The sequence below is a fragment of the Xiphias gladius genome, chromosome 2, assembly GCF_016859285.1.
Source record: "Xiphias gladius isolate SHS-SW01 ecotype Sanya breed wild chromosome 2, ASM1685928v1, whole genome shotgun sequence".
NCBI classification, from domain to species: Eukaryota; Metazoa; Chordata; class Actinopteri; order Istiophoriformes; family Xiphiidae; genus Xiphias; species Xiphias gladius.
In genome coordinates this window covers 7,024,617-7,580,458 of record NC_053401.1, presented here as the reverse complement: position 1 = coordinate 7,580,458, position 555,842 = coordinate 7,024,617, and the positions used below count along the sequence as shown (strand labels likewise).

Here is a 555,842-nt window from a genome sequence, read left to right as displayed (position 1 = left end):
AACACAAAAAATATGCAGTACTTTGTATGCAACACATTTCTGAAAAGATATTTCCCAAACCCCTGAAAAAAGCCCCCTTATTTGGCAGTGAACTGTATCTTTAGGGGACAAATGCAAATATAATCCATACAGCACTGTGTAGCAAAGAAAAACACAACACACCCGATCATAGACAATACTCTTGACTGACACATTGTACTCCTAGGATCACATTTTCATCGCTTTCATAACCAAAGACGTTAAGCCATGAAGTGTTCTGTATTCTAATATATGTAAAGCCATTCAGGTTCTTACAGAGAGCGTCCTTGTAGCAAGGTGAAGATGTGTAAATTGTGTGACAGTTTGTCTGTATGAAATCAGGTTCTTATTGAGATCGGAGGGGGTTTCAATCATAGAGCTGATTGCCGAGTGCAAGTGAAGAGGAGTGGAGACTGATCACAAATGTAATTTTGGACATATGTGGCACAGGCAGAGAGAGCTGATCTGAATATCTCAAATCAGGTTACGTTGACCCGCTGGCTTTCATTTCTCAATTTGCATGTGAGATTTTAGTATGCGTCCATGGGCATATGGGCTTTGTGTGTCTTTTGCTGTTATTTCTGGGTGCCGCAGCTCAATTTCCCGTTTCAACATTGCGTTATTATGGCATGGAAGAAAGTGTTACAAAGCTTGAGTGCTCTCACTGTTTCCTCATCTCGCGCAAACTCATCCCATACAGTCAGAAGATATGACACAAGTATCATCACCAAGGCAATCAGCAACAAAATAAAACAAAAAACAAAAACTAGAATGGCACTCAGTCGGGTGCATACCTCCACCAAGGCCAAATATTGACGAGAATGTCGAAAAACAGTGATTAAAAAAATTCCTGGATCTGCCCCTGTAACTGGGTCCACACCAAAATTGAATGGGTTGTTCCCTGGCCCATGCCCCGTCCCTCCATCAGGTTTGGTGCAAATCGGTTCAGTACTTTTTTGCATAATCCTGCTGACAAATAAACAGACAAAACAGCCAACAGACATGGGTAAGAACCAAACCAAACCCAACCCAACCCAACCAAACCAAACCAAACCAACCCAACCAAACCAAACCAAACCAAAACAAAACAAAACAAAACAAAACAAAACAAAACAAAACAAAACAAAACAAAGACCTAAGACTGTTGATATGTATGAGGAAGTAGAGGCTTTTCTCTCCAGATGACTCCATAATGTTGTTATCAAAAAGTCTTGCACAATAACTTCCTTATCTTGGATTAAAAGTTACAATGAGACAAGAAAAAAAACCCCATTTAATTCTGTCTTTTCTGATTTATATGCATTCTACATCGTCATATCAATGCTGTGTCCTTCCCTGGGTATTATTATTATTAGAAGCTTAGAAATTTGCAATTCAAGTTTTTTACTGGCTTTTCCAGCACTTAAAGTACATCTTACAGTAAATCGCTGAACAACGGGGAAGGGAACATAACAAGTAATACAAAAAAACAACATTAAAATACAACACATGGGTTGCTCATTTTCACATTAAAAATAATAGGTATATTGACTTCCTATTGTGTTTCTTTCGTTAAATAAATTTTAAAGATGAGACCAAACTTCATAGAACTTTCCCGGATAATAAGCGCTTCTTGCAATCAAAGATTCAAAAGAGGCAATGTCTGCCATTAAATTCAGCCATTCACTGGGTGTTGTTTTTGAACCCCCCTTTCCAAAATTACCAGAAGAGCTCTAGGGGGAGTGATTCCTAATCTGGGTAGCAAGTTACAAAAGAGGAAAGATCCTGCACCCCCTTTTGTTCTCCTGTCAGGATGGATCGTAACTAGATGTTTCTTCATTTTAAAGATCGTAAGGCAAAAAGGATGGGGGCCACTGCTTAAAGGTTCCCTTAAGACACACTAATTATATTGTTTTTGAAAGTCTTTCCTCTTCTCTGCCTGCAGTATAACCCTCTTTTTTTTTTGTCCTGCTGACTCTAACTTGCCATATAGATTACCCAGCCTCTCCCAGGCTAATTAGCGGTCAGATTGATAGTGCGCGTAACGTGATGTAGCAAGGGACCTATTTGCCACACAGCTGTGTGAATGTGGCTGGGAGGCTAATGCCGAGAACCTCCGTGTTGCCGTTTCTCACTCGAAGAGGCCGCTTGTAGAGCCATTTGCAGAGCCTGAGTTATGAGAGGGTGGTTGCATATTTATCAAAGTGTGCACTTTTTCCCTTTTGTACGCATAAAAAAAAACGACTTGGCGTTGTTGTTTTCATCTCCAAGGCAAAAGCAGTTTTCTCTTTCTGGTGGCAGTGAGGCAGTGGTAACAGGTAGTTTCCTCTTTCAGGGAAGCCTGGGGATTTTTATGTCAGTGTTTCAGCTACGGGTTGTGGTGTAAAAACATTTAGGGAGAGAAGAGAGGACTTTGAGAAACTACATGTGACAGAAAAAAATTTCACAAATCCACATTATTGCCTTCTACTCTGATTTTTCTCTCAGGCTGTGCACCCGCGTAATGGGAAAAAGGGTTTCGGCAGCCAAACAGTAACCAACAGCATTCTGCAGATCTCTCTTTGCAGTGCAAAGGTCACCCAGTCTGCGACAGATGTTAAAAGGCCAAATCACAAGCCACTGCGAGCGTTGTGGTGCTGAATGAGCTCTTGTGTTCCTGCTCCATGTCTGTCGTCTGTCTCCGTAATCAGCTGAGTTTGGATCGGCTCACATGTGGACCCACACTGACAGAAAAGACAGATGAAGCAGCGACCTTTTTCCATAGCGAAGCCTCAGACAAACATACATATTTACAAATATCTTTTTACACTGGTTTCGTTGCCGTACCCTGCGTGGTAAGACAGTAAATGAAGTGCATTTTAGAATCTGCCCAACTGTGTGGAAGGTGAATGGAAAGACGTGATTAGACGTGAATTTAGCGCAAACGAAAACAAAAACCCGTCTAAGAGCGTTACACATGTTTTTAACCTGAGAAAAATAATTGCACTTCCTGGGGCTTTGTGAATCTGCTTCATAAACATGATGATGACTTGAGACACGAGGAAAAAGCAGAGATAATGGAAGGACATGACAGAAAGAACTTTTACGGTAATTTTGTCCCTTTCTAGCTAGCTTACAGCTAACGTCTGTACAGCTGGTGCGTCCGCTGTTTGGGGCAAATAAACGGTTGCGTGTTCAAATTCCCCAGAACGATGCTCTGCTTTCTGTCAGAAAAAACTTAAACTCTGCGTCTGCTTTTTCTCCTCCGGCAGCTGAAGACGATCACCTGCAGTAAAGCGTGGCCTTGGTTCCGTCTGTGCTCGAGTAGAGGTCGAAGACACCACCGGAGCAAGATAACAGGTTCGGGAAAACACAGACACACGGGCTGCATGCTGCAGTTTTGTGTGATTTGTGAAGACTCGAGTGGCTGAAACTCGTGTGTTTATTTGCCGGTGACTTGTTTATGGCTCAAGGGGCCTAAAGGTCAGGTAGCCACAGTCGTAGGTGTAAAGGGAGAACCAGTTTTGGACGATATGGCTTTGAGGCTAACAGCTGCTCATCGCCAGACGCTTGGCTGCTACAAGACACTTAGTCACTCACAGTTTATGCGTCACAAAACAATGATTTCATGGCATGGGAGAAAATAGTAAGCAGCTATGTTTGGCATGCTCTGAATGAAATCTGGCAGAGTCAGAGCTTCTCCCTCTGTAGAGCAAGTTCCACAGAACAAGATCATTCTAAACTTGGAGTACTTTATTTGTTCTTGAACGGCATGCAACAGCTACTGTTTCACTGAAACTCATCCAGCGACGCAGTGAGGTAGCCAACATCACATTTGTTTTTAGGACTGAAGCCATTCCTTAAGGAGAAGGTTAAGCACTAATCAGGGTCAGTCTTAGTTAACCAAAGAGCTGTTCCCTCTCATCTCGCGGTTGCGTTGACAAATCGCTTACACTTTTTTTTACAGAAAAACAATAGCCCTGCAGGCTCCCGGGTGTTTTCCGTGCAGCTTTGCCATGTCGAAAACCAGCACACGCAAACCTACATCTGACTGATCCAACTCAAAAAAATGATCTTTACGTCTGTGAGACAGTTGGAGACTGCGAACAGACTTGATAACACTCAAACTAGCACTCCCACAAGTATCTCTCCTCATTTCTAACAAATCTTCACACACACATATACTAAATAACTAGCCACAGGAGGCTTTTAGCCTCTAGCCCTCCAGTCAGAGGACCTACCAGGCTACACGGCTCATTACAGCTCCTTAGCCCTCCTCCACAGCCCTGTAATTATAAATCCCCTGACAACTCATCCACATAAAGCCTTTCATTAGCATACAGGAGCACGGGAAAGTATGAGTTCATCATTGTCCGAGATTTCCATCTAGCTACCTCTGGGGTTTTCAAAATTTGCATGCGCTTTGCAACGGCCTATTTGTTGACAGAATAGCCAAAAGGGGAAGTTTTGAGAGGTTCAGATCTGCTGTGTTTGAAGTGTTTACATATCACATGCCTGTGCAGCAGCTGCTTGAATGTTTCATCTGTGTGTTTATGCGTGTGTGTGTGTGTGTGTGTGTGTGTGTGTGTGTGTGTGTGTTACACCAAGAAGGGGCAAGACTGATTTGGTTGGCGAAGGCAAAGGAGATGTAATCAGCGTAGGCAAATGCTACAGTCTGAGAGGACGTTTTACGCTTATCAGCCACACACACAAGTACACAATCCATTACGTACACACCCATTCAGGCCTTCTTATCCTCATACACACACTCAAAAACACATTTGGTCGTCTGTAGTGCAGGGATTATCAGACCAACTTGTTATGGTACACAGAGAGCAGTTTGACTGATAAGGAACTGAAAGTTTTGCCATCATATCCACACATCATCTGCTGTCATTGTCTGCCTTTGTTAATTCAGGGACAAGACTTCGGTGTCGCAGTCACCTGTGTGTTTTTCCAACAGGCTGGCTGTCCCTGGGCTGTTTTGTTCCACAGCATGCCCTTCAGGACAAGCACACACAGCAGATACTATCTCCCACTCACGGCATCTCTGTGGATCCTCATGAGACTCGGTGATTTGCATCCCAAACAGTCAGCCATTTTGTGCCGCCGGTGCTGATTACAGCCTTAAACAAGCTGTTCTGTTCTTTTCACATGTAACATTCAGTGACCTATCTAAAATGTTTTAAAAGAAGGAGGTGTTTTGTTTTTTTCAGGAACTGAGAACACCAAGTTTTGGAGTCTATTTTTTGAGAACACCTGTGATTCAACTGCCTGAGTGACCTTTTAGCTATGCTGGCAGTGTAGCTCTAAGGATGGCAGTTTCAGTTGGTGGTCCTGTCGGTCCAACACTTTGGTTCAAACGGAAATTTCCGGACAACTGCCCGATGAATTGCCATGAAATTTGATAGAGATATCCATGATCCTTTGAAGATGAATCCATGTGACTTTGGTGATCGCTTGTTTGTATATTGTACCACCAGCAGGTCAAAGATTCCAGTTGTCAAACACACAGCCTGTGACAAAATACTAAAGTGTCTCACAGAAGTAATGAAACCACAACGAAGGAGAGAAGTTCAAATCATGGATCTCCTGAAGACAGATGAATTGCTATGTACTTTAAAGCTCTTTTGTCTGTCCTTATAGCACATATTTTGTCCCACCGCTTCCTGCACTTTGTCACCTCTTCACACCGGGGAAAGTTGTAGCGTGAAGTGGGCATCCTAGAAACGAAGGACGCAGCAAACGGCAGGTTGTCTTTTCGTTTTTCATCCAACCAACCATTTTGTTCTCCGGTGTGAAATGAGCATCATGTCACAAGGGACCATACCTGTGGCCATAGGCTTTCAGTCTTGCTCATCTATCATCTATCTATTTTGTTTTCTGTTTACCAGCTTCCCCATTTCAATTTTTATTGTGTTGGATCACGGGACGAGCCATGGATCGCCCATGCCTTTTCCCACGTGCCCACACTGTTCCCTCTCTGTGCCAGTCTTGTTTGGCACTGTCTGTTTCTCTTTGCAAATAAAAGAGGCCCATTGAAGCGGCGAAGCCTCGGCAGACAGTTCTGCAGGGGTTGGGAGCGCTTACTAATAACAAGCTGCCCATTATAACTCTGAGACAGATGCAGGCTGTGGTGTAGTATGTTTGCTGGAAAATGATAGTAGGCCTGTGTGAGCATGTGCGAGAGTTGTTGTGAAGACTTATCAAATGACCATTGTTGATTATGTCTGTGTTGTAGGTCAATGGAGTTTTCCACCCGCCCCTACTCATTGGACTTTTTGACCAAGTGCTTTGTGAGAGGCTTCTTTTAGAGCAACTGGCCCCGTGGAGAGGGCAGCCCAGGAGGGGTTTGTGTGTGTGTGTGTGTGTGTGTGTGTGTGTGTGTGTGTGTGTGTGTGTGTGAGTGTTTGTGTGCATGTTTTGCCCTGCTGAGAGAATGAATGATGTCACCGGTCCCTGTAGTACAATCGGCCTCGTTGATGTCTCCGGGCAGACTGAAAAGAAAGGCAGTGTTTATTGTCCCGCCCTGTGGCTACACTACACTGTTACTGACCACTCCGGTCAGCGACCAGGATTAAAATACACTATAAACTGTACTTATCTCTTTTTAGCAACAGACAATGGTGAATTAACCTTAAAGGAATATCATCACTTAAACCATAAGGGGATGGTAGAGCAAGGCATAAAGTGACTCCTCTAAATAAATTAGCTGCTGGGACGCAGAAGTGGAAAATATCTAGTTTATCCAGCCCGCTCCAAACACAGTGCATTAGAAGATGTCCAAAATAACAATATCTGAATGCTCAAAACTTATGCCGGTGCAACACCGCTTACCTCACCTGTGCGTGACAGTCGTGGTCAGTATGCGAAATACCCGGTGGCAATCAGAGGGGTACCCCCCTACCTGGTGCTCCAGTGTTAATGCTCAAGTCTTACACCGACTCAATTCGCGATCTACAAGACTTCATGGATGCAAGGCAAGCAACTAGGCTATACATGCTTTGCACACACAACACCAAGGCTAATATCATAAACGATGAGGCCTCACGCACAGCTACACAGCCACGCAACCACTATGCCCTGCAACAGGATCCCCACAGCACACTCGCCTCTCTCTCTCTCTCTCCAGCCCGACATACACACACAGTTGTGTGTCGCTGTGCAGATGTCACCTTATGCAAAGGCAGGTCTGTCACAGTTCAGTCACAGCGAGCATGTGGTGAAAAAGAAGATAAGATAAGAGAGGACCACAGAAGCAGAGAAAAAAATCCACCGCTTTTCAAGTTGTACGGTGGGTGAGTTTGTATTCAACGGTTATATAAGAGGAAACGTTACAACAGTATTTTTCCATATTCACATTTGTGAATAAATGTTTTGCAATTTGAATAAAGAATACTGGACATATCAAGCTTTTAAAAGACATTTTTTGTGAACGACAGGGACAGATAATTTTGAAAAGATTTTTCCAGAGACCCCCCAAAATGTTGCTGTTGAGGCTTTCAGGGGGGGGGGGGCCCAAAGTGTCAATCAAGAGTGCAGAGTACAGAGGGCCTCACGGGGGCCAAGACCCCGTGTATTCCACACCCAGGTGTCAATGTCTAGGCTATATCTAAATATGTCACAGCCATGAAAAAAATTTGCAAATTGAAGGATTTCTAGGCCTGGAGAAGTGAGAGTAGACAGTATTTCACAAGAAATAAGCAAAAATGAGAAAAAAACCCCCAAATAAATATAATTTGGTGTAACACACTTTTCTTTTTTTTCCTGTCCCTTAAATCTCATTCTGATCCCTCAGATCTTCCCCAGGGTTGGACCGGCTGATTTATCATATCAATGACACTTTATTTTAATCCCTATTCATTATCTACAAGATGTATATAAACACTTAATAAATGGTTATACTAACACACCATATTGTTGTAACCAAATAATAGACTCAATAATAGACTCAGCTGTAATTAGAATATTATGACAACATGCAAACTTTACCATAAAAAACAAGCTAAATGTTACATGCTAACATTTGACGTGTTAGCAAACTACCTGTTACCCGTTACTAATGTTTGCATGCTAACTTTATTCTATAACGTCATTATAAGCAAATGTAAGGACTCAGGGGTAGCCGGATTTGAAATGATGCTAACATGGAGATGTTAGCAGTGTGAGATGTCAATTTTTAAACCATGTTACACAGCCTTCTACCTCTAGTCATGTCACTAAGCACGTCTGCTAATTCTATTGTACGATGTCGTCAGGAAATAAGGATTCTGAAAAGATCTGATCATTTTGTTACATTCTTTTTTCAGTGTTCATTAACATGTGTTTTTCAACAACTGTAGCTCCTCGTTCGAAGCATCTATACCCGGTGTAGGCCTATAAAACACTTAATAAAAGCTCAATAAATAGTATAACGTAGCTGTATGTTTACACACATTAAAAAAAACCCTACAGTTTGTTTTGAATCGCGAACGGGTTCATAAATATGAACTTATTTATACACAGACACACACACACACACATAATTACAACCATGTTATCATTTTATCAAGCATTTATGTTTTATAGATTTATGCTTCATGAGATTTATAGCTGTTGACAAATACATTTATAAATACATAAAATGTCCTTATATCTTCTTACAACTACAGTATATGTTTGTTGTTTGTTATGAACCATGTACTATTATATACTGCTTATAGATGCTAAACCTACATTATATCTTCATGAAACAGAGTTGCTGTAAAATTTGCGCTAAAAATTCAATCTTAATAAGAGGCAAGTGAAAAGGGTTATTCAGCTCTTTTTGCAGGGAAAAAAGCAAGCAAACTGATTTGACATCATTCTGCACGGCCACTGGCTACTAGCATCTCCGTCATGTGACACCTGAAGCACACAGCCCAGAGAAAGGCTCAGGGTATGTTAGTCCACAAGTGCCCTGTTTATCCCCCGAAATCTCACATCTTACCATCAAGATATTCTGCGTAACACCAAAGCGATTCGTTGGCTGTAGCATAGTGGTCGCTTGTGTGCACACAACAGCGCGCGTAAATCAGGTATGTGTGTGTATCGACGTGATTCCATGCACATATGCACGTGTTTGTAGTCAAGGGCACTTGCCACGGAGGTCGTTTTTGCCTCTAAACTGCTTTCCCACATGTAATTAGGCTCGATCAAGTGCGACACATTCGACATGATGCTGTGAAGGGTCATCTGTACCAAGGTAAGGCAACCCCTGCACATGGGGAATAACTACACACATAGGGGATACACTTGCACTTACGTTAAGTCCTCAGCCGGTCTTTCGCGGCAGGTCATGGCCACCTCCTCTCTGCTCTATCGGTGTAAATCCCCTATTCCCTGAACCAGACCCCAGTTATCCCTGTAGCTAAGAGACACTGGGTGACATTGGGACGCGGTCAGCGCCTGGATCCCAAGCAATCTCTGGGCATTTTTACGTCCCTGCTGGCCTCCAATCTAGGCTCCACTGTCAAAATACCTCATTGATCCCCTCCCACGTAGTTACATAAGTACATAGATCATGAGCAAATGTTTCTACACACACCGACGCACATTTAAAATACACATAGCACGTGGTGTACACGCACGCTTCTGTGAAATAGAAGTACAATAGTAGTTTGTGCACATGCTGAAACCTCCACACACACTTAATGGTTACTTTTCCTTCCAACTTTGGCTGGGCAATGTCATTTACGAGGCAATATAATCATCATGACATTCCTCTTTCTCACTCTCCTACCCCCACCTTTCTCTTTTCTTTTGTTATTTCCTTCAGCGTTTCAGACCAGCCAATGAAATATTCGACAAATAATGGCCATCTGTACACTTTTCTCTGTTTATGTGTTTTTTGTTTTTTTTTAATGTAATGTTTTTGTGAATGAGCACATCTTTAAGACGGATTTATGACTCCAAGTATACGATTGTCTGTGAAGGTGAAAAAAACAAAACAAAGACAAGGATGTGATTTGTGACGTGTCACACTGTAGATTGGATTCTGTGAAAACGGGGAAAGGAAGCTGATTGGCTGTTTTAACAAAATCTCAATGTTAACACTCAAAATGCATTTCATACTTCTGTTTCATTCACACACGCACACCGCTTCAATTTTGGTTACATGTGTAAAAATAAATAAATAAAAAAGGAAGACACAGACAAACAATGAGCTCACATGGATTCTATCCTCCCACTGGTCCCAGGCTGTTGATCGCTTCCCCACCTCCCGCCTGCTCTGAAGTGTCTGATGAGTTTATATCTTATTCATAAGGCTTTAAAGTCAGTAACAGTGAGACACAAAGACCCTTAACCCTTAAGTGCCCATGAGAAAGGAGGTGTGATTGACTAAAAGGAGTTTTTCCTTTACCTCTCTGTATTTTACAGTTCATTTTGAAGACCTTTCGGTCTTACGGTAAGTGATCGGCTTATGTCGATTTCTCAGTATGGCCACATAACAACAGCACGAGACCATCCATCAGTATATTGACAGTTGGCTGACGTAACGTGTCAGGCAGATGTGTGTGGGGAGGGGCCCCGGTCATGTTATCTCCCCCGCTGCCACTCCGTTTCACCCCCAGGGGCTCCTGTGGCGTATGATACTCATAAATTTAGCAGAAATCACATCAAGTAGACTCACGGCTCCATCGATTGTAAGAATGACATCATCCCCCGTCTCCTTCCAGCGCTTTATATCCCTGCCCGGAGGAAGGAAAGCAGGGGAGAGAAATCTTTAACCCTGAGAGATCGTCTTTCAGGAGGAGGGAGTGTTGCTGATGTTCATTTTGACCTGTTTTGCGTTTTTCTCCCTCACACCACATATACTTGCACGCTCACGGGCATCTTGTGATCCCACTATAGGGGATTTTGCTCTGGTATAGAAATTTCCACGTCTGCGAGAGACAATCTATGGGACAATTACATTAGGGCGGCAAACGCGTGTGGAAAAGCTTCTCACACACTTAGGCCGAGAGCTAATGAATATGAGCTCGTGGTTGTGTGTTGGAAAGAGGCTGGTTGGTGGCAACATAAAGGCTGAATCAGCGTGCAAGCTGTACTTATTTTCAGCCTCATAAATGTTTTTGTTCCATACAAAGCTCTGCAATATATGGACATTTAGAGCCAATTGGTTTTGAGTGCCAATGAAAAAAAGGTGTTTTAAAAGGCTGCGGGGCTTTCTCGCTGCTTGGAGAATTTTAATATTTTTCTTGCATTTAAAGCTTGGGCTGATTTATTTTCATCATTTTCACTTTAGCAGAACCAAATTTTGTCGTTTTAAATGAAAGAAACATACACTTAACGAAGAACATTCAAAAATAGCCAAAAAATGATAAATCACCAATGAACCTAGTCTTGGAAAATAGACACACACCTGTGGTAAAAAAAAACGCAAGCTAATTGGAACGTGTGCCTGCAAGTGAGAATGTACTGTCGTTGATTTTTCAGTAGATCGTATAACCATTGAATTCTTTCTAACCCTCTGCATGTGGTTGCATTTGGGTCTTGTGTGTGTTTTCTGTACAGTTGCATGTTCGCCCTCCTGTGTCTGTGTGTGTGTGTGTGTGTGTGCGTGCGTGCGTGCGTGCGTTCAAAGCACTGGGTGACTCATCCAGGGTGAGCACGCCCTGTTCTGTTCCCATCAATCCCCGGCTCATCCTCTCTCCGTGCCCCCGGGGAGCTGATGAGATTTTCTGCCAAAATGGGCATGACCACCTGCACTCCGCAGATACTCATCAAAGGTCTCACACGCAAAATACTCAAACATTGCCTCAGGTTACTGTTTAAGGTGTCGTAAACGCCATCCCAAAGCAACTTGTTAGACATCAGATCATCAGTCTTATTAAATGTGTGGATGTTTTTATTTTTTATTTTTGTGAGAAAAATCAGATCAGTGAAATTTGAAAATTTTTGAATGCATTATTTAAAAAAAAACAAACAAAACCCTTTGGCTTTCCAGAAATGTTGAGTAAACAATCTTACCAGCAATTCCCTGCTTAAAATTAATGCGGTTCAACACAATAACATCTGGCAGTTGACTAAGTACCACGGTACTCCACTGTTGGCCACGGAGAAACTCCATAATTGACAGTTCAGTTCTTTGCTTAAGGGCATCTCGGCTTGTTAATAAAAAAAACAATCTGAGAGTGGCACTCATTCACGTTCCTTTTCTACGTTTTCTATCAGTTTTTTACATAAAAAAGATCTTTGCCGCCGGCTTCAGCTCCGTTGCTGGGCTGCAGCTAACCTCTGACCTCTCTGTGGAAACCTCCAAGTGGGGAATGGGAAAGTTGTGGATTAGTCAAACTGGTCCTCCTTGATTGTACTTAAAGGGGTGCGTTAAGTGTGCAACTGCAGAGCCAGGGCACAGATAGTGTAGCTTAGCGTAAAAGCTGAAAACAAGCCTGGCTCTCTCTGAAGGTGAAAAAAAAAAAAAAAATCCACCCACAGGCACCTCTAAGGCTCAGTAATTAACACATTATATCTGGTTTGTTTAATCTATGCAAAATCCAAGTGTAAATACATGATTTCACAATTTCATTGCTAGACACAGTGACTTCTTGTAGACTCCACTGGTTGCCTGGCAACCTCACGGCGATGATAAGATTCCCGCATTAGCATTAGTTGTCCTTGTAGCCAGAGTTTCTCGCCTTTGGGCAGAGGCAGGCTCGCTTTCACCCCGGCTTGCAGCCATAATGTTAAGCTAAGCTAATCTGCTGCTAGCCGTAGCCTCGTACTTAGCAGCCAGGCTTATGAGTGGTATTGATCTTCTCATCTTTTTGGCAAGACTGGGAGTAAGCTTATTTCCCAAAATGCCAGACCATTCCTTCAATCTTCATTTGAATGTGTGTCTCAGTATTTTTTATTTTTTTGTGTGTTTTTTTTTTTGTGTTACACGTTTGCACCGCTCTGTATTCCCAGCTGTGATTCCTTTGTGATTTTCATCTGTTTGCACTCAGGAAAATTGTGTGTGTAGCTGGGTATTTGAAGTGGAAATCCCTTTTATAAGAGCCATATACCTTTAGGACAGTACGAGTCTGTGTGTGGGTTTACTCATACTCAACCCTAAGATTAAAATGCTCTGACCATTCATCTCTCTGTCATATCTATCAAATATAACAAAGACACACAATCCCTCCTCTCAGTCCCTGCAGCTTTCCCATATGTCGCTTTACGTTCCCATGGTCAATATTTGTTTCTCTGCCCAACATTTCTCACCTTCCTGTTTATTAATCTCCTGTCCTTTAAAATATATGACATTTAATTACAAATGGATTAAGAATTCAGGTTCTGACTCTGGGGTATAGGGGAGGAATCAAAATAAATTGAGGGAAATGCACACACCGTGACACAAGACAAATGGGCTTTGTATATAAGTTGTTTCCATTACAGCCTAATGCAGACAAATTATGAAGAAAGATTGATTAGTGCTGGTCTGAACCGCAGTCTCTGGAAAATCTATGTCAGATGATTTCTTCAAAGAGCCATTGTGAGACAAAGGCCTGTGTAGGAGAGCAGAGTCTTCTGCGGTAGAATTACTGCCTGGTGTAAATTTGTTGGAGGAGCCTCTGATAGCAAGAAGCCTCTATCGTCTTGTTCTTCTTTTCATTTCCTCTTTTTTCTCCCCTTCGCTGATTCAGATGCCGAATTAGAATTCCCATTCAAAGTAGGTCAGCACCCCCTCTCTCTTATTCTGTTACCCCATTCTCCTTCTGTGTCTCTCTACCTCTCGCTGTCTCCCTGGCACTGTTCCCTATTTAATCCCTATCCAAAGCGCTTCACTATGACAAAAAAAAAAAAAAAAATAGCCAGAAATGAGACTCGGGTGCTTTGAGTCTACTTATTCTGTTTCAAGCTAATTTCTTATTTCCCTTTGTGGCCTTCTTCTCAGTCCTCCACTTGATGTCTGCTTTGCTCTTCATATGAAACTGTTCTTTTCCTTCCCTCTCGCTGTCTATTCAACCGTCTTTCTCCTCTTAACCATCTCCTTGGGTTATCCATCACTGTCACTGTACTCTTTTGCAGAGCTACTGAAATTTTACATCGAGGTTGACCCCAGCCTACATCTCTCTGAAAGCTCCTATACAGCATTTCAGGCAGTTTAGCTAAGGCTCTTATTAATGGGGCTCCGTGTAATGCTGAAGGAGACTTTGACAGGACAGATGGCTGTTGCAGGGATTGAAAGTTAGATAATTCAGTAATGGGACAATGTTTCTAACCACTGGGCCATCTTGTCATCTAAGCAAAAAACTATAGTATGCATAATTAGATGGAGTCTTTCAGCTTTGAGAGGGACCAGGACCACCCCAAGGCCAGTGTTTGGCATTAACACTACAGGAAAGCATTAAGCTTTTTGACAAGTATTGTAAGGAATTACAAGCAAAAATGCACATTATATTTACCAATCCCTTTAATGCTCCATTACTTAGCAAAATTTTGGTCGAAGTAATGGAGTAATGGTCTCCTTGTTTACTTTCTCACCCAGAGTTCGATGCAGGATTTGCAAGGGCTGGAGACGTGAGGAGACAGCGAGTCGCCACCAAAATGAGAAACGTGCCTCCGTGTGGGACCAGAATTGTCTAACTTACATGTGCATTGTTAGCTGGGTTGCCAATGGTTTTGTAAAGTCGGAGTGTGTGTGAACTCTGCGGTTTCACTGAGGACGGGACTTGTGAATGCTACGTGGTGCTAAGCTATTTGTTGATGGTCAAAAATATATTTCCAAACCGTAGGCCGGCTGCTTGTTAAGCCACGTGTGTTTAATACAGAAAAGGTGAATGCTTTGGAGTTGTGAAAAAATTTTAATTTTGGGAAAATATCCTTATTTGTTTCCTTGCCCAAAAGTTAAATGGGAGGATTGACACTACTGACACGTTCGTACCAGAAGCTAGAGCTAGGAGACTGTTAGCTTATCTTAGAACAAATGCTGGAAACTGAAAGCCTGGCTCTGTCCAAAGGTAACAATATCTGCCTACCAACACCACTAAAACTCACCAATTAACACGTTCGTTGTGGTTTTTCGGGCGGGGTTATATGTCAGACTGTTTTCTTCGCCGTTGCAGTGATTTTGTGGAGTTAAAGACAGTCGGGCTAGCTGTTTTCCCCATTTATAATACTAAGGTAAGATAAGTGCTTAATAGTATGTAGTAACACAAGTTACGACATATTCGTTGTATTGATCATAGCACAGTGCTCTGTATCTTTTAACTATCCATCCTGCTTGTGTTTAAAGGTTTAGGGGACGTCACGGATTATGACTCTCGCCTTTGATAATCAGTCATTCGTTTTTTCCGTCTTTCTCTCTCTCTTTGACTCTAATTGTTCCGATCAAAGCCGTAAACACTGGAGGAGGAAAGCGTATGTGTAAAAGCTTTGCAGAGGGGAAAAAAAAAAAAAACCCTGATAATCCATTTTAATTACCAAGAACAAAAGCAAAATGCAGTCGCTTCAAGGTGACGTGGGGACAGTCTTCAAAGGGGCCTGTCACCATGGCAATAGATGTGAGCAGGACAGACCCCTGTGGCACACACCAGCCTGTGCATGGCGAGCCTCTGTCTTGGACTGGGGAGTTCCTTACAGCCTCATAGATGCCATCAAAATTCTATGGTTAATAAAATAATTAGCCTGAGGCCAGTAAGTGACACAGTATACACCTGAAACCTACTGTAATGTTTGATTAAGACTCCTCAGTCACGGTTAAAAAGCTTTCAAATATCCATAAAGAAATAAAAATGCATTTGTTCCATTGTTAAGGTGACACTTTTCATGACGGCCCTCTATTTGGTGGTGTGCGCAAATTGCGGCGTTCTCTGAAGGCAGCAGCACTACAAAGCTGAGCTTTATCTTTTACAAACACATGCTGTTGTTTCTCTCGCCTACCGCCCCATATGGTTGGATTTCCTTGGCTAGCCAGACTGCTGAATAGGCTGCTACTAATGAAGGGTTAGGTGCCTGTGTGTGTGGTTACGTGTGTACGGGTGATATCATGCCTCTTTTATTTCATGTTCCATAAAAGAGCAGGTATCTTTCCTAGACACTTCTATCCATATAATTTCATACTGGAATTTTGTCCGTCCTACGGTAACTGATATATACTAGATTTGATCTTGGCATAAAAATATCTTGAATATGTGTTTGTGAATGAACAGAAAATTCCAAGAAAGATCCTTTCAAGCAACCATTAAGTTGGATTGTATAATTTTCTTAAAGCTTAATTATTTTGAATTGCTGGACTGTTGACCCTGTTTGGGTCTGTTCCATGCTCAGTAAAACATTCATTGCAACCAGATGACAGGTTAACGGTTGTTTTTCCAACGTACAGTATCTCCGCAGATAAACTTTGTCCACATAATCACTGCAATAATGTTTTAACATATTATTTTATAGTAAATTATAAATCCACAGGGGTCAGGAGTACACACGATAAAGCTTTGATGCGTTTCTCTTCTTAGGAATGCCAAAAGAGCTAGTTAGATACTAGAATTCCTGTCATGATACCAACATGAAGAGGTAAAGTTAGCTCTCATTTCATGACGGTACGGAGAATTTGAAGAAATATTTATTTAATGGAGATTTTTAATTATGAGTTTGCATCATTATGTAATATACAGCATAGACATTAGCTTGGATGCCTTAAAAAGCACAGATTCTTTGTTTGCGTTCTTGTTTCCTTTTTCTTAGCATTAGAAAATATGTCAAGTGTGGGCAGTGGGCATTTATGTTCTTGGTTAATAAGCTTTTTTTTATACCTATTATATAACGAACTTACAAATAATATTCAAGACATTCCTTTTATAGTCTGAGAGGATTATTTTTGCAGCTTACAGTCTAACATTGCCTGGTGGGAAAATAAAGTCATATTGGAAATTATCTTTCCAGCGAGAGGGTTAGTCTGTGCCTGAGTGAAAAAATTTGAACACACTTAATTTCACACAATCAAAGAACTTCTTGAGTCAAGGCACTGGAATTCCACTGCCTTAGCCAATTAAAATCAGCTGTCTCTTCTTTTTTTAATCAACCACTTTCTGACATATGCTAAACCATACACACATGCACAGACATGTGCAACTTCACACTGACACAAGGAACCACTCCCATTAGGGACAGCATGAACTTTTGGCTGCAAAATGTGCAATTTAGATCATTTCAGTAGTATTTGCTGATAGCAAATCCAAGCCAAGCAGCAAACAGTACGCTAATCTTCAAAGAACAGCTTTGTTATACATTGAGGGGGCATTTTACGCTCCACTAACCTGTTCCTGCTTTTACTTAATACCACGGGGTAGGGAACATCCTCATAAATTCAGAGGGCCCAGCTCTGGCTGGAAGCAGAAACAAGGAACCCTGTTCTTGTGGGGCGATGACAGATTTAGTCTAGACTAAGGTTGTGTCTGGCTGCTGTGGCAGGTGTGCTCACACTGTATATGTTGTGAATGTAAATGTGCTTGTGTGCAAGGAAGATTTTGCACGCGTGCACACACACGCACACACACACACACACACACACACACACACACGCACACACACACACACACGCACACGCACACACACACACACACAAACATATTTACTTACTTGTACAAGCTTACAAATTAAGTTGTTGGAGGTTCTATTTATTATTAACCAGTCCTCCCTTTTCACCAGCAATTTTGTACAACGAAACCCACTTGATAAGCCACTAAACTCAGGCTAGACACCCACAGGCTCGTGTATTACAGTGCTTAGACACATGCACACAGTAACTGTGTGGTTAGTGAGAGAATCTTGCACTCAGATCATTGTTTTCCAGAAGAGAAATGGTCATTGAAAGGAGTATTTGATGTACCACCTTCCATGCAAAGTACACTTGCGGTGTGCGTCACATTGTGGAGGGTGTTAAAAGGATGCAGAACGCGTAGGAAGGGATCATTTTAAGATTTGAATCAAATAGGATCTAAATGTTAAGAGTGTTATGTGTGTGTGTGTGTGTGAGTGAGTTTTTGGCCCTGATCAAAGCTGCCCTCAACTTTATCCCAGCCCCACTAGGTAATTAACCCTGAGAGAGTCTCACACACTCACACAGATCAAATAAACCTCTAACCCCTATTCTGTCGACTCTACGGACAGACAAACATAGAAACAGTAGATAGATACACACATGCACAAACATAAAGCGTGTATACATACTGTCCGTAGGCAAATACATATACTGCACATGCACATAATCACATATCAATGTACAGTAAACTACAGGCATAAACACACACACGTACATTTATTCATGTTTGAATACTCTCAAACAGGCTGGAATACATGCACACACATATACATGCACAGACAGAATCCACACATAAAAACATCCAATCAAATATTCATGCACACATGCAAAACATGCAAAACAGCCATACACATGCCCACACTCTCCCAGCGCCAGGCCACTGCTGGAAACGTTTCCCCTACAAGGTCAGAGATTATCAGTTGATGCAAGTGACGCGTGTCGACAGGCGCTGGACAGAAATATAAACAAGTGCAGGTCAGACAGATGCTGTGGCAAGAGCAGAGTGGCCAAGTCTGGCTGCCAGACCCTGACCTGTACACGACACTCTGCGCCAACCTGCCCCGCGTACACTTTCAGTTGTAACGGCGCTGTCACACGTATGTAGTGTATGTGTTATCTGCTGCCCATCAGGCACTCTCACCAATTATCCCTTGTTGGCTCTTTTTTCTTTATAATGTCCTCAATGTGCTCAGGTAGTCTGCCTTGAGCGCTTGGCCACTCTCAGCCTTTTTTCACCCTTTGACTTCACCTTTTTCCTATACTGTTCCTCTCTGCAAAAACTTGTTGAACATGCCATTTACATCGTTGAACTTGTTTTCCCTGGCACTGCTGTGCATATCACCTTTCACATCTCATGGCCTGTTCATCTTGTCACAGCTCATTTGCTATTTAGAGTTTGTAGTCTGGAAGCAACCTTGACATTTAATTGTTCCTTTTGTCCACTTACTGATTTGACCACCAAACTCTTTTCAAATGTGTCCTATTAAAAAGGAATTACAACTCCGCTTTATCTTGTGTGTTGTGTATCTTATCTGATGATTGGCCACAAATAACAATAGCAGAGGGTGGCCTGTTCAGATACCATCAGCAAATCTTCACAAAGTGCAAATATGTCTTGCCTTCCAGGGTGTGCAGCATGCCAACGCTTGATTAACAGCCTTGCCGTTGCAAGTAAAGAAGCCAATTAACTTCCTCTGTCACCTTCCAGCTAAGTGGAACCATTGCTGAAGGGTGTACAAATTGCAGCCAGGAATCTAATTCCAGATCAACGCATACCTCAGGCCCTGTAGAACAGCAAAAAATTCAATCTGAAGAAATTTGATGCCTTGCGCTTGCTGCGCAGTATTGGGTTTGGCCCCTCAAAGTCGCTCTCTTAGTTGAGCTGCAGGCTGGGCAGCAGATCCAGGGGAAGGTGGAGCGTGTCAACCCAAAGCAGGAGCAGTAGTTTTAAGGGAACGGTTCGACATTTTCGGAGACATTCTTGTCAGACAGATGATGTAATCGATATCACATTCATTTCTGTGCGTCCAGTACGGATGTAGGTCCATGAAATGTTTAGCCTAGCGTAGCATAAAACGTCAATTTGCCAGACTAGCTCCGGCAAAACCAAAAAAAAACTACACCTTCCCACAACTCAAAACCTTTTTTATTTGTTACCTTGCAAGCCAGTCACTTCAAAGAAAGAAGCCTAATTATCGTTTGGTTTTTGTTTGCACGTCATGGTAGAGAGACCACAAACCTGTCAAAAATGACAGGACTTTTGCGATCCTGATGCAGTCACCACACATAGATAACAACTACTAAAATTACAATGTCCTGTTCTTAAGTTTCTGTTTTTTGGAACTATGCTTTTTTGCTGTGATGTGGTTGAGAAGATTGATACCAACCTCATGTCTATGCATTGAGCTAGAGCCAGGAAGTGATTAGTTTAGCATAAAGATTGAAAGCAGGGCACAACAGCTAGCCTGGCTATCTCCAAAGTTCAAAATCATGCCAAAAGTTCAAGCTCATGCCTACCACTTATAAAGCTCACTAAATAGCACGTTTTATCTTGTTTGTTTATTTCATAATCAAAAAGAAATGTAACAAGAGCTTTCAGCCATGCTACTGGCTCTGTTAGGCTGTACTTAGGCGCAGTGGTACTTTGAGCTAAATGCTAACTTCAAGATAATAACATGCTCCCAGTGACATTGCTGACATGCTGAACCTTTAGTGTTTAGTGTTTACCATATTCACAATCTTAGTTTTGTCATGTTAGAAAATTACAGCGTCAGCAACTTTTCTAATTAAGCGCAAAGTACAGCTGAGGCTGATGGGAACATCATTAGTTTTTCAACCAAATTAAAATTTGACTTGATGGTGCAAGATGAAAACCACTCCGCTGGGGTCGCTGACACTAGGCTAACAATTTTAAGTAGCGTTTGATCGGGGGTTGCATACTATTTCAACAAATGCTGGGCAAATGAAATATACTGTTGTTTATCAAGAAATAGTTAAAGCATGCAACTCACTCTGCGATATGTGATTCAATAAGTAAGATAGTTGTGGAACTGCTGGAAGGGGTATTTTTTCATGTTGGATACCTATATACATCCTACTATGGGCGAGACAGAAAACAAACGCAGTTCCCAAAATGTTGGACTGTTCCTTTAAGGATGTCTTTGTACATCCTCACAGATGTACTAACTCCCATGTTTTAACACCGGGGGAGTTATGAGGTGATCGGTCGGCAGTATAATAGCAGTGTGCAATGGTTATGGCATTTATTTTCCCGCATGTTTTTACAACAGGTTTTACCACATTAAGATAATAGCTCCGACCCTTTGAGCCACACTAGCTGTTTATCACCCAGACACGGTATCACTTTCCCTTCTGCAGTCGTCTCACTAATTCTGCAATGACACCGGCACCTTCTCGCCATTACACAATCTTCACCTCACCCTTGTCCTCATAGAACAAACTCAAAGGAGCCCCCCCCCACCCCCGTCTGTGAACGTTACAGATGCTGTGACATTCACAGTTCCTCCACAGGCCATTCATTTCCTCTCTAATCTTGACGGACATTTCAGTCCAGTTCTTTCTCCCTCAATCTAGATTGTCTCTTGATTTGTCACTTGCTCCCACCTCACCTTGTTTTCATTCCCTTTTTCTCTCAGTGCCCACTCTTCCTCTTATTTACTCTATTTTCCACCTCACAACCGCCGCCGTCCCCTCTGCTTCCACCATCTGTAGCCGCCTCCTGAAAACACTGACAGCGGAGAGAGAAGCTGCACGGGGCCAATTTCCTGAGTGCTGCTCACCACTGTCACCACCACTCATTTAATTACTGCAAGGACAGAGGTGGGAGGTAGGGCCTGTCAGAGCTTTAGCCTGGATCAGTTTGGTCCCTCACAACTCCTGCTGCCCCCAGGGGATGGTGGTGGTGTTGATGGTGGTGGTGGGGGTCCATTCTGTCATATTCTATGGCTTCTATATGTACCTGTGCTGACAGCTACAGATTAGTTGTCTTTGTTGCAGTCCTAAGAGGCTTGGTAGCCATATGGCCAGAATACTGGATGAATGCCTTTGATTTTGTCTTCTTTCTTTCAGCACACTCTCACACACATGCGTATACACACACACACACACACACACACAAACACATCTGAACCCATTTTGTGGGCGTCTATTGGGATTAAAAATGGTGTCAAAGAGGAGGTGGAATGTGTCTCGGTGGGCGCAGTGGCATCATATGCAAGCCTTCAGCATCAAAATGTGCAGGTAATTCATTCCCCATAGACGCCGAATTCAGGTGTCTCTCTAAACACAAATTAAAGCCAGTTTAATAAGGGTAAATTATCCATGTATCCTTTATACCTTCACAAAACAGCCTGTAACCTACATAAGGTTCTGCAGTATGTTTACGACCTACACTCAAGCGTTAAGCAAAATTGGAGCCTGAAATTTGCTCTGCTTATAAAGAACCATTACAGACCTTCAGTTTAAGTTATCAAAATCTAAAGGAAAAGGATGGTGATGTTTTATATTTCTTATAGACACTAATCCCATGAAAAGACCCAAGCCAACAATGATCCTACTAACAAGTATTGTCTGTTTCCAAAGCCTGATACATATTATTCCTCTGTGCCATAGAGCTCCATTCTTGCCCACAAGCTATTAAAAAGACATCAGTGAGCCATGTTCCTTCATTACAATGAACATGGGCACTGAATTTTCTTTTTTTTTTTGAGTAGACTCCCCATTCACCGTTCTGCTGCTGTAATTACTCACAAGAGCATCAAATATATGTTAATGTGCGACTGAAAATAGTCCCAAACAAATACACTACCTGAGTAGCATTGCTAAAAAATACAGTGCCCAGCTGTTTTTTTGGGGGGGGTTTTTTCAAAAATGAATGATTATATTCCTAATATGTTTTCAAGGATTTATGTATTCCAGGTAGAGAAGTCAGAAAGTATTGAAATAAGCTATCGCTCATTTTTGGTTTTGTTTGTTTCATGGAATCCGGTGATAGTGAGAATAATCTGAAATCTTGCCAGCCTTATATTCTAAGATTTGTTGCCAAAGGAACAATATGTCTGCCAAACTGCAAAGTAAGGAGACAGACGCCAAACCATTTAAGCAGCTGATACATGTCGCGCCAAGAAAATAAGGCTCCCATTCTGAACAATCCGCGAGACAACTCTGTTATCAGTAGCAAAGAATGAATGAAATTATTTAATAACATGTGCGTGCTTTATTTTGTACAGTCTACACAATATTTTAATATTATTATGATGTGATACAGATCCCTACCTCGAGCCTGCCACTCCACAGTGGGGTCAGGCGGCAGAAGAGTTTCTTTGAAGCCATGTTGGTATCTTCAGTAGGACAGGTATTTGCCACCGCAGGCACTTGACTGTCTCTTTACTCACAATGCCACCATGTCGCCAGGTTTTATTATCATTTTCACATTTTTTTGGATTTTAGCAGCAAACTACCTGAAGCTACCTTTCAAATCTGTGTTTTCCCTAAATTTTTCCCCTTCGGATCTACACTGATCTCATACATGGCCTATCTGGATTCCAATCGACGGAAATGCATAGTAGCAACGGGGAACTTTAATCCCTGAAATAGACGCATGATCAACGATTATAATATCGCAAAAAAAAACAAACAAAAAAAAACATTTCAAGCTCTCTTGTGGGACATTTCAAGCACTCATTGAGGCCCTCTGGTGGCCACAGCGGCCCTTAACCAGGCGCTTAGTTCGCTAATGGGTCGAGCAGGCTCTGATATCAGGGGCCGCTTGGCATCCATTTGAACCACGCTGCATCCCTTTGCTGTGTCTGTATGTGATCGCATTCATTCCCCCTGCGTGGTTTAATCTGTCCTGCCGCAGGAATGTTCTCTGCGACTGTCCCTGCGCGCTGCAGCCAGGGCTCGTCAGTCTTCTCTGATGTTTGGAATTGAAACCGACTCTGAGGGCTGGGAGCAGGATCTGTGGACAGCACCGTGACAACCGCGAACACACGTTCTCTCTTTGAAAACATTAAAAACACAGTTTATTTCCTCTTACAAAACACTATAAATACAACATCCCATAATTTTCCAGCTCGCTGATGTTGAGCTGCGGTTTGACAGACAAAACGTAGCCCCTGCTGTTTCTCTTTTTAGTGAACTCTTTAACCTGATATCAGAGTGGCTTGTTTCCCTTAAACGTGTCAGGATTGGATCCAGTCTTTCAGGTCATCATAGTATTGCCTGTGATGTTTTAGGCTTGTTGCTATACAAGCACTGAGAAATTAGACGGGTTGAAGGAATTTAAAGACTCATTAATGCCTCCTCGGCAGACAAACACTCCCGTCCGCCCACTCACGAACACACACACACACACACACACACACACACCTCCCGATGGGCCAAGTCCCAGATTTACTTCAACATGTCCTGACACAACTCACCAACGTTGCATTCTGTAAACTAGCAGTGACACAGCTTGAACTCAGAAATAGGGCAATATAACTAGACATAGATTACATCGATTTCTGTATCTCGTAGAATCTACTAATCTCGGCTATTAGACTGTGTGACCACAGACGATGCAAGTGAAATTTGAGCAGATTGGCTTTATTCTCGTTCACCACCCAACCGCAGCCGTCACGCAGACTCACCAGCAGTCTGGCAGTTCTTGAACATGTCCTGGCATGTCTCCTGACACTGAGTCAACCAGAAATAGCCTTAACTTTCATATGGTAGCAGGATTTGAAGTGTTTGTCACCAAAATAAGGCACTAGTGTATATTTTCACCTCATAGAGAACCCCCATGTGCAGGATTAGTAAAGCTCAGCCAGCTTGTTCAGCTGTTGTTTTCTATGTTTGTAGTTAAGGATAAAGCTTACAATGTTCTGTTATCCTTTATTTAAAAAAAAAAAAAAAAAAAAATCCCATGATAACACCAAAACCCACAATGTCTTAGTCCATCTCTCAGTACTTTCTGACTTCCCCATCTGGAACTTCCATTTCTGAAGAGGTAAATCTTTAAAAAATGAAGTAAGTAATTTCTTAAATCAGATGGGCACTGTATTTTTTTACCAAATGCTTCTCAAGCATGAGTAAACAGTGTATTTGTTGAGGACTATTTTCAGTGGCAGTTTAATACACATTTAAGGCTCTGGTGAGCATTTAAAGCAGCACCCTGTATGTGGGAATTGACTCACAATTAGTTCAAGTGGTCATGCTCATTGTAGTCAAGTGACATGTTAGCCGGTGCAACTGGTCATTGATGCGTTTTAATCATATTTGGACAACAAAGGTCGCTCTACATGGACTAGTATGAATACCGTACCCTCCCCACCACAACATGTCATTAGCTTACCATGCTTACGTTGCAAGAGAAGCAGTACCTCAAGAATATCTGTTAAATCTCAATAGCAAATCAGGTATATCTCCCTCTTATCATGCCTCTGTGCTGACGTCTGCGTTTTCACTTCCTTGTTTCAAGTTAATGTCTGCCTGTCTCAGCTAACTGGAAAAGCCATGGGGGTAATATCGCAATCAATAACTGGTATTTTTTTTTTTTTTTTTTTTTTTTTCCACACGTCATTATTTAAAGTGCTCTCTGACATGCCGTAACGAGCAGCCACTGGCTTATCAGCCCAGAAAAGGTCCAGGGTGACATCTAAGTCAAAGTTATGCAGGTCTGATTATGTGCTGTCCCTAATTGTAGGTGAGGATAGCTGGAGTACTCGCTGTCAAGGGTGCTGAGGTACATGATGTGACTCTTTAGCATGTTACTGGGGAGAGAGGTAGCATTAGAACGGTAACAGTCCATGAGCAGCATTCAGTGCACTTTTCTTACTCTTCACCTGACCCAGTTGGTCCATAATTTAGTAAATAAATGAATTATTTTTATTCTTGTTATCTGATGGCCCTTCCCTCATAGGTTATCAAGACACCCTTACAAAGCATCATTGTTTTCAGTAGAACAACTTCCAGCTGTGCTGTTAAAAATCAGTCCAGGTGATCACACTGAAATGAATATATATAATAATGAATCAAAGTAATAATCACCCATTTCTTTTCTTGATGAACTCGCATGTATTTACTGAATAACTTCCCAATTTAAAGGTCTCTATTTCAAACAACTGTTTCAAACATTGTGAGTCATTCATTCACCTTTGTGACACAAAAGATCACCAAATATCAAAAAAAGGGAAGTTCAGATGGAACATGACACTCACTTTTGTTTCTATCTTTCGATTTCCGCCAGATTACACTGAACAAATCTGAGCAAAGCAGCGCACTGAAATGTTTTGATATGAAGTGGCGGTATTTCAGCTCTTATTTGAGAACAAATTGACCATTTGTTTTGATAAATTAAAAAATTTTTTTTAACCTAGTGACCTTTCTCCCTTAGAGATACAATATCAGTATTCTCCAACTGAAAAGAACTGATCTTCAAACTTAAATTTACGACACATATCACACATTTATCCCATTTAGATAATTGTTCGGCTTATCTATTTTCACCCATATCAACTAAATATCTTGCTATTGACCGTGTTGTTTCTTTATTAGCTCAGTGGTACATAACTGAAAAGGTGACATAACTACAACAGGCAGGACAACAGAATATATCAACAACATTTATTTTAAAAAATGTTATTTCTAGCAGCAGAAAAAACATTTAGAAAAATAAAAAAGGGGATCTCCAATGTCAACCAAAAAATATTCTTTTCAGTATTTTCATCGGAAACAATCAAACAAGTTTCCAGGGAGCTTGACTACGATGCAGCCTACAAGTGTATACATGCCTCTGTCGTATGGTCAAAATTGAGCTGCATGATGGTAGCAGCGCAGATACCTCATGGAAAAACCCAACAAAGCTGTGAGTCACAATGAGGTATCTTACCTTCTGGTTATGACAGCCCCAATTGCATTTTTGGAGTCTCTGCTGTGCTTAGATCGCTGCATATCTGAAGGAGAGAGCCCTGCACTTTGGGTTTAGCTTGACGGTCTCTACTTTTTCGCCGTATCCTGTGAAACTATAGCTTGTGTCATGAATAGCAGCTCACTGTGAAATGACAGCTTGCGTGGGCCCAGACTGGATTTGATCCCCAGCTGTTTGAGGCTGTTTAAAGCGTGAGTCATGTTGAGGGGATTTAAGTAGCACAGTCACTGACTCTCGCTCACACATGCACACTCTTGCCTGTCTCGCTCTCTTTTACTCTCTGTCTCTCTCTCCCCGAGAGAGGGTGGATCCCCAGGGTGGCAATATTTCCTTCAAGTTGAGGCGCAGTACACTGACAGGAGCCAATGATAAAAACCTGTGTGCACATCTCCGTTTGTACCTTCCTATCTACCTGAATGATAACATTATCATACACTTTCTGATGGTCTTTGAAGTTATACTGTGAGTAAGGCTGTTACATGGAAGACAGATAGACTTCCTGAGTACACAAGGCAGTGAAAAATTACCATGGAAAATCTGAATTACGTTGAATGTGTTTTTCTACACTCTCCAAAGATGTTATGATTATGGGATTATTCTGGAAAAATAAGTAAGAATCTAGGGGAAAAGCTTCATGCATTTTAAAGGAATAGTTCAACATTTTGGGCGCTATGCCTTTTTGCTCCCCTGCCAAGAGTTAAATGAGAGGACTAATGACTCAGCCGTAAGTCTTGAAAATTGGCCATTCCTCAGGGGAAAGTCAGTAAGTCACTGCACGAGACCAGCAACGTGCCACATGCACTATGCCACATACACACTAACCTAAGTTGGCATGTGGACTTCCTCTGCACTGATCCACACAGAACATACAACATTTACAGAAATGATACAACCTTTAAATGGGGTTACATCTGTTTAACGGCTCATATCAGTAGAAGTCACAGACTATGGTGCAAACAAACACCGCCATATCCTGGCAGAAAAAACTGAGACGTTCAATCAGTCTTAAAAGGAATACTTCACCAAAAATCTGTCTTTACGCATCAACAACATTAAGAATCTGCTGCCATGCTAGCTGCTCTTTTAAGCTGTATTTGAGCTAAATGCTAATGTCAGAATGCTAACATGCTTCTAATGGCAAAGCTAAAATGTTGATACTTAGCCGGTATAAAGCTGACCACTCTCTCCAACTTAGTTTAGCATGTTAGCATGCTTACATTTGCTGATTAGCACTAAAAAACGAAGCGCAGCTGTGGCTGATGCTATCATTGGTTTTGTAGGTGTTTAGTCCGTCAGTAGTTGTAACATTTCGCTTAAAACTACAAATGTCACCCTCATGGTGGCGCTAGATGAAAAGTCAGGGTATCACCCAAATGATTAGGATTCATTCTGTGGGTACCTTGGATGTTTCCACCAAATTTCTTTGCAATTCCATTAAATAGTTGCTGAGACTTTTCAGTATAAACCAACATAGGCTTTTACCATTACGCAACGGCTTAAGATGGACATCCTTAAAAGGTGGAGGAGGTCATGAGCAAATAAGTTATATGCAGCGAAGCAGCTGTATCTTACATCATAGTGTCGCTGTTTGGAGCTCAGATAGCTTAAACACGGCAAGGTCTGGATGTACAGTACTGCTGGTAGGATACTTATTACAGCATTCGTGAAAACCCTGACACCGTGAGACTCATATACTTTGTGTCTTATATTTCAAGGTTTAAGATTAGGTTGGAGGTTGAGAAAACGCAAATATATCACTTAAACTCTTCAGTATCAGGCACTTATTACCTGTGATTTACAAACACATGAGGGACCTGAAGGGAACATTCAGGAATCACTTTTCAAAACCGGACTTGACTGGTCTTGGCAGGCCCCTCAAGATCTCGAATGTCACTGCCATAAATACACACACAGAGGCATACACACAGAGACACATACACAGCTATATGAAGTTTATATTGTTCAACTGAAACATATATCAACAAGAAATGTTTGAGTCCTGCCTTCTTTTATGTAGTTTGATAGTACTGAGGAACTCAGTCACTTGGCATGGAGAGCTTCATGTACGAGTGGAAAGAGGAACTGAATAACTTGTACCTCAACATGCACAGCCAGGGACAAGTTTAATCCTTCCAGCCCAAAGATGGTTTATGCTGTGCATTTTGTCTTGTCAAGCACAGAACATGAATAGCTCAAGATGTTCTGGAGAGCTATGAGAGTGGATAAAAATAATGGAATACCTACGTAACAAAGCTTTTATAGTGCTTAGAACCAGAGGATCCATGTGGTCTTAAACCTCAAAATGAATTAAGTAAATAAAGAGAGTGAAGCCAAATGAGAAGCAGGAAAACATATATTAGAGGAAAGCAGTTGTAGAGATATAAAAAAAAAAAAGGTTCCTGAGGCATACAGTGTGCACGTCGCTCCATTTTTGTGAGCGAGTCAAGGCCAAGCCACAGCACACAAAGCAACAGTCCAGGGGTGAGGGAGGCTGGGACAGTTTCCTGCTTAAATTAACATCAGCAGAGAGAGGGAGAGAGAGAGAGAGAGAGAGAGAGAGAGAGAGACAGAGAGAGAGCGAGCACATCATGGAAAGTTTGTGGTTTTTTCAGATGAGTCTCTTCCTGGTGACCAAGGATCACAGTGGGAAGGGCGTAGAGAGTTTCTGTAAGTTGTTTTTCTGAAAGGTGATTACTCCGTCTGAGCCACAACCACACACTCCTAGCACAGTGACGTCACTCATGTTTCTGACTTACATTTGCCTTTAGTATGCCATTTTACATTCTTGGAGTGACAATCCACGGGTTGCTATGTGTGAGAGTGGTTTTCTTTTTTTTATGTTTACTTTGGTGACATATTTGGTGATAAGGCACATCACAAGACAGCTCTCCCAAATACACAAGAATACTCTGTTCCAATGAGGACATAATAATGTTGAATTGCACAATAATATTTTTTTATTTCTTTGAGGGTGTGTTATGCATCAGATTTTATATGCAATGTCATAACCTGCTTAGTAACTATCGTTTCAAATAAATGCTGTGAAATGAAAACATAATGGGGCACAAGCACTATGTAGAACAGCATAATAAAAAAAAGTAACGTAAAGTACAAGCACCTCAGAACTGTACTTAGGTACTTGAGTAAATGCAGTTTTAACCCCTGGCACTATGTTTCCGTACAGTGAACCCAAACATGTCAAGTGGGTCAGGTAGAGAAAATTCCCAGTTATTTTACTGTGCAGAGAGACATTTCACTTATGCTGAATCTGCACTCAAATGATAAGCCGGATCCTGCCCAAAGAGACAGATAATTATCTGTGAACGTTGAGAGAATGTTATTCAGATCTACGTGAGTGTGTTTGTGTGTCTGTGTGTGTATGTTTGTGTGTGCTGGGAATGTCAGTGGCGTTGTTTTGTCTCGTGTCTGGATGAATACAGCCTATGTTGGTTTAGCTTTTGTGTGACCCGCAGATGTTGGTTTCTCCGCCGGTGTGTGTATCTCTCTGTACCCTCAGCATGTACATACTGACCATGTGTGTTCGCCGCCACGAAAAAAAGAACGTGTTTGGAAAACCCACAAGCAGCCAAGGTTTCTCTCTTCATTCCCGACCTGACATTCTTTCCTCCACTGTAGTTCACGTGCGGTTTCAAGATAAAAGCCTCCATTCATTAGTCTAACTCAGGGCCCAACATAACGACAGGATACCCCACCCTTGTCTGGCAACAAGCAGGGCCATATTTTAGTCAGTGCTGGTGGCCCTCAAATTAAAAACAACCAGTAGAACAGGATACTTTCTGCAGTCTGTGAGTGTTTCAGGTGCACTATGTCCACAATATTTTTGTACTTTCAATATATCAAAGAAAGGAGGAAGGTTAGGGGTTTTCCAGGTTTACTCACCCCTCACTAGCCCACTCTGTTGTCGCTTGTTCCTTCTCTCTCTTTCTCTTTTCTCCTATTTGACTTTTATCTCCCCTGCAGAGCTGCCAAAACTGTCAGTGATGAGCCATTTGCCTGCCCACAGTTGTGCGTGAGGTACAGTTGTGTGCTAGCGTGCTCGCTCGCAAATATCGAGCTTGCGCCACTGCTGCTGCACACCTGGGAGGAAAATCTTGCAGGACTAATGGGCGCAGAAGATGACTTCCCACAGCGGCTGCTACTGCATGGGGGTTTCCAAATCACCTCCACACACCGGTGTCGGCTGGTGTCAGCAGTTAAAGTCTTTTGAGTCTGAAATGCGTCAACACACGTTGACTTGAAGGGCAGCTCCATTGTCCATCTGTATGCGCGGCATGCTCAGAAACTGCTTATTACTTAATTTGGCTACATACGCTGCTTCACTCACAATCTTCATGTAAAACCTGGACATACGCATGAGCGCGCCAGCCTTGTGCTCTTCCATTGGCCAGAACCATTCTTTCCTAGCTCACTCAGTGGCTGGCCTGATTAACCAACAACTGGCTCATTTGTTTGTCTTAATTGCTTTTTTAGGGCCCAACTGGCTCCTGGGTACCTCACTAGAACTATAAACAATACAAGCCACTAATGAGCATGAAGGAGCCATGCATGAGGATGATTATAAAAATTGTGCCATTACTGTGGCCATATATTGGCAAACATATCAATGTTTGGAGCATGTGGAATATATGGATGGAGAGCAGAGATGTGTATTACGCTGTAGGAGGGATTGAGAAATTTGTATGGATGTTTTGATACTTTTTTTCCACTTTGAAACCTTATACATCTTCACATAAAACAACAACAGATCATAATGAAAACACTGCATCTTAAAGATAACCCCTCTACTACATTAATGTCCAACTCTTTTTGCAGACTCGTACACCGATGCCCAACTTAGCGGCTTTGTGGCTAAACCTAGCAGACCTTTGGATGACTGTATTTCTTAAACATGACGTCCGAAAATCCGGCAACTTAACCGAGCACTGGGAAGAAAGCTGGCGAGTTAACCCCTGAAGTCTCATCCCGTAAAATTGTGGTGACAAAACATCAAAGGAAGTAAAGAATACATTTCTGATGTTAACGCATGTCGACCCAAAACGTTTCGAACACGACCTGCGTCCTTACAAACCCAATCCACCCAGCTCTCCCAACAGACACATACCGTACAGTCCCGTACAAACTTGAATGTTACACTGCACTGGGTCAGTAATGCTTAGGACAGAAGAAATTTCATTCCACGGCTATGTGACTGCTAGGACAGGAATGTGCGGGTAGTGTGAACAGTCACAGCTTAGATCTCTGGATAACGTTAAGCAGATATAATTTGTGGAAAATGAAATTCTCAGCTGTATTAAACCACAGCTTGTGCAGCTGTGTGTTAGTTTACATCTGTAAAAAAACAAAAAAACAAAACAAAACAAAAAAAACAGAAATGCCCTGGCCTTCTGTGACACACCGAAACTCTCCACTGTTTCATAAAATAGCGAGGTGGTGTGTAATTGTGGTTGAAATTGTAACTGCGAATGTGTGTGTGTGCGTGTGTGCGTGTGGCGAAGAGGTGGGGGTTTTCACACATGTATGAACTTGTGTGTTGGGTGAGTGTTTCTTTGCCCATGTGGGAAGACCTTTACTGAACTTGACCAGGAAATGAGTCACGGCTTTTGTGGCAAAACGGTTAAACAAAAACTGAACCTTAACAATTAAATAAACTTCTGACTTCTACTATTCTCTCCCTAAATGAAATAACTGTGAAACCGTATATCATTGTATATCACGTGGCTTCACTCAACCTGCAAATTACCGGATATGAACACGTAGTTTGGGATAAAAAAAATCACAATCCCATCGTCGTCTGATGATAATTGAGAAAAAAAAAAAAAAGTTCAACCTCGCAATAACATTGCAGTAACATGATAGATACATATGCTGAACCCCATAGTTTTACATGGTGCATGTTAGATTAGAGGACACAAATAAACACATAACATATAGTGTCAAAACTCACACTACACAGCGTCGTGTCAGTTTAATGAGGAGCCAGACTCATGGACACGCGTCTGGATTCTGTGTGCATTTTTGTGCACCTTTAGGTCAGGGGTCGGACCCGTCAGTGGGGTGCGGGCCTCTTGGACTGCACCGTGACTGGAGCACTCGGCGGGGCACCGTGACTGTGCCTGCCGCAAACAAAGCACAGCCGCCTGTACTTTTCCACCGGTCTTAACGGCCACGCAAGGAGCTGGCCTCCGAGAAGAAACCCGGCACAGTGTTGACTCCTCGGATACCCACCGGAGGGGGGGGGGGTCACGCGAGATGGGCTCTTCCTGTCGACTGAGACTCTTCCCGTTTCAATCCGTGTGTGAGTAAACAGCCGCAGACGTGCTCGCTCGCGCACGCAGACACACACACACACACACACCGAAAAGGGCAGAGCAAGAAGAAAAGAGGCAGAAATACTGAAGTACGGTAAGACGCCTCCCCCTGTTTTCCTGTCTGTTTCACACACACACACACACACACACACACACACCTGTTCTCTAACCTGCCTACCGTGGCCTGACCTGAAAATAAGCAGCAATAAAATCATGACCTTGAACATACGGTACCATAAAAGTCTTACAACCCAAACAGTAGTTTTAGTCCCAAATAGAGATCTTGCAGTTTAAAAGTTGACCAAAAAAAAAGTTAAATATGGCCTGAAATTTTAATGCGAACTGGATTTTTCTAAATCCAGCTTGTCATTTTTATCTGTACCAGTATCGCAAGGAAAGGTAAGTTTATCTGTACAACACATTTCGTGCACACAACGCCATTCAAAGAGCTTCACGAAACGAATTAGAAACAAACCACAGAAAAACGTTAAGATACGAATGAATAGTATGGAAGCCAATATTTAAAATTTAGTAAAGAGAGAAAAGTAAAGTCGTAAGGTCGGAGTGATTAACGACCAGTGCTCCAGGTTCGGTCGGAGTGCGGCGGAGAACATATTTTAAAGAGGTTTGAAAGGTAGGCAAGTCCTCCTTTGTCTGCCGAGGGTTTCTTCCAGCTCGGAGGTGTGCAGTTACCAAATCCTGCTTCTGCGTGCTTAGTGCGGACTCCGGTAATAGTTACCAGACCGCTACCTGATGATCCAATCGGCTGAGAAGATAATCAGAGAAATGTGTTGCTCCTAAACCATCGAGAGATTGGAGTTTTAGATTTGGGCAAACTAGACTGTGTGGGCCTACAGCACACTGCATTTTTTTTTGGGTCACCCCTTGGATGTGTTATGGAGTAGAATTTTCACAGTGCACATAGCGTCCTTTTGTTGTGTCGCTTTCCTTTTGTCCCCCTCTCTCCCCCTTTTTATTTCTGCTCGGCGTATTTCCGACGGCCCGCGAACGCGGCGCGGCTTCATGCTGGGTGCCTCTGTTTATTTTCAGGGGCCGTGACGTGAACGCCGCACTCCGCCCATACGTCGCTCCTCGGGGCCGGAGGGGGGGCGGGCCCGCTGATTGGTGCGCCGTCGTTGCTGTAGCAGCCTGTGGTCCGCGGCGAGGGAGGAGGGAGAGAGGAGGGGGGGGGGCGCTATAAAGCCCCGCTCCCGGAGCCCGAGCGCTTCACTCTGGAGGTGGAAAGCGAGCAGGGCGGGTTGGCCACCGTGGCGACAAGGGACATCAACCCCCCCTCCCAACCCCATGTATTTACCAACAGCGGGCGTCTATTTCCTAACACTGTACCGTCCTAGCGCGCGGACTCTCTCTGAAAGCAAAACCCCCCTCTACCTCGACCAATAAATGCCAAGAGAAACAACACAAGCGCCAACAGACACGGATCGCTGCTCAGAAGCGGAGAGGAAGGCGAACAGCCGGACAAACACGTAGAGAAAACAACAACAACAACAGCAACAGCAGCAGCAAACGCGCACGGATCGTCGCCGTTGCCTTTCTCAATGCATACCCTTTGTGCCCGGGGAACGATGAAACCAGAGATCAACGCCGCCGTCGGATTTCTGTCGAGATTCCTGCGGGTAAAAGGACACGTAAACGATCGGCAGGTCCAAACATTCAGCCAAAGCTTACAGGACATTTTGGCAGGTAAGGGATCCAGAAAACAAAATAGCCACTTCCGCTCGCCAAAGGCCGCTCAAAAAAAAAAAAAAAACATTAAACGCTGCAGTTTCAAACGTTAGGCCTGGGGGGGGGGGTTTGTGTTTTTTTTACGTTTGAGTCGTAACTGCGTAAATTCGGCTCGTAATCTGTTTGAGAAGGATTCAGAAAGAAGCCTTTCTTTGTTCTCCTAAGTATCGCTATCAGCGCTACCAGCGCGCACCACTGTTTGCGCACGTCGGAGAGGAGGAGAAGGAAGGAAAAAAAAAAAAAAAACCCCGAGTGTAAACACACCGGATGATCTAAAACGATCGGTCGACGATTAAACCGTCGGATATCGGACAAAGAAAACCCGTTTGGTCAAAGATTAGTTTGTTACTTTGTTTTGGGAGAAGGAAAAGACCGAGGGGGGGGGGTTGGCCTCAACAAGGAAGTGCGCCTCGAAGAATGGAGCAAAACAGCCACTCGGTGAGTGGGTAGAGGCTGTTCAATTACGTAATGTATTGAACGGTATGGATTAATAATGAAAACACGTCCGATGTCAGGCCGCACTTTGATCTCAGCACCGAAAACATAACATTTTCAAACGTTTATTCAACAATAAAGTCATCTGAAGACGTCTTATTTTGCGGGTTTCAATGACGAGTTTATAATCTTGCTACACACAACTTGGTTTTTATTTTTTTTTTTATTTTTTTTTTAGGCTTTCTGTTTTGACCACGTTGTTAAAAACGTGATTCACTTGTTGTACCACATCACCCCCTTCGCTCTAATAACCTCTGACAATGGACGGAAATCTAAAGAAGAAGAGAAAAAAAAATTTCCCAGCAAACCGAGATGTCGTTTTATCAACAGGTTTGATGCGAATATCACCGAGTGTAACGGGGTTTTTTTTTTTTTACAGATTAGTGCGGTTGGGGAGGAGGGGGGGTGGCGTCTCATTTCCTGCTGTAAACACATTCCAGTCCCAGGGCTCTAAAGCTGCCATACATCTGCCTCGCTCCGTTTACAACAGCAGATGACCTACATTTCCCACATAAGGGCCTCAGTTATTCAAAGACGCATCTTAGTTCGCAGGAATTTGGTTTTCAGTCGAATATATCTATATAAGCCACCCGTGAATTAAATAAACAAGATACGTGGCAAAAGCAAAAGGGCTGCAGAATTATTGAAATAAGTTCTTTTTTGAAGCACAATAAAAGCATTTTCTAGACAGATTCTATAAGAATATGACTGGTTTTCTTTAAAAGAGGTCAAAAGAACAATGGGGTGTTGCAAGGAGCCTCTAACTCACGGTTTGGTACCACAGACAAACTGCAGTTAATAGTTGGATCCTCACTATTTGCTGTGTTAGATGATTTAGGGTTGTGTATTTTGTTTTTTGTGTTTTTATTTTGAGAAACTAGTGTTTTAAGTGAAGCACATCATGGCATTTAGCAAAGGAAACAAAATGCGTGAGAGCTCAATTCGACGGCGGTGTTTGTAAACAGACAAAAAAAGTTGGGAGTCGGATGGAGTCCGCCGGGAGGCCCCTTCGTGTGGGGGGAGGGGATGTTTTGGTGGGCGCCTATAGGGGGACATTAAAGACACGGAGGCAGGGCAGCATAATGGAGGGGGAATCCGCTGGAACAGAGTTAACCCACCCTATATTTAGCGGACGTAAACGTGAATTATGTCAATGTGCTATAAGTTACAAGGATTAGTCTGTCGTCTTTCAGACGTCACATACATTTAAGACAGCTTCTGAAACTGCTGCTCTTTAAAAATAAAATATAAAAACCTTCTAGCCGATTTATAATCTAATTAAATGAAAAGATAAGTGTGTTTGACAAAGTCCATTTTGATCGGGGGGCAAATGTATGAAAACAAAAGTGAGTATGTGGTAGTGCCCTGTGGGACTCGCTGCTACTAAACTAGGCCAGCCAGAGTGCTTTTGTTCTTGGAAACATCAGTCACCCACTATTGTGTCTGCGGGTTGAAAAGCTGGGTGCCTAACTCCCCTTGTTTGTGCTGAGCCAAGGGAAGTGGGGAAATCATTCCCAGCGACCAGATTGAAAACACGATAGTTGCGTAATTGTGGCAGGGTTTCACTTCTTCCCATGATTTGCAGCGTGATTTGACGCTCCTCCAGCAAAAGGTTTGAAATGTGAAATATCCACCGGCCCGGCAGCTAGGCCAGGACCAGCTCACTTAATGTATTTTTGGTTTTCGGGGCCAGCCCCAGTGAATAAACAACCCTCTTTTGCTAAACTCTTTAGGTTAAGCGCACACTTGGCTGCTAACTTTTCCGTTTCCCGTATCATCCTCCTCCTCCTCCTCCCCTGTGCCCTCGTTTTTAAGAATAGCCCCTGCTGAGCTGATCCTTTCCCAGCTGCTCCAGGGTTTGTAGGTAGCTGCCTTTGTGGCTCGGCCCGAGGCCGGAAAATCATCCAGCCCCTTGTGCTTTTTTTCACGAGAGCCAACCCCTCCATTAGCTCGGCAGTACACAGCCTTCTGTGATAAGACACGCGGGGGGAGGGGGCTGGGGTTATAATCCTGTAGATGCATACAGGTGGCCTGCGGGCCCCAGCTTGAATCCGGGCCTACTTCGCTTAGCCCTGTTTTTTTCTTTGGTCACAATGCAGTTGCCAGCATTTGGAATTCAATATGGATGAGCCTTGTCAGGGTAAATGGGGGGGGGTAGGTGTGCTCCTTAAGATGGGGAGATCAATAAATGAAAAGGTCAGGACAAAAGATTTAAAGCTATCCAGCTACAAGAAGATGGGAAAGGGTTTTTTTTTTTTTTTTAACATGCCAAAAGTGAACTTATAAGGAAGGAATGAGCCATGCTTTACTTGATCATATTGCCCAAACAGACAAAAGTTTTATTTTCCTCATCAGCTTAACCACTAAATGCCTGACGCGCACTGTGACTGCCGTCACTGTGAGTCACTAGTTTCACTGCGCCTCTAAGACTTCCTCAAAGACAAGGAAAAAAACAAACATCTTCTCCCTCAGAGAGAGCCTGTCTCAGATGGCTGGCCGGGACACTTGTGGTGTTTTTGGTCAGCCAGTCATAGGAGACTTTTTTTTTTTTTTTTTTTTTGAAAGTGACCACGGCCAAGGGAGGGATTGTGCAACTCTTGTGGCTCCCTTTTTGTCACGTAGGCCCACGGTGTGCCACTGGCCGGCTGTTTGTGGCCTCTTATCAGGTCTGTAACAGGTGGTGACGGTATTCTTTCCTTTCTTTTTCAAGCGCCCACAACTACGCCCTGTACTTTAGCGTAAATAAGTACGCTTTGATTAATTCTGATAAGCTAAAGGCCAAATCTTCCTTTTGTAAAACATCTACAGGAACAGTCGGTTATTACTCATGAAACATAAGGGGGAAATTTACACAGTAACTAAAGTTAATGGATCATAAAGATTTTGCTTATTAGACAAAAAAGATTCCTCAACATCTGTAAATCGTTACACTTAATGTATTCGATGATTTTATTTTGAAAAGTCAGAGCCCATCTAGTTTTATGACCACTGAAATTACCTCCTGGCACAAGCACATAACATGAAATTGAGATCTACTTCTCCTAAACATTAAGCTTTTACTCTTGTTTAATATAGGAAACACCCCGTAAGTACACACAGTCAAACATCAGGCAGCAGTGTTTTGCTTGAGATTAAATTGATCTAAACCTTTAGATAAATGCAAAATTATTTCAAAATATAGTAGGTTAGGATTTGTCACACAGTTTGCTTTCAAATAAGTTGGGTTTTTAATTTATTTAATAATGTTCCCATTTTTCTCAAACTTTTTTTTACAATCTTAATGTTTATTAAATCATGTGCACTTATCTACCCCAAAGTACAGTCTGTCTTGGTGTTTTGACATTTGTTCAACTCCAGCTCACCACAGATCTCTCCTACAGTCGCCGCTGACGTCTGCAGTCACATACTGATTCTACTTGACGCTTTTTCTCTTGGCCTCTGTCGCCGATCGTGACGTGGTCTTGCCCATACTGGGTGTTAGTGCAAGCAGTCTGATGGTTATCACTCCAAAGCTAAACTTTCTCTCCATGCTCTCTCTCTTTTCTGTATTCCCACAGAGCAATATAAGCACCACTGGTTCCCAGACCGGCCCTGCAAGGGTTCAGGTTACCGCTGCATCCGCATCAACCACAAGATGGACCCACTGGTGTGGCAGGCAGGCCAGCGCATCGGCCTGACCATCCAGCAACTCTATCTGCTGCTGCCCAGTGAGCTCACACTCTGGGTGGACCCCTTCGAGGTGTCGTACCGCATCGGCGAGGACGGCTCCATCTGCGTCCTGTACGAGTCGCAGCCCGGCCCCGTAGGATTGCCAGCAACCGCCACCGCCAGCTCCCCCTCAGGAAACAGCGGGGCGGTGAGCCCCATGGTGGACAGTCACATCAGCTGCAAGGAGGAACTGATGGTGCTGGGCAGAACCAGTCCCTCCAAAGCCTACAATATGATGACTGTGTCCAGTTAAAGAGGCACACCGTCACCACGGCCTACTTTTGTTCAGGGTCACGCCATGCCTGGTCAGATCATTTGACCAGATCAGGGTGAGCCTTTTTAAAGCTAAGAATATGAAATGAAATAGTGAAAGAAGAAAAAAGAAAAAGAAAAAAAAAACAGAGGATGTGGCCTATCGTCCAGGTGATGGAAACCTTGTAGGTTTGATATTTTTTACCCTCTCTTCCCATTGTCATCTGTTCTGTTTTGTCATTGGATCAGCTGGGCACTCCGTTTTTTTAGGAGAGGCTTTGTGGAAATGGAACTGTTGGGGCAGCTAAACCAACCATCCAAACAGGAACCCGATGGAGACCGGGTCCTCCCCCCTCAACTGTAAACAACATGGTGATCAGCTCCATCTCTGAAGGGGCTATCCTTGACTTTGCACTTTTCTTACTTGTGGTAACTATGGGTACATGTTCAACACACCACCGCAAAACACCAAAACCTAAATTGTATGGAACTTTTACCAGGAACTATCCATTGAATTTCAAAATCCAGAGGTTTTTACAATTTACTGTTCATTTGTTTTTGTTTCCTGGGTGGGGAGGAAGTTGAGGTTGAGACTGTGCCTTTCACAATCCAAGCTCAAGGTAAAGAAACACCCATTAAGAGCATCTCTATTTTCTATAATAAAAACACCCTTTTGGACCACAGGGAATTAGTTTTCTTTATCTTGTAGCTGGAAAAAGGCTTTTCAGTTTCGACCGCACCTCCTCCCCCTTTCGACCATCCACACGCTTCAGAAAACCCTCATCTCAACCTTCTCTCGGCCTGTATGTAAGTGCAAGTGGAATGTGTTGTGACACCTGTTACCTATGGATACCAGCGTGTCCCGTTGCACTGTCGCCCTCCCATCACCCATGTATGTGTAGCTTTCTGGGGGAGCGCAGGGGACCCATCTCCTCCCCCCTCCCCCTCGTTGATGAATGTTGTTGAAATTCACAATCAAGTTCCTGTGTTGTTAATTTTTGCCCCCTTTTCCCCAACCACTTTGTCATCTCCTGCATCACCAAAATTCAAAGTGTAGCAAAGGGGGGGCCTATTTTACCCAAATTTTGGTCATGTGGCCCTGTTAGAATTGACATTGAATGCACTTTGACGTGAGATTGTGTGGGATGTGTACTTTTTTTAGAGAAAATCGCCTGCATTCCATCCATTCGAATGTCATGTTTTCACACCGCTTTTATTACCCTCCCCGTTTTTAGCCGTTTGTTCATACTGTAGCTCCCACGTTGGGGTAGACTTCATGTCTATTAAATCGGGAGTGTGCAACTCTGGATTTCAAAACCTTTTTTACACTGTATTTGTGAACATTTCAGAGCTGTTGATTTTTAGGTGGAGAGTATTTTTGGTGGTATGTTAGAAACATTCTGTCATCCGTTCATATGGCACTGTTCGCTCTGGCGGGATGCAGAGCTAAGCTGTTTCCCCCCAGACACACACACAGATGGTGATTTGTGTTGCTGATAGAAAAAAGAAAAAAACGTTAGTCTGAAAGGTCTGGACTAAGTGATGACTGTGTGAGTCTTTGGCCAAAGGGAGGTCTGTAGCACAGACTGTTCAGAGATTAATTTTAACTTGAATTAAAAACAACACCAGGCCTTGTCAGCCTTCTATTTTCATTTGCATTAGCTATTTCCAAGGTCTTGTAAAAGGGAGACACTTATCCTTTTGTGTGCATTGGAGGTGCACTGCCTTATGGAGACCTCATTGTCATGAATTATGAGCCATTAGTGATTATAAACTAATATCAGGCTTATGCGAGCGAGCCTGGTGCATTGAGCTGCCTGGACACCTCACTGGAGGTGTCCTCTTTCCAGCCTGGCAGCTTCAAACCCCTCCCCTTGCTGGTGTGGGGGGTTAGAGTGCCTCAAGTGCCACATATCACCCCTCAGCTCAGACCTCCTGTTCAGCCAAAAGCTAGCCAGCATGCTGCTAGGTGACCCCCTGTGGATGCAGGTAGACTTAATGTGACACATATCATCATCCATTACTGCAGGGAGTTGGGTAAGGAAGGCGGGGACGGGGAGCTGGTGTGAGAGAGGGGGAGCCAGGGCCGGACTCTTTTTTTTGTCCAGGGCAGCTAAAATCCCTCCAGCCCCCCCTCTGGACTCATTCAACATCCCCCCACCCTGACCAGAAGCCCTCAACCCTCCCTCAGCAGTGATGGATAAAAACCAGCACACGCGCTCGGCGTGCTCAAGCTGCACTAGGGGGGGCTAGTGAGAGACGAGGAAACATGGATCAAAGATGAAGAATTGAGGGTACTAGGCCATTGTTTTCTGTTTTCATCTCACTGGATTGCGCCGCACTTGATTTCTGAGTTTGAGTAGCAACTGTTTACATGCATATGAAAGGATGTGATGGCTGTCTGACGTACCCCCACTTCACTCCTGGTTCTGGGGTTGAGTGATTACCAGCAAGCTGGAACAGATGCTGGCACGGCTACTGGTGTTGCTCGGGCCTTAGCCGCTGGCCAAATCTGTCACGGCAGGCTGGTTCACCACTCATCACCAGACCTATGGGTGTTTAAGCTCCCCTAAGCCTGAGAGGATCATGGGTAATAGAGCTATAGCCTTTGACGCACTGCAACCCCCCCCCCCCCCCGCCGCCGCCGCTCTCTGCTGATACTCCCTTCAGCGATCTGTGAAAAGCAGTGGTTCCATGTTGGCCAGATGGTGAGGAGCTGGCTGGGAAGGGAGCCCAGAGCTTTGGTTTCCGTGATGGACACCAGTTTTAAAATCCCACTGCTCCATTATAGCTTTTTTTTTTAATGTCATATGACAAGATGTTTTGAGATTGGTCTATATTTCGGACGCGGGATGATCATCTCGTCTCACTTTTCTCTAGATGTATTTTATGGTCACACTGGTAGATTTTCTCATCTTTCCACTTTGCCACCCCCATTTTCTCCTTTTTATCCTTTTTTTTTTTTCTTTTTTTTTTTTTTCTTCTTTTTTAAGGAGGATTTTTAGTCTGGTGATCTAACCCACTTCTAACAGACTTTGTTTTTAGAGCTACAAAACTTCAAAAAATTAAACCCAAATCCCCTACGACACCTTCTCAACTGTACTACCACCATCCGAAATGGTTTAAGTCCTCAGTAATATTGATTATTTAAACGGCATCCATTCAGTTTGTGCGCACATAGGTTACAGAATTGTCGTGAGAGTGCTTTGAGTAGTCAGAGGTAAAATAGCACATAAAATGCACTAAATATGTCAAGTTGAAGTTGTGTGACATTTTTTTGAGACGCGAGGAGTCTCTCCTGGAATGTATTGCCAAACTCAGGCCTCGGACATTCAATAAATACCCTTATGGAAAAGTTGTGCATGTTAAGACATGAAACAGGAAGGGAAGAACAGTTTTGTTGTCGTCGTCGTCAATATTGTCATCAATTAGTTGAATTATTGCCACTTTCACATATAAGGTGTTTTTACATATTGTAGAATGTATTGTAACTGTACAACAAATGGTAGAGTACATAACATTACACATGGGAAGTGCCAATAATTGCTATCCTGAGGTGTTTTTAGATGTATTCCTTTTTGTATTTCATCTTTTAACATGGATAACGCTTTTCGTAAGTGAAGCCATTTGTGATGGGAGTGTTGGCAAGGACCAAAGTTGTTTTGGTAAAAAATATTAGTTTCCATGATCTGTAAGTGTAGACGTATCCTTTGTTTTTGTTTTTTGTTTTTTTTTCTTTGCTTTTCAGTTTTTTTTTTTCCTTTTTTTTTCTTTTTTCTATTTACGTACAAAACCAGAAAATAGACAAAAAAATCTGAGCTTACCCAAGAAGAAAAGCTGTCTATCTTGTGATCTCATGTCAGTACATCTTTATCGTGTTCAGTTTCTTTTCCTTGGGTATGTTGTGATGAACTGCTGTAAATTTGTACAGTTCATGTAAATTGATTGTGCGGAAGTTGTACAGATTTCTATATTTTGGAAGAAAAGTTTTTTTTTTTTTTTTTTTTTTCTCTGTAATAAAAGATTTCCTATCTTGGCATCATATTCCCTATGAGCTGTGTCATTATTTATTTACTACCAGCATTGGTAAATTACAGCTTAGCAGTTCCACATTAAAGAACACTGGAAACATAAGAATTCTCTAACTTTAAAAATTTGTTGCATTTCATTGTTTACCCGAAGGAGGATCTTAGACTATATCTTGTACATTAGGAGCTACACAGACATAAACGCTGATGCTATGGCCCCACCGTGGCCCAGATTGGGATTTGACCTCTCAGTCTTCGAGGACTTAATGGGCCATCTGTGCCAAGAGGACTGGAGAGGAGATCAAGTCAGCGATTCTCCTACTTCATTAACATTTGTCCCTCTTTGGACAGTAAAACTGCACTTTGTGTATAAAGAGGTTTTAGGTCACACTTGTGGAATATAAGCACATTATCTCACTCCACTGCTGACACTAGCTTGCTGCTAAAATTGATTAAAAAAAACGAATAGTGCTCAAATGGTGCCATAATTTCTATTTAAGCTGTTGTGGAACACGCAAACTGAGAAAATCTGCTTCACTGAAGGACTGGATAACTGTCAGTAATGTTGTTGTAGCCTCATATTTTGGGGAAAAACTGGAGTATTTCATAAGCTCTAGCTACTTTCCATCAAAAGGTCTGTTGCCTGCCCCTGCTCACCAAATCCAATCACTTCCCATCCAAATACTCATGCACATGTTGTTTTCGGACACTTGGAATAAAACTAAGTGTACCATTTTGCCATCCACATGGAACCGTCAGTGCTTCCACCTATTAAACGATAGGATGTGACAGACGGTACTGTTAGCAAGGATTCTATCAAAAACTCGGGGGGAAAAAAGTGCTAACTCGGCCAGGGCACTGAAATGGACAATACCACTGCACCCGAACCAGCTGACTCTGCAAAACCCAGGGCTTGGATTAAGACTGAAATCCTTTGCAGCATTCTGAATCCCCCAGGTTGCTTAGCAGCAGGAGGAAAAAGAAAAACATTTGGTTCATTTTGACACATAGACAAAGGAGGGAGCAAGAGGAGCTGGTTTAGCAGGAGCCGAGGGCGTGGGGGGCAGAGGGCACCGAGAGGGAAGGTGACTGGGCTTGTGTTTAAGTCAGGCTTTACCTCTCCAAACACTGGCTAACACGAGGCCTCAACAGCTGGGGGTGTTTGGGTATTGTAGATCTACATTACTGGAGGCTGCAATCATGGCACAATGTGCCATTTCAATCATATTGAGGCCTGTCTTCTTAAATGCCAGGGGTGTTTCTTATTTTGGTACTATTTCTCTGTGCTGCATACTGCTAAATTCCCCTGTTTGATCTCCGTGGAAGCAGGACGCACATTCCCAGGGCGTGTCTGACTAAATAGTGCAGTGCGGTTTGTTTTGTATTAAAAGATCATCTTGGAGTGAAGTGAATAAAGAACCATCCAACAGGGACACACAAAGTACAAGTGATCCAGATTTTACAAGATTTTGCAATCCTCCTCGGACAGGGTTTTGCAATGAGTCATTTGAGCAAAATGTTTTGACACGTTTTTCACTTCATAAAATTAAGAAGTGGATTGCAGAAGCTGTAGCTGTGTTAAAACTTCTCCCTTTGATATTTGACAACTGTAGGAACTTGAATTTATGGAATTTATATATCAGTTCCTTTTAAAATTTTCCTTGAGGCAGGCCAAATTACGGAAGTGAACATTACAATTTCATGTAAATCAAGAGATGTAAGATATCATAAATATTTTCTTACTATACTAAATCAGTCACTATTCGGTCTTTTCAAATTATATCGCAACATGTGTCAGAATATCATCACATTGTCATCTCAGAATTGCACTGGAGTTTCAGCGAGGCACTGATGAAACAGCAGTGTAATAAATTCTGCTCTCCGCTCCCTCCCACATAGCAACAGAGGTCAGCCTGTAGAGATGGTTTGATTAAGTAGAACGTTTCAGAAGGTGCGGCTGATCACCGTGATAGGACAAGGAGAGTACTCTAGTCTCATGCTATGATACAGTCCTGGCATGGACGTATAGACAAAATCAGGTCGGGTCAGTTTATATAAAGTTATTGACTAAAGTTATTTCTAAGGAAATGACTTGAGCATAATTCAGTCTTTTGTGTTTTTATTTTGACAAAACTTTAATATGTCAGCGTACTCCGGCCTGCACCAACGTTCTGTCCTTACATGTATGTACGCTGAGTCTGAGCGTTGTGTACAAACAATATGTTGCTGTCTGAGAACAAAGGCATGGTGAGTGACAGCATGAGCTTGTGGGTCTGCGAGCAGGGGGAGGCAGACATCTGGGACCCGCTTTATCGCCAGTGAGATGACAGGGTAGACCTCCTGCAGAGTGTGTGTGTGTGTGTGTGTGCGTGTGTGTGCGTGTGTGTGTTTATGCTCTTCCGCTTAAAGGACAAAAGCTATGCTGCAGCTGCATAAGTCACGCAGCCTTTTGCAAATGCGCCTCATACTGTGAGCTTTGTGTCTATTTAGGGTACTTCACTACTTCTCAAAGTCAGGTGCTGGGGTGAAAAGTGTTGCCAGGCATCCCCAGCAGAGAGCAAAGTAGTCTTAGTTTGCTATTTTGTCATAAGCTATCACCATTTGTGAATACCAAAAAAAAACAAACAAAAAACAAACCAAAAAACAAAAACAAAACAATGATAGAATTTTAAAACTGTAAGTATCTGGTACAAACTCTTATCAAATGTGTCCATGGCCAAATATTTAAAGATCTGTGAAAACCAAAGCTGTGCAGTACTCTGGCGTGTCTTCTGTTGGGTTTCCACTCTAAGGCTTCCTCTTGAGTGTGTACGTCTTTCAAAAAGCCAAGGCAAGCTGATTCCTCTTTGAAACAGATCCCTGCCTTGCCCATGTGGGTCTCCAGGGACTATGGAGACTATAGAGGCTATACCATAGCACGGACTATACCAGCTATCTCTCCTTCCCCTCAGGGCACTATTCATCCTCAGCTCTGACATCTGCTTGGCCTCCACTGCACACACCCTTCCCACCAGCGTCCAAACAGGGACAATGAATGAAAGAGAAGACTGTGGGGACAAAGACATCCAGTTTGGCCCGGCCACGTCTCTAACACTGGGTGGATTGACTGAGGGAGGGGTATCTAGGGAAGAGGTTACTATAGTGTGAGTTAACCAGTGGAAAACCTTGTCCTAAAGCAAACAAGGAGGTGTGAATACGTTTCTTTTGTGCTAATGTCAAATAGCGAGTTTACTTTCTTCCTAGACAAGTGTGTTTGTGTGTGTGTGTGTGTGTGTGTGTGTGTATACTGTTTTTGTATGTGTATTGACACATATGACTATTTAGGCATGTGCCAATGTACATATGTGTCTCTTTTCATATCCTGCAACTGAGAAAGACTACGCTCCAGAGGTCATGTAAACAAGAGCTCAAAATTAAACAGACTGGTGACAAGTACAGTGTGCAGGTGACAAAGAGAACAAATTACAGTATATGGAATGGGTCGTCCAATTCGATCCCGTCTTAGCTGTCAAACATTAGTCTTACAAAGTAGGTTCATAGACATTTTATCTCACTCTTGGACACCCACGATGATCTATATGAAACTCTATATGAAACATATAGTTGTTAAATGTAAAATGTATGCACTCTGTATATGAATATACTGTCATTCTTCATTATGGACAGTTTTATGCCAGTTACTTAGAATTCTTGGGGAAAATCCAGAGCATTTAAAATCGAGAAGTTTCAATGTGACACCCAATCATTTCAACAGATGCAGTTTTTTTGCGTTGTGTTTAAACTTTTGGTAAACACACAGATTTGCAAACCATCTTAAGGACGCTGATGTTTGAGGGAATGGAGATCTGAAGAGTCCAAAATGGAAGAAGCTTTCATAGCTTATTAGCTGTGTTGCACCATCCACTTTATTTAACCTTACTGTGCTGCTGGAGTATAAACTGCTCCACAAATGAGGCATTGCTGGCAAACACTTTTGAGACAGGAGTCAATGGTACAAATGCAATATGTCTTTGGAATAAACTGTGCAAACTTCATGTCCTGCTAGACCAGTTGCTAACAAGCTTGATAACCGACCAACAGCAAAGTTTGAGAGCTTTCACCCCTGTCATTAAATCTTTAATTAAATGATGTAGAATCATAAGAAGTAAGTGAAAGATAGGAAGCTCAGAGATCAATTGTGACTGGCATGTTTGCTGCTTGCTAGCATGTTAACTTGCCAGTAGGTCACCAACTAGTCTCTGCGAGTAGTCCCTACATCACCAAGCCTTTACTCACGAAGGGATATGATTTCCATTTTTGGTTTGAGAGAAGAACTGGGTAGACTAAAGACTAAAAAGACTAAAAACTTAGCCCCGCTGGCAGAAACAAACACTATAAATAGAAAACTGAAGTTTAAAGATGTTGAGCACCTGGTGTGTTTGATTGTCAGGTGATCTCTGGAATGAAAGACACTGCTTTAATCAGAAATGCAAGAGTGTTGCAAATTCCCTCTTTGAATTGTCAGTTTATACATCATGCATGCAAATATTCAAAGTTGTTGTCTCACAGCAGCGGCAGCCCCTGGTTGATGAGACATTTGTCACTCTGTCCTGTCTACCGGCTAACCACTGTGGAGTAAAGATGTCTTTTTACGGCAGATGAGAGAAAGAGATTATGTAAGAGCGTGTGATTTGATCTGTATGTCCTAATGGGCTATCTTCAGCAACACTCAACTTCCTCATGCCTTCTTTCCTTTCTTTAAGCAAAAATAGCTAATCGCATGACTGACCCTCTTTATCTCCCTCTGAGGTTATGTCCCCTCTTCTTCCTCCAGATTCTTCTTCACCTCTTCACCCCTTTCTCCCCTTCTTCATACCCTCTCCACCAACTCACCCTCTGTCTATCTTTATCCCTTCTTCTTCAGGCTGTCGGTGTCACCACTCAGCTCGCGCTCACATAGCAGAGGAATTCACTCCAGAGTCTGGCATCAGGCCTTATTGGGGTAAGTAAGGGGTCTCAGCAGGAAACATGTGATAGAGTGTGTCTCTGACTGCACACCACTCTTATGTTTTCTGGGCTTATCTGTCTCTGATTTATAAAGAAACAAAACCTAAATGAGAAAACAAGAGGAATAGAGTTGCGGAGTGAAAGGCCTAAATACGAATGGAACTAACACTGTCTATTTGGACATACAAATGTTACGTAACTGATTGTTGGAGAACTTCCAAGGCTTTAATGGGCTCTTGGTTTTATCATCAGTACAAAAGATGAGCAACGTTTAGAATTGTTTTTATGTTTGATATAGAAACTGAAAAGGTACAAGTTTGGGTGCATTGAAACTCACAAATAGAAGTCATTAGAGCTCCCAATGAACATTTCAGCATGAAACACCCAATCGTCGAGTGTAATATTCTGTTGTGTATATCTCTACTCATTCAGCAGTTTTAATCAGTTTACTTTCTGGATTATGGGTCAATTTTGGATGAATTCAGCAGCTATAGTCGGCTGTTTTAATCCCACTTAAACAACAAACCCTTTTGAACTTGCTACAGATTGGCGATTATGGCTGGCTGTCTCTTCATAGCAACAGCAGCGGAGGTTAATGGGAATCATAGTCTTTAAAACTATCAGCCAAAATAATGAAAAACTACTGAAATTATGCACAAAAAACCCTCCCCAAAAAACATAATTTCTCAGGAGCCAGAGCCGAAATAATGAAAAATAATGCTGATAAAACTTTAGTATTTTTAAAGCAGTAATTTATTTATTTTTGGTTGTTTATGGGCCTCAGAACAAACTGTAAATGCAAACCCGACACATTATCACCTTATAAAGCCAATATGGCAACCACGTTAGCAAACAGTTGCCTTTTTACACATCCAGGAGACACGTAGTAACACAGGTAAGCATTTGGATTCATGTTTCTGGTCTTCTGACAAATGTAAATCCAATGTTCAGTCGCACCCTTTAATGGTTTCCACCAACTCCAGAGAAACACGTCTGGCTCTTTTGCTGTGAAATGGTCCACTGTGTTTACCAGCTTGTTGCTGACTTTGGCTGACTGCTATTTGGTGCTGGGCAGGTAGTCTACAGTGAGTTTATCAAAGCCTTTGTGCTGAAAACAGCTGCATGCTGTGGATGGAAACAAAGTGGATGAGAGTGAGCCAAAACATTAATTTTGCAGGCTGTAAAACCAAAACAATGAACTCAAAGACAAGATGCTGAAATGTACAGTTGAACTCAGGGGACCTGTAGAGTTGGGTTATAATTCTCTGTGGGTTCATCAGTACAAGAGACCCCTTTCACATTCTCAAAGTCATTTAAACCATTGTTAATATATACATATTTATTGGTGCAGCTTTAACTTATGCAGTAAACTCACATGTATCTATGTTGCGGAATGTTGAGGATGCCATTAAAAAAAACTTTCAAAGGGTAATTTGGAAGAAGTACATCTGGAACCAGCAGCTCCCACCTCTTTGCAACTCTTGTAGTGAATCAAATGAAACTGTGTTTACGTTTTTAGAGTCTTTCCGGCATTATGTGTCTGCCCAGCAGCAGTGATACCAACAAGCTCTGCATCCTAATGATAACCCAACAGGCTAACCACCGCTGATGTCTTCATCCGTTTGTATTCTCCCACATATGGTTATCTGAGAGTCAGTGGTGAGACATGGAGGCAACATATTCCTGTGGTTGGCCTCTCCCAATCAGTAGGCAACGCTCTCAACCACTCAGAGAGAGGGAAAAAGAGAGAAACCAAACACCTAAATATAGCCTGGCCTTGGGGCTCACCGAGAGGCCCTCTGCAAGAGGTCTGGCCACACACACTGAGGTGCAAATATGTATACATGCATGCTCACAAATTTATGCACAACACACATGCAAATTCAGATTTATTTAGTCTGAACCCTCCATTTAAGAAGGACAGGGGCACTCGCAATCAATCACATGCTCTTTATAGTGTGTACACAGTCAATTCACATAGACAAACACAGTGGGTAGGCAGTGCTTACTGTGCGTGTGTTACCGCACAAAAATACACACGGTCTTAGATTGAAGGTCACTTGCATCAGTGGCCGTCATCTTTCTGCTGACTGGAGAAGAAAATCCCCCACTGAGAGGCATTATGACAGCAGCCATTTCACAAACACCAGAACACAAGGTTCACATCCTCAAATTCTGGCCCTTCACCTAAACTCTTTTTGACTTAAAGCTGCTCTTGCATCACATACCGTGGATCCATTTTTGAAGACTGTAAATTTGATGTTGATCATTGGGGTCTCAGTTTAATTTACTGAAAATGACTTCTCAGCTCAGAAGCAAAAGAGAACCCAAAAAGCCGTTTACATCTTTTGCCCTAAATGACATGTTCATTTAAAGCCCCTGCTGCTTATAAACACGATGCTGCTCGCTAACCTTGAACCACATGATCATCCTGCTGTGCCTGACTTGTATCACTCGACGGTTGTTGGAGATATTGGCTTTGTTTCTGGTGGCATGGTTTTATGTTCTGAGAAACTGACAGGAAAAAGACAAGGGGACCGCACCTCAGCTGTTTCCTGTTTATGTTGATGAGAAGATGTAATTTGCTAGCAAGAGTCAACAATGAGAGATGGGGAGATACAACCGGAAGATAAACGAGGTGATTTAGTGAAGGGAATCGGGAAGGACGAGATCAGGAATTAGGGAGAATTAGATATTATACACAGAGATAAAGTGAGAGGTTGCAAAACCCGGGGGCAATCTGGAGCACAAGAAGGTTAAAAATATAAAGTGAATGAGAGAAGTCGGTGAAAGAAAGAAAAATTATTTCGAAGAAAGAGAAGGAGGTTGACTGAGAACTGGGTAAATATATTGAGAGAGCAAGAAAGAAAACAGCTGACAGGAAGTTCTGCACCCCTCCTTCACCACTATGAGCACAGCTGTGTGAGAACAAACTCGCGCACTTTGACAAATGGCTTCAAAACACCCACATTTAAGACGTAACAGTCAGCAGCATCCATGTGCTAGTGAAAACACACAGGTGTCAAATGTACAGGACACACTGCACTCAAGCGAAAAAGGGGAGCACAGCTTAAACACACACAAATCTACAAAAGCGCGCACATAGACGCGTACCGACACGCATTCGGGTAACCACACACACACTTGCCCTTGCAGCTATTCCACAACAACTAGATTGTCAAAACCCAGCTTTTTAGACAATAAAGCATAACTTGAAGAGACTTGCAGTCAAAATACCCTTGGTTGTTAGTGTAAATGCACATACATCAGTGTGTTAATTTACACACTGAAAAGACATTCTCAATAATTCAAGTTTAATTTTACTGAATAATCATGAGCTTCCCAGTGCTCACTTCTTTACCTGCATGGGACTTAAAATAGAAACCTTTCCCGGAAATGAACATCAAGAACTAATTGGTTTATTCCGAACATTACTGAGCTTAACTGGTCCACACTAAGTTTGTGTCTCTGTGTGATAGTCTGGCTCCTGTGGCAGTGCGATATGGATGATAAAGCAGCAGCAAAACATTTAACGTGCAAAAACAGCCGTGACCTACATTAGGCCGGCAGCTTAATGAGTAACCGTAACAGACTAATTTCCCTATGGGACTAATATGTTACTCATTACCGACATACCACTTCAATATGAAAGATACGCAAACCAGAATTGGATAAATAATTAAGGTTATGCATTGTAACCCTAATTCTATGAGCACAGGTAATACTCTCTAAAGAGCTCTATAGACTTTATCACTTTTTCCAGGTTGGAGCGGAGTTTTTAAGTCAAGTGCAACAGTTTTTTTTTTTGGTTTTTTTTTTTGCCAATCTGGATGTTTCCTTTTTGCCTAGGTCGATTTTGGTATGATCTTGTTTCCACTGTTAGATATTGATGCTGCGGCTTGTGGCCAAGGCCTACAAATGTTCATCACTTTTTCCCCATACAGGGTCTCCTTCCGGTGCCCTCAGCCCGAAAACAGCCCCGCGTTAAAACTACCCCGCGCTGGTCTGGGTGTGTTGCGTCAGGCACTGGTGAGACAATTGAATAAGATCATCTAGGTGATCCAGTTTGAGTAAGAGATCCATGAATTTGAAGGCTTATCAGATGCCAAAACGCCCCACTAAACAATTTTACATATCTGGAATCGTGGCGGCATCTACTTCATCAATTGTTATCTATATCTATAATTATTATCTGTAAGATTATTTTAAGCTGTAGAAATACGGTCTGAATGCAGCTCAAATATTACTAGCTAATAGAAGATACCCATGCATCTTAGAATATGGATGGATGATACTCTAATGTTGCATTTCAGCTTTTCAGGGAGAATGATGAAAGAAGTCATATATGGGAAATTACTTATGATAGCCAGTGGAACAGAAGTTAACCCAGAAGTGTTGTGGGACTCAGGAGCAGCCGATCCCCACACACCCTGCGTATTTGAACTTGCCTTTGTGGAGAATATAACTCTGGGTTATCTTAGTTATATACAGGGCCGACAGTGTAGGGTACAGAGGGTGAGTCAATAGTTTTATGTGTGTCATGGGATGTCGATAGATGGAGGTGTATTTCATTTTGCTGTACACAGTCTATTATCGTATCTCCTGCCATTTGCTACCTTCAGCAGTGATAATAAACCGGTTGAGGTTTTGCCATAGAGCTTACTAGAGGTACCTGGAGACAGTCAGAGAAGTCGGAGGACACTGGCTCCAATTTAGAGAAAGAAAAAAAAGCTAGACAGCGTGGGAAGACCGGATGATAAAGGGAGACAGCAGAGAGTCTTTTTATTCATTTTAACAGTGCAAAAGATTGGAGACACCCACTCTTTTTACAGATGTGCACTGATGAGGTGAATCCATTTCCCGTTATTGGTTTCACCTATTAAAATTATATCACAGAGGGGGAGATGCAGACAAAGACAAGCAGAAATAGAAAAGGACTCTTAAGATTAGAAATGATTGACATATGGAGTTGCACCTCATTATTAGGAGATTTCTATAATATTTTCTACATACAGAGTCAATTTCCCTTCCTTTTCACTTCAAGTTTCTGACAACTTTCAACACAACCCAAAGAGAGAGAATGATAACAGACGCACGCAGAAGTTAGAAAAGAGTGGTTGATAGATAACCAACACAAAGATATGGACACCACATCAGTCACTGGAGAGCTATGGATGATACACACACATATTCTCCACCGCCCCCATCGCAGCTGTTGGGGTGTGGTGGGGGGAGATATGTGCTACAACCCTCCGGTCTGCATTTGGACAAGTTCTAGTAGGATTTAGTGCAGGCTTGGCTGGAATGGTTGGACCCATGCCACGCATTCCAGTGCCGCCGTGTGCTCTGTTGGCCTACTTGTGTCAGGGGGAAAATTGCACGTACGCTACACGCACACACACACACACACACACACACACACACACACACACACACACAGTCACACACAAGTGCACGGCGGAGGAGGAAGGCGTCATACCGTTCCTTGCTGAGACTGTAAATAAAGACTTGAGAAGAGCACATGGTGAAGATGCAAAAAAAAAAGGATAACGCATATGCATGCAGGCGTAGGCATGCCCACATCACATGCACTCAAATGCTGCTTCACTCTGAAAACAGGCTGATACAGCTTTGTTGTGCAAACACATTGTACGTGCACATATGGATGGAGCACACACAGACGTGAAAGTACAGTGTCTGAACTTTTATATGCCAAATTTCAAACATAGATACTTTGCAACCGCCCATAATGTAAGCAAACACAGTTCACAGTATGCTCCGCTGGCCTATATCACAGTGAAAATGAAAGCACGTAATTGAGAGTGTGTGGGTAGAAGGATTCAACTCTTAATACCTCTCATAAGGGAAACATCTGCTACCCTGCATATCCGAGTCCTCTCTTTCCTCTTTTTTAATCTCCCTCCATGTCTCTCCTGCGCTCTCCTCCTCATTCTCTCTCTGTGAAGTCGTTTCTCTCCTGCTTTTCTCTCATCTCTGTTTCTCTTCTCCGTCCTCTTCCTCAGTGTGACCCCAGCTTTTGGCTCTTCGATGACTCTCCACCGAAGCTGGGGTTGTTTTCGAGTTGTCGAGTGCATCGGCGGCCCAAAACAAGTGGGCTGCGTTTCTGTGAAAAGCCACTCCACCGCCTGTACAGAATTGCTAGACTCTCCAAAAGGCATAAGTAGCCTTTTCTGTCTGTCTTCTTGTCTTTGTCTGTGCTTCCTTGCATATTTCTATTTTTTCATGACTAGGCACAGTAGGCTAAAACAGCTGTGGTTCACATCCTACATCCTGCCATAGTTCACTTTGCCAAAACACAGAATTCCATGGTGCACCAAATGACCTGGAAAAAGGACGCAACACATTTTGGTTTTCTTGGAAATGTCAAGTACGGGCCACTGTGTCCGTCTGAGAGGGCTGACATGGCAACAAGCTGCTAGACAAATTACAAAATGAAGTTATAATTACAGTTGAATCGGATCTAAAGGAGTTAATTGGGTAACTTTGACTCTGTTTCTTTTCCATCTGCTCCCTATTTCTACCAAGAAATACACTACAGTTATTAAATTATCCCATAAAAATAACTGTGCGCCTTGGCCAAGTCTGCAGTTTGAGGTAGAATATAAAAGCCCCTCTTACAGTTGGGACTTTATTCCTGTTTTTCTCCATTCCCTTCTCTTCCTCCTTCCTCTATAAAGGATAAAAATGGAAATGTTACACTGTATATCCACCATGTAAACTGCAGTGGTATGCTAGAACATGAAAGCAGTCTTTGACTGTGGCTGCATACACTTGGCCTACTTTTTGATTCCATTAAATTATTGGGTGGGTTGGGAGGAAAGGCTGCGCTGTCTTTAAAGTATTAGCAAACTGGATGTCAGATGGTGTATAGGCTATAAGTGTGTATGCATGTGTGTGTGCTGTCCACTTGTGTCTTAGTCAGTGCAAATGGGGGCAGGGATCTGTTGTTTATTTGTGCTTGATTACAGGGACTGTGTGTGTGTGCGCAAAAGCATAATATGTATTTATTGTGGATATAACATATATTAACTTACTCATTATTTCCAATATCCACGTGTATCACTTTGTTAAAATACACATTTACATATAACCTTTAAACTATGTTGACATAATTATGTTTGTCCTCAAGATTACTACTTTTGTGTTTTTCCATGACCATCAAAACTGAACTTGCATCCGATTCTTGCGGCGTGTCAGTCAATACCCCACAGTAGTAACTGATATCTATAGGTTCCACTACCGAATATTAATAGCTATTGGCGAAAGGCTGGAGACTAAATGAATAAATGATAGGACCCATGATAGTCACTATACTGTGCTGCTTCAATTCGATCAGATATGAGGACAAAGCCTCAGACAAAACAAGAACCTTGACTCATCGTGTGATTTGAAAGTTATTTTGAAGCTGTGAAACCTGGAGCAACTTGTCAGACAACGAGTGACAGTACCAGTGAACTCTGCAGCTCTGTTGTTTGATTTTGCCCGTTGTAACAATAGCCATTCAGTTTATTGGTATTCTGTGAGTAGTCCTTTATTTGCATGTTTCCCCTGGTGCTGCCAACGCTCTTAGCAATTATGCAAATTTATTGCATACACTGGATATGAAGCATGTCTAAATCAGAGGAGGTGGTTTGCTGGCCACTGGCTAATGGCTAACGGATGGTTATTCTTTAAAAACCACTGAAAAGTGCTCTTGGTTTAAACATGCTGGCTCAATTCCTGTTCTTTAACTGTTATAACAGAAGACTCAAAACTGCAAGGTGTATCTCTGCCTTTCACACTCAACACCGAACATTTTCATTTTGGATTTAAAGGGGCTCTATTTAATTTTTGTAAAATAACATTATGTTAACATTCAGTTTTTCTTACCAAAATGCACTGTGTGTATCCCTGAGCTCTATGAATTGTCAGATTAATTCCCTTTCTCATTGATGATTTTCTGAATATTTAAGTCCTGCATTGTTTATATTCATGTTTACTTGCTTGCAGTCTTCTAAGCTGCCTTTGTTCATCACTACACGTCTTTCCATGTTACTGACACCAGCTGTCAATCGGTAGCATAGCATGGTGTAAACAAAAGGTGGACCCACCCGTAAAAAAACATTGCTCTGTAGTGTTACTAGTGGCCCAAAACTCCACAGGATACCTTTAATTCAGTGACATAAGGCAACTACGTATTATTAACGCACTCTTGGTTGTGACACTACAAATCAGCCAAAACAAATGAAACTTAAATATCATAATTCTTGTCGTTAAGCATTTTATTAGGTATAGTATCATCATTTGGGGGATATTTTGGAAGACTACAGTTTGGAAATTGTAATAATTTGTCAGTTTTGTGAAAAAATAAAGAGAAAAATGAGTAACAGTAAAATGAAGGAGCATGAGCGGCAGTTTATTTGGTTTGATAGGTCAAGATTTTTACACTTCTTTATGATGACTATGACTAACTGGCTTACGTGAAGGAAGCTTGTTGTGCTTGGATCAGATACAGTTGCCGGTGCCAGCATTTGTGCCTGTCTGTCGGGAGAGAGACACAACGTGACTGAGAGCATGATTGTCTGCAAACGTTTAATGCCTTGCGTATTTCACAATGGGCTTGTTTGAGTGAGAGAGAGTCTGTGTGCACGTGGTAAGTATCACATTTGATGCGTTTGTGTGTGTGTGCGCTTCATTTACTCCCTGGGAACTAGAGTCTGCAGCTATCCAAGCTTCTTTAATTTGAAAAACACACCTGTTCAACTAATTTCAACCAAGGTATCCACGCTGAGGGTGTTTCTTCTTCTTTTTTTTTCCCCCACAGAATTCAATATGGGGGCCAAACAAAGGAGGGTCCACGTAGTTCCTGCCAATAACAAAACCTTTTCAAAGAGAAATACTAAACCTCTCTCTCCCGCAACCCTGCCTCCAACCGAGGACATGTTTGATGTCCCCCAAAACAATGTTTATCCTCCCTCTGTGTACTCCAGCTTTGTTTATGGGTTATCCCTATATGCTGCAATGATAGGTGTGTATCAAGGCTGGGGTGTGTGCCACAGGGAAGGAAGGAAACAGCGGCCAAGAGTAAATAATACTGCATACGTTGGCGTTTTATTGACAGGAGCGAAGACAGGGAAATTGTGGCTGGTTCACATTCAGAAATTGTGTTATGGAAAAGAAATGTTTTAATAGTTTGGCATTTTGGGGAATATAATGAATCTATGTCTTACTGAGAGTTATATGAGAAGATCAATACCACCATCATGTACGTGTGATAAGTATGCCGCTTGAGGCTTGAGGTGAGTAGCTTAGCTTAGCTAGCATAATGAGTATAATCAGAGGAAAACAGCTAACGTGGCTAGTGTTGGCAAATAAAAACTTACAGCACACAAGTCTCTGTAAAACCACAATTGGCTGTTTGTACCTTTTTCATCATGTACTGATTAATACGTCGCATCTTGTTTTTTTAATTTGTTAGCTTTAAAGGTGCTGGTAGTTGAACCGAGAGATCCAGGCCAATGGTGTCCCCGTGCTTCCAGTCTTTATGCAAGGCTAAGCTAACTGCCTAGCTAAGTTTCATACTCGATAGCCAGACATCAGAGTGATATGGATCTTCTTATCTAACTCTCAGCAGGAAAGCGAATAAATATACTTTTCGAAAATGTCAAACTATTCCTTTGAACTTATTTATGGGCTGTCTGGAGTGCAGATCTTTAAGAATGGCCTTATTTCTTCATTTAATTTTTTATTTGTTATCACTTTACTTATTTTATCTTTGTTGTAGTCTATTGCTGCAGCTAATGGTTATTTTCTTTTTTACACAAAATGATTTAATATGTAGAAATTACCATCACATGAACCCTAAAGCCCAATGAAACATCTTCAAATTGATTCCCCATCTATTTCTGTTAAACTGATTGCAGCTTCTTATATTTCGTTTTTTATCCATCAACTAAGCAGTTATTCAACTATATATTTTTTCCAGCAAAGATTAAGGTCACATTAAGCCCCAAACAGCATTTCTGCCTTCTGATGTGTATCATTGTGTTTCTGGTTTATGCCCCCAGTGCCAGCAGATGCTCACATTCTGTGAGCGGATACATTGCAGACAAGCAGGCATCTGTGCACACATGTGTGCCGTGCATGTGAACAATGCCACCAGTTGCCGCGAGTGGAAGCTCCCTGGTCGTCTGCCAGCATGCAGGGAGGGACTGACCGCGGCACAATGGAGGGTGTGCGCTGACTCCGGGGGAGGGAGGCTCAGGGGGAGGAAGTGTAGGTGGGGGAGGAGGTGGCGGTGGAGAAGGTGGCTGGGCCAGGGGGTTGGTAAGTAGAGATAAAGCCAGACAGATGGGGAAGACAATGAGGCATAGACACCCACCCTGCATGTCAACACCACCCCCAGCCTCCTCCAAACTTTAGCTATTCCTTTATCTCTCCCCATGTGCCAAAGTTTCTCTACATTCTCACGTTTTTTGCCAAGTTTTTGTTTGTTTTAATTCTTTTCCCAACCTTAGGTCTATTGAAAAAACATAATAGTTTGCAATTAATTCTATTCACAAACTTTTTGTTCACATTCTCCAGACAAATTAAACTTTCTAGATAGATAGTATGAACAGGCATAACTGTCACCTGTTGTATTGAAACCCATTTGTTTAGAAAGCTGATACCATCTCCCATTTCTCAGGTTTCCACAAACAACCTCAGCTGTTAGAGAGTTACGGAGCTCTCAGTCTCCTTCCATCCATCTCTCATCTGTCTCTCACGGCTCCCGATCACAAAGAAAGGCCAATTTTCATCAGTTTGCTCTCCGGTTAGGCCTCAGAGGCTTTGGTGACCTCCTTGGAGAATGTTTTAGTTTAGACATCTGCGCGATTATGGAAAGAAGTTGCCAAAAAACTGGTTACATAAAATCTCACACCCATTTCTTTGTAAAATCCAAGATAATTTTATTAATGTTTTTTGTTCTCACATAAATTCAAAACTCTCCAGTAAAATACCGTATCAAAAGAAAAACATTGCCTGCAGATAAGCAGAAAATACAGAGTACTGATTAAAACAATTAAAAATACAATAATGAACATACTGTAATAATCACTGTAGATGTGATTCCACATGACAGTGGTGAGGAATAATTACCCAAAGCTTGCCCTCACACACACACACCATTATTTAGAGAAGCTCAGAAATGTGCAATTATCTCTGTGAATGTTTTGTGTCACATGCAAGCATGAATGCTACGTCCACAATCATGTGAGAATGCCAAGGCAGCTTTTTTGCATATATGTATACTGAACCATGTGTGACTAGGTCACGGTCAGTGTGATTCTTTGAAGAGGGGATGGAGAGGGGACAGGAAGCCCATGGTGGTGTTCACACTCTCATTCCACATGATTGACCACTGATCCCGGGGCAGGGAAAGGATGAGGCCTTTTCTCTATAATTGCGACATCTGAGCTGCCAGTTGAACCAGTGGGTTATGCCGCTGTATCAGTGTGTCATCAAAAAAAAAAAAGACAGAAGAAGTTACAGGAAGTGAAAGAAAGAGTAATCAGAGAAAAGAGACATTTTGTCTACAGAGGAAGATATCTCATACGTATCTTTTGATTCATTTAAATTGACTGTTTGTTCCTTCTATTTATTGTCATGACAACTGATTTCACACCCCATGCCCTATTACGGTGTAACTTCTCTGCGTTAGATGTGACTCATGTCCAGTCATATCCTGCTGAGACCTATGGACAGGCCTGGGCCTTCCACACAATGCAGTGTATTAAACGGTACATTACAAGGTATTGTGCTGTAGTTGTTGAAGATGTTGAATAAATTCTATTTTTATTTTGATTCTCAGATATGAAGCAGAATTCCACTTTAGAGGGTTTTTTTAATCTGTTTTTATTGTGGGAAATGTGTGTATGAAAATGTATTTGTACAAATGCAGATGACTAAACTAATGTGACACCTGTTCACCTACTATGACCTAACCATATGCTATGCGTGTGTGCCCTGGGTTTTTTTTTTTGGGGTGTGTAGCTGGCAGGGTGCGTTTGCTGCAACATCTGTATCCTGTACCATGTTATGTAATGACAACGTTTCTGATGATAGTGAGGTTTCCCAGCATACCGTGAACTGGCCTCCGCAAAGCGACAGGTGTTAGTGTGCGTGCGTGCGTGTGTGTGTGTGATTGTGTGTGTGTGTGTGTGTGTCTGTGGGTATGCAAAAGTGCGACTGTAGAACTCTCTATCTATTTTCGTGATTTGCTACTACAGAAATACTCACAAGCATCTGACCAATGGTGAAACAAGGTTGACCATATATGTTAATAGGGCAGGATGTGGCATTTAATTACTGAATGTCTCTACAGATCTCTCTCTAGATCTATATTTGTGGAATTATATTTAATTTAATTTAATTAATTTAATTTTGAGTGCTTGCACATGCTATGAACCAAATCAATTCAATTTAGTTTATAATTGTGTATATATATATATATATATATATATATATATATATAGTATAGTATATAGTATAGTATATATGTATATAATATAATACAAATAGTTTTTTACTCAACCAACTTGTGGGCGGTATAGTGACAAAGCATTGGTGTCATGGGTGTTAATCGGCTCACTGGCGATGACTACAAATAGTTTGTGTCATTTTAACAAAGTAATAACAGTTCTTCTCTGAACATGTCTGTGTTATTATTACACCCCCACAAATGATGACCGCATGGCTCTTACATCTAGAACTAAACCCGGAGACGTCGGTCTTCCTGTGAATGATCAGAAATGACAAACTGTCGATGTCCATCCTTGTTGAGGGAAATTAACTTTCCTGCCATTTTTGAAGAACACAGTGAGATATAGTTTTACAGTGTCTCTTAATCCACCTGCCTGGTGAGAGAAGAGTTATAGCAAATACAGTTAATACCTGACCCACTAGTTTCTTTGTCCACTCCACTTGTCATTTGTTTCAGATCTTTTTTGGCTTTAGGAAATTGAGAACAACATTGAAAAACTTGATTGCGGTTTTGCACAGAAAAATGTCATCTTTCTGTAATAAAGTTCAACGTTATTTCAGTACTTAGGTCAATATTTTGAAACCGTGCGAGATGAGACTTGAGCTGAGACTCACCGCGAAGTTGTGGAACTGGTTTGAAGCGTTTATGGAGAAGTGGTTTTGTTTTTTCTTTCTTTTTTTTTTTTTTTTTTTTACAGCTAGTAGCACAGTAGGAACGCTGCAAATCAATTCTTACAGCGAAGCAGGGCACTCCCTGGAATGAAAAAGGCAAATAAACAGAGGGGAGGAGAGACAAGAGTGCATATGTGCGTAGGTGAGCAAGAGAAAGAGAGACTTCCTGGAAGTACGGGAAGCTAAAGTGGCCTGACCCGGTGGAAACTATAGATTGGATCTGCCATGGGACACATACAAATTCCTCCTCATTCTATCTCAGTAATCAACACTCTTCCCACTCGATAATCAAAAGCTAATGATCACTTTAAAGTGATGTGTGTTTTTGTTCGACATTAATCGTGCGGCTGATCCAATATTTCAGCAGCTTCTACATTCTCTCCCTGCTATCTGTGTGTATTTATGAAGCCATTACTTGTAATCACAGATCACCTATAATCACTGGCTATTCGGTTTACATCGCAGTAGTTTCTTCCACCATGGCATTTTTCTTCTCTCCGCCAAATCCCAGGGTGATTATCTGTCATTACAGCTTGATTTCAGAGAAGAAGAAAACATGCATCAGCATAGATACATCAGGAAAGGGGGATGATGGAGAAGCAAAGGGCCCAATCAGTCACTGAGATCATGGAAATGTACTTTTTTGTTGTTTATTGAGCAAAAAGGAGGAGGAGGAGGAGGGTAAACCGCTGTATCTCGTTGTCATGCTTTCCAAGAAAAGTCTGCCAGGTAACGCCAGTGCTGCGGGCCAATCAGACGGCTGGGCTTTAGTTGAAAGGTCCGGAAGTCAGGAGATCAGTGAGTAGGTAGGCACGTCAAACCACACAAGGGCACGTCTACATACTGTAACTAGAGTGTCTGCTGTCTAAACGTGTACAGTCAGAACATCCCGGCAGATGCATCATTGACTCATTAAATGGTGTCAGTGCAGATGTGACTGAACAGGTGGGCCTCGCCTGCTAAAAGAGGATTAAGAAGCGAGATCTGTGTGTGTGTGTGTGTGTGTGTGTGTCCAGGTTTGTGTGTGTCTCTCAGTGGTAATGCAACCATGTCCTGAGCTCAAGCCATGGCAGGAAAACAGATTCGCTGAAAAGAATTGGAGGAAGTACACAATACACTCCCCACAGACACACACGTACACAATGATATGGTGTGAGGGGATTATACATACACACAGTACATCTCCCTACATATACACAGGCTGAACACAAGCCGCTCACAATGCTCTGTATGCCTGTGACAACTTGAATCATCTCGCTTGTCAGTCGAAAACCAAACATACACACACAAGCAAACACACACACACACACACACACACACAATTAATGTGAAAACTGCAGCTCTAGTCGTCCAAAGTAGGGCACCGCAGTGCCCATCACTCACGGGCGTCACACAGCAGGAGAGCTTTCACCGAAAAGTGCGGCGCAATTACCGGCAAAGAAATAGCCTCCATTGCCGTCCACCTCTGTCTTCCTGTGAGGGACCAGCTCCCCAGATACACTGAAGGGTCATTATCGTTGCATGGATGGAGATGACGCCACCTGCAGCCACTGCAGGCTGAAATACCCTGCCAGTCCCCTCTGCGAGAGACGGTTGCATTGCCCCGGTGAACGGGAACATTACAGGATATATTTACCGTCACTAATGGATGAGACATTAGATGTTCTGTTCTGTGGAAAACTGGCCAATTTGCGATGGGTTTTTCGCGTTCAGAGATGAACATTTGAACTCTAATGGTTATTTCCATACAGGAGGCAGGTAGCCATCTTTATAATACTGCATGTGCCTGTGAGTTTAATTATCTCCGCCAAGGAGGGTATGTTTTCACCCTTGTCTGTTTGTTTATTTGTCAGCGGGATTAAGCAAAAAGTACTGAATTGATTTGCACCAAACTTGGTGGGGGGGTGGGGCATTGGACAGGGAAGAACCCATTACATTTTGGGGCAGATCCGGGTCATTTACTAGGAATTTAATTTTTTTTTTCTTCGAAGTCTGGTGTAGGTTGTTTCACATTGGCCCTGGCGGAGTAATGAGCTCTACTAAGTGCCATTGTTCATGTTTTTGGCCATACTAGCGGCACGGTTCTTTAGGTCCTACACTTCTGTGATTCCCTGACTTTTCCTCTCGCACCAGCAGCAGGTCAAAATGTTCACTTATCCAATGAACATCTACCAAACATGAAGACTGAGAGGGAAATAAAGAGAAGCAGATGTAATTTTGTACTCCATAACCTTCCCCACATCTATATAAGTCTAACTCAGCTAGCTATTTTAACTGTGGGCGACTCCGCAGACCTGAAATTTGTTGATGGGCTCCACGTGAGCACATTAATGCAAGCGGTGTTTTTTCTAGTCTGGCTTCAGACATGAGCTTTTCAGGCTTCCAAAGACTAAAGTTAACAAAAGCAAGAAAACAATAAAAACAAAAGAGAAAGAAAAGAAATAGTGTGAGGGAGGATACCAGCACCTGCGTTTCTGTGCCTTTGGAAAGTACCCCCCTCCTACACACACACACACACACACACACACACACACACACACACATGCATGAACACTCATGTGTAGAAAAGTGTTATGTTCTTTCACTCTCATCACCATAGATACCCAGTAGAAGTTCTCCAAAGGGCCCTCGCAACCCACCAAGTAGCCAAAGCCTTGCCATTCTGCGTAACCGCCGGCAACAATACATACACTTGTTTGGCCGATTCGTTTTGTAGGTCTCCTTTGTGTATTAGGATGAAGAGAGCAAGGAGGGGCGAGGCGGGCCGGTGGGGGGGGGGGTCGGTCTGGAGTGTTTTCTGTGCTGGTTTTAGACACTTTCTCGGGGCAGCGTGGGCAAAGATGGAGGGGCACATCTGAAGCTGAGCCAGAAAAAGGCCTAAAGCAACAGCCAGTGTGTTTGTGTGTGTCTCAACACATCTCTCTGGTGTCTGTGCCTGTCTTATGTTTGTTTGGGTTGATAATCAGAGCCTCCCTGCCCTGTTCTTTATTTTTACCCCTTTTTTTCCCTATAACTCCAACCCCATGTCTTTCTCTCTTTGGTCTGAACTATAATCCCCCTATCCTTCAATACCCCACTGGCCCATTGTCCCAAACGCCACACACTGAATAAAACACACACATGCACACACATACATGCACACACACACACACACACACACACACACACACACACACACACACACAGCCTTGCAGCCTGCTTCCATTGTCCAGCCACTGCTGGCCTCAGTCCTAATGCTGCATTGGACTCATGCCCATGTAAACAAGCTCCCTGTCTGTCCCTCTGCCTTTCTGTCTGTCTCTCTGCTCCTCTTTTGCCTCCATTCATGTCAATGTGATCACTCTTTTCACGTTATTATGCTGCTCTCCATCTCTCCTCGTCCTCTGTCTTTATGTGCGATTCCTCTCCGCACTCCTCTCTCTCTCTCCCTCTCTCTGTTCATGCTGTTGTGCTCTCTAAGCTGGGCTGAGCAATTAGTTAATGTACCCTCCACCCCAGAGGTGATTCTGGCACAGCCGACCAGCCGAGTGCTTGTCTGTGTCTGCAAGTGTGTGTGTGGCTTTGGCACTGCCACTGAGTGGGGTTTCTGGGCTAACGGCAGCCCATCCATGTTTTTGGCACTGGCAGCCTTTTGGACAGTCCTCACCTCTTCTCTCTGCATGTCCACTCAACCATAGTAGCTAGCCGTCTGTCCAAAAATCTAGTAAACAGCCTTTTAATTATCATGGGGAAAGACCCAAATGTCTAAGAGGTAATTTCATTCCAGTTATACAGAATTTTTGGCCCATATTGATTGATTGTACTGGTGTTTGGCCTGTTATAAACCATCATTGCCCAGTGTAAATGACCATTCATTTATTTGGCCTGCAATGGTTGTTTATTTGTGTGAGGAAATATTTAAAATCACAGTATTAGTAGTAATTAGCTGTAAACAGATTCATGTTGAATCTTCAACTATCAAAACCACAGTGTTGTGTACACAGTTGAAGATTCTCTTTAATTCAGGGATTAAAAATCGGCTTTGGGGCCATTTCAAAGGGAATAACGTGCAGTGACAGGATGTAGATTCGTTGAACTACGTATAACACTACAAATATATAATTCAAATGTAGTCTGAAGACATAAGAGTACATGTCTTTTACTCTATATGTCAGTGCCACATGAGCACAAGCGTTGTTTAGGTGGTGTACAACAATTAATTCAGTGTTTCGTTTGCAATATGTCTTATGTTTCCCTCATTTACCTCACGCCATCAATATTCACACGATTATGTATGCGTTTCATGCATTCAGTAGGCTAGACCGTGTGCTTGGTTGCTTATACTTTCTTTTATAAAAGGGACTAGTATGCAGCACATCAGGAGACAGAAAAGCAACAGATCTGTTCACAAATTCCAATCGAGTTGACTCTCCATGCCACAGTTTAATCTCAGCCCCGATTTTGGTTCCTTTCAAGCCCCGTTTGGCCCAGTGTGGGTGTTTAAGGGCAGGCAGGTGCCACGCTGGCCACCTCTGTACTTCTCTAAAGGCTTGAAGGAGGCTCAGCATGCATATCCACTCTGTACGAACAACAAAGGCAAAGAGTGTGTCACAAAGGGACACCAGCATGGACAGTTGGAGCTCTGCGTAGCGCAGGGGGACAAGTGGAAATGCATGCAAGCGTTGTTTTTTGTGTCTGCACATGGTTCACATGATTGTCAGCTGAATCCAATTAACAGGAAGGGACCAGGAGAAGCATCTTATAGTAATTAGATGGAAGCGATTCAGTATATCTCCAGCTTAGTCTAATAACTGCACAGACAGGCTTGTGACGCAAAGTTCTGCCCTTGGCCTTCCTGCTTTCTATGTGGGTGCTGGCTTTAACCTCGTTTTTTTTTTTTTGCATTGGCAGCATTAGGTCATGGCTGTACACAATACATGTAGACAGCTAATGGCCAATGGCTAGGTCAAGTTGGGGGATGTAGCCCTTGTGTGTGCACACAACGATTAGCGTGTGCACATTTGTCTGAAATGTAATGCAACTGGGCATAGCCAGAAGGACAAAAGAGGAGACAGAAGCTCGACCTTTCACCTCCCCATCCTCACACACACACACACACACACACACACACACACACACACACACAGACACAGACTGCAAAATGTTTACTTGCCAATGCTTTTCTAATTCCTCCATTTCATAAAAAAAAAAAAAAGAGCAATCTGGATGTTCATATCCTGAAAACAGTGATGTGTATTCCAGCCTCTCACTGTGTAATTACATTTGTGCAGACAGACAGTAGGATGGATTCTGATAGGACGGAGTTATATTTATATATTTCTGTTGTTATTCTCCTGCCCCATAGAGATATGACCCACTTCCACTGCTCAGTCTGTACGTCTGTCTAAACACACTTGGACTGTTGTGGTAGTGTGTGCTCAACATTGATATTTCACAGTGTGTTTGTATTTGTGTGTCCTTCTGAAGGCAAAGGCCTAGCCTGGAGAGAAAGCAGAACCACAAAAACAGACGCTGCCTGTCTCCTCCTGACTAGTGGGATTCTTTTCTCACATTTCCTAACCATTCTGCACTTTTTTTTTTAAAGCTTTTCTGCACATGTACACTTGTGCGGGGGTGAGTGGATGATTCACTGTAAATTTTGAATTTTGCAAAAAGCACATATCAATTAACCTCAGAATCCATCAATATCAAAAAATAAGAGCTCAAAATCAAGTTATCACGATCTTCATCATGTTAAACTTGCTGTATTATCCTCGGTATGCTTCATTTTTTGATATGAAAAGTAACAGTTAAACCACAAACGCTTGAGGCAGTAACACACACACACACACACACACACTATATCAACTATTATGTCCAGCTGCTGACACTAGCTCAAAAAAATCTGTACAACAATCACAATAGAAATATCATGCAAGCAGATGTGGTCGCTAACTTTAAATATAGTAGCCATTTGGACATTTCAAGTTCATAATCCCTAATTAAATATATTGTTGTCTTGTTCTGTTGCGGCTGCAATTACCCATTTTTTCCAGAGAGCTTGTTACATTTTCATCTCATCTTACATTGATTCATCGGATCTCACTCTATCATGGTTGGGAGGGTTATTACACTCATCTGCAACAAAAAGCATTATTCATTAGCTCATCATGTGTCTGCCATTGCGTTTGTGTGAGTCAGCATGTGTGCACGGTTATGACCGTAAACGGGACTGCCAGCTTGTGTGGCAGCACAGTTAGTCTGTCCTTAGCATTATGAATGAATATAGGCTACAACCCAGTGCACAACCGAGGGGAACACATGTTCCCCGCCAAGGAGTTTCACCTTGTTTCTAAAAACAATAAAATCATAACCGCCGCAAAAAATCTGCCAGCACATAAGTCTCTTGACGAAAGTTGTTTTGATATATAACACTGAGATCATTTAGTTTTTGTTCCTGGTGCTACTGCTTTGCAAAAATGTCTCTCTGTGCATTTTTCCGTCCTTTTTTTCCTGTGGTATGGAATTATCTATCAAGATCTACCCACGCTAGGCCACTGCTTTATTTTTTCAGCATTACTTAGACTACATCGAGCAGTTGAAAGAGAATTCAAACCAGTTGCTTAACTAAAAGTAGCTATTCCATAATGTATACACTTTTACAGTTTTTACAAATATAAAAGTGTTTTACCAATAAGAATTAACAGTAAAATGTGTATAATTTGCAAAGGTAAAAGTACTCTGAATCCCAGTCTCCTGAAGATTGAAATGAGTATGTCAAGTTGCTGAAGCATTAATTGGTTAATGTGTTTTAATATGAAGGTTTTCAAGGTGGTGTTACTTTTAGAAACCGCAAATAACTACTAACTACAGCTATCAGATAAATATAGTGGGGTAAAAAGTATAGTTGACTCTCTACTATAGTGGAGAAAAAGTCTCACAAAAGTAAAAATAGAAGCATTGTGTTTCTTTTCATATGTGAGTGCGTTTACCTCGGTGCAGAAAAAATAACTGTCTAGTGCACCATGCATACATGCCAGTCTTTGTGTGTGTTTTTGTGTGCGTTATCTTCTCCGCGGTCCGTGCCGATGTGGCATCTGCTGTGGTCCAGGAGGTGACAGAGAGGTAGCAGCAACCTGAGCCAGACTGGCTTATGGCCGTCCCCGTGCCCATATGCCCACCCCGAGGACACACACTCTCTTGGCAGGACACACTCCCACACACTGGATGCTTCGTTACCTTGCACTCACACTAACACACGCGAACACTCATAAACAAACGATCAAGCTACACCTCGTGTGCAGTGCCACATCATCCGTGCAGGAGCGTGAGGGGAACGAAAGGGTAGCGGAGGTAACGGTGTGTGCTCTGCCAAATCACCAAATAATGGACTGTTCCTGGACCATCCAACCTGTCGACCATATGGGCTCAACACATCAGTGGAGTAATTGACCCAACACACACATACAAGAATATATAAGCTCCTACGAACACAAAGATAAAAAGATAATAGCATATTATAGTATATTAGCATATTAAGTACACACTCATGTAACACCTTGGACCCCTATACCCCATGCTGTATGCGCATATGGAGTTAAGCTTAAAATTGTAATGGATTTTGTAATTGTAATGACATTACCTTAGTTTTCATTACAGTTTTACAGGATAATGCCGGTGATATTCTATTTAACTTATTGTCAACAAACCCTATGGAAAGACCAAAACCAACAATGAATTGATCCTAACAAATATTGTCTGTGTAAAGCTTGACAGACCTCCATTATTGTCCAAAAATGATTTAAAACAAACAAAAACACACTCTTGCATCGGGTGACATGGTCCTCCATTACCATGAAGATGGTCACTGTAGTTTATTTTGAGTCACTCGCACGTACACATTCCCGCTGCTGTAAATACTCAGTAGAGGACCAAATGTCTAAAAATAGTCCCCAAGAAATACACTATTTACTGCTGTTTGAGTAATGTTTGTTCAAATCTACAATTCCCAGCTGTTTTAGGAAATTATTTTGCCCTTTTTGAAAAATTCAGGTATATAATCGTGAAATATTATACACTTAAGCATACAGAATATTGTGAGCCATAACTATTTATGTATTGACAATAGCTTCAGTTTTCAAGCTCTACAACTATTTGGTTTAAAAAGATAAACATGAATGAAAAAAACTGTTCAGGTATAAGATGAATCACAAGACTGAATACCCAGCAGATCAATTTACCGCAGGGTGGTAGTAGCAGGTTTTTATTTATATCCAAGTGCTACTAAGGATCAAGAACATGGTTTAGGATTGGTTTTTTCTATTTAATAACATTTTACAACTTAGTTTCCTGAACTTTGCTAAATGATTTGGAATTACAATACATATTCTGGTGTTGCAGTTCCTTAAGAAGAGCTGAACAATTTCTTCCTGATCGTTGTTTTTTAGATGCACATTGCAGTGGAAACAGGTGTTCCTACTATGGCCCTTTCATCACTGACAGCCTTTGTTCTGTCGGTGGTATCATCTGTGGAGGGAGAGTTGCATCTCCTGGTAATGTATTTCATCAGCTACAGCTGTATCGGACACTCTCCATTGGTGTGGAAATGAGGGTCGTCAAGTCGCCAAGTAGCTCCCTCATCCATATTAGAGAGACAGAGAGGAGGGGGGCTCCTCATTTATTCTGCCTCAGGTTTGAGAGTGAGTGTGTGAGCGTGTGTTTGTTTGTTTGTGTGTGTGTGTGTGTGTGTGTGTGTGTGTGTGTGTGTGTGTGTGTGTGTGTGTGTGTGTGTGTGTGTGTGTGTGTGTGTTTGTGTGAGACAGAGAGCGCAGAGCATGAAGTTTTTCCACCTAAGTCCCACTATGAGGATGGATGGCCCCATTATGGAAGGTTTTAACCCCAGACCGAGAGACTGAACCATCACACAGCAAAATTGCCATAGAGATATAAGAAAATACGTTTCACTGGTGCAGACATTGCGTGGTGGTGGGATGGGATAGTATCTTTAACCAAAGCTTCCACTATAATACCAAAACAAACAAGGAAAATTCCAAAGTGACAACCAAAATATTTTTAGCCATACTAGCTTTGGTCAGTCAGTCCACCACTTTGGTCCAGACTGAAATGTCTCGACAATTATTGGATGGATTGCTGTGACATTTAGGACAGACATCCACCATCAGGATGAACTGTAATAACTTTGCTGATCCTCTGACTTTTCATCCATCGCCATCATTAGGTCAAAATTTTAATCTGTGCAAGACTTTTGGCTCACAGCCCAATTTAGCCCCCCCACAGAGCCGCTAGCATGGCTGCAGACTTTTAGTCTTGTCTTACTAAGAGAGGCAAAAATATGTCGTCCTCAATTCTCAAAGCCTTTAATTGTATAAATATTATGTCATTTTGTCCACTGCGGATGCTCAAGAGCTGCTTTTACACCCTTTAAAAAAAAAAAAAAAAGGCTATGTTTCATGGCTTTTGTTTAAAACGAGTAAGTTAAAAATGGACAAAAACAATATGTAAATAAATTGTTAGTTGGGCCAAACTTTGCAATTTTCCATTAGTTTAGCTCTTGATAGAGGTTGCACAAATATTATTTACAACAGTTGTACTCCCCTGTCGTGTATTCCGGCAAAAATAGCAGTCATGCAGAGATACAGTAAAATTTCCTTTTGCAACCATTGCCTTCATTTGAGATCTGTCAAGTTGCTGCAATCGCAAATATTCAATCCGAATTTTTCAGCTGCTTTCAGAAAATCTCCGAGCTTTTAAAACTGAAAGCGAGATTAAATGATTGGGAGTTCTGAATTTTTGGGAGGATATTCTCCTAATCCTTAAACCTGATTGGTTTCACATAAGAGGTACTGGAATGGATGATGTTAGCAGCAGCTGGTTCCTTCTTTGCCTTCGAAATCCCTCATCTTGTAGACAAACCGGCCCAAACGGCTCAGTGATTTTGTTTGAGGAACACGAGCATTTTTTCAGCACTTCTGAACTTGTGTCTTTCAGCACAAACACAATTCTGCAAGACTGGAAGCCTCTGACAGAGAGTTGTTTAGCGGTAATGTTTGCGCATGCCAAATGTGATACACTGCTTGTGCACTATTTGTATGCTGATGTCTTTGACATTCAACCTATTTTCAGCCCGTTTTCATAATGCTTGAATTCCTCTGACTGTTGGAAAGTGCTGAGGTTCACAAATAGATCTAGAGATAAAATTTAAATATCTTCTCTACATAATCATAAAGCACATTTAAGTGAGCATACTCCTCACTGGTTTGTTCTTTTCACATACTGACAAAGCCCCGGCAAGTAAGCAAAACAAAAAATCCTTCCAGCGAAGCAAAATAGAAATTCTGTGGAAGCTAGCAGAAAGGCAGATAATGGAATATCATAAATACAGAGTGATTCTGTGTTTCCTTTCAATGGTGGCAGCTGCTGAGGGAGGCGACTTTGATTTTGGGCTTTCCTGTTGATACATGTAGGAACAGGTTCTGTATATTCATATGTTTTGGGGGATGGGGCAATTTTTTGTGCCCATGTGTTCACGAGCAGCCGTACACACTTGTGACTTTGTCTATCTGCTGGCATGTCTGTACCCACACCATATAGCCCAAACCACCCATAGAGATATAAATCTTTCCAAAAGCACCCCCCCACCACACATACAGCAAATCCCACCACAAGCCGGACACATGAACCGTAACATTTTATCTTAATGGTACATATGATTAATGATGAGTGTATCCATTAATTATTCTGTCCTCCTATAATTACTCGATGCCAGAGGTTACATTTATCTCTCTCATAAATCTCAAAAGCATTTTGCCCCTAATGCAAGAAGTCAGGGGAATACAGGGAATACACTCTAGTTGGCACGAGATTGAAAAAGGGAGAACAAGCTTTAGTATCATGTACTAATTTACTGGAACTGCAGCCAAACGTATCCTGGGGAGTTTAAACTGTAGGTATTAAATCCAAAGCCGATGTACAGTGAAAAAAAAAAAAAAAAAAAAAATCCCCTATAACAAACAAGCACAAATATTGAATATTCCTGCCTCAACTCTGAAGTCAACAGGGATCAGAAGCCTTAAAGGTGCTCAGAATAATATAAAGTTTAAACATCTACACTACCACAACATGTGAGCGGATCCCATCTGCCGGTGAAGACCATGTGATACAGAAAAAGCGAGTATGTGAACCTTGAGCTGAGATTATTTGGTCAAAGCACAATACTGTGTAATGTAGAGAAATATCAAATAAAACAATATGCTTGTACTCTAAAAAAGGCTTATCTTTCAGTGGATTCAAACCATATAACCGGCCACTGCCCATTGTTAGAAGCAATGGCGTCCCTCGGTGTCACATGTTTTTCAGCCATGCATATATCTGATACCCGAATCACCTCGGGAGGCCTTAATCCAGCAAAGTTAGCACATGAAACACCCCACTTGAGAGGGTGTGTCTCCCGTCTTTTTTGTTCCAGTGGGCCACTACACCTTGAAAAGAAGCTTTCAGCCCGAGGCGCTCATCCTTGTGTGTTAAAGTGAGCCACAAGGCCCTCCACCCACCATACAACTCCTTTTAGTAGTTACATCTCCTCATACATGAGAACACGGTCATCTCAGCATGAGGACCGAGTTACACAAGCGCAGGCTGAAGGACAAAGACAAAGAGAGAGGGGTGGGGACAAAGGGGTGAAGGATGTGGAGAAAAATACAGAAACGTGTTCTTTTAAAAGTGTTTGTCGTTTGCTGTGGGAGGATGAGATCTTTTCCTGAAAAACCAATTACGAAAGACGCCAAAGTACAACGGTGTTCGCCTTTGTGTGCCTGTGTATGTTCGTCAAGTTACGGTTACATGGGTGCAGTGATTGTAAGTTTGCATGAGCGTCGTCTAAGGTCGTCGGTGCAATCATGACATAAGAACACGCTAAGTAACACACAGCCACCCACAAAGCGCAGATTTGAGCAGGAATGAGTCACCAAAAGAACGGCAGGAGAGCTGTTTACATAATGGTAGCCCCCGCGGGAGTCGGCCATTACATAATGCTGAACACAAGAGCCCTTGCTTCAAACTGTAAATAACAGCTGAGCATCGCGCAGTGAGTCAATAGGAGACGCTCACAATAAAAAAAAATGAACAGGTTTTACAGCCGCTCATGAAGCTTCTCCTTGTCCAGTTTAAAGCCTATTGTAACACAGATACATAAAGAAAACTTAGAGCTGCTTTAATCAGCAGATAACTTCTGTTATTTTTTGGCATCATATGAATAAAATTGGCTTGACTTCCGTATTTTATATCAACAAAGAATGAAAAGACTGTGTAATGTGTCATCACCAAACGCTGCGGTTTTCCTCGCGGAGTGTTTTATTGTATATTCAGCTCATTGTTTTGGCTTTACAACCTGCAGCACTATACTGCTCTGGTTCACTCTCGTCGCTCTCATCACCTGCATTTCCAGATGCGACAGGCGGTAACTATAGCTGGTAGACAAAGTGGCGCATCTAGCAGCCGAAGCTAGAGACCATCTATGAGGTCATAATATGTCAATATTGTGTTCAGAGCTAGTTCAGCTTCTCCCAACTGCGCCAAAACACATTTTATATCACCTACGGTTTTTCTATAAGTTGAGATATACTTTCTATTCCTCTTGAATTGTAACGGCTACTTTTTATGACAATGTTTTTAGTGACAATATGACAATTGTCATATTATTTAGCCCAGCAGCTACGGTGAAACTTTATTTCAACTGAGATCCTATTTTTGCAGGTTTGAAGATCAGACAGGTTGTAAATCCGTTTAGCCAGATTAGCTAAACCACTCTAAAGGCAAAAGAAAGAAAATGCTATTATAAGACCCAAGCTGTATGAAGGCAGAATTACCCTATAAGTTTTGTTTAATAAACTGACAGCATTTTTGGCTTAATTCCAAAAAACACATTCGGCATTTGAGAGAAAAAAACACTTTTATTAAAAGTTTTACATTTACGGCATTTAAATGCAACAGCATCCATCTTATGGCCTGATTTTTCCATTATGTCAGCAGCCATTTTGTGGATTCTTCTGCTGTTTGTATGGCCAGACAAGCCACAGATGTCACTGTGGTGCAATTGTGTTAATTGCTTTAATTACCGCCTGCTACACAAGTGCACACATTCGTGTACTGTAAACACACTGCCTCTGATTAGTTTTGGTTCATCCATATTACTGAGCCCTAATGGATTTTCTCGCCATCTTTAATCTCTCTCTTTCTGCATGAACACACACACACACACACACACACACACACACACACACACACACATACACACACACACAATCACCTAAAGTGTGTATCTGACAGCCCTGTGATTACAGCACATTGCATCAGGCTTGCTGTTTATGCCGGACAATACAATTCATAGACATCCCCGCTCTCTCTGCCACCCTGTTACTGAATCGCGCCGCATATTCACAAAACACTCACAGCCTGTCAGAGGACATCAGCAGCTAAGAGGCCGCTTTTTCCCCTTCAGACTCAACGAAGAATAACGTACACGTTTTGTGGGGAGGCACCCTGGGGGGTAAATGCAGGCCGGGGAATCAAACACATGCCATCTTTACTAGACAGTTTATGCATTGCTTACTGAAACAGAGAGATTCATTATTTGGATGAAAACGAAGAATAGCACCAAGTCTGATAGAATGACTGACACTACCCACTGTATATTTTTGGACAAGTAAGTAATGTTAGATTGCCAAAATAACCATATTGTACCACAGTAGACTGTCATAATTTTACAATGAATAAGGCTGGTATTAGAGTAGTCCTAATTTTTTAATAGCTTGGTTAAAGGAATAGTTCAACATTATGGAAAATACACATTCACTTTCTTGCGAAAAGTTAGATAAAAAGATCAATACCACTCTCATATCTGTACACTAAATTACAGGCCACACCCAGCAGCCAGTTATCATAGCTTACCATAGCATAAAAACAGGAATCAGGGGGAAACAGTTAAAAAAAAAAAAAAAACAACCCTGCCTACCAGCACTTCTAAAGCTCACCAATTAACATCTCATACTTAATTTTTTGTACGAATTAAACAAATTATATTAAGTGTAAAAAGGACAAGTTACAGTTTTATGGCCAGGTTATGTGCTGGACTATTTCGACTATTTCTTGGCGATATATTCCAGCAAGACCTAGCTATCAGCATGAAAGCGAATAAGCATATTTTCTTAATTTCTCATGGATACCTTGTCTTCGCGTGCTCTTCAAAGTTAGTGTATACTGAATGGAGCTTAGTCTAACATAGTTCAATTACTGAATGTCTGTGGAGTCTGTCCTGTCCGAAATAGGGAAATACATTTTTACACTTCTTCAAAGACTGATGATTAGTCACCAGTTGCATTAGTAGCAATGGGCCAACACAGTCACAGAGGCTGAAACATTTCTAAAAGATAATATCATTGGAAGGAGTATTTCCTAGTTAAAAAACAGAAATTTCCCTTTAAGCAGGGGTGAGTTTTGTATTGTCTGCGCCTACGTTTTGTCCCCTACCCTGAAGTGGTGAGCAGACAAACAGACGGAGAAAACAGAGTGGTAGTGGCTGATCATTGCATTATTCATGCTCATGCAATGGCCTTGAGCTCAGTCCGTATGGTAAACTAGGCAATGCAGCACTGTAATGGGCAGAAATGACAGAAATGGTAGCCATAACCAAGACGCAAACAACAAGCACTCATCTCAAATGGCAGTCGGAGAAAGCATCTTTACCTGTCTGCTCTGCTCTCTCTGCTTTATATTGCATAGGCTACCAAAAATGCCATTTCCCTGCACATAAACAAGCCCCTTCCCAGACGGAAAATGATATGCACACTCAACTTTCACTGTCAGCCACAATTCAGCAACCCTTGCCTTCTTACATCACCCCCCCCACCACCAGCACCACTCCACTGAGCTTTTGAAGCACTCTCGCTTTTCATCCTCCATTCCTCTTCCAGCTCTGAAAGGTTGATCTGTGACTGAGCTTGTTGCGTCTTTTTATCGGCGTCTCGCAGCGGCCCGGGGACAAAGGGCAGCTGAAATGCCACAATGTCTCTATATTCTTCCTGTCCGCAGATGCAAACGCATGAAAAGACACTGACATTCAATCATCCGCACTCAAAAGCCGAGATACAGTAGGGGATGGATGGAGGCCGAGGAGAGGAGGAGGAGGATGAAGGAGAGGAGGAGGAGAATGGGGGGGCTCATTTTGTAATTGATTATACTAAATCCCAACCCAGGAGCTAAACAAGAGGCTAGACAGCGGATAACCAGGGGAGAGACCAAAGCCTCTGTGGAGTGTTTTACTGAGTCTTTATTTGTTCTGGATTTGTTTTTTCTTCACTGTCTTTATCTTTTTTTTACCCCACACACAGAAAAAAAAATAAGCCCCTTTAAAATGTTAAGCATCTTTCAGTACGTAACTTTATTCTTTTCTTTGTGTGCTCTAGACGCAATCCTGTCTCAGCTTAAAGGGCAAAGGTCAGTTAGCCGCCACCTCTTAAATCCACTGTATGTGTGTGTTTGAGTTGGTGTGTGTGTGTGTGTGTGTGTGACAGTGTGTGTTAATCCTGTATCCATATCTACTTATCTGTCTCTGCTGTCTGTCTGATCCCTGACTCCCCACACATCTAATCTCCCCACCCTTCTGCCCACCGCTCTGTAGGTCTGTGTTGTGTGTTTATGGATTAAAATCTCAAAAATATTGTTCAGAGCAATCACTTCCCTGTACTTTATGAGTGTATTCCAGCCAGTCACAATGAATTTTGGTCAACCCACCTCACCGATCACTGCTGTCCCCTTTAAAGGAGTTAAACTAGGATCCTTTTAAAACACAAATCAATGCACCAATGAGCCTCTGAGGACACTTCTCCATTAATGTACCTAACAATCACCACCTCTAGCTCTATGGGGGAAGGATCTTCTATACTATGTGATGTGCCATGATAAAGGACACTTTAAAAAAAAAAAAAAATCAATGAACTCATGCTCTTGGGTAAAGGAAATCCGGACTTTGCTACATTTTTAAACGATACTTATATCAGCATGCTAACATGCTCACAATGGCAATGCTAACATGCAGATGATAGCAGGCGTAACCTTCACCATCTTAGTTGAGTGTGCTAGCTTTCTAGCATTTGCTAATTAGCACTAAACAAAGCACAGCTTAAGCTAATGGGAATGTGATTAGCTTTGCAGGTATTTAGTCATAAATCAATTATCGGGCATTAAAATCTTAACCTGATGATGCACTAGAGGAAAAGACCTTACAAAAAGACTCTGGTCTTTTACCACCCTACAATCTTTTATCTTCCATCTGTTTCTCAACTTTACACCTAAATTCATTTACAAGTCCCATTTCAGTTATAAAGAAATATACCCCCCCTGCTTCTTTCTAATTAGAAGAAGGGGGGCATTTGGAATAAATGTTGGACACAAAATCAATGGAGCTTTGATCAGGCCGTTGCTCTAGCTTGGCGAATGTTAATGTTACATGACTCGGCCGCTCGCTGCTATGGAAACTGAAGGGCGTCTGAAGGTCACCTCACTTCAAGAAAGCACTAATACATGCATGCAGCGGGCTGTAGTAGGCCCACCTGGAGATGAAAGGCGGCGAACAGGGGAGAAGATAGAGATGGGGGAAAGGAATGATGGGGCAGATGGATGCAGTACGCTCACTCGCACAATATCCCAAGAGGCTCACAGCCTCCCAGACTATGTTTTTGTGGATTCAGTGAGCGTGTCCTAAAAGACAATCCCATCTTTAGCCCTGACTGCACCCACACCTCTGCTCATCCTCTGTCTGGAGGAAAAGAAGATTTGAATATTCTCAACTCAGCATGCAGGGATTTTGTTTCTTAATCCCGCTACCCATGGCGGAGAAGCCAGAGACCCTGGATCAGCCCATGGAGCACAATAAAATGCTCCAAGAGGGGGATCGTAGGTGCAGTCGCAGAAAACTATTATACAAGTCCCTCTACAAATCTTGGAGTTTCATCACCCAAAAAAAAAAAAAAAAAGTGAGATATCACCAGTCTGGTGGAGAAAAAAAACAAAAAACTTTTCATCAAAAAAATGAAAAAAAAAAACCTGAAAAAAAAAAAATCACATACAGGTATGGCAGTATTGAAGGATACGTTTCAGTTGGAAATTTGAGTTGAGAAGTAACGTGTTGCCTCTAACATACTTAATATAGTGTGTGTGAGTGTGTGTGTTGTTTAACTGAGGCCCTTTTGCCCCTTTCTATCTCCATCACCATGAATATTGAAGAGGGAGAGGAGCACTCTGCCCATTCAATACATTCCGGAAATTTACAATGGCATGTACAGATTATGAAGATGCTTGCATGCTTGCGTGTGTGTGTATGACTGTGTGTGTGTGTGTGTGTGTGTGTGCTGTTATGAGGCTCATAGGGTCTGTACCCCTGCTGTTGTTTATGCATGTATCAGAGCACTGAATCAATCTATCTGCATTTTGTCGTGTATAAATGTGATGTAAAATGAAAATGGATCTGACCCTGAGGTCTATCGTCCCAGCGCTGCCTTTACACGCCCTTGACTAAAATGGTTCACTAAATCACAAGCACAGACATGGTTATGCACCCAGAAAGAAAGAAAGAGAGAGAGAGTGAGAGAGAGAGAGAGAGAGAGGGAGGAAAAGAGGGAAACGTTAACCTTGTTTGCAGGTGTGAACTTTTCAAATTTTTAATGTTTCCATCAGATGGGCAGGCTTCCTGAATATCTGAAAAAATGCAGAAATTTCACGGTATTGTTGGATGATTGGTATTAGGAAAGTCATATTTCATGTTAGCATGCCACACAATCACAACGGAGCCTTCTTAATTGGAATAAACAGTTTAACTGTGTCCAAAATTGCACTCTCATTTGTTCATTTACTATCGCCTACATAATAAACACTCAACATTTTACTCTATATTGAGTGGTAAAATCACTTTTTGGATACTTAAGACTCACTGTCATCATTTTGGGCTATTACTAACAGGTGTAGAGTCAAATTTATCAAAAGGTGAAGCATTTCACTTATTTTTTAGCAAAAAGTAGTGTAAAGGAGGTTCTAACAAATTCTAACTAACATGTAATTTATCGTAATTAACTTGAAGCCAAACCACGTAGCCTAATTCTCCGTGCCTCCGCCGTTTCACTTGATAAACTAACATTATTGAAAGGCAGTGCCATTTTACAAAGTCATCAAATCGCCTTACAATGAAAATGCATCTAAATGTTTCCTCACATTACTTCTAGATGGTTTAATACCCTGATCATTGGTTCAGCAAGGCTTGCTAATCTTCTCCCTTCTGCGTTGGCAGAAAGAACAACGTTGGCCTAAATTTACTGAGGTCAACAGGTCATGCAAATGGGTCAAACTGACACTGCATTTTAGAGAGACAACCTGCTGAAGTGCAAGGCACAAAAAACTTTTTAATTTGATCCATTACATTAAATATTACATCTTTTTTTACCCCAAGGTCAAATGATTATTCAAATTTTGGCAAAAAAAAAAGTGACAGGACTAATGTCACTTTTTATTTTCAAAAAGCACTTCCATTGCTTCTTATCTCATGTGGCCTCTAGTTTCAAGGTGGTGAACTGGCATTGGCTGACAACACTGCAGAGGTGTGAGTGCTGGCCGTAACCCCTCTTGAAAATAGAGGCTTGATGTATTTATCATAAACAATGTCTCAAGCATGTGTAAAATACCGTATTTTATTTTGATAGAAACTGGCTAATTGCCTTCTTTCTTTGCAGATTTTTTATTTTTGTTTGCCTCGATCACAAAGATTCTCAAGTGGAAACCTACATAATGACAAAGAGACAGAGAGCACTTTGAAAAAGACAGGTCGTCCTCTTGTCCCCTTGTCTGCTCACTCTCTCACAACACCCATAAGAGACATACATTTCTGTCACTCTCTTTATTTACTTATTAATTGGTCTTTCTGTCCGTCTGTCTCGGGACTCGTCTCCTCATTCTCCCCATGACTCTGCTCCACCAGACAAGGACAGGCGAGGACAATGGGATTTCCTGATGGCTTTCTTCCAGAGGAATGGAAACACTAGCAAACACGGACTTAGACAAGGACAAAACATCATAACGGCCTGTGCTGGAGTTTTTCACGCTGTATTTCCTGGAGGTGACAATATCACACATGCTGCTGTACCTGGGTCGAGGTGGTTAGTGTGTACGGTGAAATGCCTTTCAGAGTACAATGTGTGTGGCCGTTATGGTGTGGTGGTCGTGTGGGACCCCGTATCCAGCTCCATCACTAATGTATGTCTGTCTGTCTGCAGCCTCCCCCACCTCAGACACAAACACTTACACACACTGAAATGAGGTCAGATAGTCCATGAACATCTCTGTTGCGTGTCCTCTAGCGGTATGTGCTGTGTGCGTGTGTGGGTATGTGTGTACATGTACGGTCATGTGAAAAAGTAAGCACATTCCGTGGAAATTGGTGACTTTTTCAACATATTTGAACAAGCAAACATTTGATCCTTTGATACAGTGCCTACAAATAAAGGTGATATAATAAAACCACAGTGAAAAATAGCCTTTTCAATAATTTATTAAACGAAAAATATCAACAGATATAATAATCTTCTCTGGAAAAAGTAAGTACAGCCTTGGCCTCAGAGTCTAGTATTTCTCCCTTTAGCAGATATAAATTATTGTAGGCATTTTGAATAATTGTCCACCAGTCTCTGACATCAGCTTGCTGAAATTTTTGACCACTCTTCCAGGCAAAATTCCCTCAGTTGCAAGTTGTTTGAGGGTTTTCTTGCATGTCCTGCCCGTTTCAAATCCCCCAACAGCGTTTCAGTGGGATTCAAATCTGGGCTTTGACTAGGCCGTTCCATAACCCTCCATTTCTTCTTTCTGAGTCATTCCTTGGATTTGCTGGTGTGCTTAGGATCGTTAGTCTGTTAAAAGGTCCACTTCCAGTTCAACTTCAACTTCAACCTTCAGACAGATGGCCTCACATTATCTTCAAGCATTCTTTGATATGAATCAAAGAGTGCAGAATTCATGGTTAAAATCAGTGACTGCAAGCTGCCCAGTCCCTGAGGCCGCGAGGCAACCCCAAACCATAACATTTCCATCACCATGCTTCACAGATGGTATGAGGTTCTTCTCCTGAAGAGGTGTCTTTGTCTGTGCAAAACATGTCTACTGTTACTGTGGCCAAGCAACTCGACTTTTGATTTGTCTTTCCAGACAATTCCAGCACATTAAACTATAGCCGTACTCTGATGTTCTTTTTGGACAGCAAAGGCTTTTTCCTGGAGAGCCTCCCATGCAGGTCAAATTTGTGCAATCTCTCGCCGATCGTAGAGGCATGCACTTTGACCTCAACAGCTGCAAGAGTTACCTGCAGATCCTGTGATTTGGGGATCTTGGAGGCCTCTGTTTGCATCAAACGGTCTGCTCTTGGGCTGAATTTGCACTCGTTTAAAATCTGCGCCACATGTATCTGATTTTCTTTACAGTGAAAAGATATGTTTCAAATAATTTTGGCAATCATTTTTAAATCCCCTGCCAGAGACTCGCAGACATCCACAGCCATTTTTCCGAAGGCCTTTGAGAGCTCTTTCTATCTTTGCATGATGACACCAAACACTTCAATAGCAAAGAGAACACCAGACCCTAGATGTCAGATTTTTAAATAAGACAGGTTCCACCTACACTCCCTAGACAGTTTCTAATCATTGGCACCTAATCTGGAACACCTGATTCTAATTTTATGGATCTGAAGATGTGATAGATGCAGGTGTGTACTTCTTTTTTCCATGTGATTCACCTGTTTTTTTTTTTTAGGTTTGGTTGTTTATTTAAATTATGAAAATGACAAAATGTCACTTTTACACGTCATTTGTTCAAGTATGTCAGCCTTATTCATTGGCACTGTTTCAAAGAGGATCAAATGTTTGCTTGTTCAAATATGCTGCAAAAGTCAACCATTTCCATGAGATTTACTTAATTTACATGACTGTCTGTGCGTCTTACATCCATTCTGACTGAGTTTGGTCATGGGCATCAGTGTGTGCGTTTGCTGGTAAGGTTACTGTCAGGGCATGGATGGTCACCCTAGCGTGTTGTCTGATTGGCTGACTGGGGGAGTTGTTTACATTGTATCTGGGTGCTCAGTGAAGAGGAACAGACCCCCTGCAGACTGCGGCCACTGCACCAGCCAGTCATCTCACACACACACACACACACACACACACACGGACGCACGCACCATTATTCCCCATGCTTCGGAAGGCCTTGGCATTAAGCAGACACACTCCCTCTATCCGACTTTGGCAGGCTCACTTCCTGGACAGATGCAAGGTGTTCTTAAAAAGTTGACAGATGTAGGGCATAACAGGGGCAACTGACTAAACAGGCAGGAATTTTATTCTAATATTTTTACATTGGTTTTGCATCATGCTCATAAATAAGAAAACATTTTTTTTTAAATCCCCAGTGACCTGTATTTTTTCGACTGATTATCTTTCATTTAAGCTTTCAGGTTTTCAAAGCTACTTTTTGTTTCTATGCTAATTCAGATCCACAAATAACATGTTTTGATATTACATTATTCATATGTAGACATTGTTTGCACTGGCAAGAAATATCCAGGAAAACCTTGACAAAATGTGAATCTGATAGCAGGCAAACATGAGCACAAAGGGCCGACAAAAACACTCTTTAGCCATATAGGGAAACACAGAAAGACAGCGAACGATGCGTGCATGAAAGAGTGGCGTGAAATAATCTTGTTTGGGGACCAAAGTAGCATCAACATTATTCACCAGTGTGTGTGATCTTCTGAACAATAGGGCATATTTAAGCACGCATGTAAATAAGAGTCAGAGTGCCCTTGTGCATACAAGAGGAGGCTGCTGCATGTGTATAAGTACCAGACTATGATGCTAATTGTATAATCACGCACACATAAGGTATATATATCTCTCCTATTCATCACGGGACGAGTTCAAAAGTCTTGGTGAAGAATGAGCATTGCCTCATGTTCTCAGTATATGGTAATGACGTGGAGTGAACTCGCGGGAAGTGCAAGTCTGGGGGTGAGAATTGCCCTCCCTCTGTGGCCACGACGATGTGATGATTACTGCTTTGTGTTTATGATGCGTACAGGCGTGAAAGTCTAAAGAAAAACGCCTCTAATGTGTTCAAAGGCACGCAAGGGAACATGTTACCGGGTGTGTTCCCTGGCTACACAGTGATTGCCACTTCACCTCATTTCCCCAGCATGCACAACAGATTGAACAAAGGAATGGCCTCTGTGTTAAGTTTGTGCTACTTTTATCTGGAGGGTTAATAGAAGGTTTTAGATCTGGACGACTAGAGAAAGTTAAGTTTGATTTCAATCAATTTAAATATGACATGAAAATGAATCAGGCTTTACTTTTTGCTAAATCAAACATTACCTAATTTCTGTCCAAATTTATAAATTCACTGTACATACTAGCATACACAAGGTCAAGGTCTGTTTTGAGTTATTAAAAGCTGCTTCGATTGCTGGCTGGTAATTGTTCAATAAAGCTCCACTTTCACCTTAGCTTCATGCAAGCTGCTCCTGGCCATACATGGAAACCATTCTCTACCCATGAATACATGGAAAACTGAGATTCCATCTTCATCCAGTTCAAAACTGCAAATCACTACTGCTCTACTTCTTCTTCCTGGAAAGACAGAGACAATAAATACTGAGTAGTACTCATACTGAGTAGGTATAAAAAAAAAAATAGTTGGAATGAAAGATGAGCTGGAAGATAAATTAATAATATTGAAGACATTCCACAAATGTTGGCCAGGTCAGCCACTCATGCTTCCTGTTTCCTCTCGCCTCCATATCTACCTTTCAGCTTTGACAGCGGCACTATCAGCATGAGCGCAATGAATCTTCCATTTTCATCTCTGGAGACTTGAAGAGTGGTCTCCGTGGTAACGCCACTTTAAGTCTGCTGTTGCTACCTGGATTCGGCCCACTGACGCAGGAGTCACAGTCCAATTGTCTGCCCCGTCATATGACAGACTGAAAGAAACTTAGCAAAGTGACTGAGAGAAGGTTAAAGGAATGAGAGGGAGCGCAACCAGGGATTTGTATCGTCTCAAAGATAGAGACAAGTTTGGGTTTATGGAAACAAAAGCTGTTGTTTTTGCACTTTTATTCAGTCCAAGTTTGAACGCTAGGTTACCTTGAATTATATCTGCCAATGTGGCCAGCTAAGTACCATGTTAAGCACAAATTTTCCAACTAATTTGGGAATGGCACAAATTCCGAAATTAGATGGGAAATGGCAGAAAAGTTTATTCACGCTGTTTAAATATCGTAAGTTCTTTGAACACCTTGAATGATCAAATAAATTGTCATCAGCATTTTTTGTTATTTGAGTTCTACCATTTTTTGAAGGCAAAATAGTATTATAATAGTAATGTATAACCAATTTGGGAAACTTTTTTCAAAGGTATAACGTCTTTTAACAGGATCACCAGGAAATCACCAGGCAACACATGAAACATCAGCATTGAGTCAGTATTTTGAGTTATATCTCCTACCCTTGACTTACTGGTACTGTTTCTTACTCTTTCTGCCAGTCACTCACTTGCAAAAACTTGCACACATGGGAGCATAAACATACACACACTGAGGAGTTACAACAATTACGCTCTGAGGTCTTTTGAGAAAAACATTGTTTTCCAGTTCAAACAGGATATCCTTATTTGATCTCACTGAGGCATGCATTGACGCAAGAGACCATCCAGCCCAGATATTTTGTTGTTTCTGTAATGACTCTCACCTTGGGGCAATTTTCCATAATTTCAAATGTGATATAACAGCCTCAATCGTCCAGTTTCTTCACCTTGTTGATCCGGCTTGCAATTTGGAAGTTGTTCAGTGGCCCATTAATTAAGCTTCTTTCCTGGAACTGCAGGCAAAGGGCCATAAGTTTTACTGACCACAGGTCGGAGTTTTCTCAGATGTACAGCTTTTCTATAGAAAAACAGAACCCCAACAAGTGTTTCCCCACTAGTCAAGAGCTACATATCCATAAAATCCATTAATCTTTTTTACCTACTTCCTATTCCAACATGCAATAAGCGGTGATTACACATTTACCTTCCAATGCTTTGGAAGGTAAATATTAATGAACAAATTACTTTTTCATTCATTTTTCTTGGCATTTTGCGAGCAGGCTAACTAGCCTCTTGAGCCTGGCTGGAGCAACTAAGGAGAGAACAAATAACAAGGCTAGACAGTAATCAGTCATTGCAGGATGCCTTCAAGCCATTATCTTGCTTGACTCCTTTGCTTTTATTATTTCTGCTGCACTTCTCTCCACTGTTGCAAATTGACTTTGTTACTAGATTTATTAACTTTTCTCACCTGCCTAAAAAATTAATTTCTCAACAAGACTTAGCATCTACAGCCATGCTAATAGTGCTACGAGGTTGTCCTTGGGAACAGCAGTACCTTGAGGGCAATGCTAACATCAGTATGCTAATATGCTAGCTGTGACAATGCTTAACATGTAGATGTTTCTCAGGTATAATGTTTATCATGTTCATCGTCTTAATTTAGCATGCTATCATTTGCTGAGTAGCACCAAACACAGCTGAAGCTTATGGAAATATCGTTAGTGTTGCAGGTATTTGGTCATAAACCAAAATACTGGACAAATCAAAACTCTGCTGACAGCAATAGAAAAAATGTTAAGGATCAGGATCATCAGTTAAGGATTACAAAGGGACATGAATGTCTGCAACAAATTCAGTTGGTGAGAAGTTTCACATAAAACGTCTTTGTGGCGCTAGATGGAAAGTCAGAGGATCATCAGCGTCAGTAGGGTTCGTTCTCTGGGTACAATGGATGTCTGTACCCAATGTCTGTTGAGATATTTCAGTCTGGATCAAAGTGGTGGACCAGCCAACTGACTCTATGGATATTTTGCTGTCCATAGAGTCATACTTAAAAAATTATTAGGGAAAAATGTAATTATGACTGATCTATTGGGGAAAAATAGGAAAAATTAAACATTTCATAACAAACATTAAGCCAGCCTGAGGTCTTGGGTGGTCCTGCAGAAGAATGCATGTGACCTAAAAATACCCTAGCCCCACACCACCACCACATTCCCACCACTGCTAAAAATGATTTCATTCCATGGGCCATAACCATTATGGTTCACTTTTGCTGATGGTGCTGTACAAGCATTTGTGCCAACATAGTGACCACATAATGTGGTATAAAATCTCTTACCATTTTTTCTTCTCTAACAGCCTTGTCTCTGCCAGTGGACTAAGGTGAAGGTGGTAACTCAACATGGCTCTTACACTGTCGCCATAGTAGCGCTGTTCTCCCAAGGTCAAAGCTGTGACCCACGAAATGGTTCAGTGGAGTCTGCTGCAAAGGTGCAAATGAACTTTAGGACCCTGCCAGTGTGAGCGTGTCCACAGTACCATTGGAGAGAGGACGAGGGAAGAAAAAGAGGAGGGTGAGAAGCAGAACAGTAAAGGGGAAATGGAGCAGGGACTGAAGTCACCACAGGGAGGGATAGAGGGATGGAGGAAGGAGATAATGACTGAGGAGGCAGGGGAAAAAGTGGGAGGCAGCGAGTGACAAGCAAAATGAAGACAAGAAGGGGGAAGCATTCTAATTGTTGGAAATATAAGCCGATGGGAAATTGGTAGAAGTGATCAGGATCCACTGAACAGATTAATGGAAGGAAGGTCATGGGAGGCAACTGTGCACATACATGAAAATCAAATGTAAAGAAAAAAATTTCAGGACAGACGAAAAATTGGTGCAGCACAACAGACAAGGGAGATGGGGAAAGGCGTTTAAAGCAGTGGGAAGGTGACGGGAGAAAGCATACCAAATCCTGAGGATTAGTTCCACACATTCTTGGCATCCATAGTCACGGCGGCACCTCAGGCTGGTGCGGGGATGACATTTGCATTCACTGATTAGGTCTGACTCCTCCTGTCGTGTTTCAGAACTTCTTGGGTCTGCTTTGCTTCTTGCATGCTCTCCTCTCGTCTCATTCCCAAAAGTAAAAGGGGATTAGCCTACAAAGGCCTGCGAGAAAGTACGTTCATGACAGAATGAGTTTCACAAGTCAAACGTCTGATGAAAGTACGTTACTTGAGAAATCTACCCTTTCTGTTGGTGCATACAGATACTTACAGATCAGTGCCAATAGGCATTTTAATATCTACAAGGGGAACTTGTAGATAGCTTGTAGGAGCTCAGGAAATAAAAGAGACTTCTGCATTGAAGAAAAATTATTTAAAGTTTTCCTTTCATTGTTGTTTTAGAGATCATGATCTCAGCAAGGAGGCTGTAATTCTTTAAGAGGCCTTTAGAAATGATGGGCTCACATTTTTGCATTTAATTTAAAAATGTGCGTGTATTTAAGTTTCTGATGCGAATGCGATATTTCATAGGGGTGTGTCTAACCTGAAAGAGGAGAACTCTGCCTCCCAGTACCTACAACTCCACTGTGAGGATGGGACTTAGTAGTAGTGCTCGGTGCAGTCACCTGGGCTAATGTTAAGCTAGCTCTTCATAGCAAATAAATGCCCCTAAACTGTAGGCTGGCCACTTGTTAACTCACAAGGAAATGTTTCTACTTCTTCATGTTTTAAATACAGAAGATGTGACATGTGGGTGTTGTGGCTTTAATGAAAGTAATTACTTTTGGAGGTTGAGTAAATTGAGTTACCTTTTTAATGAGTGATGGGTAATGAGTAGAATTGCAGTTTTTTAAGTAACTTGCCAAGCAGTCAAAGTCAGCAAGATGAAAATTGGGCTTTGAAACAGTGCGACTTCCAGGAAAGTTTCAATGCCTTTACATTGGTCCAGGGAACTGTGCCTTGCTAATAAATTCAATTAAACTGAGGGAACATGGACATAAAAGGGAAAAAAGAAAAATGCCTAAGCACTCCCGTCAGTTTTTGAATATGTTTTGCTCTGCTATTTCTGATATATAGTTACAGGAAAAATTGTGCTAAATCCATCTTAAATTCAAAGACATGGAAAAATGGGGGGAAAAAATTGCACCACACTGGTGTCTTGGAAAAAACGGATAATCACTGATTCGAAACCACCTGAGACCTTCATCAGCATGCTGTAAGATTAATCATCAGCTCTGTGCTGGATTTTTAAAATCTAATCCAAGGTTTCACATGCTTCACATAATAAATTTGGTGACTTGGCACCTACCTGGCTTAATTTGTTTTAAGGTTTTACCAATAATACCCCAAGCTAAATCTTCCTGGTACAAAAAACTCAATGCATCAGCAGCGTGCCAAGTTCGAGGGCCGGTTGAGCAAGACAGCAGCTGATTACAGGAGCAGATTGTTGGTTAGTTGAACAATAGGCCAGTACCACACAGGCAAACTATTTTATTCTCATTGGAACTTCAAGACACAATATTTGCTTTGTGGGGAGTTGAAAAATGGCTGACACTTATTATTGGGAGAGTTTCATGTGAAACCACCTAAACAGTCATTGTTACCCCAGGAATGCCTCACAAAAACACCTTGTTAAAATAAACATGGCACTGCTTTGTTTTGAAAGGGCAGAACAAAATTCAAAGAAATCAAGATACTGGGGAAAACAGGGAGGTGCTTGGGTCAGTCAGTGATCGCAGTCCCGGAACACGCATGAAGCGTGTTCCGGGACTGCGATCACTGACTACATGCTCACCCTGAACATGCTGCTCACATGCTCACCCTGAATGACAGGCACACAGAGAGGTCCGGTAAAGAGATGGACACAGTGACGAATGGTTTTTTGACGGCCCACCGATGCGGCAGCCCACTAATGCGGCGGCTCACCGGGGTTTGTCCCGGGATGCCTGATGGCCAGTACACTGCTGCCAGTTAGCCTATGGGCCTGCAGAGCAGCGTCATGTGGTTTCAGCCTGGGGCGGGTCAGTGCCTCTCAAAAGGTGGTGGTCCAGCAAAGATTACCGTGGCAACTTGACAATGGTTACATAATAGCCAATCAAACCCATTCTATCCCATTGAGGGCTCCAAACAATGTTGTCAAAAGAGGGTTACATACTGTTTTTACTGTGGGATTGTTCACAGGATTTGGGCTGCGTTTAACTTTGTTTTCCTGCTTTACCTCCTTTACTGACATATTTTTAATCCAAATGCTGCTTTTTCCTTTGTTCCCAGCTCTGTAAAAAAACAAAACTTCATAACATTCTGATTTCTCAAAATTAGAGTATTTTATATAGATGGAACCTGTTCTTATTGTTGACTCTATAAAGCTCCAGTGGGACAGTATGAGTGTTTAAATATCCATGAAGTGGTGTGGTCTCCATTCATTACACACCCTGTACCATGAGATGTCTGCATGCCTGGCTGCCAGATTAATAAAATATAGAACACATACATAGATAGTCCATTAGTTTGGATGTATGGAAACATGTGTGTCCACCCATGTGACTGAAATGTATTTGCACACGTGAAGTATGTGAAGTGTGCATATTTACTCTTATGTTTCTCACATTTGCATTTTTTTAAATTTTACATGTAATATTACATCAGTCTTTTTCCTTGTGTGAATCCACTCAATCTTCCTCCCTTTCTTTCTTCCCTAAGGGACCTTTAAACTATAGCTCAGATCCTCAGTTTTATATTCTGTTTTAGGGCATTGAAGCATGTTTACGCAACACTTTTTAACCAACAGATTATTGAACTGGGTTGGTATCCCTGGGACTGCACTCAAATGGTTTTCCTCATACTTGTCTGACAGGTCCTTCAATGTTCATATTAACAATTATGTGTCTTCCTTCGCTCCTCTTTTATGTAGCGTCCCTCAAGCGTCGATTCTTGGACCTATTCTGTTTTCTTAATATAAATGCCAACTCTGGGCCATCTGCAGAACATCTCCAGTGGTATTTTTTGTCATTGCTATGCTGATGACACGGAAACTTACTTCTCGGTTAAACCTAACAACAATAACCTTACCAACCTTACCATCCTTCAAGACTCGTTAGCTTCTGTTACCAGTTGGATGTCTCGAAATTTCCCCTATCTCAATTCTGATAACACTGATGTCCTTGTGATTGGCCCTGTTTTATTAAGGTTTACAGTCTCTATTTTGGCCCCCTTGCCAGAAACATCAAGACCACCTCTAAGAATCTTGGTGTTCTTTTTGACCAGCAATTGAACTTTGAACCTCATGTTACCAAGCTCATTCGGTCTTCTTTCTTTCAGTTGAGATATCTTGCTAAAATCAAACATATACTATCAGCCAAAAATTTGGAATTTCTAGTACATACCTTAATCTTTTCTCATTTAGATTACTTGCATTACTCAGTCCATCTTCATTTGGTCCAGCATGCTGCAGCTAGCCTATTAACAAAAACTAGTCGTCAGTGCCACATCATCCCAATTCTTGCCTCCCTTCATTGCCTTCCAGGAAAATACAGAATTGAGTTAAAAATTTGATTAATTACACACAAGACCCTGCATGGCCTGGCCCCTGCTTAAATAGCAGAGATGTTGAGGCCTTACTTTAGCGGTTGGCCTCTCCAATTATCTGATCAAGGCCTTTTATCTGTTCCCCATTCCAATTTTAAATCCAGAGTTTACTGTGATTTTGAGGTACTAGTTCCTAAATTGGAACAGCCTTCCTCTTTCCATCAGATCTGCTGAATTTGTGGTTTGTTTTAAAGAGTGCTAAAAACAAATTTCTATAGGTTAGCCTTTTTATAAATACTTTAGGTTTGCCTTTAGTTTTGTTTATTCCAGTCGTGTGGTTTAATTAGTGTGTATGTACATATGTATGTACTTAGGTATGTATGTATATTTCTATTTGGAATGTGTATATTTTATCCTATGTGAGGTGCTTTGTAACTGTATTCATATAGCACTTTGGAATAAATTATTATTATTATTACTATTATTACTTTCCTCATCACAAAATTGCCATACCCACACCCAGTATGAAATATTTACTGATGGAATCGGTGAAAGAGATCTGAAAACTCCTACAATGACAGACCGGGAATGTGTTTTGACACAAAGTTGGACTGAAAGCTACGCAATCTGTCATTAGCTGCTGTAGGGATGTAATCAGATTGGCTACCTGAGAGCACGCTGTGTTGTAATGGCCCCTATCACTCAGTATGTTTTCATGAAAGCAGTCACTGGGATTATTACCCCCCCATTTGTTTAAGTAGATAAAATGCGTGCGCGTGTCTATGGGTGTCTTTCTTACTCTGCGTCTTTGCGTCTTCTATGCGTGGGGCTTGTGTATGTGTGTTTCTGTCAACAGGCCCCCCACCTTTGCACCAAACACACTAGCATCTTTTTTGTGGATTCCAGATGTCATGGCAACAGCATGACAGGAGCTTCAAGCCTACGCAGTAATCGTCACAGATGAGGTAAATAAACTATACTGCGCTGAGAGATGACAACACACATTATGGTGTCTTTTAAAACTACGAAACAATGTAATTCTCCGGGTGGTGTGGTGGTAATGAAAATTTGACATGCAGTTGCTTTCAGAAAGGATGCACTGTCTGATTTGGTCTCAAGTTGAGAAACAGTGGTGACAGGAAATGGAGCCAAAGCTGCACTCTGTCTTTTTGGTGTAGCATAAACCTGTGCAGAGGCAGGATAGGCAGGTGGCAGACTGAAATAGAAAGGGGGAGACATAAAGACTCAGATTCATCCATGCATTATTTAAAGTGTTAAAACCTCCCACTTGTGAAACAACAAGAATCTGCTTGCAAAGTTGCTCAGTTCATCACCTGAAGTCCTCGCTTTCCTGCAAGCGCAACCACCTCCTGACAGTTTTTCAGAGAACTGGAATGAAATGCAGTATGTGAATACTTATTTGAAAAAAATATTAGGCAGTGTGTAACAAACAGTTAATGTTGAAGCCTCAGGCTCAGACAGACAGACAAGATAGACAGCTGGTGAGATTTTTGAGGTGTCCTCATGCGTAGCTCTCTGCCTAGGAGGCCGTGTCTCTGGATAAATTCACAGAAAAACAGCTGGGTCCCTGTAGACAGTCACTTCCACGTTCACATATTTGATGAACCCACAGTTGCAAAAGGTCAAAAATTTGAAAATCAAATGTCACTTGTTAGCATGCAAAAAACTTTGCCTGGATGCAATCCAGTTTTAAAGCGGTTTGGATTGGCATGCGCGCACACGCACACGCACACACACACACACACACACACACACACACACACACACACACACACACACACACACACATACACACAGATGCATACACTCTGAGACACAGACAGCTGGTGATAAACTGTGCCTGTGGAACACGGTAACCTACTGCAGGGCTGGTTGTATAATCTGTGATTCTGGCACAGACCCAGGAGGGTGGAGAGGCTGTTTTTGCCTGTGGGTGTATGCATATGTATTTCAGATAAGTTCATTAGGTCACTTGTTAAGTTTAATTTTTCTAAATATTTATGAATCACCAAAGACATTTGGCTTTAATGAATTTTATTGTAAAAATATGTTTTTTTTTTATAAAAAAAGGGACCAGATTTGTTTAAACTGATTTTAGCCTGGTTTTCATGTTCCCAACAACCCAAAGCACACCTAAAAATTTGTTGTGTGCGGCAAAAAAAAACAACAACACACTGACCACAGGAATTTAAGGTTAAAAATGTCCTCTCAGGATGAAGACAGCTCAGAAAATATATTCTAATCCAGTTATAAAAAGTGAATGTGAAAAGAAATACGGCGCTATGCAATTTCCCAAATGAAGTCCTGATTGTGGACCAGTCCCTCTAAGTACATTTAAAAACAGTACTTGCTTTGCAAATAGGTTTTACAAATCAGATTTTTACTCACTTTCAGTATTAAAAATAAACCAACCAATAAGTTCCTGGATTTTTTAATATGAAAATCAAAATACTAATATCCAAAGCTTTAAATTTCGTTTTAGGCTTTAATCTACATATGGAAAGTTTTGCCACATTAATAATTTTATATAAAACACCAATCAAATATGACCCTGATGAAATAAGTATATTAGAAGGTATCAACTAAATATAATTTATTTTGCAACTGCAGTCACGGTTGACAAAAGGATTGACTAAAACCAAAGTGATCCTACAACTTGCATATTTCTCATTCTGAAGCAAATTCTCAGCAATGTTTTTTTTTCTTGAGGTCATTTGAAGTTTTTCAGTTATTCTACCCCACTCAATACACTCTAGGAATACATTTAATGCTTTTAAGGAAGCATCAAAGAGAAGAAATGTAATTCAGGCCTGTAGCTCCGTCAACATTCAGCTGTGTGGGAAGCAGGCAGCGATGTCCGAGATGAATGCGGTTATGAAATCTTGGCTGAGTGGGTTATGCAAACATGAACGCAGACACACACACACACACGAATGGGACAGGGAGTGTCGAGGGCTTGATGAGGAGAACTGACGCATGTCTGTCCCCGCAGTGATCGCACCGACAGGCTCATTGAGTCTGAACAAAACTGGAACAACGATAAGCTTTCCATTATGTTAGTGTTTCTCTCTATCATCCATTGTGGTTATTCATGTGTCTGCTTTCCTTGCTCTGCCCCTCTCTCTCTCTCTCTCTCTCTCTCACACACACACACAGGGTCATTGCTTCTCACTTGGAATACAACTAATCACATGTTGTTTTGCAGGTGAACTCTGATGAGAGAAGAACCCGGCTGCACAGACTCTGTACATACATAAAACAGCCCTGGAACTTTGGCCAAACACTAAGTGACAGGTAATATCCTACATCTACGCTTGCTCCAGTGTTAATACTGGCATTTCTAGCAGTCACCTGAACGCAGCATAATTCACTCAGGTTAGTACAATATCACGCGGTCATCGTCAACTCAGAAAATTAAAGACAGTGAAATATAAAAAGAAAGCAGGGAAGAAAGATGGACTCATGAACTGTGGTAAATTCGTAACATCAACACGCGCAGACACACACACTTGTGAAGCTGTCCCGTCTTTTTGTGTGTCAGTGTAGTTGGACTCACTGCTGACCTTCATGTGGAGTAGCGGGAGTTTTCACACCATGCAGAGAAATTCTCTAGATGGCCCATCAATCCCTCTAACTTACTGTATTTAACGCTGAGGAAGTGGCCACCTGTGTGTAGACCACTCTGTGCAAGTTTCAAACCATTTGGTAAATCATTCTTTGCATACAAGGGCTGCTCTTCCTGCTAAAAAAAAAAAAAAATGTTGTCTCTTCTGGAGCTGGTTGAACAAACAGCGCTACAAGTGATTAAAGAGACCCTTTAAAAATGGAAGCCACAGCTTCATGCAATATTATCTATTATCCAGAGTGCAGTTACATTTGCTGTTTATACAGCAGGCAAACGCTAATGTTCCAGCATTTAGTCGTTGAAGCCTGCCAGTGTTCATCTATCACTTCAGCCCTTTGTTTTCTGTTCATCACAAGTTACGTGATTGCACTGACACGAGCACACACACACACACATATGCATGCAAACTGCTTGCACATCCTATTCTCCATTCGGCTCTGTTTTTTTTTTGTTTCACTCCATTTGTCTCTCTTGTTGAGACACACACACACACACACACACACACACACACACACACACACACACACACACAGGTTCCAGTTATGAGGACAGGATGTTCTGGCTCTGCCTGTATTTAATACATGTCATAATGAAGTGCCTCTGAGGCTGTGCACACTGTGAAAGCCACAATCAGAGAGAATAATCTTTTTTTTCTTTTTTTAACTTCCATTTTTAAAGGTAGTGCAGCTGTGCACCTGTTGCAGCCAGTAGTATACTTCGTTTAAATCAATCATAAGAGCAACAACAAATCCAAAGGTTTAACAGTAACAAAGTTCACAGCAGGTGGGTAAAGTATAAGATAATAAAAGGGCTTGTCCTTTGTGTGGTTGACATACATGTAAATCAGGAGTTAATACAGGACTTTGCAAAAGTTAAGTTTAAGGTAAACAGCTGTCAAATTTTTTGGATAGACATCCGTTTTGTTTTTTTAACACAGTTTTTTTAACAGAGTTCTTTTTCCATGATATCAAACCCATACATACTATTTATGATGGTAATTTTATTTAACAGCAATAGCCATTGCTAATGTTACATACTGTAATCATTTCTCGATATAGTAGTTTTTATTGTTCATGGCAGAGTCCGCCATTCCTGCACTGGGCTAAAATTGTCTTCGCATGTGTGATGGATTGACGAAGTCCTGCATTACCATTTGTAATTTTCTCTCGTTTTTTTATATCGGCTTCACTGTTTGCAGATCGTTCTCCCACAGCCGTCTCAAAAGGGATGTCAAGTTGTATCTTATGCAAACACATTTCCTGCTGCTTCGCAAGTGTTCAAGGGGCAAACGAGTGGTGGTTTTCATTATGAAGCAGTCACAACCAAGAATGCAAGACAGCTTTGCTGTCGTGTAGAAAACCCCTCACGCCACATGCAGCACAAAATCAGATCACGGTCTCAATTATCTCTGACTGACTTCTCTACTCAGACAAAGTGAGTTTGTCAGTTGCTCTTTTGTTGTATTAGTGACAAAGGAGCTGATGAAGGGGTGTTTCTGATAGTACTAAACCACATTTGCTCTTACGACCAGTAGTCAAAAGTTTTGAAAAATCAGACGGTACGGAAATCTTAAGGATTCTAACATTAAATGATAACTATTCTAAGTCTATTGTTTTTCTTTTAATAACATTCTCTTTCAGAAGATTAAATTAAGATGACTTCGTATAAACTTTCCTCTTATTTACTCTTCAAACAAGACCATGTTTAATTAAAAAGTAATTTCAGTTCCACCAAGATTTGTGCGCTTTACACACAAACACACACGGGAGTGATTCACTGAGAAACGTCATGCAGATGGAAGTTGTTGGAGCACACACACACACACACACACACACACACACACACACACACACACACACACACACACACACACACACAGACATGATATCTCCCCACACACAGCAGTTAGTTGAGTATGGCAGGAGGCCCTGCTGATGCACTCTGCTCCTCTGTATTCTGTAATCCATGTCAGTCCTGTTCACACAACCACACACACTGCACACACCTCTCCAAATACCCAGAGATTGTTTATTCCCCTATCTCTGTACTTTGCATATGCAAATAGCCCCTAAAGGAGTTTTTCGCTTGGTGAATTAGTCACTAAGCAACCAGAGATAACAGCTAAATTTCCACAATTTAAAAATCTCTCCACTTAAATGTTCAGATAATTCCCTTTTAAGAGGATTCTTACAATTTGTCAACATATTTCTTCCATTTACATGTTTGTATCACATTTCCACATGGCGTGCTACTGCATCAAATAATCCTTTGTTGAGAACGAATCCTTACTAAAGATTATTCTGTTGCATTTCTAGTGGCATTACATGACTGATGAGAAACATAGCTCCATAAATGTAACAGGGTATCGTTTATTCCCCGAAGTTATTTTATACGTTGTATTTCATCTGATTCTTGGAACGGCACTGCAAGGAGGCTTTGGAAGAAAGGGAAGACTGCACAGATGTTCTGCTGACTTGCAGGGGCTCTGGTTTCCATTTTACATATGCGTTTTGTGGGGTGTTTATGTGCGTTCTGTGAGATCCATGATTGAAAAGGTGACAAGATAAACTCCTTTATAAAATGATGTTTGAGAGTGTGCGAGGCCACTGGGGAAACACATGTAGTGACACAGACATAGTGACATACACAAGCAAACACATAAAAATAGACAGAATATTTCACCTGCAAGTCAGTAACAATACCATGCTTTGTAGTCAGTTTCTCCATCACCCTCGCACTCAAGCTTTGAACACTTAGCCTACTTAATCTCACATTTGTTCAGCTGCCTGTTAAAGTTTGGAAGCTAAATGTTTTATCCCACAGTGTCTTTAACCACTTTCTGCAGTTTTACAAAGAAGCAAAGAGCAAAGCGGACTTGGATGAATAATTGTGAAAAGTGTAAATCTATAACAATCATAACATGTAAAATGCAGCTTATAGGTGGCGACAGAGTTGCAAAATCTGAATTAGTGAAGATTGAAAGACAACGCCCTCTGAGAGCTGACTGAGTTGGAAGAGGGAATGGGGAAATCTAAATAGAATGAGGATAGTCTCCCTGAACTTTCCCCAGTCATCTTTTTGGTATTTTGCATTAATGATTATGTCCACTTTCATACAGAACACACAAAACAGTTATTGTCGAGCATGTGGAAGTAACAGGCATATGACACAGTATGTGTGTGTGTCACAAATACAGTAGAACTGAAAATTGTCATAATCATGTGAGACAAAAAGGAACAAGCATTACGCAAATATTATAAAAAGGTCATATAAGGTCTGTCACACTACTGACTTTCCTCGCACTGTGACGGATTGTACACAGACAGGTTGTTGCTTCATAATTCCGGGAAGCGGAGGAGTAACCTGCTAGTGAGTGAGCCTCTAAAGACAATGTGTCAAGAAAAAATAGTAATAAATTGACATGTGTTACAACTACTAAATAATCTGTCAAATGATCGTGACTATGACGCATGAGACAATAAGCACAACTTGGTCATTCAAAAAAAAACATTTACGGCGTGAGTGAATTTACTTACCCTGAATCGAAAACAGCTTTTCTGCTAAAACTCTGAGAGAAGGACGTATCCGCACAATTTTTCATGTTTCTGGTCGGTGTTCTTTGCAGTATGTGCTGACACAGTTGGGCAGATCCTACTTGTATGCGCTCACTGCCGCTTTTGACCTGGTTCTCCCCTACTGTACGGGGCTCATAGCTCGATGGGTCGAAAACAAAAAGTATATTTTCGTCACATGATGGTGAATTGTGTCCCAAACAAATATTGGTACTAAACTAAAGTGAAAACCGTACTAGATCTTCAATCGGAGGGCATAATTTATATTCCGTAGGCAACCGCAGAGGCAAATGTCTGCCTACAAACTTCCACCTTAATAGCAAATTTTTTAATGCAAGGAATAACTTTGAGTGTATACATGAGTTGAGGCAAATGACTCAGGGTAATGAACATGTTCCCAACAGTGTTTGCTAACTCTGCATCAAAAGTCCAATACAACACTTGAAATCTCTGGCCTCTTTGAAGAATCCTTTGAGTATGAGCCTGCTCACAGCCAATTTCACAAAAAGAAAAAAAAAAATCACATCAATTTTTCGCTCACCAGACTTTTAACTCCGACAGCAATTGGCTGAGATTTTCTCTGAAAATATTTGGTTAACAAGGCTGCGAAGAGTTTGGCATTCATCGCCTAAACATTGAAAACTGTACAAGCACACAGATAAATATACAGAAGAAAGAAAAGTTGAATTGTAGATTTTCGTTAGGATCAGCATTAGCTCCCTTCAAAGTGACCACTCATCCTACCGAAGCTCAAATGTACAAGAGGATGTGGTTTCACTTGCATAAAACTCTTAATTTATATACATCCTCATTTCAACACACACTCCTTATTTTCAATGTGCCATTTTGCTGTCTAATTATAGAAAACTACACTGCACTTTCATGTCGATTGCCTGCAGAGGTTTGCAGAACAGCCTGCAAAACAGAAGGGGAAAATACAGCTTCTGAGCAACCTGAGAATGTGTCTGGCCCACTGAGTCTTTCACCAGGGATGTAAATCACCATTTAAGTCAGGATCATTTATTCTAAGCCGCTCATCATCCACTTCTACAGAGGGCTGTGCTTAAACATAATGCCAAGATAGAATACAACCAGCTGGAAAATGCGAGTAGGGAGAAACACCATTAAGAGCGCTGAAAAAAGAAAGGATGGTTTTATGGTTTGGAATGCTGGGCGCACTTGTGTGGTTGCATGAGTGCACAATTTTATACTCATATACTGGAGCCTGTCTGTCGGTCTTATTGAATCCTGTGAGGACGGGCCGGGGGTCGCTGCTTCGGGCTGGGGTTAAGAGCTAGCCTGCGGCGCACTCTTCTCAATTTTTTATACACCCATCCATAACTGAAAGCCAGTTATCAAAACATTTTGCTGGTCAGGTACCTTCCACACCCACAGGCAAATCAGACATGTATATTCTCCCCCCTGCCTCGATTTTCGAGGTTGTCAGTGGTCAAAAAGGTTGGCAAACCCTTGAGGCAGTCCATCTTATTTGGGTTCTTTCTGTACTTTTGAGCGGTACGGTCTTAAACGGCCGCAAAAAGTACACATTATTTGCGTGAGAAAATAGCTGAAACTATCAATGCTGCAGTGCAGGGCTCAGCGGACTGCTTGCCACTTTACCATCTTCAATGTTTTGCTGCTTGGATAGAATGGAGGTCCTTTCACAGCTGCAGTTGAAGCCTCTGCCCTCAAAGCTGCTGTCTTAACCTTTGTGTGTGCTGGTGACCACATGCTTGGGCTTTTCCATGTGTGTCAGTTGGCAATATTTGAGGAGTGGCTCCATGCATTCAAGCATGCTGCACTCATCAGAGCACTTTTCCAATTAAGTGTCACGTTTTGAACAGCAGCAATTTCTCACCTGCATGTTCACTCATTTCTAAAGAAAAAAAAAAAAAAAAGGGCCACTCACTTTTTTTTTTTAATTTCAAAGTCTCTGCATGAGCTCTTCTAAGAGGTTTCCTATCAGCCGTGAAAGGGGGAATAAAGCTGGTGGAAAATGAGGGATGCATGTGAAGAGAGACCACATCGGTGGTTTAGCACGTTCTCGCTGGGCTGAGGGAAGAAAAATAAGGCCAACGGAGAGATCACATGGCTAATGAAAGTTCTGCCGGAGCCGCCAGTGCTCCGAAATCAGTCACTGAACCATCTGCTAATAATATGGCTTTCATCTACAGAGGACCGGCCCATGCAGAACCTTTAACATTAAACATTCACACACACACACACACACACACACACACACACACACACACACACACAGGGTCTTGTCGTCAGGTGTGGATGTATAATACAAATTCACAAAATCTCGCTCTCTTATCTCCCTCGTTCACTTACTTGCGCTAAACCATTCAAAAACACACACACAATCACAAGCCTGCACCACACATCCACCTAGAAAATAGGTATCACGGCAACATGTTCCCATGGACCAAACAAATCCTAATTTGATAAGCGAAAATCAGTCTAAATAGCTTTGTTTGGGTGGTGTGGAGTTGATCTTCTCAGATCTACTCCACCCCAACTAATCTGAGGAAATGACAGGTGTAGTCACTTATTTTCAGGAAAACAGAAAGATATCCAGTGAGTTTTGCACAGGCTTTATGTTGGGAGTCTGTGCCCTGTGTGTGTTTTTTAGAGTCAATATAATCCTGTCTAATTTCCATAATGCGGAGATGGTGGGTGGAGCAGACATGATAATCCAGGACTGGACTCTATGGATTAGGCTGGGATTGTCTGGGCAGCACAATGGGAGCAGATTGAAGCTGTTTTCACACACACACATGTAGTCTTGGAAAGAGCTGGGGTCAATATTGATTTGAACAGCAATTGGTCAGTTTGTGCAACACTGCACAACGGGGGCAATTTTGGGTTGATGCCCTGCGGACCCCCCCCATGGATGAAAACATTTTATATGAATGAGGAGATATAGTGTATGCTTGCCAGGTGTGAATACTGTAACAGTGGATATAGACTTTATTCAAATGCACACACACACATGTGGTTTGAAGAATATCCAACTAATGTTTCTGAAATTATGCTAACTACTCATTTATTCTGGTACAAACAAACAGTTCTCACACACCCAGCTAAGTATAGAACAATCCGTTAAGGTTTTTAGAACATTGTAAACACACAAATCAGATAGATCTGATTCTGACCTGATAAAAGCTGGCTAATTTATTTCAGTTAAACTGTGTGGGCTAGCTATCTGTCAACATTTGATTTGGAGTCTTTCAACTAACGTCCTGGTTGCTCTGAATAATCCAGCGGACCTCGTTGTGAGCATTTTTCAATTGAACTTTAGCTCGTAGGGGATCCAATTGGGATTGGTAGAGTTCGCTGCGAGCGCGCGACTTTTGCCAACACTGAGCTGACATGAGGGAGCCACAGGAAAGCCAGGGGCCACATGGTCCAGGAACATCATCGAAACACCGGGAGAAAGAGGCAAGGCAGAGCAGCGATGCCAACCATACCACAAACAAAAGTCGCTGGTGAACAAAAGCATTAGTATTTTTCCTGTGGCAGTTCACCAGCGCTTGTCTCCCTCTTCAGCAGCTGTGAGGGCGTACAGTGAGGGCCTGTTAGAGCCTCAGGCTACAGTGGCTTTCATTTCGAAGTAAGATGGCGCAGCAAGATGGATGACAACTGTTGGAGTCTGTCCCTGTGGGAGGGCAGGGCCACAAACACTTTGCTAACTTGATGCAAGACATTGCAGTTGTAGCCTCAATGCACTAGTGTAAATAACTGGATGTAAATGTCTTTTTTTTTTTAAAGAATGAAACAACAGTTGTTTCTTAAAGAGGATAAGTGTAAATTAAATTGAAATTTCCCCTGCGCTGAAAAACCAGCAGTCTACTTCATTTATTAGAAGCAGGAAAGGAAATGAAGGATTTTCAGCTGTAGCCTCCCGGGCCTGACGTTTCACTCTGCAATCACACACTGACAAGTGGGGGAAATTTTTGCTTTACTTCAATGTGAAAATGACTTGCCACAGGCAAGCTGCCTAATAAAACCACCATCCCTGTGTGCACACCGGGATGCCTTCATATGTGAATCTTGTTGCATGTCAGGGACAATAAAACAAACTGGTGACCCTCAACATGCACTCAAGTCTATACCACAATAATATCATATTTTTATATATATTGTAAAGACATGACAACATATTATTTATATATATCTTGCATATATTTCAAAAATTCAATGATAAACCCTGAAAAGGAACCAGAGGATCATACTACCATACTACCTAAATCAATTATCTAATAATTGTTGTTGCATTATTTGTTAGTGGACTAAACAATGGTTCTAAACCTAATTTTGCAACACTACTATGTAGAATGTAAAGTGCCATTATAGATATTCTGCTGGTCATTTGTGCAGCGAATTTAGGTCACTTCTAAAACCTCTACGACAGATATTGATGTAATGCGTATTCTGTGAGCTGTGAGGACCGTGCCAGCTCTATCGTCACGCCGTGGAGCTGCTGGTGGCAACCAAATCCACTGACTCAGAGTCACCCTCCTCTTTGCCATGTCAGCATATCGTACTGTTTGTACACGGTTGTGTAGTTTAATGTCGGAGCATTCTGACCCTGTTAATGTTGATTTGCATGTGCGCGATAGGTTTGCGTCTCTGCCAGTGTGTGTCTGTAAATACAGAAGTGTTTTCATGTGGGTTTTTTTAAGTCAGCACACCTTTGCAGATTATAGCTACCTTCTTTACCACATCACACAGGCCACCTCGCTCCTTCTTCGTGTCTGTGTCTCTTCACAGGTTTTGTTGTTTTCAGGAGAAAACTGCAATTGCAGTTTCGCAGAAGCGTGACCTCCGGGGGAAGAGAAGAACTGTGTGTCGTGTCAAACGTTGTCAGAAAGATCTGGCCGCTGCTTTGACTGGTAATTACAGGATTTATCACCCACTTGTCTGCAATACACACACACGCACACACACACACACACACCATAAACATTATACAGTATACTGTACACCCACTAGGATGTGTGCACACACACACACACACACACACACACACACACACACACACTCTTGTTTATCACCCACCACAGTCCCAACTACATTTTTTTCCCCTCATCTGCCGACCTCACATCTAGCAACCGCGTGCGTCACAGCTGCTGTAAAGCAAACACCTATTATCCCCAAGAGATGTGACTCAAATCCCCCCAGTAAGCCCACTCAAAGCCCTGGAAACGCAGGTTTTGCAGCGGCATGTCTCAGCCTGCCAAAGACAAAAGCCAGCAACATCGATTGACAAGTCACCACTTTCATGTTGTCACTCAAAAACGGGCTCGCCGCGAATCTATGTGGCTCGAAGAATCCCGTGAAATTTTGTACGTGTGGGTCCCCTCAACTGCTGATCCACGACCACATCCGGGGGTTATGTCTGTTTTTGTCTCAACTTTACAAGTCCTGCATCTGATTTGTCTCATTTTTTTGTATTGTTAAAATTGAGATTTTAGAGAACCCCCGTAAATGAAGCTGTAATGCTTTTGGTTGTAATATAAAAAGGGGAAAAGATGGACAAAGCTCAGAAAGTTACCGCGCAGATTTGTTCCCTTTCATGATTGTTTCATTGTCTTTTGACAAGGGGGCAGGATGCCGGAATTTACAGAACACAGGATTTCATAAACATTAAAAGCTTTCCATGCAAATCTGTCTGGAAAGAGGTTAAAGCTTTCAACAGTGTTCCCTTCTAAGTATGATTAGTCTCTATGCTCAAATTCTGCTTCCTCAATCTTTTTTTTTTTTTTCCACGGCAAACTTTCTCACAGTCCTTTCTGCTCTCTCTCTCTCTCTCTCTCTCTGTTGTGTTTTTCTCCCCCATTCACTTCCTCATCGCGTGGCCCATGCGATTGGTCGGAGGAGGTGGAAAGTTGGCCAATGGGAGGGCAGTTGCCAGGCAGCCTGTGCCTTGTTTGGAGGTGGCTGGAGACGCGCACAGCTGTTCTATTGAAAACCAGCAGGACATAATAACAAGGGCCCCTTGCCATGCACACAAGCACGCGCACACACACACAGAGTCACACAAAGAGACAATGTAGGCTAATTTGGATTTATGGTAATCAAAAAAAGTTATCTGCACTAGTTTTGTTTAATTAATGTCATGTGAGTATCACTGAGGTTTTTTCTTGACTTTTTTCTGCTTTTTCACTTCATGTTTTTTGAATGCCGAGAGGTGATAAAAGGGAAAGGCCAACAAGGCAAGTTTATAAAGTATAAAAGTCTGCCTAAATCTTGACTCGAAGCTTTAAACCTACATTAACAGATTTTTCTTTTGGCCACTTAGGAGCAGTGCAACCAAGCTATAAAAACAGCATGAACTACTTATTTCATTTAAAGTTGATAGGGTGAACTTGTTAGCAAACAGTTCCTCATTACAGAGCAACTTAAGCATTCATTTGCAGTCGTGTTCCTGGCCACCTGGTGAATGTCAATCCAGCATTCACTGTCCCTTTTAGGTCTGTTTTTGATCTCGACACCAACTGCTGAGAGGAATATTGGCTATTCAGCAGCTAAATGCCGTCTGTCTGCCATTTGTTGCAGAAAACGACACTGATGAAAGCAGTAAGGGTGAACAGAACCAGAGCGCTGGGCCATAAAACCAAAACAATGAACTAAAAAGATGCTTAAAAAGCTCCGTAAAGCTGAGGGTAACTGCAGGTAACTGTCAAAAATGAGTCACAGCTTTCACATTACACATGGGTGTTTGGTCTATTGTTAGTACAGAAATATACTGACTCTAGCAGCTTTAAGACCTTTCATGACCGTATCTGTAAAAACACTGGCTATCGTACGTTCAGAACATCAGTGCTCACCGATTGATTTGTCTTGCTAAACTGAAAGAGGATATCGTGAGTTAGGGGGAAAAAAAACAAAACATCTAACTCTGACCTTGTCTGTCAGTCCTCAGCCTTGTTTTGTACGGTGACAGATTGCTTAATAGCACTAGAGAACTGTTAACCAGACACAATGACCCACATCACCCACCAAAACATGTTTGTCCATCTGTCCCTGTGTCCTGCTAAAACAATACAACCCCTATATACAGTACATCCGGTACGTTTTTTCCACCCACACACGTCACTTGTTGCTTCTGCAGATATTGCAAATGCTGTTTAAAGTGCATCTATGCTGGTGTGGGGGGGGCAGAAGATGTAAAGTTTAACAGTGCAAAGACCAGTTGATTGACTGGAATATGTCATGTTGACACATGCATCATGTAGCATATGGTGAGCTTTTCTTGGATGATAGCATCGATAATCTGTTAAGCATACACACACTGGGCAACTATCATCGTAATGCTCTAAATGGAGATTTCAGCAATATATGAGTCACTCTGGAGGAACAATGGCATAATTTACAGGACAATAGGAGCCGCTCTGCCGCAGTGCTTCATTATTCCTGCTTCAGCGCAATGTGTGGTCGCCAAATGTCAAAGCTACCTCAAATTGTTGCTTTTACGCTTCTCTTCTCCACATAAAGGGGCAAAAAAAACCAAATGGATCGGTTGGCTTCTCCATGGGAAACATCTGTCTGGAGGGTGTTTGCAAAGGCTTGTACATTTGAGCCTGTGTGTGTGTGTGTGTGTGTGTGTGTGTGTGTGTGTGTGTGTGTGTGTGTGTGTGTGTGTGTGTGTGTGTGTGTGTGTGTGAGCGATCAGTATCCCTCCTGAGGTGTATTCTTCAAAGAGTGGAGATGAGTCTTCTTGGACAAACAGACAGGAAGATTAAACAACTAAAAATAACAACTAAAAATATATATATATATTTTCTCATAGTTGAATTAGGTTTCTAATAAAAAACATAATATCTCCCTTTATTTTCTGGCCTGTTTCCATGATTTTCTGACTCAGTCAATGCTGCAAACCCTGTTGATAACGCTGTACTTTTTCTTAGAGCATGCAGTGTCGCTATCAGGTCAGCCTTTCCTGACATGACCTTGTTTTGATAAGCCTGTCCTGACCGTGGACATGATGTTTATGAGGAGCTGACTGACCCGCAGGTTAGATAACCTTCATTAACGCCAGAAAAATAAGTCCTATCCCGGTTTGTTTCTTCGATTCCAGGGCACAGCACACTCAGCGCTTTCAAAGCTGAGTGTAAAAAGAGCCTGAATGCTGGTTTTAAACTATGTTTTCCTACTTGAAATTCCCATTTCTCTTCCTTTTCCAAATCTCCTCCCTTCCTCATCCCTCTTTTTGCATAAGCTTCTTGCCATGTTGTACTTACTGACACAAGATCCCCATTCTTAAACAAAAACACAAGTTTAATTTGGTGGAGCTATTCTAGGCAGGGTTAAGACAACAGTGGTAGAGACTGTTGTGGAGCCCTCGCTTATGATGACTCCTACCCTCTCTGGGAAAAAAAGAAGAAGAAAAAAAAAAAAAGCAGGAAAAATATTTGGATGTTCTTAGAAAGAAAAGTATGAAAAAGGAAGAATAACACAGTATAGCACAGCCTGGCACTTTCTACAGTACACTTTGGATGTTCATTAACCTACAAAAATTCAACCGCCCAAATATATTAACCATCCTTGACAGTACCAGGTCTCCATTCTGCTGCCAAAAGCATTTTGAACTGGAAGGGTCCATGTTTCTTAATGTTTACTTTATCCTCACATGCCTGATACCAGGATTATTTATGTATTAAGTGAAAACTATGAATGAAACAGAAAATGTGTAACAAGGAGTACTATCGGGCACTGTTCTTCAAAAACACTGCAAAAAGCGGCACTAACAAACATCATATTATATTTACACGTCGGCCTCTCAGTAAAATCTGATTGGTCGGATTCTTACTGTATCAGACTGTACATTAGAAGACGATGCAGCAAAGCATTTATTCATGGCTTGACCCAGTTTTTCCACGTATATACACCAGCACTGGTTTTGTTTACAGTGTAAGCACATATTGTACAGTGCTGAAGGTTTGGCCGGTATATTCAGTTCATACGCCGCGAAGCACATTTGAACGTGAGGCATATGCTCTAAAAAAAAAGGGTAACAGAAGGATGAAAGTCCATTTTTCATTGTGTGCTGTAAGGCCAGTAAGCCACGCACACCACACGAATGTGGGTGTGAAGCTCTCAGCCAACAAATTGATCACAGTCTGTGACCTTTGCCCTTTGCCCTTGTTAACCCCCCCCCCCCACCGCCGCTGCTACTGCCAGCAGACAGGCTCCGAGCAGATGGGATCGTTCGGGGGAGGGTTAATATCTTACGCAGCCGTGTTGTCACTCAAGCTTTGTTCCCCTCTACTTCCTGCATCTCCAGCGACTTAATTTACTCCATTCTTCTCTCTCTCTCTCTCTCTCTCTCCCTCATGGATTTCTGCCCTTTGGTTTCACAATACTGATATTTGGTCTGTTTACTGAAAATTAGATTGTGTGTTCCTCCAAAAAAAAAAAAACCTTAGGGCAAGCGGAGTTAATGTTGTCATCAATTATCCGTCCAATTACCATAAGCTACATCGATAAACACCGGAAGCTCTACAGTGCCCCTGCACGCACACATAACTAAAAATCACACACCTTTATTCACATTTACTTATTTGTATTTACCAGTACACACACACGCACGTATAACCCAGTCAGAGCAAAAAACCCATGCAAATTCCACACTACACTGTGAGGCCACTTGCCCGCCCTGACCTCGTCACATGACACATACCTGTTTTTAAGTTTCGTCTCCACAACTGAGGTCATAGCTTGTGCGGCCGCGAGGCCGGGGGGGACACCTGCAAATGGGTTTTGTCTTCTTCTGGCCAAGAAGAAAAACAGAAATTCATTTTCGGGGCAAAAAAAACCGACCAGAGTTCCCAGCAAAAACCTCGCTTTTAACCACATCTGTCGATGCCTGAGAGACACGTGACGTGGAATGAAAAGGTGTTGATTTTGAGTGGACGGGGGGGCAATGCTCTCTCTCTCTCTCAATTTCTCTCTGGGGCAGGGGGATGTGTGTCACTATTTGTGAAAATGTCCACTTTAAAACCCCTTAAAAATGAAAAGGACACCCGGCCCGGCCAACATATGCTGAAAGAAGCTGTGGTATTTTCAACCCTAAAAAAACAGGTGCAGGTCTAATAAGAACCCCCCCCCCCCACCACCACCTCTCTGCCTCTTCCATTATCGCTGCCTTTCACACCTCCTCTCCTATACATTACGTCACCCTCGACGGGAAATGAGATGCCACGGCTCAGAGTCGTTCGAGAGACGCCTCCGGTTTCTTCTCGTGGGCTTTTCATTTCCAAAAAAATCAGCCTCATTTTCCCGTCTTTTTCTGTATTCATGCGGGGATTTTTTTCTCTCTCTCTCTCTCTCTCTCTCCAGAAGCACAGAATCAATTTGGGCACAGACACTGATAAAACATTGAAGCCCATCTGCTGCGTTTTCCCATGCAACGTTATGCAATGCGAGGCGCTCTCGGGGCAACTCGCGCAATTATGTGTGGGTGTATGCTGCCTCCCTGTGGCTAACAACAGGTACTACACCCCGGTTTCTGTCTGATCGCTAACATCTTCACAGTTCATCTTTTGTACACTAGATATCAGCATTTAGGGGACGCATGGCTCCCTGTGTGAAGGGAAAGGTCAGCTTTCTTCACATCAGTCCATGATATTTAACTGCAGTGTTTTGGGGTTTTATTCAAGAAAGTTATCCAGATAAATCAGTCACTGTTTCTTGGATCAAAAGTCTTATTCTCATATATGCCCGAGCAAATAATCTCAGGACCCAATTCATTTTACAACACAATAAACAAACAAGTCGCCTCAGTGACAAGATGTCAAACAATATCTTAAGGGTTTTTTCTGGGTTTTTTTTGTTTTTTTTCCTCAACAGTCACATATTCTGGCCTAAAATTGTCAGGAAGAAGTTTGCTAAAAAAAAAAAAAAAGATTTGCAAAAGCAAGTTCAATCTGTTTGTTTTGGTTTTGAGCCCTTGAAGATATCTTATGTTTGTTAAAAACACGCATACACTTATGCACACTCCCACGCGAAATGACAGAAGCAGACCTTTGGCGTAATCAGAAGGGAATGTCCGGCCTCGTATATGAGCTAAAATGATGCACAATGTGACCAAAACATCAAAGAACACAGATGGGAACTTGATATTCGGAGACTCGGTGGTTTGTAAAAAAAAAAAAGGATCTGATTGTTGGAACTAGAAAACCCCCTTCTCTTCCCACAAGCATAAATATAAATAGTGCAGCGGAGAAGGAAAGAAAGCATCTGTTTGCAGGGTGTCTTATCTTTTACAAGTGTTTTCTTGGTGTTTCATTAGCCAGATAGCAATGGAATAAATGATTTGGGAAGACTGTAGGGATGATAATCAATCATTCTGATTAATTTAAGAGAGGGGTTAGGGTTAGGGGTTTTAGAAAAATATCCCAAACATCATCTGGTTTTTGCTGCTCTTCTCTGTTTTACATCACTGTAAATTTAATATCTTTGAGTTTGGAACTGTTAAACAAAACGTTTGAGGATGTTACCTTGGCCTGGGCATTTTTCTGTGTAGTTTTACATTTAATAAACCAAATGATTAAATGGGAAAAAAAAAAAAAATGGGCGAATTAATCAATAACAAAAATCATCATTAGGCCTGATCAGAACTCATCACTAATACCTCGCTTAAGTTTTATCTTCAGCACTGAGATGATTTATCCAGTTAGGCCAGGGGACAGGCTACGAATGGGCTGTTATTCTCTTGACAAGTGGCAGAAATCAGAACCAGTTAAATTTTTTCAAGGACAAAAATGATTATAATTTAAATCCTTGCTTTTAACCACAAAAAGTCACTGCAGACCTTATTCAAAATCTGTGACCTTCTCAGAAAAATATCAGGTCTTTGATCGTCGTGAGGTTTCTCAGATTTGAACTTTCAAAACCAAACCAGACCAGGGATAATACATTAAGTGTCCCTTTTTACATTCAGTTGCTGGGACTTCGTACGTCCCGAGTGAGATAAAGCTCGTTCAAGAATCCAGATTAAAGCAGCAGGAAAAGATCATCATAAAAACAGAATCAAACCTTCACTGCAAGACACTAACCATTGATAAAAGTTACACATTAGCAGTGTGAGCCCCGACAGTTCCTGAAAGTACGGCATGGTATTAGCATAAGGGTCAAAGGCCAAGCAGTTTCCAGGAGCTACTTGTCACCCCCATATAACCACCGGGATGTTAATGCCTCCCCTGAGTGGAGCAAACAGCAACCACTGTAAAGACCCACCGTCACCTCTGACCCCTCTTCCTAAAGTTGCCCCTCTTTCCCGCTATTGATCCTTCGGATTCCTCTGACGTTGAGGGTAAGTGTGAGAATTCTCCTCCAGATAAAGGCATTCGAGGAGTCATTAACTATGGCTCATCCAGAGTGCGTGTGAGAAAACGCTCCATACAGAGAGGGGGCCCTGAAATGGATCATTTAAAAGACATCTATTGCCGGTGAGGGTTTGTGTGCGTGGTGCAAAAGCTTGCCCCATATATTCCGGGCTCTCTCAGTCCATGCAGAGAGGCAGGTATAGGGTCAAGTGGATAACACACTGACAAATGCAAGAAGTCAGCTTTGACACACAAAGAGGGCACACTCATGGCAGGTAAGCAGCACTCATAAATCAAGCTGATCGAACAAAGGCTTTGTTGTATCATCTGGGAAACTTCTCGTATCTTTAGGCTGTATTAGAATAATGTCTTTTAACCCATTTCCTCACTGGTTGGGACCCACAGACCTACTGCTGTACATGTAGAAATGATAATACTTGCAAAATTCAAAAACCTTTTTTTTCTACAATTTTCTTTTCTTTTACTTGAAACACACTATTTAGGAAAGTGCTGAAGTTGTAACGCCTACCTTTGACACAAACTACTTGCACATTTGATGGTGGTAACAAAATACAGAAAAAACTAGAAAGCATGTTTCATGTTGTATATTTCACTCGGGCTGTGTATGAACAAATATATATTCCTTTTGTTTACCAAAAAGTGATTCGCAGACAAAGAAATGTAAGTTATCTTAACAGTGATGTTACTTATGTTCGGGGTCAGCTAGAGCCCAGAGAAGTCTAACTATGACTAAACTGTTTTAAAAGGTCAGAGCAGAAATCCAAACAGATGTATTAGGGAAGGTGGATGGATAGTGTTGCGTAAAAATTACTAGAACATATCAAAAAACATTGAACGTTTGGAAATCCATTGTATTTAAGCATGCTCTAAAGATAAAGTCTGAGACACCAAACAGAAGAAGTAGTGTGTAATGTTCTCTAGCACATGTCTGAAACTTATCAATCAATCCAAAATCAGATTTATAAGACATTCTAGTAAAATTAGGTAAAATTATGAAGTATCAAGGTGATAAAACAATGTCAAGTAGGTTTATTGAGCTGTTAAACAGGGACCAGGATCTGCAGGACGCCAAACAGAATGGTTTTAAAAGTAATTACAGGATGACTTAAAAAAAAAAATTAGTCCAGAAAATGCTGTTCTTCAAGAGCTTATTCTCATCTTAAACTCTTTTTCCGTGTCCTTCAACAGATAAAATGGAAGCGCTCGCACTCCTGCTCATGTTCTTCACAGTTCCCGGATATTCATATGTATTGCAGCCAAGTAAGTGACACATTAGGCCTGCGGAACATTTCAAGCTTATAGCAAAATGTACTTTGCTGAGAACTTTTACTAAACTCTGTCATGACAATCCTTCAATCAACAGGTCATAAACATGTCAATGCAAATTACTTCATGAGCCTTTCAAAGGGAATGCTTACTGTTGTGATACTAAGATGACACTACCTGTTTTACTTGTTTGCAACATGTTTTATATTTTTGGATTAAGAAAATGAGTGAATAATGCATCTTCTGAGTGAAGTGTTTGATGTCTGGATTGTTCTATAGAATCAACTGTCACGCAGATAGCTGGGCTGGACAGAGACCACCAGTCTGAGTTGAGAGATGTTTTTATATCAGCAGAGGAGAGAGAAACTGGGGAAAACACAGCTGCCGAATCCACTGAGAGACCCGAGGAGGAGCAGAGGAGTGAAGGAGTGAGTCGAGGGAGAAACCCTGTGAGCAGGCCTGTCAAGGAGGAAATGACTGTGGAAGAAACAAGAGAAGATAGGTGGAAAACTGAAGAAATCCTGGACAAAAATCAAGGATATGACAAAGGAAGTGAGGAAAGGCTGGCTGCTGAGACGTTTTCTAAAACAAAAAGAGAGGAATACTCTGTAGCTGACACAGTGGAGGATTTAGATACAGAGGTTGTAGTGGGGAAAAGAGAGGATGGACTAAGTTTGGATCCAAACTCAAAGAGAGAGACAAATGAGGAGAACATAATGGCAAAAACAATACCGCCGGATAACACAAACAACTGGAAAATAGTCAAAACTGTCAAAAGTCATAATATAGAGACACAAGAGGAAGCAAACTATGATAAGACAGATGTGAAATTTAGGAAAAGTGATCAAATGGAGAAGCTGAGACAAGAAATAGTGGAAGAGGAGAGTGAAAGCAAGCTGGTTGCAGGGATTGGCCTTCATGGGGAGACGAGAGGAGACACTGCTAAGGTTGAAAAGATATTGACTGTAAAACAGAAAATAATAGCAGAGAAAGGAGGAAACAAGGAGAGAGAGGATAGAACGGAAAAGAGGAGGAACATAAAAAAGGCAAAGCATAAGGAGTTAGTACAGAGAGAAAAGGAGGATCACATATTAGTTCGTCCTTTAAGCACATCCTCTGCTCAAGGGGGGAAGGAATCAAGGATTCCTGCAACAATTCAAATTATCACTCAGTCTCAAAATCTTCCTAGTTCTCCTACCGATCATCATAATACTGCCCCTCCACCATATCAGGCTACACTCACACAAGTTCCTCCACTCTTATCTCTCCCTCCCACCCCTTACGCCAAAGTCAGTCCTCAGTTCTTTCTTCCTGCTGTCACTATTCCCAGCCCTAGAGTCTCAACAGCGGTTCTTGAAAAGGTGAGGTCTGACCCGCTGCTTGAAGATCTCCTCATTGAGGTGTTAGAGAGTCCTGGATATCATCTCAAGCGGAATAAACTGGAAGTGAAGGCTAGCCCAAATTTACAGGATGAAATGGGCAAAGACGTATTGTTGAAACCTGCACGGAAGGAGCTACAAAGCACACAAAAAGCAAAAGAAATAAACACTGTTGTTCAACGAGAGAGTGAATTTGCCCCTAAGGTGCCGGCCATAACACCAAGACCCAAAGAAGCAAAGTCTATAACCAAAGATTTAAACACTAAAGAACAGAGTCCTACACCAGAATCAACTGAAAATATATCAACGGCTAAACTGGTCGAGCTTACACATAAGCTAAACATGACACAGCCCACAGGCAAATCCAAAACAGTTAAATCGGTGGAAAATGACACCAAACTTGCAGTGAAGCAAAATAAAGCATCTCTTCCCCAACCACAACAGACCAAACCTTCAGCCAAACCACAGCTGACAACTGCCAAAACACCTTCAACGGGGCCAACGAAAATGAACGGAGGGGGTAAAAATAAGAAAATTAGAAAGTCCAAAGAAAGGAGAAGAAAAAAGGACAATAAAACCCAAAAGCCATCGGAGAGAGAGAGGGTCACCCCACCAGCGCACTTTCCTTACTTCATGGATAACTACTGTCCACCTGAGTGTGCCTGCTATGGAAGGTAAGACAAAAAGGATACTGAATGATGTCATTAAAAACTTAATAAAACTTGATCAGCCTAATAGTTGTAAACATGACATTTTCTAATAAAATTCTATACTAAGTTACATTGGTTGTGAACGTTCACCGGTTTAATGTTCTCTATCATGATTATTTACTTTAAAATGCAATATTTTGGGATTTCGGACAATACAAAACTAGCATCTTTAAGATGTTACCTTAAGTTCTGGGAACTTTATAAAGCATTTTTCACAATATTCTGACATTTTATGAAAAGAGCTATTTAACTATGAAAAGATTAAACATTTTGGGAAATACAATTATTAGAAGCTTAACCAAAAAGACTGAAAACAGGTGGAAATAGCTTGCCTGGCTCTGTCCAAAGGTTACAAAATCTGCTCACCAGTACTTCTGAAGAATACCAAACACCACGTTTTATCTCATTTGTTTATTCCATACAAAAATCAAAGTGTAAAACCAAAAATTCAACATTTTACGAGAGGATATATATATCTTTGGACTATTTCTTGGCTCGGAACAGTAAATTTGAGGAGTGTTGTCATCACCCTAAGCTTGCCAGGCCACTCAGAGAATACTTGGACCTCACGTTGTTGTAGGATTAACATGTCAATTGGTGAACTTTAGAGTTCATCAAAAGTCTCATCTTACTCTCAGCATGAGAGCGAATAAGCATATTTCCCAAAATGTCAAATCATTAAATTAATGATGATGATAATAGTTTCAGCTCTGATGTTTTCTTTGTGTGTTATGACATTCAGTGTGATTGGGAGCATTGGGCTCAATAGTTTCGAAATCACTAAGTCTATTCTGAGTCTCATTATGTGTATTGTGTTCCAGAGTAGTTCAGTGCTCAGACAAAGGAGTGGATAAAGTTCCTTACGGCATTCCCTATAGCGCCCGCTACATCCTCCTCATGAACAACCACATCAACAGCATCCAGCTGGACCTGCTCAATGAATACGTGTCTATGGAGTTCCTTGTGTTGAGCAACAATCGGCTCACAGATGGTGCCATAGAAGGAGCCTTTGAGGGGGTCCCAGCTCTGAAACGCCTCTACCTGGATAGAAACCTCCTGGAAAGTGTGCCAACTGACTTTCCAGTTTCTCTCGAGGAGCTTCGTCTGGACCATAACCAGTTGGGTGTGATGTCTGAGGCAGCCTGGGCCCGGTGCCCCGGCCTCTTGATTCTTAGCCTCAGCAACAACAGTTTAGGGAATGGCTCTGAATCTCTTCCTAATGCAGTGCTCTCCCCTTTGTGTAATCTGCGAACTCTAAACCTGGATTACAACCAGTTAACATCGGTGCCTCTGGGTTTACCGCTGTCCATCAAGGAACTGTATCTCAAAGGGAATCTCATTGAGGAGTTTCGTGGAGGAGCCTTCAATGGGATATCAGAGCTGGTGGTGTTAGACCTGAGTGCAAACAGACTGACACACAAAGGTCTCCTCAGAGAGTCTCTCCTCAATTCAACTCACTTGGAAAGCCTCAACTTGGAGGGGAACAGACTGAAGCAAGTGCCACGACACCTTCCACGCTCCCTAAAAACTCTAAATCTCGAGGGAAACCTCATAACTTCCATAAAAAAAGCAGCTTTCAGCACATTGAAAAATTTGGAACACCTTGGCTTGGCTAGGAATAAGGTCTTCAGAGTCGCAATAGGTGTGTTCAGGACATTGCCCGTCTTGCACCAGTTAGACCTGCGCCACAACAACTTGCACCAAGTGCCCAGACAGCTGCCGCCGGGTTTGCACTCAGTAGCGCTAACCCACAACAAGATTCACTCAGTGCCTCGTGACGCTTTCTGCTGGGGCAATAAAAGTCTGAGTCTCAGCGGGCTCGTACGAGTGCAGCTGGAACACAATTTAATTGATATGGGGAAGCTGGATGCACAGGCTTTTAGATGCTTAAGGGGGTTCCAGGTTGTGCACTTCTACTGAGTTACTGAACCTTAAAAGGAAAAGAACTTTAAAAAAAAGTATTTTCATGTCACAAATCACACACAATAAGATGTATTTATTGTGTGTGATATTCAGTTTATTGTGTGTAGCCCACCCAAGTCCCACTCTTTTAACTGCTTTTATGACATTAAATCTCCTCCCACAAGATTGGAGAACAATGGACTACATGAAACAGGAACAGCCTAACCAAGTTACCTACACCCAAAATTATGTGACTGCCGAACTTCAAACCATTACGGACCTTAATGGTGGTTTTGTCATTAGCATTTTCCAAAGCAGGGCTATTTAAAATGATTTGGCAACATTTGGTTTCCATTCATTGCATTCATTAGAACTTGCATAAAATAGGTCATCATAAACACACGTCTCTTATTTTATATCTTTAATCTACTTCTGGTGGCACATTTGAGTGGTCAGCTCCAGAAAATTATTTTTTTTAATTTGACAGAAAATGAAATTAAGACTGCAATGTGAAAAGGGTGATGCCAATTTGGTAAAAAAAAAAAAAAAAAAAAATTATCAAATGGGATCAGGGGTTGTCTCTGCAGTTCCAGCAACAGGTAGACTTTTCAAGACAGCCCTGCACACACTTTGACAGAAGAATACAGATGTTGATGTGTTGGGTTCTCTCGAGTACATTTAAGCGTGCGTGCAAGATGATTTGAAATGAACGACCCCCTCTAAGTTGGGAAGTCAGTCTGAAATCTTGCTAAAATTGCATTCTTTGGAAAATTGCTCGCAGTTCCCCAAGTGAGCCACATAGATATTTTTTTTTATGTGGTTTGATGTGAATACCGTGAATTTCCATGCAACTTATTCAGACGTACAAACAAGCTCCACTGGTTGTTCATATTATAGTCTAAAGTGAGGAAAACTAAGGTATTTATGGTCCTGTGTGTGAAAACTACACTTCTTTTTTTCGAGAACGTACCTATGGGTGTTTGGGCTTTTTGGGGTGCTATTAAAAAGACCTCTCCACCGACTATGTTCATATTGATTTCCCTGCGAGCTCATTTTTGCTATCACCCTGTACACTTTACATGTGACCTACGTTTAGTAGTTGCAAATTTGATATGGACTGAATAGGCTCTTTATAAACATTCATTTGTAAACAAGCTCTGCTAGTTGTTACATTCCCAAAGCTGACAACCAAAAGGGCTCTTTTGTTTGGGTGAAATGATCTGTGTGTAAGCTTTTTCCTGAAAGCACAATGATTTCTGAGAAACGGGGGAAACTGGCTGTTGCAGGAATTTTTTTTTCCCAGTTTGGGAAACTTGTCATCTTCAGAGGAAAAGCTGCGCAAACCTTCTGAGTGATATATATGGAGTATAGGACAGGTGATACCAATCAGTGTGCAATCAACATGAACATAGATATAGAGTTTATAGAGCCATCAGCCATATGGCGACACTGTAGGAACTATAAAAATACAAATGAGAAGATTAGAGTAGGAACTGTAAAGTAGGAAAACATGTGGATGCATACCGTTGATTAATTAGGCACCACATTTACTTTTGAGGTTTATTTGAGGTTTCCTGTCGAAATAGCAAACAGTACATAAAAATGACATGCAAGATTTCAAGCCAACTGACAGAACAACAAGAATGTTTGTTAACATCGCCATGTCAGTAACTGTATAGAAAGGACATGCACCGAAAATCACAGATTACTAGTTATCAAATGGGTGTACAGTCAATCAACAAAGAAACGTTATCAGAACGGTCTGAAGTCAAATTCAGTATTGATATAGAGTGCAGACCCTCAGATATTTCCAAAACAACATTGTTTTCTACTTTGTGAGATTCTCTCCTGTGTTTTTAGTACCTAAAATATGAACATATGACTGTTGGAGGCTTTTCTTGGGCTAGGAATGACCTCTCTATGGACTTTGTTTCTATGTTCATGTTGATCGCCATGCGAGCTCACTGATTGGACTCACCTGCCCTGTGTCCTGTGTTGCTCAAATGAGTTGCTGTTTTTTTTTTTTTGAAGACTACAACAGATGTGTTAAAATTTTGATGCACAGAATGAAAACTAGATTTTATCAAAGTTATAGATGTGCTGCTCTGTCCTCCCGCCTGCCTTTGAGCTATCCCGGTACTAAAATAGATGAGTGTTTCCTCCAGTTCGTCGGACAAAGGGAGACGTGTCCTCCCAAACATTTCATGTCCAATTCAGTTAAATCTATCAAATCATGTAATAATTTAAATGGCCACAAGCAGACATAAAATGTTTCTGCATAAAATTATTTTCACAAAACCAACTCCAACAAAGAGCTGCATTCTTTATAACAAAAATCAAACACAAATTTGCTGTGTTTTTTTTTTTTTTAGCTTTCCTTGTGCTGGGTTTAACTTGAGGTTTCCTAAACTTTGGATTTGTGTAGTCCTGCCTGTCTGGCACCTATTAAAGTGGGGGAAATTGTGGGGGAAAAAATAAGCTGGCATGGCAGCCGTGATATGCTACACTTCAAAGCTCCAAAGTCCGTTTTCCAATGCTAATGAATGGACACTGGTACAAATGTTCTACTGCAGAGCTTTTTCACCATTTCCCATAAGCAAGTCACTCGAGGTTGTTGGTTTTTATACTGTGTTTGTGCAGTGATGACTCCTTGGTTGATTCACAGGAGAACAAGAATATCATTAACTTGTCGGGATCTGTGCAACGTAGAATGACGAAAATGATTAATGATTGCTCTATCCAATTGACAAGTTCAGCAGCTGTTTATAAATATATAAAATCTATTTAGCTTCCATTATAAAGAAGGTCTAACAAAAATAACAATGAATAATATGAAATTATGCAATGAGCTATTTCATGAAGTAACAAGAAAAAAATATGATGTAACAGACAATTTTATTGCCAGGTCTAATTTGTGTGTTTTATTTGCTCATACAGTATATACCTGTCATAGCTCCTTGAGTGTGTTTTTTTTTCTTTAAATATGTCTATGCAGGTAGGTATCTGTAAATATGCCAATATAAAAGACTCAGTTATGAAATGTAAATGTGTTGGTAACAAAATACCCACTAGATGGCAATAATGTATAGGGGAATAGTTGTCATGAGGGCTATGTCTGCTTTTAAAGTGTGTAAAATGAGATGTAAAAAATCTTGGGAACTTGAATTTGGCTTATTCCCAATCGGTAAATACGAAATTGTAGCAATTAAAATACATATGCTTCATTAAGTTTATCTTGTGGGGAAAAATGGTATATTTAAGGTTCACACCAGACTGGAAGCGCAGCAATGCAAGCACCACACACTCGAGCACACACATCTACACACACAGGCATGAGTCATTAGAAAGATTTTCAAAGATAAGCAAAGATGTTTATTCCTTTTTCTCTTGCAATAATGTGAGAGTATTTGATTTCATCACAAGCCTGGACAAAACATACATAGGAGACATTAAGTGACGGAGTGGATTTTTCCAATAAGAGAAAAGCGGGAAGAAGGCAAAAGAGGAGAAAAAGCATTAGGCCACGTGGAGGTGCTTAGCATTTTTCTCTCTTTTTTCACTCTTTCCCTTAGTCTAATAAGTTCACTCCGCAACGTGGCACTGCACCCATAGGGCCTGGGAAAGAAAAGCAGGAGGAGGGGGACAAGAGGGAGGGCCAGGAGGAGGAGGACGAGGACAAGGAGGAGGACGAGGAGGGAGGAGGGGGGCGTGAGGAAGAAGAGAAAGTGAAGGGGAGGGGGGAGGGCTCGAAGGATGGATCCAGGCTCCACTGGCTCAGTACGTGTCCAGAAGGGAAGAGCTTCAGCTGGGCAAGGGAGCTCACCAGCACCTCCCTACGGTCCAGCAGGACCCTTACCCGTATCACAACACCACATGTCTACCTGGATCCCCTGGAATCACTCCTCCCTTCTTTTTGTCCCCTTTTTTCTCTTTCTTACTCTCCCTCTTTCTCTTTTTCTCTTTTTCCCTCTTGCACACTTTCTGTCCTTCACTCTATCATCTTAAGACTGGATTGTGTGTCCATGCACGCGTATGTGCATACCTACAGTAGACGCGTAGACGGTACCTGTGTGCACACTTGTTTCCACAGTAGTTGGGTGTATGTGCGCGGGAGTCGCGTACGTAATGATCATGAACTGCTCCCTTGACAGAGTCTGAACCCGTGTGCTCATTTAAGTAGTCTGGCAGATGATGGAATTTATTTGTGTACGTCTGTATCCTGTGCTGGATGCAGTCTGATATCTAAGCTTATCCCAAAAGGAGGTTTGCAGGATTAGTAGTAGTAGTAGTAGTAGTAGTAGGGGCCCTTGCTTACTACCATTCTCTCTCAGGAAAGCCTGTTGTCTTATGTTTGCCTGTATAAATAATTACATTTTTCCTTTCTTTTTTCTGCCTAAAATAAGAAATATTTTGCTTTCACTGATCGTTTTTCATTGAGACGTGACGTAGAAAGGCAATACGAACAGATATGATGTTCCAGCCGAAAGCACAATGCCATTAATCAGCTAGCACCCTTGTCCTTGGAAGGACGGAGATGGCACAACTCTTCAGTGGTACTTGACCATTTTGTCATTGGTATCTATGTAGTGGTTTATCTTTGTCTGACTGCGATGCTTTGACAAAGAGCCTCTCTGTCTTCTCAAAATTCTTTCCAAACTAACATTAAAAAAATGGCATTGTATTTTATAGTTTCTCTCTGGGAACAATTCACTAATAAAATCCCATAGGTGTAAATACTGCGGCTGAAAATATAAAATCTGAACCCACTTATGATTCTTTTGTTCAATTTAATAAGCTCTTACAGGAATCTGGCCACGCAAAAAGAAAATAAGAAGATGAAAAAGAACAGAGGAAACAGGATATTAAACCACACCCTACATGTGAGCCAGCCAGACGAAAAGACAGAGTTGTGGTAAATATGAGAATTGGACGGACGGCTGAATAGTAATTCAGCCGTCCTTCCAATTCTCCTATTCATGAATCTTGGAGGCTTTCTTCCCAAGATGCATCAGGAGCTGGAAAATATCAGCAAGTTTGTCCATTTGGTTAAAATCTCTATGAATTTCCGACCCCCTTTTGCCAGCTTGTCAATGAAAAGACTGCAATTTAAAGAAATTCTAAGTTGAATGTTAATTTCATGAGCTGCAGCAAGAATTTTTTAGAAACTATATGTTATGTTTCAGCGATGGCTCTAACTGACAACATATAATTTGTAGCTGTTCTTTTTCACATTAACTGAGTGCAGATGCAATAAACACACACATACAGATGTAGTTTTGCTGGATATAGGGATGTTCATTTGTGTCTCTATATTTTCTCTTTTGCACACATACACATCTTTTTTTACTGTACTGTACCATGAAAACCTCCCATTGACTGCATTCATCCCCTAAGCCCAAAGTAAAACCATAAAACCCACCTATCAAGGCTAACTTAACCTTAAACCTCAAACCAAAGCAGGCCTAATCTCAACTTTAACCTTAAACCCAAACTCTGAAGTTAGGATTAGCCACTATGACTTCACTCTCCTCTGAAGCTCAAACTTAATCTCACAAGGATATAAAAGTCCTTGCGAAGGGTTAAACTGCTTCAGGATCAGAGCAGAGTGCTATTGCATGTGTGAGAGGGAGGTGGCGCTTGAGTTAGCCGAGAGACAGGGGTGAGACTAAGAAGGGGAAGAAGGAAAAGAGGGAGGGGAGAATGAGAGAGAGAGAGGAGGGGATAGAGAGAGAAACCATGGGAGCCAGAGGGACCTCTAGACACACACACACACACACACACACAAACATATGCATGCAGCCCATCATCTGCTCCTGGTCTGGACCTGCACTGACAAGACACATATTCAGGAGCATACAATTCAGATTTTGCACCAAGTCACCAAGAAGGGCAAACTGTGCATTGTCAGATTGTACAGTTTTTCATATACAAATCTACTCACACTTTTTGTTTAATGAAGACTTCTGGTGCACCATGTCCCCTCTGCTAACACACACATTCGTGTACACACTGTACACATATGCACTCTGTTATTCAGGGGCTCCACAAGGGGGCCTATGTTTGATCCTCTTTTGCACAAAGACAAGGGCACTACTTGCTGTAAAGCAGAGCACAGGAGTCTCTTTACCTTTTTGGTTAAATTCTCAAATACACTTGAATCAGCTATATAAAGATAAAAATCAACTAAAGACAAAAACTTCTACTGTTGAAAAGAGAGCCAAAATCTACCTGCTCGTCAGAGAAGACACGCTTTAAACATCATTTCCAGTAACAAAGAAACCCGTACACAATCAAAATACCCAAATTCTAGATTATTTGCAAGTTTGTCGGAAGATATTAAATATAATAATGATAATCACTTTCAACTTCTTTGTATTTCGGGACTAAATACACAACATTCAGCCCTGCAAAGCCAGGAATACTAGTTGGACTTTCTCACAAGTTCCATCTCAGACCTGGCTTAGTGCTAGATGGTGGTTAAATTTACATAAGCCGCTAACTCTCAGCTTCCACGTATTAAATCTGATGGTTGTTTACCATTAAGTCAATATCTGTTTAGTGTTCAACAGATTTTCCTGCTGCTGGCCATTTGTTTGAGACTGTTTGCACAGGGATTCCTGCAAACAGCAGTTACTGTATGTGCATGCGGCCAACCTGAGGTCTCTGTTCTTTATTCAGGATAAAGACAACTTGGATCCTGCTGAGTATATAATATGTATATATATTACCGTTTTTATATATTCCACCAGTATTTTGAAATTGATCCATACGATCGCTCAGCATAAAGGTTGAGATTGCAATGACCTGTAATAACTGCTGTCCAATTTGCAAGTTGTTATGCTTTTGAGAAAGCCTAGAATCACCAGCCAGTATCTGGCTGAAGGCTCTCCTCTTGGAGCACTCTATTTTAGATCCAGATCAGTGTGGTTTTAGAGCCAGTCAAAGCACCATTGCTGCTGTTACATTAGTTTTAAATGATCTGAATACTGGTTTGGACAATAAGAAACACTGTGCCTCCATATTCTTGTATTTTGCAGAAGGCTTTTGTACAGTTTATCATTCCTTTACTTCGTCTGCTTGGTTGCTGCTGGTTTGGTGTGCCACAGGGATCCGTTATGGTCCCTGTCCTGTTCACCACTTACAGTATATAAATGGTCTCTTCCATGCATGATTTGCCAAATACATCTTTTATGCAGATGATACAGTGCACTGCAAGACACATTTGCTTAGAGTTACACTAGCAGTAACAGTAAAAATAAATCTGTTCTCAGTGTCCAAAGATTTACATCTGAATCTGAATATTCCACGTGATAAGTTTTGATATTGGGAGCTCCACAGATGTTTGTCCCACACTAAATATATAATTGTGGAAGAAAGTAATGGCCATAAAGATTCGAACACTTAATGTTGATATTTAAATACCACTAAATTTAAAGCAGTGAAATATTTTACTTTAAAATCCATCTATCTGAATTTATGTGGTCTAAATTCATCTCTTTTTAAATTTTCAGTGGTTAGTTTCAAGTTGTTTCTTGCTTCCCTATCACCAGTGGTTATTTATTCATCCACAAATGAGACCTTGCCTGAAAATTCCCATCTTAAATTTCTTCTTTGCTGCTCCGGATCTCTGGTCCATACTTAATTTACCCCATCATTTGCTACTGCTTCATTAAATCCATACCACAGCTGATTTAGGATGTAATGGGATATAATAATCTGCAAAATTAAAACACCTCTCTCACTATAACCTGAGGAATGTTTTCAGTAATTTAGTCCTCTAACTGTTCATTATTCTGTTTGTATGCATTTTTACAGTATTCTTTAGCATTTATTGTTAGTATAACTGTAAAGATGGTGGTTATATATCACATATTATGATCCTTATCTGTTTTTCAAATATGTTTTTCATCACTATGGGTGTATATGCCCCTTCTTTCAAAGAGTTTGTATCGAGAATTTGAAGCAAAACTCTTTATTAGGTTCATGTTCTGATCAGGGATTGACCCATCCCTGTGAAAATCCACCTGAAATGTCTTTAAAGTCTGAACAAACTTTATCTTCTTCTGCCTTTATTTGATCATCCGATCTGCAAGTCAAAGGTTAATCTTCCCTATTGACTTCCTGAAAATTCCTGGGTTTACACTGGCAGGTCAGTGAAAGTAAAAACCCCTTAGGCCTTCAGGTGTCCCCCAAACAGAAATGAAAACAAGTCAAAACCAAAGACAGCCTTTAATAGCATTCCATTTGGTGCTTGTAACCCATTTAATAGTGTTCATTAATGGACCACGTTTTTAGTAACTCATATTAAGGAAGAGTATTTTGTTTTTAATAATTTAATAAAATATCACTATCTCGGACTTTCAGATCTGATTGAGCCAATCACTTTTCATTCTCCAAGACTAGTAAATCAGGTGGTCTTATGTGGCTTAGCTCATTTGTCCTCAACCATCTGTCTGCCCCAGGCACAGGAACCTCAAAAACTATAAACCACGTTGCCACAAGAAGCACTTCCCCTGTTCTTTTTTTTTTTTCCTTTGTTGGCTATTACCATGGTACCAGCCTTAATCAAAGTCTAGACGGGTTAGTATAAGGCAAACCAGGTCACTAATAACAAAAAGTTGTTAGAAAAAGCCTAAAAATAGTGGAATTAAGAGACAGACAGTGAAAGTAACACAATGAGCAATTTAAATAATTAAGGACTTTTTATTTTTGCATGTCTCCTGTGGATGACAACTGGAAAACAAGGTTTTTCCATGCTAAGCGGCTAAGCAATCCTTTCCCCCACTCCCATTTTTACTGATGTCTGTTTTGTATTTCAATGAGCAAAAATTTAGTCAGACAAAACCAGTTGAGTCATTAAAGGGGATGTAAGGAAAAAACTACAAAGGGAACTATCTGAGGCAACTTGCTAACATTTTTCTGAACCTAAGCTGCAGTACCACCACATTACATGACCCAAACACATTACAAGGGCCTTGTACAGTTGGCAACAAATCACGTGACACCACAGATAATTTTCTGTCATCACCTGTCAGTGAAACATCTGACATGGCAGTTGGCTCCACTTCCTGTTTTGCCTCTAATTTAACAGCCATAAAATGAATTAGTAGCGCTAGCAACATTATGGCAAATTAGAGGTGATTTCTTTCTCTGATCACAGCAGGTCTTACACGGGTTTAATGTGAGCAGCAGGGGATGTGACGCAGGCGAAGGAAGGTTGGGGAGCGAGGGCACGGCTGACTCGATGCTTTGCTGAAAGGGACGCAAGTCTAAGCACAAGTAGACACCGTACAAAGTGGAATGGAGTAGTGTATGAACACACTCTGCTTTTTCACCTGGGAGTCTGTCCAAAAGTTTGTCAAGGCTAATTTTATTTCCACCAACAACTTTAGAGAGAGTGACAAATTTTCCACTGTAACAAAAACCCAACTGATGAACTAGATCATCTGGACGTTAATATGACAGCAGAATTAGTGGGCTGGTTTTCAACAATTATAAAGTTTATCACCCATGACAGACATTAAAATCAAGACAGTGTCTGGTGGAAATGATGCAAACATTATCTATATTAATAAGTCTCTGTAGTTCAAGGTTAGTTCACCCAGTGATACTCATGTTATCCAATGTACCCTAAATTGTACCCATTTTCGTTAACAGTGTACATTACATTGCATATGCTAACAATACTTAGTCTACAATCATGCTGTGAACTCTGCGACACTGTACTGAGGCACATTAGGTCTGTTAGGTTGATTTTGGTTGTAAAACAATATATAATTAATGATTACTTTTTCCAATTTCCTGTCCTTAACTCCTAACGCAATGCTTTATGTTTGACATTGCAACCCCAGTTGTACATATTCAACCAATGTCATAGCCAGTTTAATCCCTCTCCAAGGAATTAATTCTCTTGCTGTATCAGCAGGAAGTAAAGCAACACTTGGCAACAGCATAATACACTTAACTCTTCATCAAGGGGAAAAGTTTCCACAAAGAAGAAGTTGGGAGACAGAATACAGATGTGTCAAATTTGTGACATCTACAGTAACTCTCAGACACCAGGCCAGACCAGTGAGTGATGTCCCACATTGAAACAGTTATCCATTCTTACAAGTCATCTACGTCTAGTACCGAATTGTATTTATCACAGTTATATCTGCCTTAATGTCAGTGTCTTCTAACAATATAGTGTGTACATTGAAAATTCAAGAAACCAATTTAACCATTAAAAAACAACTGGACTTACAGTATTTCAGTGTCACTTATCTATATAATTATATAGATATAGGATTAATTAGAGTTACCTTTATCGTTATTTTTGTTCAGATAATATTGAACTTTAAAAAAGGATTTACCGACAGGCCAGCTGTTTTCTGCTAGGTATTGTGAAACTGTGACCTGTTACCAAATACTTTACAGCAGTTGCCCAACAGTTCACAAATACTGAATGTTATTTAACTCAGATATTTCATGCACTTTTCTGTGAAAATGCTATAGCCAAATTTAGCACCTGCCCATTTTCATTTTTCTATTTACATTTTTCTCTTCCAGGATTATCAAAGTGTATCAAAAAAAGTAATGTTACAGAAGGATTATGGGAAAATGTCTCATTTGGTGACCTGGAAGTCTTACATCTCACACCAGTGAATGATTGAGTTTTCTTGACTGTGACAAACGTCCAAACATATACAAGCTGTATCGTGTTTTCTCTCTAATTCACATCTGTGCAAACAGATAACCCTGTTTTTCTCCTCCAGAGTCATTATACACTATACAAATGTTTTCATCAGCTCAGTCGCATTTCCAATGATACATTTACTGACATATGTTTGTGAACTTCACAAATTTTCAAAAATCTGCAGCAATAGTTGTAGGATAAAGGTGCCCACCACTGTGTTTAAAGGGGTCTTAGTCATTTAACATCTCAGGCTAAGAGTAGGTGTGTGTTCATATTGCTCTCAATGCTCTCACCCTCGCAGCATCTGAATTTGTTTTTGGTTTTACCACCGTTTGTACCTTTCCCAATTTCCTTTAATTTTTAATAAAAACCTGATGATCTCTGAGTCGCTACTGCCATCCGTTACCTCAATCTCTCTATGCTCAAGACCTTTCATAATGCTGGCATCTGCGCTAGGATGACTTCAGAATGGTAGACTGTATTTCAAGGGAAAAACATTTGATATTTTAACAGATTTTCTTGCGTATTTGTTTCATTGCAGAAACGTGTTTCAAAGCCAAGTAGAGGAGATATAAACACATGCACCTTGCAGTTTAAGTAACTCTTGTCCAGGTTACCGATACAGACGTTTTAAGGTGGAAAAATTGTGACCACACCTCTGTTTTCTTGTGGTCATCTTTCAGTTGTAGACTTTAGACAGGACAAACACTGCAAAGCCACGCAAACTTGGATGTGAAAATGTGAAGTATGTGGAAAGAATGGGGGCAGACTCTAGAGTAAACTCAGACTGATCCAAGAGCAACTGAAAGATCCTTGGGCCTGCTGGTCTATTAAGATATCCGGATTCAACCAGTCAGGCAGAAGTTCTGGATCACAAAACGCTAGGCCCATTATGTAAAATCTTAGACTTAATCATTGGCTTCTGACCCTCAGATTCCCTGCCAATCACTGGCTGCTACAGCACTAGTGAGTTGGTCAGCTGACCAATCCAAGAATATTTAATTACATTTTACACCAGAATATGCATGGACTGTTTAAAGGCTTGGAGTGTTCAGGGCGTTTTGGAAACCGTCATGAGAATGCTGGAGAAAAGTCTGACCGCATCTCATCCGTTCCATGCAAAGCTTGTCTGCCATTGACCACAGATAAATTATCAAGAGACTGGAAGAGAAAAGATGTGGCCAACACCTAATTGCCTCTACCAACACTCTCTCCATCTGCTAATCCATTTCCCCTCTTGTTCTGCCTTGCCCTGCTACTCCCACCCTTTATAAACAGCTTTAATTCCTCTTTCTAATCCAAAAAAATTGTGCAGTATCCATCACTGTTTTGAAGTTGGCCCTAACAAGTGTCTTGCACATTACAAGCACTCACACGAAGTTTCCATCGTCTGGTTAGTGATCCCTTGTGTTGCTGTACAAACTGGGCCTACCACCTGAAATGTAATCACATGGAATATCGAGGGTTCCTACCAATCCAATTTCTACCTCTTGTGAGTTGTGGAATTCATGACTGTGAATGCATGTGTAGCAGTGAGTGAGATAGGATATGGCTTCATACTTGTGCTATGATGTCACTGAGGATTTGGGAGTGAAAGAGTTGTATCTTCTGAAAGAACGGAATGTCCAGAACATCCAATACCAAATTTGTCTTATTTACATGTCATCCTCACATGTCTCCGGCCAGCCTTTTTTTCTTCCCATCACAGAACATGAACTCTACCTGAACACAGTGTGGGATCGCCTCCTACTGGGACCACCAGTTAGTAACAGATACAACTATTCTAAATCAGTATTAAACGAGGTAAGTAAAGGTAGCATTCCACTCAGCAGTCAAGCATCTTCAATATTACTCACAGATCAGTAGGTGAGGATTTCCCGGTAAGTTAAAAGGGTTTCAGTAGCTAGGATACCACATCTCTTCGAAGTTTAATTCAAGAGCAAAAACCCATTTAGAATCCAAGATACTGGCACATTATAATACATAATATTCAAAAATATTTCAATAATCCAGAACATGGAACTCTCTCTTTTTTTTTTTTTTTTTTATATTTATGTATACCGTAAACTAGGAAGATTTGTCCATTCAGTGAGATCAGAGCCTATATTTGCTCTATTCCTGGAAAAGATCCCATTCCATTAAAAAAGTCTTTGAAATGCAAAGCCGAACGTCTCTCACCACTCTGAACGTAGGCACTCAGGTGCACCGCCCATCTTTGAACTCTTGGGGAAATCCTTTGTTGAATGGTTATTTTTTTCATTAAAAACAGAGATCAGTGGCTTATGATCTGTGTACATGGTTAAGGATCGGCCATACAAGTACTTGTTAAAATTCTGAATACCAAACATAACTACCAATCCTTCTTTGTCAAGGTGAGAGTATGTGTTTTCACTTGGCGACAGTGTGCGTGATATGAAGCCCAAGGGTCTCTCCCTTTCATCATCCATCGGGTGTGATAAAACAGTACCCACGCCATATGGTGACTCATCATATGACAGTATTAAATCTCGACCAGCAGAGTAATGAACTAAAACTTCTGCTGAGTTCAACAAAGCCTTGGATTTTTGGAAGGCTTATTCCTGTTTCTTTTGATAAGTCCAGTGCACATCTTGTCATAAAAGTTCATGCAGTGGAGCCAACAGGGTTGTTCTGTTGGGAAAGAATTTGTTGTAGTAGTTTAACAAGCCTGAATATGACTTAGTTTCAGTGACATTTGTGGGAGTGGGAGCCTCCATGATGGCTTTCACTTTCTTCTCCACAGGGTGAAGCCCCTGTGCACCCAGCCTATGTTCCAGGTACTCAACTTCCTCTTGCAGAAAGGTGCACTTGTTCCTTCTTAAGCACAACCCAGCCTCTTCCAACTTTGTCAACACTGCGTCAAGGTTCTTCAGATGCTCTTCCTTATTTACTCCACTCACCAAGATGTCGTTAAGGTACACTGCCATGTGCGGTGGCAGTAACAGACCTTTTATGGTCCTTTGGAAGATGGCTGGTGCTGACGCCACTCCAAACGTTGTATGTGAACAACCATGCCTGTTCATTGTTAGGCATTTTTGGATTCTTCATCCATGAGTATTTGCTGGTACACATGACTCACATCCAATTTGGAGAACTGCTTTCCTCATTACGGGTTGCAAAAAGGTCTTCCACCCAGGATATTGTATACTAGGTTCAGCAAGGAAACCATATTCACAGTGAGCTTGTAGTCACCACATAACTTTACTGGTCTACCAGGCTTCAGGATCAGAACAACTGGTGCTGTTCATTCTGCATATTTCACAGGTATACCATTCACAGGTGGTATTTTTCCACCATTTTGCTTACCTTGAACTTGGTGGGAATGATGACCTCCACCTCATTTCTCTCTTTACATCTTCTTTTGCTCTCCTGGTTCTGTGTATTTTTATTACCGCAAGCTCTAGCGATTTGCCCTACTTTACCACAAGCATGATATTTATCTTGTTTGTACTTACAGTGTGCTGCAGCATGCTTGGTGCCTTCGCAGCAGTAACACTTTTTTGTTCATCCTTTCAATGCAAACGCCTCCTGTGAGCCTTTCATTTAAATTGAAGCGCTTGACTGTTGTGCTCGGTTTTTGCAGATCCTGGGCTTTCTTTTTTGCGGTCTCGCCAGTACAGCAATTGACAAGGCCTTGTCAAATGTTAGATCTGTTCCTGCCAGGAGATGTCTCTGAATCCGATCATTATTAATCCCACATACGATCTGGTCTCGTGACATCTGTTGTAAGGTGTCACTGTAGTTGCAATCCTGCAGCAGTTGACACATTTATTTTAGTAGGAGTACGAGTTTGCTGATAAGTTTTATTCTTTTGCATTAAGCTGTATGTTGACGCACCGATGACTCTGAGTATTTGAGTATGAGTATGCCAATCTCCATTGTCAGTCTGATTGACTGCAAAAAAACTGCTCCAGGATTTCCACAATATTCTTCTCACGTCTGATTTTGACGTTGCTAGCGAGCCAATGGTTGCCATTCTTTCTCTAGCAATTTCACTGTATCCCCTTCCCAGCTGAAAAAAGTCACTTCCCACTTGTCTAGCAACTGCTAGCAAAACAAACCTGTGGCGCGGACATCTGTTATGCCAACTAATCCATTGGCATCCTCTTCACAGAAAATAATCCTTGTCGCCAGAAAGATGTTGTATCTTTTTAAAGAATGAAATGTCCATAACATCCAATACTTTGGAAAACTTTACTGAACTTTTTGGTGAGACATATTTACATGTTATCCTCACATGTCTCCAGCCAGCCTTTTTTCTTTTCTGTCACAGAATATGCACTCTACCTGAACACAGTGTAGGATCGCCCCCTACTGGGACCACCAGTTATTAACAGATACCACTATTTTACATCAGTATTAAACAAGGTAAGTAAAGGTAGCATTCCACTCAACAGTCAAACATCTTCAATATTACTCACAGATCAGTAGGTAAGGATTCCCGGTAAGTTAAAAGGGTTTCAGTAGCTAGGATACCACTGTAAGCATACTATCTTGAGTAAAAACATGGGAAAAGAAGCATCCTGGATCTTTAACCAAAATACAAAAAACATTATTCCATTCTGTCAGTTGTGCTGTAAAGAATAAACCATAGAATATTTTTATTCACATAAGTAGCCAACAACAAAAACTGGTTGTTTTCTTCATTTTCTTCCCCTCAGTCATATAATGTTCTGTAACAAACCTGCAGGTTCCTACCACACACACTGAAGAAATAAACTTAAAAGCTAAAAAAGGGAAGTTGGACTGCTACTCTTCTGGCATGCAAAATGATAAATGTGAATGGAACAGGAGAAGTTTTCTCAGGATACAAACAGTGCCATCTGTCTATCTTAGTGTCAGTCTAGCTGGAAACAGGCCTCCAACGTATACAAAGGAAGTGTTTTGTCTGAAGAGAGTTACCCGGACCTCTCTGTTCAACTAGGATCAGTGTTGGCTCTTTAGACTTGTCTGGCCTAAATTCATGGTGAAGAGAGATGGTTGACCTTCTATTCAACAAAAGCCCTGACACATGCTGCTCCTGCCAATGCAGGGTGTGGACACTGTGATGGCTTATGAGGAACTAGGTAGGCCAGATACCACATTTAAGTTTTTAATTATTATAGTTATTTGTTATGAACATAGCTGAACAAGAGGAAAGAAAACGTTCAAGAAAAGTTACAAAAGTTTAGACATTGTTAGTTACAGAAAGGTTCAGACACTTCCGATGGATAGCACCAGTTACAAGCACTCAAAATTGCAATATCCTCCATATTTGATGACATCAGCTGAGTTGTTCCTTTTACTCCCTGTAATTGTCCCTTGCTCCAAGAGCAGGAGTCAATTATTAATGTCTATGAATAGATCAAGACAGTTTCCATGTTGTTGTATAATGGTTTAAGAGGTTTGGTAAAAATTTTCCAGTGGATCTGCTAAAAATTTTGCCAAATGTAGCAAACGCTTTGCCAAGTCAGTGATAAAATCAATACAGCCTGCAGCGGTCTGCTTGCAATAACCAGGCGGGAACATTCAGTCATGGCACAGACTCAGAAACCCACATTCAAGGATCCCAATGAAATTGGGAGGTTAAGGCCAAATAAACTGAAGGCATCCATAAAAGTCCTGACTGCATCCCTGATTTTGAACCTACCTGGAAAATTTGGCTGCTGTGATTCTGATATATGAGATCCACTGGAGATACTTCTAGGAAAGAAGCAGAGGAGCAAGAAGAGGGTGGAAAAACGAGGATCCAAAACCCTATTAAAAAGTAGATATGAATAAGCTAAAAGCAATTGTGGTTTATTAATTTCTATAATGACTCAAATTCTCTTATAAAATCCATTCATTGTGACGGAGATTAAAAATAAAGAGAAACAGACCAGTTGGAGAAGATTTTTACACTAAATATGAAGCCACAGCCAGCACTTAGCTTAGCTTAGCACAAAGATTGGAAGTAAAGGGAAACAGCTCTCCTGGCTCTACCCAAAGGTAACAAGAGAAAAATAAACCAGTACCTCCCAGGGTTTACTAATTAACACATTGGTTTTTATTAAGCAAATAAGATATAAAGTGTAAAAATGACAAATCACGGTTTTACTGAGGATTAATGTAGCGGGCTATTTTTTTTTCCCAGGCACAGTGAATTCTCTGCTGATTGCCTGTCAACCTCACAGTAACAACAATACTTTAAGAAGTAACATCACAGCATCTTTCTTTAAAGAGATATAATATGTTAGTGAGTATGAGAAGTGCTGGTGGGTGGATTTTGTTGGCTTTGGACAGAGCCAGGCTAGCTTTTCCCCATCTATGTGCTAAGCTACTGTAAGCCAACCACCTGCTTGCTGGTGGTTGGCTTACAGTAGCTTAGCATAGCTTCATATTTAGCATACAGATATGAGAGTGGTGTAAATCTTCTCAGCTAATTCTCAGCAAATATGCAAATAATCACATTCCCCAAAAATGCTGAATTATTCGTTTAAGTTTTGCAGCTTTTTTAGTTGTTTTTAAATAAACGAGCTCAAACCTGATCAATACAATATTTTTAATATCTTCAATATTCAGTGACTGCCGTGGAATATATGAGAATGAGGAATCTAGATTGTTGACTTGAGGGGAATAATTTGTTATTTTCCATTTATATTATAATACTTTGTTTACAGTCATTAAGTTACTGTGCACAATGTTTATTTTTTCGTCCCCCAGCCTGATTCTGCGTTTGGTGGAATCCCCTTTGTAAATGGATAGTAAATAGATGGCCGTTACATATGCTGCTGTCATCTCGTTGGCCGCTTGTTTATAATCCATGTCCTCCCCTCTCCAGCAATGTGCTGTTGGTGGGTACTGTATTTTATGTAATGCTGTATTTGTGCCATGCTGAAAAATACTGAAGATGTTTTTAAGAAACAACTGGCTGGCCCCTTCATCTGAACATCTGCACTGGCCAAACAGGACTTATCTTTGTTGGAAATCGTGCATTAAATGTTGCTTAACACTACCAACCATGAGTGTGTGCGTGCACGCAGGTGTGATGTCAACATCTGTTTATCTAGTTATTTGGCAGTTGTGTTTCCTCCAAAGTAGAAGAGCTGGCTTGCTAGGGACCAAATGGACACTAGCTCACTACATTCTACTGTAATTTCATATTCTGTGTGATTAGCAGAGGGGATGTTTTAAAGAATCCTGAGAGACTTCGTTCACTCTCCCTTGCAACTTAACAGTCTTTTACATACTCTCTCTCTCTCTTTCCCTACCATCACCACATTAGCGCTCTTTTTGTCCATAAACACTGTCTGACTTACTCAGACGTACACAGTGGCAATCTGACACAAACCAGTCCTTGTTAGGAATGATTGTCTCTGCCATGGTGAGCTGACGATGCCATGGCAGGGTTTGGCTCGTAATGTCTTTCCCAGTCAGACACTTTCTTCCTCGGGCTGCCCAACGGGAACCTGAGAGCTTTTGATCGCCTGGTGAAGACATCATCCATTTTACAGTCCGTCTGAAGAATTCCACTAAAGTACTTGTACCATATTCAAAGTTAAAAGCAAGTAAATCTGAATCTAGTGAAAATAAAAATCTGTATTCACACAAAACATGTCAAAGTTACATGTGAGAAAATGCTACAGTGAAGCACAAAGAGAGAAAAAACATACTGTAATACCGTTCTGCTACCATGCACATTTTGAAAAGGAGATTTTTTAGGTTTAAGGGTATAAATCCTAATGCAAGTTGGAATTTTCCTTTTTTTTGCGCATGTCCCACACATTTTACAAAACACTCCTGAGGAAAAAAAATCATAAATCAATTCCTCTGTAAAGTCTCATCTCAGACTTTCTCTCTTTTGATATGTAACCCTGACACAAGCCAAGCTTTGCATAATAAATGCCACTCAAGCATTTACGGCCTCCACAGTCCTCTGAATCATATTCACTTCTTGCACAACCGTCACATGATACGACAGATTGACCATGTCTTGGAAACTCTCAGGGCTGATTTAAAAATTGTAGGTGATGCAGAGGGACAGGACACTCCATTTGAATTTGACTTGGATGAACATCGAAATGGGTTCTTATTGGCTGAATATATGATTTGTAGGAAAAAATTTTATTTAGGTGTTTAATGTATTGCAAAGAAAGTTTTAAAAGTTCAGGAGTTAAAAAACAAATCACACAACATCATACTGTAAAATGGTAGATTTTTGGTGTGTATTTCAATGGCAGTCATCTCCTCTTTCTTCTGATCTGTATCATCAAAGCTGATCATGAAGGAATCTATTTAGGCAGTATGTTTCAAGTCACATATCACAGTACACCGTGTCAGGTGAAAGATACCACACTGACATGGTGGCTTTTTTAAAGGCCTTCACGCTTATATTCACCATATGTGTCCATGTTTATTGGCCTCTGCTGTTCCTGATGCTGTCAGGAAAGCCTTTGATTCTTCTCTGTGTGCACCTTTGGATGTTCTTTTTCTATGGTCGTGTTTTTGTTTTATTTTTATCAATAGGGATTTTTTCCCGTGCTTTCTGCATCATGTTTGTATCTCATGCTGATAGGCTGAACTGCCTCAGCAAGTCCAAATGCATTGCCATCTTTATTTGATAAATGATGTGAGTGTTTCTGACAGAATTCATCCGGCATTGGTGGATCCCCCACCCTCACAAAATGCTGATTAGGTTCTGCCTTTGTTTACTGTATATGCTCTGTCATGATGGGTTAATACAACTGTCCAATGACATTCCATCATTTGAGTCTGGGCCATTAGAGATCACATCCACTTTGCTGACACCGTGAAAAATAACTGTTTCACATGTAGAGGAAATGCACACATGCTTTAATCCTTCCTTTAATAAAAGCCTTCATTTAAGGAGACCTTTAATGTCAATGATAAAGAAATGTGAAACCAGCTTCTCATTTGTAATATCTTGTGTAGAGAATAAACTGCTATCAAGGTTGATCATACAGTACTGACATGACACAGCCTTGATGTTAGACGCTTTGATGGTTCGTAAACAGCTCAGTCACCACTGAAAGCACAACTTCAAAACATGTATCTGATGTGAGGTAATAGTAGAGGAGCACACATTAATATTTATCCCAGGCTACCCAATGTCATACGGTGCTGTGTCCTCAGAAAGGTTCACTCTCCATCACTGCCCCAAACCATAAATATTACTTGACCCATGTGACATTTGCTTGACTTGTAAGAATTCATTTTGGTCCTTCAAGCACAAGGCAGCGATGAATTTCCTCCATGGAGATCTTTAAAACAAAAGTGTTGTTTTGCCTCACGAATGTGCAATATAAAACTTTCCCAAAGACGTATAGGCTTAGATGCCTATAGATTTTCCGGTCTTGTGTGACATTAATGACGGTGCATTCAATAAAGCTTTACATAGAAAGACTACGGTGTGGTATTTGGCCGGTACAGAGTTTTGGGATCATCAGCATCTGTAAATGCACCACAGTGTTAACACTATACTTTGTTTTGTTTCCATGAATATAAGATTGAGGGAAAATGTAGATATGTAGATCTCAGAGCTCTTTTCATTGAAAAGCTTGGCAGCTAACATATCATACTTGCTGTTTAAATCCAAACGGCTCTGGACTCGCTTTGTTGGCAGACAACAGAACTGCTTGGCTGTTCACCTCAGCCCAGTTAAGCAGAAACAGACTGAAATGGAAAGAAAAAAAAGTGCCCACCACACATATCCAGACCCACGCAAGAGATTAATGAAGTTGCTTGAAAGCCCAGTGAACACTTACTTACAGAAACTTATGATGCAGGACTTCACAAAATGAGGATGAACTCTGGTGTGCGGATTTGTGGACATTAGTAACAAGAAAATTATGTTCCTCCACCATGAAAGGATTATTTGACAGCAGCACAGATGTTTATGTATTTGTCAAGCTTAAAGGGAAATGAAGCAGCTTTGGTCAAGGGTTTGGTTCAGATTACAATTAGAGTTAGGCAACACAAACCAAAATGGTTAGAAATTAAAGTTAACAGCATGATTAAATAAGAAAAACAATTGGTCAGATTGACCTCCTCACATATCTTAGTGTCAATTTACTGCCTTTTTAAAAAAAATGTATCCTTGATATAATCCCCTCATGGTGTAAAAATGTTTTTTGTGCAACAGCTGCCTCAAAGTTTTTTGGTACAAAACACTTGTTTTTTCATAGTTAATTTGTGGTATTCCTCACTCTAATACCTGCCAATTGTATTAGATGTGTGTATTTTCTTCTAATATTCTTATATTCTGCTGAACCCCAGCCACACTGTAATTTAGCTAGTTTTTTAACAGTGGTCGACCTTTAATGAAGCTGCATCAGTGCATTTAAACTGCTGAATTTCTTTAGAGTAATAGGTGTGTAAATTGAGTTCCCTCCTAAGTGACATTTGACATTTTCCAACATTTCCTGCAAATGTATGACATAAGTTCATAGGTAGTCAGCATCGAATACACAACCAAGTCTAAGATGCCATGTGTATTCATGTGCCTCGCAGCTATTCGGGTAGTTCTGACTCTCATTATCAGTAACTGTCAACAGACATAACTGCATATTGAAAACTGCTTCCAAAGATCCAGAAAATAAAAACTGACACAAAAAACGTGCACTTAAAATGAAAAATTGCCTAGACTACTGTGCACTTACTGAACTGAAGAAGATGTAGAATGGATTATTCCACGTCCAAATTTTTTACAGGCAGGTTGCCTTTAAAAAATGTCTGATTACAAAATGTCTTTGTTTGGCATAAAAGCAAAATTGTTGTCTGTAATAATTCTAGTAATTTTGATGGAGAGATTTTAAAGGAATCACACAAAAATTTTATCCAACACCACAGACACTTCTCATCACATCAAACTAACACAAGCATTTATGAGATTTGGATTTAATCATTAATGGACTTCATCCACTGCATTCATCTACTACATATAGATTCAAGCTCATATCACATTAACAAGATGTGATTTGATTAAATACTTTACGCAAAGGAAGAGTGCATTCCATTCCGGTTGTGTGGAGAAGACTGGATGTGCTGATTGGAGTTTCAGCCCAGCCCTGCAGCATATTTAGACAGTATAGAGAGTACACCCGCTTACTCCCTATGACTCAAATCCAAAATGCATTTAATCTTTGCGTGCAAAGTTTAAACTCGCACAAGAGTAGGCTGAAAAGATCTGGGGGATTTTGTTAAAAATCATAAGAGATCCACGGGGTAGGTAAAATTCGTTTGTTTGCGAGGTTCCCTATAAACAATCCACTTTGTAGACTTTAAACTTTTGCTTTAGCATTTATTCCATTTCAGTTTGCAACACTGCTCTTGTTGTTCATGAACCTAATCCTACTTCCCCGTTTTGAAGCCATGCAATCACATTAAATCAGCGCTCTAATGCCATAATATTCAGCTGCCAGGCAGCTGTGTTTACTAGGTATTTATAATGAGACTACGTGAAAGATTTTATTATGTGCGGATTGCACTAGGCAGACAGTACTGCCTTGGGACTGCATATTAACTCATATTTGTCCCTATGTTCTCCTTTATTCTACAAACTGGATTTGTAAATGCTTGATCTATAATAACGAAAATCCTCCCCTACGTTTTAAAACCATACAGTCACAATTAATCAGTGTTTTAATGCTACGCTGCTCATCAGCCAGGCAGATGTGTTCGCCTATTTCACCAGATCCCACTCCTTTATTACAGGGTTTGATGTTAACTTGGCTGGATGTGAAGGGTTCTCTCTCTTACTTCGCTTTCCGCCGCACAGGAGACTGTCACCATGGAGACAAAAAGTCCTGTCGGCCTTGAATGGCCACGTTTATACCAAAAAACTACTTGAGCGTGTGTTTCCGTGGCCCCCTTTTTTTTTAAATTTTTTTTTTTTTTTTTTTATCCTAAAGCCACGTCGGGCCAAGTAGGAACAGTGAATGAGTCGCCTCCCTAAAAAGGCCTTTGTGTGTGTGTACATTATTATGACAACAGGTGATGCATGTTTCTTTAGGTGTACGGAGATGCTGAGAGGTGTCTTCATCAGCCACTTCTCCTACATTCAGAGGAACTAATTTGGAGTAAAACCCTAAAAGTGACATAGAACAAAGAGTCAGATCAGCATTATAGCAGCATGTTCTCCAAATTATTATTATTTCACCCTATTCCTCTACTGTGTATTCAGCCTCCATGTTTGTGTCCATTTTACTGCAGTGTCGGACTAAGGGTCAAGTATTAGATGATAAATGGCTGCAAAAGGGAACAGCATGGCCTTTAGTACTTAGACTCTTAGACCAGTTAAAAATTTTTTACTATGCCACTAATGGCCGAGTTACTGTTTTTTATTTTGCAGTAATGGCCAATCAAACTGGCAGCATGGTACTCATCTCACCTCAAACATGAAAAATACCCATTAAAGCTGTCCAAGCTGTTTGTGTTTGTGTGTGTGTGTGTGTGTGTGTGTGTGTGTGTGTGTGTGTGTGTGTGTGTGTGTGTGTGTGTGTGTGTGTGTGTGTGTGTGTGTGTGTGTGTGTGTGTGTGTGTGTGTGTGTGTGCGTGCGTGAGCATGCATGTGTGTAGAGGGTCTGTTTTGTCCATCACGGCTGAGATACTCCACTCAGAGATGGGGATGACAGAGCTCCTCCACCTCACTGCTGCTAAATTACTTAGAGTCTGGGGTGGGATCCCGACAATCCCGCTCTCTCCCGCTCACTTTAAAGGCTTCTGTTGGTTTGACACTGAGAATGACAAGCATATGACAGAAAACCAAAACTCTCTTTGTAGAGCAGTGTTACCAGTGTGCAGGTTTACTATAAAACATATAAAGCATTAGGTGTTTGTGCAGGTATGTCCATTAAATATTTGACTGGGAATGAATATAAATAATCATGCTAAATGCAAATTTTGTGGCATTTTTCAGAAAAATGCAACTAACTGAACCAAACTTGGTAAGAGTGGGGACTCCAGTATGTACCATATGGTTTTAAAGTTTCACACATGCAGCAATTCAGAGTCCCTCACATCCCCCTCCACTGGTAACTCAAGCCACATCAAGGCTTCTGTTGTGCCAACTCTGTAAATGAAACATCATTTTAGCTCGTTACGGCAAAGTGGAGTTAACTGTCTAGCTGACCAAAAACGACACGCTGGGTCATTCACTGTATATGAGAACATGATGAGGATTTTTTTCCCAGAGTTGGTGACTCTGCGGGTTGCACGGCTGTCATGTAGCACAATAATATACACAAAGAGCTAGTTTTCTGATGTGAATGCCAAGAGTTGGAGACGACCAGCATCTGATACAATCTAAAAACAACATGTGTTTGACTAGCCTTCCATTCACCCGGCAGCTGCCATCAAAGTACTCTTGAGCAAGGCATTAAGGCTGCACAGAGGCCAGCACTTTGGAAGTATTGAGTTCCCGAGCTGAGTGTGTGTGTAATCCTCCCGATCTGTCAAAGTCCTAGGAAAAGCCACTGCAGTAGGATTATACTCAGTAAACTCAACATTATTTCAAAATTTTCTGTGAAATTGGAAAGATCTCTATCAAAGTCAAACTACAACTGCTGTCAAACTTCTGTTATACTTGGAAAATGACTTTCATTCTAATGCATGCGTGGAAATTAAATACTAAAAAAGGGCAAGGTGTTTCAAAAAGTTTTTCATCTAGACATCCCCCGAGGCTAAGTCTCTTATCTGAACCACACCCATCATCTTGATTCTATCTATCAAACCTGTCGAGACCTAAAGATGTAACCCAAAATAGCTTTTTGACATGTTTTTTTTTCATTAATGTTATCATACATCATTTCACTTTAGGGCATCACTGAATTACTTTAATGGGCCTAAAATGACTTGGTTTCTGCCCAATCATTTGTATTACGCAGCAGAGACAGAGTGTGTGAGAATGGCAGCAGGTCGTGTTTTGAGTGGTCTCGTAGTTTAGGTTTGGCTTGGGAAATGTGAGATTTAATAGAGAGAAATGGGGGAAAACATTCTAGACTTCTAGATTCTTTTTACAGGGAAAAAAGTTTTAATCAATGGTAGGCGGAGTGCCAGGCAATACAGAGACCAGTAGGTATATAGAGGGGAAACAGAGCGTATATATAGCCTACAGCTCTTTCTAGAAAATTGTGTGTGTGTGTGTGTTTGCATGTTGAGTGATGGGGCAATGAGGTGCAGGTTAGTCCCGCTACTGAACATGTCCGCACAGGCAAACCAACCTACAGAAGTCCCAAAATTATCTCTATATGTCAATTTTTCACATAGAAACTAATAAATTGTCATCTTGCTAATATAACCAAAAACGTATATTTTGCCAAAGTAAAGTGTTTCTAAAATCGTATTCGTAAATTGTATTGAAATTACCTGTAAACCTATATTTCCAATAGTACCCTCCTGATATGAACTGCACACATTAAGCCAATAGCTTCCTTAAGGTAAGTGCAAAGATTAAGGACCTGTAACTGTCCCCAAAATCACAACTGGCGACATCTAAATCATTGAATTGTCCCTCTGCTTTTGCCAAATCCTCTGTGGTTTGTAGCAAAATGAAAAGATACTGAGGTCACAGCTCGATAGGGACCCTTTGAACTCTCTTTGAAACCTTTTTGTTTTTAAGTACAGGTAATAATATCTGCAAACTTCTGCTCATCTTCCCCCACTTTTTCAATCTCTCTTCTGGACACACACACAAAACTTAAGGCTAACCGAAATCCGACTTTTAAAAAAGTAGATTTCTTTGACCCCACTCCCTTATTACTCTTTCTCTTTGATTTATTTCACTCGTTTTGATCCCTAAGCTTCTTGTCGCCTCTTGATCCATCGCACCCTTTACTGTCCTTTGAAATTTCTGTCTCTTCTTCTTTAGTCTCTGAGGTGGGATATTAACACCTAAACACAAAGGTGGCAGGGTAGCTTTAGTTAATATGTTTAATTAATATATGGCTCTCTTTTGATTCCCCATAAAGATATTCTGCTTTGGTTTGCCTGAGGGAGGTCAGACATCAATTTCAACTACGGGATTCAGAGTTTCCCTAAAAGAATCTTCTGCAGAGGCCACCCAGTAACCAGAAGGTCACAGGTTAGATCTCCACAACACGTCCATGTCTCCAAAACTGCCACGTGTCAAAACCGCTTTCTTACTCCAGTATAAGGGGGCCTGCTTTCCATCATCTGCCCCAAGACTGAAGGATGCAGATGGGTGTTTCTCCTCTCTCAATCCCATTATTGAAAATTGTGCCAGGTATGATCTTAGCTTTTGTGTTGGACACCTGGCTTTATCCAATACTTCACATCATCATGTAATCCTCCTGGCCTCTGACCTCTTTCAATGATAGTCTTTCCTTCTTTCTGTGGACTCGATTTAAGCTTCTTTAGGTCTATTAAGTATTACAGCTTGGACCCCAGGTGACAGAATGCACTTTAGCTAAGGTCATTATTTTGTACAGAAACTTTAAAAAGCAGTTTTCTTGAGACCAAGATGGACCTTTCAGCACATTTGGGGCCTCCTCGTGTGTGGTCTGCCCTTTGCCTTCTGCAGGGAAAAACAGTCAGGTTAAGAGAGGAAAAGCCAGACAGGACAAAACCTGCTCTTCTGCTATCTGATCCTTTTTAGTCTTGAAAAGAGAGCGAAAAGAGACGAAGAGAAGGCAGAGGGAGAGAGCAGCTGAGGGAGGTAGACATTCTTTTTTCCATGCTAAAAGTCATCCAGCGATTGTCCTTTTGATCGAGGCGGTGATCAAAATCTTGAGTGCAATAAAGGCACAAAAAGGGAAGTAATGAAACAGAGATTTGATTGTAAACAACCTGAAAGGATGCAATGACTTCAATTACTGCAGGTGTGAAAGGTGCTTAACCTCCCTTTGCTGGTTACATTTATTTAAAAAGGAAATTGACTTTCATTCTAATGCACTGAACTACAAACAACAGATCCCTGCTGTAATATAACTATTAGTACAATGTTGCACAATCACAAGGGCCGGTTTTTAAAATCAAATTTGCTGCAAAAAGTGAGATATTTTTTGGATCGTATGATATAAAAAGACGTCACCTAAATGCGTCATCTTAACTTGGAACTGCACCTTCAGTAACATCAGTTTGTGACCAAAATCAATAAGTGCTGACTGTATAAAAATTTCAGGCTTTGTCAGAGGTATCAAAGCAGAAACAAAGTGTGCACTTTCACAAGAATGGCGATTACTCATATAAAGGCTTTATCCATGGATCATCATTTCCATTCAAGTTTCAATAGCTGGTTTTATGACCCAGAGTAAATGTCGACAAGGAAACAGATAGAGGATGAGTCTTGCTTCACCAACTGAGCACATGGCTGCTGGTGGAGATATTAGTTAATGCAGAAGTTGCAAACTTGAAACTTGCAACCCTCCTGTAACAGAATGACACAGTCTCTCTAAACCACCATGACGCCCTCCAGTCACAATGATAAGATGAGGCCTGGTTCACTTGGGGTTAAAAAACAGAAGCACACCCCACCCCCACCGTTCCCCTGATTAGATACAGCATTGGCAGGCCCAGACCAGCTAGCACAAGGTCCAGATTTAAGTCCAATGCCAATGCAGGAAGTAGTGCCCTAAGGACTTTTGTGATCCCCTGACTTTTCCTGTAGCACCATCAGCAATTCAAAGTTTTCACTTATCCTGTGAAATATCTCAACATCTACTTGATGGATTAGCACAAAAATGTTCACAGACGTTCATGGTTCCCAGAGGATGTATCATCAATTTGTTTATCCCTCGACTATTCATACAGTGCCATTTGTGGTTTTAAGTGAAATGTGTGGACAACTACTGGATGAATTGCCATGAAATTGGGTAGACAAATTCATGGTCCCAAGAGAATGAATTGTAATAACATTGGTAATTTCCTGACATTTCATGTACCGCCATCTTCAGGTAGAATTTTTAATTTGTCAAAAATACTTTGGTTGATGACTAAATACCTGCAAAACTTTCTATCATAATGTTGGCTGATTCAGTGACAAAAATTGGCAGAATTATCAAATGTCCAAGTAATTTTCTGGTGATAGGCGGGCCCCTCGCCAAGGGGGGGCATTTGGGTGCAATGCCTACCCATGGCGCCTTATGTGCTCCCTCACTACGCACCCCTCCACTTCCCAAAATTAATTTTTAAGTAAGAAAAAAAAAATCTATTAACAGTTATTCTGTCTACTGCAATGTGTGAAAAGTTGCTGGCAGTGACGGGGAAAGTTTACAGTAACGGCTGCTTGTTGATGTGCCATGCACATAAGACAAAGGCAATCCTGAGGAGATTCAACACCGAGACTGTGTGTGTGTGTGTGTGTGTGTGTGTGTGTGTGTGTGTGTGTGTGTGTGTGTGTGTGTGTGTGTGTGTGTGTGTGTGTGTGTGTGTGTGCGTGTGTGTGTGTGCGTGCGTGTGTGTGTGTGTGTGTGTGTGTACGAGTTTTTATTACCTCTTTGGAACCTTTTCCGGAACACCAACCTTGTTGGGACCAATAGTCCTCATGGGGACTGAAGCCCAGTCCTAAAGAGGCAAAATGTCATTTTTGAGGTCCTGGTTACTGTTAGGGTTAGGGTTCGGGACAGGCTGTCCACAATTAATGGAAGTCAATACAAAGTCCTATCAAGGATAGCTGCGCAAATATGTGTATGTGTGTATGGTGTTTTTGTTTTTTTTCCAGGGGGTAGTCAGTGTAGTGTTTAAAAGAGGACGAAGGACAGAGAGAGTGTGAAAAAGGGAGAAAGAGAGTTTGTGTGCAGGGTTCTCAGCTAAGCTCCACAAAGGACCTATCATTACCAGATGTCACAGTGAGGGTGGCTGTCAGCCGACTCACTGCTTATTGCCTTAAACTCCAACTCTGCCTCTTTCTCTTCTCTTTCCCTGTTTCTTCTTTTCTCTTGTTGCTCCCTCTCCCTGTCTCCCTTTCCCTGCCCTCTCTCCTCTGTTTTTTTTTCTTCCTGCCTTCTCCATTTCCAGCTGTTTTTGGAGCGCGCAGCGAGAACGGGGGAAGTTCTCCACCAATTGTTTCGGTCCTGAGAGGAGCTCGGCGGTCGGACCCCTCCCTCCTTCTGTCTCTCTCCCCTCTCTCTCCTCTGTCTCTCTCCCTCTCTCACCCTCTCTCTCTCCTCCCCTTGTTGTGACAGAGCACACCTGCTTGATCTTGGCTGCATGCGCTCTGAGTGAAATTACCCCATAGGCCCTCGCAGCCACTTCACAGTCTCATCCCCCCACTCGACTGGATTTTGGGAGTCAAGCTCATCTCGCCCACTTCTGCTGTCTTTGCCGTGCTTTTACTGAGAACAGGTAGGTTATTCTTTTTAAATCTGGGAGAGGAGAAAAGTAGGGGTGTTAATGGATGAAGTGAGGTTAGGAATAAAGAGTTAGGTTTCACTTTGGAATAATTTTTAAAAGGAGAGAGAGGTGTTGAAAGGGTGGCCCAGTTTTTCCTGGGTTTCTGCATAAATGCAAGCATGACAAAATTTATTGTTCATGATTTTAAAGTCACATTATTTGTTGATGACTTTATTTTATTTTATGAAACGACTGCTTGTGTTTTTCACCGTTACACTTATCACGTCTTTTTGGTAAAATGGATTTGAGTATGTTTGATTCACTTCTTTATACATTATGTTGCTTCTACCCCTTTCCGCAGCCTTTGTGTGTGTGTGTTGTGTATATTCCAGATATGTTGCCAGGACTTGTTCCCACAGCACTCTTGGCTTTGTGATGAGAGACCTTAATCATTTCCAGTCCAATCTGCATACAGCTCAGTGAAAAGAGCAGCGGCTAGGGAAGGGGGTGTGGTGGTGCTGTTGATGCTGGTACCTCACTCCTCTGCCAAAAACCTTATTCTTCTGGCCCACTGTTAATCTCCAAAGTATCCACCACCGAGTGCCATGTCCCTTTACAGCAGTTTCTCGGTTTACAATTTCAGGTCGCAGTTTTTCAAACTGTTGCTTTTTGCGGCACTTGACCAAGTGGAGTGTTTGGACACTTGTTTGCTGATTGTTTGGATGTAACCCATATGGAACTGCATTCCTCAATTTAGACCCACGAGTTACCACATTTATACGTGAAAAGTGAATCACAATTGTTATGCTTACATAAAGACAAGGGGCTGAGTTAGGGAAAGGCAGAAAATTTAGCTTTTCTTTCCACATAAGTTGTTTGCTTCTACATTATGTCTTTATTTGCTATCATCAGGAGAAAAGATTATGATTTGTTGCATTAATTTGTTCCCTTTCTCTTTTTGTTTAGCTTTGTTACACTCTTATTCTCACTTTTTTCCCTCTCCCTGTTGCTTTTGGGTAGTCTACAATGAAATGGTGGGGGGAAAGCTGAAACAACAATAAGGATTTATTTGTGTTGATTCAGCCCATTACTGCTTGTCAAGACTTAAACTGGAAAAGTTGTTTTTGGTGCTTCTCACACTTTCCATTTTAGCAGTTCATTTGAGACTGCAACCAGACCATTTCAAACCCAATCTCTTATCTGTCTGCTCTGCAGTTCTGTGTCTTCTCAATATGAACCTGCCCTGCCCATCGTGGCATGTGCTGCTGTGTTTTCACAGGAGCAGAACAGCAACCCAAATTGCTAGGGGCAACTTAAAGTGAGACGCTTTGAAGAGGAGATGAAAAAAAAGGTGTACCTGGCAATGCACAGTGCCATTAATCCTCTAATGGTACAGCTTCCTCTATCAAAGAGAGGTCTGAAGGCTTCCCGGCAAGCCACCGCACAACTCTCAGCTAACTCATTACATCCCTTTTGCCAGCAGGGAAAAAACCTAATAAGGCTCAGCTGCAATGAATTGCACTGAGTGGACTTGAGTGAAACTGAACGAGGGAAAAACTGAGGTAAAAAAAATAGAATGAAAAGTGGAATTTAGAATAGAATAGAGGCTAAAAGAAGCATAAACACTGTACTAAAATACACCTAGAGCAATAGGAGCACTTCACCAGTTCACATTTTTGAGTTGAACTGAGCAGATGTTTAGCATTTGAACCAGGAATGAGTGAACGGAAGCTTTGGAGGAGACAAGGCCTAGATTTGCACTCAGGGTCTGTTTTTTTCCATCTGGACTTCAAGTCTCTGGGTCAAAAAGAGCAATAGAACAATAGAATTGAATGGATATCAGCCATGAAGGCCCCCCCCCCCCTTTGCTCACTGGAATACCAGAAAGTTCCACATGTCAGTCTTTCTGGCCAAATTTTTAAGGGTTAGACAGAGAAAGAGAGGAATACCATAAGCTATGGGAGGAAAGCCGGGGATGGAAGGAAAGAGCTTAAAATGGGAGGAGGAGATGGAAAGAGAAGAAAGGGGAGAGAAGGTTGGGCAGTTCGTCCACGTCTGTGCAGCGCAGACTGTTGATAATGGGACTGAGGTTGATGGCAGGCCGACAGCTCTTCTCATGGTACAGCTGAAATGTGGTTTAACCACTTAGTGGCTTCCTCATGCTACGGCTCTATAGAACAGACATGCAGAAGAGACCCTAAAATGATCTTTCAATATAATAAAGTATAATAAAATATATCAACTTATGGGTCTGACATGCTTTTATTTTTGCTGTATTAGAAAATATACTGATTGTAGTCTTCAAAGGGAGTGTATTGAGCATTCTTGAAGTCAGAAACCTCCCATGCAGGCATTATAGATGGCTGTTTCCCAGACAAAACTGATTTGGCGTAACTCCTATTACAAGAATGTTTTCGCTCTGAGATTGTTGGCTGTGTCTTTGCATATTTTCAGATGCACATGTTCTTACTTACAAAATCCTCCTATACATCAGACACCATCACCAAAGGAAGAGCTCATAAAATCATAATTTTTTACATTTTAGCATACATTTTAGCACAACATGCGCCTGTGACTGAGCACATGTGTTTATGCAACCAACTGGGAGAGGAGCTCACATTCGTTCACTGATGGGTTAAAAGGGCCACAAGTGTTTTAAATGTCCTTTGGCCTTGTAAATACCTTCCAGTGATTCATTGCTGACAGACGCTCTGCAGAGGCAGACGCAAGCCTGTGGAGAGTTGGACGTGAGGGGGGAGGTAGTGGATGGGTGGAGGCTGGGATGGTAGTTGGTTTCTGCTTAATATTGTTTCCTTCATTACAACATGATTTGAGTTGCTGAAATCATAAATCACCATGGTGTTAATGCTCAAATCTGTTTCATTTGAATCAAATATTTGTTAAGTCTGGTTGATGTGGTTCTACGGGTATGTCATTGATTTTCTAAACTCAAAAGTTTCAATGAAAGGTCGTGACATAGAGGAGAAAGTGACAAAGGAGGGAAAATCACTTTACTCCCTCATGCGAGCTCTGCTTCCTGTCTGGGAATCATTAGTAATGCTGGGGCCAGACTTGGGGGAAAGCGGAGGGAGGGAAGAGAGAAATGAGAAAAAAGAGGGAGACCGGAGAATTGACAAGGATGCCGCCGCTACAGGAAATGTCAACCTCCACCCCTTTTTTCTTGGTCGGACATGGGATGATGAATCGCAGGTTTCAGAGACACGAGAGATGAAGATAGAGATGGTTAGTTTATCCTTTACCACATGTCCTTTTCTGGGACATGGTAGACTGTAAATCTTTTGAAAATACAGACTCAACTTTATCAAAGCTGCCTGTACTTGTTACTTTTTGATACATTTTTTTGCTATACCTACCTAGTTCCATGTGCAGTACTTCGACAGGCGTCTGCTGAGCATTCAAAGCCCTTTCAAATTCTGTGGATAGCCTTGAACCAGCATTTGCCTCAGTCCAGTTAAATGTGCAAAGTTAATATTTTTCTTGATTCACCAGTGGTTGAAGTTCAGAGACATGGCCAGCTTTCCTAGTACACGAACATCCTCGTGCAAATCCTGTTTCACAAAAGTCCAACATTACTTTTCAGAATTGGCTGAAAAATCGTCCAGTATTTCCTACTGCTCTAATTGTAGACTGAATGTCTCGTCAACACTGTGTGAAGTTTACCTTCTTTTTACCTCAGAATTGTTGTCCTTGTGCCTCAAATTTTTCATTTGTTTGAAGGTTTTCACAGTGACATTTTTTTCTAGCATGGTTCTTAAAAGTCCATTAGTAGGAATATTGATTGTGTATCAATTATTCAGACATTTGCACTGATTAGTGTCAGTCCTACTTCTTATGAATAAAGCTTGGCCCATTTTCGTCTTGTAAACTGACTTAGAGCTGTGCCACGACATGATACTGGCAATGTTCCCCGAATGATGCCACACTGAACTGACACATTACGAAAAAACCGTTAGTGAGAACAGTTTAATGCAATGGCTCCTCAGGAATATACATGTAATCATGCAAATAATAAGGATGTTTGATTTTTACATGTTGGAGTCAACAACTGGTATACCCAATAGCCAAACCATCGTATCAATGATCAAAATCAAGGGAGGCTTGGTTTCATCTCAACATTGAGTCAGTTTGAAAAAAAAGATCATACAAAGTCATATCATGTTTTCTAAGCTACAGGGCACAAAACTGAAACCTTCGTAACATCAAGGATTCATTTCCAGCTTGGCGTGGTAACTATGATTCTTCTTTGAAAGTAAAAGTAATAGATGAATGGCTTTTTTCTTTCGAAGAAAGTTGTATCTTGTTTGAAGGGATTTGAAATGCTGACAGTGGCAAGATTTAGAGGTTGCGTGGTCAAGTCATGTTCCAGCATGCTGTGTTGACAGTCCCCCGGGTTTAGCATGCACACATACAGACACGCACACACACACAAGTGTGTTGTTTGAGGAGCCTGAGTGGTGTGTTCAGTAGCTTCTTCAGGTTTGTATGTATGTGCATATGGAGGTGGGGGCACCGTTGTGGAGCAGGCCATCCTGCAGGGCCCGTGGGCACATCTGAGCAGACTGGTAATGAAAGAGCCAATGCCTGGGACACAGCAGGTTGTCTCATGCATCGTCTTCAGAGGTTCATCCTAGCTGGGAAAACTGTGAAAAGATTTTTTTTCAAATTTAGATGTTTAAAAAAAAAGACTGAATTTGATGATAATTACTTGTTCTGTGTTTTGAATTTAGAGCGACCTTTATATTCACAGACAGAACTTGGATGAGCCTGTATCCATTATTTCACCACTCTAATTTTTATACAAAGCCATAAATTTCCACAATGTACAGCTCTCCGGTTCCAAATCCAAAATCTCCAGACTTAATAATATTAATATCACTTATAGTTACTCTTCAGCTGCAGTTTCCTGGTTTTATTCCAAAATCTTGTTTTTTTTCTCATTACCAACAAGTCCTGGGTCTGATTATGACTCATAAAGTAGAAGTAATTCTTGTCTTTGCAGTAATAATGCAGCCATTAAATGCTCCCGGACCTTAGCCTGAGATTGCTCTCTCTCCTTTTTTTCTTCTTCTCCTTCTTCTTGCCGGCCTTGTTCACATTAAAAGCGGCTGAAACGTTTGTAGACGAAGGCTGATGGATTGATGGCAGGACACATGGAGGGCCGCCTGAAATCCTACACCAATGCACATGCGCATGTATATCTGTTTATGTGCTTGTGGCCATGGGTCAAAGCAGAGAGATAAGGTTCAGTCATTTTTTGTGCTTTGCGTCTCCTTCAAAAAGAGCTGGCATTGTAGATAATTCTGAATGTTTCAGCCTGCAAGATGTGCCGGATGTGAGTAGTTCGCCACTTTAGTACCACTATGAAAAGTTTGATAAACTGAATTTCAAACACTTACCAGTATGGGCAGTCAATGTGTCATACTACAAGACAAGCTCAACCTACCTGGCATCTAAACAGAATAAAATGAATCCTCAAAGGCATCTACAAGCACTATTTGCCCATAAGTGCTTTACACCCCTAATTCCAAAAAGACGGCAGAACGTTTCTGCCAAGTGTGCAGAGAAGGTTTTCGTTGGATTGAGCTGTGCTTAGATAAGAGAGCCTGACACAGCCAAGATTACTCAGTGTGTTGAAGACTAGAACAACGTGTCCTATGGTCTATTGTACGTTCAGACCAGCGCTCTTTGTTTGAGCACCTCCGGCTACAGTGCAAACTGTATATGTTTCCAAGTGGAAAAACTGCATCAAGACGTTACACATCCATGTGACACAATTCTAGGCTCTAAGTGCCGACTTATGAAATCACCCTTTTGAGTGTTTTCCAAGTTTTTTCCTCTTCATAGCAACAGAACAAGAGTAAAAAAAAAAAAAAAGAAACATTAAGAGGCAGAGATATCCCATCCAACACAAGTCCCTTCGGAACAGAAGCGATTTCAAGCTTGTTCAATACTGTATGCAAGCACTGCAACCACTGGACTGAAGCTGTACAGTGTGTCAGAGCGGAGGCTGTTTTGTGGACAAGGGCTTTAATTACAGCCTGTGTAATCTCAGCCGTGATCCCGATGACCTGATGTAACCCTAATCTGGATAACACTACATCAGCACATTCTCGTTTTTCTTGCTTTATCTCTCCTTCTCATAGGCACAGACCACTAAAACTTTTGTAAAAATTTGAACTGTTCTTTGATTGCTTTTCACACATCCAATATATTTACGTATAAAGGTACATACACAACATGTGCACCTGCTTTAATACACTTAGAAACATGAACTTAATGCTTTATTCACCTCAAAACATGCAAATACACACACAAAGAACAAAGATGTAGCACATAAACATTATACATATGCACACAGACCATATAAACAAGCCCAGAGTCACTTTCGACTCTGGCCAACTCCTGGTCATTTTCTTCATCATCCTGGTCATGATGCTCAGGTCAAGGTCTGCTACAGACCAGCTGCTCCCAAATCATTTGTTAGCAGCTGTGGCTCAAATCCGCCCTTCAATTATTGTGGCAGCAAGAGGGAAAGAGAAACTTTTGGCTTTACACATGACGAGCAGATTGCTAGGTCTTTGAGATTTGTGTTTGTGTTAGTGTGTGTGTGTGTGTGTGTGTGTGTGTGTGTGTGTGTGTGTGTGTGTGTGTGTGTGTGTGTGTGTGTGTGTGTGTGTGTGTGTGTGTCTCTGTATAAAAGGTCAGGGAGTTGGTGTGGACGTCCGCAGTGGATTTGAGTTAGAGAGAGTGTGTGTATGTGTCAACTGGGTTGCGGTTGTGTTTAGAAGTAGACGAGTTCATAACGAAGCAGGATTTTGCCAGTGACTCTGGATACTTGCTTCTTTATTGTATTTTTTGACACACACTGAAACCATAAAGTACTTGTCAAACAAATGATCACTATGATTCATTACTTTAGAATAGAAAATGTAGTACAACGGTACACAGTGGCAGCCATGAAATGCCTCATGATGTATCCCCTGTGTATTACTGTAAAAGCTAATGCAGATGTTACCTATTCTGCAGCATGTGTTGTTTCATTCTTTTGTATAAGGTAAACTACATAGACCATCATTTTGGAGGAAAAAAAAATATTTGAAAACAAAAACAAACATTACTGGTGAATCTTAGAGTACAGTGATTTTCAACCTGCGGTACTTCTATTGTAGAGGAGCTCAACCGACTGGAGAAACTAACTACTTGTTAGCCGGAAAGCTGATGCTGAAGCTAAAATGAATAAGTAGCTAACTAAAAAATAGTTAGCTGAAAGCAACGGATAGACAGTTGAAATAGCCTGCTAAAAAATAGTGGATAATGGTTAAAATAGGTAGCTAAAAGTAAAGCAAATGGATGAATGGTGAAAGAGGTAGCTAAAAGTAATGGTTGAATGGTTGAAATAGCTAAAAATAAGAGATAAATGCTTTAAATACATGGGGTACATCTGATAAACCTTAACCAGATTTCTTTGATTTGGCTTTGCACCTACCCCTCCTCCACCGCCTTTCACCTGATGCTAAAAACAGACCAGTTAAATAGCTTATTTGGCCAATCTCACTAAATTGTTACACCCAAGTGTTTAACCTTCTGGCCCCCAACCCTCCACCTCTCACCTTTGCCCTTTGCCTCTCTGGACTTCAATCAGTGTCTCTTGTTCTGTCTTACTCACACAGCGTCTTTCTGTCAGCCTTTGAATCACTGCCACACTGAGAATCTATTTTCCCTCTTCTCTTTGCTTACTTTCGTTCCGATTATAACATTAAATCAGAAACGGATAGTTATACAGAGTAGTTTAAAACTAATCATAGACAGACTGTTTTCAAAGTGTATCCACCCAAACCTTTGAACTGTGTCCTCTTGTTTTCCAGGCTCCCTGCTAGCAGCACCATGAGGTCGGCCTGTCTCTCTCTGCTCCTGGTCACTGCCTGCTGGGCTCTGCCCTTCCGCCAGTCTGGCTTCCTAGACTTCATGATGGAGGATGAGGCGGGATCTGGTTCTACTGAGGCCCCTCCAACTTATATCCCTTTCATTCCTGACGGACCCAAGTGCCCCTTCAGATGCCAGTGCCACCTTCGTGTGATCCAGTGCTCTGACCTCGGTAAGACAAGACACCCACTACTGATGGTTCATATGGTTGGGTATGATCCCATTGATTTTCTTTATCAATGTATCCTCTTTAAGGTTAAAGGTGAGCCTACCCCAAAATGCATTGGTTGAGAGGCAGTCACACAGGGTTAAAATGCAAACTCCACACAAGTGTATAACTGCAGGCAATTAATACTGAATAAAAAGCGTACTTTTGTGATCTCGAATGAAAGGCTTGGTGACTTAAATTTGTGCTAGAGAAGTCATCAGAATGACAGAAAAACAAAACTGATCTGACACACTATCTGAACACGTCTGGGATTCTCTCTTGACTTTTTGACTTTGAATTAGACAAAGGTGTAATTACTGGAAACAAAGGCAAAAATAGCTTAAACCCCATATATTTTGTGTGTTTTCAGATTGAACTTGATAAGGAATCTGTTGTAGTGTTGTCAGCATACAAAGGAAGCGGTCGTAGTATTCTCTGTGACACCTAAATCCCCAGTGTTTATGAAAAACGTGTATAGGTATTACAGTAGTAGATCACTTTCATGTTTGAATTTACAGTTTCAGAATCTAGTCAAACATGCATATACAAAATATCTAAAAAAAAAAAAAAAAGGGAAAAAAATCAAAGACAAATTACCAAAGAAATTTTTTACAGATACCCTAGTCAGTATTTGTAAATGGAAGAACAGATTATCCTGCAATATATTCTTGTATATTGTTATTTTTACCTGGATATATTACGGCAGGAACTCTGATTATTTTTATCAGAAAATAGAGAAAAATGCCCATCACAATTACCCAGAGCCTGAAGTGACGTCTTCAAATAACTTTGTTTTGTTTCAGCACTATAAAACAGAAAAGCAACAAATCCACATCTTTTACTAACTTGAACAACTGATCATTTCAGCGCTAGAATATATTTTCCAAGCAAAAGGGTAACGCTAAGCTTACAACTTCAAAAATTGGCTGCTGTTGTTTGTTTTAAAAGTTGAGAAATACTGCCTCAAAACCACTAAAAACTATTGTTCATCTTTATCATTTCTTTGCTTTATCACACCTAACTACTAATGCTACACGTAGTTCCTAATTGCTACTATTAATCAGCATGATTTGATCTGAATCAAAAAAGTTACGAAAAAAATGTCACAACTCTCTTGTTCGTGTTCGTTTTCTTCGTCCACGCCTCCATTTGGTGTGCTGGCCTGGATTCCCAACAGCTGAGCTCACCATGATGTGTCAGATGCTGAGGTCAGATGGATGTCTGCAGTAGTTTTACCGTACTTTTATTGTGCTGAGTGACATTACTGGTTTTTAAAAGCGGGAATAATCACTGACTTCACAAGCCTGCCCATCTCCACTGTCGACCCAAAACCACAGTGATTCAAAGAGTGTATTATGTTACTCATCAGTGTGAATTCCCCCAGATGCCACTGTTGATAAGTTAAATGCTGATGTGAGTCTTCACTTCTGTAACAACTACATTATTTTGCTCTTTCTGGGCAAATTTTTTCTTCAACAACAATGAAGATTAAAGGATAGCCTGGAAGGTGCTGCACAAGTCCAACCACCTCAAATGTTCCAAAACTTGTTTCTCAATGTAACACTTATTCGCCCAGACTACAGTTACTTACTCACCTTGTTGCTTCAGCACAGTGACAACAATTTACTCAATTTTCATTTTTGGTGCTTGGAGTTTCTCAATTCTGTTTGTCTAATCTGATATAAAAGAGCGTAAGTCATCTCCCCGACTTTGACACAGAGAGGTCCCTGACCTCATTTAATCTTGTTTATTACATAAAACTGCTTCGCTACGCAGTTTGGTTTGAGTGGAGTTTTTTTGGCTCCGCTTTTGTTTGCAAAGGAAGGCGCAAAAGCTTCAAGGAGACTGATGAAGGAGCGGGGGAGTGACACAGATGGACAAACTGAGAGGATAAAATTAAAATAGGAGAAGACAAACATAAACGGCTCATAACCACTTTCATCTAGTAAGTTTAACAGGGCAAGGGTTGGGACAGTAAACTACTATCACAGAAAGTGTGAGGATTAAACAGAGAATGCAGACAGGCAGGCCCAGATGGACAGGTGGCTTAAGAGTCAAAGCGACAGACAGGCGGTCAAAGACACAGACAGTTGGAGAGAGTGATGTCCAGGAAAAGACTGGTTCCATTACATCAGTGCTCCAGCCAGGGCCCCAGTCATCAGCAGCAGCACTTCCCCCAGAGAGGCAGCTCCATGGCTGGATCCTCAACTTCTGCATCAGCAATGTTGGCCTCAAGCTTCCATCTGTTTCCCAGATCTGCTGGCATTCACACAAACGCACACTCAGACACACACAGGAATAAACATGTGTACGTATTTGGACACACACAGGCCTGGGCAAGGCAGAAAGTGTGTGCTCCCCATCGAAAAGCACTCTTTAGCTTTTGTAGATGTGGATTTTTCCCCCGTGAGTTTGATGCTGGCAGGATAACAGCTGAAAAATTCAGGAGAGAAAAATTAGCCTAAGGGTCAAATCGGATGTGATTGCATTACCAGTTCTCCTACGCAGAGGTTATGTGCAGAGATTGTGTAAGGTGTTTAGTCAAATCCACCCACAGTTTTGAATGAGCCCCCAAAAAATCCAAACTTACTGTAAGAGAGAGACAATCAGGGCTTTGGTGATGCAGCCAGATCAACTTGTCTTGCTCAACCACAGCACCAGACGAGTAGAGGATATTGCATAAACACTGTAATTAATGCTTGGAAGACTCTAGTGCAGTCAAAGGCAATCATGGGACTTTGTTTTAAACTGGAGTGGTACTATAATAGTGGGGGCAAGACTTAAAGTCCCAGTTCTCTTATACTTTTCCTGCCAAGTGGCTATCACCTGAAAAGTGAGACCGAAACATGACTTTCAAATAATTTATACTCATTAGTCAGTTCATATTATTTTCTTTACCTCACTGTGTCATATGAGCAAAGCTGTAGTGGGTACGTTGGACAACTGGATGTGACCTGAAGAAATTGGCTGTGTTAAGTTTGTTTGTTTTTTTAAATATCCAATGAAAAGTCTTAAGTTAAAAGTAAAAAAACTCTCATTTTTTTCACTTATTTTTCACTTATTATGTTACTCTGGTGTACAATCAACAGCTCATTTGTGTTTTCCACCCATTTTTTTCTTCCTTATTTTCTGTTACAGGAAGCATTTTTGCACTGTTTGTCTCGACAAAACCTCGTTAGGAACTGCTACATAAAATCTTGGTGGAAAACTATGTGGGTATTACTTGAGAAGGATCCGTTAAAAAAAAACTAAAGCCATTTGCCTTACATATTGACATATGACATATCTTGACACCTTTTAAATTCTCAGTGATGCCACACACATTAACAGACCCATTTAAACTTTCTACAATGGCCAGAAGAAGTCTGTTAAAGGGTATTCCAGCTATTTGGTTTTGCATTTCCATGAGGAGGGGGCACAGGTTAAAAAGGAATATTCAAAATTGTAGCAGCAAAGGCTAAGAAAATCTGACTTTGAGAGAAGCGCAATGAATAAAGAATGTGTGCGTAAAGAGGTACAAACTGCCATGATGGTTTGTGGATCACCCACTGTCGAGTCGGAAAGGTTGACAGCAAAGCAAACCTAGCTGGAGGTAATGTTTGGGTGAGCTGAACAGAAGTCGTCAGGACAACATTTGTTCAGACATACGTATGTGGACTGCAGATACGGAGTGTAGCCGAAGCTTCTTTGTTAAACAGTTTATTCTACGCCTCTTCCCCTGAAATGTAAACTGCACATTATCTATCTCAGCGTATTTTTTTGTGTTACCACGGATGCATAAGAGCATACACAATAACTCCCAGCTGTGTTCACTCAGTTTTTTTCAAAACCGGTCCTCTCAACCGAACAGTCGTTAACTACAGCTTGCCATTTTCTATGTCACATCAGCCATGACGTGCCATTCTTAAGTCCAAGCAAAATGATTTAGTGTGAGCTCAGTGTCCAAGTATGCAGTCGCATACTTACTCCAAAGGAAATTTGTTTTAAGGTCCATTTCCACCATGTGTGCCTCAGAGCATATCGAATAGTTATTTGGTCCCTCTGGAATGTCACCATAAAACTAAATCTGCATAAGTCCCTATCATTGAGACTTTATGTAGAATGCTACATTGAGAAAGCAGACCCTGTTATTTCGGAGTGTCACTAGTGTAAACCCAATTACTGTTTCCTGCTCCTCTAGATTTTATTCTGTGTTTTTGACAATGTGCAGTCTATGACTTTGTAAAATCTGTAAAATTTAAAGTACTTCTCTATAGTATTATATTTTTTTATGACTAAATAGGCAGCAGTCAAAGTTTGACTTCGGAAAAAAAAAACAAAAAAAAAACCTTAGTTATTATTAAGAGTTTAACCGTCATAAAGCTCAGCTTATCTGTTTAATTAAGACTGTGAGGGTGTGGCATGATCAGATTTGACTGATAGCGCCAGCAGCGAAAGCACACAATTGAGCAACTGTCGTTAGATTTTGATTTCAAACTTGAGAAAAAATTAAGGAGGATAACACAAAATACAGAACTCTCTCAAGCTTAGCAACCATAACTGCTCGCTTAGCATTATATTATGAATGTAATTATTATTTATATTAAGACCATTTCACAGGGCTCTCATTTTAAAAATGATTCAGCTGGAATCATTAAAAAAAAAAGCTGGAGATGCAACTCAGAGTTTTAGCATTAGCATTAGTTTATGCTACCTAGCTACAGCTGGTAAAATCAGATGGCGACAGTTGCTTTTTAAGATGTAAAAATCCACGCCTGTTGGCTAGATATTAAATGCCTGATTTTGTTTACTTCTCTGTTAAATCGAACACCCACTGTTTCAAAACATTTTGGGGACTTGTTGAATCTGCCACTGTTGGCAGATAGAGGCTGACAATCAGTGACTCCAACCTTGCTCAAGGAGACCAGGAGGTAACCAGTATGGTGTGTGGTTAACCTCTCATCACCTCAACCAGGGCTTTCACTGACTCACTTCAAACTGGGTTTTCCATCATCCATCATTCTAATGGATATTTTATTGAATTCTGATGCTGCTTACCCTCATACAGTACATCTAATTAAACAATGTCTCACAAAAATTCACCATCAGGTCTGAAGGCAGTTCCTGGGGATATCCCACATGACACCACCCTGCTAGACCTGCAGAACAACAAGATTACTGAGATCAAGGAGAATGACTTCAAGAACCTCAAAGGACTGCATGTAAGAGACATTTTACTTCCATCTGTACAGCTGCATGTCTGTTCACTGTGTGTTATTCCTAACGTTATGTAATGTGGTCTTATGTAACCATTACACTAACCACAACCCCTCTTCAATATGAAAAATTTGATGATCCCCATGGGGGAACACATTGTATTAAACCCATTTGTTGGATTTTGTTGGATTTTACTTGTGCTGTCAGTGAAAAAGTATTCCAGGATGCTGTCTGGGAGGAAATTGTACCTATTTATATGTGTGTGTCTACAGATTAGAACCAGCTTCAATAAGTGTTTTGTCAAAACACTGTCAAATAATTCGCAGCTCATGGAGCAAAAGCCAGTCATACAACATGCAGCATGGAGTCCACATCACCTTCCATCCTTTACTATACAGAAACAGTGAATCCCAGCACCACCATTCCCCCCAGCCACCAGGTGCATGGAAACTATTCACCCGTAGGCCTTAACAGCCTCACACCTCCGAACTCCTGTAGCTTTCTTGCTTGCAATAAATACCTCTGTCTGAAGGCCATTGCTGTTTCCACTGTAATGTAACTTGCTTCTCAAGGGGAATGGACCACATACCTCACACTGACTCATGTCTGCTTACACAAGATTGGAACAACAGGAGTGAGATTCCTCTGAAAATGCATTAGGGATATCGCATACTGCCTTGAACTTGCCCCTCCATCTTGACAGAGCAGGCACCAGGTTGGAGAATCTAACAGCTGCTGAGCTCAAAATGTCCTGTTTTTGTTGAATCTCATCTAGAAAGTACATATTTTTTACAGTCCCCTGGTACATTTGTAGCAATGAATGATTCTGAGTGGAAGAAGTGGAAGAACAGCGAAAGCCACTAAAGTGTAAAGTTTCAAATAAAGTTCAAATTCCATAATAGATCTTTAAACAGTGATGGGAATTTAAACAAGAACAGACAAGATTTTTAGAAAAACTGCTGTAATCTAATACCACTAGTTTTTACTCCACTTCAGTGACCCATTAAATGTTTCGTTCCAGAATGAATCTCTTGAATTTATCTTTTGATGCAGTGTTTTCACTAACCAAAAGTGTTGTGGAGATAGTGGTAAAAGCTCTCCTACGCCATGCTGCAGGAAAAAACATTTCTAACACCAGTATCTCATCTCCCTGGAATTGCTCCTTACAGGCTCTGATCCTGGTGAACAACAAAATCACCATCATCCATGCCAAGGCCCTCAGCCCTCTGACCAAGCTGCAGCGCCTCTACCTGTCTAAGAACATTCTAAAGGACATGCCAGCTAACATGCCCAAGAGCCTGCAGGAGCTGCGCATCCACGAGAATGAGATTACCAAGATCAAAAAGGCCTCCTTTCAGGGCATGGCTCAGGTCATCGTCATGGGTATGAAATAAAAAAAACACTTCCTCATTTATTTAAGAATGGGAATATTTATTTGGATAGAACAAGCAATTTGAAGAGGAATGAAAGAGGATGGCATGTATTTTCAAGCAGCAAGTCATATCCTCCAAGCTATGTTAATGATCTTGCAGATGGCAACATTTCAGCAGGAATGATAAAAAAAATATTTACTTAGTGTGAAAACAGTGTTCAGATGTAATTTTTGCACTGACTGTAGTGAGTTTTTCCAGCAACATCCAGAAAAGAGGGGACCGTTTCTTTGGGGCAGTGGGTGGAAATATTTTTTATATTATTATATTATAATATTTTTTTTTCTCTAAGATTGGGTTAGACAAAGCCATCTGATTGAATTGCATTGCCTGTTTTCATCTCAATAATTTTACTGGGAAGGCAGGAACCTTTTTGGGAACTTTACTTTACAGGAACTTCAACCTGAACCAGGGTCTAAATTTAGTATGTGGGCCATTAGTTCCAAGGGACAAAATGTCCCTGCTCAGACATTTTCAGTCTCTCTCCACCTCTGTATGTCTCCTTTGCAACAATCATTAAACATTAAAGTTGTTCAACAGTATACTAAAGAGAACAACAAAATTTGCATCTCAAAGGTGATTTTCGTCTGTAATTTTGATTTACCTTCTCGGTTTTTCATATATATTGGATGCGCAACTGGTAATGTACAAAAAGGACATTTAGTTCCTTAGTGGGTTACTTTGGTCTTAGGGTTCCCTATTTCCTGGAACTGTTTGGTCGAAAAGGGGCTACAGAGTCCTTCGCCAGGTAACAGATTGTGTATGTGAACATACAACCTTACCCAGGTCACACTGGTGCACCACAACAGCTGTAATAAGCATGTAATGGCCTTTACTATGGGGTATGTAAACCTTATCCAGTCATTTAATATATCAATCGAGTTGTGTGGGAATGGGATTAATTTTTTTTTGGGAAAAAGGCTCATGTAAACTCAACGAGAATGAGAGGTGGCCTGCTGATTGTCCTCAGAGACCTGAAGGAAAGTTTGATTCATGTTGTTCATGGCTGAGACCAGGCTGCACACTTAATCTCTGACTTGCAAAACTTCCTGTTCCACAAATTAAAAATTATCATTCTGTCACTGCCCCAACTAAAGCAGAAAGCGTGGATTCAGTCACTGAAAATGCATTGATATGAGAATTAGAATCCCACCGTGAGAAATCGGGGAATCTGGTTTAGAGAACGGCTGCGTTGCAAACATAAGCTATTTTCTTGCCCAAGACTTTGTTTACTCCTGACTCAGCTTTATGTTCCCATAAAACACCAGGAGGGGGAATTAACTTATTTTCTTCTTTCTTTCTCTGGTCTCAATCTTCTATTCATTCCTTTTTTTTTTTTCAGAGCTCGGGTCCAACCCTCTGAAGAGCGCCGGAATCGAAGCTGGTGCTTTTGCTGACCTGAAAAGGGTCTCTTACATTCGCATTGCAGACACTAACATCACAGAGATCCCCAAAGGTATGGCGCTGATATCTTTTTCGACAAAAAATTCATAAATTAGGGGATTTGGCTTAATCCAAGTTTTATCCGGTCACGATCAGCCAAAAACAACCATCTTCTATCAAAAGAATGCACGCTTGGATTTAAGTGGACAGCAAAACAATGGGCTGAATGTGGGGAAAAAACAGAAACTGTGCTGCACAGTAATTCAAAACTATTCCATCTCATGGTGGGCACATGTGAGATGTACTCAGTGAAATGATATATGTAATGGGAAGCCTTTGCAAAATAATTTGATTTGACAGAAATGGAAATAGCCACTCTGTGATAACTGAGCTATAATTTAAGTGGTTTCGTAAAGTCATATAAGCTACCAAGGTACAAAGGTTTGTGTGTCTTGAGTCATCACTTAGTTCCTGATGGTATTGCTTGTCCTGTGGGTCACCAGGTCTGCCCAGCTCTCTCTCTGAGCTCCACCTGGATGGAAACAAGATCACCAAGGTGACAGCTGACAGCCTCACAGGCCTGAAGAACCTGGCTAAGTACTCAAAATTATTATTCCCTTTTTTAAAACATTAATCCTCGTTAACCTTACGATTTTTATTTGACTTTGAGTTTTAAAGCATGACTATGTCTAACTTTTGCTGATCCGTTGATATTGTGGAAATTATAGGATAATTGCACATTAATTTCCCCCTAATTTCTTCAAATTCTATAAAGTCATGTCTAATGATTATGTACAGTTAGCTAAGTTAGCTAACTTTACCCACTAAAAGCTAAGGGTCATATCAAACCAAGTATGGTTGTGGTGGAAAAAAACCAGAGTGTATTAAGCAAATTGCATTGTATTGCATGAATTCAGTTTGTCACTCTGTTACTTCATCTTTTAAAAGATACAAAAAGCTGTGCTTTGCACTTACTCTCCTTAGGAAAAATGAGAGTTTGTATTTCTTATCCTGTTTATGTTATCTCTGAGTTTTTCATGCTGTCTTATGTTTTTATTCTCTGGTTTGACATGTATCAGCTTTACTTGGAATGCTAATTCTGGCATTACCATTTATCCGATTTACTATATAACAAAACCCAAGACCTAAACAGTAGTTTTTTGATCATCAATATAACTGGCTTTCTTATAAAATCGGTTACACTGTCTTTATAAGATCATTGTTCAAATTGTGTCAAAGATGAAATACCAAGCTAGAACAAAAAGGGCTTTCTTGCTGCATGAGTACAGTATGTTGATAAGTTGGGTTTTTTTTTTTTTTTCTTTTGATTGTTTTTTGATTATTTTGGAACCAGGAGACAAACACTGATGTCACTATCTCGGTTTCTCCACTCATGCATTTCGCGCTCTTGTGTTTCTTGTTCCTCTAGACAATTGCACACCACCATGTCTCATCTACTTGCTGATTTTTCTTGCAGGCTGGGTCTGAGCTACAATGAAATCAGCTCTGTGGAAAATGGCACACTGGCTAACATCCCCCACCTGCGAGAGCTTCACCTCGACAACAATGCTCTAACCAGCGTTCCTCCTGGCCTGCCCGACCATAAGTACATCCAGGTAAAGTACTTGTATATCTCAGTATGATTAATCCAGTTCTGAATATACACAGGGAGATTGTTATTGCAACCATTTAGTTCCAGCAAATTAACATTGCTTGAACATTATAGTTATGTTACTCATTTTCTTATGGTGTGATCACACACAGCTCATTTTCTCTGATGTAAGCCAAACTGGAAAAGTTAAGTTTTTGCATTTTTGCATTTGGTTTGTTTAGGTTCACATGTCCAATTACAAGTCAACCAAGGCTTCCATAACAAAAGTCACATGGATTCATTTAGTTTGTTTATTGGGTAGAGTGTTGGTAGCCTGTTATACTATAGTATTACTGATTTTGGCAGTGGGGGGGGGTGTAAACATACCTGATTGCAGGCCCTTTAACTTTAGTTTGCCTTCAGTTCATTCAATCATTTCATTAGGCTTCTCAAGCCTGAGTAACTGCTGCATCAATTCCATCCCCATAAAAGCCTCTTCAGGTGATTTCCTGTAGTGGGATGAGATTATACATTCATTCCGAATGAACTGCAGCACTGTGCACCTGTGTGTGTGTGTGTGTGTGTGTGTGTGTGTGTGTGTGTGTGTGTGTGTGTGTGTGTGTGTGTGTGTGTGTGTGTGTGTGTGTGTGTGTGAGTGTGTGTGTGAGTGTGTGTGTGTGAGTGTGTGTAGACATTGTTCAGAGAAAATTTGTTGTGTAAAAACTATGTTTCCTTCAACTTAAATCAGAGCATACTTGCACATAAACTAATTGCTTACTGTGCGTTATCACACGCATATGCAAATGTGTCTGTCTTATGCAACCGAAGTAACCTGAGCTGCTTCACCACATCAAACAAAGAGTGTTGAGATCCTGCCGAAGAGCAGATGTGCCACAGAAGATGGGTGTTTCCCTCTGCGAGTCCTAATATTATTCAGATGTAGCCTACACAAAAAAAACATGCTTTTTCTCAAGCATCAAGCAGCATCATCTCTTTGGTATTTTGGAGTATGATCATATAGGAAGTCCTCTTTTCCTTTCTCCACTGTCTTTAGTTAAACATGAAGGGAAAGAAAATCTAGTTGGCTTTCTTGAGCAGTCATTAGTCATTTAGGGACTTATTATTATCCTCTTTATGTGCTTTATTTTGGAAAAACTAAATTATTGCCATCCACATCCTAGTCAGTAACCAAAGGTTGTCATTATTTAAATCCCTTCTCTAGGTGGTCTACCTTCATGTCAACAAGATTGCTGCTGTGGGAACAGGGGACTTCTGTCCTCCTGGCTACAACACCAAGAAGGCCATGTACTCTGGCATTAGCCTGTTCAGCAACCCCGTGCCTTACTGGGAAGTCCAGCCGGTCACCTTCCGCTGTGTCTTCGACCGCTCCGCCATCCAGCTCGGCAACTACAGGAAGAAGTAGAGCTTCCTGCACGCCTCTGCAAGGAAGTGTGTGTTTGTAAATGAGTGTGTGAAAGTTTTGTAAGCGTGCATGTTTGACCCACAACACTGACCCCCTACCAACACTGACTCCCCACAAATGATGACGTCATTAATCCACACACTCATTTCAAAACTTTAGTGGACATGGACCTCAAACACAACATATCATTTTCATTATTTAGCTTTGAGGTTGGAGCAGCAGTAGTACACACAGCTTACAGCAAACACCAGCATACTATGGTGATGTCCTCACACACAGCACATCATTCATGGGACCAGTTTAGCAAGCATTAACATTGCAAATATGTTCTCACATTCATGCTGTAACATATTATTGTGCATAATATGTGCAATTCATTCATTGAACAAATTGAAATTCAGTGGTGAACCCTTACGAAAAAAAAGATTTGAAATCTCTCTCTCTGTGGAAAATGTTATAAAGCCCTGCTTCTCAACCATTATCTGTTACATGACTTATAAATAAGCTGGCCTGTAGAGCAGGCAGCAAGGGGTTAACTTGTGTTTTACAAGACCTTTTTTACAACTGGTATACTAGAATGTACTAGATATTACCTGTGTACTAGGAATAGCATTCAGAGTGTAACATTACCACGCTGCACTCCATGACAAAACTCTGAGTTTCTATTTGTATAGCAGTCAATTCAAGTAGAGATAAAAACAACCGTGACTTCTATCACATTGTGATTTCTTGTGCTTACTTCAGTGTTGAATTAGTTCTGGGTGTTTTTACACTTTTTCTTCATCACATTCCATCCCCTGTTCCTCTCCTAGTGTATGTTTTTTCCATTAAAAAAACAAGGTGAAAATAGCTTCTAAAAAATCTAGAATAAACCATGTATGTTTTAAACAGAAGCCATTCCCAAAGATTTATATGCATGCTCTTATCGTTTCCTTTCAACTTGAACCTGGTGCTTTCTGGAATCCCTGGTTAATGCGTGTATGTATGTCTCTCAATGTTTCCTTGCCCTTTATTTCTTTTTATTTTCAAGAGTAAAGACAATTTGGAGGGTGTATGTGGACTGGCATGCCCACAGAACCCATGTTGGTGTGAATGTTGTATGTATAGACGCTGTATATAAATGCTGTATAAAAACCTCTCATCACTTAAAGGCACAAGCACTTACCATAGCTCAGACTTAATATATCAGCAACAAAGGTGTTCCACTTTTTTCCGGAGCAGGGGCTCCAGCTAAGGTGTCCTGAACAAAATAAAAATACTAATGGAAAAAGTAGCAGTTTTTGGTGGATGTAATGACCAGAACTTGCATATTATCAATGGTGTACACGGGTATTTGTGCCCCTGGTCACTGGATGCAGTAACTACAAAACAAGTGCAATTAGGCCAGCGGCTTCCTGGCGAACAAGGTCAAGAGGAGGCACAGGTAAAATGTCCTGAGAGACAGGTGGGAAACCTTCTCCGATACTTACACACAAGGAACACACATGTGAAAGTGCTTCATTTAACAAGGTTCATATTAATGATAGAAAACCTTGACAAAGACTTGAAATGTGCAATAAGGCTGCCTTAATTGGCTTAGCCAAAATTATTTAAAAGTTTGGAAAATTTGCTATCTATAAGAGATATTTGGGGATATCAATGCTTTTTTCTGGGAAGGATCTGTCAAGTGAAATGCACCCAAACAACATTTTCACTTTTATCAGACACTTTTCTCATCGTCTAATAACAATAGGTCACCTTACAGATGTTACAACACACCAGTGAGACTGTACCCCTGTCGAAGAGTAAATATAGGTTGGATCATTCTTCTGTGTCCGAAAAGTTATAACATGGGAGCCATTCATCAAGCGCAAGTGCTCAGCATATTACAGGTGTTAGTCTGGCAGGAATAGTTGGGTCTTAGCTACTTATTTGGCTGTAATTACAGCATCTTAAATGAAATCAGTGACAGTGTCCTGTTATAGAACCAACTTTCACAAACTACTACTTCTAGAGGCGCAAGCCATTCCCAGCATGCATTGGCCAAGAGTCAGGGTACACTCTGGACAGGTTGCCAGTCCATCACATGTTGTGCTATATACAATTTCAGGACATATATGTCTCTATATATACAAATACACAGACAACGTATTCAATCTCCAGTCCACTATGACTATGGTTTGTAGGAGGAAACCGGAACACCCTGAGGAAACCACACTGACACAGGGAGAACATGCAAACTCCTCGCAGTCTAGCAGGTTCGATAATAGACATTGTTGCTGCGTGGCAACAATGTGAATCACTGAGCCATCGTACCACCACATTCAGGTTCTATGGTGAGCAAAAAAAGTTGGTTGAAGGGTCTAAAAAAGATTAATTCACTTATAGTTCCCTCTGCAGCCTCTAATTCATATTGATGTGCTTTGTGGACTGAGGTAAAAAAAAATATTTGCACAAGGACTATTTCTGGCCTGTGAGCCACCAGTGATTTATAGTCCTTCAGTCATGTACGTGACTGTAATGGGAATATTTAGGTTAAAGAAAAAAGACATGCAGTTCCCAGGAGACATGCAGTGGCTGAGACTCTTCCTTCCAAAGCAGGTTGTATGGGCTCTGATGCTGAATGCTCATAAAAATCTTACACCACCACTTACACTAATTTCACACTCGACTGTATGGTATTGTACGGAATCTAAGAAGTGACAAATGTCAATCACATGCTCTCTGATACATCAAAATAATAAGTGAACACATAAGGGTTAATGATGTAAATTTCATTTCTTTAAATTTACCTCCTAAAAGCTATGGTATAGTACAACACTATTTTTTTTTTTTTACCCTACCTTTGAGTGGCTCTTTTTTTTTTTTTTTTTTTAATCCTTGCTTTTCCTTTTTTTCTTGGTCCTACAACATATTTAATAATTAATCAATAGTAATAGTAATATCCAAATGAATTTATACTTTTAATTCATCAGATAATCCAGTAAAGAAAATTGTCCCTTTTGGGACTCCATATAAACTGCCTCCTTCACTTAAAACGATAAGAGTGGGGAATCAAATTGCAAATAACACTAATGACCTACACAAAAAAAAAGAATCTAAGAAAAAACAACAACATTTAAAAGTTATGACTGGCTCCGAATCTTCCCCCTCTGATATGACTTAGGTCTGTTTTTTTTTGTTTTTTTTTTAGACAAGGACAGACTGAAAAGCATTAGTGTTCGAGCTCTGGCGCTCTTCCCAGTACCTCAGAGTGAGTTCAATACAGCAAACCTGAATGTACTTAAATCTGTTGCCCCCATGTGGTGGTTATCAGTACAGCACTTTCTATATTCTGTCTTTCTCTCCCCTTGAAACACACATATATAAGCACAGTGCAACTTGATCTCCTAAGTAGATGTCTATCTTCTAGACCATAAGCACTTAGAGTTATTGCTTTAGGGTCGTTGCCAATATTGGTGTGTGTTGATGCATGTGTGTGTGTGTGTGTGTGTGTGTGTGTGTGTGTGTGTGTTTGTGTGTGCGTGTGTGTGTGTGCGTGTGTTTGTGTTTGTGTGTGTGAAGACATCGTTCAGAGAAAATTTGTTGTGTAAAAACTATGTTTCCATCTACTTAAATCAGAGCATACTTGCGCATGCACTCATTGCTTACTGTGTGTTTTCACATGCATATGCAAATGTGTCTGTCAGTGAGCTGCCCGTCTTATGCAACCAAAGTAACCTGAGCTGCTTCACCACGTCAAGCAAAGAGTGTTGAGATCCTGCCGAAAAGCAGATGTGCCACAGAAGATGGTTGTTTCATTCTGCAAATCCCAACCTTATTCAGATGTAGCCTACACACAAACACGTGGTATTATACCTGTCTGACTAGTGTAATGTGAAACTAAATTCCTGAATCAAATCCTCCTATAAAAATCACAATGATCTGTTAATCCCTGTTATTACTGCAGGTAAGATATTTTATACCAGAACAATACACTTTAAATGGTCCAGTTTATGCAATATCCCTTAATTAGGGATTGTAAGAAAATTATACGGTATGTTTGTGTGATACAGGTAGGAGATGGATGTCTGTTGTGTCTGTGCAGTGTCTTCTCATCTGATTTTCGTGACAGGTCACTCTTGCAGCACATGTTGGCCCATGAGACAAGGTGAGAAATCACTTAGCCTGCCTGGGGATGAGTGTTTTAATCACAGTGCTTACCACATGTCCACATGGTAGGAACAGAAGGTGGTGTCTGGGCGCTGTCTGAGATTTTGTTAGAAGCCTCTGTGTGTCCATGCCAAGAAGTCCCAGAATATCCCTGTTTGCTAATATCCTTGCTTGGATCTCTATCTCTGTACCTCTGTCAGAGCATGTGCGTGTGTGTCTCAGTTGTAGAGTTTTTTTCCTTGCTCATGTGCTCACACTGATGTACATTATTTCTGAACGTGTCTGTATGTGGTGTGGACAGGGAAGCTAGTTTGCACTGCACTTTGACACGTGCCAGATTGTTTCACTTGCGAGTTTTTATCTTTTATGTCTCACCTATGATATATGTGTGTCCAGTGTTGATTCAACAGTCCCGCAAATCAGTCATGCAGGGAAGTAGATGTTTTTCGCTAGAAAAAAAGTCAAACCTTAAAGTTAAAATCATCAGATGCAAGTGATTTTTTAAAAGAATCCCTTGTCATACAAAAAAGACAGAGGGTTTATTCTAACAGTTGACTGTATGAACCTCAAGTTACTATACCTGTAAATTAGAGTTTAAAGTGATAACAGGGGCAGAATTACCACATATAATTTTTACGTATGTTCAAAACATTGGTTCCTTGATTACAGAACGAGGTTAGCAAAAGCAAGCTGCTCATTTCTACCCGGCAACTCACCATTTTTGAAAATGACTACCGGCTTGTCGCTGGTAGATCACTATTTTTATTATTATTATCACCTGTGGCTACCTAGCTAATTAAGCTAACATTAGCTACATGGGTCGGTTGAAAAAAAGAGGTTTTAAATATGCGCTTGATGGCTATATCTAAATACTGTGAAAAAAGTTTGAGGCTAAAGCTACATGTCCCACACAAAAAGTCAACATTCCCACCAGTTGATGATGAGGACAGCATTGCTTTTGTATTGCAATGTAAAGCCAGTCAGTCCCCAAAAGTATTTGGGTACGGTAAGGAAAAATTCAAGATAAAACTGCAGCTAAGCTATTTCATTCAACCTAACCTGTTTGGCTATACTTTTTTTTTATCTTCGCTTTTCAGGCTTCTAGGATTAGGACTAAAAATGTGATTGGTAAACATAATGTTATCGCTAACGGTGATTTGCTGTAGAGTAAAGTTCCCCCAAATCCAGTAAGAAGTAGGATAGAGCTGCTAACGTAACCTAAAACTCTGGCAGAATCCAGGATCAACTTTCGCACAGTGGGGAAACGCTACACAGTGGATGTGCAATTCGTGACCAAGCTTGTAACCGTGAAAAATAACAGTATTTAGCTACTTAGCCGGCATGCTAGCATCTCACAGTGCGTTAGAGCAGACAAACAAACTCTTAAATCCGTCGCTTACGCTTTTGCTCCTGTATTTTGGTGTTGAAAAGGCTAAAAAGAAAGACAACAGTATTGTTCTTACTATAGCCCCATGCACACTGCTTCATTATGTGGAGAAATCCACAGCTCGATAGACCTCAAATATATATGATAGGACAATCACTGTACAGGGGTAGGGATTAGCAAATTGTCAGCTATATCTCTTAACTTATATATATCGTATACTGTATATACTGAATCTTGTTTGCCTTTGATTCAAATTAATTGAACAGTTATTTCTACTTATTTATGGCTGTAATCCTTGATTATTTTCTTGTTATGTAATGACAAAAAGCTTATTGGTCCTTATCAGACACTGTCAGTGTTTAAAAAGAATATGTTGTTTACATTAATAAGACCATATGTTAAAAGAACATTTTAAACACATATGCTATATACATCCATATGTCTGCAGTTGGCGTATACTGTATAAAAAATTTCTTCACATAATTCTGAACCTGTGCATGGCAATATTTAAACTTTAAACATCAGTCATAACTGTTCAAAGACCGAAACCTCTATCTTTTTTGTAAGAAGCTGTTATCCATCACTTGACATTATTACAATGAACCCGAATAAATCAATGTATTGGGACAAATAAATTGTTTGAAAAACAGTGATAAAAGCCAAGCCAAGAACACATTTGAGGGAAGGAAGCAAGCTGACTAAGTGAAATGTTAGAATGTGTGTTTTCCATCCTCCACATAAAGATCTGTTTGGAACAACTTCACAAAAAAGCTGCCAGAAACACAGTTAAAGGCAGCCAACCCTCAAAGAAACAAACATTCATGTAAGTCTCAGAAGAATGGCACAATTTGGATTCTGTGGGAAGAAGTCCCTTGTTTTCCTTTATCTGAGGGTTTCTATATTTAAATAAATATCTAGGCCACCATCCTAGACCACTACTATTTTCATCATAACCATAAAAATGTAATTTAAAATGGAAGATTAGTATCACCAGCTTCCAGTCAATCGCGAGTCATCTACCCAATTCATGATAAATCAGTTTCAAATATTCAAATACAATACTCAAATTAGGAAATACAGCACCTTTTGTATTACTGGAAATTGTAGAACACAGCATCACTACACTCAAACGCCACATTACAAGATGGTCAAATTTGAAGCAAATTTGTGATTTGTAATATTGGGCCATATAAACAAAAGTGACTGATTTACCTTAGCTCTCCGTTATTCCACATTAGGCTGTCGGCACCAAATTAGCCTGTATGAGCTTGTGGCTAGGTGCAGCTGTCCATTGATTTTTACGAATTGATATTGTTTGATTACATGGTCAGCATCTTAAATCACTGGGAAACCAGAACACCAAAATGCAGAGAATCAACACAGAAATGTTGATTCTCAGAGGAATAGGCAGGACTGTAACTTTTGAAGTTACTTTATTAACTATGAACTGTATTGCTCAATGTAGCTTCAAATAATGTTGATTTTGCGGGCTTGTTTGGGGAAGTGCAGGCTTTTTTTTTTTTAATCTGGGAAAATAATACATGTGCAGCAAATATTTGGAACAAGGTCAAACATGGACCTGTTACAAAAAAGTAGGGGGAAAGAAGAAATAAAATAAAACCAAATATGTTTAAAAATAGTAGCGCAAAGCTATCAAGGTCAGCCACTTAAAATCAATTAATGGGGAAAAAAAATATGTGTCCAAGTATTTGCATTTCCATACACTTTATGTTTTGTGTCCATTCTACATACTGTATAAAAGAAAATATAATTGAAACCAGATACTATTTGTGCACTTTCATGAATGTAAACTCTAATATAATTACTCACTTGGCACTATTACAGGAAATTTAAGAAAGTTACAGTTAAGTACTAACAAAGTATTAGGAAAAAACTGTGGAAAGCCAGTGTCTACCATCTGGTCTAATGGAAAGGATATGAGAGCATAAGGCAGACATCAACACATTCAAGGAGAGGCACAGTGACTAAGCAAAATGACAAAATGTTTGTTTTCCAGCCTCCACGGTATGAATAGTCTGGAACAATCCTAAGTCTGGGATCACACAAAAACACTGCCTGTAACAGAGGTAAAAACACACCAACCTCAAAGAAATAAATATTTTGGGCAGTTTGCTGATGAAGGGCACAAATGTGAAATTTGTCTAGACCAATTTAAAGCACCATCTCAGGGGTTTGTCAATCCTTTGCCCTGTATTAAGAAGAGAGTTTTTGATCATTTATACATACAGATGGAGTGGTATACTATATAGGTGTTTATCAAGAGTTGGAACCAAGGGTTGGATCTTCGAAATTGCAGCTTTCTCTTTCCTGAATAAAGAGCTAGAGCTAGCCTAATCCTCTGCAAATTCTAAATAATAGAAGACATGAACTCTAGCGTTTCAAATACACCATTAGTTTCGGTCTATGAATCTAGACTATTTCTTCTGAGAAGAAGTCACAGGCTCAGCCTGGTCCTCTGTTATGTTGAAGGACTCAATTTAAGCTTGGGACAAACCTGAAGACTAGCTAAAATCTACAAAGACCAGACAAACCACATGTAAAGAGTGTTTCCACCAACTTGTACTGATTTTTTAGTCTTTGACAGTCTTACAACTGCATAAATACACAACACAGTGAATGACTGGTCAGTAAATTCCCAGATAGCAAAATTATTCTGATGAAAACTTGGGCCAAATATTTTTGTTTCTTTTGGCTTAATATATTCCTGGTTCCTCTGCTATAGTCCGGCCCATGTACAGCATCACTGCCGGATGCTACTTTCGCATCTGGACCATTTCTGGTGAACACACTTAAAATCTTCCTGGCTATCAACCAACACTAGAGGATAACTGCCGGAATCAGCCCAAAATGTGGAAGCATACTGGCCAGACTTCGGCCGAGGACCCGGGCATATGTTGGGCCAGAACACTTATTGCTACCTAGGAAGAGTTCTGGTGGTAGACACTCTTGTTGGTGTCAGTCGCAAACATCTAAACTCATCTAAAGAAATCTTTATGAGAATGACTGGCAAGTACTATTTCTGACGGTTTAAGATTAGAATCTTTACATATCACACACTATATGATTTTCAACACCAACTTTCAACCCCAAGTGACACAGACTGGAACAAACAGCTCTGTGCTAAGTTCGTCCAGTCATCCAGTCATCAATCGTAATATGAGTCCCCACCTTTAGTGAGACCATCCTTTAGAGGATCCAGAGCATCAAATGAGAAACAGGACATGAACCTGAGAGTGCCTTCTGGTTTTATCACGGAGCACTCTTTTATTTGCCAGACCAGCAATTTAAACAGTGAGCTTAAAGCTGCCATATGGGAAGCTGATTTTCAGTGGAATTAGTAGTACTGTCAGACCCTTTACATTAGAGAGAGCCATTTCATTAAGAATTAATTAAAAAATATATATTGCTTAGTTGAACATTATAGACTCAGACAGTCAATACACTTATAAAACCACGATTAATATATGGTTAATGTATAATGTAGGTTAAAAGAAACCCAATATCACCAAACTTTCATTTAAAGAAGATTGTAATGAATAGTTAAATATGACTTGATAAAATGAGTGAACTCGGTATGCAGTGGGTTTTCAAGGTTTGCTGAGATTCTAAAAACTTATATTTCTACATATCATACACCTTCATATTTTCTCAGATGATTGATTGTTTACGTGTTTTAAGTGACCTTTAAGGGTTGCTAAACTATTGCCCCAAAAATACTGCTGACTTGCTCACTGGTCTTTGGGGCATCAATTGCAGTCATCTATCACTTAATGTCAGTAAAGAAAACACACGTGCGAGTATAAAGACGGAGCCATCTTTTATTCAGAAACAAAGTTTTCAAGATAGAGAGAAATAACATTTTCTCTGAAAGAGTCAAATTCAGTTGGAAAAAAGTAGATGTGGCTACACAGAGAGAAAATAAATGTAGGACATTTGTCACCACCTTGCAACAAAATCTGCCATGCTTTAAGTGTGATTAGATGACGGATTGTTGGAGATCACTACTTGCCTTTTTATTGTGGAGGTCTTGAGATGCTTTGTGTACTTGAATGACCAACAGTTTGTTTTCATCCTCATACTGTTTCAAACCACTTTGCCCTTTGAAAGGTCATTGGTAAACATTAAAGGGCCATTCCATTCTTTTTCAACCTCATTTTCACCATTTGTGCAATCAATCCTCTCATTTCTAACATTTTACTCAGCTCCGCAGTTTTTAAATAGCATCCCTTGGGTCAGTCAGCACAAGTCTTAACCCTCTGTTTCGTTTCTCATTGCTCTTCTACTCTAGTAAGCTATATCTATGTATTCTACTTAAAATAAATATGGGAGGCCATAACAACGAAATGACTCACAAAATTCCTCACAGTGCTGCACTGGAATATCAGCCATTGCAAGAGGTTTAGTAAGATTTTGGTTTTATACAATAGCTAATGTAAAAGTAACATACAAATTATTGGTGAGTAAAATGTTATAAAAACCAAATGACTGCCAAAGCTACAGTATGCAATTAAAACCCAAGCTTAAAACAAAATTAAATTTCTTTCAAATCCAAACTCTTTGAAAATGCTTTACAAATGCATAAGTTAGTAAAAAAAAAAAAAAGGGGTCAAACAATCCTGCAGATGCAAGCAAGGACATAACAATTCTGAAAAGGCAGTCGAACTACTCAAATTTTGCTAAATGATTATCTGGTGTGGTAGAAAAAGAAATATGCAAAATATAGACAGAAATACATTTTTTGTTCTTACTTATCTTGAAAAATCAGATATATTGAGTTAGAATGTGAGGAATGAAAGTTTTCCACAAATGTTTCAAAGACGGTCTCTTAGAACGGTATGCGGTTGGAGTAACAGACCACACTACGACCAATTAAATCCAGGCTTCAATTCCCAGCATTCTCTGACAGCATGATGGACGTCCACTGACAAATGGGAGAAACATTTGGCCATTTTCTCCCCCACCCCCTTCTTCTTCAATCCCAGCTTTCAGATAAGTAAAACACCACCCTGGTCCATTTTATCCATTTGTCTCACTATTTGTATACTGTAGAGAGAGAGAGAGACTAGAATAATTTATAGCAAAGACATATGGGATCAATTGGATCTGCTTTAACCCAACCTTTCTCCCCTTACAGGGCCATGCCTTTGTTCAAAAAAAGAGGAACAGAAGAAAAGAAATGTTTGCGTCAAGTGTTATGCAAGTCTTCTCTGGCCGGCTCATAACCCTTCTGTCAGATTTTCCAAAGCCTTTCTCAAAGCTCAAGAGGTACAGTTGAAGTTAGTCTTCTTCATAACCGGCATCTGGGTTAAATGGCTGCCAGAGATCGTTTTCACATTTTTCCACACATAGCTTCTCCTGCTCTTTAGATTTTTCCAAGCACTTTCTACTCAACTCCAAGGTGAGCTTACAAACACTTTGGGGTGACTGTATGGAGAACAATTAAAGTATGCAAAAGAAGTGGTTGATTTGTAAAGGTCAGAAATGGTGGACAAGGTGGGGGGTACAACCCCATTATATCAATTTTTTATCTTTTTGTGGGGCAATATTCCTGTGTCCTGTTGCACCTGCTCTTGGTTTAGTTTACCACAGTTTTTTGATGATGCTCCCCCATATATACATACTGATGTCATCTTAAATTTATATGAGGACCTGACTGACTACAGGAAGAAGAAGCCTCCTCTCCTCACCCCTCCTCCTCCTCCTTTTTTCCCTCTCTGTCTCTCCATCTACCCCTCTCTCTCTCTCTCCTCCCCCTCTCTCATTCTTTCCCTCTGTGTTTTTCTCCAGAGACTTACAGTTTTTGAACACCACACTGTTCTTACCTACTGGCCCTCCACCCCACACACACGAAAAGAGAGAAGCACAGGTAAGCTTGCATATGGAGGCATGGATTTGGGATTTCCTGTTTGATTATTCCTCTTTATTTCTGTTTTCCGGATGGGATCATCAGCTGTCACTGCTAGGCTTTTGGGCATGGGCTAGAGTTGCAACAGAGAAGGCAAGAATATCAGTGCATGGAACAAAAAATAAGTTCTATGATTTGAATATTGGATTAAGAAAAGCAACAGTGGTGTATTAGCCTAGATGTTACAAGTTTATATAGCTCTACAGTGCCATTTTATAGATGTTTCACAGATTTTGGTGACTTTAGAGTTTGGAAAATAATCTGTTGCACTTGGATCCAGTGTCTGTCTGCATTTTTCATGGGTCTGGACTTCATCATTCTGGTTTCTCATTGTCTGCAGGGTAAACTAGTTTTAGGTCTAGTTTTAGTTCTTCCTTCTGCATGATTGCTTAATTGTTTATAAACCTAAGAAAGGAAATATCTTAAAGACTGGTGTGATATTATGTATGTATATATTTTGTCTATTCTTGGAACATCTGCATTCCACTATTGCTCCGATTGCTGGATTATCTAAAAATCTATCAAGTTGAAACATGAAATGTCTGCAAGTATCATGATGTGGCTCGATTCAGATAACTGAATCAAGGAATCTAGGACTCATTGGTCTCCAATAGGTTGATACAAACTCTTGACCGATTGTATACACTAACACTCTAGGGAGTGGGTGTGGCAGTAGGCTATGGTGTGTTGTGTGGGGCAAGAATGACGTCTTTTTTGCATCACAGTTTAAAAATGATTTCTTTTATTTTCTTTATTAAAATCAAGAAAAGTTTGATTTTTTTACTGATCTGAACATCAGCTAAAATTGTCAAAATGCCAATTTTTGCCACCACTCCTCTAACTATAGCAGGGGTTTCAATAAATGAATAAATTCAAATGATAAATGATAAATTTTTATGTTTAAGATTAAGACTTTACATTTTGTTACTCTTGGCAACTCCAAGCTCTAACTTTTCTATCTTATTCCCTGCCTCTCCCTGCCCTTCAGTCTGTTGGATCCCCAGAAGCCATGTCTCCTCTGCGTGTACCCCTATTGGCCGTACTGGTCAGTATGGCACTGTGCCAGTATTATGATTACGACTACGAGCCTTTTCCCCTGTTAGGACCCTCAGGGCCCGGTTGTAATCAAGAATGCGACTGCCCAATCAACTTCCCCTCCGCCATGTATTGTGACAATCGGAAGCTCAAGTTTGTTCCCATAGTCCCAACAGGGATCAAGTACCTGTACCTCCAGAACAACCAGATTGAAGCGATCAAGGCAGGAGTGTTTGATAATGTTACTGCTGATCTTCGCTGGCTTGTACTTGACAACAACTACATCACTAATTCTAAGATAGAAAAGGGAACAATCGATAAACTCACTGCCCTGGAGAAGCTATTCTTCAGCTATAACAACCTCACAGAGCCAGTCATCCCTCCCTCAAAGGTGCTAGAAGAGCTGAAGATAATGCACAACAAGCTGTCCAAGTTCCCCTCTGGACTTTTGACTGACAAAGAAAATTTGACCTCGATCAACCTTCAGAACAATCAGCTAACCTCTGATGACATCGCGGGGGCATTCAAAGGGCCGAAGAAACTGATGTCCCTGGATGTGAGCCACAACAAGCTGAAGAAGCTGCCAGCCGGTGTCCCTTCTTCACTGGAAATCCTCTATGCTGACTACAATGACATTGACAGTGTCGGAGCTGGATACCTGAACAAGCTGCCTTCGCTGCAGTACCTAAGGATCTCCCACAACAAGCTGGTGGACTCCGGGATCCCTGCTGGAGTGTTCAACGTGTCGTCACTGGTGGAACTGGACCTTTCTTTCAACAAGCTGCAGTCCATCCCTGAGATCAACCAGAAGCTGGAGCAACTCTACCTCCAGGCCAATGAGATCAACAGTGAGTGGCAATCTATACTTATTAGCATTGTCAGATGTTCCATCAAAAGCATTGTTCTATTATAAATGTCTTATTTGACTATTTTCTTAAAGGTGCCCAGTGGAATTTTCTTAAAGTCACAGTGAAACGGAAGTTAGAGCATCTTTAGCTTCAGTAGTGTGATGTATTTCCGAATGAAATGGAATTATGTGGGCAGGGTTTAGTTGTGAGAAGGATTTAAATCAAATCCTTGAGATGTGATTTAATTACTCTGAAATGGGCATGACTTAGCAAATACAGTGCAATACGGAACTGTAGAGGGCTGTAAAGAGAAACTTTGCAGCTGCAGACTGCAGAACTGTTGGACTCCACCCATAAGTCCGTCACCCACATTGTTAAAGGAAGAGGATAAGGGTAAATTAAGTAAATCAGTCCTCAACCACGTTCTTTGGAAATGTAAACAGAGTTTTTACCAACTGAAATCTAAACACACACCTCCTACTAAGGTCTGAAGACATTGCTGTGCTAGCTACCCACTAGCCCAATATCTAACAGCCTAGTAAGGTTTTATATAACAGTCAGGGTTACGCCAAATCACATTTGACTGGATAAATGTATGTGTGCCCTCGAGTTCAAGATTAGTCATCTAAACAGGAACCCACTTGTAGAAATATTGCTCTTTAGCACTACTAGTGGTCAAAAGCTCTAAATGATACCTTTAACCCCCAGCATAAGGGGGTTGAAAGCTATATGATAACTTTTAAGTATTTTTTTTTCTACCAATTTCCATAACTTTCTCTCCATTTTTTATTCTCTGTAGAGTTTGACCTGGCAAGTTTCTGCAAGTTCATTGGACCCGTCAATTATTCCAATCTGAAGCATCTGCGTCTGGATGCCAACAACGTCACAATAAGCAGCATGCCCCCTGAATCCTCCAACTGCCTGCGTTTGGCTTCAGATATCATGTTTGAATAAGGACTTCCCTCAATTGTATTACCTTTCCACAACCCCCCTCTCTACTATCATGACACAGCTCAGCCCAAAGCCTTGTGGATTTAAATGTCATAATATCCCACTTTTTAAAGTACTGATACATCCTTGCACTTCTGACATAAGTCTTATGCAAATCTGGGGTATTGTAATGGCATCTTCATCAAATAAATATATATCTCGAAAAATTCTAAAGCTGGGCAAATTTTAGATACAATACATAAATTTGAAAATGTTTAAGTAACATATCCCACAAAATATGCAATCAGATTGTTAAATTCATTAAACATCAAGCAAGTGTTCCAAATATTGGTCTCTGATTCATTGTAGATATGAATGAATGAATGTTCTAATTGTTAAAATAAACATGAGGGCTAAAAAGAGGAAAAAAGACAATAAAACTATAATAGACAATATAAAAAGTAAATTACCAAAAGTTCTATGAATAGAAATTAATTCATATGCTTTGATTAAAAACACACGCTTTAAACATTCCAAACTTGCATTTGATTATATTGAATACAGACATAATGGAGTAAACATTAGCTAAAGTTCTCCAATGTCTCAATTCAGTTGTAGTGTAATTTTGTTGTCTGTCTTGTATGTTTCCAGTGTTTAGCATGTATAATATAATATGGGTAAAATAATGAATCCATTGCTGTGCAAAGGACCAGCAGACAAGGATTGCGTACTCAGTGTGTTATGCCTAAGTGAGAAATTATGATCTAATTGTAAAATATCAGTTACATTGCAGTCAAAATTTCAGTATCTTAAATGTTTTTTTAAAGGAAAATACCAGTGTTAATTACTTGTGTCTGTTATTTTTAACCCACTTTAAACTTGCATGAAGGATGCCCCAGTGCAAACAACAGGATGTCCCACTGGCCAACTTCTTTGATTTTCTAACCAGTGGTGAAATAAGATATATCCATTGTCTGTAGGGAAATAACTTCCCAATTCATTGAAGGAATAACTTCAAACCCAACTAAAGCTGGATTTTATTTCTGCAGCCTTTCTTGGAAAGTAAAATAATTGACACAAGTATAACAGACACAGGCATTATCCTCAAAAGTAAATATTTCTTATGCTGAATTTCTTTCTTTTTCAGAAATCACGAGTCTAATTGTTTCTACACATTACTTAATTCCTAGCTGTCTGCTGTCATGCACATTGCTGATTTGTATACAACATTTGCATTCCTTGCATGCATCCAATGGTAACATTCTTTGATAATAAACTATAGCTTTTGCAGTTAAGGTGCTCTCATTGTTACGTTGTTGTTTACCATAATTGAAAAATACTTTTTAACAATACAAAGTCAACTTGGCAGGAATTTTGATTGAAGTCATGTCATCAGAATATCAAATTTTGTTTAGGTTTAAATTTGTAATTTTATCGTGATTTCTCCTGGACCTTGGACTCAGTATCTGCTCTTGAATTTACTGTGAGGAAACCAAACACAGTTAAATAAACTATGTTTCCAAAACATTTGTATGATATCACTTTTTAAACCTGCTGTAATTAATTTCTAGCATGTATGAAAAAGCCATCTTATATATGCTGACAGGAACATTGTGCTTAGAAATTTAATTTCTGTACTAATTTAGATATATATACATTTATATATATATTTGGCTGGTGAAATAAAACCATTAGTTACACTGTATAAAGTGTTTAAAGTAAATTAAGTAACCAAATTTGGCTATTTTCTGCAAATCCCTTTATTGATGTCACCGACTACACAGTTAATTTACTGCACTCAGACCGGGAATGCTAAGAATCTTATCAATCTGTAATGGTTTGAAACACACTGGTGAAAATATAAATGATTAACATTAGAACTCCTCTTTAAGAGTCTGGTTCCAGGAAAAAGCTGAAGCCAAGTGAAAGGAGCCAACAAGCAAAACAACATTCAATCTACAGTTAGTCTTGTCCATAGAGATAGTACAGTATATCAAGCAGTTAAGATGTGTCGTAGCAGATTTCACTCTGTGGAGTGTGCTGTACTACTTTTGGCATCATCCATCTGCCTTTCTGGCATATATGTTTGTGAAGAAGTCATATTCTTTGCCATGATTTACAAAAGATAAAAGTAGAGATTTTAAGATGGATGGAAGATCCTTTTATTTATTCTCCAAAGCCTGTTAGTGTGTTTTGGATATACTGTTTATATTCATTACCCAGCTGTTTTCAAAGCTCCCCACACCGTGGTCTTCATTTTCATTTTGTATTCCTCGGTTTTGACTTTGTGTCTCTCAAGTAATTCATTTTCAGAAGCTACATAAAGGACCTATCGTCTTTGTTCACTCCCACATTTCAATGTAGCTTGAGTCAAACAAAAACTGCTGGTCCATGAGGGATGCAGGGGTTGCAGGGTTTTACTTGATACTGCAGCTTTAAGATATTTTCTGTGTAAATCTACCCTTTCGACTGTCTCAGACAGGAACCACAAATTCTCGGTGAAAGTTCAAAAAGTACTATATTTGGTCTATACAGCTTCAATACAAACAGTGAATGTGTCCTTAACAGAGGATTGCCTTACTGTACTGTTTCCCATAAGATCATTTTTGTCTTCATATTTGGCTTGTCAGGGGATCTTTGGTCAGCTTGTTGCCACCATTTGTGGTCAAAAGTGATAAATGTCTTTTCTCTAAAACCTTTGTCTAAAGTTTTCTTTTACAGCCAATACTGAACCATTTTAAGGAAGAATTCATGTAGGTTCATCAAAAGTTTTTGCATCAGCATGGTCATTTCCTGCAAAGAGAATCATTGCTTAACTCTATTTTCTCTACTGTTTTGCATCTCAGCAGGTCACTTGAAAACAATCAAGAGGAATATAAATTCTAGGGATTTTTGATCAGGTTTTTGACCAAGTCCTTTGAGTCTTGTGGTGATTGAGTCCGAGAAATGTGTGTTTAACAGCTTGCCAGAGAGAAAGAAAACCATAAAACCAGCACATTCCTTTTGGTTTCTGCACCATGTTTCAAAAGCTTACCGTCCATTTAAGAAGAAATCTTATCATGGAATTGATCCGAGGTGTTGTGAATATTTTTTTATTTTATTTACAAAAGCACATATGACACATTTGTATGTAATTCATCATGTAGGTTTTTTATTAACAGTAACAGGGAAAGACTGTTAATTGGGTATTGTGTTTGCCAGATCCTATTCTTATTGTTGAGTTAAACTGTAGCTCAAAACAAGCTATCATGCATGTAGTGTTGTATCATTTATTCATAATGGCCACTACTAGACCAAACTGTGCCTTCGTCACCAGAAAACAACTCCGGATACTGTCCGAGCCTGAAAAGTCTGCTTTTCATTATCGGTTCGTGTTTTCCAAAGATTATCAATGTCCATAAAAGTCTGGAAGCCACAGTTGGCATATCGAAAAATACACAAGTTGTGCTATTTTTTTTGAAATCGTAAGATTTGAGATCATGCATTTTTAGTCTTTTAGATCTTTTGCTCTCATCCTTTCCCTCCACTGTATGTAGGAAAAGATAATAAAGACAAATAACTGCTGGAAATGACGCAAAAAAATAATAGGTTCTCTTGAAACCAATTTAAACTACTATCCTCTGTTACATCCTCTAAAATGTTCCTCGTGGATAATAAATAAGGAGCAAAGTTTGACACTCATTGTCTTTGGGTGTGTACTTGACATTCACTTGTCACTTGCTTTTAACATATCAATAGTTCCTTTGCAGAGCCCTACACTAACAGTAACAACACCATTAATCCTGGCTGATGTGTACCATATGTGCTGGCACCACTACATTCTTCTTAGAGTATTAGTCAAGAGTTACTTATTAGAGTAGACGCTATTTAAAGCCAATAGGCTAGTTGATGAGATTCGTGGCATTTATAGTTATTTTGTAAATGGCTTCCACATGTCGTATTTGAATCCCGCTAGGTGTTTGTAATGAGATCCAGCTGTAAAAGTTGGTTATACTTAAAATTGACCCGCTTATGTAAATCAAAGTCAGTAGCTGTCTGTCTGTCTGTCATTAAGTGATGGGAGATCATTTTAAAACCCACCACTTCCCTATGCCATCCGATAGTAGAATAATTTAAAGGTCTATTTTATCTATTATTGCCCAAGTAAACTTGATACAAGTCAGGAGGTAAAAATATTAGGAGTCTACTGACTGCTACTACTATTACAACATGTTACATGTTTGTTCTAACCGCTTTTTTCACATTTCACATGTTTTCATACGGTCACTTGTACCTATTCCCAATCTAGGATAATTTCCTCTTCTTCCTCCTGAGTCGCCCTTATTTAAATCCTCAGTAGAGCTCCTGCTGCCCGTGTCTAGACAATAAAGTCCTTTATAAGGCCTTAAGCTTCACATCCTATTGCTTGGGACAGTAAGTGAAAGTATAATCAGCTGCTGCGGCGGGGCACAACTCCAAAGACCATCTTTCAGTCCAGGCTGTCTCCAGCTGTTCTCTCTTCATCTTATTTTATTCGTATTCTGCATCCATCCATTGTCACCCTAATCTGGTGTCTAAATCGTCTACAGATCTTCACTTAGCTAACTTTTTGGTTCTCCCCTAACTATTCTTGGATATTTCCCTTCCCTCTCTTACTTCAAGCTCTCCAGCAATCTTTTTAATTTCTCTGTCTTACCCTTGTTCCCAAAAGTTTTTACATGGGCTCCAGATATCCCATCTGTGGACTTAACACAGACACACACACAGCTGCGCTGAGTAACAGAGTAATGAGATAGGGAGGGGTGACCGGAAAAAAAAAGACTGCAACAATTAACCCAATCCACCTTTTAAGTTTCCTTCTTGGGTGTAGTGGAAGTAAAAGTTATGTGCTGCTCTTCAAGTGAAATTCTGTTTTTCTTTTCTCAAAAAATGGGTCCTCTCATATTTGTAGTTTTCACTGGCTTCGTTGCAGAGTTTTTGGCCACCACTTTCACCACTTATCATAACATTACACTTGTTTCTACTGTGGGCACAGAGAATGAGACTCACATAGGTTTTAAAGAGGGAATTACCACTAAATAACTACTTTAATAATCTATTGCATTGCAGAACTACTTTCACGCTCAAATATAACCTACTTACATGCCCCTAGTTGCCAACATTGTTAGAGTTTTCAAACAAAAGAGGGAAATTCTCGCCTTACACCACCATTGCGAGGGGTTTGATTCATCAATGCAACTTAATGTTCGTGGCTGGGGAGCCAGTGAGGAATCACATCCTTATTTTTACCGTCTTTTTTTCTTTTTATTTACCAAATTCAAGGCAAACCATCTAGAAGTCATCAAACCATTTTGTTAAAAAAAACCACAGGCTGGCCCAAGAAGAAAAAGTCAAGAGATCATCAGAGTCATTAGGATTCGTCATCTAGTAACCATGAATGTCTGTACCAAACTTCATTGCAATCCACCCAATAGTTTTTGCGTCTGGACCAAAGTGATGGACCAACCTCCTGACAGACAGACGAACATTGCCATCCCCTAGAGCAACACAGCTAGCATGACTAAAACAACATTACAGGAGCAACCTCCTTCAAAAACAACAGAACCCCTGGAAAAACAGGACAGTGGGCAGGTATGCTTGCACTATTAGTGTGCACACATACAGTTTTATTTAGGATTTAATCTTTGTATATGGGTTTGGATGTTTTTGGATAAATATCAGCAAATATGTAACTACAAATACACATCAAATTAATGTACTAGTTGGATAAATTGTTGTCTCCTCTGCTGGGTTTACTGGGAATAAAACTTCCCATTATATCTCACGAGTGAGTCGTCGTAAACATAATAAAGTTGGACTTTTAGTTCCAAATACGTAGTTAACTTTATTTGAGGTCTGAGGCTCCTGCTGTACCACAATAGACAGTATTGTATTGTGAAGCTGTTTCTGCCAATGACCACGTGAAAAAATCAGTGAATAAGACGTCAGTGAGTATTATATTACCACTGTTGGCCATAATAGGAGAAACTACAAAAAGAAGACTTGAGTTGTAAAAAAAAATGGAATTTTTCTGTAAAAAGTTGGGTGTGAATGTGTGAATGCAAAACCCTGTATGCTCCTCTTTAACCTAACCTGACAGCCTAGCAAACACACCCCAAGGCCTGTGAGCTGAAATGAGCCATAAACAGGTCTTGCTCCCATCCCCCAGAGTGATGGGTAAAGAGCAAATCCTCCATTGGAGATTGGAGTTGGGTGGGGTGACAGCAGTTTAACCCTCAACAGTGCACTGATGACTTCAATTTCTACACAAAAGAGGAGACAAAACGAAAGAGGCAGAAAAAATTGCTGGGCTGGCAGAAAAGTAGGCATCACAAACTCTGAAAGGACATCCCAACTCACACACAATCGTCCTCCCACCAACAACACATGCTCCATCCTCTCGGTTCAACCGGTGTATGTCCAAGGTGCAGCCTTGGGGGACTCCATCAACAATACAAGACTAACCTGGGTTAGCTCAGTCTTGACCGAATCAGAGTCAGTGAAGCTGTGGACAATCATCAAAACCAAACCTCAACTGGCTGCATCCAGACCACTCACACCATTTGGAGTATCAGGTAAGGATCTTGTCTTTCTTTTGTAATAAATCTATTTGAGAGAAGAGGACTGAAAGGTTTGAACAAAGGTAAAGTGCATTTTTCAGATGGTTTACATTTGACTGGATTGATCTTTACCTTTGATGTGGTGCACCTTGCCAGCCTTTCAAAACTTAGAGGTAATACATAAAAGTGGTAAAGTAGCCTTGCAAATAAAAGAAGGATTTGACAGAGTGAGAATGTATCCATTGTGAAATGTAGTTTTGTCTTTCTTTTTATTTCAGTCACCGTTTATTTTATGAATTAGAATGCTTAAAATCAGGATTAAAACACTTTTTCAGTCAAACAATTTACAACCATTTTACAAACAAACTTAAACCTGGAAAGGAATGAACTAAAAAAAACAAACAGCTGTGGTTGTTGAAAGTTTCCAAATAACACACATCTTGGAAAGTCACTTTAACTGCCAGACATGTTTTTTCCACATAACACTTACACATAAACACAGTTACTGTCTCAGCTCTGGATGCAGTAAGCCATGCTAACTCTTCCAAATGTTTCAAAGTCATGAAGTGGATTTCAGCAAAGCCATTAACTGGAGCCGATCCTGCAAAACCCAAGCAGTGCAAATACATCCCGTTGTGTAATTAACATAGCTGGCTCAGACACAAAGCCCCTGGCAGGAAATTAGCATTATCATATTCCTCTGCATGTGTTTCTCCTTAGTCTGTCAAACAGATTGTGGCCAACATTTGTTTTCAGTTTATATATGTTCCATTTTGCAGCGATCTGTGAAACCCTGATTCACCACTTTCAGCAGCTGGAACATTTGATTACAAATGTTGACATACATTAATAATGACTATTGTTTTCTGATGAGAATGGAAAGGTATCCCACCTGTTGTGTGGGTAAATAAATGAACAGTTTATATCAAATTACAGCCAATTTCAGTTAACTCGAACACCAAAAACAGGAGTTTGGTTCATTACACATTATTAATTGATTTTTAAACTTTATTAACATTTCTGACACCTTCGATAAGTGTTTGGTTACCCTCACTTTTCAAGTGCCTGAAAAGAGACAAATGTGCCAACCCTTTATGTAGTCATAGAGAATACTAACTGATGCACTAAATCATTATCAAATGGACAATTTCCCTGATTCTTGGTTTCACCCGCAAAGCTTTTATAAGGCTGCCGGGGAATAGTAGTAGAAAGGCTGAGTGGAAGTATATTCTCAGTGTAGAGGTTACAACCCCTGCTGTCCTGTTGCTTAACAAACTGATTTGCGTGACAAGTAATTGTAAGGTCAAAAGCCTCTGCAGTGTGACAGCAAACTGCATTATTCTCAGAGACAGGACTTTTTTATTTAGTATGAGCTCAAAACTATTGAATGCCTTGTAATTCAAGAACAAGAATTAGGCATATCTGTAAATAACTAGAGATGCTGACATTAAAAGAAAAAGGTTATAGAGAATGGTATGCAAAAAGGGGAAGTCACTTTAGGCTGAGCAGCTGACCAGCCAAGTTTGTTAGGACACTAGAGGGACTGATGCAAACATGTGTCCATTCATCTAAACAGTAATTCGTCTTTAACATACAGTTCCTATAAATGTGCCTGGGACTAACGTCCCTTTGTAATTGATCATACAAGATTACAAACGTGTGTAGAGGAATGATCACTGTTCACAAATGCACCTTGGCAAACACGAGAGGAGCTCTAATGGGCTTGCATGGCTGATCATGAATAAGTCTTGCTCCTATCCTCACACAAGTCTGCTAGGATTATCCCGTTGCATTCAAGCCTTTGCCGTCATTGCTGGAAATTAGCACAATCTCATGCAGGCATGTTGAAAGGTCACCAATCCTGGCGCTAGCTAGCTTCGGCTTCTTGCTTGGCCAGCGTGCAGTAAAATCCCCCCAGATTAAACCTGACTTCCCTCCTATAACACCATTACCTCTCGTGTCTGCAGACAATGTTTTGTACTTAAGTGCAGTGCGTCATCTTGGTGCTTTATGCTTAACCTGTAGAGCCTGAACAACGTGGATTCCCTCTTAATAATGTAAGATGAGAAACTAATCACAATCCTTATAATTTACCATAAAACAGAGATGCATTAAGTGTCTAATATTCAATTAGATTTACTGCACTTACATTATTGGTTACAGAATTCCCATGAGGACTACCATGAGAATACCCTCTATCCTCCTGCTCTATGCCGCCTTCACAGCATCTTCCAGTTCCCGCAGATCTTTCAGCCAAATATCAGTGATGGTCCACTTCATCCCAATAGTGTATTGGTGTGTTCACAGAGCTGCCTCCCACCTTCTTCAAGCCGATGCTGCTGGAAGTATTTGAAATTAGTTAAACTTTGGCCATGAAGAGGCACAAATGCCCAAAAATAATACTTAAATACCTTTGTCACCCAAATTATTTTCACTATTATAGGATCTATGGGATTTAATGTGTTCCAATAAAATCATAATTATACATTACATCTGGCCCAAGATTTCTCAGACCTAGCAACATATTCCCACATTACAATACTCCAGGTTTGGTGTGCTTACAGTATCGGCAGAGAGGCTGAATCCACTTCAAACTTGAGTGAGTTGTGCATTTGGAGACGATCTTCTGTACATCGCAATTATACTGAACTATATTTTTGTATTTATTGTTTATCTCACATCCTCCATTGACTGCAAACACTGTAAGACTTTATAATTTGTATCAAGCAGGTTAATTAATCCTGATCACGCTGTGGATGGCAAAAGCACAAAATTAGCACAAAGGTCAGCGAAGGACTCTTGGGGATTTGTGAGTACAGTTAAAAAGAGATCAAGCATGCCTGCAAGGGAGGAAGGGTTGTACAAGTGGAAGTCAGCAAACAAACAGGTAGGCTTGCATTAGCCTCTTTCTAAGTGGGCCAAGTCTCAAGTGCTGAAAAGGCTTAGCACAATATACCATCGGATTATGACCTTTGATCCTTGCAGAATCTGATTGGTTGAAAGAAGCTTTGGTGTCATCATGAGTGACAGGCTGGCACATGTTGAATGAAAAAGCCAATGGTACAAATACAGGGGAGTGAGAGGTACAGGTACATCATTTAGGACAACACTTGGTAACTTGCTGAAGGAGGACATAGGTGCGAGGAAACTTACAAAATTTAAGGTAAGATGGGTTTCTGGAAGGCAAAGTCATTAATATGTCTGAGTGACAGGGTTGGTATGGGTTGGTCTAATAGACATTTTGTTTTGTAACTTTTGTGACTGGGTTTTATCTTTGTGGAAGCATGAATCATACTTCTACCATTTGCGCAACTTACTCCAAAGTTGGGTTGGGACCATTGTACAGTTAGAAAACAGGGGCACATCTCTCAAAACATGTGTGCCGGCTTTGTCTTTGAAGTGCACCCATCCATGGAAACCATAGCCCACCCAAAATGAGTTCCAGACAAATGTGGAGTGCATCAAAAATTTAAACAAGCACCAGATGGCAGCTGAGAGGAATCAAGTAGAGGCTTAACAGATGGATGAAAAGAAGATGGCAGAGCTGACTTTGGATTTTGTTCCTTTCTCCTCTTTTTTTTTGTTTTGTTACTTCTATATTACATAGCTTCTGTTGTTTCAGGAATTTTGCATTTCACTTTTCCTTCTTTACCGCTGTTAAAGATTATTACCTGCCCTTTTACTGAACGGTCATCCTTAACGGGAAACAATCCAGCTCCTCTCAGTTGAATATTTGCAATGCTTAGCTGAAATATGCGTATCCTTGCATATGCATTTATTTGGAATTCTCATTGAATCAGCTGTAAAGACCTAAGAACGTGAATGTAGAGTTGTGTGGCGTGCTTAGCCAAACACATTGCAATTAAAGCCTGATGAACAGTGCACATCTTACAACTGACATGCAAAACCTTCAAGTCTGAACTTCAAGGTTGTCCTAATACAATTAAAGTTGACCTGGCTCTGCATCCTGTCTTTGGAGCTTTATCTGTCACTGGCATGCTACCTTGCTCTGTTGGCAGCTGCCATTGGAATTCAATGATAATGACATTAGTGGTAGAATAGGCGACATACGCTAGTTGTGGCTAACTTGGGCCACAATTTGCACTTGTGAACACGTATTCATCTGTTTCAAATGCATTTGAAGCCAGCCACAGGATTGTTCATATTTTAAGTGACTGAATGACTGATTTCTAGAACGTGAAATGCCTTACCACGTCAGCTGTCAATCTGGACTTACAAAATAGGCTCTCAAGCGCAAATAGATGTATGGGTCCTCAGTTACAATATGGTGCTAATTTCTAAAATTTCCCAATCTTTTGAAAATTATAATTTCTTATTTGATACTCTTTACCTTGGATATGGAGCATCTCTTTGTCTATAATATTGTTTTTTCTCGCTTTCTATCATAGATTGGACAGTGAAATGGCACTTCTCCTGAGCCTTCTCTGCATCTTGTGCCTGGTCGGGCCAGTTATCGGCCAGGACATGCCTTACGAGGAATATATGGCCCAGGTCCAAGCCTGCCCTCTAGAGTGTCGCTGCCCCCCCAACTTCCCACGTGCTGTCTACTGTGACAATAAAAGCCTGAAGAGCATCCCCAAAATCCCTCCATACACATGGTATCTCTACTTGCAGAACAATTTAATAGAAGTGCTGTCAGCTGATGCCCTGCGTAATGCTACACAACTGCGCTGGCTGAACCTAAACCACAACAAAATCACTATTGAAGGAGTGGAAGAAGGTGTCCTGAACACAATGTCTCACCTGGTGCACCTGTACATGGATGACAACCTCTTGTCTTCTGTGCCTTCACCCCTGCCAGCCAGCCTGGAGCATCTACGTCTCTCTCGCAATCGCATATCCAAGATCCCTGCCGGCGTCTTCATTGGTCTGGATAAACTTAACCTCCTGGACCTCCAGGGGAACAAGCTGATGGACGATGCTGTGACTGAGGTGAGCCTGAAGGGTCTAACCAACCTGGTACAGATCAACCTAGCCAAGAACCAGCTGACAAGCATGCCTCTTGGCCTACCACCCACCACCACTCAGCTTTTCCTTGATGGCAACAACATTGAGAAGATCCCAGCCGGCTACTTCAAAGGTCTGCCAAAAGTGGCATTTCTAAGGCTCAACCACAACAAACTTGGCAGCAGTGGAGTTCCCAAAAATGTGTTTAATGTCTCCAGCATTTTGGACTTGCAGCTGTCCCATAACCAGCTGACTGAGGTGCCCCTCATTCATTCAGGCCTTGAACACCTTTACCTCGACCACAACAAGATCAAAAGTAAGTCTGTGGCATTTTCCCAATGCAAATACTGCTTGTTCTCTGATTATAGTGATTAATTTCAGTTATAGATGGAGATGTCTTGTAACATTGATTCCCCTTGTGTTTTTTACAGGTGTAAGTGGCTCCAGTGTCTGCCCTGTCTCCATCGACACCGTTGACGACTCTATCAATGAGAGTGTTCCTCGATTGCGCTACCTCCGACTGGATGGCAACGAAATTAAACCACCAATTCCTAGAGATGTCATTCTCTGCTTCCGTCTTCTTAGGTCCATTGTCATCTAAGAAAAGGAAATTCTTCTACATGTTGTTGGCAAATTATACTTTCCTACAATCGATGACTTGTCAGTGTGGATGCTGGTCTGATAAATGAGACCTGTGAAACCATGCATCAAAAATGGGGACATGAGTAATATTTGCATGTTTGTGAAATATTTGACACTAGTTGGCATCAACTTATTTTATTGTTGTGTCTTGAGGAAAGATATTTTTTTAGTTCCAGAAAACATTGATGTTTCAGTACAATTTGCATAAAAAAATCCAAAAATAACAACAAAGTCGATGAGGAACTAATCAGTTAGACGCTTTAATTGAGGCTACGCTCTGTTGACCACTAGTTGTGCCTTATGTTGGTGTAACCATCTGCATGTAGAATTCTGAACCAAAATGACTTAGGAGGACGATATGTATTTATTGCATGTGGACATCTTTGAGGACCCATTGTCATTATCTTTTTTTGAGCAGGAAGCAGACCTTATGAATGCGTAGGGGAATATCACTTTGGATTTTTTTCTATTGTTTCAGGAAAACTTTTGACTGCTTTATATTTGTAGACTTGAAGCCAAATGAATGGTCTTGTGTTCTTGTTAACTTTAGAAAATAACTGTATTCTACAATTATGCATAATTACTGTAGGTAATTTATTTTTATTTAATATTGTTTGAGAAAAAAAGTACAAAAAATACAAACCCGTGAGTCCTGTGAATATTCATGGGCAATATTCCTTAATGTTTTGTATGCAAAAGAAATGTGATAACTGTTTTAAAAAAAAAAATGCCAACACACTTTTTAATTCTGGTCATTATTTTTCTGAATTAGTTGAGCAAGAGATTTCATTTTAATTGTCTTCAGTTTCAATAAAGTTTCTAAAAATTAAAATGTAGTTTTGTTCTTTTTTGATTTACATCTCCAGCATATCAGCACTTTAACCTATATGTAAATATTTGTTAGAAATAATTATGATAATATTTGTGGTAGCCATTTTCATTTTCATTTTTCACCACATTTTATTATGGACATATCGGATTATGAGAAATCTTTTTGGGAAATCTAAAATTATCATTTGACAGTGAGCATACAGTAGACCATTATCCACAGACTGCCACATCTGCCATCAATCAATCCTGTTAAATGAATTGTGTCGCTATGACAGAAATCTTTTGTGCTTCTGTCTTGAACGTCTCGTTCATACCCTTCTGAGGTATGAAACTACATTATTATGAAATAACATGCACAGATCAGTGTTTCCTACTCCCGGTCATTTGTGCCTCCTAATATCTGAAGGCTCCAGATAAGGCTAGGTGAAGAAGCCAAAAATTAAAATCTAAATTCTTTTCAAAACGTAATCCCTGTTATTGCTGGCATCAAATTTACATATCATTGTCAATTACCACATGACATCTCAGGCTCTGTACAATGCACTCGTTCATATATCGTGGGTATCAATGATTGTGTCTAGACATTTGGGTCAAAATTTAATTCAATTCTTTGCTTTTTGAGAATATTTGGCAAAAAGAAAAGCTCTGAATATTAATCCCAGTTTATGTGGCAGGTGCAAAATGATTTCTGGCACTCCCACTACATCCTTTTCCCCTCACTCATCATAAGGTCTACAGTTACCATATGACTGAGAGGGAGGGGTTGAGACAAAGTTGTGGCCAAATAAAGCTGACAGGGCAAAGCTTGCCAGTAGCTTCCGATGTCCTATTTTTGGTTTTATCATTTGACCCTAATGACAGACTGTCTGTGAGTGTGTGCATCTCTCTGAATGCCTACCTAGACCTGTACAGAACTGAAAAAGAACCACTTGCCTGGCTCTGACCCAAGATCAGCTCATTCTCCGTCAAGTCAAACTATGTTATCCCACGACTGAATGCAGATCTGTAGTTATAGCAGAACTTTTGGCAAGCAACGGTGCAAAGAGAAAGCAGCTTCAACCAAGAGGGAGGGCAGAGGCCTTCCTCCGAGCGGGGACTTCCTCACAGCACCATGCTAACAGGGGCTCCTCACAGAGGCCCCATTGTGTACAAGGGCCCCGTGGATCCCCCCGTACATGAAAGCAACACATGCCAGACTTCCACCCCAGGAAAAGGCAGACAAATATTTCAGTCTGATTGAGCCACACTCTTATAAAAATAAAGGATACTCTTGTATGGGATAAAAAGGTATTTTGTCACTGGGGGGGCTTTGCTCTCTCTTTCTCTCTGTGTCTGATGTCTGTGTGTGTGTGTGTGTGTGTGTGTGTGTGTGTGTGTGTGTATGTTTCAGAGGTCGTGGATTTGGGTGTACGGTACGGGGTGGGTACACTCCGAGTGACCAAAAGCAATCTGCTCTGGTCCAATCAGTCTCAGTGCCTACGTTCACACATAAGCGGCAGGGCACTCAGGTCTGCCAGAGCACACAGACCTACACATACACACACCAACACACTTGTCACATTCACACACACACACACACACACACATACACACACACACACACACACACACACCGTTCACACACCTCACACATGCACCCTCCCTCTTCAAGGCACCCTGCACGACCTCTCACCATTGGCCAAGTCCCGGAGCCCTCAGCATCTCCATCACGGCTGAAGGGACCATTCGGGAAAGCAGGAGACAGAGGTAAGCGTTCTTGGTGCTATCTTCATACTGGTTCAATGCCTCTCTAGTGCAAGGGATTAGGCAGGCAGGCAGGCAGGCAGGCAGGCTCAACTACCCCCTCCAAAAACGCTGCTATTCAGGGTTTGCATTGGAGGTTTGCAGGTGTCTGAAATGTGGATGTCTTAGTTGTCCTTTAGCAGTGATAGTGATTGTGAATTTTTGTCTGATAGTTTTATAAGCTTCAGTACATGTGATTCAGGTATGAGTGTCCAACAGGTGGTTTTTGGATTTGTGACCACCCTGGTGATACTGACTTCTTTTGCATTTTGACAGCTACAGCATTGTTTTGTTTTGATTTCAAATCAGGAGGAAAATGGAGATCATTGTATGTTTTCAGACAATTTTGCTCAAAATACCTTCTTCCAATTTATGAAAAAGTGATGAAAATCTTATTTGTTGTTAGAAATGGTTTTTATACATTCTCTCTCGAAGCTGAATTACGAGCATAAATTAACTTTTGTAAGAATTAAATTCTTTGTCACCTGCTTTGGTGGAGGATTTTTAAATTCCTTTTAACCTTTGTGTGGTACAAATGTACCAGTTTGCTCTGCAACCAGTAGCAAAGAGACGTCTGTCAAGTTTGCTTGTGGCTTTTGAGGGAAAAAGGTAGAATCACTGGATATTAGGAATGCCCAACGCAGAGCCAAGCATAACACGGAGGTAGTCCGGAGGCTACACTCATACACACATACACAGTTTCCACACACTGTACGCTGTGATGGCCTGTATAAAAGCACACCTCTGTCTTTAGCATAGTCCTTCTTTGAGTGTAGTCATGCTGGATTTCATAGCCTCATGACAGAAAGTCAGGTCAGTGGGGATGCTAACCACTCAGCTCATCTTTTTTCAATCAGGTGCGCCAAGTTAATGTTGGACATTTTAAAAGGACAATGAAGGGATTAATTTGCATATTTAGTCTATCCCTCTCACATCCACATTAAATTGATGATTTAAATAACCCAGGGAAGATGTTTCTAATCTTTGTCTTATATCTGTCCTCATCCCAAAATAGCCGCGGTGGTTTCTCAATTTTCTCTCTCTGAAAAGATAGGTGTGTTAAGACACAGTGTGCATCTGTGAGAGGATGTGTCGTTCCAAGTGTGGTGCATTACTGTGTTTATGTGTGCGCGTTTGTGTCTGTGTGTGTGTGTGTGTGTGTGTGTGTGTGTGTGTGTGGGTGGGTGTGTGTGTAGGTGTCTGTGTGTGTTTGATCACCCTCACTGCTGAATGAAGCTTTTCCTTGCAGCCGTAACTCACTACCATCCTGTCCACAAACCTCGGTGGAATTTGGAGTTTGAGTGCTGAGACAGGCAGCGACCGGGCCTCATAAAGAACCTCTGTAAAGGGGCGAGGGGTCGAGTTAGCTTAAAAAACCTGTCTCTCTCTCTCTCTCTCTGTCTCTCTCTCTTGCTCTCTCCCACTCAGTCTTTCCCTCACTCTCTCCATCTAACCCTGAGGGCCAAAATCTTGTCCACCTCTCTCTCCATCTCGCTCTTTTCTTCTCTTCTTCCCTTCCCTTCCCTTGCTCTCCATCTCTCTGCCCCGGCCGAAAAGGACCATCTTTAAACTCTTCTGCCGCTTCTCAGGCCAGCAGTGATGTGGCTACACCTGCTATTAGTGTGCTATGAAATTCCCCACCATCAGATGATTAATTCTTAAGCCTAATGTCTGTGATGCCAGCTAATTAAACAGTAATCAACATATACTAATCTTATTAATGCTTCCCACTTGGGATTTACCTTTTTGAACTTAATCAACCTCACTAAGCTTAGCAGATCTGTGCTGCTGAGGAAATGAGCAGCTATCTAGGTCAGGGCAGTGCATAGTAGATCTGCACTCAGTGAAAGTCATACATGCTAATTTTATATTCAAGTAGAAAAGGACCCTCTTGTCTCTGCCCTCATTTCAAACTTGTTGCCAAGAATTTTTGCTGCATGTTTCTGCCAACGCCTCTTTAGTATGATTGGGAAAAATAACCAAAGCCCCAGCCAAAAACACAGGAATTAAAATGCAGCTTTAACTGTGTTTTATTGGAAAAGAAGCAACACAAAATCTCTGTTCTTCTAAATACATTAAAAACCATCACTGAAAAATCCTACAAGCGAAAGTAGATTTCTTAGAAGTGTTCAGCCCTGCAGACCAAAGAAAACGTTCCCATGGTTCCTTATCAGATCAACTCTGACGTCTGACCTTTGACACGCCTCAGGCAAGCACTGATATAAGCCAAGATGGCTGCTTCCTGGAACAGTGAGCATCTGGCTCTGTGATCATATTTCGATCCCTTGAGCTGTCTGCACCTCAGTAATGAAATCACTGACCTTAATGATGTGTCCCAAAGTGAAGCCCTGGTCTGTAGCACTATAGAGATGTTATGTTATATGTCTTATAGAGATATTATAGACTGGTTATGGAGTCAATATCATAAAGGCATAACTTGTTGAAGTGCACCTATGTGGAACTATATTTTAATACATAGCATGTCCTCAGTTCTAACAGCAGACCAGTTTAAAGCTTTTTATCTGAAACAGTTCGTCAAAGTTTGCTATGTTGGTATTTGTAGGTGTAGGTTTAGTTCAGTACATGTAGGTTTAATTCAGTTTAGCATTTTGCTAGTTACATGGGACAGATTACAATAAAAAACAAACTGAAAAAGTGAAGACTCACCTTGTGATAGTTTAATATCCATGTAGTGTCTTGTACTGCATCTACAATTGTAAATCGTTCAATGGACGTTCCCTCTTTGATTTTACATCTCTCTCAGTCCGTGTCAAGGTGGACTATGAGGATGCTCGTGCGGCTCGTGTTGGGACTCTTCGTCCTCAAAGCAGTGGTGGCCAGCCCCAGATTTTCCCGACAAGTTGACTTGGACACATACGACAGTGCCAACTATGATGTGGATCTAGACAACTTAAATTTGGAGAACCAGGATATCTATGACTATGAAGATGGGCTGACAATTGATGATCCTCAGGTAAGAAACTGTATGGGTCCAAGACCATTTTGGTAGTTTTGAGGGAATATCAGCGATTCACTGTGGATCATTTTTGCTTCCATGGGTCATGGCATGTTGCCATTTATTCTGCTCAGTGGAAAATCTGCAAAGTCAGCAAATCCTTTATAAACCTGAGCTACCTGCCCAGCACCAAACAGCAGACCAGAATATCAATGATTTAGCTGCTAAAGAACAAGATGTTTCCCTCAAGAGTTGGTAGAGACCAAAAACAGAGCTTAAAGAGGGTAAATATTGTACTTACAGTCATCAGGTGGCTAGAAACACAACTCCACATGAATGCTAATGTTGCTCCATACCTGCTGGATGGGCAACAGTTTGTTAACAAGTTCACTGTATTAACTTAAAAGATGATAATATGTCAGTGTTGTGTTTATAGCTTGTGTCTGCTCCACCCAAGTAGCCAAAAAGTTGTTATTGCAGGTTTAACTGATGCCAATTGTGACTGACATAGGATTTATGCAACATTTGCCTTTATCATTTCAGTTGTTTGACACGGTCAGTTTCGTAGTTTTGCACTATACACAGCTTAATGTAATGCTGAGGTACACTTGTACAAAAACAATTATGAGATGCACGACCAACTGTTAGACCTTAAAGTTCATGCCACCTATATGATGTTGAGTGATTGCTGTGGAGACAGATATAAAATATAAATTATATCACATCAACACGATATACAGCCTACATTGTAAACCATACAGGTACAATGCAATACCAGTGAACTGGCTGGTTTTAATCTGAGGTCACCAGGTTCATGGAGCGGACAGGCATCATGCTGATACCCACAGGGGCCATTTGGAAAATGGATGCCTTTACAGCTTTTACGCACTATTGTGGCCAAAATATTTCACTTTCGTACCTTGGCCAGCTACCAGTCCATCTGCGTGTGGAGTAGTTTATTCCGTGGAATCAAACAATATTTTATGCTTCAGGGATGGACATGTTTTCTATTTGCCTGAGAAAAATCAAGGACGGATACATCTTTTAATCACAGAGCATGCATTTATTCATTCATTTATTTAGGTGTGCAGATTGCTTAAAATGCAAAAAAGTTGCAGCCTGATTTCATCCGAGTGATTTCTTTTTACATTCAGTCAATCAGAATATATATTTCTGGGAGTGATAGGTAAAAAAGAAAAATACAGGAAACACAGATGGAGTATCATCGGCATGTATTATTTTGCCACACTGATATAACATATACTTTCTACACAAGACTTTAGTAAGTGGATGCCAATGAGCTGCAAGCAAGACAACTGCTATGCAGTATTTTCTCAGTAAGTGTGACCTGCTGTTACTGTTTACAAAAAAAAATCTGATGCACTGAGGGAATGATCTGCTTCAAAATGAGCAAAACCAAAGCACCGCTGTGCCCTCTGGGACGTACTTCTTTTGTCATTCTACTCAGATCCTCCTCTGCAAAACCGGCTTTTAAAAGATGAATGTGGCAGACAGTGTTGCTAACATGAAAAACGGATTCCAGAAGTGCCTGCTAAATCAGCTCAAGTTGAGTGTGATGTGGCAAGCCTGCAGGGCATGCTGGGATGGCAAGAATTAGTCAAATTTCATGTTCCCATTTATACCTCTTTGTATCAAGGAAATTAGGCCAAGGCAATGTCAAGATGGCACGAGACAAATCATCCACACAGGATTTCCAACATGCTTCCTATGAGCCAGCGACTTAAGTTAAACCTGATGTGGATTGCACTCACACCATTGCTGTTATCTAAGACCTATCCCACAATCCAGTGCAGATTTAGCAGATATGACAACGTAGTAGAACTAACAATATAAATCAGTCAATTATTTTTTCATCCTGGGTCACAAAAAGTTACAACCACAACCTTTTGGGCAAATTTAAAATGTTTGAACTCTAGTGTGCAAAGCTTTACAGCTGAGTATTACACATGACAGTGCTCGGTGTGGGATGGTTGTCATGTGTTCCAGGGGAATGGCTTTGATAATGTCTCTCTGTTTAACAAGCCCGAATACGACAGAGCACATTGCATAAGATTTTGTGGGAGTCTTTTGGGGCAGGAAGAGGAGAAAAAATACAATCAGAGTTACTAGAATCTTTCTCATCTGATTGCCCACACTGAAAAGACACAAACGTATAATTGCAGAGTCTTTGTTTTGTTGACAACACAATTTAAGGTGAGAGGGCAGATCTTCAGATAGACTGGTTGTTTAAGAAGAGTAAAGATTAAACAGATTTTATTCACATACACATCAGATGTCAGGGGAGAAATTAACGGATGAGCTCCATGCCTCTGGAATGCTGAGTCTTTACTTTCCACCTCCAGCTCTTTGTTAGTATGTCTCTCCTTTCTCCTCAAGGCTCGTCTCTTTTGAGAGAAGTAAAGGCTCATCTACCTTGCAATCCAGGCAAAGTGTCTTCAGTCTGCTGCGTTCAAAAGTCTCTGCAAATACTTTAATCACCAACTTTAGTTTTATCTAGGTATCTTCTCAGTTTGACTCAGACATTCAGTCTGTCTTTCAATCTTGTTTTCTTGAGGCAAATAACATCTTTAGAGCGAGCTGGTTTAGTTAATTGCAGCTGGTAATTTGAATTTTGAACTTGCTTTGTACAAAGGCTGGACAAAATAACATTTATACCTGTACAATATACATTGCTGATTGGTGAATGGGGGTTTCTGAAACTGTTGTTTGTGCTGCCGGCGTATCGGATTGTATCGCCGTAAATAGTAAGCTGTAATTTTGTCAGCCATCTGTAGCTCTTCATTTGGAAAAACACAAAATACTTGTACACGTTTCAGCCTTATCTGATAGTTAGCATCATAATCTTGTCCAATATTTACTTGAAAACACAGGGAATTTTTGTCCCCGCATTTGTCTTGCCGAGAGTTAGATGAGAGGATTGGTACCACTCTCTTGTCTGTGTGTTAAATACAACGCTACAGCCAGCAGCCAGTTAGCCTAGCTTAGCTTAAGGACTGGAAACGGGGGAACAGCGAGCCATGCTCTGTCAAAACAACAATCTGCCTACCAGCAGCCCTAAAGCTCACCAATTAACGCTCAAAATTTACCACATGGTTTTTCATTGGACTCTAGACTTTACATGAATTAACTTGACCTTGTACAAGTTGTACAGTCTATACACATGGACCATGAGATGGGTGATGTCCTGGTGCTACTCATTTCTTGGGTGTGACCAGCACTTTAGCATCATTTGGTTTGTTCTAAAGGATGCAGCTGGTGAACCAGGGTGTAGCTGTAACTTAATGTACTTTGCTGAATGCATCCACTGACCGACATATTAACATATTAACAGATTAACATTTGGCCTTGGCTTGATGCTCACATTCACCGTCTCTCCCTGGGCCTTCTGTATTCCCATGCTGTCTCCAGAAAATGTTTTCTGTATTTTTGGTTGCCAGCCTTTCGCCTCTTCTTTTCCCTCGGGTGTAAATGTTTGCTTTGGGGAAAGGGGGAAATGAAGGGGAGAGCTGCAGTGAGCTAACTCTGTGCATGACTTTTCAAAGGCCTACCTTGTTGTATCCCAAACTGTGTCTCTGCCAAGCTTTAAAATGTGACATTGAGTGCTAGATGTCTCTTCATTCCTGCATTTAATGTCCCTGCATTACTTTTTTACTCGGTTCTATTCCTGGTTAACCAAAGGTTCTACTTACTTTGACTTCATTCTCTGGACATACAATTACTTTGATACCCCTCGGCTTGTTGGCATCTGATTACTTTGGTTGAAAGTAGTTGAAAAGACTCAAATATGGACTCTTGCAGCTACCATGTGTGTCTTGGTTCCACAAGGACCATTCCCTTTTTGGAGGGTTGAGTCAGCCTTGTTGGGCGTGAGAGAGTGTCAGGTATTACCTGTGGTGGTTTGTGGGGGTTCATTGCCCTCGTCTGGAGAATGATAGAACTGCAGGTTTCATCAAACACCAAAACATCAAAGAACAACTGCAATGACTGTAAATGCAATTATAATACCAGATGGATATATCTGAAGCTTTTAATGAAGGAACCAAAAACACTGTAATTCATAAATCTTGGTTGGTTTGGCAGAGTTGCCTTTAAATTTATTTCTCAACATAAAATTTAAATGTTAGACTATTTGTTAAACAAAAGTGCTAAACCTTTGTTTATAAAGTAATTTGATATTTCGAAATGAGGTAGAAGGTAGCATTAATATGGTTTTACTTCTTAGTCCTTGGGTGTACCTTCTGCAGTTTGTCTGGTCTTTAGGTTTACTAAAGGGGAAACAACATCGCTCGTGAAATGTGTTAAACTAAATATCTGAACATATACTTCTTCGCATATAGGAACGATTTGAAAACCCTTTTTACGAAGTCTAAGAAATGTAATAATGTTGAAGTTATATTGACAATAGTCTGAAAAAAATCTCACAAAAGCGAGATTTGTGAGCATCCCTCCATTACCGATTTGTTCATAATCAAGAGTGTGTAAAAACTGAATGTCAAGTCTTAAAACAACGTTTTTTTTTTCCCTGTGGCAATCAAGGTTGGTGGGATTGTTGTTACGGCAAAGATATGTCATATACATAAGATGTACGTGCAAGAAAGTGCTATGGGTTTAGTCATGTGTATCACTGTGGACATCTCAAAAATGTCCTCTATGGCTTTTTTAAGAGTTTGCATCTGAGCAGTCATTGCTGTCTTTACCATAGTTACTTCAATCTGGACACTTTGCTGCCACATGGTGGTGGAGATAGGAAGGTTCCACTGTAATCCTGGAGGGACGGACCTATGCTGATCTCTCCTTGATTGTTGATTCAGTGACATGTCAGTTGAACTGTATCGCCTTCAGTTATAGTTTAACGTCCCCCCCCCCCCAATTAGTAATAGTAAAAGAGAAAGGACGAACAGAGAGGAAAGGGAAAAAGAGGGGAATATGCAAGATCCAAAAAATAGATTTGAAACGAGGATGTCACCCTATCATAGAGCACTAGAGCGCATTGATTGCTTATCCTTCAGGTATATGATACTGTTTAGTTGAAACTAACACCGTATTGTGAATGTGAATTCGTAAAAAGGAAAAACATCTGCGACGAATACAGAGCTGAAATTCAGTCTACCCCCATATCCTGTTCAGGGTTACGGAAAGGGGGATGTTTTTTCTCCCACAGTGCGAAAGGGTTTGTTGTTTGTTGTTTTTCCTACAATGATCACAGATGTTAATAATTTACTGCAAGTGACTGTTAGCCACCATGTCACAGTTTATGGTACATGTGGAGGGGGTAGAGGAAAGCTGTTTAAAGGGTTGCACCCATGCTTTTGCTTAGGATTGGCCAAATACAAAATATGATCAGAGACTGGGAGGGACATTTGTGCTTGTTTTGCATAAACAGAGCAGTGTTTTACATGATATCAGTAATCTCCAGCTCCGGTAAATGTAATTAAGTCTATTGCAATATCTAAAAATCAATTCTGACCAGGCACAGTTTATCAAATCTTGACTGTGTGCCGAATCTGTGGTAATGGTATCAAAGCCAATTTTATAGTCTTCACCAAACTTTTAAAAAGGACTTCAGTCTCAAAGTTTGTAGAGGAGGGAAACACACAGATCCTGAATGCATTATTTTGTCAGTATCCACAAGTTACACATTTTGCAGCTTTTGCAATGTGTAATGCCATTCAATTACAGAGCGAATGATGCTGAATGCTAACAAGAATGATCCATCAGCTTAAATTGTTTTGTTGTAGGTGCTTGTTGGGAATAGATTGTGAAACAAATGTGTTAACATGTTAATTCTTCACACCAAGCATTGTGACTGTAGCTTTTGACAAAATAACAGAGGTACTGTGAGCAATTCGGATTTTTAACATTTCATTTTCCTGTTTACTGACATGTATTAAGTGCCCTGACTGTCGACACCACGCATTCATGAATGCCAACGTCTGTTTTATAAAATGCTGTCCCTCTGGGATTACTTGATGCAGAAGTCTTGCTACACAGCGTATTGCCTATGAACCGTCAACTTAGTTGTCACCGTTAACTTAGTTTTGGCTGGACGTGTATGCACTTTTTGATAGTTATATACCGATATGTTATTCCTTATACAAGTGTATGATGCACATTTAGCTGTGCAGAGGTGAAATTTATCTTTAGAGTTTTTGCAGGTTTTATGCTGCCCTCCGTTATTTAGTGCAAGCCTGCTGCGGTGTTAGTCATTTCTGCCTCTGTGCGCAAAAGCTTCTTTCATTTACATTAAATTCTTTCATTTTCTAAAATGTAAAAAGTCTAGATATGACAGACTACATACTGTACCTACATAAAATTCAGCTTAATGACAGTTTTCTGAATATTCTCTTAAAATTATTGGCAGACCTTTTGATGACGAGGATGTAAAACAATTGCTCAGAATAGTGGTATATTATTTGTACATTATAGATCTGTAACCATTATTACATTGACCTCCAATTTTCACTTAATTACTTTGTGTGGGTGGCATGTTACAGTTTACCAAGCGTTGTGTAGGTTAACTATTTTATTTTGGAATAGAGGAAAATGTCTTGGCCTGTATTTTCCCTGTGTACAGTAATATCAGGATACATTTTTTCTTACTTCTTGGAACATTAGTAATCAGGTTGAGCAAAAATGGAACTGGGACTAACACAGCCAAGTGCTTCCTTGGACTAGTTTTAAAAGTTTTATTTTTATGTACAGACTAAGAGAAAAACATTGTAAGACTAAATATTATTCTTCTGATGCTCAATGCTAAAGTCAGAATTGCTTACATTTTTGACTCACTGCTGCTGTCTTTCTCTCAGATAGAGATTGGAACACTGGCCCCGTCTGACTATAACTACCCTGTACCCGCCGCCTCGTTGGAGGAAGAGGAGGAAGAGGAAGAGTTGCCCCTAAAACCCCAGCTCGTCCCTCAGGGTTCAGGGGGATCTGGAGTTCTCATGGGCCCAGACACACAGAAAGGTCTGAAAAAGCACATACATTTAGGTCTGCACACCCATAAACATAAAGTCACTTGACATACGAAGTTCACACGGTTTGAGAGATGGCCTTGCTCTTCTTTGGGCCTATGGATTTGTGAGAGCGGCATTACACCCATAATGAACAAGAACATCAAAAACGAAGAAACACTAATCTGTCCTCAAAACTCATTGTCTGCATCTTCAGCAATCATCTTTTCCATGTGCATGTCTTCCATTTAACTAGCTGTTGTTAAATGTTGTTGTTCAAATGTGTCATGTTCAATCATTGTGTCCATTTGTCACTTACTACTGAACCTAATCATCATTGTGAAATCCAAAACTGATTAATGATCCATTTCAGTCTCATCTGTCTGTTTATTAATACCTAATCTTGTCTCTAACAAGAGGTGGAGCTGCGTCTGATGCCCACTGACATCCCTCATGTCTCCGGGGATTTTGGGGGTTCCGTAGGGTCTGGAGCCTCAGCAGCTTCTGGGGCTTCTGGGTCTGGAGGCTCAGGAGATCTACTGGTCTCCAGTGCCTCTGGGGGCTCTGGTGATATTTTGCTTATTTCCGGAGTCTCCGAGGAGCTCATCAGCTCTGGGGTATCTGGAGAGTTCTTGGTATCTGGGGATGTCTTGATATCTGGAGATCTCTGGGGATCTGGGGATCTCTGGGAATCTGGGGATCTCTGGGAATCTGGGGATCTCTGGGAATCTGGGGATCTCTGGGAATCTGGGGATACCATGGGATCCGCAACTTTTGGAGCCTCTGGGGACCTTGGCTCTGGAGGTTCTGGGATTCCCACTGAACTCCCCCTGGGCTCTGGAGGGTCTGGGGACCAGTCTGGTTCTGGGTTTTCTGGAGATCTCTTGATCTCAGGAGCCTCTGGAAGCTCTGGGGTTTCTGGGGACTCTGGTGAGTCCGGGGACTCAGGGATAACTTTGTTATCTGGAGGTTAGTACTTTTACAGAGCAGATGTCCGTTCGTAAGGCTTGTGGCAACACTATTTCCTGATCAGTGTAGAATTAACCTGTCTCACTCTATGTGATTTATGTTGATTTATTGCCTTAAATTCCATTTAACTGCATAATTTTTAATTATAGTTAAATGTTGATATTACGTATTTGTTATACTGAATGCCATTACATTTGTGTTACTCAACAGTCTTTCTAACATCCTGTCTCATCTAAAATGTGAGTGTGATTGATTGGTAAATTGGTTGATTGATTGTCCATCTCACCCCCACCCTCCTAACCTCGTGTCTCCTAACCCCAACCCTTGACTCTAACAAGAGGAGGAGCTGCCCCTCACTCCCGACACTATCCCCCACGAGGCATCGGGTGCTTCTGGGGATTTCTCAGGAGCTTCAGGAATCTCAGGGGCCTCAGGGGATACTGGAGCCTCTGGAGACTTAGGCGTCTCTGGAGCCTCTGGGGCTTCTGGTGTTTCTGACTCTGGAGACACAGAGGTCCCTGAGGTAACACTGGTTCCTGACATTGATAAAGGTCAGTATCTACTCTACCCTTGTGTGAGATATGTTAAAGGCAGGGTAAAACTAAAGTCCATACCTCACACGCCAAAAAGTATACCAAAAAGTCAATACTTATATTGAACAAGGTGCCAGTGATGGTGCTGGGCCAAGGAGCCAATTAATCTTTTTATGAACTGACCCTTGTTTGTCAGTTTTGTCCACCTCCTCCTGTATTTTAGAGTCTAGCTTTTGAAAATAAGTTATTTCTTCCTCAACATTAGCGCTTAATTGGTTGGAAACCAGCAGCTTTAAAAGGTACACTTTTGACCATTTCTACCACTATAGTGCAATGTTTTATGAGTGTCTCCCCGTTTGTACTATGTTTGAGGACACACACTACACACACACACACACACACACACACACACACACATGGATGCAACAGAAAGACAGCAAAGAAGAAGACTGCAAGCTGCTGAACAATTTAAAATAGACAAAAGAAATCAGCTTTGCAAATTTTTTATGAGGGAGGAAATGCACTTGTTAGAACCTCCGGGATAAACACAATTCATTTAGGTGAGAAACACTGATTGTAAACATAAGTTTTGTATGTTCACAAAAAAAATCCAAAGGGCACCTTTAAGGTACAAGAATGGGGCAAATTTTGTGAGTTTATTTGGAAATGGAACTGTATAGAACAGGTGAAGATTTATTACGGGAACTGGCTCCAGCATTGGCACCTTGTCACTGGAAAAGGGATAGTAGCTTTATTTGAGCAATAATTTGAGTTATTCACTGCAAAAACTACTTTCACATAAACATTTACCTATCCTGATAGCCCATCATGGAGGCAACTGAAACTGTAAAGACCAAACCTATTTTGAATGACTTCCCTAAAAAGTGTTTTTTGCTCTTTGCTAACAATCGTGTTTTTGTAACCACTCAGCAGATTACATTTCATTCCATTAACACCAGAAAAGACATTTTCATTTAACTTCCTTTTATCAGTTAAATGCCAAAAATACAGTATATTAGCCGTGTTAAACGGCTAATATACTGTATGTAACTTATCAATGCGGCAAACAGTGGGCTACTGATTGCCATACTTCCTGTTCCATGTCCATGCTAAGCTAACCTGTTTCTTCAACACCTAATCTTGTGTCTAACAAGAGGAGGGGCTGCTTCCGACTACACCAGAAACCCCTCAGGAGGGTACTGGCGGTGTAGAAGGGTCAGTGAGCTCTGGATTGCCAGAGCCTGATGAACCTGACGAGCCTGATGAGCCTGTGGTTGACAGACAAGGTCAGTACTAGACGAAACAAAGGCACGGAATTTAGAGAAACGTGATATAAAATCACGGTTCCCTTTTGAACTTGTCTGCGAATCCTGATATCCTGAATCCTGATTTGACTTTGCCCTTTGGATTAGAACCTCTTTAGCCTTTGGGGGAGGTTGAGGCTTATTCCATGAACTACCAACAATTCAACCTCCTATTTTTCATATTTTACTCCCCCCCCTCTCGTCTCCTCTTTTTCTTATCCATGTGCTCCAGGTATGCCCACTTGCTTGCTGTGCACGTGCCTTGGTGGTTCGGTCTACTGTGATGACTTGAGGCTGGATAGTGTGCCACCCCTCCCCAAAGACACCACTCACTTCTATGCACGCTACAACAGAATCACCAAGATCAACAAGTCCGACTTCGCCTCCATGAGTATGTTTCCTGTTTGAATGAGAATGTATGAATATTAGACCAGGGATGTTCAGAACCACATATGAAGGTGAATGTCAACCATTTAATCACACCCTTTCCTTTGACCTTGATGTTGGAGCGAGTCGCCAGAACGTGAACGTCGATATCAGTGTCTCAGTGTCTTTCCTCGTCTCCTTACAGACAAGCTGAAGAGAATCGACTTAACCGCCAACGAGATAACGTTCGTCGACGACAAAGCATTTTTGGGTCTGCCTGAGCTGGAGGAGCTGGTGATCCGAGAAAATCACATCTCACAGCTGCCTGCTCTCCCAGAGACCATGACCCTGATTGACGCCAGCCACAACAACATTGGCACCACGGGTCTTCACAAAGAGCCGTTCAAAGTACGTGCACCTTCCTTACTTACACTGACTGTCACACACTAAAGCTAAATCATAAGGTCATACATATATTGCCAATAAGCAATAAAACATTGCAGTACAAAAATGGCAAAGATATTTTTGAGGTAATTTGGAAAAAGCCTTTACATAGTTTGTACACCAGAGAGCACTGTAGAGTCTATTCTTAAGTCTCACAGTGCATATCTTGGTTCAAAATTTAAGGGGATACAAATATTTGTTAATTTTGCGTTTATGTAAAAAAGTAATATCAGCCAATATACAATAATTATATTTCAGTTTTTCTCAACTATCAATATCTGTATCAACCTTAAAAATCTGCTATCTCTCAGACTCCCTCACACGCAATCTAGTTGTGCTTTAGTGCTTTTAACACTGGACTGCACACTTCAGAGTACTTGTGATAGGTATTCTGTCCATGACAAAATTGTTGAAATTGTAAAGTTGTGTGATACTGACATTGACAAATGGACGCCTTGCTGATCCAAGTGAGAGGCTTATTTACGTGAGTGGCTAGAGACGTGGTAGTATCGGTGTTTCACTTGTCTCTGCTGAATGCAGGAAACGATGTTGTATGGAGGAAGATACTGTGCACTCTTATCCTAGAAGTAGGGTAGCAGTGTACGGCGGAAAAAGCACAAGCCGCTTACAGTCTTAGAGCTCAGTCCTCTTTGAAATAACAAGATTACCTTAAAATGTGTTGGGAATTTCCTGAATCTTTTCTGTCACATAAGCAACATCTAAAGGTCAGGGCCAATAACGATCTGTATCTTTTGTCATTGCATCTAGGATATGACTGGCCTGCTGTACCTGTACCTAACCGACAACCACATTGATTATATCCCTGTGCCTCTGCCAGACAGCCTGCGGTCTCTACACCTACAGGTATATCTGCTTCGGGCTCATGTCTCCTCAATCCCCACCACTCGTCAACACTGAAAATGAAATGTTCCAAGCATATTGCAGGTTCTTTGCACTCCTGGGGTTGAAATTCCTTTCTAGTTCCAATTTGATATGAAAATAAGGTAAATAGAAAAATCTTTAGCTGCAAAGGCAACCTGGTGTAAGGAATGATTGTAGGTCCTGTACAGCCACACAGGTGTTTTTACTTATTCTGTATGGTTAGACCTTTGTTTATGTTGAAGTTGGGTGGAGCTGTGTTGAAATTCCATATCACTAAACTTCACGAGCCATTCAAAGAACTAAACTTTTACCAGATACAGTATATGACACATTTGATATCTATCTGAACCTGTCTTTAACAAACACAGATATTCTAACTAACCTGGAGCCTCTTCCAAAATGCAACTGGCTCTCAGCACCAAGCCCTGCTCTGGAGTTTAAGGGTCTTGAAACTGCTTAGTTATATATATATATATAAAATCAATACATTTATAACAGTGCATAAAATGATATGTGAAAGGGGTGACGTACAGAGAATTATCACTATAATATGCAACTCCTCTCGGCTTTAAAGGGCTTTAGAGCTTCACAGTTTCAGCTCATCCCTTAGCCATCTGACCTGCAACTTTACTGCTATAGTTCACTCTCACTGCTGTCCATAGCATTGTTTTTAGCTGCAGTAGGCAGCTTTTTTCACAAAAAAGCAGTAATTTATTGCAGAAATAAGTGAAAGGTTTGAGGCTGCCATGGTTCCTCTGGAACCTGACGGTATTTAAAAAATTTAGAATTCATACCATGGTTAGCCAACACACTCTATGTGCTCTAGTATCCTCTATGATGATCAGATTTCTCCACTATGATAAATAAAGTTTCATCACAGCAAATCTAAAATGAAGGGATATATCTGCTTTATCTCCTCTTGCAGCGTAACAATATTCAAATGTTGCACGAGGACACGTTCTGCAACCTGAAAGACTTCAACTACATCAGGAACGCACTGGAGGACATCCGTCTGGACGGCAACCCCATCAACCTCAGCAGAACCCCACAGGCTTACATCTGTCTGCCCCGTATACCCATCGGGAATCACATTTAACCACACAGACACATACTGACACTCTTGCACACTGACTCCCACAAATACAACCACATGCACACATCTTTGTACATATTGACACACAAGACCATACACACGCAGACACGTATACCATTCATTCACTCTTCAAATAATCAATCTGCCATAACGGCATATTTTAAAACTGTCAAACATGCTGCTGACGTAAACCACAGATCAGTTAAACTTTCTGTGGAAATTTGTGTTTCATAAACATCCACAAACATGTAAATTATGAGTCAGATTCTGGTGATCAAGCACATATACACTGCTCCACTGCACCTTTTTCCTTCCTGTTGTTCAGATTTCTATGCCAGGTATAACACAAAAACACACACACACTGAAACCGTCTCGACCGTCTTATTCCTTCCCCAACAACAACAATGCATGTACACACACACATAAATACACACACATACACACACACGAACTTTGTCAAAAGCTAAACTGTTCCGCAACTTAAGTGCAAACAATAGGTGGCATTCGGAGAAATCAGTTTATTAAAAGCCCTCAAACAACATTTATGTTTCTGTTTAGTGTCTGTTCAAGACTGGCAAAAAACAACCAGTAATATTGTTTAAAGATGTTTGTTTTGTAAAAATAAAAAATAATATTAATATTAATGACGATTCTAACATTTTTGGAAATGTATACTTGCATAAAGTTATTGAAGCTGGAGCTTAACGAAAGGTAAACTGAGTATCTAATGCAATAAAAGACGCATTTAAACACAATCATTTGTTGTAAAGTCTGTACTGTAATATAAAAATATATATTCTGAAAAAAAAAAAAGATTTTTTACATGAACTGCAATATTTGGTATATAACATTTCAAAAAGTGATGTTTTAACGGTGCACAATAGCCTATACCAAAGACTCTAATGTCGAGAGTCAATCAACTAAAGACTATTGTTTGATTTGGGAGGGGGGTTGTTGATTTTGATTGTGGATGGGGTTTAGAATAATGCTAATAGCTTGCTATTGTGTGCTCTGTATGGAATAACCACAAGTGAATAAAGTTGTTTTGAAGACCTCTCTGAACTAGGAGTGGCTCAACGTTTTCATTGACAACTTACAGGTGTAAGTATATTGTGGATTTTGAACTACGGTATATAGAGATGCAGCCGGGGTAAAAACGTCTCAGAAATGCATAGAACTGTTTTGTGATTCTCTCAAAAATTTTCAATAAGTTTTTCAAACAGATAAAGGAACCGTTCCTTCCTGTCCAGGACATGTGCGTCTTTCACCTTGCTGCCCTCTTCTATGTCCTCCTCAGTCCTTTCTTTTGTTGCAAAAAGTCTCTCCAGCCTGGCTTTCTCTCGCTCCAGAGCAAGTCGGTCCCTGCGCACAGCATCTCTGTCCTTGTCCACCATCGCCCGCTCCCTCTCCATCACCGCCTTCTCCCGCTCTATTGTCGCCCTCTCTCTCTCCAGCAAGGCTCGGTCTCGGTCCAAAGCGGCCACCTCCCGATCCAGCACTGACCTCTCCCTCTGCAGTACCAGCCGATCCCTCTCCATCACCTGTTTCTCCTTTTCCAACACATTCTTCTCGTCCTCCACCTCTTGCATGATGTGATCTATGACCTGACTTCCCCCCTGCAGCACCTCTTCCTCTCTATCCTCATCTCCGTTCAATGAAACCTCGATCTCCGGCCCTTCCGCTACCAAAGCTGTAGAGGAGGATATCACCTTCCTCTTCTTAGGTTTGGAGATGGGTAAGAAATCACCGTTGTCTTTATCGCTGGGGAAAGCCTTGAGGATGGGGGCACTGCATTCCAGCCGACCCTCTATAGCATCGTCCATCAGCGGGAAATGAGGCCACGTTTCAGGGAAGACTTTCACCCCATCTGGAGGGTTCTTTAGCTCCTGAGGAGACAGAGATCACGTCATCAAGTCAAGAACAAAACCTGTCAGAATGCTTCCTGAATCTAAATGAAACCAAAACTAGGAATACCTTGTACCTCTTCTTCATGTTTTCCCATTTTTTGGATGCTTGACAATGGGTCATCTTGTGTTGCAATCCCATATGTTTGAGGATGGCCCTGAAAATGTAATCATCTTAGTGGTTTACGATTGTATTTTAATATTACATCAAGTTTTCCAGGTTAACAGAGATTCCCATTGGGGAAACCCTCATCTCTGCAGAGAGAAATAGCAGAAGGAGAAATAAAAAAATAGAAAAAGAGAAATATACTATCAAGAGGTTGTTAAATTAACATAAACAACCACCAGCTTCAACACTGGAACACATTGAGCAATATGTTAAAAATATTGTGGTAGGTATGGGAGAAAAAAACAGACGAATCTGCAGAATATCCCATGATGGAACTTTGAATTTCTGCCTCTACATATTTGGACCCTTTTTTTTGTCTTTTCACACACTAGAGTCTCAGAGAAATTTGAACCGATGCGTACCTCCATGCCCACATGGAAGTATTTCTTCTTCCAGAGAAGAGGTAATTATTTGAGACCCTCAGCTTCACAAAGTCTTCGATTTCCTTTGAACTCACTGAGAGAGAGAGCAGAAAGTTTAAAAAGGAATGAGCTAGGACTTTTTATTTATTTATTTATTTATTGTTTAGTTTTTTAGACTTTATTTGAACTATATTCAATGGGAGGTTCACCCTTCTTTTTATTTAAAAAATGTGCAAAGTACACTCGGGCTCTTCCCTTTTTAATTCAGTGTCACAATCAATCATCTAGTTTATGAACTTAGTTTGGCCTGATGCGTCACAGTTTGTCTGTGTTCAATTAGAGGACTTCTACACGACAAATGCAAACCACACTGACAGTGATGGCCCGACTGGAAAATGAAAGTTAACTACATTCACTTTTTAATGTTGAATGAAATGAATGAAGGCGTACTTGTTGGGTTACTTTTCATCGCGGAGCCCACTTGCTAGGTGCCTAAGCTAACTCCACTTGGGCTGTGTGTGTGGCTAGCTTGATTAAAATATATTTTCCCCCATCTCTTGTCATCTGCACTTACTTTTATATGTAAACTCCACAGGGCTGACTTTATCATAAGTGGTGCTGGTGTAAGCGTGATCCTGGAATTCCATTTTTTTTTCTATTTTCCGTTCCTTGGCCTTTTTTCTCAAGTGTCCTTCGTAGGTCGTCCCTCCTTTCGAGGGACCCTACATTCTTCTTCCCTTGTACTATAACTGAGCGCTTTATCGAAGCCTGTGGACTGGGACGCGCCTGTGGCAGAATCAGCTCACTGTCGCCATCTAGCGCTGTGGACGGTTTAGCACACTACAAAATAAACCTTGACGCTAAACTTTTCATTTTTATATCAATCAACCAAAAAAAAACACTTCAAAAAAGACATACAGATATTACATTTGTATATATCAGATATAATATATAAAATAATCCATGCATCAGTTTACAATAAATACAAGAAATTAATTAATCAGTAAACACAAATTTAAATAATTAAAAAGAAATAATGGAAAAAAAACAGGGGTTATTACACGAAATGGTGGAATATATATATATGTATATATAAATATATATATATATATATATATATATATATATATATATATATATATATATATACACTATATATATATATTCTACCAGTGGTGGAAAGTAACAATTGAATTTATTCAAGTACAATTTTGAGGTACTTGTATTTGAGTATTTCCTTTTTATGATAGCTAGTACTTCTCCACTACATTTCAGAGACGAATATTGAACTTTTTTGTTCTACTCTATTTTTTGAAGGCTGGTTACTTTTCAGATTGAGATTTTACATAAAATAAAACATATGACGAGATATGAGATAATACATAACACACTGTTGAAGAATAAATGAGCGCTCCCTAACCTTTTTTGGCTTGTGTTGTGACCCCTTACAAAAAAAATCTAGCTGAGGTCCATTGTCACACTTCAGATGCCCCCTCTAAATTTATATAACTGTTCGAAATCCAAAGAGGTAAAATAATCCAATAATTCACAGACACACATAAAAAGCAAAGATTAGAGAAACATTCAAAAAAAAAAAAGTTTTCCTGCCCCACTAATCAGCTCATGAGTCCTCCGATTTATATCAGGACCCTCTGGCGGGGACCTGAGCCCTAGGTTGGGAACTTAATTGCCTAACTGTAAATAAAGCAGGTAAAACTTGCTCCACCTCGAGCTGCTATAAAACCAGCTACTCCTTAGACACAGGTGCATCGGGATCAGCGATGATGTTATATATGATAATATTTCATCCATTTTTTCTGCAAAACAAGTACTTTTGATACTCTAAGTAAATTTCACTGCCTAATACTTTTTACATACTTTTTTTTTACGCAGAACTTTTACTTGCAACAGAGTATTTTTACATTTTAGTACCAGTAACTTTACTTAGGCAAAAGATCTGAATGCTTCCCCCCCATCACTGCTGTTCACCTAAGGCGTTGTGAGGCATGTTTACCCTTTAGCCTCCTCAAAGATTAACAGTAAGGCATCGACCCATTTTTCAAAGCTAAAGACGCGGGAGCAGGTTTAAAATACCTGCGTTTATGCGTGTAGAAATAGGACGCCGCACTAAAGCTAAGTCTAGAACCACATTTCAAGGGCCAACACACACACACACAAAAAAAAAAAAAAAAAAACCTTTCGTAAAAGCGAAAGGGGGAAGTAAATCGCCGACTGCAGGATGGCGACAGCTGTGCGTGAGTAGCCCGAACACACCGTCACTGTTGATTTGATCGATTTGCGTGTTTATTGGCTTTAAGTGAATGTTTCGATCCCCTTTCCCGTTCAAATCACATGCGGCTTACTTTCTTTAAATTTCTTTTTTTTTTTAATTTTTTTTACTTCTCTTGCCCTATAAGACGAGCTCTGCGTGGCCACTGCGCGTGTCTATTTTTTTTTTTTTTTTTTTTTTTTTATGAGACATTTAAAGTTACAGTAGATCACACGAAAACCTAAAGCGACAGGACAACCGATATGTGCCATTTACTAACTTAGAGGGAACGGGGCGGGTCTCAACTCCGAGTCGGTTACACCGATTTATCATAAATGGCGATTCGTGTCGAAATTGACAGTTTCAGTTTCGTTTTTTTCGAGGAGCTCCCCACCGGACACACAGGGGCCTACAGTTATAGACCACACCTCTATTGTACAAACTATTCTTTACTATAATTTTTCATTTACACATTACAACATTATTACTTTTATTATTATCATTATTATCAACAGACAGAGAGCAGACCAACAGCAACAGAACATGAGGAAATAGTCTAGGTATAGTAAAGGTATTATCAGGTCCCTTGAAGTATTGACTCAGTAGAAACCTTTTTTACAGGCATTAAATCCTTACAGAACTTCTATGCGTTTACGTATACAATACACATACAGTACTTATATTGTGTTTGTTTATTTTAATTATTTAAGAGCGAGAGGTGTGAAGTGCAGTTAGAAGTTTTCATCCTGCCTTTGTTGCAAACAAATCCCCCCCCCCCCCCCCTATTCACACTGCATGGCCAGAAGTATATGGACAGGCGGCATTAGACCACACGTGCTAACGTCACATTTCCTTCTGAAACCCTGAGCACGAGGCTTTCCACAAGATTTCGGAACCTGCCTGCGGTGATTCGCAGCCCCATTCAGTGGCACACCGATGTTGGGCCAGAGGGCCTAGCTGGCGTTCGTGGCTGAGCTCAGGGCTCCGAACAGGCCGGTCGAGTCCGTCCCACTCCCGACTGGAAAAAAATCCATTTCTTTGTGGACCTCATTTTCTATACGGGGGCATGGTCATGTTGGAACAGCAAAGGGCCCCCTTCTAGCCGTTGCCACAAAGCGGAACACCTTTGTCTGAAATATCATTATTATGCTGTAGCATTAATATTGCGACTACGTGCGTGCAACTAAGGGGTCGAGCCCAAACTCTGAAAAAAAAAAAATTCCGAGACCAAAAGTAAACAAAAGTGTCCGTACACATTTGGCAATGTAGTGTACATTCATGTTGCAGGCAGAAATGTACTGGATGGTAGATGTGTGAACATTTGTGAGGTATACCCACCTTTCTAGGCTAAAGGTCATATTGAATCATGTGCATATCAGACATTGGGTATTGTGAATAAAAGTGTCCACTAAACATGTAAACATATGATATGTGTGTGTCACTGTCTCCCAATGTTGTGCCACTTCTTCCCAGAGTCTGACAATGACGACCTGTCTGGGTCTAGTGATTCTGACGTCAGCGATGACTCGGACAGTGACGGGGATTCGGATGCAGCAGCCGACTGTCAGGTTTGTTCACTGACAGAGACGACGTTGGAATCGGCGTTAGTTTCATAATCACTATGACAAGAGACGAGTAAACCCACTTATATCCGATCTATAGACATTCCCCTATGCTGATGAGAGTTTACTGCCATTTCTACACCCATATGTTTTGTACAGCCCATAACTGTACTTACCTCTATAGTGATTAAAAAAAATCTACATTTTCAGATCACGCCGAAAGTGAAGGAGCCCTGCAAGTATTACAACAACGGTCGCTGTAAGGATGGTGAAAGCTGCCTCTACTTGCACGTCTGCAAGTATGCCCTGAAAGGAGAGTGTCGATACGCGTCCAAATGTAAGCTGAACCACCCCAGAGTCGGACGGGACTCCTCTCGGGCAAGCAGCAGGGCTTCGGCGCGGTCAACATCTAGAGGTGAGGAAGAGGAAAAGGGAAATGGTTGACTAGATGAGGCGTTGGTTCACATCTTCCCTGAATCTCCTTCATTTATGACGCTTAATGTTTAATAAATGTTATATCGTAGGTATTTCGTATGGTCAGTCTGTTTCTCCATATTGTGACGAAAGTATTAAAGGTCTAAGGATAGAGGCTGATGTATGTTGTTTAGATTATAAAGCCCTCTGAGACAAAGTTGTGATTGTGAGCTATATAAATGAAACTGACTTGACTTTAGTGTTTGGGTTTTAATGTACAACGGGCAAGACTGTTATAATGTAATATGTAGAGGTTTTGGACTAATTTCTCAAACAAAACTGCAGTATTATATTCTCTTTGCCTGCTTCTCTGTGCTGTTGCAGCGCCTGCTGGTAAACAGCTGATAAGTGTTAAGTCAGATTATTTAAAAGTGCATCACCGACTTTTTTTTGCCTCTTGGGGACAGCGGAACAAGCAGAGAGAACACAATGTCTGACATTACCACCTCACGAAGTTGTTTTTGTTGAATGTGTTACCAGATGCTCGCCTATTAACACATTCAGAAACCATGGAGCAACTTGGGCATTTGTGTTTTCTCGCCACCTAATATTCACTCTCCTCTGGAAAAATATCTGGCTCCTTAGCCGCTACATGTTCCCGTTTCTTCACTGGACAGTCCCTAACGTTGGTAGTTCTGTGACACTTTCTCTGATAATTCTCCATGGGTTGGTCACTATGACTGTCATCGTTCACATTACAGTCTTAGTCATTTGATCCATTGTTAATATAAAAAGGCATCACTCAGTGCAGCTTAAATGCCCCCCTTTAAAATAAATAATAAATAATAACCACTGTACACGTTTGTAAGCCTGCTCAATTTGATTTTGAAAATCAACACTACGTCTTTTTTCTTTTAACCAGAACCAAACGTTTCTGGTGGCCGATACTACCAGTGGCAGCTGAATGATGGAACCGGCTGGAAGGATGTTGATAACGATCACATAATCGAGGCCCAGTACTGCCTGCCCCATACCAAAAGCATTAAAATCTACAACACACCGTACGGGTAAGCACTAAAAATGTATGCTTGATTATTGTCCAGTCAGTCAGTAGGTAAGTAAGGCTTTATTTGTGTGGAAATTTTCAAAACCAGGTTACGCAATGCTTCACAGCTACGAAAAAAAATATTATGACAGGCATATGAATGAATATTTGAAGGCTAAGGCTAGTGATATTTTTAAATTTTTCTTACTGTCAAATACCATTAAAAGACCAAAACCAACAATAAGTGTATACTACCAACGAAAAAAGCACAGTTGGGAGCGGCGCCAGTCAATGGTTTATATCTCTATCTCTATGTAGGGCGGTGAGCATCGATTTTAACAGGATGAGAGTGTATGGAAAGAGCCTGAGAGTGAGACGTTTGGAAGATGGTAACACCGTGTGGATCTGGTACTGCACTTTGCGTCGTAAGTGGATCAAGTATGGAGACAAGGTAAATGGCAACTCAGCTGTGTTTTTGTTTCCACGAATACACCAAGATTTGATTTAAAGAGTGACTCGTAACAGTTTTGAGCCAAAATTCGGAATATATTTAGATTTATTTGTCTCCTTTGGCAGATTGCTAATGATTTTTTTATTTTATTTAATTTTTCCTTTTTTCGGACAGAATTCGAAGGGCAAACACACTCCTGTGAAGAGCTCTGACATAGAGCAGGAGTTCAGGGATGACCCTTCAAGCTCTTTTACTTTCAAGATCGGTGCTGATACCCTTGAAATTAGATTCAGAGGTGAAGTATGATCAAACAAACCTTCACAGAATGTTCATTATTCTAATCCATTTCCAACTAAATTCTAAATGTAGAACACTGTTGGTTTGTTCCCCGATACTAACCTCATTGTTCCTTTTTTGTCTTTTATTAGAAATGCGACAGGTCAGTAAAAAGAGAAAGAGGAAAGTCACTCGTCGACCACTGTACCGACAAAGGCAAAGGGCAGGGTGAGTTTGGACTTTGTTTGTTGGCCAAACTGATCCAATTTCAGTCCAGTTAATAATAAATATGTAAAAATTACTAAAATAGATATTAAAGACAATTTTAAGAGCAGTTTGACATTTTGGGAAATTTGTTTATTCGCTTTCTTGCTGACATGACAAAACTGACAACACTGAAGCTACAACACGAAGCTACAGCCAGCAGCTGGTTTAGCTTAGCATAGTACACTGGAAAACAGGGGAAAACTAGCTAGCCTTGCACTATCCAAAGATAACAAAATCTGCCTACAAGCACCCCTAAAGCTCACTAGTTAACACATTACGTCACCTAAGCTCAAACGTATCCCAGCCCAAACCAGTTCTCCTCTAACACGCCTAACCATAACCTAACAGGGGCAAAAGAATGCGGCACAGGACTTGTTGAGAAATATACCTCCTGCTTCCAGTCTTCATGCTAAGCTAGGCTAACCAAATGCTGGCTATAACCTTATATTTACCGAACATTCACCAGAGTGGTATCGTCTTCTCATCTAACTCTCACTGCGATAGCAAATAAGCATAATTTTTTTCCAAAATGTTGTTGCAGAGTTTCTCAAGCAGCCTCAGCTATCAAGAATATGTCTGTGGGCGCCAGACCGAAGTGGCAGTTTGAGGGAAGCAGTGGAGCATGGCACGACTATAAACGCAGGGTAGGTTATCTGCGGACTGGAGTTTACAATTATCTCAGAGACTTTATTTGTCTCTAAATAATAGTGCTAAGCTAAACCATGATGATTTGAATGGCCTTGTTTTGGCAGAGCGGCACTCCAACTGAATGCTCAGTAACCAGTGAAGACATTGAGAAGACGTACCAGCGAAACCCCCAAGACAGCATGATCTTCAAATTGAAGGGAGACTCCTACAAGCTAGACTTCAGAGGTTAAGTTATTTTTTAAATACTGTGATAAAAGAAAATAGTGACATTTAATTTTACAGGTCCAAGTTATTTCCTAATCATTTTCTGTAAATAACTAATGTAATTTGGCACTAATTGTGAGAGTTTTGTATTTGTATTTCGTTTTATATGCAGTTGTTGATTCCCAGGCGAATTTCCGTGAAAGAAATGTTTCATTTAAGACCATGTAGATATTCACTCATTATTAATTTATCATTGGAAACTTAATTCCTCCTGTATTTAATATTGAATGTTATGCTAGCTTGTAGAATTGACTTAGCTTGTGCAACTGACCTATTGTGCACTGGCTAAAAGATACTCTGAGGTACACTTTGCATTCTTGGTGAGAGTTAGATGCAAAGATCAATACCACTGTCATGTCGCTTCACTAAATATGATGCTACAACCAGCAGCCGGTTAGCTTAGCTGAGCATGGAGACTGGAAACGTGGGAAAACATATTATAGTCTTGCACATAACATAAAACGTCAACTTGTCGTTTTTACACTTTGGTTTTTGTACAAGTTAAACAAATTAATATGACGTGTTAATAAATGAGCTTCAGAGGTGCTAGTGGGTGGATTTCGTTACCCTTTGACATAAGCAGGCTAGCTTTTTATCCCAGTTTCTTTATGCCTAGCGAAGCTAAAAGGTAGCTAGTTGTAGCTACATATTTAGCATACAGACATGAGAGTGGCATCAATATTTTCCTCTACCTCTTAGTGAAAAAGCGCATAAGCTTGTATTGCAAAATGTTGAACTCTTAAATGTTGTGACAGAATTTAGAATTTGATCGAATTCGATGTTGTTACAGCGAGCATATTTCCTGAACTGTGAAACTATCCCTTTTTAAGTAGAACTGCACCAATGAAACACTAGTGCCAAATTATGTAGTTCTTACAATGCACAAGAAGAATCTCAGCTGTAATTTACTGTAATTTATTACATAGGAGTCCTGGAACACGACATGGAGCATTTATTGTCTGTTTTTTTTTTTTTTTTACTTGTTTTCTACAGCAATGAACCAAACCAACCTCAAAACAAAACATACACGCAAGATCAGACGTCTGCTGGTATGACCATCGTAGAGGATTTTGACCTCCAGAAGACAGTCCACAAACACTTGGCCGTTACTAATCTATGTTGGCCCTATAAAGGCAAATTGAATATTGAAATGAATTAGAAATGTATTCAGGATCAGATTTAATTATCCTGAAGCCTGTTGTGATTTTTAAAAACCTTGTACCATAGGGGATCGTGCCAAAGGGTTTGAAGCTTACTAACACATATCTAAACAAACTTGCACTCTGGTAATCTGCTGTGCCAAGTTGCCTTTTACAAAATTAGTGTTTAAGCTGCTCATCTTAAGAAGTGGGTTCATCATGATTTCCCCTTTGATTTGTCTCATTACTGTTACTTGCTGCCAACTGCCACAGCAAAGAGATGCAATTATTTTATGTTGCTAAATCTGAGGAAGAAAATGAACTGTGGGACAAACACTTCAGAAATGATCAGTCACACTGTTTGATATTACATTCATGCTGCAACATATCTACCCACTGCCTCTTCTGATGTAATAGAAGAGACTCACCCTAAACCAAATGTAATGCAATTTGAAGGCCATTTTGCATATTACCTTTGAGGCAGAAAGTTTTGAGCCCCACTTCACTTTTTTCCCATTTTATATTGCAGCCTGATGCCAAAAAAAAATGCTAACATCAATCTACACTCAATAGCTCATAACGACAAAGAAAAAAAACACATAGTAGACATATTCTCAAATTTAATAAAAAAGGAAAAAATGAAATATCACATTGACATAAGTATTCAGACGCTTTGCTATGACACTTGAAATTCAGCTCAGGTGCCTCCCATTTCTCTTGATCGTCTTTGAGATGTTTCTACAACTTGATTGGAGTCGATTGATTCAATTGACTGGACATGATTTGGAAAGGTACACACGTGTCAACATAAGGTCTCACGGCTGACGGTGCATAGCAGAGCGAAAACCAAGCCATGAGGTCAAAGGAACTGCCCGCAGAGCCCATTATGCAGGTTGTAGATCTACAGTTCTTTAGTTCATTTTATTTGTTTGCTCTGTAATTGAAGTCTAGTCTTGGCTCTTAAGGTTTATTTTTGCTTCATATGTACTCTGCTTTAAATATTATGTAATGGACATTAAAAATGATTGCAAATAATAATAATTTAAAAAAAAAACATCCATTCTGTTTTGTTGTTGTTTGTTTTGTTTTTTGAGTCAGTAAGACATGATATCAGCGCTCTGGTGAATTTCAGTCTAGTTTTTTTCCCTTTAATTCTATGATTCCGAAACGCAACAAGAGGACGTGATCAAATCCCGCCAGCCTGCACCCGCTGACTCCCCCGCACACTGTATCCCCGCTCTAAAAACTCAGATGAGCAATCTCAGTGGGCGCAGCCTCAAAGTGCAGCCTGGTTCCGGCTTGAGGCCTCTACGTTCGCGCCTTGGAACCGAAAGTGAAAGACGCCGCTTTTACAACCGATGCCACGAGTACGTGGACGTGCAGGCGGCCGTAAGGGACACCGTGTAGAGTTTTAATCGTAGCCGCGGGGGTCAAATGAATCGCAACGGCCCTTTAAACTGGTTCCCCTTTCCCTTTTTTTCCGTCACTAATGCAGCGTCTGCGCGTCGGGACATGGTGAGTCGACGATCGACCTGAGCTACGACGAACATTTCCCGCTGTTCGATTTTTTTTTTTTTTTTTTTTTTTTTTTTCACATTTTTTGCCGAGACGTCTTCAAGGGGTTGTTTTCCCGACCCTCACACTAATCTGCATTTCTTGCTTACAGGCGAACGGAGGGGGAGGGAGCTCGCAGGGGAGTCCAGGTCAGTATGACACGACGGCCTCAGTTCCTGCCGTATTACCGCTCTCTACCGAAGTACATAACCTTGACCTTGACCTCTGGAGCTCCATGTCCGCCCTCTAGCCGATCCTCTGTCGTCTGCTGCGACTTGCAGCGAACTTGCAGGCGGCGAACGAGTCACGAGTCAAACAAATAACTGCATTTCAAAGCATAACGTGCACTTGTCAAACCGATGTAATGTAAATCGTGGGTCATTTAGTGAACACATCTCTAAGACGGGACCCTGCCTTCTTCTGTCTTGCAGCCGGTGGGAAACACTACGAGTGGCAGCTGTCGGACGGGCAGGAGTGGCTGACACTGGCTAACGACCATGTGATCGAGTCCCACTACTGCCAACCCGGAGCTAAAGGAATCACCATCAACACCCGCCACGGGTCAGTGGTTAGGATTTTATCCGGCCTTAAGTTTCAGATAAAACTGCTTTAAAAGTTCAGGCAGCACTCGGAAATGTTTGGATGTGAAGTTGCAGGCAAGGTTTCGCCACTAGGAGTTTTTAAAGACTCACATTGGCACTGCTAAACCTGCCAAAAGCGAAATGTGTGCGCCATTATTCAGTATGTTTAAATTTGACCATTTGTTACAAGGAAGAAAAACCTCTGAAGCAGCATTTAAGGGACGTAAAATCGCTGAAACTGAAAACTGAAACTCAGAATGGTGAATATAAATAAAACGTGGATGGACGGATGGGTTTTGTGTTGATGAATTCAGATCAAAATGTAAGTAGTGCTGACCACATGGGCAATATCAAATCCATCAAACTCGATCTTGTGCCTTCACAGGAGAGTGTTCATTGACTTTGATAAGTTGCAGACCCGGAACACAGCTCTTAAGGTTCAGAGACTAACCTTCATGCCTCAGGGCCAAACAGAGGACGTGGGTTGGTACTTCAGAGACAACCAGCTGTGGTGTGAATATGGATCCCAGGTGAGCAGGCTCTTTGGCCCTGAAGCCCCAGGGTACATTTGGAGAAATCTTAATCTCTGGCGTGTTTGCAACAGCCCTCAGCCGCCCCCCTTCCCCTTCCTCCTCTTCCTCAGGGCTCCGGCATGTTGACCTCATCCATCAGCAGCCGCGATATTGAGCGCCAGTTCACGCTCAACCCTCAGAGAACCTTCACATTCACCGTGGGCTCTACGGCCTACAAACTCGACTTCTCCAGTAGGTGGTGTTTGTATCAAATTTGCCTGTGTGAGCTTGTTCATTTCAATGAATATGTCTTTCCTGGGCTAAATATAACTGATGGTATTTCACTCTGCAGCCATGACCCAAACAAACTCCATCACGGGCTTGTGCAGGAATGTACGCCGGCGGCCGAAATTCACTTCCAATGCTGGGAGGTAAGAGGATCCTAAAAAATGTTTCTTCTCCGCATCCCGCCTTAATCTACTGAGCTGTCCGATGACAGCCAGCCTTACCTTGGAGGATTTCTGTCCCTAGGTATGACTTGAAACCCAATCTTAAGTCGAACCTCTGATCAACACAGGAATCCTCAGGGAGCCTCGCTGCAGAGGGAAACCCCTCAGAAGCCCCTGTGTGTGTGTGTGTGTGTGTGTGTGTGTGTGTGTGGGTCTGACCATGTGTGATAGTGCCTTTGTGTCTCCGCAGCCTTCGCTCCACCTCAGTCCTGCCCTCGGCTTCCGCCTCCCAGCCCGCCAATGCGAGCTACACGTGGGAATTCATGGCAGACGAGGGGAGATGGACAGAATATGAAGCACATGTAAGTAGGGCATCCAACAGTTTCAGGTGGTTGTGGCCGAAGCTTATAAATGAAACCCTCTAAACAATGTACAGTAATAGTTTTCATTTTACTTTCAGCTAGACATTTAAACTTTTAATATGTTCAGGTACTTATTAGCGTGCCTTATATAGATATTTAACTTTCATTGTTAATTCTTTTTCCTAGTAAATAATGTCAGAGTCAACAGTGGCCTCTGGTGGTCAAATTGAAAACACCTCTAAGATGATTTATTCTCCCTACTGAATGTAAAAACGCTTTTAAATGTGCCTATAAGGAAGGCACGTTTAAGGGTGTTTTCAGCTGGCGCACAGAATTCTGCATTTCGGGGACAATGTGCATTCCTCTCTAAAGTGGATTTATTAGTGCTTGTCGTCGTCTGTGCGTAGGTATGTTCCTTTGACAGCAGTTATATTGAGAGACAATACCAGCGGAACCCGAAGGGCAAGCTGCACTTCACCATCAGGAAATTCTCATACACGCTGGATTTTTCAAGTAATCACACACACATACAACCACTAAGCTGCTGTGTTCTGCTAAACCAAACAATCAATCGTTTTTTTTTGTTTGTTTTTTTCGAATCGCCACCAACACATTCTCGCCACTGGTTTGTCGTAGGAATGTGTCAAGTGAATACAAAGTTTGGGACTAAAAGATCAGTGAGGAGGACTTTAACCAGCGGGAGCCAAGAGAGTAGCAGGTAGGTAAGGAAAACATTTCACCGTGAAATGAGAACCCCTGAAAATACGACACATGAATCCTCAGTTTACCCCTGAAAACATGCCATTAATTTGAGAGGGGGAAAACCAAAACCCATTGAAAAGCACTTTAATTATACTTAATTAAATTTTCAAACATTTCCAAATCCCCTAATTATCAATTTCATAATTAGGGGATTGGGAAATTAAGGTTTATGTAAGTTTCTTCAAAGCAAAACACATTAATTTGAAACAGGTTAACTGCATAAAAGCATACATTTTCTGCAATACTTACTAAAAATAACTCAATATGTGAAAAGAGTATTTGTAAAATATGTGGGCTGCTGTAAATGTTTTCAACTTCCATTCTTCTCTTCTTCAGTTCTGGCACGATGACACAATGGCAGTTCCAAGATTTCAATGGAGCATGGAAAGATTACTCCAACGTAAGGCACAAATTTCTTTCGCTGATGTGCAAGTTCCGGTAATGTCAAGCGGTAGATACTGTAAATCGGTGAATAAGATACAGAACAACAAGAAAATGAGTCCGCAGCGACGTAAGCGGCTTTTTAGGCATGGTGGTGTTTAGGGCCTGACGTTAAAGTCAGCGTGCAGCAGTCGTCGAGATACGCAAAGTGGTGGACCGACACTGCCACGTCTGGAGCCATGGCACCAGCACTGCCAAAAAAAGCAGCGATGTATCATCATAGCAACTGGCACACAGGACTTGTGAGCTATCCAGATTTTAACCATAGGTTTCTTAAGTGCATCTCCTTTGTGCCGCTCTCTGTGTCCTGCAGGGATATAATCAGTGCAGCATTTCCAGTGAGGACATCGAGCTCCGTTACCAACAGAACCCGTTCGGCACAATGTTATTTGCCGCCACGAACTTTAGCTACGAGCTGAACTTCTCAGGTGAGCTGCGAGCATGGACGTCTACACTTTTTTTTATCCAAGTTAAAAATAAATCTGTATTCCAGATTTTGACATCAAAACGAGTGGCAATATTAGAGTAAAGGATTGTTCTGTATACCTGAAGTTCAGACTGATTTTTTTCATGTCTTTTGCAGCCATGACCCAGAGAAACCTTACCACAAACACCACCAGATCAGTGCGACGACTTAACCAGTGACGGGTTTGGAGGTCGGGAGTTATTTTAAATCTTGATCTTACCGATTACGTCATTGTCTTCCTCAGGTCGTCTCTCATAGTGGAATGATTAAGTTTTTTTTTTTTTTTTTTTTTTAACATAAGCTGCCTCCTCTCTTCTGTTTGGGTGATCTTACACAACAGTTATTTAAACATGGGAAAATTGTTAAAAAAGGTGTGAGGGAATCTTTATATCCTCAGAGTCCATGAGTACAATGCACTCGGTCCTTTTCCAAAACCATCTGCCAGTGTTTACAATGAATTCATTTTTTAATGTTTATTTTTAACCTCAAACTAAGGTTTTTATTTTTTTTTTTAACTAATGTTTCATGTAACCCCGCCTCACTCTATGCTTTAGTAAATCCTAGATTGTTCATGAATGACGACTTGTAATCAGTGCACTTCTTAAACTGTTTTCAGTGTTTAGCTTTTGACAACTTACCTCTTTTAACCTAAAACCACAGGGAAGTTAACCTTGATCTTTCATGTAATGCAGCCTATCAAATCGTGCATATAAATATAAAAAATGTTCATTAATACTGCCTTGTAATCAGTAAACTTTGGCTTGTTTTTCTTCTCTAAATTAAAGTTACTTATACTCTAGTATCTGCAGTAGTGTGTGAAAACCATCGCAGAAATAATGACCATGCTTTGAGAGTATTAGATTGTGTACTTCTCCTTTATATGTACATATTTTCATTTTCATCACTTCAGAGACCAGCACCTTAACACATAAAACACGGGCCACACTACACATATATGACAGCAGTAGTATACAAACAATCTTGTAGAAGAATAAGCTTTAGTTTTCTGCTTTGGGGTTCTGCCAGGGTATGTGACACACGCTCTTAACATCACATCCACTTTGTGCTAAAATCAAAAACTGCCACATAGTGTATGTCGAGCTACAGATGAAAAAGATCCAATCACAGAGACATTTGTCGTCATGTATGAGAAAAAAAAGAAAAAAAAGGGGGAAATTAGTAGAACCTGAAGAGCCAAATTCACAAGCGTATAACACTGCCATGCGGCTGGAGAGAAAGGTCACCTTGTATGGGTGGCATTACTACACAAAAACAAAAGTTAATCCAATAACAGACGTTACACTTCGGCATGTTAACGACAATCATTGTCAGCAGAAACAGTTTGAACAAGGTGCATCTAAAAACCCCTAAAATGGTGTTATTTGCTCCAGAAATATAAGATTTAGAATGAGTACACATCAGTGTTTAGCAGTTTAGAAAAATCAGACAGACCTATGAAGTTATGGTAGGTCAGTGGAGATGGAGGTAAGGACATATTGAGAGCTTCTTGAGCCGATCAATACGCACCCTCAACAACCAATAAGGATTATTGCACACGACTCATCTAAGGCCTCTTAACCATTATCACAAGAACATAAAAATGCCAAGGCCCTCACAGAGCAACTCTTTTTAAATAACTATATATTTACACTTCATAATATGTTGCCGGCACAAGTCCTAACAGCTGAAAAGTGCTGAAATCAAAATATAAAGGTGATATCTTCTTCACTGTACAAACTGATCAACAGAAGTGGTACACTGGAGGATTTTGAGCTCCTTATAAATCTCATCAGAGCAAATCCTGCTGGATGTGTGAAATAAAATGTCATTGGTCACTGGAACGATTAGGAATCATTATTAGAAAAGTGGTCAAGCTCAGTAACATGCAATAAAGCGAGTAATTTGAGTAGCAAACGCCAGACAGCTGATTAAGGGGGGAAATATTAACCGATGAGTGCGGCTTGTCTAGTTTTAAACAGGTACCTATGTAAGGCACTATAGCCTAAGCAGTGCATATGGTCCTTGTTCATCGCTTTTAGCTTTAGCATCTCGTTAAAAGGACACTGCTGTAATAGCTACTCCACACATCCTAACCTGCAATCAGACACATAGGTCATTTATACTGCATTCACAGAAACTGGTAGAATGTTTTCTGTTACCAAAAGGAGGCGAAAATGGTTCTCAACAAACTTTTACCAGCCAAAACTAACTAACTAAAAACTAACTTCCTTTTTTCGATGTGCTTGCTTACATGTCAAATTAAGTGATGAACAGAAAAACAGGCTTTGCAGTGCTAGAACCACATAATAAAAGAATGAGATCAAAGGGGGGAAAAAATGAAGACCAGACTGGATTGTACGTCCAATTTGTGTTCTCAAAATGGAAGTGCTGCAGAGAAACCGTTACCATGGAGATGGACTGCAGAGGGGTTACTCTGTTTGCCCCATCTAAACCGCAACTGCTGGGCAGTCAAGTTTTCTACGCCCCCTTTCAGATCGTCTCCACAGAGGAGCCTTTCTGGATGCAGGTCTGTGACTGCAGCTTTTACAGTGCCACACTTGGTATGGTATCTCCCACCGGGCTCAGACATTTGGGTGTATGCGGTATTTGTTTTTAAGTCAACCCTCTGATCACTTTAGATATGCAGCAAATCCTAAAATAGTCTGGAGAAACGATAAAAGGTACAGAAGCCTGAAACTCAGCAGATGTGTGGCATGGAAGCCACTTTTCCCATTTTTTTCTGCCAATTCTGACATGTGATTCTGATGCATCTTTTTCAGGAAGTGCAATGCAATCGATCCACTCAATCATTCATAAAATGAACACAAAACCTTCCTGAATAAACTGAGTTGGGATTTATCTCAACCCATGACATTTGGACTCCCAAGAATGTCAAGTACAAAACAGTAGGAAACCCCCAGCATTTAAAGAACACAGCATAGAAGTAGTAGTTCCCACCCCGCCCTTTTTGTCCTGGTCAAGTAGAAATGGAATTCAGGTGCAGGTTAACTTGCCAGCTAAAGGTGAGCAAGATTCAGAATTTAAACCAGGTCGCATTAAAAATACAGACAGCAACATCCTTGAAAGGATTTTAAATCTTCACATTCAATCAGTGTCTTGTTCTGTGAGAATTAAAGGCTCTTCTGTCCAAAGTTATTACAATTACATACTTAACCTGGCATCTTTTCACTTACATTTAGCCAAATAAGTCTTTCAGATCATTGTTGACAGATGCACTATGTTTAACTCCACTTTGGTTCATGCTAGCGGCAGCAGCAGATTGAGAAAAGTTCTGCGGGCTGAAAAAAGGGTTTGCTTGCATCCCAAACCCACTTGGCACCCCTCCCATACCTACCGACACACCCTGCATCTGAGTCTGAGCGTTCTGTGCTGAACCGAACTGACTGAGCCAAGGAGTGTTGCTTCCAGGTGTAGGCGTGGGACCCATTTGGTTGAGGGTGACTTTGGGCTTGCTGGGTGTAAAAAGACTGTCCAAGGCTGACATGTCGGGGGCTTTATTCGTCTGCCCTATGGGGGCTTGATTCTGTGTGAGCGCTCCAAAGTTTGGGGTGCTGGTGGTGGTGGCCATGCCGCCGTAGAGGCCGGGGCCCGCGGGACGCATGCCCATGCCCATGCCTCCTGTCTGGAAGCTCATGGGTGGGTTGAAGCCATTAGAGACTTGGGCGCCCATGGAGCCAACCATGGGGCTAGAGGAGGGGAAGGCAGAGATGGTGGTGCCCTGCACTGGTGCTGGTCGTGCTGTGTTGGCCAAGGACAGGCTGTTTAGCGATGTTATGTTGTTGAGAAGGCTGCTGGTCAGATCCTTAGTCTGCAACATGAAATGGGGCGAGATTTATCCTCACAAGCCATGAGTGTTTGAGCATGACTCTGGGTTTGTGTACACTGAAGTATGCAGTTTTTACCTGTGAGTTGGTGGTGGTAGCTGGTTTGAGAGTCTGTGGTGCTAACGGCTGCTGGCTCCTCAGTTTGGCCGCTTGCTCCTGCTCCTTAGCCAATCGCTGTTTCTCTTCTAGAGTCAGAGACATCTAGGGGGGTTTCAAAGGACGAGATGCCATGAACAAATTGGACTACATGCTAAATGACAAAATGTGAAATTTTGTGTAAATGTGGCGTGAAATCATTTCCATACTCTATTAGGCTGTGAGGCTACCGCTGCAGATCCATTCTCTTTCCCATTAACCCCTGGGCTGCCAAAGATATCGTCAATCTGAAAGCAAAAAAAAGATGGAAAAAAGGAATCACTGCAGCTCAGAGAGGTAAAACATAACCTTTCCAGCCTTTTCGGGATCTTATAAAGCAAGAGGAAATATTTCTTTGACAGTAAGTATACCCATGTTCTCTGATCTGTTACTTGGGTGACATGGAATTGACCTCTCACCTGGTTGCCGGAGCTTGGTGGGCTCTTGGTCTCCTCTGATTGGTTCCCTGGGTTTGAAATGTTCATACTCCTGTTAGAAGAGACAACAACGAACGAAGTCAGAAAACAGAAGGAATTGAAATAGGGGAATTTATACAAGCCTGCTTAGTCATACCATTATCATTATTCTTGTGACCAGTATCAACTGTTCATTGCTTTCTATTAGAGATCCAATTACACCAGACGTCTTAGCTAATTTGTATTAAAGATTTTCATTAATATTTATGACTATTTGATTGATAATCAAAGTGAATAAAGCAGAGTCACAGAGAGAACAGAGAACACAGATACCTCTGCTGCTCCTGCATGACGTGCAGCTGCTCCAACTTGGTCTTGTGTTCAGCCTCCATGCGACTCAGCATGTCCCGTATGACCATCATGAACGAGTTAAACTGAATCACAGAATGTATCAGATCAGATTAGATAACAGGGAACTCACATTAAGTAGAAGTAAGCAGATGATACAAAATGCGTTAACAACAAGATAAAGATGAAGAAAATAAGATTTTTTTCCACAGATGTGCAGGTAAATGAAATTCAAAGAGGTGTGTGTTGGCTGTGTAGTACCTGATTCAGGTTCAGGTTGCTGTCTATACTAAGAGAGACAAGGTGGGGCAGGCTCTTGGCGGCAAGGTGCTCTTTGGGAATGCCCAGCTTCTTGTGGCTGAAGGTGCATTTATAGATTCCTAAAGTGAGGAGAAAGGAAGTCAAATAACCAATCAATCAATCAATCAATCATCAAGCAAACCAAGAGGTTGCACAACTGCTACAATCACATGAGTAAAAAGTGGAGTAGAGAGTGTCCAGTTTCTTTACCTAGAATGCCCATGAGTACTGCTGGTTCTCTAGAGGGGATCTGTTGTAGGAAGGGCAGGATCTCATCAATGACAAACCACTTGTCTAGATATTCCAAAATCTTCCCCAGACACACCAGAGAGTTTACTCGTACCTATACAGTAAGAAGGAAAAGTACATACATTGACAAAGTCAAAATACATACATAGTTTAAATGAGGTTAAGTTTTGAGAGACAATTTCAGACAACTGGTTGTAGTCAGTGGTGGAAGTAAGAGTATAAAAGTCTTCGAGAAAGACGAGGGCAAGAGTAAAGACTCTTTAAAGACATAACTACAGAAAAATATATTTTTTGTGGAGGCAGACAGATTGAAAGATACAAGCTGAGAGCAGAAAATAATTAAGAAAAGACTCACAGCTAGTGAGGAGGTCTTTAGGCAGGCTGATTTGATTCGAGGGATGAGGGAGTTCTTCATGGAGGGGTAGTCAATCAGGTTGGCAAACGTCGGGATGATGTTCAGGCACAGCTCCTGCTCGGCCGCAGATAAGATGTTATGTGATATGACATTTTTATGATGCCAAGTACGGCATCCATTCTTACTGTGCCCTCAAGATAAGACTAAGAAGAGACGAAGATTACCAGACGGTGATCAAAAAAATAAATCTTCCCAGGTGTCTAAGTGGAATCCTAAAAATATACACCAGTGAAGTGAAAATTGGCACCTATTCTCAATGTTTGTACATCAAACGGGTGATGTGTAAAGCAACAAAGCAACCAGAAATCTCAAGCAAGCCTAAAGATATTTTTGATACAGCATCTGGCTTTTTCAAAAATCAAGTATACAGTAGCTCCTTCAGTCATGACCTATTTGACGATGATGACAACTCCCACTAAACAATTTTGTCACCACCTGCAACTGATCTAGTGGTCACCTGTCTGATTTCCAAGATTAACAAATGAATGTATTAAGTTTATACGGAGCAGCCCCCCCCCTTGTACCTGAATCTGTACAGAAGGGGCTTCCAGAGCTCTGTAGACCATAGGCAACACGCTGTTCTTAATGTCCTCCGCCGGCGTTTTGGTCAGCAGCAGGTCCATCTTTTGCAGGAAGATCAGTAGGATCTGCACGGCACAGGGGACCGAGTTAGGAAAACAACAGTCAAAAGCAAGAGAATACTATCCTAGCTTCTACTCATGAGTACGCTGGTAAGTGGAAGTGAGCGGAGACTGATTTCAGTGGCTTTAGTACAGCTTTTAGTACAACAACGCCAACAACACAACACATACAGTAGATGATGTAAGGGGAGCACATTCACTGCAGAGAGACCACTCACCATATTACTAGCCTGAGGACGCATGGAAAGAAAAATACAGAGAAAGACAAGTCCTGATAAAGTAACAGACTGAGCCCAAACAGAGCATGCTTTTTAGTCATGTTGTATTTCACTCATTAATCTCACTCTCAAAATCTCAAACACACATCTGCCAGAAGGAAAAAAAACATCATGCAAAGGTTTAAAAAGAGAAAACTACTTTTCAGAGGGTTTTTTAAAAAAAGGACACAGCACATTAGCTGAGAACACGTCACCTGAGTGCATTGCTACCTTCACAGATTTTTTTAGATTACAATAGTGCTATAAGTGTCTCTTAAATAATCAGTTGTGCTGGTAGCCTACTATACGTGCTGACTGTTTTTATGCGCATCTACCTGAATAGGCTCTTGCTGCTTGAACACAGGTGAGAGGTCAGGCAAGATGAGACGAACATACTCCTCCTTAGTGCACTCCTCAGCGATCAGCAGCACATTGGGCAGCACGAAGGGAACCATGTCCGGGTTGACAAACTCAGAGGTCAACGCCGGCAAGATTCGATACACCACAACTCGCTGTGAGAAAGGAAGGAGGAATGGGTTGAAGAAACAACTGAAGCAACCGGAAGCAAAACAAAACAGAAACAAAACAGAAATCAAATCAAGAAAAACTATTTCTAAGAAACAGCAATAGAACTTGTGTCACAATAGTCTCTGTGTGTTTGTGTGCGAGTGTGAAGGCTTATACACGAACGAACAGAGAGTATGTTTTAATTGATATGGGGAAACTGAAAGCACTGTTTGATGGTAACATGTTACTGAAAAAGGAGGACTAAATTTGCAGTACCTGCAAGGTAAAATCTGGAAAATATCCATACTTGTACTTTGACTTTTTGACCACTTGGCTCAGTCTTTGTACCCGATCTCACCACATTTTCTATACAAAGTGTACAAGCATTTACCTTGGGCAGTTTGGGCAGGACTTTGGGGAGGCCTTTGTAGAACTGAGACTTCTGTAGGTTGTCCCTTTGGAAGAGGGAGTCAAAGTACTGAAGAGTAACAGCACCCACGTCATCAAAAAATGGTATCTGAATTACACAAGCAAAAAGAAATAAATAAATAAGAAATATGTCTTCAAATGAAAGCCAGAAAACATTTCCAACACAAGCACAAACAATATGCAAACCTTGGTCATCTGGTCGGCATCAGGCCGGACATTGGGCGTGACACTGAGCAGCATTTTGACATGCTCCCGCACCTCCTCAGGGATCTTATTCAGCAGTGCTGGATTCATGCTGCTCAGCTACAATTGAAAAACAAGAAAATAAATGGGATAGAACACAGAGGAATAAAATAAAAGCAGTGGTTGACTGGTAATAGTAACACACTCTTGAGCTACGGCACAAAATTTTTATTTCTGCGGGAGCTGTGATCTGCCAAATGACTTTATTCATAAGAAAATATTAATTCAGCATTAGTCTGGAGCAGCAGATCCTGAAGAGTGTCAAGTCACAGTCATCAGGATTATTTCAAACATGTTTCCGTTTTACCAATGATTTGATCGGTAAAACGGAATCAGATATATGATCCTGTGAGTCTATCCAGTCATTCCTCGTGCGTCCACATTTCGCACACCTCCACTCACCTGGTCCAGCTGCCTGCTGAAGCTCTTAAAGATGTCATGCTTGTTGACTTGGAAAACAGGCTTGCACTCATTGAAGATTGCATGCATGACCACGCCCAGCGAGTACATGTCGGAGGCAGAGTCACAGCTGACGGACAGGATATACTCAGGGGCGAGGTACTCAGGGTTAGGGAGGCAGAGTGGAGGGAGGTTGGGCTCCCACTCTTTACATGTGTACTTGGGCTAAATGGGGATGAGAGAATATGAGAATGTATAGATGTGACAATACTGCAACACATCAATTTGGTAGAGCCTCTTGCAGGCGGTAAGCTTGGGCGGAAGCCCTGCCTGACAGGCTGAACTGAGGGAGCAAAAAGCCTCAACATACCTCAGCATCTGAGGGGTTTGTAGAGGAGATGCTGAAGTCAAAGCCCATGATCTTCCAAGCTCCACTCTTGTTGAGGATGATGTTCTCCGGACACAGGTTGCCATGGACCATTTTCACCCCGCTGTGCAGAAACGACAAACCCTCTGAGATCTAAAGAGATAGAAAAAATGAAAATGTCAGGAAAAATGAAGAGTACGATTGATACAAGCACATTGTTTGTATTAAAGCGCAAACAGTTTGGTACTACACTCACTTGATCGGGCTCAAAGCCCAACACTTCAGGAAAGGTAAAGCCATCACCGTTTCAAACCAAAGTAAGGTCCCAGGATAAACCTGTATTTGCCATCAGTGTAAATGGGTTTACATATACTATCACACATTATGACAAACACACAAGTTCTCACTCAAAACTATTTATCATACGTGTGGAAGGTGAACAGTACAACTACGGTCTTACTGTTGGACAATGAGTGTGATTACTGTGTCAGAGATGATGAGTACAGAGGAAGATGGTTTATAGGGGAAAAAATAGAATGTATACACTAAATACACATTTTTTTTGCTTTATTATAGCTTCTTATGTGGTTTACTGTGTCTGAAATGTGTGTTTAGGGACAACTGGGTTTCATTATCAGAACAGGTCGTTTGGTAAAAGGCATCTTAAAGTTCCTGACACATCAGGCAACAGTTTAAACGATTAATTGATTAACTGATTAGTCAACTGACTGAAAATTAAATCAGCAACATACTGATAACCGAATGGTCATTTTTGTAGCTTTTTTAAAGCGATAATGCTTAAAATTAACTACTTCCAGCATCTGAATTGTGAATATTTGCTGGCTTTCTTAATCTCCTCCTCCCCTTTCTTGAGGCAAATAAAATGCCAACCTGAAATCTGGTAAACTGTGATAGGCCATTTTATAAACCATTATAAAATATATGACATTTTACAGACCAAAGAATTAATCGAGAACATAAGAGGCAACTAATCGATAATAAAAATAATACAGTTGCAGCTCTACTTCAAGAAACCTCACCTTTCCACACTCTCACCTGTAGCAAGCCATACTTGGTTTCCACATCATAGAGTTTGTACTCCTTGATGTCATTGGGCACGGGGCTGGGCAGGTTGTCCCACTGGCCCAGCACATTGGACAGACTGGCAAACACTGGCTCCGTACAGAACGCCAGGCAGTCTCTGAGGGCAACACGCAAGAAATACCATCAAATAACTGCTTTTTAAATGCTGAGTTATTCTTGAACAGACAGAGACAATTAAAAACATAACAAAAGGCAAAAACAGAGACAAAAAAGTACTGTGAAGTAGGAGCTGCCCTGGATGAAAGTTAAATAAAGACAGTGGCAGAAAGAAAGTAAGCACAATAAAGCCCCAACCTTAATTTGCCCTCAGGGGCCATACATTATTCAGGGACCAGTCTATAGAGTCTTTAGATCATGACGAGGTTCTGTTCATATATGTGCACACACAGAGGCAGACGAATGATATATTTTCAATTTTTTCCCCTTGAATGTCAAGCCCCTCTTTGAGATGTGACTCATTCAATTTGTCCTTGATATAACAGTTTGTCGTGTGCCTTTGTGAGGCTGTGCTTGTATGTGTGTTATTCACCGTGACTCTTCAAGAGGATGCTGCACAGTCAGGAGACGGGGGTGACGAAGTCTGGTCAGCTGCTGCACACCTCTTTTCAGCGAATCGATGATTTGGTCCTTCTCAAATTTCTGATACTTGTCAATCATCTTCTTATCAAACACAAACACTGCCACTTCCTGGAGGGTCAAAGACAAACAACAAAGCGTTGAAATTAGGTTTATCTAGTCCCACAGTTACTTCTGGTGTGGAAAGTCCTCATTTGACTTCATCGACAGCACAAGCACCATGAGTTATTTATCCGTTTAAGTGTGAACGTGAATTGGAGCTGGTCTGATCGGGGGGAGGATATTAACATGCACCTGTTTGGTGGACTTCTTGGTGCCATTGTAGATCCTCCAGCACATGCCGGGACCCCCGCTGGCAATATGTCGTCCAACCTCAAACTCCCGTGTCACCGGGTTGCCCATGACAGCGCTGGTGACGTCTGCCGTCACCTTAGTGACGGTGCTTTTTAGCTTGTTCAGCATGGATTCCATGTTCAGGGTCTGACCTGGCAGCTGAGGCGAGACGGGGAGATGACAGACCACCAAGGACAGGTAAGCAGTTAAAGAAAAATACAGTTTTTAACTAAGAGTTATAGACCAGAAGGCTGAGTGTCAAAACAATAAGTCTATGCAATCACTGAAAGAGAAGCTGTACCCTAACCCTTTCCAGCTAAGCAAAAGCCTTCAACAATCCATTAGACATGCACTCTATTGCACCTGCTTGAAAATTTGCACATCAAAGTGCCAAGCAGCGTCCCGCCTGTGCTGGCCGAGGAGAATAAGCACCATAATAGCCCAGGCTGTCCCCCAAAATATAAAATGACTCAGAGCAAACTCAGGCACACCACAGTAAGGCTCTCTTTCAAAATACTTCAGAGTGACTTGAAAGCGTGTTGGGCAACAGGAAGTCAGACAAAAGAACATGGCCAAGAGGCAAAAATAATTTCAACTCTCAATTGATCCTTTTTTCTGTCTTGAGCGGGCTTTTCAGTACTTTGATGATTATGTCACTGTACTGAAACAAGGCTGACCAATATGTATCATTATCATATAAAAGGAGATGCACACTGTACAGTTTGTATAATTAATGCTTTACAGATTCCTGCATTAAAAAAAATGTTAGGCATCAGTATAAAGTGGATCAAAGAGTACTGACTATATATATCCAAATGTGTAGGTTCCCGCCACTACCCACCCTGACCAGTTCTTTTTATGAGAATCCCTGCGTGTACTGTATATATAATGTTGTATACAGTACTGTACATCACCTCCCTCAAACTTGTGTATGCTCAGCCAACGCCAACTGCTGTAACACTGCGAGGGTAACCACACTGAGAGCACATAGAAACAATATGGAGTCTTATCAGCTCGCACGGCTCAATCGGATGCCGTCCGCTTTGTTGACGTTTATGGCAGCGTGTCAGTCTCTCTCGGTCCCCCTCCTGGGACTACTTTTGTGCATTTTCTACGGCCAGACCTACCCTGAGCCTGACCCAAAGCAACGCAGCTCCGGCGGAAGATGAGAAAACCGTGCTGAGCGACAATGCGGGATTTCTGGCCTCATTTACGCAGCTGCGAGGGAAATCAGCAGTATTCACTTGTCAACAGTGTGGCATAACTGTGTCACATGCCCAATTTTTGCTCCGCGATCGATACAAGGGCTAAGCAAACGACGCCAAAGGAATCAATCGATACCAGACGCAGCTCTATTTAAAAATATTTTTGCTAAATATTTCCCCTGGCATGAGGCTGTTTAATGCTTTTATCGGCAACAAGTTTGGAGGATTTATTTGCTGCAGAGCGCCGATATTTTTAGAACGTTATCCGACGATGGCAGTCGGTTTACTTTACACCGACATCTGTCGGCGGTGGCCGTCGGCTGGTGGCCAGACGGCCACAGGTAAACTGCGAGAGCTGCGCTTTGGACATTCGCCTCCCCAAAACCACCTGCACCACAGAGCCCAACCTAGCCTAGCACACTCGTCGGCACGTTCGCCGCCGGGGAACCTGGCAGTTTATTAACACGAGCTTGTTAACTTTGGTTATGCCGTGACACGATATTCACGGACTTTGGATTCGGTATTGAAGCATTTCAATGTGGTATTTTTGTCGCTTAGCATTACTGTCATGTCTGGTTGGGAAATACCTTGATGTTAGCTAAATTGTCTTGCAAGCATCATAACAAGAACAGCACTGTAACACTGTCGTTAGCCGTTTAAGGCTAGCTTTCCAAACCCTCCTTTAACCCTTCGTTTACCCGTGTAGCTCAGAAAGTTGACATCGTGGTTGGAATCCGTGAAATGCTTTTTTATTTTTTTATTTTTTTTTACCCAAACAGATCACGGTAGCCACCTACCCAAGCTAACTAGACAAACAACTCGCAAGTGGACAGTGACGTTACTGTCGTTACAGTCAAAGATCGTTTGTTTCAACCCAAAACTGTCACTCCGACACCCTCCAGCTACTTACCTTAATATGAAAAGGGCTCTCAGTTCTATTTCTTAGGTTATGTGGACTCTCAGCAGTAGCGCTGTCAGTAATGGCTGTGAAACACAGCCCCCATGTCTTCCAGTAGCATACGAAATGAGTTAGCTTAGTACGCTAGTGAACGAACTACCCAACTTCCGGGTTTTTAATGGCGTCAGCTTTATCAACGTCATCTGAGTGAGTTTTTTTTTTTTTTTTTTTTTTACCTACTATTTTGCAGTCACCCCACAGTATGCACGAATAATCGACCCCACTAGTAGGAAATGCACGAACTTAAGAATATGAACAGGGACCTTTTGTTTGAGATGAATTAAACCTTTATTTAATGTTATTTCAACAGAAAGTAAAGCATGTTTCAGCATCATAAAGTGCATTCTAACATGATTTTAGTGTCTGCAAAGAACAAAAGATGCTGACTGAAAATGAGATTTTGACTGTAAATTACTTTCTATGACCCCGGCTTCATCGGTTAAGAGAATAAAATCGATCTGGGGCACTGTGCATAACAAAAGATTCAATTAGTGGCCTTTTATTATGCCTCTTTCAAGTAAAATCCTTAAAAGTTAAAACTAAAAGATATTTGACCATGTTACTGGCACGAAAAGCATTCAATACCCATACAATTCAAATACAGTGTATTAACCTGAGCTATGGCTAGCCTAACACACTATTATACCCTTTCCGCTTTCAGTTCATAATAAATTTCATGTTAAAATCTTAAAACCTTTTTGCTTCATCTCTAACAAAAACAAGTTACATACTGTGTTAAACTTCATTCAGCTACATTAAGTATTTTTACTCAACCACACTAAATAGCATGCTACAGTAAAACTGAAAACCCAAAACAAGAAACAAAAAGGCTGCTATAATATTTTTATGCTTCACTTGATATGTAGAAATATTAATGTCTGATCACAGCATTACTTCTGACAACCACAATTCCATTCCCAAAGCCCCAATCAACCTAACTTAAATAGCTCATAAAGATAATGCAACAGCTTTATCCAAGTACCCACACCGGCAAGAAGTACATCAATTAGTACATTAACTGTACATCAATTACAGCCTCAAAACAGCTGGCTACATGGCTGATGAAACTCCAGAGAGTATTTCATTTCAGTGATCCCTTTTATCATTTTTATAACTTACTTCATTTTCAGAACAATGTGTGGTGCAAAAGACAAATCCCCTCTTTAAACATTATTCATTTATACAACATAAAATCAGTGTCACCAGTGTAGAACTGAAAAAAAAAAAAAAGCCAACTGCTACTTACAGCTGGAGCGTCCACAGCTCACAGACTACCCCCATTTAGACACTTTATATCTTAGATGAATAGATAATTAATTGTTTATAAACGAGTGTAAAACCAGTCACCACTACAGTCAAGCCCATTCCTTCAACAAGTAGACGTATATCTCAAAACGTTTCATCAGTTAGATAACGCAAGCAGTGCTATGGGATGTAAAATCAAGACTTAACAGCATAACTACAAATAAAACCTCAACTACTGTGGCCACTTGTGACCTAAATGAATTTTGTGAGGCTAAAGCAATGTAATAATGCCGCAGCAACAAATTTATATTTATTATAGGAATAGCTGCACTGACAGTCACCTAAGGTGTCAAACCATCTCTACATACTAGACAATAGATGGAATTAGAGGTGTGACTGTATGCCAGCCTTTAAAGCACCCAGAATTATAAGGCCAACATGATTTATTAGATCCATGATGTGCAATAAATTAGTATCATTCTTTAGTGTAAGTGCTGTACCCTAGCAGACTGGCCCCTTGTGAAGTGCACCTTGGGAGGTCAAACCGGCAGCCTCCAGCTGTATGTTTCAGAAGGTGCTGGAGAAATGCTGGAGGAAAACCACAGGGTGATGTTTTTCAAACTCTTTGAGCAGCCTCCTCCTGTCCTTGACAGACATGCTCTTGCTGGAGGAAATGTCACGAAGAAGCTGCTTGAGACTCTCCAGGGTGGTAGCCTCACGCTGGTCTTCGTACTCCTGTGGTGTCACCTGCTGGCAGAAGGTGAACGCTGCAAAGCACAGTGGGGAAGGTGACTGACTGGAGCATAATGCACGTTGGACAGAGAAAAAGGGATTCAGTTTTTGGTGTGGATCTGGAGCAACAGTGCCTCCATGTGGACACAACACTTTAGATTTTGGGTCGTAACGTTTTGCTTAATCCCGTAGCTCAAGATAGATCAATACAGGTGTATTTTGTTGCAGATCTGGATACAAATGAAGATTAAAAACATCTCATTTGCTATTTTTAAAATAACTGAGGATTGCAGAACCTTGGTTGAGATAGTTTTGGGACTGAATTGTCTGTTGTTCCTAATAAATCATCAGAATCAACAGACAGAAGTTTGAGTGATTCTGTATATAAGGATAACTTCTGAATTGTTATTTCATGTGATGGTGTAACGTGTAATGTCAGCCAGAGTGTGCATATTCAGTTGTAGCTCTATTTGACCTACTGGCAATTGAATCAGGGTCTTTTCCCTGCTGCATACTCCTCAGTGTTCTCCTCACAGCTTCAATAAGGGATGTAGGAGTCTGTATTTATTACAGGAAGAAAGAGAAAACAGAATTTAAAAGGCTTAGTCCAAACTTGTGAAGAGTTTCATTGTCCTACCACTAACAGGTTTCTGTAGGTCTACAGTGCGGTAAGAGCACAACAGAAAGTGGAGCATTAATTCAATAAGAAGTCATTTTATCATTTTATGCTATACTGAAAAATTAATTTTTCCCATCAAACTGTCTACCAGAATGCATGTTAGTGATAGCGAAATTGCAAACTAATTCTGAAAGAACAGAAGTATACCTTGAAGAGCTCAGTGTGATTGTCCATGAGAAACAGTACCAGGGTTTCGCTCTGGGATCGAGTCAGCTCGTGATTCTGGACAATCGCTCTCTGAAAAGTGCGGCAGACCAAGGCCCTGTTGTCAGTCTGAAAGGAAACATACCAGAAAATCCATGACAGATTCCAACATATCCAACTTGACCCTGGAGCTGATGGTGTGGTTTGCGGAGAGGAGACTAGTGAGCTACTTGTTTCTGCAGGCGGCAGGCATCTGGGTGAGCTGCCGAGGCCATGAGGGCCAGTAGTCTCCGCAGTTCATCTCTCACGCTTGTCTCCAGTAGCCGCAAGCACAACTGAGAGGCTCTGATGGCATCCTGGACCTTCCCTCCATCTAGAAAGAAGCAAGACATGGTCATCTCCTCAGTTTTCAAGATGACACCCATGAATCATAACATCATTGTAAAACTTTTCAAGCTCTCACCCAGTAGATTCAGAATTGCAGCATGTATATCTAGGTAGCGTCCTGAGAGAAGTGGAGCCTTTTCCTGTCCACTGTAGTACTTGGAAATTGTGTCAAAGAGCAGTCTTTTTCGGCCTGCCATCTGTTCTGAATTACCATCCTCTACAGAGGCATCCCCGCCTTGTTGGCTGAGCTGTTCCCCTGCAACCACAATCAGCTGGTCGGGGAAGAGCTCCAAGCAGTCTGCTGCTGCCGACAGCCACTCATCCAACCTGAGATGAAAGGGGGATCAAACAGAACAAAAAATCACTTTACTGTTCCTGTAGGGGAAGCAGAATACATGGACAAACATTTGTTATCTTAAATGCAGAGCATAATCTCGTTTCATTCTCTCCATGATTTTTGCAAGTGCATTATAGAAGGATCAGTTTATGTCCAATGTGAAAAAAGTTTTAAAGTATTAATCGGAGCACTAACTGGGGCAGGTTAAGGGTATCGGGCAGCTCTCTCTCCAGGCATGTGTTAGAGATAACCAGGTCCTGCGAGGCCAGAGGAGCTCTGCAGGCCTGGGCCTGAACCCTGGCAGGAGAGGTCAGGATACAGTCCAGCATGGGCAACTCCACTATCTGCAGCAGTTGCAGCAGCGTCTGCTGCTTCCAAACCTCATCCACCACTGTGAAAGAAGGAACACAGTTCAAATAGTAAGAAAATTGGGTTAAAATATCGCTCCAAATGTAATTTCTTTTACATGTTTTACAGACGGTTCCCTTGTATATGGCACCCTTCGTACTGGCACATACTGACAGACTAGATCAGTCTTACCAGCCTTGGACAGAAAGGCAGAAGTAGTCGGGGCTGTGTTTAAAGCAGGGGACATGGAGGGCCGCAAGTTGATGGTCCTCAGCAGCCTCTCAACCCTCCTATCTGACGGTCCGACAGCGAGAGGATTGGAGATTGTTCTCAGTTCATTCAGCCTGCAGAGAGAATAGTTTTGGTGATTAAAAAACACTCAAAATTCATGTTAAAATTAAAGCTAATTTTGATTCAAACATTACGACAACATTTTGAATATGATTCTTAGTGCTTCCATACAATATTAAATCAGTTTTAGGAGTGGGCTTATGCCCCTAGAAAAAAAACCTTAGCAATATGGCTATGACAGTCAAGCATTTACAGGCAGTCGCTTTCCTGTGTTTTGGCATTCACTTGACTCTAATGCTGCCTTTAAGACCTGATGATGACAACACTAAAAGATTTTGCAAAATTAACCAAAATTCCAGACATTATCTAGTCTCATATAACAATATCAATATTATATCTTATACTTTGAATCAGTCTAATTCTTTGCTCTGCTTTGTATGTGAATATGCACTTGATGCAGAGATTTTGTAATTTGCAACAAATCCTCCGTACTGAGTAGAATCGTGGAAGCACCACTATAAGATATGAAACGTAAAAAACCAACCTGGAGCTCTTCTTCCTCTTAATCTCTGCATTCTCTGGTGGCATGTTTTCTGCGTCACTACCGCACTCCTTCATGGAGGAGCTTGGCAACACTTTATATTCCAGAAAACGGTAAAGGCTACAGCCGCTGTCCTCAAAGGCCACTTCCTTGTCTCTGCGAAACAGCTTTGTGCCCACTGGTTCAAACACCTTTGCCTCCATCAGAGCCTGGCAGAGTCGAGCAGCTTTGAGGCGAGACACTTCACTTGTGCAAAACACCACATTCTGCATCAGATAACTGAGGACGGCATCCACAGCATCTGAGCCTGTGAAACATTCGGCATGAACGCGTAGGTGCCTCCTACAGCGGCGCGCCTCCACCTGGGTTTGCAGGGCCCTGATGATGTTGTGCCAAAGCTGGGTGGCACCAAAGGGCCCTGAAAAACCTATTAGGAGACACATGGTTAGAGGAAAAGGGGTCAAAACAGAATGATTCCCAGAGTTAAAATGTTCTGACGGACTTCGTTCAGCCCATTTATGTACCTCGAAAAAAAAGCGTCTTTCCTATTTAGTATATTTATATTTATACAGTTTACTGATAAACATGTTCAGACTCAAATTAAGGCATTGGTGCATCAGTAATAATAATTCAATAATACAGAATATTATGGTGTAACTCACTCAAAGGGAGCATTTCTGCATTAGGAGTAACGTTACTTTTACTTGTGATACTTTACGTAACATGTCACTGTTACTTGTAACCGAGTGTTGTGTTTTCAGTGCGTTATTGCTATTTTTACACATGGCTCTGAATATTTCCTTCACCACTTCTGGAAACCATATGCGGGCTCATTAAAAAAAATGATCGCTGAATGTCAGTGTCCCCCAAACTCTGCTCTATAAACCATTTTAAACAAAGATATTTTTCCATAATCAACGGTAAAAACACGGCGGTGGGGGCTATCGCTCTGATCTGTCAATGCTACACTCGAGCGAACCCATTCTTATTTACAAAAGTGAGCTCTTACTGACTGGTTATATTAAGATAAAGGAGAGACGTAGACTTGAAACTTATTCAGTGTTAATACTCAGTACTTACCGTGCTGTATATTTTCACGAAAACTTCTTGTTTGGCTGTTCAGCCTTCTGAACCGAGGAGTCAAATCAACCGCCATCATGAGCTCTCCGTGTGACGTACACACATTCTTCTTCTTCTTCTTCTTCTTCTTCATCTAAACGGAACTGACAGGCTCTACCCTGCTGCCCTCTACAGGCAATAACTCGCACCGTCGTTTATAATTTATTTCATAGGGAAAACTGATCTTAAACAGTCTTTCAGACAGGATGGCAGTTGTTATACAAAGAAAACAACCCATTAAAGGTAAAAAAAAAACAAACAAACAAAAGAGTGATTATTCAGTTGTTGTCTTTTTTCACTTTCCTGCAGGAATATGCTGCACTGTCTCCGTCTGCAACACATAAATCATCTGGATGTTTGCCTAGGATTTTCATATACCTACACTACAATAACCCAGCCAGGACTCATATCTTTTCATGTAAAGAAGAATAACGCCCACCCTTGTGTTCTCTCAATGGTTTTTGCCATTTCTTATCGTAATATCTTCACATAAAACACTAAAAGTCTCTGCTCTTCCCAACATTATCCTCAGGTCAGTGATTTCCTTTGCCTCTTTGCATGGTTATTAGTGACTAAATTGTAACTTCTGTCCTAGCACTTACAATAGAAACAATCTTTTCCAATAAGTGGATTTGTACATAAATCGGTTAAAATCTGCAACAAGAATCACATACACAATATACATAATAGATGAAACAAACATTCAAAAAATCTGAATAAATAACATAGAAAAATTCACACTATTGACTGAAGGGTTGACATCTTTTTGGCAACCGCTTAAGAAATGAGGGTGAGTGAGGTTATCCTGTCCAAAAAACATATTTTATTGCAAATATTTTATTAGGTGTATGCAATTTACATTTAATGCCTGTGTCCTCATAAAACCCAAAGTGTTTAATCTCAAAATGCCTTCAAGATTATTATGTTGAATTCAATTCAATACATTTAATTTGATTGAATTAATTTAGTTCAAGTTATAGATGTTATAGTATCCAGTTTTAAATTCTACCTCTTCTTTGAAAACACTTTTTAGAAAGACTATATTACAGAGAAGTTATACAGTCCTATGAAGCTAGGAAGTGTACCAGTAGTTCTGGGCCCCCCAAATCAAAATTATGAGGATCATATTCCATAATGCACACTGATAATGTTATTAGTGATGCGCATTTACAAATATAAAAAATTAAAATGTCTACTGTAAAAAGACTTATAGGCCTAACCTTGACCACTCCTAAAAGAGACTTGTAGGCCCTTTTAAATGCAATCTTAAGACTAATTTTTTAAAACATTACTTTCTCCTAAACTGTTTTGTCCTGTCTTTTTTTCCTATTAAATGTATCTTATTTAATGGTATTTATCTTTATTTTATTCTAAATATTCATGATTATTTACTTTTATAAAGCAATTTATGATGTGTTTTGGGGTATAGAGTTATCATTATTATCATTATTATTATTATTATTATTAGTAGTAGTAGTAGTAGTAGTAGTAGTATTAGAAGCAGTATTAAAATCAAGTCTTGACTGACACACGCTCACACACTGCTGTGCGCAAACTGAGGTCACATCCGTAAACAAAGAGGACCCACGTGGTGCAGAGCGGACCGTACCATTTAAACCAATTGTGGCACAGTTTAAAATTATTGTCTCAAATTGCCTCTCGTGAAGGGAACGTATGCATTTCCATTCACTTTTGTCCACTTGAAGCATACATATTTAAGAAAACAGTTAGCTCCGTGGTCATAAACCTTGTGTTCGCATTTGTTTGAAGGTTGAACACCCCTATGTGTGAATTGGTCTGGCCTGTTTGTCCTCAAAGCCAGCTGGGGGACGAAGGACCTTTAAACGGAGACGAACAGTGCGGACGACAGCGAATCTTCCCTCCAGAGCTGAGCTATTTTTGGTGTCAGTCTCCATTCGGGAGACTTGAATGAGGTAAAAGTTGCCTTTTTTCTCCCCCCAGTACATTTTAGTTTAATATACAATTATGAATCCCTCGGCTGGCTCCGTTGGCAACTTTTATGTTCATTTCTTGCTCTGTTGGTGGAGTGGGAACTTGGTAACGGTCGTCGAAGATTTCCTAACAACAGCTTACATGTCGGCGCTGATTTCAAAATATAGCCGCTACGTGAGATTAGCCAAACTCATGATTTATGTTCGGCTCTTCCAGCCGGAGCGTTTGGTTAAAGTACCAAAAAAAAAAAGCTACCATAATGCAAATGATGAGCTGACAGTCAGCTAAAACAGATCTCCTTTGCAGCAAGAGCGTAAAACATTTAGTCCTGGCATGGTCATAGCAGTAAAAAGTACTATTATAAATGTGTATGGAGTTCTTGTTTTGATCTGGAGCTCGGATCACGTGTACCCACTTCTTACGCGTGTGTGGATTTTTTTTTTTTTTTTTCCCCTCTCCCCCCCTCTATCCATGTGCACAGCTATGCAACCAAAGATTTTCCATGCAGGGGTGAGAGACAGGGAGCTGCAGCCAATAACGACAGTCCCCGTGTAGTTAGCCCAGCCTCCCCGATCCACTGCTTTGTTTACATCGTGCTACAGTCAAATCTGGACCCCGGAAGGTTGCCTTTGTTTCTGCAGGTGTTATTGTTAAAAAAAAAAAAGCAACCTGTAGCAGAGCAACTGTACATATAGAAACTACACTCTATATATTTTCTCATGTTTTTTCTCACGACATTCATCCAAAATAGTTATAGCAACAGTTAAATGCTATTCTTGCAGATATGTTGTTATCAGCACGTCAACTTACAGTGCTGTATGTTAAAGTCAACAGTGTATGGTGTATATAAAATAAATGAATCAATACTATTCTAAATGGTTTTATCTTTAGGTGTTTGTACTATGGGACTGTTTCAACCGCATGATACATTTTATTCTGCCCAACACTCAGACTACTTGGAGGATTTCACATAATGAAGTGGCAGATGACAGAGTAGACCGAATCCGTAATCAGTTTTCCTGGGCTGCTCTGCTCCCATCATTCTAGATAATCTCTGAAAATTGGCCTGCTGTGTTGCTCTGACCTAGCTGTCAAGTCTAGCAGATGATGTAATGAATGAGCTTCGAGCACAGCACATGGGTACATGGAAGTCACACACTACCCACAACCCATCCTCCTCACCCTCCGAGCTATCTTTAAACCAAAAGAGCAGCGAGGGAGTGTGCATTCATTTTTGGAAGCAGATAATTGAGACCAGAGATAGGAACACCCAAGGGTCACTCCGTCAGCTGTATGTCTTAGATAATATTAGAAAGAAAGGGGCCTGCTTATTTGTGGATGTTATCATAATCAGGATACATTTTTGTGTTTTTATTTTATTTTTTTATGTGTTTTAATGATTAAAAACATCAGTTCCCTCAGTTGGGCTTTAGCTCGTGTTTTTAAAAATTTTTTTTAATTTTGCTTACAAACAGCACCTTTCTTTCTTATGCTAATGTACTTTTGTCTGTGTGGAGGGCAGACGACACAGGGACCAGTGTAACAGGATCATTTTGACTATTGAGAAGCCATCTGTTTTCCTGGGTTGCCCTGGAGACACAATTGATGTGTTTTGTTTTGTTTTGTTTTTTTTTGGGGGGGGGGGTTACCTGAAGGAATACGGGTTTTGTTTAAACCTAGTTGTGAAAATTAGCTGTGTCCTGACGTTGGGTTGTGTTGTCAACCCCTGCGGCAGTAAACACACACTGAACACACTGAAGTCTTTTTCCAATAAATTACTTCATACACCATCAGTGAGTTTAATAAGACGTTGATGTTGACACTCAAAACCGTGGAACAAGGCAGGTATCTCTGTTTCCGTAGTGACTGGCTTGCCAGCTGTTTTATTGAATGCGACTGGTGTTTTTGTAGAACTCTGTTAACTGCCTTGGCAACAGCAACTACTGCTAAAGTGAAAAATGAACGCTCTCTCACTCACTGAGTCACACTTTCTTTCTCCCTCTAACAGAAACACAGCTTAAACTAAAGTAAAGATTACTTTTCTTTTTTTCTTCAAAGTGAAGCCTGTTAGGGGGAGGAATAGAGCCGATGTTATTCTCTAGTTTTGTTATTGGCAACAAATCCCATGAAAAGACCAGCAGTGCATTAGTCTTTCTCTCAATACTTTCTCATCTCCCTGCTTTGTCTGTGGCAATCAGTATTTTATTTTTATTTTTTTGAATTACTGAGCCTGAGGAAGATTTAGGCTTGGAGCTGGGCACTGTAGTTTTAGAAGACATTACTGGAGTAAATGGTACCTTTTGTTGGGGACTGTTTTCAGCCGTGGATGAACACACATTCGGTGAGTATTTGCAGTTACAGTGCAGTCTATTTGAGATTGCCACAAAAATAACTACGGTGACTCTGTTCATTGTAATGGAGGAACGTGTCCCCCAGTGAAACAGTGGGCCTCATTTATGTGTTTTTTAATAGCTTATGAAAAACAATGGAGCTCTATTGCACTGAGAAATAAGTTATATCAGGCTTTAGCAACACAGACAATACTTGTTAGTTGGATAAATTCATTATTGGTTTTGGTCTTTTCATGGGATTCCTTGCCAACAACAAAACATATAGAATATCACTAGATGCCAAACGTCAGATATCTTTTACTGTTTTTGCAGTTCCTGTTAGGAACTACAAAGAACTAAAGATTTCTTGACAACCACTTCCATACAAAAGGAAGAATGATAAACTTTATCGTTAATTCTAAACCTGTTCCTTCCAAATTTCTGTGACAGTAATAAAATACCCATTGACTTGTGACTTTCTGAACAGGTTGAGTTAGCCAAAGTGTTGCCAAACCCAGTGGCATTCTGTTGAAGTTATAGTCAACAAGCTATTCAGAAGTCATCACCAACTTCTCATGTGCAGCTGTAACCCAAGATGCCTCTAAATGATGAGCGACCCGCCTCCACATCCAGCGGTGAGGACCAAGGTAGTGATGTAGAGTCGTCGTCAGAGCGCTGTGACAGCATAACGTCGACCAGCGACCTGGACTGCTCCCGTGAAAGCTTCACCAGCGACTGCTCCAGCAAGCATTGCACGCCCTCCTGTGAGTTTGTCCCCTCGCCCTTTTTCTGGTCTCTGGTCTCTAAGCCCGTCGGACAACTTCTGACTTACTGTTTTCATTTTTGTGTTTATGTTCATTTTCCTTCCTCAGAAAAGGCATACTAGTTGTTGTTTTTTTTTTCTGCACTGACTCAGACTTCACTTTGAAAAATGAAATCTATAATGCTCTTATGTTCCTACTCGTGTTTAGGTTTCAGAGCCCGTGTTTTATCTGTAATCAAATTCCAGGAATAACAGCCCACAGCACTGCCATGATGCAGCTTCAGAAGTCGAACACTCTCTTATTTGTTTATTTACAAAGTTTGTTCAATATTCGGTTCCCGCAGCAAGCCCACCCAAAACCTTGACCTTGGATGGGGTCCTGGAGTCTGTCAGAGACCTCTCCGATCTCAGCTTGGCCCATGAGATCATTGTCAACCACAACTTCCATCTAGAGCCAAACAGTCTACCTCAGGACAGGTATACCAGCTGCATAAGATGTTATTTCTTGTTTCTTCCCTTTCTGATCATGTTTTGTATTTTTAATTTTTTTTTTTTTTTTTTTAGTAAACCTAAATGCCAGTTTATCATGTAAGGGTTTTACAAAGACATAAAAATACAAAAGCTTGTCCTCCATACCACTAGTATTGTTCTGACAGTGCATTAAAGTCTTACATGAACATTTGAAACATTTATATTCAAATTTATCAGAAAAAATATACAGTGTAAATGTCAAATTTTACAATATTTATCCTTGGTTTCAGCTCCCATCATTTATGCTCTATTATTAGCTCCCTTCAGAGATTTTTCCTGCAATGTGGAATAAGTTTGATTTTGTGATCAGAAAAAGCTGCTCATTGTAGCTATGCTTTGTTTAACAGTATTGACAAAATTATGTATATACCTCGTGGAAGAGCACTTTTATCACCAAATACAAATGTGAGTTTTATTATGTTGGCAGTCAAATAACTGTAAAAATGCTCTGGGAGTTTTTGAAGGAACATGAAACAGCAGAAGTCCAGAGACGCTGTTATTTTTGGCCAAACTGCAAGTTAATCAGTCAGAAGCGATGCTGAATTATTTATTAACTCAGGGAGATCAGCTTTAAAAATCATGACAAACTGTTAACAAATCCAGAAAAACTGCATCAACAATCTAGAGCAGCAGTCACAAGTTTGTCTACTAATGCTAGTGATTGGCATGCAACCTTAAAATCACCAACTTCTACTACACTGTCTCCTTCAAAGTAAAGGAGGTTCTACTAAATTCGGTTGAATTCTTTCAATAACGAAAAGATGTAGATCGCTTGCATTTCAAAATAAATTATGCTTAAGGTGAATTTTCTGCATCTAATAAACACTGTTCATTCATATGCCCGTAGTGTTATGAGGTATGATACTATATAGAGGCACAACCTTTGATCAAATACAATACAATTTTATCAGTTTTCTCTCCCAGTAAAGAGACAGATGAGAATTGATGAGCACATAGCCACATAGCCCTTTCTACTGTATTCATTGACGTGTCCGTCTCTATATATCGGTGGCACAGCCTGAAGTGAACAAGAGAGCGAAGAGGATAGAGAACAAGAGAGATGAGGGCAAGACGGGGAAAAAGTTCAAAATTATTTCTTTAGTAGAGAAGAGTGAAGAGAGGGACAGCAGCAGATAAGATAGACAGCATAGTACACTCGGGTAATTTGTGCCTGCATAGGATTACTGGCAGCAATCGCAAAATTATTTCTTGTGCACCGAAGCTGGAGTGTATTTTTATTCTTAGTGATACATATCACAGTTACTTAGTTCTCGGTTCACCATCCTTACCAGTGACAACAGCACTGACTGTCCATTTCTCTTGAAAGATATATACCCAGCTAAACAAATTCCTCCATTTCTCTTTTTAGTTTATGGAAGGTAGTTAGAGATAATGTCCACAAGGCCTTCTGGGACATCCTGGAGTCGGAGCTGAACGATGACCCGCCTGAATATGGCCAAGCCATCAGACTATTGGAGGAGATCAGAGAGGTCAGCACACACAATCTGCTCAATCTGTAGAAATGACTTTATTGCTCTGACTGACATTTTTCCTGATATTTATTTACAGCGCTTTTTGCCTGATCCATGTAATAGTCCTCTTGAATTTGAAAGTTCCCTGTGTAACTCATCTGCCTCGTCTTTTGACAGATCTTACTGTCATTCCTTAATCCGGGTGCCAATCGAATGAGGACCCAGATCATGGAGGTGCTGGACATGGACCTGATTCGTCAGCAGGCTGACAAGGATACTGTAGACATCCAGGGGCTTTCCTCTTACATCATCACCACCATGGGCAAGATGTGTGCACCGGTGAGGGATGAGGAAATTAAGAAGCTGCGGGAAAGCTCAGATAACATAGTGACACTGTTCAGGTAAGCACATACTTCAAGCATTTAAAAACATGATGATATCAAATGTTTATTAACGGAGTCTGTACTCTCTTGAAAAAAAAAAAGAAAAGAATTTTGTGAGTTTTATTTAGCTATATTATAAAAAGTAACTGTAATCACAGTAGCTGGGTTGTTTCTCCGCACTAGGGAGATCTTCCGTGTGCTGGACTTGATGAAGGCAGATATGGCCAACTTTGCAATTGACAATCTGCGGCCTGTGCTGCAGAGACAGAGTGTTGAATACGAGAGGGCAAAGTTCCAGAGCATCCTGGAAAAAACACCCAGTAAGTGAACAAGAAAACGATTTTCACCATAGCTTTTTTTTTTTTTTTTTTTAACCATATCTGTGGCCAGATAGTTACAGAACATGTTACCTGCCGCATTACAGAAAATTACTCATCTCGAGTTGGATATTTGGTGCAGAAAAAACAGATTCTGAGTAAATTTAAGAATAGGATACGTTGTATGCGATTATACTGTCAAAGCAAAACTGTACTGGGTTACTGAGATAATATTCTTCAGATGCTTTGGACCACACCACCTCCTGGATTAAGTCAGTGCTGGAGGAAGTGCTGTCGGCCACCACCCCCACGGGACAGCCTCAGGGGAAACGACAGCAAGCTGTGCCTGGGCCTTTCCAGATCCTCAACGCTGCCTTCCTCCGTATCCTCACATGGGACTACAATAAGAGCCCGCTGCCTGAGGTAAGAATGTGTTGAATTTGTGTTTGTAAGAGAGAGAGTAGGATTTCATTAGCTTGAATTTCTGCAGTCATTATTTTTTTCAAAAAGTATTTAGTGAAATGCTCTTTGTGGAGAAGCATGTGGAATATCAACTTTCTCTCAGCGGACCCTAAGATTCTTCAAACTCCTAGTCTTCAGTTTAAGAAAAATGATATCGCACCCAAAACAGTTGTCTGACAGCATTTTCTACACGTCCCTTAGTAATCATTGGAAAGCATTCCCAGAAATCACATAGAAATCTCAACATCAACAGAACAACAACAACAGCAGAAGTCTCTGGTTTTACAGGACGTTACATGCTGGAAGTATTTCTTAGTGGAAGCAGTAATTTTCCAGAGCCTTGTTGCTGAGATTTTGTGAGGTAACCAAGTAGTGCGCTTTAGAGGTGCTTGAAGGCGGATTTTTGAACTTTGGACAAAGCCAGGCTTGCTGTTTCCCCCAGCATCCGCTTTTTATGCTAAGCTTAGCTAAGCACCTCTCAGCTGTGGCTCCGTATTTATGCACAGACATGACAGTAGTATCCATCTTCTCCTCCAACTCTCAGCAAGAAGACAAATAAACGTACTTGCCAAAGTGTCAAACTATTCTTTTAAGCCTATTTTATGGTTCTCCTTCAGACCTGGATGACAGATGAGACACGTCTGCGGGAGATTCAGTGGAAGCTCCAGCAGTGTCAGGCCGTGAACGAGGTGCTGCTCATTGTCTACAGCACCATCGGAGGGCCTATCCAGGGGCTGCCCTCCCTGTCTGACCGCCTGAAGAGGGTGACCAGTGTGCTGTTGGATGGGATGCACAGCCCGTCAGTTCACTTTTCTTTCCATCTTAAATCCACAATCTGTTTTCAAACATACAACAACTTATTATCACAGGTTATACCAACCACAGGTGCCTACTTGACATCAAATAGGAGCTCAAACCAGAACTCCCCTCTCCTTCATCTTTAGGGACTTTAAGCTAAAAGAGGCACTAGAGGGCGTCAGTGCTCAGATCTGCTGCGAGCTCAACAAGTCGCTAACAGAGAGGAACTACCCTGCACTGACCCCGGCGCTGCAGGCCACCTTCGCAGGCCAGATCTGCAGCATCACCCAGAAGGACAATCCCATCCGAACTCTAGTTGGTAAGATAGAGAGGAGCAGGAGTGCCTATGTGACTCGAGGGGCCTGTACCATAATTTTTTTTTTTTTTTCCTATTTAATTGGAAGAGAAATATACACTGGTGTGAGAGAAATTGTGAGTATCAAGAGTAAGGTGTAAAAATTACTTTTTTTTTTTTTAACTCCAAAATGGAGATGATAATAAGGCCAGAAATCTACCCACCACGGATTTTCTAACCTTGTAATCATTCTTTTAATTTCTGTGCAGAGGATCGCGTGCAGCAGTACTTCACGGCGCTCATCTGTGATCCTAAACCCCAGGCCAGACTTGAACAGGTACCAGCTGGCTTGACTTCTGTCAAGACTGAACTAGCATTTATAGGAGCAAAGTTCATCACCCTGGTCAACTACAATAAGACTGTCTATGGACCTTTCTATGCGGATATCATCAGGAAGCTGATGTTCAGCGGCAGCCCACCAGCAGCACACCCTCCTCAGACCACGGCTCAGGACTCTGTCACCTCCAATTAAAACCAAACTCTGGCTCATGCGGTCTAACGAGTCTTTTTGCTCTTAGATATAGCAGAACCTAAGGAGATACTACAGTAGCTAGGCAGTGCTACGGCTTTGCTCGGCCAGTGTACTCCAATAGTTGGAGTTACCTTCCCTGTATTGTAAATGTAGTTGTTATCACTACGTTTAGCAGCGAAGGCACTGCAGTATAGGCACCATGCGGTCAACATTTAATGTGACCTGCATCCTTTGCGATAAATGTTCTACTATACGCTTTCCTATGAACATTCACAGCTTCAAACCAGAAAACCGTGATTCATTTCTGAACCTAATAGTGTCCCTACATTGTCAAACTCCTGTTTTTTTGGAGGGAGTCCATAGGGGAACAAGGGCAGAACAGTATGTCCAATACATACAGTAAGCTTTATAAAGCAAAGAGGAATAAAATTCAAGCCTATATATTAAGAAAATTAGCAGAGTAGCATTTAACTACAGATAACAATGACCACCTTTGAACGTAATGTAAAACATGAGGTAGCCTTTTCTCCATTGAATTAGAGCTTTGATTGTTCTCCTCTCTCACTTTTTTTTTTTTTATCAGCCAGAAAAGTAGAGACTCTATTCTCTATTTCTTTTCTCTATTCCACTGATATTATTCTATAGCACAAAATAGAAGTAGAAATGGAAAAAATGTTGCTTTGGTTTTTGACTTCTCAAATAATTAAATGAAAAAAGTTGTCTGCATGAGTAGCTTTGTGTTGGGAATTTGTCATTTTAGTTTATACTTAGGTAATTAGTTAGTAATTACTATTTGTCATATGTTGTATATTCTATACTTTTACTTACATTCTGCTTGTGGAATACTTGTTATATTTGATTAAGTTGCTGGCTTTGTTACATTTTGAGGTACTGTAGTTGTTACAGTATGGCTGTGTTGGCTGTTGAAACCAACTGAGAAATGAAAGATATTGAACTCAGTGATTTTGTGGCTAATATTTCTAGCAGACCCAATGATACATAAAGAAAAGCAGTTATCTATTTTAACTAAAGTTTACACTAAATGTGGGAAGTTGCTGTTCTCTTCTTCTGCGCCACAGATAATATAATAAAAAAAGAAACACAAATTGGAGCATGTCTTTATTTATTTGAGGACAGATTTGAAGTGCTATGAAAAATGTGTGCAAGTCTAAGTCTGTGTTTGACATACACTGTGTGTTGGTTCCTCAGTGCTCATGTAGGATTTTACAATGATATACAATGATATACTGTATGTATAAGCAAAATGTGGTCTCATACATGGCCTGCTGTCTAACGTGTCAGAAACATAGTAATCAGGAGTGCAGCGGGCAACCAAAATGCAAAAAAGGAACTGCACTGGATGTATGGACTTTCTCAGAGGATATAACATATTTGTATTAACAGTGTGTCTGAAATACAGCCATATGATTCCGCTTGATATCTTCAAAGTCATATAACAATTTATGCATGGTGCTCTAAATAATGATCATAATAATCACTGAAAAATAAAAAACCTTAATGGTTGTTGTACTAGTATAGCTGTTAACTTATTAAATGTATGAAGCAAAATAGACATAAAAAGTGAAGGATATTTAGGAACATAACATTAAACCATAGAACATAGTATTAATGTATATATTATTTCTTTTTACAGGGAATATATCAGACATTCAAAATTTTAGAAAAAATGATTTTTGCTATCAGTCACCCCCCGTTTATATGTTGTAAGGTAGGAAGTTATGGCCAACAACCTGAAAAAAAAAAACCCATTTGAGATTTACATCCTAATTGGTGAGATATGGACTACATTTATTCCAGGTAGTTATGATGTTCCCTAAAAAGAGATACAGCAGTTGGATTTTGATTCTCTGAGTCCCATAATTAAAAAATGTCATTACACGTGTATTCGTATTGCTCTGCATGTCCGACTGCAAGGTAATATGTTCACAGGATTATGCAGGTAATCTGTTTATGGCCACGGCGTAATCACTACTGTACCACTGTACTGTGGAATAAACACGCTCGCGTCTCTTCTTGACACCATGCAGGACTGTTGCCTTTAAATACAGCCCTGAAATCTTACAATTACGAGTTGACAACACAAATGGACACTTGGTGTTTCACTTTGTAATACCCGGAGATGTAATCTGTAGAAGACGAAAAGCATTTAGGATATATATATATATGTATATTAATTCCCCTCTTCCACTTGGTTTTAGAGCAGATGCGTTCATGTGTATTCAACCGATCCTTTTATGTAGCTCGTATTTGTTTTTATTTCCAGACCAAATCGTTTAAATGAGTGAAAATGCATATTGGCGAGCATAGTAGTAGTCTGTGAAGGCACCCCTCAGTTTGCCTAGTTACAGATTCGTTAAATTGCGTGAACTCATTGGTCACGTGGCTCGAATCTCGCCGCTCGATTGGCTGCCACACAGCGGGTAGTTGTTTTTGTTGTGAAGCAGGAAGCTCTCTTCTTTCAAAATTGGGCGTGTAAGTTTGACGTTAACACGGGGAAATAATTTGCTTTTTGACTCTTTGGATATTTTAACACATACTCCACCTCGCAACCACAACCGGTTCAACACCTTGCTCGATAAAGAGAAGAAGATACCAGTAAGTATCTACCAGGGGGGGTTCTTCCTTTGTTTCCTTGTAGCAGGTCAGAGTGAGTGAACTTTGTCGAGACAAGTATTGAAATGAGTTCAGCGTGTAAGCCCGACGTCAGTGAGTGATAAAATGAAAGTGTGTAACCGGGGTTAGGTTTGAGCCCCGGTCTCGCAGTATCCATATTCACTTAAGCACTCAGTTACCGGAACTGTAGACCTGTCAAAAAAAGTAGCTGTCCTCACACCGTTTTGTTGATACTAGACGCCGTTAAGAGGAAATTAACCCATAAACGTCACGTTAACCAGGTTGGTAAATTTAAGTTATCTGAGCCTCGACTGAATCACTTTAGAACAAATTGTATGTAAATTCATGCAGACTGCTTAAACTCTGTTTAAACGCCACTTCTGCACAGTCAGCCCTCTGTGAACAGCTGTTAAGTTCACGTCCTTTCACTTTTTTTTGGCTCTTCGCCTTCCTCTTTTTGCTTTTTTTAAAATCTGCGGCACAAGTTTCACATACCTCTGTGTGCGTCTTGGTAGTTCAGTTCTTCACGTGGACGCGTCCTCATTATTGGCTAATCTGACGGTTACTTTAGCGGTTGGCGCTGGTGGCCCGCCTCACTAATGTGTTCTCGAGGCTGAACGAGAGGAAACAGGTGCAGCCATGTTCCAAAAATATCGTGGAAAGCATTCCCAGAAAAGTGGGAATCCGTCACAGCAGCAGGTGAACGTCCGTGGCTTTGGAATGACACGTTCAACAATTACATACAGGTATAATGTTTGGGTGTCAATATACGTTTAGCGATATAGTTTATTTCGCTGCCCCCTCACAGGTCTGACCCACCCCATCCTTAACCCACTTCATCCGTTTGCCTTGTACTGCTTCTGATGATTTGCAGCGCGACAGCATCCTGCATGGTTGGTGTGCTGCGCAGAGATGGCGCTGGAGGAAGGGGCCCGGAGCTGTCTGCTGCGCTTCCGCCACAGACTGGAACAGGACATCAAGCCCCCCTACCTGATGGACCACTTGATCAGTGATGGTGTGATGAGTGTGGATGAGGAGGAGAGGATCAGGGCTCAGGTCAGCCCCTGCTGAGGGGGGGAGCAAAAGGGGAAGTCATTTATAATATTGAACCCATATCATCTAGCAATTTTTTTTTGGTAACTTTTTGTTCCTGCTTCCTGCACGGTTTTGAGTGTTTTTTTTTTAAAAATATCAAGATAATGGTATCTAGGAATTAATCATTTTTTCAGTCAGTGAAATATGTTTTTACTCACCCTCTATCACCCACTTCGTTTATTGATGCATGTCATCTCTTTGTTTTCCCACATTACTTGCCATTTCATGTGCAGGATATAAAGTTCTGGACACAACTCTCATCAACTTGCTCCTCACCTGCTGCTCTCAGATTATTTTTTAATTAATTAAGAAAATAAAAAATTAAACTTGCAATTCACCAGAGTGACCTAATGATGAGTCGGCAGATTTAGTGTTGGCGGCCTGTAGAGGAGAATATTAACAGAATACATATTGGCTGTTGTTGGAAGTGAACAATCAGCACAGCCAATCTCTGTGTTAAAATTACTCTGAATTTTTTTTTACATTTAACTTGAAGTAATACACCAATTGTTTTTTTTTTTTTCAATTTATTTCATGCTCTTTTTGTCTTACAAGGTGGGTTTCAGATATGTTTATACATTGTTAAACATATGGTTTAAAAGCATATATATCCCTTTTTAAAAGCTTACTTATAGCAATCATGAAAATATTCACCAGCTCAAATGATATCCCCCAAAGTAGTTACATGTAAAATGCATATTATAACATCCTATTATTTCTCTCTAACCAGCCCACCAGGAAGGAACAGGCTACGGCTCTGCTGGAGCTGCTGCTGAGGAAGGACAACTTTGCCTACATCTCCTTCTACAACGCCCTGGTCAAGGAGGGCTATGATGATTTGGCCAATCTGCTTCATGACGATCTACCGCGGATCTCACCAAATGCATATAAGAGCTCCTCTGATGGCCCCTCATCTTCTGGTGAGCAAGCAGGAAGTTGTGGGTGGAGAGAGTGGAGGTTTGGAGGGTTGTGCTGTAGGTGTGTGGGAGTCTATGAGTGTTGGAGAAAAAAAAAAGAATGTGTATTAACTGCTGGTTGTGTGACTGTGAGTTTGAGTTAGATATGTTGGGCTAAGACATCAGCTAAATGTTCTTATTAGTAGACATGCAAGTGTTATTTTATGCGTGTTGGAAAATTCTACAAGTTTTCTGCTGTTACACCTTTGATATCAGTCCCCTTCCTTTTTGTGTAATAGTCCAGATGGTGCTGAGTGAAGGTGGTGTACCACAGAGGCCCGTGGTGTTTGTCAGCCGACCGGAGCTTTTGAACCGGGTCAGAGAGAAACTCTACCAGCTACAGAAGGAGCCTGGCTGGGTCACTGTCTTCGGGATGGCCGGCTCGGGCAAATCTATCCTGGCTGCAGAGGCTGTCAGACACCAAGGGGTCATCGAAGGTGAATCATCTTTGACTGACGCTGTCTAATACTAACTATCAGCATACATTACATTGTGTTACAGTCAAAGATTATTGAAAGAAAAATAACCTTCAAAAATTGTAAAAATCTAAAGTAATCCTAGACTGATTTTCATTCACACTGATGTTACAGTTTCAAACGTGGTTGCTTACAGGAGTAGCTTTCAGGAGCTTCTCACCTCCTGCCCCTCTGACCTCTGTCTTATCCCTCCCCCTCCTCCTGCCTCCATCTGCAGACTGCTTTCCTGGAGGCATCCACTGGTTGTCCATTGGCCAACTGGACAAACCAGACCTGTTGGTGAAGATCCAGTCATTGTGTTTCCGTTTGGAGCAGAGCCTAGATTCCCAGTCCCTCCACCGGACCCCCAACTCTCTCGATGAAGCCAAGGAGCGTCTGCGCTTTCTCATGCTGCGCAGATTTCCCAGGTCGCCATGCTCAGATAATCCTGACGTACTTTGCAGCTAGCTAAATATTACTGTTGACCTTTATATGCTGTAAATTCCAGATGCAAATTTCCATTCCATTGAATCTGGCTTGTTAGTTTCAACATGGAAGAATCCCACAGTAGTGATTTAATGACATGCCAGCAATGAAAACAAAATACAAAGCACGTATATGGAGAACAGCGACAAATACCTAATACCACTCCACAAGCATATAATCATTTGACAGTGTTTTCTGCAGAAGTAGTAAATAGCAAGATAAACACAGAAACAAAAACAAACCATATTATTAGGACAAAAGTAAATAATCAAAAATAAAATAATGTACAATGAAAACAGGAGATTGCAATAAAAACACAATAAAATATGTTAAGGTAAAAAATAAAGCACAGGGGCGTAAAAAGTGATAGGAAATTATGGAAACATATAAGGATGGATAATATTATTATAAGTTAACAGCCAGAATAAAATTGTCTATTTTTTATGTATTGATGTATTTATTTATATACTAAACCAAATAAATGTCAAGGGTAGCAGTAAATTTTGTACTAGTATCGGTCAGAGTAGGTGTTTTAGCCATTTGTACATTTTTCTGTACAAGGTTTGGATTGACATTTTAGTTTGAATTTAATTGTTTTAGAGGGGTTGATAATTGCGAGAAGGCCAAATTCATACATTTAAGTATTTTTTACTTTTTTGTTTATGTGTTTACTGTGTTTAGTATGCTAATTACACACGCTAGGTGCTGTGGTAAACACGTTTCATTTTTTTCCATCTGATCTAATATGGGTTTCCTTTCTGGTTTTTAGATCTCTGCTGATTCTAGATGACATCTGGGACAGTACAGTGCTGAAGACGTTTGATATCCAATGTCGTATACTTCTAACCACCAGAAATAGAAGCGTTACTGATTCAGTTAGTGGTATGTACCCTATAGTTTACTCTGTTCGCTATACACGTATAAATTTAAATGCATGAAGCGTTCTGTGATTGACTTTACACTGGAAAAACAAATTGTGTGCTTTTATTTTGTAGGTGCTAAATATGAGGTGGAAGTGGAAAGTGGTCTGGATGAAAACAAAGGACTGGAGATCCTCGCTCTGTACACTAAAACTAAACTGCAAGGACTACCCGAGGAAGCTCGCAGCATTGTCAGAGAGTGTAAAGGTCTGTAAACTGAAACGTACCGTACATGCAATCTGTAATTTTGTTTCATGATATAAATATCATGTATTAAAAATAATTAATTTTTCAAATAGGACTATAAAAGAAAAAAAAAACCTGACTAAATTCTGCATTTCCAATTATTTGGTGATCTAAATGAATCTTTATCTGAAAATATTAGTAATGTAGACTTAGTTGTTGTGTGGTCCTCTTGCAGATTCACATCTCAAAAATTGTGCCTTAACACATGCATTTTTCTGCTTCTCTGTGGCGCCATGTCAGGCTCCCCTCTGGTGGTGTCCTTGATCGGGGCTCTGCTCAAAGAGAAACCCAACCGGTGGCATTACTACCTCCGCCAGCTGCAGCAGAAGCAGTTCAAGCGTATACGGAAATCATCGTCTTATGACTATGACGCCCTGGACCAGGCCATGGCTGCGAGCATTGAGGTCCTGCCTGATGAACATCGAGAGCTCTACAAGGACCTCACTGTGCTAGAAAAAGACATTAAAATCCCTGCCAAGGTTTGGCTACACAACGAGAGTGTTTGAAGTGACTCTGTTGGCTCATTATTTTATATTATAAAATATGTGATATAATTTGAAGCACTTAATTTTGTGTTGTTTTTTTGTTTCTTTACATTACAACAGTATCATATGAACAAAAAAAGTATCATAATTGGCCTTACAAATGTTTACAGAGGTGTCTCTCTGTGGTCTTGGAGTAGAAATCTATACAAGTTGCATTTTGCTACTAAAAATAATACTTAAAACATCCCACTATGTTCCAGTATTTGGACATTATCCCAATATTCTCTTGTACAGAAAAATAAGGCAACGGACTCCCATCACCCAAAGATTACAAAGGAAAACAATGTTATTCCTTCTCCCAGGTGCTGTCTGTTCTGTGGGACCTTGAGCCGGAGGAGGTGGAGGACATTCTCGAGGAGTTTGTCAACAAATCTCTGCTTTTTGTGGACAGTAACAATAAACCCTACCTGTATTACCTCCATGACCTTCAGCTGGACTTCCTGGTGGAGCAGAACCGCACCCAGCTCGAGGTGAGTTCTCAAGCTGTTGGTTTTCAGTCTTTTTGTTAAGTGGCCAGCTTTGTCAATTAAGCAAGAAGTGTTAAGAGGCCATGTCATCTGATTTACAGCAGTGGCTTCAGAACAGCTAAGAGGTGTTGGTAAGCATAACACAAAGCGGGTATAGTTAAATCATTAACAATTAAAAATTAATAAATACTTTAATCAATTTCAGAGCCTTCACGCTAAAGTGGTACGTCAGTATCAGTATCACTACAGAGATGGTCCTCCCATCTCAGGAGATGAGGAATGTCTTTATTGGATCAGATATTTGACCTACCACATGGCCAAAGCCAACCTTTCTCAGGTAACACACACACACACACACACACACACGCACACACGCACACACGCATGCATGCATGCAGGTGAATACTGTACAATATTTTAGCCTCCCCCTAGAGGAATCATATCTAGGCAATATTGTTTTGTGTAATCATGTTACAAAACTGAATAACTAGTGATAATTGTGCTTCAAAGCTAAAAAAAAAAAAAAAGAGTTGTAAAAAGTTATTGACTTAGGTATGTGTAAAGATTTTTTCTGATGTACTGCATTACAGTGGACCACAGTTCATTTTACTGAACATTAATTCAAAAGCAGGCCCAGGCCTACACTTGTGCACATGCCCTGTTTTTAGATATGGACAGCCACTCTACATGACAGAGAACTGACAACAGCGTCTTTCTGTCTTCCTCTTTTGCTCACCACGATTGTCACTCTGTCTTTCTGTTTCATGGTGCCTTGCTCTCTTCTGTCTAGGAGCTCTACTCCCTCATGTTTTCTCTGGATTGGGTCAGCATCAAGGCCCAGATAATGGGTCCAGCCCACCTCATCAATGACTATGTGGAGTACGGACCAATTCTGGACAAAGAGGTCAGCAGATAACAGAACTTTACTATGGATGAAACAAAGCACATTTGGCTACTGTGTGTGTTAGCTGCTGATTTTCCATTGTCACTAGATGATTAAAGTGATAGAAGGTAACGGTATCAGCCATTCTCCTTCATTAAAATGTGAAATGTAAAATATATGAATAATAATAAGTAAACCTCCCCCCCTCAGGGAAAATGCAGCTATAAAGTCAATCTGTCTTTCTTGCCCTCTCCATGAAACTTTGCGAATTAAATAAAAAAGTGTGTCCCTCTATTATTTTTCCTTGGTTTTCATGATCTGCTTTACAGTGATACATTTTTCTGCCCCTTCCATATTTTGGCTGTCCCCTGGTGCCTTTCCAATTTTGCAAGGTTAGGTGGGGCAAAGAAGAGGATTAGCGCAAAACATCAGGGTTAGGGTGACAAATATGGAAGAGGGAATAAACATTATCGTTACACAAAATTATGTGTTGAGATCAAGTAATTATTCAAAGCTTAAACGTCTGCCTTTGGAGTCCTTTATGGAGAATAGTTGTCCTAATGACAGGAAACAAGTCTTGTGTAGTTTCCCTTTAATATGCCCTATAGAGTGGACTGAAGTGCGCTTGTTTTTTTTCTATCCTCCCAGCACAGTGACGTGCGCAGTCAGTTCCAGGAGTTTCTGTCCCTGAACGGCCACCGGCTGGAACAGCGTCCTTTCCCTGATGTGGTGCAGCTTGCCTTGTCTCAGCCACACACCTCCGAGGTCTACAGACAGGCTCTGCTGCAGGCACAGGACCGGGTCAGCACAGGGGGACTCTACTTTGACTGGCTGTACGCAAGCAAGCAAATGATTTAATATGGTGTTTGATGTGTAACTGTTCAAACAATGAAGACAAAAAGTAATACTTCGACCTTGTTGTGCATCTATAGATCAGCCGTAATTCCCTTTTTTTGCTACAAACTGTGCGCACAGTTACGTAGAAGATTTCTGCAGTTTTTATAGATAGATAGATAGATAGATAGATAGATAGATAATACACTAATAACATGCAGTTTTTTATTCATTTTCACGTGCTACACGTGCAGTTACTGCATCTGAAATGGACTAATGCAGTAGCATCAAATCATTCATTTAAAGGGACTTTTGTGGGATAAATGCATTCAACTCAATGTTATACTTGGATTTAAAACATCTATTACAACATTTTTCTACTACCCTTAACAAGTAGAATGTTTTGTCCTTATTGGTAGCTCTTGCTGCTTTAAAATTGTTGCTGGTGATCTTAGACTGTGTATCCTAGTTTGGACTGTCCTTCATGTGTGTGTGTGTGTGTGTGTGTGTGTGTGTGTGTGTGTGTGTTTTTTTTGTTTGTTTGTTTGTTTGTTTGTTTGTTTTTTGGTCCAGGAATAAGAGCAGTGTGAAGTGTCTGTCCCGTCTGGTGATCCACCCCCACCAGGGCTCCATCTACTCTGCCTGCTTCTCCCACGATGGAGCCAAGATCGCCACCTGTGGAGCCAGCAAGACGCTCAAGGTATCAAAGCAGACGTGCTTCTTCGAGTGTACTTGTGAATATGTGTGTCCGTGTGCGTATGTGTAAAATTGTGAAATAGTTTCCATGGAGACAAAATACTGGAAATATTGAAGAGCAATCCACTTTTAAGGCCAGAGGTCTATTTATTTAAAAAAAAAAAAAGGAAATTCAACATTGCTGTCAGAATACTCTTTGTCCTGGGCAACAACTAAGAAAAAACAAATGTAATAGCAAAAATGTATAATCATTGAGCAGTCATTCACTCCAAAATTATCCACATTAACAGTGAACTTTCAGACTTTTGAATCCGGAAGTGAAGCTAAACTAAAGTTGTGGTCCTAATGAGTAACTTAGTACTTATACTGCATGTTTGAATTTTCATGTAACTGCTGTACTTGTACCTGTGTGCTCAGGTGTTTAAAAGCACCTCAGGCGAGAAGCTCAAAGAGATCCAGGCCCACGACGATGAGGTGCTCTGCTGTGCCTTCTCCCCCGACGACCGTCTCCTAGCAACCTGCTCCAGTGACAGGAAAGTAAAAGTAAGCAGATAACGCTCCGGTTGTGCATTACAACCAACCTGATTACAACAACAAACAGGCAAATAAAGTACATACTAATGTTAGACTGGAAAAAAAAGTCATTTCTCTGTCATTTTATCCTAAAATTCTTGAAACGGTGTGTCTCCAAGGTGTGGAATGTGGACCGAGCCATGCTGCTGAGGGTCTTTGCGGAGGAGCACGAAGAGCAGGTCAATCACTGTCAGTTTACAAACACGAGACGACACCTCCTCCTGGCCACCTGCTCCAACGACAAGTTCTTGAATGTCAAGGTGTGCGGGTCGTACATTGCACAAAAAAAGTAAAATAACCATATATAGGCATTAGGGAGAAATGTAAATTATTGTAAGTTCATGTACTACTTGTTACAACAGGCAACTTGTTTGTTGTTTCTAATTCTTTCTCTGCTCCTATCTCTTTTTTTCCTTTGTTCATCTCTCTCTCTCTCTCTCTCTCTCTCTCTCTCTTTCTCGTTGTATTTCTCTGTTTCAGTAGGTGTGGAACCTCAACAAGCCATCCTCCCAGAACACCATGTTTGGCCACTTTGAGCCAGTCAACCACTGTTGTTTCTCCCCCGATGACACCTATGTGTCCACTTCTTCCAACGACGGCACTGTTAAGGTGAGTGCCATCAAACTAGATACTTGTAAAGCTGTCCTTTCCATGCACTTTAAACTGTGCATGATTTATGAGAGTCAGATGCATCGTGCCATATTTATTGTTATTTGTAACATCAGTGCAAAAAAACTTTTCAGTTACTGGTTTTGGCAGTAAAAAAAGTCTACTACGATACTGGTGCTGTACAGCAGTTTTAGTATCAGAGACTAAAAAATGTATGCCAATTTTAAAACACTTTTCTTCGCTTTGCATTGTTGGATTGAGAACGTATGTCCTTATGTGATCGATTTAGTTCTTTTCTACTCAAAATTTTCCAAACTGTTTTTTATAAAGAAACAAATAATTACAGGTATATCAGCACAGCACAAGTCGCAATCTGCCCCAATTTTAATTACAAAGTTAAATAAGCCCCCTAAAATGAAGAAAAGCAGAAAAACAGAAGAAATAAATAAATAAAAGATGCACAGTTACTCTCTTTATTCTACATCTGACCAATAGAATAATAGCTTTTAAGTATGGTGACTATCTAATATGTCTTTGGTTTGTGCTTGTTCATAAGATATTGTGAATACACCTCTTATTACTAGTGTTTAGTTAAATAAGGATGTTGACACCACTAGAGGGATCACAGGGAATCACTTCTGAGAATCCAAAAAGGCACCTTCTTTAAACTCTTTAAAAATATACTATATTTCTAAACATTATACATAGGTTTGTGTTCACAGATGCTTTGAAGCTAGGGTACTTTTAGGTCTTATTCCGTGCTGACGTGCTCCAACCTGTGTGTGTGCTTTTGTGTGTCGCTGTGTTAATGCAGCTTTTTCAGGTGTCATCTGCCAATGAGTGGAAGACGATCAACGTGAGCAGCATGTTTACAGAGAGCGATGAAGAGGTCCTTGTCAAGTGCAGCACCTGGACCGCCGATGGCAAACGTATCATATGCGCTGCCAGGAACGCTGTTTTGGTGAGCGCTGAACATTTGTTTGAAAGGCTATATTCATATTCATATTTTAAGGAGTAGAGATGCATAATATTGTTTGCTGTAGTGTGTTGTTGTGTGGGCAGTGCTGAACATGTGGTAAAGAGGGTGTAAATGGTTTGGATGTGGATCTGTCTTGTCCTACACGTCTCAGCCGTACAGATCCAGCACCACAAAGTTCAGTCGTTGTTGGTATGATATTCCATTAAAGAGAGACAGGAAAGAGAGGCTGTTTGTGAGTTTGTCTTCTAGAGAGTCTAAAGAGTGTGTGTCCTGGTTGTAAATGTGAGCAGCCCCTCCTCTCCTGAGCTTTCCAAAATCAGTCAGTCTTGTCCTGCAATCAGTCTGTGTCCTCTACGTCCTCATTCGTTCTTATTCCGGGAAGCAACGCAAACACCGCAGAGATGTCTGAGCTTGTTTTTCTGGCTTTAAGGGGAAGAAAAGGAAACTATAATGATGCAAGTTTGCTGCTTGTATAAATGTTTAGGCACAAGAGGACTGTTTTTTTGTTTTGTTTTTTTCATGATCCAATACAAATTGTGCACAATACATAATGGATTTATGTGAATATATCGTAGACCCCACCAATACATTGGTATGCCAGATATTGACTGCTGATCTTAGCTTATTACAGACATATTGGTATCAGCATACAAAAATGCCAAACATATGTTTGATGTCATTTGGATAGTGTCTCCATTACATAGTTTTTCCACTGGGGAACACTGACAAGTCGATTTTACAGCTGTAAAATGTCCCATTCAGTACATATCTTAGTCACAATTCTTGTACAACCAAATTTAAGGTATCCTTATTGAAAAGGTTTTTGGTGCTCAAATACTGATATTCTTATTGGCTTCAATGATAATACAAAATAATGTAATATAATATAATAGATATATTGTCTTTATTCCATTAAAAGGTTGGTGAATCTAGATTAACTATATAAAATAACTGGTTCTTAAATTATTGCAGTGTTGCGACAGTGCGTATTGGGGAAAAGCAACACAACAGTTATTTTTCTACTGAAGCTTCTTATTTAAAATGATGCATGTACAGTTATGGCAGCGTTTTAAATACATTATGACCAACTGCAAGGGCAGAGTAGACACTGATTTGTTGTCTGTGTGTTGCCGTTTCTCAGGTGTTTGATGTGGAGACGTCGGAGATGTTGTTGGAGATCAGAACGAATCGTCTGAGCACAGTGCAATACTGTCACGCCTGTCCTACCAGTAACTTGCTGGCCATTGCATTCTCAAACTACGCTGTAGAGGTATAACACAGGTTCTGATATGTTAAAAAATGTCTGTAGAGCACAGAGTACACAATAAATCATACTTGATTCCAGATTTTGAATTGTATTGTATTATATTGTTTTAAATAATACATGCTGTTTTTCTAATATGGCAAAACTATATTAGTTATAATTCTTTATTTCCCTCCTTCTCTTACTCACTGTCTTTGTTTGCCATGTGGCTGATTTGTAATTGAACCTTTTATGAAACTCTGGCCATTAATGATCTGGAAGAAAAATGAAAAAATATAAATCCAATTCTTCTGTGTCTGGACCTGAAAAAGAGTATAATAGTTTTTGTGTGCGTGTGTGTGTCTTCCAGCTGTGGGACCTGGAGGCCGATAAAAAGATGGCTGACTGCAGTGGGCACCTGAGTTGGGTCCAGCGTGTTCAGTTCTCTCTTGACGGCTCACAGCTGCTCTCCTGCTCTGACGACCAGACTGTCAGGGTAAGACTGACTAAGTGTGTGTAATATTCACATTAGTGTGTGAGCTTGCACAGATACTCTCCGTATTGTTCTAATTACCTCTCGCGACAGTAAAATCAAAGTCATGCTAACACTGAACATCAGAAGCTGAGTAATTATACTTCCCCTGCCAGCTGTTAAGTATCAGCCCCTAGTGAGGAGTGCTCAGGAATTATGTTGTAGCTTTTGCTGCAAAGATTTTGTCTTAACCTGATTGTGTGTGAATGAAAACATTGTATACCAACCATTTTAGGCCACAATATACTGTAAGTAAAGAATAAACGGCTACTGTATGATGTGTTATGAAAGAGACTGAAAAGCTGGAATTCTGTGTAGGTGTTGCCTTGACTTGCTTTAGGCTCTTTTCACTGTAACTAAGGTTATATAAACATGAATTCTTAACTGATTTGTCCTGACTCATTGCTCCCTTAAACAAAGCAATACAAGCATAGACAGCCTGAAAACAGTCAGTGACAATTACAAAAACAATCTTATGAAATCTTTCTGCAGTTTAGCCTATTAAGATGGAATTCATGGCCTTTACAGTTACCGTTTTATATCAAGGTGGTCAATACACTGGCCTTAACAACGTAAATGAAAAACTAGAGCTGCGACAGAACATTCTGTAAGTACAACTTACGATGACATAGATTTTCCATTCCACCCGAGTTTACGATATTATTTTGGTGGCAAGCAGGTATCTGTGAGCTAAACATGACCTTCGAGGCGGCTCTACTGCCTCCCCACACTCATCCCAACAGCAACTAAAACCAGCCTCAGCAGAACAACTAATAAGGCTTGAGTGCACATTTTCTCCTTATCTGGAGGAAAGGTGGCTTAAAGTGACGCAGTTATAAGCCTCTATCACACGAAAAAAAGAAAAGCCCCACCTAGCCTGGTATATACTCCGCAAGAGAAAAGGAAATTAACCAAGAATCTCCAGTGTGTTTGTTTGAGCTGTTATACCCTAAGAATAACCTTGGCTTGACGAGCCAACTGGAAATTCATGTGACAGATAAATATGATGACTTATTTATTGCGACAGACAAGTTATTCCCAGTCTGTCTCTCCAGCATAATGATGAAAAGTCACCAAAAAAACAAATAAGGAGCAACAGTGCTTATGTAAACTAATGCAATGCCAAGGCTTTCTTACCCATGGTCAGCTCCTGTGTGTAAATTCAGGTTACAAAGAAGTAATATAAGAGAACAAACACAAGAAAAGTGAAATGCATTGTGGTCTTTTGCTCTTTCACTGGAAGTCCACGATAAATTCCACTCAGACTTAACATTTCTTGTGTTTCTTGTTTTGTAGCTATGGGAAACTAAGAAGGTTCACACCACCTCAGCTGTCTGCCTGAAAAGAGACTCTGACGTTCTCTTCAATGATGAAGATATCATTGTATCAGCTGCGGACAACTGCAACAGACTGCAGGTGAGTCGAGGACAGGGCCTTGAAAGAATAAATAAAAGGCAGTCGGCTAGTTGAAGCAGGAATGTGAAGCTGGAATGTTTCTTTGAGTGTGAGAGCAAGTGCAGACATGTCTGACTGCACTATGCCCATATATTGTAGCAGGTTGCCATGTAAAACTGTGTGTGTGTGTGTGTGTGTGTGTGTGTGTGTGTGTGTGTGTGTGTGTGTGTGAGTGAGGTACGTGATGGCAGGATGGGATCAGTGCTGTTCCAGTCAGAAGAGAAGTCGTCCAGGATCCGGTGTACCTGTATGTGCAGGCAGCCCTCTGTGGTGGCTCTGGGCCAAGAGGATGGCACTGTACAGGTAGAGAACACATGCTGAAGTACAGTATCTATGTGTTTCCTCTTTTGTCAGTCTGTCCGTGACAGGGTGGTAAACACATTATTTAAACACTTCGTGCCAGTGCTGAAAGGATCAGTCATTTAATCCATTAATCAATCAATAGAAAAGAAGCTGTTTTGAGAACTGGAAAAGGAAAAATAATGTACTTTTGCTGGGTCCAACTTGTGAAAAATATAATTGTAAAATTGATATTGTTGGTGTTTTGTACTGTTGGTCAAAGAAAACAAACACTTCACATTGATCTCTGGAAAATTATGACAGGCAATTAGGACAGACTAAACAAACAATCAAAAAAAAATCTGATGATTAATCGATAATGAAAATAATCCTTAGGTGCAGCCCTAATTCATTCCACTGCCAAATATTCTCACAATTTTTTAATAAGTGGGAAAATTATACAAGTCAGTATGTCGTTAGTGGGACTTATCTGGGAATAATTTGCTTGTCGCTTTCTTGCCCAGAGTCAGATGCTGAAGACAATACCATTCTCATATCTGTCCACTAAATATGAAACTGCCAAGAGACGATTTGCTTTGCTTGGATTCCCCTACCATCCCTTTTTAAGATACTAATTAACATGCTATATCTTGTTATTTAATTTGTACAAAAACAGAGAGAAAACAGAAATCTAAATCCTACAAGTTGTGGTTCCTGGAGTCTTTTCTGTTCCTTTTAATGAAAACAATTTAAAAGTGCAAAAAGCGCCATTCATAATTAAGCAAACAATCACATTTCTAGAATCCAGGTTGCTGAAGGAGGTGTTTTTCAGGGTCATGTTAAGTCATGAGACCTGACATTAGCGCTGTCACCCTGCAGGCAGAGAATGAGGCCCTAGTCTGCATCGTGGCAGGTGTGTGGATGTGAATGGATGTGTCTGTTGCGTTTTCTGCACATGTGGCGATTGATAGAGGACATCCCTGAGAGTTCCTGTCCTATATTAAAACACAAACACTTAGTTACTCACTCGCAGTCCCCCTGACGCAGCTGTGATGTGGCCAGGCCAGCGCCCTACAGCAGAGAGCAACTCCAATTAATTAAGAGGTCCTGCAGTCTTAATGAATACATGGTTAATGATGTTAATTACAGCTCTTCTCTGGCCCCTTCATCTGTCTCTCCTCTTGTCTCCTGGACCCAGAAATTTGCGAGCGGAGGTTTATTGCACAAAAAAAGGACTTAAAAGAGCACAGATGGTTAGTGATCTGAGTTCTTAAAACTACAGCAACCGCCTACCAATGGAAAAAGTGCGCCAAAATGCTGCAGCCAATTCTTCACATCCTTTTTGAGATATCTAAATTTGTAATCCTTGTTGTATATCCTGATCAGTTGAGAATGCTATTAAGCCAGATTGCACATTGAACGTTTCATTTGGTGTTTTATACTTTATCAGTTACCCCCAACAGCAGATTTAGATACATTTTAAGTGCTTTTAATCCTCAGGGAGTCCACACAGCTTTTGCTGTTGTAGTCCCCCGAGCTAGCACAAGGTGGAGCCCCGGTGCTAGCTGGAGGTGTTCTCGGTGCTGCCGGATGCTGCAGGGGAAGGCAATCATTCTCTCGTCCCTCATCTGGGCTTATTTACAACCAGTTTACTGGAGGAAAAATTACTGATAATTCATCGGCTTCTGTGTAGGACTCTCAGCTCCTAGTGCCAGTCAGTCTGACATACCAGCTTTGTTCTGCTAATGTGTGAATGTTGACATCTTTATGACAGATGTGCAGGAGAAAACAGAAAGTCACCGTGTGTTCCCTCATACAGGGGCGTTGCTCTAGGGCTGAGCACAGGCAGCGTGCAGGTGTGGTAGGGAAAGTGTAACGCCCGTGTGCACGTGTTTGTACGTCGAAGCGTTCCAGAGTCATTAGGCGCTTGTTCGTGTGTTTAATTACTTTTTCAAAGGGCTTTTTAGGACGAATAACCGAATAGGCAGATTATTGTCATAACTGTATGCGTCAGTAGTCACAGCTCATCATGCAGGACCAGCCTCGACACTACCCAGCTCATTCCTTCAGCACTTTTATTCATGTTTTGTTTTGACTTTATATGAGTTCTGTAATGCATCAGCGGCGTGTTTAGTCCTTTGGCAGTGTTATTTAAAACAAGTCTTTTCTCTTTACATTAGCCTGCTTTTATATTTGTTAATATTTTTTTTACCGAACACCCTCAGGGATTTGCCTTACTGCAACATTCCCAGAAATACTTCAGCTGGATGTGTAAAGCTTGCCAAGGCGTCCTCTCGCAGGCTTTGAAACTTGCGTCTCAGTGCTTAGAGCTTGGCAAACATGGTTGGCATGCCCCGAGGCTTGTTCTGCTCAGACATTTCAACCCTGTCCTCCTGAGATGTTAATATTTTAGTGCCTGGTAAAATCCCAAGTGTCACCGGCCTTTCTTTTATACTTTCAAAACTACAGGTGTAGTGCTGGACTGAAGATAAGGTTGCGCTTTACTTACAGTATTTAGTTTTATTTGTTCCCTGTTTTGAATTTCATTTGTGCTCTCCAGTTATGGAATTTGTATGACTTTCAGCAATTTATTGTTAATGAAGTTTCTAAAGTTGCAGACCCAACTGAAGCAAAGCTAAATTTGATTTTTTTTTTTTTTTTTTTTTCCTCCAGATGTTTAATGAAGAATAGAAGTTTTTACAGTTTTTTTTTCAAGGTAGATTTTACAGTTGCAGCTATAACCTAAATGTTTCACCTCATAATCCCTTTATTGGCCTTCTTTGTAGTGGTCTTTGATAAGCAGAATGAGTTCATATTGTTAAATTAACTTCTGTTACTCATCTCTGTACAAAAAAAATTATTAGCAGATATAATGTTATTATGATTCCCATCTTAGTTCAGTGTGTTAGCATGCTAACATTTGCTAATTAGTACCAAATACACAGTAGACTGTTGGGAATATCATTATTTTAGCATGTATTTGGTCATAAACCTAAGTATTACACAAAATAAAATTTTGACCTGATGATGGCAATAGATTAAAAGATAATAGATAAGCAGTGTTAATGCAATTTATCCTGAGTGAGATATGAATGTCTGGAACCGAAGTTGATGGAAATCCATCTAACAGTTATCAAAACATTTAACGAAAAACCCCAAAGTGGCTAGAGAAGAAGTCTCCAAGTCATTAGGACACAACCTCTGGAAACCATGACTGTAAATCCAACAACTAGTTGTCGAGATTTTTCAGTCTAGACCAAAGTAACCAGCAAACAGACTGTCATTACCTTCTCTGTTGCCATATCGCTAATGTGGCTAAAAGCTTTCACGTTTCGGTAGGGACCTCCCTGGACCCCCATCTAGGACTTCCGGAAGTCCCTGGACTGGAGTGTTAATACCAACAGGTCAACTTTTTTAAGGATGTCACAAAATCTTCCATCTCTCTCGAAACCAGCATTAAATAGTCTGTGAAAGTTTCTCAACCCAAGGGCATATTATAACAGGGTTTTATGCAGAAGCAGCAATCCCAAGTGAGAACACATGATATTTTTTTTTCTTTGAGCTGGATCGTTTGAGCATCAAAGCAGTTTTGTTCTCTAACTCCCCCAGTTATGTCTGCAGGCTGTCAGACTCCCAGCAACCTTCTGTGGTCTTGACCGGACTGAATGGTCGCACTCAAAGCTCATACTTTTACCCCAACTCCACTTTCTTTTTGATGTCCTTATCACCATCAAGCCAGCAGCGGCACATCACCTCTCCCTTCCTCATGCGCTCCCTCAAAATGTGACATTTTGTCAGGATGTTTTAGGAAACTTTCTGGGGCAGTTTTCCTCCCTGAGTATATCTTGGCAAACTCAGCTATCATTTGAGGCTTGCATAGATATTCTCGACAACGTGAACCTTATGTGACTTACAGTGGAGCTCTTTTTTGGCCGAGCACTGGCCTTACTTTTTCTTAAAACTGCACCCGAGACATAATGTAGTTCTTGTTGTTTATTTGAATATTTGCGGTGCTAACGTTCCTTTGTTTCTTGCTTCCAGGTGTTGGAGGTGCCCTCTGGGAAGCTTCTGGCCACTCTGCTGGGACATACAAAGACGGTGCTGCACTGCCAGTTCAGCCAGAACGGCGGCACACTTATCACATCCTCCGAGGACACCACCATTAGGGTGTGCGGCTCCCCCCTTCTTCTTTTTATGCTCCTTCTTTCTTTCCTTCTGCTTGGTTTTCCTGTTTGTGTTATTCCCATCACTTTCTCCCTCATCCTCCCCATCTTCTCTTGCCTAATTCATGACGTGTTCTTTTACCTTCCTCCCCCAACCTGCTTCCCATTTTTATTCTCTGCTATTGATTATTCTTCTCCCCCATGCCCATTCCTCACTTTGAGTAAAGCTGCCCGCTCTCCTAAATTGCTCATCCCCACAGTGTTTCAGGTCTCTGGCGTTTTCACCTTCCCCTACCTGTTACGCTCTACCAGCTTCTTTTTCGGACTCTTCACCTCTCCATTCTTCATCCCCTTCTTTCGTCTCATCTCCTTCCTTTTCCTTCTCTTTGCCTTCAGCTATGCCGCTCTCGATAGCTCTTTATCTACCTCCTGCTGTTGTGCTGACCGTGTGCAACTATCTGTGTTTGTGTGTGAGTGTGTGTACTTCGGGCGGTTACGCTCTGTCAGAACCTCACCGTTCATGCTCTGTTGCTTATTTCCCTTTTCCCATTTCCCTCTCATCTCCTCCTCCTCCTTCTTCATCTTTTTCTTTTGGCCAACAAACCTTTCCACTGCAGTCCTTTTCCCCTCTCCAACAGCGTAGCACCTTATTCCGTATTCATGCTGCAGCTGCCTACACCATCACTTTTGTCTGACCGTCCGTCGCTTATTCAGGAGCTTTTCACATTCATGCTGTTGGACGTGCTCGCTAGGGAATGGAAGTGTGTATTTAGATGTTAATGCAGATGCAGAGTGAATGTAAAGAGATCCGGTGATGACACTGATGTTAGCTGGTGATGGATTCTAACCTTTGGGCCCATGACAGATCCTATTCAGAAGAGGTGAAAGGTGCAACGTTGCACACAAGGGCATGATGATCTGAATGATTCTGTCGGTCCTGCCCTCTTTGAGCTCAGCTGAACTCCTGTCTCTACTCATTTAAGTGCCTGCCCACTGGCATAAAACAAGTAGTCTGCAGACGGATGCGCAGCTCCAGAGTTCTAATTCCACAGATGCATTAGCATAAAGTCAGGGCACCTATGACACCAAAAAGATGGAAAAGCAAAACACTGAAAAGAACAAAGTGAAATACCGTGATCTACTGTACCATTAGCAGTGTTGTGCAGGTGCATTTCCGCACTCAGGAGATCACTGAAATATTATATCCCTGTATATGTGAGGCTACACTGCACCATCCATTGCTCTCTTTCATATGATTGGTGGATGCTATGTGGCTACTACATCGTTATGCAAACGAAAAAGCCCATGGGAAAGTAGTTTTTTCTTTACTTTTATTTCCAGGATGTTTTGGTTTCTAATCAAAATCTTTGCCACTGCTTTTATGTTCTGTCGTATCTACATGAGTTACAATTGGTACTTAAATGAAAATTTTTTTGAACTTGCATTTTATTCTCATAATTGTATCCTTTCTAACTCACCACCTCACAGGTTGAAATTTGTTACCCGAATTTCTACAACACAGGTAGCTAGTGCAAAGGTACCATCACCCACAGTTAAAGCGGACATCTTATGAGAAGAAGACACAGATTGAAAATTACCTGAATTTTCACTCAGTACCCCTGCTGAATGAACAGAGAAGTTGTACTTTTCAATTCTCATTCCAGTGTCCACGCTAAGTTCTAAGCACTGAACCCTTGCAGAGTTCAGTTGATGTCGAGCGCATAATATGCAAGTGACAATGTACCCAGACAGTAGAATTGCTGTAAAGCCAGTAAAGTTTGAGACTCCTATTAGGATGCTATAAATTATGGTATAAATTATGGGAACTTCCCCCAAGAAAGTCAGCAGAACTGGAAGTTTATGGAAATAATACAACAAGTGCTCAAAAAGTGTATGAGAGAGCTCTTAAGCACTTGTCAATTTCTCTTCTCTGGGCTTGTCAGGAGTCCATGTCAAAGTGCATAATTCCATAAACGTGGATATTGTAATTGGGCTGAGGTGAAAAGCATCAGCGGCTTAAAGATTCCTTGTCCCTCTTTTTCTCTCTGGTGCCCCGTGTAGGTGTGGAGGTGGCAATCTGGGGAGGGCAGAGTACTTCAGGGACACAAAGAGCAGGTCAGATGCTTCTCTCTGCTCTCCAACTCGCCGGCCGACACAAGACTGCTGTCCTGGTCCTTCGACGGTACTGTCAAGGTGAAGCTCAGACATGTAGCCACTCAAAACACGGTTGATAGTGCCGTAAAATCGCGTATTAAATAAGCTCTGTCTTCTTTTCCTCGTTCGCTATAAGGTGTGGGACATAGAAAGTGGAGAGAAGCTACAGGACATCGAGGCGCATCGGGGAGCCATTCTGTCTTGTCATGTCTCACCAGATGGATGCTTCTTCGCCACCACCTCTGCTGACAAGACTGCTAAGGTTCAACCCTTACACACATGCACACACATACACACACTCATACTCAGGGGGTGAGACATATCTGTTTGTGCTGCCAGTAACAACGTGACCTATGACATCAACATCTTCCCTCTAACGTCCTTCCAAAGTTATTGCTTACAGCATATACACATGGACGCATTGCCGTGAGTTATATCTGAGGCTAAAGGTTTCTCCGGTATGGAGACGTGGGACCTCAGAGATTAGCGTGCAGCAGCTGGCCCCGGGCCTGGTGAGTTAGCTGCAGGTCAGCCTGTCCTCCTACACCCACGTTCAGTGATCATTCAGTCTGGCTAAATGGCAGCCCATGGACCTGCTGAACTGCCAGCCTGGCAGGCAGGCTGACTTGCAACCAACCCACCTCCGTGTCTGGATGGAGTTTTTGCCAGGCTGCCGTTTACCAACACCGTTGCGCTAGACTTTGGCCTGACTTTGACTGACTCAGTGGCCTGGATATAGCACTTTTCAACAAGCACCTCTTAAATTATTTCTTTTCCTACTCATCATCCACAGCAAAGTGAACTGCGCTGCACAGGACAAGCCAAACTGTACTGAGACTGGCTTCTTCTCCGTTTCATTCATTTTCTTGGATCATAAATTATTGTGGGTTCAGAGTTAGATTTGTACTTCTCCATCCAATATTCGACCATGGAGGACAACTGGTGTTTCTGAGTGTCCAGCATAAGAAACAATGCAGAGCAGCGCTCTCAGGCATTTGTTAAAGCAGTTGAATCAGAGCCACTGCCACCGAGTTTCACACGGGAATTTGGATTTGGTCGACATTTACTATAGAGAACAGCCACTGGGTTGCCAGCCAATCTGGCTTCTGTCTGTGGATGGAAGTGAGAGAGAATGTGTGTTTTATGGATTTGGCAAAGATGATAATTGAGGTGTGTGTGTGTGTGTGTGTGTTGTGAGGCTGGTTAGCAGCCAGTCACATAGTCCTTGCTCTCCAGACCGAGTAGGGGCTTTGGTAGCTCAAAACACACACAAACACCGAAGTCCCCGGTCTCCATCTATCTAGAGGTCAAACCGGAGAGCTCAGCCATGAGTGTCTTTGTTGAGCACCACAAAAAGAGGGAGGGCGTTGTGTTCCGCTCGTTCCCTTTCCTCCATCCGTCTCTCTCTGTCCCCATATATTTTCTGTTTTTTCTTTGTTTTTCTGCTGACCCTCAGATGAATGGGACTTTGTGTGCAGACATAGTTAGCCGGCTGCCAAATGAAGTGTCTAATTATGAGCTGTGTTATTTTCTTTGCAGCACAGGATGCAACCAGGCTAAGGAGGAAACAGAGAGAGAGAGAGACAAGAATGGGAAGAGAAAGAAAGGAGGGAGATAGGAGGAAAGTGAAAAGGGAAATACAACAGACAAAAAAAAAAAAGTGCGAGAGAACTCATAAACAGTTTCATCATTTTTATGCAGTGCTGTAACAACATTAACTCTGCATTTGAAACGATTATTTGTCCTCATAACACCCATGCACGGGCGATGACTGAATAAAACTTCTTTATTATTATTAATACCTGTTATTCCCAGGTAAACACTGCTACTGTGTGATGATTTTTATAATTGTATTTCATCTACACTATATCACACTCTATCCAAGGGGAGTTCAACCCATTTAGCTGCCGTGTAGTACAGAAGCAGGTAGCTTAGTCTTCTTCTGAATAGGTTACTCTTGAATAATCAAGGGTCACTCACTCACTACATTTCAAATGCAGTGTAAAAATGAAGTAAATGTATCCAGTACATTTATTTTTTTTTTGCAACAACCAAGTAAGAATGTGTACATTTCATTTAAAAAAAAAAAAAAAAAAAAAAAAAAAATCACATACAACTGTCATACTGACTTCTGCTTTTCAGTCTTCTTGATGCATTACTTTCTGCTCCTAGTTGTGGCACTGTGAGACCTGGCAGTGTGTCCACACACTGAGCAACCACCAAGACTGTGTCCGAAGCTGCCGATTCTCCTGGGACAGCCGACGCCTCGCAACTGGAGATGACAACGGAGAGATCCGGGTGTGTGTTCAAAGCAGTTCAGCCATTTACTTTAGCTTTTTATTTCTTACTATTGGTTGCTGATCTAGGAATTTAGGATCGTTAGGCTTGTTTTTCCTGTTGGAAATCACATCTCAGCAAAGTACCCAAATCCAAAAAGGTGAAATGGAGAGGCTGGGACGCTGGGAATGCTTTTTAGGGAATTATGAGGAAAATTAGGTAGCTGGAAAAAAAAAAAAAAAGTGGAGGGACTGATGGAGGTAATTTGACAGAAAGGATGGAGGCTACAGATTAGAGGTGAGGAAACGCTTCCTACCGAGCCATCATGCCTCAAGATGCTCACATTAGTGTGTCCATACGCCAAATGGCATTATGTTAGTATGAGAATTAGCAACAATGCCTTAAACTATCTAATTTGCAACATTTATTCCAGAGATCAGCCCATAATTACATCGCATCACTCATTTAGATAAAGTGCTTACTAATACGTCATGATTGCTGCAGTGTACAGAGAAAGGATGAGATGAAAGGAAGGTGTCAAGGCCCCCTCTCAGGGGGGGCTGCGGGAGCTGGAGGAGTTGAAGTTTGTGTGAGAAGTTGGTATGATGAAGGGAGCAGGAAGAGGAGGAGATGTCTGACAGTGGGAGGTGAAGGAGAGGACTCAGGCTGCCAAATTAGATCCCCAAGGCTTTGGAATTGGCACCGTTCATCTACAAACACACACACACACACACACACACACACACACACACGCAATGAAAAACGAGAAGTTAGACTGTGTGAGCGGTAGGGAGGAAGATGAGGAAAAGTCATTAAGCACCGTTCAGCCTGCAGCGACGAATGGCGGCGCACCATCAGTCAACAAAGGGTTAATGCCCTCTAGTGGCCTCTGAGCTGAACCTGCTCCTTTTATCCAGAAATGGCCGAATCCATTAGATCCAATTACATAAACCTTACTGAAATATCACCCCTGTTTCTATGGAAACAAATCTGAGTCATTCGGCACAAAAGCATGCCAAGTGTTAAATATAGCTATACATGTGATGTGTCACTGTCAAAGGAGCATGTCATGTGAACAGTTGCATAACCGCTGCAATAGACGTGACATGCTGAACCAGTGATGTCAGAATCACAAACCACCATTTCATTATATGTGTATTATGGGTAATGTCAAGTTTAGATTCACAATGTTTATGTCTGTGCAGATTCTCTTTATTTTCCATTTTATTGAGCTTGAAGGGTCATTCTTTACTTCAGACCTAAAAGTTTGACGAAAAAATAATATCACGAGGTCCACTTACTTGGCGTCTTTCTAGAGGTTTCAGCCACATCTGATAAATTTCATAAGCCTCAGGTGTTTGCTCAGTTGCCGTGGAAACGGTTTAATTACTATCACCTAAGTATGGCGTTTTGGTAACATCTGATGCAAGAGACCATCCTTCGAACAGAGACGGAGATCCCGATGCCCCCTCAAATATGACCACCTGTTATCACATGATCAAAATTGGGTCACGGGATTTAAAAACTAAACCATCTCACTGGCAACTGACCCAACTCCATCTGCTGATACAGGCCACAAGATGTGGCTGAAAGCTGCAGAAAAATCAAGCAAAGTCAGTCCACCTTGTGACAGGAATTTATTTATTTACTTTACCAAACCCTTTATTTGTCTGTGGACAGCACAAGCAATCAGATCTGTAAATGCCAACACAGCTGGCAACATTGTTGTTCATCAGTGGCATTTAATTTATGGGTGGTTTATAATGTTTGGCTGTTGATCGCAGCTGTGGAGTGTCAAGGAAGGATCCTTGCTGAAGATTTGTTCGCGGGAGGGGAAAGACGGTATGGACTCACTCCACGGAGGCTGGGTGACTGACCTGCACTTCTCCCCAGACAACTCTCTTCTGGTCTCGACTGGCGGCTATATCAAGGTATGATAACACATATGAATCATAACGGTTACCCAATGCCACAGTGTGTTGGTTGGGAAGTAGAAGATATCGATATTGTTCCAAAATAACATATTAAACTAACCTGTACTCACCTTTTTTTTTTTTTTTTTATAAAGATTTTACAGCGGGAATTCTTTATTTTATAGGAGACATAGAAGTACTGATGGAAAACAAGGGATGTTTTAGTTTTTATAGTTTACATTTAAACCCCTTGGTCATAAGGATGCCCCGTAATATTTTTTTCAAAGGAAAAAACAATATATATTTTTTTTGTATTTACCAGGTTCTTATATTAAATAGCAAAACTACCTCACATATCTTCTACTACCCTAAAAGGCCAATAGAGTTTCAAACATTAACTGTATATATATAATATATAATTGCTATGTATGTAATGCATTGCTTACACACTATGCAGTGGATACAATACAGACTGGTATTTGGCACCAAAATGCACTACGTACCTCATCCACTCGAGTAGAGGTATACACTCAAGAAGACACTTTCACAAAGTTATGCAGCCTAATTCCTTTCATACCTTTTGCTGTTTTAAACAATATATACGTGTATACCTGAGAGGAAGAATCGATGATTTAGAGATGTTTGATGTGTCACAGTAGAAACAATACAAAGATTCCCCCAACATGCACCGGGACCTTAACAGGGGTTCAGGTTTACATAAATACGCTCAATACCTTGGGGAATGATATCCATGCCTCCTTGTGGCGTGACCAGAAAAGTGTGTGTGTGTGTGTGTGTGTGTGTGTGTGTGTGTGTGTGTGTGTGTGTGTGTGTGTGTGTGTGTGTGTGTGTGTGTGTGTGTGTGTGTGTGTGTGTGTGTGTGTGTGTGAGAGCGTGAGCGCACGCACATCTCATTGTCTTTACTTTTACAGGAGATATAGGGGTCACACAGCGGGCAGTCTCAGCTGAGCTCTTATTGGCTATTTGCTGGGCAATGATGTAATCCTCAAGAGAGAGCAGCTCTGATCGATGAGGCTTCATATCTCAGATTACTTCTGATACTGTGTGTGGGGTTGGGTTTTGTTGTGTGTGTGTGTGAATATGTGCATGTGCGCCTTTGCTTATACCTGCCTGTGTGGGTTGACAGAGATGTTACTGGTGAAGGCAGTGGATGCTGTTGTTCGGGCATTTTTACAGACCAAATGCACGTCTTTTTACTAAATACCATTTCTTTTTATACATTTTATAGTAGTATCTGAAGATTTTCAGAAAATTCTCAGCTGTCAAACCTATATTTTTTTTTCCCTGAAAGTACACATTGCACATGCAGTTTAAAGGGCAGAGTAAAAGCTCTCAGAAAGCTATTAAAAAGAAAGATGAGGTGCTAGAAAGAGCACCAGACACAGCCGCATGACATCATATGTGAGAATATAGATTTGAGGTTTGAATTTAATGGTTTCTAATTGAAAAGAGGGTAAGGTTGTACTTGAATCAATGTAAAGCAAACGAGCCAGTTACTGAGGATGTAGATAAGAAGGCCCACGTTTGGCTTCTGGCTGTATTCCAGATTTGGCAGTGTCTGTTAATAGGGCTCGGTGATGTCAGTCAATATGTTTGTAGATTATATCAGGATATTAATCAAGTCAATATTTCTGCTGAGACCAAAGATTCCCTGAAGCTTAAAGGAAAAGTTTTACATTCTGGGAAATACGTATATTTGTTTTCTTGCCCGGCTCGGTCCAAAGTATAAAAAAAATTTCCCTACCAGCATGTCTAAATGACCGTACATATGTGCGCCCGTACATCCATCCCATTCTCATGAATGCGATACCTCGGGAACTTCTGGGACTCAAGGATAAACTGATTTAGAATTTGGTGGTCAAAGGTCAAAGGTCAAAGTCACTGTGACCTCACAAAACACATTTTTTGGCCCTAAACTAGAGGTTTCATATGCTTATTATGATATAATACATGTAAAACCTTTTTATTAATTACCTTCAAAAGTCTTCACTATGTGTAGTATAAAAGTCTGGACAAACATTGATGTAAACTGCAACTTAACTGGTTGGCATGGGGTATACAACCACGAGGCGGTAGTTCTAGTTAAAATAGATTTGTATTTGTTTTACCCTGGAAACTGCTCCCAAACTGGAAACCAATCGGTTACCAACCGTTGAAGTCATCTAATATACCCTTCTGTTTGTTTTGTGGGAAACTTTATATGCAGGCCTGCTCTTACTGAAGCACGAGTCTAGCACTCATCAGCTCCGTCTTCCATTACATCACCATGACAGTCATAATTATTCTGGGAATCAGTTTCCAGATCACTCCATTACTCCATTTGACAGACTTTTCCCCCCTCTCTCTCTCTCTCTCTCTCTCTACTTCAGCAAAGCATGTTGACTTGATGGATCAGCATGTGGATGTGCGAAGCAGTAATGGATTATTATGCCTGTCTTAAAGGATGAACCCCCCCTGAGTTGGGAGCTTTGATTGATTAATCGTACGGTGTGTCAGCCGGACGGCTATGAGAGGCCATCCCGCCTGTCATAGTAATTACCATGACAGAGTGTGTACCGCTTATGACAGATAATATAGCCTGCAGAATGAGGAAGCACGATAATATTCTGTCTGTCTGTTTTAATGCTTATTGCCAGAGCGTGTCTCCATGCTCCCCATGTTTTACAATCAGCAAATGTCTTGAAAATAAAACTTGGCCGTTGCGCTCAGACACGACTTTAAACAGACCTGTTTGTACCCAAGTAGATGCTCTTTCATACCTTAGCTCTCCCATCTTTCTGAGCTGCAGATATGAGAATGAAAAGGAAGTGGGATTACCATATAAATATGAAGCAAGAATACCAGTATGATCAAACAAATTATTTACTGACATCCAAAAATAATTAATGGAACGTTGTAATTATATTTCTGTCAGTCTTGGAAAAAGGCTTGGCAATCATCTGAGCATCTTCATAAGGGTATTTGGTTGGTATTTATCCTCAGCTGGTGTAAGGGAGAGATTTCATTATGGAGGATCAGTGGGACTGTGTAAAATGTGCCTTTGAATCTTACATGTAGACTGATTGATATCGAAGTTTGGCTTGAATACCATAAAAGCTCTGAACAATGGCTTTGCTGAGTGGTAAAAACTTTTTTTGTGTTTTTAGAATGCAGAAACTAGAGGTTAGAAACCCATTTTCACCACATAACTTGATAATAAAATAATAGGTCATGTGGAAAATGAAGATAAAATATAAACAAAGCATTTTTTTGAACGTGAGTGTAGCATATTTATTATATGAATAATGCTCCTGTTTTATTCATATTCATGTCACCGCAGCATCATACAGAATAATAAATAAACACAAACACTGACATAACACATGGCCAAGACAGTATCCATAACAACTTTATAAGTTGGTATGTCAGTGTAGTGTTTATATCTTTTAGCAAGAGGTTTAATATTTCCTAGGATTCCGGCCCAACTTTATTAGGCAGCACAAATGAACAGTAATCTACAGCTCTAAGCTCCAGTAAAGTGTTTCGTTTCGCATATACAGGAGACCAAGCGGAATTTGAAGGCCGTCGCAAATCCGTTTTAGGGGCCATTTGTAAATACTGGCAAGATGAGATTAAAATGGATTATGTGTTAACATAAACACAGCCCCTCTAAGCATTGTTTGTGTAATTACTACGATGATAATTTCATTGATCATAATCTAGGTGCATAGAAATTCGCTCATAGACACCATTTAGAAAAGGTACTACAGTTTCAGACAAATTAAACAAAAACGATAGCACACGTTAAGCATGCTCAGGCTAACTATCATCGCTGGGTTCCTGGAAGAGAATTGCTGGGGAAAATAAATAAAAATAAGCAGAACGGAGGAGAGAAGTTATGTTTTTCTTATCATGATGTGATTCATTGGAGAGTTTTCAGCTATCAGATCCTCTCCGAGCGCAGCTCCCAACATCAGAAGCCCTTGCACACAATGACTCAGTGTGCTGCTGTTGCTGCTAAACGGGATGATGTTGTTATTGGTCGGATAAGAGCAGGAGAAGTGACAGCGGTCGACGGCTCCCATGGTTCCCACTGAGTCAATCAGTTGATGTGATGCAACGTTAAGCTTGTAGCGTGAAGAGTCCTTATTGTTTACCTCTTTCTATTTGTTCCTTTGGCTCCCAGTGAGGAATGATGTTTTCTTGTTTTTTTTCCAGTGCTTTTTTTTTTTACTCATCTGTCACTACTTCTGCCTTAATCACCTCTCAGGCTGCTTTTTTTTTTATTTTAAATATATGTTTCTGCCTCTCTTGTTCTCTCCATTTTATCACTCCCTCCCTCTCTGCATGGCCGGGTGAATGGTGTGAGTGTAATTAAAACCAGCAGGGCTATTGTGTGGGGGTATATGTGCTCGTCCAGTCCCCTGTTGTGTTTAGTTACCTGTGTGGAGTGTTTAATTAAACATTTCTTCTGCACCTTATTACCAGTGTTTCACTTTACATAATAAAAACATAACATAAATGCTCATATTGGTGCATTAGGTAAGCATATGTGCTTGCGAGCAGCGTGTGTTTCGGTGTAGCGAGTGACAGGGTGTGATGGAGTGCTGCCGTCCCACCCTCTGAAAGAGGCTCTTACATACTACACTGATTCCCATCAGTCGTCATTCCTTCTCTTGCCAGGAAATGCTGTACCTGTCTCACACCTGTCTGTGACACACACACACACACACACACACACACACACACACACACACCACACACACAAGGACACACAAACACACTCACCCAATGCCAACGTGTTGATCTGTCACAGTGCCATGATCCAAGAGGGAGCTGGCAGGTGTGAAAAGGCTCATCCTGACTGCAAGGACACAAACACATGCCCAGCAGCCCAGAATAATTCACACCAAGCCGTCACGAAAAAACAAAAGCACAAAAAAAAAAAGTTCCTCTCCATTACTACCAACACAGATCTTTCTAATTCTACCTGTGTTTATATTGTGAACAGTTTCTCAGTTTCAGAAAGTGTCTTTACTGAACAAACAAAGGCATGACAGGCTTGAACTTATTTAACCTTAATCAATATTTCTCAGGTCTGTTTCACTGAGCCAGCTGTCAAAAGCCAGACTGAGGTACTGTCTCATCAGCAGGGATGGCAGATATGTTCCGATCTGTTAATGCTCCTTTTTCGGGTGGACCAGACTCACTGAGGCACCCGTCATACTGCTGTTGAATTTTAAAAAAGGTCATTACCAGTGAGTTACCACATATTAAAAATTGAGGAGAGGAATCCTTTAACCACGTCTGAAAAATCTATGCGAGGGACAATGATAAGAACTCAGACTACTAAATACAGACTACTGATTTGATTAGTTAACCGTGAGCAAGGCACTGAACCCCCACCTTCCCGCTTAGTAGCAAACATACTTGTAAGGGTCAGCTCCAGTGTAAATTTGTATTTTTAGTTGACTTGAATTCAAGCGTCCATCTTCTTTCAGATCTGTAGTAGTGTTAAACGCATGAATACTGTGGCCAGATTAACCGTAACTTTGAATGACAGGCAGTTTGACGTTATAGAATTATTGAGAGTTGCGCTGTTTACTTTAGTCAGCTGCAGAAGAAAATGCGTGATACCGCTGTGCTAAGGGTCCCGAGGGTCATGTGGTGGGAAAAATATATATTTACCGTTGTCGAAATTTGTGCCAGCGGATTTCCACGTCAGTACTGTTTTTGTTACGATGCGACCCCCGGGGGGAGCTTTTCGTTCTTCTTTTCAAAGCATGAAAACGCAGACATTGTGTCAAATGTGTTCCGTCTGCTTTCAGCCCGCTTGGTTTGTATTGTCAGTCGGGAACGTTGTGACCCAACAAGCCAGAACAATCTGATCTACTTCTCAACAGTAGAACACACAGCGAATCCCCATCCATAAGACATAGAAAGTTACCTAGATATAACTGCAGCTCTCTGAGCGTGTAAGTAAGTATTTATATTGCACTTTTCTAAACCAGGGTTACAAAGTGCTTCACAAAGTGCAAAAGAAAACATTCTAGTATGAAAACAAATGCAATATATAAATTTATAATATTGAAAAATATTGTATTATAAATCAAAAGATTTTGCTCCACAGAGCCACTAATGGCCAAGAACCCAAAAGGTTACAATGAATTAAAATAAAACAAGATACCAGTTCAGAACCAGAGATCTTCTTCAACCCAGGAAAGAATATGTCAACTTTAACTGGAACGGTAGCAACACAGTTTCTTCGTTTTTTTTTTTTTTCGTTTTTTTTTCTTCTTACACACCCACTGTCACACACTGACATTAGTAGTACACACACACACACACACACACACACACACACACACACACACACACACACACACACACACACACACACACTAACAAACCGTGTATCTACAGATGGATGGGAGTGTTTTAGATGACAGTTCTCCCCTGCCACCAGTGTTGTCAGACATCACTTATCAGCCGAGCCCTTGATGGAGGAGAAGGGGAGAAACACAATTTCACCTTATCTCACCTTCTTAAACTCCCCTCGCTTTCATTCCTTAGTATTCTGATTCTGTCTTCCCACCAGACCTCCTCCTCCTGTGTTCTCCCCAATTGTTATCTCACAGTTTCACACCTTTTATTTGCTTTTTTTTCTCTCTGCTTTCATTTTCTTCATCTGTCCACTTTGGTGACGTCATGTTTAAAGCCGTCCTCGCTCGCTGGAAGCTCACAACCCGGAGGCTTTTTCGATGTTCACACTGACAACCCTGTGCACTGTGGTTTTCTATGTGATGTTGTGTTGTTTTGTTTTTTTTAAATGGTGCTAACTTTGTACAGTAGGTCCGACTAAAGCTCTCTCGCATCACTTGAGATTGCTCTCACCCATCAGGTGTCAGTCTGCCTCTCTCCGGCTTTCTCAGCCTGAGCCATCATCGTTAAGCGCATCCTAACAAGGCCTCGGAGGCCAATGAACTATTGCAGCCAGTCATCACTCGAAGCGAAACTCAAAGTGAGGCGGGGAAGAGGGCAGGGAGATGTGACGAAATGAGGGAGTGAAGGTTGCACTGACCTCCCCCCCCCGAAGAACCATTTGATGGACGGTGAATTTATCAAAGAATAAGAAGCAGTTGGTTAGCAGAGAGTAGCGAGGAAGTGAAGAAAAAGGACAAAGTGGAGGGGAAATGCAATCACCTCTCTGAGGGATGGATGGGGCATCAAGCAGTCAAGATCCTTGTATAATGAGATTGACTGCGTCATAAGTAAATGTGTCTCCATTTTCTCTCAATGACAAAGCAGAGTCTAGTGCTTCCTCTCAATGCTAAACATGAGTCGGTTCAAGTATTCAGTCTTACCTCTCAGGCTAGAGTTATGTTGCCCGGAGGTGCCTCCGCCTGAGGTCGGTCTTTGTTTCAGAAGTCACCAAACTTTTTGCATATGAGGGTTTCTTTTGGTTGGAAACAACAACGAAGCAGGTTATGTTTGCAAAAAACATTTTGTATTTTAGAAAACCCAGTATCGTAGAGTTAGTGTTGCAGCGTCAGAGCAAACAACAGAGAACAAACATCAGGAAATGCAGTCTGTTTTAATTGATTTATTTTTAAGTGTGACAGCCTACGTTTGAGGAAAAGCTAAAATTGGAAACGCAGAACAGAGCTAATGACCTGCGAGACGACAATGCAATGTGATAAAGTTCGAATATTTATCACCATTTTGCTATTGGGTTTTTCATGTGGGCTCCATCTTAGATATTTGGGACTCCCACCCTCTTTACAGAATCTAATCAGAACCATATCCCATTATGTTGATAATGGTGTGACTAAGTCAGCCGACAAATCAGTCCATATATATATATATATATATAATATATATATATAATATATATATATAATATATATATAATATATATATATAATATATATATATATATATATATATATATATATATATATATATATATATATATATATATATATATATATATATAATATATATATATATATATGCTTATATGTGATGAGTAAGGATCTGAGAAGAGCTAATGAGCAATTTCCAGGTGCTGTCAAAACTGGTATGATTTGAAAAATGAGAACAATCCAAACAAAGTTCCCATTAACAGGAGGCAGCAAACACCCATATGGAAAACAAAAATGCATGCAAAGTTATATAGTTTGTCCTATCCTGTTTGCAGTTGTGCAGCTGCACAGGATTGCAACTTCTGATTATTTCCATTTTTGATTAGTCTGCTGATCATTTTATCGTTTAATCATTTAGTCTATGAAAAGCCTATGGACTGTTTTGTCTGCCTAACAATCAAAAACCTATGGATTGTCAAATTACTATCAAAAATCTCAAAGAAAAACTGCGAAGCTTGAACTATGAAATGCTTGGCCGCCTTGTTTGGAAAATGACTGAAATGGTTAATAGATTCTCAAAATAGTTTGCCGATCAACTAATCCATTAATCGACTAATCATTTCAGCTTTACGGCTGAAAACAGAATAATCTTTTTTTTTTTTAGTAGCCACACTGACTTACAGTAAAAATCCCATTTGCACAGTATGAAGTGACTTAAGCAGCAAAATGCAACTATACATATACGACACATGCTCACATTTAGATTCAAGTGGTCATTGCAGCCGCACTGTAAAACTGTCACATTTTCTGAGTGAGTCGGACTCTCGCACAGTCCATCTATCATCACTTGCTGTGTCACAGTTGTGCAGTATGGCTGACTTTGAGGGCCTGCCATATACATTTATTTTTTTTTTTATCTCCCCCGGGTCTAAATGTTACAGGACAGGCCTGTAGGAGGGTTGTGACACATGTCTGGTGCTGTAGCGATGAAAGATGTCCTGCAGTGTCTAGTTTATCTTTTATCTTTTGTTAAGCCCATGAATGCAGGATGCTTTATGAATAGTCAATTAATACATTGTACCAGGACTTCATTAATAGCTTGAGGCAGCTAGCCGTTGTCCAGAAAGTTTTTTTTTTTTTCATGCGCTTTAAAAAACCTTTCTGGACACTTTTTTTCCCACAGCAGTGACCGAAGTTCTTCATGGGATTCATTAACCTTTCATTTGATCTCCCCGCAGCACTTTTCTGTACATGTCTAAAGACCACCCTATTGGATATTATTGCAACTGTATGTTGGTTAACAGGCTAACTAGCGCCCTTCGGCTTTTCCTTTCATCCCTGCACCCCCACCTTCTTCACAGTTGGTGCAGAGGTGGAAGTAACACATTTTGAGGACTGCTGTCTTCTGAGAGGACATTTGAGACAATGTAACAAGCCACCGTCGCGGTTTAGGCAGCGTTCGCATTTTTTGATTTCATTCAGCGATTTTTCTTTCTTCACGCTGTTTAAGAAGTAAGCGCCCCGCAGTGCAGCTCCAGCGTAGCGGCAGACCTACCACTAAAAATAACTACACACACTCTTAAGATGCAAAACAGCTCCTGAAAGTGCCTCTATCTTTTTTCATAATCCATTGTTCAGTTTTTCAACATTTTCTCTTTCCTATTCCAGAGATTGTAAAAAAAAAAAAAAAAATTGCACACGTTATCTTCATGTGCTCTAAATGCATCCAGAGGGTAGTGTTCATCTGCCCTTGACTCCCTGCTTTTGGCAGTTGCATTCTCTATTTCAAACGAGACCAAGCAAGAGCGAAGAACTTCGAAAGAATTAAGCTTAGAACGAATGTGGCCCGGTTTCCGTGCTCTTGTTGTCAGGCTTGGGGTATAAACACGGGCCGGTGAAATATTTATCTGTCTCCGGGAGGCAGTTGTTTCCCCTGCGTTGCTCATTAAACCGGGGTTAATTGTCTCTCCGGCTGGAGAAGCAGGGCCCGTGTGTGTGCGCATCACACTGAGATGAAATGAGGCAGAGTGGAGATGGGAGATCAGTGATAGAGGACGAGGTGGAGGGAGATGTTGATGGTGTATTCTTTGTAAAATGTATGGACATAAACACACACTTACCGACTTCTCTTACACTAGCTCTTTCTCTGTCTAGTCTTTCCTACTCTCTTTTACACTGTTTTTTCATAAACTCTTTGTCCCCTTGTTTTACTCCTTTTCAACTTCTTTTTTATTCTTGTACGGTCTCTGAGGCAGTTTTCAAACTGGGTTCATTTATTTGAATCTCAATCTTCGACCCCTCTCCCATCCTTCCGAACCTGCAGGTCTGCTTTCTTCATTGTTTACTGCTTCTGTTCTGGGTCCGTGGTGCATTTGTGTCAAGTGCACCCGTTTACCACTGTTGTCAGAAAACAGTCCGAGGGAAATGAATCTCAAAATTCCTGGCAAATGTATGTTTTTATAATCCACAAATAAAGTGTACGACAAAGTTGTACAAATGTGTATAAATTATGGCATTCACATTTGCCTCCTCCTATCTACAATAATTTAAATGTAAAGTAAAAATGCTAATTTATATTCAATTTAAATTTGCATAATAATGTATAAAATTATTTATGAAATTGCGTAGCATTTTTTTTAACGGATTGCGGGATCTGGGTGCGCAGATCACCTGACGCATATGGATTGGATTACATTTGTTTGTGGAGTTTCGAGACTCCTCACATCTTTCAATCCACAAACACATGTGGCATTAAGAGGAATAGTTTGACACTTTTTGGAATCAGTTGCCGGGCAACCAGCAGAGGATCTAAATTACTGGCAAATTAACATTTGTACGCTTTGGCTTTTGTACCGTATAAACATATAAGATATAATGTGTCAGTTAGTGAGCTTTAGAGGTACTATTATGTGTATCTTGTTACCTTAGGACACAAAATCTCTGTTTGCTACTCCGCACAATCCATACTCATATTCCCTGCCCTTTTTCTTTTTTTTTTGATGAACAAATGGGATTGTGGGTGAGAGAAAGCGAAGAAAAAAAAAAGACCGTGTGTGAGGGAGAGATGTGTAGTGGATTGTCTAAGCATCAATATTTCAGTGGACTGAACCTTGGATGAATAATTCAACCTCAGTGTCACAGTTTCCCTCTCCGCTAGACTCTTGGCCTGGTCACACACGCACACAAACACACACACACACATTAAATCCCTTGATTTTTCTCTCTGAAATGGAGGTGGCCTCACAAAATTGCCTGAATCTACTCCGGCTGTTATCCCCTCTTTATTTAATCCCCTTCCCCTTCTGCCTCCATCCATTGTGTGCATCCTGCTGGCTGTGGAGTCTCTTATGATTTTTTATAAAGTGTAAAAACTGTACTTATTCCCCACGGACTCCGTATCTGAGCTATTTATGTAAGAGGAAGATGAATTACCTCCCTCCACCCCTTCAGAGAGAGACGCGACTGTGCGCTCACTCGCACCTAAACGTCTCTCCGGCCCTCGCAACAACACACGGGCAGGTATTTCCGTTATGTAAGCAGGGCCGACTTTCCATCGGGTAGCCCGAATAAGCAGACCTATTTAGCCTGATTGGAGTTGACGGCGAGGGCCTGTCAGAGCAGATTTGGTGCTCCTCTGCTGTTAGCTGAAATGAAACAGGGTTAATCACACACACGCGGCAGCCATCCCGGCCTCCCCAGATGTGATTTTTTGACCCGTGTGTACACGAGTGTGACGCTGAGAGGGAGCTTATCTGAACACGCAGAATGGTGTGGCTTTATAGATAAGGGTTCAGTGGCCCTTGTTATTTTGTACCATCAAGTTTCTATCAAAGCAGATGTCATATGTGTATACTCCCTACCCCCGACTTCTGGTCTCTTTTTACTCCCTCACGTCATCAACATTCTTAAAATATAATGAATGGATAACAGTCCACATCTTAGTTGTTTCAAAAGTAATCTTTTTTTAGTCAGTGATAAATATCTCAACATGGCAAATACTGTATAGGCAAAATCAAGTCAAATAAAATTGAAGCCGATATAAATTTGTCCATTTTAAAGATTTTGCCTTTTTTATTTTCATGTAATGTACAGCTGACACTGTAGCAACCCCGTTTTCCAAGCATTATTCAATTTAATTTCAAGTGTAATGTTTGGATATGTTTCTGGCCGCCACAAACAAAATCCCACAACCGTCAGACAGACACACACAGTAAACACGCCCAGGGGTATTGTCCTCTCTCCAGCAACTCAGAAATACACCTCTACTGTATAATCATTTAGCATCTACGCGCATCACTAGCTCTCCCATAAATCAATGGTCCCATATTGAGGGCATTGATATTAGCACATCAGCCATCTGCTCTGAGGATATGGGCGCTCTGTGTCACACACAAACACACAAAACACTGCTGTGTATTCCCATAATAGACACAAACCCCAGTGGAAACAGACTTATCTATCTTGTGTCGCTGTTATTATGATAGATGTGTAATGTGTTTTTACCATTTACAGCATCTTTAATCTGCATTTGTTCCTTTGTTTAGTGCACCTTCCCTTGCTGAATGCCTTCTCTCTTACACTTTCATCACATGAGCTACTTCATTTTCTCTCTTTTCTATGTCATGAATCAAAGATACTTCAACTTTTCTCCACTTCTCTGTCTTCTTAATTCTATCCCCCTCTCATGCAAATTCATAAATATGCAAGCCCTCCAGTCTAGTCTTGTCACTGTCCTCTGATGTAAATGATTCAACATAGTGATTTTCTGGCCTTTTTTTTCTCTTCATAGCGAATCCAGTCTCACTCTGAAGTGAACATCATTTTCACACTTTCTGTCCACACGTCCCTCCATTCCGCCATCGAGCCTGCAGACTCTTAAACATTGATTCTGCACCAGCTCTTTTCTCCTTACATTGCATCTCTCTGCTAATCCGTTTTTTTATATCCAGTTGGCATCATGGAGTGTTTTTCCTGCCTTTATTTTTCATTTTATCACAGAGTTTCATCATTCGTCTGTTGCCCTTGTTTGTCATGGGATTCACTCTTGTCGTTCTTTGACTCTACTTGTTCTCTCCCTCGTTTGTTTGACTCTTTATATCTGTGTGTGTGTGTGTGTGTGTGTGTGTGTGTGTGTGTGTGTGTGTGTGTGTGTGTGTGTGTGTGTATGGCATGTGTGTAGGCATTTGAGCCTTATTTCTTTGTTTGCGCTGTCAGTGCTTTGGCAGCCAGCAGCCATCTTTCCTTCCATTCAGATGCAATTACACTTTAACCAAGTGTCTCATTCCCTCCTCTGATATCTGGTCTGTGTGTATCCTTGTTTCATCCCTCCACCTCTCCATCGATCCCACCTTTATCTTGTCTATCTCTCTTCATTCAGCCACACATCTCTCTTTCTCTCTTCATCCCTGGACAGAGACAGAGCGATCCAGATTTCATCTATAATGAATGATCTGTACAAAAAACAATATACGTTTCAGCCTTTATCCTCTTCATTCAATCTTTAAACCTGAGGCTGATATCATGCTCTGTCACTGTGTGCCCTTGAAAAGTTCTTTGCTCAGGTAAGAGATGAAAACTGCCCATTATTTCTTTTTCAGATCATTAAAGCTTAATTTGGTTGCGCTTTATTTGATGGGTCGTATATTTTCCAGCTAATTTCCTGGAAACTTTCCTCAAAATGTCTGAAAAATTAGCTGAGATTTAGCTGTGAATTACGAGGATATTTCCAAGAAAGGCTTGATCATAATAGGGGAAAACCCTGCTATGGTAAATACATTTATATATATGTGTGTATGTATGTGTGCAGCCTTAGATTGCAGAGACAAAATATGAGATGCTGAAACTGTTGCTGCAGCCCTTTGTGAAAATGAATTTGATTATGCAGCTGTTTTGCATCTGTCTCTCATTATGTGTGAATCAAAACCCTAAAAGTCCTGTAATCCTCAGGGAATAATGTGAGATACCAAACAATGATTTATGTTTGTGTTATGTTTAAGGCCTGTTATTCAGTCTCTATATGTGTATATTTACTTTTTTTTAGTCTATAAAAAAACAAAATTAATTTGTTTGTTTAAATGTCAGGTTCACTCACAGGTCACATTCGGCCTTGAGGGAAATGTAGATTACACAGCATAGCAGATTCATCATGGTACCGGATACAGAAACAGAAAAAAGTTAAGCAAGCGGTCTATACTAATCCATTATGTAAACCAGCTTTTACACCAGTTACATCCAATTTAATGTTTTACTGCAGTGATTCATTCAAGTATTTTTAGAGGCACATTGTGTAAAATGTTTTCCCTTTCTGATTCCTGAGTGATTCTAGGTGAAGGGCCAGACAAGGACAGATATATGAGGAGAGAAACCGTGTTTTCTCTTTGCACAGTGAATTATTAATAACTGCAGGTTAGCAGGCGCCGGACTCTTACAGTTATCTAAGGCCTTTTTCAAACAGAACATTTGTACAGGTTTATTGTTGGATCTGACCCGTGTCAAGATGTCAAAGCAGGAAAATGGGGCTTTCAGGTTTGATTTGTTGTTTGTTCCACGTAAGGCATCGCCTGTAGAAACCATCTGGCGGCACAAAAAATGTTTCATACTAGTGTACCTGAATGCTGGGCTACCAGCAGGAGACTGGCAGCCAGTTACCACTTATGTGAGGCGAGGGAGAAAACCAATGTAAGTTTACTGCTGTTTAGCAGCAGTGAGAGAAGAAGCAAATGGAGTGACAATAATGAAAGACTTATTTTTAGAAAGTGAAAGTAAAGAAACAAGTTAATGGGACTGTTAGACTGCTAAAATAAATGAATAATGAGCTCTCACTCTCTGTGTGTGTGTGTGTGTGTGTGTGTCTGTGTGTCTGTGTGTGTTCGTGTGCGCATGCACGCATGCACGCATGAGATAAGCTAGACATCTGTTGCCACCACCTTTTCTGTCACAGTGTATCTGTCCGCCTGTCTGTCGAGGGACTGAGTTGGCTGCATTTATTATTCCAAATAGAGACACACACACACACACACACAAGCACACACACACACACACACACACACACACACAAGCACATTTTTATAACAAAACCATACACCACCAAAGTAATTTGTCGTCTTTTATTTTCCTTTTTTATATTTTTTTCTCATAGTTGAAAGTGCACACACAAACACACACTCTGGCCAGGCTATAAATGATTGACTTGATGTGCCTTTGATGATTCATCCCAGTGAGATGGAGCTTCAAGGGAAAATGTCCACTCTAAACCGAGATTAAACGGAATCGCTCAGGAAGGCCGCTGGGCGGCGTGTGCGTCTGTACCTGTGTGTTTGCTCGAGCCTGTGGGTGTGTGTGAGTTTGAGTCTGGTAGTATTATCCTATTGAATTCATCATGGTCTTCCTGTCAACCAATATAAAGCTCCCAGTCTGTCTCTCTTTTCCTGTGTTTGTCTCAAGGTCTGGTTCAGATAAAGCCTAGTGCACACTATTTGAATTTTGCCATTATTTACCTGTCCCGGAGAAATGTTCGAGATCTGAGGCTAACACCCTCAAGTCGGCGTGAAATTCGCACTCAGATTTGTTACGATGGGTCATCTAGATCACACGTTATGACCTCGTTATAAGCGGTAACAGATTCGTCAACAGGTTCCAAACATGTTTGAATTTATCGTAGCCAAAAAACCTTGGAGACGAGTCTGAAACCCGGGATAAGCAGCATCCAGTGAGAGTGCAACAGGAAACCAGGGTCACACATACACAAAGTGACTTCTTGCTTGTTTTCGCTGAAATCAAACAAGATATAAAACGTTAACTAGTGAGCTTCAGAGGTGCTTTGTTAGCTTTGGGCAAAACCAAGGTGGCTATTTTTTCCCTGTTTCCAGTCTATATGCTAAAATAAGCTAGCCCGCCGCTGGCTCCAGCTACATACCTACTGTACAGAGGTGACAGTGTTACCAGTCTTCTCATCTAACTTTTTGCCAAGCGAATAATCACATTTCCTCAAATGTCACTTCATAGTTTTGGGAGAGCTGATCTGTCACAAAAGAAAGTGTTAGACTGTCTCACGTTTGCACAGTGTATGTGCCTGTGACTGTCCTTTTCTATCGACAAGCTCTGAGTTTCTACACAATTTTGTTTTCAGTTTACCATTATTTTCCCTGCCCAGATACTCTACAACCGTCTAATGTCTGTTAAGAGCTTAAAACATTCCAACAGTCTCTCTTTCTTTGTCGCATGTCCAGTGGTGGGATGTGGAGAAAGGCGAGGCCCTGCAGACCTTCTATCCGACGGGAAGCGCTTTGAAGAGAATCCACGTATCGTCCGACTTCTCCACCTTCGTCACCATCGACAGCATCGGCATCCTCTACATCCTCCAGAAGGTGGTGCGATGACCGCGCTGCCAGCGCCACTCCAAAAGACGCCAAAAAAACGACAGAAACAGACCATCACAGTCCAACTGAACACTACATTTCCTAGCCGAAACTTGACTTGACCAGTTTTATACCAGCTTTAAATGAAAACTGTTCCGGTGACAATCAGCTTTTGGGAGTTTACATACTCAGTGAAAGAGCTAAAGATTCCCGCTCCAGTCTCTCTGTTTTACACATCAAGACAGAAGATGCAAATGCACGATTTTTGTACATAAAACAGAGCCGAATCTCTTATAAAAAGAAGAAGAGGTGCGTCAAAAAAGCGACATGTTTCCTTCAAAAAAAAAAAAAAAAGCCAGCAATCCTATCGATCGGATGTTCTCAAGTAGATCTTTGAATCATTCGTACAAATAATGAGGTAAATATCAACAGGCTAAAGAGATGTGATCCTTGTACCGATTCAAATGTGAATAATAAATGTTAATCCATATTGCGTGAGGGCTGAACTTTATTGCATGTGATGGGAGAGGTTTTTCCACTCCAACATTCGTCATCGATATAAGCTAACGTGCATGTCTGCCGATCCATTTGAAGTGGTAAAGTGCATTCCACTCATCTGTGCTGTGATCTTTTATGAGCTTTATTTTTATTTTTTTTATACTTACGTCTGAGGGTAAATGGTCTAAACCTTCGTTAGCACAAACAGTTCTGAGCCGTTTTATTTAAACTGCAGCCCTGGCATGAATGGGAGTGCTGTAGGTAGTAGGGGATGTAAATGTTTCCTCCAAATGGGTAACCCCTTTCTAGTCCACCAGCACAGATAGAACTTCCGATACACTTTGATAAGCATTAAAAATTAATTGTGTGATTAAGTTTTAATGAGTACGCATTTGAAATTGAATCCAAAATCTTTTTGAAAGCCTGTGAGTCTATTTGTAGATCCGAACTATTTGTACTTTTGAACTTAGATCAAAAGGTAAATGTTTTCTATAAAAAAATCGCATTATAATTAATTATCAAATTTCTACTTGCTAAAGTTAAAAGGCATTTTTCGTGCTTTATTAACTGCTTGAATTTCTTTTTTTTTTGTACCAGTTCTTTTTACACATTTTTATCAGCACGTTGTGTTAGTGAGCCTTTTCCTCTTCTGAGCAGGAGTTACAATCTTTCATGAAGCCTTTGCAAACGTGGCTTTGTTCAGGCAACTGAAAATGGATTCTTACTTTGATTTGACAATACAGATGAGTCTTCATCCCCTTCACGTGTCGTAATCTATCACAGCTATTCATTGCAGCGGTGATATTACAATCTCCGGCTCCAGTAGGAGCAGTAAGCACTGCAGGACAATAAATGGACAAAGTAGGGATGCATTTCAACATTGCTGTTGTCATGTTCAGATAATGCTCTTCCTGATTGGTGCTTTTAAGGCCAGGATTAATTCAATTAACAGATTTTTCTTCCTTTGTCAATTTCTCTGTCAAACATAATTGTTGAAATATTGATGTCTGCTCAGGATGTATTGGTACTGTCATACGGTGTGGTGCAATGTGACTAATTTTTAACAGATTAAATTACATACACTGTGATCATGTTGTGTGTCCGTCTTGATTTGGTTAGCTGTCCAGCTTTTAGTGATTTAATTTCTGTGACCATGCTGTCTGTGTGTAATGACAGTGGAATCCGTGAGCTTAAACAGTTCTCGGGCGTGCTGCGCGACATTTGGTTTTATATCTCGAGACTGACTGAATCTCAATGCCACCCAATTCCTATCCTGGGTCACCTCCCGTTTTCACTCCTCAAGTCACCCAGAGTCATTTATTCACACCCGGAGAGTCATTCTTGTTGTCTGGACAATCGAGTCAAATGAGGTTCAATAACCTGTTGAAAAAATAAAGAATAGATTTTCAGCGCTGTTTGCACTTGGGTATGAAGTATTTTCAGAAAACACTGAAAATTAGGTGTCCCGATGCTTTATGTAATGACACATGAAAACGAAAGAAATTGTTTTTTTTTAACGTATGTTACTGTGCTATTCTCTACAGTATAGCAGATTGAAAAGAAGACCTGGATCGGATATAACATTAGTTACGGTTCAATGACTGCAAGATTAGAATTCTTTGTACTCTGTGTTCATCTTCATAATTTGCTCCACTGTTTGTACCACTGAGCTATTGACAGTAATTGACAAAAATATCTGCAAAAAAGAAAAAAAAAAAAACATTCTCCAGTTTAGTTTTTCTAAATTTGACTATCTGCAGATCACAAGGTTAATCGTCTCAATCTAACCCATTAGAGAGGAGCCAACAATTTGAATTTTGGGAAGCAGACAGAAATAGATCGAAAAACATCCGTACCAGTCAAGCTCATTTGGCAGTTTTGACAGCTGCCACTCTGCTGTATTTGACAAGATTCTCCTAATCATATCATATTCGAATCGCAGCGTAACGCTCCTCTTGCAGACACGACGGGTCGCGTTTGTCGCACTCTGTATGTAGCCTCCCACGTGCTAATTTACACACACGGTGGAGGACAGTGCGGACTGCAATCCACGATGACAGGAGGCGTCCGCATTTAACGAGGTCGTGTGGCTGATTTACGTCTCAAACACCTCCCTGTCATCACATCCGTCATTTGGCTTTCATTAAACTTGAGGAATGCAGAGATCCAGTTCTCAGTTTAGTTATGGCTTAGTGGAAGCGGTGACTGATAAGAGTCTGGTTTGATTAATTGGTGCTTAATTAATTAATCTCTCTTGGTAAGGGATGCTACCACACAGTCTATGGTCTATCTTAATCAGGGCCGTAGCTACCACTGAGGGCTGCTTATCTTGGCTCATGAAAAGCTGGCGATTTGGAACAACGTTATAATGTAGTAATTAATGCAGTAATTATGTGCCATTTACAACCAATAAAATGTTTGGGTTTAAAAAAAAAAAAAAAAAACACTTAATAAATTGCATTTTGGGACTTCAATTTTGGCGCCTGGTCAAGTTTTTTCTGTGGGAGTCATGACCTAAGTGTCCGGAAAATCCCGGGCCTTTATCGTAATAAAAGCAGCACTCTGTAGAGGGTGAAAGCTGAGAGGCTGCAGTTATATGAATGGAAAAAACCTTTAATGTAGAAAATGAATATTGGCAGATTAAATGTGTTTTCCAGTGAGCGCCATGTCCTCGTGCTTTTCCTCTCCTCGCCACAGGGTGGCACTGCTGCGCAGACACGGTTGGCATAGCCGCCCGTTCCGGTTGAATTCTAGCGGCGGGCAGATTAAACCACCCAGGTTGGCGAAAACGGGTTAAAAAAAAAAAAAAAAATTGTTCCATATCTTGGAAAAGAACAAGAAGTTAATGAAAAAACCGAGAACTGCAACAATACTACTGAGGAGGCTGGTGGACGCACATATTTTGAGGACAACTCGGGAGTGGAAGAAAGTTAGCTACACAGTGTCCGCCATTCTGAAGTGTGTGTTGATGCTAGCTGACTGAGCTACGCTAACCAATCTGAAGTGACAGCAGCCTCTAGAGAAACGTCAGCTCACCTGTGCACACCTGTAAGCGACACAGTGAGTGCTCCTTTTCCAAACTGGGATGCATGGCCTAAAAGAATGAACTAACACCGAGACGTATTGGTACTTTTATTATATCGAGAAAGGATTAAATCTGCTCGGTGCCCTGGGATTTTGCACTATGGTGAAGGCTCTGCACAGAGGGAGGCCAAAGAATAAGCGCCTGCTTTAAGGTAAGACCGCTTGCTATGCTATTGAGCGTTTTATTGCTGCTTTAACGGCTAAGCTAACGTGGAGAGGCTGGCGGGACTTGCGGCTGCCAGTTAACTTACAGTAATTCAGGTTTGATAAGTGGGGCTAATTGATGGATCTGGATGCGAAGTAGCGGATTTTTTCTGATGTTTTACCGGACCAAGTCATCACCATGGCCGGTGAGTCGGTGGCGCGCCTGCAGCGGCGCAATTCGCTGCGTCTCCACTGATTGTTCCTCCGCAGCTGATTTTTAATTTGACTCATTAACTCCTTCATTGATGGATGCAGGTGCTCATGATTGAAGCTTTGCCTGTATTGAAGATGCATGAATTCTTTATAGGGTGCCAGCATTGAGAGGTTAGATCTCCAGGGGCCTCTGTGGCCTCGGTTTTGTTTATTTGTTGTCGATTAAAAACAAAAACAAAAAGGAAAACAGACACACCGCACAGATGAAGTGGAAATTAAAGACCTTTGCTTATTTCTGTGCATGTGTGTATATTCCTCACTCATTATAGCTGTGCTCTAACCATTCAATTTTGCAGCCGTTGACATTGCTGCAATAGTGAATGGTTTCTATTTATTGGTATTTTATGATTGAGCAATTGTTCTTTGTGTCAAGGGTAAAAGGCTAATTTTCCTTATTTTACCTATTTTAATTTTACTTACACTCACTTGGTGCTGCGCCTAAATTATTTTAATTATACAATTAATTATCAATTAAGTATCAGCTGTCATATCGTCGAGGAAATAATTTGATTATTTTCTCGACTAATTGATTTGTTTATTAATGGACTATCAATAATGAATGGATAATCAAAACAGTTGCTGATTATTGATATTATATACATATTATATATTAACACTAAAATTGTTCACACTGATATCAGTTAGTTTTAGTTTTTCTAAACATCTGTATTTTTTGAAAAATTCTGCTTAATCAATAAACCTAGTTTAGTCAGTTAATCCAGGTTAGTCATCCCCTTGTCCAGTTTTAAGGAACACTTGAAATATTTGCCTCTTAGCACAACCCCTCAGTTTTATGCATTATCAATTATACATGTTTATTCATCTGACCTCCAAGTGATGAATAGATGTTATTGCCATACACTGTCGGCAATACATGATGGCAGAATATATGACTTCCCTCTTGAAATTAGAGACAACAGATGCAGATCATATTCCATATATGTGGGTGTGCGTGTGTGTGTGTGTGTGTGTGTATATATCCTACATACTGTTTACTGACATCACTCCACTGATTTAGACACAGTTTGAAGGATGGTCTGTACTGCAGGCTATGAAGACATGAGGCGTACACATTTACTGAGGCAACGTAGCTGATGTACTTCTTTTAACACATGTCACATGCATCTGTTGACTTTGAGTAAGGTTGTAGTGCTGGGTGAAGGCTGAGATATAGCAGTGATTGATAAAGCTGTAGAGTGGCTCATCGGTGCTTCATTGGTTTGATTTCTGTGTGGTGACAAGCTGGTGTGGAGGGCCAAGGGGATATGGCCCTGACTGTCAGTACTTACCATGTCCTATTGAAGCAAGTGTAGTATCAGAGTTTGTAGTAGGAGTGTTTATGAGGATTTGGGGTTTGTTGCATGAGCTTGTGTTGAACGATTTGAAGAAAGTAGCTAACTGCAATTTTAATGATCAGTATGTGGTGTGTTATTTAAATTCCGATTCATTTCTATAAATTAAACAACTGACCTGTATTTGTGGTCTACATGCAGTATATTTAAAACAGATAAGATTATTTAGAGCATAATCACAAATGTATCCATTTTTGTTTTTGCAGAATAAGATAAAACAATGCAGTTGTTGTGGTTGATGTCCTTCTACAAAGAAAAAAGTCAACTTGCCCAGTGTACCATCAAAATGGATCAATTTACTCACATTCACTAACACTTCACTCACATTATTAAGATATTACATCACTGGTATAATTGGCATTAGTCAATAATATTCATACATAATCATGAACTTCAAAAGTGCATTTGTATTTATTGATAAGCTGTATATATATATAGCTGTATAGTTGGCAAGTTCTGGTTATAATGACAAATTGCTGGTCAGTCACACCTGATATCTGACTGATGACACCTAATGATATGATGATGGTTTGTTTGCCAACTCACAGAATTAACTATAGCTGAGTATCTTTACCAGCGATAACAGTCATAATGGCACAAAAATCAACAGACGTTGGCTTAAACTTTCACTTGCTACAATTTGTTAAGGCAATGTTTCTTAAGTAAGATGCAATTAAAATCACAGCTCTTGCGATTTGAAAATTGCACACTCTTACATCGTAATATTTATATTAAAAACCATTAGGTATTCAGCCCTAATAGGAGGCAAAGTTCTTTTCAGTCAACAGTCTTTTTGATAGAATGATTTGCTGTCATGGAAAATGCCCTCCACCGATGTTTCAGACGTCTAAAGTGTAGCTCACATCTTAAATTCTGTTGAGCGATTTAATGTTCTGGTTTCTCATCCTGCTCCTAGCTTTCAGTTATGTAATCATCCTCCTGGTAAATGCCCATTCCTTGAAAGAAAACACAAGAAATATGAGAAAATATCTAGGGCAAAGATGATATCTAATACAGTGGAAATGGCACGAGGGATTTTAGGCCATTCTTCCTACAGAACTGCTTCAGCTCAGCCATATTCTTATTCTTGTCTGGTGTGAACGGCTCTCTTGAGATCGTTCCACAGTATCTCCGTTGGGTTATTGGGCCACTCCAATAGGCAGATTTTCTTTGTTTGAAGTCATTCTGTAGTTGATTTACTTCGATGTTAAGGGTCACTGTCCTGCTTCATCGCCCAACTGCCATTGAGCTTCAGCTGGTGGGCAACACCCTCACAGTATCCTGCAAGCTACCTTGTTAAACTTGGGAATTTATTTTCCCCTCTGATGGTGAGCTTTCCAGGCCCAGAGGCAGCAAATCAGCCCGAAATCATGACGCTCCCTCGACCGTACCTCACCATTGGGATGATTTTTTTTCATGTTGGTATGCAGTGCCCTCTTTATGCCCTACATAGTGCTGTGTGTTCTTCCCACACAATTCAACCTTCTGTTCATCAGTCCTCAAAACATTGTCCAAGTAGCATTGTGGAGTGATAAAGGTGCTCTTTGGCAAACTTAAGGCATGCAGTGATGTGTTTTTTTTTTTGTTTTGTTTGTTTGTTTTTTGGAGAGTAGCGGCTTCCTCCATTTTGTCCTGCCAAGGACGCAATACTCCACCCAACCATGGACATTGATTTGTTTATGGTAGACTCATTATCGGAAGATGTTAACCAACTCCAATAATTCCTGTTAGCCTTCAGCTGTTACTCTGGGGTTGTTTTTTTTGTTTCCTGTTTTTTTTACCTCATTGAGTATTCTGTGTTGTGTCTCTGAAGTCATCTTAGCTTGATGCTTGATGCCCACTTCTAGGGAGAGTAGTCACCGGACTAAATCGTCTCCATTTGTATAAAATTTATCTCAAACTCTTTAAGATGACTTTGTAAGCCAGCTTCCAGCTTTATGTAAATCAACAATTCTTGATGGTAAGTCTTTTGAGATCCCTTTTTTGCGAGGCATGGTTCACATCAGCAGATGCTTCTTGTGAAAACCAAACTCAAAATGTTTTGAGTGTTTTTTATAAATTAAAGTAGCTGTAACCCCCACACCTGCGATCTGGTTTTGTTGTTTGGACTCCAGCTTAGATAAGTCCTGACTCCAGTTAGCTTATGTTGATTAGCCGAGGGGGTTCACATACTTTTTCCTACACTGTGAAGGTTTCATTTATGTATTCAGTAAGGACAAGAAAAATACAATGATTTGTGCGTTAATATTTAAAAAGAACATGTTTGTTCAAAATTGTAACTTAGATGAAGATATGACCATATTTTAAGACAAATTTCCACACAACTTTACATAACTTACACATTACTTTTTCTTGCCATTGTAAGTTAGCTAGCTTGCAAACGTCAGCAAGCCTCAGCGTCATTTGAAAATGGCATCCGACCAATCAAATATGTCACGCTCTGTTGATGCAAAATAAAATGGATTCCCAGCAGAAAACGAGGCAATGTCAGAAAAACAGCAGGTCAGTCTGAATATCAGGACACTCAAAAAACCCCTTCCAACCTTTACCAAGATTTTCCCTTGGTAAATTATGGCTGTCTTGACCTCACCACCTGTTTTTCATCTTGAGGACCAGCTTTGAATACTAGTGGTAAATCTGCCCTTTATATAAAGTTAGAATAATGGTCTGCTCCAGGCCACATAACAAAAGGTCTTGTTATCTTGCCAAACCAGGACGACATTACCTATTTATCCTCTGACAGTAAACTTTAAACCATTTTTCACAATCTGGGCACAGCAGAGCGTCATGGCTGCCTGTCAGATTTGGGAACTGGTCCAATCATGGTGCAAGACTTGGAGCAGCCAAATGATATACTAATGCAATGTTGTCAGCTGTCTGTCAGACTTCAGTACTTTCTATTTATATACTGTAGTTTAGTGGGTGATGCAAAGGCAGCCTGTTTTTCTGCTGCACCAGCCTGTTTATCAGGTTATATATTCTCGGTTAGGTCCGAACTGGATATTTCCAGGATATGTTGAGTCAAATTTAGTGTTGTCTTTCATAGGTGGTTGATAGGATGTCCGCTGCATGAAGAACAAATGATTTAGAGGAGGTTTTAGTCATGTTCCAGCTACAATTACACAAATTTGCATAAGTGCAAAGAAAGCTTAGTTGTCTGATTTTAATATGCAGTTAGCCGTGGGCCTTTTGTGAGGAAAGAATGAGCATTTTAAATTGTTGCTGATCTCATCTTTTCCCCATTTCCCACCTATAAGGATGGCTCTGCCAAGTTCAGATAATTAGCTGCGATCTTTTTGCCTTCAAGTGAAAATGAAACATATCCATACCCTTGAAGGTGGGATTAGTTTCAAATATCTGGTTTGGTCTGAAACAGCCAATTCGTTTGGCTCTGTATGCTTAAAAAAAATCTTTCTATTCCTCTGAGTGCATATCTGTGTAAAAACATCTCTCACTTGGCTTTTTCCAAATGAAAAACAGAGAAATATTGGATTCCACAGTTTGTTTCCTCTTCTTTTTGTATGCATCTCTGTCACCACGTGTCACACTTTGCAGTCTCCATGGGAATGGTGTTAAGTTTTTAATGTCTTGTTGAGGTGTGCACTAACCTCATTAATTCTGCTCTCTCCTGCTTAATTAATCTTTTTCTGCTGCTAGGGTAATTACAGCTATCTGGCTGTCTGAGTGTCTACACACTACTGACACCACCTTCCTCTCTTGGCTACAGGATTTTCTTTCTGCAGTCTCTGATGTCTGTCATACTGGAAGTGCGAATTCACTGTGGCGTGACCGGGAGTAAAAAGGAGCTGAGGCTTTGTCCTTTGAACTCCTGAATATTGTCTGCCTTTAATGTTTCAGGAGTTGAAAAATATTCTGCTGCTGTACTTATGATTGGCGTCCTCTGTTTTCATATTCATTTTTCGATTCGGATTTCATGAATTTTCTTCTCAGTGTTGATTTAATGGTGACAATTTTTTGTGATGGAAAAAAGCAAAAACCAAGTCATTGCAAGAGACAAAATCATGAATTTATTTTAGACATTTAGATCACAAATTGTACCCTAGATAACAGAATTTGCTTTAAAAAGTCGTTTAAATGTCAAGTTCGGAGGCCTACAAGGCTAATTAGCCTGATTAAGCTGCAGTGTCTGTTAAGAAGTGTAGGCTTAATCGAGGCTGATATTTAAACCTTTATAGTTTCCAAGTCAGAAGTTTGCAGTTGCACGTGGACTCCAAGGAGATTTTAAAAGGTTCTGTTTCATAAGAACTAATCTACCCTCCGGCTCTCTGTCTGCTGTCTAAGTCTTTCATTTTGTTTTCATTCTCTCTGCTCTTTTTCTCTGTTCTCCCTCTTACCTCTCATTAATTTTTCACTTTGCTATTTTTCAAGCTGGTGGCTATGCAATGTGCAATTGTGCATGCAGATTTTTGGCTAGCCACCCAAACACATGGCCACACACATGCACACTTTGAAAAAGTGAGGGACGGCGAGGCTAAATACAGTTACATGTATTCAGAGAGACTTGTGAGGCACATCTGAGTGTCAGATTATGTTCGGAGGATGGAAGTGTATGTGTGATTGTCTGCGTGTGGTATTCTCAACTGCGGATTAATATATATATATATATATATATTTTTTTTTTTTTCTTACAGCAGCATGATGGTATGTGTGGAATTGAATAATAAAAAAAAATGAAAAGAAAATATAATGCCCATGTTGACCATAATGAAGGAACATGTCACCCAGTGCAACGTTGTGGTATTTTTTCAATCGTTTTTGGACATCAGTGGAGCTGTATGGCACAGAGGGAAAAGGCTATAGATCAGGCTTATGTGACAGAGACAGTAGTTGTTACAGAACAGTACAGTACAGTTAGTAGGATCAGTTTATTGTTTTTTGGTCTTTTAGTGGGATTTGCTGACTATAAGTAGAATATACAATAATGGAAAAATTAAGTAATGAGAAAAATACAGCTTGTTTTGTCCGAGCAACAGTCCCAACTTCAAAGACAGTCAGGTTACAATTATATAAAATAGACAAAAGCATCAAATCCTCACATTGATAAGGTAAAACAGTGAATGATTGGAATTTTTGCTTGATCAATTGCTATAACCATTAATCCATTGTCAGAATTGTTTGATCCATATAGATACATTTTCGGTCAACTGACCTATTTATTAATTAAAAAAAAATTTATTATTTAAAAAAATATGCTCCCAATTAGGCCTGCAACTAACAGTTGTCTTCATAATTGATTAGTCTGCCAGTTATTCTCTTGATTAATTGTTTTGTCCATGAAATGTCAGTAAATAGTGACAGCTCCCATAATATCTGACAGCCCAGGGAAACATCCCTATAAATCTCCTTGTTTTAATCAACCAACAATCCAAAATGCCAAGATCTTCAATTCATTATCATATATGACAAAAAAGGGCTTTAAATCCTTCAATTTTAGAAGGTGGAAGTAGTGGATATGTTTTTTACTTAAAAAACAATAATTTGATTTATGAAAATAGATGCAGGTTACTTTTGTCAGTTAACTAATCTAGCCCTAATAGAAATATAATGTGTATTATTCATTTTTTCACATAAACTCAAACATTTTTCTTAAATTTCTTCAATTCCGTTATTGAAGAATTGTTAACAGCATATGTACAAATAGTGGAAAATATCACAGTTGAAAAAGCAATAAGTTATCAGTGCTGTCTAGGGGGAGAAAACATTTCTGCTATTACTGCATACAAATCTTTGGCATTTCTGTACTGCAATTTCTTTCACTTATCGGCCAATGCAGAAATATCTGTGGTAAGCTAATATCAGCCAATATATCTGCCTGGCAGATTTATAAATTGGGTTCTACAACTAAACTTTTCAGTCCTAATTCTATTTATTGGCCCACATAAGAATAAGGCACACATTAAAGGAGCAGTTGCTAAGTTTGGCAAAAGAGGAAACTGAATGAACCAGGCAACTGAAAAAGGCCTTATCTACGGAGTGTGTGTGTGTGTGTTCATATCCGTGTGTGATCTCTACCTGCTATCAGGCCTTGTGACGGCCGTCAACAATAGCAGCTACACTGATTACAGAGCTCTCTCACTTGCCAGCCCTTACACCCAACTTGACACACACACACACACACACACACACACTTGTCCTTCTGCTCTTTGACCATTAGATCTCTGACACCCCTTGAGAAGTGGGTCACCACATTATCATTCCCCTTTGTCTTTTGACCATGTTTTGCTGTTACATCCTCAACCTCACACTATGTGTGTGCGTGCGTGCGCATGCGCGTGCGTGCCTTTTTTCCTGACCTTGGCCAAACATTGGTTCCTGTTCCTGTCAGCTGTTGGCTCAGCTGTGTGCCACCTTTATTCCTTTCCCTCGTTGAGCCAGAAGGCTGAATGCCAGAACTCGCTCCATGTTGGGCCGTTTCCCATTTCTCCTTCGCTGCTTCACCTTCCCTCATCCGTCTGCCCAGATGGTTTGGGCTGATGTATGAAACACAGCCGTGGCTAAGTCGCACGGGGCAGGACTGAGAAATTGCAAAAAAATCACTAGTTATTGCTATGGGAATTAGTTAGGATGTGAGAGTGAATAGTGTAAGTGAAATTAAAATGGAAGTAGGCCCATGAGGAGGAGATGCTATGGTCACCTGTGCCTCACCTTGGCCTGTAGCTCACCCAGTCAGACCGGGAGCACCTACACTGACACGCCACAGGAAGAAGGGAGGTGGAAGAGGGGGAGATGGCTTACCTCTTCTTCATCCGTCCAGCTGGACGGCATCAATGAATTAAATAGATCATGTCCATCTCACTATCCAAAAATATATAAATGTTGTAACATTCAGGCTCATGTATTGGCCCGTAATATATTTTTCAAGGCTGGGGTAATTATAAACTTGTAATGCAATTTTTCTTGAGGCATTCAATTAAGACTCTAATTAAATAAAAACAGTGCAGAGTGGAAATACTGTGATTCCAAGTTGCAGATGTGTTTCAACTTGCAAACATAATACAAAAAGATAATAAGATTTAACAGAATTATTATTATTGTCATCATAGGGCATACACACACTTTATTTCCTATTTTTTTTAATTTCCTTATATCTGTCTGCAAAGCTAATGTTTTTTTTATATCACAGATAGCAATGTTAGATGCCAGTAAAAGTACTAAAGTGTGAGCCTTACAGGTAACGCTTCATATGTAGGGTGTTGTTGGAGTTTAGTGTGGGGCGGCTTCTCTGCAGGAGCGTTTGACTGTAGTGTAGAGCTGAGTCTGTTACAAGATGTATTAGTAATTGATTAAAAGAAAAATGTATTGGTTACATTAATTTAGAAAATAATTGGCAGATTAATTGATATGATCATTAGTTGCAGCCCTACTTCAGTGTACCTGGGCAGAGGCGATGAAGATTAGTGTTTTCTCATAATTCTAGTGTAGTAGTAAAAGGTTCCCTGTTGGGTTTTTGACCTCTAGTAGCTTTATGGAGCAGTTTTTTTGTTTTGTTTGGTTTTTTTTGTTTGTTTAATGATTTGGTCCTTGTTTAGCCCTGTGTGGTCTTGACGTTTCAAGCTGTATTTTGTTCACAAGATAATTATTCCATGATCCCAAGAAAGACATTCTGGCAGAATTTAGAGTTGAGATAAAAAATGTATTGAAGTGTTTTGACAACATACAATGAGATCATGAAACAATGACCAAAAAAATCTGGCTGGCACTTCAACCAGCCTGTTGATGATGTGTTTACAAACACTTGCTGTTTTGCAGGGAACGCTTCTGCTTACAAAACAATTTCTCCAGCACTTGACCACCCTGCTATCATACATTGAAAATCACACACTTTTGACGCAATCAAACTGTCTTGATAGACAACTCATTTGTCCCCATTGTATCCCTGCTGCCCCTTTAATCACACAGTCACTGTCAGTCATCCAACTACAATACGGCACCAAATGCATTTCACCTCAGATGTGTTAAGGAAATATAAGGCTGGGATCATCGAAACCTTCACAGCAGCAGTTTTTTAGGATGAAACAAGGTGCTGCTCCCAATAGATAAACCCTAAATGCACATATACACACACAAACTACTCCAGACAGAGCTTCAAGCTTTAATCTGGTTTTGTGCTCGTGAACAAGATTCATTGCAGCAGGGAAAGTGCATGCCACCGGACGTTCAGCAGCTGTTTTAAAAGCCTCTTTAGGGCTCAGTGGAGTGACAGTCAGTTTTATCTTACCAGCATTATGGCTGGGTTATGCATATTGTGTACTGATCAGATTATAATGTCCCAAGATGCATTTCCAAATGTTTTACAGCATGTGTGTAATCTTAGGGAGAGCTGAACAAAACTACACTTTAATATAAAATCCTAGCTTTTTAAGTTTTTCATCATAGTTATATAAAGAGCTCTCGGGGGATGGATAAAAACATCTCATTTCTAAAATCAGATGATCTTTAAGTCTCTAAAGTCATTATTAGGAGAAACTGCAGAACGAGCAAGTGACAGGTTAAATCATGAATCCATCAAAACGCAACAAATATGAAGAGTTTCATTCCAAAATGCTATTCATGCATTTAGAAGAAAAAATCTAAACACTTAACCTTGAAATGCATGTGTTTTGCTGCACATTCCTACATCCCTTAGATCTTTAAACACACCTTACTTATGTAACACAGTTTGAGATTCATATTTATTTCAGAACATATTAATATTTAAAACATTGCCAATAATTTTTTCCCCAATAATTTAATGTGGCAAAAATTTTGATTGATGTCTTTCAGCATAGCCTTGTATATTTTATATTTCATGGTAACACATGGGCTGTTGTGGCACATGCAGGTTATTGTAACTGGCACTTACCAAGTACAAATGAGTCAGCACAGTAATCACAACCAGCAGTCGCTGTCTTGTGGTCATTTCAGCATGACTGTGCTCACTGCATTCAGTGCTCTTCTGAAGTCGCGCTTGTGTCCTCTGAGCTTGCATTGTCATACACGAACTGCAGTTCTGCTTCTAAATGATCTTGATTGTTTAGCAGCAGCAGATATGAAGTGTTGTTCTGATACACTGAAGTAACAACTATAACACACCGACTTTTATGCCCGATTATTCACAAACTACTTGATCCAGATAATGTAAGTCCTGATTCTGAAGAATGAGGTTAATGAGCTCAAAATATTGAGAGAGGAGAGAGAAAAGATTAGCTTACAGATTCATTAGTGTTGGAACGGGTACAGGAACCGGCTATTGCAATCCAGCCTTACTTCTTCATCCTTTCCTCAGCATTTAATTTGTAGTATCAGCGACACAAAATAAGGCCTAACAGGAAAACACATTTACTGCTACCGGCATGCATTTAAAAAAAAAAAAAAAATTAAAACCTAAAATTTTTGAGGAAAAAAATTAGAAAAACACTGTTTTTCAACAGTTTTGACCATTTGGCAACAGAGAATAGTTAAAACAAATATTTTAAGGAATACAAGGGAGTTGTCTTAATTTAATACAATGACTTAATTAAGCGGGTTGTACTATAGTCCTGGATCTTAAATACCCTAGATATGCATTTAAGGGTTAAAATTATTTTCTTTATGTGCAGTCACTCATGATGACAAGGACTTAGCTTGTACAAATGGTTGATTTTTCAGTCTGGAATAAATCTCATATGGTCCATTACTTTCTCGTGGGACATTTATTTCCAATTATTTAGAAGGCTAGAATCAATACAGCCAAGCCTCTATCATTGGTGCCATAAGGGAAGTGTAAGTGGAGTGACTCCACTGACTATGGGCACACTGGCAGCTTTCAAGGTGATTTCTTATGAAAGTAGCAACACATTGCAGTTAAGACCTTTCCACATTTTTAGTGTCTGTGGGAGATGTTGCAGACCAGAGTCTTGTTTGTCTAGCTTTGGGGGAACTGCTGTCTGAGGTTCTATTGTAGTGGGGCAGATTTGCACTCTTGTCTTCAATTTCATGACATACTGTGGGCCTTTAGAGCCTCTCTGCAGGTCACAACACTGCACAAAAGCTTGTTTTTACGGTACTGTGGAGTGTTGCTGTTGCTTTTGTTCTTCCTGTTGAGTTGACTATATTTATTTAGGGATCTTTTTTACAGTAGTTATTGTATTTTATATGAGACCATATAAGTGACTGGAAGGTATTTTGTCTATTATCATTCACATCTAGGCCTTGGTATCATTTAAAATTTTTTTTTAATATTAATGCTGATACAATACCTGAGTTTCAGCACCGACACAAAAACAATACTTTTTCAAAACTTTATTTTGAGGAACATAAACATACCTGCAAATTCCTCTCATTTTACATAACAAATACAAACAAATACATAAAAAACCAATGTTTTTAAATTTTAAAATGTGGTCTGTACACAAGCAACTCTACAAGGTTTTTGTCTAAATATAATAGTCAAAAACTGGCAAAAGTTAGATATAAATCAGGAGCTTTCTGATTTAAAAAAATAAAAATAAAAAAACAAGTCGACACCTTTACAAATCTGTCCAGACATCCCGGTTTTCAGAACTGGACTCTTTTCAGTATTTGGTGCTGTGGACACATTTTGGTTGGTATCAATAAGGTACTTCATTAAACATCCCAAATAATTCACTTTATATAACCATTACAAAAAGCAACATAGTGGCCCTTAAGGGTGTCTCCATGAACTTTCCGTTTGACCAAGTAACAAACTGAGTAATTTTAAAATGTTTTTGTCAGGAAGCCATTATTGTATTAACTTGTGCCAGCGCTCTTGCACCATTTAGCGATAAACATTGGTTGTCCCAAACAATTAGTGCTGCTGCTGCTGAGCTCAAATAAAGACAGACAGATCTGGAGCAGAGTGACTGGAGCAGGCTGATGAGCCGTGTGGGCTTGTAGTCTTTCTAGCCTCAGGAAGCTTCTGTGTTTGTGCGTTTGTGCAATTTATCTGCTTATTTGTTCATTCGTAGCTTCACAGAAAACAGCCACATGAACACAGAAACTAGACATCGTACAGGTTTTGACTTGGAGGATTGAGATGAGATGAAAGTCAGTGATAGTTTCTCACTCATGTCATGAGCTTTAACCATTTATGACATCAGATGGCTTAATATGGCCGAACAGCTATGTCCATTCAACGAAGCTTGCACAAGACGGATGCTCCTTAAATAGAGCGCCTTAATGTGCCAGTGAGTTTGAATAAATAATAGCTACTGCTGTGGTCAGCTGACTGTGTGGCCTGTCTGAGCTCTGGATAGAGATTGTACTGGTTAATGGTGTAATCAGCAACTGATTACCTGTACTAACCCTACAGTCAAGCAACTCAGTGAGGGCTTAAGGCAATCATTCCATTTTAGCATAAAAAAGGGTAGGTGGTGTTTTTAATGATTTTATGTCAAGAACCAATGAACTCCTGCTTGATTTGATTTTTGTCATAAAGGAATAGTTTGAATTTTTGGTTTAAAAGAATAAAACGCTTATTATCTTTCTAGTGTAGATTTAGATGTTTTGTGGTTTTAGATGGAGCTATGTTGTTTCATTACCTCTTGAACAACCGTTTCTGTTTTGGGCATTTCAATTCAGGGTAAAACAACTAAACAAACAACTGGATAGTACTACTAGTAGAATCATCTTCTCTGTTTCAGCTTCACTTTGTAATTAACCCTAAAAATATGTGGGGTTTTTATTTGTTTTTTTTAAATAAATATATAAAAAATCTTTCCTTTTGCAGCTTAAGCTTCTACTCCTCTTCCTTTGGTATTAACACCTGATCTCCTGTGTTTCTTAATTCTTCTTTGCGTAAAAGATAGGTTTGTGATCTCTGCCTTCCTGATTCTGTGTACTGGAAAGGTGACATAAGCTGCTTTATGTGACAACTCGGCTTCACCGCCGTCATTTTTGTTGACTGCTGGAAGACGTCTTTCTATGAGCTCACAGCGTCATCTCAGCTTTAGCTTTGGGAGCAGACGTCAAATGCAGCTCAGATATGCCGGCCAGGACGGCTAGCGAGAGCCCGTCAGCTCTTATCACTGTCATGCCAGTTGTAGTTTTTGTGTTCTCCAGGGTAGATCGACATGCAGCTCTCCCACATGCCATAACACCACCTACCTTACATGAAACATTTGTGCTCTGCATTAAGCTGCAAAGAATGTAGCAAATTGTTGTTATGTAAAATACTTCTGAGCTTTCTTCAGTGCTGTCAAATCTCATTTTGCTGTAGCACTTAACCTACATGCTTATCCTCTGCCCATTTGCCACTCTAAGCAGACCCAGGCAAACAAACACAGATTTAAATTCTATTTAATGCAGGCTTTCTATACAAATGTTCAAATTCAGTGAATACAAACTTGATGCACATCTGAGACGATTTTCTGTTTCCACCAGAACCAACCTCAGGCCAGATTCCAACTCTATTTTGACCAATTCTCCTTGGCTTGAATGCAGGCCAGAAGCGCTGGTTGTTATGTAAACCTTCAGAGTCATGTAGCTGTAGCCACAGTTGTAGTCAATGCAGAGGGGGACTGGGGCATTTCCTGGAGTTTGTTGGGTTGAAGTGAGGGGTCACAAATTATATGAAATCCCTATTTTTGTTGAGCTTAAAGATTCCCTTAAACTTAAAATTCCCTAGAAGTAGATTCAGACCCTGAAAACTTACTAAGAATTGTGTGAATATCTATTTAAATAAATACATAAAATAAGAATAAGCAAAAATCTTCAAACCTGTCTGTCTGAATCCTTATTAATTGCGCGTTGGAAAATGTTTACAGCCAGGGGACTTGTATCTTGTGTCAGTTATGATCATCAATTAACACCTTCATTTTCACCGCGGCCTAATGTAACATAGTAATCGTACGATTTGTTGCTGTGTCTCTGAACCTTGCTGTTTGTTCCAAGGGATGGGACGAGTTACTGGTGAGGTGTCAGTGCTTTATTACATGGTGATGCTTCAGATGATTAAGTTATTTTGTGGTATTTCCTGTTTTTGTTGGCTCAGTTAAAGGATACGTCATCCATCGTACTGCCACACCATCGATGTCGTTACCTTGTTTATCCAAAGCAGATCTTTATGTTTAAGGTTACTATGAGTGTTGAGCTGTTTTCTGTGCCGACACAAAAAAGTTTCCTCAGAGGAAGTGCTCACCTCTCCTGTTTAACTATCTGACTTTTGATGCCAAAACAATAGTCTGTAGGGCTATAGACAATCAAAGAAAATCTTGGTTGACTAAAATCGTTCCCACTCTTCAACCAATCGATTGGTTGTGGAGAAAAAAAATCTGCATTTTATTTCTAGATTAACTAAATCTAACCTTAAATGGTAGCCCTATTAGCCTAAATGAATTAGGAATAAACATAAAAAGCTATTATTTGCTAATGTTTTTAAAAATAATTTTAACCTAATTATTTTATACTGAAATGATAAGACTCTAAGCCGACCAGCGTGCACCTGCCCATATATATATATATATATATATATATATATATATATATATATATATATATATATATATTATATATATATATATATATATATATATATATATATATATATTATATATATATATATATATTATATATATATATATTATATTATATATATAATATATATATATATAATATATATATATATATTATATTATATTATATTATATATATTATATTATATATATAGACACACACACGGAGCATCCTCACGAAAACAAGTTAGCCAACCGTTTTTAAATGATATGCCATGTTGGTTGTGATATGCAAACTGCTGTTTGGAAAGTTGTTTTTTTAAACAAAATGCACCCACATCGACAATTCTTTGACTTGGTGTCAATTTTGGCAAGTAGGGTTTCCATTCCTAAAGGACTGCCATTTGATTAGTAAGAGAGAGTTTCATTTCTGTGTTGGGATTGGGTTGTTAGTACGTTGTCAAGAATTGTGACTTACCAACAGTATCAAAGTTTGCAGTTTTTTTTTAATTGAGGAAAAGTTCAGTTGCAATTTGTTTATGACGTTTATATGAAAGGATTTTTGAAGCCAATACTGATTTTGGTATTTGGGAGTTTTTAAAAAAATACAGTAACATTATATAATATATTATATAATCGTTACTGTATTTTTTTACTCCCAAAAACTCCCAAATACCAAAATCAGTATTGGCTTCAAAAATCCTTTCACATATAAACAACAAACACATAGCATAAACTAGAAAATGTCCTCAGTAGACAGTGACCTCTTCCAAGGCAACTGTCAAATAACATACATCAGACATCAGAAGAAAAAAAATCAAATTCATAGTAAATGATCTCGATCTGCCCCGAAATTTAATGGGTTCTTCCCTGGCCCATGGCCCTACGCCAAGTTTAGTTCAAATTGGTTCAGTACTTTCTGCATAATCCTGTTGACAAATAGACCAACAAACCAACAAACCAACAAACAGACACGGGTGATTACATTATCTCCTGGCAGAGGTAACAGTCAATTTTAATATGTATCTCTTAGATTGTTGTTGTTGTTTTTTTTTTTTTTTAAGGACCTGTGAATAAGATGAACAGGACATTTTAAAGTGTAATAATCAAATTATCAGTGCTTGCTGGTGGGGAAACTATACGAATGTCACACTGTTTCTTAATTACCTCAGACCTAGTTTGGTCTTTCGGTATTGCAATTTCCAGTTAATTATCAGCCAACATTTACACTGATACCAATCTATCTGCAATAAGCTAATATTGGCCTCGCGATTGCACAGTAATGGAAATATATTTTTCACTACGGTTGAAAACAGAGGCAGTAACAGTCTGAGTGTTTTTCTTTTAGAGGATAGTGCAGGATTGTTTTGTCCAAGTTGTTTCTTTTTACCCGACTGATAAAATCTGCCAGAGTCTACTGTGAATGTGTATGCTCAATTGTTTGTGTCTATAACAGAGAGAAAGAGCCTTTTATTTTTTCACCAACTCTCCTCACTGTGTCCAGCTTTATCAGGTTGCACATCGCAATCCAGGCCCAGCAGGGCGTGTGTGTGTGTGTGTGCGTGTGCGTGTGTGCGTGTGCGTGTGTGCGTGTGTGTGTGTGTGTGTGTGCGTGGGTGGGTTAGCTTACCTTTTGTTCAAGTCTTATGGAGAGGCAGTTTATTCCTCTATCACCCACTTTCCAGCCAGTCAGTTTCCATGTTGGAGTCTTTCAGTACATTATGATAATGTGAGTGCTATTGCATCACATCTGCCAGGTGCAAAAAAAGTGTTTTGTTGTTCAGCCAGTCATTTACAAAATGCAGCAAATTGTCTTTATGTAAAACAGTTTTTCATTGCAGATCCTCCTCCCATTTCTTGGCCCTCTATATGTATTAGAGGCATAGAACTGCGGATTTAGGTGTGTACACTTTTTTTTTTTGCCCCAAACCAGTTCATTAGTTAGTAGCCCTCTGGCTGAAGCTGCCTCTATTGAATGAATGCCAGATATTATTATTGTAATTATTATTATTACATGAGCAGTTTTTTACATAGACATCTCATTTAGCCGGTAGCTGTGGGCAGTACACACCATCTGGAACTCTGGCCCTCTGCTGCAGTCTGACACAGACGGTGAAACAAAGCACATACTCTTCCTGTCTTACACTCTCATTACAAACAGTAAATCTAAGCAATTAGTTGCTGTTAACAAACTATCACCTTGCCATTATCAGTTATTTTCTTTTCACGTTGCAGAAAATATGCAGCATTTCTCCATGTATTCCTGTCTTCCTTCATTATTCTCTCCTCATTGTCCCTCTCTGTGTTTTGTTAAGTTCTGCGCTGCCACCTCTGCCAGCACTAGAAATAAAATCGAGCTGTTTGAGCTTTTGGAAGCCTAAATACAGCAGCCACTGGACCGCTATTCACTTGTGGTCTAATCTCCCAGAAATAATGTCTTGAATTACCTCCCACTCTGATCCCGCAGTGGTCTGCTCTATACAAAAAATAAAATGTTTTGTCAGTTTTCAACAGAATGCACCAATTTGTAGCCCAGGTCCTTTCTCTTCCGATCTCAGGAAAAAGCCCACTGGTCGCTTCTATTGGCTGCAGATTTTAAATGTCTAACCTGCAAACAGATTTTGAGCCCTTTCATTTGGTGGTTTTATAGCTCATGACAAATGCTTGTTCAGCCTTTCAGCTGTTCAGCTCACTGTAAATGTCAGACCACTGTAGTTTAATATACACTCAACCACAGGCGCTTATCCTTACTACCACACACATTTGATATATTGTTTTTATTCAGTTTTATAAGTGGCTGACTGACTGAATGAGTGCATGCATGATAATGTTACAACATTTGTCAGGTGCCACCTTACTGAGTGCTGACGTTACACCATTGGTCAGCTGGCTGAGTGCTGGAGTTTCGCCAATGGCCGCTGCTCCTTCAAAATGAATTGGTGCAAACAGTTTCTATAGCGTCATCGTGGTCGTTGGCAGTGTTGCCAACTTAGCGCCTTTGTCGCTACATTTACTGACCTTTCAGACCCCTTTAGTGACTTTTCTTTACAAAAGCACCAAGGGAAAAATCTAGCGACTTTTTGTACAAACCTTAGCTACTTTCCATAGAAGAGAGTCACCAGTATTGTTCCGCAAAACGGGCTTTCCCTCTGTAGGGAAAACCTCTCTATGCCTCTCATTCAATTGACCGCATGGCAGCTGACACAGACTTGAATGAGCTTCTAACTTTCTCTCTGAGTGATCATTTTACAGGTAAAATATAGCTGAAATCACAGGAAAGCCGTTGTCTGTAACTGATGCGTATGGTAATTTTGTCAGACGACGTCGTAGTTATAAAATCAGGATTTTAGCGGTGCAGAGCAGCAGCTTGGAAATGGCTAAGAAGTGACTGCTTTTTAACATGTAGTCTTAATGGGCTGTCACTATTTCATATTTGTTCCGTTGTCTGACAACAGACACAGAAAAACGTGTAAATGAGAACAGTGTTATTGGGAATTTCGCTGTATTAAAATACTGTATATGTGAGCAGAGAATAGGAGAGAAGCAAACAGATGGAGGCAAATATTTGACTCATTCAGCCTCTCAATACTGAGATTTTGCCACTTTTCCTTGTTTTAACACGATAGTAAATTGAATATACCTGCACTTTAAATGGTTAGTCAGACAAAACCAGAGATCTGATGACATCCCCTAAGGCTTTGAGAATTTTTGATGGGAATTTTTCACTGTCTTCTGGTTTAAGAAAATAATCAGAAGATTCATCAAATATAAAAAAAATCGTTTTCATTATCAATTAATCTACCAACTGTTTTCTCTATTAATCGATCAGTTATTTGGTCAATAAAATGTCAGAAGATGCCCTCACGTTTTTCCAGACTCTAAGGGTTAGTTTCAAATGTCTTTAGTTTGATTAACAGTCTAAAATTCAAACATATTCAGTGTATGATGATACAAAACAGAGAAAAACAAGAAATCCCTGCATTAGAGAAGCTGATGATGATAATGAATTAATCGTTTGAGTAATGTTTCAATTGACTAATTGATTTGGCTCTAGTTGCAGCAAAGTCAAGTTTAGTTTTAGCCTTTATGGAATTGGTAGGAATTTGCTTCAGCTGACATAATATTTTCAGTGATGTTTGTCATATTAACCAGGAAAAACGACAAGCAAAAACGAGCCTGTAACATTACCTGAATGTTTTGCATAGTGCTCTTTGCTTAGAAAGAATGAGAGGACATTGAAAGCTTCGATAAGAGATTAATTAACATCTGTAATTCTGGGTATTTTGCTAACCAGGAATGTGATCCAAACAGAACCGGTTATCAGAACCCTACCCTGCCTCTATGGCAAAGATTAGCAGTGTACATCATAATAAACTAATATAGGTGAAATTGAAATACAAATTTGAAACATGATTTGATATTTAAAAAAAATTACTGTAGCAGCCCCTGTTGATCTGAGATGCACTTAACTCTGTCTAGATCCTTTTAAAATTGTAACAGTGAACATGCTTGGGTTTATTTTTTGGCTGGAAATTCTGTCAGTCAAATCCAGGCAGGCCATATGGTGCGAACAGCCAGAGGGGCTCCAGCTCCCAAGCCCTGCCAGTTTGTTTAATTAAATCCTGCATTGTTAAGCTTTGTTTGATAGTTTTCTTTATTGCATAGACAGTCCTATTCAGTTTGCTCATGTTTGTTAATGACTGATTAAATGTTCATATGTGAGCTTTCATCTGAAGTTTAAACTCCTTTTAATATTTCATTGATGCATTTGTGTACATGTAAACTTGTGCTGTACCTTTCATTAATTTAGTGTCCGATTTTACAAAGCATAAAGGAAAGAAAGTGGAAAGGAAAGTGGTGAAAGTGGCATCTAAGAAGACATGCTAAGTGTGTTGCCAGGTTGGTCCTCTTGTTAGATAAATGATAAAAACCTTAATATTTGGCCTGAAGTCTCCCGTTCAGTGCTTGGCAAAATACAAGTGAAACATGCTCAATCAGCTGAGAAGTGAGGCTAATGAGGGAACACATTGAGTTTTGCTTGTTTTAGACAGTTGATCTCTGCACAAAATTGGCAAAGTTTGTGGCTTATTCAGATTTCAAATTGGGGGCACTTGTACAGTAGCACATCAAAGTCCCTTCGGTCAGTAAATGGCCACTGTGATGTGATGTTTTGCTGTCTATTTATAATGGCAGTGTCAATGTATGTTTGTGCATTTTCAACATTACATAAAGGCTTATGGGTCAAACTGTGTGGGGATTTGGTCACCATGGAAACTGGCTACACTATAGCCAGGTTTATCGTTACCACAAGTATCAGTCGGGTTGTCTGGAGTTCAGTGACGGTAGCTGATTGACCAAATGAGAAGGCAGCAAACTGCTGACCTGGTGGCGACCTCTGTCAGAGTCGATGTAGTCCTGAGCTGTCTAAACTGTAAAGTCTATAAGTAGTAAGTCACAAATCGTACTTGCTATATAAACTTGAAGAGGTTATACAACTCATCTGATCACCACTTGTAGTTAGTTCTAAGCAGTTTCATGTATTTTGATTTATTATATATGTAGTGTAGGCTATTTATAGATTTTTATTTTTATAAATACTCAACATCACTACTGGCATTTTTTCATCAATAAAACTCATATGAGAAATGAGAGAGAATATTAATCAATGGCCTCTAATTTTCATATTCGCTGTATCGCACCATTCAATTTTGTATTACCTTGCTCTGCTGATTTGGAAGCAACATCTGTAAAGTTTTCCTATGCATATCCAAAATGCCGCAACCAGTGGTAGCCACTGCGTCACAAAGTTTCACCACCTTTTTTGGTGTGATTGCATGCTAAAGCACAAACATGTCCACTCTGAAGACTTAATACTGCTTTACTGGGCAATAACTAACTACTTAAATCCAGATTCAGCTGTCTATATGAACCTATAGAGAAATGGAAACTTCTGATAGAAGCAGTGTGAACATTTTGGACAGAGAGCATAGGTGGTTTTTAAAGAATAATAAAAGTAACCTTAAACGAAGTTCCCCAAACAGAGTGGAGATGGGAATGTGAATCCAATTCTCAGCCTCTTTCAATACCATCTCAACAGCTCTTCTCTTGTGGTTTCACGACACTTTACACTTTCATTTTGCGATACTAATGACTCTCACAACCTGAAGGTGTGAATCACCCACAAGGGTCCGATGTGAGGGAACTTCCCGCACGGCAAAAACAATTACAATTGAAGGAGAATAATCGGTGAATCTAATAAATCAGTAGGTTACTGAATTCAAACAGGCTGAATCCTAAGAAAATGTGTGAGAAAATGTATTGCTTTCTCCTTGGTCCAGAAAGAAATCCTTAGCCTCAAGAGTCAAATCCTAAAACATCTTATTTAATCAATGAGTATACAAACAATTTTTTAATGTTAGATTTTTTTGATTTGAAGCGTGCGGAAGAAAAAAAAACCCTCCTGTCTCTCTCAATGTTAAGGTGTTGTCCAAGGAGCTGGATTTGGGGCAGCAAGGGAGGGTGAGCTTTGGAGTCACTGCCATCACAGCCAGGTGCCATATATAACATGAGGTATGTAACACTCTATATTGTCTTATGTACCTTTATTGTATGTAAGGTTGGTTTGACATGGCTTGGATTGCAATCATTATTTTTTTGACTTGTAGTTGACCTGGGATGTCAATAGATTTTGTGGAATTATCTATATGTTACACATTGCAAATGCATGTTCCTGTTTAGTTTGACGCCGAGATCTGCACGTACTAGTAAACAAAACCGTGGATACGTTTGACGTGTTGTTAAAATCAATCTCTAAAAGATATCGCGGTAACTAAAAACATTAGGTTTTGCTATTCTGCCAGCAATATGATTGCACAAACCAAGTTAATTGCTGAGATATGGGATGTCTGCAATGTCTGCAGAAGCACCAGCAATCAGACTATTTGAAAAAAAAAAAAAAAATTCTCACGGTGACATTATTAACCCAACTGTCCATTGTAAAAATCATGACAGACTTTCTGGTCCAACTTTGATTAGTACCAACATTTCTGGTGCTCACTTTTGGTTTTACCTCTAATTAACAATTTGTCAATCGTTGTTTTCTGGCCCACTTTTATCATAACTGCAGTGTAAAAGACATTTTTCTGTGGTGGATGAGAAAAGAGAACTTATGACAACATTATCTCAAGGATAAATAATGGTTGTACAAGTCATATTTTATTCCATGTGCTTTACAAGGATATAAATAATGGCCAAAATTACAAAAATCAGTGTGCTGGAAGCCCAAGCCTATGTACATTAGTTGGTCAGCAGTGATGTCACCAAATAACCCATTTCAGCTTTTCACTCAAAATACAATCTCTACAATCTACCACTTGTTTTTTGTTTTCATTTCCAACCTTTATTTTGGTACCTTGTTTCCAGTGCCATGTACTGCAAATCCTTTATTCTTTTCTCTTTTACATTACATTACATGTATGAACAATGAGTTGACAAAATATCTATGTACATTTTATAATTGGATAATGTCTCATCCAAATAATACAGTAATACTGCGTTTAAAATAGTACATCTGCTAGATAAGAGTAGAGCCCCATGAGAAATGATGGAGGGTTGACCTGACAAGAGTTAGCTAGTCACCTGCAACATTCACTCTCTGTCCACAAGTACGATCATCTAGTGTGAGATTTTTTTTTTTTTTTTTAAAGGATGGCCATCGTTCTCAAGCCCAAGGTTTTCATCTCAGCATATCATAGAAAAATAATGTAACATTAAGACAACAGTAGACAAGAATTGCACAAGAATAATCATAATCATCATGGTAATATAATACTCTCATATTAAACATTAAAATGTCGGGCAATACGAATAGAATACTTTTTTTAAACATCAGATGCAGTTTTGTTCACATAGGTTCATCATCCGTTATGATGACACACCTGTTGCAGCTTAAGCGTGTTGCAGCTAGTCCAATCACATTTACACGCTTGTGCATATATCTCTTATTTTCTGACTTAAAAGAAAATAAAAAGACAAAAAGAGCCAGCCAGATTTACGCAAACCCATGCCCACTGGTACCTTTAGTGAGCCCATTGTCTGTTACTTACAGATGCCCTGTAACCTCCCAAAAGTTCAAAGGTCATGCCCGCCAGCTGGCTGCATAAAACAGATCCTGCTTTTGTTGCAGAAAGTTGAGGCTGCTTTCAAATAAGTGTACATTCATAGCAGACCGTTGTCTGTTAGTGTGTGTGTGTGTGTGTCTAATGGTCCAATGTTTACTGTGTCAAGCATCATGTGGATGAATGATGTTAGAATTTTTGTAGTCAACCTTAAACACTGTGGAGTGGCATCCGTGTTTGTGGTCCTTTGTAGTCCTTTTTGCATTGTATGTGTGACAAGGTCCGTGTTTAGGGCTGGCTACATTCTTTGCACTCCACAGTAATAGACATGAGCGTCCGGCATTGCCCTGCAAATGAGATGACATCACTTATCGAGAGAGCCCTCACACCCCGCCTCTCCACCGGCCCCCCTGCTCAGCAAATCCAAAATGGCCACCATGCGTCTCACAAGCCACATGCTAAACCTTTTACATACAATATTTTCTTCCCCCAAATAAAATTAGGTTTATGGCCAAGGAAAAATCCATGTGGTTAAAAGAATTCTGAACATATACACACACGTGCTGGCAACAGGTGCTATAAAAGCGAAAAAAAAAAAAGTCACCGACATCTTCCTGTGTCACAGGTCAAGTTTAAAGTTGTTTGTCAAAGAAATTCACAAGTTTGCTAATATTTTCAAAAAAATAATCTTATATAAAGAATCAAAAAGTTGAAATACATTCTAGTAGCCTGCTGGATGAACCAGTTTGAGTCAAAGTTAGACTGCGCTACATCACCTCCTCCTTGATTTAAAAAATGTTTAAAAAGTCTGAACTTTCCTCCAGTTGTCATGTTTAGACAACCTCCCTCGATATTGTCAGCTCCCACGCTGGGCTCAACAGACAGCTAAAACACTGTTACAGCTCTTAGCAGTATTCTGGTTTCAAATTTCATTCAAGTTGTCAGGGGCAGTTGGACAGAGGGACTGAAATGTAGAGAAAAGCGAGGGATGGAGGCAGTTGGAGGATAAAAAAGGAGAGAGATGAAGTCAAACGGTTACACCCATAAAAAGGAATTAAAAACAAAAAGCAGAGCAACCAACTGGTTGACCGCTGACTGACTGACAAACAGGAAGTGGAAAAGCGGAACTGACCGTTCCCCCTACAGGTGGAGACAGAAGTGCACCACAGCCCTGGGTTCAAAGGTCATGCGCCAGCCCTGCAGGCAGTAGGATGGGGCCTGGGCCAAAGAGGGGGAGAGCAGAAACGAAAGAGAGAAGAAGAGACAGCGCAGCGCCAAACGTCACCATGCAGTGTACAGGCTCGGCTAACGGGGGCGGGGCGGGATGTATTGTTTTCTATTTTTCAGCCAGTGAGGAGACGCGGCGGCGTGCGTCGCTCGAGCCCAACTCCGGGGCGGGGCCCCGGTACGGGGGAACCTCTGAAAGGCACACACACACAGGAGTGGACAAGGCGGGTGTATGTTAGAAAATAGTGGTCTCGTACTTGGTGTTGACTCCTCTCTTGGCCTCCTGACCCGGCTCCACAATCCATGGTACGTTGGCGTGGCCCTTCTGGTCCATGGACGGCTGCTCCATCTGACATAGGAAGAGATGGAGGAGGAGGGGAAAGTCGAAACAAAAGAAAGAAAACAAGAAGCAGAGAGAGAAGTGGGGCAAAGAGACAGATTAATTTCAGCTGCTTATTCATATTTTGAAAAAACTTATTGTATTGGTTTTGTACCAAACAGTTCATCATGACATATTTTGAATGCCAACGACTGTTTCCTGGTTTTGAAAATCAACATTTTGCACACTTTAGGGGCAATTTTCATACACAATTTCATGTTAATAAAGTCAGTGAAAACTGAGTGATATGGTGGAACAAAAGAGTGGAGGATGTGCTGCTTACACTGTAATGTAATGAAAAATATCGCCGATGTGAGAGGGGGATGAGACACAGATGAGGAAGCAGAACAGAAGCTCAGTCTTACATTTCAAAGAACTTCCTTTTAATTTGACATATGAGTACATTTCCAAATACAAGATTCTGCTGGTCCTGTACATGCAGCAATCCCTCTCTGTACATCCTAGCAGTTCCAAGTTCAAAGAACAGGGGACTGTCTGTTGCTCCCACTGTGAAGCTATTGTGGCTTAAAAACTGAGAAACAAGCCAAAAATACATTGCTCCCAAAAAGAACCCCACGGCCACCAATCAAGGAGCTGGGTTCAGTTGCCGAGGGTGCTTTTCCTCCAATCTATAGGTTTATTTTCAGATGATTTGCAGGGAGGGGAGACTTGATTGTGAGTACTGCAGTTTTGACAGTAGAATACTAAATTTGTCGTCGTTGCATACTTCATATTCCAATTTGTTTTATTTAATAAAACGAATTGGAATATGAACAGTATGTCAAATGCATCAAAATACAGTGTAAATGTTCTACAAAAAAGCATCAAAGATGTAGGTGTCTTTGATTCTGTTTACTCCAATACCACAATCTCAGAGTTCTGCAGTACACTAACAAAGTCGCGTTTCTCTTATCCTCTCTCGACACACAGCAACAGCAACAATACAGAAACTAGTATTAATCCAGCTCTCTATCCTCCCCCTCTCTCACACACACATTCGGACAACAGCAGCAAGACCTTATAATCTTGTTATGGGGTTACAGGATTAAGGACAGACACACTTTTGATCTCACAGAAACACTACATCATCATACTTAGTAAGGAACTCTGCCAGAGCACCACCAGGATCAAATTCATCACCCACACCTGATGCCACTGACAGAATTATGTCTGCCTTCAAAATAAGTTTTATATCAACGACCTTTTTTGATTTTCTGCAGAAGGGTCTGAACATGAGCAGTACTCGAAGTATTGCTGCAGAGACATCCAGTGCGTGATTTGGCTTTGCAAACCTTTAAACTACAGAAACCTCAGTGAACCAATCTGATGCAAAACATGCCACGTGCAGTGGAGGTCCATTGCACATATGTCTAATTTCTTGGCACGTTGTGTATGCTCTGGTAGCGCAGTCCTCTTTTAATGATGCTTTAAAAATTCAGCTACCTTGTTTGTGAGAGGAAGATGTGGATGAGGGAGGAATAGTGTGGGTCAGATGTAAAAACACTCCAAAAACCTCATTCAAAACATTCAATGAAGGATTTAATGGACTGAGGTGGCAATAAGTGTTTTTATAAACATTTAGTCAATTTTGAAGTACTGTTTATTGCTCCAAACACTTATTTATACATTTACCACCTAAAGGAGGCAGTGTACCCCCTTCCAGGGGTTGAATTGGTGCAGTGGGGCACATAAAAACTGACTGAGGTACTAAAGTTGATGTCTGCATTCGGTGCTGTATTAGACAAAGAATTGAAGTGGGTTGGCTTTGCAAGACTGGCTGTAGTGTCAAATCTGTCTTTTTTAATAGCAATGCTACTAACTCTTGCTATGGACATAGATGTAGTAATTTAAGAATGAGAGACAAATACTCAGCAAACAGGACACACAAGGGATGCAGAGTCAGTTGAAAGAAGCGACAGAATAAAATGGATGCACTTACAGACGGCACTTTCTCCTTGATTAAAAGAAAGGTAATGTGGAAATAAGGGATAAGAGAAGAAAAAGCGTGGAGGACCTGTGACTGAGCTTTGTGAGGAAGATGGAAGAGTCGAGGGGGAGGAAGAGGAGGGTGGAGAGGAGGCCGGTGAGGGGTGTATATGTGGCCCAGTGACCAGCGGCTGGAAGGGGACATGATGACCTACAGGGGCAGAGGTCACATAGAGGTCAAAGAGGGCCCGCTTGCCAACATCAAAAACAAAAAAGTAACAAGGCAAAGCCACAACGATGACAGAGCAGCTGCACGGCAACAACACTCCAAAACCAAAGAAAAAACCATGGCAACAAAATGGCAGCAAAGTCAATCGCCCTGGCAACAGCAGCATTACTGCAATACAACAAAACTCAAGCTAGAGTAGACCAAGCTACACCACATTTATATAGCAACTCCTGCATGGCAACAACACGCCCAGCAAGATGAATATGGCACAGCAACTATACAAAACATCACTCTGCACAAGGCTACTCTCATGACTCAGACTCATGTTCAAATTTCTAATGTTCCTGTTATTCCAATGTCATGCAAAATTCTGCCACTGAGCTGAGATAGCTTGTGGTTGCGTTTCAATTGTTTTTGAAAAAAAAAAACCAATTGAAAAAAAGAAATAAATTTGAGAGTTAAATTGGCCGCCTAGATTACTAAAAATGAATAAGCTGCCTGGAAACAAGCTATTTTCAAAACACTAGCAAGCTTTTTTCACTCACTTTAATAAACATAGAATTGTAAAAGGTCAATCCTTTACTGTTAGGGTCATGTATTTCAATGTCATCTGAAGCTTCACTCAGATGCCGATTCTGATCAAAGACAACAGTCATATCAGTCACGCTCATACTATTTAGGGTAAGTTAAGTAGATGTTGAGGGAGATTTACAAGCAGATGTGCTCTGATAAGACACACACAACATAAAAATGATAATGAGAGGGTGTGGAGAAACTGATTCTTGTGGGCAGAGAAACAACAGTATTTTAAAGCAGAGGGGCTTCAGAGGTGCTGCAGGATGGAGATTATGGCAGGCAGGTGGCAGGAATATTAAGTGAATCCTGCAGTATCTTTGCCCCACTGCACACCACAAGCCGCTGACTACTCACCACACACACACAGCAGCACAAGGGGAAAAAGGCAATTAATGGTTAATGTAACAGAAGCCGAGTCAGCAGATTGTCTATACACATGCCATCGTCCAACATCTCCGTAGACACAGGACCGCATACAAGCTTTGCAAAAACACGCACACACACACGAGGAGAGCGAACACACAAATACTGCATGTCCTCTTTTTATCTCTTTTCTCCTCCATCTCTCACTGTCTTTCCTCACACATCTTGCTCTAACTTTAGAAAGTGAGACCTCCAAAGCCACTGATTCTCCTCCATCACCACAGTATGTAAATGGATTTAAATCTGGTCCAAGGACACTGATAAAGCAGCGACCGTAACTCTATACTGGGTCCTTTTAGACACATGTGCTGCTGTGCCAGCCGATGCGTGTCAGTGGAGGAGGGAAGTGTGTGCAGAGTGGGTAAGCCTGTCTATTTTAATGCTCTGTCGGCGGTTAATGGGAGGTTGACAGGTTTACAGATAGACTTTGTGACGCTGTGGTTAGAGGAGGCATGAAGAAAGGCCACACATGTCTGCACACACACACACACACACACAAATTCATGATAGAATGTGAGGGACACAAGTATCTAATATCACAAAGCTAGGGCTGGGTATCAAACGGCAATACTTTTTTGGTACCAACTGAAGTTAGACAACTGTTTAAGGTACCCTGCAGTAGAGCGATATTTTTGTGGGTCGGTCCTCGTTTTGATTGCAATGTGGGCAACTCTGGTTTCACACTATGCCACTGATTGCCATTATGTGGTGGTAACACACAAGGAAGTTTAGCAATGTTCAATTAGTTGGCTTTACAAACATTTAATGAGGAAGGAAATGGTCGTTTTCTTTAGATGTTAAGGAAGCGCTTTAGTAAGAAACACTTTATCTAAACATAGCATTTGCATGTTTACAAGAAAACGCCAGAGGGCCCCTTTAAGTACTAAGAGCCGGCTTCAAATCTCTGGTCAATCCCAAAAAAGGGGGTTTGTAGAAAAAAAAAGCATATTTTTATTTCTCAAAAAGTTTTGTATCGGCGCTAAGGCTGCACCGGAAACAGAATTTTCCAAGTGGACTCAGGTGCCAGGTTGGGCCAAATGTTTGAGTTTTACAAATGCACAGTCTGTTTCATCCTAGGCAAACATTTTAGCCTTTGGGCAGACATTGGTGAGATCATGATGCAACCTGCTGCTAAATAATACGTCAAAAAACAAAAACAAAAAAGTTTATATATAATTTTCTTTCTTTTTTCTTTTTTTTTAGATTTTTCCTGTAAGGTTTGAGTAGAGAAACATACCTGACCCAATAAGTAAGGTATGAAGTGCTGAGGTCACAGAGGAGGTGCCGGTGTCAAATTTTCCATTCTGCAATTATTTTGTCAGGTTGGTCTGTATATTCTATTGCAATATGGGTATTGCTCAGACACATATCCAAACTCATCAGAGACCCCTAAATCCCACACCATTTTTGTGGAGGATCCGATGGAATGAAATGTCAGTAAACCCATTTTTCAAAACAAGGCTGCAGTATGCGGGAGTCTTTCACATGAGGATTCCTTATCTTCTTACACAGAAAATCTCACACACACACACACACACACACACTGAGTGAGGTGGGCCAAGCAAGCCTTCCAGGAGCCCTATGCAAACAGTCCTCACCATCAAACTAGTCTATAAGAGACTTCAGGGACAACAAGACCTAAAGGACACTTAACAGATCAAATGTCCATCTTCGTCGGAGGCTGTGGCAGAGACACATGTATAAAAAACACAAGCATTCCAGGATAATCCCAGTAAACCAAACAGAGTTGAAAACGATGTAAATGAGCAGGGATGAGAGACTGTAAAGAATCAGAGCAGAGGGACGAAAATTAAGGACAGATTGCAGTGAAGATGGGATGCTGGTTAGGATTGGTAAGAAGGAGTTACAGAAAATTAAATTTTAGTTCTACAAATCTAGAAAAATCTACATGATGTAGAGATCCAGTTAAAAAAAAAAAAAATCAGCTATTCTGCAAGGTAATTTTTTAAAAGCCAGTTCAATTTTTCAAATCCAGACCATCAAAAACACCCGGAGTTGGTGATGTAAATTTTAGTTTAGGATGGATTTTCCCTTCAAACAGTAGTATAATTGTTGTGGGAGCGATGCTTACAGATTTGCGGATGTTGACGCGGGGTTTGGGGACAGGTTTGCTGGGCTTGCTGTCGAAGCTCTCGGGCAGTGTGGACGACCCGTGGCCGCTCTTTCTGGCCTGCAGAGCCAGCTGGTAGGCCACCTCGAAGGCCTGCCCGAGTGTAAGGATGATCTCATAGGCCAGATTCTGACAAGAGGAGGTAAAGGTACACAGGAATAAGAATACAATATAATATTACAAGTTGAATGAATGATGTGTGCGTATAAACACAGACACAGTGCCAGTACTGACCACATCAAAAGCAGTGAAGACGTGGCAGTAGTGATGACTGGACTTGAGGTCTTTGGTGATGTAGGCAAATGTAGACAGATCCTCTGGATCCTGAGCCGCACACGAGATGTTACGAATTTCATGCTCTGCTATAATATTCTGCAGAGTAAGAGAAAAATGAAGAAAGAGAAAAACGGAGAACGATTAAGATGTGCAGAGAGAGATCGTTGATCATCTCCATTGATCCACTTCATGGAACAACAAATCTGATTTATATTCGTCTCATTTCACACCTCCCAAAAACCATAATCACTGTAGCACAATTTTTGTTTTCTGTTTTCTGGAGTCACTGAGTTGGAATTTGTCCTCTGGTAACATCACCGCAGAACACTCAGACTTTGTTTTGTGTTAGGTAAAGCACATTTCATTGCCGTGAATTAAAGAATATCAAAGCCCCAAAGGAAAGCTTTAGTGAGGTCTTTCAATATGAAAACATGATTTTCAAGATGGAATTTGCTCCTAAATGAAGAAAATATTAGGAACATTTCCCTGATAATTAGTAACAACAACTGGTCTGCTTTTATTTACCTTTCTATCTACACATTTGTACGTAATACTATATTTAATAATACAAATCAAATATCATAAGTTTACTTTATGAAAAAAGAGCAAATTAGGGAGAGTAACAGCAAGATACCGTGTTTTTTGTTTTTGTACACTGGGACAGCAGATAAGTTAAGGAGAGAGAATGGAGAGATTTTACTACTTCCATTAAATGTCCCGGAGAGGTGAATCAAGGTAAAGCCACTGTCCCGTTTTTGATTTTCCTTTTTAGCATGCCTTATCCGCTTAACTGATTTATTGTGTTAGAGGCAGTACACAATGCATTTTTTATGTGTTTTGGCTGACTTACTTGAGTCTGTGTATTATTGCGTGAGGAAAAGCGCTAAACTAAAAAGGTACTGACTATCTGCAAATTATGCTCATCTTCTGCTGTGTGTGTGCTTTGTGCATAACAGAGGCTTAAATAAATACATTACCTTTTTTCAAGCAAGTAGCTTGCAATTATCTAAAAAATTGTTTTGTTAAGTTTAGTGTGAACTTCAACACTAAAACAAAAAACACTTTTTTCTGTCTAAGATGGACAAGCTGACACACACTGGGCCCCAATCACTCAAATGTCACCCTGGATGCTGAAGGAATGAGGTGATGATAAACTCTGTGAAATTGCTTTTTTATAACATTTAAACTTTGAAAGTTGTTTATTAGCTTTTTAAATGTTCCAGTAAGGATTTAGTGGACTGGTAGTAGGTTGTCAGTGATTTTCCTTAATATTCAGTTCATCTACTCCATACTGATTATTGCCTGTTAGTGTTTTGGCCTGCTTTCACACCATATTAATTTTTACCATATAGTTTTAAATCTGCCCGGCTGCAGCAAAATCGGACATCAGTGCTGCAATGGTGGCCAGACCTGACACCTCTGAATGTCACTGATGTTCATGTTCAAAAGCCTGACCTTTAATGTGTTATTTAGTAGGCGTCACACGAAGCGAGCCATGAATGTTACCTTATTTGTGGCATCGATGAACTTCACTCCTTTGTAGGACACAGAGAGTACGATGGTCGGCACTTTCTTCATCTGTTCTGTCGACTTCTTGGAGTGCACAAAACATGAAAGATAGGGACAGAAAGAGGAGAGAGGCAGCAATGACTGTTGAGGCATTTCACACATAAATGACAAAAAACAGGAATAGATTGCAGTATTGAACTCCCATTAGCCTGCTGTTGAAAATTAAAATTAGTCCCAGATTAATGAATTTGGGTCGGCCGAGATTTCCACTAAAATTAAATAACCTTTTAGTTTCCTAGAAGACCTGATCCATGTCTCTGAAGCTGCCTAGGGTCTACAAGCATGTCAGAAAAATAATGACAATCTCGCATGAGGTAAATGAGCTAATTTAACATGGACTGAATCACCAAAGTCAATTCAAATCATCTTCAAAGGTCAAGGGTTGTAAGCAGTCTCATAAAAAACAACTGCTTACAGATTAAATTTCTAAATCAAATCGATTGCAACGCTACAAATCCAGTAAGTCTCTTACATTTTTAACCATATCAGGCTCCTACAGTATATATATCTACTCTTTCCTTTTTTATTACATACTGGCATTTTAATATGTCATTTACCTATATTTAAACTCACTATGCAGTTAGGCTCTGTGGAGAATCGTGGGATTTACAGTGATGTAAGCATCACCCTCCCATCTGTCATTGTACCTGCCAACGCTTTAATATATTCAAAAAATAGACGTGAGATGAGGCCCTTTTCCTACTTTCTAGCTCGTCATCTCCTTCTCTCAGTACCCATATTTCTATCTCACACTGTCTTTTCTTTCTCCTCCCGTCAAGCCTGCTCACTGCTATCCTTTCCATATCCATGTCATTTCTTTGTTCTGCTCCTTTCTCCCTGCTCACAGTGTGTTGCTGCTGCAGTTCGGCTCTGTCAGGATCAGGTAGTGCTGAAAAGCTGACAAAGGCAGCGCTGCCTGGCTTCGCTGGCAGCTAGAGGCTTTGAAGTTGAGATTTAAACATCCACATCTACCTCCACAGTGGAGGGATGGAGCGACAGGTGAAAGGAGGGATGCGGTAATAGAAGCTAGAATGATACGATGTGCATCTCATTGCACTTAATTACAACCTTGGCGTGCAGCAAAGGTGTTTCAGACTGAGGACTGAGAGGTATGAAAGAAAGAAAGATGCCCTATAATGTGGCAACATAAATATGAAGACAGAAGAAAAAGAGGGAACAGTGGAGAGGAAGAGAAAGGTTTGCTCATGAATATTACAATTTATCTTCACACTGCAGCAGCTCGGGATGAAAATGAGCGATATGAACTGAAGACCAGAGGGGAGAGGGAGTCACTGTAACATATGGAAAATATGGAGAAAAACGGTAGGAAGCAGGAAGAAAAGACATGGATAGCAAGCAACACATAAAACCAGAAGGAGAGCAAGAAAAACTGAGCAGCAGAATGACAAAGCAAGAGGAAGACATCAGGTGATTTAAGGTAAAAGGGGGATTGTGGGGTATCAAGCTACCCACAGGCAAGGATATTAGTAATAAATCCTTAAATAGACTTAATCCACAGTCATGATATTTTAAGTTTGTTTAAGTTCTAGTGAGTGTGAGGACACTAAGACTGTGAGACTGTGTCTCAGATTTAAAAAGGTCCAGTAAGGTTTTTTGGAGTGAAACACAATATAACTAGAGTGGCACTTCCTGCCACTCTGCCAAGGCCAAATATTGATGAAAAGAAATTTCTCGCAATGGTAAGGAAAATGATTAAGGAAAATTCCTGGATTCCCCCCTTTAACTGGATCTGCACCAGAATTTAATGGGTTCTTCCCTGGCCCATGCCCCATCCCTCCACCAGGTTTGGTGCAAATTGGTTCTGTACTTTCTGCATTATCCCGCTGACAAATAAACAAACAAACTGATGAACAGACATGGTTGAAAACATAACCTCCTCAAAGGAGGTAATAAAGCCAAAAGTTCAGCCATGTGCATTTATGTTCAGTTGTTAAAACCACAAGGAGGGGTCTGGTTTGTATTAAAATGGATAAGTTGAACATGTTATAAGAATAATCATACTCAACTAGTCCCATTTCAGCAAAGCTAAAATAAAAGATAATAATAATTTACTACAACTTCTTATTTTCATAGCGTCTTTTAGATTGTGTTCCCAAATTTGTGTTCCCCAGTTTAGTGAAATATTAATAGCACCAATAGTACCAGATGGCCAAAACTACAAAAATAAGACCCAGGTTGCAATAAAATAGAATTATCCCTCAAGTTATGTTAATGTAGATGGATCTCTCATAGCAGTAGCAAAACTAAAGTATGTGAGGCTATGCTTTACCCTCATTTTGGCACAAGCATCTTGTGTGGACTCCGTTCCTCTCAGCTCCTTCACCAGCATGGAGCCCAGGTACTGTGGAAAGGACACAAAAAAAGACATGTTTAGTGAATACACTCAGGGTATGTAGATGTATGTCAGTGTTTGGTTATGGCTGTGTACAAGATGTTTTTAGCTGTATTAACCTCATAATCACTGCCAGACACTACAGAGGGTCTGTCATTGCAATCTCAGCATCTTTCAACCTCAATCTCAAACTTAATTTTCAATTCTAGTGGAGATCCCAAAGTTTGGTAACAGGAGCAAGTTTGAGAAGCTTGAACCACGAATGTTTGGCCTTTTTTACATGATGAATGGAAACTGGGTTTATTGAAGTGTTTCTTGAAGTTGTTTAAATGGTAGGTCAGCTGACTCAGCTGTGATTTGTTAGTAAATGAATATCTATGGTGAAATCAGGTAGAGACATGTCCCTGCCTCCAACATTCAGTTCTGCAAATTAACTCAAATGGAAATGATGGCTTCTAGCAGTGTTTGCCTTACTTTATGCCTTGATTATGATGAAATGGTCTGAGCCGCCCAGGCAAATTTAGCAAGCAATACTGTAGCTGAATTCTAAACTAATTCCTGTTGAGGAGGAAACTAACATCTCCATCAGTCCTGTCCATGTCCTGACTGGTGAAAGCTGCTGCTTCAAGCACTAATTTCTTTCCTGATGACCAGCAGGCATCATCAGTTGCCCTAGATCCACAATCACACCTCAGTCTATGAATGCACTGACCACAGATGTTGAGAGCAGTTATAATAATCCAGCAGCATATGACTGCAGTCCATATTCAGAGATACAAAGCTCCAGCAACACCGGCAGTCAATCTTTACTGACCATTTAACACTGAAGCATTTCCTTTCTTATCAGATCTATCCAGGTCTTGATCATCAGCCAGCTCAGCCTGGACTTTAGCAGTATGAACAATAAAGAGTCTCACCAACAATCACGTGGAGGAAATGAAGTGGGAGCCTTTTAACATTGTCACACATGGATTCAAAAAGTTATGACAGCAAAAGCTGCTATTCATTGTGAATGAGACATGGCTTTGCATCCCTGCACCCCTTGCTAAGATCCACAGATTCAAAAGGCACCAAGCTACACTACAGAGGAAAGTTAAAGAAAGTCTTAACTTTATGCAAATATCAATAGCAAGAGCCAATCACGATCATCTTGGTACCAGCAACTCCACTCCAGTACGTGAAGATACTTAATTTTAACTTTAATAAACTTATCATTGAATTCCCAGGAGATTAAAAAAAAGAATAACAACATGTGAAAATTCTAAACATTGCTGGTTTGTCTGGTGGTGGCACACATGTCAGAAAACTACTAGAGCGTTAGTCTGTAAATTACATGCTCAACACAACACACCCCCAGAACTACAGATTCATGAAAGGCCAGATTGTTGTGTCTTCAGAGAGTGGTGTCTTTTGAAAGTGTTCTTTCTATAGCTGAATTATGTTTATAGTGTAAGTGTTTTTGTTTTTATTGTCTTAATGAAATAAACTGAAAAAAAGTAAAATATTGGAGTGTTTATTTAGTTTACAATATTAATTATGATGTCTACTTCTTTGTGACAAATATTAACTCCATTATTTCGAGTAATTTATGAAAACCTTGTTTACGCTCAACTGTACTAATATGGGTTTTCATTAAATGCACACAGACAAACACAGCAGTGATTATATCAACCTTGAGAGGCTCCTGGAGGAACATTAACACCGAAATCTAGCAGATCCTTCTCTCTGGACATGACTGGGTAGTCAGACATTCTGCATGCGTAGAATCTGATTTAATAAAAAAAGCTACTAATCTTGACAGTGTTTTACAGGGACAATGTTTATGTTGACATTACAGTACTTAATGGGTGTGACATTCACCACCTCGTAGTGCCCTTCCAGTTTATGGATAGGGACTTATTCCCGTAAGTGGGACCCTTACAAGGCTTTTAGCGAATTAAAAGAGAAATATCTACAGCTTCTTCTACCCCATTTGTGTGACTCCACAGTACATGACTCCAAAATCATGGATAGAAGAATTGAATATTAACCTCAGAGGATTTATCTGACATTTGATTAGCGATACATTTGATTACAGAGGCAAAACAACCTTTAGGCAAATTGCTTTCCGTAATGAATCACTTTTTATGTAGCACAGACTGTGACTCAGCCATATTTTCAGTTAGGGAGTCTGGTCCTTGGCGGATCAAAAGGAGGTCGTCTCGGCATGTTAATACTTTAGCCTTGACTCGAGCTAACAATGTTAAATCACTGTTATGGCAGGGTTACTGGCAGTTATCCTAGAAATTGCATTACAATTACACACAAGACCAGCTGCTGTCTTGTCTGCCTGTCTTTGTGTCAGTTATTGTTGGTTTATACAAACGCACAAGTCTTTTACAAGTTTCAAGTAACATTCAAAGATGTTGGTAACATAGCAAGAGTGTGTCTACAGCCGCGCTAGCAGTTCTGTGAGGGGGTACTTAGGTGCAGTACGGCTTTGAGCTAAATGCTAACATCAGCATTCTAAAGTGGCCACAGTGACAATGCTAACATGCTGTTGTTTATCAGGTATTATTTCTTACCATGTTCATCATCTTAGTATAGTGTGATGCCATGCTAACATTTTCTTCTTAGCATTAAATACAAAGTACAACTGAGACTGACGGCAAAATCATTAGTTTTGCAGGCTTTTAGTCAAGAAATAAACTATTGGACGAACTGAAATTTAAATGAAAGGTCACTGATGTGATTACAATGCATCCTAAGGGGAACAAAATTTACAAAATTTAATGACAATCCTTACAATAGTTAGACAATAGTTATTGAGAAATTTCAGTAAAAACCAAAAATGTCACCCTCATGCTGGCTCTGGAGGAGAAGTAGGGGGATTATTAAAGCCAGTAGGCATTATCCTCTGGGGACCACAAATGTCTGTACCAAAGTTTGAACCAATCCAGTCATCCTCTGGGTACCATCGATATCTGCACCAAATATCATGGCAACTTTGGCATCCTAAAGTAACTGAGACATATCAAAATGTCAACCTCATGGTTGCACTAGAGGGAAAGTTGGGATCATCAAAGCCATTAAGATACATCTTCTGGGGACCATGAATCCATTCAATCATGGTTGAGATACTTCAAAGAAAGATCAAAGTGGAGGATGGATGGATAGACCCACATAGCTATTCATAGACCATTGCTGATAGCATTGCTAAAGAAAGCAGTTTTGACGCAGTCATATGTTTGTATCATTTTTCAATTTGGTAAAAAAATGTATAATGCCAATTTCCATAGTATCAGCTAGAATGGAGCAATGTGAAAAATTTTATAATAGTGCTCTTTTTATGAAGGGGATATCCAGGTAAAGGCCATTACTCTTTATAGTTTTGAAAGAAACAATCTACACTAGTCACAAAAGAAGAGATTGATTGTGACAGTTCAGAATTTTAAAGATTTGAATATTTGTTTATTGAATGTTCTGTATCTACAGAAGCGTCTAGATTAATTTGATAGAGCACAAAGTTGAGATAACATTGGTTGTTAATGATGATACAATGTCTGCAGGGTTATCGCAATGGATTTTTGCGATAACTTCAGATAATATTTTCAAGCTCTGGTTGTAAAGCTGACATAATAAGGTTACGATGTCATCTGAGGTGGTGCTGAAAGTGGAGGAGAAGATTTTGTTTGTTTAGAGCCTGAGATGGAAAAGAGAACAGTGCCGGTACATCCTTTATTCTGTCATTTTGGCTTATTACCATCCCCCTCTTTCTGTTAACACAAACACGATACACTCCTTTCTTTCGTCTCTTCCCCATCATCAGTGTCTTATCCATCTAATTTATTCTTAGTTACTCTCTTCCTTCACCTTGCCAGTTTTCACACTGAGCGCTCTGCCTCCCCCTCTGTTGTGGCTCCCGCTCATTTATCTCACTTTCTGAGCTTTCTGGAACCCGTTGTTCTAGGACAGCGAGTGTTAGAGGTGTTGTCATAAATGGCTCTGTGAAAGCAATTCCATACTTTCCCTTGGTGGCCCACCTGTTGTATGCCGCCCCCCCCACCCCAATCTACCCCAAACACATTGCCTGTGTAGTTGTACATCTGTCACAGGCCTAGTGGTCCGCACTTTTGCTATCAATCTTCTGAGGTGAGAAATGAAGAAGGGGAGATTTTTAACTGAGGGAAGACATGCTCTTGGGGTACTTACAGTATCTCTTATTCACTGCCTCTATCTCATCTTTTCCTGTCTTCATTCATATTTGATTTCAGCATCACATTTAATTTCTCATCTCCCCGTTCTATTTGTTCAAACTTGAATTTTAGAAATCTCTCCAGGTGCGTTTTTCCTCCCCTTCCCCCACTCTTTCATACTTAATAATCTGGCCCTCATCTACTCCATGTCTTCATCAAAGTGCCTCAGAAACAATCAGAATGTGAATTTCTCAGATACCCAATTCCATTCCCTTTCAATGTTTCTGAGAGCCAGTGGTATCTAAAATTGCTTTTCTGCAGTGTTTTACCTGCTCCAAGTAAGTCATCATTGAAGTTTGGCTGCTGAGCATGTAACCAATCAAAGGTACAAAGCTGTATCTGTGATAACGTGAATATATAACATTCTTTATGTAACTGGCAAAGGTCTAAATTTACCAAAGTGCTGAGAATAACTGAGTGCAGTATTGACTGAAAGGTGAAGCTGAGGGTCATTAATCATTCATATTATACTTAAAGTATGTATAAATAGCATGCAAGTAGAGCTGAAACGATTTTTGATTAATTGACAAGTCAATCAACAGGAGATGATTTTAATAACTGATCAACTATTTAAGTGTAATGAAAATAATTGTTATTTGCGGCCCTACATGCAAAACACACATATTTGAACTGTGAATGCACACAGATACGAGAGTGGTGGGGTAGGACTCACATAGGCTTCATAGTCACAGGACTGAAAGATGAGCTTCTCAGGATGATGCTGCCAGTACTGCACCGGAGTGGACGATGTGGCCTCGTTTGGTGGGCGCAACGTAATTGGCTCGCACCACTCGCCTGCCTGAAACAACCAATTGCATGTTAGGATACAAACTGCATCACACAAGATTACAAGATGGGACATGACATCGAGACTTGTGTATGTGCCCTGTGTTGACATAACCCGTTGGCCTGAGTATAAGTTCATAATGTAACAGCTTTCCAACTGAACATGAACACGCCTTCAAAAGGACACGCTTTAGAGGACATCCAAAAGGATATTAAACTTGAGCGAATTATGCTCGGCTTCTAAATTTTCCCATACTTGAGCTCAGTTTAAGAATTTTTGCTGCCTGCCACTTTTTCGCCCAGTGAGCTTTCACCTTTTAAACAAAGGAAATACCTAAATCCTATCTGCATACCTCTCAAATGTCTGGATAACAATCAAGCTGTTTTTATGGTCTTTCATTCTTTGGTAAATGAAACCAGATGATTTTTTGCATGAGGAGGTATGCACACATTCTGTGCCAAAGACTGTATGTTTGTGCATCTGTCCATATCTGATTGCTTGTGTGTAATCCCCTTCAGAAAGTTGGTGAGGTACTGTGGAGGCAAGATCTTACAGTCAGATGCAAAGATGTTAGATAAACAACTTGGGGATAAGCTTTTAGAAACAGGCATCTGCCAAATCTACACTAAACTCCACCAGCTTAACAATATCAAACTTGTTTTACCCCCACACACTTTGACCCCAGTGAGGGGCTCAGCTGAAAATCTTAAATTGCATAAAGTTTTTCTTTTTTTGTGTGTTAACTAAAGGGCCAGAAAATATGTCTTGTTCTCTTGGGTTTTGTTTTCTTAAAAAAAGAGGTGGAGGGAGAAACATTTGTGAGGTAACAAATCACAGAAATAAAACACAGAGTAAAGATCTTTCCTCTTTTCTCCAATAGTCACCCTTCTATTCTTGCAAAGCTGACTCAGGGCCACCTCAGAGCGTTGTATCTGGAGATGGGAGGATACACTGTGACGCACGTACTTTACGAGATTCAGCAGGATAATCATAAGTGTGTGATAATCTGCGCTGATAAGCTCTGTGATTCACACAAAAAGACCCTAATCATACTGAATCAAAACACAGCTGCTGCCTCAGATGCGTGCACATGTGTAAGTGCGTGTGTGTGTGTGTGTGTGTGTGTTTCTGAGTCACTGTTGTCGATTGGAAGTCAAAATTCTGGTTTTACATTTTGATGAGAATAAAATTGGCTGGAAAGTTGAGATGCCTATTTGGAAAAGCATGTCTTGTTTATGTAGGACTATTAAGTATTACATATTTTGATAAAGGAGTTGAAAATGCTGTGTTTCTACAATGACAAGCACTTTGTGTGCATCAGAAACAGACTGCTGCAGATAAACATTTAGTTCCTAAGGCAGTAGATTATGCATTATTCCATTTGTAAGGATGCCAAAATAAATGTTGCACGTTGCCCACTGAACTGTGGTTTGAACATTTTATCATTTTATAGCATAATTTTCAGGCATAAATTTCCTGTTCCCTTATTTGCTAAATTTATATGAGCTCTAAACAGCAAAGATGAATGCTGGTGTCAGATGGTCTGCCTGCTGCAGAATATTAATGCTGGATTTTCAACAACCAAACAGGCAGACATAACACTCTTGGCTGGCATCTTGTATCTATTAAAGACCAGTATTTAATTACCGAGATTTTTCATTTATGATTAAATTGTATTCCACTGTCCTGATAAGAAATGTGATGCCTGAGAGTTTTAGTTTATTAATTCTTAGAATTTGTAAAATTACAGGACAGAGCTTTGAATATTCCTAAAATCTGATTTGGTACTTTGGCCCTAGCAGATAGGTCTTGCATTATTCTATATTTTTCTTATCAACAAAAGACCAAAACCAATAAAAAATTGTTTTTCTCTATCCCTCAATACCTTCTGATTTTCCTACCCTGTCTCAGACACTGAGCCCCCCTATACATGGGTTCATTTTGACGACATACATTTTTTAAAATGGCTCAAAAATATACAATTTCATTTTTAAAGAAGGTTTCTCGTCAGGTCACTGTAGTTTTTAGCAAACGTTAGTCAAGCAGGAGTATTTGTTGGGGATCATTTTAAGCTGCGGATTAATACATGTTTGGTGCTCCAGTGAATATTTATGGTAGTAGGATGGTGTATGTGGGGTTACTCAAAAATAATATGCAGTGCCCATGTTCATTGAACTGTAGGAACATGGCCCCCAGTGTGTGTTTAATAGTTTTTGGACAACAAGGGAGCTCTGCGGCACGAAGGAAAAAGCTGTATCAGGCTTTGAATACTAGGATCAATTTATTGTTAGTTTTGGTCTTTTTATTGGAGGTTTTAACCGGAAGAAAATATAAAATATCACTAGATTTACCCTTTGAGTATTCATTCAGCCAAGTTTATATCTCTATGACCATTCATAATACTCCCCTTGAGTCCCCCCCATTCATCCCTCCATCCTCTCCTCCCCTACTCACCATGCTGACTTGGGCCATCTGTCGTTCCAGCTTGGATCGCGGCACGTCATCAAAGTAGTTGTCATTGCTGCGCTGCCTGCGCCGGGCATCAGCCTGCATGATGAGGTGCTGCACGTCCAGAGATCCGCCTGGGACTCCCGCCGTGTACGCCGCCTGGCCCACCGATGGGCTGAGCTGGGGAGGAGTGTGGTTCCCGCCGGGCTCCTGGGGTAGAATTGGTGGGTTGGGAGAGTGGAGGCATGGAAGGAAGCAAGAGAGGGTTCATTCATCCTTTCATAATGTGCTGTGTCACTGCTGCAGGTACAATAAGTAGGACAATTGCATTGACTGTGCACTGTCACATTTTATTTTTCAGCTTCAGTGTTGCCATGCTGGTTTGCTATTGTCTAAAATTGCTTTGTAAAATCGGGGACAAAGACGCTTTCCTGTAACCAGAAGGTCTCAGCAAGTCCATCACAGTGTTCTTAAGCACAGCACTGAAGCCTTGCCTGCACAGTGTTCAGTCACTTTAAGTGAAAATATTGGATAGATCCTTAAAGTGGAAAAGGATGTTCATTTAACAGGTTCTTCAAGCTGACTGGAGACTAAAATTCCCAAAAGAATAAGGACTTTCATTTGTTTTAATGGCTTAATGGTCTTACATACTAGAAGGTCAGTTATTTCTCTTGAGAGATTATTCCCTTTCAGTTGATTACATATGAGAAGACTGGTTACAAGAGGCTTTCTTTGATGATTTTCTTAATTTTTTCTGGGTTGTGGAAGCTGACGCATTACAACTTTGCATCTCAGTTCTCATCCTGAGACGCATTCTGTTCATTCAACCATTTGTTCTAATTCACTCAGCTGTCTGCCACCATTTGTTCTGTATTACTGAGAAAACAAAGCCCTCCCCTCACTCATTGGAATAAAAGGCCACTTAAACACATCATTTTACGCTTTATTGAGCCATACAGTATGTTGCTTTTCTTCAGTTACAAGCCAATGGTACTTTTTGAAGAATTTCCCTGAATTAAGTGAAATTAGTTCAGTGCCCATTCGAAACATGCTTGTTATCTCACTAACAGTTCAACATTTTATTCAGTCATCTAATCATCATCATCTAATTTCCACGTTAATACTGTGTCTTGATATTTATAGTACTAATAGACCCTGTTTGTCAGATACCTGATCAGAAAGTACTGGACCACAGATTCAAAAGGATTGCTGTGACACATACACTCACTTACCGATCTGTTTAGTACACCTAGATGAAACTAGTGCAGTATAATACAAAAGACCTGAAATTAATCCTTCCTTCATGAGGATTATAATGTTCGGTTTGTTTTGAATCTGTTTGAAAGGCGTTGATTTATTTTAATGGTAATTTTGGAGTATGTAATTTGTGGGGCTTCTGAACTGTCTGTCTAAAATAGTTCCAGACACCAGCATTCGATTTTAGTATAATGTCCCTTGCTCCAGGAACAACTAGAAACACAAGATTTTTTGCTTATTTTGAGGCTCAGGACATAACTCCAATTCTCAGATGAACATTTTGAGACAGAGTGGACAGTTTGGGCTGTTTGGACCTACATGAATGAGCAGAATCAACCAGGCAGACACACAAGCCTCCCTTGGCTCAACAGCACAAAGAGCAAGAGAGTATTACAGGGACAACAGAGCGTAGCCCCAATTGGAGAGGGAAAGCCAGTTCCTTATGATTAGTATATCCAGGACAAGCCGGCAGGGAGGAAACTGCATTGGTTCGGCCATTTTGTGCCTGCCTGAGAGATTTTGGTAATCAGTTGGGTGGTATCAGCAGCAGTCGGGAGGCTGAATTTCCCCTCAGAGAAATACACAGCCATCTGGGGAAGGACTAATGCTTTTCTCTGTCTGATGAATTCATAATAATTTGAATCCATGTTGGTTTAGATATTGCTGAGGGTTATCATGGTTCATACACCATACTGTCTGCTCAGTGAGACTCACTCACCCTTAGGGAGATGGCCCGCGGAGGTTTTTGTGGGGCGTCTTCGTGTAGCCGGTCCCCCAATGAGGCTAAGATCCTTTTTCTGTGTCCAATGAGACTGATCTTCAATACCTGAATGAAGACACAGATATGACATGGAAGTTAAATGACATGCAGGGTAGTCTGCATGTATTGTGGATGAAAAAAATGCACCACATTTTATAGACAAGGATTTATTGTTAAATCAAAAAATTAATGAGTTAAAATGGCTGTTGTTTGTGTTCTCTGCAAGGACACAAGAAATGCTGGGTCAAAAGCTACTGCGCTGGGAAAAAATGACAACTCACTTTCATTTGCATAATTTAAAACAATTTTTAGAGACAGCAAGAGTTCAAAGACGGGATAATAAGATTATAACTGCAAAAAAACTGCATGAAGGTTACAAATTATCATTATCATCTGCCGCCTGAAATGGAGTAAAATCTGCTATCCAGAAGAAGTTTCACAGGGAAAAACACCAGAAAGAACTGGGGAAGAGCTCAGGGAAGTACTAATGAGTGCATAATGATATAAAAGGCCCCTGAGCACATGCATACATTATGTCATTAGTATGACAGAACCGACATGGTTTGGACGGCTAGGTTGATGCTCTTAATTGCTTTGTTACATGAACAAGATCAAAATGTATACCACGCTTCTAATGTGCTCTATAAAGTATCCTGTATGAGACTCACACATGCACAGAGACAGAAGGGCAGGTATCAAAAGATGGATTAAATTAATTGGTGATCCTGCTGTAATTTGTTACACTGTTCTTTTCTTTCCGTCAAATTAATAAGAAAATGAGTATCCCCTGAGACAGTAAAGGATTAGGATTAAACAGAGCTGTAGACTTGGACTCAATTCAAACTTCAGTCAAAAAAATAAGGACTTTTGACTTCGACTTGATTGCTGTGAGACACGAAACCAAAAACACACTCTCAAAACCCTGGAACATAAAAAGTAAATACGACAGCGACAGGCAGGCTTTGCATAGCCTCGCACCTTGAATCTTTAATCATTAGGCCTAAGCACTGAAGGGACCCGGTCTCAATATTACAGTATTACAGAAATTTTTTTATTTCCTTATGTACAAAAAGAAATGTACATAAATATAAGTTCAACTTGGACGGAGTGAAGCTAGCAGTTTCCCCGCTACCGGTCTTTATGCAAGCTAAACCAAGATAATTGCGAAGGGGCTGTTGCTCCATATTTACTGTAGAGACAGGAGAGTGATATCCATCTTCTCCTCCTCAACTCTCAGCAACAAATTGAACAAGATCATTTTCAAAATGTCACACTATTCCTATAAAACAACGTAGGGAGTAATAAAAATCCTAAATCCCAAAAACACACCAAGTACTGCACTGTCAGATTTTCAGGTTTTTTGCCAAGGCAATTATTTGATAAAACATTGTTACTGAGAGCTGAAGGTTTACTGAGAGTTTTTTTCACTGACAGCCATGAAATGCAAATTCAACAATATCAGATTGTGGAAAATTTGTAATAGTCTATTGATTTTACCCAGGCGCTCATTACACAGGCACAAACAGAGACAAAAACACGCGTACACACTGGACTCCAATGAAAGCACTCATTCTTTCTCTGGTAACCAGGCATCCACTGACTGCCAGTTACTGGGTTTTCTAAAAGACACGAGCTGGAATAAGGCATCCTTCTGCAGGGATGTTTTTTGCCCCTTCTGTCACACATACTTCAATATACCACAAACTGCTGTCTTGGTTTTTATTGGGCTGCCTCTGAAGGTCTTCCAGTTAAAGGTATGTGCGAGTGTGAGAGAATGTGTGTGTATTTGTGTGTCTCTTCAGGGCAAAAGGTGGTAATTAGCCTCATCGTGAGGCCTTGCTGAAGTCTAATGATTCTCCCAACAGTCTTGCTTCGAGTTAATACAACTCACAGACACACATTTTCTACAGAAACATAAAAATTCAAATTAGCAACAACAGAATGTTGTGTAGGATGCACACACTTTGGTTCTGTATGTGTGGAAAAACCTAAACACACCAACAACATAAATAAACCAATCCCATGCATAATGAATCTCGTATATATTCAAATTGCATGAAACAACTAAGGCATATTGTGTCTAGCAAGCCCAAAATTGCAAACACTCCCTCTTGTTGTTTACTTTAGTTTGTAGGTTTCATAAATTTCAATTAATGTCATAGAGTAAATAAGGAAAAGGGACAATTTAAAAAGTAGCTACCAATTTGTTAAATTACACCCTACGCTGTTCTTCTCTGCATGGAAAACCATGTATTTTAATTGTTAAAATTAGAAGGATCATAGGGAAACGGAGAGCAGTAGTGGAACTAATTGGCGTATTATGGCCACCCCGTGCTCCCTCCACCAATTTTTACTCACTCATCTTTCCCCTCCTGTTCTCCTCTCTGGCTTTCACAGCCTGTGTCTCTTTCTCTCTTACACGGTGTCCTTTAGGGACACACTATGTCAGTGATACAACAGCCTCCCTGTCTGTCTCTTTCTATTGACGGTAACATTGGCTTGCTGAATTTGGTACATTAAGATCATGTGATTTTGTCCTGTTGTGAAGCTTTTACTAACTCATGTTCCAGGAGCTTTTCTAGAAGCAAGTGTCAGCATCATCAAATGAGAATGCAATGTACTGCTCTACAAGTAAAAAGATTATGCTTGATTTAAGGACATTCTTGAAAATAATTGCAAACAGGCGACATTACCTTCTACATTTTGATACCTTCTCAGCTAGTCAGTCGACTGAATATTCATTGGCAACTGTTTTGATTAGTGATTGTCATTTTTCAAGAAAAAATGTCAAAACTTTTCTAGTCGCCGCTTCTCAACTGTGACAGTTTGCTGCTTTTCATTGTCTTATGTTTTACTAGCTTTTCATCTTTGGGTTTTTGACTGTTTGACAAAACAAACAATTTGATGACATCACCTTGGGCTTCAGGAAACTGGGATCGGCATTTTCTCTATTTGAGACATTGCATATAATGTTACAAAAAACAAATCGGTTCATTGAGAAAAATTGGCAGATGAATTAATCACAATAATTGTTGGTTGCGGTCCCAATAAAATTATGATGTAATGCTTTCCCTAGTAAAAAAAAAATTACAATTGATTTAAAGAAATTCCTTAAAATAGTAAGACTACATAGCAAACAGGTAACAGGTGACCAGACTTGATATTAATTTATTTGAACCATTAAAAGAAAGAATAAGATTTGATGACTTTGACTCTGATTTTTTGCCGTATGTAGAAAAGCTTATGAAATATTCAGTCTCCTGAGGGGCAATGGCATGACACCAGTCGTCACATTGCTGTTAGATCACAAACAAATACAGACACAAACTCCAGGAAGAGAACAGTAATTGCCATGCACAGCGTGTATCTGTTTGTGTATCAGCGTGTTACACTTGGCCTTATGCAACAGCATCTACTTCAACTACAGTAGAAGCCTCAACCTCAGCCAGAAGTTCAACTGTCACCATGGCAACACAGAGCGGCAGCAGCAGCAGTCACCTACACACACTCATCCAAAAAAGAAAAGAAAAAGGAAAGATGATATATATATATATATATATACATATATACACACACACGCACACACACACACACACACACACGCACACACACACACACACACACACACAGACACACACACTTGGATGTGTATTTACACACGCACACACAGCCCAAACAGCTGTTTCGGGGCCTGGGGAAGAAGATTATATTGTTATCCCTGAATGGATGAGAATTTGAATGCAACCCGACCATTATTGTGAAAACACACTCGCATTTTGACACTGTGTGATGCTTGACTGCAGCATCGTCCCATTTGCATTTAAATTATATTCATAGCAGCAGTATATACTGACAGGAGAAGTGATGAGCCACCACAGCATACACTCCTTGGCAACCCCTTCCTCTGTTTCCATCTATTGCTATTGCGCCAACTACTCATTCATTGAAGCTCAACTCTATTCAGATCGACTCAGAGCTCTGATAATATAACCTTGATAATGCAATGCTTGTATGTTTGGTGTCAACAGCACTTACACACTGACAACTGGAAAAAAAGGCAGAAATTGCTGAACAGACATTGAGCACATTTCTATGTCTGTGCAGGTGCTACAAAGCAAACACTTGATGGATGCTGACAGCAGGGTAAGTCTGGCATTATTCTATTTTTTTCCCCCGCTGTCAACAAATACAGAGAAAAGACCAAAAACTAACAACGTGTTAATATTTTACGACTTCTCTACCCTGTCTCTGGCATTCAGCCCCAAGCCAGTTGGTCCCTACTGAAGATGTAAATGTTTAAAAACGGATCAAAAATATTTAGTTTTTTTTTTAGAAAAGTTTAATTATTGCTTAAAACAGCTAAGCTCTATTGTTGTTAGCAAACATTACTCAAACAGGAGAGAGCTGGACATTTGTTGTTAACTATTTTCAGCCAAAGATTAATACACATTTGATGCTCTAATGAGTATTTACAGCAGCAGGATGGTGTGTGTTGGACTAAGTCAAAATAAACTGCAATGGCCATGTTTCACGGTAATAAAGGAACATGACACCCAGTGTAACCGTGTGTTTTGAATAGTTTTTGGACAATAATGGGGCACTGTAGTGCAGAGGAATAATATATATCGGGGCTTTGACTACACAGACAATACTTTCATTCATCAATCATTGTTAGTTTTGGGCTTATCGTGGATTGACATTAGGAAAAACAGAATTTATCCAGCCTTATCAAGTCCACTTAAATGAAAACAGATTGACTATTTTTCATTGTTAGAACCCTGCAATGAGTTAGGACATAACATTTTCGAGGCTTTATTACACTTGGACTGCCAGGCTGCTTTTAAGGAAGGGAGATATATCTCTAAGGTTTAACTTGTATACTTTGCTGTGCAATATACCTGGATTATCATTTTTGAAAATGGCCACAATGACAGAAAAAGGGAGTCTATTTTTTAATCCACATATTATGTTCATATCAATGTTACTTTTCATAATAGTAGCATTTTTAAAATATATTAAAAGACATTAAAACATTCAAAACAAACAACAAACTTTGGAAACTGGAAGTGATGTCAGTAAGATATTCACAGATTTGGGTTCCTGATTTCAGACACTGGACGACTACAGGATGTGGTCTGAAAATTTCATTTACAACAAAAAATTAATAGAGAGTTTCAGCATTGCTGCAAACCTGATATGTTCAGAATGAATGAACATCACTCCTCTTAAAGCGCAATGCTTTTCCATCTAACTGTGAATCATGTTCATCGCATTAAAAAAAAATATGTAGAAAATATGTTGTGATTGGTGTGAATAATATGGTATAAAATATTAAGCTTATGTCAAACAGGGGATGTAAACATGGATGCCCATTTCTAGCTCTCTCTGTCTGGTTGGTGTCAGTGAGCAGCTAAAGCGTCCAATGAGGGTTTCTTACCCTCTGGTCTTGATTTTATTACTGTAGTCTGAAGTGATTTTGGGCGCTGTTTGCCTCCAGTTTCTGGCTGGGCGGCTATGTTTGTGCCTTCAATGTGTGTCTGTGTGTGCCGATCAATGCACTAATCCTGTTAACAGCCCTGTTAGCCCAGATTGAACAGGCTTGATTAACGGATTAGCAACCACACATACGGTTAACGGAGCTGTGTTTTCTCCCAGCCATCTACTCTCTGCAGCCTGCTGTCAATTTAATACAAAAAATTAAACCATAAATGACATTCTGATTCTTTGCCATTTAAATATTTTTGTTTGTTTATGCATGTCAACTGTACCACCTTCAACTTATTTAGTGTTTTGAGTCATAAAACATGCCAAGGCAAAGCATCTCCCAGTAGGACTGAGATCGTTTTACTTGCCACCACAAATCAAATCCTATTTTTTATTGAATCACTGTCTTTCAGGATGCTAACATTTGTTTAAACTTCCAAGAAATTTACAAGCACATGCTGACCACTCTAAAATAAAGAGAACACAGAATAATGATGGCAGCTGCGACAAAATGACATATCTTGCAAAGAAACCGGTGCAACAATAAGGGTTAAGTGGAAAGTGTCAGTGACTGGGGACATTAACAACGACCTCTCTCATTCAGGACACGAGAGACAAAAAGCCTTTTCTCCGTTTCCTGCTGGAGGGGAGGTTGGAAGCTGGTCAGCTCACTGGAGCATAAAACCCAGTGAGGGAACCAACAGTCCAGTCACTGTCTGTGCTCAAGCTAGCACGTAGTTTTAATGATGAAGGAGGTAGTGAGTGAAAACTCTTTTATTACTCTCTGCTCCTGTTTAATCTACACTGACTCACCTAAATATCCCTTTCATCACCCCCCTTTTTCAATCTCAGTCCATATTCCCTTGACCTCAAATTACAGCTCATCATCTGCTCTCAAACATCTCTCCTTTCCTACCTACTTATTTACCCACTTACACTAGCCTTTCCTTACTTTCACTCTGCTCCCCTTTTGCTATATCTAGGTGATTGAAGGAGAGGCTATAAGAAAAAAACGGTCAGAGAGAATAAATATTGTGAGTGTGTTAGTGATCTGGCCTAATAAAAGGCTGTTAAAAGAGCTTCTTCTGTTCAGCCTCGGCAACTGCATGGGATTGGTCCAGCTTTGTTAGCTTTCGACGTGTGTATCTACCTTTCTCCAGGTCAATATGACCGATCACCTCTCCCCCCTGTAGACTACAAGGTGGTGACCTCTGCAGTGTCAACAGACCTCCGAAGACCCTCAGGCGTCAGCTGCTATTGGTGCAATTGGGATTCAACACCCCCCCCCCCAACACGTTGAAGAATCCTGGATTGATTTTTCCAATTCAAAGAAACACTGGCGTAAGGTTGCTTAAATTGCCTTGGTCAGAATACATCACAGGCCAACTAAATGGTAATATTGATCAGCACATATCCTGTGTCTGCCTCAGTGCCATCTTAGAGGTTGAGTACAGGGCTGTAGCTACCATTGAGAACCCCAAAGTCACATCCTCTAAAATACTTCTGGGACGTTGTAGGTTTTAATGGCATATGGAGGAATTTATATTCTATTATTACAGACATATTCCCATATTATATTTGTTTGGCTAATTATCACAGAAATTGAGAAACGTTTATCAGATTGAAAATTCTAAATATCAAGTTAGTCTTGTCAAACCTTTCTTAGGTCAGTGTAGTATTTGAGTACTGAGCTGTAGATATCATTGAAGACTCCAAGGTCATGTCCTCATGGTCATGGAGAATTTTTTCGGATGATTCTGTTTTTTTTAGTCTAAGTATCTCAAAATTTGACCGTTTCTTAGTAAAAACTAAATATATTAAATGAAAATAAAAGGTCTTGGCTTGGAGCAGTTGGAAGGCAAACGGTGGAGTCTCCAGAAAAATTAATTCTCCCAAACTATTCCTTTAAATATTCAGAAAATAGTACAGAATTTGGTTGGTGGCTAGTCAAAAGTTTTTAAGTGGGTAGGGTAGTGCTGAGGCAATTTGGATTTATGACCTGAGTATTTCTACAATCTTTGAAAAAGTCTGACTATATTACTACAATCATATGACATGGTTTGTGCAAGAAATTAAAATTTGAGAGTTGACGTCACCCACTGGGTATGCCCAACTTTGTCAGCTAAAATGGGATAAATAGAGGTCAAAAGCCAGAAATAGCTTCTATCTTGCAATCTATAGAGTTTTTTATAGAACAGCACTGATGTAATGTGGATAACGTGCACAGTGCTCAGTTTATGTGAAGGCATAGACATATACAGCAACAGTACTTGGCTCATTTTTCACCGTGATTATTGATGTTTTTCTAACCCTGAATGCTTAATCACAGCCAGCCACTTTCCTCTTGTTCTCATTGCTCCATCCCTCAGTTGATGTGTGTCGAATGATTAGTATTGATTTGCCTGGACTCTCAATGGATCTCTCTCTCACACACATACACACACACGCACACACACTGTCAACGGCACACAACAGGAAGCTCAGCTGGGTTCATGACAACGATGTCCAGGCTTCTGCTTCATCGCTCTTTGCTCTGTTCAGAACCAAAGCTTCTCCTTCACACACACACACACACACACACACACACACACACACATATATATATATATATATATATATATATATATATATATATGTATATATGTGTGTGTGTGTATACACACTCGCGCACACACCACAATACGGGGTTCTGACACTGGAGGGAAACCAGAGACCACTGGTTGCCTAGCAACCAGAGAGCGGAGGGGAGTTGCAGCTAAGGGTGATGTGTTAAAAATGATGTCCTACGGGGACGAATAGGATGACTCGTTTCATTGCTGAGAATGCAGGCAGCCAATGAAAGTGGACTGTTAATAAGCCCGCCTACATGGAGACAGATATATCTCCATTAATAGCAAGAGAACTGTAACTATGACTGGAAGCACAGCCTGGAAGTATGTGTGTGTGTGTGTGTGTGTGTGTGTGTGTGTGTGTGTGTGTGTGCAGACACTGCCTAATGCTGCGGGATCAGGGCTAAACAAGATCTCTCAAAGCTTGTCTTCCGCAGACACACTTGCGCACACACACACACGCACACACGCACACACATGCTCTTTACCACACACAGGAGCTCATGAATTGAATTCTTATATGATGAGAGAAGAAGTGGTTTATGATATTTTTCTGGATTAATAAATACTTCGAAGCCTCAAGATGGACTGATTTTCACACTGCAGAGGAGCACAAACCCTCCTAAGGCACCAGGCTGTGTGTGAAGATGCTTTGAGTATATGTATGTGCGTGTACAATACTATCTGGGTGTGGGTGCTTCAAGGAGTTTAGCCACCTCTGGTTTTTCAGAATGCTAAAAATGCAGAGGGAGATATATATTTCAAGTTCCCAATGTATTTATGTTAGAAATTTTAAACATTTGGCTTTTACAGAACCACATAAGATGAGAGATTATTGATTAAAGTTGCAATTCTTTGATCATTGAGGCAACTCTTAACATTTTTTCACTACAGGTCTTGATGCCTAGATTAGGTTTTTAGTAAAAGCAAGGTCTTTTGTCAATCACGTGTACATTATAAGACCTGTGCTGCTTGTATGATGTGCGTGTCCAAATGAATAACACAATTAAGGTTGACATAGCAGCAGAGAGCGCACAGTTGAATGTTTATGTTGTTGTTTGGTACCTTGCACTTCAGAGGTACAGTCGGGCACATACAACAGCTGCTTCTGGTCAGAGTCAGTGAAGCGTGCAACATACAGTATAGGTACAATTTGGGGGGAAATAAAGGCTACAGATACAAGCTCAGGTTAATAGGATGCTTGTAGCAGCGATATGTGCATCTGTGAACTCACTGCTGAGGGGCAGCCTTGGATGGGACCCCGCTATGTACTCCACAGTGATTTTCCATGACTATGTGGGAAAACTTTAAAATGAGAAGTTAAACAGTTGAATATTTTTTGTCCCTGAAGAAGTCGGGTGCTTGTTTCTAGCAGTCAATGTAGGTGATGTAGCCAGTGATGTGTGAGGTGAATTGGCTTACTGTGTGTTTCTCTAATGTTTACACTTCTGACAAAGAAATCTGGAATAAGTTCCTCCAGCTATTCTTAAATCTATTACTAAGGTTGTGCGTTAAGTTCTTCCTAAATTCTTAGAAGCTACTAGCTCGTTCCAGACTAGCCATTTACTAAATTGGGTTTCAAAACAAAAACCGAGGAAATGTTGAAATAACAATTTTAGGGAGGCAAAAGATATATTAAACTTAGTATTTTGTTGTTTTATTTATGTATAGATCTATGGTGAAATGTGCGTGTCGGAGATATTAGTGTTCATACTGTTTTCAGTGAGTGGAAAACATCAGATTATGCTTATTTTACAATAATTAGGGCTAACATTATTAGCATAATAATGTAATTTGAGGAACATTGTTTTATTTTTGTGAACTGTTGCTTAAAATCCCAGCTTACATCATTATTAAACAATATGATCAAGTCTTTTACGCTTCAGTCAAGTTCCATTTGCTGACAGTACAGAACAGTTAGACCTGAGCAGTTACTGGGTGTAAATATTTGGTAACAACTAATCTCTACATAAGAATTAATTTGTGTTTATACTTATGAAGAGCTGATGCAACCGGCTCCTTATCTGTATCAAACATGACGTAAAATTTGAATCAAGCCACATCAGAGCAGCAGTGTAGATGTAGCTGAATATTACAAGGGGCGAATGCGGTCAGAGCTGTGGTGCTAAAGATAGACCAAACAAAACATAAGGCAAGATACCATGTCCTTCCTGCTTCGAGGTTATTCGAGAAGTCACTCATATGTTTATACACGTATACAGAGGAATCTCAAGACTTCTGCACCTCGGCCACCTTACTTAACCTGCCAATGAGGGCAAACAGATTTTTTTCAGATTTAAAAAAAAAAAAAAGAAAAAGAAATCAGCTGAGTACAGTTTGTGTAGAAAAACAAGTGTCTGCCAACGGCTCCTGTTTTGTTACCATGTTCAGTCCAGAAATAAGATGTCAGCACTTTGAAAATAAACTGTCCCCTACTCATGTAAGTGACCGAAGGGTGTGGTATATAATGGTTAATGCTATGAATCATTTGAGGGTTTGCTTAAAAAAGAAGATGCGGCAGAATTAACTAAACTAAATTGAATATAACCTGCTGTGTTTCTGAAAATACTGTTACCATATCAAAATGACTTTTAGAATTTAAACCATTCACATCATTACCCCGGCTACTGTATGTTAAATGGCTTTGTCCACAAAATGCCTTTCACAGGATCACCCATCATGCTGCGGTTTCCCTGGCTGCCTTCTGACTAATGCTGGTCACCGAAGAGGAATCTATTCCAATGACTCGCTGTGGCGAAGATTCCATGAACAGGGGGATAGATTATGATTGATTGACGGGTGGTCTGAGGTAAACAGCATCTGGCAGGATGTCCAACTCCATCTGTCTGTCTGGTTTGTTCCTCAGCAGCTGGGAGAAGAAAAATACTTCTTTTTCCCTTCATCCTGCTGGGACCTGTCTTGTTCTTTCCCTCCATTTACCTGCCGCAAGTCCTCACTTATTTTCCTTTTCAGTCTTACGCTAGCACTGATGCCTTGTTTCCCTTAATCATTTTCAGAAAACAAGTTCATACAGGCTAGGAATTATTAACCTATCATCTTGGTTGCTCGATTCTTAGTTATCTGTGGATTTTGGACAACTAAGATAAATCTAACAAGCTTTCAACTAAAGCTAAAGTAAAATAACATGGTAATCACTCCTGTTTCTTTGAATGATTGCTTTACATGGAAGTGGGTCTAGAAAATTAAGACTCAGAGTTTAAATTAAAAAAAAAACCTTAAAACAGTCATCTTACGGTAGCAGAGTGACCTTCGTTGTGCTAATAAATCTTTACTCTCTCTCTCATACATAGCGATTGAGTAATTCATCAAGTTGACAGTATTTACAGCGGATCATACTCTTACAAACTATCTTAAAGCCTTACAACATCCCTCTCTTAAAGTACTATATTTTTTTCTCCGTCTTGTCCCAGATTTCACTTCTCTCACCATCTTCTAAGAGTATGCTAGTGCATGCAAATGAGGATAGGACATAAATTAGGCCAGCAATTGGATTCCAGTGGATTTTAACTGTAGTGGTAATACAGTATCTTTTTTTCTCTGCTTCACTTGACTCAGTCTGGAACTAGGGACAATAGTTGGGTTGTGGGTTGTTGTTTTTTTTTTTTTTAAGCTTAAAACCTGACTTGAGATTTGGACCTTATGCTTTTCAGAAAGTCCTGTGAATAGTACAAACTTGACAACTTGGCCCAGTCCCCGGATGATGGCATGGATTGATTACATGTTCATGAAAACCAAAGAATATACTTTACACGTGTACACAAATCAAGCAAATGCCTCACTATCAAAGCAGCCTATTATGCAACTAACAAAAGTATCTGAATTTATTTTTTTCTTTATTAAAAAACTTAATGTTCCAAGAAGAGACAAAGCAGAAGAGATATCCTGTCTGTTACTCTACTTGTGGAATAAAGAGACTTTGCAGCAAACTTATGTTTTACCAAAGCCTGATTGATTGTTTGATTGATGCTCTAACACTGAGCTCATTCTTTCCGGGTGGCTCAAGAACAGACTAAATGCACAAAAAACATTTATCTCAAACTCGCACACACACGCACAGCCACTAAATTAGCCTAGTCAGCAGTGTCGATTGAGCGCCATGCAAGTGTTTCATATATAGTAATCACCTCAGCCTCGCACAGCATCTAGATGAAAGATGCATAAATAAAACAGCAAGCGAAGAACAAAAGGATCAGTGCTCATCACCTTTTCTCTTCCCTTTTATCTCTCTTTTGTTTTACAGTAATCCCTTGTCTTCCCCATTCCGTCTCCCAGTAGGCTTACCTCCCCCCAAGACGGGACTTATTCCAAATGAATGGTTGAAAGTCGTCTTCAGTTTGGTCTCCTCTCCTGCAGCCTCTTCTTTTCTCACACTCTCTTCTTCTGCTCTTTACTGTGGCTTTGTTGCTGTCCAAGACAAGTGTTTCTTTTCCTTCTGCCTCTCTCTTCTCTTCATCCACGCTTTCCTAGCTTTACTCCTCACCTCCTCACCACCAGCTTTTGTCTCCCTTTCTCTCACTCTCACTCTGTCTGCAGATTTCCAGCGCTCTCCAACTCCTCCTCTTTCTTCAGCTTGCGGCAGCCAGACTACATCTCCTACATGTCTCTGCCTGAGCGCTCTCTCTCTCTCTCTCTCTCTCCCTCCCTCTCTCTCTCTCTCCACACACGCTCCCTCTCTTTATGCTCTCCTGCTCTTTCTACCCAGTTTACATTTCCCCCCTCCTCCTCCTCTCCATCTCGTCACTATGGAGACGCTGGGCTCATACAGAGACAAGCTCGTGCTGGCTCACAAGGAGTGTAAATGTGTGTTTGTGTGCTGCATGAGTTGAGAGAGACAACAGCAATATCATCATTATAATTTGATCATCAATGGAAATTTAAGAAAAAAAAAAAAAAAAAAAAAAGGGAACTAGGGGAGCTGCTGGTGCCTGAAGTATTTTTCCCAACTAAGTTTTATTTTAAAGGAATAGTTCAGCATTTTTAAAAATAGGTTTATTCACTTTATTACTGAGTTAGATGAGATGATTGATATCACTCATGTCTGTATAACAAATATGACGCTACTGCTAGCGGCTGGCTAGCGTATCCCAGCACCAAGCACAAGGCTAGAAACAGGAAGAAACAGCTAGCTTGGGTCAATCCAGGCTAACAATCCCTGTTGGTTAGACTCCTGAAATTTACTGCTCCTAGCCAAAATTTAGTCCAGCGCACAAACGTCCCCATAAAACCACAACTTGTTTTTACACATTTCTTTTTGCGTAGATTAAACAAAATATAACTTAAGGCTAAGTGAACTTTAGAGATGCTGGTATGCAGATTTTCTTACCTTTGGACAGAGCCAGGCTAGCTGTTTCCCCGTTTCCAGCCTTTATGCTAAGCTAAGCTAACAAGAAGCTGGCTGTAGCTTTACATTTACCATACAGACATGAGTGTAGTGTTGATCATCTCATCAAACTCTCGGCAAGAAAGTAAATAAGTGTTTTTCCCAAAATGTCAAGCAATTCCTTTAACTGATTCTTATGTTGATATCCTCAACATAAGAATCACTGGAGTCTCCTGGATAGTTTACCAGTGCTATAGGTTTATGTCATGGCCATCAGTTTTAACTATTTTAAGCTTGTTTCTGAGACATGTGAGTCAGTTTGGTATGCCAAAAAAGCTCTAATACAACACCCATGAGCCTCACTTGCTGTTGCTATAGAGAAGCCAGCAAGAGGTGTGAATCAGAGCTGTAGCAAATTCAGAACTCATTGTTGTTGTGGTAGAAATTGGCACCCAATACCTCATCATAGGTGCTGAATTTATCTAAAATTGACCCAGAATCCAAAAGTGAGCCGATTTAATCTGCTTAATATTTTAACGGGTTTCTACAAAAACGTGACGGTTAGGTTCTGCTCAGTGCTGACATTTTTATGTACACAAGCTTGTACCTTTGATATTTGAGCAAACAGCAGTATAAAGATAAAAGGAAAATAAGCAAAGAGAGAGAGATGGGGGGATAACATGCAAGAAACGGCCTGAGATGGTCAGTGCCCTCAACCAGGAGAGTTTGATTCCAGTCCAAGTCTTGGAAGTGCTCCAACTGTAAATCACCTAACATTGTCTGTGTAAAGAACGAATGGGACTTTTACTTCTTGAACCCTTACAGATGCATAAAATACAGCCTTCCACTTTGCTAATCTATGTTATTAGTCTTTGTTGTATCACATTTTTCTGTTTAGCTGCAGACAGAGACAAGTTTAGACATTTGCGAGAAAATGGCTCAGAGCAGAGAAACTCCTCTTTATCTGATCCTAAATACTCTTTTGCAATGTTCCCTTAGGCCTCATGTACTTCAGAGCAACGTCATCACTGACCAGGTTTGTGAAGCATATGAATACCTGCACAACATTTAGCCATGACAACCAAACAGCCTTATTGGGTAAGAAATTACACATGCTTGAAATCTGACTCACTTTTATAATGTGCTCTCGGCTTATCTATCAGCTGACTGTAGGACACAACTAGGACAACACCAGTGCTCACGTGTGTGTGTGTATTTGTGGTGCTTTATATGAAGCATGTATATGTGTTTATGTATGAAAGTATATATTTACATGTGTGTGTGCACGTGTCAAATAAATGAAATCCAACCCACAAAGCTTTACGTCATTCTGACTATTTCTGTCTTACAAGGGTCAGCTTATGTGATCCAGCAGCATAAACCAAAGATAGTGCATGACTCCTTCTTATTGTCTCCTCTTTGTGAAAACACTTTTGAACAACTATACTGCAGATTTAATTAGAGAAATATAACTTTTATGGCTAATGTGAGAAAATGTACAAATCTACTTGAATCTGTACTGTATTTATAGGGAAGGTGTAAGGAAAACTATTTGGTCCATTTCTGTAACTGACCATAAATTTGGGAAAAAATGTCCAGAAGTCTTAGAAAACCATTTTAAAAGAAATGGACCAATCAACAAATTTAAGGAAAAATGTAATGGAAACTATTATATCCACACCTTTATTACAATTATATTTATCCTTTTTTTTTTTTTACTATTTCAGAGCATTTAGAAACTTATGATATGGAAACTTGAGAGATGAATTTCAGAATTAATTTGTGACCTCGACAAAATCTCATCTTCAGGTCCATTTAGTGAGATGATCTAAAGCTTTTGATCACATCACATGATCTTCATTAGGAGTTACCCAGTTTTCTGAGCGCTTGAGCTTCAAAGATGATCCTTTATCCTTTGACATCGTAAACGGCAGATGAAGATGACGTGATATGATCGAAAACTCTAGAACAAACACTAAATGGACTTGAGAGATGCCTGCCAATCAAATTCAACAGAATTTATGAGCACAACGAGGATGCTTTTACTGAATCAGAATCCAACAGCATTTACAAAACTCATCCTTTTTTGCAGTCAAGAATAAAGAAAAAGTTATTTTCAAGTTTAATTTTAACATTATGTTTAAAGAAAGGAGTTGACAACATCTTTGGAGATATAGGAGATGAACCTATTTAGCCTTAAATCTCAGATGGTGGAAATGCTTTATTTTCACTAAGTAAGCATAGATTTGAGTTAAACAAAAGCAAAACCGGTGACTTCATCATCATTTTGGATTAAAATATAACTAATCAGCCTATTGCTTTCACCAACGAAAACATTAGGGAGAAATAAAGGGAAATCAGCGCCTCAATTTAACTTTAGCTGTATATAAACTTAAATACTGAATACATTCGGTCCATCTACATCAGCTAACATAGATCCTGAGCGAACACCTGGGGATTAAATCCTTCCCTGTTAACAAGTGAGGGTTTTGATTGTGATACAGCAGACCAGCAGCTACAGCTCTCTAGCCGTACTAGTGAGCCACAGGTTCAAGGTGTGCTCAGGGGGTCACCACACATTCTCTCCTGACACCTCCCACACTATCTCCATCACAGTGAGCACTACAACAGGAAGTGCAGATGCCAAGTAAGGCTGCGGGAGAGCGATATCGGCAGGCAGGGACGGTGAAGTACACTGCGGTCCTGAGGCAGATCCACCTACACGAAAATTAACACCAGCTACGGCTCACTCCCCTTTTCACACAAACTCTATGTGAACGCACTGCATCCTCATATCTGAACAGGTCAGACACGTCTGAAAGCCTACAGTACGAAACAAGTGTGTGACAGCCACAATTACATATGTTAACACACATGTAGTCGTCTTTTTGGTGTTAAAACTCATGCATATGTGAATGGGTAAACTAACTAACGGACGTGTGGATGCATGTGTGTGTGTGTAGGTACTATTGTATGATGTATAGGGGGTTTAATCCTGTGGTGTAGAATGAAGACAGGAACCATTTGGTGTTGGGAAGTGAGACAATCTGTCCATTTGGAGAGGTGACAAAGAAGGTGATAAGCACAGGAATAGGACACACACACACACACACACACACACACACACACACACACACACACACACACACACACACACACGCACATATATTCAGAGTAGTTGGAATAGTGTCAGGAAAAGACAATCCAGTGCACACACATACACATACACACATTCCAACTCCATTATACCTAGTGCACATATCTCTTGTCTCTATGGTAACTAGTAGCCACCATGGCAACCGAGTACAAACTGTAGAAGAAAGGCTGAACTCTCATGACTGTCCTCAATTTATTTTGGACCCCTCGTACTTCTGTGCGCACACACAGAGAGTTAGTCCTTTTGAGGTTTTCAGAACACATTCCCATTTCTGAGTGTGTGTGCGTGTGTGTGTACCTCCCAAAATAGCATGTTGTAATAACAGAGGGGAATGCAGGGACAAGTCGGGCCCTGTAGGTGAATCACACGCTCGCGCACACACACAGACACACACACACACACACCCCTACACAATGTGGACACACACTAGCAGGTCTTCACATGCAAGGGACCCGCATGAAGCCACAAAAGCTTTTCCTACGTACTACATACCAAATGATGATATACCGCAAAGCAATGACGATTTGTCAACCAGAGGAGACTTTGCAATACTCTCTCTACGCAACTGCCTATCCCTTAAATATCTAAGGTTGCTTTAGGTCAGTGGTGGGCGGGTCGGGGACCCTCCAGAGAGGTTATGAGATCCATCACAAGATCGGAAATAAAGAAGCTCAAAGTTAATTCAAGTACAATTTTTAGGTCCTCTCATTTCAGAGGAAAAGTACTGACGTTTTCACGCCGCTACATTTATCCGACAGCTGTCATAAGTGGTTACTTTACAGGTTGAGGTTTTACATACAAACCATGTGATCAGTTTATAAAGTATGAAGCGTTACATGGTTGGTTACAGATTAAACGACCGAACTGTACACGATGTAACATTTTGCTCTCATTGACAAGCTCCAACCCTGACACGGTGCTCACAGGTTGGTGCATCAGTAATAAAGGTTAAATAATAAAAATATACAATAATATGACACTCTGAGAGGGGACGTTCTGCATAAAGAATACTTTTACTTTTGACACTTTAAATACATTTGGTTTTTCGTGCTCCTATATTTTTACTTTTGAATGCATTACTTTTACTTGTTACTGAGTATTTTCAAATTTCTACTTTCACCACGGAGGAAACAGATTTAAAAACAACTCTCTCATCTTTTGCTTTTTTTTTTTTAATGGTGGAATTACGGACACTTTACCCCTTCAGGCCTCTTAATAGTATTCAGACGAAACTATCGCAGGTGGGTTTGTAACTCATTGATTGGACTGCTCGAAACACACAGACGTACGGTACGGAAACTCTAATGGGGGAGTGCGAGCTATTGGTTTAAAGGGTCACAAGCTGAAAGGGGTTAGGAAGAACCAGTGTTATTAGGTCATTGTAGTGAGCAGGACGGCTTTATGTGATGATAATGTGATAAACTACCTTTATCTGTCAAATATTTACTGCAATTGAGAATGTATTAACCCAAAAAACCAACTTTAAATTTATTATGATGTATATTGCTATGGAAACATATAATTCGTACATGGTGTTGGATCAATCTACTACAAAGGGCTCAGAGTCCTTTCATAGATCATAGTCATGGATGAAGGTACCTGGGATGTACACTCTCACATCCAGAGAATAATGTGCATGCATGATCAGAAAAACTCAGCTTTCTATCCTCACTGAGCTTCAATCTCTCTGCATTTTCAGCACAGGTAACGAAGGACACACAGCATATACACTCACACACAAACACACGGCCTCCTCCGATATCGGGGTCCACTCATCTAGAAAACATTAAGGGAATTGTTCCTTGAGGACTAAAATGTATCTGCACTCCACTGTGGAGAACGTGACTTTCCAAAACGAAATCCATTTCTAATTGCTTCACTCGGGGCTCTCTGAGGACTCACTTGAAATGAGAGCAATTTGCAACCTTGACGCAGTTGTTTTGTACTTCCCCACTATCCCTGCCTCAGGACAAGCTGGTCTGATTGAACTAAGAGGCAGCAGCACCACCATGTGGATTTTTACAGGATGTGTCTGTAGCTTACTGCACTGCAGGGAAATGAATATGTAAATCCGGGCTCCACAATATTTTGAAACTCCGCCTGGTTTTAACAGAACAATCAAGACTTTTCTTGCAGTCAATAACTGATCAGATTGACCATCAGCCCAACAGTGTTGTTGGTGGTGTTTAGTGTTCATGTTGCACAATGAAGCTTTTCAATGTCAGCGTGTCAGTCTAGATCCAGCTTAAAGGTTCCCAAACAAGCCTTTTTCAAAGCCTGGGTTCAGGCCCGAAGATCTGTACACATCGAAGACTATTACAAGAATTATTCTTGAGACAGCTGAAGGATTTTACCAGGAGACTTGTGATATTAAAAGCAGGCCGATAGAGTCGCAATGTCTCCCCATCATTACATTAGCAAGTACCTGACATAGCCCTCTAAATTAGTTTGGGTGAGGGGGAAAAAAATCAAGGGCACGGAGGAGCCTAAATCGTGGCTCCCCAAAGACAAAGACGTTCAACAACTGCCGCCCTCTCACACACAATATGCCATTAACAATCGTCTGACATGAAGGAATCCAAGAAAATAATCATTTAGGATGCTGTAACAAATAAATGGCTCATATTTTTACTTGATAAATTACTTACATTAGCTCAGTACATTCAGTGGACTGATTTGTTAAATCTTAACAGTAAAAAATAAAAAAATAAACTCCAATTATAAGCAGTGTGTCCACACTTGACCATATTTTAATAATTCTTATAAATTATTAATATTAATTTAACAATTTAAATAAAGTCTGATTTAATTAGTTTTCATTTCAGGTCTTAAGACTTTAAACTCCCACTTTACTCTACAAGGCTTTTCTTTTTTTCTTTTTTTTTTAACTGACATGTCAAAACTGTACTATGAGTAATTACATATATATACAATGACTAATTAACTGTATATACACACGTTGTCCTCTGTGATGTCAGACTGATGTTGGCTTAGGTCCTTTTGCTCTGAAACACGTTAAAGGATTATTACAAACCGGGTCTTATTTCATAGTTTTGGCCATTATTCCAATCGTAATAATAACAATATACAACAAGTTCCTTGCTGAGACCTGAAAACACTGCAACATCGCAAAAAAGGAGTCAGAAGGGGCAAAAAAAAAACAAAAAAAAAAACCCACAGGTGGTCAGACAGTCAGAAAAGGTTTTAAACAAGCCAACAGGTTAGCCCAACTGTTTTGGAGACACCAACAAAAAACAAATAAAATTACTGCCAAACTCTCCACCGTAAACCCTCACTTTCAGTTTTACCTCCGAGTAAAGTGTTAAGAAAATTGGTGGTAGGTTCCTCGTGTCACCGGAAAACTGCGCACAGCAGGTCAAAGTTGAAACAGCTAGTCGGTGTGTAAACTGTGATGGATGTTTCAAATCAACAGGTTGGGTGATAATCTTAACACTCTCTTTCTCTTTTAAATACGTTCAGCCTATTTAAAATCTGTTTCATGCCTCATGATACTTTGTTCTTACACCTCACCAGCTGCATCAGTGAGTACACAATGAATGACTTTTTACAATTGCATGGGTTAAAAATCAAACAAATGTTTGTATATTTGTATGTAAAAAAAAAAAAGACATACAAATGACATACAAAAGAAAAATGGAAATTAATGTGCAGTGAGAGGGAAAAACCCTAAAAGGTTTATTGACGACCTCTACCTACTATTAATAATATCAAATGTGCTCACACTGTTAATGTTAGATATGGTATTAGATTAAAAAAATAACAAAATTATTGTTAGAAAACAGATTAAAGTCTTTTCTCTGTAGATAGTTTTAACAAAAGAAGAAAAAAGAGTTCTTTAATTTAGGACTCTTATTTATTATTGAAAATTGGCTTCTTCTGGTATGACGTCTGGGAAGATGAGTGTGTTATCCAAACCACTCAAAGTGATCACCAAAACCTCAAAAATAAGACCCAAGTTGTAAAAAACTGGACTTGTCCGTTAATATTCTTCCTGAGGACTAAATGTAACTGTTAACTTGGAGCAGGTGTGGCTCAGTTGAGTCAAACTACTCTGATGACATAAACCGTGAGAGCTACTGCCACACACACACACACACACACACACACACACACACACACACACACAATATACTGCAGAGAGAGGTGCACCTGCTCGCCTGTCTGCAGTATATTGTGTGTTTGTGTGGACAGGCAGGATTAAGAGGTGTTTTGAGAATTCTCTTCCAATCCCACAGCAGCAGGACTGCACATATGTGCCCCATCAAAAGGCTTCACACACACACACACACACACACACACACACACACACACACACCCGCACACACTTGTATCCTTCTATTTTAAAATACTCCAACAATGCTCGACACTCGTCCCTTGTCTCCATAGACACCACAGCATCTGTTGCCCATAGCGATTATCTGGTCAATACATGAAAGCAGTGGCCAAAGTCTGTTTCTAAAGGCTCATTCTCTTCTTCCTCTCCATCTCTCTCCATCCCATCCTTTCTTCTACAGCTTTTATTCTCCCACTACAGTATCTCTCTCTCCACACACACACACACACACACACACACACACACACACACACACACACCCCTCTCAGGCACAGTAGTGACCTCTCATTCACCTCAGAGACTACTTCAGTGACACTGTACTTCTGCACTGCTACGCAGTGTTTACAGAACAGCCTGTACACCAGACACGGGTGCATACACACAAAAAACAAAAATCTGTGGACATCTGAACACTACTTGCATATGATAAAGCCTGGTTCATACTCTGCCTTCGAGTTTGTCCAAAAGGCGTCTGAGGAGCTTGAAGTCAGGCCTCGGTGCAGGCCAGTCAACACTAGCACTTTATTTTGCAGGGTATGTAATTTCATAACAATTCCCTAAAAATTCTCCTGGAAAAAACAATGTAACTTGGTGATAATTCTAGAGAAAGTAGGAACGACTGTTATTTAAGGATAGTTAATTACGATGACTTTACAGTAATAAATCATTTTACTTTTCTTAATTGACTATATATACTGTTCATATACTCTCACTACATAAATTCCTTGAATGTGTGAACACACTTGGCCAATAAAGTTGGCTCTCGTTCTGATAATCAGTCATTTTTTCCGGTGACATTTCCTCTGGAAATCAATTCTCTATTTAAACCCAATTCTGTAAATATTCTTTCATTAATCATCTATCATTGAAAACTTCATTTTGCGTTTATGACGAACTGTATGCTTGCCTGTAGACGCAAGCCTGCTCAGCACTGGCAGTAAGACTCCAGGTTTCACGAGCAACCAACAGCGGCCAATTCGGACTTGTAGGAAAAGCACAGGTGTTACTAATAACACGATGGGTCTGTTCTATTGAAGTGTCCCAGTGAGCCGTGACAGCGCGTCGACCAGAATGCACAAAACCCGGACCCTGAAAATGAAGCAGCTAAATGGAATTCAGCCATCTTCCATTTTTATTATTTCCACCTGTGCTTTTTTTTCTAAAGGGGCATAGCAAACTGTCTTCCATGAAGAAGGCCTACTGGAATCAACTAATTGGAAAGTTTACCTATTGAACATTGTCTCTGTTTTCCCCTTAAGTTAGTCCCCTCCATTACAAAGTCTTCAGGAAACCTGCTTCGACCTTACAGTTATATACCGGTTTCCTTTAGTAAATTATAGCAGGATATGGGAGCTGGAAAATAAACCAAACTGGCAGAACTACTTCTGCACGGACCTGGCTCTGTGCACAAGGGGCAATGCCATGTTGATACTGTCACACTGTTTAAAAATCCACCGAGAATGTTGTAGCATCGACACTCGCCTTAACTGGGACTAAGGTGCCCCAACACAAACCACGAAAAAACAGCCCCAGACCAAAAGTAGACAAAAATTATGTGGACGTACCTAATGTACATATAATGTACTTGTGCAGCCTCTTGTGGCTTCAATCTGCACTACAGCTGTTTCTTTACCACATAGAAGGTGAATTAATTAGCATAAGCTTATACATTATACAATGTGTTATTTACGAGCAGGTCCACGTTGAGTACTTGTCTAATCAGATCATTTAAAAACGTAAAAGAGATGTAAAGCTTGGCTAGTGCTTGAGAAGTCAAACATTTAAGCACATACATGAATGCGAAGGCACGTAATTAACACTTTCTCTATCTCACATATGCATCCAGAAACACACACCCATACACACACAAACACACACACAAGCACAGTCTGTGGGTGGTATCCCCAGTTCTGTGAAACATCTTGCATCCCACATGCTTATATAACTCCCTCTCCACCTCCTCCAGCTGATCACTCATCACTTTATGACTTTATCCTTCACTGGGAAGGAAAAACACCCCGTCTCTTCTCTCTCTCTCTCTCTTACTCATTAAAATCATCCAGGCAGGCGCCCTCTGGATTCAGGCATGACTTCATTACACTCCGAGCATCAAAGGAGCGCATCTCTCCGATGAGATCAGGCTGCAGTACATCCCATCTTTTAGTGAAGATTTCATGTTGGTAAAAATGGAATCATGAACCTGAACTACTTGTGACAACACAGGAGCTCAAAAGTCAAACCTCGTTATCATCCACTATTACTGATATTTACAGAAGGGGAGAATCAAACAAGGGAAAGCAGCTGCAAACTCTACTTGCTCTTTATTACTGCAAATTTCAAAACCCCAAACCGGTAAAGCAAGATGAAGGGCTGTCATGTTTGTATTCTTATCACGCATTGCACAGTAATGAGAACAAATGCCCGATGGGCCTTCTGCACAGTTATGGCCTCGGCATCTTTCCCACAGAGGGAACTTTCACACCGGCTTCAGCCTTGTTTCGGATAAAAAGCCAAAGGACAAAGCTCGTGCGTACAGTGATGTACGGGTCAGAAGTGCAATATACTCAGTAGGAGATACAAATTCAGTCAGTCGCAAAGGTGAAAGATGAGCGCACAAACCGACAAGCTCCACAAAGCCGCCGCTGTGACACCTCTGTCCTTTATTGCAAGGGAAAATCTTGTGCTATAACCCCATCATTTAGGCCAAAAATTTGTTTCCTCTGCCTAAAGGAGGAGGAAATATCTGTCTCTGGGTTGGAGAAGCATCACTTGAAAAAAAAGAAATGGTTTCAGAGGAGGGAAATCTGTTCTGTTTGCAGTTATCTTGCAGGATAAAGCTGGCTTTATTCTAGATTTTTCTTATTGTCAACAAAATTCCATGAAAACAACAAAACCGACATTGCATTAATAAGTGTTTCAATACTTTCCTACTTCCCTAACCTGCCCATTTGTCCCTAGAAATGTGAAAGGGTAAATCTTAAAAAACTGCTCACAAATATAGTTTCTTTTTTGTTTTTTCAAAAGGTCCAGGAATTTCCTCAAACAGCTGGGCATTGTATTCTTTAGCACATATTACTGGAGTGAATATTGCATATGTTGGGGACTATTTTCAGCCATGGATTAATACACATATTGTGGTCTAGTAAGTATTTCTGGCAGCAGGACAGTGTATGTGGGATCGACTCAAAAGTAAACTACGGAGCTTATGTTCATTGTTAGGAAGGAGCATGTCACTCAGTGTATAAGATCTTGGGGAGTAAGGTTGCAGGTGTGAAGGAGGGGAAAAAACAGGTGTGGGACTCACATTGATGAGCTCGATCTCCCAGATCTTCTTGACGAGGTCCATGGAGGTGTAGCCGTTGATGAGGAAGGACTTGGTGTAGTCTCCGAGCTCCAGCGACTCCAGCCACTCTGCCACTGACGTGGGGTTGTTGCCGTCATAACCAATAGGCCGAACCTTCAGTACAGAAAGGACGGAGAGGTTAGGGGAAAAAGTGGTCTTTCAAGTTCTGTATTTTTATCTTTTTATTACTTTTCTGCAGTTCAAGATATCCTGGACCGCTAAGCATATTTCTACCTGTCCAATTTCATTCTTGTGGGGTTTCATGATATTTGTTCTCAGAAATACAGTGATACTGTGAGCAAACACTGGGTGTGTTTCGCTATTTTTCTGCCCATTTCTGGTGCAATAACTTTGAACTAGAGCCTTGTAGCATAGACCAGCTGCTATCTAAAGGTACGATCTGTACCAAGCTAACGACAACACAGCCTAAATACCTATTTCTTATATAACATGACAGCTGTTTAAAGTCTATTCATACACTTGACTCCTGCACTGCACTTTTTTTTCTAATTTTCTTTCTTGATTCTCCTGCAACAGCCTCATTTCTACATGGGGATCTTGAAATGAATTAAAGATTTATTCTATGTCAAAGACCTTCCCCGGTTTAGCAGGGTACAGGAGGAAAGAGGCGTAAATGAGAACCAACAGAGTGGATTTTTCAAACAACTTTATGACTAAACCCTGGCTTAATATTTTCACAGCGCAAATAAGTAAACGAAAGTCCACCTTTTGACAAAGGCAGAGTAGGATGCCGGCAGCAGTTGGTTATTGCTTAGAGTGAGATACTTTTGTGTGTGAAGCAAATGCATTCCATAATTCATTCACTCTTATTTTGACAGTCAGCTTCAGAGAGTTTATGCTGCTTCAAACAAGCATCCCGCATCCTTCACCTTAGGTTGAGCGCGTTTGCCTACATAGGTCTGTGCATGTGTGTGTTTTTGTGTGTGTGTGTGTGTGTGTGTGTGTGTGTGTGAGGGCAGACAAAAGTTAAAGGTTTAATTTTTTACACTGTTTTGAAAAGTTTAGTGGGGATGAGAGGAGGAAAGTGCTGACGGGAGATCAAAGTCTTCTGGGTGTCTGTACGAAACCTGCTTATCTCTGAGCTCAGAGTCTCCCTTTTTCTGTCTGTATGCAGACCAATTTTTTTCTGCTCTCGCTCCATCCGGTCTCACACGCGCACACACACACACAGACTTGTACTTCTATCTTTGTGAGGACATTCATCGACATAGTGCATTCCCTCGCCCCTTACCCTAACCATCACAACTGAATGCCGTAAACCTTAACCCTAACCCAAACCTGATTCTAACCTTAGCCCTCTAACCAAGTCTTAACCCTCAAATAGCACTTTGAAGGTGTGAGGAACGGCCAAATTGTCCTCACCCCGTAACTCAAACTGGTCCTCACAGAGATAGAAGTATGCACACACAAAGGCATCTGACCTGCCTAACCTACAGCAGCATGCACAAACTTTCCTATGACTTTGTTCTTTATATTATTCCAACATTGAATAATCGCACACTTTTAAAGTTATTTTTACTGAAAACTAAGCAGGAGCAGACGATTTTCTGCCTTATCTGCAACGTATGAGAGATCAAAATATAACCTACAGTTATATGATATGTACCATATGTGTTTGTGTGATTATTATTTGGTGCGAATTTTGTAGTTTCTTGTGTCATTTAATTTCATGTGCTTTGGAGGCTGAATTCACATTTCCTGAATCCCCCTGGTCTTTGGTGCCTCGTTCAAGTAGTCAGCATAAGATGCAGGGAGGAACCCAACCACCCAGCGAGAGTTATATTAACACAGAAATACAGATGCAGCAGGAGTTTGCTGAATTTTGTGCTAAATAAAAACGACTCTCTGAGAGCTAAAAGTGGAGACGAGCTTTGTTTCTCGAAATGCAAATTTCAACTTGAATACTTACATATTTCTCTCCTGAAACTGACAATGAATTTATGTGAATTACATGACACTGAAACCACGATAAACCCCGATTAGAAAGCTCAGATGTACTTCATATCTTCTACAAGCTGTCTACATTGTTCTTGTTGGAGTGTTTGACTAGCTGCTAGCACTGACCCTGGGCAGCAGCCGTATGGCCTGCAGGAGACGTTGTCTGTGAGCTGAGTTGAGGATCCCAATCTCCAGCAGGTCCTGGTCCTCCACCACATTGCTGCCCTGCAGAGCAATAAAACAACAGCCAAGGTTAGTGTGTCTGCAACTAGGGCTAACAATGCTCCGCTCCACATGACATGACTTTAGTGGCGATTCTCCGGCGAAATAACAATTCAAAAGTCACACTCACGTGTCCATTAAAAAAATAAAACAGTTTGTGATATCAGCATCTTATATGTTTGGTGCATGGAAAATACACCAACCACACATCAGTCTAAAATGACTATAAGACTGTGTCTGCAGCTTCGCATTTTTACTGACCGTTTTTGAAAGCATGCTGTACAGTTCTAGATGTTTTTCCTACTGTTCCAGGTGGATGCTGATTTCCATTCATTTAAGTACGTAATGAAAATCTATTCTACTCACAGATTGATTTGAAAAATCCACACTGCATTACCCAATAATGATAAATAAAATAAAATGAATCAATTTTTGAAAACTGGACATTTATATTCAGCATTAATTTACATCTGTCAATTGTAATTTGTTCCTCAAATGTATGTTTCATAGTTATTTTGTTTATATATTTTTTAATATCCATAGATATGTTTTAAATCATCCTATTTATGAAGTCAGTTTTTCCTGAAAATCCTAAACATATTTTACATTATTGTCCAGGATGTTACTTACGTTTTCAGGTGTAGACGTGTAGGTGTAGAATTATGTTTTGACATTATGTAGATGAATTTGACATAAAAGAAACTTTGACATGAAGGGAGTAGTTGTAGTTATTATTCTTCTTCTTCTTATTATTATTATTATTATTTTTCAGCCAAGAGAAAATGACAGACCCATTATTAGTGAGTTTAGTTAAACTTTAATGTAATCTAATCAAGTAAACGTAAATTGATTAATTTAAATCAATTTAATTTAATTGAGTTTATTTAAAGTAATTTAATCGAGGAAATTTAAATTAATAATTTTAATTTGAGTATATTTACATGATTGAGCAAATGTAATCTATTTATTTAAATCAATTTAATTTAGTTGAGTATTTATAATTCAACTAATTTAACTCAATTTAATTTAATTAATTAATGTAATTAGAGTAAATATAACTTTATTTAACTTGATTTGATTTAATTTGCTTTAATTTAAATCTGTTTAATTTAATTCATTGAATATAATTTAATTTTATTAACATACCTCAATTTGATTTTATAGAGTAAATTTAATGTTACTTAGTTGAGTAAATTCAATGTTTTTACAGTTGGATTTGATAGGGACAGTGAAGACAGACAAGAAATGCTGGGAAGGAGATGGACATGCAGCAAATGGTCCAGCCAACCAGGAGTCGGGGCGGGAACTGACTGCACAGGGAATTTGCACCTATGTGGTATACACCCCAACCACTCAGCTATCCACTCCAGCTAGAAGTGAGGCTTGAGTGAAAAATATGAGAAGACTTGGCTCTTGACAGTATTACCGTAAATCAAAAAGTATATGTGCGAGGGGGGGGGGACTGAACGACCAAACCAATTTAATTAACTTTACAAAGAAGTATGTGCATCAATGGGCGTGTGACAACTGAGATGGACCTTTGTAACTATGATAGTTAAGCCCGCTCCTACATTAATTTTATTGGAACCAACGCACGGAGGAACTCACCTCATCACAGTATTACTGTATATCACACAGTGTGTGCGCAAAAGGAAAAAAAAGAACGAAAGGAATGAACCGGAACCTGGAACAATAGAACCGAAGCAACCTTGGTGTCGTTTAAAAAGGCCTCACTAAGTAATAGGTGCCTTCAAAATTCAGTGCCCCTGACTGCTTCCTAGGTGGAGCAGTTACACAGACCGACACAAACAAACCGTTCTCCAATTAAAGTAGTAAGAGAAACTTTGGGAAACTTGCGTGTGTTGTGTAATCCATCTCGCATTTTTTTTTTTTTTTAACAGAGTGTGGTAACATTTTATAACGTACAGAAATTGATAAAAACATGTTGCTGCCTGGCCCAGTGAAAAAATACATTTAAATTCCTAAGTGAAGTAAAAGTCTTCTTTGTATGAACTGATAATGCCCTGTTCATAACGTAGCATACCAACATTATCACTACAGTAGCACTACCGGGATATTGTTACCTGTGAAACTTAGAATACTGCTAAAGTAACTGCTGTGCCAAACGGGCCTTGGCATAGCAAGTCTGGTTCAATTTATCAAACGTTAAGGCAATAAAAACAGCAGTCGGTTAGTAAGCGGATCATAAAGGCCATGACTAAGTGTTATTTAAGAAACACACACAAGCACACAGAAGCTTGTATGGGCATCGTACAGAGTTTCACCTTAAATTAATCCACTTAGAAACTTAAGAGACCTATCAGTCACCCCCCGAGAGACAAAAAGGAATTCTTCATTAAGCCAGATAATTAGAAGAAAGGAGGAACGCCTTGGCATAGACAAAAGGCCAACTCAGTCGGAAATACCATAAGAAATATGGATTGTGACACAAGTGAAAAGTAAAGCAAGGTAATCACCAAAATGACGGTACAGAAATACTGTAGGAGGAAAGGGGCTTTGTGACCGGCCTGGACGCAGTCTCAGGACCCTTGTCAGCCCCTCTGCATCTCATTCCTGTCAAACTAATAATAGGGATAAATATCCAAGAGATGACAAAAAGGAAAGCAGATTTACTACAATCATCTAAGTCACTTACCGACTATAATAGTTGTGTTGCATTTGCTTGATCATGTATAAGATTAAGTGTTGTAAAATAACTATAATTATTTCACTCACAACGGTAACTAAAAGACTGAATATTCAACCGGATGTCTTCTATCTATTAGAGTACTTCTTAAATGCAGATATCTACGCAGGAATTCTTATTGTTTGAATCGGTGTTCTGCACTGTCAACTGTATCTGCATGTACTTTTTCATTAACAGGAATATAGAAATGGTCTGTGCTGTATGCTTAAGGTTTAGTATATACCCTCCAAAAATTGTAGTACACTGACTAGAGCTTTGGAGGCCTGTGCATGCTAAAGTGAAACGAATCTTGAAACGTATCTTGGTCCTACTGTAGATCACTGCACATTTAATTACTAGGCCGTTAAAGTTTACGTAGAAGGCTCTGAACAGCGCCAGTCGGCAAACTGGTCACGACCTGACAAGCAGCTGAAATAGCAAACATGGAAGACAGCTGGAGGGAAATGTCAGGTTATTCAGAGAGTATGGGCGCATTGCACGAATTAGGATTACAAAGATAAATGTTTGTAACCAGGGGTTTACAGTCTTGAATCCTCTGAGAAAATGAAAGTGGGGAAGGTCAATAAGTAGCACGCTGCTTTTGCTGTTGAGGTGCCCTTGAGCAAAGCATCTGGGCTACTCCAGAAGACTCTGGCTGTTTGTTTGCATTTCCGAGGTGTGAATGTGTGGAACCCTGCTTATTTAAATGTAAATCACAAGCGGAGCTGGAAAGGCTCCAGCAAGGAATATCAGTCAAGTTTTACAGAACCACGGGGGCCATACAGTAGAAAGAATACTGGTATGGAAATCCCGGAACATGGGTTGCAAAACCACGCACTCAGTTTAGCAGTTCATGTGCTTGGATCAATAAACCATTGATAGCAGATTAATAAATTGCGTGAGCAGATTGCTAAACTGTACACAGTTTAGGGGAAATATTCAATCAAGACTTCTGAAATACGCATCTGGCACGCAGGATAAAAGCAGGTAAGTCTTTAATTGTCGTACCAGCTCAGTGGAATCACAGAAAACCACCGACCGATAACTTGTGTCAGAAAAACTGTGAAAAAAATTGTTTGGTATCACGTATGATGACTGAACGGACTAACAACAAAGACACCACAGTTTGTTAGCATTGTACAATTCCTCTTTGACTGATAAAGCAAAGTTATATGTAAAATTCTTCGTCTGGCCTGCGCTTTAACATCGCATAAATTTAGCACTGACGATCAAACAGAACTTGCACAGTGTCTTTCTCACTGCTCTAAGTGTCTGAATGGCCGTCTCTTATGTGCAGCATGCTGGACACGTGGTATATGGCAGGCTCATCTCACTATTTTGCTGACACTGACTTTTGTGGTTTCATTTAGTGGATAGAAACATTAAAAAACTAATAGTAGTACCTTCAAACTAATGCATCCACCCATTTGATTTTGAAGGTTACAGGTTCATATTGGACGTCTTTCCATTTCAATGAACATCTTTACGCTGCACTTCCAAAGTTATGTTTTCACCTCGTTCTTTAATCAATGTGTACGGATTGCTAAACCAAAAACGTGATCTATTAATCCATGCTCTCAGTTTATTAATCCATGCACTTGGTTAATTTCCGTATTAGTTTTCTACCATTTTTCGACCCCAGCAGGTTCCCTACACTTTACTTTGATGAATCTAAGTTTAAAATGTCAACACACATTGGGGGGGAAAAAAAGCCCCTTAGAACTGAGTGATGTTGCTGCAGAACTATTAGTAAAAACTTGTTTCTAGGGATCCACTGGCTCTGTCCCTGCAGCTGAACGGGCTCATCCTGTGACTAAACGTATTCTTTCCACATTCTCCTCACCAACCTGTACGCCGGTACCTCTGTGAGAAGAGAGCGGGTAATAGATCGGCTCCCGGGCTGATTAATAGAGCGCAGAGCAGAGCGGACGTTGGAATTACCATGCTAAAACTTCACAGCAGAGTAATGACTCTCAGATTCAGCGCAGAGTAGTTTGTGGGGGAATTCAAAGGCATGACTAATTGTTCCCGGTTGTGCCCCTGATAGAGCAAGATAGAGATCATTAATATTTGTTCTCTCTCTCTCCAAACCTATTTTGTCCTGTTTCACTTCCTGTCTTAACATTCTGTTTACCCTATACCCTCTAATATTTATCTTTCAAGTGAGCCACAACAAATCATGCTGAATCTTGTCAATTTCCACTATCAGCCTCCTTCCCTCATCTCCTTTCATTCCCATATTCTGGTCACATATCGGAGGGCCCATGCTCATGTGCCATGTTCTGTGTGTGTGTGTGTGTGTGTGTGTGTGTGTGTCTGATGGCAATAATAAGTGTTAACAGGGACAATGTGACTGCAGTCAGAGGACCAGCCAAGGTGAATGGGCTCTTTGCTACAGACTAGTTCCATAAAGATGCCACAGTTAAGTGGTTCTAAGCATGTATGAACTTGGGACATTGCTTGTGATCAGGGGCCTTCCTTCACAATTAGCTATTCCTGTCATCAATGAATACACAGTATAACATAATATATTAATTGTGGAATAAATGACAAAATGATGGAGTGTTTGATGTGAAAGGGGTTGCTCATAGTGATGACCAAACTGAGAATTACAGTATCAACCAACTCTGGAGTTCCCCTCAGCTCTATGCAGCATTTTAGCATCTTTCAGCTCTTTGTTTTGGTTTTACAGCCTGCACCCTGACCAGTTTGGTTTTATCTCACTGTTCATCAGCACTTTTTCCAGACTCACCACACAACTGTTTTCAGAAAAAAAAAAAAAAAAAAAGCTTTGATAAACCCACTGTACACTACCTGCCCAGCACCACACAACAGACAAACCATTTTAATGACTAGCTGGTGAATGCAGTGGAGCACTTAGTCGCTAAAAGCACTCGATATTTCCCTCAGGAGTTAGTGGAGAGAAAACCTGAGCTAAGAGAAGAGTGAATACTGGCCCTACGTTTGCCAGATTTGCCATCAATTCAACTCCAAATTATTGCTAATGTTGCTCTTTGTCTGCTTAATGTGTAAATAGGAAACTTCTTGCTTTCAAGTTCACCACTGACAATATGTCGTTGTGTTTACAGCGAACAGATTTTAGCAAGCACTTTTCCTTGGTAGATGTTTGTTTTTAGCTTCTTCAGCAAGCCAAAGTGAAAGATAAGGCACGTGGCTTTGTTTGCATCTATACAGACATTAGCTAGAAAAAATAATTTGGGTTGTGGCTCAAAGTCCGTGGCTCTTTTTGTCCTGTGTTGTGGCTTCTGCTGTTAGTCTGTGTCATTTCGTTTGGTCTTTAGGTTTATACAATGGACACATACAATACAAACTCTCTATATCAATCTGCTTTTCTTTGTTCAGCTTCGCTGTCTTCTGCTTTTCCTTTTTTCTCACTCACAAATACGTGTATGCAAAGTCATTTAAAATGGGTGTGATTAGTCTCCATCCAGTGTCCTTCATATTAAATGCTGTCTCCATAACAACCACTCCACCCCTTTGTCATTTGTCCATCAGTATAAGCAGTACATGTCCTCTACTGGCTGGTTAAGATGACAAGACACACCCACTCTAATGACCCCAATTAGTGCTAAATGGTAATGGTGGATGGGAGTTGTCCGTGTTTACACATATGTGTGCATGTCTGCATATCTGCACACTTTCCGTCCCACTACATCGTGCCTTTTTCGCTGTCATACACTGATACAGATCAGACTCAATGTCAAATTCATTTGCAAACTAATCAGTTCTACAGATGAACTTGGTCTTCAAATGAAAAAAAAAAAAGCAGCTTTTATTTTCTAATGCAATGACTTGTTCGAGTTCGAATCCGCCATTTAACTTGATTTTCCATCTGGAGTGATGCTGAAATGAGTTTGACCCACACCTCTCCTTGAAGGACCCACAGCCAATAATAAAAGCAGCGCCACGAATACCAACGTAATCCCTGCAGCCTGTGCCTCAGCTACATGAATATCAATTTGTGGTAGCCACTGAGTTTTCCCAAGGTTGGAAAACATTAACTGTCTTCTGTGTGCTCAGGAAAAACAAAAAGAGCGTAAAACTCCACTCAGCAAGTGGGACACCAGGAAAACTTTAGGCAGAGAGAGAACCAGTGAAAGGCCCACTCTCAAAAAGAACTTTGAAGTCAAGCATGACGTTTGCAAGGCTGTTTTATCTCAGCTCTTTTCAATATTAATTGTATCTAAAGGCATTTCAGTGGAGGCGACTGAGCTATTCAGAAACATTTTTAGACAAGAGGGGCGAGGCCAGGAGAGCAGAGAATCCCCAAGTCTCTCAGAAGTACTTCCAAAAACAGCGACAATAAACTAAGTCCAAATGAGAGTTAAATATGTTGGCATGCTGATATGATGGTATATATTTGTGTAAGTGTGTGCAAGAGTAAGAAGAAGGAATGTAAATGAATGGAAGGTTCCCCCGGGGACATTACTGTGCAGAGACATCTTTAGCAAAAATAAAACACTGCTTATGTGAACAGGTTGTGTGTGACGCCAATGGTTGCCTGCACACACTCACAGCTGCTGCAGTGACTCCTACTGTAGCCCTACTCGTTCACCCGTTTACCTCTGTAGAGAGATGGGTGTGACCCAATGTAAAAACACAGCAAACAACAAAAAAGTTATTTTTGAAAATTTCCAGAGATGTTTGTATTTATTCAAATTGAGACAGCCAACATTTGGGAGAAGTGATCTCTGTTAACAGCAAAAAAGTTAATTTAACTTAAAAATACAAACCAGAGTTAAAATGAGAGTGAATACTGGAAAAAAAACTCCAAATGAACGATAATTTTGCTCCATAACTGCTGGATGTGTAAAGAGGGCGTTTGCTAACATGTTCAGCATAACAACTTTACAATCTGGTGATAATATGTAAATGTTGTGTTTAGAGCTTGTCGTGCTGCCCTTGAGTGGCCAAAAAAAAAAAAATTGGTCAAGATGGTTCGGTGGATGAGCCAACTTCTTTATTGCGACCTTATCCTTCATCATTTAGGCTGAAAAAATGCTGTTATGTAAAAATCTTGCCTTAAACAGCTTATAGGCAAATAATATACTAATATTATTTCCTTTACTACCTGTGAACTGTATATGATATCCTGGAAAATAAAACATGTGAAATCTGTACAAAAATGTATAAATAATATTTACGCTGCAAGAATTATAATACACAGGGAGGAATAAATACACAGTAAAACTGTAATACACTGGTTTTTTCTTATTTTTCCTGTAATTTATCTAATCAGTAACTAGCTGTCATGTACTGTTTACAGCGCAACTTTTTAAAAAGTACTCATTGTATGTTTTATTTACGTGTGCTCTGACAACATTTTTGCCAATAAAACATCCTGCCAATGAAGCATCACTGAATTCCACTGACGTAAGGTAAAGAAAAGGAAGGAATGGGGAAGAAAGACAGGACAAGAAACAAAGGAGGAGGGAGGCAGGGAGAAATAAAGAGTATGACGACGGGCGCATGTTGGTGTGTTAGTAGCAGTCTAGGACTGGTTAATGTGGAAAAATGATAAGTAATATTACTTATAATTAGCCATTGCAGAGATCTGAGATTTTTAAATGAACAGTTGGGTATATAAGTATTTGGACAGTGACAATTTTCGTAATTTTGCCTCTATACACCATCACAATGGATTTGGAACGAAGCCATCAAGATGTGATTGAAGTGTAGACTTTCAGCTTTAATTCATGGGGTTTAACAAAAATATTGCATGAACTGTTTAGCCATTTTTATACATAGTCACTCTAACTTCAGAGGCTCAAAAGTAATCGGACGAACCAACATAATTATAAAATATGAGGATTATCTTAATACTTGGATGAAAATCCTATGAAGTCAATGACTGCCTGAGGTCTGGAACCCCACGGACATCACCAAATGCAGTTTTGCGGTATTTGGCTGAATCTGAGCAAATACTATCGCCCTGTACACTTCAGAATTCTTCTACTTCTTCTAATCAGCAGTCACATCATCAATAAACACCAGTGACCCAGTTCCATTGGCAGCGATACGGGGCCCATGCCATAAGACTGCCTCCACCATGTTTGACAGATGATGTGGTATGCTTTGGATCATGAGCCGTTCTATTCCTTCTCCATAATCTTCTCTTCCCATCATTCTGGTACAAGTTCATCTTGGTTTCATCTCTGCCAAGAATCTTGTTCAAGACCTGGGCAGGTTTTTTTTCTTTTAAGATGTTTTCTGGCAAAGTCTAATCTGGCCTTTCTGTTCTTGTGTGTTACCAGTAGTTGGCACCTTGTGGTAAACCCTCGGTATTTACATTCATGAAGGCGTCTCTTGATTGTAGACTTTAGATCTACCTCCTCGAGAGTGCTCTTGACCTGGCTAGATGTTGTGAAGGGTTTCTCTTCATCAAGGAAAGAATTCTGCGATCATCCGCTTTAGTTGTCTTCTGTGGTCCTCCAGGCCTTTTGATCTTGCTGAGCTCACCAGTGCATTCCTTCTTATTAGGATTGTACCAAATTGTTGATTTGGCCACTCCTTAAGTTTCTGCAATAATGATGGCCTCCTTCATTTGCATCAACACCTCTTTGAACCGCATTTTGAGAGTTCCCATGAACAGCTACCAAATGCAAATTCAACAGTTTGAATCAAGTCCTGAGTTTTTATCTGCTTACAGTGTCATGAAATAAGGGAGAAACAGGCCACACCTGGAAATGAAACTGATTTTCAGTCAAGTGTCCAAATACTTTTGAGCCTCTGAAAATGAGGGACTATGTATAAAAATGGCTGTAATTCCTAAACAATTCATGTGATATTTTTGTCAAACCCCTTGAAATAAAGCTGAAAGTCTACACTTCAATCACATCTTGATGGCCTCATTTAAAATACATTGTGGTGGTGTATGGAGAAAAAAATGACAAAAATGTGTTTCAGTGTCTAAATACTTATGTAACTGTAGATGAGTAAACACGGAGAGGAGCAAGAGTGTCCTTTCACACACAGGCAGGCTACAAAACACATCTCTCTATCGGCCCCACAGCCAATTAACTAATTCATGTGAAATGCTTAAGGATGCTTATGAACAAAAACAAATACACGCCGAACACGTGTGGGAAAAACGCACAAAGAAACGGAGAGATTCTGTGATTTGTTACCAGGGTAACCAAAGCAACAGATGCAGGTCACACTGAGTAGAGGCCTGGAACGAACACACACACACACACACACACACACACACACACACACACACACACACACACACACACACAAATTTACAAATGCCTACATACACTGTTAGTTATAGTCATTCAGGAAAGAACATTTAACTGCTTTCTCTCTTCCCGTCTGGATGTGATCACGTCAAATCAGTTTAACGGTACAAAAATAAAGGACTAGAAATTCTATCTCAATGGGACAATGTTAGGTATCCTCATGTGAAAACCTTGTTAGTCAAACATCGTGTGAGATCGTTTCAACACGTTGAAACAGAAACATAACAAAATCACATTTTCTTCAACTGGTTGGTGAAATGATCCAACACTATTGCTACTTTGCTTCTAAAATCCTTTCGATAAACCCCAAAACATTGGAGGGATGAGGTTTTTCCCCAACAGTGACAATTTCAAACTCCAGAAAAACTCATCCAGTCATCATCCCTCTGCTTTGTTGCCCATCTTTCTGCCTTTGGTTCGGTTTCTCTCAACTTGGCTTCATTACTTCTGTTCCGCTTCCCACTTTCTCTTAATTTCCTTCTTTATTATTCACTTCACCTCTGTTCGTGAGGATGTCCGTTTACTAACAAACATGCACTCACACCCACACCAACATCAAAGGAGTTTCTGAATGTGAAATGACCCAGCGAGTGTCTCTTCCTACGTCGCTGGAGATGAACGGACCACGGGGATATAACAGGATCAGGTTGCATCCTCACAGGCTACAGGTGATGGCACCTGCAATATTTCTTTGTGTGTGCATGTATAGGTGTATACAAAAACCCTGAAACAAACGACATGCTCTTTAGTGCAGTATGAGCCTGTACGTGTGCAGCTTGATGCTGGATTTTTGCCGTGGTGATCTGGTGTGGGATTTCTGTGCGTAGGAGGACCTCACATGGCATCAGTAGGGAGAGGCAGCGATGATGGGAAAGGCAGAATGAGAGAGAAAGGGAGAAGGAGAGAGAGGATGATACGAAGAAAAGGAACTCCAGAAATAAAAGAGATCAGAGTGAAAGAGAAAAAAAAATAGTCTCACTTATCACTGCAAAGAAAATATCAGAGATGATGAGTTACACCTAGGGGAGCAGAGAGAGCTTAGAGGGAGGTGGGACGAATAGAGAGAGGAGATTACATTTAAAACCAATGCAAAGATGAAAAAGCACAAGAAGGGAAGAGAAATGTATGATCATACCCCATCTTAATATCACAGCATTAAGATTTCTACTGCCTCCTCCTTTCCAAAAAACACTTGTGAAAACACTCACCATAAATTGGACGTTGTCAAATCCATTGGCCAGCAGGTGGTTCTCGTACTGGACCAGGCCGATGGAGTCGAGCCACTGGCCCACAGACTGCAGCGGGCAGCGGGGACCTATGAGGGGGTGGAGGGGCAAACGCTTCAGCAGGGAGTAACCGTCCACGCGGTAGCAGCGGCAGTCCGGCTGAGACAGCTGGCACTGCCACATCATGTTATGGCGGGCAAAGTGGCTGTCAAAGGAGCCCGCCATGCTTTTGAGGAGTCTTTTGGCAAGGCAGCAGCAGGAGGAGAATTAAGGGGATGCAGGTTGGGGGGAGGGGGGGTAAACAAGGAAGGAGGAGAAAAAGGAGGAAGGGGAGGCTAGGCTAGAGGCATGGTGAGGATTGAGGGGGTCAGCATGCAAGGGTGTAAGTGGTTAAAGGGTAGGTTAAGGTGTCCAGATGCTGCTTTCTCTGAATCCAGCCAGAGGGAGGATGAGAAGGTGCTGAAGGCTTAAGTTGTATCCAGAAAAGAGCTTCTGTCCCGGGGGTAAAATCCTGCCAGAGATGGGTGCTGGATAAGACTGGAGTTACAGATCCGCAAGATAAGAGACTGTGTTTGTCGTGCTCAGCAGCCGTGTTCTTTTTCAGCTGTTGCGCTCGCTTTGCTGCTCCCCTCAACGCGCGCGCGTCTGTGTGTATGTATGAGAGAGTGTGTGTGTGTGTGAGAGAGAAAGAGCGAGAGCTGCCTGCGCTGTAGATTTTTCTTTATCAAGTACTCCCACTCTCATCTGTATGCTTCTGCAGCCTCCCGTCTCTCTCTCGCTCTCTCCTTTCTGAGCGCTGCTTTCCTCCCCTAGTTCCCTCACTCTCGCTCTGCCTCACTCTCTTGCTCACTTTCCTCTGTCTACCTCCTGTCTCTATCTTCTCTCAGGGTGTTGATCGTCACCCTGCTCTTTCTGCCGCTCTACATATATCTGGCTTGCTCTGCTGATAATAGCCATCACAACAGCTCCAGCTTCTTTGTCTGCAAGAAGCCAAGCTCCCTCCCACTCTCTCTCTCAGCAACACACACACACACACACACACACAACGTATGGATGCAATTGCGTCTATATGTATGTGTTTGTTTGTGTTTGTGGTGTGCTGTGGCTATGTGTGCGTTGGTGGGGGGTAGAGCTGGTTGGGCACAAACAGGATTTCTCCCTGTGGTAACCATGATTAGCAGAGGCTTTACATTCACAGATGAAAAGAGAGAGGGAGAGAGGAAGAGGGGAGGGGATCAGGAGGTGGAGGATGAGGGAGTTAACACTGGGAGAGGGGGATGTATGCAGTAAATAGAGATGAGTAGCGGAGGATTCGATGTACACAGGTGAAGAAGCTGGCAAAAAACAGGGATTTGATGCGCACAAGAAATTTCCAAATTTACTTCATGCAAGAGTCATGGAAGGTCTCACATATCCACAAAGAAACACCAAAAAAACCCATCAACACACAGACACGTGCAGATAAGATAATTCCCGATTTTTACAACTAAGGTCTTATTTTTCTAGTATTGGCCATCAGTGATATATAAGAAGCTTTTAGCACAAGTGCAGGCAGAAATTATCGTTCTAATTTCATCATTTCTTTAGGGCTCCACCTCTCAGTTATTATCGAGTGACCTGGATCTGTTTGCATTTTTTCGATCAACCACTGAGCATCGTAGCCAACGAATGTTTAAGCTATCTTACCTGTTTCATTTCTGCACTGTAATCACAGTCTATCCAACTGCACCCCTCCACCATCCTATCATCCTATAGCCACCAGTGTCAACCATCTGTGGCTCCCTAGGGCACAGGTTTCCGAGCCTTTTTTCACTTGGGACCCCTTCAAATGAATCACACATCTATTGATGTCTAAGCAATGTTGGCCCTTCATCAACAGTTGCATATGTCTACGGTTTAGGAAGAAGAGAACCAAAAAGTAAAAGTAACCCTTGATTTTCGAGGCCTAAAGAGGTAATACTGTCCAGTAATTCGTAAAGAGAAAAAGCAAAGATTAGAAAATAATCTGAAAAAATAAAATTGTGTGTGTGAAATTATTACCCAAACTATCTACTGAACACATCCATCACAGGTGGCAGACCAATTTCCTGGTTCAGCTTTGATCTACCCGACTTGACATAGTTGTATCTGCAGCTTTCCTGTACAATGAGGGGTTACTGCTGATGTTTAAGGTGCATTCACTTTTGGTTTTACCTTTAAATAAAGTTGTTGTAGATAACCTGGCTACACTGTTGACTTGTCTACGAATGCTTGTGTTTCTTGCTCCGCCAGACTTTGTTGTTGTGATGTCAGGGTTCTCAGAAATCAGAAATGACTCTAGTGAGGGCAATGTTATCATAACCAATAGCAATGATGGCTAAAACTACTAGGATAAGACCCAGTTCATAATAAATCGGAATTATCCTTTCAGTCAGATTTTACTCACAGTCACACAAACATACTCGCGTGTATTTTACCTGAGGTGTCCTCCTTGATGGCCAATCCACTGCCTATTCCTGCCCCAATAGAGCTCATAATCTTGTCGATCTGAACAAATGGGTGAGAGGGACAGAGAGAGAACCAGAGTTAGAGAGATGTACAACATGTGCACGGAAAAGTCATTTCCCAGTAATAAGGCTAACCCCTATTTCTGGATTCAAGTGTCACATAACATGATCATTACGCCAGCCAGCACGCTGAATGTCAATCATTCCCCCAGTGAACTGAAAGAGCATGGAGAAGCAGCGAGAGAATAAGATGTGTTGGCAGGAAATTTAAAGACAAAGCAGAGCAGAGACGAAATAAGAGACTGGATTGGAGAGAGCTACAGTGGCTTCACATTAGTTTCTGGCTGCCGGCTGTCGACCGGTCATCCCTGACCCTGGACCTGCTGCTAATCACTGATCTATTCGACCTGCCGCCCTTCCACCTGTCAGGACCGCTGGCTCACCACGGGTCAGAGAAACCTGGTCTTGCTGCAACCGGTCCAAGATCAGCGTGTTAAGGGCCAGATCTGACAATGCAAAACAGTGTTTACAAGCTGGCGGACCACGAAGTTGGCCTCATCTCAGCAGGATAAACATTGCTAACTGAGATCTTGCTGCTGATCGCTGTATATCTGTGTCTGCTGGATATACATCTCTGCTAACTCGTATATCATTACAACTCCATAAACTAACAATATGTCAATATTGGGTTCAACTTTTTCTGCTGCCCCAAGTGGCCAAAAACATGATCAATCAATGCTTCTTTAACGGTATCCCCATAGCTATAGTTTCTTAGATTAAAGAATAATTATGTTTTTTACAACTTGGCTCTTATTTTCATAGTTTCGGTCACCATTCCTATCAGTTACAATAACTTTTGACACAAAGTAATCGCTGAGATCTTTGAACAAACCAACTATCACTCAGACGAAGTCTGATGGCATGAGGAACACGAGAGGTCAGACGATCAGTTGTAAATAAACCAACAGTATAGTCAGATTATCTAAACGAGGCAAAACCGAAAGGGGAATGTTAATAACGTAAGTACAGTAGGTCAAAGCTGAACCAGGAAATTTGTCTATAAACTGTCATGGATATGACGAATATTACTGTTTGACTTTTCTTCTTTTCAAAATAAGTTTGGCTAAACTGGGGGGAGGGGTTTATATAACCTGCCCGATCAATCCCGTCCCTTGCCCAGATTCACACTTTTTTTCCCCCAGCAATCTTGCTGCATAACAACATCTCAGCCATTAACTTAAGCACTGATTGGGAAAATGGGCAAACCTACAAAAGTAAGACCCAAGTTTTAATACATTGGAATTATCCTTTAAGGGATCTACCGTAGATATAGATTTCTAGATTAAACACCTCTTTGGTGGAAAGAGTCTTTTTGAATGGCTAAAGAAACAGCATTTCAATACAAGCTATTAATTACGATCCACATAAACACAAATAATCTCAACACTGTAACAATTTTCAAGGTAAAGCCAGATTACAGCAGAAATTTGTAACATAAATTGGACTACCTCGTCTAGCTTGTAGTACTAATGAGTATGGTTATCTTCAGATCACTGACTGTTGTGGGACATCCCTTGTGATTCATCTCTTGCTAATGATGCAACTCTTACTCGAATATGTGCTGCAAATAGCAACTTTGTTATTTTTTGCCTCTGAAATCCCCATATATCTCTCCACAAAATTCCCTGAGGCCGTCTTATCTCATCCTCCCGTAGCACGCAATTAAACAGGAAAGGTCACTTTAATTGCTCAGAATTATGGGAAAGTCCATATGGTAATTCATCACCATCAGCAAGTTATGAGCAGTGTTGACAAACTAATGAACATGTTCATGCAAATGTGGACAGGCATGAACAAATGTACTTTCACTCCCATGCATTTGCATTTTTTTTAAAAAGTACAGAGACTAATTAAGTCTCCCTCATTATTACATAAACTTTTTCTTCAAAGAAGTGGTATGAAAATGGTATGAGATTCGTAATTTTCAGGGTGTAAACACACACATACGCATCAGTTTTCAAGAGTGTGTGTTTTCTATGGTGTGAACGATTACTTTTGAGCAGAGGCTAATGCGTATGAGACCCAAATTGTTTATAAAAGGGCACGATCTAACGGTGTTGTCCAGTCAGCAGATCCCAGTCGTGTCAGAGACTCTTTAATATCGAAGAGGCCGCAGGCACAAACACACCAAAACTCGCAGCAGCCACGACCTCTGCTCTTTACCCTCTCTAACAGAAACTGCTGTCTTTTTGATATCTGCTGTTCCTTGCAGCTTCAGTGCTGGTTACAGAGGAAAATCAATGTAGGAGCATGTTAAACTAGCACTGGGGCTCCTTCTGCACTGTAGTAACCAAGTGGATTTCAAAGGGAGACAAAACTGAAGCAGCTCACAGCTGGGGGTGCCGATATTTCAACTGACCCCTGCAGAGACAGTTCACTTTGAAAAGCATGCTGGGTTTAATCAGTTTTACTATGGAAGTACATATAGTGTCAGCACAGGGACTGATTATCTTGATTTATCCTAAACATCAGGTAAAAAGCTTTACATGTCACAAAAAATGTCTTCTTACCTCTTCCCACTCTGCGGTGAAGGAGGGCGTTCTCTCCAGTCTTCCGCCCGGGCTGGCACCCTCTCCTGGGCTTGGACTTCCAGGCACCTGACCCCGATTTCCGGACCCCCAACTATGCTCCTCCTGGCCGTGACAAAAACCAACCATTTAATTTTCAAGCATTATTAAACTACAGTCATTAACATACAAAGGCTGCCAAACATTATAACCTTAAACAACTGACAACTAAGAACTAAAAACTGTTTAGAGAATAACCAATTCCATTCACAGCTCATCAAAGTTTATTTTATAATGAAGCTATTTTCATCAAATAGACTATGTATTTAGCTTATGATTTATTTAACATGAATTAAAGAAGTCGTCTCATAAACTGTGCTGCACGGCAGGGAGCACTGTGGCCCAGTTTAGTGAGTTATCTAATTGGTTGAACTGGTTTCTGTGCTGTTTCTGAAGTCACACTACATGATACAGCAAAATGCAAACTACCACAACTGCATAATTTACGCGACTGAATATTTACAATAAATGCATTTGCTTTCATTGCTAACTGAGATCTTGGTGCTGACCTAAACTTTTAAGAAAAGAGAAACTTTTTATAACTTTTAAATTAAAGAAGCTTTTCTGTTATCATTTGCGTCTTACATAAATGTCTCAGAAGAGCGAAGCAGTATCAGGAAAAAAGACGGTGCTTTAACTCGCCTTCATAATGCAGCACAAATGCAGTGGAGATGCAATAATGCAATTCTTTATTTTATAAATCACGCTTTAGTTAACGCAGTGACTGTACTTAGAATGAGTCATTTTAGTCAGAAAATCTTCGCGGTGCGATTACTTACAACAACTTACCTGTATGGGAGAAACAGCTACCAGGTTGGAATCAGACTTGGACAGAGACTTGGACAACTGCAAGTCCAACACACTGCGGGGCATGGACCTCATCCTCCCCAGGGTGCAAGCCCTCTCTTCGTAGCCAGGCCCAGAAGAACTGTCCTTGGGAGCACCTACTGTCTGGATCCCCAGTAACTGTGGAACTTCCCTGTTTTTACCAGAAGAGGCGGAGGGTGGGCAGCCCAGTGTAGACCACCCACGAGGCGGCTCAGCCTGCTTGCAGTTCTTGGGTCGAGCCTGGTCCTGGTTGACCCTGGTGTGGAAGATAGTCCGGTACACCACCTGCGGCTTTTGGGGGTCGTTGGCGGTCCTCTGAGGCGACGACTCGCTCCCTGTCCTGGAGAAGACCTGAGTGGGTCCTCCACCAATCACAAAGCTGAACTCTGGGGTTTGCACCAAACTGCTCTGGACATCTGTAGAGGCATATTTGCGAGGTTTAGGGCTGTAAAGATGGTAGGGTGTATTAGGGGTCTCACAGGCTGGGGAAGATCCATGAAGAAGGCCTGCAAACTCCTCGGGGATGTGGCTCTTCCTTCGGTCCTCCAATAGAGCGTTTGATGCGGAGGAAGAGCAGAGAGGGGGAGGAGGCGGCGGGTCTCGCTGGTACGGCCCGTCGTCTGCAAGTAGGACACACACAAAAACATTGATTAGGATTAAATCATATAGATTTGCATAAAATGCTCTTGTCAAAACAATGATACACACAAATGAATTTACAAGAAAACAAGACAGAGATCAGAAATGTATACTCACTTCACAAATATAGCACACAATAATATTTCAAAGTGCACAACAGAACAGAGAAAAAAGCAATGAGGCTTCAAAAAGAATAAATACTACAAAACAACCAAAGCTGCAAATAGGGAGATAAGAACGAGGTAATACATCTTCTGCTTCCCCATAGAAAAAGCTGTTTGTCTCTCCAATGAGTAATAAAAGAAACTCCTGACTTGGATTTTACACATCTGCTCCTCCACTGTCTGGGTGCAAAAGTGTATGTTTGTGCACTTTTGCAGGGGCAGACGTTCTTACTCCACTGACTTTTTTTTTTTTTTTTTCAGGGGATGCTTTCAGAGCCCAACTTACTGTCTGTGTGCAGTGGGGTGAAAGAAGCCACTGAAAGCTTCTTTTGATTCTCTGTATGTGTTTGTGTAATTATAGATGCATGTCTGTGTGTGTTTCTGTTTGTGTGTGAGTGTCTGCTTGACTACTCACTTGTTAGATTATGTATGCTTATGCTCACATCTGAAAACAAGTGACACCGGAGGTCACAATAATTATCTTACATGTTAAAAAGATGCACTCCTCATGATACAATATGCAGAATAACAGGCACATTATTTATTCTTCTTCTACCTTGATTAACTATTACACTTCACCAGAGCAGTGCCACTCTTAAAACTCATGAGAAATCTTCGACTCAATACGAGACCGTAGCAAAGGAATAAGATTATGGTCCAGTGGGATTCAGGTTGTAGCTTTGCTCCGCAGGGAACGGCTCTGCTCTTATTTATTTATGGTCTCACAAAGTCCCTCACACAGTGTGACTTAAACTAAAGGTGAAATTTATGGAGTTAGAAAGCTTAGTACAAGTGGATACTAAGCATGAGAGACAGTATGACAGACACCATGTAGGCTGGTGGAAGAAATCATACAGAATGAATCACAGACAGGAACAGGGAAGCAAAGATGGATGTGAATAAAGTGTTGAGGATTTTAAACTTCATATACAGCATCAGTAATGTGACAAATCCACAGAGAATCATCACCGGACGCTGTAGATCGTCTCAGATCTGAAAAGCTTTTTAGTGTCCTTCATCTCCTTGTTTTAAAGGAGGCCTGCAATTTAACAGTTTTTCTTCAGTCACACGGCTCCCATCGGCGACTTTTCAAGATGCAGCTTTTTTTTTTTTTTTTAAGCAAAAAAGCTCTGATAAACCCATGGTGCACTACTTTCCTAGCAACAAACAGCTGTGACTACAGAGACAAGCTTATGAAGGTAGTGGAGCGTTTAGCAGCTAAAGAGCCAAATATTTCCCCCAGGAGTTGCAGACAAGACTACAAATTAAAAGACATCACCATGTCTGCTGATGTCTACAAACACATTTTCCATATCAACTTTACGAGATGATAATATGTCGGTTTTGCATTTACATCTTGTTATGCTGCCCCCGTGTGGCCGAAATTCAAGTCCTGATGCTTTAACTACAGATCATGTACACTTACTATTTTTTGCTGGAAACTTTCAAATTTCTAGAGTTCTAGGCAACCATTGGTTTCCATTCATTTCCAATGTATGTCATCAATTAGCAGCGTATTGAAACTTTACAAAAAGTTTTAAAGCTACATCATCATTTCATGTTGATGCAGTTCATAAGAAGATTATGAGAAAGGTCAGCACTGTATTAGCTACATGCTAGTAACTTGATAGATCATGCAGAGCCCCTGGTGTAGCCAGTTAATGTCATGCTTGATAAGTCATCAGCAGGCAAAGTATACATAAACATGACATCTCTCTGATCTGCCCAAACACACACACACACACACACACACACACTCACCCGAGAGCCGTGTTTGTGTGGCTTTGTGTGGCAAGCCCAGAACTCTTTTCTGTTTCTTGTCACTGTGTGTTAAGACCGTGTACCAGGCCATGTAAACAATCTCACCTCTGATAAGTATCACACAGACACACTCTCTCTCAACAGTCTCATATTCACTATGTGATTGTGAGACTGTTGAGAGAGAGTCTCACAGTCTCCCGCACCAGTCTCACAATCACATAGTGAATAAACAGAACAAATCAAAAACAGTGCTTGTACACACTCACATAAATGCAAATTCCACATTATTGCAATCAAAACTGGCATTGGAATAACTGCATGTACCCTCACTGCCCTACACAGACACTGAATTTACAATGTTGTCATCTGACCACATACTCCTTCTGTCTGCCACCTCCTCACCCCCGCCAAACACACACACAGTCTCTGTTGTCAGCCAGTTTTAGCTAGCACGTCTTGACTGTCCTCAGCACATCCAACCACACATCCATATACAACAATTACATAATTCAAGCCAAGGGCACAGAATAAAGCGGGGCAGCACGACACTGAACAGACCTTCATAGAAAAAATATAGGTCGGAAGAAGTCACTCGGCTGCTTTTTCTTTGAAACCCCAACAAGAGTCTCTCACTGGAATTATTCAAGGTGACTGAATCAGACGATGTTAGAGTTCTTGGGTATTGTGAAAGAATAAAAATGGGAGAAAGTGGAAGAATATTAACATCAGTCCTCGTTTGAAGAGCCAGTTCGCATCATTTGGAGGGTGAATGTTGCATTTTACTGCACCCCAACTAAGTTGTCTCTGAGTTTCAAAGTATGACACGCGCCCATTAAAAGTCCGCAGGTAAGGAGGGTTGAAAACACGACTCATCCTCAAGTGTTACATGGCCTGAAATTGTCATTATTTCCTGGACAAGCTTAAAGATCTTTAGTTGTGACTAATCCTCAACATTTTACAGGACTAAAAGAAGAAAAAAAAAAAAATCAGTATAAATACACAGTGTGTCAACCTTTGTTCTCAGCCCTTAATTTCCTTTTTTACATGCATTGTCTTCCAAGCGATTTACATTTTGACCATAATCAATAACCAAAGCACTGACCATTGACAATATGTCAGAGAATCAATTTTTTTGAGTTATCACACTCTACTTGATGAGAAAAAAACACTACCATTGTACATTGTGTTAGACTTACAGTTAAAAACGTAAACTATAAATCTTTTTTTGGTTAGATTAATCAAACAGGGAACATTTTTTTGAGATAATCAAAGCAATGTAACATTGGTTGGTTGGATTTACACAGAAAATCCTACATTTCGACTGCACCCTTAAAGCATCATTAAGATATTTTATATATAACACACTGTTCTTTCTGTATTCTTTCACTGTGAATTTCTTTTACAATCCTTTATCCCTTTCTATGCTTCCCTTTTTAAAGATGAGAACCACTGGCAACAGGTGAGCCTGCTGGTTGCTACGGCAACAGAGAGCCCCAGCATCAGCAACTCACCCAGTTTTCGGGCGGCTGAGAGTCTTCGGCCTTCGAGAGAGCGAGGGAAAAGTGGGCCGCTGATAAACACAGCAATCAAATCAGAAGATGTTTGTGTAGACAGAAAAAAGAAAATGAGAGAGGCAGAGCTGAGATATCAGGTAAAGACAGAGAATTAAACCTTATATCAGTTGAGATGATGAGAATATTGCTGTACTGACAACTTGTGGTGGCAAAATTAGAGGACCAATAATGCAGTAGACACATAACTTGGCTCAACTCAGGCAGGACAGTCTCTCGTTGCTCTTCCTCTTCCCTTGTAAACGATCAATAGTCTCCTCTGTTGTTTTAACCTTCATTACTTATCCATGCCTTGGTCTTTAACCAGCTCATATTGGCATGTAAAATAAATGTTCTTCCAAAAATGATTTTTACTCTCTTGCCAGCAATCACTTTACAGCAATTAAGATCCAATTTCAGTGTGATGAACAGTGAATCTCTATTTTAAATGAAGCCCATCAACAGCTTTGTCTCACTGACTGTGTGTGTGTGTGTGTGTGTTTCTTACCCGGGAATCCAAGGCAATATCAGCTCAAACAAACTGTATGTACTGCACACATTTATAGTAACTCAGCCCCCTGCTTCTGCTGAAATGCAGAAAATGTCTAAGAATCAGACCGTGAAACAGCTTCCGCATCATTCAGCATAACCTACATTTTTATTCCAAACACACACACACACGTATTAGAATGCCGCTAGCAGGTCACCCTAATGATTGGTATTCGGAGAAGTTGCGTTCATATCCAGACAAACAACTGCAGTGATGTATGCGATTGTGTGTGCCACGAGAAATTTTAACCTTATTTCCCACAGGTATAGAATTAACTCTTTAATAGTTAAGGATCGATTTGTCTGTCCTTCGTTGTCATAAACACTAAATGTCACCCAATAGACAGAGACTGATTTATGAATTTATATTATTGACTGACCGACGCAGGGATGTGTAAGGTCATCACTTCCTCAAGTTGATAAACCGTCAGAGGCAAAATCCTCAGTTGTGTACATCCATCCACCGCCCTCATATCAGTGGAAGACAGGCCGAGAAGAAGAGAGTGGGTGGGAAAGAAACAGATCTGAAATGAAGCTTTTATTCAATGTACCTAAACAATATAGCCCTCTATAGAAAAATACATAAATTCATCACTCCTGGGGTGTCATGGCTGTCCAGCGATTTAAGATACAGCAGCTGCGTCGCAGTTCCACACTACGTACTAATTCTCAACGGGTTCCAAGTGTGTAATGTGTTAAAACTGAAAAAGTGACTCCATAATACTCAACACAGTATTATTGCACTATACAACGCACTAATGCACTATTGCTGTGACCTTCAGTATTAAACGACATTTGCTTTTACCACCAGTAACTACAGGTGTCGCCAAATGGACCAGGACTGAAATCTTCTTCTTCTTTAACAATGTAATTATTTTAACCCAAACCAATGATCTTTCGCTAAACCTGATCAAGTCTTTTTTTGTGTTGAAACCTAATCTAACCTTTGTTTGTGACAGCTTTGGAAAGAACTCGCGAATCATGTCAACAGGGGTGTCAGGTCAGAAAACGGTTCTGTGTGTCGTTCTAGAGGGCGTGGACTCCAGGGACTCCTGTAAGCCATGACGGTGAGCAGCTGTCAGCTCGCATGCTCAATATCAAAGGCCGGGGAACTTGTACACCTAACTGGAATGCAGGCACAATTAACATTATTAGTTATACCTGTGCTTTTTCTGCTGCGACACGTCATATTGTCATGAAAAAGGTTTATACAGTGCGTGTGCAAATGTCAATCCAGCTTGGACTTTGGAACACCGCTGCTTATTAAACTTAAAGAGAATTCAGATTGATTTCAGATTCAATACTGATTATTTTAATGCTCGTTTTTATCCGATCTTACTTCAGCTGTCTCACTACCATCGGTAATTCGGTTCAATGTTGTGGAGTTGTGAGAGGCTCTTCCGTTTCCTTGGTGCACTACATCGTGAGACAATAGTTTTAAGAAACAGCACACTCATAAAAATTATTCTTTTCAGGGGGCATTATCACTATTTTGAGTATGGTTCATTTTGTAGCTTATTCAAATCTGCTTAGAACTAGTAGTATATTGAACTGGGACACAGCTTTGGTCTTTAACCAGCTCATATTGGCATGTAAAATAAATATTCTTCCAAAAATGATTTTCACTCTCTTGCCCGCAATCACTTTACAGCAATTAAGATCTAATTTCAGTATGATGAACAGTGAATCTCTATTTTATATGAAATCCATCACACAGTATCTAAATGTCATGCATCCTATGTGCATCCCCCGTAAGAGAAAATTTAATACATTTTCCTTTCCTTTCCCATATGCAGCAAGACAAGATTTAAAGGTGTGTTTAATTGTTCGTTAATAAATGTGTCGATGTCGTTAGGATAGAGAGTAAGACAATATAAGACAATGAGGGAGGGAGGGAGGAAGAAGAGCGGAACGGGGGAATAAGGAGCTCAAGGGACAGGTCAAGAAAGTGAACGTTGAAATACAGAGAGAGAAAAAAGGAGAGAGAGAAAGTCTAGGAGGCTGTCTGATTGAATGGAAAACAGAACTTAAGTGGAAGGCAAATGGGTTATGGAGAGGCAAGCTGAGGTGAAGTGAGGGGGTGTGTGGGGAGAATGTAACAGTGAATGACAGGCAGAAAAAGAGAGTCAGAGAAGCAAATGAAGACTTGTGAAAAGTGGCTAGAGAAATAAAGGACTGACAGAATGACAGATTGAATGACAAGAGGGGGCAGGAGGCAGAGAAATGAAAGCGTGGGGACACGGGAGTGTTGGAGGTTATAGAGTACTGTACGCCCAAATGGGTGGGAGGAGAAACCGGGAGGAGGGGAATAAGGCTTGATCTGTCGTAGTAAAGCCAGTCAGTCTACATAGTAGCAGGGACTGAAGGTCCACTAGAGGCTGGGTTTCTACAAAAAAGTTTGAGGAAATCGTATCAAAAACCTAATAAAACCACATTCAATATTGATTTTCACAAAGACTTAAGGTCATGAAATGACTTAAAGTTCCATTCAAATAACTTTTACAGCCACAAACTATTATATGACAGTATATAAGACTCATCTCACTGCATCTTTATCGTGTCCCTCATTTTGGTTGAAAATTACTAAAATGAACTGTGAGCACGTGTAAGCAGACGGACGCACAAACACTATAAATAGAATACAAGCTATCCCTCATACACTCTGATGTATTCCTGTGTGTGTGTGTGTGTGTGGTAGTGTGAGGGGCTGGGGGATGATCCAAACATCTGATAGCGCTGTGTTCATTGCTCAGTCTCTTGTGGTGCGGCCCTGACTGTTATTAAAAACTACAGAGTAATATCTAAGCTGTCAGTCTTTCCCAAGGTTAAAGACCGAGTCCTATTTCCTAAGCGGCAAAGGCCCGGATAAATCATTACCAGCCCCCCGAGCCTCAGGCGCCAAGCTATCGCTTGGTTAGTGCTAGGCTATGCTAACAAAAATTCCCCATCGAGAGGGCACCGTAGTACCACGTGACGACGACAGGAAATGATTTCAAGTCTGGATTGTTGATTTGAGAAAGTGTTAAGGCAACAGGAAAAGCAATGAATCACACGGGAAAGCTTTAGGAATGCTCCCATCGAGTGCTGTATGAACTGTCGCAATCATTAGCTTAAGGCACTAAAATACTCCTAAGTAGCACTGGGTTTCAATTATACCCAAAATGTGATGTGATAAGTCCCAGCAAATGCCAGCTTTCCACCCACTGTTTAAGTAAGGCTCAAGCTTGAGCTGTTCCAGCCTGGAGGTTTGAGACCCCACAACGGATCACAAGTTAAATCTTAATTGTTGTGAGATGATTAACAGGATATGAAAGAAAACAAAACATGCCGTATTTTTGCTGTATCGTTTGTTCATGTGTTACCTCAAATATTCGCTTTCCCAAATCCTGGATAGAAATCCTGGACGATTTGGCATCTTCAGCCCTTTAAAATTTATTCAAATGCGACAGCCCAGAAAGGGAAAAATTACTTTTCAGTTAGACTGCTCACAGCTCATGCACATAGAGTATGCAACCTGTGATGAGGGTTCCTAAGTAGATACAGTGTTTTTCAAGGGGTTTCAAGCCTTGACTTGGTTAGGAACCACTGGTTTAATGTATCTTGCTGTCAAGGGACATATTGATTGTTCCTGTTCTTTCTTCAAGCAAAATGAGCTGTCAAGCTCGGTTTTAACCTTTCCTTACGTGCTGAAAACAGGTTGTAAAGGGTTCATTATCACTGTTGTAAATATTTGCTTGTGTTATTTATCGCTGATATACCTTTTATAAATAACTGACATTCTAGGTTCTGACTCTTGACCTTGATGAAGTCAGAAAGATTAGTGACATGGTTTGACTGGATTAAAACATCAATGAAATTTACTCTGAGTTAAGATTTTTTGTTGCAATTATATACTTTAAAATTTTAAGAAATTATATTTGACACTCTCGGAATTGAAATAAATGCATTTTGTAACTGGATTTTTTCTAGTTGAACCTCATTGGCCTTGGAAATAGACGTTTGACAATAAGTAAGTAAATAAAAATCAGTGGACGGATCTACTTTATCTAACGGATCTACCTTTCTAACTTTTAGTTAGTTCTAGTTTTCAACCACATCTCAAAGTTGATCCTCAGCAGATGGAGTTTCCTTAGTTGTCATGGAAATAGCTAAGATGTATCTAGAAGACAACTGAGCTATCTCCCTATGTTATGCATATAAAACATGTTTATATGTATTCTGTAAATATATACATATTGAAGTTCATACCTTACACACGTATACTGTATAATCCTTTGTAAATATTAACTGCAACTATTCACATGAAATGTTTCTTTATTTGCAAATAGCACTATATTATTCTGAAAAAAAGTGCAATACATCTACTAAATATTTGGAGCTAAGAGGAGACTCAGAGACAGATGGGCTGAAGTTTTAGTCTGGGACTGAGCAGTTTTAGGGGCAACAAAACATGATATGGAAAAAACAATGTAATGGAATTTACTTACATTTTTTATGAACTATGTAGTCTAAACAAAAAGCAGTAGGTTTGTTTTAAATAAACTAATTTTTCATCATTTACTGTTCAAGAATACAAACGCAGTAACCAATATTTCCATCATCGTCCCCAAGTGTTTTTGCAGCCCACTAACCAAGATGGAGGCAGAGATTCCAGGTCTGGCCAATCTGGAATCTGAGGATTAAAACTGTAAAACCAAATCATAAAATCAGACTATTTTTTTTAAGAAGCAAACAAGGTAGAAAGTATCCTAGATGCCCCCAAAATATCAAATCAGAAAGGGTTGCTGTATGACATTATTTAAGGTGTAAATATAAGTGGATAGTAAAACAATCCATTAAAGGTACCCTGTGGACTTTTTGCCTACTAGTACCACTATGGTGCAATGTTTTGTTTGCCATTAGGTCATATTTATTCTAGGCTCAAAGGCAAGCAGTCTAACAAAGCAGGTGGGAATTCCGTGCTTTGCTCAGGGACACTGGACCCGTGTTGGGATCAAAACCTGAGATCCTCCACTGAGCTCTAAGGTATCTCATACAGCAGGAGGATGGATTAGGGAGTAATGTGAGTCTGTTTAAGAGGTTTATCAATACCTCTTAAGACAACTGTAACCACCATCAACCACTATAACCTCAACAGTGCGCACATCTATATAAATCTGCTCAACAAAATCCCATTGTTGAGGTTGCGTTCACGAGAGCGGGAAGGATGGACAACCCAAAAACATAATGCGTCCGGCCACGGCTGTTGCTGGCGTGGAGGCACAGCAAGCACATAGTATGTGTGATCAAAACCATCCCGCTCATTAATGAAACTGTGCTATTAATTAACCTCTGAGGACACTTTACTACTAGGACTGAGAATGTCCGAGGGTGCAAGACTATGAACCCACCCTGTATCAGGGAGTCGTTGATTCTGCTCTATAGTAGTTTTTACACACACAGAAATTTAGAAACAACTGTCAGTATATAACACCACAGACGATGGCCTCAAAAATGCACCTAGAATTAAATCAGCACTTATTTTTTTAATATTATTGGATTCACAAACAAATAGGATATATTTCAAGGATTTGCACTGGATTGCATTTGATTTGTATAGGTGTACCTAATAAACTTGTATGCATGTGCAGTATGCAACCACACAGAATGTGCCATTTCTATCTAACTATAAGCTATATGCTTTATTGAATACATACCGGACCAAATATTGATTACATAAACATCAGTTTCCTTCAACAAGTACACAACTACACAATAACAAAACTGCATACACAACAAACCAGCTAAATGTTATCTACCATTCTCCTCCTCCTCCACTGATCAAATTTGACATAAGCTTTTATCCGTGATTGATTCTCTCTCACCCCCGAGTGAAAAAGTAGCAAGAGGAGAGCTATAATTTCATCACATCTGCCATCTGCCACACGGTGGGGGGAACATATTCAGCACCTGGGTAGAACAGCAGGGAAAATGCCTGTCATTTTATGTAAGTGGAGAGCAAGTCAGCAGACGGCACTGCTCTTTTTCTGCTTCAAAGTAAAATATGGGGAGAAAAAAAAAAAAAAGAAAAACTGTATGATGTACACATGCTCATTTCTGTTAAGCTATGATTATGATTACATATGTTAATATTGGCGGCCAATAAATGGAAGGTTTATCTCAAAGTTTCATGCTGGCTCAGACCCATAAAAAGGAAATGGCTTCAAATTTGTTTGTGTATAACAAACAAAGATGGCAAAGGACCGCGCTAAGGTGTCAACTGGATGAAAAAAAAAAAAAATCAAGAAAAACCATGTGCATGTGTGTATGTGCATGTGTGTGTGTGTATGTGCATGAGTGTGTGTGTATGTGCGTGAGTGTGCTTGAGCATCAAATTAGGGCTGCAAATAAAGGCACTGCTGACTTTCAGGGTGACTTAATGATCAAGCACAGCAGGCTGACAGACCCATTGTGCATTTGTCCAGAAGAGTGTGCTTGTAGCTGTGAGCTGATGTTAGATACAAAGCGCGTGATATTAGAGAGCAAAGGACTGAATTAAGCAACAGCGGTTTAATGAATTTAACTCCTTCGAGTAAACACTCAGTCAGTGCCACACTAACACACACAGAGACCAGTTGATTGCTTTGCCATTTACGGCTCAGCTGTTGGAGCTCATTGATCACTCAGCCTCTCTGTGGCTGTTTGCATTTGAAGTATGAAGCTTGGTTTTGCAGGTAGACGTTTTTCCACAACTGACTGAGAGAACTCTAATGATAAATTGGAAGAAAGAGTATTAAAAACTGGCCCTATATGTCAGAAAATACATGGGAAACAGCATTTTTTTAAGTGGAGGTATGTAAGTTGTTCCTGCCTGTAATGCAAAACATACACACAAATGCTGCTGATTAGATTTACTGAATCTGACTTAGCTTGTGTCTGTGCTACAGAAGTAGCGGCAAGTGTGAAAAGCCAGACTCCATTTGTGGCTAATGATTCGTGTAGTTCCTGACAACAGCTAAAGGGACTTCCTGGGGCTACTCTCTGGCTTTAGTTTAGATTTACAGATTTACACATCCAACTGACACGAAGCAACATTAGAATTCATTTGGAGTCATATTTCTGGCCACCTGATGAACTTAGGTCCAATATTCACTCTCTTTTAGCTCTGTTTCTCCACCAACTCCTGACAGAGATTGTTAGTTCTTTAGCTGCTAAATGTTCCGCTATGTTCACCAGCTGGTCATCAAATTTGTCTGCTGTTTGGTGCTGGATCGGTAGTGTTAAGTGGGTTTCTCAGGGCTTTTTTTGCTGAAAACAGCTGCCTGCTGTGGCTGATGACAATGCAGATGAGAGCCATGGGTGTCAGCCTAACCAGTAAAGTTGCAAGTCATAAAACCAAAACAATGGGCTGAAAGATGCTAAAACGCTCTGTAAAGCTGAGGAAAACATCAGAGTAAGGTGACTGGAGTAAGGCGTCATTTGCCCCATTGTTGGTACAGAAATAAAATTATTGCAGCTTTAAATGTCATCGAGACCAAAAACATGAGAATAAGACAAAGGTTGACAAACACTGGGATTTCCATTTAAATTAAATTAAAAATAACAAAAAATAGTGAGTGCGATATGTAATCTACAATAGTATTTGTACATATGAGCAAAAACTGCTTGTATTTACATTAATGGGTACATAAACAGCTGTGAAGTGTTTCAACAACTAAACAGCTTCCAGATGAACAAACACAGACCTGCAGATTTGTGCCTGTTTGTTACTGGCTCGTCGCAGGGGCCACTGCATAATTCATGGAAGAAAACTGCGTCAACAGTTGCACTGCTTTTGAATAATACCGCGTTGCAATTGGCACTCTGCACCTAGGGCAATGAAGGAATATTTTCTCGAGTGATGTCCAACATTACGTAAACCGTAGTTCCGTAGCATCAACAGCAGCACCAGTGATGGATTCGGTTATAAATAGGCCTCCTTTTTATCCGACTGCCCACGCAGGTGGCTGACACCTGCATGTTATGCTGCAGGGCCAGAGATTTATTGTCTAAATGTTAGGTTGGTGTTGGGAAACACTTCAGGATTTTTAGGGAGAGAATGAGAGGAATAAGGAGAGGAGATACAGATGTGGAGCGGAAGGAAGAAAAGACCTTTTATGGTGTGCAGAGGAAAAAAAAAAAAGTGGTCCCATCACTTTCTTGTCCTCATTTCTCAATCCAACCCCCTGAAATCTCACATTTCATTCTCTCCATTTTCCTGACACCCCCCACCCCACCCCCCAACCCTGCAACATTAGACGTTCATTCTCTCTCCCACTCTCTTTTTTCACTGGCATCCTTTGAATTCTGTGACTCTTTGCCTTCTGTACCCACATACATATATGCGTCTCTCTCTCTCTCTCTCTCTCTCTCTGTAAGCCACTTGTTACCATGGCAACCCCACAATGGGCCTTATAAAGCTAATAAGTAGAGAGAGCAGGAGGGATGAGCAGAGTAGCAGCAGAAGAAGGAGGAAGGGGAAAAAAATAGAGAAAACATTAAATGGAAATATGAATGGGCACCAATCTATTGCTGATGTTGGAGTTTCAGGCAGGGAGAGCGAGGGAGAAACACATACAGAGAAAGAGAGAGAGAGAGAGAGAGAGAGAGAAACAAATAGAGGTACACTAATTTAGAATACATTATAAGATAAATCTATAATATGCTGTGAGTGCTTATATAATGTGTTTTTATAAGTGTGGCAGGTAAGGCATTATGCGTGCATTATAATTTTTTTTAATGTAAATGTGCTTTTGACCTGTTATGGCAATACCCTCTCCGTAAATCATTCTACAGCAGAGATTTACATTAATGAGAGAAGACAATCTCTCCAGCGCCTCGGGCTGCAGTGTCTTTGCATCAACAGCCATGTTTTACTCAAGCAAATTTTTTGGGGAACTTTTCAAATGTCTTAGAAGTCAGTTTTTTTTTTTACTGTCAGGTATTGGTAGTATACGGTGACTATATTTCATGTTGTCATCCTACCTTTAGTGTTGGTGTTCAATAGTGATTGTTCAAATGTGAACCCAGTGCTTAATCTGCTTATCAAAATTTATTTCCTTTCAAAACCCAAAGACTGTAGTTACAAAGACTTAAACAACCAAATAAATAAGTAATTTAACTTTAAAGGAATAGTTTAATCAGGTATAATACAGTACATAGGTTATTTATAATTCTTTTTTATTATTATTATTTGTTGTAAACATGAAGCTGTCAAGACTGCAGAAAGTTATTGCACCCCGCCAAATAATAGCCCAGCACACAAACCCTGTAAAACCCCAAAATGTCGTTTTTACACACGAGCTGAAACGTGTTAGTGAGCTTTAGAGGTGCGTGTAAGCGGATCAGTTACCTTAAGAAAGAGCCAGGCGAGCTGATTCCCCCCGTTTCTAGTATTTATGCTAGCTAAGTTAACTGGGTGCTGGCTGTAGTTTCATATTTACCATGCAAACATGAGAGTGACACCAACGGTCTCGTCTAACTCTCGGCAAGTAAGTGATAAAGTGTTTTTCCCAAATTGTCAAATTATTTATTTAAAAGCTCAAAGATTGATATTACGAATCCCTACTAAAAAAAAAGGAGATGATAAATTAGTTTGTAATAGGTTTGTTGTGAGAAACCAAGCTTAAAGAATATGAGTGATTTATCAAATTCATTGCATTGGAGCTCAGAACTAAATCCATGTCACATCAACCAAAAGAGGCACCAAACAATATTGTCATCATCCGATAACTGGCTGCACAATTAATGAATTTCAGGAGCAACTGTTTCATATCTCTCTTTTATCCAAAGGAGTTTACAATTTGCCTCTTATTCACCTATTCATATACTGTACCATGGTGCTGGCCTGACCCTCAGAAGCAAATCTGGGTTCAGGGTCTCACCCAAGGACACTTCAACGTGTGGACAGGAGGATCTAGGGATCAAACTGCCAATGCTGTGATTGCTGGATGACCCACGCTACCTGAGCCACAGCAGCTGTGCAATCAAACTGAGCAACTGATAAATCAGTCCTGTGAAAACCATCATCATCAACACCACTTTCAATATAAAGCATGAATGCCTTCCTGCATGTCATCAAATTCAGGTTTTTGTAAAAATTATCTGTTCTCAATATATATAAAGAGAGATGAGGATAATGTGTTCAAACTAAAAATGAGAGCTTTTCAACACTGTGATCGATAATTGCTCCCCCAGTGTTTGTCCTCAGAAGACATCAGACATCAGTGTCAGACCAAAGGCTCACCATGTAGGTTCAAGAGGGAAATAAAACACTCTTGTTACATAAATACACAAGCAACGCTTGGGGATAGTAGGATGAAGATGTCTCATTCAGTTTTACATCCGTGTGTGTCTGTATGTGCATGCACCTGTGGATTGGTAATGAATGTGTTTTTCGTTTGAGGCACTACACGGATCAAAGTCTAGCTGGGTCTCTGATCTGCTCCTGGATGAAACGGACACACACACACACAAAAACACACGCACACACACAGAAACACACGCGCACACACACACACAGAAAATGCCTCCCGCCTGGTCCACTTCCTCTGCTGTGCCTCCTCTGTCGATGCCGGATGGCAGCGGGTGTGAGGGACAGTTGGACTGAAACCCAGGTGAGAGAATCAAGTATCCACGACCACGTCACCAGCTAACTATCACCAAGGCCGCCACTTCGCCATTACACCAAGGAATTTCATTGCTATGGTAACACAAGAAGCGAGTGACTAGGAAATGAAGCATAGGAAATAAGGGGTCAAGACCAAATCAAGCAGTAAGCCAGTGGTTCCCAAACCCCAGTTCCCTTTGCAGTGTTCCAGTGAAGTATAAAAACTTCTATAATACGATTAAATTTAAGAATTTTTGATAATACATACAATTGTGTGACAACTATTATCTAGTTCAGTACCAAGTCAGAAAGATATTTCTAAATGTGAGCATAAAATCTAGGCAAAAGGGGGGTGCACAGGGACTCTTGCTAGTTATTAGTTGGTTAGGGTTCATGATAAAGGAACATTTGTCAAATTGTTGACAAATTATAATTATAAATACATGTGAATAGTAAACATGTTTGCATTATTTAATATTTATGATACTTTTTATGTGAACAAAATTAAAGTACTGGAATTTGTGTTTTTCACGCAGATTTAAGACTTAATTGCATTCATTCTGAGATTCTTATGAGAAAACACCTCTTTGATTCCATGGAATATTCCTTTTGGGGGAGCAACTTTTAAAGTGAGCGGGGGGGGGCGTCATTAAATGAAACTAACAGTGTTTCATCTGGTCTGACATTAAAAGGGACTCCCCACAGGATTAACAGAGCATCCTTTGCTGATGGCTTGAAGCCTGGTTTTTAGGATATCCGTTATAGTTTCTCCCCTGAGGAGTTTGTTTCCATCACAATTTCTAGTCAAACAGACTTGAGACTAATATACATGTTGAAAATTATTTTCACCTCAAAGTACCTTTCAAATTATCCCTTTTCAAAACTAAATCTTAACAGCAACTGCATTTGGTATTTAAAAGTAATAGATTATCAATGTACTTGGTGAGGCCAGGTCACACTAGCATTTACAAGGGTTATATATCACAGGGAATATCAACCCATTTCAACGCAATCGCCGCAATTGGTGAATTCACTTGTGCAGGCGGTGTAAATCTTTGCAGGTTCAAACTTGGTGAACTTTGATAAGTTAATTCATGCTGTTGAGCAATAGCAATCCATCATGACAGTACAGAGAACGTCGAGAGCGGAGAGTCCAGGACGCTCTCGTGGCTTACTGCCTTTGTTGCACCAGTCACTTAACTTCCTCCGCTGGATTATGAACTGCTCCACACAAGAGGCATGAATGGTTTGACATGTTTTAACTCAACAGCAATATTCTCCTTGTGACCTGATCCTCTTCAACATTGCCAGACGCGCCAGTGGGGCCCATCATTAATTAAACATGATCTTCTCTCATACGGTTTTCAAACCCACATGACTACATAAAAAGGTCAAAACCTTTGTAGAATAACTCTTAATGCTTGTTTCAACGTCCCTCGATGCCTAGACAGGTGGGATTCACTATTTAGCACACTAGCCTAAAAATCGGCAATACATCAAGGCTGTAATGTTTGCGAAACATACCTACCCGATACCTAAATAGGTTGAAATGAACCACAAAAAAACTAAAAAACAAAACTGTTTCACCGAGGTATCAGCTTTGCCAGCTTACTATGACTTAACAGATTTGATCTAGAACAGTCAATTCTCACAGATAATAGTGTTACACCCTGCCAGAAGACCTATTTCAACCTATTTCTGTAGGTGTTCATTTCTTCATCTTCTTATTCATCTCTCTAATTCTCCCTTCTACAGAAATGTCGCAGCTGTCAGCTCAGTGCGCTCTCCACTCCTTCCACAGTCCGACTGAGTCCAGTACTTCTTAACCTCTAAGGTGTTTGACTCTTGGCTCTGGTCACCAGTATGACGGGAGCAGAAATATGATTTCAATTTCCCTGGACCCAGCGCAGGAGGATTAAAGTTTCATTTGGTTCCAAGGCCGAAAGAATTTAAACACCACCTGCACTAAAGCAGCAAAGACGGAATGAAGGAGGAAGCTTCCACACACAGAGAAAAAAAAAAAAAAAGATGGGCTGAGTAGTGTTATGACCATCACTAAAATGTAAATAAATGAACGCACAAGGCCAAAGGTATTATACAGGCATTCAATATAGTGACTTTCAGAGTAAGTGTGTGCTTCATGCATTAGGGGAGATGGGCTTGAATCTGCGAAACGGTTTTGGCAAAAAAACCCTTTCCAAAACCATTTTTGAAAGTTTTATAGATCTCGGTACCTCGAAGCCTTCTTTCAGTAAAAGCGCATCCATGCTAGCTAACCTGAATTACCTGGTAGCGCGATTCTTAAGTGCTGTGACACCCGCCTCCCCTCGCTCATAGATGGCCTCTCTGGAATCCAACTGACTGAAAACCGCTGTAGCGACAGAGGACTTTAATCCCTGCAGTTAGCAGTAATATGCATAGGATTTAGTAAATTCACACAACAAACTAGAGCTGAAACGATTAGTCAATTATTCAATTAGTTGTTTGACGGAAAAGTATTTTGATGGCTTAATCATTTAATCCACATTTTAAGGGAAAAAAAATCACAAATTCTAACTTTTAAAATGAGAATATTTGCTGCTTTTCTTAGTCCTCTATGATATTAAGCAGAATGTCTTTGGATTTATTATGTAACCTTGGGTTTCTTGAAATTGCGATGGTAATTTTTCACTATTTTCTGGGATTGTATAGACAAAATGATTAATCACGAAAATATTAGATTAATCAATAATGAAATTAACATTTAGTTGCAGCCTTATAATAGACTACACATCCATTTTAACTCCAAATATCTCTGTCTTGAATGACAGCAACTATAAATACAAGCCCTCGGTTTAATTGCTTTGTTTCCTGCCACTACATAAACACCAAAGGCTGTAAGAGCAGACAAAGTCAGGAGACCTGATAGCAAGAGTCTTCATATTGTGATATTCCCCTTGAGGAGGTACTTGTGTTTCTGCTGATCCTCCTCCATGGGGAGGTCAGAGGTCAGGACAGAGTGTATGCCACCAGGGCCAATGCTCACTATGACTTCTGGCTAAGAGACAGCTTTTAACACTAATTGATCTCCCGGCCTCCCGTCTGTTTCATGAGTCTTACCCGTGAGCTGACAGTCGTCGTTGGAGCCTGCAGAGTCTTCCTGGTTGGGGCTGAGGGGAGGGCTGGCAGGGGGGCTGGTGCTGAAGCTGGCGTAGCCCAGGGATGAGCTCACCTCACTGGGCTCACAGCTGTGGTTGACCGGCCTCTGGACGTCCAGGGACGAGGACAGAGAGGTGCGCTGCTTGGGCTGGATTCGAGGCAGGAAGAAGAAAAGGACAATAGTTAGAGAGATGAAAACTTTTTTGTAGTGCTTACTAAACTACACTACTATATCCTCTCTTATGTAACTGACTGTTTTGTCGCTTTATCCATTTTTGTTTTTTGCTTTTACTTTTAATACGTGAAATTAAAATATAGATAGTCACACAAAAGGAAATGTTTTGGTCGCTTTAACGATGTTTTATAGGCACCAAATTTTGGACTCCAATCTGAAACACCCCAAATAAACCATAACAATGCAGTAACAATAGAAAACAATAACACATTTTTGTTTTGCTCATTATGTTCCATTATGATAAATGCTAATTACTCTTATTTAATTCTTCCTTGTCATTCTTGTCTAACAGTGATCAAGTCCCTTTATTGTTAAAATCAAGTTTTCAACTGACACACTGATTGACACACTGTTTTCATCTTTTCTTTATTTAGGTTTGTCCAATAGATTATGTTGTTGTATGGTGTTGTTCTGCACCTTTACTGTTTGGCATAATTGGACTACTTTTCTAGAAAGATGGCGAGCGTGTGCACTTGCTGTACTGTGCATCAATCAGACTGTGGGGACAAAAAACCTGTTTACACAGACACATTATGTGGACCCATCACATGTTTGGACAAAAAAAGGCTTATCCCTACAAGGTAAGCCTTGTGGGGATCGGAGACTATGGGTAGGGTAATGCAAGCATCAAACCAAACATTATCAGCCAGATAATGACCCAACCCGAAAAAACATGGGGCATCAGGAAGGACAATGAGACTCGAGTGCAAATTTTCTCTTTTTATCCAACGTAGCGTGACTAGCTATCACTAGTCGAGGTCCAACATGTCATCTGCCACGTCACGGCAAGAATTTATGAGTATACGGACCAATGATCGCCTCAAATCGTAAAAATATTTTGCACTCTAATCCCAATGTAAGTCTCCAGGGAATGTTTGCGAGTGTATCTGCACCTCTGTACACGACTCCAAATTTTAGACTCATATTTTGACACTGTAACATGTCGTGATGTAATAAAGCATAGATGTCAACATGGTTTATGTAACATGCAGAAGTGGTGCAATGATGAAAAACAGAGAAGGATGGAGGTAAATAGGGAGATGTGATAGAGAGACAGAGAAATGTACAAAAAGAGAGAGAGAGAGAGAGATAATGATTGCTTGCAGCCAAGTGAGAGTGATAAAGTGAGGCGGAGGCCAACTGAAACTGTAGACTGGCATCTGGTAAACACATCTTACATAATGAGGCAGTTGCAGTTCTCAACAACCTGCTGCTATGCCTCACAAACAGTTCAGGCAGTCAAAACCCTGCTGGTGTGTGTGTGCGCACAAATCAGAGGATGTATTCAAAGTGGATCAATACAGCGAACCATATAGGCAAAACAACATCCTAAAATACTGGGAGAGACCAAAACATGACAGGGGCAACCTTCAGAAGACCTTTGCTGTCTTTTGTGTGACTCAAGGCACCAAAACTGAGCCTTGAGAGAGAAAGAGAGATGGGGGAAAGGATAAGAAAGGGAATGAAAGCAGAGGAGTAGAGGACGCTTTTTTCTATGCAGGGTGCACTTAAATTGCGCTTTGAAGCATTTTCAGATCGACTGAACTAAAGTGAGATGAAAACAAAACTAAAACAGGAGCCGGGACCTAGGCTGAACAAGGAAGGGGCATGAAAATGAAAAGCTGTGCAGATGAAAAGAAAGTGAGTGAAAATGGCAGCATTGAAGAAAGAAAAAGGAAGGTAAAAAAAAAACAGGAAAAAAATGATGGGAAGTAGTAAGAATTTTAAGCAGAACATAAAAGAGTTGGGCAAGATGGAGTGAAGCTGCGGAGAAAGAAATGAACGAAGGAAGGAGGCAGGTGCAGTAGTGTCACAAAAGGCAGAAGGACATGGTGATAATAAGACCTGGAGATGGGGAGCAGAATTTAGGATGGGAGGAGGGAAGGTGGGGAGGAGAAATAAACAAATGGAAGGGAGGAAGAAGAACAAGGACAGCATTATAGGAAAGGAAATGATCAATCTATTAAAATTTAATGTAAAAAAGGAATGCCGTGTCCTATCATTAAAGGAGAAAGGTATTAGAGGAATACAGCGGAAACTGCTTACAGTGGTTACACTGATCAACTGCCTATATGGATAAAAAAGCTTGGGACAAAATCATTCCTATACAACTTCTGTTTAAATAATTTTCTCACAGTAATCAAGTAGTCTGCTTACAGTGTTCATTTGGGGTCTTTTCATACATGACAACATATGGAAAAAGAATTTAAAAGTGTTGTAGCCTACTACTGCGACCTGTTATATGCTTAGGCTCTCTTGTAACTTATTTGTACGGGGTTTTTGGACTGCCAGTGCTTAACGACCGTCCCTGCCTGCTCTCCCAACATAAATTCAAAGTGTGTGCGTGTTTGTCTGCATGTGTCTGTGTGTGTGTGTGTGCGCACTTGCTCTGAGCCATGTGATATCTTCCTGTATTCACACAGGCCGTGGCCCAGTGAGTTATTTCGCCCTTCCGTTCCTGCTCTGCTCGCTTTTGGGACTTTTACAGTGCATACTTATCGTGCCTGCTCTCTCACAGCAGCAGGTATGTTACGTGAGCGGAGTGTAATGTTTTCACCCTGACCAGTCCAGACTAGGCTTGGAGCAGGAGAGGGCGGCACAGTTTGTGTTATTTTATCTTTAAATCAGTAGGCTAAATAGCAAAGCTGTCTGATTCGTGTAATAAATATACTATTGTCAATTAGACAGTAAGCTGCAGTTACAGTTTGGAAAATGTGCTTATTCTACTACCGATCGAACAAAGGAGATATGACATGTTTAGTAATGAGCCTTAGAGAGGCTGGTATGCAGATTTCGTGACCTTTGAGCAGAGCCAGGCTAGCCGTTTCCCTGTTTCCAGTCTTTATGCTAAGCTAACTGTCTAGCTCTAGCTTCATATTTTTTTTAAACAGAAATAAGAGCGGCATTGATCTTCTCATCTAACTTTGGACCACACCGCTTTTAAGGGTCTTTCCCAAAATGCCAAACGAGATCTTTAACATTAAAGGAAAAATTCACCCAAAAATTTCAAAACTATGGCTGCTGTACATGACAGAACAAGGTCACTTTGTTCTGCTGTGTTGTGTTTTTTTTTTGGCCTTTGAATAAGTGGATGAACAAAGGTCAAATCAAGACATTTTCACACACACAATTTGGTATCAACCATTAAGACATAGTGCTTTTTCTAAACCGCATACATCTAACATAGAAGGGGGCCCAGATACTGTGCTAATGCCCTGACCGAGGCAGCCTCAACAGACCAGGATGCAGCACAGCCACAGCAGCAGTGAGACTGACTTTTTTTTTTTTTTTTTTTCCAGTGGAGAGCTGCTCAGTGGGGAATAACACCACTGCAGCAACATCCCACATCCCAGAAAGGCAACAGGGAATAAAGACACTGATGTATAAACCCAACAGGGAATCATTCTGGCTGGGCAAATGGAGAGACATTACACAAACTAGCTTTCAAAAATGTGTTATTTTTTTTTTTTTTTTTAACTTTGGACGTGTTACAAAAGAATTACAAAACAAGCCAAATCTTTGTAATCAAAATCATTGAAGAGAAAAAAAGTAAGAGGGAAAAAAGCAATCAAATATGTTAAAATAAAAACTAATTCTTGCTATGTTCCCACGTAAAAACAGAACCTACAGTGTTTACTTTGCCACAGGCTCAACAAACTAACAACAAAAAAGGATACAAAATTAATTCTACAAAACGGTAATCAACCCAGAATGTTGGAGCTGCTGTTATGTGACTCTGTAGCATTTCAAAGTAGGAGGCTGAGTCCTATGTGTCTGTCCATCTATTTTGCGAGCCATCTAATCTTTAATGAGCTTAATAGCAACTTCAACTTCTCTTATTCTTCGTTTAAGCCTCTCTTTATTCCTGCACTTATCGCTGCCTTGTCTCAGTGTATTTTGCTTTGCTTCTTTATAACAAATAAAGGCGTCTTCCCTCTGGACTTGTGCTTATTAAGAGCTCTCTCAAACACACACACACACACACACACAACAAAACACACACCTACTGTAGTTCTGGCTGAGGCTTAGCGTTAACAATGCAGACGGGCAGCAGACTAATGAACATGTCATGGCCGATTGGAATGGGATTAATGAGCACAGACACACGTATGCACACGCAACGACACACACACACACAGACACACTCACACAAAGACAGGAGGGAGGTCCTCCATGCCCGACCAAACTACAGCAGAAACCATTTTCCCTGCCTGCAACAGAAATCCCTGGGATGAAAACATGCTGTTTAACACCTCACTAATGTGTCGAGGTGCTAATAAAGGACATAGCCATTAGCTAAAAAATGTAGTTCCTCACACAAGACAAGGTGAGATGTGCTTTTGCACTTTGAGTTTGCTTGCACACGCTGAAAAGTGCTTTTTTTTTCTCTGTGAAACTGAGGAATTGTGCGCTAATTTATGAATAATGCGATAATCAACTAACATAAAATGATCACGATTACCAGATCAGATACTGTAGAGTTGAGGAACAAATGTGTCCACTGTTGATGAATGAAACTTGAACAGAAGCTAAATTTACTATGCAAACTGTTAGCAATGGTAAAGCAACAGAAGTTAGGTTAATTGTACCAAAGAGTGGGGGTATTTATTCCAAAAGGCTGCCATTTCTATTAAGTCTTTTTACCTGTTAACTAATTCAGCAATTTAACATGAGCCGGGGACTGAAAGGTAATTTTCGTGACGGTTCTATGATATTTACAGTTGTTGGAACAACTTCTCTTCTGTAGCAGTGGCTTAGAGTCAATTATGCTGAATATGGAGCAATGGACATGTCTTCTGCAGCAGGCGTTTTTGTTTCTTTTCCATTCTCATCCGTTTTTCCTCGGTCTTTATTTCAGCTGCCCCAGACTTCCACAGAAAGATGTAAACACACCAACTCGGAAGGCCACAAGCTCAGAAGAGCGGAGCTCACAGCATGAAGGGGGGGACAAGAAAGTAGAAAATAAATGGAGTAAACACCCCCTCCCACACACACACACACACACACACACACACACACACACACACACACACACAAACAAACTCTTAACTGCAACTCTTAAACTAATAGTCTGCTATTCCACTCTGCATTCCCACTTTCTTCCGATACATTTTGCCTCTGATCTCTTCCATCTCTTTCTTGTGACGATCAAGCTTCTCTTTTATTATTCTCTTCCAGAAACATTTTTAGAAAGTTTCGACTCAGACGAGCCTCTCCGGTGAGGACACACACTTAAGAGATTAATTATTCATTATTTATTCAGCAACATTAACATATATAGTGACCCCTCTAAAGGCTTCAAATCATCCCTCGGGTGCACACCCTCATCTTTCCAGATACCCGTACCCCAGTCACCATCACTTTAGTACAGTTACGGGGTGTGCTCTCATCCCTCCACTTTCACCAAAAAAAGCTGCTGTTCCCCGTAAGAGATGCTGACATGCTGGTTTCAAGATCCTTTTTTCCTTCTTGTTAAGTGTTGGAAATGCAAAAGACAGTAAGAAAATATAATATGCTTGCATCCAAACTGCTTCTCACCAAGTCAAGATAAATGCGTTAGGAGGAGCACTCGTGGGTAATATATGAAATTATCTTTAATGTTTGGACACAGTGTGATTTGTTAAATAAAAACGTGCTAACTTTTCCCCAAGGAATACTGCAAGGCTTTAGTCTCTCTCAGTTCAGTTCCTAAAATTTCCATAGGGTTGTTATTGTCGCGTGTCCTGATTGTCAGTGATCTGCGCTACTGGTTTTTCAAAATGAACAAACAAGCCAGATCATGTGTCACTGGTCATATTGTGAGGATTCCACTAAATAATAATAAATAAATAAAAAGTCGGTTTCTAAAAGGAATCAAGACGAGAGACAGCCTGTAAAGTTGCAGAAATCAAGCATTATTTAAGATATACAACAGTTATGTTAGATTGCGGGTCGGATCGTCATCTAAAATCATAGTTCTGAAATCAATAGAGTAAGATGCTTGTTTTTAGCTACTGTTTCCACAAACAGAAAGAATCTTTCTACTACCCTAATAGTCTTCCCCTCCAATTATTTGCTTTCACTCCTCTTGTGTTCATATACTCCTTCCTTCAGTCGGATGAAACAGTCTTTCACTTCATCCATCGTCTGAAATTGTGAGAAACGCAGGAAGCTTTACTGTAGCTCACTTTGGACAGGAAGTAATTCACCTTCTGTCTGTTATACAGCATCCAAGCAGTTTTCCTGCCACATCTGTAGTGGCACACAATTTCAAATGCCGTGCAGAGGCCAGCAGGGGCTACCAGTCCACTTGGCGCAAAACTACTGAGGTGAAAGACTGGCGTGATTTATTAAAATCGTCAAAATGCTACAAACAAATTCTTTCAATACGGGTGGGAAATGCCGGGAAATAGCTCAGACGGCAACTCCCACGGGAGAGCTTTTAGCACTAGCTTGAGTCAGTTCAATTAGCAGTGCATGACCCACGTCTCTCTCCTGTGGCCACGGGCGTCCTGCGGGCTGGGGAAGCAAATCTCTTTAAGAACCCCACACACATGCCCACAGAGGTCTCCGAGTTGTCCCAGCAACTTTAAAACGTTCAGGTGGGGAGCGATAGGCTGTCAGTTATGATGAGAGAAAAGAGCTGACCAACGTAAGTGAAAGTAAATTAACCTTTATTTTCCTTCACCTTATGCTCTCTCTCTATTTTCACTCTTTTTGCTTTCCATTGCCCTCATTTCTTGCTATCGTTCTCTGAAGCCAAACAATTGCCGTTATTGTGTTACTGCGTGTGTGTGCAAGTGCGTGTTTCTGCATGTGTGGTCTCAGCAGCTGCACAATATGAGCTTGATATAGAGCTGGCACAAATGCAGAGTCATATTAATAGAGCTGTACAGTACACACAACGTACTAAAATTACGCACAGATCAGAGCAAATTTGCTGGAAGATTAACTGACTGGAGCAACACTGTCTGAAATGTTTGTGTGTGTGTATTCAGCACAAACACAGCGGCTGAGTTATTGATGTGAGTGAACAGATTAATGAGCTCTAAATGCCCAAGTGATTAGTGATGTGTCTTAAAGAATACAGAGATTTTCTGTTGAGAAAAAAAAAAAATGTCTCACAGCTCAACAAGTTCCACAAAAATAGAAATACGTTGACAAAAATGTCTAAAAGCAGGTTTAAAATAAGACAAGCTCCAAAAATTAAAAAAAATTTAAAAAGCTGAAATGCTGATGAAAGAAAAGAGCAATACGCCTTGATATCAGACAGGAAACAACAATTTTATTTATTAATTCATCTGCAGACATTTAATGTTTTGTTTTCTTGTAAAAAAAAGAAAAATAACAGAAAAATAACAGCTTAGTCTACAAAGTCTCAGCAAATAGGGGAAAATGCCCATCTCAAGTTCAGAGCGCCCAAGATAATATCTTCTGATTGCTTGTTGTGTCCAAAAACAGCCCAAAATTCAAAAATCTACGAATTGAAAATGTTACACCACAGAGAAAAGAAGCACATACTCACTTTTAGAAGCTGGAACCAAAGAATGTTTGGCATTTTTGACCGAAACTAGTTAAACTATGGACAGATTTTCAAAATTGTTAATTGATTATCAGCCTATCAACTTATAATTAACTTTTAGCACTATTGGATATATAGTACTACATCTTCTTTTAGAGTTTGTATGGCTAATAAGGTAGCAAATATTCTGCTGGAGTCTTCTTTTTTGTTTCGACCACCTGTTAAATACAAGTTCAAGATTCATTTTTTATTTTAGCGCGGTTTGGTCCCTCGACTCCCCAAAAGAATTAAGAAAATGCAAATGTTTGGCTCGTAGATGTTCTTCTATGAGAACTTTCTTAACTGTTTACTTGTTTACTAACCACTTATTGATTCGCATTGGGATTGACAGTGCTAGTCATTCTATTACATTGGTCTTCCATGACTTATTTGTGTGTGTTACTATATTAATAACAACAATAATACTTTAAGAATCCATAATCTAATTTGGTCTACATGTCAAAGTTTTACCAAAGATAAAAATGCTGGAACCATTTTTCCATGGCTTTATACCCGTTCCACCATCATCTCCAAAAACAATAATGTGTGAAAACTTTAGCTCCATTAGCAGTGAATAAAAGTACTTTTTTACTGGTGAATTTGAAAAGACTTACCATTAGTTCTGGCCCTGCAGTACAGAGAAAAGGTATGTCTTTGCGCTGGTAGAGCCTGGCAGTCCTCCTTGTGATTGTCTTTTTTTTATTATTATAATAATGCTCTCATCTTAAAATTACTTTACAGTGATGTTAAAATTACATGGACCATCTTTAACGTCACTTGATCTGTGTTTGTCAAAACAAACAATCTTTACTTCAAGAAACGCACTGAAATCGATACCCCTGCCCCCCCCCAAATTGATTGAGGATAATGCTCTTTAAGTGCCCTGCTCAAGAGCACCTTGACCTCAGCTGATTGGGGAGTTGAGAGCGTAAGTTATTCAGTTTCCTCAAGCAGATCCTCCCGACGGATTATGATCAAGCCAACTGGCTACCAGCCTTCTCCTTAAAGCTCTCATAGGCCGTTGCTTCCCCCTGCAGTATTTGACAGCTGTTTCATATTCGCTATATTTACCATCAAGAGCTTTGTGTGTGTGTCTGCATCCTCTCAAGCTCTGTATGGGAAAAAATATCTGTTATCTTCACACATCTGCAAAGCATCAGAAACCAGTAAGCCTGCCTTATCTGCACTCCATTCCACAGAGTGTGTGTCTGTCTGTGTGCGTCTGTGGCCAGGAAAGCTATATGCTCTATCATATTATCATGGCGTGCATTCTCGTGTGGGTTCATACACATGTAACAATGTGTTCATGCGTGACAGAAGATCTGATTGTGTGCAATTCGTACAATACTGTGCATCCAGATGCACGCATACGTGTGTGTGTCCAGGTATGACACAAATCGAAACAATGGCAGACAGAAGCTCTTTTCTATTACTGTGCAGACAGAGGCTCACACAGTTGTACTTCTATTCTTGTAAGGACTTTCACTGTAACCTATTCTACTGCACATACAATATCTACTGCAGCCTTCCTCTGTTGCTCTACCTGAGTTGCCCGCCCTCCCATTAAAAGGGATTTTTTTTTTGGAAGTTCTTCAATATCTGTTTAAGGACAGACGGTCTCATAATTTGTACAGATTGTAAAGTCCTTTGTCTAATTTACGATTTTAGACAATATAAATAAAACTGACTTAACAAACCTTAACAGTCACAACCACATGACTAGCGTTTACCCTAACCTGGACCTGAACGTCACTCTCATATTATCCAAAGACTTTTCCAAAGGCTTAAAAAAAACCACTTTGTTAGAAAAAACAAACAGGGAACACGAACTAACACCATGGACCGTGGATGTGTTATTACAGGTAAAGATGAAAAAATAAAATATGAACCAGAAAGTCAATTTTGAATAAAACACTTTGAAGGCTTATCAGATGCAGCACAGCAGCAGGCATTAGTCAAGGTTTTACAGCGCTGGGAATTTATTACGGCAGCATTTTCTCCTGTATCTTGATAATTGCAAGGTAAAAAGTTGAATTACCACAATGATATATAGTACTTGCATGTATTTGATTGTCCAGAACACTTCACTGCCTGCTAATAGACTCTCAGAGGGTTAAAATGTCCTCATCCTTTTAGATGTGAAACACATATTGGTTCCCACAAAGATAGAAAAAGGAGCAAGATGGTATGTAGAAGTGTGTGCATTTTGTTACATCTTATGTGACCGGGTGAGATAACAGCTTTGGCCTTTGTGGGCACAAACACGAGGTCTATCATGTGTTTGCTTTGACCAGGAATTTCTTGAAAGCAACTCATGGCTATTAAACTTTATAGTTAAGATACACACACATTCACACACACACACACACACACACACACACACACAAGCAGCAAAGTAGGACATTGAGCCAGTGGGTTTAAAACCGATAACCCCATGATGCAGTGTATGTGTCTCTTTCCTTCTTGCTTTCCCCTCTTTCTGTGTTTCTGCCCATGAGAGTGATCAAGAGCTTGTGGAGATCTACCATGTCCAGCTGACAGTTTGGACAAGAAGCAAAGGATAAAGAAATAAATACGACCGAAACATTAAGCCCATGGATTTCAGTAAACGTAGCCTGTGTAATCTCTTCATGTTTTTACAAAGTGATTGCATGTTTTTTTTTTTTATCAGCAACTGGCTTGTGGTCAATATACTGCAGAAGCATTATTAGCACAAAAGCTGAATAATTTCCTTTAAACCCAGATTCAAAGAGCAAAATTACTCAGAACACATTTTTATCCACAGCAACAGCCTTGGGGAGTCTTGTCACGGGGGAGGGAGGGTTACGCACTGCAAAAAAAAAATATCCATGGTAGCAAGTGACTGAGTCTCAGACCAGTCTCCATTTGTTGCTTTGCCTATTCGATGAGAAATACACCAGTGGTGTGAGATAAACTTTACTTCTTTCCAGTGCTATTTTACTGGGTACCTCAATTCAAAAATTCTTCTAGATTTGCAATGTAAATGACTAAATTGATTCATTTTTTAAACATTTTGAGAATTCACATTTTTTACTAATTTGGTACTAATATGAGCAACAGTAATGTCAGAATAACTATCATTGTTATCAACCTGGATATTCATCATACGTAAGCCATGCTGGCAGCTCTGTAGCACAGCGGTGCTTTGAGCTAAATGCTAATGTCAGAATGGTAAAAGGCTCACAGTGACAATGCTAATATAATGATGTTTATCAAGTATAACGTTTACCCTGTTCACTATCTTAGTCTCGTGTGTTGGCACGCCAGGTTTATGGGAATGTTAGTTTTACTGTTGTTTTTAAAGTTTATCCTGCGGGGGACGTGAAAGTCTATCAAATTTCATGACAATACAGCCAATAGCGGTTGACATATTTCACTCAAAACTGGCAGACAGACCTGCACTGCCATCCCTAGAGCCATGCTGCTATCATTGCTAAAAACTTCAACTCCGGTTTGTTGTACTGAAACAAAATCCTGTTGAAGTGCCCCGAGAGCACTGCCTTGCGCTACTTCATCTGACTGTCTGGCAGCATCGAACCTGCCACGCTTAGATGGTTTATTCAGTCTATATTGAAACGACTGACGAAAAGACAAACCGCACACTTTCAAAGTCACGTCACAAAACAAGCAGTAAAGTCATGATGATTTCGGCATGAACTAAAGGCACCGTGACCAATTAATACATGTCATTTACTGTCACTTTTGCGAAACACAGTAGTAAAGGATAAGGCAGTAAAACTGTATAGAATTTTAACAACAGATAGAGTAACTGAAGTGTATGTATTACAGTAGATCCTTGAAATTTGAATAAGAATGTCCCCAAAGAGATCCCATCAGATGGATTAAATTTAGTCCAGAGAGACTGATCTGAGAAAATCTTATTGCTAGATATGATTTAACATAGAATTACATAACTGTTTGCCAAATGGCAATGAACCATCTGATCAAAGCATCTTTACACAGTATCATCCTGTTTACAAACAACAGTGAAATTTAATCCCTACTTTTGCTGAAAACTCCCTCTGGAAGCCTCAAAGTAACACATTAATATCCTAATACTGAAAACAGGAAGGACAGTGGAGCTATACCAGACACTTGGACACATCCTCAGCTGCAACAGTTACATATGTTTTTATGTGCACGTTAGCCTAAGTGTTTGGCGTACAGTGTGTACTGATGAAATGGCCAGCGGGGGCACTAAAATAAAATGAAATTAATTCTAGAGAATGAAATAGGCGCCATAAAATCTAACTCTGATGCTCGTTGACTATGTGCCCTTCGAGCTGAGCGAAAGCCAGCTGGGCACCACATGTGATCCCTCTACACCCAGTAGCTAACATGCCAAAGATAGGCCCATGTTGGGGGGTGGGGTGATGGGAGAGCAGGCAAGGTAAGAAAATAAGGGGGGCAGAGAGGACATTGATGTTAGTAAAGGACATTCGAGACTAGAACAGGCTATATGTAAGTTTTCTCTATCACGGAATGTTGTTTCTTGGTCACAGTGGTCACAGTGATGGTCACTCGCCATCACTCGCCAAGAGCTTCAGCCGTCATTGCGTTTACAAGACAAGGGGTTAGCATACATTCTCTGAGCTGCACTACTTTTTCATCCTCTCGTGTTGGACTGAGGGCAGACTTGACGCTACAGTGACTCACTATCAGAGAGTGACAAGACTGGCCGGCAGGGCCGGGACGAACTGGTTAGCATGCTAACCTCAGATGAAGAAAAAGAAGAGATAGAAGTATAAGCAAAGTGAGAGTTAACGTTGGCGTTGCTTTCCACCACTGGAGGCAGCTCTCGGCGAGTAAAGGAATGAAGTTTGATGCTGAACTTGTTTCTTCTAGACTGGAAAGTAAACAGCTGTTAATGTTGGCTACGTAACGATAGCAAAAGCTTACATATAGGACCTTTAAAGGAGAATGAAGCTGTGTGGATTTAAATAAGCTGTCCATCTTTGGAAGCCATTTAGCCTTGTAATGGAAAATTTTAATACTATTCACATTTTTCTGTTCATCCTTTTATGGTGTAGTTAAATTATTCTAGGGTATGCACTGATTGCTCGCTGTTCTGTTGACCTTCAGGGATAAAACCATGCCAGGCAGACGGCCTTCATTCCTGCATCTGCGATGGAACAATTCCTGCGTGTGTGTCTGTCTTATCAGTTACACAGCAACCTCTCCCTTCTGTACAAGTGTATAAATGCTTACTAAGTTTTGTACTCTTTGCTCATTGTCATACACTGCTCATTGCTGTGACCTTTGATCCCTGTATGCTTGAGACCAGCTGCAGATGAGGAATTAAATTTACAGAAAGACAAAAGTCTACTGCTAGTACTATATGGAACTGAAAGAATTGCCTCCACAGCCTCTAACTCTTAATTTCTTAATAAAAGTAACTAAAGGAAACATGCGTTTTTATCTTGGAAGAAAAATTTCATTCAAGGAAAATTTTTGTGCTTCAGAAACTAACATTTTATGATTAATCACTACACTAAACAAGCAGCTGAGATGGATATTTTTTCAGTGTTATGTCATACATCATCTGCTGACTGAGAAAACAACCGCCTTTAATTATCAAGGTGCGAAACGTTCACGCTGGTGTGCCTGATACTATCTTCCTGGTGACAAAAGTGAGAGGACTAAATTAATCTCAAGTCACTAATGAGGTTGATTTGTGGTTGCATTTGAATTTCTGAATGTTGATTTGAAGTTATTATCAGTGGCCTATTATTAATCTATTCTGCTGTTGTTGTTGTACAACTTTGCTACAGAAGTAACTGAAGTTTTCTGAGCATTTCAGGAGTATATGACTGGGTTTAGAATAAAGGGAATGTTGTCCACTTCTGATATGATTATACTGATTCATATTATTGCATGTTTCTTTAACACTGCACTGGTTGCCCAGGAGATTCTGTCCCTAAAATAATCCTGATGCAGTTTTTTTATTAGATTCCACACAAATATGCATGAGTCATTTCTGTATTGTCATTTCAGCAGTAGATGATGAACCCACCTTAGGTTCAGGCTGCCAGGACACTGAATATTTACAGTCTGCTGGTTTTGGCTTCTCCCTCTGGATAACCTAAGACACTACATCCTGCACGCTATCCACGTCAGACCTTCAGTTTAACGATCAAATGATCGATTAAAAGCTTTAGATGGTGTCCAGCTACTATGTTACTTATGTTAAAAACGCACCTGTTCAGATGGCAGTTACGGTGGGAGGAAAATACGGATTCATGTGAGAACTAATGTGTGCTAATGACATTACAGTTTCTCCTTGCCAAATACACTACACCTATTTCAAGGCTCTTACTACAGTGTATTGTGCAGTTAACCAGTCTTTAATAAAGCAAGCAATTGGGCTAACTTATTGACAAACAAGCAGTTTTTACTTTTTAAAAAGTTAAAATTTAAAATAGGCTGCACTCTAACACCCCACCGTGTCAGGACCCGGCATGTCCCCTGCACCATGCACCATCCCTGTATGTGCACTGTCCGCACGAGTTAAGGCAAACATACTCGCTTCCTCATTCTTTTTGAAAATACATTGGCTATCTGGCTGCTGGTGTGTTTCGGGAAGAGATGGAGGAGAAGTAATGGGCTTGGAGGTAACGTAGACATACAACTCAAGCAGTTGGGGCGACTGCAGACCACAATATTTCAAAGCCACAATTATGCAACTGTTAGGTTTGCTTGTGTGGTTGCAAGATGCGGAGAACTGTGTGTACAATGCAGCTTTGATACAAATCTTAATATTTCATTATACAAAAATACACTTTGCACTTTGAAGAAAAGAAAAACATTTGCATAGACAAAGGTTTACTGAATCAAGAATTAAGGTTATATTGAATGGATTTTGAATCGAGTCACAGCACCTATATACTGGAAATCGTACCAGACTAATTTCCATTCTTAATAGCAGACATTGTTCAGGAGGCTGTCTGTCTGTGTTTGCATCCACAATACTACAGCCTCTCTCACAGTAACAGGCTCTGAAACCCAGGTTATGGGCTCCTCTGGTTTTCTGTAACCGGCATAAAATGTTTAGATGCAAAAAGGGAAAAATCGGTAAACTCATACTTCAAACTCTTATCGACCGTAAGAGTGACTGACAAAGCAATAGACACAGAGCAAGGAGTGTAGATGAAATTAAACAGAAAAACAATCATGGGGTGGAAACAGAGATATTTACCAGTGTGTGTGTGTGTGTGTGTGTGTGTGTGTGTGTGGGTGTGTGTGTGTGTGTGTGTGTGTGTGCGTGCAGGTGTTTAGGCTTCTTGTGGGTGGATACTGTGATGTTCAATAATGCATTTGGTGCCTTTGCAACACATTCATTAGTGCATGTATCTGTGCACTCACCTGTGGGCGGATGACTCTCTCGATGTTCTTCAGGGCCGTGTCGGGGGAGGGGGGTGAGCAGTCTGGAGTGGGGCCCGTTGAGCAGTTGTCATGGTTACCGTGCTCCCCCTCACTCACCGTTACAGGGGACAAGTGACCTTGCAGAGAGAGAGGGGTAGAGAGAGAAGTGAGACATTTGTTTTCTTCCTTACATTATTGCGTTTTGTCACAAAGAACAGTAAAGTGTTCCAAAGGAGGACAGAGGCATGGTGGCAGTTTTCTCAAGCCTTTGGCTTTACTTTAAAACCCATCATCGGAACAGGCAGAAATGACAAGGAAACAGCAGCAGATCAACACCTGCTGTGCCAGCTGATTGCTCGGGAACGTCAGTTAGGTTGAAGATGTCACAGGCCTACACAGCTTGAGAGATTTAAGAGCAACAAGGCAAACTAAACAAGCGCTCACAAGATTATGCATTTGTCAGTTCTTTGGAGGCTTTTAAAACACTGTTCAAAGAAGGTTTATATTTACTGATAGCAACAGCTTCTTGAAGCATTGAAACATTGAATAATTAGACTTAAAATGTACTTTTTTACAATAAGGCTGCAAATACAATGTAAAAATTATAACCCCTGTTTACACATTTATATCACTAGCTTCTTTTCCTCAGGAAAACTAGACTTTATAAATTTTTAAAACTATTACATCACTCCCAAATTGCCATTATCCATTCAAAACACCAGTGGTTTGTACAACATGGTTGTATATCAATATCACCTACAATGATTTAACCGAAATATCATCTCAGTCTTCACCAGAACAACTGAAGTAGCTGGAGACCTGTTTTTTAGTTCCAAAAAGGCACAAAATGGATGCAATGTTACACCAAAGAGCCCCCTAATTATCTTTTTGGAAACTTTATTCAAACTTTTCTCAGTAACATTAGTTATGAAGATTTAGGGCAACTATGGAGCTGCACCAGAGAGGTGAAAAATAAGGTTCAGCTCAACACCTAATGTGTCGCACATAATATTTCCAGCTAAAAGTGCATATGCACTCACAGAGATGTGTGAGAGAGAGGTGAGGAGAGCGTAACTTGTAAAGTGACAAGCCTCGGCAACAACCGCAGTTGGAAAATATAACGACTGCCCAGGGCAGTTTGACGTCTTTCTCAGTTTTTCAGACACAGACATGCACGAGTGTGTTTCTAGCTGAGTGCAGATCCAAGTGTCGGAACTAATTTCCCCAGCGTAAGATCATTTAACAGAGGGAAGAAAAAAAAAAACACAAGTAGTAGTAAAGAAGAAAGGAAGAAAGGAGGAGGAAGTGCTGAAGTTGCCAAAAATTAATTTACGGCGGAAGAGAGCATCTGTCTTAATCAACTGAGGGAGACACAAAACACAGAACAAAACACCTTTCCCAAAATAATGTCAGAAATGCTGACACGAAAGCACAGAGAAACACGCACATCAGTGGCGTTCGGTCAGCTGCCACCTGCCTACATGGATCCTATCAGATGCCAGAAAGGCATCCAATTATGTTGTGAGACCCAGCCAGAATACACGGATGCACGCACACACATGCACACACACACACGCGTGCACACGTACACACCAGTAATAATAGAGTCACGTATTTGCTTTGGAGGGATTGTTGAGTAAAGATACAGTATGTCAATGGTCTATTATCACATTTCAAATCAAACCCTGGTAATAAAAACAGTGTTCCTTGCTATTTTAACTTTGAATGTGGCTGAAGGTGTGATTTTTCACAACTCCCACAAATCCTCTTCACATATTCAGAAAGAACAAAGCCAAACAGGAAAAAAGTCTGGGGCTGCTGATGATGTTATGCATAATGACAAAAATAATGATGGCATCCTGTTATTTAACGGGCTGCAAACACCCCTACATTATATTTGCTAGGATGTTTAGGATGCTGAGCAGGAATTTTAATTATCATGTATTTGGTCTCATAAATCAACAAAAGAGGTGACAAAGTGCAGAAGACAGGTGTCATACATAAGATCATTATGGCTTCTTTTGTCAGCTTTCTGTTTCTAGTATTTTCTGAGTGTGACAGAATCTGTGCCCGCATGTCTGAAGTTTTTGTTTGATTAATTCTCACACTTCTAGTTATATCCCCTCATTTTGAGTCCTCTCAGTAATGGATGAGGACATGCATGTTCTCACTTTTGAGGACACCTTTTGAAAAACAAGATAGTAGCAGGGCTGCAGCCAGGATTTGAGAAATAGAAAGACTGGAGTTCAGAGAGTCAGTGACCTCTGTGGCCAGTGGCAGACAGAGCCCTGGATAGTAGATTCGACATGGTTAAAGTCACTGGCATCTAATTTCAAGTACCCATAACTGTGCAATCTAGTCGTGCTTTGCTTAGGCGACACCTTTCCCAACTCTTTTAACGAATTTTTTGATCATCCGCTCATTCGGTGCTGGTGGATCATTACATCTGAATGACTCGGAATTACTAAAGAGATGAGTGGAAAAGTAAAAGTACCGCTCATACACTTTCCAATCCCGTTTCTGTTTTTGCTTGTGTAAGTGACTTCATAGCCTTGTCGCTTTCCCAAAAAACAAGATTCAAAAAGCTTTGCTCTCTGGTCCACAGCATCTAGACAACTTGCTTCGAAGTATGCATATGAAGTCAAGTTTAAAAGGTCTGAAGTAGCATTTTAATAACGTTTAATTTTCAGACATTTTCTGGGAAATGTATTCAACTTAGTGCAAGGACTTTGGAAAATATTCTGACTCACTTCTTCAATGAAGTGGAGGAAATAAATTAAACACAGAAAGCAGTGGGAGTTACTGGAGAAGCATCCATACCCCTGAGAAAACACTAGCAGTAACAATATACTAGCATGAGAGAGAGAGAGAGACAAAGGACCAAGGTTCAACCGAGTGTGTATGTGTCATGGAGCAAATTTAAAGACTCAACAAACAGTGTTGAAACTGTTTAACTAAAACTCGGCCCCCAAACACTATTCAAATTTAAATAAAAATCAACCTTGTATTTCTTGTGTTTCTTTCTTGTGTTTCTTTCTGCAATTCTTCGATTCATACACCTCCATCATGAAGCTGGTGTAAAACTGAAAACGCCTCCCTCCTGCTTCAGTATTTCCATCTTCCATCATATATCAATTTAGAATTTTAACAGTCACATGGAGAGAGACATAATCACACACATTATTCCCTCAGAAAAGTGACACAGCTTCACAGCATGCTCTGTGTCTCTCTTCATGTGTGTGTGGCATGCATTTGCAAACACAGACAGAGGTACTCACTAGATTTTACTTAAGGTTGTGCAATTGCACACAGCTGCAGGCGCACACACACACACCGTAAAGGAGCTAGCTGGAGCTGAATTATGATTATATGTAGGCGTAAATAGATAAAATAAAAACTGGGGAAAATGAGAGAGAGAGAAGAAAGGAAGGATGCAACAGAGGAATATATATATAGATAGAGATTGAGGTTTTGTCCTATCAAGTAAATAAGCCTGTCAACACTGAGGCTTTGATGATGGATATGAGATACGTTTGTGTGTGTGTGTGTGTGTGTGTGTGTTTGTTTGTGTTTGTGAGTGTGCTTCCTTCAGATCTGCCTTAGGTTCACTCCTGGGAAACTCCTTGCCAAAGGGAATATGTGCTTGTGTGTGAATGTTCATATTGAGGTGCATTTACATAACACAAGCAGGATTGTCTTGATGTAATAACTGCAGGGTACTACACCAAACTGTTTGCATCCTTGTGTTCAGGTTTGTGTGTGTGTGTGTGTGTGTGTGTGTGTGTGTGTGTGTGTGTGTGTGTGTGTGTGTGTGTGTGTGTGTGTGTGTGTGTGTGTGTGTGAGAGACAGTGAGAAATAACCTCTGGGAAAATGGGAAACTTTGAAATGCTTTAACAGGTTTCACAGGATTCAGATAGTCGTTGCGTGCCAAGCATACATAGTAGAGTATGTGTGCGCTGATACAAAACATGACAGAGCCTGGATTTTCACACACACATCTGCGTACATCCAAGGCCAGCTGCACAGCTTGCTACTGCAGGCGCGCAGGAGTGTGTTTAAGTGAACGCTTGGCGTGAGCAAGCGATTCCAATCAGCTGTCCTCTCCCTACCTGCCTACCAAGACAAAAGATGTCAATTTCAGGCTGTGAGTTCTGCCTCCATGCCCCTCTGACAAGTACCTTTTCATATGTGCACTGTATCTGTGTGTGTTTGCACGGGTGTGCGCGTGTGCAGCTCCTCTCACATATTTTTTATTCTATGTAAGAGTAGCAAATTAAAGCTAAGCTCTTAACATGACCTCTCAACTTTGATCAAATACTGAGCAACTGTAAAAAAAAAAAAACAATTATAACAGGGCTCAAGATTTTACAGAATGATCTATAGTGAGGACATTTAGCCAGTTCTCACTTTGTAATTCTCCACATTACTCTTACTGCCAACAAATCCCATGAATAGACCAAAACCAACAATGAATCGATCTTACTATCAAGTATAAGTAACTGTAGTAGTATCCAAGGCTCATGGGGCTCTATTTGCTGTCCGAAAAACTATTACAAACACGTCAATGAGCCACACTGTTGCACTGGGTGAGAAGTTCTTTCATTACCATGAACACACAGACTGTGGTTTATTTTGAGTCAATGTCACACACACACAAACACACACACCACCCTGCTGCTGGAAATACTCACTAGAGCACCAAATGTGTATTACTACGCCGCTGAAAAAAGTCCCTGATAAATACACTATTTACTCCTGGTTTGAGTTACATTTGCTTAAAAAAAAAAAAAAAAAGAAAAGGAAAAAAATAAGTATCCAGCTGATTTAGGAAATTATACAGCCTTTTTAAAAACTGAAGCATTTGCTCCTGTCTGGTTTTTAGAGATTTACAACTTCAGTAGAAACAAATGGGCTTCAGCTGATTGCGATAGACCAAGCAGGGACGTCAGAAAGTAGTGAGACAGACTAACACATGGTTGGTTTTGGTCCGTTCGTGGCATTTGTTAAAATCAAAAATAAAAGGAAAAATGCAGAATGAAAATATAGAATGAACACCATGAAACAGACAGTGAAAATAAAACTATAAAATTGAAACAACCTAAAAGTGTACAGGCATCCTAAAAACTAATAGACTAATTTTGAATGGAATTCTAGGACCCAAAATGGAAAAAAAAAAAAAAAGGAAAACTGTGCTAACGTGAGCATGTGTTAACCAGTTCTCAACACTGATTTCCTCCGGCTGTCAAAGAGGAAGACACTATTTCCTGTCCCTCAAAAAGTTTGTGGGCCTCGACCCTTTTAATGGCAAAGCCCTGGAGTTACTATTTGCTGCCATTAGCCGCTCTAAGCCTCCAGCGCCAACCAAAGTGGGATAAATGGGGCAAGACAGAGCAACATCACAGCTTTATCCACTAGAGAGAAATGAGGATGGAAGATAACATTAGAGGCAGAGGAAGAAACTGAGACTGGGACCTTTATTCATAAACCTTAGAGGTACCGACACCGCTACGTGCAAACCTGTGACTGGCTAATTTGAGCTCATTCATAGCTGAAACAGGGCTGTGATCGTTTTGATTCAATATTAAGCATTAGAAATTCTGTAACACAGCAAATCTGCAGTCAACTCAAAGAGGAAAGCAAAATCCGGTGAAAAAGTGAGAAAAGGACCAGTTGTTGTTGCTACACTGCTGTCAGAAATGGGAAATTCAAGATCTCTACCTGTGTGTTGACCTATTTGTCAAAACAAAGTTCACTGACATATCCAGTACAATATGCAGGACTTTGGAAGTACTTTAGAGGACACACACGCAGGAACACATGCAGACAGGTTTGCACTTTCATGTTGCACACGTCAGCAGTGGCTTGTTTACCAGCTGTAGACAAGTATGTGTTACTCGAGAGGAGACGGTCGATAGCAGAAAAGAAGCACTTTCGCACCTGTTTTTTCCATCTGCTCCATACGTGACTGGAGGCTGCAAGGCTTCGCCTGCAGGTCCCTCCCCGCCACTCCGCCGCCTGTCTCCCTATCTCCAGGATCACACCTTGCTTTTGCTTTTATCGGGCTGTCAAGCACTGTGATCCTGTGGTTCAAACTATTGTGGTAAAACTGATTATAAAAGCTTATCATTTTATAGCACTCACTTCAGAATTACAAATGGTGAGTTATTTATTTTTGCTATTAAATGCAAAAAAACAAAACAAAACAAAACAAAAAAAACCAATCTGAAATATCTCCAGGTTAAAGCAGTAAGCTCTAAATACTGAGCGATGGAGAAAAAAAGTTAAGTTTGTCATTGAGAGGATCTGTGCAAAACTTCAATATTCATACATACATACATATATAAACACATATGTACAGACGCGTACACACACGCGCGCACACACACATATGTACACACAAATACACACACACACACACACACACACACACACACACACACACACGCACACACACACACACACACACACACACACACACACACACACACACACACACACACACACACACACACACACAGCCTCTATACTGACACTCGGATTCAGTATACATTTTTATCCCAATCTGTACGCGTGTAGAATACACGAAGTGAATTTGACAGATGAACACTAAATGTATCTGCAGCAAAGTGCTGCAGCAGAAATGGATTCCCTCATTTGGAACAAATAAAATTCCATCACAAAGGAATCCCTCCGCTACGATAAGCATATTCCTGAGCTAATTCGACTCATTGAGTCGTAGGATTATGTACACAAGCTCACTCAGCGTACTTTTCATATTAAAGAAAGGAATTCCATTTATTTACTGTCAGAAATGGCAGCTGTCTTGTCAGTGGACGTGCGGTGCAATGGGATTTGGTGCATAACATTCAAATGTGATCTTTCATGAAAACAGCAGTGTCAAAAGTGGGATCATGCCGCTAACAGTGGAGAATCTAAGGACAATAGCTGTAGGAAGCCAGAAGGAAGAGAATGAAAGTAAAGTAAAAAGAGAAGGAGGGGGAGGGAGATTTCCAAGAAGCAGAGACACGAAAAAGCAGGATGTTGAGTGTCTTGGTCTCCTCAACTGTGAGACTGCAGCAGCCCACAGCTGCTGATAACTAGCCAGCAGCAGCGGACGGGCGGATATCAGGCAAGGCTTACACTGCAAAAAAAAAGAAAAGTCATCTCGACAGTCCCTCAGTCCCACATTCACTTTTTTAAATGTTTTTGTCTTTCTTAAACCAAGAAATAGCTTGATGGCCTCTTGTTTTAATTGTATTACACCTAAAAACCTCTGCGTCACCCTGCCCTTTGTCACCTAATGATAGTCAGCTGGTCCTCAACTGGGAGCTCATGGGTACGGGTAGTCAGCCGAATATCAACAGGTTGCTGCTTTGAAACAAATGCCAGTGTCTTAGTTGTACTATAATTTTCTTCAGAAATAAACATATGTATATTAGCACATATTGCACTTACCTTTCCAACTTTCACGCAATTCATGTTTGTACTATTTTCCGCTCCTTCTGCCTATTCACTTACTATTTGTTTGCATACATTTATCACCCTGTCATTGATACTCATTTTAAGCCTCCCTTCCTCCATTTCTACTTGATATGCTCTTTACACACTGGGGTTATCACATGCATGATGTATACTAACCTTATGTTTTGTACTATTATATAATTTTTCTTTTTTGGTATATTCTTATTTTTGCACAATATAACATTAACCACAAGAAGGATTTTAAGACTCAATAGCAGACCAGATGACTAAGAGAGAGATCATTTTTTGCAGTGTAATGCACCAAGTCTCTCTCTGCTCTTCCCTTTTCCTCTTTTCTCTTTCCTCTCAACTCAGTTCCCTCTTTCTCCGTGTTTCTTCACCATCATTGCCTTCCTCACGGAGCCAGATAAAGAGAGACTCACACCCATGTCCAATTAGCCTGACGTGTGACTGGACTCGAAGCAGGAATCCAGGATTTTCCCTCCTGCTGCGCCAAAGTTTCACATTCATGTAGTTGGCTTAGCCTGAGACGACCTTCTAACTTCGTCAGCTGAATTTATAATCTGCCCTCTCTGCATCGCAGACTCTTCCACCTTTCATTACGTTCCACATCTCTGCAACAAGACAGTATCTGCAGCCTGTAAGGCATAATACATTTATAGTCATTTATACCAATGACATGGGAATGTAGGGAGTTCATTCTCCCCTCTTCTCTCTTCTGACTTTGGCACCTTTTATTTTTTGCTCCCCAAGTACTTGCTTATGTCTCGCTTACTCTCATTTCCATACTCTCTCTATGTCTGTCTCTCATTTGGCAACAGCATAACAACAGGTAACAGCGCTCAGAGAGTTGAGGACAAACAAAACAACCCACACTGTTCACTTACGTCAGTGGAGCAAATTTCTACCAACAGACACTTTGACATAGAACAACTAACCTCAAAGTTCACTGTCTTTCTCTCTCTCTCACACACACACACACACACACACACACACACACGGACAAACACAAACACACTACACTGTTGACAGTTCAGCTCTCCTCTATCCTGCAGCCAATCGCAGACGAGATGTAACAGCTAAACGTGGGACGAAACATGCTTGAAAACAAACAAAACAGGCCTCTACTGTCACTAGCAAGATAGTTCCCATGGCAACATACAGGTGACTCACCAGATGGTGATGCAGTTGCCGTGACAACCTGCAGCGTGTAGCATCTCTAAGGAGCTGAGTGAAAGGGAAGAACACGTTGTGGGTGTTTGTTGTCATGGGAGTCGAAGTATAACGCCACAGACCAAACAAGTGATGAGTAAACAGAATCGACTCAAAGGTCTGAGGCTGGAGGATTAGCTCACACTGAATCCAACACTGAAAACAGAGTTGAAGACAATGTGGATGGCAGTGAAAAAGTAAACTGAATCAGGAATTAAGCCCTGAATAGTTACTTTTTTAGACAGGATATGTCCATATTGTTTTTACTGCTTGTTGTGCTGCCCCCAAGTGGCCGAAAATCAACTAATGCACCTTTAAAGTTTGATAATAAGGTTTCCTGTCTGGAAGGGGGCTTAAAATACGGAATGAACAAGCAGTTGGTATTTAGAACAGTAATACTAACACACATGACCCAAATGTAAAATCCCTCACCATCACTTGCAATTAGGGTGATCCCCTAAAAGTTTTTGGGTCGAGAAGACCCCGAGTCAACTCGCACTTTATGTGTGTGGGGGAGTAAATGATATGTTTCTCCTATTTGTAGATAAGGTGTAATGTAGAACTACTATATACTACATATATTACTTGACCAAGTAATATACCAAAGGTGACAACACAGGTAGACGGGAGGTGGTAGTTACATGGTATGTACCTTAACTAATAGGTTACTGGTCGCCCCAGCATATGAAAAATTAAAGGTTCAAAAGTCCAAAAGTGTGTACAAAGATCCACGAGAAACTAATACATTAAAAGACAAGAGTGAAAGAGCTGTCAGCAATGATCGGGACCCCAACGCTCACTGGTTCAATTTAACAGTATGTTTACACAACAACTGAAAAACATAGTTTGTTGGTTCCGTGCTGTTTTGGGTTATGGTCAGTTTTGCATGGTCAGCTGATCCAGCGACAAACCTGGCTGACAAGAGTTTGACGGCTCACTCTACATTTTCTGTACCAGAAGAATCTGTGTTGAATCATTTCATAGCGCTGGTAATATTTTTAGCCTTTGAAATTCTGTAAAAACAAACTCATAAATCCATTACTGTGCCATGACAGAATACAGCAGTAAACTGAAGGAGGTTTGGGAGAACAAAAAGGTCATTTGGCATACTTGCTATAGATCATGATAGGGTAGAATGTCTTTCCAAAATGAGTCCAACTTTGATGTCAGCGATCGTTTTGTTAAAAAGGTGAGGACTTGAACTGATTTTGTCTGACAGAAAAGCTGATTGAGAAACAAAAAAAACAACTAAAATACTGCGATTTGTGATTTAAAAAAAAAAAAAAGGGGGTGGGGTGTGAGGTTTTCAGTTGCTTAATGAAAGCACACCTCACTTTGCAGTGTGGCCCAAGTTACTATCACAAGATAGTGTAAACATTTCAAAGAGCAACTTAAAGCCCTCCAGAAAATCTTGCTTTTGCTGACCCCCAGCTGTTTTACATCTCATAATGCTGCATGGATGTAAAAGTGTACTTGAAGACTCACTATTGGGTGTGGTTACAGATGTACTGAAGCACACCCAACCACAACCAACAGTGAAGCAGGGTTGGGACAGGGGTAAAACTGATTTGAAATAGGGGGCAGTGAGACACTGCTTTGCACCCTGGTATTAAGTTACTCTTAAGTTACTTTTAGGAAATGAAATGGCAGGTAACATGCTGATTGAAAGGTGAGTTTAATACTTTGTCCTACCATTGCGGGGACAGGCGTTGAGCCGGTGGCTGATATCGAGTGAGCAGGGTTTGCGTGTGACGGCGGTGGTCACAGACTCGTACGGGTTGTCTTCGTCCTCTGGAAGGAAAACATCCAGAGATGGTGATGTGACAATCTCGGCTGAATGCTTTGTGTCCTGGGAGAGGGACAGACAGAAAACAGAGAAATGTTAGGGCAATTTGTGAAATATACCACATTATCCAGTGACACGATGGCAAGACTTAAGAGGCAAAGGTTTCCGAAACATAAATGTGCCCGTTTAATTTGAATGACTCCAGCAGGAAGTGTTCATTTAGCTAAACAAAGCCACACCACCAACTTCATTATTAATTATGCCATACTGATCTATTATCCCTTCCAGTAGACCAACACATGATGTATTATGCTAATTATTAGTGTTCGGAAAGCAGAGTGAAGAGGCGAACAACAGAGATTCAGCGAAAGAAAAAGCCAAAAAAAAGGCATTTGATGTGGACTTTCAAATGTGTGGCAAACATTGTTTTTCCAGGGCGATTGGTGTCCATCTTTTTGTTCACTTTTGCCCGAGGTGCATGAGAAACAAAGAAACAAAAAAAAACAAAAAAAAAATCAACCAAACACATCAGGTCAGTAGCTCTCATTCAGCTTAAGGCTACCATTAAAGTCCAACCACATTCATACAGTTCAATTATCATGAAAGATTTAGGCCAGTGTTCAAACCAAACGCTGAAAATAAAGGGTTGGAAAGGGTTTCTTCTTTCAATCCTATAGATTTTATTGTAGAGTCTCTTAACAGTCCCTTCAGGAGATTTGTTCTCTGTGATCACTGTGATCAACAATATTTTGCTAGAGCTTTCTTAAAAGAAAGAAAAAGTCTAAAGGTCTCGACAATCATCTGCTACAGAAGTTTTGAGACTAGTAAGGATTAGGGCTATTCAGAGGCAATCTTGTGTTGAATTGCAAGCAAATGTTTTGAATGAACACTAAATTGTCATGAAATTGCCGCAATTTGTGGAAAATCAGTCCGTCATTGTTAGGTTTAAGGGTTTTATACAATAATTGTTCTAGAAAATATCTAAAATCCTGTATATTTTTCAGTTATGTTTCATGATCTACAACCTTAAAATATGAGATTAAAAGGCTTTATTTCAATTTATTAACTCCCTAACTAATGAAAGAGGTAGCTTTTGTTAAACTCTATCTTTGATGGTGCAAAAGCTTCACGGTCTCATCACATGGTGTGAATTAAATTTAGCAAAGAGCAAAACAACTAAATTTATTGAAACTGTCTACTTTGTCTCCAGCAGGCAGCTGGAATTCTTTTACAGTCATGTGTTTTTCTTTGAAATATATCTTGAGTTTCATTCCTAACATATCCACCACTGAGGTTTCCAAAGTGTGAAAAAGTGAAACCCAAAACTAAAACAAAGCATTATATTTTTTGTTTAACATTAAAAGCACTGTCTTAAGAAAACCAGACAAGAAAGGACCTGCAGGCTGGTATATACTGGGGTCTAAGCGCCCGACCAATCTCAGAACCAAAAATGTACAAACTCCAGGGGGCCAGCAAAATGGTTAAATGTCTGACCTTTTCAAGTTACAGGGATACTGCCAAAATTCTCATTACTCATTCATAATAATCTCAAACAGGGCTTCCTTTGCTGAGTACAAGCGAAATGTCATCTTGTTATCTACATGTGTTATTGGCTCAGAAAAGGAAACAGGTGCACTTCTCCTACAAATGTGTGTCTCACCATCTCTCCTGACTCCCAGTCCACCGATAACCCGAGCGTGATCCTCGACAACCAACTGTCCTACCCAGTCAACACAGCAGCCAGAACTTGATCCCGCGGATTTGGTGTCCACAACCTCTGAGGGATCAGGCACAGCAGCCTCACAAAGAGCTCTAAGTAGCTGCCATTCCAAGCTCATCTAAGGCTTGACTGCTACAAATCCATCTTTGTCGTTCATCCTACATCCTCGATCCACACATCTCCTGGCTTTCTGTCTCGCTCTTAACTGTCTTGTCAAGGCAAAATGAAAATATATAATCTTTAAAAGAGTAAATAATAAATGATCTCCTAAAGAAAAAAAAAACAAACCTTGAGTCTCTATCGATTTTATGGTAGAGGTGGGCCTCACCACTCCTCCATCAAGCTCTAGCTCTCACCAAAAAAAGCTTATAAATGGGGGGGGGGGGGACTCGCTTGTTGTTATTCTTGATAGTATGTTATTAGACTGTTAATAGGAAGGATGCTTTTCATTCACTTTTCTTAATACTGTTTTTTGCTTGTGTAGCTTATTGTAAGTCACTCTGAATAGAGAGTCAAAGGCCTATATTGTAATTTGCAGACTATATGAAATACGTCAATGATTTTCACCAAGAGGGACATGCAGTGTGTCTATTTGGTGACAATTAATTCAGAGTTACATTTAAGAAAATGTTTCTTTGGGACCTTTATATAACAGAGTTCTCTCTGTGTATTTGAGGGGAATTTCAGATTGCACTTTGCTGCAGCACTGGTGAAAAGGTTGAGCCCCAAAGGGCTCAGAGAGAGAGAGCTGAAGACCAAAAGGTCCCTTATCTCCGAGGCAGATGTGTACCCAGAAAGAATGAAAAACAAGAGTGAGTGATGTGAAGCACAGGAAAAGGTTACCGAGGCGAGCGCCATTTCAGCCAAAGAGACAAAACATTCCTTTCCAGCAACGCGGCCTCTGGATGTCTGCCTTTTTCCCATAACACAACACTATCATCATTTCTGAAGTGTCACTTGGCAACCTGCCCCTGGTTGTACCCTTGCTAATGGGATCAATGGTAAACTTGTCACCATGGCAATAAGTTGTGGGTGTGGAGACGCCTGCTCTTAACCACACTCCAGATATATTTCTCAAGCCTCTAACTATCTCCTGCCCCCCTTCGCCCTCTCCCAACCTCCTTTCCTCATTCAGCAGCCATTACTCTTCTTGTCATCATTTGCTACTACATTACCCAGACTGCACCAGGCCATCAATCACACACCGAACACACTCAAAATTGATGAATCATTCTGGCTGATAGAGCAATCAGTCTCTATATATCTCTCACTCACACCACACTTAATTAAAAGGCCTACAAACTAAACCCCCCCTCCTTTTTCTATCTCCATCAGAACTCAATTAGACTGCCATTACAAGCTAATGGAGATCCAGGCAGTCTTTTATGCTTTCACTCTGCAGGTGGCCTGGCCTCGACTGACACTGATTTGAGGTGACAGCCTGGTTAGCTGCAGATTTCACTCACATGGCCGAAGGAAAGGCTGAGAACACTCTTGACAGAGTCATACGGAGCTGCTGCTAGTTCACTGCTACTTTCAGGGACATAAAAACTCTGCTCCCGATGAACTCATCTGACAGCTCCGATTAAAGGTGCAATGATTCATCTTCACATTAATTTTGAGACTTTGACATAAATGTGATTAAAAAAATGAAGCTGATGGTCTCTACACCGTACCTCACACAGTGTCTTTACATGCACTTAAGTAACAGGGTTACAGTTGGATTTCTGCAGGAAGGTGATTTCTTAAATGTCATGTAAACCAGAAACCTGCTTTCTGTGATTGGGTTATAGTGGATAAACAAGACCCAATTTCTCCAGCTAGGTTTAATGGAGAAAGCCACGTATATGTGTAACTGGGCTTCTAATTAGCCTTCTAACGATACTAGCAGAATGGCTCCATGTTTGGCAATGTTGGTCAATCGGTCGGTCGGTCAGTTCAACACTTTGATCCAGACTAAAGTTTCGAGGCTATTGGATGGCCATGAAATTTTGAACAGACATTCATGGTCCACGGAAGATGAATCCTACTGACTTTGGTGATCCCCTGACTTCTAATCTTGGTGTAGAAAGTACAGGCGTGCGACACCAGTGACTGAGGTTCGCATCCAAAAGTACTTTGATTGAGATTGGGGAAAGACTTTGGTTTTGGTTAAAAGTCAATATATCAAACACATCCTGTCTCATGCTTCAGGTCAGTTTTGACTCTTTTTAAATCATCTAACAGGAACCATGATCTTTTCCCTAACCTTAACCAAGTGCTGCGAATGTCTAAACACAACCATAAAAAATTTTTAATCATGCTTTTATTGCTTACAAGCGGGTACCGTATTGCAAGAGTGGATACTGCGGGAAGATTTTATTGATACCTTCATGATCAACATTCCTCTTAATGTTGATAGAAAAAGATTAATCCCAGGGACATTACACGTATTTGAGGTTTCAAATTAGTAGCATATAAATGTAATTTCTGGCAGAAAGCATTACTGTAACAGGGAGGCTGAATGAGAGGAAAGGTCACTAGATCGTTATTTGTAAAATTCAGACACTGTGTAAGGAACACTTCAAACAATGTGTTGTATCACTACTACAGTTAAAGTAAATAAGCCATGCTTTCTAAATAAGGTCGGTTGTAGGGGAGATATATATTATGTATTATTTATTGTAATTTATTTAACAAGGACAATGCACATTAATAAACATTGCTGCATATGTGCCGGAGGTAGCCAAAAGGCTATTTTTCATCTTCGGTCCATGGGCACTGACTTGCTGCAAGTACACGTGGATGTACGGTAACCAGGTTACTACAGGACCCGATTTCTCCTGAGAAGCCTTGTCTCTTGTGTGAATGTGAGCTTACTCTCAGTGTGCGTCACCAGGAAATGGACTCGATTGCTCTGTGGCACAAAGCTGGAAGACGGTGCAGTTCTTCAGAAGCACTTCGAGATAAAGCTTACTAAGTTAAGGCAGTTACTGGGAGTGAAAGTCATTCAAATGGAAACGGAGACAAGTGGAACGATTGTCTTTGCGAGAAGGAAGTGACAAGATTAATGGGACTTGAAAATAAAACATCAGCACAAGAGAAATGTGAGATTGAGGGCTAACCATCATCTCACCCATGGTCTCATTTTTGTTCACTGTAATTACCAGGGCATTATCATGAATTGACAATGAATTTGCATGAGTTTTAAAATGCCACAGGTAGAGCAGGTTTTTTAATAGATGCAGTGAGGGAAAGCACGAGAAAAGCTCTGAGACAAAATGCAGTCGGGAAAGAGATTCCTCTGCAATGTCTTCGGGGAGAGAACATAAAATATAATGAAAAGGAGTGAAAGAAAAGAGAGGGCAGGAAATGACTGAGAAACGTGCCTGAAATTATCTATAAAAGAACCAAGAGACAAGGAATCACCCATAGCGTGTACTGTAAATTAATTTCTCTCTCCCCTACTGAGTGCTGTTGCTATTTTTCTACTTCTACTTCTTATCTCTATCCATCGCCTATATATCATCTCTCATCATTCCTGTTAGTCCAAATCTCTACATTTTTAGCGGAACAGCTTGGGAAGAAACAGAAAGGGAAAGAGTGAGGGCAAAGCTGACAGGCGTTACAAAAACCCATTGGCTGGTATAAAGACAGAGGCAGAGCGAGAAAAAGCATGGGAGAAGAAAACATTAGGTAGATGAAAGGATGCCATGATCCAACTCAACACTTACTTTGGAGTTTGGGTCAGCAAATCCCAAGGAGAGGAGCATGAGACAGAGACAGAGCGGGAAGAGGAAAATGAGTTCGTACTGAGGAAGGGAAGCAGAGGAAGTGGGAGTGCAGGGCAGTTTGAGGCAGAGATTTCCTCAAACACAAAAATGGGAATCGAGTCCAGGCAAAATGCTTGATTTCCCACACAGAAGACGGCAAGAAAGAGACAGGAAAATAGTCAATTCAGGCGCATGGAAGCGAGCAACAAGCTTAAAATTTGAGCAATTGACTTGCTCTTTTTGCACTGAATCTCAAACAGGACAGTCACGGCGAGAAAATCCCTTACACTCAAGTCCACAGGGAAGCCTGGGAGCAACCGAATGTGGAGATCATATGAATCCGGCAGTTTGACAACAGTTCTAGCTACCTGATCTTTTGATGGTGTCCTCACTCCTCGTCCTTCTCAGCCTTGGAGGGGTCAGAAGGCTTTAAAAAGTGGGAAAAAAATGGCTTCATGCGGTGCGATATGAGCAGTCCCTCCTACAAACAAACACACTCGGTCTTCATTCATTTCCCTCCCTCTACCCTCCACCCTCCTTCCCTCTCTATCTTTTAGGGCAGAGATAGGACACAGAGAAACTTGTGTCTGAGCCGAGCAGGAAGAGAGCAGACAAACAGAGGCCTCCTCTGGCCACTAATTAGCAGGTCGTATGCAGCTCCCGTCCGACTGCAGAGGCCAGATTAAAAGTTTGAGTGTGTGTGTGCGAGTGTTTGATGGCGCCTGCACATCTGACCGAAGGATTGTACGTAACAGTGTGTGATTATATCTGTGTAATAATGCAGTGTGGTACTTGAACGGGTCTGTGTGCTTGCAGTAGTTACAGTTAACGTGTGATCATATGAGGGCTTATGTGCTCACTTCCTCGTATGTGCAAGAGCTCAATATGTGTGCATAACTGAGTCCGCTTGTGTTGTGTACAGTGTTTGTGTGTGTGTGTTCATGCGCATAGCTGATAACACAAATAGGAAATATGTTGTTGCTCTGGTCACGTCCGAGGAACTTCTATCTTAATCCTGTGACTCTCTCTTCCTCTGCCTGTCTCAGTTTAACTCTATGTTGTAAGCTACACCAACCAACCTACTGCTTCATACACTGTACACTGAGTTCATAGGCCATCAGATATGAATAGAGGCTATAATTTGCTGGCATTTCCTCATGAACGCTATTTGATTAGAGAGAAAAAGGGCGGGCTGGACACCAGAAAGGACAATGGACCCTCTGAGGGCCTCATTGAGGGGAGAGATGGAGGGAGGTTCGTGGTCATGAGAGGACAGTAGTGGAGAGACATACTGACCAAAAACAGAGGATAGAAAATCAAGTAAGATTGTCCCAATAAAAAAAAATAAATTAATTAAAAAAAGAAAAAAAAATCAAAACAGGCAAAAGAAGCTAATATGCAAGAAAATACACACTCCTTCCGAGAGTACGATAAAGAGATTAATATCCATCTCATGGGTGTGCGTTAATTGACCTATCTTAACATGGCTTTTTGTGATATTGAAAAAGTCATTCTAGGCAGCCATGCTAGATGCTCTGTAAGGCTATACACAGTGGTATTTTGCACTGGATGTTCGTGTCAAGATGTTAACATGCTCACAATGATCAATATTGAGCAAGTATAATATTTATAACGTTACCATTTTCACCAACAACAGTTCGCCCAATACTTCAATGGAGCGTCACTGGCTATATTGAATGTGGCCAGATACTGTTAGTGAGCACAGGTTTGTGTCTTTATACAGGTACAAAGGTCTGTAATCTTGCCAGTCTCACTGTTAAAACAAGTCTTCGGGATGCTGTACACGGCCACTGTGCCTGGCTGTTGTTTGTGGGTAAATACTTCTTTCCAACAAATGCTTTCCACTTTTAGCCACATCTTAGTGATGAGAAAAGCTGCTGCTTCTGGTTCAAAATCCTTAGGCATGCATTCTTACCATGAGTTTAACTTGTGAACATTTCTGTGAGACACAAGTATGATTTTTAAGCATCAAACATTATGTTTATTACTATTGTTTCTAATCTAAATCCTTATTGTATTTAACTACAGTGTATGCTGTATGCTTGAAATTAAAAGCAACTACAGAATATTTATTTCACTTTCTTTCATAAAATAGAAAGAAAACAATAAAATAATGAAATAACTCAGTGACTCCCTTGTGCTGAATGAGTTTCCTTGTTTGTGTACCCAGCAGTGCATTTATGGTGGCTCACGGTATTAGAAAAAACTTCCCATTTATTACTTTTATGGGTGCTCTGCTTTTTGTATCTCAATCATGATAAGGGGAATTGCTTTAGAGGACGCTTATTGCTCCCATCAGTTTCACATCAACCGCCAACACACACATTCACACATCTTACTAATGTGCCAACAGCACAGCATGACAGCTGATCTGCCCTTGTTTTTGACGGGCTTTGTTCTGGGGATAGTACATGTCGTGATGGGGCTCCCAACTATTATAGGTTCTGCAACCACTAAAAAACTACAATAAATCTCTTTTGTACCCATTTTTTAAAAGTCCACCAGTCAGATTATACTATCACATGATATTTGTGCAAAAACCCAAACCACACATTTCCTTATAAAAAAAAAATCAAGTCCAAACTGTTCTCTGTTGGTTAATACACTATCTGTAAGGACACTATAAAGCACCTGAAAATGTTCACTATAGTCAGAGAGAGAAAAACTGTTCGAATGTGATAAAAGTAAGAAGAATGAGAAGCAAAGTGAACAAAAAAGGCGAAGGAAATGGAACATTAGCACCGCTAAACTGCCCCATGATGTCAGTCTGGGGGGGGGGGTCTTTCGCATCAAACTGCAGCTCAGAAACCTCTAGTGAAGTCTCCACATACGCTCTTTAATGAATAGTTAGACTATGTTGAAATACACTTATTCGCTTTCTTGCTGAGAAGATCGATACCACTCTCATGTCTAAATACGAAGCCACAGCCAGGAAAGGGTTCACCCTAAAAACAGACATCGATTAGAACGATAAAGTGGAGGCGATATCTCTCCTTACATCTAAGAACAGCGTTCAGTCCTGTCAAGGATCTGATTTATTTATTTTTTTGTAGCTGCGTTCATCTTGTAATTTACTGCCCTCCTGTGGCCGCAGTAGGCTACTGTCTCTGGAAGCTAGGTTGACTACCAGCCGTTGCAGCTATCGTTTCTGCCATTTTCGCGGGCGTGGCCGTGTCCCGTTGACAAAGGCTGGGGTTCCTCAAGCAGCGGAGGGAGCAGCAATTTTTTGGACGCTTGAATGCACATTGTGTATAGCCCTGGTATCTTCGGCGGGTGACTATCTATACTTAGCTACAGACAAGTGTGCTTTTTCAAGATGCTCTTAACTCAGCTTCCACCGTTCTGAGATCAGTTATGATAGTGCACGCGTTATTATACACATCCGCAGATGTGTGTGGAAACTGTACTTGCACATTAGATAATTACTTCAACAGTCTTTTTCTTCCTAAGTGTTAAGAGGCAGTAGTAGCAAGTAAATGAGCAAATTACACTGTGATTTATCATCTCAAATCAGTAGAAGGTGTCTTACTAACCACCTTTGTTAACACGTCTGACGACGAGGAGTTAGGGTCGAGTTCTGTTCTGCTTGCCTGTCTGTTAAAGTCGTCGCACGCCACTAATGTGAGCAGTGAATTTTCTTTAATGATGAACCGACGGCAGCGCTCATCGTATTTATCCTCTTTAAATACGAGGGACAGAGAAGCCTAGTTACCACATCTTAAGTTGATTTATACATAAATAAACACAAAGCAAGTTCTCCCCTTATCTCTCTCTGTCACCTGTGCGTGCAAACGTGTGTGTGTGTGTGTGTGTGTGTGTGTGTGTGTGTGTGTGTGTGTGTGTGTGTGTTGTGTGTTAATCCTTGGGATGTAAGCTTGGTTTCGAAACACCCTGATACTAAATTACTGCACACATTCCATCACTCTGATGGCTCTTCTGAAGCATTTTAGGATTGAATGCCTTGCTAAAGGGCAACCCAACACTAGTTGTTGGTCTCTCTTTATTGTAGCTCCTAGTCCTTATTCCCCAATATTTTCTCCCTTTCCCTGTTTACCTCAAGGACAACAAGATATCTGAACCCCAGCGGGAAGTATAAACCACACAACCACACAGAATATCTCCATTTACTAAAGGGCAGCATACGTGTGTCTGCCACTCTATTTCAGTAGAAAGTATTTGACAAGAGCTATAGGTGTGTGTGTTGAGGGTCAGTTAGACAGGAAGACAGTCTATGGATGCAGAATATACAGGGCATAAAGCCACTAACAAGCACTAACTGTAAGCACAGACCTGCATCAAACCCTGCAGAGAGACAGAGCAGCAGAAAGAGAAAAGGAGAAAGAGGAAATAAGAGAAAAACAGTAAGAAAGAATTGGACTCTTTGAATTTTGAGGTTTTTCTAACATTAATTTGTGGTTTAGGATAATAAAATGAATAATTAACTGAAAAATATAATTGAAACTTAGAGACCAAAGAGAGAGACCTCCTTGATTCACAATAAAAGAAATTACAAAACACAGATGTTCCACTTCACTCAACTAGGACTGCAACAAACCATTATTTTAAATATTAATGAATCTGCTTATTACTTTCTCGTTTGGTTAAGATACCAGAAAATAGGGAAAAAGACCCATTGTAATTTCCCAGAGCTGAAGTTGCTTTTTTTATCCAACCATTAGTCCAAAGGTATTATACGTATGACAAAAGAAAAGCAATAAATCCTCACGTTCAGTATGAGAAGCTAGTAGGGCTGTAGTCAACCAAAGAAAATCTTGGTTGACTGAAATCGGATCTAGTCTTCAACCAAATCGATTGGTCGTGGGGGGAGGGAATCTGCCGCAGTGAGCTTCATGCACTCTACCTGGTTGCCTTATTAGCCTAAATGAATTATAAATGAACATATAAAGCTATTGTTTGCAGCATATTAAATCATTTTAACCTAATTATCTTATACTGAAATGATAACAGACTCAGAGCCAAACAGCGCCTACCTGCCCGTTTTTCATGTTCTGAAAATAGAACTATATCGCGGTGATCCCACAACAAGAACTATTTAGGAATATATACACAAAGCCTCAGGCGTTAAACACGAAAGTTGAGGGAGCATCCTAACGCAGGGAAGTTAGCCTACCCTTTCGAGATGATACGCCATGTTTGTTTTTGAGCTCTGAAATGCAAACTGCTGTTTGCAACGTTTACACTCAACTTCTTTGACATGGTGTCAGTTGGTTTGGAGCCGACTCAGAGATCAGTTCTGTAAACATTAAATAAGTTACACCTAGAAGTGTCTACTAGGTTGGGGGAGTTCAAAGTTGTGAAAATGGGTGCTGTGCTGTTTTACTTTAAGAAATTCCATTACTTGGACTTTACACTGAAATATCCAAAACTAAGAAATGGCTAAGAAGCTTCATGAAATTATACTTCAACTTCAGCTTCGTTTTTTACTTTATTTTCTCATAAGAATAGTTAGACATTTTTGGAAATACACTTGTTTAGTTTCTTGCCAAGAGTTAGATGAGAAGATTGATATCACACTCATGTCCGCTGGGTAAATATGAAGCTACAGCCAGCAGCTGTACATCTTAACTTATCCTAAAGACTGCCAACGGCTGGTGAAACTATTCTCCTTTAACCATATCATGGCATTGTTACAGCCCAAACTTTCTACAATATTGAACTACTCAATTTCAACATTACACAAAATGGCTAGACAATTTGAAACGTTGTGAGCAAAACCAAAGACATCCCCCATTCTCCCACAGGACACGTTCAGCCCTTCATTTGCAGGCTCTTATGGCCTCTCAGACACACCTGCCTTTGATGTTCCTTAACATCTTCAAGAGCCCTCACGGGCTTCTGATCTTCACCTGTGCCAGCACAACACAGGCCTGCTCCCTCCTCAACTCATTAAAACCGCCCGGGCTGATAACATTAAAAAGGTCCAGGGTGACCTCTTAATGAAAGGAAAACAGAGCCGGAGGAAGTGAGGAAAACTGATAGGGAAGTGTAAGTAACTGTGGGGAAGGAGGGAGACAGAGGAAGAACAGGAAGGACGTAGTAAAGGCGAAATCAGGCGAAGCTTGGAGACACTGGTGGGAAACACTGACGTGTGTGCGTGCGGCACAGTGCTGTGACACATCTGTGCTGATGGTGACAGATTTGTCAATGTCAGACATCCCACACCTGACATCTCATGAGTTTCTGCGTTGCCTGGCAACCCTGCCGACCTCTCTTTATCCGTATCTTTTTCCTACATTCGCTCATTATCTATCTCCCCTTTTCATTCCCACTATTTTGCTTTCAAGGTTTCCATCACCGAGATCTGAACTTCTCTTCTAAAGTCAACATCGCAGAGGAAACCTCCACACAACACAACTTTGGCGTCAGTCGGCATTCACATGGCAAGGGTGGGAGGAAACCTATGGTTTGCTGACGAAATTTCACAACAGGGGAAGCTCCCTTATGCAGGAATGTATGTGTGCACACACAGAGCTTGGAACAGAGTGCACCGTTTCTGTTTCTCTGGATTATCTAACACAAAGTACAGTCTCAATCACATGTACTGTCTACACACAAGACACACACCAACTAATCACATTCAGGTCATTTGTGCATGCACCACATACACAACAACAAATACAGAAGCATCCTCAGCCTGAGCCTTCCGCAGTTGGTACAACGTTACTTAACTTCAACCCAAACACTATAGAATTTGAAAGCACCTGAGAATTTGGTTCCAAATCTTTAAGATGCCACAATCCATATGTTTATATTAACAATGGATCAATTTACTGTGTGTATGTGAAAGGGGTCACTCTTAGTGGTAAATCCACAGAATTATCATCCAACTCTGCAGTTCCCCCTCGGCCCCACTGAGCCAAGCGTCTTTTAGCTCATTGTTTTGATTTTATGGCATATAATTTTACCTTTTAACCTTACCTGCTACCTGCTACCTGCTCAGAACCAAACATCAGACGGATAAATTTAGCAACCAGCTGGGGTACGTAGTGAAGCATGTAGGAGTTAAACAGCTGGACAGGAGTTAGTGGAGACCAAAACAGAGTTAAAAGAAGAGGGAATAATGGTGTTACCTTCACCAGTTGGACACAAACAACTCAAAATAATGTTAATAATATATTACTGTTGTGTACTTAGGCAACTGTTTGATAAGACGTTTGCCATGTCAGTTTAAAAAGTGGTAATATGTCGGTGTTGGGTTCACAGTTCAAACAATTAATTATTGCAGGTTTAAGAATTTTTCTAAAAATATCAATTATTAATGACCATGTAATCACAATCAATATACAAAAAAATATAGGTAACTTAATATTTAATACGATTTTACACTCAAAAACTAAACTGCTTCATCAGGACTGTGTGGGTGTGGTTTGATCAGATCGGATGGACAGCATTGTCTCCCTGGCAACAAAAACAAACGAGAACTGTCTAACTATTGAACTAACTGTTTTCTGAAAAACTATCATCACAGCCTGTTTCTTATAATGCAAGAGCCAAAATTCTGGTGGTGGAAATATGGGACATCACGTATTTTCAAAGTGAGCCTCACCCATGTCAAACCAGAGAATCAGAAAAGTGCACAGACAAAACAAAACACAGAAAATCTACCAAGTGAAATAACAAAAAAAATCCGAACTTTTTGATAAAAATCTGTATTGATGCAGGGCCTTTATCACGCGTAGTAAAAAACTGAAGGCATTTGAAAAGGGCTTGAAATTGCTATAGTATAATACAAATAAAATACTACATAAAATAATGAAGCCAATAATAATAAATTCCCTTTTGCTTTACATAAATTAAAAAAAACCCACAAACTCAATATAACCTGCTGCTTAAGGGTGCACATCCCAAGTTTTTAGTATTGGAATATTTTCTATATGGCTTGTTAGAGTCAGTCCAGTTCCTTGACTGACAGTCTTGAGTGACAGCTGGACAAACTGTGAAACTCAGCATTCAGACAATCAATACAAAAGGTTAAAACTCATCTGCAGACATATAAAGTGAAAGATAAATGAGGCTGAGGGCGAGATGGACGTGGGATAGAGGGGGATGATAGAAAACAAGCTCAAGAAGAATAAGGTTGACAGATCTCTGTGGGATGATAAGAAGGGAGGAGGAGACGGAAACGACGGGAGAAGCTGCAGCGCACAAAATGCTTCACTTGGTCCAGTCATCCTCAGAGGGGATGCACAGGTTTCTGTCTCTGTGTTAACTCTATTCACAGTTACTGAGAGCAAATTAGCACAGCGCTAACTTAATTACGTAATAACAACTCAATGTCTCTTTCCTCTCCCACTCTGTTCCTTCCTTCTCATATCCTCTTCTATAAAACACACACACACCCACCCACACAAACTCAAGATGATGACAAGCCAAACTCAGACAAACATTTGCACACACGCACAAAGCTGTTGCCACCAAATATGCTGTACACTCCCACATTCTCACAGGCGTACTCAAACATTTTAAAATGCACAGAGGTTCTTTTTTTTTTTTTTTTTTTCTTCCTATGCACCAACAAATTAGTACAAACACACGCACACACATAAACACTCAAAACTTATCCAGGTGCAAACCTCTCCGGGCAGTGTGCCAGTCAGGCAGGCAGGCTGCCAGTATACAAGACAGAGGGTCTGCTGTGTTGTGAATGTCAGATGCCCCGCTGGTTGAGCCAACACGCATCTCACCACTAAACACGCATCGGCACACGCTTAACCACTCTTACATACACAGCACGAGGGGGCTGAGGGGGCAGGAAGGAAGGACGGAAAGAAGAAGAAGAAGATGCAGCAGGAATACTAGGAATTAGGGCAGAGTTTGGATTAAGCTTGATTTTCTTGCAACGGGAAACTTCACACACTGGCACTGAGAGGTAACAGGTGAGGAAAACGCCCACATCAATGTCAATGCAACATGTCATAAGGAAGGTACTTGGTCATATTTAACAATCAAGCAAGTGTAGTAAACCCAGGACTGAGATCTGACCTTGGCAAGAATTTTTTTTTTTCCTGAGCTGAACTTTTTTTTCCCTTTGGCTAATAAATCCGTAAATGTATTGATGTCAAACCTGTGCGCCCTCCTCTTTTGCCATGGCTCTATAGCAAGCTCAAAGCCATCTTCGAAGTTGAGGTGATGGAGAAAATATACACATATTAGTAGACAATGGCCATGTTTAAACAAAGTGTTGCATCGACTTTCATTCTCTTGCGGTGGTTAGTGGTTTGTAACATCGGACTGGGCCCACGCAAGCCCATAATAATATATGCTTTAATAGCACACAGACTTTAAATGATTTACAGAATTGAAATAACAACAAAAAATTTAAACGTACAAAAAAAAAACCCGATGACTATCGATGACTACAGAAATGATATGACTACAGATATGATTTAAATGGTAAAAGGAAAGACAACGTGTGTTAAAAAATGTGTACACACTAGCTATGCAAGCAGTGTGTAACAGGCCTTAAGTTTTGATTTTTCTCTTTCTGTGGGTAGATAAATATTTCATTTGGGCACAGAGGGCAAATAAATGGAGTTGAAAAGAGATGGCACGGGAAACTCGTGTTGCAGGCTGACTTTAGGTTCATAACATGGACACAATATATTTAAGTACAACTTACTGCTGTAGGCCCTGAGCTCATAAATATGTTGAAGACTATACATTTTTCGATTTCGGTTTTGTCAATGCCACTTTTCTGCACCTTTCTAATACTAATACTGTAAAGCAATCCATACCTTCTCATACAGCAGTTTCATTTATACATTTGTATATATTTTTCTGCTTTTTAATTGGTGGATGCACATGATACTTTATTATCGGATAATGTGCGTGCAGATGTACGATGTTGTAAAGAATACTGTGTGTTCACATGAATTGATAAGATCTGAGAATCAGATACCAAATATCAACTCTCTATATAGTTTGTACACGCAACTGTAGGTTCCCGAAAGAATAACCAATGATCTTGGTATCAGATATTTCCGTTGAATGTTATTCATTCGTAGTTCACGAACTGAATCCTACTCATAAAGAGGTAAAAGCTCCAAAAAAATGAGATCTTTGAAAATTTCTTTTAAGGACGGAGAAGGTGAAGATATAATATAGACAGAACAGGCGTGAGAGCAAGAAAAGAGACAGACACTGGACAGAGTATCCAGAGCTGCCAGGAGAGCCAGTCTATAAAGTGACGGTTCATTCAGTGCGTTCCCAAGGTAACCATTGAAAGTATTCACTCAGAACAATGGTAATATCATTTGCCTGTAATTTCATTATAGTGAATCAGTGTGTGTGCATGTATGTGTGCTGCATTACTCTCTACGCTTTGTGATAAACTTACATGTTGATTATGAAGAGATATGATCAATTTTACTAAAATAAAAAGTAAAAGTTCCATTATGTGCACCTTGAAAATACATTATAATGCAAATTAGCAGTGAAAATATTCTCTGTAATTTAAGTAACAGACGTCCAGGCTCTATTTGCGCGTATGAGTGTGTGTGTGTACCTGTGAGAGGCTGGAGAAGCCCAGGTTGCGGCAGCCGTTGCAAGGTGTCAGGGCCTCCCAGAATCCAGTGGGGCCGCAACTTTTTTCTGCCTCTTCTTCCTCCAGGGCTGGAGCAAGAGGTGGGGTCGGCCGCTGCGAGTTCAAATGAAGAAAAACAAGTCAATTCCCAGAACTCCAACATAACAATCGAGTAACTGGAAGGTCAGGGGTCAAATGATCTATGTGAATTACAAGCTTCATCTGTGCTTGTATTATCATTATCAAAAAGAGAGAGAAAATGAGATCATAGGTTTATTTATACAGTTGGATGGATTAAATGACTGTGTAATGTGAAAGTGGTCACTTGTAGTGACGACCCCACAGGGGATTATGACCCAACACGGCAGTTCCCTTCAGCTCTACAGAGGTTTTTAGTGTTTTAAGTTCACTGTTTTGGTTTTCCACCCAAAACCTTATTGTTTTGGTCTAGTCTCACTACTCTCACCAGAGTCGCTTCTGGCAACAGCAGGCTCCGGCTTTCTGTTGAAAAGCTCTAAAAAGCTACCGTACACTACCTGCTGAGCACCAAAAGGTAAACAGACAAAGTTAGCCACGAGCAGGTGTACATAGTCAAGGCTTTAGCAGCTAAGAAGACCAAATATTTTTTCAGCAGGCCAAAAAAGAGCTGAAATGATAGGGAATATTGGTGTGTATTTGTCAGGCTTACACAAACATGACTCCAGATTAATGCTGATGTTGCTTCCTGTCTGGTGGATATGTAAGTAAGCAGCTGAGGCTTAAATTCCTGAAGTTACAAGTGACACACCATTTAATACAAGAAGAGATACCTCCACATTACTGCTGTGGGGGCTACACAGACAAGGGTCAACCCTAAAAGAAGGAAGGTGCAGAAACACCAAAACAACTGTAATGCACACACACGTACATCGTGTCCTTTCCTGGGGCTCTTTGGCTCCCAGGAGGCAGGTGTGTGGATGACCTCTGTGGCATGAGTGGCGTAGGGCAGATACAGCCCACCTGATATCTCAGTGAACCATATGATGCAGCAGAGGACACAGGTCACAGCAGATAACATAGGCAGAGCAAAATCACCGCAGTGTCTGATACGTAGCTTTTACAGGGAGCGATAGGAGGAGCGGAGAGACCATGGCAAAGAGCTGAGGGGGGTCTGATGTAAAGAGGGTGAGGATTAAGAGAGGAAGGAATTTGGAGGACATGTTAAAGACAGGAGGTCACGCTAAAAGAAAAGGCTTAGGCAAGAAGAAAGTTGTGAGAGCTGAGGGAAGTTACAGAGGGAGGGAGGGACAGATGGGAAGAGCAGCGAGACTGGAGATGGAAGCAGAAAATTAGGGCTGAAACCAAAAGGTCACCAATTGCTCCAGATTGCAAAGACCCTCTGCAACACTGGAATACTGATTGATGTAAGACGGACCGCAGTCTTCACATACACATACTGCACTGTATGAATGAACAATAGACAAATACACCCTTGCACTGCAGTAAAAGACATATTAGCCAGTGTCTGATAGAAAACACCAAATTAATTATTCATTACTGAGGACTGCAAAACTGATCAATATTACATTAGTAGTCTATTGGACACCCTTAAAGGGATCAACTACTATTTGGGGAATTTCTTCTACTTAACGTTAGGATATGTTTTTTTTATGTCTGTGTGTGCATTTTAAAGCCTTGTTAACAAGTTGGCTTAGTTCATTTAATATAGGAAACCAAAAATCTGATCAATTCTATGACTGCAACTGACTTTATTGCAAAACATTTCAGGCTCATTATTTAAAATTTTACTGATTTTGACAAAACCAAATGATTTTTAAACTAATGTTTATCCAGATTGAGGTCCCCACACATTCGAAAGTTTTCCTGCTGCCAGAAGACACCGTTAACCACAGTTTGCTGTAAACATGGTTCTCTTGTGACAGCACAGCGGTGTGGCTCCATGGATGGCAATGTTGGATGTTTGGTCCGGACCGAAATGTCTGTATATCTTTGACATGAAATTTTTGTACAGATATGCATGGTCAGCAGAGGATGAACCGGGGTATGAACCATGGGATGACCCCTGACTGTTACCCTCATACCTACTGCAGGTTTACATTTTTGATTCGGAGGGAAATATCTTGCCAACAATCAGATGGATTTTAACTACCGCCAAAATTACATCAAAATTTCAATTATCCCATTACTTTTATTTATATTATACTCCCAGCTGCACTTTGTGTTTAGCGCTAATTATCAAACGTTAGCATGCTGAGATAAAAATGATAGTGAACCTTGCAAATATTACCTGCTAGTCATCAGTATGCTAACCTTTTCCCTGTGAGCATGTTAGCTTGCTAGTATTTTTGACTATTTCCTGATATTTTATAAACTAAATGATTGATACATTACATTAAAAGAAACTGTTGACAGTTTTAATTGATAATGAAAATAATCTCTGGTTGCAGCTGTGTTTCATATTTCTTCAAAAATGTGTAACAGCAGAAAATATTGGTTTAACCCTAACGAATACACGTACTCTATGTGCTAATTTGTATATACAGTAGAAAATGCACACACACAAAACGTGCATTTCCATTATTGCTCGGTTTACACACAATGGGTACCAAGGTAATATGGAGAAGCCTGCATTCGTCCTTGTGTGTGTGTGTGTGTGTGTGTGTGTGTGTGTGTGTATGTGGTTGTGTGTGGTTGTGTGTGAGAGACCTTTTCATGGGTTTTCGTATGTTTTATTCATGTGTAATAGACACATCGAATCACATACTAATGGCTCTGGCCACTTGCACAGACAGTAGCCTGGGGGCACATAAACACACATAGACACAGTCAGTAATAGAATACAAATTGGTACTTAGATAGAGAGGGACACAAGGTGGATTGAGAGAATTACAGTTTATGTGAGCAAAGGTGTACATGTTCAACGTATATAGACGTGTGAGAGCCTCTGCAGGTCTGAACGCCTGCTGCATTGTACACAAACCTGCGACACATGCCACTTATTATAGAAGTAGAAAGGTAATGAGCTATTGATTAGTGTCACACTATTCTTCGGTGAGGTGTGGGCAGGGTGTGTGTCGCTGAGCGAGGAGGACAATGGCAAGAAAAATAGAAACAGACATACCGTAATTAGCAAGCAAGAACCCAAGACACAGACAATCGCATATCTTTGGTACTACTGTGTGTGTGTGTGTGTGTGTGTGTGTGTGTGTGTGTGTGTGTGTGTGTGTGTGTGTGTCTGAGCACGTATGTGTGCTCTGAAAGCTCAGGCGGGGGGTCAGTGTGATAGATGACCTCTGTGTCCTGTGGAGTGTCTGACTTCCTGCACAGTTTAATTGATAAAGCACAGAGCCTCGTCGTCATGCTGCACCGGCTGTTAGAAATAAACTGCAGCTGTGAATTTTACGGTCAGCTAATGCTGCTAAAAGTCAGCTGCTTCCCCCAAAATGGACCTGAAAAAAATAAGGTCTGATCAGTTTCCCCCTCTGTGTTCGATTGAGGCAGTGGGGAGAGGTGAAATGAGTGTATGAACAAGTGAAGTAGATACCACTAACATTATTTCAAATTTGAAGAGGCACGGTCGAGAAAGAAAATGTGTGCAGGCTGCGAAAGGCTGTCTGAGCGCAAATAATAATCACGATTCTAAACATATTCATGCAAACAACAAACAGTAGCGGCTGTGTTTCAGTAACAACAAGTGAACACTGAATTGGGACAACCCAGCTCGGTGGCATCAGTCTGATGCTGACCTCTGTTGTCAAGATAGACAAAGTACAAGCATTTACCAAAGCAAGGAACATTCCCTTACATTATTTCTTGGACATGTGGACGATTCAATAAAGTTTTAACCTGAGCCGCAACTAATAATTATTTTCATTGTTGAATAATCTGTTGATTAGTTTTGGATGAATGAATATATCAAATGTATATAACAATTGCTTGTTTTCTCCCACCAATAGTCCAGAGCCCATTTGAGAAGCTGGAGGCAGTGAATGTTTGGCATTTTCCCCTTGATTAATGACCTCAGTGATGAACTAATTATCAAAATTGGTGTTAATCATTTTTTTCTGTCAACTAATCACTTGCTAAACTAATCATTTTGGCACAACTTCAAACTACTGCCTGAAGTGATGAAGTGCTGATCACAGAGCTGCTCCGGTATAAACTGCCTCTATGTCACCTTATTTCTAAATTAAGTCAGCTATCAAAACCCTTCTATTGTTGCTGGGTTCATCTTGCTATTTGACATAAAAGGAACATACATTTGAACATGTGTCCCGTAGTGTCTTTTTAACTAAGAAGCGTGTCTTTATGGAGGAGCACTAGAGGACATTTCACCCACAGACCAAACGTCGAACATTTTCTACTGCACCAATCCTCTGTCACGGGCGCTGTACCTTGCTGACTCGTGTCAGGGTGCCATTGGGACGCTCCGGGCGGTCCTCATCAGAGAGCCGCCCGCTCCCAAAGCTGTCCATGGAGTGGGAAGAGATGGTGTGGCAGAGCTCCTCAAAGGAGTAGTCCCTGTCCCGGCACTTTTTGATCTCGTGGAGCAGTTTGGACAGCTCGCTTGTAACAGCATCATCTGGAAGGGAAGTAGGAGGCGGAATAAGGGTAAGTAATACATCCAAAAGTACCTTACAGCCTCACTATGACGCCAGTTCCTATCACTGCTGGTAACAAAAGTGATAAAATAAACTTATATAACTGACGAAAGCATACACCTGTCCCTCAAAAATGACCACATACTGACCACATACTTTACAAACTGTACAGTTCAAGGGAGGTTAGAAGATATTAGATTTCTCTGTCTTGTTTGCCTGATTTAACACTAGAATCAACCTTCGGCAAAAAGCAGAGACAGTACTAATGGCTGCAAAACACTTCCCCTGTCTCCCTTCAGCATTGCTGATGCATTCAAAGTTGCATTCAGGCTCCTTCTGAGGAGTAAACTGTGCTAATCACTTCCTCTTGCCTCCCTCCAAGAGTCTCTAAAGTAATCAAGGTAATTATGGTGTCTGCGGACACTCACTGAGAGAGGAGATCAGATCAGCTGGAACTCAACCTGTTGCAATGTAACATTCATAACACAGGGGGCAGCGTTGGACAGGGAAAATGCATGGCTGTTTGGAAGGGCAGTAATGGTGTCTCTCCACTGGAGGAGCTGCTCTCCATGGCTGCGTTTATATTGCATTGTTTGCCCATATTGCAAAAAAGTAAATAGTTTACTAATCATGTTTGGAGGTACATTTTACAAAAAGATACAAAAATGCAAAAACATCAACTTGAAATACATTTTGAATGAAAAATAAATTCTTCCTCTGGGCAGCTGAGTTGATCTTCGGTATATTTCCTTTACTTGCAGTATATGAATGAATTTTTTATGCTAATTCTTTCAGAGATGTTGAGGCATACTTTAAAGACATATCCTGAACCTCATGCAAAATGTATTTTTTCCTGCATGGGTTGTTATTTCAAATCTCAGCTTCTGGTTACTGTCCATCTCTCAAAAGGAAATCTTATTTTCTACCGCTTCGTCTTTCTTTGACTGAAACCTTTCTGGTCAGAAAACTATAAAATTTCTCTTGAGCCACCTTGAAATCGCAGTGTTAAGCTATTTGTATTACAGGTGTTACATCATTGTGTAAGTGTGTACTCACTCTTGTGTCTGAGGGAGGGGGAGGCAGAGGGCGAGGGGACAGAAGTTCGAGGTGCTGGGATGGGACACTTGCGAACAGGCTCCTCCACGATACTCCTCCTCTCCATCTCATCCATCATATACTCTACAGAGAAAGGGAGACAAGGGGGGAGAAGGGATTGAGAAAGTGGGGGATGAGACGTGATGATAGACAAGAAAAGAGCAAGCAAAGAATCAGAAATATGTTGGGAAAACAGGAAGAAAGTGGAGAAAGAGGCACAGGCCAGAAGAAAGGTTTGGAGGAAAATGTGATGGCAGGGGGAGGATGGGGGAAGTGAAAGTAAAGTATTTCAGAGGCACTTTACTGGGTCAATATAATAGCACGGCCATCAGCAGGGTAAATAGATTGCGCTGCATTTAATTCACACTTTTCCTCGCATCATAAATATCGCTTCACGGCTTCATCTAACAGAGTGCTATGCTGTTCACAAAAGCAAAACCGAAGAATAATGTGGGAAAAGAAAAAGGGGGGGGGGGGGAGGAGAGAAAGCAGGTTCAGGTGTGCAGGGACAAAACTAAGTCGAAGACTGGATAATAAACTGGAGCTGAGAAAAACACAAACACTCTTACGCAGCGAAATCGTGTGGCAGCTTCCCTGCAGAGTCCTAATAAGGTACCATGTTAACATCAGGAAAGTGTGTGTGATGGGTGTATGCGTGTGTATTTTCTAACACTATGAATCTTGGCATTCAGCTCAATAATAATGATACACAACCACATTTGCATACAATTATATCGAGTACGGGAACGTGAGTCAGAAAAAGAAGGATTGAAGTGCTTTGACAGTTTTATTCCTCTGTACTCAAATATCAGCAGATTCCACATACACAACAGATGTCATACAGCTTGGTGTCTAAGTATTACCGATAAACTACTGTACAGCACTAAAGTACATAACCAGTTGCTGCTGGGCAGTAAAAATGTGAACTGTTAATGAATTCGAACAGAAGGATGTATCTGTTCATAACTAGGTGCCTGTGGCAACCATAAAAGCCCCTTGGCTGGTACAAATGAGTAAATGACAGGTCTTTTGCGCTGTGTGTGTGTGTGTATGTGTGTCCTTTTCCATCTCCTCTGCAACAGGAAATGGCATGCAGCTGATCTTTTCACTAAGTCACAGCTGTGTCCTTTTCTCTCTCTCTCTCTCTCTCTCTCTCTCTCTCTCCTCCTCCTCACTCTTACACACCCTTTCAGTCCCCTATTTATGCTGAAGTCCAAATCTCTGTTTCCGGCCCTGGTTTACTGAGATGAGATTTTGATGGCTGCTATTCCAGGACTGATATCTTCCATCACATGGTTTCTGACTTTCAAGTGGTCTATTCAAGTCCCCAAAAGTCTTTTCATTGATTTCAGACCCGTTCGAGTCTTTGAGTTGCATAAGTGCAGTGTTCCACTGCATACTTTCGTTTATTTTAAGTCACAAAAAGGCACAAGATTTTATTTGCACTGCTTAGGATTTGAGCGGCAGAATCAAAACGATGTTGGATTAAGTTCAAGTGAAAAAGACATTTATCATCGGCATTAAAACATTAGGGCAGATTCAGATGGTTTTTCTTTAATGTTTGGACTACAATATACTGGATTCTTTCAGTGCTAAACATGACACAGGAATCTGGAATAACCAATAACTACTAAACTGCTCTGCCTGTTGCATCACTGTGTTTTACCTCGTTTGATTTATGCCTGTTATTTTCTAGCTGTGGCCTATTTGTAACATTCCTGGGATTCACTCTATGTTCCCCTTTCTATCTTTGCGTCCTTGTTAAGACCGATTCGCTGTTAATTCTGGCTTTGACATATTCTTCTCAGCCCTCTATCCCTCCATTTCCATCGGTCTTTATCCCACTCTCTTTAAATCAACTGTAATCATCGTCTGTGCCTCACATACAGCCACAGATTACACAAGGACAGCTAGCGAAGGCCTCCAAGCCACAGATTACAGCATTCATTCTCTGCCTCATAATCAAGTCAGGACAACACTGTCTTTGGAAGGTCCAATCTGGAGAATTTTTTTGGGTTCCCGGGGACTGCAGAACAAACCCACACTAACAATTACTAGTCATACACAAAACACACTGCAGTAATCGTGAGAGCGAAAACAGGCCTTTTAATGGCAGGTAAAAAGTCAAGATAAGGAAGAGGGAAGGGAAAAAATTTAAATGTTAAAACCATACTTCTCTTTCTTTTGCTGAAATAGACTGATTAGTAGTATCAACAGTAGAAAAGTGCTGGTATTAAATTTTGACTTCACTGGCAACTATTTTGATTTTGTTGCTTTTCTGTGTCATATATAGTAAACTGATTACCTTTGAGTTTTAATGGTTGGATAAAACAAAGAATAAGAAAACTCCACCTTGGCCACTATCATTTCTCAGAGCCTTTTTTTTGGGGGGGGGTAACAATCTTTTAAACATTATATAGACCAAACAATTGATAGGAAAAAAAAACAATCAGCGAATTCATCAATTATAGAAATAACTGTTAGCTGCAGGCCTGTTTAAAAGCACAACTACCCCCCCCCACCCATTAGGTACTGTGGTATTTTTACAGCAAAGAGGACTTTGGCAGCTCCTATGAAAAGTTAATTCACAAAGCATATGTGAACATTAAACACTTTTGAAGACTCCTTCCTCATCCCAACATCCTGTTTTTACTGGAAAAATTTTAAATCTTGTTTTTCGTTGTGACTTAATGCCCCAATCTGCTTCTTGCAATAAGCCCATGTTCCCTAAACATGTCCACATTCAAACTGCAGCCCATGTATTGGAACCTACTAAATCCACATTTTAAAAGACTGCGCTTTAATCGGATGTAAATAGCGCTGTACACCAATCACAGATTATGGTTTTAAACTTTAAGTTGAAACACTAAATAGCAAGGGGGTGGAATTAAATGTAAGGATGATGGCCCTGACACATCTGAACAGTATGTAGTCTATGTACAGCAATAAAAATGAGACTCCTAAAACAGTATATACTGTACATTGTGGGTGTAGTTAGGAATGCAAGCAAATTGCATTCTGTCTAAAATTCAATGTACAGTACATGCAATCCATTATCAATTAAAATTAAATACTTTAACAAAACGATCAGCAGTCGTTAATTTCGTCACATAGTCCAGGAGACAGCTGACAAACATCATATTCAAGACCCAGCTCAGCCTGTAAGACAACGGCAGTTGATCTGAAACAACCCTGTATTGTGTGTAAATCAAGGACAATATTTACAGGGCTTGAGTGGTGTCACTGTGCACTCTTCTCCACTGCAGCAACTAAACACAAACAAGAGCTTCCATTGTTTCCCAAAATGGAAGATAAACTTCCTGGAAAAACAAAATTTCTCAATTGGAAGACATCCGCTCACAACAGTCACAATGTCATATTCTACCTTTGCCTGCTAAAAAACGTCAGAAAATGAAGACGGCCAACCGGGCACATTTGTACAGCCTATATACTGTATGTCAACATGACTGCAAGTGTCATCAAGTTTACGCTTAAACGTCACCTACAGCCAATCGTCAATCGTCGTCTCTTTGAACAGGTAACACCTCCATTTCTACAAATGCATCAAGTCACACAATAAAGTGATCTACTGAGAATTAATGCTCTTAGAAGTTTCTACACTGTACTGTACATGAAAAAAAAACGCAAATCTGTATATTAGGTTGTATGACATTAACGCTACATGAATATTCTATTTTTTCACTCAAAGACCCAATTTGTCAAGAAAAACTCATCTAAATCTAAAAGTAAGTATGTGCGCATTTGTGCACGTCGCTGTGCGCGCGTGCTTGTCTTACCTTGGATAAGAGCGGTGATTTGTTGGGATTTTGGTGCAGGATGTTCTCTCAGGATCTCCAGAGCTGTTCTCCCCTGACTGTCTCTCAGATTGGTGTCGATCCCTGAAACACAAACACACAAACACACAAACACACACACACACACACACACACACACACACACAATATACAGTATGAGCATTGATACACATAAACAGACACCACCCCAACAACCGTGTTGTTGAACAAGATAAACCTACTCAAACTCAGTCCAAGCCAAAATCAACTACACCACAGGCACACTGAACTACACACATAATACCACACACTCACATATAGTACACTCATGTACACACACAGACTTTTAGACCCAAGATCAGCTGACACACCCACTGAGTAACAAAACTCAAGTCAGAAAAAGATGAATGACTTGCAGTCACCTCAGGATGAACATGGAATTTTATTTCTTCATGAAGACTCTGTATTAACAGTTAACATGCTTTTCATCGAGTTTTTTGAGTTTTTGTGGACAGAGGATAACACTGTCACACTTGACAACGCTAAACCGCAATATCAGGCAGGCGACACACTCATGAATGCACAAAACACAGAGACAAACAAAGACGAGGTTCACACACGAACTCTAGCGAATGCAAACACAAGACACACACACAAACTCCGACACAGATACATACCGAAACTCATACAGAGAATCACACAAATAAGCTCCATAGTGTGGAGGAAAAGCACTGAGATTTCAGCTGTTCTGGCTTTGAAAAACAAACACATGGAGCAATGCAAAGAGAGGGGGCCGGTAACAAAAAAAAACAAAACAAAAAAACCCCCCAAAAACTCTTGAAGCTGAAGCTGCAGGCTTTTGGAGGTCAATTTTCACTGGATTCTAAGATTTTTTTCCACTAGAAGTCCTCATTTACCTGACTGCTGGCCTGTTTAATCCCTCCCTGTGCTTATCAAGTCAATTCCTCATGTAAAATAAATGTCATTCCAGTCACTCTGCTGGGAACCATAAGATCTGATATAAGAAAAATTAATAAAAACTGAGAGGAAGCACATTTAAACCTGATGTAATGTACCAGTTTTCACTTTTTTGCTTACCTTTTACAAACTTTACTGCTTTTCCCATATTTAACAGAATTTTATTTTTTCTTGTGTTTTGTATATTCATTGTGCAAACACAAACATAATAAATAAATTGACTGAAGAATGATGCTTAATGTTTGAAGCTGTTTTCGACATTTTGGGAAATTGATTTATATGAGAAAATCGATACCGCTGATGTCTGTACAGTAAATATGAAACCATCTCCAGCAGCAGACTTAACTTAGCAGTTTGCTAAGCTTACTGCAGCACAAAGACTGGAAACAGCTAGGCTGGCTCCATTCCAAAGGTAACACAATCTGCCTACACTTTATATGTTTAAAACATAAAACAAACCAAGTGACAATTTGCCATTTTACAGGTGGGTTATGTGCCAGACTATCTCTTTCAATCTTTATGCTACACTAAGCTAACTGTCTGCTAGCTCCAGCTTCATATTTACCGTGCAGGCGTGAGAGTGGTATCGATCTTTTCATCTAACTCTGAGCAAGAAAGAAAATAAGTGTACTTCCCAAAACGCCGAAATTGTTCTTTTAAGCCAACACAGAACGATTTCTAAACGTGCCTTGGATTAAATCATAACAGCTACCGAGCGATACCAACGATAACTAAGCAAATGCCATCTGCCAGAAAAAAAAAGTATGATATTGTTGAATGCTGCAGAAAAGACTGAGTTTAGATAGTTTGACAAACTACTCTTTCCATGGTTAAGAATGAACTTTGATACTTACTAAATGCACTGGTTAAAAAAAAAGAAAGAGTACTAGTTTTCACCACTAAACCTAAAACATAACATGAAAATATTTTTGGCGTACTTATTTCCGCACCCTCAGCTGTTTCCCTGCATAGTTCATGATTAACAATGAAAGGCAGGCTGCCCATCCTGCAAACCCCCCCCAACCCCACTCTGCACAGATATGAACAAAGTTTGAGATGTGAAGGGTTAAAGTTCAGAGAAACAGTCCAGTGCAGCTCTGTGTTGATCCAGGAAGTTAATAAAATCAAGGCCAAAAGAACATGGCCACTCAAAGGAAGTCCTGCAGGAAACAGGAAGTGCAGAAGGAAAATGGGTGTAGGATGGCGTTGGTATCAAAGGAGAGCATTGTGCAGACTCCACTTTGTGTAAAAATAGTGTGTAAAAGTACAAAATGTAAAGTTTAAGGAGCCAAAAGTGCGCCGAAAAAAAAACAAAACATTCCCCACTCCATTACACCACCACCAGCCTGGACTGGAGACACAAGGCAGGTTGGGTCCATGGATTCATGCTGTTGACACCAAATTCTGACCCTGCCATCTGCAGAAATTCAGATTCATCAGACCAGGCTACGTTTTTCCAGTCTTCAACTGTCCACTTTTGGTGAGTCTGTGCCCACAGTAGCCTCAGATTTCTGTTCTTGGGTGACAGGACTGGAGCCCAACGTGGTCTTCTGCTGTGGTAACCCATCCGCCGGTTCAACGTGCTGCGCATTCTTAGATGCTTTTCTGATCACCACATATGTAAAGAGTAGTTATCTGAGTTACCGTAGCCTTTCTGTCAGTTCCAACCAATCTGGCCATTCTCCTCTGACCTGTCTCATCAACAAGGTGTTTTCGTCTGCAGGACTGTTGCTCACTGGATGTTTTTTGTTTTTTGCACCATTCTAAGTCAAATCTAGAGACTGTTTTGTGTGAAAATCTCAGGAGATCAGCAGTTTCAGAAATACTCAGACCAGCCCGTCTGGCACCAACAATCATGTCACGGTCAAAGACATCAGATTTTTTTCTCCATTCTAATGTTTGATTTGATATGACGTTAACTGAAGCTCCTGACCTGTATCTGTAAAGTGCATAAATAAGCAGGTGTACAGGTGTTCCTAATAAAGTGCTTGCTGAGTGTATGTACATCCGAATTCTCTATGTAAGTGATTAATTTAAACTCTAGGTTACACACGCTCAGGAGTTAATGTTAGTGACTTGATTGGACTGAAGGGGGAAAATGGCCAAAATGATAATAAAATAGAAAGTCCAGGATTTTCTAACAGCGTGAAAGAACGCAGACAGATGTGTGGGGTTCACCTGAGGGCGATTTCAACCCACAATGTGGAAAAAAAAAAAACCAAAACAAATGTTGAGCATCTAGCTGCAGGTTAAAATAGGATGAGATAAAAAGGCAACGACTGACACACACACACAAGCCAACTCACTCAGACTTTTTGTTTTGCCAGGATACATTTATAGACGCACCTGAGTCAAGCAGAAGGCGAACTACATCCATCTTCCCAAAGAGAGCTGCCTCATGCAGGGCACTGCCATTCTCTGTCTGAGAGAGAGAGAGAGAGAGAGAGAGAGAGAGAGAGAGAGAGAGAGAGAGAGAGAGAGAGAGAGAGTGTTAATATTCCATTACTTTAACAATTGAAAAAAGAGACAAAAATAGGCAACAAAAGCATAAGTGGACTGGGAGCATGAAATGCAAAACAAAAAAGGTACAGGAATTAAAAGGGAGGAAAAAGACAAAATTTTTCACTCTGGCAGTTAATAAGATTCAGATTTAAAAAGTCTCAAATTCCTTGCCTGCAAACAGCGTGAGGCCACACCGATTCAAACCATTACACAAGCAGAAGGAGTCTGTGTGTAAACATCCCAGTTTCCCTCACCATACGTCTTTAAGGCCCGTATCAGCCTCCAGTGCTACTAATCGGGATATTACTGATATGATGCAACATATGGAAACTACGGGTAAGTGTCTCATCTTGGATCAGCAGTGACGAGAGAGACGATTACTCTGACAAGGCCACTTTTAATAGACCAACGCTCACGATCCACAATACACGTTTCATGTGACTACAGCATCTTCAAAATTATCCGGATGGGTTTTGTTTGTGAGAAATTAAATGTGTGTGCACCAGCGTGCTTAGCTGTCCTGCATGTCTTTTGATATAATTACAAAGGGGCACTAAAGTCAGACATTTTTAAATCCTTAAATAATTCAGTTACTGTTTCTTCTCATTAATTTAGTGTGTATAATACTTATCAAGTCAATTTTATTTATCAAACAGTATCTGGTGAGTAACATGTTAAAATGGTAAAAGGTACTAGAGTTTTTGACCACTAGTAGTAGTAGAGTAGTAGCAATGACAATTGCTCTGTAGTGCACTAATCAAAAATTTGGTACTTTCTTAAAAAGAAAGAATGTACTGGTGAGCTCGCCAACACCAAAAGGCGTGGAAGACCACACAGAGAGAAATAAAGTGAATTCCTTCCTCAGTGAAGAAAAACTCCCTCACAACATCTAGCCAGGTCAAGAACACTGTCGAGGAGGTAGGCGTATCATTGTCTACGATCAAGAGACGCGTTCATGAATGTAAATACAGAGGGTTTACCACGAGGTGCAAACCACCGGTAACACTTAAGAAAAGGCCAGATTAGACTTTGCCAGAAAACATCTAAAAAAAAAAAAAACCTGCCACAAGATTCTTTGTACAGATGAAACCAAGATTAACTTGTACCAGAATGATGGGAAGAGAAGATTATGGAGAAGGAAAGGAGGAGCTCATGATCCAAAGCATACCGAATCATCTGTCCAACATGGTGGAGGCAGTGCTATGGCATGGGCATGTATCACTGCCAGTGGAACTGTGTCACTGGTGTTTATTGATGATGTGACAGGCGATAGAATAAGCAGAAGAATTCTTAAGTGTATAGGGTGACTGTGGTTCAGGAGGTAGAGCATGTCGTCCACTAATTGGAAGGTTGGTGGTTCGATCCTCCAGTCTGAATGGCATGAGCAAGTATGTGCGAGTGTGTGTCTGAATGGGTGAATGTGGCATGTAACGTAAAGCACTTTTAATGGTCAATAAGACTAGAAAAGCACTATAATAAGTGCAGTCCATTTACCATTTACTCTCTGCTCAGATTCAGCCAAATGCTGCAAAACTGATGTGAAGGTGGTTCACAGTACAGATGGATAATGACCCAAAACCAACTGCAAAAGCAACCAAAAAGCTTCTCAAGGCAAAGAAATGGAATATTCTTCAATGGCTGAGTCAGTCACCTGACCTCAACCCAACTGAGCATACTTTTGAGTTCCCGAAGACAAAACTGAGGGCAGATAGACCCACAAACAAGCAGCCAATGAAGGTGGATGCAGTAAAGGACTGGCAAAGCATTTCCATGGAGGAAACTCGTTTGGTAATGTTCATGGGTTGCAGACTTCAGGCAGTCATTAGCTGCAAAGGGTTTTCATCCAAGTATTAAAAACAATCCTTATATTTATAATTATTTTGGTTTGTCCAATTACTTTAGAGCCTCTGAAAATTAGAGACTATGTATAAAAATGGCTTTAATTCCTAAACGGTTAATGTAATATTTTTGTTGAACCCTTGAATTAAAGCTGAAAATCTACACTTCAATCACATCTTGATGGCTACATTTCACTGCATTTTGATTAACAATGAATATAAAAATAAACTTTTGTTTGCTCACCAAAAACTCCACAAGGCATGTTTAAGACTGTGGCCAAAATCATCCCCTCATTCACTATTTACAACACACTATATACTTTAGGGAATTATATGTAGAAGGCCTTTACACTCAGTTTCCAGTTTATTAGATACGTATACCTAGCTAAAGCTACTGCAGTCTAATCCAACAGCCATGCAATAAATAGTAGCCTCATGAATCAACCTCAGAGATATAAACTATTAGAAACTATCTATTAGAAACCACACGCAGCCTGAAACATGACCATAAAGTTGAATCAACACCAGTCCAAACACTTTTGTCAAAAATTGAACCTTGTAACTGTTATGAATGTATTACAGGGGTGTCTATTAGACTGGACTCACTCTGTTACATTACTATCATCCAGCAACCCTCTAAATTTGCCCTTTTTCTTCCCTTTTTGCACAATGCGTGGTGGTAGTCAGTTCTCAGCAGGTGACCATTGGTTGTTTACTAATGTCACGGAGCGCTGTAGGTCCAAACTGCATAGGATATAATAGTTCTCAGTAGACATTCAGACAAACAAATTTCCTGTACTTTCAAGGTCAAAGGTCAGGACTAGAGTTTATTTCAAAAATGACTTGAATGATATTTAACATAAATAATTATTATGGCTTTATGGGTACTGCTACTCATGCAATTAAAGCTGTAAAGCTTAGGGGATATTTCTAGTTGTTTCAATCACACAATGAAAATACTGCCCCGTACACCTTGCTGGAAGCGAAAACACCCATCAGGGACACTAAAGAATTGAACTTGATGCCACGCATGTGTACATGCAAGCATGGAAAAAAAAAAAAAAAGAAAAGAAAAAAAAAAAAACAAACAAACACACACACACACACACACACACGCAGCAACATACATAATATGCTGAATCTGTTGCATCCTTCACGGTTGGCTTCCTGACAACACAAATGAAAACCTAGACTGAACCACATTCCCGGGCTTAATGAAGACAAATTATATGGATGACAGCCAGGTCTGCTGATATATACGTGGCCGGGAAACTCAACTCAACATGACACTGCACCAGATCAACACCCACTGCAGGGAATACTAAACTTACTTTAGCCGTTCTGTTTCCTCTACAACAAAAGTGTCATCACCACAGAGAAAGGACTGAAGGAGAACCGAAGCAATTTGCCAGATGCAGCAACACCCTTGAAAGGTCAAAGGTCAATGGTCCGGTTAGTTTAAGAGATTATTTCAGGTGTAGATCCCAAATTAAAATAAGAGGAGAGTGGTCACATTTGCAGAGTCACTGCGTGTATCAAACTGTGGATGTCTAGCCTGTGGAGACAATCTTTTACCCACATGCGAGTGGAAGGAGGGGGGAGTGCAGGAAATGATCCACCCCCTTTTCCTCAAACACACATTAACACACCCACAGACCAATTGCCCTCCTAACCTTCCCCCTTACGGTCATCTCTATACCACTTCCCATCCTGTTTCCCATGGCGATTATGGAGTGATGTCATGAGGAAATGAGGAAGGTGATTCTCACTCTCTAAGAGTTTCCGGGAATTGAAAGGCGGATGACTTTCTGTTTCAGAACTGTTGGAAGAAATGTAGCAGTACCCTTGTTGAAGTTGGGATGATGGGATGGATGTAAGTTCTCAAGTCCACTTAGAAAAGGCAGTCTAGTTTGTTATGGGTGTATGTGTTAGTGTGTTTTTATACCAAACTTATGACTGGCTACCTGACCACCTAGCAGCAGGTTCCTCCATAGCGATTTCCCCTCTTGTTATGGAAACAGTCAGAAAAGGTAAAAGACAGAGTTAGATAGAAAGACACAGACTGAAAAGAGAGACTGTGTTGCTTCTATAAATTATTCATTTACACTCAGATAGACCTATATGGTTTGACTCCAATTACTGACCTGTACTATCATTCTCTCTCCCACACACACACACACACTATCACTCACACACAAAGTGCTTTCAGCACGTGACAATTTACAAGGTGGCCATCTGTGACTCCCCCACACCATCCTCTCTGTACTCTCAACTGTGTAGCTCTGACACTGCGGACTTGCAGAAAATGCTACGTAGAGAAAGAGAGAGAGAAATAGACAAGAGGAGAGGGAGAGAAAGACAGGAGGGGAATGGAAAAAGTGAGACAGAGAGAGCATATGACCCTATTCATAGGACACTACTCTCACAGGTTAATCTCTCGTCCTCACGAAGTACGTTTACATGCGCACTAGTGTCGCAATTTTGAGTCTTAATCATTGTAGCAGTTAGTGGTGTACTGTAGTTACCACGCTGCTAGATGTAGCTTCTTCATCTAATCACCAGTAATGGAAGTCAAGAGCAACTGTACACCTAATCCTCTCATTTCAGCATGTAGAACATGACGACTGACTTATCATCATATATTAACTACTACATAACTGGAGTTATGCACACATTGCAGAGGATGTAATCCTGCTAATAGTCAGTTAATTCCTTTTGTAATTTACTGTATCATACACAAGTGCCCAGCACACATGGACTTAAAAATACAGCCGCAGTTGTGAAACATTTGTCAGAGTTCTTACTTGCAAAAAACTTTGCCAAATCGGCCACAAAAAAAAGGATCCCCTCCTAAAATATATCACCCTTTTTCTAATCCTCTAACTCATCAATAATGTAAGATGTGTTACTGAAAAGTGAATCCCTAAAATCAGCATATAATAAGCAATAAAATGTGAAATGTCACCAATATCAGATCAGACTTTTCTCTTTCAGGAAACCATTAAACCTGCCCGTTTCTATACTGTAGCTAATGTAATGTAGCTGTACGCTGAACTTGCACAAAGCAATCTTTGATTTTTTTTTAATACATTTGAGATTCTTAAAACCACCATAAAAAGGTTTATATCTAGGCACCTGAAATTAGGATATGATGTGTACATGTGCAACACTTGACTGTGACACCCCAAAAACTTGATCATAACTGAGTTACTGGCCTGCACTGAATGTGGCGTTCAATGACAATTCTAACAGAAATGCCTATTCACCAACGCCAAGTAGCGCTGGACCCATGTTTGACCCTGGTACCAAAATTAAGACCATAAAGCCAGGTCGGCCTCACTCAAATCGACCATATAGTTTATCCCACCCAGAACGCAATTCCACCCACGGGTGTGCAATAGCGTCTATCAAATCATCATGCGCGTTAGTCCTTAATGTGTCAGTCTTAAAAGCGTAACAGGGGAAAAGAGAAAGATGGTGTAGTTTCTAGTGGTGTAGTTTTGCAGCCAAAAAGAGAGAGAGCAAAATAAGAGTGAAGGGTAAAGTGTAGAGATGATTTGCGAGATCAAATGGCTTGCAACGCTCATCATCACTAAGTAGAGAGACACAACGAGAGAGAGAGAAAAAGAGAGAGCAGGAGATTTGCAGCGTTGTGTATAGTGGAGACGATGAGGCCAATCAAAGGCGTGTAGTGTTCATCTTCACTAGACACATGGAGCCTGAGGCCAAATCCCTGCAGAGTAACACAGCCCTTCTCTTCAGATCAGAGCATGTTTGCTCGCACGCTCGCTCACACACGCACGCACGCACGCACGCACGCACACACACACACACACACACACACACACACACACACACACACACACACACACCCTGCAGCAGGACAGAATGCAGAGAGGATGGGCACAATGCCGCTGAGTCATGCATCTTGTCACTGTGAAAGCACCGGATCAACTCCCATATCCAACAATTTAATTTGTTTCTGTCTTTCCAGAGATGAAATCCACACGAGTCCATATCCACCAAACTGCAGACGCAATATGTTTGTGACAGATTTGATCATACTGTATTCCAGGGGCTAGGGGCAGAATGTGATAAAGTTTTCTCCTCAACAGATTTGTTTTCTTGCAGTCACAGACCCTCCTCAACCTTTAACTGTACTGAGAAAGCCATTTTACATGCTTCGTATACTGTAAAAAAAACTGTACTTACATGGTCAGGGAAAAGACAAATGTAGCATCTGTTATATCATGTGTTATTGTCGCAAATGAACATCAAGTCAGCTCATATTTTTTCAACAGTTGCAGTGAACCTATAGTCTCAGATTTATCAAATCTATCTCAGACTGTACGGTAATAAAACTTTCAGTATCAAACTTTCAACGAAAGAGAAGATGCTGAACTGTCTTGTTTCTCAAGTCAGACTCAGCATCTTCCTGAAACTTCCTGAAGTCCACGAAGCCCCCGAAGCTGGTTTTCCTTCAATCCTTAATGATCACTGAACAGCGCTGACTCAATTAAAGAATTGTTTTTGGTCACTTCTCTCACCAAAGGCTTTTCTTCCCTGATGGCTCAGTTTGACCGAGCGGCCAGTTCTAGAGGTAGAGTCCTGGTTGTTCCACACTTCTTTCATTGAAGAATTATGGAGGCCACTGTGCTCTTAGTAACTTTCAACGCAGCAGAACCTTTGTAGCCTTCCCCAGACCTGTGCCTCAACATAATCCAGTCTCTGATCTCTGCAGGCAGTTCCTTCGACTTCCTGGCTTGGTTTTTGCTCTGATATACATTGTCAGTTGTGAGATACGTATAGACAGGTGTGTGCCTTTCCAAATCATGTCCAATCAATTGAATTTACCACTGGTGGACAATCAAGGTGTAGAAGCATCTCAATGATGATCAAGAGAAATGGGAGGCATCTGAGCTACATTTCTAGTGTCATAGCAAAGGGTCTAAATACTTATGTCAATGTGATATTTCAGTTTTTCCTTTTTAATAAATCTGCAAAAATTTCAGAAATTCTGTTTTCGCTTTGTCATTATGGGCTATTGGGTGTAGATGAAATACATTTTTCCCCTCAAACATTTTTAGCATAAGGCTGCAACATAACAAATTTTGAAAAAAGTGGAGGTAAACTGAATACTTTCTGAATGCACCGTAGCATATTATGTAAAGAGAAAAAGGAAACAGTGAACTCTCAAGACCTCTCAGGAACACCCTGTCCTCTTCTTCCTCCTCCTCCTCCTGCACTCTCAGTCTTCTCTCCTAATCAATTATTCATCCCTCTCCACCACCACACTATGGGAGGCATACACTGCATATAAATGCTCTCTGATACACATACACACTTTCAAAAGGGGAATCTGCCAAGCATTTATATCTGTGCTGGATTATATCCCCAAAAAACAAAGCTGTATTCTCTTTCATTTAAAAAACACAAGGCAGCAGCCTTGAAAATATTCACATATAGCAAAGATGAGAGGAGGAAGGACATTCAGGGTCACAGAGATGTTGAAAGATTTACTCAGACAAAAAAGAACAAAGATATCTTTCTAGTCATCCTCTCATCTTGCAGCTACATCAGATGATAGAAAAGAAATGTCAAAGTCAAGTCCCACTTTATCACTCAATTCTGTTTAATAACTAGCACCTACCGGCCAAACAAATGTTTCTTTAACTTGTTTATGTATCTGGAAATGTGTACAAATGTGTATCTTCTAAGGAGACAATTCCTCTAAAACAAAGTACTGAACGTTTTTCCCTTTTAACTGGAGTACAATCATACAGTGTTGTTTATGTTTGGAAATGTTAACTTCCCACAGTACAACACTGAATAGTATTTGGTTTATAGTGCTTAAATTACCAAAAACATGTGAGTGTACAAGCGTGTCTTTGTACATATAATAACATGGTTACTCATGATAATCCAAAACATCTTGATGTAATCAGCTGTAAGAGCCACTCTCTGCTTAAGAACACCTGCTGTCTATACCCATGGAAAGAAAATACAGTTTACACCAAATTGTGTGGATTACCATGAGAAACCGTGCCACTCTTGTTGTAAACAGACATTACCGAGACTTTTCAACAGGAAGGTAGTTCATCCTAAACCAAAAAAAGCAAACAACATTCTTGTTATAATATTTTTGTCACTAACTTGCGACTATAATTTGTGCCAGAAATCTTTTAAGCCCTTGGATGGGGATAGAGGATGTTAACAGCTATAAACGGTTTATCAGTTCTTTCTTACCACACAGTTGACATCCATGCCTGCCTCAAGTAGGGTCTGGACGGTGCTGTGGTGTCCATTACGCGCAGCCAGGTGGAGCGGAGTGTGTTGGCGAGTGTAGCTGGTCATGAGGTTGGGGTGAGCGCTCACCAGCATGCGCACTACCTGCGCACAACAATACAGCAACGTGTCAATGACAAAACAGCAAACTTGGAGGAAACTGGGCCTTTGGTCACCTTTTGTACCCGCTAGTAAGAGAAATCACTGTAAACATTAAGTTCACCAGTAAATGTTTTGTTGGCAGACCATCAGAATCAAACACAAAAGGCTTCTTTAATTGTGCAGAGATGTCATGTAATCACACCCCCGAGAAGTCATCTATGGAAGTCATGCTGTAGAAATACTGTACCATTGTTTTAATGTTCATATCACTGTCAAGGAGACATAGGTCATTTTTGACCCAATACACTGAGGTACATAACTGACCGTTTGTTAAACCCCCTTGCTGAAGTGCCATCAGCTTATTGCTAAGATGGCTGAAGTTCAGCAAAGGTGATTAATTAATTCTCGTTCTCAAAGCCTCATAGAGCATGAACAGTGAAGCAGAAATCTAAGCTCTGTTTTGGATGTCAAAATAGGTACTTCTATATAAAGTAACAAGGTTCTGTACAAATAACATCTTAATTACATTTTTTTTTTTTTTTACAATACTGTACAGTAAAACTAGGGCTAACTAACTCTAGCCTGCAATACGAAAGCAATCCTCCTCTTTATATTTCCATGTCTTCTACATGGATCACCATCTAGGGAGATGGCTAATTTTGCCTGGGACATGTGGCTTTAGCCTCAGTCTTTTCGTATTATAACATCTAGGTATCAATCATTTGTACATTTAGGCCAATTTAGACAATTCCTGCTATAAAAGTTAGCTAAAAACATTGACAAGACTAGGTCAAAACCCAGTACATGGCTGGACCGTGCATAGTCAATGTGCGAAATTGAGGAGGTAGTTGAAAACTGTTGTGGAACTGCTGTAAATAACTACTTTCAATGGAAAGTCGTAACTACTTTCAATGGAAAGTCGTAACTACTTTCAATGGAAAGTCGCTAAATGTGGCTAGATGATGTTTTACGCCAATTTGCATATTCATGACGTCATCGTATCATATTTGCATTCTGCCTAGTGTTTTCAGACACCTCACAGAGTTAACTAAATTAGCTAGCTACTGTACAGCCGATAAAATCTGCTAGCGACAGTTGCCTTTTCCGCCAATAAAACTGATGGTAACTGGCTAGAAATGAGAAGCTGATTTTGTTTATTTCTGTGTGAAATCGGCAGCCACCGTTTCGAAAATTACGATGAATTTTGTGAGGTAAATGAGCCACCGTTATTGTGTCAGGCTGAGACGAAAACCTTGAAAGGCTTGGCAACAGTTATTATGCGGACTGGCGCCCAGCGAAAGGTCAGTTGAAGATGAAGAATCAACATTTTGGTTTTTATGTCAATCGATCATAAATCAAAATATACTGTAGGTCTGTTTATTTACTGGCTTCGTAATGTAAGTGGTTGTATTAAAAGACCTGTCAATCAACTTGAGTGTAGTAGAAGGTTATTGTTAGTTGCAGTAGTGGAGCTACCCTTTTGTTTGATCATGGATGGTGCTTTTAATAACTCTGCTCAACAACAGGCAGTTCTCTCGAAAGCTTCCTCCTTCAATGTGTGTTTTTGTGCGTGTTCTGTATGTGTGTGTATACTAAACTTTTGCCCTGTCTTAGTTACATCTCCATGCAGCAGTAGCTTCCACCATAGGGATTTCCCTTTATTATTATGCAGGGTGAGAGAGAACATAACGTGCTGCCTTTATAAATTATTCATTCACACTCAGACAGACCTGTATGGCTTGACTGCAATTACTCACTACCTTAGCTGAGAGAATGTGCGATTGCATTTGAACATTGGCAGGCATTTTTAGCAAAAGCCTCTCAGTGTGAGTGTGCACTTGTAAGTGTGTCGCTTTTGTCACATTTGTGACAAAAGAATAAAGCTGAAGTTCTAAAAATGTGTACCTGAGTGCGTGCCTAGCACAGTAAGTATTTAAGGAAGTTTTCTTTTCATTATATTTCCCCCATATTTAAAATAATCAACAGAGTCTCCCAGTTTGGAATGACTGACTGCCATGCACTGTGGTCCTTGTCACCGTTAACACCCACTGTTGTCAAGGGGGAAATGCAGATGGAGTCACCAGCTGCTGCTTTTCACCTGCCAGCAATGAGTTTCACCAGGATACATAATGCATGCAGAGGTTCACATACACCCTCCCAGATCCCACCTTCCCAACCGGTATTAGTAGCTGTTGCAACAACAAAAACATGATCCCTCACTGGCTTCCCACCCTGTCAACACAGCCAGTGTGTTTTGATGGAGCCAAGTGACAAGCACGGCTATCAAGTCTTTTTTATTCCTATTGTGCCACCTTAACTGTCTTTAGCTCTGACTTTTTCATTAGTTTTGTTGAAGTTACAATTATATTTTCATTGCAAATCAAATGTTATATTAATATGCTGGCCTTGTATTGACCATGACATTCTCAGTAATTTCATAGGCTTCAATCACTCAGGAGTACCCTTTCCATCCTCTATATGGAGATTTGAGGTGCTCTCCTCAGAACATACCAAAAAGTCAAGTCTAACAGGGTGAGATACTACTTTAGCCGTCTTGCCAGCAAACTGTTACATGATCATGAACCAGGTGAGGATATGTTTTTCAGGTAAATACTGGAGGGTTAGCAGTCAAGGGCTGGTGATGGTGACTTAAACATTTATAACTGGATTTAATGGTAATGGTTCGATTTTTTCCTGGTTTTATGTTATGCTGTCACGTTAATTACATTGTGTTTAGATTATGTGGCAGGGTTTAGCATCCATTATACATATTTATATAATAAATGCATTTGATGTTGTTTTATCGATCTTATTTTCAAGTCTGTATACACTGTGTGTCTCCTGACTTCCAAGACATTTTCCCTTAAGTGATAGTAAAGTTAAACCTGCAATAACTGATTTTGTTCTTTGCTTTAAAGTTAAAAGTTGAAGTTGAGTTGAATCACAACAGGGTTCTCAGCCCTGTAATACACAGACACAAGATGACATAACTGTGATATATGTTTTTTAGATGACAGACAGCAAACATAGTCCAACAAATATTTTTAAAAACTTGCTTTGAAGCACCTTTCAAACCCTTTACATAAAATTACCAAAACATGATACAGAGCCAAATAGCTATTAGTAATCAGTGGTCTGCTATCATACTTACCACACGCCGAATGAAAGCGTCTATAGATTGAGTTCAGGTTGAACTGGTACAAATCTGGACCTTAATAAGAGGCAACTTTATAACTTTATTCTAGATCCAAAAACTGTACTCCTCCAGATTGACTACTATAGACAAGATCCTATGAATTTTAGCAATTTTAAAACCATTAAAATCATAGGGGATTATTTTAAAATCTGAAAATGTTCAACACACAACAGCTCTCAACCCACAGTCTTTCAAGTGTAAAATATCCACCTTCAGCTCACCATGTTTTTCGAAGAACTAATATGTCACTGTCACTGACCTGCAGTCGTCCATACAGCGCTGCCAGGTCCAGAGGCGTCTCCTGTCGGCTGTTTCTCATAGTGGGGTCTGTCAACTCCTGAAGCAGCACTGAAACAACCTCAGAGTGTCCGTACTGAGCTGCGCAGTGAAGCGCCGTTTCCCTCTCATGGTTCTGTGAAAAAAAGGATCGACAGAAGACAGGGTGAAAGGAAGATAAAGAGGGATGAGAGAAGGGGTAGGAGTGGATGTAGAAATTATGGGAATGATAAAGAGTGGGCGAGGAGAAATGAAGTGAAGAGAGCAAGAGATGGAAAACATGACAGAAGAAGGATGGAGGGTTGCAGGGAGGCAGCAGAGAAGGTCAAAAGTAAGGAGGAAAGGCAGGCAATAGGATCACAGGGGCAGGAGGCAAAGGATGGAAAAACAGATGATGGAAGAAGGTTTAAGAAGAAAGATAAGAAAGAGGAATAGGGTAGAGAGAACGGAAGAGAAGGAGGAGGAGGAGGAGGAAAAAGCAGTTAGCTTGATTTATTGGTGCATTGATAGAAGGTGATATTCAAAATGGAAATCTACATTCTGTTCAGACGTTTGTGCTACACATATGAAGCACATGTCTAAGTCAGTATATCACGGTGTGTGTACAAATTCAGAAAGCGTGTCAGGTTTTGTGGCAGCTGTCAGTTGAAAGCTATAGCCTCCTTTCTGTGTAACAGAAGCACTGTCTGAAACCAAAATGTCACTGCCATTTAAGTATTGGTGCTTACTACATTTTAACCGTCAATTCATATTTCAAAAGGTGTGTACTATATGCACTGCATCTCTCCTCTTTCAATATTATATTTTTTTTTCAGTTTTCCAAAAATTAAAAAAGGTTAACCTTAAGTCGTAATGTGAAAAAAAACTGACTACATTTATTGAAGTCACCCAGACCTCTACATTGATATAAGGTGCAGTTTAATCTACGGCTACATAATATCCTGACCACACTCCGGCCTGAAATGTGAGAAATGTTTGTTTTAAAGGCTATTTTGAACTTAGGAGGCTCTCATGTACAGAGGAACTGTGGCCATTTTTCTGGTTTTCCAGGGGCCCCTTGTCAGGACAAGAACAGTGTCAATGGTCCCTGGGGTCCTGCAGCTCTGGATGAAAACAGCCCAGTAATGACTAGAAAACTGGGCAGAGGAACACACACGAAGGAGAGAGCGACATGATGGAGGAGAGAAGATAGAGAGAACACAAGTGGGCCAAACAGGGATTAAATGTGTGTATGTTCCTATATACTTGATAAACGGATAATTTGGCAACCATATATTGTAGGCCTGTGGTGATATTATCCGGAGGGGGGGTAAAAAGGGACATGCATGTGTGTCTCTGTTGTTGATGGTGTTTGTTCAAGAGCAAAACCTACATTTGGAGTAAGTGGCTGTAATTTACCAGTAGTTGATGTAGCATTGACAGAAAAATTGGTAGGAAAGGAGGAACAAAAGCAGGGGTAGACAGTAGAGGAGGAAAAGGAAAAAAGGGTAAAGGAACTAAAGGCATTATTTAGAAAGTGAGAGAGTGGGCATCTGTCCCACAAAATCTAACAAATCAGAGACATCACTCTCTCCTGGTTTCACTTGCCCACACTACAGTTAAAGAGTAAATTGTATACATAGTGACTATTATACCATCCGTGAATTCTGATCCCCAGAACATTGAGTAATTCTGTCCTGTACCCTAAAAAAAAAAAAAAATTAAAAATTAAAAATTAAAAAATCTACTACGTTGTGCTCTACTCTTGAGTACAATGTCAAATTCAATCTGATCTGGGCAACACCCACTGTCAAGACACATAAAATTAGAAATCAACACCTGCCAGTGCAGGATTAAAAATGGTGGCGTTTTCTTCCATCAAAGCTAATTAACTATGTCATAGAAATATGGCCACAAAAATAGAGACAAGTGTGTGTGTTATCAACACAGCTGTACAAGTTGTTGTAAACTGACATAGTACTCTGATCTTAGTAGGAACAGCTTAAGTATTGACTGAAACATATGTCAGTTGGGCAGTTAAGTCATTCACTGGTGTTTGGTTAGGTTAAAAAAAGATGCCCCCAGTCCCAACAAGAAATTGGCTATTGTGAACACAATGTCACAAACTGCCATTTTGTTTTACTTTGAATGAACAAAGTTATACAGAATGACACAAAACAATTAGTGTCAGGTTTTGTCTGTAAACAGTAGCTTTTCTTTTCATGCAACCAATATTTGAAAATTTATTTCACGCTTCAAAACACAGACACACTGTATTTTCATAAAGTGACTAATTTAGAAAAGTCCATGACATTTCCCTGCCTCACTTTCCATCCCTTTTATCAAATTCCCTCACATTTCCTGCCTTGAATGCACTTCTCAAATTTCCACGATAAAATTCCAATACACCATGACCACACTCCACTGCTCAGATCTCATCTCATGCCTTTTCTTACGCTCCTTCTCCCCAGAGCCACAACTCTCCCCCCTCTTTCCCTCCCCATCTCACTCCTGCCCCTACTTTCACTTACCCCTCAGAGCAGTGAGTGAGAGAGAGGAGGAGATGCTTTATGTGGAAATAACAGAAGGAGCCCCTATAAGACATATACCCACACTCACGTGATCTAGCTGGAAAAACACCACAACGTGCTTCAGAGCTTTTCCTTCTCAACCAATCAGATCCATCTGTTTCCCCTCTGGACTGCACACCCCTCCATTCAGAGGAGATTGCAGGTCTACTGTACCGAAAGCAAAATAATCCCACACTCCCATACACACTGTAAGTCAAAGTATACTGGTGTAATTATTGGTTTCATTATGTTTAATGAACTCCATTTGCTCTGTTCCTGTGTAGGTCTTCTACTATATTACCATTTTCCACTGTAGTGGCTAAATGTCCCGAGGGATCATTTAAGTTTCATCTTACTAATGTGTATGCTGTCTTCATCTAATATACTCCTGCCTAGTCCCAAACCCCTAGAAATGCAGAGCAATCCGTCATCATTTGATTCTGACAGTATTTAGTGTAGAATAGCACTGCAGTGTCTGGAGAATAGGCCATTCGTCTATCTATCATCTAAGGTTAAATGCAACAACACCTGAAAAAAGAAGTTCAAGACCCAATCTGTAATATATTTTGACCATATCAATTACACTTACTACTATATATACTACATATACATATATGAAAACAGGGTCGAAATGAAGAACAGCATGACTAGAACTGGTGGCATTTTCTGCCACAGAGTGCATTATTTTTGTAGACATTTCAGAGTGTATTATCACACCTGTAACCTACCCTTTACACTTACTGAAGAAAATGAATCATGGTTGCCACTGGGTACAGCAGATACCATATATAAGCCCACTAATTTTGGACAGTGGTTAAACCGTTGACCCAAGCTATTTGTACAATTTTAACAGACACCCAACCAGCCAATGACAAATAAGTATTTTGTCAGGTCATGGTTATTGAAGAGTTTGAACTATAGATGAAGAATACATATTTTTTGCATTTGACTTCACTGGTCTAAATTAATTTTTAACAGCATCCAAAACATTTTGAACTTAGATCAGGTTGTAGTCTAGCATCACTGTATTAAAGCAGAGCCTCAATCCCTTTCTGTCTTGTGACGCCTTAAAATCAAGTAATGCCCATTTGCAACCTCATCTTATAAGTTACAAATTTTTTCCCTCTCTCTGGGCTCTCACACTGAGGACAAGCTCAACATTGTGCAGACCAGGGTCATTATCTCCAGTGGATAGTGCGCTCTACCTGACAGCTGTGTTAGCCATAGCAGTGCACACTACCCTGATTTCCCAAAGGTTCCGCAATTAAATTTCAACTAAATTGAACCTAGCACCGGCCTTCATACAACACATGTACCGAGGATTTGTGGCACTGACAGGAGTTCAGAAGTTATGAGGGTGCAATTTTACGCAAGAAAAAAATGGAGGAAAAGTCAATTTTGTGCGTCTCTGATTTCCTGGAGTTATGTAACGCCACTATCTGATTCCACCAAGTAGTGAAAAAATCTCAAACACGGTAGAAAGTATCAGACAATGGGGATACCAGTTTAGAAAATGTGTACCGTTATTGTTTGTATCCTGATGTAGGTTTTAGCATCCTAATTTTCTGCTTGATAGGGTTATTTGGAGCACTTCAGTCTAAACACCACCTCTCTCAAACTATGCACTCTTGCATGTTCAATGTGAAACCACAGTCAGATTCATGTATTTGAATAATTCATGGTAGCCTGAGAAGGTCAAATTATCCACTAGTTCACATGAAAAAGCAAAGATTAGAGAAAACCAAAAAGTCTAAAAAATAAACAATTGTTTGGTTTTTTTCTATAATGTTAATGATCTAGCAACCCCTGAGATTTGTCTGCTGATGAGGAAGAACGTGATGCGATCAAAAGCTCCAGAACAGCTACTGGTGACACAGTTTTTTCAACTTCTCTTTCCACGGTCAAGAGTAAACTTTAAAATTCAACGAGAAGCCCTCAAAGTGATCAGAAAAATTTGGAAATCTACGAGTCCATGAAAATGCAACTCCATCTGCTCAGGAAGGTCTTGATATGATTGAATGCTCCAGGGCAGCTGCTAAGTGAACCTAGTGGTGAGACTGTTTTGTTAACATTTTATGGATTTGCATTTACCACAGATTATGCAACAGACATTCAACAAGAGGATGAAAATGAAAAAAATGTTCAGATTCAACACAAAATAAGCATAAGAAAAATTTATTGAAGCAAACCAGTCAGACTGGCAACCAAAGAACAAAAATTGCTGCCATCCTTAGTGCAGCCACTGACCCATCTTGTCTCTGCATCCTTAAACGAACAATAAAGCTTTCTCAGTCCAAACCAAGTCCCTGACAGAAAGAAGGTGGCAATGAGGTAAACAGAAAAGACAGAGTGACAGGACGATGGAGGTAGAGCAGAAGAGGAGGAGAGAGAATGCAGGAAAGAGGAGAAAATCCTCTCTCTGTGTTCTCAGAGCGGGCAATATATTTCCATTACACTCCTGACAGCTCTCCGATATCATCTAGTACGCGGTGTATTGTTGCTTATTTGGCTCTGTGCAACAGCCGTCTACTAATGCCACATCAACAGGCAAGGCAGCATATTATTGACATGCCCATACAAATGGATATCAGTGCTTTATTTCAGCAGCATATGGTGCTAGTGTACAGTTAATGGTCACAAATATAAAGAGGATGAGTAATGAAAAGTCCTAGCTCTTTTTAATAAGAGAGATGCAAGGTTTGACAGTCTTGGTCAAAGTTATTGAATTTCAAGTATATAATTCAGAATGTCTTCAGAAATAAATGCCAATGAACCCATTTTGTATAATTAGAATATTTTTAATAAAATGTTCAAAGTCACCGAACAACAATACTAACACCAAATGTATCATGGACACAATTACTGGCACCTTATACTAATATTTGGTTGCAGACCCTCTGTAAACAATGACAGCCTCTAAACGTTTCCATCTTGAAGCTTCCTGGACCTGTCTGCTGGTAGTTTCTTCCACCCTTCCATTGCTGTGTGTTTATGCTCTTAAATTTGAAAAAGTCCTTTTTGCAATGGCAGATTTCAGCTCTCTTCAAAGGTTGTCAATGGGATTTCGGTCAGGTGCCCAATTTAAAACACTCCATCTTTTCCTTTTCAACCATTCTTTTGTGCTGCTTGATGCGGGCTTTGGGTCGTTGTCCTGCTGAAAGACCCAAGACCTTTGCCTCAAACCTAGTTTTCTGACACTGTAACACATTTCGCTGTAAAATGCTCTGGTAATCTTCTGATTTCATCATTCCTTTGATACATTCAATGTCTCCAGTACCAAAGGGAGCGAGGCAGCCCCACAGCATGACAGAACCTCCACCATGTTTTACTGTAGTAAGGGTGGTCTTTTCCTTACGGGCTTCATTTTGTCACCTATAAAGAAACTGATACACTGCATTCCCAAAGAGCTCTACTTTGGTTTCATCTGTCCATAGAACATTATCCCAGAAAGACTATGGTTTATCTACGAAAGTATTTGCAAACATTAGTCTTGTCTTTTTCTGCTTTCTTTCCTTAGTGGTGTCCTTGGTCTTCGCCCATTGAGCCCTACCTAATTTATTGTATGGTCTATGGTACGGGCTGAAACCATCGCTCCAGATTTATCCAGGTCCGCCTGAAACTCTTAAGATGTCTTGCGTGGTGTTTTTTTAAAACAATATGCATTCGCAGACTTCTCTCATTGAGTTTCTTCTTAGCGCTACGTCCTGGAGGAGTCTCAACAGTTTTATGACTATAAAACTTCTTGATAATATTACTAACTGTTGAAACAGGGATTTCAAGATATTTGGGCATCGCCTTGTAGTCTTTGGAATTGTTTGATAATAGCATTTCTGATGCTCTCAGTAATCTCTCATCTTTGCTATTGTGAAAAAGAAACTGGAGACAATCTGCCCCCTTTTTATGCACTAAACCTAACAGTCATTGTCTAATTCAGGTCATGTGAACACTGGAAATTAAGCACAAGTGAGTCTTGTTGCTTACTTTTTTTTGAAAATTTTGTTTGAGAAACTAATTTAAATTCATCGAAAGGGAGCCAATAACTGATCAACATTTTGTAAATGGTATATGGACTGCACTTATAAAGCAGATTTCTAGCGTTATCGACCACTCAAAGTGCTTTACACTACTCCCACATTCACCCATTTACGCACACATTTATAAAGCACTCATTTCTATACTGTATATATTACACAGATGATACATCGGGGGCAATTTTGGGGTTCAGTATATTGCCCAAGGACACTTCGACATGTGGACTGGAGGAACCAGGGATCGAACCACCAACCTTCTGGTTAGTGGACTACCTGCTCTACCTCCAGAGCCACAACTGCCCCACTTGTGTTTTCCCAACCATTTATTTTGGAAAGATTATGAGGGAGTCCAAAGAGAGTTGTGGCTGTATTTCCAGGTTTACATGGCGAATAGGATGAGGAATGCCACCATCAGACAGAAGAGACCCATAGCCTCAGACAAAGCAAAGCCCAGGATGGCGTAGGAGAAGAGCTGCTGCTTTAGGGAGGGGTTCCTGGCATAGCCAATGATTAAGCTTCCGAACACTGTCCCGATTCCAGCTCCTGAGCCAGCCACGCCCACTGTGGCAGCACCAGTACCAATGAACTTGGAGGCAGTGTCAATGTCTCGGGAGACAGTGTTGGTCTGGAAGGAGCAGGTTGGGACCACAGACTGGCTGACTTAATATTAAAAATATTCTGGTTAAAAATTAGTTAATTTGCATTTATTTCTGAAGATATTCTGAATTATGTACTTGAAATTCAGGGGTGCCAATAATTTTGACCTGGGCTGTTATATTGTTTAGGGAGGAATTCAGTATCACTTTTTATGATATGTCTTTGTTATAAAGCGCAGTATCTCCTTCATTGGGTATCTTAACTGGACACTCACAGCATCTATTTAAGCTCTTAGCATTACAGTACATTTACCTGCACACACACACACACATTTCCCATGGTAAACACTATCAGTGCTGTGTCGGTTCATTTGCATGGGACCAAACAAACAGCTACATCCATGCAAATAAGCAAGCCTTATCAGACAGGTTGGGGCTGAAATGAAACCAGTGTGGGTGAACCGCAGAGGTATTTATGTGAACATACACCGTGTTAATGCTGATGGACTGATATGCAGGATGAGCTCCTATGTTACAGCATCTCATAATCCCAGAAGCTCAGCCAGCTGCCTGGGGAGAGGTGGGTAAATAAATAGAGAATAAAAAAGAAGAGACACACAAGGTGAAGCTTTTTTTGTTCTTGCTCTTGTCTATTATATACTGTATGTGAATCTCTCTCTCCATATTCATGTACAGAGTATACAGTATGATTATATAGTACATTAAAGGAGTAGTTTGACATTTTGAGAAATATGTTTGTCTGTTTTCTTGCCAAGAGTCAGATGAGAGGGTCAATACCAGTCATATCTTAAGTAAATATGTTCTCCTGTGTCATTTTTACACATTAGCTTTTTTATGGATTAAACAAAAATATAAACATGTTGTTTTGTGAGATTTAGAAGTGCTGGTAGGCAGACTTCTCATCTAACTCTTAGCAAGAAAACAGACAAGCGTATTTCCCAAAGTGTCCAACTATTCCTTTGAGTACAAAAATAACACCATGTGATAGTCTGCACTATGCTGCTGAATGAAAGGTTATTATGATGACTGTTTCCATTAAAGTCAGAGGTTAAATTTTCCTCATCCAGCTTTTAAAATTTTAAAAATGATTGAGATTTACTACAATTAATGACCATCATTCCTATCAACCTAATGAAGTGTGACAACTAGATTCTTCAAAAATAAATGTGAATCAGATCCTTTCCCCACATTGTATAGGAATATACAGTATAATGTTTACAATGAAAGGTGGAAAGAGAGGGTACAGTAGAGAGATGACAATAATAATTAATTTGTTTTCCTTACTTCTCTTTTTAGCATTAAAAGGCACAAGGTGAGAAAAAGAAAAAAAAAAACTGTGGTGGTAAAATAGCAGAGGGAGATAGAAAATCACAAGGAAGCGACTGAGAAAGCTTTTATTAAGAGTGTACTGGGAAAATGAATGAAGGACCCAAGGCCATGAGGAGTAAATGCAACAGAGAACTGAGAAAATAAGAGATTGCAGAGATGAGAGGAGCAGGAAGTTAAAAAAAAACAAAAACTGGGGGTTGGGGGTGTGTGTGTGTGCGTGAGTGTGAGTAAGTGAGTGAGAGAAAGAGCGTGTTTTTTTTTTCTTTACTTGATAAATGACTAAGAATGAATAATGGATTTTTACCTTTTTGTACAGGCACTCTCGTTCCACGCAGCGCACCACAGCTGAATTTTTTTTTCATATTAAATACCTCAAAACACTATTGAAAAAATATTTTTATCCTCGACCGGTGTTTTGAAAACCCACTCATAAAATCTGATTATGAAGTTGATGAAGTTTATGAATAAAAAGATACAAAGGATTCAACAAAGGAAATTCAAAGAAATATCGCAATCAGCTTTGATCAGAGTGGACTGCTTTTATTGCTACATCTGACTGAAGAAATTGATTTCATGGGGGAGGAACAGCGGGTTAAGCCTGATGGTTAGAGAAAGATGATCTGAATGACTTGGGTCCCATTTTGGAAGGGATTCCCACTGCTGCAGTGCCCTTAAGCCAGACACATAATCCTTCACAGCTCCAGGGTTGCCGCTGCAGAGTGGAAATTTATATCTGACCTGCATTAGGGTTAGTAAGTTAAGGAGGAATCTCTTTTTGGGGTAAACAAAGCAAAGTATTTCAGTGTTCTGTCAGAGTAGCACAAACGAAAATCCTGAGAATGTTTTTCCCGCATATAACACCTCAATTAACACACTCGCACACAATCGGCTCTCAGCGTGTAATAATCAGTCAGTGCTGTAGTTTGTTTTGATTCATGGGGAGATTAAACAGTTTTATTTTACTGAACTTAGGAATTAATTAGGAAGCCCAGTATTGACAGAGCGCCAGGCATGTGGAAAACGTATGACATGACTTAATTTTTTTTTTTACAAACAGATTACTCATAAGAAAACATCCTATGGTTCAGTGTGACTGTGTGTGTTTTGGCAGCGGGCATGGTGGTAGGCGTTGTTTGAGCAAGGACTTTCCCAGAGTGGTTTCTCGTGGTAGCATGTGTTCTCAGACAGGCCATGTTCACATGTTGATCATCAGGAAACATATGGTTTCATTTTCGAGTGTGGTAGCAACATATATACATGGAATTACCAAAACTGTGAGATGAATAAACACTAGCAGAAACGGGGAAAGACATTCATGGAAACGTCCACAGCAGGCGAGCAGCCTCCTGACCTTTTACCTTTGCCTTAGTTCACACAGTTTACAGGTTCCCAGAACCTTGCTGCACCAGGGCCAAGGCCTCCAGGAAGTAGTTTACGCATGAATGTGTCCACATATGTGCACAAACAAAAATATGACACATTTGAAGCACAGATACTGCAATCCCAATGTGCACCATCCTTCAAATCTATCTCTCTTGATTTTGTGTTGCTGATCTCCTTTGTGAGAACAAAGGGGAGTTAAAAAGGGAGGAGGACGAGAGGGGAGAGAAAGAAAGGAATAGTATAACCCTCTGTTCTTCTGTTGTTGGAAAAGAAAACATTCCTGGGATGTATCTGCAGCACAGGGGGACATACGTGACCTAGTCATTCCCACACACACACACACACACACACACACAGAATAACCCTTAAATTGACTAGTCCAAAGGGCCCCATGCAGAAGAAGCCCAGAGGTTGTGTGCTGGTTCCCACACACACACACACACACACACACACACACACACACACACACACACACTTGCTCTGCGCCAGTGGGACCAACGGTCTGAAAAATGCAACAGTCTCTCACAAAGCCGGAGTCAGACAACTAAAATAGTCTTTACAATCCAGCCTTGCTCTGGGGAATTATCTTGAGGTTAAATGTGTCAGTATTAGTCGACATATTATGCACATATTTGAATGTTATTCTACTTTAAGTGCTGCTGCTTCAAATCTTGGTGGCAAAAAGCCTCTGAGCTTGGTGTCTGACATGACAAGACGGACCCTCGGCTAACTGTTTTTAAGATGGAGAATGATTCAGCTGTTCCACAAACTGGAGCACGGCTCAGCCACTCCCGTCTGTCTCATCATTTCCGGGGGCCTGTACCAAGAAGCAAGTTCGGCGCACCCAGGATATCTTTTCGTTATCTGGCTTAACTAAGCCTAACAAGCACAATCACGCTAAGCGGTCACACAACAGTGATTATTATATTACAAATGAAGAGCAAACTATAATATTAGACAAATATGAAGAAGTTAAACACAATCCAAGCTAAAAACAACAGTTGGAGCTGCCAAATGCAGGAGGGACAGCTGGCAAATTGCCGACTGTGTGAATGCATAAGTTAATAGGTTTATAATATCATTGCCCCATCATTAGGACACAAGTGCCACGGGATCCTGTACGAATGGTGATGCCTTTTTCCAGGACAACTGATTGGTCACTAGGCGGAGCTTTTATACGTTTTGATCTGTTATCTCGAATGTAATCTGCTCCGGGATCAGGTTAGGTGTGCAGAATAAGTTACCATGGCATTGTACCCCAGTAAGATGTGAACCACCGTCGTAACCCTGAAAACCCAGGGTTAAACCTGACGCTACTTCGCTATCCCCAAAATCCTGCTTCACAGTGCAGTCCTCAGTTCATTTCATTTCAGTACAGGTAACAAACACTGTGGGACTCAATGATCCTTTAAAGAGATGTGATGATCACAGCTTTCTGCAAAAATAGCTCAAGCGGAAAACTTCTCCTTTGTATCTGAGAGATGACTTAAGTCCCGATGTATCTCCTCTGGTTTAAAGGCTCAAATTTACAAAAACTGACCTCCCGAAGCTAACAGGCCATTCTCTTTGCAACTTCTTACGACTGAACATTATATGAACTTCGAAACCGGTTTCAGTCATTTTAAAAAAATGTTTTAAAAATTATTTGGAAAAAAATCTGTTATCTTTAGGTACAGACCTAAAGTGAGGTATCAGTTTATGAGTCAGTCTGAGTGGGAGAACGAGAGATCACAATCAACAACGTCTCAGACCTCAAAACATGCATTTGGTCCTGTGGGCAGAACAAGCCTTGAGTAAACACGCAATCTCTCAATATGAATCACAAGTCTCACTGTCTCTCGCACATTCAAACGCACACATAAACATGCACGCACACAGTATGTATAATCATCTTCTCCAGTCAGACTCCACCTCTCTCATACAAACACATGCTCCAACAATAAACAACAACAGCTGCTAATGCGAACTACTGGGACCAATTATGCAGTAAACAGTGGGCTGGAACCGGTTTACCACCAACTAATAACATCCACTAACATCAAATATTACTCTATTGGCTGTAGCATGGATCTGGCCCACCTACACACTTCTGCTACCTCTCTCTCTGTCAATCTCTTCCCTTTTTCTTTATGGTCTTAGGACCTTTCACACTCATTACAGCTCCCTCCTGCATTCTTACCACACTCCGATGTCACCTCATGCACAAAGGTGAGGACAAATGCTGTGTTGCTCCGTCTCATGTAAGAAAAGAGCAGATATTAAGACAAAGAATATGCCCCTCCGGAGTCACCCAATAAAACTACGGTGCACACACACATTCACAGCTATACGCACACATACTCAACCTCTGACACAAGTAATGGTGTGCGTGGGCAGAATAATATCATTGAGAAGGGGGTAATGTGCAGCCAATGGCATGCAGCTGTAAGTCTCAGTGATTGGTGTGAGCATGTGTGAGACTCGGTATATCACTGTGATTAATGTATGCAGGCCCCGCTTTCTATCGCGTACAAAACTGGGAAAATATGGATCTTAGGCATCATAAACACACAAATACTCCATATGTCTTCCACTCAGATTTATGCCAGCAACCTGAGAACAACCGAACCCTCACACTGACAACACATAATGCAGCGTTCATTATCATAAAAAAGGCACAAGTACCATCATTTCAAATTGGTGCTAAACCAATGTTTTGCAAAATGCAGTGCTTAAGGGAAAATAAACGCTGCAACCTTAAGAGTGTCAAAGAGCAAGCTTGCTGGACAGACAGCCAAGGCTCGCTAATATGAGCACTGTAGCTTAGCATTTTCTCTAATGTTTATTTCATAGAAGGGGAAATGGAAACTGTTGATGACATGGGAGATAAAACCAGTCACGCCAGCTTGTTGATAAAAAAAAGGCTCAAAGTGAGATATAAGCTACAAAGGAAGAAACGTGATCAGTGCAGTCACATTATTCAAAAAATGTGCTTTACATGCCAATGCATAAAAATCTCTTTCCACTTTCATTTCACAGATGCACATGGATACGAGCTAACTTTCAGGCCTAAACAGAAGGAATCGTTAAGATCAGTATATCAATGTTATTTTTCTACATACAGTTTAAAATAATCAATGTATATTCTGCAAGTAACATCTTTTTTGATATCCGAAAGGCATTTACTGCTAGCACATGCTCAATTAATTAATGCAGATTTGACAATAATTTATGAATGCATACTGTATTTCTGAATAATTGAATAAATATTCATTCCTGTGTAATTTTTATTGCTCATCTGTTATGTATCCATAGATGTTATTTGACAGAAAAAGCAATACAGCATACTTATAGTATATTACAAAGATCCAATGAATTTTTTAAAAAAGCCACTCAATCAGTTTCCTGACTTGTTCACTGTATTCCACAAACTGTAACTGTCCATACTGTATAAATAGACTTCTTGTCCGTGGTTTTTGAGAACCTGTGAAACAACTATCTTTGGGGAAAAAAAAGAAGGATGGAAAAAAAGAAATTAGGAAAAAATACACAAAGGAACAAAAGAACCATTGTAAAGAGAATGAGAAAGGAAAGAAACAAGGATAACTTACCAGGTTAGAAATGATTACTTGGTATCATGAGCAAATTACTGTTCCAAACCAGGCACACATGCTACTGTCAAAATTTTAGTATAGATCCAACATTTGTATAAACGCAGACACACCCAATCTACTGTACACGTGTGATGGAGCCACAGCTTGTATCTTTGCAGATGTTGGCAGCAGGTAAAAAACCATCCCCTCTGCTGGTTTTTATTTGTACACCACACCAAATACTGACACAACCGTTATTGTCTATTGTTAACTTTTTTTGACTGGAAAATTTTGCCTTAAAGCTGACAAGTCTCACCTCCTACGCATAAACAGCACAGAGAAGCTGCTTCCCTGGGGTTTGCTGGCGTAATTCTAGGAAATGTAAGAAATCATGAAATAAAAATAGAATCATAAAACATGGGTGGAATGTTTTGCACAATGTACCACAAACTGAAAACGTCTAAAAGCAGGAGATCTTCATACATGCTTCACTGACAAAATACCACACACACACACACACACACACACACACTTCTCTGAAGTAAGCATCTACAAACAGCATCTTCTCAATCAGCAGCTTCCACTTTGTGTGTTTTCACTCTGCCTGCACAGCAGCCCGCTAAGCTATACAAATTCTTGACAGGGCAAAAAAGAAAATTACCCGTATTCACTCGCTGACAAACCTCTTTATTTCAGGGGCAAGGGACACTATTTATCACGGCAAACAATTAGGCTCTAACAACTCTCAGAGGAAAACAATTTGGCTAATGGTGACAGTAGAAAATGTGCTTATTAGGCAGAGTAAATAACGCTCCAATAACCTGGGGGGTCCATTACTACACAACCATCAGGAGTAGGAATGTTAAAAAAAAAAAAAGACATCTTAGTCATTAACATTTTAGCCAACACTTCTGGTTAAAACACCTCATGCTCATCGTAAAAAAACAGCACATCAGCAAGCTGTGACGTCATCAATATGCTGCAAGCAGAAATGGACAGAAAAATAGTGAGGGAGGAGGAGGAGGAGGCCATTTTTGCTAATGACGTCTGACAGCAGTGGCAGGCCTGAACGCTGCCAGAGCTGAAACGCTCACCCGACTATCAGAGAGAGATCGGCGGAAACTGAAAAAAGGATTCGGCTCTGTTGGACGGGAGCCATAAAAAGGAGACCTGTGGCAGCGCTGGTTTACATGCCCTGAGAAATACAATGGAAGGCCTCAACCTTAATATAGTTGATAAGACCTGTCTTGTTCTGGAACAGTTACAAGACACAGGGAAAATCTTTTCTTTTGGTCAGAACTGAACAATGTAACATGCGAGTGGGAGCTCAGAGGTCCACAGCAACAATGAACAAAGGTTTGATTTACATCTTGTTTATTTCAGGTGCTAGTATAATTGGAACCGAGCGCAACCCGGGTCGGGCCTTGGCTCCTCAGAAGTGAGTGGACCCATGAAGACCCGTATGGCAGGCAGAGCAGATAGCTGTTTAGTGTGTCAAGAGATGCAAGCTGCATAATCATGAGCGCAAAATTTGTGTTCTTTGAGCATATTTTGTCTGTGTTTATTTGTACAAAAATGCACCGCGGGTAAAGCCTACTGTTTTGCTGAAGGATACTTGAGCAGGCTGGATTTCACCAATACCTGGCACGAACTCAGGTTCTGCAGTTGACTGACAGCCTCCCCGCCCATTCCCCCTGCGTCCCTGTATCCTGGCACGTCTAGAGCATTTCTTAGTAAAGATCATTTCAGAATGGGAATCATGGCTTTATGTTGGACTGAGGAGAGACATTATGCCGTTCTAATAAAATCTAGATTTCAATGTGGTGTGGGACATTTAGGTTTTTAAGAGGATGATGATGAGATTACGGTGTTTACCTGTTGGTTGACCCGGCAGTGCGAGTGTCCATGGTGGATGAGGATACGGACGATGTCCACATCTCCCCTCCAGGCAGCCAGGTGCAGCGGGAAGCAACCTTTGCTGTCTGCCAAATTTGTAGATGCCTCAAACTGAAGCAGCTTTAGTACCACATCCCTGAGAGAGAAAGAGACAGACGGAGACAGATCAATAGACCCAACAGACTGAATGAGGAGGCTTGCAGAGACGAAGGGAATCACAGAAGAGCACAGAGACCTGAAATCCATATTGTGGAATATTGTCGCATTTTCATTGAGAGCTGCAAATCAAACATTTTTGACCCTGAATTTAAACCCAAATATTGCAACTGTCACTTTGGAACATAAAGTCTCATTCAACATAATTTACCTTTATTAATTTTACTGAACATATGCTTGGCTTGCTTATTGAAGGAAAAAAAAAAAAAAAAAAAAAAAATCAAACAACATAATGTAGGTGCCTTTCTACCCATGCACTCACACCATGTTACCTTGTTGATATCTGGTTAAACAAATCGGTTTGGTTTTCAGAGTGTTTAGACAATTCAGCCGCAGGCCAAAAATCTTGTTTTTGCTGCTATCTGAAAGCTGAAAAGTACACCTTGTACAAACAAACCTTTAACGCTCCAGAGGTGAGTGCAGCATTGATTTTCTGTGATTAACGACTGTTCTCTTTACTTTTTCCTTCTGGAGCCGTGTGACCGGACCGGCAAAAAGTTGGCACCTCCTTGGAGACCATAGTTAAACCAGGCTTTGGTCATCGATGGATTCATAGTAACCTGCGGGTGAGTGATCAGTATACCAGTATGACCAGTGATCAGTATGACCAGTATACCTCCTATGCCACTGTCTCCATGTTATTTATAGATAGATAGGTGGGCGGGCTGGCGTGCGGGCAGACAGACAGATGAAGTACTTTATTAATCCCAAAGTGTAATTGCAAAGTACTTTCCCTTTAATAAAGTAATCCCCATTAAACAAATAAATAAAGTGGCAATTCACAGAGCTGGGGTTTGTGCTGGAAATCCATTTAGCTGCTGCTCAGTAATAATGTCAGTGATACTGTTTCGTATTAGCGAGCCTGCAGCTGAAGTTGTCACCTCTGTCTGAAGAGAAAAGGTGAAGTGCTTCATTTGCATTTGAAATGTCAGTGGGGGAACCAGATGAGAGAGAAGGGAAAAACCTCTCCCAGGAGCAGGGGTGAAAGCAGCACCAAGATGCTTAATGAACTGCTTTGTTAATTTCAATAATTTGTTATCTTTTCATATAATTCACTCAGGTTTAAGTGGCAGTTAAACAGCAGAATCACACTGGGATGAGAATATTCAACTTTTTTTGGAAATCGGATTCAGAAGGCATGCATCACCAAAAAGCTTTTCACGTAGTAAGAAAAATTCACATAATTAAAATTATCTCAGAACACGAATACGGCGCTGCCTGTTGCCAAGTGTCTTCCCTCCTTTGCAGCTTTTTGTTGGCGGCCTTATTTTCACTCTGAGGGTGCATTTTTCTCTCCCTCCCTCCCTCCCTCCCTCGTCTCCTCTCCAGTTGATCTGAAGGAGGAAATCCACATAACTGTGCCCAAAACACAGCACTAATCCTTCAATTCCGCCAAACTGTGATAGCGGTCAGGCTTGCAGCTAATCCTTGCCGTGTGACGGATTTCTCAGCAGGCCCAGGTGAGAAAAAGGCAGCTGCAATGTGAGCTGCAGGCACTCAAAAGATGCAAATGTTGAATTAATTACAGAAATACTATGATTGAGTTTGAATTGAGCTTTATTGACAAGTGGTTTTGTTGCCAAAGAGTACACAATACTGTGTCATAACCCTGGAACAGTGCCGGCCAGTTTTTAAGTCTTTACATGAAAAGTGTTTAAGTGAAATGTCATTGGCTGTAGTCATTAATTTAGCTTAATTTGATTACATTATTTCTAAATTCTCTGAGTCGTCGTCTAATGAAACCTTATTAAAAATCATTAGATTAGCTCAGAAATGCACCGCCACCAGACTATACACAAGAAAATCATTTTTGTGCCTGAAAAGTTGCCATTTTGGAACCCTTTTCATTTATTGATTCAACCTTTATTTAAAGAGGATATAATCCATATTTTTATATAAACTTATCAAATGAAAATGTGAAAACAATGTGACGATGTGAATGATGGACTCATAATGATGATAATACAGAGTATTATTATAACCGGCTTCTGATGATAATACTCTATCATCATCAGGGGCCGGTTCCACAAAGGCTTAGATCAAATTAATGGTCTGACTTCATATGTCTAAACCTCACAAAAATGTCCATTTCTTGGCAATATTGACTAGGAATACTTCGCCACTTTGGTTAATTCAAAGCATGGTTACACTAGCAAACCAAAACCCAAACCGCTCGGCTCCCTTCACGCCAACAGAAAATGTTTGCCGTCTGGAAGAATTCAACAGCCACAAGGACACTTTACTGGGAAAATTCAGCAAGAATGCAGCGAGACAAAAAGTACCCGCAGCGTACCCGACCTGTAGCAGAGCTGAGATGCTGTAGCCTCTTTATGTAGCAGGGCTCAGTACTTCTGCTAATTCGACACTCGACGCATATTTTCCCTGGTCAAAAAAAAAAAAAAAAAAAAAAAAAAAAAAAAAGGACGGACGAGGTCCTCACTGCTGTATATTTCCAACAGGTTACTTGGGTCTCTAAAAACCATTTTCTTTCTTAACAATGTCAGAAAACCACAAATTATGTGCCACGTTTTCCCGCTGTCATTTGGTGCCACTGTTCAGAAGGTGTCACTGAGCGTGTTACCATGGAAACATGGTTAGCAAGGGGGTCACTGACTGTTACCATCGAAGCAAGGCTCTTAGTTTCTGAGTTAGCTTGGAGGCAGGATGGCTAGCTAACTTTACTGTTAAAAATAGACGGTCTTCATTTTTGTCAATCTGTCTAACTTGCATTAAGAGCTAAATTAATGCCTGGTCTAACTCTACAGACCAGTCTAGTACCGCTTTTTGAAGCCGAATCTGCAGCTCTACTCGGTTTTGCGGCGCTCATGGAGTTTTTGGCTCAATGTTAAGCTGTCCGGCCCACGGCGTTACTCTTTTGGTTCGGCCTCACTTTTACAATGCAGTCCCAAAAAAAAAAAAAATTTCAAAAAGCCACTGTACGCTACCTTCTCAGCAACAAAGGGCAGACAGACACAGTTAGTGAAAAGCTGGTGAGCATATAGCGTTTGGCAGAAAACTAAAGATCCAGATATTTCCCTCAGGAGTTGGAAGAGACAAAAAAAAAAGGGCTAAAGGAGAGTGGATATTGAACTTACATTGATCAGATAGACAAAAACAGAAATCCAATTGATTGATAATGTTCCATGTCTGCTGGAGGTGAAAATAAACAATTTTTGCTAACAAGTTCGCCCCATCAACTTAACCTGTCGATTTTGTGTTCACAACTTGTTTCCATTGCCCTCAAGTGGCTTACAACATCAGATATTGTAGGTTAGGCCAAGAGGTCTCGTGAGATGCATCATCTCTTTTACACACGCAAAAATGACAAAAATGTACTGGTTAACACAGAGTCACATAAAAAGAAATATTCACATTATTTCCATATTAACATATAGCACAGCACAATACCACAGAGGACCTGAGAGGCATAATGAAGAGAGCTTGACTATTTAAAACCGTTGCAGTCTTCATGAAATTTTTGAAAAACATTTCAACAATTTTGAAACATTTTGTCTTCACTTAATATGGGAAAACAACCAAAGGAAAAATCTACTTTCACTGTTTGTTTGTTTTTTCCAATTTTTCCCCCTGACCACATAGTCTGTTTAATATAAAGACATTTTTTTTCACTCCAGCTATTTATATTGAAACAGTTTAGTGGGTTGATATAAAATGATCAATATTAATTTTTTTGGACTGATTGTCATTTTCATTAAATAAATAAATAAAATTCATTTTGATTTCTCACCTTCTCAAATCTCAAGGTTTGCCGTTTTTCTTCATCTTATATTGCTCCAAATAAAATACATGGGGGTTTTGAAGTGTTGGTCAACCAAAAAATGATATGTGAAGATGTAACCTTGGTCTCTGGGTCCTTTGATGAGCATTTTCTGTATTGTTTTTATAAATTAAATAAATTACTTTGTAGTCAACATGATTATGATACGATTTCATCCTGAGACACACACAGTCACATTGAATCAGACACTTGCACACACATATATGAAAACAAGCAAATATGCCTTTTTTTTGACTGTATTACCATCTCTCTCTAAATACTATTCCACAAACACGTGAACACTCGTGCGCAGTCTTACCTGTGTCCGTTGAGTGAAGCATGATGTAACGGTGTGTATCCTGAAGTGTCTGTGCAGTTGACATTCAGGCCCTTCCACATGCTGTGAAGAAACAGAGATACATGAGAATTAATCCTCCGAGTCAGATACACACACCGCAACTTTGACATCATCTCTAAGTACTGGAGTACCTGGTGTGTGGCAACGTGTTCATTGATACCCTGTTTGAGGCCCGTTTCCAGGTGTATAGTAGTGTTGTTTGTGAGGCACTTTTGATACAGTGCCACACATATTTTGTAGTGCTCCTTACACAAATGTGGGTATTTTACATTACATTTAATTTCATTTCATTTCATTTTATTTCATTTCATTTTATTTCATTTCATTTCATCAGTTTGTTTGAGTTTGTTACCTCTCCTCTCTGCTGCACCTGCTCTGTTTTAGACCAAGGAAATGACAAGATAAACTCAGCCAATTAGGATTCAGGTTCCTGGTGGAAGGTGCCAAGTGTTGGGTAGGTGAGGGGGTGTTGTGAGGTTTTTTTGGGGGGTTTTGTTTCAGTTTTTAAAAAGATTAATCTCTTTGAACTGTTTTCTGATGTTTGTTCAGTGTTGAATCATCATACTTACCTACTGATGAACAGAAAAATAACTCTTGTGAGTTTATTAATTTATTAATTGGTGTTTCGTCTAGTAGCGGGAGCTACCACTTATACAAGCAAGGGTTTGAAGCTCTTTCAAGGAGATTGAGGAGGCTAGAATTGCTGTCGACTGAGGAAGTTCTCTTCTTGTTTATTTTAATTTTTCTGATTTAGGAAGTCTTGTTTTTCGTTTCTTTAGTTGTTTCGTCAATCAGAAGCACTTTGCTTTATTAGATTTTGGTCCTGAGGCGAGAAGTACAAATTTCTTATTTGGGGCTATACCCAAAAAGTTTACGTCCTATTTCATCATCCTGGCAAATAAAGAAAGTGGGTGAGGTCAACCCTTGTACTCACAAAAGGCTGAGCATGCAAATAAAGCCACACAGAACAGAATCGCATAAGGATAGCCAGATACACACAGTATGGGGGTGTAACAGACACATTAAAACACAATCTCACGCATACACACTATTACACACACATACAGCTCAGGGTTTTCCCAGGGCTATAATTATATGACCTCTCTTTTCACATGAACTCCTCCAAGCACGTCAGAGAGACATACTAATTAGCTGAATTCCAGTCTGAGCAGCTCTGGGCTGAAAAGCTGAATCACGTAACTTCTCGAAGCAACTTGCATTACCTTTTTCATTAAAGACGACCCCCCACAGTCGCTTCTGACATAGAGAGCAAAGTCTCAAAATAGAAATTTGTGTCTCACAGTATCTGTTACTGAAGCATGTGAAGTAAGGCTGCAGAATATTGATTTTTTTTTTCCTCTTTTTTTGCTGATATACAGTTTTTCACGTAGGTTATTGCATTTTCTCTCCATCTTTTTTTTTCTGGAATAGAGGCATCCTGGGAAATAAATGCTAAAATGTCAGTAATTACTTTTAATTTCTTAAAACTGTATATTCCTTTTATTTCATGACCAGTATTTGTTGAAGGAAATCAAGGAGGTGCTTCCTCTAAAAAAATCCATTTTACATAATTATTTTTTTATTCAATTAATTGATGCATTTCAATTTAGATTCTATTTTCCCTTTCACTGAATTAATTCTGTTTTAAGGTGAACTCTCCCTTTTGAGAGGCTGGAGCTGAAGCTGCTGCCAAACAGTTAATCCTTGTAGAGGCAGCAGGACATTCACTGGGTTTACACAGTGATCAAGATCTGTGGTGTTACAAAGTGGGCGTGTGCTCGCGAATAAACAACTAAACCTGAATTAAACGTGGTATTAAAGGGTGCTCACACACACACACACACACACACACACACACACAGAGAACACAGTGTACACTAATCAATAGAACACGTATGCTCAGGAAAAGGATGCAGAACATTTTATTTAGTTGAATAAACAACAACAAAACAAGGTATACATTTCTCACATCAACAATAAAAATGAGCAACAAAACAAAGTGCAAAGACACACACACATACGTACAGTATGTAACACACAGAGGTCAGAGGGCAGAAGACCACAGAGAGAGAGACACAGCACAAGCTTTTTTCTACTGGGTCATCTGACCTCTACACACTGCGAGCGTGTGCGCGAGTGCATGCGTGTGTGTCAGCATCGATCGCACTGGTCTGCTGACCCCTCTCAGCGCTGACCTATACAACCAGTATGATGGGTTGTTAAAAAGAGAAGACTGACAGAGGCTGAGGCGTGAGAGAGACCACAGACTGCGGGGAGCCAAAATGTGATGGAGGCAGGAATAAAGACGACAAGGAGTGAAATTAATGCCGGTTTCTACTCAGCTCGCAAGCAATTGTGGATGGGTTTGATTTCCCAGGATTCACAAACATTCACTCTAAGGATTAAAAGTGTTTCTCAGTACATTTCTGTTGACTTTTGACAGCTAAGGCTATATGTGTCTTATATAAAAACTAAGAAATACACTTGGCTTCATTGTTCATGCGAGGGAGAGCAGGGTTGACATACCTAGAGGTCGGTGCATGACTTAAGCCTACATTATTATTACGTGCTCAGGAGGAACATGGCTTCAGTCACTCTGTTTTGTGCCTGTTTTTACTAAACTGCAAGAAATTTCCTTTTAATCAGTAGTTTTGTCTGCTGAAAAAAGTGAATATTTCATCTGTTTCCTGTCATTTCAAGATAGTAGCACTCATTTATAATGCTCGACATACAAGGGAAACTGTACTTAAAGCAAAGAGAATTATCTCATTATTGGCACAATTTGTTACTTGTTTCAAAGGAGTAAGCAACTGTTCATCATTTCGGGAAATACACTTACGTGCTTTCTTGCTAGGCGTTAGATAAGAGGCAATTACAGTGGGTTTAAAGGTGTTAGCGGGTGTGTTTTTGAACTTCGGACAGAGCCAGTCTAGCTGTTTCCTGTTGTTTCCAGTCTTAATGCTAAGCTAAGTTAATCACCTCCTGGTTCCAGACAGACGTGACAGTGGTATCAATATTCTCAGCAAGAAACAAAATATGATATTTCCCAGCATGTCAAGCTATTCTTCTAAATCCATATTTTTAAAATAAACTCAAATATACATCAACTATGGTCAAACATTTACCTTTTTAGGGGCAGTCTCTAGCTAGCATGTCACATTTGCTCATTCAGTAAATAACATATTCGTCGTACATGTTATCTTGTTTATTCGTTTCATTGCACAACCGCAGATGGAGTGTTGGAGATTGCAGCTCTCTGGAAAAAAAAAGTCTTAAGGCTGAATCTGATAGGAAATAACTTTCAAAAAGTGGTGGATTTATAGTGCAGCAGTTTCCATAACTGATGTCTCACCTGTTTACGTCAGAGTCTAAGTTTAATATTCTTTTCAGCAAATTCCTTATTCCTTATTCAACCAATTTTGTCATAGCTGGTGCTGCTTTCATAAGACCTGTAATTTCAGTCACTCAAGACATCCACATCAAGCTCAATACCCACTGAGATTGTTTAATAGGCAGATACATTTCCATAGCTTTTTATCACATATTCCTTTTAATGAACATTACACATTCCAACCTTGAAACAACATTAAACTGCCATTGTAATATTTAAATGAGCTTTATTAAAATGGTCCATTTCTACTGAGTGTTTCTAATTCAAAACCTCATTAATCGTTATATAACTCCACAGCTTGTTCCATACGCTCCCCTTACTGTTTACTGTATCTGACAGCTGTTTACTGGACAAACTCAACTTTGAACACACACGTACACACACCCACACACATATGTACCAGTGCTGTTACCTTCAGGCACCTGCACACCAATTCATTGAAACTAGCTGCACAAAGAGTCTTTCACGTGAGCAGCGCGCTGCACAGTCCCAAACACAATCCACCTCTCCCACACATCCACATCGCATTCTATCAATGTACAGCCGCAGCCGTCACACCCTGAGTCACATAACCTTCACGAAAACCTGCACAAACAAATACTATATATGTGGCCTCTTTGCGAGGCAATGTGTAAACGCTGCCCACAGTGTGCTTTAGCCTTAGGTGAATAAGCAGCTGTGTTTACAACACCTTTCCATGTTGTAGATTGCACGGTTAGGTATGTGTTTGCAGTGACCCGGGCAGTGGGTGTAACTAGTAGCTGCTTTAACACTTAGCAAGCATTTTGTGAATCATTGCCTTCAAAAGCAGAAATAATTAAAAAAAAAAAAAAAAAACACACAAAAAAACACAAAAAACCAAAGCAAGTTTAAGCATTAATTTTACAATAGATCTGGAAAATATGTAAAGCTCTATTAATCAGTGTTTTTATTTCTTTGTAACATTTAATTGAATGACTTCAGTGGAAGCGGAGAGAGAGTCACAAACCCTACATCTCTACATCGCTTTTTTAGCCTCTTGTAGCACATGTTTTGGTCACATTTACTGTGTTGTATGGGTCAGTCTCACCATTCTCGTCAACCCCATCTACGGCAGTATAGGAAGCCTTATTTAGTAAAACAGTGTTGATAACCCCACTTTCCTGCCCACCATCAAACTGCGGATGGACAAAGCTAGAAATTAGCCAGTAAAGACCATTTGGCCAGCAACTAAAGACCCATATATATTCCTCAGGAGTTGGTGGAGACCAAAACAAAGCATAGGAAAAGTGAAGACTTACAGTTCTTTCATCGGGTAGCCATAGCATCTTAACAAGGCTATTGGCAGTGTTGTGTGTACGCTAACTTACTTTTGAAATTCACCTCCCAACTAAGTAATGTATGCAGTTTTAAGCCCCAATTTTGCATTAAGACATGGATTTTCCATGTTGGTACAGGCAATATTTCAACATAAAGTGTTCGTGGAACTACTTCCAGATTAACTGTAAATGTTATCAACATCCACATTTCAAAAATCATAAACGAGGAGAAGCTGCCCTTGTAAAATATCAAAGAGAGAGTCTATGGTATACAGTGGTGTGTTTTTGGTTACTAATCATGACTGGTATTTTTCTTTTATGTTGTACTCTACTACTGTTGACATTCCCAAAGTTGTCCTTTAATATTACTATAGAGACTACTGCTCTTTGTCATGCTCAATATTGGGTTTTTACTCACCATGCCACAGTCACCATGACAAGTAAATGAACTGCGTTTACTGCAGCTTTAAACTCCCAAATTTACAAAAAAAAAAGGGACTGTACCATTGAAAAAGGATAATAAATGCCACACATTGGATAACAACCTGAACTCTGTGAATCTCCCTAACAAGACCCGTTTTCTTATCACAGCTGTCCTGCTCTGCTCTACGGTGTTCAACCTATAAATTCCCAAACTAAGGTTTGGTGCCATATCACGTCTCCATTGTTTTCTGTGCTCTCAATAAGAGCCTAGAGTCAGCCAGCAGAGTTTAAATAGAATTAGTAGGCAACTTGAGATTAGATAATGGAGGAGAGGTGCTGCCGCAGGAATGCAGACTCTTGGAGGATTAGTCAAGTATGCAGACAGCGTCCTACCCAATTAACCTCAGGAGCTGCAGCAATGTGAAGGAAAGTTCTGGTTAGAAAAGCGGTCTTCGATTTTGTGTATGTGTGTGTGTGTGTATATACAGCTATTGCTACCATACCTTACATTTACATTAAACTTTAATGGTGTGTTTTTCTGCCCGGTTCTTTAACGTTGCCTATTTCTGCAACAACAATCAAGTGTTATTTTGCATCAGAGAGTTCTGACTCAGTCTTTTACAGCTAGTTTCTCTCCCCTACTGTCTCTGACTCTCCTCTAAAGCACTGAAAAGTGAAAGGGGTCAAACGTCATGAAAGGCCTCCCAGCAGGCAGAGCAACGCTGCCCTCTGTTTGAACCCGTCTTTAGTTACAGTCTGACAGGTTCTCCTCACCTTTACCTCAGCTTACTACAGCGCAGCACACCGAGCACTGTACTGACATGTTATTATATCCGAACACCACAAAAGGTTGTACCCAACAGCAAAAGTCTTTATGAGGTAAAGGAGAGTATACTTCACAGTAAGCAGTTTCAATTTAATTCAAATTATACAATAGCTTTGAATCTGAAAGGGTTAAAAAAAAAAACACTGGCTAAAAATAATGAATTTGCTGAAGTTAAACAGGCTGAGGATATGATTGACACAAAGTCAGAGGGTGGGAGTTCTATGTATCCCATTTGAAATAACGTGACCTCAAGCAATTTTAAAATGTTGTTGCACATCAAACAAGAGCTAAATTTACTAACTAACTCTTTGAATTGTATTTTTTTAATCTGTTTTTTTAATCATTTCAAAAGATGTAATATCTTTTTAAGTGGTAAAAAAAAAAAAAAAAAATCAAATTTTGGATGCTAAATTCTCAGTCAGCATTACAGAATGAAAACCTTCATTTGCTGGTTCTCGCCATGGATATTAAAGCTGGCATCAAGTCGCAGCATAGTTCAGGCTACATCAAAGCAGAGCATTGTCTTCAAAGGAAAAGGAACGAAGGAACTGGGAAAACCTTTGTGGTCCTGCCTTCTTTTTAGAGGGCACTTTTTTCCTTTTTTGAGGGAAGGAAAGTTAAAGTCAACCGAGTCCAACAGCCTGTTGAAATTCACACCACTTAATGACATAAAAATCAAAGGCTTTTTTTCCCCCGATCAAAACGGAGGACTCAACAACAGCAATAACGAGACAGGAAATGAAAGGGGAACCAATACGAGGGGGGCGTATGTCTTCTATCAGAGCAGATAACACCAGACAGGAAGTGTACTTGCTTCATAACCTGTTTTGAGCAAGAAGCAGAAGATACCTGCTGATTAAAAGCAGTGTTGCAAGAGCACACTAACTGATATGACCTGTAAAATGACAAAAACACACACATACACACACGCATGCACACACAGACAAGCAAATACTTTTCTTTGGAGCGGGCCTTTGATGTTTAAACCCCGACTCACACAGAGACAATCCATCCACCATGATGCTTTAGGGCATGAATATTCTGCCTTACATTGTAATGTCTTGAGCAGGTGTGCAGGTATGGATAAGGTTTATGTATTTGTGTGTGTGTGTGTGTGTGTGTGTGTGTGTGTGTGTGTGTGTGTGTGTGTGTGTGTGTTTGCATGTTCATAGGTGAGATCAGCTCAACCACGGAGACAATTATAGTGCAAGGTGTGTGGAAATTCTCAAAAGACCAATTAAATTTCTGCTGAGAGAAGTGATAATCAACCGTCTCTCTCCCTCTATTTTTCTCTGCCTTTTACCTTTTCCCTCAATTTTTTCACAGCGTCTACTATATAATCTACAAAAACAAATATGTATATTTTTGCAGAGGTACGGCACACATGAAGGCCCTGCAAATACAGAGAGAGGGAGAGAGAAGAGGGAGAGTGACTACTTCAAAGACCGCAGAAACAGCTGAGTTTGTATGCTCATGTATGACAAACCAGGCACTTCAAAGGATTCCTGAGCTATAAATGTGCCTTTGGCGCATATGCACACACATGCACACTTTTCCCTACATGCACACGCGGTCATGGTCTGAGCAGAGGCTGAACATTAGTGGGTTTCGGCCAATACTGATATTGAAATTTGTTCAAAATTACATTTTATTATCATATATAGATTTTTTTGTTTGTTTTTACTTAAACACAGACAAACATTTTTGGCAAGGATCACTCAAATGTAGTTATTTAAGGTACTCTGTGGAGGTTCTGACCACTAGTGGCGCTATGGAGCAATGTTTATCCCCGATTCCTGCAGGTGGTTTCATAATATTCCACTGGCTGACAGTTGTTGGCAGTAATGTGTCAATAAATGCAGCAATGCACCAAAAAAAAAGGCAAGGAAGACAAATACTAGCTAGAAAACATGGATGTAAACCATGTCGGTTTCAAATTCTTCCAAAAATCACCTATGCAAACATTAAATGCAGAAAAGAAAAAAGTTTGCATACAAAAAAAAACAAACAAATTTTTAAAAGGTTCAAAATAGGGTAACTCCAAAAACACTGTGTCCTACACTTCCCATAACACAACATGATCGCATCTCTTCATTGGCCTAGCCTGCCTGTTAAATGCCCACATCTTTCAAACTCCACATCCCATGTTCGTAATGCAAGCTGTTAAAAATCTGAAGTCCTAGAGCCGAATGAGAAATAAATATATAACCCTGGTGACATCATCAGGGTTATATGTTTCAGGCTTTAGAAATCTCTCCCCAGAATGAAATAATAAATTATACAGCTGTTTTCACTGGTTAAGTCGTACTCCTCCTTACAAGTAAACTGATCTTTATGTGTAAAATTGGTGGAGTGCCCCTTTAAGGACTATGTATAGCTAATTCTGCAAACCTCTTGTTTGACTTGTTCTTGAATACCCCTGTTCTAAATAAATAAGAATGAATAAGATTGTAAATATCTCAAAATACAAATATATTGAGCTGAATTAAGAAAACATAAGGTCAAATACACATTTAATATTGATCTATATTGTATATCTATAATAAGCCAATATCGGCTGATTACATCGGCCTTGTCAATGTATTAGTCGGGCTCTGTTATGCATAAACATGTTGACAGCAATCTAATTTTCACTTCATATTCCCACAACATCATGAAGAAAATCCCATTCACACCCACACAGCTCAAAGGGCAATCTTGCACTGCTTTCACAGAGAGAGGTGTTTCCCTCTCTCTCCATCTCACTTTCCTCACGGATCTGTCACTCTCTACTGCTCCATTTCTACACCAATTGCAGTGACAAGTAAATCCAAAGTATGGTTGAAACAGACAAATAAAGTCCCAGTATGTCAGAATACTGAAAATATCTCTTATTGAGCTTGTGACTATAAACCAGCGATTATTAATATATTTGGATATTTACAGAAGACATGAATATTTCAATATAACACTGAACAAAAGATCCTCCTTTTTAATTCTGCAATACACATGAAAACAATTCAATATTAGACATGATGGAGTCCCAGCTATTCTGTCTCTCATCTCAGCCTCCTCCTCAGCTTCTGGCAAATAATTTGCTGAACTCATTCTTGTAAAATTACCTCTTATGCTTTTGCATATTTAGAATAAATGCAGCTCCCCTCGACAAAACTCCTGATTAGCAATTTTGTTCATTTGAATACGCTGTACAGTAGTATCCCCCAGCATGGGACTCCATCCAACTTGCAAATAAGGTCTATTGCTGCCAAACAAAATAAACAGCTAACAAATTGAATATACAAAGCATCCTTTTTTGGATGTCTCCCTTAAGTGAATGTTCATTCCAGCTGACAATCCTCAAAATACGATTTCAGTTCTCAGTAAAAAAAAACCCTATTGACAAGTTATGTTGGACTTTTAAAGTGGAAAACTGTAGCTGGAAAGGCTACACTGGATTTTCTAATTAGTTTTTTTTTAACTTTGGTTCTGCTGAACCGCCAAAGCCTTCAAAGACATACGGAAGTGGCGGATGTCTGAACAAACCAAAAACAGGTGTCTCGTCTCAATGAAAGTGACAAAACATCAAATACTTAGTTCACATTTATCTTTACTGAAGTCTTTGCACATATCTTTAGAACAGTGGTTCGTAAAGTGAGTTCCTAAAGGACAAGCCAAGGGTGCTATGAGACTTGTTAATTTCCTTTTTCTTTTTTCTTCATTGTTTATTACATGAAAAATTGAGGCGACATTAAGAGCAATTACATCTTCAAACAAACTCAAAACAAAAGAACACAAAGATCAGTCCAGTAAAAACCGTGTTTAATTTGCCATAAATTCAGCTGCAGAGAAGAGTTGCAGCAGATGTGGCAACTGCTGATTACATTGAACATAAGGAATAGTGTGACTGTTTCAAGTCTTCGCACTAAGCTAAGCTAACGAACTCCTGGCCGTAGAGAGAGATTTGTATTAGCCTTCCCATTTAACTCTCCACCAGAAAGCAATTAAGCAAATTCCCCAAAATGTCAAATTTTTCCTTTGATTTCTGTATTTATCAGCAAATCTGCACAGCACTAGATTGCTACATTTTTTCTTATTGCTTGAGAACAGGCCTACCAGATATGATTTAACTTAATTTTGATGATAGTACATAATGATGAAAGTACATTCGATTGTTAATAAATTCTTTTAGCAGATCTATGGTGGTCTATGGTGTCATTTTTAGCTGGAAATGTAGTGACGTGCCAGAGGTCAAAAAGGTTTGGGAATCCCCTGCTTTTAGGAGACCAGGTTGAAAGCCTTAGTGGAGCCGTAGCCCAGGACTCAGGTCCAGAGTCCACTGTGTGGAAATGAAGCAGAGAATGCTTAAATATGCAAAGATGCTGCTCACTGTATAAATACATGAAGCTAAACATGCAGAATAAATGAATATGTAGGGAATACCAGTCAGTCAGTGACAAATGCCCTCAAATGAACAAACATCAACAGACACGTTCAATAGGTCAAGAGGCCACTACTCCCATCACAGGAAGTAATTTATCTTCGGGTCAAACTGACCTCTGGTGCACAACAGAACACGGGGGTCTTTCTGTCGGGGGCAGTGGGTCAAACACACACACATGTACAGTGTTTGGAAGTGAGGCCGACCCCACTCTCTTTTCAAACGCACTCGCCAATAATTAAAACAAGACACAAGTAATCGATAGCTGCACAACTCCCCGCTGGGATTCGGGGAGTCTATTGATGAAGTTTGATCATTGATCATTTGGTTGTCTTCAGGGCTAGTTACTCAGCTGGAGAGGGAGAGAGAGCCTCAGGAAATGCACATGGAGTCAGCGGCAACAAACCCAAAAATATCAGATGAAATTATGTTTCTATGCTGTTCTGGCATTGTGTTAAGTGGTGTTTTAGTATTCTGGGTTTGACTGAGATTCAGGTACAGGAGAGGATGTACAAGTGTGGTTGTTGTGAGAATTCTGGAGCCGCCTTTGCATGTGTATCCAGATCAGCGTGATCAGGCTGGAGTAGCTGAAGTAGTCAATGGGCTGGTTATCCCCCTACACACTGTGGGGTAGAAGACTAATGCTTGCATCTGTCTTGACCTCATTTATTACTGCATCACCTCACACTAGGCAACAGTGAACACTCACATACACACACGTTACTCGGTCATTCACTGGCAATTACACATTCTGAGCTTCATTACAAAGAGAGACAAAGTTAGACAATACCGTATAATATAATATGACATTATCCACTTCTCAGTAAAAACATGTCAACTTTTATTTTCCACTTTGAGAAAACCAAACCCTATTAACATAATGAAGATACAGAACTCAAATGTCCACTATCTCTGTGGGAAACACTGTACACAGAGACCCAAATGCCCCTGACCTTTGACCTCGCCCATGAGCCAACTTGTCACTTGATCGGGATGAAAGGGTGCGGGGTAGGAGGGAAGTAAGATGAGAGGCAGCGAGAGAACATATATCTAATGCGACAAAATTCTAATCACGCAACACATCAGAGAAGAGGAAAAACACAAAATGAAAAAACATACAGTGAAAGGGTTAGACAGACAAATGGTACCATGTGAAGATAGCTGAACACACTTTCCACTTTAGCACACACAGCTTCATCAGGACAGTTCATCTATTTCCAAGTCTTAAACAATCTGGCAGTTTTACTCTCAGTCCACCTCCTTAAATAGAGATGGAAACATCCCTCCTCTGTCCTGAGCTGACTCCTCATACTCTGCACAAGCCCCTCAGAATACAGAATCTACATCAAGCTGGTAGGGTTTTTTCTCTTAAGCAGCACAAAGGTTTGAAGTGATTTTATATAATAGACATCCCTGTGACCTCCTTAGAATTAGATTTTTTTTTTTTTTTTTTCAACTATAACCATGCTGAGACCCAAGAGTCCTACTTAACTTCCAGCCTTTACCAAAGTCAACTGCTGGTTAAACTCTATAAAAGGAGCCCTGATAAAAGCACACTCGTGTGAATAACTGCTAAAGCTTGAATTCTTCTTTCCACTTGAATAAAAAATGTAATCCTGGCAAATCAGCATCCAACATTAGATTATTGTAGATATATCTGTCTCAGTGTATATGTCAGTTAATTAATAACAAGGAACTGCAGACCAGAAATACCTACGATATGTTTAAGGCAGTTTAGAAACAGTAATGCCAATAACAAAATGTCCCAACCAGGACATGTCTTGGTCACAATAATTAAAAAAATAAAAATAAAAAAATACATTTAAGGGATCCTTAACAAAAACGTTTTTTTCTATCATGGGTTTATGAAAAAAGAACATCTTTGTCAGATCTTTTAAACAATATATTAGTATCAGTCATAAAAATCAACTCCATGTTGCATCTGCGTAATTGACAGTAATTCTGTGACTACAAAATAAAAGCTTTTGCAATGGCATGGTTAAAATTCTCTCTACTTGCCGCTGTCTGAGCAATTAACACTTAGTCAAAGATGGTTTGCTAAAGACGCCTCACTTTGATGTCTAAAGATACTGTGCATAGTGAGCCTGTCTTTGGGTAAACAATCTTGCTGATAGCATCACGTAATTTTCAGAAGGCTGGTTAGCAGCTGGCAACTGATGGATATTTCACTGTTTTCACAGCTTCCCAGTTAAACTTTTAAACTAATCTTATCATTGCTTTAAGCTTAACAGGTTTATAGGATCAGGGCTTACAGGATTTGGGACTGTGAAGCAGCTTGATCAGTCAGTCCGTGATGCTAAAGTTAGCTGTCATCACTTAGGTGGCAAAACTTTTATGCAGGCGGGAGTTCTCAGCAGTTCGTCATTATTAACATAAATGGGAAAATGCAGCAGTTAGCAATAAAGATAAGGCCATTCTTAAATGTCATTGTTTTTTTAGTGACCAACTAATGTAAAGTATACTGCTAATTCAATATCTTCCTAAATATGAGATCAATCTGTCATTTTTTTTTCTTTTTAGGTCAGTTAGATGTTAACTATTTTACAATTGAACCATTGGGAGACCAGAACCCCGAGAAACTGCATCATTTTATTGACTCTCTTCAAGTGAAAAGAAGATGTAAATTTGTGATTATGCTTGGTACAAACTCATCATGTTTAATACTATGTGGACCGGCAGTACAGGCCTTGGGTTTAATCTACAGTCTACAGTCACAATTACAAAACCGTTTAGCACTAACATTTATTATTAAAGGACATAAAGACAGTAGGAGAAAGGAGACAGATGCACGCAGGTCAGCAAAAGAACATGCTCCCTATAAAAAAAACAAAAAGCAACGCAAACTGGTGGGCACCACAAAAGAGACAGAGAGACGGAAAGATAGTGATGGAGGCAGACGACATTTCCTCCCCTTTTCTTTCATCAAACAGAGAGAAGCAGAGGTGAAGAAATGGCCGCAGTCAGCCTCACCGCTCCTGCTATTGATTTACACTGCAGCCTTTCTAATCAGTCACAATCTGGAGAGCTACAAACAATCTGTAAGTGTGTGTATAAGCTGCATGTGTGTCTTCCTAAGGCAATTCTCCTCACAGTAAGTAAGTGACAGAAAGCTTTAGATCTCCACTTAACAACAGGCAGCCACAAATCCATCTGGCCGAGCATCGATTCAGCTTAGATCTGTAGCATTAGGGACAGGAAACGTCAGATCCCGGTCTCTATCTAAATGGGATAACTAATCTATAGAGTGGACTGTGGGAGCCATTGCATTTATACTGCAGATCTAGTGAGAAGAACTCCACTGAAGTTCTCCAGACCCATGCACTGTCCCGACCCGTGTGACTGGAAATAAAACATATCATATTTTCACAGGAGTAAACCTAATACGCTGCAAACTGAGGCACTGCGTTCAAGAGCTATATTACATGAAATTCACAAGAAATAAATGACCTTTTTGATAAAAAATTAACTTTCCAAGTCAAGTATTAAGCCAAATATTCGCTGGGTCCAGTCTCTCAAATGTGAAGATTTGCTGTTATTCTCTGTTCTGTATCCTTCTTAACTGAAAACTTTGGTGTTTGTGACTGTTGACTGGACAAAATGAGCCATTTGTCACCTTAAGCTCTGAGAAACTGTGATGGTCATTTTATAGACCAAACAAATAACAAAAGACTATTTCCGTAAATGATTAATCAATCATTAAAATACTTTTCTGTCGACCGATCGACTAATTCACTAATCGTTTAAGCTCTTCTGCAAAGGGCAGCCATTTCTCATGAAGTGACCGCTGAATTGCATCATGGGAGGAACAGAAGTATTTCTTGGTCTTTGTTATTTTCAGATTTCCCTGGGCAGTCTGAGGACTTTTGAACCAGCAACTTTCATCATACCCCAGCTCCTTAATCTTCATTTCCCCCGCCAGAAGCTCGCCCTGAACGTACAAGCTAGAACAATTAGTTGAAATATGCGAGGCCGAATGCCTGCATCTATAAACTTAAATATTTTCTCCGATCACGATAATTCAGTCACAGGTCCGTCAGTTCAACTTGGGAAATGCATTTACCGCCAAGCGTATTTTTCTTCAAACTACAGAACATGCAGTGCAGTGATTTTGCAAAGTCAGTTCAGGGTAAATATCATCTGGCAACTCATCAGGTTAGTTACAGCCACACCAAGTCCATCTTCATTATCCACTCCGCCACAAGGAAATTAGCCATGCAGGTGAAATGGAAATCACGATTGAACGATATCAGTGGGAGAGTCATTATGATGAAAAGCAGGGAAGGTACTGTAAGTAAAGTGTTTAATTCAGCAAAGATCTCAGAGGTGAACTAAAGAAACAAAGAAACAGCTCAGCTTGGTTGCAAACTAAACATTTACGTTACTGTTCAGTGTCCATGTCAAAACTTACAAACATTTTTAAACTGTGTCTGTGCTATTTGTAGCTCTGCTGTGTGACAAAGCATCTATCCTGTGAATGTGGGGTGTTTGCCTGTGTTTGCATGTGTGTGTGTGCGTGTGTGTGCGTGTGTGTGTGTGTGTGTGTGTGTGTGTGTGTGTGTGTGTGTGTACAGCATCAGGGCAGTAGCAGGGAGCCATGGCTATATATGGTCGGACAGAAGGCTTTGGTTTATCCAGCGACCTCTCCATGTTTCCGTCTCCCTAGCTCATTTCTCAAAATTTCTAAACAATGAGTGGCCGCTCTCACCGAGCTCACATGAGACATAAAAATCAGTAACATCGTGTTGGAGAAACCTCCGGTAAAAATTTTCTGAGGATTGGAAATATTCATTTTGAACGTTTAGAATACAGCATTTAAGTAAATTTCAAAAAGATGGAAAAAAAATAGTACACTTCCCAGTTTAATGGGCTGGAAAAGTACGATTTAAGAAGTGCAATTTGTAGAGAAACTGAGTTATAAAATACAAAACGCTGAGCACATTTTTAAAACCAGTGGCTGATTAGAAATTTGAATGATACATGTAGAGAAAGAAAGGTCACAAAGAAGCTTTTACTCTCAACTGTCAGAAGTCTGCCCGTTTTTTCAGTTTTCGGTTTGTTTTTCTTTCAAAGACACATGGTACACGAAGTTCCTGTTCAGACTGTAAAGTGTCGATGTACTGAGCTAATTAACATGACTTTATGAATTGTGAAGAATTCTAGAGCAGGGAGAAGGGGGATTCAAAAATTTCCATTTAGATTACCAGTTTGCTAAGACATTTTTTTTTTTTACATAATGTAAAACACATAACCCGAAGATAAAAATATTATCTATAATTCAAAGAGATTCCAAATTACCTAATTGATTCACACCATTCAAAAAGCTTGTAAAGAAACAAGTAGGGAAACGGCCATATCTGCACATCTGGCAACCAACCTGCCACACAGCCTTCCTGGGATGAATTAACGACAACTGCTACTGTGAGCCATGCATGTTCTGTACTTAAATAGCTGTCCTGTTTATATATTTTTTACATATTGTTTGCAGTTTCATGAGAAAAGCGATTTTTCACATGTCTGGTGAACACAGTGTGCGCGTGTGCTGGATAGCTGTGTCTCCTCATGGCACGCGAGTATTCCCCCTTTTTGTTTTTCCCTCTGAGAGTGTAATAGGCCTGTCAGCTGGACTGCCGCATCCCATTTAAGAGCTCAGAGCGCAGGATCTGCTGCTGCAGGACCACACAGGTAAACACAACTCAAATGGAAACTGAAACGCACACCAACCGTACACCAACGCCAGAGCAGATTTTGTCCGAACATCCTGGGCACTTGCTCTCACCCACGTGGAGCAGCGGGGTGGGAGAGATTATTGTAGACCTATATCACCGCTGTCCATGTATCCTTCTGGTGAAAACTATGTAACTTGAGATTTGGATAAACTGCAGGACTAAGTGATGCTTTATGGGCTGAGAAAATTCTCCTACTTCTTATGCTACGATTTGAAGCCCCATTGTACTATCCGAAAGATGCAGTGTCACAAAGCCGAGAGCGGGGCTGCGTTCTTGGCTCAAAGGAAAGATCCGGAGACAATTTTCACAGGACAGTGATGCCATGTTAAAAATACATTTACAGTAAACTTTAGGATGTGTGTATAGGTATGATTCAAATAAACATGTACAGATTCACAGAAATATTGCGTTGCAATAATGAATATTAGCAATATAAGTAGATTTTTTTTTTCCCTGTTCTTGCATAACTTGAAGAAAACCCACTTGTGAAGCACATTTACAGTACAGAAATAAATATTTAATTGACTGTAGATTTTTTTGGCTATTTTGTAAACTTAAGGGGAAACTGGTACTTGATGTCAATTTCTTAATAAGCCTCCATGTTCCTGTCGGTGTTGTTGTTGTTAGTGGTGGGGTGATGGTGGTGTTAAAAACATGCAAACAATCTAATTTTAAAAAAGGGGTTCTTTGTGGGCTATAGTGTATGGACAGAGTAAGTCTCTGTGCTGGTACAGTAACTGGGCAGCTCCTCAGATAACACCGGGCACCGATCCCACTGTTGCGATGTGTGTTTGTAGAAAACGTGTTCGACGTGTTGGGCCCATTTGCCAGGATGGATATTTATTTCTGACTTTAACCCAAGAAACATGAAAAAAAAATCCCTCCTCTGTTAGAAATGCTCAAGAGCAAAGAGCTTTGAAGGGGCATTAACCTAAACTGCGCCTTTTTATCAGTGTCTATCAACAACTGTGAAACAGCAGTAAAAATTGTGTGCTCTCAGCTCACACACACAAGAACACACTGCAGTTTTACAAGGGGTTATGTACCGTTAGACGGAGCCAGGATAGCTGTTTCCCCCACCCCCCCCAACCATATCTTGGCTTCAGCTCCATATTCAATGAAAGATATAAAAGTGGTATCAATCTTCCGTGAGAAGCAGCATTTCAAAACACATTTGGGGCCATAAATGGAACTTTAAAATGCAAAAACTCATTACCTGAAGACATTACTATTGATTCATTGCTAATTCATTGGCATTGATCAACAACCCCATTTTTACTCTCTAAATACATTTCAGTATATGTTTTCTTTGTGTTATTGGAGAGTAAAAACCTTATGCAGCTTAACAAGAAACAGCTCTTACCAGTTGGCATTCACTGTTTTTGAAGTATTGTTTTTTTTTGCTCTCAGTGCGAAAAGTCACAAAAATAGAGCTATTGTATTTTAGCATTATAGATATTCTCTGCTGCTGATACCCTACAATGAGGTGAAACGTATCTTGGATGAGCCCTGAGGGGAAACTGGACGGCCAAAAGCCGATACGCGCGTCACTGCATAGCTACATCTATAGGTCAGTGGCTCGTCAACATGTTTTCTATTCAGCTCTCTATGCGTTTTGAAATAAAAAGCTAAGAATCGGTTTAGAAGGTGCCAGTGTTGTCAATAAAGGAATAGTTTAATATTTTAGGAAATATTCTTATTTGTTTTCATGCCACGAGTTAGAGGAGGAGAGCGATACCACTCTCATGCCTGTACAGTAAATTTAAAGCTGGGGCCCGAGATGGTTAGCTTAGCTTAGCAGAAAGATTGGAAACAAGGGGAAGCAGCTAGCCCGGCTCTGGTAGAAAATCCACATACCAGTTCCTCTATAACTCATTAATTACACTTGTTGTCCGTACGCATGAAACAAACGAGATAAAATGCTAATTAGTGACATTTAGAGGTGCTGGTAGGCTAAGTTTGCTGCAGTGTGACAGAGCTACGCTAGCTGTTTTCCACCTGTTTCCAGTCTTTATGGAACGCTAAGCGAACCGTCTCCCGGCCTCGGCTTCACATTGAATCTACAGATACTAGAGTGGTAGTTGTATCGACTTTCTCATCGAACTCTCAGCAAGAAGAAGCAGTGGCTAATGCTCGAACAATGCTTCGACAAACCACAACAATTCCCCCAAACCGGAAAATAAACACATCATAGCCACATATGGACTTGGTTTTTGACTTGAGACACAATACAGAGATTCATATTCCGTGTCTGAAAATATGATGACTCATCTGTTTGTGTTCCTGTTGCTTATAAGAAGTCAAGTCCAACGAAGGAGGTACAAATTCAGATTTTGGTTGAAAGAAACAGTCTCCCAGGAGCCCAGAGCCAACACATTTCCTGTCCATCCGTCACTCAGGCGACTTCATTGATTGCGACAGCTCATTACTTAAACCTTATTTCCATATAAAGACCTTTGTGTCCTGTGGATACTGATACTGTTCATGCATCTTTCACTATCTGTCCGCTTGCATCTCAGTCACTTTCTTGCCCTCTCAATCTGTTCATCTGCTCTCTAACTTTAAAACGAAATTACACATTTTCTTTCCATCTTAGCTGCTATTCTTCTCCTACTTGCCAATCAGACGTACACGCAGACACCCAAAAAGAGCGCACACATACATGCGCTGCCAAGTCGTGTTCACACGCAGCTGCATACAATTACCCGCCACAAGAAGGTATTTAAACCATGAGACTCACTGGCCCATGCTATTTATCAGATCTATCAAAATAGCTCCTCCATGAATGTCTATGAACCTGCCAAGTGTGTGTCTATGAGTGTGTGTACATACACACAGCGAGTGGCACCCCGCTTCGATGCACCAGAGGCTTGAAAGTAGTCTTAGTACCGCAAAAAAAACAGCTTGTTTCCTCTCTCGTCTACATCAATCTCACCCGATCTCGCCGCCTCCGTCTGTCCTGGATTGTCTAACATTTTGGCATCCTTGTCACACCTACAGCTGCAAATGCGTGGGCTGCACCCTGTTTGATAATATTCAGGGCAGATAAACACACTAACGCCTACTTTTTCCACTGAAAATATAAAACCCTTCAATTAATTCCATCTTCTGCACAGATCGAGTTAAAAACTGCTTTCGAAATCAGAGCTCCCACCACAGCATTGGACAGTTCATTAAATCTAGAAGGTTATTGCTTGAGAGGCAATTAATTACAGACACAAACATCCCAGTGCCTTTCAGGACTTGAGCTTTCCTCCTCCGTAGCTCAGAGGCTGTTTGTAGTTAGCTATCCAAACAAATCTGAAAAGCAAGTCTTTACTTCTGCATCATTTAACATACAGGAACATCATGGAGGTATATTGTGATATTTTTCTTCCACTTTTCGAGCGAAAGCGCAGAAATATGTTGCTGCTAGACCTATCATAGTATTTTTAACTGCTATGAACCGGTTCCCCACCTGGGATTGTCACATGAACCCTTACAAGTTGCTCTTTGGCTTTAGAATAACATACCTGATTAGGATTAGGTGGTTAACAACATTGTCGTCTTTTAAATTACCTCTGAAAACCTTTCTTAAGACCAGCTTTCATGTAATTTTTTGTCCCTCTCAGATCGTTTCTACACCCGTAGTTTGATTCAGCTCCGGTCTGCTTTGTGTTCAAGGTGACTTTGTGCAAGCAAACCAAGAGAAGCAAAAATTGTGGATAAATTATTCATTGGTAAGTCTTGACCTGCATCATCGGTGTTTCATGGACTCTCCTAGAAATCAAATTTTGGACAATGACAGAGACAGCTAGATAGGACAGAGCACAACACAAACTGAACTCCTTTTGGCTTGCTGATTGATACTGATGTGTAGATGTGTTACCGTGGTTGCCAAATTACCTTGCATAATTACTTTATATAGATCACTTTTACAGATCGCTTGTTGATTTGCATGATCAGCAGATGGATTTCATAGTTTTCATAGAATTTGAATTCATGCTAAAATCACATATCTATCAACAAAAAACCCTGCCAGTAGTCTGCTTTGATTTCGCAACACGAATGAATCACGCTGGAGTCCAACTGGAACCAGACTGGGCTCGGTCCGTTTGTTTGGTCCACACCAGAATGCGACTGACAGTTTTCACGCCAGCCTTTAAAAAAAACAAACCAAACCAGCAAACACACTATAATTCATTGGAACTGATTCAAACTGGTAAGGTTTGAAAGCACCCTAAATAACATGTGTGTTAATGTTGACATTTCTATTAAGTTTTTTTTTTTCTTTTTACAAATTTTGGGGATTTTTTTATCTTTATTAGATAATACCCAATAAAAACACACAGGAAACATGAGGCGAGAGATAGGGGGATGACATGTAACAAGGTCAAACTGGTGACATGACAGGATGCTTTACTCGTACGCTAGTATAGTACTATCGCATCAGAATTCTACGCTTTTATCTTATTCACTGCAGGTTAATTACTTTATCCTGTCCTTTATTACTTCTGTTTTCTATCATTTTCATTTAATAACTTTAATTTAATAAATAATTGTATTCATGCTATTACTATTAGTAATGCAGCGCATGTGATTATAGTTTATTACTCTCACACTGCTTACAGAAGCTGCTTTCCACCTTGCTTAGCTAATGGAAATCATGTGAATGGTGCTAGGTAACAAAAGGAGTAGAGGCTTTTCAGCACCAAACTCACAATAGAAACAGGTGAGATACAGTGAATCAGGAGCCACAGGTGTGCTGTGGGAAACATTTATTTTGCGACTGAATAACTCTGATATGCAGGTTTCGGCAGTCTTATTTCATAGGTTTGCACTTTGCTTAGCTACAACACACCTGCAAATGCATGACAGTGACACGGTGCACACAGAGGAAACAAATGGCTCTGCCCTGATTCACACAGATCTATTTGTAATCCCACAGTCGCTCTCACAGGCACAATGGTGGAACAGAGCACGGTGTAATTTAGAGTGTGCAGGGTCGTTTAAAAAGAAAAACAAGGACACAGCCCAGTCATAATGATCACTTCTCCGTCTCGCACAAACACGCACGAGGCAATGAGTGCACGCGCACAGATAAACACACACGCCGCCGTACACACGCGACACACAGCCCGCCTGCTCCGTCATTACAAATCCCCTCACTTGCAGGGAGAAAGATGCCTTTGAAAAAAGGTGCAGACAAACAAGGGGCCAAGCACAGACAAACGTATAAATCTATGGCCAGCCACATCGAGGCAGAGCGGAGACAGTCAAGCAGGGTGCGCACAGAGTGTGAGCACGCTGTGTTATTATATATGCAAGCAGCCCTGCAGTTTTTACACATACTATAAATACATGGCAGGGAAAGACCATAAACGCAACTGTAGATGCATGGAAATGTATCCTGTAAAGCGCTGATCATCCAAAGCAGCAACAAATTCAGCTTCTTAACTGGGTCATTTCTACGGAGGTTAGGACACAACAAGACTGTGTGCTTACAGCCATGTGCATAAAAACTAAAGCACTGTTGGACTTAAAGACTTCAGTAACACACAAAATTCACATTATGCACTGAGACCATGTGTGTGTGTACAGGCAGCAGACTCTTATGTAAGAAAGAAGTGGAGACAAAGAGAGAAAGCAAGGAGGGTCATATTACTCCATGAATTAAACCACTTTCAGTCCCCATGCATCAGTAAATCTTGGTAAGAGGAGAGGTGTCCAAGGCCTAAAAGGTATTTATGAAGCACTCTGAATCAAAGAGAGCGGGCTGTAACTGTGTTTAATGTGTTCTTGTGGTTAAGAGACTTTTAAACTCCCTTAAGGAGATTGCAAAGCGGTCAAAATCCCAAAGAAACTTTTGACTCCATTTCAGGAATTAAACACAAATTTTACCAATTTGCATGCATCGCTATCTCTCCTCACCTTTTTTGGGTTGTTTTTTTTTTTTTTTTTCATCTCTGTCATGCACAAACACAGACACAGACCCAACCACACTGGGGGAAATGCCCACTTGGCTCGGCTCGGAGGAAGGTAGAAAGAAGGAGGGCAGCGTGGGAAACTCCTACGCTGATATTCAACAATAATTTGAAATGATGTGCTTTCACAGTCACTGCAAGGACACAGGCTCACTAACAGGGCTGTACTAGAGTATGACACTGATCTCTACATACAGGAAATGGGTGGCTGCAGTTTCCACCTGGTCTGACTAGGTTACATGTCACTTGTCTACTGATATTCGAATTCTTGCAAACATGATCAAGCTGCCTGATAGTTCATTTGTTTATCACTACACAACTTCCCTGCCATCTGTATGATGCATGTGCACTTCCTTGTGGCTTTATATGTTAGAAGTGTGTTACTGACCAGACTTAGTGAAAATACTAATGTTTGTTATTTCTTATTATGGATTCATCTGTTGATTATTTTCTTGATTAATAATAGATATTATATAGCAAATCTCCATGAAATCCAATTACCAGGATGCTTGTAAAAAGCAGTACAAATAACAGATGTACCTTTCTCAGATTCAAGCCTGGTAATACAGCATATGACACCAAGACATCATTGATGACAATATGCTACAGTATGTTACCTTTACCCGCATGTGTAAATTAAGTGCAAAACCAATTTTGCAGCTTTCTGATAATCCAGATCAAATTGTCATAATATATATAGTATATATAGAGGGAATAATTGGATATAGATTAGCAATTGTGTATAGATTAGTATGTATGCATAATGAATATAAAGTAAATAACATAATCAAGCATAATGTGAAACAAAATATATAGATAAATATATAGATATAAAATAAACAATCTAAGTTTGTGATGTAGTACATGTTTAGGAGTAAATATTGTATTTTTGTAAAAATTATTTGTAAAAAGATGATGGAAATGTTGTTTTGTACACTCTGTATCCATGGAGATCTATAGGTCACATGACTAATCAATGGATTGAATACAAGGAAAGCTAAAGTGACCTCAAACACCAACCTGAAAGCAAGATAGACAAAAAAGTTAGGTGAATAAAGCATTTTTCAATGGCTTCGATTAATATTTAAAATTTACTTTATTTAATAATATGTGAGTATTATTAGGCTCTTCAGAATTGTTAAATCAATAACATATATAAGTTTGTAATAAATACCAAATAGCCCTGCATCACTATGAAAATATTGGAGCAAGGCTGCAGTAGCAGTATATCAAAATGAATGCAGTGTTTGACGCGGCTGATATAAGTTCACTAGTAAATAGCAGACACATTATGAGTCTTATAGGATGATTATAGAAACATTACCGTCATCATCTTGTTCTGCTTCACACACAGTGTTGGCAAGGATCTTTAGAAAAGCCTGCTATTGAACGAACCACAATAAATCATCAGTCTGCAGAAAGTTGTTTGCGGTCGGCTCTGATTAGTTTCGCCTCACAGCTCTGCACTGAGACTCTCGGCCCTGTAATGTGGTTGTGTTTATGCCTGTAGGAATGCTGCAAATCACATAACCAGGCTACATTTTGCCAAAATATGCCGACAGACAAAGGTCCGTTTGAATCACCCCCTTTCCCCTGCTCTGACCCCGCTCTGCCCCTGCACCCCCCCCCCTGGATTACAACGTGCTGTCCTCTAGCACTTAAAGGTTTATGAGCATCCACAGTGTGTGTCCCCAAATTGCCCCAATGTTTCAGAACCTGTTTTTATAACTGTAGCTGTACATTAACAAGGAATTTTAAATCTATGAAGAACAGCGTTGATCAACATCCACTGCAAGCACTGAAAATCTAATTTAGATGAATGCTGTCTGCAAGTCCAAATCCATTTTTTTTGTACGAATCGAGTCTCTGAATACTGACGTTCAAAGTACATTCTTGACCTTGGAAACAGCAGATGAAAAAGTAGTCTTACCAAAAGGTCCTCTTACAGTAATTGAAATTCTCTAGAGCTGGTTGAACCAGCTGTTCCGAAGTTCAAACTCAGCCTACTTATAACAAATGTGTTTACTGGGTGAAGATTTACAAATGACTAAGTTAGATCACAGGATGCACCGCACTTCTTGTGTAGAGATTCGTTGTCACTCAATATTTACACCTGCTTATGTCGGCTTGCTAACATATGACACATTTAGCTAGAGTGAAGAGACAAAGAACTAGCTAAGAAGTATGACTGACAAACGACCTGACACTTGATCAACATGCAGTTGAATAATAATAATGTAAGCTGTGAAATTTTTAAATCACATTTCACAAAAACAACACAATATACCTCAAATTATGAAACACTATGCCACTTTTGTTGGACTGAATGACCAAACAATGTCAGTTAGTCATGTATTTCCCCCTCGGTCTAAACTGACTTCTTCATGTGTGCATACATAAATAAAACAAAGCATAAAGTTCCACATTTGGCATCTAAAACTGTTCCTTCTGGAATTTTTGTTATAGGTTTTGATGCCATTTAGTGACTTTCTATTTACACAGTTGATAGCTTTTAACTGGACGGAGCTACAGATGTGTCTAGTTTACTGGCCAAGACATTCCTTCAGTTTTAATGGTGCAAACTTCTCTAGTAAATTTCTAGTTCTAAAGTAACAAGTTGTCACTAAGAACTTAGAAAGGACTTCACACATAAACTTAGTAATATAAATAGCTGGTGCATAATGTGTAGGCACTTTTTTCACTAGAGCTGTTTCGTGTTTAGTTTTTCTGCGATCAGTTTACTGCTAACCAAGCTAGCCATTATGCTAGCATTATACTTACCTCTTTTACTATTTTTAAAGTTTATGAAATAAAAACTAACAGTGCGTTAACATTTGAAGAATTACTCATTTTTAATGTCTGTTTGCTGCAGAGGTTGTATTAACTTCTTTTCACTTCAAATATCAACAAAATATGTGCTTTTGCTATTTATTATCATAAAAAATGGTTATAAATCCTGTATCTTAACTACTATTTTACAAATTAACTTCAACTCTTAATCTCTACTTCGTTCTCTCTGGCTGCAATGCCCCAGTTTCCCCACAGGAATCATTAAAGTTACATCTCATGCTAATTTGTCAAACTCCGGTTTTTAAAGTCTTTGCACATGAAAGCGTCCGTGTCCCTCATTGGTCAAATTTCAGATGTCTTTAGTATTCTTGTCACAAGGACAAGTTGGCCAGCAGCAACAGTGAGTGCTGAGCTGCAGATTAAAATGTAGAGACGGTTACGTCTTAAAGAATCAAGCCACATAGGTTGTCCATGGTTAATCATTGTGATTCTCCTCATCAAGCAGCCTAGCTCCAGCTGTGTGTGATTCTGTGTGTATCTTCTTGGCATGGGGATTTCCCTCCATCTCCCTCTCCGTCTGTGATTCTTCCTCCCTCTCTACCTCCAGCTCTTCACTCTCCTCTTCTTCCCCTTTCATTTAACTCCCACCATCTTCCTCACTCTGGTTTTACTGTATCATCCCTGCAGGCCCTCCCAACGCTCCTCCATTCACGCTCTTCTCTCACTGCCCTTTCTAATTAACGACGGAGGAACAGAAACACTGAGAGAGATTTCCAGGGGAGACATCCGTGCTTAGCTCAACGACAGATGCACAACATGCAGATGCATAAACACCTCTCAACACACACACAAACAGCAAGGCTCATGAAATATGCATGCACACATGGAGAGCTCCGTACTGTACTTTACAAAGTACATACAGTATGACCTACTTCATATGCAGCACAGTAGCACTCAATTTTTGCAGTGGACTACGTTTTATTCTAAAGGGGAAACACTTGAACTAAAAAATATTGATTAAAAGCACAGCTCTATGGTGGAGTTGTGTGACTTCTCTGGGGTTTCAGAGCAGTGGCTTGCATTGCCTAAGTCCATAGATCCATATCAGAGATTGATGTGAGACAGCTAAGCTAAAGACACCTAAGCAACAAACATCATCAATCACAGTCTTGGCCACAGATCATCTGCAAGCAGCACTCTCACACCTCCTCACTCTAACACTGTGACAGTTGTTAATATTAGGTCTGCCAGGGCTGGAAAATGGCTAACCTGCGTTTACCGTCTCAGTTCACTGTCTTGGGTCTTGGGTCACAGTCAGGTTAACAGCATGGGTCAGACTTGTCACAGCAGTGATGAAAAATGACATTAAAGAATGACTGAAAGGTCAGCAACCCACGACTTTGTTTTCTGGTTCAGCAGCGTGATGCAGCAACATTGTGAGGTGGCTACAGGAGCTGAAATTGTGCCACCAGTTTTTTGGAAAGCTACGAACAATTCTATTATCTAAACAAGCTTTGGTCATCAAGGGAAAACACTCACCTTAGTCACTTTAGCCAGGATTTGAACTGGCAATATCAACACTCTTGTCTGCCAAAAAGGTTTGCAGTGATTTCCACTCATTTCTTTCAGGCATCAAAATGTTGTTGTGCTTCTGCGGCAGGAAGACACATATCACAGCAGTTTATACCACAGTAGTTTACATGAGAGGACCCATGGAAGACAGCTGACAACATGCTTCCAGTAATTAGAAATTAAAAAAGAAAAAGTGGTATTTTTAAAATCTAAGCTGCATCTGAATTTTTAAAATTGATTATTTTTCTAATCCGATTTCCAACTGTTAACCCCCTGGCTGTTCGTGTTTGACAGACTGCTAATTATCACGTAATAATCTCATTTTATATATAAATCCGAATTATAGTACTTTTTTTTTTTGAGCATCTAAATCAAATGTTGAGTCAGCGTGTAATTGTTTTGAGAATTGGCGAGAATGTCCCGTACAGCAGCTCTGACAGTACACCCACTTCTGATAACACGAACATGACCATTTTAGGATTTGAGACACATGCTGAGTCAAAACTTGCAGACACTGCGTAAACAGCTCTGAGCTGAATGAACAGCTCGGTATAATTTGGCCCTGACCTAGGCGAACCCACATCAGTGTGTCTTGTGGAGGGAAGGTCTGTTTGGTATGAAAGCATTCTTGATATCGCACGATATACTTCCATCTGCTGCACATGGCTCTGCTGGCAGACCTCGGCAGCATGTGTTGGATTCCTGTCTTCATGTGTTGTGTGCTACAGTATTAAGTAAGAGGGGGCAGAAATGTGATACGTGTTGCATTGACAGTGAGTGGGTGCGGAGATGTCCCGGGAAATTTTGGTGTGTGTTGGAGAAAGAGAAATGGTTTTTACATGGCTTTACACCTAAGCTACATAATGTGACGATTGGACGCACACTAGCTTACCTAAGACACACACACACACACACACACACACAGCAAACTGCTGTGTCACCAGACAAACTGTCTCATGTAATTGAGCACCTGGTTGCAGTAAAAAGTGTGGACCCATGAACTCAAACACACTCACAGGCAGGAAAACACTCATCAGATTTCTCGGTTAGCTCATCTTACTTCACTATATTACATTTCTTCTGTTTTTCTCAGTAACAAAGTTCACGTGGTTCATAATTTTCTCCTAAAACAAAGTCTGTCCCTTTCAGTGCCTTCAGCTCATTTTTCAGTATCCTAACTTAAGGTCCTCCGCTTGTCAGAACAGAACCAAACTAAGAGTCTATAGCCATGAAGAAAAAGGTCTCGTGCGGCTGTAAACTTGATCACACAGCAGAAAATTTCTGGATGAAAAATGGAGACACGACTTTGCTGATATAACATCTTTATCACAATGAGGAAAACGTTTAATTTAGCTTAAGTATGGTGCCAAAGCAGAGGCCATGCTGTTACCTATTCATAGGACATCTCAAACTCAGCTCGTCTGGTTCAGCTCTACACTATCAGATTCTGAATGTACTTTGTAAGCCTCCAGCCTCTGAGTCAATCACATACACAACATCCTGCTGCCGTAAATACTCTCTATAGCACCAAATGTGTATTAATCCACAGCTGAAAAAACCCCCCCACAAATGCACTTGTTACCCTTTTTTCAGTAATGTTTGCAAAAAAAACAGCAGTGGCAATCAAAAGGCAATCATTTGGCCCTTTTAAAATATAAAACAACATATTCATGACCCACTTTTTGAATGAATTATGTCTGCGGTCGGAGGAAATGGGTTTGGGGCTGAGAGCCATAGACAGGGTAGGAAATTCATAAACTAGAGAGACAGATTAAAACATTGTTGGCTTTTTTCTTTTCACACGATTTGTTGACAATGACAAAAATTTAAAATATTGCCAGCCTTATTCTTTAATCTCATAGTTAAGCTAAAGCTAATGTCATTATTTTTACAGGTATCGTGAGACAAACTGAGGGGGAAGAAATGGAGATTTCGACCTCTTTATAGCGCTACATAGTAAGGTAAGGGGATCACAAAAGTCCTCAGGATTCATCTACTGGGCACCATGAACATCTTTACCAAATTATGTAGTAATCCATCCAATTGTTGTTCTTAAAGTGGTCTACCAACAGACCAACCCATCAACTCTTGCGTCGCCAAAAAACTGAGCACAAACACGCAGCAACGCATACGAAAAGCATGGGTGTTCTGTTCTATATTGAGCCTCTGAATCAGCAGCAAAACATTCTCAGGACAGCAATGCACACACACACCCCTCTCCCGCTCTTTCTCACACACACACAGACACACTCTGTGTCCCTCTGACCCCTCGGTTTCACCCCCAGTGGTTGTCTGGGAGACACAGAAGAGACAGTACAGCCTGTCTAGTTCGCCCGGTTTAGAATGGGCCAGGAAGTGGCAGCCAGAGACCTTTCCGCTAAGAAGAATGAGAACACACACAAACACACGCACACACAATCAGAAAGGTACGACCGCGTGCTCATTCACAGGCATTCTCTCTCACGCACTCAGACATCCTGAAATATGTGACTCAGCAAGACCCACAGGGACGCTAAGCAGTGAAGATGGATGGTATCAGTTTCAAATTTTGCACACTGCAACAATTATCTGTCCTGAGGGGTTCAATGTGACATGGAGTCTCAAAATTGCCATAAAGGAATGGTTTGGATTTTTTCAAAGAATATCTTGATACAAAACTCCCTTGGCATTTGTACGTTAAGAGTTATTGCCGGCTCTAAACATTCCTCCTGCCCCATACTGGCCATGAAACAATTTCTTTGTAGTGTAACCACACTGTAAGAAGTGGAGGTCAAACCCACAGTCCTCATGTGCACTGTACAGAAATGAATTTTAAAGTTGAGCTGAAGCTAATATGTAGCTTTGGCAGTCTTAGTTAGCAAAATTAAATGGGTATCTTCCCAAGTTTTTAGTGCTAAATCACTATTTGAGTTTCCCGAGACTATATTTCCTTGCTCGTACATATGGGCATGTGTGTCTTGACATGAAAAAAATCCAAACCAATCCTTTAAAATGAGAGGATTAATCTGTGGAGGATATTAGATAGCTTCACCCATTTAAGATGAAAATAAACTTGTTGCATGCATTTGCTATACTCGAAGTTTGCTATAACTTCCAGGGACCATTTTGTGTTAAAATATTGACACGTCTTTCTAGAAAATTCCTGGTAGAAATCTAAACTTAACCCAAGATAAGGTCTCTCTGTGTTGGTGGAATGTTCTTACGAGAGATACAGCCATGCTAGCAGCTGTGCAAGGCTGTACTAAGGCACAGTGGTGCATCGACTTAACAATGACAATGCGGACGTTTAGCAGGTATAATGTTTACCATCGTAGTTGAGTGTGATATCATGCTAAGATTTGCTAATAACCACAAAGCTCAGCTGAGGCTGGTGGGAAATATCATTAGCTTTTCAGGTGTTTCGGTGAAAAAGCAAAATGTTGTACAAATTAAAATTCTGACCTTATGATGGTGCCACATGGAACGTTAAGGGCTCACCAAAATGACTACCGTTTATCCTGGGGGGGACAGGAGTGTCTGCACCAAATGTAATGGCAATTCATGCAGTAGCTGTTGAGACATTTCAGTCTAGTGGTGGACCGACGAACCGACCAACTTTGCCAACCTTGGAGCCCCGCTGCTAGTGCGGCTAAAACTGAATAATAAGGGGAAAGCGATGTGTTAAAATTGACTTTTTTTTGCAGAGTGTTAAGGTCAGTTCATGGTTTCTGCCTTCCCTCGGATGGACGCGGATTGCTGAAGTTTTTGGGCTGCACGTGGACATGGGCAGATGACAAAATTGACCTCGCGCAGACCCGTGCAGAAATGTGGACAATGAATTTGCCTTAACTATGATTTTAGTTTCCGTGGTCTGGAGTGAGTGTGCAGGAAGAAACAGTCTTCCGGTTCCGGCAGCTCTGATTACGGGCATCAGTAGTTTTGTTTGGACAAAAGAAAGAAAAAGACTAAGGACAGTGGCTGAAGGTTGGCTGTGATTCTACAGTTTAAAACTAGTGGCCCACTCTGCACTCTCTCTCTCTCTCCTTTTTCTTTTCTCCTCTCATCCTCCTCTTATTTTCCTTCTCCCAATCGCCTGTTCAGCCTTCCACGGATGTCCTGCATGCTAACTAACTCGCCAGCTCCAGGCAGCAACCGAGCGTTCATTGAGCAAGCAAACATTTACCAAACCCCGCAATCATCAGGCCGGGGAACACTCTTTGTAATTTAATTGAGGCCGTGCGGCTTGTCCAGTGTTGGTGTGTGTGTGTGTGTGTGAGCGTGCGTGCGAGCTGTGTAGGCCCCTTGGCGTTCTGATGCCCTCCCCTGCCTCTTGTTGACAGGAGTAGCTATTATCACAACCAGGCAGATGTGTGAGGGCCACGGACAAAGTGACAGGCAGCGAGAAGGCGGGAGCGGTGCAGTGTAATGCAGCACTGAGCAACCAGCCGAGAGCGAGAGTGAGAGAGAAACAGATTTCAATTTCTTCTGCCAGGACCAATGGCTGGTATTCATGGAGAACCAGGATATCTGAGGCCATGACGCTCATTTATTAACCTGTAGAATTGCACTTTGTCCTTCTGGAGGGTCATTATTACAAAAGCAGGTTTAAGAACTAAGGATTTTTCAGACGCACACAAATTTATTTTAAATTCTACACCAGATACTGAAGTCCAAACATGACATATTTAAAAAAATGTATCAACACCAATTTCGACAATTATTGGATCACTTAAGTAATTCAAGCAAAAATGTCAAACATTCACTGGTTTAAGCTTCTCGCACGTGAAGGTCTGCTGCTTTCTCTGTTTTATATCATTTTAAATCAAATTTTGGGACTGTTGGTCAGCTAAAACAAGCATTTTGAAGGCATCTCCTCAGGCTATAGGGGCCATTTTTCAAAATCTCCTGACGTTTATTTGCTGAACAATTCGTTGACTAATTGAAAAAATAATCCAGCGATTAATCCTGCTAATAGTTCAGTAATAAAAAAACAAACCCTCGGAAAAACAAACACTGAATATGTGACACAGTGAAATTGCATTACTTGTTTTTTTGTTTTGTTTTTTTCGTCTAGTTTTGTTTCATTTTATTCTATTTTCTTTTTTTTCCTCCTCATTGTGCTATTTTGTAATTGTTGCTTTATGGAAAAGAACTTTAAATTGCCTCTGTGTTTGAAAGGTGCTATACAACTGAACTTGGCTTATCTTACTTAACTAAAGGAGAAACCTCAAGGAAACACTGAAGATATTAAAGCAGCAGTTTGCAGCCTTTTTGGCTTGTGACCCTTTGAAAAGAAAAATGTTAACCAGTGACCTTGTCTTTGACCTTGTCAAGGATTATATATTTTTATGAATCACAACCGCTTGTTGCAAATAGTCATTTTTACTTCCTCAGATTGCTGTTTTGAATAAGTTTTATAGGTCTAAAGAGGTAAAACTATGCAGTGTTTCACAAGAAAATAGCACAGATTAAGAAAAAAGTCAAAATGTCTGAAGAACAAACATAGTAATAATGGATAAGACGTTAATAGAATACTATATAATAACAAATAAAGTATTCTGAATAAAAAAACCTACTTTATCACCTAAAATCTGAATAAAAATGTGCCAATAAACTGATAAACAGTGTGCAACACACCAAGCTGCATGCTGGCTTCCAGATAATGCCACATTTTCTGTTTCACAGCGTAAAATTGGACTTTGATGAGCATGACTCCAGATCATCTCATGTTAGGAGAGAATATCTGCTAAAATCAGCCACTAATAGAGAGGGGAAGAATGAAAAGAACAAAGCTGGAGTTTGGCAGTCTTTCCACGATTATCACCCATTTAAAAACAATACGTCACAATACCGTCTTCCTTGCTGACTTTTGTATCTTTTTAAAAAATCTCTTTGTTTCGCAGTCATTGCTCTTCCTTACAGCCGGCTCTTTTTTTGCAATTAGTCAAATGCAAATTCGTTCAAGGCCCTATTTTTTCCATCTCCAGCGCCTGAATTGCCTGTTCAATTCTGCCACAAAGTCAAATATTGCTGGTGTGAACAGGGAAATTACAGTTGTAATCAATTCTTTTGTCACTCAAATTAATGAGAGTGTTAAGTTGCTATCATGCCAGCCAGCGGAGAAATTATTCATGCTCAGCATTACAGCAAGGGCTTAAAAAAGGAAAGCACTTGAGAGTGGGGGAGGTTATGTAAAGGAAAACTCCATGTACCATCAATGGTACATGGAGCTACAGTGTGTTATGAGCTACAGTGTCAGGTGGGCCGATGTCAGGCAGGCCGATGCACCACACGGTTACCCAGACAACTCCTAGGCAACAAGGGAGGCTGCCAGAGAGGATTCCTCCATGATGGGTCGTTAAAATCCTGGGCTGAGCAGTGACTTAACTCCCACCTGGCCATTGCCTCTGAAAGAGGAGAAGGGAGAGAGCTCTTTGGATTGTAAGAGAACTCTGAAGGATTGCTGACATTCAGTTTTGCCGTATCACCATTTTTGTTAAATCAATAGCCGTTTTCTGCAGAGTTACACCAAAACCTTGGCTTCCAGGAACACAATCAGATTGGATTAAACAACATTTTTCTGATTCAGACTGTGTCTCTCTGAGACAATTTTCCCTTCAACCACAACTTCAACTTTAAAATTTGACCTTAAAAGTCACCGCATGTATCCCAACTTAATTGCTGGCTTTTTCTTTTGAATGCCAGCCTGGACTAAAACTGGATGCACAAACACAGAGCTTCTGTCTGACAAGAGTGCACACATGGTCTGACTAATATAAGACCATAGGCCTTGTAAAAAAACACATTCCCCTTAGAAATGAAGATCAACTTAAACTGATGCTTAGAGAACTAAAAGGTAAGACAATTCTTGGGTTTTTCATTTCTAAAATCACAAAAAACGATGATGTCACCTGACAATATCTCAAGCATTAGCTGCAAAGTCTACATGCAACTAGGGATGCCACAATACCAAAAATATGGTAGTCGGTACCAATTCCACTGAAATTTCACGATTCTCGATACCAAATTCGATACCACGTGCATGCACACATCCCTCCATATAGTCAGTGTGCAAGCAGTGGTTTCAATTGACTAACATGGTGACAGACCAATAGTGTGAAAATATTCATTTAAAAAGTCAGCTAATGGTTATGAACTATCACTAGGTTAGCCAAAGATAGATCGACGTTAGCCTTCGAGAACACTGCGTGTAAAGCTACAACTGATGCCAGCTTGCGCAATTAGCAAACAGTGACATCTCAGAATATGAACATGTCGGCGACATGATGTCAAGTAGCAGCGGACACCTGTTCCTGCACCCGCACTTGCAGCCATTCCACCTGCTGTCGTCATTGTTACTGTGTCTGCCTTCCTTGTTCTTCCCCCCTCTGCATTTGATGTCTGAGTAGAACACTTGTAGGGTTATTACGCTGCCCCCGGTCAGTCCCAGAAGAATCACATCTCCAGTACCTACGACATCTACGGTGCATTCGGTACCTAAGGTACTGCAGCACCGTCACGTTTTCAGAATTCTGGCATTGACTTGGTACAATAAAAATGCCATAAATGCTAAGGGTTTGTATGTTGTATTTTGCTGAATAGACCGTGCTTGCAATCATAAAAACATCATCAGCACCTGAGCTTTTCAGAAACCTAAGTGCGTCTGAAAAGGGTTCTACTGTATCTCGCATTGTAACTGCAACTCCAGTCACACAGTGCTACAAATTGGATAAATGCACTCAACTGTTTTTTAAATAAGCCATACAGCCTCATAAGTTGCCACTCTCCCAATTAAAACAAGTGAATTATGTAGCCATACCACACAGCGGTTAATAATGCATGCTTTCATCAAGAAAGAATGAGTCATGGATCAAACATACATGTAAGGATCACAAATTGTCTTAGTCTTCCTTGGGGAAAGTAAAAATATTGGCTTTGTTTTAGTAGTAGAAATACACCTGTACCCTAAGCTGTGCTTATAATTAATGAATTTTGTAAAGAAAAAAATCTGTATTTATTGTCCACTACATGGCCTGTAGTGAAAATATATCTTCTGCACCCAGTAACACACGTGCAAATCATAGGACATATCATATAAACTAAAGGAAAAACTGCATTTCTCTACTTCTTCCATTTACCAGTCCCTAAAAGTCTCTTATTAGCTTCCAATATGGATGTATTGCACAGTGTCTTTTCAAAAATAACAAAGACTATTGAAAATATTTATTCAGAGAGTCAGCGCAAATAGCAAAGACTCAGTGCGGGAGTCAAACCTCTGACATCGCAGTCATGTGGTATGTGCCTTAACCATTCAGCCACCGACCAATTAGACTGCGACGATAACACAGTAACACATGTACACAAGGAGGCTTTACAAGGAGGCATGACAGCTCATTTTGCACATGAGGACCAGGGCTATTGACATGTCTACTGACCGTGAAACGGACCACTCAGCTCATTTGCCAGCCTCACAAACAGTTCTGATATATATGGTTCAATGCATGTGAGGGATATAAAGTAAATTAATTTTTTAATTCTATCTTTGATGTTCATCATCGCCCCTCTGTGGCTTGGGCATCCTCAGCATAACAGGTTACAGTATGTAAAAGGGACATTCAGCACATTGTGCGTGTGGCCAACAGTAACCGTGCCCCAAACGGGCCTGTACGTGACACGTGAGCAGCGTTGCAGTGAGTCTCTGGTCAGGGGCAGGCAAGGCGACACCCGCTGGGACTCCGTGCCCTCAATGCCGGCAACAGACGGTGAGATGGCCCCTCATCCAGCTAACACACCCCAAGGAAGCAGGGCACGGAGATCTGGACTGACCGCTCCCGCTGAGAGGAGCGGGCAGATGACAGTTGGGACATGTGTAGCTGCTGGTGTGTGTTTCTAAATGTGTTTGTGTCGGAGGCTGGTGCAGAGACAGGCTATCATACCAAGAAGAGCACAGGGAGGTAGAGAGAGAGAGAAAAGGAGTGACAGATCATTTGTGAAACCTCCATTCATTTGTGAAACTGGCCGGGATGCCAGTCACTATCAGCATGTCTGCGATGGCTGTCTGAGCAGCCTGGGAAACAGAAAATTGCGGCTCAAATTTTAGTTTAGGAACGAGAGAAAGAAAGAACAACTGAGAGAGCATTACCATAATGATTCTGTCATCTCTCCATCCGTCTGTCAGCGAACACACATCTCTCTCCCTCTCGGTTCCTTACCCCCGGTAATATCGGTGAATATCAGCTGTTTCTGCAGCGCAAAAAAACGTATTCACCCTAGCAAGTCATTTCATCGCACGCTGAGTCTTAAACTCCCAGTGGGGCTGAGATAAGTTCAACTGTTTCCATTTCACATCAACTTATTTAAAGAAGTTGCCTGTAAGGACTGTTATTTTGTGATACGCGGAGAGTTTATTCTGCCGAATTACGAGACGCTGACTATGATTCTGGAAAATTTTAGGACTAGGCGAAGTCAAATTGGACACAAGCGCATCAGGCTCACCATGTTAGTTCAGTACTTTATTTGTTTTGATAAAAACAACTACTTTTAGACTGAGTATGAGGCTTCTAATAATAAAAAACTCCTGAAAGGAATAGTCTGATGCTCCGGGGAAATGTTCTTATTTTCCTTCTTGCTGCAAGTTAACTGTATATTATGCTCGAGTTAAAGTAGTGATTTGAACGTTCATTGCAATTTTTTCTGTTTTAATATGTTTGAAAACATGCATATTATATAAAAGTCAATTTCAATGTCACCACATTTTTTACATTAACATTAACATTAAAAACATTATTGAAATGCACAATATATAATGGAAATGAACAATGAACAAGGTTGCCGGAGCCCGACTTTGGAAACCAAAGCACAGGTTTTCCATGTACACATGATCAATTAAGATTTCATACTAGTGAAAATTCATAGTACCTGCACAAACTCAGTAGAAACACACACACACACAGGCACTGTTTAGACCTGGCATTAACAGGCGTCTTGGGTGATCCGGTCCCAACTGCACGGCTCTAAGTGCAGGTGTGAATGCACCCGAGACGCACTGAGGACACCTTGAGATCTGATTGCTCAGACCACTTTCAGAGGTGGTCTGGGCTGCATACAGTCACATTCTTTTGGAAGTGTGTACACAAATGTGTCCTGGGCCACAGTGAAGGACCACTTACTCAACTCATGTCCCCTGCGTAAGCGGAGGTACACACTCATTCGCATTCTCAAATCACGTAAGCTGGCTTTGTCCACATTGTCTGAAAATTTCGAAAAGCCCAAAGAGATATATTGCAAGTGCGTCAAACATCTTGGCCGATTTGGTTTATTTTAACACGCCAAGGTATAGATCCAGTTTGATTTTCTTCTTCTTTTAATTTCCGGGAGACTGGTCACTCGAGACGAATGTGGAGAGGCATTCTAATGCCTGGTGTGAACTGACGTACTTAGAGCTGATCGGATCACCAAAGACGCATGTTAATGCCAGGTATGAACAGGGCCACACACACGCACACACACACACACACACACACACACACACACACACACACACACACACACACACAGAAGACAAGCAAAGCAATTCAGGAAAACACACAAAGGGAGTAGTTTTGAATGAAAGAGCTTGATCTTTTATCCCACCACCCCTGATGGAAACTAAATCAGTGTGATTTTTGGATTTGCATCAAAACCCCGTCAGAGCCAGTGAAAGTGGAGCCACTTAATTATGAGAGAGAGAGATGGAGGGAGGGAGGGACCGTAGAGAGGGAAGGAAAGACCTGTTATGGAAGAGGATAAAGGGATGAGAAGAAAGAGAACAAATCTCTGGATGCTCAAATGAGAAACAGTCCAAAAAGTGTGTCTCTGTGTGTGTGTGTGTGTGTGTGTGTGTGTGTGTGTGTGTGTGTGTGTGTGTGTGTGTGTGTGTGTGTGTGTGTGTGCGTGTTCCTTTCTGGCTTTCCCATGGCTATTTACAGCGCAGTCAGACACAGGGGACTGTCTGGGGGAATACACACTCTCAGAGCCATCTCCTCATCATGGCATCCAAAGACTATGCAAATATATATAATAAAAATATACAAGCACACAGTCTAAGTTATATAATGATATCATTTCTCTCCCTGACCTTAAAAAACGTAAAATAACACACACACACACACAGCAGTGTATCAACAGGAGTAGGCCTTTTGTTTCAGTGAAATACAACTGAAATGCAATCCAAGTAATATGGAATATTTTCATATGAGTACTTCTACTTTAAAGCATCACTGTGATTCAAATGAGGCAGCTTTTAAAAGTTTTTTTTTTTAAGTTTTCATTGGTAGCTCCAAAAACATGATATCAGGTATCGTGGGTACCCCCCAAGAAAAAAAAAAAAAAAAACGTGTCCCACTTGCATATGATTATCAAATTCCAACCATGTTGACACTGGAGAAAAGATAAAAACAAGCTTTACCAAATCATGCCAGATTCCCTAAAAATAGTTCCACTTTTTTAGGGAAGCCCGAAAACACTTTTTTCCGGCTGTTTATGATGATTTGAACCTGCCAGTTTGATTGACATCTGTCGGCGGCTTCTGTCATTTCCAAATACTGCAAAAGTGCACCGTCGACAGCGGTTCACAGTGGTATGCGGTACCGTTCGACATGTGACATGGATAGTGTTTGTGCATCTGACAGTATATGAAGCTTCAGCATTGAAGACGAAGACAAAATTGAAAAAAACAACAAAAAAAACAGAGAAATTCTGGGATTAACCTAAACTTAATCATGTTAAAAGTTCCAATATACTGCAGGACTTGACAAATAACTTCTAATCCAATCAACGCATATGCAGAGTGGGAGGATTACTTTAATCCACGGCAGTGAGATTCGGGATCGTTCCAATGGATCAAATGAAAAGAAAAACCAGGTGAAGTGAGTGGAGAAACACAACAGACGCAGATGTTTCCACACGAGGATATGTTTCATGTGTATGTTTCATGTCTGTGTGTGTGTGATGAATCCTTAATTATCCTGTCTATAACGTACAACATTAAGTTTGTTTAATTCTAAGACTCAACTGCGCTCAAAACTCGACTGCCCTATGACTTGTCACTTGTTTATTATTACAGAGTGGGATGACAGGCAGACTGCTAGATAAAAGTATGAAGGGCGTTACGATAACATTTTCAAACAGATGAGAGGGCCGACAGAGCTTTCTCCCTCTGTGTGTCTCTGCTTCTTCGAGTGCTCGACAGACTGAAATAACACTGACGTTCAGCCCTGATACATTTAAGCAACGCCGCTGCATTATTGGCTGCTTCAAATGAAGTGTGTAAACACTGCCGAGTCAGATGTGTGTAGAAAGATGTGTGGGTCCAAAACGGGGATAGAATATCGGAGGGCAGTGAGGTCAAGTGCGTGTTTGAGACAGAGCCTTTTAAAGAGTTTATGAAAGTCCAAAAACAGCCGACCCAGGGGACAGATGGAGTGAGAGATGCAGGATACGAGAGAGAGAGAGAAAGAGAGGGGACAGTGACTCATCTGTAAAGATGGGACAATAAAGGAATGAGGAGAGACCATCCACGAAGACGGTTAGCAGGAGGAGAAAAAAGGGAATAATGGACGAGGAAAGATTAATACCAATGAGACAGGCAACAGTGAGGATGATGAGTCACTGTACAATCTGTTGTGCTTTAGTCCTCATGCTGCGCCAATGTTGATGAAAACCAGTGATAAAACTATAATGTAGCAGCACTAAACTGCAGTAAGTAACAGTCACTTGTTAACTTAAAAAGTCGATTCACCCAAATTACAAAAAATGGTCACTACTTGCCAGTTTATTAGGAACACCTAGCTTACACTAATGCAGTCTAATGCAACAGCATTGCAATGAATCCTCCCGTCCTGTAGGTTATAATGTTCAGTTTTTGTTGACACTGTTTAAAAGTGTTACTGTCCTTCAATTTTCTGGTTATTATGCTGCTGATCTGTATCGTATTGCACTGAGAGGTGCCTCTAATATTTTTTAATATTCCGCCCCTTTTTCTATTAATGAGGGTAGACTACACGTTAGAAACAACAGGCACTGCAGGGTTAGCTGAATACAATTTTGTTTTGGGTTGCTTGCACCATTGAAAAATGACAAAATTCAACAGTAAGTTTTTCTTTCTAAACAGCATCTCCTTTAGTCAACAGTTTTCATAGGGACTATTTCTTTGGTAAAAAGGAGTTCCGGTAAAAGTGAGGCTTGTACATTATCCCAATAGTCAGGACATTATTTCTGGAAGTGTAGTTACTGTCATTTTTCAATAATATAATTACGTTTTTGTCGATTATATTAGGTCGGCTTCAGAGTTTGTATAATACAGTATCTCTTCTCCTCTCGTCTGACGGGTTTCGCAGGCATGAATGTCAAACACTGAGCACTCCTACCTGCCCCAGATGTTGTGTGACTGCTGAGATGCTTTCAAATAAAATTAGCGCAGCACATCACCAACCTCATTTAAAAGCATATGTCACACCAGTGTGAGCAATGTTGATGAGATGACATGGTAGCATACAAATGTATGCTAATCAAAAACGAGAACTACTTTTTTCTTTCACACATAGGCTCAATTAACAACTATATACGAGCTCTCTAACAGGTTGCGGTTAAGCGTAGTGAGGGATCATTGCTAGTGCGTCCACACCGAAACAATTATGTCCAACTAACAAAGCAAACCGTTTCAGTAGTTTGAAAGACTTCCTTTAACCTTGAGTTCAAACTTTGCCTCTTCTGCAAATAATCTGTTGCCTCGCTAGCTAGCCAACTAGCTTGTTGGCATTGTAATGTAGCTAATTGTGAAGGTAAAAATTATAGCACTTTGAGTGAAGACCATTTGCCAATATCATACTGATCTTAACATATCACCCTTTTTCTTTATATCCAAAGTGATATAAAGGTCTATTCAGTATCAGTAATTCTTATAGGATTACTTTATATCACTTTTCTGTAACCTGACATGCACATTTAGCATTAGCCGACACTCGTAAACACACGTCATCTTATTTTGAAACTGCGACACTATTATGAAGCTGGACATTGCTGGGACACTTTGCCACAACTGCCAACAGTTTCTTAATGATTTATGGAAACAGGCAGTAACATTTCCGATTGATAATATTTAGGGAAAAAAATCAGACAATCTCGCTCTCTGAAATCTAAAACCGCTCCGAAATCTAAGGCTGTGAACTGCAATTCAGCCGTCAAGGACGCAAACACCCTTAATGCAGAGGGGCAACATGACAATGCAGATTAGATAATGTGACTGCCTGCCGGTCACAGTGACTCACACGCACGCACACACCCACAGAGGCAGGGGTCATATTGACAAAATGTCAGTCTCTGTTGTCTGACACATTTCAACAGGCCATTTTCTATAGTTAATCAGACCACACACACACACACACACACACACACTCACACGCTTTGGCCCAAAAACAAGACAAAATATAATAGAATCTATACCATGAGATTTTCTATCTTGCCAATAAAGCTCCCCTGAATTGGAATTTAAATTTGGTACGGGGATGGAGAGACAGAAATAGACAGAGTAAGAGAGAGAAAGAAACAGAATGAAAGAGCAAGCAGAAGTGGTCTGGTAAAAAATCCATAGTCTGCCTGTTATCTGGACGATAATTGGTTTTCCCCTCTATGCCCCCCACCCCTCTCGCCTCCTTCCCCTTCATCCCCCCTAGCACGCCTGCTACCCCTATCTCTCTCCTCTAACCCACCATCTCTCTTTCTGCACGCACACACACACAAATACACTCATTCCCAGACACAGCTCGGCAGGTAACAAAAAGCGCAGCAGGAACTTGCAGTAAATATATAATTTTCCGGATTCAGTGCGTCGCAATTTAAATTTTTGAACCTGAATGTCTCACTGAACAATGAGCTGACGACGCAGTGGAGAAGGCTTAGTGTCAACAAATGCCCCTCGCTGTTATACCACACATAATGACACACACACACAAACATGCACACCATCGCAAAGGCATTGCACATGCACAGACAAACGCATACATGATTAGCGTGAAGCGTGTAATCAGTGAATGGCCTGATTTGGGGGTTACACTACAGTGCAAGACAAAGAGATTAATTTACTCATCCGCTTCAAAAAAGAGACAGAAAAACAAGGGGGTGTGGGGGTGGAAACGCAGGGGAAAAGCTATAAAAATCATTTTGGCAATGTGGAGATGCCAGAAAGACAGACAGGGAGCAGACAGACACACACACACAGGCCGCCAGATACAGACAAAGAGGCAAGGAAGAAGAATGCACGGCCCAAGAATAAAGCAATACAAGTGAGCAGACAGCCAGGGAGAGTGAAAAGAAACAAAAAGAAGAAAGAAAGAAAAAAACAAGAAAAACTGGAGGACATGAGGAAAAACAGGCAGGCTTAGAGACATACACACACATATAATAAAGAAAAGGTTGGTGCGTAGGTTGAAGACTGCAGGGGGTATGCTGTATTCACTAGTTCAAGATTCAAGAGTGCTTACTCAGCAGTGCTCCGGTAACTCCCTGTTATATAGAGAGTGACTCAGAAACACAAAAGGAGGTACGAGGGGTGAAGAGGGAAAGGAAAGTCCTTATGATTTGCATTAGGACTAGTTCTGTCCTTTTGGGGAGGATTCCAAGATAAACGGTGGATAAAAGAGACAAATATCTGCTGAGAATGAGAAAAAAATGAGTTCAATTTACCCTAAGGTTACTGGAAGTTGGAACTGGATGTCAACACATTTCAAAAATGGAGAAAGATTATGAAGGAAATTCAATGCATCAGCACTCTATCTCCTAAAAAACTTTTTTGCTAAATACATTCTGGAGACAATCTAACCTTTTGTGTTTTGCGACCTGCATCTCATCCCATGAGGTTGCGGGCCTCAGTATGCGTCAAACAACGTGCTTGTTAGATTGTCTCCCAGCATCTTAAACGCCCTCCTCCAAGATCCTTTCCAACGCCAGATTCAGAGGGGCCAGGTCCGACACCGACAATATGACGGTCACCCCCACTTCACGCAGCAATGACAAGTATCCAAAGGTGAGAAAGCAGACAGGATTTGAACGTCTCCTTCGCACAGCTACTTTCCTCACTTTTCATGCGTACGAACGAGCACATTATCATGAATGCCTTCTAAGAGAGACTGTTCGAAAGCGTGCACCGTTATACCCATTTGTACAATACACTGAATCCCAACAAGCAACAAGGAAAGACAGAGAATTTCTTGGAGAGTGATAAGGGAGGCAGTATGATATAGCCCGGAAGAGGCTATGACGGCAGGCTTTTGGCTCCACCTTCCAGTGCGGCCATTCAGAACAGAGGACGAGGACTCGTTACAACACACTTTCTCGCGAGCCTACTGAACTCTTCAGGCTGCCAAAAACGTGGTTAAAGTTCGGATAAGATGGTGGTTTTGGCTAAATATTGAAAAAGTCAACACGCCAGAGTTTCAGAGCCTCAGAGGTGACGTTTAACCAATATTTAACCAAGACCCTGATCTTCACCTACACTTAACAAGCGGGTTGACTTACCTAAAAATAATCATAAAAACATTAACTTGCATAGGTTGTCAGGAGAGGATACTCAGGAGAAACCACTTAAATACACTGACAGTGGACATTTTGTATATAGGTTTGTTATGAATATTTGAAGTGAATAGTTTTCCAATATGTTCAATATAACCATTTCCTCATAATGTCAATTTAAAAAGTAATCCTGACCGCATTACAATTCCTACAAAATGAATTCGCTAAAGGAACTTTATTATTAGTATATGGTCATTATTTTAAGGAGACAGGATTAAAGTAATTATTGCCCATTTTATCGTTTTATTCCATTCTAATTTATAATGTTTGACCTGTTAATACATTTTTCTGTGTGTAACGTGGATGGGGCAACAACTGCATGTCTTTGTGTACTCCAGTGACAATAAAGCTGAACCTTGAATGTTGAATCTAGATCTACGTAATGGAAGGGGAGCTTTTCAGAAATTAAAAAAAAAAAACACAATATCATGGATGATAAAGGCAACAATAAAAAGTTTTTCTAAAAAAATGTGAAGGATGAGGGAAAGAGAACGGAATGAAAGTAAGAGAAAAAAAGAGAAGGGGTGAGACAAAGGTTGTGTGTAGGTTAGATTTCTATTTTGAGGATCAGTCCCTCGGGGTTGCCAGGTGTGTGAATTTGCATCACACACAGCCTGAAGCCTTAGACATACAACAACTTTATACTCACCTTCAGACCTTTCTATCACTCCTTCTCCTCCCCCAACACACACAAACTCCAGAAGTCTTTTCCCAAATGTCTTTTTCTCCTCCCGTCCTATGTCTTATGTGAGGGGGGACTACCACTCCCTCTTTGGAAAACCCTTTTTTTTTTTTTTTTTTACTCCCCCGGTTTTTTTCTCCAATTCTCCGATCTTTTAGTGTAGGCCCAAATAATGCACAACAGGCAGGTCTAATCATGAGAAAAAAAAAAGAAAAAAAAACGCTGTGGATACTGATTTGCCTTCCCATCAGTCAAAGGAATCTCTCACTTAAGCATTATGCAGAAAACAATCTGCAGGTTAATTCATACCCGACTGCTTTCTGAGCCCTGCTGCTTGTCAAGGATAAATGAATTCTGCTTTGGGAGGAGGGGAAAGTAAAATGAGCACTCGGTGAATGATATATTCACAATTTTTCATTCAGGAGTTTAGGGGCAGATGAATATTTGATATCTTTTTTAAAAAGACTCGTTCATCAAGTAGTTCACGTCGGCCAGGGGATCAGTGAAAAAACGAAGGATGAGGTTATGGCAAGACAGACTTATCGAGGGTGTCCAGTTATTGGGGCTCATTATCAACAAGGCAGAGTATGCTGGTGATGGAGTTGGAAACATATGGGAGGAGAGGGGTGAATTGCGGCACTGGATGAGGCTCCATCTGCATTCAGAGTGGTTTAAGTCGGAGATATTGAGTTTTAAAGTTTTTCCCATCCAAACAGTAATATAACTTTTTGAATTTCCAGGTCAGCCTCTTCGATAAACTTTGCAAAGGTCTACTTCCACCGACCGGTAATGGATTAAGGTAAAGCCATGATACTCAAATTTCTTTTGATCTAAACCCTGGCTTGAACCCCATACTCTGAAACAAGCTCCCTGTAAAATTCAAAAAGCTTTTCAACTTTCTTTTACCTACAGAAAAATCTTAGACTAAAGTGTCTCAACATCTATCTGTACTAAACCACTAAGTTTAGTACAGACATTCATGGTCACCAGATGATTAATTTATTTCCTATAAATTTCGAAGTTTCAGAGGTCAAAGTTACGCGTAGAGATCAGTGAAGCACAGAGGAGGAAGCTTACAGACTTCTTCAAAAGGTACGTCAGACATCACTACTGATCTAGCTTAGCAGGGCAGATGCTGAAGCCATTTGTATCTTTTGTAATATGTTCACTAGGTAACTCAATCATGATTTAATTTCTTGATATAAAAGTACCAAACTGAATGGCCAAGCTACTTCAAGTTTATTATCATCATGTCATCTCATCAGTGCTTTCACTTAATATTCCGGTTCTCCTTTTCCTCTGCAGACAGACACACAAAAAAAAAAAAAAAACTTTCCCAGTTCTCCTAATTTAAATGCAGAGTTGAGCAAAACAGGGAGGGAAATGAGAAAGAAGCAGAGCAGCTTGGAGAGGAGAGAGGAGCAGGAGAGGGGAGCAGTGTGGCAGCAGCAAGTGAGAACTTACCTGACTGCTTGAATAAGAATCATTTTGAATATTTCATGAATATTTCAGCAAGACTTACCCATTTCTTATAGTAAAATAAAAAACTAAGATGCAGATTGTGGAGGGAGGCAGGGTCACTTTGGGCAATGACAACAGGAAAACTGAGGTACAGATTCTCTAATAATGGCAGAACTTAGCAGGGTAGGCCCATATGGCAACAACAAGAATAAGCAAATTAAATCTTTGAGAAAGAAAATAAATGAACACAGCATCTCACATAGCCACAAATTAGCAGTGGACATACTGAAAAGACGAGATGAGAATGAGAATGAGATGAGAAAGCCCTAGAGTCAAGCTTTCTTAAAACACAAGCTGAAATTTTAGCTCCAGCCCACAAAGTCTTCAGAACAGCATACTGTACTGCAAAAAATAACCAGCCTTACGCTGATAATTCAGGACTGATAGAGCTGTAGATGATTAACGATGTAAATGTTGGCTGGGTTCTTCACTCAAATCCAACCAAAGCTCACTGTTATTGTGGATGAAAGCACAATCTTAAGAAAAAAGTCTTGTCTTCTTGTGTACCTCAGAACGTCAGCCGATAGCTTAGAGCTGCTGACCTTCTCCTTAGATCTTCTTGAGCTAGAGAATACGCCCACAGATGGAATCACTGGTGAACTACTGAACTGCGTGCTGAAACGTGGTCGTGGTGATGCTTTTGTTAAAGAATGTCTGGTGGGTTTCTGCTTCCCCAAAGCCTCATGGGCTGTGGCACTGTCTGACCCATAGGTTGGGGTTGCACTGATCTGAGGATTGGATAAAAAGCACATGGCCAAGCCCTCTACCAATAATGTATGGGGAAAACGAAGTAAGACAGCTACGCAATCTTTTGAAAATGGGATTCTCTGGTGCCATGCAAAGTTATAGGGATTTTTAAGGAGAACGCCAGGGAAACCAATGCTGTGAGCAGTGCAGAGTGCGGGAGAGGTTTCTCGGAAATTAATGCAGTTGTGATACCTTTGCACTCACAACTGAAAATTGAAAATGTGTCTGCTCTGATCTTCATTAAAATGACTGGACATACTCCTACCTCTTGGGACGCCGAAAATATGTCAGGAAGTGGGGAGCTACCAGAAGGTCTGCCGACCATTTAGCGTGTAGGAAAAGATGCACTAGCACACAGGCCTCCCTATATCAGCCCATCTGGGATCTGATGAACTGGTCTTACTGATACTTTTACAGATTGGCTTCTCTGTGATGGAATTACCTGTGATATTACCCTGCCGTTTTCACCGTGTATATTGATGTGGGATGTGGGATGATGTGTTTTCAGCGAGGTACACATGTAATTGTTTCTCCTTTTTTTCAATTTTTCTATCTACAGATTGTGGTTAGCAAGACTGCAAGAAAATGGTGATTGAAATTTTATGGGATTTTGAAAAGTCATAGAAAGGTTTGGAAATCTGAAAAGGTTTTGGTAGCCTGTGTACAATATATTGTAATATCGTAAGATGTAAATTAATTCCAGTTTAATGTAACTATTAAAAAGACTGCTCTATTCATATCACTTTGTATTAATATTCTCTCCTTTTGTGGTAACAGCACCATTCCTTTCCATATTTGATGGAGATACACAGGAGAGTGCACTCGCATAAAGATTTTATTGTCATTAGCTGTAGTTTTGCACACTGCCAACAGTATCTCGAATGACTTTGATTAGGGGTTTAGTGTTCAGAGCAGAGGGTTGTGTCACGTTGTTATATTTTATTTACAGTCTGTCAAATGATATAGATTAGATTGTGTAGTCTATATGCACACACATGTTCACCCATGGCAATCCTGAAACCACAGAGCCCACACACACACACACACAACAAATCCACATTTAACCCCTGGTTACATCTAAAAAAAACCCAATATTAACATTAATACAGTCAACTCTGCATGTTGGAAAAGGTTTTAGATTATTATTATTTAACAAAGTAGCGTGATTATGTGTATTTCAATAAGCTTGTTTCCTGTAGCTTTTAGCCAAAAACAAGGTGATTTTACGTAGGAAAGTACCATGATCATATGTAACCATCGTTTTACACATTTAATCTGAGAAAATTAAGCTCTGGAGAGGAGAGACAACATGACCTGAACTGTAAATAAGGACGTCTGAGTAGCTGCTGGCTGATTAAATCATACAGGTATGAGCTGTGTGAGCTCTGCGTGGGCGAGTGTGTGCGAGTCTCTGAATACATTATATCCACACATTCTTGTGATGCTGCATCTACAGGCCTGTAGCACAGATTACAGACTAGGTGCTTTGCCTCTGTGTGAGGGTGAGACAGAGATCATGAGAAAAAAGAAACAACAAGAGGCAATCTGTTGGCATCGCCAAAGCCTTCTGGGAAATGTGTATCCCGTGGGAGGCTTTCAGCTCAAGGTAATTCACTTCCTGGTTGCTCTGCACACTCTTCCCGTGGGTCAGGGCCGAGGAGGAGAAGACAAGCAGGGAGTCAATCACCGGGGGGGATAAAAGAGGCCATCATAGGTATCTCTCACACAGTCACAAACACACACACACACACACACACACACACACACACACACACACACACACACACACACACACACACACACACACACACACACAATCACATACACTGTAAACTCTGGTAATTTAAAGGCCACAGTTCTCCACACACCTAGTGACAAATTACTTGAGAAACCTGTAAGCAACCATTTCTCAGGAGAACACACAAACAGTCTGAATTTGTGTTTAATATACCTATGGATTCTCTTTGTGACGAGCTGGGGAGGTGTTCAGTCACAGACTAATCTGAGGTGATTAGTTGTGTGTGTATATATGTGTGTGTGTGTGTGTGTGTGTGTGTGTGTGTGTGTTTGTGCCACAAAGAGACTGAAGGTGTGCTGCAAAATTTGGGAAAACTCCATATATGTACAGACTGAAGATGAAAAAGTTTCTGGATCTTATTCATCAATGAATGTGTTGAACTTCAGTGCAGTGCAGTTGAAACAGCTCCCCTTTTACAGCCTGTGTCTCACGCCTCCTCCCTCTCTTACTCTGCATGTCATTTCACATGTACATTTCATGTGTGTGTGTTTTAGTGTGTGTCTGTGCGTACTGCTGATGTGTGTTCGTGATGCACATCCATGTCTCATTCATGTTTCTATAAAGATTTATCGCAGCGGCTGGCAGGTTAGGAGTCATGACTGCACCAGTTGTAGAGAAGGAAAAGATGATGAACTGACTTGAGGTTATACACTACTTGGACAAAAGTATGTGGACTCACAAAAACGATTACTTATGTGTCTGCTGAAAATCTCATTCCAAAACTTTAGGCATTAAGCCACTGCTGTAACAGCCTCCACTCTTCGGGTTTCGGGCTTTCAATAAGATTTTGGAACCTGGCTGCAGGGATTTGTTCCAATTCAGCCACAAGAGCATCAGTGAGGGTCAACACTTATGTTGGACGATAAGGCGCAGCTCACAGTCGGCGTTCCAGCTCGTCCCAAAGGTGTTGGGTTGAGTTGAAATCAGGGCTCTGTGCAGACCAGTCAAGTTCTTCCACACCAAACTGTGAGAAACATGGACTTGGCTTTGTGCAAACAGGCATTGTCATGTTGAAACAGGAGAGGACCTTCCCAAACTGATCCCAAACACTATTGTCTACAATGTCATTGTATTCTGTAGCTTTTAGATTTCCCTTTACTGAAACTGTGGGACCTAACCCAAACCATGAAAACAGCCCAGGGCCAAAACTAGGCAAAACCATGTGGACAGGATTTCAACACACTTTTGGCAATATAGTATATGTATACGAGACAGATGTGAGTAGATAGATTAATACTACATCTACTAGTCTTCACTAACTGGGAATGATTGGTCAACAGACTCAAGACTGGAAATAGGCAATGATTTTTGCAATGTAGCGAATCTAAAGAGATGGTTAACTTGAAACTAAGCTTAACTGTAAGCAAAGGAAAGAAAACACTCGCCGCAGATCATCACTACTTTGCAGATCAACATCAAGCCTTAGAGGCATTTTCATTCTTCATTTTCACCTCCTTTCGCCTCCTTTCAAATATCCGTTCAACCATCACACCATTGCTGAAAGTATATTATAAATAACAACATGGTGACTCTGTTGTTGTCTTCTCAAATCCAAAAATTGCTTTTAAAACCTTTATCGGCCTAATTTGCCTGTTTTTTTTTATAGTTCATCAGATGCCATGGAAAGACCAAAGGGACTTTTACTCACTGTGTTTAATTCCTGGACCTCTGAATATGCTGGTTCTATTTAGTCACGAAAGGCCACACATAAATACAGCAGATCAAATTTAAACCTAGAAACAGCGCTGCCAAATCCAACTGATGTTTACAAAGGACCTGTGATTTTACCAAAATACCAAACTCTGACCTATTACTGCTGTTGTGTTTAAGAACTAAAGCAATTAAGCTGGTGATAACCATAACATATAGGAAAGAGGGCCAAAACTACAATAAATAAGGCTCAGTTTAAAAAAAAAAATCCATTACAGTGATTGATTTCAATGTGATATTTAGATACAACATCTAGACTGCATGAATTTGTCTTATCACCACTATTATTAGTAGCAGAAGCAGTAGTAGTAGTTGTAGTAGTGTCCCATTATTCCGTGAGGTTTTACGGCCTAAATGATAGGGGGAAGATTTTGCCAAAAAAGTGTAACTGGGAGATACTGAATATAGGCATAAAACAGTCTTGCCAGTTTCATTTGAAAAATTATCAGGATTTTACTTCAAAAGTATGAGTTCAAACCACCAAAACACACACACACACACACACACACACTTACATGCATAACTTCCCTCCACTGCCTTCCAGCGTAGCCCTTGCCCCAACCACATGATGACATTAGCATTTCTAGCCCTCTTCTCTCCACATCTTATCTACTTCAAAAGCAGCGCTTCATTAACTACAGCCATCTATCAGAGAGCAGGGAGCCCGGTGGAATGTGTGTGTCTGTGTGTGTCTGTGTGCGTGTGTGTCTACAACACTTGTTGTGTTATGTGGGGTCACAGACTTGTAGATTAGTGTGACAGACTGGACGTCACGCCTCTCCTCTGTCCTCTGGCCACATGTTGCCTCTGTGTCTCTTGCACTCAGCATCAACATGTTCGCCTCCTCAACGCCAAACACGACATGGCCAGAACGGGACGTGTGTAAAAATCTACTTATGTCGAAGCTAACAAAGGAGAAATTCAAGAGAGAATTAAACTTACAATAGGTTCCTAGCACCGCTCTCCTGGTAATGGATTTAGCACACTGACAGCATGAATTACGTCCTCCATTATGTATTTACGCAACAGCACTGCTCAGCGCTAATTTTACTACAGCTAAGGCTTATAACTTTCTATGTTGCTCTAGAATGACAGTATGAATCAGTTTCATGTGTCTCACCATTTACAAATGTTTAGAATGAGTATTCAGGATTTTTTTTTTTTTTTTAATTTAAACAACAATCGGTATTTTTCCAGCTAGACCTACACTAAGTGGTTTCTAACAGACATATAAGTGTGCTGTAATATAACAGTGTCGATAGTCCAGTGTTTTTCAACTAATCACATTCATTTATGGGGTAAATGGACGATTACAAATAAGAAGCTGGACCATGAGTATTGTGTTGGCTTCACATGAGAGAGGTTATCTGCACCGATCAAAACAAAACACCCAGGGGGTAGAGTTTGGGAGGTCAAGAATGAATGGTAAGGCTGCTTAAATCCACTTTATCCACCCTTTAAATTTGAGATTAAATGTATGCACAGTATATCCTCCTTTTTTAGCATCAGAAAGTCTTCTGTGGGAATAATCAGCCAAACGAATTACCCATGCAGCCAGAAATGCTGCACCAAAACATCCTAAATCTAGCACGTCCTGTTGCCTCATTCGCGCCAGATAAATATCATACGGAAACTTAAAGCCATGTCGCTGGACCAAAGTTGGCTAACCCCAAACATGGGCACCAGTCCAAGTCCACAGTGCCAAAAACTCCACCAATCTGGCAACCATACTGTGTGTTAGCCAGTTCGGCCCAACTTGTCCTGTTTTGGGGAACTGCATTATTTTAAGTACTTGCGCAGTTTCATAAGAATTCACGGAAGCATTCATCAAGTCTCTGGTGAGGTGATGTGAGATTATCTCGTTGCATCTTAATTACTGGATGTCTATGGGATCTACAGCATCTCTGCATAACATCAATGCACTCTATAGGTGTGTTTAGACAGAACACGGTGCGATTTTTTTTGCCTCACTTTATTCATGTAAATTTGACATGCTGAACTGTTTTGGCAGTATGTGGTTATTTGCCACACTGTACACATCACACTAGTAATTTACTTTTTTGTAAAGCTTGTTTATATGTAACAATCAACACCTGGAGGTCATAGCTTTGCCACATTTTCTTTTAGCAATAAATCACTCCCTTTCATTGGACATCACCACTGTTATATTCCTCTTCCAATAGAAGACACAACCTGGGCAAAACTAATAAATCTCAGGTTGTGGTTGTAGGGGGAGAGCAGCTCTCAGAAGAGCTGTGGATTCCCTGAATTCCCCATTTGCCACCATCAACTAACACCGATGTCGCACCGAGAGGCATGATGGGTAAAAGATGGTCCCACATAGTGATAACAGATGTAGTGCGGCGTGAGATGTGAGTGAGAGAGTCAGAGAAAGAGAGACATAGAGAGAGATAGAGGAAAGTAGGGAGCAGAGGGAGGAGAAAATGATAAAGAGCAACAGTAGGGAGCCCAGATCGTTCATCTCTGGAGAGGAGTAGAGGGAGGAGGGAGATTGTAGAGTGAAATGAGTGATGGAGAGGAAGCCAGCGAGGTATTGACAGAGAATCCAGGGCACCAGATGGACAGAGACAGAGAGGAAAAGAAAAAGAGATTTGAGACTCAGACAAAAAAAACAAAGATTCAGATTGAGGGAGGAACAAAGAGAGAAAGAGGCTTAGAATGCGAGAGAGAGAGCAGTGTGTGTGTGTGTGTGTGTGTGTGTGTGTGTTTTGGCGAGTATGGAGGTCTCAGTTTCTTGGCAGGATGCTGCAGCAGAGCTTGGCCAAGACCCTAATGGAGATGTAAGCCTCTGAGTTTGATCACACACACAAACACACACACACACACACACACACACACACACACACACACACACACACACACACACACACACACTTTCACACCTTCATCCCCTCTCAATCAGTCTGGCTCCAGACAAACTCAATGGGCTGACGCCACTGTTAAACCCAAAGTAAAACAAAAATGATGGGCAAAAGTTCACCGAATGAATCATATGCTGCACATCATACACCTATGCAAAGAGCCACAAAGTTCCCCGATTTTTCCAGCTTTAAAAGTTAAGTTAAAATCTGTTTTTTTTTTAAACAAAAAATACAACTATCCAGGTGAAAATAAGATTGAAATAATAAAATTTGTAGAAAAAGCACTATGTAGATCATCTGTTGGGAGTTTTTTTTTTGTGTGTAGAGTGCTGCACTCATCTCAAGAGGACAACGTTTACTGTGAACTACCACAAAAAGATTTTTTCTTGCAGCAGAAAACACGGCAACTTTTGAATGCATTACATACATAAAAATGCAACTTTGCTAATGCTACATAGCCATGGCTAGCATTAACAGCTGTGTTTACTTAGCAGTCCAGGAGAAACGTTGCGAGTTCAGCATCAACTGTCACTCCTTTACGCGCTGCTTCTTCACCCGCAATGCTTAACTGAGGGCAGACTGGACGCTACAGCGACTCACTAGCGCAAAGCAGCATTACAAGACGGGACGGGCCGGGGCTAGCTGGCTAGCATGCTAACTTCAGTGGAGGAAAAGAGGTGATACAAATAGAGGCAAAAGTTAACATTGCCGCTGCTTTTGACAGCTGGAGACGGTTCTTGGCAAGTAAAGGGATGGGGCTTGATGCGGAATTCATTTCTTCTAGACTGGTAAGTAAACAGCTGTTAGCGCTAACGTTGCGACAGCAAAAACGTACGTAAACACATTTGCTTCCTTTAAAAATTGAGTGAAATTGAGTGGAAATAAAAACTGTGACACTAAGATCTGGGCAGTTAATTGATATAATATCAAGCCTCTGAAAATCTTGTTTTCACTGGCTTCCACGAGTTTAACTCCCGACCTTGCTGTAATGGACAGGTGTAGTTCCTGGACCCTTTGACATCTCTTTTGGGTGTAGTTACGGTCGAATGAGAACACACCTCTGACCATACCAAACCACACCCATCAGAGATGCTGGGACGACACCCAGCATCAAAGGTGGAAAATGACTTGAAACTCTAAACCAGAGAGGGCAGTGAAACACTGCTTGTCTGCCTGGTGTTAAGTTGCTCTTTTAACTTTTTTATTTTCCAGGCCTGTAAGGCTGAGTTATGCTTAGGTGATGGATTTTTCAGCTCCTGACCTTGCAGATTGATTTTTGTCCTTGGGAATACAGTGTACAGCGATGAAAAAAAGCTACTAAATGAACCTTGCATTTAGCTAATTTTACTACAAATACATTTTATGAACTTATTTATGGAAATTAATGTGCCATAAAAGGAAGAATGAATCTTTCTACTCGTTTGGTGATCATACTTGTTGGTCAGCACAAACTGTGATCCCCACATGATATGCTTATAACAAGGTATATGTCAATATTTTCCAGTCTTAGAGCCCATGTACAAACTGTTTCTCAATTGAATTTTCAGAAAATGTATTATATCAAAGTAGACCGGCAACTAATGAATATTTTCTCATCAATCAATTAATTGTACTTTATATAAAATATGAGAAAATTGTAGAAAAATACCCATTACATTTTTCCAGAGCCTGAGGTGACATAACCAAATTGCTTATTTTATCCAGCCAACAGTACAAAACAAAAAGATATTCAGTTTACTATCATATCAGACAAAGAAAAACATCAAATCCTCCCATTTGAGAGGCTGGAACCAGTAATTTTTTGGCATTTTTGCTTGAAAAATTACTGAAATTATTAATATTTGTTGTTTGTTGCCAATAAATTTTCTGTCCAATGACTTATCAGTTAATCAAGTAATGTTTTCGGCTCTATATCACAATGTATGTCTCTATTGTGATATAAAATTCAACATGCCAAGATAGTGCATTTCATCCGTATCACTCACCTCCTATGAGACCTACATATAAAACGTCAAATCGAGCGGAACAATCTGAGCATAGGTCACAGTAAATCCCGTGCGCACATTGTGTGTGTTCCTCCAAATCCACTCCTCAATATGACTTGCAATCTCCACAGTTAACCTCTGACCGAGTTTAGCTGCCCTGCGCCACATGTAGCTCTTGGATTCCCCCATCAGCTCTCATTCTTCCCAAAATACTGCCCATAACACAGACACACACAACCTTGAATAGTAGGGGTGGTTATGCAAGGACAGCGGTTATGTGACACACTTGGACTCACAAAAACACACACAAACACACACACACACACACACAAACACACACACAAAGAGGATGCTTGCCAGGCTTGGATTTTAGTCTTCTGATATTACTGTTTCCTGAAACAGAGAGCTAAAGTGTTGCGGCCGTGAAATAACTTGAGAAAAATAAACAGAATTTTGCGGGTTCCTCTTTCACTGTTCACCCTCAATGGACCGCCACTGGAACCAGTCACTCCACCCACACACACACACACACACACACACACACACACACACACACACATAGAGCCCCATGCTGTGAGCTACAAAGATACAAAGCCGCTTAAAGACTCCAACACAAGCAAGGGAAGACTTCAGAAAATAAGCACCGGGAAGGCTGCCTGTAAGGATGCCAATTAAAACAGAGTCCAACCAGGAGTGTGAGTGTGAGTGTTTGTCTCCTCTGGGAGTCGGTTCATTCCACTTAAAGGTTGTTTATTGGGAAAGGAGGAGGGAGGTAAACACACCTAGCTGCACACACATGCAAACAAAAACAAAATGGGCTTTCCCCTGAACATTACTGAGCGAGAAGGAGAAGAGGTAACAGCCAACATCTGCTGGGTCATGAGTCACTCTCTTTGAGTGTATCGGCTTTCATTCACCATCACTCCATCTCCAACAATATGTTGTAATCCATGGCACAGGCATACTGTATATCCTCATTTGCTCTATGAGACACTACACATGGTATGATGTGTACGCTGACAGACCGTCATCACAAATTCATCTTCACTGTTTATATTAGTTTGTGCGCTGTGAACTGAGCTGCTTAAAGGAAAATCCAAATGCAGCTACTTTGTTATCCCTTTACCAGCACCAGCAGGACATTATCACTACGTAGAACTTTCACACGCTGCCGGTACTAGGAAAAGCTGCATGAATATGAACGTGTCATGTAGGTATTGATGACAGATTAGACTTTCATCTTTTTGGTCATTTTAAAGAAGAACATCAATAAATAAAAAATAATTAATAAATGTACAATGCGCAGGACCGCGTCCAACTTATATCTTAAAAATAAAGCGTGTCTGTACCACAAAACAGACTAGCTTTCCAGCAATGTAATAAATTCTTGAAAAACGTTATGTCCAAATACAAATACAGTACAGATCTGATTAAGTGGATCGGTTAACAACCAATCCGTATTAAATACTGTTTCTTACTCGTGTCATTACAAAATTCACAGTTTTAAATTTAGGGAAAGAGAACACTGGTACTGGATCGATAGTCAGTCTCAGCAGATAACATAAAATAAGATAATGGAATCGGTAACGGGAATAAAAAAAGGCACAGAAATCGGGGCATCCCTAGGAAAATAACCTAATAAAAATGCATAAAATCCATCTTAAGCTGTTGATGGACAAATGTACTTCACAATCTCTCTACATTTCGACCCTCACCTATGGTCATCAGCTTTGGGTGATGACAGAAAGCATGAGATCGCAGATACAAGCGGCTGAAATGAGTCTCCTCCGCGGGGTGGCTGAGTTCAGCCTTAGAAATAGGGCAAGGCGCTCCGACATCCGCCTTCCACTGGAGGTCTTCCGGGCACGTCCGACTGGTAGGAGACCCCGGGGTAGACCCAGAACACGCTCGAGAGATAATATATCTCATCTGGCCTGGGAATGTCTCGATCCCCCAGGGGGAGCTGGGAATTATTGCTGGGGAGAGGGACATCTGGGCTGCCTCGCTTAACCTGCTGCCACCGCAACCCCGACTTCAGATAAGCTGCAGAAGATGGATGGAACGGCTGTGAAGAGGCGAGCTGCTCTGTGCACTGGTTCCAATAAAATTCACTTAGGTGTGAGCTTAACTGTCACAGTTACAAACAAAAGGTCCATCGCCCGCATTGCACGCCCATTGATGCACATACCTCTTTGTTAAGTTAATTCAATCAACAGCCATCGATAATACAATGAGACCAAGAGTGGGCGATGGAGAACTAACCAATGTGAAACTGCATCATCATAAAGGGGTGAATGTGCGTTGACATCAGAAGCATAACCCTATTTCTCAACTTCGGTGGCAAACTGCATCCCACACTGCATAAATGTAGACATTACATTGTGTTTATACTATAAATCTGTATAAATAGCTGTAATTTGGCAACCAATGTCATATCAAGTATAAACAAGCCCTTAGGTTTTGTATTCCTTTTTTTGTTTCTCTTTTAGTCTTTATTTCCTATAATGACGTGTATTTCTACGCTTCGCCTTATCTGTTCGCACAATTTGGGGGTGAAAGAAGGCAAAGACAATGCTGTGTGACAAATAATAGCTACGATCTTAATATTCAAATATACAATAATATTATTATTCCTACGCTATCATATGACAGTCGTGTCTATTTGTGCGCTTTTTCAAATATGTGCCATGCACCTTTTGCCACATCCCTACCAAATTTACCATTAATACTGCTTCAACGTCTGCCCTTTGCACAAAATATTCATAATTAGCAAGACAAGAGATTCAAAGGAAATCAGGGAAACTGAGGTTAAAAGCAACAAAAAGGGCCAAAGTACAGGTTCAAAAATCTCACAACCCCGGTAGGTGCAAAGAAACACCTTGCAAGACCCAAAAGGAACTTTGGGCACTATTGACTTTGCTAAATTAATTAAATTAAATTATATTTACTAAATTGGATTACATTAAATTTACTCAATTTAACTAAATTGAGTTAAATTAATTAAAATAAATTAAATTTTGAGAAAGTGAGCGGTGTGAAGTTGGATATTACATAGCTTTCTGTTTGAACTACTTTTATTTTGAAGTCTACACCCGAAAAGGAAAGTACTATCTTGGAGAATCCTAAACAAAAGATGTTTAGGATTTTCAAGAAGAAACTGAAAACCGATATAAAAATGTAACTATGGAAATAAATAGATAAAATAACCATGAAACATAAATTCAAGGAATAAATTAAAATTAACAGATGGAAATATCCACTTTTCAAATTTTTTTCTCATTTTGTTTTAATTAGCTAGTATAACTGATGAGTTAAAAGACAGCATGTTTTTGGGCTGCAGTGCACTCTGGTCTATTAAAGCTACTGATTGTGAAGAAATCTGTATCATCTTACTCTTCCTGGACGATGGTTGCAATATGAATTCTGGGAAGAAGCCTTTCCTCTTTAACTCAGAGAGAGTGATGTGAACATTTGACATTTACAGCGATACAATACTGTACCAATTTCACAGGAAATTTTCCATTAAAGCTACTGGACATATCCCAGTTGGATGTCGTCTCATCACATAACAGCTGGATGTTTGGATAACTATCTAAAGGCATGTTGGGGATGGGTTTGAGGACTTTTTTTTTTTTTTTCCCCCCTTTACAGCACAGACACCTACAAACCTCCAGTCACCATGTACAGTAAATGTCATCTACAGGAGAATATTACACATTAAACAGCAATGAGATCATCCAGTATTGATTTTCCACTGTGCGCATGTGTTCATGAGCAATGCTCCACACCACAAAACTGCAGCATTACAGTCAGAGGATCGCCCCGTCTACATACTGCGCGTATGTTTGTTTGTGTGTGTGTGTGTGTGTGTGTGTGTGTGTGTGTGTGTGTGTGTGTGTGTGTGTGTGTGTGTGTGTGCGTGTGTGCGCGTGTGTGTCCATGCTCATGTCCCACTTGGCGGTTTAGTGTGATTCTTTCAGCAAAAAGAGGAACCTCATGACTTAGGAATGCTATGAATGGCTCAGAGGCCTTAAGATGGGAAACTATGCATTGATTCCCGGAGATTATTCCCATAACATTAGCCTGCGCACACTCCTCCACTCTGACCCCGCTGTTGACCCACTCATCTGCTAACGTGCGCACAGCTCTCTTATTAGGAGGTGTGTCACGCAACTGGTCACTCACAGACACACACACGATGGACGGATGTGTGCGTTTGACCCATCCAATGTGTTACAGACATCTCCTCATGGGCCAGTGTCTCGACCCAATAAAATCCCAGTGTGTGTAACACAGTAGACATAACCCCCTGACAATAACACAATGCCAAAATCCCAACTGATAGATTTATGTAGTCTTTAATCTCCTCAGTGAGCGCCATATTTAATTCAGTGTTCTGTAAATAATCGCTGTCCTTCAATAAATTCGATGAAATCCTAATTCGTAAAACAAACACGACACGCGACAATGTTTACAGTTTCAGGATGTGGGAGATGAGATGCATACAGTAACAAGCTGGGTGTATTATTTTTGGTTAAGTCCTTTTTATCAACACAAATTCATGGCGTGAAGGACAAACAAACAAGTCCATACCGCACTAGGGATGGGAATTGATAAGATTTTATTGATACCAGTGCCATTATCGATTCTGCTTATCCGTCCGATTCTTTATCAATCGATTTTTCTGCCTGGAAAAAAAAAAAAGTGGGCCTACACAGGTTTTCAGCATCAACATAAGTGTTTTATTATGAGCCTGAACACAGTGTAGAAGCCGAGTCGGAGAGGGCATGCATGTGACTCAGGTATGCAAAAGCTCCACTGCATAACCACTGTTATCATTTCGATTTTTCTGAGTGAGAGAAAAAAATCTGCTAAGCCTCCCCTGCGCAGCCTGTGTGCAAATGTGATTATAACATAGGACATTTACCCTCGGTAACGGATGCGCTGCTCGGTTGGGAAGCGGTGGCACTCGTGCGTAGAGTGTCAAATACATGGTGTTCCTGAAAGTTAAGCCCGTGTTGTATAGGAAGATGTTTCAGCATATTGCTGGTGTTTCCAATCTTAATGGAAACGACTACTTTACAGGAATTACAAGTAGCACTGTCGTCATGTTTCTTTGTGAAATGAAGCCACACTTTGGACCGTTTCTTCTTCTCTGCCATGACTACTTCTTGTGGCACGTTTCCTGCAGCATAGACGCATGAGTTTGACGTCATTGGTTTGCAATGCATGACTGTCATTCAAACATGCTAGCATCGATAAAAGGAACCGATAAGCTCAGACGCATGCGATTCTGAGGGTTCGGACAGTTTGGAAACTGGAACCATTTCTCTATTCGCATCCCTATAACACACTTATTTTAATCAGGTTTTAAGTATGTTGTGTGTTCACACTGGAAAGTGAAAAAATAAAGTACTGAAAACAGTCAGTCAATATGCGTAGGTCGCGTGGTAACAACTGAACTATAGACATGACAACTGAACAAACTTTGAACAAAGTTTCCGGTAAATGGAGATTGGGAATTTTACCCGATGATGGAGATAGAGGAAAATTCAGAGCATCAGCAAAGTTATTACAAATCATAGTGAGGGGGACGTAAATGTCTGTGCCAGTTGTTTAAACATTTCCCTCAAATCCATCTATGGGAACCTCATGGCGGCACTAAAGGGAAAGTCAGAGGACCGCCAAAGTCAGTGGGATTCATCCTCTGGGAACCATGAATGTCTGTAAAAAAGTCCATGCCAATCCATCCAATTGTTTTTGACCATTTTCACTTTGGACCAAATTCAAACACTGACTGACACCGCCATCCCAAGAGCCATGCCAGCGGCAATAAAAAGCAGTAACACTATGAAAGTTACGACATAGTACATGTTATATACAGTTAGTATATAGTTTGGAATATCTATTCTGTGACAAGTCTATTTCTGCTTTCATGAAAGATTATGTGGGAACCCACAAAGGAACGACAGCATGAAAGTGGCTTCATCGTTTTCCCTTCACATCGAACCAGTTCTTTACCGGAGAGAGTAAATCAACGCGCAGAAAACAGAAACACACGGACCCGAGGAACCAACAGTATATCAAACAACATAAACCACAGATGTCACGAGCAGTGGCAAGCCGCAGAAACGATGCAACGCCTGCTCTTGACCACTTGTTGCAGGCCGTGGTGAACTGACACCCGATGAGCACACTGTTAAATGACCGCACTGCGTTCAGCAGCCTACAACCCCCAGAAGACAGACTGCGTTTGTCATTGCTGCTGTACTTTTTCTGCCTCTTGCACGTGTGTGCGGAGGGTCTGAAGGCGGTTTGAAGGGGGGAAGACACCGAAGTGAAGCCCCTGATCAGAAACTCCATTTTGACACGTCCTCTCTCGGAGCCCACTTCCAATGAATCAAACTGTGTACTTGAACAAGTTGAGTCATTGCCCTTTAAGGCTACGGGAGACCCCAGACCCCGGTGGCTCCCACCTTGTGAACCCCTGGCTTAGTGTGCGGGTGGCTGGCATTCTCCGTGCCAGTGCGCGACCTCGGCCCAGTCAGGAGACGCTCTGCTCCAGGGCCCGAGGCTGTACTCCGCCCGGACACCCCTGGCCTTTGATCTCCTAATCACCTGGCTCAGCCCCGGCCTCGGCAGAGAGGAGGGAGAGGCTGCAGGGGCGAGAGGAGGGGGACAATAATGCCCTCGGCAGTTGTCTTCGCAGCGAGATTGACGCTTTTGTGGTTTGAGTTTGAAAATAAAAGGAGGCTTCGAGTGGGTTCTGAAACTCCAGCATTAACATTTGTAATCTTTAAAAGATTCCTCGGACTGAGATTCACAGACACCACAGTAACGTCCCTATGGGATCGATCTAGTGATACAGTTAAGGACAGAAGCACAACAAAAAGCCAGAGAGGGGACAAAAAGTCACATATTTCGACCACAGAAAAGGAAATACGCTGAGGCTTTTTGTATTAAACAGATCTTTGCTGCAAAAAAAAACACAGACTGGACTTGTTACAAGTGCTTCCATCATCCAAGCATCACACTGTTCACACGTCCTCACGCACAAGTAATCGACGTTGTGGCTCAAGGTACCAGGCTCAAGGTACCGTCCGCTCTCTCGCGCGTCTCAGCGTGCAGTGGGCTCCCTGGCACCCAGAGAGGGCAGGGGCTCGACAAACCCGTTTACCCTGTCCCGTAGGGACTAAACCTGTGTGAGGTGTGCGCCTCCGTGCATATACTGGCCTGTTAGCCTGCAGCATTTCTGCCTGTCAGAAAAGGGGAAAAAAAATCACTTTGCTTCACACGACTCTGTTGACTTTGCATAACGGACTTCCTCTCCGCTCTCTTCCTCTCCTGTGCCATGCGGCGTGTTGCAAGCGCGCACGGAGCTCTTGAAACACCTCGTTTAGTCGGCTCCTACCTCAGCGACACCACATGGAAATATTGCCCTGCTGTAGATACAGTATATTGCAAAGTCTATATTGCAGCCGAGAAGGGTGAAGCTCTGACTGGGGCAATAGCTCCTTGGCTCAGTTCCGCTGCATTAATCTATGATGAAGCCAGATCATGTCTAATTTTACAGCATGGGAACCCCCCCCTCGCACGCACACGCACACACACACACACACACACACACACACACGCACACTCCCTCAGGAATCCCCTCCAGCACCCCCCGAGGCTCCTGTAGCGGTCATGGGACGCATATTCAAGGGGGTTTCTTACCTCAGTAGGTTGGGCAGAGGGATGGAGCCGGATCCTGACCCCAGTATCCCCTTCTTCCCACTCAGCAGTTTCTCCACCACGGCGACGTTCCCAGTCCGGGCGGCTTCCAGCAGCTCCTGCTCCTTCCCCATCCCGGACACAAGTTTACAGCGACGGGGTGATGGAAATCCGGCAAATCTCCCATATATCCCTCCACTCCTACTCCTCCTCCTCCTCTCCGGCGCCTTCGTTCACTGCCTGTAGTGGGGACGCATCAGCAAAAGGATTCCTCTCACTGCATGTTGCTGCTGCTGCTGCTGCTGCTTCTGCCGCTTCTGCTGCCGCTGCTGCTGCTGCGGTGATATAGGTGTAACTGATGCTACGGAGCAGGTTTTGACGTGCACGGCTCCCCCCCCCCCCCCCGGTGCCTCGTAACCTCAGTCCACTCACATGCACGGCTCCGTAATCTCTCTCCCCCCCCCCCCACCTCAGTACCGGTGCCCGCTGACGTGCAACTGCTCCCCGGTGTAACCTCGGCGCAAAAAAAAAAAAAAAAAAAAAAACCGAGGGGCTCCGAAGCGACTCCGCGAACCCAAGTGTGAAGTGAAGAGTAATCCCGGCTAAAAAAAAAAAAAAAAAATTTAAAAAAAAAAAAAAAAAGAAAAGAAAAAACAAAGAAAGAAGAGAAAGAAAAACACCAACTCTCTCTTTGTCCTCCAGTCCGGTCTGAAGCTACAGTTGGTAACGGGCGGGAGGTGAAACCCTGTCCGCCTCCACAGGAAGCTCTCGGGTCCCGCTGTACTCGCCACCTCGCTTCGAACCCCCTCCACCCCCCGAACCTACCGCACTGCCCGGTGCCTGTCTGTGTCAAGCCGTGTCGAGTTAGCAGGGACTAAACGGTGGAGTTCCGGCTAAGGGCTTTCAAAATAAGATGCTTCACGCTCCGGACGCGTTGCGCGTTGAGGCTCAAAACGGCACATATCGCAGACACGGTGGAGGCTAAGTTTCTTTAATATCTTGCTTTAACACCTTTTTGTGTCTTTTAAATTGCCTTGTCTTTATAGACCATTTAGGTATATTGATTATTTATTTTCCATCGTCCTCCTTGGGAAGGATTGAAAGGATCTTCATTCTTGCTTGACGAGAAAGATTAAAAAAAAAAAAAAAAAAAAAAAGAGAATCAGAGAAGCAAACGTACACAGTCAAATAAGTTGTTATGTGGGAAAAATTTGAGAGAAAATGTAGAGAATGTTTCAAAGTCTTTGTTAAAAGCAAGGCCAGACTAACCTGCTCAGAGGCCCCATGGTAAAAACTGCTGAGCCCCTACTAACCCCTCACTTTGAGTGCAATGTTTACAATTTTCCTATGATGTAATGCTACCTTAACCCTGATTTGCTGTGTGGCGATTTAATCGAACACTAATTAATTCAAGAATACGCGACATGTAAGCACAAAACCACGTTTTGACAGAGGGGCCCGCCTGAAGACAGGACCACACGATTGGTTGGTAAAGCAGGAACCATTTTCCCCTTGTGCAGCTGTGCTTTAGAGGTGCATATTCTTAAATAAAATTCAATCAAATTAACAAAAAAAAAAACACACTGTAAGCCTGGATTTGTCTGTGGCCCCTGGAGTTCCTCTGCTTCTGGTCCTATTCACCAATGAACACACACACGGAATGTATTTCCGTCGACAAAGATGACCAACAAAATAAATTGCTATTATGATGGCCAAAATAGATATATATTTTATGTATTTATTGTCTTAATATCAGAGAACCAGCCCTGATCTCGGATGCTCCCAGGTACGGGGGGGGGACTCTTCAGCGCTTTTATTGTTGAAAGCAGAGCGGCCAAACTTCCGGCGTGATTCCGTGCCCACTTGACTCACAGACTTACCGTGCAAGGCTGGGCGTGGAGGACGATGCTACGGCACCGACGGGAGGCGATGCCTTTGTTAGGCTCTTTAAAAAAAAAAAAAAAAGTCACACTCAACGTCCACCAGCTGCGCCAGCTGCGGCCGCCGCCGCCGCCGCCGGACCAGAGGGCTCGCTCCATCACGCACGCGCCTCGCTCCGCGCCGGAGGCGTGTCCCCCCTCCACAGCTGGAGGAAACAGGTGAGATCCCTTAAAAAAAAAAAAAAAAAAAGAAAAGAAAGCCTCCGTGCCCCGTCTTGTCAGAGCAGGGTTTGAGTGGACGGAGGACGGACGCAGGAGAGGGACCCTGCTGACAGCCTGGGAAACGGATAACCAGCACACCCCCCACTCTGCCACTAAGTGCATGCTGGGACCTGCCCGGTGGCCCCACGCGGCCGTTTAATTGGAATTTCCGATGAAGTGTTGCGTTCGAGTGCTCCGCCTGCAGCCGCTGTGTCCGACGACAGAGCTCCTTCAAGTGATTTCAGGGCTGAAAGTGGCCATTATTTTTTCAACACTGATTCAGTCTGCAGGTGATTTTTTTTTTTTCTTCTCGGTTAATCGGTTAATGTTTGGTCAATAAAATGTCGTCAAATTGTGAAAAAGAGCTGAAATGCCCTGTTTGTGCTTGACCAACAGCCCAAACCACAGGGAGATGTTCAGTTTACATGGATATAAAACTGCAAATCCCCAGACTCGAGAGATTTTATTTTTATTTTTTTTTTTTTTTGCATTTTTGTTCAAAAAAAAAAAAAAAAAAAAAGAACTTAAGCGGGCCAATCGATCATCGATATTATTGAAGAAATTGGGGGAAACTTGGCAGCATAGAGCTTCTCCGTCACGCAGTGCAAGAATAAAGAGAAGGAAGCCAGACATGTCATTAAATATAATAATAATACATTTTACTTATAAGCACTTTTCAAAAAAGACGTGTGAAAGTGCTTCACAGGGCATTAAAGCAACAGGAAGCAGAAGTAAAAACAATGGAATAACTATAAGATCAAGAGCAAATATAGTGATAAAATAACAGAAAAAGGTTGATCCAGTGCTGCGGATCATTTTTTTTTTTATATAGATTTTATTTTGTTTTTATTTGAGCTGCCTATTTATCCATTTCAGTCATGTGGCAGAGCTACCAGGCATGAGGAGAAGTGGGCGGCAGTGGGACCGGATCCGTATTTGTGTTGATAACTTGCAGCAGTTGGA

General features: G+C 40.6%; 15 protein-coding genes and 1 long non-coding RNA gene across 29 annotated transcripts; 11 read left to right on the top strand and 5 right to left on the bottom strand.

The window, feature by feature from the left end:
* The first annotated feature begins 34,026 nt into the window (after positions 1-34,026).
* On the top strand, positions 34,027-42,979 carry btg1 (B-cell translocation gene 1, anti-proliferative). The gene is made up of 2 exons (XM_040145568.1): positions 34,027-34,486; positions 38,581-42,979. Exons 1-2 carry the CDS (start codon positions 34,342-34,344, stop codon positions 38,982-38,984), a joined length of 549 nt encoding a protein of 182 aa, XP_040001502.1. The 5' UTR covers positions 34,027-34,341; the 3' UTR covers positions 38,985-42,979.
* Positions 42,980-113,512: 70,533 nt separating this feature from the next.
* On the top strand, positions 113,513-115,509 carry LOC120803830 (decorin). The gene is made up of 2 exons (XM_040152792.1): positions 113,513-113,553; positions 114,411-115,509. Exons 1-2 carry the CDS (start codon positions 113,513-113,515, stop codon positions 115,507-115,509), a joined length of 1,140 nt encoding a protein of 379 aa, XP_040008726.1.
* A 28,561-nt stretch (positions 115,510-144,070) lies between these two features.
* Positions 144,071-164,900, top strand: dcn (decorin). The gene is made up of 8 exons (XM_040148405.1): positions 144,071-144,466; positions 152,341-152,570; positions 157,695-157,807; positions 158,972-159,185; positions 160,575-160,688; positions 161,119-161,212; positions 162,093-162,231; positions 163,429-164,900. Exons 2-8 carry the CDS (start codon positions 152,360-152,362, stop codon positions 163,627-163,629), a joined length of 1,086 nt encoding a protein of 361 aa, XP_040004339.1. The 5' UTR covers positions 144,071-144,466; positions 152,341-152,359; the 3' UTR covers positions 163,630-164,900.
* Positions 164,901-174,931: 10,031 nt separating this feature from the next.
* Positions 174,932-180,512, top strand: lum (lumican). The gene is made up of 3 exons (XM_040153613.1): positions 174,932-175,034; positions 176,062-176,956; positions 177,756-180,512. Exons 2-3 carry the CDS (start codon positions 176,083-176,085, stop codon positions 177,908-177,910), a joined length of 1,029 nt encoding a protein of 342 aa, XP_040009547.1. The 5' UTR covers positions 174,932-175,034; positions 176,062-176,082; the 3' UTR covers positions 177,911-180,512.
* An 8,374-nt stretch (positions 180,513-188,886) lies between these two features.
* kera (keratocan) lies at positions 188,887-190,033 on the top strand. The gene is made up of 2 exons (XM_040150614.1): positions 188,887-189,748; positions 189,864-190,033. Exons 1-2 carry the CDS (start codon positions 188,887-188,889, stop codon positions 190,031-190,033), a joined length of 1,032 nt encoding a protein of 343 aa, XP_040006548.1.
* A 5,442-nt stretch (positions 190,034-195,475) lies between these two features.
* epyc (epiphycan) lies at positions 195,476-208,255 on the top strand. Its single transcript, XM_040152778.1, has 9 exons — positions 195,476-195,661; positions 202,471-202,630; positions 203,035-203,586; positions 203,925-204,137; positions 205,274-205,405; positions 205,656-205,814; positions 205,995-206,197; positions 207,002-207,097; positions 208,041-208,255. Exons 1-9 carry the CDS (start codon positions 195,476-195,478, stop codon positions 208,209-208,211), a joined length of 1,872 nt encoding a protein of 623 aa, XP_040008712.1. The 3' UTR covers positions 208,212-208,255.
* A 259-nt stretch (positions 208,256-208,514) lies between these two features.
* si:dkeyp-38g8.5 (uncharacterized protein LOC568385 homolog) lies at positions 208,515-211,369 on the bottom strand. Of its 5 annotated transcripts, none has more exons than XM_040140435.1 (4): positions 211,219-211,369; positions 210,645-210,738; positions 210,184-210,271; positions 208,515-210,095 (listed from the first exon to the last, which is right to left on the bottom strand). In XM_040140435.1, exons 1-4 carry the CDS (start codon positions 211,289-211,291, stop codon positions 209,403-209,405), a joined length of 948 nt encoding a protein of 315 aa, XP_039996369.1. In that variant the 5' UTR covers positions 211,292-211,369; the 3' UTR covers positions 208,515-209,402. The 5 variants fall into 5 exon arrangements, with proteins under 5 accessions (XP_039996369.1, XP_039996388.1, XP_039996377.1 ...); XM_040140454.1 differs by having other exon boundaries at positions 210,191-210,271; positions 211,219-211,241; XM_040140443.1 differs by lacking the exon at positions 211,219-211,369 and adding an exon at positions 211,095-211,204.
* Positions 211,370-212,873: 1,504 nt separating this feature from the next.
* On the top strand, positions 212,874-219,556 carry si:ch211-244b2.4 (uncharacterized protein LOC541512 homolog). The gene is made up of 10 exons (XM_040149227.1): positions 212,874-212,899; positions 214,387-214,481; positions 214,686-214,890; positions 215,812-215,956; positions 216,253-216,385; positions 216,560-216,680; positions 216,814-216,889; positions 217,470-217,572; positions 217,681-217,801; positions 218,834-219,556. Exons 1-10 carry the CDS (start codon positions 212,884-212,886, stop codon positions 218,893-218,895), a joined length of 1,077 nt encoding a protein of 358 aa, XP_040005161.1. The 5' UTR covers positions 212,874-212,883; the 3' UTR covers positions 218,896-219,556.
* A 134-nt stretch (positions 219,557-219,690) lies between these two features.
* si:ch211-244b2.3 (uncharacterized protein LOC557230 homolog) lies at positions 219,691-224,889 on the top strand. Of its 2 annotated transcripts, none has more exons than XM_040141012.1 (12): positions 219,691-219,871; positions 220,646-220,682; positions 220,965-221,094; positions 221,500-221,644; positions 221,758-221,878; positions 221,979-222,057; positions 222,326-222,437; positions 222,845-222,950; positions 223,074-223,155; positions 223,536-223,599; positions 223,954-224,068; positions 224,224-224,889. In XM_040141012.1, the coding sequence occupies exons 1-12, from the start codon at positions 219,833-219,835 to the stop codon at positions 224,283-224,285; spliced, it is 1,092 nt and encodes a 363-aa protein (XP_039996946.1). In that variant the 5' UTR covers positions 219,691-219,832; the 3' UTR covers positions 224,286-224,889. The 2 variants fall into 2 exon arrangements, with proteins under 2 accessions (XP_039996946.1, XP_039996937.1); XM_040141003.1 differs by lacking the exon at positions 219,691-219,871 and adding an exon at positions 220,211-220,494.
* A 73-nt stretch (positions 224,890-224,962) lies between these two features.
* On the bottom strand, positions 224,963-236,924 carry scyl2 (SCY1 like pseudokinase 2). Of its 2 annotated transcripts, none has more exons than XM_040149026.1 (18): positions 236,786-236,924; positions 234,632-234,829; positions 234,291-234,448; positions 233,714-233,858; positions 232,661-232,810; positions 232,294-232,515; positions 231,835-231,951; positions 231,611-231,736; positions 231,048-231,224; positions 230,339-230,461; positions 229,755-229,868; positions 229,361-229,493; positions 229,112-229,230; positions 228,836-228,936; positions 228,506-228,575; positions 228,257-228,334; positions 228,030-228,152; positions 224,963-227,935 (listed from the first exon to the last, which is right to left on the bottom strand). In XM_040149026.1, the coding sequence occupies exons 2-18, from the start codon at positions 234,806-234,808 to the stop codon at positions 227,303-227,305; spliced, it is 2,766 nt and encodes a 921-aa protein (XP_040004960.1). In that variant the 5' UTR covers positions 234,809-234,829; positions 236,786-236,924; the 3' UTR covers positions 224,963-227,302. The 2 variants fall into 2 exon arrangements, with proteins under 2 accessions (XP_040004960.1, XP_040004970.1); XM_040149036.1 differs by lacking the exon at positions 236,786-236,924 and adding an exon at positions 235,798-235,934 and having other exon boundaries at positions 227,303-227,935.
* Positions 236,925-237,130: 206 nt separating this feature from the next.
* On the bottom strand, positions 237,131-242,730 carry depdc4 (DEP domain containing 4). Of its 2 annotated transcripts, none has more exons than XM_040152714.1 (9): positions 242,618-242,730; positions 241,541-241,964; positions 240,898-241,049; positions 240,553-240,748; positions 240,097-240,347; positions 239,864-240,006; positions 239,637-239,762; positions 239,290-239,368; positions 237,131-238,845 (listed from the first exon to the last, which is right to left on the bottom strand). In XM_040152714.1, exons 1-9 carry the CDS (start codon positions 242,694-242,696, stop codon positions 238,646-238,648), a joined length of 1,650 nt encoding a protein of 549 aa, XP_040008648.1. In that variant the 5' UTR covers positions 242,697-242,730; the 3' UTR covers positions 237,131-238,645. The 2 variants fall into 2 exon arrangements, with proteins under 2 accessions (XP_040008648.1, XP_040008658.1); XM_040152724.1 differs by having other exon boundaries at positions 238,670-238,825.
* A 1,753-nt stretch (positions 242,731-244,483) lies between these two features.
* On the top strand, positions 244,484-253,839 carry tcp11l2 (t-complex 11, testis-specific-like 2). The gene is made up of 10 exons (XM_040152172.1): positions 244,484-244,590; positions 247,523-247,703; positions 248,047-248,179; positions 249,603-249,723; positions 249,883-250,106; positions 250,272-250,408; positions 250,647-250,828; positions 251,485-251,666; positions 251,812-251,984; positions 252,230-253,839. Exons 2-10 carry the CDS (start codon positions 247,535-247,537, stop codon positions 252,490-252,492), a joined length of 1,584 nt encoding a protein of 527 aa, XP_040008106.1. The 5' UTR covers positions 244,484-244,590; positions 247,523-247,534; the 3' UTR covers positions 252,493-253,839.
* Positions 253,840-254,921: 1,082 nt separating this feature from the next.
* On the top strand, positions 254,922-295,462 carry apaf1 (apoptotic peptidase activating factor 1). Of its 2 annotated transcripts, none has more exons than XM_040148685.1 (27): positions 254,922-255,108; positions 256,001-256,182; positions 256,952-257,141; positions 257,417-257,614; positions 257,871-258,060; positions 258,888-259,000; positions 259,114-259,245; positions 259,525-259,763; positions 260,132-260,299; positions 260,502-260,633; positions 261,087-261,200; positions 261,828-262,012; positions 262,587-262,713; positions 263,127-263,252; positions 263,402-263,542; positions 263,766-263,891; positions 264,706-264,852; positions 266,012-266,140; positions 266,484-266,609; positions 267,942-268,061; positions 268,278-268,403; positions 272,421-272,546; positions 274,604-274,735; positions 274,833-274,958; positions 276,869-276,994; positions 278,758-278,904; positions 294,980-295,462. In XM_040148685.1, exons 2-27 carry the CDS (start codon positions 256,039-256,041, stop codon positions 295,127-295,129), a joined length of 3,780 nt encoding a protein of 1,259 aa, XP_040004619.1. In that variant the 5' UTR covers positions 254,922-255,108; positions 256,001-256,038; the 3' UTR covers positions 295,130-295,462. The 2 variants fall into 2 exon arrangements, with proteins under 2 accessions (XP_040004619.1, XP_040004627.1); XM_040148693.1 differs by lacking the exon at positions 254,922-255,108 and adding an exon at positions 255,138-255,407.
* A 2,832-nt stretch (positions 295,463-298,294) lies between these two features.
* On the top strand, positions 298,295-323,880 carry LOC120797654. The gene is made up of 3 exons (XR_005708560.1): positions 298,295-298,842; positions 320,391-320,480; positions 323,375-323,880. It is a non-coding gene; the product is annotated as an uncharacterized LOC120797654 (long non-coding RNA).
* On the bottom strand, positions 322,151-552,967 carry anks1b (ankyrin repeat and sterile alpha motif domain containing 1B). Of its 6 annotated transcripts, XM_040141493.1 has the most exons (29): positions 552,742-552,967; positions 490,651-490,731; positions 486,317-486,473; positions 470,944-471,096; positions 467,348-467,491; positions 459,108-459,183; positions 455,787-455,888; positions 451,951-452,073; positions 450,688-450,875; positions 446,276-446,407; positions 430,164-430,320; positions 419,777-419,913; positions 404,580-404,766; positions 386,152-386,810; positions 385,306-385,428; positions 382,706-382,775; positions 380,232-380,338; positions 368,977-369,075; positions 366,853-367,005; positions 342,562-342,669; positions 340,593-340,796; positions 338,025-338,150; positions 333,054-333,125; positions 330,701-330,787; positions 329,153-329,290; positions 328,880-329,047; positions 325,648-325,770; positions 323,512-323,603; positions 322,151-322,374 (listed from the first exon to the last, which is right to left on the bottom strand). In XM_040141493.1, exons 1-29 carry the CDS (start codon positions 552,870-552,872, stop codon positions 322,326-322,328), a joined length of 4,146 nt encoding a protein of 1,381 aa, XP_039997427.1. In that variant the 5' UTR covers positions 552,873-552,967; the 3' UTR covers positions 322,151-322,325. The 6 variants fall into 6 exon arrangements, with proteins under 6 accessions (XP_039997427.1, XP_039997383.1, XP_039997390.1 ...); XM_040141449.1 differs by lacking the exon at positions 325,648-325,770 and having other exon boundaries at positions 552,742-552,965; XM_040141456.1 differs by lacking the exon at positions 325,648-325,770 and having other exon boundaries at positions 330,701-330,784; positions 552,742-552,965.
* Positions 477,920-483,109, bottom strand: LOC120800054 (ATP synthase F(0) complex subunit C2, mitochondrial-like). The gene is made up of 2 exons (XM_040145837.1): positions 483,049-483,109; positions 477,920-478,200 (listed from the first exon to the last, which is right to left on the bottom strand). Exons 1-2 carry the CDS (start codon positions 483,107-483,109, stop codon positions 477,920-477,922), a joined length of 342 nt encoding a protein of 113 aa, XP_040001771.1.
* Positions 552,968-555,842: the final 2,875 nt, after the last annotated feature.

Coding starts and splice junctions, on each gene's coding strand:
- btg1 (XM_040145568.1), top strand. CDS start 34,342: ATGCATACCCTTTGTGCCCGGGGAACGATGAAACCAGAGATCAACGCC. Junction 34,487..38,580: donor CTTACAGGACATTTTGGCAG/GTAAGGGATCCA, acceptor GTATTCCCACAG/AGCAATATAAGCACCACTGG.
- LOC120803830 (XM_040152792.1), top strand. CDS start 113,513: ATGGATAACTACTGTCCACCTGAGTGTGCCTGCTATGGAAG. Junction 113,554..114,410: donor GAGTGTGCCTGCTATGGAAG/GTAAGACAAAAA, acceptor ATTGTGTTCCAG/AGTAGTTCAGTGCTCAGACA.
- dcn (XM_040148405.1), top strand. CDS start 152,360: ATGAGGTCGGCCTGTCTCTCTCTGCTCCTGGTCACTGCCTGCTGGGCT. Junction 160,689..161,118: donor CATCACAGAGATCCCCAAAG/GTATGGCGCTGA, acceptor GTGGGTCACCAG/GTCTGCCCAGCTCTCTCTCT. Junction 162,232..163,428: donor CCGACCATAAGTACATCCAG/GTAAAGTACTTG, acceptor TCCCTTCTCTAG/GTGGTCTACCTTCATGTCAA.
- lum (XM_040153613.1), top strand. CDS start 176,083: ATGTCTCCTCTGCGTGTACCCCTATTGGCCGTACTGGTCAGTATGGCA. Junction 176,957..177,755: donor CCAGGCCAATGAGATCAACA/GTGAGTGGCAAT, acceptor TATTCTCTGTAG/AGTTTGACCTGGCAAGTTTC.
- kera (XM_040150614.1), top strand. CDS start 188,887: ATGGCACTTCTCCTGAGCCTTCTCTGCATCTTGTGCCTGGTCGGGCCA. Junction 189,749..189,863: donor CGACCACAACAAGATCAAAA/GTAAGTCTGTGG, acceptor TGTTTTTTACAG/GTGTAAGTGGCTCCAGTGTC.
- epyc (XM_040152778.1), top strand. CDS start 195,476: ATGCTCGTGCGGCTCGTGTTGGGACTCTTCGTCCTCAAAGCAGTGGTG. Junction 203,587..203,924: donor GATAACTTTGTTATCTGGAG/GTTAGTACTTTT, acceptor GACTCTAACAAG/AGGAGGAGCTGCCCCTCACT. Junction 206,198..207,001: donor TTCACAAAGAGCCGTTCAAA/GTACGTGCACCT, acceptor CATTGCATCTAG/GATATGACTGGCCTGCTGTA.
- si:dkeyp-38g8.5 (XM_040140435.1), bottom strand. CDS start 211,291: ATGGAATTCCAGGATCACGCTTACACCAGCACCACTTATGATAAAGTC. Junction 210,272..210,644: donor ACTTCCATGTGGGCATGGAG/GTACGCATCGGT, acceptor TTACATTTTCAG/GGCCATCCTCAAACATATGG. Junction 210,096..210,183: donor ACATGAAGAAGAGGTACAAG/GTATTCCTAGTT, acceptor CTGTCTCCTCAG/GAGCTAAAGAACCCTCCAGA.
- si:ch211-244b2.4 (XM_040149227.1), top strand. Junction 215,957..216,252: donor ATCTACAACACACCGTACGG/GTAAGCACTAAA, acceptor ATCTCTATGTAG/GGCGGTGAGCATCGATTTTA. Junction 216,386..216,559: donor GGATCAAGTATGGAGACAAG/GTAAATGGCAAC, acceptor TTTTTCGGACAG/AATTCGAAGGGCAAACACAC.
- si:ch211-244b2.3 (XM_040141003.1), top strand. CDS start 220,414: ATGAATCGCAACGGCCCTTTAAACTGGTTCCCCTTTCCCTTTTTTTCC. Junction 221,095..221,499: donor ACCATCAACACCCGCCACGG/GTCAGTGGTTAG, acceptor GTGCCTTCACAG/GAGAGTGTTCATTGACTTTG. Junction 223,600..223,953: donor CATGGAAAGATTACTCCAAC/GTAAGGCACAAA, acceptor TGTGTCCTGCAG/GGATATAATCAGTGCAGCAT.
- scyl2 (XM_040149026.1), bottom strand. CDS start 234,808: ATGGAATCCATGCTGAACAAGCTAAAAAGCACCGTCACTAAGGTGACG. Junction 229,869..230,338: donor CCCCTTCTGTACAGATTCAG/GTACAAGGGGGG, acceptor GCGGCCGAGCAG/GAGCTGTGCCTGAACATCAT. Junction 228,153..228,256: donor TAGCCTCACAGCCTAATAGA/GTATGGAAATGA, acceptor AAACCCCCCTAG/ATGTCTCTGACTCTAGAAGA.
- depdc4 (XM_040152714.1), bottom strand. CDS start 242,696: ATGATGGCGGTTGATTTGACTCCTCGGTTCAGAAGGCTGAACAGCCAA. Junction 240,007..240,096: donor TGCAATTCTGAATCTACTGG/GTGAGAGCTTGA, acceptor GCTTCTTTCTAG/ATGGAGGGAAGGTCCAGGAT. Junction 239,369..239,636: donor ATCACACTGAGCTCTTCAAG/GTATACTTCTGT, acceptor TAATAAATACAG/ACTCCTACATCCCTTATTGA.
- tcp11l2 (XM_040152172.1), top strand. CDS start 247,535: ATGCCTCTAAATGATGAGCGACCCGCCTCCACATCCAGCGGTGAGGAC. Junction 247,704..248,046: donor CAAGCATTGCACGCCCTCCT/GTGAGTTTGTCC, acceptor CGGTTCCCGCAG/CAAGCCCACCCAAAACCTTG. Junction 248,180..249,602: donor AACAGTCTACCTCAGGACAG/GTATACCAGCTG, acceptor TTCTCTTTTTAG/TTTATGGAAGGTAGTTAGAG.
- apaf1 (XM_040148685.1), top strand. CDS start 256,039: ATGGCGCTGGAGGAAGGGGCCCGGAGCTGTCTGCTGCGCTTCCGCCAC. Junction 256,183..256,951: donor AGGAGAGGATCAGGGCTCAG/GTCAGCCCCTGC, acceptor CTCTCTAACCAG/CCCACCAGGAAGGAACAGGC. Junction 266,141..266,483: donor TCTCAAACTACGCTGTAGAG/GTATAACACAGG, acceptor TGTGTCTTCCAG/CTGTGGGACCTGGAGGCCGA.
- LOC120800054 (XM_040145837.1), bottom strand. CDS start 483,109: ATGAGACGGAGCAACACAGCATTTGTCCTCACCTTTGTGCATGAGGTG. Junction 478,201..483,048: donor TGAGGTGACATCGGAGTGTG/GTAAGAATGCAG, acceptor TTTAATATTAAG/TCAGCCAGTCTGTGGTCCCA.
- anks1b (XM_040141493.1), bottom strand. CDS start 552,872: ATGGGGAAGGAGCAGGAGCTGCTGGAAGCCGCCCGGACTGGGAACGTC. Junction 486,474..490,650: donor GCTTCACTCAACGGACACAG/GTAAGACTGCGC, acceptor TTTCTCTCTCAG/GGATGTGGTACTAAAGCTGC. Junction 323,604..325,647: donor CTCACAAAGCTCAGTCACAG/GTCCTCCACGCT, acceptor TTCCTATGTCAG/ATGGAGCAGCCGTCCATGGA.